Here is a 450,162-nt window from a genome sequence, read left to right on the forward strand (position 1 = left end):
TTAGGGCCTCTGACAAGCCTCCTTAGCTTGTCAAAGTCAGCTTTCCTGAAGTCGAGGACTTCTGTATTAGTGATGGACTTGCCAGCTTTACAGCAGATGGTGAAGGTGATCAGCTCGTGGTCGCTGTCACCCAGCTTTCCTTAGACTGTTAGGTTGCCACTTAGGTCATCCCCGGTTGTCAGTACGGGGTCAAGCAGCACTTTACCTCTAGTCAGCCTGTAGACTTCCTGCGTCCGATAGAGGTCGTCCACACGTGAGAGAAAGCTTTGCGACCACTCGGATTTGGCCGAGCGCTCCTCCCATGAGATATCTGGGTAGTTAAAGTCTCCCATGACAACCATACACCAGGATTGTGCAGCTTCACCCAATTCCCTGGTGAACTCCTGGTCCAGGTCTTGACTCTGGGTAGGGTGTCTGTAGTAGACCCCCACCATAGTATCCCCTGCGCCATGTTCCCCATGAAATTTAACACAGAGGGTCTCAAGTCATCCACCGTGGGTGCCAGTATCAGCTTGCAGGGACATGTAGCTTTCCTTAACATAGAGAGCTATGCCCCCGCCCTTTTTGTCCACTCGGTCCCTCCTGTACAGGGTATAGCCCTCTATACCTGTGGTCCAGTCATGGGCGGAGTCCCACCAGGTCTCTGTTATCCCAATGACATCGTAGTTATTTGCATTTAGGAGGAGAACAAGTTCCTCCTGTTTATCCCCCAGGCTCCTGGCATTTGTGTATAGACATGCAAGTGTCCCCTTGGGGGCTCTTGCCTTGCTTACATTTTGTTCCAGGGCTGGGGCTGGGGTGGGATCCCTTATGTGCCTTGGCCTGCTGGCTTTGCAAGAGTCACTCGGTGGGCCAGCAGTGTCAGTAGTCCCCCGCATTCCCTGGTGGGCTTAGTTTAAAGCCCGGTGGAGCAGGTCAGCCAATCCCTTCCCAGCAGCTCGCTGCCTCTCTCTCCAAAGGGCGGACTGTGATCACGGAAGCCAAAGCCTTCCCGATGACACCAGTTTATTCACATTAAGCAGCATCTTGCTTGGAGTACAACCCCCGAATTCACTAAATCTCACTGAAGTTTTGCTGCTGCTATTATTGAAAAGCAATGTATCACGGTCGAGATTTTTCCCCCCCTTTTTCTGCAATTGGAAATGAAAGTTTTTGGAAACACGCCTCTCTGGCAAAGTTCCCTTACTGAGTTAAATGTTTTTTGTAGCTTGCAAGACTGGCCTGGTTGCAGAGTGGCAATCTGCTTGGCACTGACCTTTCCCTATGCAGTGCCATGCATATTAGGTGGTCACATGAAAGACAATTATCTGACAATATGACTGGAGACTGGCAGGGCTTGGTGAAAGAGGGTTGCTTTAATGAAAATCCATCTAGTATAGGACAGGCACATGGTGTTTGTCTCTGGAACTTAATTCAATGGTGGAAAGGAAATAGTAGGCAAATATGTGCAATCCACTTTCCTTTGACAGTGTTTATTTGAACACACAACTTCAGAGAGACCTAGACAAATTGGAGGGTTGGACCTTCAGACACCTAGACAGATTGGAGGATTGCACCAAAAGAAATCTCATGAGGTTCAATAAGGACAAGTTCAAAGTCTTGCACTTAGGATGGAATAATCCCATGCACCAGTACAGGATGGGGACCAACTGGCTGGGCAGCAGCTCTGCAGAAAAGGACCGGGCGGTGACAGTGGACAAGAAGCTGAATAGCAGTCAGCGATGTGACCTTGTTGCCAAGAAGGCTAGCAGCATCCTGGGCTGCATTGGTAGAAGTTTTGCCAGCAGATCAAGGGAAGTGATTATTCCCCCCCTATTTGGCACTGGTGAGGCCACATCTGGAGTCCTGTGCCCAGTTTTGGATGGAGGATGGAGCTACACTGTTCTCAATGGTGGCAGATGATAGAACAAGGAATAATGACCTCAAATGGCAGCAAGGAAAATTGAGGTTACATATTAGGAAAAATGCTCTCACTAGGAGAGAGCACAATGTATAGGTCTCCTCTGTAACATGCTGCGCTGAGTCTGCCTCGCAGAATGGCAGGCACTCCTACGTCTGAAGGGTCTGGTCTACTACAGCCCCAAGCCCTAGTGTTGACCTGGTTTAGGCAACCCAAAGGTGACCAACATTAAATGGGTCGTGAGTGAGTTGTCATGTAAGGATACCTTGTAAGCATTACTGAGTGATCTAGTAATCAGTTCAATAAAAACAGGTCAAGCGTTAATTTGGTCATCGCAACAGTAACCAGGCTTAAAACTGGTTTAATTGAAATTCTTTTAAAATGCTTTTTTTTTGGTGGGGGGGAGGGGGGATATTTCCAAGTCCAGTGGCTAGAGAACAGTCTGGGACTTGGGAGAACTGGATTCAAGTGCTGGTTCTGTCACAGACTCCCTGGGTGACCTTGGGCGAATCACTACAGCTCCCTGCCTCAGTTTACCATCTGTACAATGGGAATAGACAGCACTTCCATATCTCGCTGAGGGCCAGTCCCTGTCAGGACAAGTCTGAGATGCTCGGACACTCAGACCCAGATAAGTACCAGGTCTAGAGAAGTGAGCATACCCCTTGGTATCTCTGAGACTGCCCATGGACCAAAGATCTACTGCCATGAAACCACCCCATGGCAGAGGACTTGCTTAAGATCGATGCACTGCTTAAGCCTACAAATTCTTTGTCATATCCTTAACTGGAATGACAAGCAGATTCTCTGAAGTCAAAGTTACATAAGCAAAAGTATTTCAGGGATGGGGTCTTAAACGATGCATAGGGTTGAGGAGCAGTCTGTGCAGTGGGGTGAATCTCTATGAGGGTAAGGAGAGGTCTGTGCAGTGGGGTGAATCTCCATGTAAGCAAGGGGAGCAGAATAAGACAGGCATATGCCCCTGCTTGCATCCCTGTGTCCATGTAGAGCCCACTAAATTCAAACCCACTAACCCCAAACCCACTGAACTCAGCAGGATTCTGGGCATCGGCTAATTTGGATGGGGTCCATCAAGTGTCCAAGATGCAACATACGGCTGATCATTTCATTACCAGTGACGATACTGATCATTATTCATTTGTCGCCATGCGCTCCTCCATAAACGCATAGATTTGGGGCAGGGATAATCTATCCCTGTGGCATATCGGCCACTTCCTTCTAGCTAGAAGGAAACTACTGCATCTGCCTTTGTTTATTTGCTTTTCAGATAGCACTTCCTTTAGGGGGAAAAAAAAGCCCTTGAGGCCAAATTGCATCCAATCCAAGGCTATTAAAAGCAGCAAGATTACACCAGGTACAAAGTAGCATGGAGTTTGGCCTTTCATATATAATATTTCTAGGCAACACACAGAGAAAGGGTCTCTGTTACTTTAAATGAGCAGTACTTCCCTATATTCAGGTGGAGTCAATCCCTACCAGGCTATAAACTTCCAGGGAGAGGCAGAGGCAGCTGTTTTGCTTTGCTTTGCTTTGCTTTGGGGAAGCTTAGAGATTCATCATGGTAAGAGCATGCCTTATGTTTGTGTTAACTCAAATGTTGCTATATTGTCTGGATATACTTTAAAGCTATTGCTCTAAGCAGTGAGGTTCCTCCCCCCACCCTGGAGTTGTTAATTTAAAGCAGCTTAATTTAATTGCTGATTATCTTGAACCAGACTGCTCCTTATAAGGTAAAAGTTGGGTACTTTGTTGAAGTTATTTTGCACGGTCCTTCTCTGTTTTCACTCCCTGCACTTTCTGCTCTAGAGCAGATGGTGCCTGTAGAGTTAAACGTATAACTTAAAATATGAATTGCCTTCTTTCTTCCTTCCTAATGACTCTACCTTGATTATACATGTATGTAGCAGGCTAAAGTTTAGTGACCTTTCCCCTGTGTCCAACACTTCAGCTATTCCAGCGGTATAGGGAAGCCATGCATGCTGCAGAGACTTTAATTTTTTTTTTCCTTATGAGTGGGCTGCCATGTTGCCTTTGTCTGTTATAATCCCATGGGTTGGTGTGTTAAATGAATAAAGTTGCAGTCATCATCCCTTCAGGCTTTTCCAACTTCAGCTTTACAGAGTTTGTAGGTTTGCGACTTAAATAACTGACTCCGCTCTCTTTAACTTAACTTAAAAAAAAAATGGACTCCAAGTAAAACTAGTTATGAAAATTACAACTGTCACCTTACAGTAAATTAATATAACAAAGTAAAAATACCCTTAGAAGGCTGACTGAAGTGTGACGGTGTAAATCTCGTACAAAGCAAGGAAAAAGAGGCTTTCAAAGTAACTTTGGGAGTCTGATTTCAGAGTACTGTAGCTCCAGGGACATCTTTACAGAACAGTTTAACATTTGCATTGCATTTTAAATATGAAAATGGTCTGGCTGACATCTTGCTGCAGCCCGATGCTGTAAAACACAACTTATTTTGAGGCCTCTTGCAAATATTTTTGATAAGCTGTCTCCAAACAGTATCTGCAAATGCACTGTTCTTTTAAATGCCCATCATAAGCTTTGCTTTTTCCTGCTGGTCTGCTAGGGGGGTTTTCCATTCCCCATGCCTTCAGTTTAAAAGACACAGCCCTTCTCTATCTGAAGCAGGTGCTGTGTCTCATGGACTATAAAGAGGCTAGTGATTTGAACAGCTGTCTCATGCCAAAGCTATAGACATGCCCATAGTGGTGACTGTAGCAAATTGTGGCGAAGAAGTATCGCAACCATCTCCATGGTAGGGATTGGTGAGCTGAACAATACACTTCCCCAAATAGTGCAGATAATAGCTGTGACTTGAAATGGAGGAGAATGAAGGCCAGAAGGGATCTCGAGAGATCCTGGTTCGGACTAGATCCAACCTGCAATCTTGGTGTTCCCATTACTATGCGAATGGCCCTAATGACGTCTGAATTAAAACTACCCTTCAGAATTTGCTTGCTGGAGTCCCCAAGCTCCAAATACCCCAAGGGGCAGAGGGAAATCGAAGGCAGTCTCCCTTCCTTGACTTGGAAATGACTCCCCTTGCTCCGAAGCTTCATCAGCTGCTGCTGTGGCCAGCCCAGACAGAGCTGTCTACATCTGATGGGACTTTAGGGAGAGAACAGATGCCTTTTTTTAAATAAGGAGGGTGTGATAGATCATGAAACCTGACTTTTACCCTTTGGTGTTTCTGCATGCTGCTGCCCATGGGCTTGGCTACTGGGCAGGGTAGCATCTTCTCCCCATTTCAAGAGATGGGTCTGAGCTGTGATGAAGTGGTGTGTTGAACTCCCTGCCACCCAGGACAGTCTAGATCAGGGGTGGGCAATTATTTTGGGCAGAGGGCCGCTTACTGAGTTTTGGCAAGCCATCGAGGGCTGAATGACAGGCAGCCCAGGGCAGATAAAAAATTTAGAAAATTCATATTTAGGGGCCCCGCAGGCCAGATGGAATGGCCTGGCAGGATGCATCTGGCCCCCAGGCCACATTTGGCCCACCCCTGGTCTGGATCCATTGCAAATATAAATGCCATCTGCGGTATGGTAGCATGAAAGGCCCCAGGCAGGCTTGAGCTAGTCAAGGCTTGAACTGGACTGATAGTCCTGGTCTTGCAGCCTAAACAGAGGGAGCACTGTCATCACCCCCCAGCTTCTGAGATGTGCAAACTGGGCAACTCCTTTACCCTCGGTGCCTCAGTTTCCCCATCTGGCAGAGCTTGGATCTGAATAGAGATTTCCAGGGTCTCGGTCACAAGCACAGCTAATGAGTCTCCATGAAACCACTCCTCCACCATTTCAGCAGAACATCTTCCAACCCCTGGGGTGTTTGTCCATGCCTAACAAAGAGAATAAAACTTTACACCATGCACTCATCACCAGTTTAATTTGTCTGTTGTCTTCCCCTCTTTCTCTGGCTTTCTGCATTTCATAGCTTTGTTTTTTTGCCTTCCCCGGCATGTGTCCTGCTTGCTCAGAGAACTACAGGCTGCTGTGAAACAGGCTTCCTGAGGCGGGACCCTCTACAGGAGGTGGAGGCTAGTAGGTTTGATCCTAAAGCACTCTTGAAGCATCAGCTGTGCAAGAAAAGGGGTAGAAGACCACTTGCTGCCTGAACCGAAAGTGCAGGAGCTTGCTCTTAGTGTGGGTACTGCGAGTCCAGGGCATTGATCCACAGGTCTCTGTGGGTTTGGTGTTGGGGAGAATGGTGCTGAGCCGTACCCCAGCCACCCACCTGAGCATGCAGGTTTTTTCAGAGCCAGAAGCTCACTTGTAAAGCTGCTCTGGATTCATATGCAGCCTCCACATGGCCATCTGCCAGAGATGGGGGTTTGAACAGGGGCTGAGGATGAACCTAGAGCAGTCTCAGAGGTGAACTTCCAGCTCTGGAGCATGCAGGTGGGCAAAGTATGCTTAGTCCTATTCTCCCTGACACCCCCAGCTGACATCACATGCATTTCCATCCCAACCCCAGGCTGGGAAAGTTTGCTTTATGGAGGTGGTCATGTGCAATGCATGTCTATTTTGTATGACCACCTGTGTTACCTGACCACTAGCCAGAGCAGTCTCCCCACACAGCTAGGATTGTGCACAAGCTCCGAGCTGGGCAAAATGCCTGCAGGTAGAAAATAACTCTGAAGGCAACAACAGGAAATGGTCAAGGCTAAAACTCTGCGGTCACAGAACGTGGTGAATGCTAACAATGTAGTAACGCGACCCGTCTTTAATTCCAGAGGGAGTGCATTTCTATCCATATTGGCCAGGCTGGAGTCCAGATGGGCAATGCCTGTTGGGAGCTGTACTGCCTAGAGCACGGGATCCAGCCGGATGGGACCCTTCCCAGCACTGCTTCAGCCAGACCAGCGGTTCCAGAGGTGGAACAAGTGGATTCTTCTTTTGAGACCTTCTTCTGCGAGACCGCATCGGGAAAGCACGTGCCCAGGGCAGTCTTCATAGACCTGGAACCCACAGTCATCGGTAACCTGATGGGACCAATGCCTAAATATGTGGCAGTACACATCTGCCTTCTCTTTCTGGGGTTTTTGCTGGGATTGGACTGTATTCTGACTCTCAGCCCTTACCGTCTTAAAACCAGCCCCAGACACTTAGGCTTCCACTAGTTCTGGATCGAACTTGGAGTGACCCGTTTGTCATTCACACTACATTATAGTGTAACTTAACTTTCATCTGTAAAAACAGATGGCTATCTTGCTGCAAGAGGTGGAGACTTGGAATAGGTCCATTACACTCAATAGGGAGATGCTGAGGATCTGGCCCACTGCGTCTTTTGATGCCTGGTTCTTAAAAGCAACCCAATAACCCAGGTTTTTTGGTTCCTTTAGAAAAATGTAACCTCTGCAATGTGCTTCTCACTGCTTTACATGCTCTTCAGGTCTCTGAAAGAGACAATGTAGTGATCCCAAGTGGGGAGTTTCTCTGTAAATGCTCCCCACCCCATGACACTCTTCATGGCTGCTCTGCTTGGTGACTTTGAATCTCTCCCTTGTGTCCAGGCATCTTGCCTTGCCAATCAGGGTCATTATCATCCAGATCTGCTGATTCTTCTTCAGATCAGGGGAACAAGAAAACAGCCTTGCAGAGTGGTCCAGGAGAGCACCTTGTAATGTCTTGTATAACTGATGCAGCATATCTTGCTGCCATGCAAAAAAATCCCTGTAGGAGTTTAGAGATGCAATATGCACAAGACAAATAGCAGGTGGTACATGGGACCTAAATATCGCAGGAAGTCTGAACCCAACCTGCATCCTAGACCTGTAGTAAATCTAGCAAAAACATGGAGCTGCACTACCTGTTCAAACTCTGAGGTATTGGTCTGGACAACATATTTTTTTTCTTTTTAGACCAGGAATATCAAACTTGTCTAACCCCCCTGGGCCAGGTGAGGGTTGCTGGTTTGGTCTATAGCCCCCTTTTACTACCTGGACTGACCTCCTGTACTACATGTAGCACCTATGGTGCTGTGTCCAGCCCACATGCCAGACTGAATCCACACATTGCATGGGCCAGATCATAGGGGTCCACAAAGCCAGGTCTGGCCCATGGGCCATGTGTTTGATACCCCTGCCTTAGATCCTGGGATACCAGCATCTTGAAAATACTGTAAGTGTTGGTGTTTGTCGTGCATTGACTATGAATTACATTGCATGCAGATTCTTAATGAATGATGTGGTTTAAAGCCACATGCTCTGAATAATTCAAAGCCTCCTATAGTCTATTTAACCATTAATCCACTTCCCGCAGATGAGATCCGAACTGGGACCTACCATGGCCTCTTCCATCCTGAGCAGCTCATTAGTGGAAAAGAAGATGCAGCAAACAACTATGCTCGGGGCCACTACACGATTGGGAAAGAAATTATAGATACGGTCTTGAGTAGAGTCCGTAAAATGGCAAGTAAAGTTCTTTCCTCTGCAACACTTAACAGCGTCTTTCAGGCTGAGGTTGTGTATAAAACTCTGGAGAAGGACGGGGGCTGTGGACTGGGGCAGTGAGAAGGGTAGGTTTTATTTGAAAAAGGGTTACAACAAGAGTAACAATGCAACTAGGTGTCCTAACAACGCCTACACTGGGTGCAATGGCTTAAGTATGAGTAAGTTTGCCCCAGTCTTGGTTCAGGAGCTGTTGTTCACTGTGGAGATGGCAGAATAAAATCAGGAGATGTTGTGTCTTCTAATAGTGGATTCCAGCTGGATGCTATATTTCTCTTCCTGAAGTGAAGATCACAATCTACCTAGTGCAGCCTTTGCAACTGGACACTGTTCATTATCAGTTGGGCAGGTAAATCAAAGTAAACTGTGAATTAGTATTGTAGTGTCCATAAAATTAAATAGCAGATATAATCCAGATTGAATCCCAGGGCTGCTGAGAAGTACTTGGCATGAGAAGATTTTTTTTTTTTTTTAATTAACTACTTATCTGTCCTTCTGGAAGTCCTGCCCTAGAATTGCCACTTTTTACAAACCAGTCAAAGTAGTCTTGCATATGTCCCCTTAAGTTCAGCATCCTTCCTGACCATGTGTTACTCCGACCAAAGAGATGGTTCACCTGGAAACATATTTGAGGGTAATATGAGCCTTGTGATTGCAAGGCTAAACAATCTGCAGACCAACCGGAAAAGAATAGCTGAATGTCCTTCCTGCTTTGATAAGTTTGGCTAGTGGGATTACTACCACGTTGACTGCTAAAGGGGTTTTAATAGTTTTAGGATATCCAGCCTTGGGGTGGGGGAGAAAAACCTGATAAATGGTGTGCTTCTAATGCAGGCTGACCAGTGCAATGGCCTGCAAGGGTTCCTGGTCTTCCACAGCTTCGGAGGTGGCACGGGGTCTGGATTCACCTCGCTCCTGATGGAACAACTTTCGGTTGAATACAGCAAGAAGTCCAAGCTGGAGTTCTCGGTGTACCCAGCCCCACAGGTCTCCACGGCAGTGGTGGAGCCCTACAACTCCATCCTGACCACCCACACCACGCTGGAGCACTCGGACTGCTCGTTCATGGTGGACAATGAAGCCATCTACGACATCTGCAACCGGAATCTGGATATCGAGCGCCCCACCTACACCAACCTGAACAGGCTGATAGGGCAGATTGTGTCATCTGTCACCGCGTCCTTGCGGTTTAATGGTGCCTTAAATGTTGATCTGATCGAATTCCAGACTAACTTGGTGCCCTACCCCAGGATACACTTCCCCCTCACCACCTACGCACCCATCATCTCAGCGGAGAAGGCCTACCATGAGCAGCTGTCCGTGCCCGAGATCACCAACGCTTGCTTTGAGTTCTCCAACCAGATGGTGAAATGCGACCCTCGCCGAGGCAAGTACATGGCTTGCTGCCTGCTGTACCGGGGGGACGTGGTGCCCAAGGATGTGAATGCCGCTATCGCGGCCATCAAAACCAGGAGGTCAATCCAGTTTGTGGACTGGTGCCCAACTGGGTTTAAAGTGGGCATCAACTACCAGCCTCCCACAGTGGTACCTGGGGGAGACCTGGCCAAAGTGCAGCGGGCAGTCTGCATGCTGAGCAACACCACGGCCATTGCCGAGGCCTGGGCCCGGCTAGATCACAAGTTTGACCTGATGTATGCGAAGCGTGCCTTTGTGCACTGGTATGTTGGGGAGGGGATGGAGGAGGGCGAGTTCTCTGAAGCCAGGGAGGACATGGCAGCTTTGGAGAAGGATTATGAAGAGGTTGGTCGGGATTCTGCTGATGGGGATGAAGATGAGGTGGAAGATGAGTATTAGCTCTGGAAATACTTCTAGGTCCAGATAAAACATCAGATAAGATACCAAGTGCTCTTAATCAGCTGGAATTGTGCTGATTATCTAGAAAGTATTGCACTGGAGACTCCTCATTTAATACCATAAGTCCACCAATTCTTATGCTGCCCCTCCCCCCTCAACCCCCGCTTGCATAGTCTAATTGGCTCATTAGTGCAGCATGGGCACGTACTTGCTGAGAATATCAAACTTTTTTACTGCTGTGCATCTGTGAAATAAAACTTAAGTGGCTGACTTTAATGCTGGACACAAGACCGCACGTCCTCTGGGAGCAAAGGGTAAGAAGGTTTCAACCAAGGGAAGTCTCTCTTGCAACACCTTGGCGCTTAGTACAGGGGGATATGCTGTGGGTCTTGTGCCTGCAGCACTTATTAAGAAACATGCCTTAATAACAGCACCTATGTAAATGTCTTTTTGTATTTCAATAAATGTTTGCTCCAATGTTTGTAAAGGGGTAAAGCATGTAATCTCTCTAAAGGCTTTCTCACGCATAGCCAATGCATCATCCGTGCTTCAGCCCTGGCTCGGATGGAAGCCTAGCTTTGTGGATTTTCCAAGCCTAGGCTTATTTTCCTTCCTCTTTCTGACCTAAATGTCACCATACCTTGCAGATGAAGCTGGATTGCACTTTTCTGAACAACAAGGTACTGCCCTCTTACCTGGTGCATGGGCTAGGAGTAGACTTGAAAATCCCACTAGATAACAGGAGTGACTTCATTAACAAATGGACTCTGGGGCCAAGTAAAGAGCCCAGTTTAAACTACAAGGCCAATGGTTCTCAACCTTTTGAGACTCGAGGCTCCTTTTCATTGAAGTCTGTGTATTAAATAGCACCTCCTTTAAAAAAAACAGTTCATTTTGGTACTTGCCTGCTTGAAGAGGGTTTGGGAGAGATGAGTAGCTGGCAGAGAAGACTGCCCTTATTTCTTCCCGAAGCCTATGTGTTTATCTCATCTAGCTTCTCTCTCCTAGTGGCACTCTTTACAGACTTGTGGTACTGGCTGAGAATAACTTGAGAGCCTAGTACAGCTACCACTAGACTTTAAGCTGCCAGGCCTTGAAAAGCAGCTTGCAACATTTTGACTGGTCCTTGCCCACTTCCAAGTGAAGGCAGGGGAGACTTGGTACCAGAAGGCAAATTTCATTGAGGCTGATGCTGAGCTTGAATGGACTTTCAGAGGAGTGCTTCAGTATGGTAAAATCATCTATTGCGACACAAGCAACACCTAACCCAGAAGCTCCTGTGAAGGGCCACAGAGTGCTGCTTGCCTGCCTTGCTGCCTCTCTGTCAATGGACAGCCTTGCGCTATGTCCACACACTACGTGCCTTGCTGCTATAAAAGGACCAGTGTATTGTATTCATGTGGATGTAACTGTACCCGCAACACTGTACTTTGCACTGGCATACAAAACCACGCAGGCAACTTGTGCTAGTCATGCTGATTAACTGCAGTGATATCAAGGGCTGCCTTTTAGATGCTACCCCTAAAGCCAAGTAGGTCTCGTACATGATATGTGAAATTAAGCACACAACAGCTTTTGCAAGCAGTGCCAATCCTTATTTTTGGAACCAGTTTCAAGCCAATGAGCTTCAGAAATCTGGGATGGGGGGAGATCCTGTGTGATCAGGTAGGTACATCAGAGACCTGGAACAGTCAATTTGGCTGTAATAGTTTCTGATCAGCTGTCCTGAAGACCTGGTAGAAAGCCATCCTTTATACAGGACTTTGAACTGAATGGTAAAAAAGCCCTAGCATTAGAGGGACAGATATTCTGGGACTCGAGGGTAAACTGTGTTGGCCCTTTGCTATGTCACTATCCCTTTTTGGACGTGACTTGGATGGTACATCAAGAGAAAAAGACAGGATAATGGCTTTATTAGCGATCATCTTTGCCTTATGCTTACAGAGATGTGCAAAGAAGCATTTGCATCCCTGGTGCTTCTTGCTACAGGGTATAGCAGAGTGGTGGTGGGTCTCCTTCTCCTTACTGGCCGACATAGATGGTGTGCATGCCCGCTCTCTCATCTCTATGGCAAGAGACTGATGTCGGCCTACTAGGTCTCCAGTTGTCCACAGAGAATCCAAGTACGGAAGCAAAATCCAAGTGAAAAAATTCCCATTTCCCAGTGAAAAGTTGTTTAAAATTTGTGTTTAGACCCTTCGCATTGGAAGTGGGGGGTCAGGGCACCAGAAGACTCTTGCATCCCTTTGAAAGCTGAAAAACTGCAAACTTCTCAGATACTTCCAAATCACTCCAAAAAGTGCAGACATCTCAGATGCTTCCAAATAAAAGCAAGATGTGCTATTAGCAGATATCTCTAACAACTGGCTCACCAAGAATATACTCCCTTTTTTTTTTAGACTCTGTCTCTGAATCTGAGGTAAGCAAAGTTGGTCAAACTCCCCTCCCCCTGGTCACTGAATTTTTCTTCCATATGTTTAAAAAAAAAAAAGTAATGGTTTTTCCTTGTGCCAAAAAAATTCAGATCTTGAAGGCAACTCATTCTGTATCGGAAAATGGGGAGCGAGGCTAGCTCAGAGGCCTGTGGCTTGTAGAAAGTATGCTCTGTCTCCCCCCCCCCCGCATGCATTCTTCTTTCAGGCTCAGTAAAGGCCTGGTAGGGAATGAAGTGCACATGCTTTTTCTAGCAGCCTGACAAATATCTCAAATATATGCATTCCCTCATATAGACTCCAATCAGATTTCCCGACAGCATGAACTCTGGCAGCCCTATATGGATTACTTTAGCAGGGGCTTGCGGGGTAGCAAGGCGCTTGAGTAACATGATCCCGTTCCCTGCAGCTGCACGGCCTGCTACTCGTTGCAGCATCAGTGAGGTTAAGAAACGCAGCTCTGTGGGGGTGGTGGAAGGGAATATCAGCTGTCCCGCCACCTTGATCACGCGGTGGTTGATCTATTACGAGATGGTTGCTGCTGGTATGTTTCTAGAATAGTTTCCCCTTCCACACCTAGAGTTTTCTCCTCCGTGCCTCTCCCCAGGGCTGCTTTCTAACTCTCTGGTATGCAGAGCAGCAGGTTTACAGCTTCGCTCCAAGTCCTGCCTACCCCGATCGACAGAATCGGCTCAGCCATAGGGTCAAAAAAAAAGGAAAAAATGCTTGAGATTAGGTAAAGAGCTGTACGCTCGTGCGTGTCTGACTTTTTTGGAAAGTGGGGAGACCCCTGCTACAGGGAGGACTGCAGCATCCCAAGGCGGCAGAGAGTTAAAAATGGACAGTGTTGCTATTCCGAGTCCAGCAATGTTAGAGCTGTTGAGCAATCTGTGCATGGTGCACCGTTTTGTTGCTGCTTCCCAATTCCTGGCATGACCTTGCCTTTAATCATTAAGCAGCACTAATGATTAATAATTAGGAAGATGAATCTTAACATCATGATGAAGGCATGCTGGCTATTTTCCTAGAATTGCCTTTGTAACAATCTTTGGAGAATCCGTTCTCGTGATTTCCCACGTTCACAGAATCCCTTCCAGCCTCTTCACAATCCTTCTCCCGAGCAGCCCTGTCTTCTTTGCTTCACTGAGCTTGCCTCCTCTATCCCTTCCCCGATGCCTATGTATAAATGCCCATGTTGTGCACATCAGGTCAAACTTGTGATCTGCCCATTGCCCAGGTACCGCTGTGGGGAAGCTGGGAATGGATGTCCATGGGGAAATGCATTGGATGCCTACAAGGCATGGTGGGGAGAACTGAAGGTTTTTAGTCTGGAGAAGGGAAGACTAAAGGGGGATTCGATGACAATCTTTAAATACCAGAAAGGGTTTTACAGAGAGGATTCCTATCAGCTATTCTGCATCCACAAAGGACAGGGCAAGAAGTAATGGACTTAAATGCAACACAGGAGATCTAGGTTGAATATTAGGAAGCAATTTCTAACTCTGAGGGTGCCTCAACATTGGGACAGGCGAACTAGAAAGAGTAAAGTCTCCATCACGAGTTGTTTAAGTGCATGTTAGATCAACCCCTGGCAAAGGTAGGATAATCCTTATCTAAACTATCCCAACTAAGTGACCTCTTGAGGTCCTTTCTGGCCCTATTTTTGACTCAAACTAGGATGAGAACCCTGTTTTCTGTCCATTGAGAACTAATGCTCTAAAAGACCAAGAATATTCTAAGAGTTTTTTTATTGGTAATCAGTGTTTTCCTTCCTCGTGATGAGCTGCTCACGGTGAAAGAGCGAGTGGTAGGTGCCAGCCAGGATCCTAGAGGCAAGTGAGGATGGGGTTTGTAATGCCTCCACTATCAGCATTAGTGCTTATCAGGGCTTCTAGTTTCCAGGAGTTGCCAGCTTCAAGCATGAAGCAGTGATGGATGCAGAAACTGGGGGTTGGAAACCTCTGTTCTCTGACCTCCCCAGGGAGGCCAGAGCTCGGGCAGAGAGGGAATGCCTTTGGCCAAAAACACATCCACCTGTGGCAGCAGCATGCCATAGCTGTGATAGCCATGAGGTACGCCTTACCCACCTGGTCAGGGATGTCCTCAGTGGACACTGAAGCACACCCAAGACCAGGGTCCTGAGGGCGGCCCTGCTGCAGCACCCCGGGGTGCTTTTGCCAGGGTATTTCCAGGAGTGGAGCATGAGAGTGGGACTGGGGCATACCTGAAAACATCCTTAGCAGGTCTCATTGCCACCATGATGTAGACGTGTCCCAGAGGCTCAGGTTCCTTGTTGCAGAGCGTCCTTGCAGAAGCAGTAGGTTCTGGGTCTGTGAACACTGCATGGGCTTCCCTGATTCACTGTGATCGAAGAAATCTCCAAGGAAGTCTGCTGGCCCCAAAGAGATGGCTGGCTTCCATGCCCTAGGTCCTGCAGCTCCCGGCAGGCATTGCCCATCCTGGCCCCCACCCTGGGCAGTACAGACAGAAACATGCTCCTTCCACGTGGGATGGCAGGAGGCAGGGAATACCTTAATATTTTCATGAATACACAATACAATTCCCCCAGGTGGCTGGTTCCAAACATGTACCTTCCCAGAGGCAAAGCATACAGCACATCTGGATTCAGCATTATGGAAATCCCAGTCCTTTGGGCTGGCTCAGCCATGCTGGGGATATTAGCTTGCAGGCTCTGTGCCCCGTATGGAGAGATCCCTTTTACTGCCCACGACGGCTGCTGAATGATGAGCGCCAGGTTTTACACAGCGCTTCCCATGCGGCACCTCGACGGGATCGGAAGCTCATACAAACTGATACATGCAAATATTAATACTATGTGTGTGTGTGTGTGTGTGTGTGTGTGTTAAATATATATATATACACACACACACACAAACACACACACATATATATACACATATATGTGTGTGTATGTGTTAATGTATACATATACATACGTATAATGTGTAATGTATAATACATATGTATAATGTATATGTATACGTATATATGTGGTGCGTGTGTGTGTGTATATACAGACACACACACACACATATATACATATACATATACATACCCACATATACACACACACACACTATAGGAACTTGAATTTATAAATGACACGAAAAGAAAAAAATGCCTAATTAAGCTAATAATACTGGTTAACAATCAACAAAAGCCAACCCAACAGTCACACATTCACTAATTTGACTACAACCTACTGTACTTCCCATTGGTAGCACAGCACTTCAAATGCATGGGTACTCTGAGTTAAAACCACGATGCTCAAGAAAATGCCTTTTGCAGTCTCTCCGGTGGTCAGCAGAAGTGCAGCTCGGGGTGGCGCTCACAACCTTGGCTTCGGCTGGGCTTGCAGGCAGCAGCGGGCAGAGGACGCCGTGCCCTCTGGCTCGTCTGGTAGCTGACTCCGGCTTCCGATACTCTTGAACAGGGCTGTCCTGCCCCTGGTGCAAACCTCAAAGTCAAGCACAAACAAGGCAACACAAAGACCACTGTGCTTTCCAACCCCACTTGGTCTTTCAGTAGCCCTTTGCTCACGTCCATGTGGCTTCCTCTGAGCTTGCGTGCATGATGCTCAGTACCCGCTTCCCCCAGGCCAACCCAACCTCTCACAGATGCCAAAGGCGAGCTGGGACGAACTCCCTCTAGTCTCGCCTTCCCTCTCACCCCACACTCGGGCACCTTGTGAAGGGAAAAAGCTCTGCTGCTGCAAACCTCCACTACTGGGCACGTGCACACATGGATGCGACGCAGCGCCGGGCTCTTGTAAAAGCATCACACACATTTGAATAAATGGCGAAATGTGCATCACTGCTGAGAAAATGGTGGTAGTGCGCTTTTGAACTAAAACCCATCAAAGGTGTTTTAGTGTCCAAGTGCACCACTACCATTTTCTCAGCAATGATGTGCACTGTGCCCTTTATACAAATGCGTGCCACGTAGTGCCAGGTGCATCGGCTCGTGTGCTCTGCAGACTTGATTAATCAAGTCTGCTCCGACGCACTGGATTTCCGGTGCATTGAAGCAGACAATCATATGTGTATAAATGCCTGCTGTGTCCAGCCTGGAGCACTCCTCTTTGAGGTCCATGCACTTTAATGCTGGTTACGGTCAAACACTAGAGCAGGTATCCAGAGAAGCGGTGAAATCTCCATCCTTGGAAATATTTAAGGGCAAGACAAACAGACCCTGTCCAGGATAGTTGAGACAGGGATGAGCAGGGAACTAGAGGATCTCCTAAGGGCCTGTCCAGCTCTATTTTACTTTGATTTGGATGCTTGAGTTTTCATAGTGCTGATGAGCACTTGCCTCTCAAGGTCAGTGCAGGCCTCCCGAAGGAGCCTGAGCCTGGCTGAGCCAAGACCAGAAACAACTCAGATCTCTTGTACACAACTTTTACATCAGGCCAAACGTAGGAAGTTGTTCAGACCCCTTGGCCCGGAGCCGTTTCAGTTTTGAATGGGAGTTTCTTCAAGACCAGAAATGCTTGATTCAGAGTCTCTCCAGTATGAGCATCCTTCCTTGATTCAAAGCTCAGATTGAAGAGACATTTGCATCTGAGAAATCTCAACTGCTTAGTATGACCTGAAAGGACAATACCTCTAAAATTGTTTCACCTTTTTTTAAGGCTTTGGCACCAACCAGGGCGAAACAGATAAAACCCTAACCATTTTTTTAAAATCACAGGCCAGGATGCAGCAATCTGTCCTACCAGGAACACAAACTTTGCTTGAAATCACCCCACTAAGGAAGACCCACAACACTGAAGCAGAAGAGGAAAAAAGCAATCTTTAAATCTCTGCTCTTCCCTCGGTTTCAACTTTGCAGCAGACTAACCCAGAGCATTTTGCCTTCGAGTGCAAACTCTCCAATCCAGATCACTTGCTACGGCTGTAAATTAAGTCCGCCAACACCACTATAGCCATCCTCGGCCAAGTTATAGAAGACAGACTGATATTTTTTGCTAAAGGGCTAATGCTTATTTTTCTTCTTCAGTGTTGGCAGCATGTGCCTTTATAAAATTTCCAGTGCAAAGCTCTAGATATAGCAATACTATAGCCAGCTTTTTGTTGTTAGATTTAAAAAAAAGGCATTTCAGCCAGTGACATATTATATTTTGGCTTTCCTTTTATTGGCTAAATGGTATGGTAGAACTGCCAACATTAGCAGCTTAAAAATATATCCAATTCTGCCAAATCATTAGAATTGCTTAATAATCATGGGAGTCCTAAAAATAATACATGTGTTTCTTTTTACCACCTTCTCTGGTTTCTGAGAGCTTAGGCTCAAGAATTTCATCTTTTCTCTGCCAGTCTAAAGGCTAGAAACCTACCTTTTATTTTTAAATGAAAGCAGAGATTTCATCCAGAGAGCTGTATGACTTCGCGGGACTTAAGAAAATACCAGATATCACCTGATTCCATATAAAATCGCAAGAGTCGGCAATTCTGAAGCGTGTTCCCTCAAACTTTCCCCCGTACGTCAGCATGGTCGGATTCACTGTGCGATGTTCCCAGTGCTATTAATGACACAATTGAATTATCTCTAATGTGATCTAATTCATCTGTGTGTATTAATAGGGGACCTGTCATCTCTCAGAGTCTTGAGATATTCAGAAATTCATTGTCATTGCCCTGTTGTTTTAAATGAGGGTCAGAGCTGAAATGCGGATGGACTCATTAAGTCTAGTTTAATTAGGCACTAAGAGAGTATCTTAGTGGGGGTTGCAAAGAGGATGTTCTCAGTGGGGGCAGACGACAGGACAAGGAGCAATGGGCTCAAGTTGCAGCGAGGGAAGTTCAGGTTGGATATTAGGAGAAACTTTCTCCCTAGGAGGGTGGTGAAGCCCTGGAACAGGTTACCCAGAGAGATGGTGGCAACTTCATCCTTGGAGGTTTTCAAGGCTCAGCCCAAGAAAGCCCTGGCTGGGATGATGTAGTTGGGGCTGGTCCTGCTTTGAGCTGGGGGTTGGACTAGATGTGACCTCCTGAGGTCCCTTCAACCATCATTGTCTGCAATTCTGTGATCTTTAGTCTGAACTTGTAGCTGGCTTTTGGATAGATTTTTTTTATGGAGTTTCTTAGACAACAAACCTCCAAACACATCCACAAATGCTGCTTCTGCTGCAAGAGTAGCCCTGTTGATGCCATCAGACCTACTCAAAGTAGTGAACTTTAGCACGTGGGTAAGTGTTTGCAGGCATAGTTTTGTGGGGTTATGGATGGGTTACTAATGGGTTATTGTATTGTGGGGCAATACAGTAGTAGTTACCAGATGTGGTAGCTTAGGTAGCTATCAGGCTGATGCATTGCATTTATTCTGATGGCTGCCTGCATTGATTAAAAAACTCCATCCTGCCTGGCCTTTGTGCATCTGCTTAATTTTGGCCTATCAGGTTGTGATTTGTGGGCCTCTTAGGGCTGGGTCAGTGCTGTGGTTGAAGAGGGGATAATTGTGCAGACCCAAGATAGCTAGTCCAGTGACATATAGGATCTAGTAGGCAGCCATCAGCTTTTGGACCATGGTGGATGTGTGAGAGGTCACCAGGGCCTTCAGTGCATACACCTAGGCAGGACCTTCAGTGCATACACCTAGGCAGGAGTACGGAGGACTACAGGCTTCCCAAATCTTCCACCCAGCTTTTAGGCCAGTGAGACAGTATTCAAAGGGCAGACTGAGTCCAGACATTTGGTGCCTCAATGGCTATAGTTATACATGCATCCAGGAATCGAATCCTGGCTCTCGCACAGCAGACAAGGATCCTACCGCTGAACCACAACAGCGGGTCGTGTAGGACATACTGCAATGCAAAGAGTAGTAGTAGCAGTAATAATAATATATTTAGAGTTAATATTAATACTGAATAACAATGAATAGTAGAGCATGTCAGGTTACCTAACTCCTTTAAAACTGGGCCTTGAATCTTGGATACAGACATGGGTTGTTTTTTTTTCTGCACCATCTTGTTTGAGATAGAGGAGGTCACATGCTGTTTAACCAGCGCTTGGAAAAATAAATACTGTCCTTTTAAGAAAGCCTCCGTGCAGCTGGGGTTTTCTTTTCTTTTTCCTTTTTTTTTGCAGTGCAGGTTACACATTAGCCTGTGTGTAGAGCGTGGCGGGGCGGTGAAGTAATGCTTGGGGAATGTGTGATTCTTAACGAAGCTGTGGAGGATGGAAACCAGGAGGTCACATCTAGTCCAACCCCTGCTCCAAGCAGGACCAGCCCCAACTACATCATCCCAGCCAGGGCTTTGTCCAGCCGGGTCTTAAAAACCTCCAAGTCCCCAAGCTGTCCCAGTGCTTCAACACCCTTCTAGTAAGAAAGTTTTTCCTAATATCCAACTCAACTTCCCTTGCTGCAGCCTGAACCCATTGCTCCTTCTGTCGTCTGCCCCCACTGAGAACAGCCCAGCTTCATCCTCTTTGCAGCCCCCCTGCAGGGGGTTAAAGGCTTGTATTCATAGATTTCATAGATTTCATAGACATCAGGGCTGGAAGGGACCTCGGGAGATCGAGTCCAGCCCCCTGCCCAAAGGGCAGGAAGTCAGCTGGGGTCATAGGATCCCAGCAAGATAAGCATCCAATTTACTCTTGAAGGTGTTCAATGTAGGTGCTTGAACCACCTCCGCTGGCAGACTGTTCCAGACCTTGGGGGCTCAGACAGGAAAGAAATTCTTCCTTATGTCCAGCCTGAAACGGTCTCGCAGGAGTTTGTGACCGTTCGACCTCGTCATCCCTTGGGGCACTCTGGTGAGCAAACGTTCCCCCAGATCCTGGTGGTCACCCCTGATAAACTTATAGGTGGCCATCAGATCACCCCTGAGCCTGTGCTTTTCCAGGCTAAAGACTCCCGTGGCTCTCAGCCTGTCATCGTAAGATCTGGTTTCCTGACCTCTGATCATGCGCGTGGCTCTCCTCTGCACTCTCTCAAGCTTCTCCACGTCCTTCTTGAATTGTGGAGCCCAAAACTGGACGCAGCACTCCAGCTGCGGCCTCACCAAGGCCGAGTACAAGGGGAGAATGACGTCCCGGGATTTGCTCGAGAAGCATCTATGGATGCAAGCCAACATTTTGGTCGCTTTACTAGCCACAGCATCGCATTGGAGGCTCATGTTCATCTTGTGGTCAATGATGACCCCAAGTCTCTTTCTTCTGTAGTGCTAACCAACGTAGCACTGCGGACCCTATAAGGATGCTGCAGGTTTTTCCTCCCAAGGTGGAGAACCTTGCGTTTTTCGGTGTTAAACACCATCAGGTTCTCGTCTGCCCATTTGCTGAGCCTGTCCAGGTCAGCCTGGATCACCCGCCTGTCTTCTGGCGTGGATGCTTTGCCCCAAAGTTTGGTGTCATCAGCGAACTTGGCCAGTCCGCTCCTGACTCCAATGTCCACATCGTTAATGAAGATGTTGAACAGGATGGGTCCCAGGACAGAGCCTTGAGGGACCCCACTGGTCACAGGGCACCATGATGAGTGACTGCCATCAATCACAACCCTCTGGGTCCGACCACGAAGCCAGTTTCCCAGCCAGCGGATCATGGTGGAGCCAAGGCCACAACCGGCCAGTTTGGCCAAGAGGTGATCATGGGATACCAGATCAAAGGCTTTTTTGAAGTCAAGATATATGACATCAATCTCTTCTCCCTTGTCCAGGTGATAGGTCACCTGGTCGTAGAAGGAAATGAGATTGGTCAAACAAGACCTACCCGCAACAAACCCGTGCTGGCTGTCCCTTAGGATGTTAGCCTGGGCCAGTCCCCGAAGGGTGGCCTCCTTAATAAACTTTTCTAAGATCTTCCCCAGGATAGAAGTCAGGCTAATGGGCCTGTAGTTAGCCGGATCCACTCTCCTCCCTTTCTTGAAGATCGGCACCACATTGGCCTTCTTCCAGTCTTCGGGCACTACACCAGAGCGCCAGGAGCTCTTGAAGACCCGTGCCAGGGGCTGGGCTATGACGCTCGCCAGCTCCTTGAGTACCCTGGGGTGCAGATTGTCAGGGCCGGCTGACTTGAAGGTCTCCAGCTTCTCAAGGTGTTCCTTCACGAGGTCAGCATTTATGGAGGGTAGGGGATCCCCCTCACCCGGATCTCCCTGTCCCGTAGCAGGCATGGGCGTCCCATGGGACTGATGAAAGACTGATGCAAAGTACCTACTTAATAGGCTGGCTTTTTCCTGGGCGTCAGTTGTCAGTTGCCCCACATATCTGGGCAGGGGTCCAACATTGCCCTTGCTTTTCCTCCGGCTCCCCACATATCTGAAAAAGGACTTTTTGTTGTCCTTGATGCCTGAAGCTAGTTGGAGTTCAGTTGCAGCCTTGGCTTTCCTGGTTTGCTCCCCGCAGGACCGGACCAGTGTAGAATAATCCTCCTTGGAGGTGAATCCCGTCCTCCATCCTTTGTAGGCTTTCCTTTTTAGCCGCAGGAGGTCCGCTAGGTCCCTGGAGAGCCAGGAGGGCTGCTGTGCCTTCTTGCTGCCTTTCCTTCGTGTTGGGATAGATTTAGCTTGTGCACTGAGGATCGCTTCCTTGAGAAGCAACCACTCTTCTTGAACTCCCATCTCCCTGGGGTCATGGTCCCTGAGGGTCATCCCCCCTTGGTCTTCTCTTCTCCACACTAAATAAGCCCAGTTTCTGCAGCCTCTTCTCATAAGTCACTTGCTTGTGTTTGGACAACATTTGCCATCAACAGTAGGTTTGGGTTAATAGTAACCAGTAATAATCCCCTGACTCCCGATGGCACAGTGATGAGCACAGGAACACCTACAAAATCACTCGTGTCTAGTCCAGATTTCCAAAGAGCTGTATCAACATGAGCTAACCTTCCCCACACCGCTATCCAGGAGATGACAGCCAGGGCAGAGCGAGGAATGAAAAAATATTGACCTGCCCCAGTTCCAACTCATTAGGACTAATGATGCAGTTTGAGCAAATAATTCCTGACTCTTGATCTGAAGATTTCCATGCACTGCTATTACCAAGTAGTTTTTTATAATACCTATGGCAGGCAGGGTGCTGAAGAAACCAGCCCCTACTCTGAATGGTCTATACCATAGCGTGGCAAAATCCCTCCGGTTTGTTATCAAGAAGCAGTTGAAAACCTGCTGGTGCCTGCTTTCTCTTGTACAAATTGGCTTACTCCTCCTATGCTTCCACCTTCCCAGTCGTAGGCTTGCCAAACTCCCCTGATTAATCTAAACTGCCTATATCTTTCCGTGTGAGCCCGTTGCTTCTCCTACATTGAAAAGAGCCCGGATACTTGAACTCAGTAACCCGAGAGAAGAAAATTGGTTGATCTTTGGGGGTTCCTTCTCCTTTGAGGAAGCCACGATGAGATGTGTATAGATTCGCTATTCCCCAAACAAGCTCCTGCTATTTTGTTCTTCTTTTAGCTCAGAATGATTTCTTAATACAGAGGGGACCGACCATCACACTTCACCATATCACAGGAGGAAGGCTTACAAACTCCATCCATCCCTCACCAGTCGATGTCCTTGTCTGATCTGGAATCAGGACTTGGGGTAGAGGTGGTATCTTTTATTAGATCAACTAGATTTTTGCAAAAAAACCTCCCCCTCTTTAATTGTCAGATCTGGAAACGAAAGGTTCTGCATCAGCTTTGCCCCCTTGCATTCATACCGCACAATAGATGCCAGGTGAAAAAAGCAGTCTGTAATTAGTAGCTCTGCTGATTAAGCTAGGTAGGAATCCATTGGCTCCCAGAGCTACTGGCCTAGCAAAGCTTACCATCACAAACGTCATCCCCTAGTTTCACACCAGGTTAGAATAAGGCTTTCAGGATGCTAGTGCGGAGGGGGGCGACTTGTTGAGTAAGTTAGAGTGAATTTACATGTCACACTTAACCCGTATTAAATCTGTGGCGTTAAAGTTAAAATGTGCGATGAGCACTGGCTTGCTAATACCATTTGTGGCCTGCACTGGTTTTGACTTGCCACTGGTGAGCAAGGGTGTGGCTAGGACATGTGGGGTCTATCTCTGCTGTAATTGCAATGTGCTAGACTAAATACCAGCATTAAATTTAAACTGATTTGCTAGACTAAAATTTAAATTAAAATTAAACTGATTTGCTAGACTAAATACCAGCATTAAATTAAAAAACACCCTTAACCAGCCAAGCAAGAAATAGTCGAAATAGTCAAAAGACGTTGTATCATTAGTCCTGTAGTTATTACAATTACAGGCACATCTCTTATTCAGATTTGTAAAACAAAGTTAAGTCTTGCTGTGCATCTTGGTGCAGTGCCTTTGATTATTTCTACACCTCAGTTAAAGCTTTTAGGTAGAACTTTAGCTGTGAAATAGAGGGGAGTTGGGACTAGGAAAGGTTAGCAGAGAGCAACATTGCAGAAGAAAGGGTAGTTTGAGTAGTCAAACCTCAAGACTCTTAAAAGGAGAGAGGGTTGTTAACACCAACAGAGCGGAGAGAGATTAGCAGGAATCAGGGAGAGGAGAATGAGCCAAGAAGTCAATTGACTCTCAGCGCTGCCTGAATGGAAATACCACTGCTTCTCCCAGGTAGTTGGTTTTACAGTTTTGGTGAAGCAGGAATCAAAGAGGGGTGCAACTGCACCCCTGCCTTCCCTCCTCCTGGATCTGCTTCTGCCGGTGTGCACTACAGCAGGTCTGGCTCCATGTGAGTGTGCAGCCAGGATGCTCAATGCACCTTGTAAATCAGTGCTGATGCCTAAGGTGAGCAACCAGAGCGGCTGTCTAATGCCCCAACCTGTGTCCCAGGGCACACCAATAAGCTAGGTGAGCTCAGATCCAATGTGAAGGCGCCATCTAAGAGCCTTTACCCAAGACTGTTGGAAATCCAGTGTTGGTCTTATTTTTAACCAAGCTAAATGTCGCTTGTCCCCACCGTTGAGACCTTGGTTTAATAGGTTTCCCTACTGTGGCTGCACACAGAAGACAGGCCCTGAGTTCAGCAGCTGGAAATCCAACAGATCTCTTTATGCACTCATCATCCAGAAGAGACAGATGAACCCACGCCCCCTCCCCTCAAAAGTCAGCTGTGGTCACCAAAGAAATTCCTAGCAAGGGTGCAAAATTAAGTGACTTCCTCCCACTATTGTATTTTTACTTACTAAGTACTTTCTGCATTTGAGTACCAAGTTTTTCTCAACTAAGCAAGTAGAGCAACATCCTCCTGGTAACTTCTCTCTTCCCTAAGGAGAGACCATGCATTTATATCATGGAGCTCTCCAGACAGCTGTTCCAGCCTGAAGTTGCACATCTGGCTGTAGTGCCTCCAAGTCTTTAAGTCTAGGGACTACTGGGATTTCTGGAATACACACTAAAATAAAACTCTGGATAGCTCCCCATCCTCCAGCTGGGGCAGTGAAGGTATTAGTGACCCCATCCTCCTTCACAGCTCAGGTCTCCACTGGGGCGTACTGCCCAATGTTGCAACCTATGCAGCCCATCCATGGCAAGAAAGAGGTTTCCAACCACTATAACCAAGATCATTACATTGCTTGGGAGAAGGTGATCAAAGAACATAACAACATAAGGTCATTGGTTTGGCCATTAATGGAGGATACGAAAGGAAACACCATTTCCTTACTATTCTTGACAGGCAGAAGGGACTGTGGCTAAAGAAAAAATATTGGAATAAAGCTGGCAAAGGATTTGATAGGACTGAAAGTGTGGGACTAGCTTAAGTCCCAAGCATGAGCTTCCTTCCAGGTCCCAAGGCTTTGGTTTACACTGCTGTGCTGGCTGAGGGGCAGTGGATACAGCTTGGGAAATAAAATGCCTTGTGAGATCTTCCTGGATATGTCTCTTGATCAGGTAATCTGATGGCTTTCAGGAGTAGAATAAACACACCAGGGTCCAGATCTGACTCTAGATGGGCAAGTAGCAATTACATGGGTAGTTAGAAGCATGAGTATCATTTCAGGCCACTCGTCATGGATTTTAGATCCTACCTACCCCAGAAAATATGTGGGTAGGAAGAAAAGCAGACCTCTCACCATTTAGCTCAGTTTTGTGGTTATGGCACATGCCCACTGGATGGGAAATTCTGCAAAACCACACAACTTCACCTGATAGAAATATAGCACGGCCCTTGGCCTTCTAGGGTGCCTGTACACACCATGGGGTTTAATCCTTATTAAATTAAATAGGTTTATAAAATGTAAACTTGTTTAGTTTGGAGCATCGCATCAGTGTTTGCACTGACTAGGTCCCCAGTGTAAGGCTGTGTTCAGCCTGTAGCTCAGCCTGAGACCTAGTTGCAGGTAGTAAGCAGTTAACAGTAAGCCTGGCTGGAAGGCTGCCATAAATGACCAATAAATGAAGGTAGATCTAGAGAGCAAGTTAAGCACCCCAGGACCAGAGGGCAACGAAGGAGAGAAGGGAGGGGGCTGTGGGAGAAGCACAGTGCCTGCCTTGCCCTGTTTAGGTTTGAACCAAGGCTGCAAGTTTTGATTTTGTTGATTTTTATGCACTTGCCTACTTTAGTGTTTGCTCTGTTTGCTAGCTTGCCTATGTAAAAAAATAAGCTGGAAACCTGAATTCGGAGCTGGCCACCCTTGATGAGTGACCTGCTCCAGCCCAGCTTTAGAAGCCCCTCGCCCCGAAGGGGCTTAAATCTGCCTCTCCCCCTATCCCATCAAAATGCACTCGACATCAGGCTGCGGCAGGGCTCAGAGCATCCTCCAGCTCTCCTGTTGCAAGCTGCGAGGGGAAGCTATGTGGGTCCAGGAGTAGAGCAAGGCAGGAGGAGGATGGCTCAGAGAGATGGGAAGGGACGGGGCTGAGTCTCTTCTGCAGGCTGGAGCTGGGGCTGGCTCTGCCAGTTGCTCCACTGCGTGTACTATAGGAACGCTGGCTTTCTTAATGAAGCTGACCACAAAATGCCAGCCGCTCTTGTAGACGAAGGCCGGGGAGTGGCAATGCAGCCAGCTGCCCCACGCCCAGTGAAGTTATGAGCAAGAGGCTAAATAAAACCTGGCTCAGCTTGGGGCTGAAGTGCTTGTTTTGGCTGCGGTGGGGGGAAGGGCTGTAAGGGGCAGATGGGACGGAAAAAGCCTCCCCTTCCTGGGGGTGTCTGGCCCTCGAGAACGAGGAGTATTAGCCTTCACTAGGCTCCAAGCAGTGCTAGACACCGACCATTTTCCTTCATGCAAGGGCATCCTTCACGGGGCTGTAACTAAACTTCTCGGCAGACCTTTGGACCTAGTCGGGCTGAGGGAAGATCCCCGGGGGACCGGACCCCATTAGGGTGGGTGGATGCAGCCTACGCCAAGACTTACCCCAGTACAAATGAGCCAAACCAGGCCTAGCACCAGCACACTTGCGCTAGGGGCTTGTGGTATAGAAACCACTGCCGTGGCTGGACCTAAAGAAGCCTCTAAAAGACCCTTGGCTTGACTTGGTGCCTGTAAAACATGTGCCCTGAAGGGATTTGAGGGGCACCAGTGTGCCCAGCAAGTACGTCCTCTCATGTTTGCTCCCCCCTGTTCCTACACCCACTGGGGAAAAGCAGGCTGCTGTCATCCCTGCTAAGGTGTAGGATCGCTTTAAACCTCCATGAAAGACTGATTATGGATAGGTATTCGGGGTGCGGAGCTGCATGCCGCAGGGCTCTGGGACACAAGTTTCATAAACCACTTTGACCCAAATCGGTGAAGTCTGAGACTACATTCAGCCAGGCTTATCTAAAACCCGTTTCAGCCATTTTGCAACTGGTTTATGTGCACTGCACTTCTGTTCTGTGGTAGGGTTAAACCAGTTTCTGATGGCTTAAACCGGTTTATGTGCAACTTCTGTCCCTAGCCAGTGAGGGGAATATTAATAATGGAGCAGTGAGATGTCTTTGGATTGGAAAAGGGTCCAGCAGCCCTATCGCCACCCCCTGCCCAGATGCAACCGGGGCTTTTTTGTGGAAAGCCCCATAAGCAGCCAGAGAGCCCATGCTGGATGGGCCTGGGGTAGATGCACAGTCTGCGAGAGGGTGGGAAAGCAATGACTGGCTCTGGCTTAGCTCCTCTGTTTTGGGGGTATACAGAAAAGTCAAAGACTGGGCCTGGTTCTCCACAATCCCGCTCCAAATTCTCCACCCCAGGCCTGCCCTTCCTCTCCGGGATGCAGCACATTTCCTGCACCAGTTTCCTCCCATCTTCCTCACGGTGCCGTTCATTTTTTGTCCTTCTCCACTAGGTGTTGCTAGTGAAGTGGGAAAGCTTCTCCGATGCCTGTTGATAATATACCTGACAGCTCAGTGGGAGGCCGAGCCACGGCTTTTAGCACAGTGCATTTTTTTCTGGTGCTCTGCTGCTGCTTTGGGCTCTGTGCTGTACAGGCCCGCAGGCGCCTCTCCGTGTTATCAGGGCATCTACGGCCATGCGTTCAAGCCTTGTGACCAGCATCTCGTGTGCTGGTTCTCGCCTCCTTTCCCGACTCAGAGGGTTTCATGCAGTGGCCTGTTGGGTCTGGGAAACTTATGGCTTTAACACGTGTAAAACCTGCATGCTGTTAGGAGGCCAGGCCAAAGGGAAGTGGCTTGGGTTGACTGAGGTTTGTGATGGTCATGAGATGTAGGGCGGGAGTTTGGGGGGTCAGCTTCATTCTGCAATCTTGCATTGGTCCCTAGGAAAGTGCAGTCTCCTGCACGGATGAGCTTCAGAGGGCCCAGCAAGCATATGGAGATTGTACAGCTGACATCTTGCAGTAATACCTCAGGGCATTCGCTGAGATCGGGGCTTCGCTGTTCTGGGCCCTGATTCACAAATCAGAGAGCCTCTGTCCTAGAAAGCTTTTGACCCATCAGTGAGCCATGGTAGAGATCATCCTCAAATCAGGGGTTGATGGCTACATAGGCAAGACAAACAGAAGGTCAATGGAGAACAGAGGGAGGTAAGGTGACTTGACCAAGGTCACAGAGCAAGTCGGTGGCAGAGCTTGGACAAGACCCCAGGTCTTCTGACTTCAAGCCCAGTGTTTTCTTCACTGCCTCTCCCAAGCATGGGAGCCTCTTCAGTGAAGCATGGTTAAGGGCTTCTGCTGATCTGTTTCTTGCCCTGAAATGGCATCTGCAGTTTAATTTTAGTTTAATTTAAAAGTGAGCTTCCAACCTAGCCAGAATCTCAGACCCTGCACTATCCAAAGCTGCCTGCTTAGAAAGCCGTCCCATTGCCTACTTCAGCCTGGACTGTGATGCTTTTGCAATGCCGAGGTGACACCAGTTGTCAGGGGCAGATTAAGAAAGCGCGTGTCAATGAAATTCATGGTAAATGGATCTGACATGAGTCTGCGCTCCTGCGGTTTCCGTTCAGAGTAGCCAGAAGAGAAATATGTATCCACGAAACACTGATCGGGTGGGCATAAGTTAGCATCCCTTCCATGTCTGTCAACACACTCGCTGGCTCCGCGGCGTAGATGTCACGGGCAGGGGATGGTGCTGCTCCGGGTGGTTTCACTGTGCCTGAAAGGGGAGACCCCCTTCCTCCCGGTGTAGCTGACGGTGGGCATCCCTACACCAGTCTGCAAGGGCTTCGCAATGGGAGGATCTTGGCTACGCAATTTATGGGGCTGGGGGATTGCTCTCAGGCTTTCCCTCTAGCCTGCTGCTTTGGCCTGTTGGCTCGGGGCAGGTGAAACCAGGAGGCGTCCGAGCCCCGTGGCCTCTGGCCTTGGGGCTTGCAGGGAGGATGCCTGCCATGGATTTGGGGGGTATCTGGAGCCCCAGACTGAGTCTGCGGGTGGTAGCACTACACTTGAGGGACTGAGCTCTGCTCAGTTGATGGACTTTGAAATGATTTGGCTCATTTGGCCCGAGACACAAAATTAAAATAAAATAAACCAACCAAAAAAAAATTAAAAAATAAAGCCGATATCATGGGGTTTAGATGGAGTTGGAGTCTACTGTTCAAATCCAGCCTAAACCCACATGGACTGAGCCAGTCCTCAGGGCTGGTGGCTGAGCTACGTGGCATGGTGCTCAGCCTAACTCTTGGATGATGCCCACAAGACAGAGGTGCTTCAGCCTGTGTCTGTCCAGCCTCCCCCCCATAAAATGGATCTGCCCCTCGGCTAAGATACAAGGAATCTGCGTGTCTCCCAGCCTGATATGAAGGCTGACAATTTAATGAACACAGCTGCTTGGAAGGCTACAATAAACCGACCTGCTTCATGCCTCGCTCTCAGTGGCAAGGCCATTTCTGAGCTGATGAGGTGGATTTTAATCACGCAGCATGGGTTGAGGAGCAGCCTTTGCTGCGAGCATCCTAAACACCTGCTGCCTTTGATTAAGCAGAGCAGCTCTGGCTTCTTTTGACAGCAGTGGTCTCCTGGGCTGCGGCAGGCTGCACGCTAGTGGGGTTGGGAGCTATGAATGGTGCTCAGGTCCATGAGTATTTTTGGATTTCCCCAGTCACCTCCCCCCAGATTTTGGCTCAAGGATCTTCAAAGGCAGTTGCTGCTTCTCTTTGCTGTGCAGCTGTTTTTAGAAGGGGGTGAGTTTTTCTTGCCTGTGCTTGCCAGGATAGCCCACTGACTGGGCTGACTCATCTGCTGGTGCTTCAGAGTGACTGCAAATATCAAACTGTTTAACCTGGTCTAATAAAAGATATCAGATTCACCCCAAGAACTTTGTCTGCAAATATCAAATCATGCATGGTCGAAGGTCCTTGCAACCCATCTGGCAGCAAAGCTGGGCAAGAGGCTTGCTCTACCCGCATGTCTGCACTCCAGAGGGGTGGGGGGAGCAGGCGGGTGAGTGACTGGGAGACAGCAACACCCAAAGTGGGACTTCGATGGGCTGGACCAGCCTTAGTCATAAAGACAGCCTACAAGTAGGTAGTAGAGGAGGAAATGGCAGGGTAGAAGGAAAAACACACCCAGCTTCCCAAACTTGAATGGTGCTGCCCCATAGCAATGAAGACAGAAGGGATGTAGAAGAAACAAGGGGAGAATGGGATTACCCAAGTTAGATTTCAGCCTGAACGGCAGGTGTCTCTCTGAATCATAAAATTGTCTAACATGAGGGTGGGAAGGGACCTCGGGAGGTCACACGTAGTCCAACCCCCTGCTCCAAGCAGGACCAGCCCCAGCTATATCATCCCAGCCAAAGCTTTGTGTAGCCGGGTCTTAAAAACCTCAATCAAAGAGTCATAGAAAAATAGGGCTGGAAGGGCCCTCAGGAGGTCACTTAGTCCCATCCCCTGCTCAAGGCAGGGTCATGCCTGCCTATATCATCCCTCACAAATGTTTATCTACCCTGTAAAAATCTTAAAGAAAAAAACTTGTAAAAATCTAAAAAGCTGAAAAATCTCTGGTGACAGATCCCACAATCTCTCTAGGGAATCGGTTCCTTTGCCTAACCACTCTCAGAGCTAGGCAGTCCTTCCTCTTCTCTATCCTCAGTCTCCTTCCCTACAGTTTGAACCCATTACTCCTTGTCCTGTTCCTGAGGACACAAAGAACAGCTGGTTGCTATCTCCTATTTCACAATCCCTTTTGTATTTGAAAGCACTTCCATAGATTTCATAGACATCAGGGCTGGAAGGGACCTCGGGAGATCATCGAGTCCAGCCCCCTGCCCCAGGGGCAGGAAGGCAGCTGGGGTCATAGGATCCCAGCAAGATAAGTATCCAATTTACTCTTGAAGGTGTTCAATGTAGGTGCTTGAACCACCTCCGCTGGCAGACTGTTCCAGACCTTGGGGGCTTGGACAGTAAAGAAATTCTTCCTTATGTCCAGCCTGAAACGGTCTCGCAGGAGTTTGTGACCGTTCGACCTCGTCATCCCTTGGGGCGCTCTGGTGAACAGACGTTCCCCCAGATCCTGGTGGTCACCCCTGAGAAACTCATAGGTGGCCACCAGATCACCCCTGAGCCTGCGCTTTTCCAGGCTAAAGAGTCCCATGGCTCTCAGCTTGTCATCGTAAGATCTGTTTTCCTGACCTCTGATCATGCGCGTGGCTCTCCTCTGGACTCTCTCAAGCTTCTCCACATCCTTTATGAATTGTGGAGCCCAAAACTGGACGCAGTACTCCAGCTGCGGCCTCACCAAGGCCGAGTACAAGGGGAGAATGACGTCCCGGGATTTGCTCGAGAAGCATCTATGGATGCAAGCCAGCATTTTGGTCGCTTTACTAGCCGCAGAATCGCATTGCAGGCTCATGTTCGTCTTGTGGTCAATGATGACCCCCAAGTCTCTTTCTTCTGTAGTGCTATCCAACGTAGCACTGCTGAGCCTATAAGGATGCTGCAGGTTTTTCCTCCCAAGGTGGAGAACCTTGCGTTTTTCAGTTTTAAACACCATGAGGTTCTGGTCTGCCCATTTGCTGAGCTTGTCCAGGTCAGCCTGGATCACCCGCCTGTCTTCTGGCGTGGATGCTTTGCCCCAAAGTTTGGCGTCATCGGTGAACTTGGCCAGTCCACTCCTGACTCCAACGTCCACATCCACTTACCAAATACCTCTTCAGTCTTCCCTTCTTTTAGTCACCCCAATCCTTCCAACCTTTCCCCATGTGTCCTGATTTCCAGACATCACCTTATTTGTGTCTTCCCTCCTGTTCCCAACCTGAGGACTGCCTGAGGATCTTTGATGACTCCAAGGAGGCAGGGCCACACTTTAACGTCACGCTGGAGAAGAATTCGAGTCTCAAGTTGAGGTTGCAAAATCTGAGCTATCAGATTTTGGGGCATAGGATCCTCTAGGGGTGCCTGAAAACATCACGGGGTATAAACCTCATTAAATTAAATAGGTTTATAAAATTTAAATTAGTTTATTTTGGAGCGTCGTGTCAGTGTTTGCACACATTAGGCTTTTGAATGAATTAAGCCCAGTGTGCAATTCTCTGTAAATTCCAGCAAGAGGAGCTGCCCCTGCCTGCATACTGTGGCCTGCCCCACAGCTGTGGGCTCCACCCCTGGATAGTGCCACAAGAGAGTGGGACACACTGTCCCCCAGGCCTGTCCAGGGATCCCTACCCTGTACCCTGCCCCACGGTATGGGAGCAGGGAGCTGGCACACAGCACAAGAAAAAAAAGGTGTCAGCAATTCAAAATGTCATCTGGTGGACAAAGACGCTCATTACACGCCTTTGAGTGCCTTTGTATTTGAGGTGTCTGGGAACGGCCTCCCTTGCCAGATTCACTTTTCCCAGCACTCTGTTGGCCAATGCTCAAAGGCTGGCCAAAGGAAATGCTACAAAGGCACACTCAGGGTGGCCCTCAAGCACAGAGGCATTCACACCAATGGCTGGAGGAGCAAGCTGCTGACCTTTCAGTGTGTCGCCACCTGGCCCACCAAGGCATGCAACACTTCGAGGCCCAACAATTCAATACTGAGGTGGAATGGCAGCAGCAGAGGAAGGAGAATAAGACCAACATGGGGCTGCAAATCCCATTCCCCCATAAAACAACACGCCCCCATAGCTGAAGAAAGTGTGTATCCAGAATCAGGCTCCTCAGTCACCTGAGGACCCATCAAGCCTGATGCACATCATCCTCGACTCTGAAGGACTGCCGACAATGACATTTGCATGTGACAAATCCATGGACATGACGCTTTAATTTGCGGTGAGACAAATTAAACTACCTCTGAGGAGTTTTTGTTTAATACACCAGACAGACTTAAAGCATCTGGAAAACCCACTTGTGCAAACAGTCATGCCATTGCAGCGCAAGAAACAGTAAAAACCGTGGTGTGTACAAATGCCCTAGAAGGCCAAGGCACCTGCTTTATTTTTATCAGGTGAAGTTGTAACACCGTGGGTACCGCGTGGTTTGTCAGAATATGATAGTCCTTCAGAACTAGGTTCTTCAGAAGCCAAAGCATGTTGCAATCCGCGAAAGTTGAAAAACTGAAGAGCCCCACGTTACAAGGTCAGAATGGACCATTTTGACCATCTCATCTGACCTCCTGTATCAAAGTAGGGGAGGTGGTGCTCTGCCTTACCTCGGGGGTCTTTAAGAGGAGGCTAGACATGCATCTGGCTGGGGTCATCTGACCCCAGTGCTCTTTCCTGCCCAGGGCAGGGGGTCGGACCCGATGGTCCGCTAAGGTCCCTTCTGACTCGAACATCTATGAATCTAGTAATCTAAAATGCAGGCCTTAGGACTTTGCTGAGCTAATTCCCATTTAAACATAAGCACATTTCTTAGGAAAATATCCAGTCTGAATTAAAATTGTCCAGTAGCTCTTGTTCCAGTGGTTAATTACCTTCCACATTAAAAAGGAGTGGAGCACCAATGGTCAATGTGGGAACCACCACTGTCTGTCTTATTAACATTTTAATTTCCAAGCAATAGCCCAGGATTGAGCTGGGAACATATTAGTCTTCAGCTGAAATGTTTCTCAGTCGTTCCTCATTTCAACAAGCGTGTTGAGTTTATTATGTCTCTAACGAGCCCAGGAGTCCTGTAACACTGCTCTTCGGTTTCCATTATAAAGCAAGGGTTATTCCATCCCAGTTTTTCACCTGTCTCTCCAAAGGCTTTCCTATCCTCTTGGACTGCTAAAGGCTCATGGACGGGAAGGACAGCTGGGCCTGGCTGGAGACAAGAACCGGACCTGGAAGTATTGCTGCTGGCTTGGTGAGCCCACCATAGCGCAGCGCAGTGTTCACCTCAGGAGGAACTGCTCCCCAGCAGAGGTTGCTACACATACCCCAACTCAAAGCCATCTACAATCCTTCATGAGATCATAAGACTCACCATGGAGTAGGTCAGACCCTACATCCATCTTGCCCAGCACCCTGTGCCACCCAGGGGCAGAGAGTGGATGCTGAAAGGGAGACCAAACAGGTTACGACCAGGGTTTTTTTCCCCCTATTCCTCTTCCAATGGGGGAGCCCACATGGTTGGAGCAGGCAAGGCCTATCTCACCCTGGTGCTACCTGATATCCTAGTGAGGCGCGAGGCACATTTTTTAGGAGGGAAATATTAAACTGGAACAAAACCCCAGTTTTTACAATCCTGCAGGAAGTGGGGACAGGATTCTCCAAACCAGGACGGTCTTGGTGCAGCCAGGGTGCACGGTACCTTTCCCATGATGCAGAGACTAGCCAAACTCCCTCTCCCATGGTATAAGCAGGGTCCAGATCTGCAGGGGTAGCAGATAAGCGGTTGAAGCATGCTGTCCCATGACAGACTGGGAGGATCTCTTGGGAGGTGATAGTCTTGACGGGGAGCAAGACTTGATGGCTCCAGGCTTGATGGGGAGCAAGATGGCTATGCTGGTCCAGGCTGGCTAGTTTGGGGGGGTCGAGCTCATCCTTCCCCTTAGCTAGATCCGGGTGGCAGGGCTCTTTGCCTGTCTAAACCATTATGTTAGTGCTACCCAATCGCTGTTTTTGCTTCCTGAGGCACCCTGAGTCTGCCGGCCAAGAACCTGGCTGGGTTTTACACCTCGTGCACGTCGGTGCAGCTGCGGTGCTTTACACTCAAGCCCTCCTCTCTTGACCTGGCTCTGTTGTCTCCTGCCATTTAACGAGCTATTCTGTTTCCCCCGGGAAGACAGAAATGCAGTCTAGACAAATGCAATTTTCTGCCTAAGTAACAGGCTGAGTTCTCTCCCCTGCCACTGATTTGTTTCTTAAATAAGATCTGTGGTGATTGCCAGCTCCCACCTGCTTCTTCTCTGCCCCGAGTGGTCGCATCTGCAGTTTTCCCTGATTGCATTAGAGGCTGGGCCAACAGAGAGTGGGGCAGGATGGCACCAGGAGCATTTTTTCCTAGAAAGAAGCTGGCGCTGGAGTGAGCGGAGGTGGCGTTTTCTGTCGGGAAGCTGGGTCCAGACCCTGTTCAGCCAGCCCCGAGGGCAGTGTTAGCTAGCACTAGAGGGACCGGGGAGAGCACTCTCCTGTGTGCTGGGAGTCCTGGATCTGCCCGTGAACCCTGGCCTCGGGCTAGCAATTGCGGCTACATGCACTAGGGTTGCCTATACCTCTTTTGCAGCTCTCCGGCAGGTCTGCTCCTGCTCACGCTTGGAAATGCAGGCTGAAGCCCTCCACAGCCCCTCCCCAGACTCCTGCCTCTGACCCGCTGGAGAGGGCCATCAGGGGGGTGCACCCGCTGTGGCTCCCTGGCCGTATTTGCAGGCTCGGCGGACAGGGCACGTGCAGGAACAGCCTTGGAAGGGGTGTAGGCACATCCAGGGGCTCCTACTGACCCAGGGTTGCAATGCTTACCCCTTTCCTCCAGCACCTGGTGTGAGGGACCGGGGCTCCCTCTCTCAGCATCTCAGGGTGGGAGTCACCTGAGCTCAGCTGTGTCCCTGGAGCTTGATCACTCGAAGCAGGCCCTGCAGTCCATTTGGGATAGTTTCATAGTTTCTTGATTTCTAGGGTCGGAAGAGAACTGAGCAGATCATCGAGTCCGACCCCCTGCCATGGCAGGAAAGAGCGCTGGGGTCAAACGACCCCGGCAAGGTGTACATCTCAGGGCAAGGAGCCCTTTCCCCTCTCCTAGAGACCGGAGCAGGGCTCGCTCTTTCTGTCATAACTCAGGCGAGAAGGAGAGGCCGGGTCCTTGTCTGGGACCTGGCCCTTCTCCTCCCAGTGCCGGAGGTGCGCTTTGCACGAGGCGGGCGGTAGCACTGCCCGGCCTCACCCGGGTGTTGGGAGGTTTCCATTCTGGCAATGTGCTGCCCCACGACCAGCCCCTTCTAGGATGCCGAGGGAAGCCCTCGGGCATGGCTGCGTCTTGGCATTAAGGAGCGTGGACAGGAATGATCACCACTGGTTGAATGAATTTGGGTGCTGGTTGCAGCCGGTGCTGGGGATTTGGACTCGGGGGTGCCAGTGCTCCTGCTTGGATTCACGCTGGGGGTTTCTGCTTGAAGGGTCTTGCCCCTCTGTTCAGGGTCAGACTGGGAGGGACTGCGGGGGCTTTCGCCTTCCTCTGCAGCAGGGGTTGTGCCTTTCTACCTGGGATCGCGCGAGCGCGTGTTAACAACCCTTTGTAGAGGTAGGAGGTTGTCTGCCGTGGCTCCCCCGCTTTACCTGTGGCAGGTTAGGGCGCTATACCTGGTGCTGTGTCAGGGTCGATAGTAGTTTTACCAAGAGTTTAGACGACGGGCGTGTATAGGATGGTTTGGACAGGGCTGACCACTGGGGGTCCCTTCCAGCCCCACGTCTCTATGAGACCCCCAGGGTCAGGCCCGTCCTGCTGCCCATGCACAACCAGAGCCGGGGTGTTGGATCCGGATGAAACAGGGAACGGCTGGCTTTTGCTGAGGGGGTTTTCACCTCCGAGGGGAGGCTTTTGGGTCCAGGTGGTAGTGAATAAATATTGCTGTCTTCTGAGGGTCCAGGACTGGTCTAGGTGCAGCGAGCAGCAGGTCTGGGCAGGTTCACGTCCCCGCTGCCCATCCCTGTGAGCTCAGCAGAGAGGCGGGGGTCTGAATGGACCGCGATGTTCCCTTGCGTCCCTCTAGCGAGTCGCGGGGTAGGGGGCTTGCACTGCCGCTGCTCGGCTGCACCTTTGCTTTGAGATAAGTAGGAAGGTAAGCTCACGTCTCCAGGGCTGTCAGCGCAGCCCTTTCCACTGACGAGGCTTGTGTTGGCGTAACGGTCAGGCAGCGGTCCAGGGCGCTGCGCTGGCGCTCTTCCCTGGCGCGGAGAGGCTGGGACCCTGGGCCCGGTCCCTGTAGGGGTGAGCTAGGGCAGAGCTACGATGGCTTCCCACCCCTTAGACACCTCTGGAGAGAAGGGCTGCTTCTGAGAAGTCGCGGCGTTTGAAAGTGCGGACACACGGCGTGGGTTAAACTGGTTTGTGCCGAGGTCGCTGCCGTGAGCGCGCCTCGCCGAGAGGTAGCAAGAGACTTGTGGGCCCTAAGCCAACGGTTCCCTCGGAGGCGAAAACGAGGCGGCAGGCACGGCGCATCCCCCGCCACAATTTATTCCTGTCTCTCTGAGCGGAGACTTTGCCCCAAGGTGAGGTGGCGTCTACCGGTGCAGGGCGGCGCTCCACACGCACACCAGGGTAGAGGCATCTTTTCCCGGTGCAAATCTGCGTCTGTATCCTGAGAAGGGCATGCATCGCTCGGAGCACGGCACAAGAGCCTGGGAAGTCAGCTGAAAGACTCCCCTTGACTTCCCTAGGCCCTGAATCAAGTCCCAGCCCAATAAATAGCAGCTTGGGCCAAACGCGGAGGCTCGGATTCAGATAGGTGCACAGAGAAATGCCCCTTTGCAAAATGGCTGCTAATTTCTTAGGGGTTTTTCCTGTGTAGGGACAGTATAAAGGGCTCAGGATCCGGCTGGTTTTGACCATAATCTGATTCGTTTGGGTGAATGATTTGTGAATATGAAAAATCGGGAAGGACTTTCTGGTGCGGGACAGGGCTCGGATGAGTATTTCTGAAGAGCACGCGGCCCGGGAGCTGTGGCAAGGCTCTTGTAACGTCATGGATGTGCATTATTGAGACGTGAGCTCAGGTTTGCTGGAGAGCCACAGCTCTGTCGTCTCGGCAAGTCTCGGCCGTCTGGGCCCACAGCCGCGTGACCTACCTGAATCCAGGCAGGCTTGGTCGGGCTAAGCTCGAGCCTCAGCTGGGGCCCATAGAGATGCTCACAGTTGGTACCCGAGGGTCTGCACTGCTGTTTCCCATCATCTGGCGCAGTTCGAGTGTGAACATAACTATTAAAATGACATCCTGGGGCTCCATGTCCATGTCCATTGGGTCCCAGCGATGCCAAATTTGCTTGGGGGACAAATAAAAAGAAGTTGTTTTTTCCCCCTCGCCTCCTCCTCATTGCCTGTGCCTCGACCTGGGATCTGAGGGCGAAGCAGGTGCGCTTTCTTGCTCATGCGTTATTACCGGCACCAATTATCAAAACTTTTCAGAGCGTATTAGGCGAGCGAGAACAAAGCATCTCTTTCTCTGCCAGTTATGCCCTTTGCACATCCCTACTGCTGTTAGCTTTGCAAGACAGTAGTATCAGGACTCAGGGTGGTATGCCTGGGTAATCATTTGTGTTGTTTCATGCATTTACCACTTAACTGCTTTGCAAGCAGGTCCCAGCTGCTGAATTGGTCGGGGCAGGCTGGGGGTTGGACTTGACGGAGGTCCCTTCCTGCCCTACTTTTCTGGGATTCTGGGTCTGATACTGTGAATTCGCGGGACAACAAATGGTTTTAAAGAGGACTTCTGCGAAAAGGTCGACGGCGTTGAGTTCCCGCTGTGCTTTCCAAGTCGAGTGACCCCAACGCAGTCGCTCACCTGTTCGGGGCTTGGCTAGGGAGATCAGTGCGCCCCGAAGGCTACTCCTGAAACCTTCTTGCCTCCCGAGTACGTGTGCACATGCCGAGCGCTGTCTGTGCAAACCTTTGATGCGACCGAGTCATTTGTACCATGCTCTGCAACTTGCTGAGCAGCTGGAAGGGGCTGGGGCAGTGCAGGCCAGATCGGCGACAACAACACAGCGATGGCTTTTGTACCCTGAGGTCAATTGGCTCCTGCTCCCATCCCTTCCCCGTTAGCGGAGAGAGGTTTGTCCGTCACGGGACCAACTGGCCAGGCAATGCAATTGTCCATTGCCTTCCAGGGGGCTTGTCTGGTTGGTCTCAGAGAGCCCCTAATTAACTTTGCCTTTTTCTGCTGTAATGAAGTCCCTGGCCTGCCACCAACCCGGGGCCGGGGCCGGGGCCGGGGCCGGGGCCGGTACCGATTTCACATCCAAAGCTCCCACTGATCTGAAAGGAGGGGGTTTGGGCCTAACTGAGCTGTTGGCTCTAGGGGGTGAGGTCCTGCGAGTAGGGTTTTGATGGGATGCAGTGTCCTACTATGTGCTTTTGAGCTGGGGGGAAGGAGTTTGCACAAATCACAATCCAGGGGCACAGGACAGAAGCAACCGGAGTTTGAACAGCGGAGAGGTGAGGGCAAAACAAGGGCAATGCCCCTGCCCTCCTATGCGGCCATGTCTCCAATGCAGGGTGAATGAAACGCCACCCTCGCGCTCGCACGTACACCAGGTCCATGCGGTGCGAGGCGCTGTTTCTATCCTTTAGCCAGTCTACGAGGGAGCTTTATGGGTCGCCTGCAAAGGAGCTACCCCCTTAGCGTGTTGTCCAGCTCCCCTTCTTCAGCTGCTTTGGATTTGGGGCTGGTGCCTGTGTTTGAAGGGCACCGGGGTCCGGGAGCCGCCCTAATCGTTCCCTTTTATCCTCAGCGCGGTCTCTTGGCTTGCAGAAAGCCCCAACCCCAGGACCTGTCCCTGCCCAGCTCAGGCCGAACACCCGGGAAGTGAAAAAAAGAAGAAAAGAAAAAGTAAAATTAAAAAAAAAAAAAAGAATTGGAAACTCGAGAGACGGCAACTTTAATTGGGGCCTGCATGATGTGATGCAAACATCCTGCTCCCCTGCGGGGAAACCTCCGTCTTGCCTCCTCTGGGCACGGGCTTCAGCAGGGAGCACGGGGGGCTTGGAGGACAAGAGAGGGGAGAGGGAGAGAGAGAGAAAGAGAGAGATGGATGTCGTGTAGCTTTACGGGTCAAAAACACACAGCGCTCAGACAGTACCCAGCGGCAGCCCCGTGGCGAGGGCCGAGGCCGGGGGCTCGCGACCGCTCTCCCCAGCCCAGCCAGCCCCCTCACCCCCGAGTTCGCTCCCGTCTGGCCCCGCGCTCACTTCCTCCGCCCGATCTGAGCCATCAGGTGGGCGTTGGCGGCGGCCTTCGCCCTCAAGTTCTTGGCCTTGGCGATGTTGAAGAGGATGTTCATGATGTTGGTGGGGACGTCGAGGGAGAGGGTGAACTTGGTGCGCCGGTCGCTCCGGGCCCGGTTCTGGTACATCTTGCCTTTGACCTGTGCCTGGGAGAGGTATTTATACCTGGCATCCTCTGGGGAAGTCCTTTTCTCCTTGTCCTCCTCCTCCTCCTCTCCCTCCTCGGAGGACGGCTCCTCTCCCGGCAGGTAGTCAAAGCTCCTCTTGTCCAGCAGCGCGTTCTCACCCGCGAGGCTCTTCTTGGCCTCCGAGAGGGCGGCGTTGATGCAGCTGAAGACGGACTCGGCTTTGTACAGCTTGAGAGACAGGCCTGTCCTGGCCGCGCAGAGGATCAGGAGCAGCAGCAGGAGCTTGTCCTGAGACATGTTTCCACCCTGGATGGCAGGAGAGGGACAGAGCGGGGTGAGGGTGGCAGACACTTCGGCACGTGGCGTTGCACATGCAAGCAAAGCAGCGTGGGGTAAGGGGGGGAGAAGGGGAAAAAAAAAGAGGCCTCTAGGTCTGTGGGCAACGTAGGGGCAGCTTATCATCACTGACATGCAGCCGCCTCTGGGGTGGGATGCACTCGCCACCAGCCAGCTCCCGTGACGGTACTTGGGACCCGGCTGCAGGACACGGGAGGGAGCAAGAGGCACAAGCCTGTGTCTGGCTGGGGACGCTCAAAGGGCGCCGTGCAGTGTCGCGCCAGCCCCTGCTTGGCAATCGATGGGGAAGAGAGCAGCCTGAGATGCAGCAGATCTCGGGCTCGCATCGCGGCCCGGAAGCAAGATGGGCTTCCAGTTACGGGGGGGACGACCTACTAGAAGAGACCTTCCCACCGGTACCCGCCATCGGCCTAGAAATCCCACCATCGCAACCGATGTCCCGTCGCGTAGCCTCTTCAGACAGTCTGCATCGGCTGAGCCAACACCGGCTCAAGGGTGGCAAGAGAGTTGCCAGACGAAGCCGGATGTGACCCAGGTTGCCCGTTGTCCCACCCGCTGAAGCCACAAGACAACGGACAACTTTTGCCCAGGACTGGAGGGATCGAATCCTGCCCGAGACCGCTGCAGCGTGTGGGATCAGGCCTCTGAAGCCCCCGAAGCACCTTCCTGGGGCGGATGGAGAGTCCAGGTAGCCCCAGGCTGCCCGCTCTCTAATGCCACGAAGTCAACAGACATTTACTGCTAAAGAGCAGCACAAATCAACGCCACCTGCGTCTCAGCCACAACTTCTAATTTGACGAGGGGCGTGGAAATCTGTTTGCTTGGCCTTGATCCCACCACAAAAATGGCAACACAAAGGTGATGAAAGGCGATGTCTCTTTCCATCCTAACCACTTTCCCTTTGCTGCTCCCTGCCTTAGTTTCTCCACCTGTAAAATGGGCACAATAATACTGCTCGATTTTTTTAAAAAAAAATTTCCCCCCCGCCGCCCCAGCAAAGCCCCTTGAGATCTACTGACTTTACCCAGAAGTCTGTAGGATGGGAGCGTGGGACATTTTTAAGTGTGAACACGGGGCTGATTTCTATTCCACCTATTAGGCAATTGAAGTGAGCATCGGTGTCTGAGCGTGATTCTGTTCCAACCTCTCTGAGCCCCTGCAGTCGTGCGAATGCACCTATTTCTGGACCACGATATTGCCTCGGCAGCCTTTAGGCAACGTCACAAAATGTAACGGGGAAGAAGAACAGCCTCTCCCCTCCCCTCCCCTCCCCCCGTTAACAGGCTTTTGGGGACTTGAGCAGGGAGGAGGAGGATCACACCTAGGTGCCTAAATCCACTCGGTGGGAAGAGACTCTGGGCCCACAGTGCGAAGTCTTTTGAGACGTATTTGCATTTTCCGCTCCAGGATGCTCTTTCCCATGCAGCCAGCTGGACAGCCCCGGGCGTCACTGAACCCCGAGCTTTTGTTCATGACCTGCGAGCAGCCGAGCAGTGGACAGGATACAGCGCTGGGGCTCTGCAGAGGCCTGGGTTTTAGTCTCAGGCCTTCTGGAGGAGTTTGGGCTCCTTTCTGGTGCCCATCTCCCACTGATTACAGCAGAGGGAGGGGAGGGGCGGGGCAGGTCTGAAACAAGCCCTTTGCCTCGCCCTGCCTCAGTCCCTCCACCTGTAAAATGGGCACAACGACACTGCTTTCCTCAGCAAAACCCTTTGCGATCTCTTGAGAAACCCCTTGCTTTTAATCTGCTCCAGCTACTCTGCAGCTCGGTCACCCCATGGCAGTGCGTTCAGTCTCAGAGCAGCCATGGCTGTCTTTTCCTCAGCTCTTTTCTTCAGACTAACGTCTGCATACTCGACAGAGACACAAAACAGAAGGCTCCAGGCTGAATGTAAGTGCCGAGGCCATCCTGCGTGCTCCTTTTTGTGGTCTTCTGGCTCTTCCTAGCGGGCTTTACAGTGCACTGCAAACTGAGCAATAACCCCTGAGGTCCTTCCAGCCCGATAGGAGGTGTAGAGTAAACGGAGCCTGTACTGTTGGTCCTCGGCAGAGCTCGCACAGAGGCTTGCTAGAGGGGCAGGTATATGCCAACACCAAGCTCATGACATGGATGCTCCTCGACTATAAAAATCTCCGGGAGTTTGTTAGTCTGGAGTCGTCCGTCTGTCCCCAGAGCAGCCCAAGCGGGGGTCTCGCGCGGCAGGGGCCAGTGCTTTGGGACCAGGCTCAAGGCGTTGCTAACCCTATGGTCACTGGGGGCTGGGAGGGAGGACAGGTCACTCTACACGTACAATTGTATAAAATGAGGGTTGGAAAGTTGCTTAGAAGCAACCCACATCTAGTCCAACCCCCTGCTCCAAGCAGGACCAGCCCCAGCTACATCATCCCGGCCAGGGCTTTGTCCAGCCGGGTCTTAAAAACCTCCGAGGATGGAGAGCCCACCGCCTCTCTGGGTAACCTGCTCCAGTATTTTACTACCTTCCTTGTGAAAAAGTTTTTCCTAATAGCCAACTTAAACCTCCCGTGCTGCAACGTGAGCCCATTGCTCCTTGTCCTGTCGTCTGCCCCACTGAGACCAGTCCAGCTCCATCCTCTTTGCAACCCCCCTGCAGGGAGCTGAAGGCTGCAATTAAATCCCCCCTCGGTCTTCTTTTCTGCAGACTAAATCAGCCCGGTTCCCCCAGCCTCTCCTCACCAGTCCTGTCCCCCAGCCCCGAACATTTCCATTGCCCTCCAACATGCCCTGCTGCCCACGTGCATCTGCCCCTTGCTGGCTGGGAGCCGTGCGCTGGGCTGGGTGAACCCCGGAGCTGGAGGCACCGAGCTGTGCCCGGCAGCGAGTGCGAGGCTGCGTGCAGCTTGAGCAGGGCCGCGGGGGACGGCAGGGTGGGGAGGCTCGACAGAGGCCTGTTGCAGCCGCAAGCCCTGGGATTGAGGCTGCCCATCTTCTCTGCAAACCTTCCTGCCCAGTGCACCGGGGTCCCTCGCAGCCAGGCCTCCCCCCGCCGGTCGTGTCTCAGGGAGATGCACAGGGTCACCCCAAGAAGTGAGGTCTGGATGAGGCTCCTCAGCGGGGTGGAGGTTGGGGTCCCTCTGCCAGCCCCCGAGGGGTGATGGAGGAGCTCATAAGCCAGCTAACACTTGTGTTTGTGTGTGTGTGCGCGTGCGTGCGTGCATGCATGTGTGTGTGTGGGGATGGGGGGAGGAGAAAAGACCTAATTACTAATTAGCTCCCTAGGGCTGTGTGGGGGCAGGTGGACCTCGCACAGGGGCGAGCCGGGACCCTCGTGGCCCCGAGGAAACCTACGGGGCCGGAGCGTGGACACTTACCTGGAAGCTGCTCTGGGATCCCCCCCGGCAGAGTGGAGCAAGCACCTGGCTGGCATCCCCCTTCTCCCCCCATCTTACATACCTGCTTGTGTGTCTTTGGGGTGCATCACCGATCTCTGCTCCGCACGGGTATTAGGGGGTCACCAGAGGAGGGACAATCCCCCTGTTCAAGCCAGCTGCTTGCTTCTATCCCAAGCTTGTGCCCCCCGCCCCATACAAGTGACAACCAAAGCATCAGGCCCGTACCAGGGCCTGATGTGAGCCTTGGACTTCGTGCCATCGCGCCCCAGGACCTGGAGCTGCACTTCCAGAACAAGCCCCAGCCCCTCTCCCCTAGCAGCCATCACCTTAACTCTGCCCCTGCAAGGCTGCAACAGATACCTGTCGCGTCTGGGACAGAAGTTTCATAAATCGGTTGGACCTAAATCAGCGAAGTCTGATATGGCATTCAGCCAGGTTTATCTTAAACCGGTTTCGGCCATTTTGAAACTGAGTTGTGCCAGGTTTAAATCAGTTTCCGATCGCTTCAGACGGGCTGATGTGTCACTTCTGTCCCTCGCCTTGCGGGATGTTCCTGCCGTGCGCGGGCTGACGGAGCCCGGAGAAGCAGCTGCACCTCTTTTAAATGTGGGCCGTCATCGGCAAGCGGGACCGAGTCCTGGCTTCGATTTGTGACCCCGCACCCAGAATCGCTCTGCACCTCGTTATAACGCTCCAGAGGAGCGGGGCTCCGGTGGGTGCCTCTGACAGCGCTGTGGGCTCGTGTAAGGAAAACCACGGGCCTCCTCCACGACGGGCTCGCGTCTCGGACTGGCCATATACGAGTGCAACAGGTCGCCGCTCCGACCTGGGGGCTTTCGAGGTCCACATTGCAGCGGTAACACTGGCCGCTGGGCCCAGAGGGCTGCCCCGCTGGTCCCAAACACGTCAGAGCCCGTGAGAGAGGATAAAAGTGACGGCGGCTGGATAAGCAAAAACGCACAATTCACCCGCACGTGCCCTTCTAGCTCCTGACGCAGAAGCAGCCGGAGAGTGAGTCTGCAGCGGGGGATATTTAAAAGCAAAATAGCATTTTCTTCCTTTCCGTGAGTTTGGGCCTGTGCTGTCTCCCCAGGGGCAGAGTTAAGGTGACGGCTGTTATTGGGGGTAACTGTGGCTTTTGGCAGATCTGAACGTCCTTGATTTTATTTTGCTTTTGAAAATAAAGGCCGGCTCTGGTACGGGCAACTACCTTAGCCAGAGGTGAATAGGGATGGGGCCATCGCATCAGGGCCCCATCCAGAGATAGCAGTGGGCTGCCTTGATGGGGGCGTCATATCCGGCTTGTCCTGAGAGACCCTGTCACCTCTCCCCCTTGCCGTCCCCTCAGCTCCCCCGTTGTATAGTAACGATATATTATAGTTGGAGTGGAAATGCAAAGGCAGCAGCTAGAAGGGCCAGGCCCAGCTACGCTCAGCTCAGGATGGCTCCTTAGCCCGGGGTGGTGTCGAACTCAGGGCAGGACTCCTACCGTCACAGCGCAGCAGGGCCCGCACGGATCCCACCTAATCCGATCCCCTGCTCAAGGCAGGGTCAACCCCGTCTAAACCACCCCAGCCGAGCACTGGGGGGAGAACCCCAAATATCAGCCCGCGCCTCCGCCGCGGCGCAGGATCCGTGCGCGCCCACGCGCTGCGTGCGACCGTCGTGCGAGGTGCCGCTCCCGTTGCTTCCCTCCTGCCCGCCCGGTTGCCCGCAAGCCAGGCAGCAGGGACAACGGCTGCAAAGCCAACTCCCTGCCTTGCCCCCGCTGTCACAGAGCCGCGGGGATCGGGGAAGGCGTGTGCGTGTGGAGCCACGTCTGGGCTCGCGCATCCTGGGGGATAGTGGGTTTTGCATGGATTCGCTTTCTGCCGGCTCCGGAGACGAGAGCCCGCGTCCCTCCGTGGGGAACAGCGGCCCCTTTCCGAGCCGGGGCCCGAGGGGATGCAGGGGTGAATGGCTGGCACGTCCGAGTGTTCGGAGGAGGCTGCCCAGCTTGGACCGGAGGAGCCGGTGGGGCTTCGAGGAGGGGCTGGTGGCATGTCGAGGTGGGGGCACGTGTGTGGAGCTCAGGACCAGGGAGGGTGCAGGTCAGGACAGGGCAGGGTAGCGGTAGGGCTGTAGTGTAGACAAGGCTCTGGTACGACTGGCCCTTTAAATCAAAACCAAGGGCCTGATCCTGCCCCCTCCTCTGCAACTGAAGCCAGTGGGAGGGGAAGGGCCCTTGGCAGCCCAAGGCAAGGCTCAGCCCCTTTCATAATCAGGGTTCAAAGGCGGCTGTGAGATGCTAAGAGGACAATCCAGGATGATGCCTTTTAACTCTGGATTTGAGCCCTGAATGGCAGCTCTGGAGCCAGGGACGCAGGGGGCTTTGCAGGCAACACTAGGAAGCATTGCCTCCTTTCCCCCCGGTCTCTCCCCAGGAAAAATCCCCGAGCTAGCACAGACCGAGAGAGTTGGGAGGGTGCGTGGTTTAACCCCGTCCCGCTGCTGCCGAAACGCTCGCCTTGTGGGTATCTTCCCCTTTCCAAACACAGCACCCGTCCCTCAGCTGGTGTAGATCAGCATGTCTCTCCCCTGGATTTACACCACCTGGCAATCTGGCTCTCCAGGCTCTGTCCGAGCCCGGGGCGGTTTGCACTGGAGGCCGCTGGGCGTGCTGGTCCGATTCCCTATACTCACGCGGCGCTGAGGCCCTCCGACCCCGTGGATCCGGCCGGCTGAATCAATAACCTGCTCGCCCATGCAAACCTGCTCGTCTCCAGAGCCTCCCCGAGCACAGCCCAACACCCTCCACACTATCATCCGGGACACAGCTGGCTTATCCCGTCTATAAAAACTCTTTGGGGACTTGGAGGATGTTGCAAGAGGGGCAGACCGGGGGTCTAGAAAGCATGAAACATGCCACTGCAATGTGTCCCAAATCGCTGCTTGTTTTGCGGACCCCCGGGACAGGGTTAACAGCCTAATGCATTCAAAGGGGGGAAAAATGCAGCAAAGCTCTTTCTCATTGCCTGGCTAATGCATTTGCTTCCCTGGATTACTGGAAAAAGAAACCACCTGGAAACCATCCTGTCGGCTCAGCATCCCGGTGCCCCCTTGGACTGAGCAAATAACTCTCCTCCTAGCTACGCAGAAAATCAAGGTGAAGTTCAGGTGAAAGGAGATGAAAAGCGGTGGCACCAAGGCCACCGAGGCTTGCATCGAGCCGCCTGGCGTTTGCAAGAAGTGCCCTACGGCCGCTGGGCTGCTCCAAGCGGCCGTCACTCCCACGGGCAGGTTGCTGGCTTTCTTCGGAGACGCTCCGGACAGTGGACGTCACTATGGTTCGCATCCCCTGGAAGACCTTCCTCAGAGGAAGGAGAAACTGCATGCGCCGAGCCGGGGACAAAGCTATTCATGCTGCCTTATTTCGCTCTTGCCTCCCGGGCAAAGAGGAGAAGCAGAGCTGATTTGTGTCTAATTTACCCCGCTGGGCTGCCCAGCGCGCGTCACAGCAGCGAGGACAACACAAAGCACAAATTTCCACCGGAGTCAAGCCGTCCAGTTGCCTCTTAGCCTGTTGCACCTGCTTTTCAAACTAAGCAGGTAGGCGCCCGCTGCAGACAGCTCATTCGGCTTCCACCACCCCAAAACCACAGCTGAGACGAGCTGATGGGCTAACTTTGCCTGCGCTTCCCTCCTGAAACGCGGGGCAGCGTTTTGTGTCTGCCCTTTACAAACCCATCTCCTGCTCCCATCGCCGGAGCCGGATTCTGCACATGCCTCAGTCGCTGAAAAGACCCAGAGGATCATTTTTTGCCCTTTAATGCAGCTCCTGAAATTGCTTTTCGGTTTCTTGCCTGTCCTCGTTTTGCATGGAAATGCGTTCGCTTGTCTAGAAACGTGCTCCCCGGCAAGGACCCGGGCACCCCTGAGAAGCACTGAAATATTCAAACTTTGTGCAAATGAAGCCAGCTCCTGCTTAATAAAGCGATTTGCAAGCAGTGCACTCACCTGCGAGTCGTCGGCAGTCAGGAGGAGCGAGAGAGAGCTCACGGTGGCACGTAGCTGTCTCAGAGTAAAGAGAAAGACATCGGGAACATTAGCCTGAACTTGTGTATCCTTCCTTTTCTTTTATTGTTATTAAGCGGGCTGCGATATCTTTTTTTCTCTCTATGGAAACGCTTCCCCCCTCCTTCGTGTATATATAAAAATGAGTGATCACGGGGTTTGAGTCGTAACTCCAGACGTGGAGCCTTCCTTGGGACATGATTTCATTAAAATGAAATCAGAAAGAGCTGGCAACGTCACGGAGCTGAGAGGTCTCCTCTCATTCAGAAACGGCCCCCCTCTCCCCGAGCCAGCTATCGGGAATCGCACCAAGCAGAAGAGCTCTTGCAAACTCCGAAACTCTGCAGACGGTGTCTGTGCACACACATGTACACACACGTATGCACACACATGCATGCACCCACACGCGTGCTGTTCCCTACAACCATCCTGTCTGGAAGCGAGAGAAGCGCTGCTCCTTTGAGACAGCTGTTTCATGGTGTTTAGGCGCCCCGGGGGATTTTCTAAAGCATCCAGATATCTACCACTCGATCAGAGGGAGCCTCCTTCAGACAAGCCAAGCAACCATCTACCCCCGGTGCAGCTCCGTCATCCGCAGCGAGGTCCCATCGCAGCTGGACTTGCTCGGTCGTGTTGCCCAGGCTGCGGGTGGGCTGGAGGCAGAGGCATCAGAGGTGGGGTAAACTGAGGCAGCGCTGTTCTGAGACCAGTGAATCGGGGCTGAATTAATCTGGGGACGGCGTCTTCCAAACGTCGGTCCCGACTGGCTATCGCAGCCGCAAGCTGCTTGGGGCTAAGCAAAGGCTTTGCAAGGAAAAGTGAACGCCGGCCCGGAGAGGCAGGAAGGCAGCGTCCTTCTCATTCCTCGTCCTTACAGCCCCAGGCTCAGAGGAGCATAACCGAAGCCAGGAAGCCGGCCAGGGATGGGGCTCCACCGTTCTCCATTCCTTTGGTTGTCAAATTTACCGAGTGTGGCCTGGGCCTCCCCTGGCCAAGCAGCCAAATGCCGGGTTCTGCTTAGGGGAATCCCATTTTTCCCCCTGAAACTTGGTTTCTAGCTGAATCAGACCAAAAGCCTCCCAAAACCTTCTGGAGAAATGAGAGGTCCCTACGTCCTGCCACCGCATCCAAGAAAAGGTCCTTTCAGTCAGGTTCAGTGGCAAAACTGCCAATAAGTCTATTTTACCAACCGGTGCAGGCTCCGGATCGCCTGCCTCCAGTTTGGGGGAAGTTTGTCCAACCTGGGACGGTTCAAATGCGGCGTTCCCGGCCCGAGGAACCCGCCTTCTCGATCAGACGTTGCTTCCAGCTTGCTCGAAACATTATGTATCTACCTGAGCCAAAGGAGCTGAATCCCCACGATGCCCACTGGCTCAGTGAGACTCATGACAGTTCAGCCCCGGTGGGAGGAGGTCATTTTATATTTAGGCACCTAAGAGGTGGATCGAGGAGCCGAACTTGTGGCACTCTCTGAGTTGAAAGCGCCGGCGGGCCTGGATTTGTGCTGGAAGTGTCGTCGCAGCACAGGGAAGGGCTGGGACAGCTGTACTGTGCTGGAGACGCATCAGTCTCAGTGTCTCTGCCCATGATGGCAGCAGGATCAGCGCTAACAACCCCAGCTCCCTGGGAGAGGTTTTCAGCCTTGTGACCACCAGGATCTGGGGGAACGTCTGTTCACCAGAGCGCCCCGAGGGATGACGAGGTCGAACGGTCACAAACTCCTGCAAGACCGTTTCAGGCTGGACGTAAGGAAGAATTTCTTTCCTGTCCGAGCCCCCAAGGTCTGGAACAGTCTGCCAGCGGAGGTGGTTCAAGCACCTACATTGAACACCTTCAAGAGTAAATTGGATGCTTATCTTGCTGGGATCCTATGACCGCAGCTGACTTCCTGCCCTTTGGGCAGGGGCTGGACTCGATGATCTCCCGAGGTCCCTTCCAGCCCTGATGTCTATGAAATCTGTGAAATCTATGAAGCATTTCCAGCCGTGCTCACAAACACAGAAGCATGCAGAGTCCCGTGGTTGGGAACCTGGGAGCCCATCTGGTGACCCCTATGATCTGGCAGGATTGCAGCCCCACACGCCCACCCTTCCTTACACCAATAGATAAGTAATCTTCTAGCAGATCCGGCACAGAGTCCCAGATGAATGCATCGGGGGGTTATTTCTGTGCCCATGCACTCAACAGGAAGAGTAAGGGGAAGACAGGCTGGCCCTTGGATTTTATTTATTCCCTCCAGAGACAAACTCCTGTTATTTATTGCAGTGGGATGAATTTCTCTATTGGTTGCACTGTCCCTGGAGACAACGAAGCCCTTCATCTTGTGCTCTCTCTATCCAGCCAGCCCTGACAAATGCGATCTACTTCCAGCCCGTCCCTGGTGTTAGGACTCTATTAAAAATGATTTCCCTTTGCACCCATCATAAATATTTGAACTCGGAAGCCCACCACCCCTCGGCTTCCTCCAGCCTACCTGTAAGTCCTGCCTCTGCCAGACAAGAGACAAATGCCCAGGCCTGAGTCAGCAGCATTAGGTGGGAGCAGGATGAAGTGACGCAGAGAACAAGCACCAAAGCTGGGGAGAAGCGAGACCGACACTTTTCTAATTAAAAAATTTGTTTCCAAGAGTGGTGACAGCTGGCTTCGGGGGGCAGAAGGAACAACAAATCAGCCTCTTGCAGGCATATACCTCATTTTGAAACAGCCACGCTTGGGCCTCCACTTCCCCTTCCTCAAGCTCTTCGGCGCACCTACACATTCAAATAATGCACTTACGTAATGTGCATTAAATCTAGTACCTCCATTATGAGGTGCTGGAAGAATGTGCATTAACTTATTTTCATGTGCATTAGCTAAAGAGCACTTTTTTGTGACGCTGTAATGAGCATTAAAATTGGCTAATAGTTTCATAGTTTCATAGTAGCTAGAGTCGGAAGGGACCTAGGTAGATCATCTAGTCCGACCCCCTGCCTTGGCAGGAAAGAGCACCGGGGTCAGATGACCCCGGCAAGGTGCTCATCTAACTTCCTTTTAAAAATCCCCAGGCTAGGAGCCTGCACTACTTCCCCTGGAAGCTGGTTCCAGGCCCTAGCCGCCCTGACTGTGAAGTAGCGCCTCCTAATATCTAATCTAAACTTACCCTCCGCCAGCTTGTGACCGTTATTCCTGGTCACTCCTGGCAGTGCACGGGGGAACAGGGACTCCCCCAATACCTGCTGATCCCCCCTGACCAGTTTGTAGCAGGCCACAAGGTCCCCCCTTAACCTTCTCTTGTGGAGGCTAAACAGGTTCAGGGCCCGTAGCCTCTCCTCATAAGGCCTGCCCTGCTGACCCCTGATCATACGAGTGGCCCTCCTCTGAACTCTTTCCATATTGTCCACGTCCCTCTTGAAGTGTGGCGCCCAGAACTGGACGCAGTACTCCAGCTGCGGCCTGACCAGTGCCGCATAGAGGGGGAGGATCACCTCCCTGGACCTGCTCGAGATGCATCTGTGGATGCATGACAGGGTACGATTGGCCTTCTTGACTGCCTCCCCACACTGCCGGCCCATGTTCAACGTGGAGTCAATGACGACTCCAAGATCCTTTTCCGTCTCCGTGCTGGCAAGAGGGGAGTTCCCCAACCTGTAAGTGTGGTGCCGGTTCTTCCTCCCCATGTGCAACACCTTGCACTTATCAGTGTTAAACCCCATCCTATTCTCATCCGCCCACCGTTGCAACCTGTCAAGGTCAGTTTGTAGCCTATTGCACCCTTCTAGTGCACCCACATTCCCCCACATCTTAGTGTCATCAGCAAACTTGAACAGGGTGCTTTCTACCCCCTCATCCAAGTCACTGATGAAGATGTTGAACAGTGCGGGCCCGAGGACCGAGCCCTGGGGGACCCCACTGCCCACGTCCTTCCAGGTCGAGAAGAACCCATCCACTACCACCCTCTGGGTGCGGCCCTCCAACCAGTTGGCGACCCATTTGACCGTGTGGGCATCGACACCACAGTCTCCCAGCTTTTTGATGAGGACAGGGTGAGAGACAGTGTCGAAAGCCTTCCGGAAGTCCAGAAAGACTACATCCACAGCAACCCCTGCGTCTAATGATTTGGTGACCTGATCGTAAAAGGCCACCAGGTTGGTCTGACAAGACCTGCCACTGATGAACCCATGTTGGTTGCCCCTGAGCATGCATTCCCCCGCAAGGCCCTCCTGGATGTGTGCCAGGATAATTTTTTCAAAGAGCTTACCCGGGATTGAGGTCAGACTAACTGGCCTGTAATTTCCCGGGTCCTCTTTTTTTCCCTTTTTGAAGATAGGGACCACATTGGCCCTCTTCCAGTCCTCCGGCACCTCGCCAGAGCACCACGAGTGCTCATAGAGCCGCGCCAGGGGTCCCGCAATGACCTCGGCCAGTTCCTGTAGAACCCTAGGGTGAAGATCGTCCGGACCAGCGGACTTGAACGCGTCCAGCTTCTCCAGAAGTACCCTAACTAACTCCTCGCTAACCCTTGGCCCAGGCGTGTCTCTCTCGGGGCCCGAGGGGGGCCCAGCAGGGAGGTGGCTGAACTGGTCCCTACTTAGGAAGACAGAGGCAAAGAAATCGTTAAATATGTTAGCTTTGTCATCTGGCGTGATGACTAAGTTGCCCATCGTGTCCTGCAGGGGCCCCACATTACCCGGGACCCTCTTTTTACCCCCTATGTATTTGAAGAAGGACTTCTTATTGTCCTTAATCCGGGAAGCTAGTCCTATCTCCAACTCTGCCTTGGCCCTCCTGACTGCCCCCCTACATCCTCGGGCGACTATAACATAGTCCTTCTTGGCGATGACCCCATCTCTCCATTGGGTATATGCCTCCCTTTTAGCAAGGAGACATTCCCGGATGCTCTTAGTGAGCCGTGGGGGTTTATGTGCCCTCCTGCTCCCTTTGACCCTTGTTGGGATTACCTCCCTTTGGGCATGGAGGATCGTCTCCTTAAGGAGCAACCACTCACCTTCGACATCTGATTCCCTTCCCCTCTGGGTCCTCAGCGCTTCCCCAACGATCCTCCTTAGCTTGTTGAAGTCAGCCCTCCTAAAGTCTAGGGCTGTTGCCTTGCTGCAGCCCTTTGCCACCTTACGCTGGATGGTGAATTCCAGCAAGCGATGATCACTGTCTCCCAGGTGGCCCATCACCCGCAGCCCCCTCACCAGGTCATCACCCGTGGCCAGCACCAGGTCCAACAAGGCGTCTCCCCTGGTGGGACTGTGCACCTCCTGGGTTAGATGGAGGTCCTGCACTCTGGCTAAGAACCGACGTGAGCGATCAGACTTGGCTGACTGCTCCTCCCAGCAGATGTCTGGGAAGTTCAGGTCCCCCATGATGACCACATCCTTAGCCCTCACTGCCTCTGTAAGCTGACCTAAGAATTCCTGGTCGAGCTCTTCTCCCTGGTTGGGAGGTCTATAGTAGACTCCCACCGTTAAGTCTCTCTCCCCTGGATGTGTAAAGTGCATGTGTAGATGTGCCCTTAGATTGCAGCCATCGCTGCAGTGTCTGAACACCTCCCAGAAGAGCAGTAGGTATAACCCAGGCATTGGTCAGCAATAGCAAGAGCTAGGGGTAAATTTAGACGCTGTACACACAGTTTCCCTCTTGGCATGAGCCTCCACCCAGAAAGTGCAGAAAATACATTTCCCCCAGGCCTTCCAAACTGAACACACTCCCCCGCTTACAAGTAAGTGTGAACTGTAACGGAGAAGAGGGAGAAAGGAGTCAGGCACATACCTTACGGCAGGGGCAGGCAATTATTTTGAGTGAAGGGCTGCTTACCGAGTGTTGGCAAACTGTTGAGGGCCGCCTTTCCCTTTCCGGGGCAGGGAAGCAGGAACAGCCCCATGGTCCCAGGCCAGAAGCTGGGCAGACCTTGCTACTGGGTCCTGCCACTAGCTTCCTCTGGGTCCTACTGCCCCTGGCTCCTGTCATCTTTGACAGGCAGCCAGGAGCAAATAAACATTAATTTTCTAATTTTTTAGGGGCCCTGTGGGTCAGATAGAATGGCCTGGTTGGCTGCATCCAGCCCCTAGGCCATACTTTGCCCACCCCTGCCTTAGGGGAAACCTCAGTAGTTAATTAGTAACCCAATTAGCTATTAATGGTTTATCATGGGCAATGCTATGAGTTCTCCCCCCTGTTCCACGTGGGGTAGACTTGGTAGCTAGTGTGGCCACTAGTCCCGATCTTTCTCCTGCTCACAACGTGGCTAAACTCTACTGCCTTTGGCTTTTTCCTCCTCTCCCTAGGCAGAGACTCACATCTGCATGCTAGCAAGGGCCCGGACAAACAAGCCCTTGGGGGAGACGCTGGTGAGGTATGCAAGGATGCATAATGAAATTCCTGTCAAATGAACTTCACCTTCATGGAGCCCGACTCTTCCATCCCTGCTTGAGGTCTCTACCCCATGCTGTAGCAGCTAGATCAGCGGTACTCAAGCCCTGGCTCACAGGATATGGGGCTCTGTGGAGATGGTCTGGGCTAGATGGTGATGACAATGATCTCTTGGACATCATGAAAACACTATGTCTTTGCCTTCAAAACCCTTTGGTTCAGTTCATAGCTGTCACCTACTGGGCTGCAAATTGCCAGCATGGTCCTCTTGCCTCTGCATGTGTTTAGGTGTTCTTCTAGGGATCCCAGCCCCAAGATATTGGGGGTGGCAACCCGGCCCAGTGGCAACCCGGGACAGCCCGATTTTGGAAGATAAATCAGGAGAATCTCAGGATGCTGGGTTTTGAACATCAAATCAAATCAATGACTTTTTTTTTTTTTTTGCAAAAAGCTAGTTGGTCTAATAAAAGATATCACCTCTATCACAAGTCCTGACTGCTTTTAAATAAAATCAATGGCTTTCTGCCTTGAACGAGCAGCGGGGACTCTCTCTCCTCCATACGGGTGAATTACTTGCATTGCCTGAGCTGCGCGTGGAGTCAGCTGCACCCACCAGGGACCGCGCCGATAAAAGCCCGAGTTGTAAAACTCTCCATAAATCCTCGGGGACGACCTTTGCACACCTGCTCCCGCAGACTGGGGCTAAGCCAAACCAAATATCCACGGCAGTCTCGGGGGAGGGAGGCGAGAGCATCGCTCTGCATCGCGCCTCTCGGCGTTCAGACAGGCCCGGGGCCTCTTTAAAGGGGTCCTGGGACAGGCTGTGTTTCCACCTGGCGTCAGTCATGCAGCATGGAAAGGTCACTGCTCTTGGCTCTGTGCACGATCTTCTTATCTGGGCAACGAGCTCAGGCCCTTCGCTGTCTTGCAAGCGAGACTGTAACTCCTGAGAGACAACCACCTCCGACGGTCACGATTCCCATATGCAGAGGGGCTGTGCAAGGGCCCAAGGGGTCATGCCCAAACGGCCTATCCAGCATGGCTCGCTTCCTCGAGGTCTGCTAACTTCATGCCTCTTCTGTCCCACCTTATCACCTTGGGCAAATCACCTATACGATGTCCTCCAAGGTCTTTCTGTGCCTGGCCCCCCCTGCCATCAACAGGGGATTAAGCACCTCAATCCTGTTTATGAATACGGGCCTGAGTAGCCTGCTGCCTCGGTTTCCCCATGCTGCTACCATTCCTGTTCCTTCCCGCTGTGCTGAAAGCACCAGCTTCTAGAGTCACGTTATCGCAGGGGCATCTCCTCTTTCTTTGAGGGCTCATAGCCTTTATGCTTGCAGAGAAAAAAGCTTGGACGTGTGAAGTGAAGGCAATGTAAAGGGTTGGGATGCAGGGTGGGAGAAGCTTGGGCAGCGCCAGAGACCAGGCAGGGCGAAGAAGCCTCTCTCCACAGCTTGTGATGGGAAAAGCCACCCTACTTCTTGGCAGCTCAGCAAGGTGGCTAGGCAGACAGGTTTGGGGAGGGGCAGCACGGCAGGGAAGAAAGCAGGATCTCCTTCCCCCGTCTCTCTCGTGCCCCGAGCAAGGCAGCAGGGTGGAGGGAGAGTCACTTGGTGGCCATCCCCCGGGCCGCAGGCCAGCTGGAGGTGGTGTGGAGTAGTCTGGCCAGGAAACGAGTGCTGCCGGCCTCCCCGCCTTGCTGTGTGGCCTGCAATAAGTTGCTTCTGTCGCTTAAAGCAGATGCTGCTGTCTTAATTACAGCCTGGATGCCCATCATTAGAGTGGCTCGAACGCCGAGTCAAAAATGACTCTGCTTGATGCTGGAGAGAAGTTATCGTCTGAGCTGACTGCAAATGCACCATTGCCTTGATTTCCCAAGGATCGGTAGCAGTCATGCCATGCCATGGAGCAATGGTTTTCGACCTGTGATCCAGAGGCCCCCAGGGCCCACAGGCTACATCTAAGGGGTCCACGAAAGATGACGACGATCAATTAAATGTGCATGCATACCCACGCTTCCCATTCAAAGGGCTCTGCACCTCCACTGAATACCCACACTTCCCATTCAAAAGGGTCCGCACCTCCGTTTGCAAGTTTGTAGGGGTCTGCACATGAGAAAAGGTTGAAAAGCACTGCTGTAGAGCATTGCCCGAAGCACACGACTGGCTCGGTATTGCTGCTCAGTACTGCGGCAGAGAATGAGGGCCATCGTACCAAGGATGCCCAAAGCGACGAGCCCTGCTAGTAACCGGTGACAAAAGCTGCGTGCGGCACAGCGCACCGCAGGGGTCAGGCCATCCTCCTGGACTTGGGGCCTTCAGCTGAGAGATGATTTTATTAAAGGCAAATAAGGAGGAGAAGCACCGCCGGGCACTTTCTATCAGTCAATCTGCTTCAGATACCCCGCACAATGTTGTAGCTGCTCTCGGCGTGGGCGGGAAGAGCTGGAAATCCTTGCACAGTCACAGGGCTGTGATGGGACTGGGAGAACAGAAAGGTGGTGGGAGCTCGCAGGACTGGGGCACGGTCATGGATGGGGACACACTGTTCAGGAAGGACAGGCAGCGGAGAAGAGGAGGAGGAGATGCCCTCTATGTAAAAGAGTCGTGTGATTGCTCAGAGCTCCAGTACGGCAGTGGAGAGAGGCCTGTTGAGCATCCCTGGGTTAGGGTCAGCGGGCACCCTCAGCAAGTCTGCAGATGACACCAAGCTGGGGGACTAGTAGATACACTGGGGGCAGGGCTAGGGTTCAGAGTGACCTGGGCAAACTGGAGGATTGGGTCAAAAGAAATCTCAGGCAGTTCAGTAAGGACAGGTGCAAAGTCCTGCACTTAGGACAGGTGGGACCAACTGGTTAAGCAGCAGCTCTGCAGAAAAGGAGCTGGGGGTTACAGCGGACAATATGGCAAGTAGGAGCCAGCAGCGTGCCCTTGTTGCCAAGAAGGCGACCGGCGTCCTGGGCTGCATTAGCAGGAGCATCACCAGCAGATCGAGGGAAGTGATTCCTGCCCTCTGTTCAGCAGTGGCGAGGCCACGTCTGGAGTCCTGTGTCCAGTTTTGGGCGCCCCGCTACAGAAACATGTGGACAAGTTAGAGAGAGTCCAGCAGAGGGCAACAAAAATGGTCCAGGGGCTGGGGGACATGACTTGTGAGGAGAGGCTGCGGGAACTGGGCTGATTTCGTGTGCAGAAGAGAAGACCGAGGGGGATTGAAGAGCCGCCTTCGACTCCCCGCAGGGGGGCTGCAGAGAGGATGGAGCTGGGCTGGTCTCGGTGGGGGCAGACAACAGAGCAAGGAGCAATGGGCTCACATTGCAGCAAAGCAAGTTTAGGTTGGATATTAGGAAAAACTTTCTCCTTCTTTAGGAAGGTAGTAAAGCGCTGGAACAGGTTACTCTGAGAGGTTGTGGACTCTGCATCCTTGGAGGTTTTGAAGTCCTGGCTGGGATGATGTAGCTGGGGCTGGTCCTGCTTGGAGCAGGGGTTGGACTAGATGTGACCTCCTGAGCTCCCTTCCAGCCTCATTTCGATGCTATGATGCTATAACGTTGTGGGTGGAATCAGAGCGGTGCGTCCGAGTCCTTACACTGCTAATAGCCCGAGTACGGTTCTCCTCTAGTTCAGGACGGGGGTTTGGGGCAGGGGAATCTGAGGTCTTCCCGACGCCAGCCCTTAGCGGACGCGGTGCGCAGCTTTGGGCACGTTATGGCATTTGCACCTTTTGACTTTTCCAGATGCTCTCGAGTGCTTCTGGGGACGCCGCGGTGCTGCCTGGCAGCCCAGAGTTGAAGCGTGTGTGAACACGCACGAGGCAGATGCGCTGCATGAGCGAGTTCGAAACGTGTTCATCCGTCTTCAGGTTAATGTCAAGCATTCACCCGTGCTCTGCATCTTGGGCATGGATCTGCGGGGCCCGATCCAGATGTTTCATGTGACATCAGCAGAATGACTCCTGATGTCATCGAAAGGACTGTGCTGAGCCGGGCCCTGGGCCCATCCGTCCTCTCACCGGCAGTGGCAAGTACGAGAAGAAAAGAGGTTTTGCTTGGTGTGATCCATCCTGGCAGACCCTTCTGGCTGGGGGCGAGGTCACATCTCTGGCTGACTTGATGGAAAACCCAAGGGGGACTTGCCTTCCTCAAGGTTGCCCAGTCCCCTTTGAAGCCCAGGGACGCTGCTGGCCTTGGGGATAACCTGTGGCACTATTGACACGGCTGCATCCACCCGGCGAGAGGACGACGGGGCTCGCAGGGAGCTCAGAGGACCTCTTGGGGCTCCTTTGCCGGATGCACACGGTGTGGTGAACGTCTCTGTGCAGACGCCAAGCCACGAGACTGCATCGTTCCTCCCGATCTCATCCGAGAGCCATTAGTTTGCGTCATTGCTTTCAGTCCCGGCGCTTTCCCAACTCCGCACCCGCTTTCCCCTTCCATTTGCCACGACAGCATCTTAATTCTGTTTCCCAGGGGGGAAAGTCCTAATGGATGCGAGGGAAGCCTCATAAATAGTTTAAAAAGAAGCAGTGACTTCAGTTCTTCACATCTTGTGGATTCACTGGCGTTTCCAGGGGCTTTTTCGGACCCTCACTGGAGCTCAGACCCGCTCCTTCCTTCTCCCCCCATAACATGAATTAGGCATTTTAATAGCTGTGGGGTTTGGAGTTTATTTTCAGCCAAGGAAGAATTAAAATAATAACCAAAAACCAAACCAGTAAGAGCAACAGTTTCTCAGCAAATCTGTGTTTCTTAAAGGGGCAGGTGGTTGGCCTGGGGAGGGCTTTGCGGGCCAGCCGCGATTAAGCTCCATCAAAGCATGGGGCTTTGCTCCCAGGTCTCTGGGCAAGGGCTTCAGCTGGCAGCAGCCGCCCCTGGAGTCAGCCCAGACAGTTTATCCAAGCTGTGGGTCAGGCTCAGAAAAGCTTTGACCAGTTTCTGACATTATGTCTGGGCACCACTACTGGTGTGTCGCTCCGGCAGTCAGGGTGGAGAGGAGGTGCCGGATTCGGGACTAATGCTGTTGTGCCCGCTGAAATCCCCGGCTTACCCGCTTTCGTACTGGCAAAGCCGGTGCTGCTCAGTTCACTGCTAGACTTGGACTCAGCTTACGCTTTGAAGCTCCTGCTTTAATGATGGGAACGGCACGGTGGTGGATGGGCTCCCAGGGACCTGCTCTCCCAGGAGGAGTTTTCTTGTGGCCAGAAGCTGCCTGCTGCCAGGGACGCTGTTTCCACCCCAGCCTTTTGCCATGCGCAGGAGCTGATCTTTTCGCAGCCCAGAGCTGACGTCATTCTGATCAAAACGTGAGACGTGAGATGGGCGGGGGCAGCCCAGAGGTCCACCTGCCTTCTGCAGGGGGTGGGCGGGTGGCGGCATTGCTGCCTGGCTCAGCACTGGCAAAGGGACGGATAGGCCTTCACACGAGACCCCGAGGTGCAAGCACCCCCAGCCCCTGCGACCGAAGCAGGAACTGGATCAGGATTTTGCAAACAGGCCCATTCTGAGATCCACTGGATTCGAACATCTCGCGCCCAAGTACTGCAAAGGCAGAGAGGAAGAGCCTAAAAAGTCAACAGCCTTCTTCCCATTCACTTTCCTAGTAGACTGGCTGCTTTTTATACCAGTGTTTGAGCCCCGATTTTGTTCAACGTAGCAGAAGTTGGGGCCGGGGGCGGGGTATATATTTATTTATGCAACTATAGGTGTGGATAATTTGCTTTTGCAAGGCCACCCAATTGAAGGCAGAGACCTGCCAATAATAACCTTGCTCCTAGGATGTGCCAGCGTCGATTTAACAGAGAAGAGCAAGGGGATGGCCCTGTCCCTGGGGCCTAGAAGTGTTCTACACAAGAGTCACCAATATAACCACAAATTTCCAATTTCTTGGGCCAGCTGAATGATATCCTCACTAGCATAAGTGCCTCGAGACCTCTAAAACAGTTTTGAAAAGGTGACTGTGTTTAGTGAGATTGGGTTGTCTGCCTTCTTGCTGGCGGTGCAGGTCCGAGCCGTAGCCACGTCCCGGTGGGTCCGGGGCGTGTTGTGCTTGAGCCCCCAGTTTTCTGCGTGCTTCTCACATAGCAGGTCAGAGCGTGGGCCCATTTGCAGAGTCCCCAAAGTTTGGGCCTGACTGGGATGAAGCCAGGTGCCTTAGGCCATCTTCTCCTTGCTTTGTTCTCAGCCCCAACCCATCTCGTGATGGAGGTCACAATGGCCTTTCTCTCTCTCCTGATCCAATTCAGTCCAATGAAGTTTTGCTCGGTCTATTGAGCTACACAGCGTGTGGGCGGATCCAATCTCTTTCCCGGCGCCGAGACCTGGGAAGGCCAGACAGCTCGGTAGTTTGGTGCAGGGAGCACTTCTGCCCAAACAGCTGCCTCGAATGGCTCTAATTGCAACACCGGGAGTCATTCGGCAGCAAAAATAAACCATCCAAGGCTGCTGATCCAACACCATCCATCGGGTGCCGTGAGCTGCTAAACTTTGCAGTGAACATGACAGCCCTGGGGACTGCAGCTCTCAGTGCCTGGGTGACAGTGGGCTAGCATTTATCCTGCCCCTGCTCTGTGCATGGAGACTTACCCCGTTCACTGGACCTTTGCAACACCATCATCTCAACTCCAGGCCAAAACAAGCCCTGTGCACATGGCTGTGGCAGGTCCAGGAGGGACGGGGGGACTGCTGCATGAGCAGACAAGAGTTATCAGCTGAAACCTGCCTTGAACCTGGTGTGCGTTTTAACTGACTTCTCACCCCCTGCCCATTTCTGAACATCCATTTGTGGCTTTTTAGTTTTGTCATTTCTGCAGCCTTAGGAAGGATGTGGAATAAAAACTGCCAATGGGGTGCTTGGCTTATTTTAATTGAAGCTATCCCTCCAATGCATGCTGGTCCCATGGTCCTGGCAATTAATGATCGCTGTTTGGTGTGGTTGAAGGCAGTGGACAAAGACAGGTGCTGCTAGGGACCGTGCCAGTTTCTACCAGCTGCATTTGATGCCTGAGGAGTAAGAGGTTCTCCTAGGCAAGACTAGCTTGAATGCTTCCAATTTTGCATTGCCGAACTGAAACTCAGAGCCAAAACCTGTGGCACTCACTCCTGTCGTTCAAAAGCCATGTGAATAATCAACGTTAAGCAAAAAACCTCAACATCTGTTTCCCTAGCTGAATTGTGGCAAGCACACACCAAAAGCAAACAATGACGGTATGTTAGCATGTACGGGAGGCCTATTTATTGGCCCAACCAAACTCCCAAAGCTGGCTATAACAGCATGTCTACACATGCGTTTTAATGTGCATTGATCTCTTTTAATGTGCCTTAAAGTGTCACTTAAAAACCATGCTCTTTAGTTAATCCACATTAAGACAGGCTAATATGAATTTTCCAGGTAGCTCACAATGGAGGTACTACATTTAATGCACATTAACTAATGCGCATTAATGCATATGTAGACGCACTCTAAGAACCAAGGACTAAACCCTGATATATGTCATATAGCACAGGGGTTTTCAACCTTTTTGGATCAGTGTCCCCCGTGGCAGCCGGACGTGGAGCAGTATACCCCTGGTGGCCAGATGCAGAGCGGGGGGGGGGGGGGGGAAGGAATGGCATGCAGCCGAATGCGGAGTGGTGGCAGCCATTGCATGCAAGCTTCCCCTGCCCCCTGCATCCAGCCAGGTGAGAGGCACCTGTGCGGCAGCGCAGGATGATGTGTGGTGGCTCCCCATCCCCACCCGCCCGCGCATACCCCCAGGGCCTTCTTGAATATCCCCTGTGGACAACCCCTATTATAGCACATTATATTTTACCCAGCTCCTGAATTCTTTCCACACAGGAAAGGTGGGAATGACCCTCCTCCCTTTTGCTAAGCCTTGATCTCCCAGAAGTCAGTGTCTTTTGTCTGTCTATTACCCCTGGGATTTTCTCTTACCCCCTCCCCTCTGCTCTTTTTTCACTGTGCTGTGCCTGGTTCTTGTGATCAGAGACCTGGAAAAAGGGTGCCTATACATGTGCTTGAGGGAACAGAGGGGCTGTTTTAATTAGAACAGTTCCCCAAAAGCTTCTGTATTTAAAACGGCTCACCATCACATGTAGTCAGTGCCCCCCCCTGCATTTTAAAATGGCCATAGGGGCCCTTTAACTAAAGCTCATTCAACGAGATTTAGTTAAAGTGCCCCTGTGGCCATTGTAAAATGCACGGGGTCTTAATACACATGCTGGTGGGGCGACTCATTCACGTTCTAATTAGAACATGGAGCAGACTCAATTAATTACAACATGAATGAGCAAGTCCATAGGCAGTCAGAATATCTTGCATTCAAAAGCTCATCTAATTTCATGCCAGCTACATAGTTCCCCCAATAATAGATATCACCCTAAGAAATCCTTGCCTCTCACATAATTTCTGGACCATCATAGCATCAACATCACTTGTACACTACTGTTAACATGTGCACAGTCCAACAGGGGAAAGTACTAACCAGCAGTCAGCTTCTTTAGTGTTTATTATATGTATGCACTCATACAGTGTTAAATAACTTACTCTAGTAAAAAAATATTGATCATGTTTTCTGCAAAGAGCCTCAAGTGCTAAGTTGGAGACACTTGTGACTTGAGGCCTGTGATCTGAGTATCACTGGTCTCAATTTATATAGAGATATAGAGCTCTTTTTGCATTAAATACCAATATGCGTTTAACTTCAGCAGCTAAAAGTCCCTTATGAATGGAATAAAACTGGTCTGGATCCTGGGGGGCGGGGAAGGGGGGGAAGAAACCTGGCGGAGAAAAAAATCATCTTAAAATGCAGAAAGAATCCTGTTGAGCTGAGTTTGCGGCATAATTGTTATTTATAGTTCCATATAGCTTATCATGTCATATCTCTGCCTTCACTGAAGACTAGAGGCCCTGTGAGCTAAGCACTGTGAATACCCACGGGGAGACGGCGCCTGTCTCAGTGCTTAATACAGGATGTCAACAAGCAAGAGAGACAAAGGGGAAGGGAAAGGAAGATGATTAGCACCGTTTGACAGGTGGGGAACTGAAGACGGTAAATTAAGTGGCTCACCTTGACTCATACAGGGAGTTTGGGGCAACACCAAGAGCTGAACTTAATCTCCTGACATCCAGCCTAGTGCCATTGCCCCCAAATCATCCTTCCCTTCCTCACACCTCACTTCGTTGCCTAGAAGGCAGTCCTTTTTCCCAAGTACCCATTTTCTCGACTTCTGCAAACCCGGCTGGTCCTTGGTGTCCTGGTGGCCCTCAACCCATTGATCATGGGGACCTTCCAGTGTTACTCATAATCTCTGGATTATGGATTGTGGACGTCTGTGTTTCTTGAGAAGGAGAGCAAAGTTTGGCGTGGCCCACAGCAGGCTACTGACTCGGTATCATCGTCTGTGGGCCTGCCAAGAACCAGAAACCTAGCTCTTTGCATGACCGACCAGTGCTTAAATGCCATCTCCCTTTTCCAGAGAAGTGTGTATGTAGCATGCGTGTCCGTGGAGGGGAAATAGCTAACCCGGAGAGGAAAAACAAGATGTTTGCTGAGACAATGAGGGGCTCCGTTCCCCAAGCCCACGCACCCAGCTCCATTGGGCGCTGATGCCTTATTTTGACAGGAGCCGCACAAACAAAAACCAATTATACCACATGGATCAAATGATTAAAAATAGCATTTTTCTTTCCTCCCAGTGCATGGGTAGCTCCCGCTAATGAGGCTGTCGTGGTCGAGGAGGGGGGGAAAGGAGGAGAAACTGCTACAGCAATGGCATATTTGTCGATGACAGTTGCGGATAGGCCTCAACTGGATTAAACTGCCCTTTTATGCCCCCCAGCAATTATTTATCAGCAGGATCTTTGATCTAATTAAGTGAGCGTCGTTCCTCCATCTTTGTAGACTGCAGAGAAATGTGGTTTCTCTGCTGAATCCTTGCTTTATTCCCGTGTGTGTTTGCAGGCTCAGAGTAGCAGAGCCACCGGCTTCAATGCAACGGGGCTCAAGCCAAGAAGCGATAGAGCTGCGGTCTCATCAGGGCATCTACCTCCTCAGGGCATGGCCGTGTAGTACAGCCGGGCACCAGCACCCCTTTCTATGGGACCTGCTCCTGGTCCTGCTGGCTGCGATCTATTTCTGCGTGCCCCGGCTTGGCCAAGACTCCAGACCTAGTGCTCTTGTTGCATGGGCGGCTCTTCCTCCACCTTCCCCTTCCATTGCAGGACCCTTCAGAGGGCTGGGGGATCCCTCCCTCCACCCCCCGGTGGGGGTCTAGTGCTCTCTGCTTGCACGAAGCCCTTCCTCACAGCCTGAGAAGAAGATGGACCCAGCTGTGATGTTGGCTGGGCCAGGGCAGGCATGGTTGCTAATGCCTGGATCATGGATGTGGCTCCCTGGATGGAAATGAATCGACCCAGGCATATGGGACTGCATGGCTGTGCTAATGGGTGCACATGGGTGAGAGAACAATAGACCCGTGGGTGCTGGAGGAAAGATAAATGGCACTGAGAGAGAGAGAAGAGCAGAAAGCTCCTAGGAAAGAGCAAAGACCCCAAGAGCGGCAGGGCAGAAATTGCAGGAGAGTGTTGAAGTCCTGGTGCAAGGGACTGGTGAAGACTTAAGAGCTACTGCTGGGGGCAGAGCTGCAGGGCAGAAAGCTGGGTTCGGTTCTCTGCCACAGACTCTCAAAGTGACCTTTTGCAAGTCACTTAGTTTCCCCCCGTTCAATCTGTAAGGTGGTTACAGCGGCACTGCCTAGCCTCATGAAAGAGCTGCGAGAACAGAGACACCTAAGGGTGTGAAGTGCTGAGATACTCCAGTGATAGAGGCTGTGCAAGCACCTTCGCAGGGTAGGGCTTGCAACTACCTGGGCTCCAAGCATCCTGGCTGCAGCCCTGAGGGCAGAGCTCTCCAGCAAGCTCTGCCATGGAGGAGCCCACGCGTGGCCCTCGGAGCAGACCTGTCACACTGATGTCGTGAAGCAGCTGCGAGGTGTCCCTTGCTGCAGGGTCTCTGCTTTACTGTTTGAAATGCAGGTTCGGTCCTTGGTAGCCGTGTCGGTCTGAGACAAAAAGAAATGCAAAGCTCCAGAGCGCTTGGTTCAGAGATGATACTTTTTATTAGACCAAATGAGAAACTGCAAAAAAAAAAAATGGTTCATGAGATTTTTTTTCCCTTGCAACACCACTGATACTGGCTTTTAATTAAGTCGGTCACTGCTGGTGAGGGAGATGGCTTGAGAAGAGAGAATTGCAGGCCCCTTTACACTCACCTGCCCACAGCCGATGGCTCAGCTGCTCAAAACCCCAGGCAGACATCAGTGACACCCCTTCACGGCTACTGGTGACAGGTCCCAAGAGCACATGCCCTTTTCTTACATCTGCCTCCAGCTTCACAGAGCTGGCGCTGAGCAGGAGACAGCTGTGCCGCTCATGGGTCAGGGGGAGTTTTCCCAATGAAAGTCTAGACATAGCTCATGGATTAGATTTGTGCTTCGTTGCCCTTAGGGTGCCCAGAAATGGGCTAGGTATTTCCAGGGTAAGCCAAAGAGAGAGGTTGCCATTGAATTGTCGATATAGCACGTGCACAAAGCAAACGGTGGGGACAGAGCAAGGGGACGCAAGGACAAGAGAGTCGTGGGCATGCATGGCTGTTTGTTCTGTTTTGGGAGGCATTCAACCCACCCCGCCCTGGTGTGCGCTCATGTCTGCACCAGTAGCTGCGCAAAGCACCTTCAAGTGGTTATTGGCCTTATTCCACTTGTTCCACGAGCCTTTCTCTTTCCAAGTGGCGGGTTTGGTCTCCATGCAAGATTTGTGGGGGGACGAGGCATTGAGCACTGTCACCTGCGGAGAGATTGCTACCCGTATGGGGAGCAGAGAGGCACCGGGGGTGGCCGGAAGCTCAAGGATTAGCCCAGATGGGCCAGGTGAGGCCTGCTTGGTATGCTGGGATGGAGAAGGGCAGGGAGCAGGACTAGGGAAGCTACCAAGTGCTTTGGGATCCTTCAGGACTAAGGCCGCTTGGGGCGTCTGAGCAATGAGAGAGGGATGCTCGGCCCCTGGCACTGAGCACCAGCGATGCTGTTGCCTCGCATTCAATGTACTTTGTGGGTGCGTCTGAAGCTGCAGCCCCATCGCCTGGAGCTGACAGCCCCGCAATTAAAACAGTCGCCCTCCAGCTTCATTTGCTAGTCACAATGTATCCCCTCAAGCGCTTTTAATTAGTGGCCAGTCAGCTCCATGATGCATGGCCTGTCGGCCCGGCGGAGCGGCAGGTGGCAAATGGCACTGGGTGGCAAGGATGCTGTTTGATGAAGACGTGGCGGGAGGGTTGCATTTGCATGTGGAGCCTCGGAGAGTCCCGGGGGTTTGCTTCCACTGGAGCGGGATTCATAGATTCATAGATTCATAGATGCTAGGGTCAGAAGGGACCTCAATAGATCATCGAGTCCGACCCCCTGCATAAGCAGGAAAGAGTGCTGGGCCTACATTACCCCAGCTAGATACTCATCCAGCCTTCGCTTGAAGACCCCCAGGGTAGGGGAGAGCACCACCTCCCTTGGGAGCCCGTTCCAGACCTTGGCCACTCGAACTGTGAAGAAGTTCCTCCTAATATCTAATCTAAATCTGCTCTCTTCTAGCTTGTGGCCATTATTTCTTGTAACCCCCAGGGGCGCCTTGGTGAATAATACTCACCAATTCCCTTCTGTGCCCCCCTGACGAACTTATAGGCAGCCACCAGGTCGCCTCTCAACCTTCTCTTGCGGAGGCTGAAAAGGTCCAGTTCCTCTAATCTCTCCTCGTAGGGCTTGGCCTGCAGGCCCTTAACCATACGAGTGGCCCTTCTCTGGACCCTCTCCAGGTTATCCGCATCCTTCGTGAAGTGCGGCGCCCAGAATTGCACGCAGTACTCCAGCTGCAGCCTGACCAGCGCCCGATAGAGGGGAAGTATCACCTCCTTGGACCTATTTGTCATGCATCTGCTGATGCACGATAAAGTGCCATTGGCTTTTCTGATGGTTTCGTCACACTGCCGACTCATGTTCATCTTGGAGTCCACTAGGACTCCAAGATCCCTTTCCACTTCCGTGCCACCCAGCAGGTCATTTCCTAGGCTGTAGGTGTGCTGGACATTTTTCCTCCCTAGATGCAGCACTTTGCATTTCTCCTTGTTGAACTGCATTCTGTTGTTTTCTGCCCACTTGTCTAACCTGTCCAGGTCTGCTTGCAGCTGCTCCCTGCCCTCCGGCGTGTCCACTTCGCCCCATAGCTTAGTGTCATCTGCAAACTTGGACAGAGTACATTTCACTCCCTCGTCCAAGTCGCTGATGAAGACATTAAAGAGTATCGGTCCAAGCACCGAGCCCTGCGGGACCCCACTGCCCACACTCTTCCAGGTCGAAACCGACCCATCCACCACGACTCTCTGGGTGCGACCCTCCAGCCAATTCTCCACCCACCGGACTGTGCAGTCATCCAAGTCACAGCCCCTTAACTTGTTCACCAGTATGGGGTGGGATACCGTGTCAAAGGCCTTCCTGAAGTCCAAGTATACGACATCCACCCCTCCTCCTGCGTCGAGGCGTTTTGTGACCTGGTCATAAAAAGAGACTAGATTGGTCAGGCATGGGGACTGGGCGGAGCGGGGTCCACGGTACGTTCCCTGCATCATTTCATGGAGGCAGCTAAGTATTACATGCGGGTGCGGTTTGGTGTTATTCGTGCTTGGCGGCGCTGGCATTTCCCAGGCATTTGTGAAGGCAGGTGTTCATCTCACTCAGCTTATGGGGAGTCAAAGGGGTGGGCCAGGCTGGTGGGAAAGGAAGGGCGAACACAAAACCTTGTTATACGAGTCAGTTCACCTCTACTACATCCAGCGATGGCCATACCCCAACTTCCAGTACCTGCTGGTAGTTGGTGGGTCGGATGGAGCGGTGCCACAGGCTGGATGGACACCCTTAACCCTAACCCTGACCCTAACCCTAACCCCTAGTCTGGTTGAACTCCTGTCTTCTAGAGGGACATGTACATTGAGCACATATGGGGACATAACATGCTCACCATCGGTGGTAAGGGTGTCATTAGCATTAGGTAGCGCCCAAATGACGTCAAGACCCCACGGGGCTTGGTGCTGTACGTACGCAGCGCGAGAAACAGTCTCCAGCCCTAAAAATTTCCAGGCTCAATCAACAAGATAATGGTGGGGAGAAGGAATGACTCTTACCTCCCTCTTAGCGAGGGGCACGCGGGTGACAGAGACATCAAAAGGCTGAGCCTAGCTTAGCTGTGTATTGACTTCAATGGGAGTTTAGGCACCTTTTTTTCCTAGCCCCAAAGGAGGCTCCAGCAGACTTGGGAAGTGACCCCAGAGCACCTGAGTGTCCATTTAGTGCCTCGGGCCCAAGGCTGTCAGCCCTCTCCCAAAACAGAGGACTCCCCGTGAGCAGCAGGATGTGGGCCAGACACTGTCTGAAGATCAGGAGCCGCGAGCATGGTGTGAGACGTGGCGGTGGCAAGGGCTGAAGTAACAAGGCTGTGCACAAGCAATGGCCATGAAAGTCTGGGAGGTCCAAGTTGAGGGGTAGGGTTAGGGTTAGGATTGAAACCCAGGTTTCCATTATGGGTTGTTTCATCATGGATTGAACCCATTATGGATTGAACCCCTGTTTTCATGCATCGAACCCCTGTTTTCATTATGAACCCATGTTTTCATCATGGATTGAACCCATTATGGATTGAACCCCTGTTTTTATGCACTGAACCCATGTCTTCATTATGAAAACATGAAGCCCTTACCCTAACCCTAGCAGCCCCTGCTGAGCTGGATTTGCCAAGACTGGAAAAACGAACTGGAGTTTTTCCACCCCTTAGGACAAAGCCCGTTGTCACTTTGCTCCAGGTTAAAAATGCCAGGTTGTCGATATGATCGATGGAGTCTCCCATGTACCCAGACAACAGCCTCAGTAGTACAAACTCTGCTCCCGTTGCCTGACCCATATCCCTTTGCTCTGATCTGGGAGGGCTGCAGATTCACAGAGTTTAGGGCTGGAAGGGACCTCACGAGTTCATCGGGTCCAGCCCCCTTGCTCTGGGCAGGAAAGACTGTCAGATCACCCCAGCAAGGTGTGTGTCCAGTCTCCTTTTGAAGATTTCCAGGTAGGTCCTGCACCGCCCCGCAGGGAGCCTATTCCAGAGTCTGGTCGCACGAACCGTGAAGAAGTTTCTCCTTGTAACATTAATGGAACAGGAAGGGTGTTGAGAAGTCAGTGCCCTTTCAGTCCTTCATCTTGCCAATAAGGATGGCAGCTAATTCCAGCCGCCATAGTGGATTTTGTTGTGAAAACGTGAATCCACTGGGAACTGGATCGGTTCTACCCAACGGAGTCCCCATGCCTCTGAAAAGCACTCAGACACCTCGGGGACAAATATAAAATAAGGGCATTGTGACATGTGCTCTGTGATGCAGCACCGGGTGCTTTAATTAGCAAGCCATGCTCATTAAAATCCCCCGCGTCTCACGTGTACCAACGTCCCGACGCATGCCCATGCTGCAAAATCGGTGGCGGGGCGCTTTGAATGGGAGCTGGTTGAATGCGTTGTGTTTCACCATTTTTTCGGGCTGGGGACGCGCGGTGATGCTGGTGCGGACGGCGCAGAAGGCGCACCAATTTCTGCGCTTCATCGAGTCTGCTCTGACGTGCAGGCTCCCCGCACATCTCGAGCATTGATCTCATGTCAAGGAGGCCCCAGAATAACAGCTCCAAGTCACTCCGTGCACACGATGTCTGCAAGGAATTTAATCTGGACAAGGCACATCGGGGAAGCCGCTAGGCAGAGCCGTGCGGGTGAGCCACGATCAGCTAATGAACGCTCGCTCTGGAGGTGAGTTCCCCCTACTCTGGTGGCTCATTGATCAGTTGTGTTGCCATCTGATTTTCACCCTAGCAGTTGTCGAAAACGCCAAGAAGTTGCTCTCCAGCTTATGCCGCGGGGCTTGGGTTTGATTAAACTATTTCTCCAAGCTACCCCTCAGCTGTTGCTTTAAATAGAGCAGGTCATTAATGACCTCCTATCTCAGACCCATGACTTTGTTGGGGCTTTGTTGAAGCTGAAAGTGGAATAAGTTGAGACGGTGCCTGCTGGCAGCTTCCTTGCTGGCAGCCTTGTGCATACAGGAGAGCGAGGACAGCAAGATGTCATTGGATTGTGCTGTGGTTGCTGCTGTCCGTACTCACTGCATCCGCATCATCACATTACCCCGTGATGCTGCTTTAGCCTGGGTGCAGTGTAGGGTGCAGTGCAATATTGGCACAGTTATGGGTGCAAACCAGGTAACCCTGAGATTTAAACAGAGAGCAACAAGGATGATTTAGTGGTACGGAGGAGCTCCCACAGGAGGAAAGACTAAACCCATGAGGCCTGTTCAGCTTAGAAAAGTGATGCTTGGCAGGGGACCCATAAGGGTTTCCAAAACCCTAAATGGCAAAGAGAAAGTCAATAGGGGTTTCTTATTGACTCTTCCCAGACAAGAAGGAGGGGACACAAACTGAAACTAGTCAGTGGGAAGTTTAAAACTAACAAAAAGATCTTTTTTGCATGGCGTGGGATTAATGTGTGGAGCTCATTGCCACTAGATGTGGGGGAAACCAGCAGTTTAGCCAGATTCACAAAGGGATCGGGGCACGTTCTTGGGGGAAAGGGGCATCGGGAGCTATGGACCATGGGAGTGAGGGGCCTGCTACGGGACCTTAAAAGCTGGAGGTTGCAAGGGAGAGAGGTCACAGCCTGGGCATACCCAGTTCACCCTCCCTTTTGGCATCCACTCTCTGCCCTGTGCAGCACAGGAGACAGGGCAATATGGGCCTATGGTCCAACCCAGTCAATGGCAAGTCTCATCTTCCTATATACCATTAAGTATCCAGAGGGTCCCAAACCTTCTGACCTGCGGAGGTCTTTGCAGCGCAGGAATGGGTGCCTTGAGTCTAATGAGGGGTGTCTTGAGTCTAACAAGGGTGAGGACCCTTGTTATCACATGTGAAAGGCAGTGGGCATTTGTTTGCAGGTGGGGGGGAGTCATACCCCAAAGTAGCATCTGGACGGGTTACGAGGGCAAACAGTACGGACCGGTGTGAACATGGGAGTGGGCTCATAGATGTTATAGATGACAAACAGGTTCCACATGCGAGGGGCATGCTAGCAGCTCACAGGAAGGGATTCAGCCCCTGGAGTCATGTGATTATACCAGCACCTCACCTTCCATTAAAGAAGTGCAGCTTCGGTTTCATTATGCCCCCGGGCCAGACTGCTTTAATCTAGGCTTCCCCCATCTCAAGGGGAGAGTTGTTCCTGGCATTGGACTCTTCTCTTGAAGTGAGATTTAGCTAGTCCAAGTCCTGGGCCTTTCCGCATCATCCCCCCGTTGAACGTAGCCCCCTCTCAAGACCTCTTCGCTGCTATCTTTCCCCTGCGATCCCTGTATCGCTGCTTCCTGGGCTTACTTCATCCTTCAGATCATTTTTCTCAATGCCTGGTCACTTCTGGTAACTCCCGATAACTTCCCAAGCTGGGAGCGTCTGTGGGGCATGCCAGTATGCTGGGCAGCAGCGAAGCCAGTCTTGCTGCTGAGGCAATAAGCCTTGCCCACCCATGCCACGCAATGACTGCTGGGGGCACCTCCAGCCTCTACTCCTGACGACGTTGGAGGACCAGTCTCTGGTGCAGAAGCAGAGGGGTCCAGGACCTGTCCACGGGCAGACACACCTGCTGGGTGGGACCTACTGCCTCAGCCATGGGATTGAGCATCGGTGCATCCTTTGGATCTCACCGAAAGCCGTTTGGGTTCTTGATTTGCCTCTAAAAGTAGCAACGTCAGCTCAGGACCGCAGTCCTTCTCCAAGTCCAGTGGCTGCAGATGCTACAAGATGCTAGTGATAAGGGTTGGAACAGATTCCTATTAAAGATGGAAATGGAAGCAGATTCCTTCCAGAATTTCTTCAAAAACAGAAGCAGATTTCTATTAAAGATGCAAACCGGGGATCCTCCAGGAGTCCAATGATTGCACGAGCTGGGGCTTCAAGGTCTTGGGAACACTGCAAACCTGGGGGAGAGCTGTCCTGGAGGAAGGGACGAGGCCCCAGGATGGCCTTTAGAGGACGACAGCGTCCGGTGAAGGTATTTATGGGATACCCATGGGGAAGATCCAGTTGGCAACAGCAGCTTTCAGAAGCTGAGAGAGGTATGGCAGGATCAGTCCTGTTTGTGCGGAAGAGGCTGCTAACCTGGCGATTTGTGGCTCGGGGGAATCATCCGCCGATCTGCTGGGCGGTCATGGCACGCCATCAGGACAAAAGCCTCCAGGGATGGATAAATTGTAGGGCATTGGTGTAGTGGAGGAGCACAAGGCTGTGTAGTTGGTCTGTCAGCCTTGTGGGCTGCATTAAGTTTGGGAGCTCCGGTGCCTACAAGGCTTCTGCATGCACCTTGAAGCGACAACTCCTGTTTTGGACATCGCTCCGCATCTCAAGGAAAGGGGTTTCAAAACCCCTACAAGGGTTACGGTGAGGGTGGGCAGTGTTGCCAATAATGCGTCTGATGGCATGAGGTTTGCGCTGTTCGATGGTTTCTCTGAAGCTCCTGGAGTCACATGCATCTCCGTTCCCTTTGTTAAAAGAAGTTGCCACCTCTCATTGGAGCTGGAAAGCATCATGCGTGCATACTGTAAAGGCTCAAAAGCCAGGACGCCAATGAAAAGAACCCCAAATGCAGTGATTTCTGCATTTATGACTTTAAAGCCAACCTCCTGGGTTTTTTGGTCTCCGATGCATCCAACAGATCGGGCTAGCCTGTCGCAGAACTAGGGCAAAAGCAGCAACTGCAGCCAGCTTTTGCCATAGCAATACGACGGGTAGGATCATCTCTATGCAACCCATTGCCTACAAATCCATTTTCTAACCTCTTAACAAAGCGACGCAGTCAATCCGGACACAGCACAAGACATCACACCCGAATCTGCCACAGGTGAAGCAGGGGAGCCACGGTGGCCAATGTCCTGCGGCTGCACAGGTTGTTAAAATAGGCTTGAGAGATCCAAGGAAGAGAACATACCCCCCGTTACAGAGGAAGGAAAAAAACCCAACTATATTAATTTGGCCATGATGTAAAATCTCTCCCTGACCCCAGCTATGGCATGCAGCCTGACCCTGAGCATGGGGGTAAGACTCTCGCCAGGACCCTCCAGGTTGACATCCCAACAAGCATTGGCACATCCCTGTCCCCCTCAGTGTCTATGCCACCGCTGCTCTGCTCTAACACCGAAGACATTTTTCTCAATATCGAATCTAAACCTACTTTGCTGCAACTTCGGGCCCGTGGGTCTGTCCCCTGTACTCTGCAGTAGGTAGGTATGCAAGTGCAGGGGGGCTGGACCCAATGATCTGTAAGGTCCCTTTTGGCTCCTAACAACTATGAAACTATGATGTGGGGATTGCCCGGGTGAGCATTGCTTGTAAGGGGGTTAGTTCTTGGACCTTTGCATGATGCTTTGGGAGCAGTCTATCCAATGGTTAGAGCAATGGCACTGGGAATCTGGACACTGGGTTCGATACCTGTCTCAGTGCTTAATACAGGATGTCATTAAGCAAGAGAGACAAAGGGGAAGGGAAAGAAAGATGATTAGCACCGTTTGACAGGTGGGGAACTGAAGATGGTGAATTAAGTGGCTCACCTCAACTCATACAGGAAGCGTGGGGCAACACCAGAAGATGAACTTAAACTCCTGACATCCGGTCTAGTGCCATTGCCCCCAAATCATCCCTTCCTTCCACACGCCCCACTTCATTGCCTAGAAGATTGGCAAGACTGGCTAAACCTCAACATTGCTCATCTTTAATATGGGAATAATACTTTCGACACCAGCCTCAAAAAGGAGTTGTGAAGTTTCCCGGATGTTCACTGTGTTGTCCTGACAAGGATCAAACTGTCCCTTTTCAAGCAGGGGGGGAAGCGTTTCCTTAGGACTCCCCGAAGAAATGGACTTATTCAGTCTCTCTCTCCTGAGAGGACCCCAGGAGCCAGCCCCAGCATGGCTCCACAAGGGGCAAGTGTCTGGATTTGAGACCTTGGCTCTTCTCAGTCCCTGGCTTCCCTGGGGATCTGTTGCACTGGGAGCGCCTTTTTTGCCAGCAGCTATCAAGAAGGAAGGGGGCGTTTTCTTCTTTGAAAGAAGAGGGGGATCAGGGTGCAGCTTGTCTCCACCAGACTGTGCTCCAACACAACCTGTCTTTATTGTGCCGTTTCCGCCATTGCTCTTGTTCTTTACGATCCTTGGCTGAAAGGCGTGAGAGCTGCAAAGCTGTACTGCATGTAGCTCCTTGGAAGAAGCCCTGCTCCATGGATATAGCAGATCCAGCTACTTCCTCCTGTGTCAGGTCTGTTGCAACTGGAATTTCCCATCCGCGCACCAGGAGTTTGAGATTAATGGGAAATTGATAATTTGATTTTTTTTTTCTTTTTAAATAAATTTAGTCATGAAAGGTTTACTATTGATTTAACATATGAACTGCTTTGGCTGGGCCAAAGTATTACTGGAACGTACTCACGACGTTGCCTTGGAAATGTCAGGCCGCTCTAATTGAGTTTGTCAAGTTTATCTGATTGCATGCTACAGGAGACTTTCAGGACGCAACAGTTAACAGAAAGGCAGGCTGCCAAGGGTACGCAGAAGAGGAGACTTTATTTTGAATGGAGACTCCATCAATGCTATTATGCACCAATCAGAGCGCCCCACCTAAGACCGCTAGGCCCTGCAGTGTAGGAACATAGCCAGGCACCTGGGGTAGCCGCTACACACGGGGGCAACATCAGCCTCCAGGGCTAGGGACAGAAATCACACATAAACTGGCGTAAGTCAGAAACCGGTCCAAATCCATAACACAACAGAAATTCAGTGCACATAAACTGCTTTCAAAATGTCCAAAGCCAGTTTAAGATAAACCTGGATGGATGCAGTATCAGAGGGTGCTTGTCCATGTGATGGGGATTTAGTCCTCAGGATTTTATTCTATGCCCCCTAAATGGAAACGGTGGGTTTTTCATTGAAACCTACCATTTCAATTTTTCTGCCACATTACAGTGAGGGGCCCATTCCCCCTTTTTTTTTGTCAGAGCCGGAGCCTGCCCACATCCTGGAGGCGAGCTGTTGGTAGGCTGAGAGGCCCTTGAGCTGCGGGAGACCCCCAGTCCTTCCATCTGCGGTGGTGGCACGCCTCAGGTATTGGAGTAGATGAACTCCGGAGGTCTCTTCTAGTTGTACTTCCCTATGAAGATGCTATAATGATGAGGATTTGCAAGATCAGCCCAATGCACCCTCTGCTCCAATGCACCACCTCCTGCCCGGACCAGTGTGTCACTTGCCTAAAGCTGCTTTCTCTAGCGTCAGCCTTTCCCGGCAGATCCTGCTGTCATAATTAGCAAAGGACGGGGAGGCTGAATGATGCACCAGAGGTCCTCTTCTGGATCCATATGGTAGCTGGGAGCAGAACTATCTTTCCTTCTAAAAGGTACAAGGGGGAGGAATATCCCTTGTGTTATGGCGCTTTCACTCACCGAGTACTTCCTGCACAATGGAAGCCCACAGATAATACAGGTCTTAGACACATAACCCCAGCCATTTGCCACTGATCCTCTTCATCCATTCATTCTATTAAGTAAAGGCACCCTTAAACCTCATTAAACATGCCAATTAATTTGTGATGGAACAGAATGGACTAGCTTTCTGCACCTCATTAAGGCTTGCTACTGTGTAGGTGGGTACCCAGCTGCTCACCCCTCGTTAAGGCTTGTGATGGTGAGATTCAGAGCATGGTAGACACAACTGATCCATCAAGCCATTTATCCCCATGTCTATGAAATGCAGCAGAGTCTGTGCCATGGCGACAATAGCAGACATGGCCAGGGGAAGAAAAACACTTGGCTTTGGGACTTGCAGGATGAGCCAGCTGCTGTGCATGTCAGGCAATCCCCGAGCTGCCGGATGTGCCTGCTTTATGCAGCTTAGACTGTATAAGTGGCATAACTTGCAGATTTTGGAGCTGTTATGGGAGGCAGCAGCCCGGGGTGGATCCAGAAGGGGTGTGCTGGTGCACTTGCTCCACCCAGAGTTTTAAACCAACTGCCTGGCCATGGCATCAGCAACATTTCTATTCAGACAGTGCTGAGGGAGTCATTTGACTTCATGGCTCATTATAATCTACCTGATTCCTGCAAAACTACTCATTCTGTAGATTTTAAAGATCCTGTCTCATTTTTTTTTCAATAGTCTCGATGTTGCACCGGTCAAGCCATCTTCTGTTCTGTGAGCTCCTCCTGGTCAAGAAGCTCCTATTTCACAGCCCTGCAGACTGTTTTTTAACTCAGCCCAATGCAGTTAGATTTGTTTCTGCATCAATCTTAAACTAAATGATCCAGTCCTAAGGAGGCCCCTACCGTATTAGCAAAGCTTCCAGGTTATTTTTAACTGGGGAAAAACATGTGTTGTTTTATACGGGGTGACGCACCTCACCGTCTGCTCCCCGCTTTTCCAAATTCTGGATCCACCCTTGATAGCAGCTCACACCCATCTGTTACAGCCACAATATTTCATAGATTTCATAGACATCAGGGCTGGAAGGGACTTCGGGGAGATCATCGAGCCCAGCCCCCCGCCCCATATTACTGCCATGCGTTTCTCCCCCACTTCAGCATCCGTTGGGCTCTGCTTCCTTCCCCTCTCCTCACACATCGTATTTACCGCCCCTGTGATCATCCTATGAACGTTTTCTGCAGTTGCATCCCGAGCACGGGGGAACCAGGAGGACATGCTTTGTCCAACCACGTCTTCCTCAAGACCTCTCTGCGCAGCTGACGGGAGCCTTTCAGCTAAAACAGCTGCAGTGTGCCGGTATGACATATCATGCAGACGCCCACTGGAAGCTGCTGTCAGGGACTCGGCGAGCTGCTGATTCACTGGCAGAAATGAGTGGCTTATGCTTGTTTATCTCTTCCCCATGCCTGATGTCAACCCGATTCCCAAGGGGACTCTACTGGTCAAGAAGGATGAAGCCTTTGTTTTTCTCATCCTCTCTGCCATTAATAGCCTATTGGAAGAAAATGAAACACAGAGCCAAGTTCAACTGAGGGGGAGAAGACTCAGCTTAGAGAGACATTCTTGGTTAACGGTTATGCATTTTAGCAAATGAACGTCTCTTTGCTTTCCTCCAATAACGAGCTCTCCAGTGGCAATGTCCCAATTTCCTTGCTCAACAGACAGCAATAAGCTCTGTTTTTTCCACCAATGGGTAGACGCACCTCAGGGATGGGCCTGAGCCAACATCCCTGGAACAAATAAACGTCCCTAAACTCGGTGGATACAGCCTCACACCTCTTTGAGCCTCAGTCCAGCTCTGTCTTACTGGAAGAGGTGGCAAATGGTGTTTTTCATAGAATCAGAGACAATGAGGGCTGGAAAGGACCTCAGGAGGTCACATCTAGTGCAACCCCTGCTCCAAGCAGGACCAGCCCCACCTACATCATCCCAGCCAGCGCTTTGTCTAGCTGGGCCTTAAAAACCTCCAAGGATGGAGACTCCACCACCTCTCTGGGTAACCTGTTCCAGTGCTTCACCGCCCTCCTAGTGAGAAAGTTTTTCCTAATATCCAACCTCAACTTCCCTTGCTGCAGCCTGAACCCATTGCTCCTTGTCCTGTCATCTGCCCTCACTGAGACCAGTCCAGCTCCAGCCTCTTTGGATCCGCCTTGCAGGGAGTTGAAGGCTGCTATTTAATCTCTCTCCCCGCCCCCCCCCGTCTTATCTTCTGTAGACTAAATCAGCCCAGTTCCCACAGCCTCTCCTCAAAACCTGTCTCCCAGCCCTCCAACCCTTTTTTTTGCCCTCTGCTGAACTCTCTCCAGTTTGTCCACATCCTTTCTGTGGTGGGGGGCCCACCACTGGACACAGGCCTCCAGATGTGGCCTGCCCACTGTTGAATAGCGGAGAATAATAACTTTCCTCAATCTGCTGGCAACACTCCTGCTAATGCAGCCCAGGATGCCAGTAGCCTTCTTGGCAACAAGGACACACTGTTGACTCATATCCATCTTCTTGTCCTCTGTCACCCCCAGGTCCTTTTCTGCAGAGCTGCAGCCCAGCTAGTCACCCCCGCCTGCACCGGTGCAGGGGATCGCTCCCTCCTAAGTGCAGGACTTTGCACTTGTCCTTGTTGAACCTCATGAGCTTTATTTTGGTCCAGTCCTCCAATCTGTCTAGGTCACCCTGAATCTGTCTAAGTCGCTCTTCGGCCCTGCCTTCCAGCATGGGCCGTATACTGCGACACAGAGGCCTATCTCTGCAATGTGGAAAGGTGGAAAGGTGGAAGCAGTGGTGAAAATGCCTCTGTAGACTGCTAAGCACCTGGCAGAGTAAACTGCATGGCTGAGAGTTGGCTGAGAAAGGAGTGGCCCAAGGGCAAGGGTCAAGATTGAGAGCCAGCACATAGACACGTGCTCATCTTCACTTATAAGCAACTTCATACGTGTGCAAATTAGCAGGGTGCAGAGCACAGCGGAGGCAGCAGAGGCACGAATGCAGTTGTCTAACTTACCTGCGATGAGGACATCAGGAAACGGCGATGTTTGAGCGACGGCTGGTTGTTAAAGACTCCAAACGAGTTTGAATCAGTTCTTTCGGGATCTATTACAAGGCCAGCGTTTCTCAGCCTGTGGGTCTTGGCCCAAAAGCGGGTTGAAAGAATGTCTGAAAGGGCCACGAACAAACTTCAAAAATGGATTATCCTTTAGAGGAGGAAAGCGTGGGAAACAGTGGGGTTTTCCCTTGCAGGAGCGCAGAGCTCCAGTCTGCGAGGGGTTGCTTGGGGCCTCCCCTGCCCCGCACACGGGCGCTCGGGGATCAGGAGTGAGGGGCGCTGGGTAGGGACTGGCATCGGTACTTATAAACGGGTCCTGGTACAAAAAAGGTGGAGAACCACTGCCTTAAGCTAAGGGAGTGCTGAGTTTTGAAGTGAGAAGGGAGCTGCGACATGCCTGCCTCGGGGTCAAGCACCGGAGTCTCTATTTCGTGAGAAATAGCAATGTCGAGGGGCCTGGTCTTCATCTGCTAGAGGAAACCAGAGCAGCAGCAGAGGCTTCTTGCTTGGAGATGTGGAGCAGGGAGCTGGGATGCTGATGGATGCCCAGAAATCTCGCCCTGGGAAGGTGATGGCGCAGGTGGCCGAGCCAGGGTGAGGAGTATGTCCCCCTCCTTGGGAGCCGATGCCCGGCTGCCAGAAGGGAGGAGCTGGCAGCTAGCGGTAGGGTAGAGAGGAAGGGCAGGCAGCTGCACAGCTATCCCTGGGGGTGGCTGGGGAGAGGGCAGTGGCCAAGCCCGGGCTGGAGGCACGCAGGGTGCAATGCTCAGCCGTCAGGCAGCTGCCAGGAGGACTCTCTTGGGGCTTTGGGCTGGTCTGATCGTCTCACACTGGCCTCATCCATCTCTTCTGCCCATGCGGGATTCACCCAGGTTCACTTCAGTTGCTCCTCCCGGCGCTTTTTGTTCCTTTTGCAGCATCACGGAGCTCAGCGCTCGGCAAACTGCAGCTGTGAATTATGCAAGGCTTTTTCAACTCTCCGGCAGGCTCGTGCCTCATGAAAAGGCTTTCGAAAAGCAGGGTGTCGAATGAGCGGCCGGCTAATTTGAATATGCCGCCTTCCCCGTTAGAGGATGCAATGGTAGCGCTGTGTGTCTGCTTGTTTTTTGATACCATTTATGAATGAAGCGCTTGTCTGCCAAAGGGCCGGATGGGTTGCAGTTGCAGGGGCCTGCGCTGTGTGTATTCATCACTTGCTTCCTGGCCGGAAGTGCCCCAGTGAAGACTGAGAGAGATCTGGGATTACTGCTGTTATTTTAGCTTGTATTTTTATAGGGCCGGCTATGAAGGCCGGACATTGTGCACTGAAATAAAGCAAAGTGCATTTCCTGCCTTAAAGGGCAGAGCACTTTAAAACTCAGCGCCCTGCTAATTGCTACAAGAGATGCCGCGGCATCAGGCATGCTGCAGCATCCCGCTTTCCCCCTCACCATGGGCTTTCGTATAGCCATCTCTGTCACAACATGGAAAAGGCTAACTGTTTCCACGATCGTCTGTAATGAACTGTCAGCTGGGGACGTGGCTTGTTAAGACCCGGCTGTGGTTTTGCTGGAGGGTCACAGCATCATAGGCAAGTAGGGCTGGACGGGACCTCGGGAGGTCATCTAGTCCAACCTCATGCTCAAGGCAGGACCAGCCCTGACTCATCCAGCCCAGCCAAGGGTCTGTCCCACCTGTTTCCCGAAAGTTTCCAAGGAAGGAGCGATTACCGTTTCTCTAGGCAGCCTGGTCCAGTGCCTGATCATCCTCAGAGTCAGGACGTTCCTCCTCATCTCCAACCTCAATTTCCCCGGCTGCAGCTTGAGGCCGTTGCAACTAGTCCTGTCCCCTGCCCATCTCCATCCTCGCTATAACCGTCCGTCAGGTGTTTGAGGACTGTTATCAAACCCCTGCTCAGGGATCTCCAGATTAAATGACCCTAGCTCGTTCAGCCTTTCCTCAGACATCCTGCTTCCCAGGCCGCTAATCATTCTTGTTGCCCTACGTCGGACTCTTTCCAAACTGCCCCCATCCTTTTTGTAGTGGGGCGCCCAAAAGCGATCGCAGGACTCCAGATGTGGCCTCCCCAGCGCTGAACAGAGGGGCAGCGTCACTGCCCGTGCCATGCTGGTCTCACATTCACAGCTGTGCAAACGCTTGATCTTGTTTGGCCTGGCTTGCTGCACGAGGAAGACATCTGCAGCCTTTTTTATTTCAGTTAAACAAAATCTTTCCTCCCACCCAAACCAAAGTCTGCCGATTTTGGTTCAACCGGAAACCTTTTGTTTTACGTTTAAGTTCAATTTAATGTTTTTGACAACCTTGTTAAATGAATTTTGAAGGACCGCATTGCTTCAAAGCAAGCAAAAAAATAAATAAATAAATAAGGCTTCGTTCTGAAACAGCTAACGTTTCTTTGAAAAGCCCTCTATTGTTTTCCAGGTTTATTTATTGAGTTAATTTATGCCAAATCATTAGACAACGCTGCCTAAATGTTCCTGGCAACATCAAATGTGCATTTTCAATGAAAATACAAAGTTTGGCTCCCTCAAATGTTGCCTTTACCTCTCCATATCTCCAAATATTGCCTCGGGGACGGTCCTGCTTGGAGCAGGGGGTTGGACTAGATGTGACCCCGAGATCCCTTGCAGCTCTCGTCTTCTATAATTCAATGATTTGCTTGTTGAATCGCTGATCAGCTAGTTTGGCCCCGTTACCTGCTAGGTAAGAGCCTGCTAGCAGAGGGGATCTCTGTAAGGCTGACCATCCTGGAGGTCAGATCCTGCTGATTTTACCCATATACCCTATATCTTTATCATAACAGTCCACCACTTCATGATGCCAGCTGATTTAGACTGCCGACAGAGCAGGACTCGTCTTCAGTGGCAGGCTCAATGAGGAACGGTTATGGCCGCACTTGTGGAAAGACCCAATCTGTAGGAACAAGACAACAAGGAGCTTGGCTCCCGTTAGGTGAATCTGACTTAAATACCCACCATGTATTATGCATACCTCTGGCTAATAATGTCCCCTCCCATTTATTTCCCTGAGGATGCTTCACTACTACCCGATCTCCTGCTTGGAGCTTGCTCGGGTCACCACCCCTAGGTCGCTCTACTGCCGGCTCCCGGGGACCACCAAATTCAAAGGCTTGTTGCATGGGGCTACCTCCCGGATGGGGTTGGTTATTGGCCCAATTGATAGCTCAATTCGGGTGCAAGTCCCAGTCTTTAAGAGCCGGGCTACCGGCCAACCGCGAATTGCATTTGAGGATGCCATTGGCTCACTCTACCAACCCACTAGACTGAGGACGGTATGGGATGTGCTGTGTTTGGCAGTCCAGTCATACACCAGATGGTTGCGGAAATGAGGGCCATTGTCGCTCTGTATTTCTATAGGTGGTGGATACCCAGCTAGCAAAGTTTCCAGGGCTGCACCAGTGTCCTGGGCTGTAGCTCTCGCTGAGGCGCGGGTGGATGTTATCTTTGTGATAGCATTTACGGTTACAAACGCGTACTGTCACAACGTGTTTTTGATATTAATGGCTTCCATCCGTGCAGGCTTCTAACACCGGATGCTTTCTGTCAGGGCTGGTAGTGATGGGACAGCAGCTGTTAAGGGGTCAGTATTAGCATCCAAAGCTCAAAAGTCAATAGTCAGCCGCCACCCTCCATTTGGCTTGCGCACTGGCCACACTGCATTGTTATAGGAGAGTGTGTTCGGACAATAGTCTTGTCTTCTAACTGCTGACTTACGATACACTGGATGGGTTGGGTGGCCCCGGGGAGAGTTCGATACTGGGGTCTGTGTACTCCTTTCATGGGAGGTAAGGTTAGTGGGATCGTGCTGCATCGAGTTACAGCTGTTTTAGGGGTTTTTTCTGTTTTTTGGTGAGGCACTGCACACCCAAACTGCCAATTCTCTTGTTCAAGGGCAAATCGCTGTCTTCTTAGTACATTAAGTCCCAGTAAGCTTGGTCCCCCTTTAAGTATTACTGCTGCCGCTGTTACCGTAGAGCCATTAAGTAATGTGAAGTTTGCTCAGACCAGATGTCCTGGTCATCTGGTGCCTCCGACTCCAATTACTTGATAAGGGTTTCCTTTCTCCCCCTTCCAATCTGCGTAATCTAAAATGCAAACCTGGGCACCAGTGTCTAATAGCGTATCAATTGACTTTGTACTTTTACCTAATTGCATCTGTACAGGTATTTGAATTAAGGGGCCAATATTAACTTTAGATACTGGTCTTTGGCTGGCTACTGCCCTCATTGTGGCCCCTCTCTTTGGGGGCTGGGCCGCGGCCAGACTCCCTAGGGCACGTGACCAGGCGGGGTAGAGGCTGGCGGCCTCGCGGGTGCCTGGGACAATGTCGACGGTTCTGCCCTTGGGGCAGAGAAGCTCTTCGGTGACGCAGCTGGGGGTGCAGAAGGCTTTGCTTTTGGTCTTGCCCCCTTGGTACAGTGTTTAGCCCCCAGCCCTCTCAAGACATTGGAGGGCAGTCTATTGCTTTGCACGTTATTGCAACAGGCAGCTAACAAGTCTTTCCACATTTTTGCTTGCGGAGTCTTTGGCCGGCCTTACCCAGCCTTTCTCAACAATTTGTGGGGGGGGGGTCAGGGGGGTTATCTTTCACTGAGGCTACTGCCATGGTCTTGGCAGTTTTCATCAGCTTGGTAAGCCTTGGCTTCTGCATTTGAACTAGCACGTTTATTACTGGCTCTTCTAGCTTGGACTTTTGCTGCTTTTGAATATTTTTAATCTTCACACGGGTAAAGGAATGCAGCTCTTTTCGGGGATTTTCTCCTTGCGGCCTTGAATGAGTTATCACCATGGGAAAAACTTGGCTGAGTTTCTCCCTCGGGGTGGGGAAGGCCTGGCTAGGTTCCTCCCTCTGGGCAGGAACATACAGGGGTGTTTCAGCACCAGGCTCGTCATTAATTTCCTCCTCTCCATCAATCTTATTCCTTTGATCTTCCCAAAGCTCAACTTCTGGTTTATCTCTATACAGACACGTGTGGGAGGATGGCTCCACAGCCTGTGCTAACTGCACTCTCTTCTGGGGGGAAGCGGCCATGCATGCGATCGTAATTTTTCCTTCCCTCCGTTTTAATGTTTCCAAGCAGCTCTGTGCAGCTCGCGCTGCCTCGCACGCCGCGCTGTCAGAATCTCTCACATCTTCTAACTCCTTACTCAGCCGGGTGACCTGTTCCTGGAGCTGGGGACTTCTTCAGCCCCTAACCACAGCCACGACAGGCACACCTTCCTGGGTTTACCCTGGAAAGCAGCAGCAAACCTAGCCCAATGACCGGGTACAACTCCCGGGTCAATCCAGGCAGGTCTCAATCTATCCTTACCCCATCCTGGATTTTCCATCCCCGTCACCTCGTTAAAGCAAAACCACTAATGGAGCCCATGCAACTCCCTCCATTCTGACTTTTCTTTCTGGACCAGAGCCTCCCAATCCTGTTCGTGACACCAATTTATGTCCCAGCTGCCTGTGGAGGGTTTAGATTGAGAGTGTGGTAGGGGGTAGAAAGGTAAGAAAGATTTATTGACGTAAAAAAACCACAACTACGTGTAGTAACAAGACAAACGATGACAGACAAAAGCAATTCACGTCGGCAACTTATCGGCAGTCCCCCTGATGCCTGATACACAGCAAGCTTCTTTCTTCGCAAAGTTTAGCAAGGTCAGGCGTCCCCGAACAACGCTGTCTGAGGAGTGCCGGGAAGGACTCTGGAATGCAGTTCTTGGGCTCCTCAAGGTTCACAGGCCCACTGATCCAGACAAGAGCTAACTAATCCTTTTCACAGAGCTGCATCTTCCTTTTGAATGGTTTCCAAATATTTTAGCTAATTTATAGCTTCTGAAGGACACTGATAACGTACGACCACTTAGATTGCTTTTTCTTCAACTGTTCATAGACTGACCAATAGCAGTACAAGCCTTGCATTTCTTCGATAAGGTAATTTAACTGCACCACAGGGCCTTACTACTCATAGGCTTTGCTAAATTTACTAAGCCTTACTTTATACAAGGCCTTATTACATCTTAAACTATAATTAGGCTTTTAGCAACAACTTATAGCTTAATACCTAAACAAATACAGAAAAACACTTGGTTTAATCTTCATAGAGCCTTCAGCAAGCATTTTTATCACACAGACATACTTTTCAGCTGCCACGCTTCACCCTTGCTTGCTGAAGCACTATGATAGCTACAACTGAGATGCCAAAGTCACATGCGCTACGGCGGGAAACGGGGAGGGATTTATAAATTTAACTTGCAGAGCATGAACAGATTTATGACAACAATGGTTAAAACACCATTTAGCAGTTGCCACTAAAGCAATGCAGAATACTATGATGTTCAAGATGGTTAGCCACGTTGTTGAGGTGACACTTGGTGATACATGACTAGCACAGATTACATCATACCACTTACATGGCTCAGGTACGTTGACAGCCAGACTGATGATTCGCCCACCCTTTCAAGCAAGGAGAGCTAACTGAGAGCCTCGCCGAGCCTTTGCTTCAAGGCTTTGCAGCTTATTTTTCACATTATTTCAGTTTTCTAACTGTGGCATGTCTACATTTGATACCCATGAAGTGGGTATGGTGAAGTTGAGAGATATAGTTTCAGAGGAAATTTCTGGCTATTTTAGGGCAATAGTGCAGTTACCTAATTGTAGTAGAGCAACGGCTCCACTTTTAGCTCCTAAGCAACACAAATTACACAAAGTCCAGATGGTACTATTTCCATGCAGCAAATGACCTGGTTCCTCCCAACAAATACGTTGCCTTATTGTTACATATGACACATTAGGTAACTCGTATGCGCAGGTCATGTTAGGTGGGCTGAGAGGCCAGCCTCTCCATAGTGTCCCTAATCCAATCAAGGTGCTACTAATTTGAACCAAAGGTAACTTAATATCTAAACAGATACAGAAGAACACTTGGTTTAATCTTCATAGAGCCTTCAGCAAGCACTTTTATCACACAGACATACTTTTCAGCTGCCACAGGTGCCGTATGGCAGGATCTGCACATAAATGAATCATTCTGCTTAATCAGGTTGGCCAGACTGATTGCTGTGTCTGCGGTGTGCATAACACCCATAAAAGATTCATTTGTTAAAGGCAACAGCATCCACAAGCAAAAGCAATGCGCCTTCCTGCACAAATGGCCAACTGGAGATCATTCTGATGTTGTATCCAAGGAGCAGAAAGCCAGCTGTTATTCATCTGGTCCCTCTCTGTAAAGAGTATTAAACCATTGGCTTTTCCAGTTTCCCTATCAGGGCTGCTCTGAAGAAGAAAATCCCATTAAGAGCTTGCATGATAAAATTCATGAAGACAAGTTGTGTTTCACATCGTTTAATGCAAACATATTAGTATACCTGGAACAAAAGGTAGACCATTGACAGAAGAGATGGGTGTATGTATTTGATGAACCATTAATGAGAAACCCACTCCTGTCCAAAAACCCATTCCCCAGTTTAAAGTCACTGCTTGCACATACAAAATGGCTAGCCTTGTGGCGGTCATCTTCCATCAGCTTCACCTACTGGGAAGATCTAATAGATGTTGGAACAACAGTACCAAATGTGTAGTGAAACCTTACAGCGCTTCTCTGAAATAAAGGAGTAAGTGCTACAGGAAAGGGAGAAACCTACCTTGGGCTATTTGACTAGTCAGTGGCAGACACCAAATAAAAACTCAGTGCTTGGTGGCACTTTGTGTCATCCATTCAGCATGTTACCAGGATGGGAATTATACCGAAAACACCATCACTTAGACACCAGAATGGTTACATCAAGTCAAAAAATTTGAGCGGTCACAAATGGCTTTCATTAACCAAACCTGATGTTTTCAGATGAAGTCTGTCACATAAAGACATTTGATACTTCCAATCTAACCCATTCGTGGTCTCCTTCCTCATCTATATAGGTGAGTCTAATCATCCATCCTACACACTGGCTGTGTCTACACGAGATGCTTTACGGCACAGTAGACCAGCGGTTTACTAAACTCTGACGGATTGTGCACCACCAATTGAAAACGATACAACCTGAAGTACCACCAACACATTTTTCAGTTCAACCTTAAGTACCACTGGCAAATTTATGTTGTATGAAGCAATTATAATGAATCTGTTAACATGTACCACTGGCAGGCTGTTTGCAGGCCACTGGTGGTACACATACCATAGACTGGGAACTGCTGCAGTAGACTGGTCTACTGCGCAGTAAAGCATCACCACCTACAAGTGCAGGCGCTTACTGAGCAGGGAATTAGTCTACTGTGCAGTAAATTTACTGCACGATAAATCCAAATGGCATTAATTGCATGTGTTGACATGTCCACTATGTTGCTTTCTAAAGAAATGATGAACAAATGCTATAAGATCTAAGCTAACCTCGCATACACGTGCATGTAAGCTAACCTCATGTACACATGCATCAGATACTGCAGCATCGCACACTTTGTCCTGCTTACGATAAAGCGCAGTTCCTCTGAGAAGTTATCAACCTGCCTTATCATTTATGTCTCAAAGGGCTCCATCCTTCTTATCAGGCACAGTGAAACACTGGTGTTATTGGATCCAGAAGACTAACCCTCTGCCATTAATGCAGCTATCCAACCTCATCATCTGGCACCTAATTTGGCAACCCCTTCAAATTATTCAATGTATCCAAGACACTTTGATCTAGAAACCTGGCTGGAGATTTCCCAGGGAGAGGCAATGACTTCCAGCATGTTTTCATATGATCTGGCCACGAACGACATTTTAGGAATGCTTGGCATTTTCTCCAGTGCAATGAGATTAGCTAACATAAGATGAACTTACTTGGGAGGCAAGTATTATCCCTTTATTACAGGCAGGAAACATTGAGTGATAATACCAGACAGCGGCACATAGATTTGGAAGTTGATATCTGATACCATACGAAAGAAAGAGGTGGGAATCCAAAGGAGGAAGAAGGTGGATGATTTGTCCAAAGTTACAGAAAAAATATGGGGACAGAGCTGGGATTGGGCTTCAGAAAGCTCTGATGACTTCTCCATGCTGAGCGCATACCCACTCTAAGCCTGGATGAAAGCAATTAGCCGACTGCAAAGACAGCCAACGCATTGTTCAAGTGACATTTTGGCGTGACTCTGATTTGTCTCAGGGTCTAGCCATTTGTGGTAGTGATCTAGGATGGCCTCGTCACATCAGCATGAAAACAGTATCAGCCCCAGGGAGAAATCTACTTGTCCATTTGCTAAAACGATGGCAACGGAAAAGCTCAAATACTCTCTACTTGCCCAGCCCAGAGAATGCCCTGCCCCAGTTTAGTGGGTAACTAGAATTATACAAGGCTGGTCGAAAACTGTGTTTTATTTAAGATGACATGAAATGTAGGCATCTTTGGGGGTTTGCACAATCGCTCCATGGTGTGAATGGCAAAAGCATCTCAGCATTTTGGCTTTTTCAAGCCCAGCAAAAAAAAACACCCTTAGCAAACCCAGTGACTTCATGTCCATAATAACAATCTCCTTGGTTCACGGAGTGCATATCCATCACCTCTGTGCGAAATGGTATGTCTTGCTTGCTATATGTTCAACCTCCAAGATGTCCTGGAATCACCTCTTGTAGCTCCTTTCTCCTTTACGTAGTTGTGGGATGGCAAGCAGTCACCTTCCTAGGATTGGTTTGGAAAGCAAGAGAAAACAAACAGGATCATTTTAGGCCCTCAACTTCTCAGCTGATCAGAAGTTCTGTGACAAAATATTTGGGTTGGGTTTTTTTGGTTGGAAAATGTCGATGCCTTAAAAAAAACCCATTCTGTAGGAACTACCAGTTTGACGAAACTTGGCTGGGAAATGTCTTTCAGGTCCAGGATGGAATAGAGGGACAAAACCAGAGCGTAAATAGGATTAATCCTGGACCAGCTCACTGTTTAGGGCATACAGCTGGGATTTAGGGAACCTAGGGTCAAGTCTCCGCTTTGAATCAGGCAGATCAAGGGCAACCTGGTGGAGATCCCAACTCACTGGGCTTCTGTCTGTTTTCGGATAGCACTTGTGAAAGAATCTACAGGAAGGGAAGACTATTTTCTAGGGTTCATTAGATCTAGCCTTTCTCGTATTACCCTACCTCCTGTCCCAGCATGCTCCATTCTTTTGGCTAGCACAGTATAATGAAACGTATCACAGCTCTGGATTAAAATTCAGGCTTGCAAACCCACTAACTTTGGTGCACAGAACCCATTGCATTGTCTTGAAATCCTTTTCAGACAGTGAGGTTTGCAATGCTTATCCCTCCACCCTCGCTGCCTTGGCTGCAGGAGACAGCCGGCATGGTGGGTGGGGTGTCTGATGTTCCTGCAGACCCTGCGAGTGCAAAGATGTTCATCTCCCTAAGGTGGGAGCAGATCCCTGAGATCTACAGCTGAAATTTTATGTGCGTCAAATTTAATGCCATCCAAGGACATCTTGGCTGTTGCTGGGCTGCACACCTTGGCTAACTGGGAACTTTGTGGTCAGTGGTTTGGAATAACCTAGAGTCAATAAACGCTTGCCACGTGAAACAATTACCTGCTCTCCACCAAGTGGGTTGCGCCTGTTTTGAATCAGCCTGGTCTCCAACACAATAACATCCAAGCCTTGGCCAAAGCCCATTCAATTGCTTATCAAAAAAATGATATCATTGAGGCCTAATGCCCTGCACAGAAGTGGACAAATGTTTTAATTATATTAGGGAAACACCTAGATGCAAATCCTGCTGTGAATCTGAACCTTGTGTCCTACATCCATCAACTACTGTATAATAAGCCTCATCGGAAACTTTTAAGACATGCCGGGGAGAGCAAACAGAGACAGACTGCTGGTGGCATTAGTGACTTTGATCTTTGATCTGTGATGACACAGATGTGTCACTCAGATGGCTGATTATAGCCACCCCTTGTGCACCGATCAGCAGCAGGCAAGGCTGTTATTGCCAGTGCCGGCTGTGATGGCCTCCTATTTCCCCTGGAGTGTCTCTGCAAACTGCCTGCCTTCCCAAAGAGGAGGAGGAGGCAATAGGCTCAAAACTGGGCAATAGGAGTGTTTACACACATGCTCCGGGGGGGTGGTGCTTTAATTACAGTGGTGTGAAGAGCCACTCTAATTAAAGTGCCCGCTCTTGGAGCCCCTCTAATTAAAGCACCCAGAGCATCATGTGCATCAGCATCCCTGTGCTGAAAAACGGCAGCTGGGGTACTTTAACTGAAGCTCGTCTAACTAGCATTTTTCAGTGCAGTACTGATACACAGGACCCTGTATGCTCCAGCATGGTAATGACTAGCGTGTCATTACAGCGTGTTGGGGCAGCCTCGATGCACGTGTCTAGGTGCCCCAGATGCCCAGCGGTGCCCGAGACAAATTTTTGCCACGTATACGGTCTGGTCTCAGCATGGAGAGTATTGGGGCATGATCATAGACTCATAAAAAATGGGGTTGGAAAGGACCCCAGGGGGTCACCTCTAGTCCAACCCCCTGCTCAAAGCAGGACCAGCCCCAACTACGTCATCTCAGCCAATGCTTTGTCTGCCTGGGTCTTCAAAACCATTAAGGATGGTCCTCAGTGAAACTCAAACTCAGGGAAGGACCGATCCTTGTCAGCCACAGGGATCACAGCACCCAGGAGAGATGCAGAACAAATCTAGGGAGGCCAGAGGGCCAAGGGCACTGACCCAAGCCTTTTTGCAGGCTCCAGGCATAGGAATGCTTGATTTCTGGCCTGTTTTATACAGCAAGATCTCCCACTAAAAAAAAAAAAAAAAAAGCAGTCTAACAGGGTTTTTTTCCCCACTCTTTTTAATATCACCAGTGGCTAACACCCTCTGCCTTCGCCAGCTTGAATTCTGAAGGCACAAGTCTATGTTTCCAGGGAGCACGTTCACACATGTCAGCCGTGTCAGCGCAAGCTTCGTCACGCACCCAGCGAAACAGTGTTGGTACCGCTTCGAGCATCAGGCTTGTTTTTTTGGAAAGAAGACTGCAAGTGGTACCATCCGATTGGAAACCAGGCAGTTCAAAATGATTCTTGGGAGTCCCAGCACTTATATCTGCCCTCCCCCCCCCCCCGCCAACCTCCTTTCTGACCTGACACCTGAAATCATTTCATTTTGACTTTTCCAATTGTCCGTCCCCCTCTTTTTTTTGTGTGGCTAAAATGAATTGCCAAATTAGATTCAGCTTTGACAAAAGGCTAGTACACTCTTACCATGCATCAGGTGGGGTAGACGTTGCAGAGACAAGGCCTAGGGCCAGCTCACCCTTTTCAAGCCCATTTGCAAGATGAGTATTAGGGGAGAGGGAAGCATTTTCCAGACTGGAAAACACCAACACAAGATCAAACAGCTGCAAACTGGCTACAGATACGTTTCGATTGGAAATCAGGCACTGATTTGTCCCAAGCAGGGGAGTGAAGTTTTGGTGGGAAAGAGAGCCATTGGTGGGTGGGTGTTTGCAGGGAAGCTGTTCTCTGCCAGAAGGGTGACCTGGGAGGACCAGGGAAGTCGTGGGTTCATAGATTCATAGACATTTGGGTTGGAAGGGACCTTTGCAGGTCATCGAGTGCAGCCCCCTGCCCCGGGCAGGAAAAGCACGGGGGTCAGACTCACGAGAAGAGAAAGGCCCTCACCTGTTGGGATTTTACAGCGCTGCTCGCAGCGTTGCTTGGATTTAAACCGGTTGCTGTTCCCACCGCAGCCTCCAAAGACAAAGGGCCTGCAGTGGTTCGCCTCCGGGCGGTAGTACCACAGCAGCGTGTACTGCGAGCAGGAGCCCTCGTCCATAGGCAGCAGACAGGGGTCTGAAAGGAAGCAGACCCCACCAGTCAGACAGGGACACAGGACTGTGTGGACCTCAAAGCCATCGCTCCCCCAGGAGAATCCCCAAACTCACATCAACCCCTTGCGCATCGCAGGGCGATGCAGTGCCACATGCCTCAGCTTGCCATGGGCAAAAGCAGGGGGGGGGCGAGAGCACTGCCCGTGCCCTGCCAGGAAACTTGAATGGAGAACCAAGGACCGGCCTTTCCCACCCGGCCTCACATTGAGCTGCAGTTGACCCAGCTTATTGGGGTATGGGTCAGCCTAGGTGGCCTCCTGGCTAGCATGCTTCAGTTTGGACTCTGGGGGGTTTTGCCTTCCTCTGTAGTGGGGGCATGAGCGTCTTGGGATCTCTTGAGCGTCTACCAACAGCAGCAGGATGCTGGCTTCTGTGTTTTCCCTGCTTTACCTGTAGCCAGTTAGGGTGTTACGTTTCATGGTAATGCCGGGGTTGACTGTAGCTTTTCTAAGAGGTTAGACATTGGATTTGTATAGGGTGGCTTGGATAGCGATGAGCTGGCTGCAAGCTGGGGGTTGACCTACATGACCTTTGGAGGTCCCTTCTAGCCCAACGTCTCTCTGATTCTGTGATTCAAAGGTACCAGGTACTGTAGCCAAAGACACACATTGGGGTTGGACTTGATGATCTGTTGAGATCCTGGCATCTATGAATCTAGCCATCTTGGATGCCCCAATCAAATAAATAGATTCAGATGCAGTGGGGTCAGTAGGGGTTGGCCTTTGGAGGGGGCCACAAGCAAGGTCCAGACTGATGCCTCTGGAGATGCCCCAACCACTCTGCTATGACACCCCTCGCTTGAGATGGATGTGAGGTAGGGTTGCCAACCCTCCCAGATTGGCCAAGGGTCTACCGGAATCGGCATCGATCTCCCAATGACTATCGAAAGCAATCTGGGAGACTGATATTGTGAATGCATTGAACAATACAATTAATGACATTATGTGATGCTGGGGGGAAAAAACCCGCCTGGAATAGCCTCGGTCAGAGTTAGCAACCCTAATGCAGGGACTGGATGTAAGTGTGAGGGTGACAGAGTCTTGAACTTGGGTTTTTCCAAAGGCTTGTCCAGCCCACCACAACGAGACCTAGATCCTTCCCAAGCACAACTGACTTTGGTAAAGGTAGTACTCAATGGAAGTAACCAGATGGCAGTGGACATGATCGCCAGCCAACCGGGTGTTAACACCCCTGTTATTTATGGGAGGAACAGGATCCATGGAGAAAACAAAGTCAGATGGATTATCTTGCTGGGATCCAATGTTGGATCCAAATTTGGATGTTTACCTTGCTGGGATCCTATGACCCCAGCTGCCTTCCTGCCCCTGGGGCAGGGGGCTGGACTCGATGGTCTCCCAAGGTCCCTTCCAGCCCGAATGTCTATGACATCTATGAAATCTATGGATCATGGGCCCATGCTGAGCAGGCTGCCCTATCACACAGGCCCCAGCCCCTGCCTCATGACCACCTCCCCAACACACAGAGAACTACCTGACGGTGCATTTGCCCCAAGATGGCCTGTACAGCATCAACGCAGATGCCAGCACTTTGCTGTCTACCATGAACTTCTCAACTTCGTTAGGCTCCAGGTCCCCCCTTGGAAAGTGCCAGTCGTTAGCTGTCACTTGTTTTGTGACGACACAAAAACCCTAAAGCAATTCTCGTTGCAAAGAGCTCAGACCACAGCAGGTGAGAACATTTTGGCTGCTATTTGAAACCTCTGGGCTGATCTTGTGCAGCGTTTGCACACCTAACTGCACTAATACTGTGCAGCTCCCCCACAGCATCTTATTGCTGTCCTCATCCTGCCGGCCGTGGCTGTAACACCCGGGCGGAGAATCACTGAACTACCTCATTTGTTGGCTGCAAAGAACTACCCCAGCAGCGAGGAAAGTCCAGCTCCCGAGCTCATCCCCTACATGGCAGGTGGAAGGGCCAGAGCTTCTCGCCGTGCTAGTTAACAAGCGTAACTGTTCCAACGCGGGTCCCCTGGAGCTCAATATTCAAAAGCACTTCCTCCCCTGGAAGTGACTTCCCTAAATGCCATTTAATTCAGTGCATTTCACCTTGTAATGGGCTGCGGGCTTGTCGCTGCTCGCGCTGGGCCGGCTCCATTATCTGCTTATCACGGAGAGCTGCCGAGAAAGCAAATGGAAATCACAGTTAATGAGGGCGCACAAATAAATTAGCCGTGATTTAAATATTGATCGTTACAGGCGTACACGGTTTCCCGTCGTATAATGAGCTCTTGATAAATGTCACGGAACAATTGGCGAGCGGTGGAAATCAGCAGTGATAAAATTCTTAATGGCTTTTAACAACTCAGTCAAAAAGGTCGGGTGTTAGTCAGAGAAAATTGAAGTATTGGCGGTGTTTGCGGGAGAGGGGAGATAAATGTCAGATGGGAGTTGTGCAAATTTGAGAGGTTTGAAAAGCCAGGAGCAGTTGTAATCCGGCAGCAATAACCCCCTGATCGCAGAATCCTGTTAACATTTCCGGCGTCTATCCGCGCTCAGTGCTGAGCAGACCGATTTATGCGCCCTGTTGCCTAAGGCCCGAGCTCTAATGGGACTGCAAGCCGGAGACAGCTACAGCTGTGATTCAATAGCATGTGGACTGCACCAGTGGTCTCAAGTTTTCCAGATGCAAAATGCAGGGCTGGATTAATGCATAGGCAAACTAGGCACATGCCTAGGGCCCTAAGTGAAGAAGGGGCCCAGTTTTGCTTATTTAAGATATTATAACTATTGAGGGAAAAAAAAAGTAGGGGCCCACAAGTTTGTTTGCCTAGGAGACACGGAGGGGTTAATCCGGCCCTGCCAAAATGCTTCTTTAATCTAAAGGCAGTTTCAACCCATGTGGCTGATGCCTTTGATGTGCAACAAGGACACCAGATTGGAGTAGGCGGCCCCCAAAAGGGTGGAACCGGGGAAGGGGAACATGGAAATTTGGGGATATTCAGTTTGGGATATGAAATCATGGCATTGACACCGAGCGGGACACTGAGTGGCCCACTGTCAGCTCCTCCTCAAGCTCAGGGTAGTTCAGATGTGGGGTGATCACCTGAAGATGGGCAGGTTATTTCCTTCAAGGAGGCCAAAGTGACTTGGGATTTTGCTTCCTGAATTCTGCCCCGATTTATGGACGTGAAGTCTGGTGGCACCAGGCTGCTGAGTGAGACGCGCACCAAGTTCAGTGCCTAAGGGACAGCCACGAGGAGTGAAAGCGGGTGCCCTTTGGAAACCAACAGGTCCCACTCGGCATCGCTGCCAGTGCCATGATTTCATACCCAGCGCTAAGGCCCGGTCTTCTCACCCCCTTACCAATAGCTGCGAGATTAACATAGGTAACTACCTTTCTCCACTTGTGAATAGCAGAGTTGGATTTGCCTTTTCTCCTTCTGTCCCTGGGTTGAAATAGCCACATTGCCGAACCACGTTCCTTCTCTGGGAAAGATCCAGGCAGCTATCTTGCAGGGCAACTGTCTTCATTTCAAAGGCATTATTTCTAAAATGCTGGAGTATTTTGGCACCTTGCAGGCTAACCGGGGGCATCTACATGTGCAATTAATGCAAAGGGATAAACTCCGGAGCTGTCTGAGCTAGAGCATGCAGCTCCCAGGTGCAGCACCTACACATGCGTCCAGGACAGCAGCAATTTGAGCTGGGGGGGAGCAGGCTCAGGCTGCTAACAGGCTTAGCGGGATCAGCCCTGGACTCCAGGTGGTGGTGAAGCGGCTGGCTGGGGCACGGGAGAGCCAAAAGTGCAAAGCTATGTAGCTAGGTAGCAGGCAGGAGTCTAGGCCCCCGCTACCTGGGCTGCCTGGGAGCAATTTACCCCTGCAGTCACCATCTACCCGTGCATTTTATCGCAATTAATGACTCTGCCATAAGATAGTAAGTCCTTGTCCCCAACATGACTCTCTTACAGCGGACTTAATTCATTTGCTGAACCCTGATACTGGTGCACGGGTAAACAGTGATGCTTTGCTCTGGAGCTAATTAGTCTGCTTCACAGTAAAGCACATGTGTAGATGCACCCACTGGATCAGAGATGTACAAGCTTTTGTGCGTGACCGCTACTTCACCTTGCTAAGCACCACAAAGACTCATGCCACCCCAATTCAGTTAGTCTACAAGGTGCATCTCTAACCTCCCTTCTGCCTGACTTCAGATTAATGCAGCCCCCTGTTTCTCTCTGGGGTATTCTGGAAATGCACTAGGGCAGGGGGGGCTCAACCCCAGTGCCTGCTGATCCCCCCTGTCTAGTCTGTAACAGGCCACAAGATCCCCCCCTCAGCCTTCTCTTGCGGAGACTGAACAGGTTCAGGTCCCATCGCCTCTCCTCATACGGCCTGCCCTGTTGTCCCCGATCATGCAAGTGGCCTTCTCTGGACCCTCTCCATGCTGTCCACATCCCTCCCGAAGTGCGGCGACCAGACCTGGACGCAGTACTTCAGCTGCGGCCTGACCAGTGCCGCATAGAGGGGGAGGATCACCTCCTTGGACCTGCTCGAGATGCATGTGTGGATGCATGACAAGGTGTGGTTGGCCTTTCTGACCACGTCCCCGCACTGCCGGCCCATGTTCATCTTGGAGTCAATGATGACCCCCAGATCCCTTTCCGCCTCTGCACTGACGAGAAGGGAGTCCCCCAGCCTGTAGGTATGTTGCTGGCTCTTCCTCCCCAGATGCAGCACCTTGCACTTGTCTGTGTTGAAGCCCATCCTATTCTCGTCCGCCCACCCCTGTAACCTGTCTAGGTCCGATTGCAGCCTATTCCTCCGTTCTAGCGTGCCCACATCTCCCCACATCTTAGTGTTGTGTGCAAATTTGAACAGGGTGCTTTTTACCCCCTCGTCCAAGTCGTTGATGAAGATGTTGAACAGTGCGGGCCCGAGGACCGAGCTCTGGGGGACCCCGCTGCCCACGTCCCTCCAGGTCGACAATGACCCGTCCACCACTGCTCTCTGGGTGCGGCCCTCCTGCCAGTTGGCGACACATCTGACTGTGTGGGTGTCGACACCACAGCCCCCAGTTTCTTAATGAGAACGGGGTGAGAGACAGTGTCGAAGGCCCTCCGAAAGTCCAGGAAGACAATGTCCACTGCTCCCTCTGCGTCTAAGGATTTGGTGATCTGGTTGTAGAAGGCCGCCAGGTTGGTCTGACAGGACCTGCCGCTAATGAACCCGTGTTGGTTGCCCCTAAGCATAATCTCCCCCCCGGCCCCTCGTGGACGTGTGCCAGAATAATTCTCTCAAAAAGCTTGCCCAGGATCGAGGAAAGACTAACTGGCCTATATTTTCCCAGGTCCTCCTTCCACCCCTTTTTGAAGATGGGAACCATGTTGGCGTCTTCCAGTCCTCTGGCACCACACCAGAGCACCACAAGTGCTTGTAATGCTGTGCCAGGGGTCCCGCAATGACCTCAGCCAATTCCCTCAGTACTCTAGAGTGGAGATTGTCCGGACCGGCTGATTTGAATACATCCAGTCCTTCCAGAAGTTTCCTAACTAGCTCCTCACTAACCCTTGGCCTAGGTGCACCGCCCCTGGGATCTAATTTAGCTCGTTGTCTTAATGGCTCATTGTTTTTCACTCCACAGGTATTAACAATCCTCCCTTCTTTTCAATAGTCTCAGTGTTTCATTACTCAAGCTAACCTTTTTTAGTGCAATTTTGCTCTCTGTTAGCTGCTCCTGGTCTCTTTCCTCCTATTTCAGAGCCTAAAAATCAGGCTCTGTCCCTGCTCTTTGCAGCTATAATTCTGGAAAAAAAATCTTTTCTTCTTTATTCTGCCTTCCAATAACAAGGCACATATTATAGTGTGAGGTGTGTTGTGTATTAGAAAATATGGTATTTTCCAGTCCACCTGCGAGGGCACAGGATAAGGCAGCTACATTGCAAGGCTCAGCAAATTTGCAAAGACCCCAGGCTGCCGAGCAAAAATAGCCACTCCATTTGTAATGCAGAATCCGTCTCTGCTCCCCTCAGGCTCTCAGTGCTCGGCCTCAAGGCCAAAGCCTTTTCCTGAGAGGCGCTGATTACGGACGGAGTTTTCCAGCAGCTGAAAATGTTGTGTCAGAGTCCAGACCAAAGAGAGAGAGAGAAAAAAAATCCCACCCATTTCGACAGTGCTATTAACCTCAGGCAGCCCTCCCGCCACAGCAGCACATGGCTCTCTGCAAAGGGAAATTGTTCCTGATTGCAATGAAGATTAGGAGTGTTCCCCTCTGCCAAGCTCTGAGAATGAACAAGTAGGGAAGTAGGATGCAGTCTCCTTCCTAGCTCAGGGAAATAGTATTGGATGACCGGCAGAAATGAGGGGAGGCAGGAGACAGATGGTTGTACTGGTCCTTATCCTTCCTCCTCCTGGACAATACATGAGACCATAAGAAGACCACCTAGACCACTGATTCCTTAACTTTATGGGCCCCTGAACTGCTGTCAGTCCCCAGGGCAGCAAGTGCCCTTCTGCCCTAATGCTTAATGGAAGATAATATAAAAGACATAAAGGGGGAGGTATGATCTTTGGACCAGCTTCTTACAGGCCTCAGGGGGTCCACAGACCACATTTTGATAACCACAAATCTAGAAAACCAGGGAGTCTACCAACATACCTGGAGAGCAGGTTGTTACAATGCTGCTGTATTGTCTTACCTACCCCACACCTTTTCCTAGTTAGCCCTTCCAAAATGGTGCATGTCCTAAGCAGGGAAGCTGATTTCTGCTCTGGAATAGAAGCACGGAGACGCTGTAATGGCAGCTGAGGGCTCTGCTTCTCTCCAGCCAATATTTAACAGGGGTGAAAATCAGTGTTCAACCAGTCACAGCCACTATTGGATCGGCAGTAGCTTTTGGTGGAGCAGCTGAGTGAGGGCAAGTGAACCGCTCCACATGGCCCATCTTTGGCAATGACTCTGGAAAACCTTTTATCCTTCATTCTGCCTTCCCCAAACAAGGTGTGTGTCTTATTGGGGTGGTGTGGCACATGAGAAAATATGGTATTAGCAAATGTTACACCTATTGTGATCAGTGTTGGCTACATTTTTTTTGGTCAATCAGCATATACAGTGAAGTCCATTGGTTCCTAGGGAAAAGACATGAAGATGTTCACAGTGCTGTTGGGGAATGGTTAATGGAAGGACATTTGTGATGACTTTCTTAATTACAGGCCATTAGGCCTGCAGGCAATGCTAGCGGCTGTCAAGAATGGTTCTCTAGGAAGTTACCAGGCTATTTGAGGCAGACTGGAGAACGGGTGGATGCGTCACAGCACATCCTACCAGCTCTCCTTGGAGTAGGGGCCATTTAGAAGGGAAATAATGTATGTCTTACTACGTGGGCGTATGGGAAGGAGGATGTTTCCATAGTATTTCCTATCAGTCAACACCTTGTATAGGTTGGCCATGAAGATGGCTGCAGGTTCCCTAGATATTATGGACCATTATGATGATCTATTCTGACTTCTTGCCTAAATGAAAACCAGGGAGTTTCAGTCATATCAAGCTCTACAACTTGCGGCAGAAAAAAGCAATACACCATTGGGATGGAATTCAAATCCATCTCTTCAAGAGAGATCACAGCCGCAGTGCAGTACTGTAGCTAGACCGGCTTTTCCCACCTGCCCAAAAGACCTTCTGTTACTGCCACTAGGTTTGGTCTACTGAAATCTTGCTATTCAGAAACATGAAACGGTGGTGGAACAGCGACAAAGGACTGAATGGAAGGGGTTACCTCTCATTGTGGAAGATAACCAGCCCTGAAACTATTTAATGCTTGACTGTGGAAGCCCCTGGGAGTGCCAGGGGACAGAGATATGAGCCAAGTAGTTGGGTCTGATCAGCGGCAATAGAAATGAGATGAGCTGCGAGACTTCATCTGAACCTGTTGTGGCTGCTGAGCTGGTGGACAGGACGGAAAGGAAAGGACTATGGCGGTGATGTCCCAGGACTGTACAGCTTACACCAGTGCTAATGCAACATGTAGGCCAACACCACTGCTACTTATAGGATTTGCTTCCCACAGCAACAACCTCTGGACTCTTCCTGTGTAGGATCCATGCACACCCCATAGCACTGTGTGACCATACCATTTCCTCTCTTCCCATCTCCCATCCCACCTTCCTATCTGTTGAGTCCCAAGGGAATTTACAACTGCATTTTCCAAATGGCCACAAAGCAGAGGGGTAAGCATCCACTACAACCAAATCTAAAGAAAAAACTAACAGACAGTTACATCGAGATACCTGTGATAAAGGGAGCTGAGTCTGTGATGGGCGTCTCTGGTTTTGGTGTACTGTGTATTCCTGTAGGGAATTCTCCTTGGTCCTCACCTTCCTTCGGGATGCGTTCTGGGGACCGAAAATGCCTATCCCATTTCCCATTGATTTCTGCTGTGTAGCCTGCATCCGGGTCTGTAGATTTGGTCACTGTGTGAAAATCTTCCCCTGTAGGCAAAAGTTGGGTTGACAAGGTTCTTTGGGTGAATCTGATCTTTTATTATATTTATAAAGTTGGGTTGGGCATTTGACCAGTAAAGTTTGAATACAGTTCGGTCAGTTGACTGGTCAAATATCAATCACAAAATAATAAAAAGTTGCCAGTTGGTCCAAATAATACACAGAAAAAGCACAAATTTTCCATGAAGAAATGTGTCAGAAAACAATTTAAAAAATCGGGTTTCTGTCAAGAAAACTGCCCCCAAAAATGTAGTTTTTAAAAAAAATGACTATAACCTTTGATGAGTAAAAAATATGCAGTCGATTCACCAGACAATTGGAAACATTTGACCAGCCACTTGACCAGCTTGCCAACCCTATGCAAAAGTACTGGTACAGACTGGAAGGGTGGCACTAAGCACCAATAAGCTGAAAGCAAATGATACAGGAAGGCAGATTAGATTATGAAGGTAAGACTCCCAGGACCACACACAGATGTAGGGGCATGTACCTTATCACGGAAAGACAACCCCGTCTAGCAGGTCAGTACTCTAGGAGCTAAAAGGCCTGTGCTCAAACTGTTCAGACTCAGAGCTGGATCTACAGGATGCAAAACAAATGACGAGCGGTGTCCTGAGAGCAAGAGCCGGGTGAACAATGTCAAGGGAGTGTGTGAGAAAGCACAAGACAACACACATCCTTCGGGTCTACATTGCTGATCACACCAGTCCTTTTCATGGTATTATTCATTATTCTCCTGGCGGAGACACAAACGTGGGTATTGCTGTGGTCTGACTGTATCGCAGTAGCACCTGGAAGCCACAACCCGGATCAGAGTCTGGTTGCCTTGGGCATGGGACAGCACATAGCAAGAGATAACCCTCGCCCCTAAAAACTTCCAAACAAAGGGTGGGATGGGGAAGAAATGCAAGAGCTCGCACAGCAGGGGACTGACCGAGGTGGGAACAGATCTGCGACTTTGGGAATCACAATCCAACCCCCTAAGTGCTGGACCGCATTGCCTAAGCTACCCTGTCACTCTTTGACCCTGGCCCGTGGTAACTCAGGGCTACTCTATATTGTGACACGTGCAAGGAAGGGCCCAACGGCCCATTTCAGAAGCAGCTTGGCTATGTCTCAAAGACAGGAGCTCAGGGCAGGACTGCGGGGGAAATGCTGCTCTCCCATTCCCAGGAATGTCACTGTGCCCAAAAACCTCCCTACCTAACCACTGAACCTCTGATTACTGATGCCCATGCCACCATAGTGGAAAAGGGTGGCCTTGAGACAACCAAAGGCGCTTTATTTCTAGACTTAAGAAATTCATGATATTTAGAAAGCTTCCTCTCTTTTGAAGGCAGCCTGGTCTCAAGCAGTATGAAACCACGGCATGTCACAAAGGCTAGACATGCAATAATTACAAAAAAAATAATAATGCCTTATAGCATATTTGCAAAATATATTCCCAGGGGCCAAAGGTTTCTCCAAGCCCCCTTTGTAATTGTGCTGTAAAACTGTATTAATGTTTCCCTTAGAAAATAGCACCTTGAGACTCAGGACCTAAAAGCAATCTATAACCCAGCTGCGATCAAAGGAAAAGTGTTTCGATCCTCCTCCTCGGCCTCATCTGGTGTTGGAAACTCCGCAGTGTAGGAACCACTTTTGTAGTCGCCTGCAAGAGGCCACGCTCACTTCAACGTCTACTGAAACATTACCAACCGTGCCGTTTTCCTACGGGCAGCCATCTCAACTCACCTGCGCGCGCTGCAAAAATAAGGAGAGAGAGCCATGAATAAGTGGAGATCTGATTCCTGAAGGGATAACAGGGAAAGGGTAAAACCAGCAAGGCCACGACATTTGGGGGCAAGAATCCAGGTTCAGACCAGCCATTTATATCATGGAGTTATAGCATCAAAATGCTTTGGCCAAAGGAAAAAAGGCTTGCTAAGAATAACTTCCAAAATGTCACATGGCATTGTGCTGGGGTTTTTCTTCATTTAAAAAACAATGCTTCATTTACTAAATTTACTCCAGCGTAGTTTAGGAAGAAGAAAGAAACCTGGAAACTACAGCAAGTGCTCCATCCCTCCCCCTCAAATGACTTATTGTGACTTCTCAATTCACCAACATCCTTGAGACAGCTCTAATTTCAAGTCAGCCCAAAACGAAGCAAGTGAACCTGGTCCTGGTGGGCACGACAGAGGTTTGGGAGTAGTCTTCCTGCAGCCGTGCAGGGTTGGACCAGATCCTATGAGCTGGCAGAACCCAGCTGCAGAAGAGGAAATGCCCACGTTGCTCACAATTATTAGGAAAATCCAGGAGACTGGCATAAACTCAGAGGTTGTTTGGAGCCAGGGAACATCCTGCATTGCTCCCTTATGGTAACCATATCATTAACCATCTACAAAAGCATCAGCCTGACCATAAAGGAAGGGTTTTGCACATAAAACCACAGAAAAAGGGACAGGAAAGCCAAGGGTATCAGTGCCAAAATTACAGCTTGGGAAAGAGGTTGAGACTGTGGCAGGGATCCTGTGCCCAGTGCACACTTGCATTCATCTAAGGGCTTGATTGGCGATGCGTCCCCGCCTGCAGCTAATGGGGTGATATTTGCTGTGCCAAGCCGGGGTGTGCAGGCATTCAAATTGCTCCAATTTAGCCCCTGCTGGGAGTTGCTGCCGGGCCACGTGTCTGCAAACAGAGCTTGCTCAAGCAGACTCACCGCACTTGTCACTCAGTTCGCTCCTCACCACGTCCTTCACGGCTTCCTCCTGTGTTTGCAGGGGGGGAAAGCTTTGTTTCAGAACCAGCATCTATGGGCACAAGGACATCTTCCCTTTGGCCTCCTTCAGCCACTGTGTTTGCACATAGCTGATGTTGCTCCACTAGCTAAGGGGCGAAAAGCGGCATCTACTTCACGCCCCCCCGAGTGTCATAAAGGGGCCTCCGAATAGTCGAAAATTAGGCTTCTGGTTTAGACCTACTGGCTAATTCAGCTAACACCGTTTCAATGACAAATACATGGGGCCACCGTTGTTTTCTAATGAAACCAAGTGCTGGTGACGTTCTCACTGGTGTCTCCTGTTGCATTTGGGAAGTAAGGATCAACACGACTCCATAGCCAAGGTGGCCCTTCTCCAACTCGACTTGAGAATTAGAGCCATTGGGTTTTCAAATGGCTCTCCTTCCTCCCTTCAACCAGGAGCCATTAGTTCAGTAGCTCAAGAAGACACTTCCTTCCACAAGGCCCCTCTTCCTTGATGCTCCACACCCCCTCACCCTGAGGACAAGTTTAAGTGGAAAACCCATCACACATGGGTGATACCCAGCCCAGTTCTGGTCCAGAGAAAGGTACAGTGAAAAACACAAAGGGCAACTGTGACCGGTTCCCACTCCCAACTATACAAGAGGTCTCTGTTGGCCGATAACTCTAATCTGAGTATTATTTTAAAGGACAATTAGCCACCTCCGTGCCCTCTCTCACTATGGTATGGATCTCTCCCAGAGACCATTCTCTCTCCATCATCAGTGCTACTCTAGTCTTTATCCCAAAACGGTCCACTCCAGCTGTGGCCAGACCTCAAAGGGTTTGGTTTGGAGAAGTACCTCCGGCTCAGATGCTCATTTGGCTTCAAACATGTCTGATTTCAGGGGAACGGGTTCTGTAGTGACAGTCTCCAGGTGGGCCAGAAATATTGCAAAAGTTATTTTTATTTTTATCTTTTCTGATTCCACCAATGCCCTGATGAAGTGAGGGGCAACTATGACAACAAAATGCCTGACTTGTAAGCTTTTCTGAAGAGCTTCATCCTGTTAGTACGTGCAATGCCTAATGGACGTTAATGAATTCAACCCAGTAGCACTCTGATCACTTCTCACATTTGGCTGGTGTGGAAGCAAAGACCCAGAGAGACGAAGTGACTTGGCCAAGTTACAGAAGGGGCTGGTGGTGGGAAATTCCTAAAACCCAGCCCCACTTTCCTTGCAAGGTCATCCTTCCCCAGGCTTGGGACGCAAGAGAATCCCAGCTGTTGCAAATCTTACCCAAAGATCATGCCCCAAGCCTGAGCCAAGGGCGTACATTGGTTCTTACTGGCCGCGTCTACATGTGCACATTTACTGTGCAGTAACTTAAAATTACTGAGTAGTATGGGTGTGCGTCTACACGTCTATGCCCATACTGTGCAGTAACTATGGCGATTTATGCCGACTTGGGCATAAATTTGATACCTGCATTATGCCTAATTAGTTACTGCACAGTAATGCATGTGTAAATGCCTTACTGTGCAGTAACAGTGTGTGTGTGGACTAACTTGGGACTAACTTTAGTCCTAAGTCAGACCACACACAGTGTTAATGTGCTTTAACATCTGCACTTGTAAATGTCGGCCTATTTCCACTTACTGCACAGTAAATTTAATGCGGCATAAATGCATGTAAAGCTGCACCTACTGAATGTGAACTGACCCAGGCCCCCACTCACTTCCACACCTCAAGGAGTATGAAGCTGCCTCCTGGATTGTCTTAGCCCATGTTCACAGGGCCATCTGCCCCCTGGCTATTAATGTTAGTCTTCTATGATGGGGGAGAAGATACCCCCTAGCATTAGATCTCTTCATGAACTCCCTGTCTTCACCCAGAGCTAATGGGGTTCCCCCTCCTGCTTTCTTTCATGGTGTCTTTCTCCCTGCATGGCTGTGATGGGTAGTCCACTTCTCCCCTGTACCTTTCTTTTATCAGATTTGATAACAGTCTTCAAACACCTGAAGGGGGATTTTAAAGAGGATGCAAGCAGAGATGCAGGAGAGAGGACTAGGAGCAATGGCCTCAAACTACAGCAGAGGAAATTGAGGTTGGAGATTAGGAAGAGCTTCGGACTAGGAGTCATAGAGAAATACAGCTGGAAGGGACCTTGTGAGGTCATCTAGTCTCTACTGGACCACTATGCTTGACCACTAGGAGAGTGGTCATGCATTGGAACAGGCTATTTAGAGAAGTTGTGGAATCTCTGTCCCTGGAAATTGTCAGCTGCTTGGCTGGGATGGCTTAATCAGGTATGATCTTGCCTTGAGCAAGGACCCGGACGAGTTGACCTCATGAGGTCCTGTCCAACCCTATTTTCCTATCGTCAGGAATTAGTTTCACTCCTTTTCTGGCAGCTGCGTCTCTTCTGACACACACTGTTCTGTAAGAAGTGATCTCTGAGGCTTTTGGCCTGTCCCTTTACCGTTGGGCATGATACGTCCAACCAGCATGATGTGAGCTGAGTGCCTTCCATGCAAAACCTGCAGCAGTAACAAACTGCACCAAGTGAAGTCTTCTCTTCTCCCTCTTAGGCAATAAAAACCCTGGTTTTTGACTTGTTTGGTTTGCCTGTTATTTGGGGGTTGATGGGAAGAGGCAAGTGCTGGCACTACAAAGGTCATTCTTATTACAGCAGGAAGACTTTGACTTACCTACTGACATAGCCTGAATGCACAATGGAAGATCTGCTCTGAGCATGGGAAGGGAGCCTGTGCTAGTCTGGCTTCCTTGTTTAGCCTGGTTGTAGCTGGTATTGCAATTACACTGCTCGCTGGTCTCTTTCTGGCTCAACCTGCCGGTTCGGGGCATCTCGCTATTCAAGAGCGGCCTGTTATTCCAAATGGTTTTATCTAGTGGGGATGAACTGAAGAAATTTGCTGCTGGTGTCTCCACTATTCTCCCCGTACCTCTTAGTGGTACTTGGCCCTAATTTCTCTTTTCAGGCATGTGTAATAGGCAGCGATTTGGGGGAAAGTACTCACAGAAAGCCCCGGTTCTCCTTTCTCTCCTTTCAGACCGGTCAGCCCTTTTTCTCCCTGTTAAAATAGAAAGGAGGAGGTGGAGGGGGGAAAAGCACAAGGCTCAAATGCAGCATTTGTCACAAATGTGGGATGATGCCAGAAAATAGTGCAGTTAATCAAAGGGGCTAGAGTTATCCCAGCAAAGGACCATAGAAATTGGTCGGTATATAAAGAGTCCTCGATCCTAAGAGCTGGTTGGTGTTTGACCAGTCTCAAAGGATCTGCCTCATGGGACCATGGCACCTGACCCATGGGACTCCTCATGGGTCTAGACATTGGCCTTTGCTCCCCTGCTGCTTAATTTTTGGACCCGTGGAGAGCCCCGTGCCCCGTGCACTGAATCAAGTGCCTGTGCCCAGGGCCCAATACCAGTGTCAGGGAATGGGGGGGTGGCAGCGGTGGGCACCCAGGACCCACTTCTGGTGCACTGGGGGCAGAAGGGGGCAATGCCAAGCCCCGGGACCCAATCCCATGTGTGGAGGGTGCAAGGGGCTGGCTCTGGGCCCCCAAGGCCCAATCCCTGGGGGCAAGGAGGGGATGGCGCTGGACCCCAGGGCCTGGTTCAACCCACAGATAAGCCCTGCACCACTCATCTGGCCAGTGGGACCAAAAGGTTGAGCATCACTGGTCTACATTATGGTAGCAGCATGTCTTCACCAGGACACATCCCCCACAAATGGGCACCAGCAGGCATACTCCATGCCTGATGTGAAGTCATTAGTGGGTGGACTCTGAGGCTGTTCTTGAGCCCTGAGCCCCTGGCCTGATTGAGAGCATGGGGCCAAAGGCTGTATAATTCCCAGTAGGAGTGTGTCCTCAGCTGGGCAGGGCATGGGTGAGACAACGTGGGCCTTTCCTGGCTGGGATATGCTGCTGTGCTGATGATGGCAAGGCCAAAGAGAGGCTGAGCACCTAGCCGTGACAGCCAAATTCCTGTTCCTGCATCATCTGGATGACACAAAAGCCATGGGGTGACAGCTTGGTCTCAAAGCAGGGGGACTGTGATGCTCTTGTGACGAGTGCAAACAAATGCTGGATGGAAATCTTCCTGGGGCCACTGTAGTCACAGCTTGGAGGACCAAACGCCACCAAATATAAGGGGAACGGAAGCCAAATGGCAGATTGAATCACTCAATTCACTCACTCACCTGCAAAAACTGCTTGGAGACCTCGCAAAAATCAGATTTGCTGATTCTAAAACTCTGGGGTCAGGAAAGAGAGAAAGCGCAGAGAGCAGAGGACAAATTGTCCAAGCGAGAGCGGCCGGAGCCATTTTTCTAAATTTGCCTGTTCTTCTGGGGAACAGAAATGAAGCAGATTGCATTAACCTCCAAGGAAGCATGGAGCTAAACCTATTAGGGGCCAAAATGCAATGGACGCTCGCTAACGCAAGGAGGCCGGGAACGAGGGATGTCAACACCTGTAGTGGATGGGAGCTCAGTCGGAAAAGACGACCGGGTTATAAAGATCAGAAGCAGACTCAGTACAGAGAGGGAGGGTTTTAGGACTACTCGTTTTTTTGCAAATCTGTCCCTGGTTTCCCAACAGCCAGACGCAGAGGTGCGAGTGGTTTGTCTCCGGCTGGTTTTCACCTCCTGTCTGACTTAGCTACTTGTGCGTAGGCAAATGTATGCCCGGAGTTGTGCGCAGAGCAATGCAGAGATCTTCATTTCTTGCGCTCTCCCCTCTTTTTTTTTCCAGCTTGTGGAAGACGGGTGCAATTTCCCTCAATTAGCAGTGCAAACGGAGAGAGCGAGGCTTCAAAAGAGGGGAGCTTGAATTTAGGTTCAATCTGTATTTAGGTATCTAGAGGCTGCAAACGAGAGAAGAACAGTGGGGGGAATATGCTCGTCACCCCCCTTTCAGCATCCGCTCTCTGCCGCCATGCGACGCGGGAGAGTGGGCAAGACGGACCTATGGTCAGACCCAGTCAATGGCAGTTCTTATGATCTTCTGATAAGCAGACTGACCTTTCAGAAAACAAACCACCAGTAACTCCCATGGGCTGCTGAGTTGTCTGCACTTTGGTAAGTCAGGTCAATTTATTTAAATGCCAAACATGGATGTAGCAACCTAAGTTCATGTTCCTGCTTCTGAAGCTATTGGTCCTTGCCTTGCCAACGAGGTCTGCCGGGCAAAACGATTCCTGCCTAGCTGGCCCTGGGATCCTTTGAGATGGCATTGAAATGCCATCTATTTATAGTGCTCTTTAATCTGATCCCATGTCCCTCTCCGGACAGCTAAAAGAGAGATGCTCTTGCACAGAGCTGTCTCAAAATAGGACATCACATAGGAAGAACGGGAACACGTGTGGTTTTTGGAGTTGATGACTGGCAAACGATGAAAAAAGGCAGAGAAATGCATGGGATCAACGATGGGGAAAAACAGGTGGTGAGTTTGAGCTGGCCAAGCCCAGGAGGGGCACAGCCCTTTACACACATGGCTGGTCCCTGGAGTGAACAGAAATTCACTCAAATTGGCCACAATTGCCCTGGGAAAAGTGTTACTTCAGATACTTCACACTTATTTCATGTGGGACAGTGGGCTTGTACATCTGTAGGCATACATCTGTACACCTGCCATCATCATCTCACGAGACTGCAGAGGTATCACTAATGATGCCTCAAGGAAAATCCCCCACCCCAAATGGGAAGATCGTCGCACAAACACCAGGATCCTTGCTGAAGCCAACGCTACCGACATTGAGTTGGTGATCCTCAAGCACCAATTTCGTTGTGCCAGACATGGTATATGGATATATGACTCTCAGCTTCCAAAAGAAGTGCTCTGCTCCCAGCTTAGCTCTGGCCTGAGACCTTGTGGTGGCCAGAGGAAACGCTGCAAGGACCTACTGAAGGCAGACCTCAAGAAATCGGATGCTGACACCAAGAGCTGGGACTCCAAGCCAAAGTAATCCGTATGTGTGCAAGACCCGATCTGGCTTGTTTTCTTTTGCAAGGTGTTCTTGAGTGAGCACGGGAAAAATGCTATTAGCAAATGCTGCCTTCCCAAAGCGCAGCTGGCAGGCTGGCCCTGCTCCTAGGGGGTCAGCAGAAGGCTTCCTAGAGAGTTTGGGTGCATCCAAACATACTAATTGATACTCACATAGACACTTCATAAAAAAGTACGAGCATTATGGCCATGGTGTAAGAGATGTGGATGTCTGATGTCAACAGAATGACATAAGATGCAAGTTCACTTCACATAGAGACCATCCCTTAGGGCTACCGGGAAGTGCCAAAAATCCCCAGTCCATGTAGAAGGATTGGGAATTTCTGGCACTTCCCAGTAGACCTAAGGGATGGTCTCTGTGAACTGAACTTGCATCTTATGGCAAACATGCAGAGCTAAAGTCTTGCGGGTTAGATCACAGCTTCATTTTTCTCTTCTCTGAGTTGCCCTCGGTACTAACCATCTCTCCTTTTTGGCCGGGTGTGCCCGGTGGCCCCCGGAGGCAGAGCTGAGGTCTTCCTCTTCTACCTCTCGGACCCTAAAATATCAAACAAAAGGATCATTCCCTTGCCTCCAAACTGATTACCGGCTTCTGGATTTTCCCCGCCCTCCTAAATACCACCCTTGGCGTCATAGGATCTCAATCGTCAAGGATGACTTGGGGTTTAGTTACTCTAAAAATGCATCCCCCTTCTATTCGTGCCTTAAATCTAGTTCCTTTATAGGGAACTACATTGTTCCCTATGGAGGGAAATGCCCAGGGAACAGGAGCCTGTGAGTCAACCAAGCAGGAAGGTATGGGCCATCATGGAGCTCCAACTTACCCAAGAGCACCAGGCACTTGGCAGAGACCCCTGTCTAGGTCCCTTTTTTGGGAGTCCCCACTGTCCCCCCATACACGGTGTTTTTCTTTCTCTCTCCCCATCTCCCATCTACTTTCTGCTGCTAATTTAAGCAACTGTGTCTCAGCAGCAGGGAAAGCACTTGGATGACTGCTGCTCCCTCCCACACTGGCATCTGGATGGCCTCGGTGATGTATTTCAGCCCTGTGAGTTTTTCATTTTAATTCAGTGGAACGGCAAGGAGGAGTGTGGGTGTGCAAGGAGCCTTCTCATGCACTCTCATTAATCACTGCCAAGGCTGGGACCATTTATGATCTCTTACACTGATTTTCTAGTGCGTGTGGCTTGCACCTCTCATCTGAAAGCTCCAGACTGTTTAACCATACATGCGGGGGGGGGGCGGTCTGGCTTTGGTTGCCTTTCCCCGGCTTTTTATAATCCATTCTTCATTTCAAGGAATGACAGAGAATGACGAAGGACATCTCTGTTAGTGCATTATCTCCTCCCAGGGGTTGTTAAAAGCTGGGCACATCCCATTTCCTGTCCTGGGAGGACGGGTAGGGCTATATTGGCTTAAGGAGAAGGGGTTCACCGAGGGGAGGACTGTACCATGAGGACAGGGTGCTCAGTCCCAGGCAATCAGCACTACCCTCCTGGTCCTATCCTGAACATTTTGGCCTGGGAAATGGAGCAATGAGTGTGTCCCTTGGGGCCAAGGCTGGGTATACTCAAGGGCTGGTGGCTTGGAGCATCCTCACTGCCCATTTGCAGGATGGAGGCATGTGATGCAGGCGTGGATGCCTGGGGTTTATCCCCTCAATGGTAAAATTGAGCCGTGATGTAGATGGATCCTGGGAGTCCTTGTGAAAAAGCACCCATGAAAAATCAGGGAAGAACAAGTGGTTAGACCGACGTGTATTGGCCTTTCCTCCAAAGGCCACAAGCCCCGACCGACTTCGGTGTCCGCGTGCACCCAGGCAAGTGCATCCTCGGTTCATCCAACATGATGGTCACTCACCAGCTTCCCTGCCCAAGGTGGGTGGGTGGCATCAGGGGACTAGATCCCAAGGCCAACAGGTCAGGCCACCAGCATCAGCACTAAAAGAGAACCACCACCCTCTGGTAACAGGCGTACAGCATCGTCAGGGAAGTGGCAGAGTGAGATATCAGCCAAGAGCACTGCAAGGGAGGCGGTATGGAGGGCACCTGTAGAGGCATTGGATGCAAAGCCTTTGCTCCCCAGTCTCTGCTTGCTTTTCTCATCCTTCTCCCACCGTCTCATGGCTTGGGTCCGACATTGGGGACCATGCGCTGGACTGAGCAAGAAGGGTGGCGCTTCAGGGGCAGCACTAGTTACTGCCGCGGGAGGGATGCGAAGCAATAGCAGGTCCAGGTGATGCTGGGCTGCACTTTGGAAGGATCCAGCCAACTCGGAGCAGAAAGGCACAGGAGTTTGGGGGGATGATGTAGGTGGGGCCCTGGAGGTTTTTTCAGACAAGTATCTTATCCATTGACAAGGGCGGTTTCAGGGCAAGGGGAGCCGTTCGCAAACATGAGACAAACTCAGCAACCAACCCACAGAGGAAAAAAATGGGACAAAGCTGAGGCCTTTCATTTCCATCCTTTGGAAGCGAACTGTTCTGTTTCCTTGAGACCTTGTTGGTTAGGAAATTTGCCAGGGAATTTGAAACTAAAAATAGAAAGATGGGCAGTGGGGGATATCCCACGGAAGCAGTGCTTAGTTAGGTTGAGTTTTATGGTATTTTGGGGGGTTAGGTTGGGCATTATAGCATTTTGGGGGGTTAGGTTGGGCTTTATAGGATTTTTGGGTGTTAGGTTGAGTGTTACAGTATTTTTGGGTGTTAGGTTGGGCATTATAGTAGTTAGGTTGGATGTTCTAGTATTTGGGGGGTTAGGTTGGGCATTATAGTATTTTGGGGGGTTAGGTTGGGTGTTATAGTATTCTTGGGTGTTAGGTTGAGTGGTACAGTATTTTTGGGTGTTAGGTTGGATTTTATAGTATTCTGGGGGGTTAGGTTGGGCGTTATAGTATTTTTGAGTGTTAGGGTGGGTGTTACAGTATTTTTTTGACTGTAGTTTTCTCTCCAGGAGCTTAGGTCCCCATTGTCTTGCGCCTCACGTAGTTGTCTACACATCCATGCAAAGTGAGTGTGAAATGCTTCTGGGGTTTTAAACCAGCTTTGCCCTCACTTGGCATGGGTGCAAATGATAGCACAGGGAGGAGGACAGTGGGGAAGGGAGCCGTGGATCCAACAACCCGCTTGCTCGTGTAGCAGCTGTCATGCCAGGTGGTTTTTGGAGCCTACTCTCCACTCCTCTCTGGCAGCCATTCTTCTTTCTGACATGGACCATCCTATTCCATGTTTCTTCAATTCTCTCTCTGCCTTCATCCATGTCTGTCCGGGCCTTCGCCTGTTTCTTCTTCCAATTGGTTTCCAGATATCTCTTCATCATGCACCTTCTTTCTTTGATTGCCAAGCTGCACTGCCTTTGCATGGTCCAAATGAGAAGGCAGGAGGGTAGAAGTCAGCACAGAGAGAGCTTGTCGCTTGGTTCAAGACGGTGGATTTGAAAACCCTCTTTCACCCCAGTCCTGTGGCGGGAATGAGAACCTGAATGCAGTCCTGAGGCATGCATTTGGGGCTACTTCAAACGGTCCTGTGCTGTACTGCCAGATGCTGGTTTGCCTCAGTGGGAGCAAGGGCGTGAGGCTTAGGCACATGTTGCCCTCAGGAAACCTCAGGATCTGGATTCATAATGAGTTGAGGTCCCAAGTGAAATTCATTTCCTATACGATGAATTCAGGCTGCTCTGTGCTCTGCTTTTGTGTACACTTCTGGTCACTCGAAGAAACAAGACAGTCTGCCATGCAAGAGTCTCTATGGCCCCGATCGTGCCAAATTCTGTCAGTCCCACCCCAAATAAATTCTCTCCATGCTCAAACACTCTGCAAGACATGGCCTGGCTGGTGGACAGAGACACTTGTCCTAGCATCACAGACAGTGAGGGTTGAAGGGACCTCAGGAGGTCACATCTAGTCCAACGCCCTGCTCAAAGCAGGACCAGCCCCAACTACATCATCCCAGCCAGGGCTTTGTGTAGCCAGGTCTTCAACACCTCCAAAGATGGAGACCACACCACCTCTCTGGGTAACCTGTTCCAGTGCTTCACCACCCTCCTAGTAGGAAAGTTTTTCCTAATAGCTAACTTAAACCTCCCTTGCTGCAACTGGAGCCCATTGCTCCTTGTCCTGTCGTCTGCCGCCAATGAAGACAGCCCAGCTCCATCCTCTTTGCAACCCCGCTGCAGGGAGGTGAAGGCTGCTCTTCAATCCCCCTCAGTCTTCTCTTCTCTAGACTAAAAAATTCCAGTTCCCTCAGCCTTTCCTCACAAGTCATTTCATTGCCCTCCTTTAAATGCTTTCCAGTTTTTCCTTTGTGGCCTCCCCAGTTGCCAAATAGAGAAGAATCACTTCCCTTGCACAGCTAGCAATGCTCCTACTAACGCAGCCCAGGATGCCGTTAGCCTTCTTGGCACCAAGGGCACACTGCAGGCTCATATTCAGCTTATTGTCCACTGTCACCCCCAGGTCCTTTTCTGCAGAGCTCCTGCCCAGCCCCTCAGCCCCCAGCATGCACCAGTGCATGGGATCGCTCCATCCTAAGTGCAGGACTTTGCACTTGTCCTTATTGAACCTCATGAGATTTCTTTTGGTCCAATCCCCCAATTTGTCGAGGTCTGCCTGAATCCTAGCCCCACCCTGCAGCACATCTACTGCTCTACCCAGCTTGGTACTCAGGTGGAACAACCAAACAGGACATAGCCATAAAACAAAAAACCCTACATCTCTTCTTGGCCTAAATATGCCATTTTCCAGGAACAGAGACACACACCACCTGTTGCCCAGAAGGATCTCCAAGGGTTGTACCGATAAGATACACGAAGACCTATTCACTGGTGAACAAGGGTTGAGACATAGCTCCCCAAATGCCCCACTGATCTATCCCCCAGATTGCTGCTTTTTAAACTCCTGTCTACACATGGATTTAGGGGAAGCGGTTGATCCTTCTGACACTTACCTGTTCAGGCAGTTCTCAACTTCTTCTCGATTCTTCTGAGCTCCTTTAATTAGATCCAGCCCCAAATCCAGCCTCCCTCCGTCAAGAGGCCTGTTTTTATTTTTAGCCCCATTTCATTTGCAGATATCTTGGTTGCTTAATAAATGATGCCTGTGGGTTGGTGATTAGCATGAACCTCCAGTATCCCCCACTGTATGCTGTTTGTATCAGCACCGCGCTCCTCATTACCATAGAATCTGGGGGCAGGATGTTCCCGCTCCTAAACAGCATTCACACATCTCATTTACAAGTCCTTTTGTTATATTTCAAAAGGTGCCCAACATGTCTTGCATTCAAAGATGCTGATTAAATAGATCCTGAAAGCCGATTGAGAAGGGTGGGCCCTGAATATCCCCATCCCTAGCATCACAGGGGGAAGTTTGCTTCGTTAGAAGCTTAACATTTAGCAGGTTTTCCCCGCGAAGACTTTATCATAGCAATAGGTGATGCAGACAAAAGATGAGAGGAAAGGAGGATTATTGCCTTATTTAAACCCCAGGGGAATTGATGTGCAGAAAGAGTAGGGGGGATGCCTACCCAAAGTCCTTGGGGCTCCTAGGGAGCACCTGCTCTTGCTCATGGATGCAAAAGCCAGACCTGTGGTAGGAAGCCCATTTGGTCACCACCCTTGCTGCTCCCAAACACACCAGGGACAGGCACCTTGTGAGGAGCGGAGAGGAGCACTCCTGGAGCAGCTTTGTCACGCATCTTGAGGTCTGGCATGTGCAAGAGGGATTAGGTGGGTGGGATGTACTTGAGCGTCCTTCGCAGGGGATGCAGCCTACCCACCCCTCAAATGACTTTCCTGAGGTCAAGGCAATCAGGACTCATGGGAGAGATGATATATTTTATTAGACCAACAAGGTTTTTGCAAAAAAAAGGTCTTTAAAGAATTTTTTGTTTTTGCAAAAATCTTGTTGGTCTAGTAAAAGATCTCATCTCTGCTACGAGTCCTGGTTGCCTTTTCCTCTAGACTGATATGGCTGCAACCTGGACACCTTTCCTGAGGTCACACGCCATAGAGGTGGGGAAAACTCCCAGCCCCCCTGCATCATGGTGCAGTAATTTAAGCATGAGGTCATCTCTGCGCATAGATACTTCAGACCTATTAGACATCTTGAGTCAACTTTGGCACCTAATGTGTGATCCTAGTCCACCTGCAGGTGACCCAGAAAAAATATTACAGCCAGAGGTGGGTGATGCTCTGTTCGTCCCGGGGCCTTCATAAATAAATGACTCTAGCTACAAGTGTGGGGAAGAGTGGTGCTAGACTGGCAGGCACCGAATCTATCGTAAAGGTAAAGTAAAGCTAAACATGCATTGGCATGAGCAGATTCAACAGACAGTAGGTTCGCACGTGCAGATTCAATACATTATTAGACAATCCTGCCTTATATGGAGCTATTAGTCAGTGGAAGGGACCTTTGGGGTGGCTTTTGGGGAGAGCTTTGTTTCACCTCTTTCTTTCAATAGCATCAGCGATTTCCACATGGTGACTTGGGTTCGAATCACAGACTCCTAGAACGTGAGGGTTAGACGAGACCCCAGGAGATCACCTCAAGTCCAACGCAGGACCAGCCCCAACTACATCATTTTGTTTGACCCCAGGACTCTTTCCTGCCATGACAGGGGGTCGGGCTCGATGATCTGCTCAGGTCCCTTCCGACCCTGGAAACTATGAAACTATGACGTCTGTGGAGCCAGGTCTTCCGAACCTCCAAGGGTTGTGATTAAGTCATGGGGGTCGCTGCCAAGAGTCGGCTGCCGCAGTCACCTGCAACATCACGTGTGGGTCTAAGCTGGCTGCCGTGCAGGTGGGTGACAAATTCTCCTGTGCTGGATGCACAGCTGGATGCACAGCTGCTTTGCACCAGGGGAAGCCAAGCCTGGAGTGATCTGCCTTGGTTTCCAGAGACAATCAGCCCGTGCTGCTCTGCACAATCACCGTCATTTTTTCAGCTCACCTCACGCAGACTCCTAAGAGTGCTCACCTGTGGCCCTGGCTCCCCCGGCGGTCCAGGAGATCCAGGCAGTCCAGCAACACCCATCTTCCCTGGCAGTCCAATTTGTCCTTTAAAGCCACCCAAGCCAGGAACGCCCTTGGCACCCTGAGGAATCCAAACACAGAGGGGTTTAGAGACTTGGAAATGCAAGCAATGCCATTTATGAAGCCTTATCCAGATGGGTTTTTGCTGGGTTACTGACAAAGGGACATATAACAGGCGCTGCATGTGGAGTCCTCCAGTATACCCATAATGCATCAAAGCCCCAAGGGAGCCTCTTGCTGTGATCAACTGTGTGCCTGCACTGATGTGCATGGTTGGCTTAATCCCTACGTCCCTGTGTTATGCCACAGGCTGCACCATCAAAACAGCAGCAGAGCGTGCTCCAGGCTAGATTCAATCTCTGGAGCAACCTCAGCCTTTGAGAAAAACCTCATGTGGGAACCCGGGAGTGGGAGGTACCTGCTGGATCCCTGGGATCATGACATCAAGGCCCTTTTGTAAACTCTGCCTTAAAGCCAGCTGGCATTTATGTCCCCCAGATCCCTGCTCTGGGAGGCTGGTCCAGAGCCTCACTTTTCCAGGGGCTAGAAGCCTTCCAATTTCCAGCTTAACTAGCCACTTTCCCCCCGTCCTTCAATACTTTAGATTCAACAACTCTTCCCCACTCCTGGATGCATTCAGAGAGAGGGCTCACATCCCCTCCTGCCTTTAATTTATTCATTTAAACAGGCTGACCTCTTTCAATCTCCACTCATAAGGTAGGAGATCTCCCTTCCCCTGCCAATAGCTTTTCTTAGAGAATCACAGGCATAGAAAGCACCTGAAGAGTCATCCAGTCCAACCACTACGCCGGCTGGAAGTTTCCCAACTAATCCCTGTCACTGCACACATTTGCATTTTCACAGACCTGAATTTTTGCATATCGGCTTTTCTCCCATCCAGGTGAGCACCAAACAGCTGCAGACTCACCCTCTGCCTGAAGAAGGGCTTTGTGCCCAAAAGCTTGCAAAAAAACAATATTTCCAGCTATTTAGTTGGTCTAATAACAGATATCACATCTACCCAAAGAACTGTGTCTGCCCGTGATATAAGCAACCTTCATAGGAAAGAAGAGATGAATGCGGGGGAACGGGAGAGGATCACGACAATGCCCTTTGCCAACTCTCTCTTCATCATCTGGAGCAGGTAGGCGCCGCTTTTGCTAGGGAGGCCGTGTTGATAGCCCTAAAATCTGAGCTCCTAATTAACCATAGAACAGCAGTGCCATACCTAGGTATGTAGGAAAGAGGCCGCATGACCACAATACCTAGACGCCTCATCATTTTTAATGCAAGTCCTCTAACAACATCTCTGTAAGGCAGGGCAGTGCTGTTATCCTCCTTGGCTGTGCCTACACATGCATTTACACCAGCTTAAATTCATTGTGCAGTAAATTACTGCACAGTAAGCAGGAATAGGCTGGCATCTACATGTGCAGGCATTACAGCTCATTAACGCTGTGTGTGGACTGATTAGGGACTTAAGTTAGTCCCAAGTCGGTCCATGCACACAGTGTTACTACACAATAAGGCGGCTACACATGCGTTACTGTGCAGTAACTAACTCGGCATAAATTTGATATCTGCATGATGTAGATATCAAATTTAACCTCACGTTGGCATTAGTCACTGTATCTACTGCTCAGTATGAGTGTGCAGGTATAGACATCTGCCCGTACCGAACAGTAATATTGGCTACTGTGCAGTAAATGTGAACATGTAGATGCACCCCTTGAGGTACAAGGGAGGTTAAATAACCTGATCAAAGATCAGGGACCATTGCACGAGATCATTCGTCCTACCAGGATATGCCCTGCCACCATGACTCAATGCTAAATGGGCCACAGGTAGGGCTCAGTATCTCTGGCTGGTTTGATGTCTGACATCTGCTGAGTCTGCCATCCATGTGTTGACATGGTGACACCCCCTCCAAATTCCTCTTCAGGATAGCACAGCTCCTCTGTGACGTGGGTGCCATCATCTCCTGGAAGCTAACAGGAGACACCTACACTTCCCAATATCCCCTGGGCAGTGAGGCAGTTCCCACACCCCATGGAGGTGAGTCCTGAATTAGTCAGCCGCCCAAGAGGTTCCCAATTACCTGACCCATTACACCTGCACTAATGAGAATTGTCCCAAATTTGCTCTTAGGAGAAAAGACTAGAAGGGAGGAGGTGGAGGGGAAGACCTCGGTGACTCAGTCAGTGCTGGCTTTCTCATTTGCATGCGTGGCTCCAGCAAAAACTAAAAATAGAAACCCATCCATTTACAGCGGGGAGGTTTGCATTGAAGCACTCTGCAGGGACAGTCATCTCCATCCCCTCCCGGGCTCTCCACAGCAAAACTTTTGGGAAATGAGATCGTGCATGAGTCAGCCAGGACAGTGTCGATGGACAAAAGCAGGACCCCCCCTCGCCACCATGACTGATGCGATGCATTCCTCGTGCCCGACCGAGCCCGCGTTTCCATTGAGCACATTGACCCCCTGGCAACTTTCTGCTTAATTGTTCCTCCAAAGCTGGCTTGTAAAAGATCGAGAGGGGAAGCGATACAAAGGAGGGGACCGCAGTGACAAGCTGTTTGCAGAACAACTGCAAAAGGCTGGGGCTTCTGAGGCAAAGTAGCGAGGAGGGAGGAAGAAACACGACTTCTCTCTCTCCGCTTGAGCTGATCCCATCGTCCCTCTAGTGCACATCTAGGGTCGGTCCCACTCTCTTCCCCAGCAATGGCAAAGCAGATCCTTCAAGGGAAGGGCCATGAAAACCCAGGGGAGTTAAAGCAACACAAAGCTCTAAAATGCTTGGTTCAGAGATGATACCTTTTATTAGACCAACTAAGATTGCAAACCAAAAAAAAAAAAGATAATTTTTTTGCGATTTCTTAGTTGGTCTAATAAAAAGTATCATCTCTGAACCAAGAGTTTTAGCGTTTTGCATTTCTTCTCGTCTCAGACCAACACGGCTACCAAATACATCCCTGAAACACGGGAGCTAAGGCATGCATTAATTTGCTTCCAGGGAAGCAACCTCTAATCATTAAAGACCACCTTAAGTCCCATCCCCTGAGGGTCTGTAATCTCCCCCAAGCTTTTATAGCGTTAACTCTTCCGACGGTGGCTATTTTTGTTCTGCTTTCAGACTCTCCATTTCCACGATGTCTTGCAGTGCACAAGGGATGTTGTGGCTATGATGGTCCAAACATGATGCGAAAGGCAATGATTTCTTGGGGCGATCTCTTTTATTGGATCTCCCATGCAGCTGGGATGGATTTAGCTCATCTATACAGTCGGTCCAATGAACGAGATCACCCTAAAGGATCCTTGCCTCCCACATGACTTCCTGTAGCCGAGAGTTACGCAGACTGCACGCCAAGGGAAAAAGCCTTTCCTTTAATCAGCTTGGAAATCAGTCTAATCCGATACCTCCTGGCTCTTGTGCTATGAGACAAGGGGAACAGGACCTTTCCACCTACCTCTCTACTCCATTCATTATTTTCCGTAGTTGTCATGTCCCCTCTTATCTACCTCACTAGATAAACCATTTATTCCCTCTTTCTCTCTTTATCCTGTTCACCCTTCATCTCCTCTCCCCTCCTGGTAGCTTTCCCAATTTCCTCTATACAGCATAAGACAGGTAGGGGTGCGCATTAAGACGACTTTAATATATTATTATTTCACCGAGCACTTCCAACAACTACATTTCTAAGTGCTCAATTTTTCTGTAACTTCCAATTTCCAGCTGAAACACACGCAATGCACTTGCGTGTTGCAATGCCTCGATAATGACACCACTTAGAAACATTGTTTAAAGCAAATGCAAGACATAGTCGGTATGAATTTTGCTTGAGATGAATTTCTACCACGCTAAATTATGCACCAATTAGATTATGACAAGAGTAAAATTTCTAGGTGTGTGATTCAATTCAAGGTTGTTGTTTTTTTTAAATGCAGAAAATACATGTAAAGATGAATAAGAGAGCGGTTATAAATGAATACAAAAAGCCCCTGGGATATAAAAGCAGCAGTAGAATAGTAGAGAACAACTACCAGAGAATGAGTAAATGGCTCGTGTGGATGCAGTTAAAAGGTGCCGTATACCAGCGTACTTATAGCTTCCCACCTGAGAATAGCGGTGCTAAGATAAAGCACTTTTACACTGATTTCTGCTCTCTTTGCCTTATAGATTTTGGGCTGGTATTGACCAAGCCAGTGCAACTTTTGGGCTGGCAAGCATCAAGGGTTAAACACATGATTCGGAGTGAACAGACAGACAGCATGCCCTTCGTCTCCCCAGCGCAAGCCTAATGCCCGAGCTGACTGCCCTTTGCAAAGGGTACTTATGATTTATACAGTATGTAATTGCGTTAACTCAACATGATTGATGCTTCATTTAAGGGAAGTTGTCCTCAATGCAATTTGGAGAGTACTAACCTTTTCTCCTTTCTCTCCAGAAATTCCTACGGGGCCGTCGGCGCCCGATCCTCCTTGGTTACCCTAAAGGTGGTCGAGAGAGAATCCAGATAAACAAAGAACTCGCCCTCTTTATAATTAACGAAGCAAGCCACATCTCGGTGACTGCAAGGAATGGCCCCATCCTAGTGAAAACACCACTTACTGTTGCAAACTTCTCATTAATGAGGCTATCCTGGTTCCCTAAGACAATGCACTGATGGGATTAAAATGCATGCTAGACAAACCTCCAGGGCCATTGCTCTCCACTGCACTGGATGACCCAGTTGCAAAACGAACCAGGGTGCAAGGCACCAGGAGACTTAGGTGCTACAGCGTTGAGCATTTCAATCCCTGCGAGACAGCTGATGACCAGAGTGGAGTCTGCAGCTGTGGGATAGGTGCCCAGGCTCCAAGGAGAGTCCCTGGGGAGCATGCATAGGATTTCGAACCTCCATGGGATTTCCAACCTCATGTTTAAAGTCATGCTGAAGAATAACAGTGTCCTCAGAGTGATCTGGGTGTAGCAATGGGTCTTGGGAGAGGCGGGGGAGCATCTCAGGACTGGGACAGCTGCAGCAGGCTGGTCACTGATTGCGTTGTCCCCGTGCCCTGCCAAAGCCAGTCCTGGATTCCTCCTGGGGTGGGATTAGCCCAAAGGGGTTGTGATCTGAAGGGGTAACACAGGGCTTGTTCACACCGGGGCAGCATTACTGACACACCTGGCAAGTTACCTGCGACTCAAATCCCAAGAGATAACACTGGTAACCTAGGCTAGCCGGCCAGCACCGGAGCTTCCAGTCAATGGGAAGAATCTCATTGATGACACTGGCTTTTGGTTCCTGAGAAGGTGTGCAGAAGCAAGCAAGCAACCAATGAATGGGGTGGCAGACCTGCCAAAAACTCCCACCCCAGGGGTTAAAGAGCATTAGGAATGACAGCCAGCTGGCAGGTGGATGACCGTCTGAAACGGCCTCCCAACGTGTGCTGGGCCCAGGCCCAGACATTTGCTCCGTTCATTTGGTAAGAAACCAAATTAAGCTAATTAATGCTCTGCCATCCTGAAAGCACTTTCAGACCCTCAGCGCCTGGAGGTACACCAATTTATTTCCATTGATTTAGAAGCAGATGAGCTAAACCAGCCCCATGTTGAGGCCTGGACAAGACCATGGAGGGGGACGAGAGCTTTGTAGAGTTGAATTTTAGACATCTGTAAAGGTTTTGCAAAACTTCACACACAAGCCGGAAAAAGGGCTTTCCCACTCACCTTTGGCCCTTGAGGTCCATCTAATCCTGGTATTCCTGGCTTTCCAGGGCTTCCAATCTCACCCTACACGTAGAATAAAATGTACAGCACGTGAGCAGCTTGGACACCAAAAGAACCGAGTGACAATTCGTCATGCATCAATGAGGAAGATGATGAGATGGTCAACATTGTGACACTATCATACCACCAAGGGCACCTGAAGTCAAGGTGGATCTCCACCAGACGCCTAGATCTGGCCCTGACTGCCCCAAAACACTGGAAGACTTGGGAAGCAGCTCCAAGCTACCGAGGCTGGGGTGATATGACCCCGGCACCCGTTCCTGCCCAGGACGGGGGGGGTTGGACCTGATGATCTATTTAGGTCCCTTCTGACCCTAAATACTACGATACTATGAGGCTTATTACCCAAATAGTGAGATGGAGCTCAGCTGTGCCAGTCATATGAGCTCAATCATACCCTTCATTCAGAGTCAGTCCCAGCAAGACTGATAACAAAAATAAGGAAGAGGACACCCCTGTTTTTTAATATAAGAATCACTCTTAGGGGAAAAAACCTATCATTGAAAAGTAAATTTTTAGATCTTTTTTGCAATGCAAAACCCATTTGAGTCAGCAGGGAAGTCACTAAACAGAAGGTCCATACATGCTTAGATGGTCATCAGTGTAGCATGGTTAAAATCTTCCAGGTATGGTACCCAACAATACACAAAGGAAAGACATGGCCAGCATCATCTCTGCTTGCCTTTCACTCCCCGAATGACCGGGGACCATTTATAGCTGAATCAACTGGGAGAACCCTTCAGCATAATTTTCAGAGTAAGACTCAAAACCTGTGCTTCTGGATCAGAAACGCAGTGCGTTCACCCCCTGCCATGACACCCCTGGGCTGGTAAAATCCTAGGTAGCTGTTATATCTCTCTTTAAACAACAATGAATTTTATAGAGGAAACTAAAGATCATTACCATCATTTGTAAATGGGGACATTGGAAGCCCAAAAGGGGTGAAGCAACATGAGCAACACCACTCAGTGACAGAGTTGAAAACAGAAGCTAAGCATTCAGTATGCTTCAGGTCAACAGGAGCTCGAGGGAAATGTAGAATTGAGTGAGGCTCTTTGGTCTTTTGCATTATCCAAGTCAGACTACATAATTATTGTAATGTTCCCGTCCAGCCTCGCACATGCAGAATCATAGAAAACGAGGGTGGGAAGGGACCTCAGGAGGTCACACCTACTCCAGCCCTTTGCTCAAAATAGGACCACCTCCAGCTACATCATCCCAGCCAAGGCTTTGTCCAGCTGGGTCTTAAAAACCTCCAACAAGGGAGACTCCACCACCTCCCTGGGTAACCCGTTCCAGTGCTTCACCACCCTCCTCGTGAGAAAGTTTTTCCTAATATCCACTTGCTGCAGCTTGAGCCCATTGCTCCTTGTCCTGTCGTCTGCTCCCACTGAGAACAGCCCGGCTCCATCCTCTTTGCAGCCCCCCTGCAGGGGTTGAAGGCTGCTATGCAATCCTCTCTCAGTCTTCTTTCCTCTAGACTAAATAAGACCAGCCCCTTCAGCCTCTCTGCACAAATCATGTCTCCCAGCCCCCCAAAACATTTTCGTTGCCCTCCTCTGGACTCCTTCCAACGTGTCCACATCCTTTCTGTAGTGGGGGGCCCACAGGTGGACACAGGAGTCCAGATGCGGCCTCCCCAGTGCAGAATGGAGAGAAAGAATCACTGCCCTTGATCTGCTGGCAACGCTCCTACCGTCGCAGCCCAGGATGCTGGTAGCCTTCTCGGTAACAAGGGCACATTGCAGGCTCATATTCAGCTTATTGTCCCCTGTCACCCCCAGGTCCTTTTCTGCAGAGCTGTTGCCCAGCCAGTCACCCCCAGCCTGTACCAGTGCATGGGACTGCTCCATCCTAAGTGCAGGACTTTGCACTTGTCCTTGTTGAACCTCATGAGATTTGTTTTGGTCAAATCCTCCAACTTCTCTAGCTCTCTTTGAATCCTAACCCTACCCTCCAACATATCTACTACACCCCCAGCTTGGTGTCATCTGCAGACTTGCTGAGAGTGCGCTCCATCCCATCTTCCAGATCATGGATGAAGATACTGAACAAAACCGGCCCCAGGACCAACCCCTGGGACACTGCACTTGAAACCAGCTGCCACCTCGATATCGAGTCATTGATTCCTGCTCTCTGAGCATGGTGATCCAGACAGTGATGAGATTCCCAGTTCGCGGGTTTGTGCTCTAACATCTCCAACCTGTCGTGCATCACAAAACGCACTGACAATCTCAGCAGAGATGCCGATAGAGCAGGTCACGGGAGGTGACTTCTACTCCCAGACCTAGTGGCAGCTTCTCCAGCTCTGAGGCACATTGGCAGGATGCTACGGAGGGATCTTCCAGGTCCCATGTGCATGCCATGGGGTTAAACAGAAAGATTTCCCTTCCCATGGCTGTCTGTCAGTCATGCACCTCCACTCTCGCTATATTCTCTTCTACAAGTTAAGAGGAAGACAATCCTCACCTTTATTCCAGCTGCCCCTGGGGCTCCCACCCGTCCTGGAAGCCCACGCAGCCCCTGGAGAAAAAGCACACGGGGATGGTCAAGAGAAATCAGGACTAATGCAGGATAAAATACCCCTCTGCATGGTGTGGATCATCCAGCTCTGACTTGAACAGAGACCTGGTAGGTCCTATTGCTACACGGTTCACATAAGCATGCAGCGGCTGTTCAGTGAGGATAAAATTAATGTAGCCTTTATTTCTGCTACCAGCCAGGTGATCAGACCAGCAGGGATAGTGCGGGGTTCAACACAAATCCAAAGCGTGTTCCCATTCAACTCTTTTTATACATTAGGGGTGTGTTTACATGTCACCCAACAGCGACGTTGTTACTGCACCATGTTTTAGTTCTTCCTTTTGTACTTCCTTTTGGAAGTACTGAAACATGGTGCAGTAACCGCCCATCCTGCACCGTGCTGGCAGCGCATGCTTAAATGGCCCCACTACATCACCACAGTGGTGCACTATAAGCGGGGACCGCGCTACTACGGTGACATAGCTAGCGATCACATGTAGACCTGTGGGATCGCCATGTCGCATAACACGCCATACGGTGATGTAGCACATCACTACGTCACCATAGGGCGATGTGTAGATGCAACCTGGAAGTGCTTATATGAAGCCCACATAACTGCAACGTACAATTTGCCAATTAATGATCTTTGTCATTACAACCTTCCTACACAACTTTCTGGGTCTATTGCACCAGGTGTTGGACCATCCTACAGGCTTTTCCTTGTGATCAATCGTTTTTGGTGCCAGGCACCTTTACTGATGAACAAACTTTACTCAGTGACATCCTCCCTATGCATCTCTTGTGCCAGGTTCGGTCATACCGTCTCACATGTGTTTATCTCCTAAGGCAGGTTGTGCTGCCATCTCAGAGTGGTCTTGGGCTGATCCCAAATGTTCGGATGCACTCTGTTGTCTCCTACAGCACTGCAGACCTGCTGGCTTTGAATTTTACTGATCCTGGCCTTCCTTGTGGTCTATGCTGGAAGCTAGATGGTTGCTTCTTTGATCTTTTCTTAACCAGCTATCTATCTGGCAGTCCGGCCCATGTACCATTTCTGACCATCATTCAAGTTCAAGGACTTAGCTTTAGACCATTCGCCTCCCCTTGCAGAAGGGCCCAACCACACATTGCTTCTTCTTACCTTCAGACCTCTCCGTCCAATGTCACCACTTATCCCGGGATCACCTTTCTCCCCCTGAGTAACAAACAAACAAGTCAGGCAGGATGGATACAGAGCAATGGCAGCAGGGTCTTTGGTTGTCGCCACGTTGGTCTAAGGACATAGGTAGGCAAGTTTCTACGGGTAGATGTGATATCATCCACTGAGTAGTTGGAAAAAACCCTCTTATTTTATTAGACCAACTGAGTAGTTGGGAAAATGCTCTTTGCAAGAACATTTTTCCAACTACTCAGTTGGTCTACTAAAAGATATCACATCTTTGCAAAGAACATTTTCCCAACTACTCGGTTGGTCTAATAAAAGATATCATGGCTTTGCAACGAACATTTCCCTAACTACTCTATTAGTCTAATGAAAGATATCACATCTACCCAAAGAACCTGGCCTAATAATGGCAAGCAATTTGGAAAACTAAAGGTGCATCCTCCCCAGCAGCACCCTCTTGTATTCATAAGGTGCTTTCCACCCAAAAGCTTTCAAAGCAATCACTTTGCCCAAGTCTCAGCTTGAGAAATGCTGCCACTTCTCAGCAGCAGTGAGACGAATATTACACGAGCATCTTCATGCACAAGGGCCTCAGGAAACAGCTTCCTTGCTGTAATTCAGCCTCCTCTTTATAGTGCAACCTGTCTACCGATTTATACAGGGCGGCTCAGGATATATGTAGAGTGTAATGAAGAGGCTGGAAAAGTGTTGCAATTCACCTGAGACCTTTGTTTGTTTTATGTACCTCTCAAAATGAGACTCCTGATGTCTCACAGATTGGCATAATCACTGCTGAGACTCACGACGTAACTGAGCAGTAGATGGGCATGGCCTTGCATGCCTAAGGGGCTGGCAAGGTCCAAGGTCAGAGCAAGTACTGCTCATAGGTCTGAGAGAGTCTCCCTCAGCTCCTGGACTACTGCTCTCAATGCTGAGGTTCCTTGTACAAAGCCCAGCTGAGAGCCGGGATCTTCATTCGCTGATTGAGTGTCCTAAAAGGGCTTTCAAGGAGTTATTACACAAACAGTCGGATGCACCGTGCTGCCACTGCAGAGACCTAGTGTGAGGTTGCAAGGGCAATTTTAGCAAAACTTTGTCAGTATTTTTTATGAAAGACATCACCCGGTGTCCAGGAGTGGTTAAAATGAAAAAAAGAGTTCATTTCTTCCCCACTCTGGCACCACTTCGGCAATCCTGGAGGCATTTGAGGGGTTAATAAAGAAAGAAAAGATTAAAATTTCACTTATAAAGAGCAAATTGACAGATAGGCTTTAGGGGGAAAGACAGCTTCTCCTATTCAAAGAGCCTCAACTCAAATTCAACATGCCTTGTACTTAAAAAAAAAAAAGATCATTTTCCTGCAAAAGTTGTCCCATGGATGAAATTAGGCAGCAACGGATAGTTCCCTCCCACGTGCCTGTCTTGCCAGTGCTGGGCATTATTGCACTTGGTACCAAAAGGAAGTGAAGACAGCGTCACAGGAAGTAACGTTCAGGCCAAATGAATTTGCTACAGGAGAACTTAAAACAATGGCAGAAGAGACTTGGGGCCTAATTCTCAGGTAGTGGACGGCAGCATCCAGCAGACCCGAGGACCCATCCTCAGCGTACCGTATCTTCTTGCACACCACACGCCCCCTGCAAAAAGACATGCCCGTTGTTTCGAGAAGGCACACCAAAGGATTTTTCCAGAGTTATGGCCCAGAATGGGCTTTTCCCTGGAGAGGCCATGTTGCAAAATAGCTGCCAGCTTCTCTCAGACAGCGAACTGAGAGCAGCTATGGACAAGTTAACCCTGGACTTGCACCTCCTGCTTGGGGCCTGGAAGAGAAGCTGGCAACTATTCTGCAACACCGCCTCCTCCTGCTCCTATTCCAGAGGGGATGAATCCACGTCCCCCCCTTTAAGGCACTCATCCCAGTTGTACAGGGCTGGTTTTTGGACAAAAGGGGTGTGCGGTAGGCAAGCATATACAGTATTTCTTGAAGAAGTTCAGAGAGCAATCTCCTCTACACCTAGAGTTACTAATAGCAGTAGGGAATATCTTAAAGCCACACACTATTTTTTTTCTTTTTTGCAGAGGAATCGAAAGCCGGGTCAGAAAAGGCACTATTGCAATCTTCAAAACGGACCTCTAGCAGCCGGTGCTGTACTCACCTGCTCCCCTTTTTGGCCCTGGAGACCTCTGTCGCCTTTCGCGCCTTTGTTCCCGTTCTTCCCATCGAGGCCGGCCGTGCCCTGTCATGAGAGGAGTCGTATTAATTTCTCAGCTGCCACAGGCTGGAAGATTTCTGAGAAAGTCAACAAAAATGAAAGTGAAACGAAAGGCTGGGGACAGCCCTGTCCTCCTCCAAGACAGAGACCAGAAGCAGAACATTTGGGCGAATATGGGGTGTGAGGACACCCTATTCCCGCATTCTCCAGGAGGGATGTTCTCACAGTTCCCCCAACCCATCTGCTCCCACTCACATGGGCCAAACCTGAAGCTGAGGCAGGGAAGCGACTCCAAGGGGACCCCCCGCCTCTTTGATGGCGGCTCTTAAGACCTCTGGCTCCAGAGTGCTGGAAAGCAGCCGTGAAGGACCTGAACAGCATGGAGCAGATGGCCTTACCCAATGAATGCCCACTGTCTCTGTCTCTCCTGACCGCTTATGTCCTTGGAAGTGGGTAGTGACTTCTATCCCATGCACTCTACTTTCCCAGGCACCTTTATGGTACTTGATTTCATTCACCAAAATTCTCGGAAAAAATCAAAATGTATTTTTCTAGGAAAAAAAAAGTTTGGGAAGAATGCATGGCATTCAAAGGCCTGTCTAAATCTACCCCAGCCGTGTGGCTGGTCCAATGAAAGCCACAAAAATCCTTGTCCTGCACTTCTCAATCTAATTTGCTTAGGACCTGAATAGAGAGTCAAGAGAGACTTGGGTTTTATTCCCTACCCTGCCCCAGGCCTGCTGTAAGACCTTGGAAGAGCCATCTCACTTCTCAGTTTTGCCACCTGTATAATGGAGATAATATTTTTTTAGATCTATTGGTGGGATGTTTTCTTCCAGCCCCTTTCTTTGTAGTAATAGTTACTCTTCCTAGAGCCACATGTGTCCGCAGAGCACCTCATGAGCACATTGAGTGCTCGCAGCACAGCTCAGCGGTACACAGAGCTCGTGAGCAGCACTGGGCGCTTTGAATCAATTTGCAGCCGGGCTTTAAAAGGAAATGTATGTGTATTAAAAAGGGGGGCGGGGAATATCAGCTACCAGATTTTTACCGAGGGAGACCCTATCACCTATAAAATGTCTGTATCTCTCTCCCTGAAGAAAGAGCATCCGATAGGATCCCAGTATCAGATGAATGCGCTGCTTTTTCAAAATGTCTCAGCAAGCCTGCATCACTTCCCACGTACTGAAAGCAACCAGAGGAAAGGACCTAACTTGAATCAAGGGTGTAGTTGGTAGCCGTGATCCCGAAAGCTGGCAGAAAGGGACAATTGTCTTGCGATTTCCCAGTTGGTCTAATAAAAGGTATCATTTTGGGACCAAGAGTTCTAGTTTTTTGTATGTCTAACTCGAAGCAAAACGTTAGTGAAACGTGTCAGACTGCTGAATTTAGAGCAACAGGAGATTGGAAGATGGCCAAAGATATTGATTCAGATTGTAGTTTGGTTGAGATAATGTCGTTGGGGCTGGTCTTGCTTTGAGTGGGGGGTTGGACTAGATGTGACCCCCTGAGGTCCCTTCCGACCCCAATTTTCTATGATTTTCTATGACTAGAGAGAAACCCTGAGTTTCTTATATGGGGCCATGAATCTGGTCAACTAGATTGGCAGGAGTTCTGAATACACATCTGCCCCGACTTTGCTGTAGTCAATCACTGGGCATAATGTCCTCTTTCCTTACCCAGAGACTGGTGATTATTTAGAGACATGGTCAATAATGCATTGCAGCAGGGGAGGTAACATGTCCCATAAAAAACCCCCCAAAGGCTCTATTTGTCTGCTAAGCTGAAAACAGGATGGAGGCATCTGTGATGGGAAAGGAACAAACCTTTTTGGGGGGGTGATGCCAGCACTGGGCACCAGCCTTGAGTACCCATTTTGGTCTGGGGGGAGGTGGGTTATCAGAATGGGCTGCTATGAAGGGGGAAAAACACCTTTTCCCTTTTGCAGCAGAGAGTAGGACGTAGAACAGTAGCTCAAACTGTAGTAAAGTAGGTTTAGATTGGATATCAGGAAAAACTTCTTCACTGCTAGAGCAGGGAGGCAGCAGACTAGACATCTAGGGAAGTTGTGGCCTCTCCATCCCTGGAGGCATTCAAGAAGAGGTTGGATACGTATTGTTCAGGGATGATCTAGGTGCAGCAATGCCTATGTTCTCCTATGGGGCATTTTCCATGTTTCTGGGCTTTGCTGGTTGCCGCATGGGGCTGGGAGGGAATTCCACCTTTCTCCCCTCTTTCCTTTCTGCTATGCATCAGGAGATTTTTTTAAGCTTTACTCAGAGGCATTAGCTGCAGGGGGAATTTAAACCTGGAGGTTCCTGACTAGACGGTCTTGCCCCTCCACTCTGGGTCAGAAGGATCATTATATTTGGGATCAGGAAGGAATTTTACCCCGTGATCAAACTGGTACATATTGAGGGAGGAAGTTGTCTTCTACTGTAGAGGGGTGGCCCTCTACCTGGGATCTCTTGTTATATTAACAACCTTTTACACCAGCAGGACGTGGCTGCCGCGGCTCCTTTTTTTAACCTGCGGCAGCTTATGGTGTTATGTCTTGGGTTAACCGTGCAGTTTTGCTAAGGATTTGTCTGGGATGGTTTGGATAGGGATGATCCTGATTTGGACTAGATGACCTCTGGAGGTCCCTTCCAGCCCTACTTCTCTGTGACTCTGTGGTGGTGGCCACTGCTGCCCAGAGCCCCAAATAATTGCTTATTGTGCCCCTGGGTGATTAAATCTTGCCAAAAGCTGAGAGGTTGTCTCTTGCCTTATACTTCGTTCTTCAGGACAGGGACCATCTCTCTGTCCTACATCTCAGCAGTGCCTTGAACCATTGGGTGCTGGGGCAAGGCTGAGGCTTCTGTGTGCTCCGCAGTATAACTAATAAATAGTAATCATATATAATAATCATGAAGAGAGGAGCAAAAACAGAGCCTTCCCCAGGAGAAGGAATGCCAAACACTTCATTACTCAATGAACTAATTTGGGAATGTCGTTGAAGTGGCATTTTCCAAGACCATTTTCATTTGGGGGTAAATAGGAAGCTTCCATGGGCCAAGAGAGGCTGGGAGAAAGGAAGATGGGAAATGGGTGGAGAGAGGGGTGTGTCTGGGGCAAGGCTTGTGCTTAGGTGCTAGTCTACATGAGAGGGTTGCTGCCACCAAAGCTGTACAAAGTGTCCTAGTGGAGGCACGTAGGACGGTGGGTTTTCTGCTGGCCAGAGCTACATAACCTCATCCCATTCTCATAAATAAATTAAGAGGCTGCGACATAGATATTTACATGGTCCGGTGGGCGCCAAATTGGCTTAGCGGTCACACCCAGAGTGTGGTAGTAGACGGGTCAGTATGGACCTGGAAGGATGTGGGCAGTGGGGTCCCGCAGCGTTCGGTCCTTGGACCTGTACTCTTCAATGTGTTCATCAGTGACTTGGATGTGGGTGTGACGTGTACTCTGTCCAAGTTTGCGGATGATACTAAATTGTGGGGTGAAGCGCACACTCCAGGGGATAGGGGACAATTGCAGGCAGACCTGGACAGGTTAGAAAAGTGGGCAGAACACAATAGGATGCAGTACAGCAGGACAAGTGCAGAGTGCTGCACCTGGGGTGTAAAAATATCCAGTATACCCACTGGCTGGGAAGTGACTCGCTCAGCCCCACAGGAGCAGAAAGGGATCTCGGAGTCACAGTGGACTCCAAGATGAACAGGAGTCGTCAGTGTGACGAAATCATCAGCAAAGCTAACCGCACTTTCTCATGCATCAACAGATGCATGACGAATAGATCCCAGGGGGTGATACTTCCCCTCTGTGTGGCATTGGTCAGACCCCAGCTGGAGTACTGCGTCCAGTTTTGGACACTGTACTTTAAGAAGGATGTGAACAGGCTCAAGAGGGTCCAGAGGAGGCCACTCGTATGGTCAGGGGCTTACAGGACAAGCCCTATGAGGAGAGACTGAAGGACCTGGATCTTTTCAACCTCCACAAGAAAAGGCTGAGAGGTGATCTTGGGGCCTCCTATGAATTCATTAGTGGGATGCAGCAAGGGATCAGAGATGCTCTGCTCACCAGGGCATCTCTTGGGGTAACAAGGAGCAATGGTCACACTGACAGAGAGCAGATTTAGGCTGGATAGCAGGAAAAACTTCTTCATCATAAGGGTGGCCAAAACTTGGACTGGGCTGCCAAGCGAGGTGGTGCTCTCCCCTGCCTTGGGGGTCTTTAAGAGAAGGCTGGACAGGCATCTGGCTGGGGTCACCTGACCCCACAGCTCTTTCCTATCCAGGCAGGGGGTCGGACTCGATGATCTGTTGAGGTCCCTTCCTACCCGAGCATCTGTGAGCCTATGAATCTATGAAACCTCTCGGGTCAACAGACACTTGGCTGATGGAGCCCTCCTCTATGGGCATAGCTCTGGCCAGATGTGGGGCTACCTCACCTCTCCCCAGCTGGGGTGGGGGTGCAATCTTTTCAGACCCGCCCCCAGCTGAGCTCTCCACGCCAGCAAAACGTGATTGGGTAGACTCAGCTTAAGTTCCTTCTGTGAATTTTCACTTGAGCCTCTTCAGGCAAACAAAGGCAGGGCAATAAAAGCTACTAAGAGAGCCATTTAAAAGCAATTACCGACCGAATGCTGGAAATAGCTGCCGTTAAGTATAAAGCTCAGTGGACACTATCATTAAAATATTCCTCGAACAAGTTTCATGTCTCTGTAAAGAAAAGAGGGAGCACAATAGACTGATAATGCGGCGGGTTAGTCATGAATCCTGCAGGCTGGATGTGATGCAAAGGGCTGTTTGAACAGGCAAGGAGTGCTCACTGCACCGAGAACGCCCTGCAAAGCTTAGAAACTGCCAAGTTTGGGAAGAGCCCCTTTTGCTACCAGGTCCTGACTTCCACTATGGTAGCACGTCCGTCTGTCATTCAGTCATGGTGAGGAAGCGTGAAATATTCAACAAGGAACCAATGCTTCTCCCAACATACATAAGAAGAACAGGTTTTCTGGGACGGGGCCTGGTGCGTGCTCTGCTCCTGTGTCCTCAATCAATGGCTTGTTGGTCTGGGGGTATGAGTCTTGCTTTGGGTGTGAGAGGGCCTGGGTTCAAATCCCAGGTGAGCCCTTTATGGCTGGCAGAGGCAAGAGGTGTGCTGGGGACCTATGCAATGCTCAGGGCTGGTTCCCAGTGGCCTGTTGTCCTGGGTGCCTTTCTTCTTCTATCTATGACCAGGTGACACATCACCTGGACAAAGGGGAAGAGGTTGATGTCACATACTTAGATTTCAAAACAGCCTTTGATTTGGTCTCCCATGATGTCCTCATGGTAATATCAGGGAACTGCGGCCTCAACGACTTTATGGTCCGACAGCTGGTCGGACCCAGAGAGCGATAGTGGATGGCACCGAGTCAACATGGCACGTGGTGACCAGTGGCATCCCCCAGGGCTCAGTATGAATATGAATTCATGAAGATGAATATTTATGAATATATTCATAAATGATCTGAATTCAGGTGTCAGAAGTAGGCTGGCTAAGTTCGCAGTCACCACCAAATAATGGGGCCAGGTGGTCGCTCTAAAGCATAGATTGGCAAGTCAGGCTTGCAAGGTGGCCGCATCAAAACCTGATGACATTCAATATGCAGAAATGCAAGGTGCTCCATGTTGGGAGAAAAAAACCCACATCATACTTCAAAGCTTGGCAGTGCTACACTCACTAGCACCACGACTGAAAGAGACTTGGGGGGTCGTGATTGACCATAAAATGAATGAGCCACCAATGTGATGCTGCAGCCGGCAAAGCAAATGAAACTTTGGCTTGCCTCTACCGATGCATCTTAAGCAACGCCCAAGAAGTCATCCTCCCGCTGTACTCGAGGCTGCAGCTGGAGTACTGCATCCAGTTCTGGGCTCCACAATTCAGGAAGGATGTGGAGAAGCTGGAGAGAGTCCAGAGGAGAGCCACGTGCATGCTCGGAGGGCAGGAGAACAGGCCTTATGAAGACAGGCTGAGAGACATGGGACTCGTCAGCCTGGAGAAGCGCAGGCTCAGGGGGGACTTGGTGGCAGCCTATAAGTACATGAGAGGTGTGCATCAGGATCTGGGGAACATCTGTTCACCAGGGCACCCTACGGGATGACAAAGTCCAGCAGTCACAAACTCCTGCAAGACTGTTTTAGATTGGACATAAGGAAAAACTTCTTTACCGTCTGAGTCTTCAGTCTGGAATAGACTCCCCCCAGAAGTGGTGCAAGCACCTTCTCCTGGATACCTTTAAGACATGCATGGATGCTTATCTTGCTGGGGTGATCTGACCCCAGCTGCCTTCCTGCCCCTTGGGCAGGGGGCTGGACCTGATGATCTTGCGAGGTCCCTTCCAGCCCTGATGTCTATGAAATCTATGAATCTATGGGACAGCAGTGAGAGCACAAATTAAACAGCCGGTGCGTTTCTCAGCCATTTGGCAGCTTAAAATTGTTGCTAATCTATTCGCTGCCTCCTGGATTGGGATGTAAACACTGGATGGGAAGAGGCATCCCTATCCAGGCTTGACATAGAGGCCTCTCACCTTGTCAGCCAGAGCATCGTGTTCATCCCATCCCACCTTTATCTTTATGCCTGGAACAACCTCTCCCAAGTCTATTTCGCACTGTTTTCTCAGCCAAAAACATCCCTTTCCTCTGCATACAGTGTGCCCACTATATAACAATGACAAGAGAGGAGCCAAGAAAAGCTAAGGCATATCCAGCAACTTCTGAGCATCAGCTAGCTGCTTTGATGCTATTTTGAAGCCAGACTCACTACCTTTTAAGTCGGCTAATTATCAGGCGCAAATTTCATTGTGATTTAGGATGCATGCACATTTGGAAATAGCTAATTACGCTGCCACAGGTGGTGAATGAGCACGAGTCAACGGGATTCAGTGCACCAGCTTCTAAGACAATTGTGGTGAGTTATCCCAGTGACTAATTATCCAGCTTTCACTGGATTTCAGTTTCTGTTTGAGCCATGCCAAAAAATAACGTAAAAAAAAAAACCATATTTAAAGGATCCTTTGATGCAAAAATGCAATGCCCTGATTAAAGAGTATTGCTGATGCCACTCATCTGTACAGGCAGCCGCACAACTGTTTCACCCAATTTATTTCCTTTCCGTCGGCACCTCCCTGCTCGCAACAACTTGAGCAGCAAGTGAGTCAGAGAGGAGCCCGTGGCCCTACCACCACCCAAGCCTGTCCAGCGCTGGAGAAGAACAGGCTGAGCCCTTGTGTGGGGTTACTCCTGGATACCCAAACCTGGAAGAAAAGCCCCAGTGGTCCTACATGCACTCTTCTCCCAGCCATCCTGGCTCTAGGCACCAGACGATGTTCGGACGTATCCCACCCTCTTAAGTGTCAAGGGCCTGTTGAGCGCACAGGGGGCATGCCAGATCTGAGGGTGCCCTGGTGGGTCGCACGTCATCTCTGCGATACTCTCACACCACTAACGTGAAATGGGGTCACAACCTGCTCCAACTCACAGCAAATCCCGGCAGGCCAGGCTCTCCAGGTTCCCCCTGCAAGGAAAAGCAGCAGTGCATGAAACAAGAGAAACAGCTACGTTCAACCTGCAGCCTCCTCTCTGTGAGCAAGCCCCCATTCGGTCATAGCAAGGGTCTCTCTCCCACTACTTCAGCTCCTGGAGGATCCCAAGGTACCAAAGAGTGCAGCTGCCTCTGGGGCAGGACGTGACAGATGTTGAACAGCTGTGCAATGCCACTTGGCACAGCACTTTAGGACGGGAAGCAAAGAAAAGCCTTTTCCTGAAGAAAATGCGAGTGAGCTGGAGCACCTAGCTGTGGCCTGGGGACAACAGATGGTCAGGCCTTTGATCTTAAGTGTCATCTGAAATGCAGTGGGCCTGGTTGGAGGCTTTTTCCAGCCTCTTTCTTAGTTACCCCCCTTATAGCCATGCATGCTGCAAAGCTCCTCGCGAACATCCGCGTGCTCACAGCACACCGCAGAGGGACTTCCACGTCGCTCTCCCCACTGGGCAGCTGGAGAAACCCTGGAGCCCCGTATGCCTAATTATCCAAGGAGATACCCCAAGGGATACAAGTGGGCAGGTCGGGGACTACTCCACTGTCTCGACCAAGAGGAAGACCACTGTGGCGAGGGGCTATCTCCCTGGAGGGTGCAGGGTACAGAGACATCACTTGCATTTATAGCACCGGAGTGGTGCAGGGCCACAGGACCAAAGGAGCTTGGGTGACCCTGAAGCACCATTATGAGGGTCTAACTCCCGCTCTCAGATGCTGGGCACTTAACCGTGCTTCCTCCACATTGGTTTTCTAGTGTCTCTCTGGCCCACAGCACTGACCTTCTGCCCCACGGGCCCTCGGGCACCGAACAGCCCGATCGCTCCTTTGGAACCGGCTTCGCCTTTAGCGCCCTGGCGGGAATAAAACAAGACATGCATTTTAGCATGGTGGATCTAGAAGCTGCTCCCTCCACTTAAAAATCCTATTTCCCCATCCTCCCCTGCTTTCTTGTGGGGCTGCCTATCCAGTGCCTGCGGTTGTCCCGGGGGTTTTCATTCCTCGGATCAAGGTTGATAAAGAGGGGCTGCTCGCGCACCTCCTCGCCTCTCACCCGAATCCCTGCCACTCCGCCCTCTTTAACGCTATGGGGGCGCTGGACTTTCCCGTCTCAACGTATCGATCTGGTTTAGCAGGACATGGTTGGAAAACAAGCAGGAAGGCAACACCCTGGCTCCAGATAACCCGTTTCCCATGAAGCAGCACGGGGACAATTGCTAAGCAATGACGGAGTAATTAGTGGTAACGATGCTTCCAGGCTGTAACCCGAAGTTACCCAGAGGTCTTGCCAAGGTTGAGAGCTTAGAAATCAATGTGACATGAAATCGTCACAAAAAGGGGAGGGACGGGGAAAAGGAGAAGTTGTTAATGAGATGTTTGCGGGGGGTGTAGGGAAGAGACTGATCGGAGCCCAGAAACAGATCCCGCGGGATATCCTGAGATTTCTTCCCAATGCACTTTTGGGGAGATAGATATGTGTACAGCTTGGTTACTGGTTAAGAGCTTTGTCTCCGAAATGCTAGGTAAGTGATATTCTGCTATACGCAACGGTGGGGTCACTGCACATGGGGGATTATTCTCCTTCTGGAGGGAAGAGAAGTGCAGGTCCTGAATCTAATTTGGACCTGCTAAAGTAATTGTGCCCAGGGCTCAGTCTGAGAGTGGGAAAATTGCACGATGTGACCCTGACAGGGTGACAGCTTGAAACCTGGCATGTCAGAAGGGGACACAGAAAGAGGCAGAGTGGGGTTACAGATGCAATTAGCCCAGTGGCGGGGACAGAAACCAATGCACCACTCACTGCATGACGCTTGGGGTGGGGAGAAGTTTTGGGCAAGAACAGAAAAGCAAACTCAACCTTCACTAAACGTGCTGGGGGGGTCTGTGCTCTCCGCGCAAAGCAGAACGCAGCTTAGGTCTCAACAGCGCAAAAGCGACGCTGTGGCTGTGATGCTCCAGAAGTGATGCAAGAGGCAAGGTGACTTAGGAAGGATGCCGTGAATTCAGAAAGTTGTCGGACTCTTTCCGAACCACACAGCTGGTCCAGTAAAAGAGATCGCCCTCAGAAATCCTTGCCTCTTGCTTATGTTTAGTCATGCTTGGAGGAAGAAGCAGCTTGGGATGAAATTATTGATCAAGTCAAGCGTAGGGGCGTTACTGCTTCCTAACAGAACAAGAAAGCTTGGTTGTGTCAAAGACCCTGTTCTGTGAGAGCTGACAGAGATCCTCCGTTGTTTCACGTGGCAGTGGCCCATGCTTCTCTAGATCAGCAATCATGCATTTTGTTCTTCTGTTGCTTCCACGAATGTCCAAGGAGTCATGAATGAAAGTCAAGTGACTACAGATCTGCTCTAATGACACAGATGTTAAGAAGGAGCTCGAGATGCATGAATGGGACTATATGAAGTGCCTCCTGCTGTAATAGGGGCTTGGATTCGATGACCGAGGAGATCCCTTCCAGTACCGTGTGCTATGTTCCCATGACGGACGCAGAGGCTCGCAGTTGTCAGCTTGCCACATGCAAGCAACCCAGGGAACTAAGGGCATCATCTTCATTTACAACCTGGAGACCTGGCATGATCTTCATTTACAGACTCTCAAAGTCTGCCAGGCCATGAGACCCAGCACACCAGCCCTAGGTTGCATTTGGGCGGCTCCTCTGCATGGCAGCCTGCAGAGGACAGCCACGTACCTACAAGGCCGATTCACCCCAAACAGGACATGCAGCTTCTGCATCTTCCAAGGACCCATAAGGAATTAGGAAGCTCCTACCTTTTCTCCTGCAGGCCCGTCCTCCCCTTTCTCGCCTTTGTCTCCATCAAAGCCTGGTGGGCCTCTTTCGCCCTAAGGGGTCAGACAAAACTTTTGTGGACAACACCTTGGAAGGACAAACCACCCTTGGAAGGACACCGAATCCCGACGTGCCTGTCTGAAATGCACTCCAGTGGAGCAATACTTCCAGAAGTCCCCCCACCTCATCACCTACCAATGCTCAATTTATTCTCCCTCTAGGAACAGGACTGACACCACCCTCCCCATGTTGCTCACTTAGGTCCAACCTCAGGCCCACCCTCTAACCCTAACCCGCAACCCACTGCATTCAAAACTCCCTAAAATGCCTCCCAGCAGCGGTCTAGCTTGACCATGGAAGTCCACCTGAGTATCACATCTCAAGGCAGATCTTCCTCAGAGCCCATTCCTCCTTCAGTACTCACCCAACCTAAGCAACGTGGGAGCAAAGGAAGTTTGGCCATGACCCTTCTGCCCCTACCTCCCTGCCTAGTGCTCATGAGAGCAAAGCACAGAAGGAAGGACAAGTGGTGGTGGCCGTTGCTAGAAGATCCCTACTTGAGTTTTTTTTTCCAGCACAGCCCATCTAGAAATCAGCTTGCCCACTCTTTGTCTCACAGGGGGATTCCCATTTTACAGATGGACTACGCAAGGCCTAGAGAAGTCAAGTGCCTCAGCTATGAGAAATCGGTTTGAGCTTGGATTAGCTTTCTAGACGACTGTTTCCATCTTAAAGCATGAGACTACATGTCCTTCATTGGAGGGGAGAGGAGCAAGAAAAAGACGGCCCCTCAAGGCCAGTAACATCGTCACTGTACGGTGACATGTAGACGTGTCCTATATGTAATCGGCCCAGGACCGGGTGCAACCAGGCACCTAAGAGTGAAGGACTCCATATGCCACCGTCAGTCCCCGGTTCAGCATTTTTTATTATTATGTTTTATTATATTTTATTTATTTTATTATTATATTATCCACTCACCCCTCTGAGATATTAACTACCCCTGTTCAGTTTACCGCTGCTACGATTCCCACCTCAAAGCCACATCGTCTAGTGAAACCTGCCTAAGACCAAATCACACAGGACCAGGGAAAAAGTCCAAATTCGACAGGTTTCTGTTTCATAGGGGGAGCTCCCCCCGCCAGAAAGTCATGTCGAGCCCACAGAAATTTCCCAGCTTGCGCAGGTTTCTGACTCGAACGCATTTCATCGTCGCTGCCGCTGGACACCATCGGGGCCGAGGAGGTGGAATATGCAACATAACGGCGAGCATTGCTACAAGTGGTGAAGACTAATAGAGCAACGGAGGAGACATGCTGCTCCAGACTTACCGCGTCTCCTTTGTTGCCTTTGTAGCCTTGTGGTCCAAAAATAGTAATGGGGTCGCCCTACACAACAGACAAGACATAACAATAGAGACTTAAGTAATAACGCACAACTGCAGTTACTGCAAACCCTGCTGGGCAGCGAGGCACTTGGTGTTATTGGTTTAGTAGATGTCACCCTGGACGATTCACCTAGTAAAAAGGTATAAAAATAACCACCCCACCAGGCAGCTGGGATAGAGCAGCACGTGGCAAACCAGGAGACCTAGGTTCAGTTCCTGATCTGTGGGAGGAAGGAGATTTAGGTGTCCAGGACTGTCGGTGCCTGGCTGCTCACGTTCGAACTAGAAGTAGAAAACAGTATCCTGCATTTCCCTGCAAACCGCCGTACAGCAATTAGTCAAGTCTCATGGGGGGAATCCCATCTTACAGATGGAGTAGCCTCAGCCTAGAGAAGTCAAATGACTTGGCTATGATAAATTGGTGCTTGAGCCTGGATTCGCATTTTGGAGGTCCTGGACAACTGTTTCCATCTTAAAGCATGAGACCACCTGTCCTTGGAGGGGAGGGGAGCAAGGAAGATGGCACCTGAGGGGTTTAGAGGAGGGTGATCTGTAACCCAATGCTGAGTTAACCCACAAAGGCATCAGTTTGTTTCAAGCAAGAGCTAAGTTAGATATTAGGAAAAACTGTCATGAGAAGGGAAGTAAAACACTGGAGCAGGCTCCCCAGAGAGGTGGTGGCATCTCCATCCTTGGAGGTTTGGAAGACCCAGGTAGACAAAGCCTTGGCTGGGATGATGTAGTTGGGGCTGGTCCTGCTTGGAGCAGGGGGTCGGACTAGATGTGACCTCCTGAAGTGCCTTCTAGCCCTAATTTTCTGATTCTAGGATTTTAAGTGCAAAATGTCTTCCATGAACACCTGCTTGAAAGTTTAATGAGCAACCTTCAGCTATGCTCAGGCACAGAAACATCCTTTCGCAGCATGGCTGAACTTGGTCATTAAGCGAACCAAGATTTGTCTTGTAATGTCTTTAACTGGGCCAACTATAGGGTTGGGAGAGAAGTTAGATAAGCTTTCAAGCACAAAATGCCCTTCCACCAATCTGGGAGCGAAGCGGAGACAGCCTTAGCTAAATACCAACGATGATTTTTGTTGAACTCCCATTATGGACAAGAAAATAGTCACTTAAAAAAAGGGGGAAGAGGGCAATAAACCCCCGGAGCAAAAAGAAAAGTTGTTAGAAGTAGTTATGGACCAAAGAAAGAGAAGTTGGTTATCAAGGTATATTAAGGGATGAGGCTCAATATCTCCATAGGGATTTCTGCGCGTATAGATATCAGCAGTCCCTTGCAGCCAAGAATGACTGACTTCCATAATTGCTTTATCTGTGGGTCCGAAGATGGCTGACAAGACACATTAAAGCAGAAGAACCGTCAAAATGCACAGCATGCGGCAGGAAAGTATGTCAGTCTGGTGGGATAAAGCTACATGAGGTCACTGCCGAGTCCCTGTATAGGAGAAGATGAGGATGAACTGATTTTGCTATCCAGTTGGGAGTGTCGGAGTGGGTTTCTAACCCTGTTGTAGGCAATATGCAATTGGGAAAGAAGGCACAAGCCTATCTCCTTAACTTTTATTTCCATACTTTTCAGGTTTGGGCTGGTGAGACGTATCTTGATTCAGTCTTGGCTGCAGCACCGTGGAGCGTAACTAATGCTTTACTGGAGTGGTTCTCAATGGCTCTCGACATCCTGGCTGCAAATCACTGCTTTAGCATTATCCTTCGGTATTTCAACACGCCTTTCCTAGGAGGGAAATAAACCCTTGCAGCAACTCCATACTCTTTGCTAGCCATTTCTAGAGACTGTTGAGCTTTTGTGGCAAGGACTCCCTTTCCCAGGTGTTTGCACAGCATGGCCTGGCCATATCGATGCTGCAAACTTACCCTGCCAGGTATGTGCACCCTCCAACACACTGCACGGATCTGTGCAGGCAGCTTGTTGAAGCAGGAGCTGTGTTGTTGCCCCACAGGGTGATTTGCACGGGAGCAAGCTAATTGGCACTATCGCTCAGCAGGGCTCATTAGCCCACCCAAAGCACTAAGCCGTGTCTCCACTGCTTCTAGGTCAGGAGGAGCTGCAGTGTGTCTGAGGGCATCACAGCAAGTCTGCAATGTAGATATGGCCCCGAGTGCTCCTGCAATACAAATACCGTATTTCCTTGCATACCACGCACACCTTTTCCCCAAGAGTTCAGCCCTCCAAAACTGGGGTGCATGCATTAAGTGGAGAAGCTGTTTTTCTTTGCCAGAATTGAAGCCTGGGAATGCTACATTGCAAAATGGTTGCCAGCTTCTCTCTCAGCAAGAGGGCAGGAGGGGCAGCACCCAGTGTTTAGTTTCTGGCAGCTGAAAAAGAAGACAGCAGTCATCTTGCAATGCAGCCTCCCCATGAAAAAGCCAGCTCAGACTGTGGAAAAATCCTTTTCTCTAGATTCTGCCTTCCCAAAACAAGGTGTATGTCTGGTTTGGGTAGGGAGGGCAGGTTGCGTGGTATGTGAGAATATACGGTAAGTAACACAGCCTTCCAGTTCAAGATGCTCTTCCACGTCCTGGTGTGTGATGCGCTCTGAAGCAGATGGCTTCACAGATGGGAAGGCCCAAGGATACCAAGACATCCTATAGTTTGGTCTGCTGCAGAGCACAGCCCATAGTTTCACACCATCACTTCTGGATGGAGGAAGCAGGAGCTAGGCAAAAAGCGAGGCGGCAATAAGATGGAGCCAACGCAAACCAATTATCTCTCCCATCCTGTTTTATCTCACTCTCCAGCTTATATTTTATTAAGGAGAGGGCATTAGCCATTCCTTTAGGTGGGAAAGTATTTTCAAGCTCCCTCACGATTAAGAATTGATTTATCACTAGAGCGCAGCCCCTTTGAAAGCAGTGCCTTCAGACATAAATTGGCCGTAATCATTTAGTACAGTGTGACTCAAAGGGAGAATTGCCATGTAGGTTTTCTAAACATCATTTTCCAAGCAGCCATTTCAGCCAGGAGGGAAGTTAACAGGACACTGGGTAGAAGTTCACTACTTTCTGGAACCAGGCATTGGGGTAATTCTTACTGTAGTCAGTTTAAGTATCCTTGCACTCATGGCTTTTCATATTTGAATACATTTTGGGAAGAGTGACGCACTTCTGAACTAAGATACATTTTCACTTCCCAGCCTAAACTCCCCAAAAAAGCATCGATGGGCATCAATACACACCATCCATGTTGCATCCCAGAGATGGCTGCATTTTTGTATCGGGTGCAGAATTACTTCTGAATTATCATGCCAAGGGTCTCGCTGCAGTGGCTCCAGCCTGGAATGGAGCTAGAAGAAAATCCAGCTCCACCCATTCACGATCTACAAATATTAAGCTGTCCAAGACCAAATGCTCTTATGCAACATTTCTATTACAGGCAAATTTGGGGCCAGGAATGTCACGGTGGTCAGCTGGGAACCATGGCGGGATCTGAACCCAGGTCTTCTGTGATGGAAGGCACCACACCTTAGGATCCACGTACAGAAAATGTGATGCAATGAGCTGTCCTTATCCTTAGCTGTGTTTATCCCCTTCTAAAACCTTTTCTACACCTTGGTGCAAAAATGGTAGAGATCCCAGATGCCTAGAAACATTTCCCCCCTCTTTAGGGCTCTGTTTGGTGCACCTGCAGACATTATGCACACAATTAACCAGTTGCTAATTGGCAGCCATAGTTTCATAAAGATGTAGAGCTGGAAGTGACCTCCAGAGGCCATCTAATCCAACCCCCTGCCGAGGCAGGATCATCCCTGTCCCAACCATCCTATACACATCCATAATCTGAACACTTCATAAAACTACCATCAACCCTGACACAAGACACAGCACCTGAACCTGCCACAGGTAAAGCAGGGGGATCATGGCAGCCAACATTATGCGTCTATGAATGGTTGTTAATCTATGTTCAAGAGATGCCAGGAAGAGAGCCATGCCCCCTGCTCCAGAGGAAGGCAACCCCCCCCCGCCCGCCCCTCCCGGTCCGTACCAATCTGACCATGGGGTAAAATTCCTTCCTGACCCCAAATACGACAGCCAAAATCCTCCACACCTCCCCATAGAGTTAACAGTTTATACCACTTACCCTTTCTCCTTTAGGTCCCAGGAGGCCACGCTCACCCTGAATACAGGAAAGAAGAGGACAATGGATGGCTTCTTTTCCTACAATTGTTACATCATTCAGTACATTGATCTATCCATAAGCTGCTGCTATAAATCATTGTAATTCTTCGTATTTACGGTACCCGGTTCATCTGGGAATCTTGAATCACCTTGTCATGATTAGCTCAGCCCAAAAATTCGTGTGTAAGGAATCATCTTATAAATGGGAAAGACCGGGCGTAAGAGAGTAAAGGGTAGAAGACCTCACAAGCAACAAATAGCAGCCACTTGCTAATATAGTCGACTTGACAAACCCCTCCTTACGCAGTACTATGCAGTGTATCAGGGGTATCCCATAAGTTAGAATTTCATGCAGTTAAAAAACCACAGGAGCTTCCTTCTCATTGTATGTTTGTAGAGAGACCGTGAGAGCCCAAAAGGGGAGTCTTCGTTAGGCTGCAATAAGCAGTCATCTATGCAGGGAGTTAGACTTGACAGCCCCTTCTAATCATGAGCAGATCGGGGATTTTGAAAAGGTGGGTGCAGTACTGCATCATCCCATATAACACAGCACACATTTTTCCCCAGCTCAGAAGAAATGAGATGCTTTACTAACATGCTATGGGCAGAGGGCTATTTTATTCCATTTCAAATCAACGCCGAAACAAATATAACTTCGTTGGAATGTGCATTCATTTGCTATTATGCACGGCAAACACAAAGCAGGCAAAAAATAATCAAAAGATGCTGTTTCATTAGTCCCATAGTCATTCGAGTTAAATGTGCATCTCTTTTTCAGATTCATAAAACAAAATCTAGACTTCTTGAGGTTCTTGGCAGTACGTCCAATGCTTCACTGAACGTTAATGAGTTAATGTTCACCTGAGTTGATGTTTTTAGCGATAAATCAGGAGCTATATTACCAGACCGCAGAATGGCTGAAGAACGGCTAGCTTGATTAGTGGAAGGTTTAGACCATTAAAAAGGAGACAGGGCTGTTAACAGATGTGGAGTCAAGTGCTTACAAGGATAATTATAGGTCGACTATAATTAGCTGCAACGTCAATTGAGTCTCGCGCTCCTGCCTGAATAGAAATGCTGCTGCCACTGCCAGGCTGTTGGGTTTAAACTTTGGGTGGACGAGGAGTCAAAGGGAACGAGGGGGTGCAACTGCACCACAGCACCCCTTTGGATCTGCCCTTGCCTCTAACTCTGTGATTGTGTAATACTTAGTCTCTAAACAGCACCTGATGGCCTCAAAGCACTGTACAAACAACTGATCCACCTTCCCAAACAGCCCCATGAGGCGAGTCAGGATTATCACCTCCGTCTTACAGATGGGGAAACAGGAACAGGCCCCATCTACACCAGCCAATAACCAGGATTAACATGGTGGTGGCCAAACCACATTGTAACACGGTTTCATTCTTGCCTGGGTTATGGTCCCAGGATCTACGCTGGTGCTCTCTGCCCCAAAGCTTACATCTGAAACCCACACAAAAGAGGGGAGAGAGCAACGTGGGGGTGGAGCTGGGGTGAAATGTGCCTGCCTAGACCCTTGCTATGACTATGCAATGCTGTAGAAAATGGCTTTCATGGGTGGCTCTTCTGGCTGGAGTGCCCATAACCACTGTACCAAGTGCAGAGATGATGACCACAGCTGCTTACTCTTTCTCCTTTCACTCCCGGGAGGCCTTTCAAACCCTGCAAGCACATGAAATGATATTTCAGAGCAAGTAACCCACAGCTGAGAACATGTGAGGCTGTGTCAAGGTCTCGTGGGGGACTGAGCTCCAGGGAAGGGTGACGGGGATCTGTGGGGGAAGGTGGGCCAGTTCCCCCATTTGATAGGCCTGAGGCTTGGGTGGGTTTTCACCAACTTGCCCAATACCACAGAGGAAGTCCAAAGCGAAGCAAAGAATTGGATCCTGGTTCCCTGGGTCCCAGCCTTACTCCCTAATCACTGCACCACCTTAAATAATGATTATTATTATTATAATAATCAAATCATTCTTTATTGATTGATAAATACGTAACTGCTCTCCTCTGAGGTCCCCAGTGGACTAAAGTGCCACTCTGGAGTGCAGCCTCCCTCCTTAGGAGAGGTTTTTTCTGCTGGTTTCATTTGACCCATTCAGCAGCAGCACCAGAACAAGACTGTCTCCAGACCAGTGGAGCCATCTCCTCCCATCCCATCTTATCCTGCAGTTATAAAAAAACCAGCCATGGGGTCCCATTCCCATTCAGCTTGTTAGGCCGCGGACTAAAGAACAGTAATATAACACAGCAATATAATACAGCCCCAATACAGCACTGTGCACTCTCAGGGTATCGTTCGTGCATGGAGCTCAGAGCACTTTTCCCCGGGATCATTAATCCCGTTTTATAGACGTCAGGGAAAGTGAGGCACATCTACTTCCAATTAAATGCACATGGGGACAGAGTCAGTGACTGAGCTGGGGCTGGCACTCAAGTCTCCTGCCCCCAGCGCCACAGTTCCTTGATTGCGCCCTCACCAAGAGATGAGACTCAGTGTTGAATCTTGTAATAAAAGAAAATCCTCCCTGGATTTCCAAGGTAATTGTTTCACATCAAATTGTATTTCCTTCTCCTGTATTCCCATCTCTTCGTGCAACCAGAAACACCCGTCTCCCGTTGCAGTATTTGGGTGTGGATTTTAGGCACGTCACAATCTTTGGGCGTGGGAGCTTCTGTGGTCACTGACTGTCACGGGAACATGGGGACAGGGGTGTGGAAAGACTGTCACGGGTTAACGTAGTAAGATCTTTTTTGTGGCTGAGTTGCAGGAGAAACGCAACTCAGCTCTACTCAGCAATACGTATAATTGCTCCAAGCACACACCACCGCCACTGAAATCATAGGGAATGGGGCATTTGGACCCTCTATTTGGCTTTGAAAAGCTTGGTCTCCAGCAGTGGGCTCATTCAGGGCAAGCACACATGACTCGGGCCTGTTGCACTCGTGCCATAAAACCCCCCTCACGAGCTCCGCTGGCTCTTACCATCATGCCAATGGGGCCTCGAATGCCTGCGAGCCCCCCGTCACCCTGCGAGCAGAGAGATTTAGTTTAGGATTTAGGAAGGGGTCAGACGGTTTTACTCCCTGCGTTTGCTCAGTGGAGCCAGTTGCATGTTACTCCCTAATCCTTTGTAAACCATGTATCTGTGCACCCATCCCCTCCTTTATTCCTTCGACGAGAAGGCACCCTTGCATTTAAGATGCACGCACACTTTCCACCCCGGCAGTTTAAGAATAAACTAAACCTCCGAACAAATGCATGGTTTCAAGGATACTGTTTCTATGCCATATCTAAGAGCCTTATACTTTGACTCGGATCAAGACATGTTTTGTTTTAAAGATACATTTAATTGTAAAAGGTGCAGCTTCCATGGTAAAGACGAAAGGCCGCGGTAAAGCATCTTCCATGCAAGACCGTGGGAAAGTGCACCCCAGATGCACATAACTTTCTATATCCCATTTTACACGTGTCTTGAGCATACCTTGAGCATCTATAGCTCTTTATAAACCTTAATATAAAGGGAAACTACTTTGGTTGATTCAAGTGCTTTTGTGGCCTGACTAGCTTAGCCATAAAAGCAGAGAAAATGAGGGTGGGAAGGGACCTCAGGAAGTCATTGAGTCCAACCCCATCCCTGGCTAGAAATAAAATAAAACAAAAGTAAAAAGTAAAAAGCCAATTTCTGAATTTCTGAATAATTTCGCCTGGAAGCACCAGACTTGCACAAAGAACAGCTGTGACGCCCCCCCCACCCCCTGCCAGATTCTGGTTTCCGCGACGCTGCCGTAAATCCCAAATCATCCCAGCGACTTCAGTAATTCACATGAGAGCGACACTAAAGGAGCGAGGAACAGATTAAGGCCTCCAGTGTTTCACCATCTCCTCCCAAAACCACAACAGACCCCAACCTTTTGGATGATTTACACCAGACCTTTCGCAGGTGTTGACATTCTCCTGCGGCGTCGCGGCCCAGGTGTCTGCCGCAACAGCTCTCCTGGCAGCCGGGCGTTTGTGTAAATGGTTTGTATAAATGTGTTGGGTAATAAAGTCAGTTTACGCATGGAACGGCCATCGAGGAAGCTGTGAATTAGGACGTCTTTTTCTGATCACCCCGAGGATGTACGTCCTGCCCCGTGACTGCCGGGTGCTTTTGTTCTGCTTAAACACTCGATCTCTCGCTGCTCTTTCGTCGCATGCTTTTTTTTTTTTCTTATTATTATTTCTGCCACACTCGCTCTTAAGAAGCTGTGATCAGGGCTGGATGCCTACTAGAAAGTCTCTTCATGGGAATCACTTGGCAAACAGGTATCTTTATGCTTAAAAGACTGGCACATGTTCTATTCGGGGAGGTTATCTCTTTATTTCATACGACTTGGACTTTTTTCATACTATTTTAATGAGTTAGAAAGGCCCCTGAGGCCAGGCTGTCCTCATGTTTATGACACTGTACATCTGCAGGACATGGGCCATGCTTGACTGAATGCATCTGCTCGCTTGGAAATGCAGCGGTCCTGAGTCTAGCCAATAGTTGGGTGGGAGACAACCTTTCGAATGCCCCCCGCAAGGAGACACGGCCAAACACACGGTGAATGCCACATGTGGTATTCACTGCAGAATACCATAAAGTGACTACTGTAGAAACTTATCGCATGGCACAAATTCATTCAGCTCCATCACTGCAGATGAGCTAATGGACGGGAAGGAAATGGGGAGGGACGCTAATTAAACCAGTGATGTTCTCCCCATGGAAGGGGGATCACACTCAGGACCTTGGATCCAATTTTAGTTTCTTCTCCATCTGCACCTTACATGTGTGCCACTGGGAACAAGGACATTGCAAAGGGCTGGACAGGTGAAAATGGCCTTACTGCTCAGAGACCCAGCCTGTCCGCTGGCTACAATCCCTACTTGTGAGCAAAAGCGCAGGCTTGACTCCAGCACCACAGCTATGAACAAACAGCCATGAGCGGTGAAACCAGATGGAGGACAGAGGACATCTCCTCTGGATCTATCAAACGCTTATGAATTATTCACACTTAAACAATTGAGAGGATCCAGGACTGACACTTCAAGGGCCGTGCCAATGATGGGATCATCATGCAAGCACAAAAAGGAGCCTCAGGTACAGGCTGTGCAGAACAGGCTCTGCAATTCAAGAGCCAGAGCCAGGCATGTTGATGGGAAGACCTACCCGAGGGCCAGGGAGTCCACGGGCACCTCTTGGGCCAGGTCCGCCGACGCCGCTCTCTCCCTGCAGCACAGAGGGGCACAAAGGTCTCGCGTCAGAGACACGACGGGACATTTCTCCGGCCAAAGCCAGATCTCTCTCATTAATCACTGAGGGTAGTAGGGGCCAACCTCTTTGGCAGGTATACCACAAATTAGCCTGGTGCCCTCCCTGAGTGCCACTCCGATCTCCTTCCCCTGCCCTGTCTGCTGCTCTGCTTTCTGCTCCCTGCCCTATCTGTTGCTGCGTTGCTGGTCCCCATGTGCCACACGCAGAGCATGCCCGGGTCACTTGTGGCATAATCCAAAACCCATTGACGTCAACAACGTTCCCAGCACTTGAGTTCAAGCCAAGTCCCCGTATCAACGTCATCCTACTAAAAGGCTATGAAGCGCTCTGCTACCCCTGCCCTGGAAGGCCAAACAAGGTAGCTCACGTGGATCTGAGGTTGCCAACTCTGACTCTTTTTCAGGAGGTTTTATTACATGATGCAAGGACATTAAAGACTGATGTACTGTCCTGTGCTCAGGAAGTCAAATGCACGTGACTACTACATTTTAAAAACCCACTGGACTACTGTATAAATTGCATCCAACATTTAATATTTATTTTAATGGATGCCCTATCCTTTATCTCCTGGGTGACTCTCAGCAGTCTCCTGAAGATTTATATCTAATTCCTGGAGGGCAATCTTGGAGGGTTGGTAACCCTACATGGATCCCATCATTTTATGAGCAATATTTCCTTTTCTAAGAGCATCCCTCATCCAGGGGCCTGGGCAGCAACCCATGGAGAAAAATCTCAGGGGGCTTTTATTCAGGTCCCTTTCCTGCCAACACTTCTGGGGAAGGTGCGGAGGCCCTTTGGAGAGCAGGGAGATGTGACTAGGGTCAGGGTTGACTCGGGCTGCAAGGGGTGACACCGAAGGCTGGGAAAGGGCAACGGGAAGACGTCACAACGCATTCCCCTTCTGTGCTATTCAGCATGGAGATCCCTCCCCACCCAGCAGCGTTGGATTGAGGTTGCTACATGGGCACTCCCATTTGCATCCTCACTGGGGTTCCTGGCATATACCGCTCACCTTGCTGCCTTTGGGCCCGTCGGCTCCAGGAAGTCCCTGCAGAGAAACAAAGCTGAGGACTTGGTTTGCAGACCCGTGGCCGGGCTCTGCTGTCCCGTACCACCCGGGTAGCCCGCAAGGCATGCCACGGAGATTTCAAAGGGGGCTCCACGCTGGTGAGAAGAACTGGGCAGGAGCACTAAGGGCCCCGGTGAGCTCTCGCTGGGTCTTGCCCCATGTGGAGGGACCCCAGCACCCACGAGGAGAGCCCTCCTCCCAACCTGGGCTCAGAGCTTCAGTCTCGGGTCCATGACCCTGGGAGCCCATAACCTGCTCTAGGGCTATAGGCATGACGAGGACAGACGGGACGTGCCCTCCCATCCCTGCCTACAATATGCTCCGAATTGAAGCGCCGAAGATCACCTGTTTTCCCAGGGGCCCGGGGAGTCCAGCTGGCCCAGCAAAGCCATTCCTGCCTCTCTTCCCACGATCTCCCTTGAAAGAGAAATACTGTTAGGAAGGAGATAGAGTTGGTGGCGTTGCCCCAGACCTCCAGAGAGGGAAGGGGCGTCTCTCTAGCTTCCCCCACAGACTTCTGGAGGGGGAGTGGGCCCTGCAGCACTGAATGATTTGGGCATTAGAAGAAGCTTATAGTAAAGGCAGCTGTGCAGTGGGTTGGGCTCTTCGTGTCCTTAACCGGCACTAGAGCCCCTGGCACATGCCAGGGTAGAGCTGGCCTGAGGAACAGGCCTGCGGGAAGCACATCGGTGGTGGAGAGGGGGACACAGTTTGCTTTTGCTGAGCCTGTGGCATAAGACTCGATTCAGATGCTTCACATCCCCTTCGTGGGGACTCAGAGCCTGGGGCTGCTCTCAGCATCTCCTGAGAAGCGGCAAGGAGCATCGCGCCCTCCGCGGTGCTGCCAAGAACGAACCCTCCCCGTGCGTCATCCTGCCACCCCGGTCAGCCTGGTCTGTGCCCTGCAAGTGCCGTGCGTGGTGGGAAGCCTGAGTCGGCTCAGCTTGGGTCAGGGCGACACAGCCACTGCCCGGAGAGTCCCAGCGTCAGGACGTGCCTGGAGAACAGCTCTGCTTTCTGATTTCTTGCAGAGGGGCCGAGGGTGGCCTTCAGGACTGCGTCTCCCTCTTCAGTCATCCCAAAGAGCCCCAGATGTAATGCCTCTCCCCCCATGCACCCCTCTGCACTGCTCTCTCATGTGCATGCACAGTCCAGCCCCAGCCCCTACCTTTTGCCCGGGCGTTCCCGGCAGCCCCGGGGCTCCTCTGTCCCCCTGCGATCCTGGGATCCCTGGATTGCCATGGATGCCCTGGATGCCTTGTGCCCCTGTAGGCCCTGGTGCCCCAGGCTCACCCTGTTGCAAAGAAACCATGCAGATGCAGTCACAACGTGCGTGGCAAGCAGCACCAGCCAGCGGGCTGTCTGGCAGCCTTCCCTCCCTTTTCATCTGCTGGGTCACGGTGGGTTTGCCTCCTGTCCTTACCTGGTGCTCCAGCCCGTGGCATGTGCCAGGGACGGGGTGGGTGGGCATCTCTCTGAGCACCGCTGGCAGGGCAGACCTGCTCCACCCCAGCTACTCCGGTCCCGGGTCCCCCATAGGTAGGGACCTACTTAACTCGTGGCTTTGTCCCGTTTCGTGGGCATTTTGTGGCAGCTCCACCCCTCGGTGCTGATTGGTGGGCAGGCCCCGCCCCTCAGCACTCATTGGCAGAAAAGCCCCAGGGGGAGGAAGGACAAGGGGGCAGCTGCCATCTTAACTGCTGGCGGCCCTTCATTCAGCCCCGTCCCGCAGCGCTGATTGGTGGAGAGGCCGGGGGTGGGGAAGAGGGAGGAAGGGCAGTCGCCACCGCATCTGCTGCCCGCTTCATGCTGCCCCACCAGCTGGCAGCTTCCCCCTCCCAGACAGGCTGTGAGACCAGCCTGAGGGAGGGGAGGAAGAAGTAAAAACTTATTGTTATTAGGTTTTTTCTTTTGCATAGATTTTGCAGGCAATCCCGGATTTCAGAGTTTCTGTGAAATCCATAAAACTGTGATTTAGGTAGGCCCCTCCCTACCCATAGGACTCATATACCCCCCACTGCCCCAGTGCAGCACCCACCAGTCAAAGCAGCCCCAGCGCTACACGCACCTTCCCCAAAGCCGGCCAACAAGCTCAGCTCTGTTATTCCAGGCTGCAGCGCGCCCCAACCCCGAGACGCCTGCGACGCACCGACTATCCCAGCCCTGGGGTTTTGTGCTTTGCTCATCTAATTCGCTCCTGCTTCTCCATCATCCTGCTTCTGAAGTGGTTAAATGATCCTTAATCTCCCAACCCAAAGGGAGAAAGGAAACACGTCACGTGCTCCCTAGACCCAAACATATTGGCAATCCCACTTTCAAGGGCTTGGCTCTTTTGGTTGTCTATCTTTGCAAGCCCCAGCTACCCTGTGGCATCCTAGGAGGCCGGATCAGGGATGCAGAGAGCCAGCTGAGCCCTCCTTCGGTCATGCCAAAGCAGAAGTGACCTCCCGCTCCAAACTGGACAGACACTGACCTTCAGTCCCGGGGGTCCGGCCTGACCAGTGGGGCCTCTAAACCCAACTCCTGGTTCTCCCTATAAACAGAGAGAGGCAGTTAGCCACATTAGCCTGAAGTCAGGCCCCTGGTGCTTCCTGGACACCCCCAAGGGACCCCATAGGAAGGGGGACTATCTCTTGCCGTGGGTCACGACTATATTAAGGAATAGATGTTATTAAGATTGTTCATGTTTGCGCTTATGTGTTGTGATTGAAATGTTGTATTGTGATGTGGTAAACAGTGTTATTTAGGGTTTGACCGTGGTCACTGGTTAGCGTTCTCTGTGTAAATATTTATACATGATATTTAGTTTTATGTTTTATGTTATAACTTAATAAATTGTATATAGTTAAGAACTTTGGGCTTGGGCTAACTCTATGAAACTATAGAGGAAACTATATATGAAACTCTTGGGCTAAGTATGAAACTATAGAGGAAGAAGGGATCTGCTCGCAATTCTGGCATCCCTCTCAAAGCACCTCCTCCTGCCTACACATCCCATCCGAATGAGAATAGGGCACATCCTAGGGTGTACCTGGGTTACAAACTAAATCAGAGATATATATAGCATAAGCTTTTGTGAGCCCAAGCTCGCTTCATCAGATGCTGTGAAAGGACATGCACAGAGCAGCATATAAACTGGGGAAAGTGGTTTGAATACAAAAGAAAGGAAGGAGGGGCAGTGCTGGGAGAGGCAAATAAGCAAGCAATAAAGGCATCAGAAAAACCAATGTAGGTAATGGGATAAGCCCCCATTTAAGCCATACTTAACACAATCCAACCTATGGATGATGTCTTGTTCCACAGTGCCCATTCAGGCTGGTTTTTAAAGTTTTGCTCCCCGCTAGCCCATCTCCTCCCTTTTGTATTCAAATCGTTCTCCACTTTGTGCATTGTCCTTGCACAGCACCTGGTGAAGTGAGATTCGGCTCCCAGACGCTTGTGCTATATATACCTCTGATTTAGTCTATAAGGCACATATCTAGCCTGTCTTCTCCCTACGGGGACAGGGAAAAGGAGATGAAGAGCAAACAGGAAGGCCCCACTCCTTCCACCATGGGCCCACTAAGATCAATCCAGGCACCTTGCTTTGCCTACAGTTCACGCTGAGGAGTATCACGAGGATGGGATCCACACAACCCACAGACCAAAATGGACAGAGGGGCGGATGCAAGGCCCCTGCATTGTGTTGATGGAGGACAGTTAGCTTTTGTGCTCGTGGCAGGACATAACTGCAAGGAGAAAATAAGCAGCTCTAGCTGGGTGAAAACCCAAGAGATGCCATTAGGTAACAGTCAATCTTTTAACGCATGCTGCATTGCCAAGCCAGGCACCTGGCATGCAGGTAGGGATGCATGGAGAAGGGCTAGGGGTAGGACAGCAACACGTGAAAGCCAGACAGCGGCCTAAGCAGAAGAGTTGCTAACACGGGTACCAAAGTCATCTTTTACCTTTTGACCATTTTCACCTCTGCTTCCTTTGGTGCCCTAGAAAACAAAAAGAGAGCTAGGAAGCCTCTGCTTGCCCACAGGGAGAAGGACGTGGCCTGTATGGGGCCCTGGGTCAGGTCAGAGATTTCCATGCAGTCCACAAGCTGCACAGAGGATCTCTAGGTGACCGAGGATCTCTAGCTGGGGTTGAGGCACTTGCCTTTGAGGCACAAAGGGATGGTCATGGGCGAAAAGGGACAAGCTGCACGGACTGACCAATCCTTAGTCTTTATCTCAACTCTGGGCCACCCCTAAATGCTGGATACCCATACTCAGACTAAGAAACTTCTGCTCTTCCTCCAGATCCAGGCTCACCTTCTCTCCAGGCTCGCCCTGCTCCCCAGGCTCACCCTGCAAACAAAAAGCACCAGGTCACACGGCCACCTGGTCCTCCCTCATCTCCTTCATTAGGAGCTCCCACATTACCAAGGCACTCATGGGTTGTGACCATTTAAAGGTGCAGTCCCACACAAGCCCCTTGGGGGCTCAGAATTTCTTCCCAAGACACTTGTGCAATGACACGTCCTTGACTGTAGCCGCAGACCCTGCCATCCTGGCTGCTTTGCCCACCCACCCACGGCCTGGATGCAAATGATGCAGAGACTCGTATCAGTCCATTTTCATGGACAAGAGACTCCGTGCATCAATTAAGAGCCTGGTCTGGGGCTGTCTATCACAAGGGATTGGTGGGACCTGCTGTGTGACCCCTACCTCCACTGCCTTGCCACCCCAGACCGTAATCTCTTGCAGTCTGCGGTCATCTGGCACACGATGCAAAGTCCGGCGCGTGCCTTGGAGAGTACAGCCGCCCTTTCTGCTAGCTCCTAGCCCTGACTGATAACCCCATCTGTCTTCCCTTGACGTCAATGCACATTTTAATATTTCCAAATAGCTTATCTGCTTAACAGCAGATTAAAAAGAGAACAGCATCTTCTTGGGAGCACTTCAGTCATCAGGGCAACGACCACAGTCCATCCCACACGAGTCACACTGCTGGGCCCAATTTCCTGCTGCTCTAGTCCCCCCGCAGCCATTGCCACACTGGCAAAGCGAGCGTGACACATGACACATCTGTGTGACACATGACATGTCTGTGTCTGGGAGCATTTCACTCCTGCTTGGACCGTGTGAAAGGCACCAGGTGGTGGGGCATCTGGCTTGCTGTCGGAGCATATCGAGATGACCATTTTGGGGTCCAGTTCAATGGGCTTATGTAGCTCAAGACAGGCAGGAGTCAGGGAGACACCGGGTCTGTGGGGACGGGTGGGAACATCCATCATGAAGATGGGGAGTCGGGAGAGAAGAGGAACCTGCCTAAGGAGGGGACTGAAGAGGAAGAGGAGTCCAACAGGTGACCAAGGGTGGCCACAGGATGCAAAGTATTGATGGCCCCATGCAGAGAACTCACGTAACTTGTTGGGGAGTCCCGAACACCCTTCGCCCCTTTTTTGCTGTGCTCGGTGTGTCACTATATTCCTCCACAGATACTCTGATCCCAGACGCGGTTCAGTCTGAATCACAATGTTTGGCACACGAGAGAAGCTGACTTGAAACGTCTATGAAACTATGTCTGCGAGGGGCATTTTTCAAGTGAGCCGACGTGCACGGGGCAGTGATCACACCCAACGCTGGGGAAGAGCCATGCTCGTAAGCCATGCCGCAGTTTCCCTGCTCCCTACTCAGTTGGCCAAAAAAGTATAACCTCAGAGAAATGGGTGCAAATACAGACATTTGAACCTGAACTGTAGAAAAGTCCTCCACACAAGGGCACAGGAGTCTAGACCTTGCCTCAAAGCCCGAGGACAGATTTGGAGGGGCCTGAGCTCTCACCACCTGGGAGTGAGGATGTCTGTGTATTTTCTGTGGGATGCAGCTGCTCTTAGCAACGTTGCTTGCCTGGCAATATCCCAGTAAACCAGGGTATAGTTTGGAGGAACTGGCTTCAGCTTCTCTTGCACTTCTCTTGCATAAAACTTGCTTATATGTCTCTTGTATAAAAGAAAGGCCCTAGAGTCGTGCTGGGTGTAACAGGCTGAGCCACCCACACAGTGCACAGGCAGCCCCGGCAGAGCCAAGAAGGAAACCATTATCCCACTATGCAAGAAGTAGCATAGTGGGATGGAGGGCAGCTCTTCCCTCGGTCCCGGGGTTGCCCTTGTTGCAAGGGCAGCCTCGTGCACTCCACCCCCTTGCTGCACCCGCAGTGTGGGCAGCCTGACTCCCTCCTCCCATCGCAGCAGCCCTTTCCCTCCAGTTACAGTGCAGACACCCCAGCCTAGCCCCCCATGCAGCACGGCCCCATCCACAGAGCAGGAAGCAGAAGCCGGAAGAGCCCAGAGAGCCTGGCTGCTGTGGCAGGAGCAAGGCAGTGGCAGCCTGGGAGTCACACACCAGCTCTTCGGGTCCCATACCTCAAAAAGGACATAAAAAAGGTCCAGAGAAGATGGGCAACACAGATCATTAGTGGCACGGAGGGGCTTCCACATGAGAAGAGAGTACAGGGGCCAGGCCTATTCAGTTTACAAAAGGGATGCTTGAGGGGGAGCATGAGAAAGGTTTACAACATACTAAATGGTGAAGAGGACGTCACTAGGGATTTATTATTGACTGTCTCTCTCGATACAAGAACTAGGGGTTGCAAAATGCAATGACTAGGTTGGGAGTGTATAACTACCACAAGGACGTTCTTTTGCACGCAGTGTGGAATTAAAGTACAGGCTGGGGACCGACTGGCTGAGCAGACACGTTGGAGGATTGGGCCAAAGTAAATCTCATGCAGTTCAACAAGGACAAGTGTAAAGCCCTGCACTTAGGACAGAGCAATCCCATGCACTGGTGCAGGCTGGGGGACGATGGGCTGGGCAGCAGCTCTGCAGAAAAGGACCTGGGGGGACAGTGGACAAGAAGATGGACATGAGTCGAAAGTGTGCCCTTGTTGCAAGGAGGCTACCGGCATCCTGGGCTGCACTGGTAGGAGTGTTGTCAGCAGATCAAGGGAAGTGATTCTTCCCCTCCATTCAGCACTGGTGAGGCCACATCTGGACTCCTGTGTCCAGCTGTGGGCCCCCCACTAGAGAAAGGATGTGGAGAAATTGGAGGGAGTCCAGTGGAGAGCAACATAAATGGTTTGGGGGCTGGAGGACATGACTTGTGAAGAGAGGCCAAGGGAACTGGGTTTATTTAGTCTCGACAAGAGCAGGCCGAGGCAGGACTGAATAGCAGCCTTCATCTCGCTGCAGAGGGGCTGTGAAGAGGATGGAGCTGGACCGTTCTCAGTGGGGGGCAGATCAAAGCCCTGGCTGGGATGATGTAGTTGGGGCTGGTCCTGCTTTGAGCAGGGGGTTGGACTAGATGTGACCTCCTGAGCTCCCAGCCGACCCCCATTGTCTATGATTTTATGACTCTGAAGTGTGAAACTCATTGCCAGCCGATGTTGAGAGTCTAACCAGGTTCAAAAAAGTATTGGACATATTTTTGGAGGAAAGGGATATCAATAGCTATTGGCATGGGAGTGAGAGAGACAGCCTCTGAATGAGAACTTCCTAGGCCTTAAATGCTGGGGGCTGCAAGGGAAAGAAAGAGTCGGAAAAACCCTGGTCACATCCAGGTCACTCTCCCTTTCAGTGTGACACAGGGGACTGGGCAAGATGAGCCTGTGGCCTGACCCAGCAAATGGCAGTTCTCATTCTTGTGGGTACGGAGGCTGTATTCAGCCCAGGGAGCACTAGTTCAACGGCCCTGATATAAATGATCCTAGATACTGTTTCATATGGATGATCTCATTACATCCATTATTAAATTAGCCACCTATCATCACCTATGACTTTCCTATCCTCTCCTACCTCCCAGGGGAGAGCTGCAACCCCTGAGCAACAGCAGTTCTCGGGCTCTGGTTCTGACTAGCAGTGCCATCTGGGTTGAAACTGGACCTTATGTTTTGGCAAAAAAAGAAGTTCAGTTTTAGGAAAACCACATTTTGGGATGAGAAGCCATCTCATCAATACATTCCCCATCAGTTTTAATCCTGCAACCCCCCCACAAAGAATATACATATTTCTGGGCCCCCCCAAGAAGCACCTTGCTCTTGTGACAATCAGAGCCCCATTTATTCATCCCTGACTTTACCTGCCACTGGTGGCTGAATTAGCCGCTGGCATCAGATAAGCAGACCCACCTCTCATAGTATCTGGTACTCAGGCCAGAACAGATCACCTGTAGCATATATTCTTGTCAAAAAAACCCTGAACCACACAATACAAAGCATAGAGTGAAAACTACCTTTACTCCTTTGTCACCGCGGGCTCCAGGAGACCCCTTTTCTCCCTGTTGAAAGAAAAATGGCAAGGCTGTTCCTTTACCAACAAGAGCCCTCTATTAGTACCTGGATGCCATGGCGATGGGCACAGGGATGGCAGGGTAAATCGGTGGTTCACACAGGAAAGAAAGAGGCTTGCTTGTGTTTCCACATGGGAAGGACAGCTACAGGACGTTTTTCTTGTGGACATTTTGCTGAGAAATTTCCTTGGAAACATTTAATTATATAGGCTGGATTTCAAATGCTGACCAATGTGGCAAAAACACCTAGAACGGGCGGACAATTATTTTGGGCGGAGGGCCATCGAGGGTAAACCATTGAGGGCTGCATGACAGGCAGCCAGGGGCAGATAAATATTAATTTTCTAAATTTTTTAGGGGCCCCATGGGCCAGATAGAAAGGCCTAGCAGGCTGCATCCGGCCCCTGGACCGCATCTTGCCCACCCCTGACCTGGAGGGTTTCCATTGGGAAACAAGGCCACGCTGCCTCCTCGGAGCTGGAGGTTGAGTTTCTCCCATTAGCAATAGGCTGGACCACCAGGTGAGACCATGTCTCCTAAGGTTTGAGGGGTGAGCGCTAATTGGCCCTGATTGGCTGCTGTTCTCCAGGAGGTTGGGCTACAGGAAGAACAGCCAATAAGAGGCGGGGTTTCCCCAGGCAGAACAGAAACCAGAGGAAGTTTCTGGAGCTTCCTATGCTGACCTCAGTGTGGGAATGACCCCGGCAAAAAAGCATTGCTCATGATGGAGCGGGGAGAAGAAGATCAAGGGTCAAAGATCTTGTGTGCTTCTGCTAAGAAATATCTCTGGTTACATTTGTCCACAGCTTCATTTGGGACATCTGGAGGCTACCATAATATAAACAGTTAACAGGAAAGAAAACCAATACCCATAAGTATTTGTCAGGATGCATCCTCTCCCAATTTGCAGGGCCGTGTGGAAATGAGCCAATTGGCTGGCAATGATTTGGAATCTTAAAAGAGGTTTCATTTCTATTTAAAATACAGACTTTCCCATTTGGATTCTGAATCAGATATAATGCACCAAAGGTAATGCTTAAATGACAATCAGCTATAGATAAAAGCACCAAAAAACCCCCACTCAAATGCCTGATCGATCCAGACATTGGGTGAACCAGGTCCAGCTAATCTGATACCTCTTTTGGGCATGGGCTGGGCTCGGCGTGGGGGCACATGGAGTTTAATGTGCCATTTTTTGTGGGGGGCGGTTTATGCCTGTAAGCACTGCAGCCAAAATGTCTCGCACCTTTTGGCCTTGGAATGGCAAATCCACCGTGTCTGACTCCTGCTTCTGCAAGAAAAAAAAATAGATGCACATGAATAAACAGTGAGAGTCAGGAGTTTTCAGAGTAAACATCTGAAAAAACAACTGTGCCTGATACCCATAGTTATAGTAACGGGACCCCAACAACATGCAGGGCGTGTCTACACGTGCATTTATGCCAATTTAAATTTGCTGCACAGTAAGTTACTGCGCAGTAAGCAGGAACAGGCTGGTGTCTACACATGCAGGCATTAAACAGCATTAACTTTGTGTGTTGACTGACTTGGGACTAAAGTTAGGCCCAAGTCAGTCCACAGACAGTGTTACTGCACAGTGAGGCATCTACATGTGCTGTTACTGTGCAGTAACTAATCAAGCGTAAATGTGATACCTGCATGATGCAATTTACACTCAAATTTACACTCAAATCAGCTTAAGTCGCCATATTTGCGCAGTTTGGGAATGCACGTGTAGATGCACACCCATACTGAGCAGTAATTTCAGTTACTGCGCAATAAATATGCACATGTAGACACTCCCAAATAATATTACCTTGATCCTCCTTGTGCCTCCAACTCCTGGATACATCTTGAATTAAAAATAAAAGAAAATGGTTTTCAGAAGTGGGGATACAATGATATCCTGAGATTTCAGAGACGGTGGATCCATGAGCCATGGAAAAGAGCTGTCTGAACCTGGAGGCAAGCTACACCCCCCATGATCAGTGCTATCCCTTTTCCCAGGCCACGGTACTCCTTATGTTCCTTATGTGTACACAGTCCTTATGTTTACCATGTTTCACATTTCTAGACTGTATCAGCATTCGAACAGGTATACATAATTTGACATGTATGTATATGTATGTGTATATGCATATGTATTTTCCAAACACATCCCACACACCATCCCCTCTGCAGATTAAGTTATTTTCATCCATCAGTGATTCCCATATTTACTTGCATGTCACATATAACCTTTCCCAAAAACAAGCCTTCCAAAATTGTAGTGCATGTCTTAGGCAGAGAAGCTGATTTTCTGCCCAGAACAGCAGGTCTGGATTTTCTATTCAGGCTGCACTGAGAGCACCAATTGATTTTATGGCTTACTAAATAATCTATTTGATTCCTCCTAATTGCACTTCACTCAATGGATGTTAACGGCCCACTCTCCTTTTTAATGTTCTGGATATTCTACTCATCAAGCTATCTTTTCTATGGCAACTGTGCTGAAGAATTTGCAAATTAGCTACTCCTGTGCCCCTCTCCTGTGTCACATCTCTGCAGACTATTCTTAGCTCTTTTCAAAATCCTAGACCCTTCCATGATGTCCCTTCTTCAGCAGCAGCTACAATTTCAGCTTTTGGCTGAACAGCTAGCAACTGCCAATTCACCTGTGAAAGGTTAAAACTGTAGCTTTTGGTGAAGCAGGAAAAGGAAGGTAAGTGAGTGGAAGATTAGGCTCTGTTCCTCCTTTATAGGGTCATAAATCTGGAAAAATCTTCACCTTCCCCACTCCCCTCTTGATTCTGCCTTCCCAAAAGCAAGGGCTTGTGTTATTTGAGGGCATACAGTATGTGCAAAATTACGGTAAGGCTGGTTTCCCTTACTGCATTCTTCAGGCTTGTGCTCTGCCCTGGCTCAACTCTCTTGAGCACAATACTCAGCTCTGCCTAGGGATACTGCGTTACGTGCAACCAATGCCAGAAATATTAGTGAGAAAAAGGGAAACTTTTCACATTCACTGCCAGTGTTCTACCACATTTTCAGGGAAAGAAGGCAGGGCAGGGTGGCACTTAGAGAGTAACTGGTTCAGAGAGGCATGAGCTTTTGTAGGCAACAACCTACTTCAACAGATGGGTGTGGAAGCAATGAGTGCTGTTGCCCAATGTCCGTCTGCTAAGCACAATTTTTGCATACTCCAGAGTTCAGACAACACTCACCACATCTCCAGCTGTGGATTTCCAACCTCCTGGGACACCAGGTGAGTGGATCTGCAGGAAGCCAACAAGGAGCTATTATTACTTCCCTTCCAGGTCATATGGACTGCTTCGTTTTCATGCATGCTGGACAAAGATGGTAGGTCCTTACCATTTGCCTTGGGGTCTCAGCCCTTCTTCTAACTCTAGCATGCCTTGTAAGCTCAGTGCCATCAGCTGGATCTGCCTTTTCCTCCTTGAAGGGAAACAGCATCTATTAAAGCACCCAGACTCATTAAGTCTCATCATTATTTTACATCATGCCGGGACTTTTTGTTTCTTCAAAAGAGACAAAAACATTGCACTTTTAGCAGCAGTTGCTTGAGCATCAATGAATTTTCCAGGAAGAATACACCTCCTGCACTGCTGAAGATACGTCCAAGAAGAACCAAGTCTACTGGCCATTATACTGCATGCAGGTTGCAGTAATCTACTCTGGTGATCAGCAACCAGGAGTGTCCAGGTAGAGTATACCTGCTGGGGTGCTCGGTAACCTAATGCATTCCAGTGAAATGCATCTGCCCACAGCGATGTAGACTACGTCCTGTTCAGGAGGTCTATAGAGTGGACCACAGATCTATGGAGCACCCAGGGCTGTATCCTGGATTTTGGTGCTCAATAGTAAGGTGGCTTTGCGCCTGCTCCTTCTCTGGTCATCATGTGCACCTATACAAAATGCACCTATGCATTTTGATCTGGCAGCATTTTGCACTCACTTCACACAGCATAAATAGCTATACCAGATAAATGCCGGTGAAGCGGGATGCCCAGGGACCCCTGGCTTTTGGAGGGCTTCAGCCCTTGGCCTGTTTTAGACGGTATCTATTGCATGCATTCCACCTCCTAAAGCAGCATATTAACCAGGGTGGTAGGAAACCACAAGGAGTGATAAAAAGGCCTCCATTCTTTGTCTCCTTGCCGTTTGAGTGGTACCTTGCATTTTCTGCCGGCGTGAAAAAAACTCCTGTGCTGCTGCACAGTCTTAGAAACCAGCAAATCTGGCACCCCACAAAGGTACAGAGGCTGCTTTATTCATGTTTTATTGCTAGCTGGGGGCAAGCCAGAGCTTGCAGCCCTGCAGCAATGGTGGCGTAAAGACACAGGACGAGACCAGAAAAGGATAGAGGGAAAAAAGAACAGAGCGAGAGAGGAAATGGAAGAGAAGCTAGAGGAAATGGGGGTCTGGACAGGGCCCAAAATGAACCAAAAAAGGAGAGAAGCAGAGGTGAAGGAAGCAGAAAGGACTGTGGAAAACAGGGGCGAACAAAGAAAGCTAAGCAGGAGACAAGTAACTTGGGGTTTGTCTAGGTTTGACCCAGGAGAAGCATCAGCTCCTACCACCCCGAATTCAGCTGGGTAAGCTCGATTGGCCAAGCTCTTACCCACATCTGCTGCAGGCCTGGACAGGGCATTGCTAACAGCAAGGTACAGGTCTCCAATCCTCTCCAGCCACAGCTTTTCCTTTGACTAGTACTGCAACCCAGCCCCACTCAGTTCGGTGCTCAGTGCCCTGCGGTGGGCGCTGGGCAACACACGGGCACTGCTGAGCCTGAATTTTAAGTTGGGAGCATAGACTCACAGACACAGGAGGCTGGAAGGGGCTTTGGGAGGTCACAACTAGTCCAAGCCTCTCCTCAAGTTAGGATCAGTCCTGTCTAAACCATCCCAGAAAACCTGCACCTAATACCTTTTTACGACCAGAAGTCCACCGCCTCCCTCCATAATCCGCCCCAGCACATAATCCCTCTCATAGTCAGAAAGTTCTTCCTAGTATCCAACCTAAATCAACCTTATTTCAATTTACACATATTATTTCTTGCCTTGTCCTCTGTGAACACAGAATAGTTGATCGTCATGGTCTTTATAACCACCCTTTGGGTGTCTGAAGACTATTAGAAAATCCCCCCTCCATTTTCTCTTTCCTGGAGTAAATAGCTTCAGTTCTTCCAGCCTTTCGGCACGTGCCATCTTTTCTAAAGGTCTGGTCATTTTGCTGCTGTCTCTCAGACTCTTTTCTAGCTTGTCCACCAACTTGCAGCACGGTGCCTGCAATCAGACACAGGACTCACCCTCGCAAGAGAGGCCTCCGAACAGAGTGCAAGACTCACCTAGCTTGACTCGCATACAATGCTCCTGTTAATACAACCAAATATACTCTTGGCATTTTTTTACAACCAGAGTACACTGTTGGCTCATATTCAGCTTGAAGTCCACTGTAACCCCCAGGTCCATTCCTGCAATATTGCAGCCTAGCCATTCATTCCCCTGTCTCTATGCGCTTGATCCCTCCTGAATGCAGGACTTCGACGTTGTTCCCCGTGCCTTTCATCCTATTTGTTTCAGATTGCTTTGCCAGTTTGTCAAGGTCTTCCTAAAGTGTCTGCTAAAGTGTTTGCTTTCCCACAGAAGTTGGTATCACCCATATTACTAAGCATACACCCCACTGAAACCTCCAAGTCACTAATGGAAATATTGACCAGTACTAGACCAAGAGCAAGTCCATGGGGGGCTCCACTTAATACTTCCTCCAAGCCTGAGATTGAGCCATTGATAACTATTCTTTCAGCAGGATGAGCCAACCTGTTCCATATGGACCTTACAGTCATTTCATCTAGAAAATATTCCCTTAACTCAGCAATGAGAATGATGTGAGACAGTGCTAATAACGACTGAAGTCAAAGCGTATCACATCCACTGCTCCCTCCCCATCCCCAAGGTCTGCCACCTTGTCATAGAAGGAAATTCAGCTTTTTAGGCATAATTTTTTTCCTTTCCCTTGGCTGGCTTCTTTGCCATCCATACCAAAAAATGGTGCCCCATATAGTGTAAGAACCTGCAGGGCTCTCTGTGCACTGCTGCGTAACCTTCCCAACAGATATGGGGTGCGTCTACATGAGATGTTTACTGCGCAGTAGCCTACTAACACTGCACAGTAGCATGCCAGGCAAAACTTGTGCTAATACACTACCGCGCAGTGTTATTAAGCTACTGCATAGCAGGTATCACGAAAAAACCATGCACCAGAGCGACTGCACGGTAGAGCAAGTTACTGAGCATTGAATTAGTACTTGGTTAACCAAGTACTACACTTAATGTGCAGTAACTAGTGTGCATTAATGAACGTGTAGACGCGCCCATAGTGACTGAAGTTACCCGTAAGCACCAAGTCCCATGATTTGGATGTTTCAGAGAGTTGTTGTAAAAAGTCCTTCTTGCCTGCCTCTTCCTGCCTTGGCGGTTTATAGCAGATGCTCACCACGACATCACCTTTGCCATTTTCCTTTTATGCTTTAACCCCAGCATTTCCAGCAGGTCAGTCTTCTGCCTGTCCTTCCTGAGCAAGGCATACTTATCTACCCCAATAGTCCAGTCATGTCACCTGTCCCACCAAGCCTCAGTGATCCCAGCTGACTCATAAACAGGTCTGCATACTAGGACTTCCTGACTATCTCCCACACTTCTTGCATTAGTGTAAAGGCATTTTGGATGACTGGCTGATTGCTATACTTATTTCCCCTTTATGACCTTGCTAAAAGTCCCCATGTCTCCTACTCCTTTTCCTAGGCCTTTACTCAGGTTGGCCAGCTATTAACTTACCTTCAGTTTCCTGTCTCCATCCCATGAATCTAACTGAAAGCTTTTCTACCAGCCCTCCAGTTGCTATGTGTGGTCCAGGCACCACTAAGAGAAGACAGAGGGACACCGTAGAGTGGGCATGGACATATTTCCCACTACTGGGGAAGTTTGTCCTGACTTTCAGAGGTCTCCCAGCTCAGGTCTTCTTCTAATACCATGCCTGGAAGTGGATTTTTAGCAGCAGTAACAGACACTGGGGGTGCATCTACATATGCAATTAATGCTATTTGACTTTACTGTGCAGACAAAAAATTTACTGTGCAGTAAACTAATTTACTGCACAGTAACCACCGGCACATGTAGACAGTGATGCTTTCCTGTGCAGTAAATTAGTCTACTGCACAGTAAAGAGTCTCATATAGACATGATCTGAGACAACTTCTTCTTAAACTTTAAGTCTCCTGTCTCTGAGCCAGGAGACCCATCTCTGCCAGTCAAGGCAGAGCTCATGGTCCTCTGTCCCTGGTCCAGTCATCACTAGAGGGGGAAGGAAGGTTTTCTTACTACTTTGTGCCAGTTGAGATGGTGGCTTTCTGAGGTGGAAACCTAGAACTGGTGTTGTCTACCCCCCTTCATCCCCTGCCCTACTCTCTCTCAAGTTCAAAACCATTTGAGGGAATAGTCCAAAACTTCATGGGAAAAAAAAAATCTGCTTTACTCCCTGGAGGTTTCTAGCAAGGGCAAAACCTTTCAGCCCTGGAGGTGAATGTTGTAGAAAGTTATGAGAATGGTAAAAGACAAGCTACTTTACAAGCTGAACTTGAGTAGGCACTGCTCAAACTGTCTAGATCCATGGTTCTCAAACTTTTTTTTTGCGCGGACCACTTGAAAACAGCTGAGGATCAACTTTTTCTGTTCAATAAATCAAAGCACACAACTCATATTTCAATATCAGGAGTCTTACCTTACAAGTACAGATATGCTCAGTTGTTCTGCAGACTTCCTGCGGACACATGAATGAAGCTCACTGACCGGCAGTGGTCCACGGATCTCATTTCGAGAACCTCTGCTCTAGATCGTTGTAAGTAAAGTTTAAAAATAAGGGGCTGGATAACAAGGGCTGTATGCTCTTCAGGGTAGGGGCCATCTTTGTTTTCTGCATTTGCACAGCACCAAGCACAGTGGGATTCCAGTCCATGACAGTGGCTCTAACTACAGTGCCCGGTGCTAACTTCAGTCTGCAAGGTCCAAGCCAAAGTGAGTTGAGCCCAGCCCTGGATCCCTGGGGACTAAAATCTGTTCTATCTTATGGAGAGGGGGATGGGGAAGAAGCTATACAAGGGAAAGTAGAAGGGACATCTTACCTTCATACTTTGGAGCAGTGTGTCGGCTGCTTCAGAAGAACCACTGGCCATGGCATGGGCATGCTGCATAGCCTCATGCAATCTGGGAGAGGCCTCAGATGTCACATTGCCCCTGATCTCTATATGGAGGCCAACTGCTTGGACCAACTTAACTCACCTCGTCATACAATTTCATTGGGTTCTCAAGTCCACGACTAAGAAAACCGTCTGCCAGCAAGCAATTATACCAGTGGAACTGAATGTTTGGACTATAATTGGCTATTTCCATCAAGGGCCTCATGAACCTTTTAATGGACATTCACCCTGATTGCAGCCGATGCCAAAGAGAGAACAACTAGCTATATTTATCTCCGTGCATGCCCCTCGAGTGCTTACACAGGTATTTAACCCTAGATGCCAGGGCTTCAAAACATCTGTGGCACACATACAGAGAAGACTGCCATGGTATCCTGCCTTCATTTTAGACATATTGCTCCCACTGAGGCCAACTGGATTGGATTGTGCTTGGGGGATATCAGGGGGGTTCCCTTTGGCCATAAGAAGGATAGGCCCTTTTTATAGACCCACCAGCAACTCATGAGAAATAGTCCATTTGTAACATAATCCTGCCTTGATTGGCACCAGGGTCATTTGCATGAAAATAAGCTATTTATGATCAAGCCATTTATCTTCTCCCCCCTTGTTATTTCTCACTTGAAGGAATTCAATAACAAGCATTTGGAGGAAGAAGCCCATAATTACTGCCTACCAGCACTGATATGGTCCTGACAATCCATAAGCTTTTCTATAGATCCACCAAGTTGAAGCCCAGGAGGGACACTTAGATCAAGCAGTCTGAGTTTCTGACCATCGCCGGCTATTAAATCTCACCTAATTACCTCAGTATTGATTCGAAAACCTTATGTTTGATTAAAGCACATCGTCCAAAAAGACTTTCTGTCTTGATCTGTTGGCTACACGAGATGGTGAAGTCACCGATTTTCTTGGCAGTCGGTTCCATTGGCTAATCATCCCAATTAAAAAAACTGAACCTCATGTCTCATTGGATATGTCTAGCTCCAGTTTCCAGCTGTTGGTGTTTCTCAGCTACATTCAAGAACCCTTCAGCAACTGATGCTTTCTCCTGGCAAAATCATTTCTATGCTGTAATCAAGCCACCCCTCAATCTTCTTCATGTTAAGTTAAATAGATTGAGCTCTTCTGTCCTCCTAAAACATTCTTACTCAAGCTTCGGGCACTTTTCATCCCCTTTCTAATTTTTCTACATCCTTTTAGAGAATACAGATGCCAGAACAGCTCTCACTGTGCCAATGCCAGCCTCACCCATGATGCTTACAGGCAAAAATCACCTTTCCCCAACTTCTGCTCCCCTGTTTATACACCCAAGGATTGCCTTAGTTGTACCTGCCACAGCATCATGCTAACCACCCATGTTCAGGAGCTGCTATGACCCCTCAATCCTTTTCAGACTCACTGCTAGGGCAGCCATCACGGTAGAAGCTAAGTTAATCAATATAATAAGTGACATTGCTCTGGGAGGTAGCTAAATATGCACTATACCCATTGAGAACCAGTGAATTATAGGGCTGGAAGGGATCTCAAGAAGTCACCTAGTCCGTTCCTCTCCTTTCAGGCAGGATTAAATCTACTTAGACTAGGGGTGCCAAATAGATGGTCCCACTGCTTCCCTTGGATGTGAATAGACCTACCTGGACACAACAGAGCAGCTTTCCCCGACGGCAGGCCCCCTGCGCATGCATGCAGTTTAAAAGGGCCTGCCAAACAGCAAAAAAGCCCCAGTTAGGCTCCGGAGCAGCACCTCAGAGACGGCCACCCAGACAGAGCCCACGGTCCCGGGCTCCATGCAGACGGGGCCCCTGGCTCTTGGCCACGGGGGCTGCCTGTCCCTCTTCCAGGCTCTGGGGCCCAGGGCCACCTCCCCATGTGGGGTCTGCTCCCTTTTGGGGTCTCTGGTGCGCCAGCGGGAGGAGCTCCAGGCCGCAGTCCAGAGTCTGCGCGCCATCAGGGACTGTGAGCAGATTGACTCCTACTGCCAGGCCCTTCCCCACGGGAGCCGGAGGGTAGACCACCGTCTCCCTCCAGGACAAAGGAGGACTCTGGGACCTCCTGCTCTGTCCAGTCTGTCCAGGCAGGGGCATGGACCAAGGTGGTCAAGGGCCCCAGGGCCCGCTGCACCAAGGCCCCTGCCCCGCCAGAGCTTAGCAACAGCTACGCACCTCTTGCAGGCCCAGCAGAGCTGGCGGAGTTGCCGGCTCCCGCAGCGAACACGGGCTCAACTGCAGCTACCGCCCCGCTCTGCCCACGACCAGACGTAAGTGTTTGTTGTGGGAGACACCACCCTGAGGGGACTGAGGGGCAATCTGCCGTCCCGACCCCTTAGCCCGGGAAGTCTGCTGCTTCCCGGGGGCCCGCATCCGGGACATTGCGGAGAGCATCCCGCAGCTCCTCCGGCCCACGGACCACTACCCCATGCTCCTCATTCACATGGGCACCAATGACACGGCTCGGAGCACCCCCAGCCAGGTCATGAGGCGCTACAGGGAGTTGGGAGCGGGGCTTAGGAGTCTGGGAGCTCAGGTGGTGTTTTCGTCGATCCTCCCAGTCTCGGGCTATGGGCTGAGGAGGGAGAGGAGGATCCACGCAGTGAACCAAAGACTGCGGCGCTGGTGTCATCGGGAAGGCTTTGGCTTCCACGACCACAGCCCGCTCTTTGGCCAGAGAGGTAGTGAGCTGCTGGGAAGAGATGGCCTCCACCTCTTCCCCTGGGGAGGAGGCTCTTCTCAGCCAGGCTGGCTGACCTGCTCCACCGGGCTTTAAACTAAGCCTGCTGGGGGATGGGGGGACTACTGCCACTGCTGGCCCGCTGAGCAACCCTTGCAAAGCCAGCAGACCAAGGCACTTAAGAGAGCCCACCCCTGCTCCAGCCCTGGCACAATCTGTGGGCAAGGCACGAGCCCCCAAGGGCACACTTGCCTGCCTGTACACTAATGCCAGGAGCTTGGGGAAGAAGCAGGACGAGCTCGTCCTCCTGCTCAGTGCAAAGAAATACGATGTCATTGGGATAACGGAGACCGGGTGGGATTCCACCCATGACTGGACCACGGGTATAGAGGGCTGTACCCTGTACAGGAGGGATCGTGTTGACAAAAGGGGCGGGGGTGTAGCTCTCTATGTCAAGGAAAGCTACATGTCCCTGCAAGCTGATGTTGGTGACCAGGGTGGACGACTGGAGACCCTCTGGGTTAAAATCTGTGGGGATCACGGCACAGGGGACACAACGGTGGGAGTCTACTACAGACCTCCCACTCAAAGTCCTGAGCTTGACCAGGAATTTGCCCGGGAGCCGGCTGAGGCCATGTGCTCCAGGACCTTGGTTGTCATGGGTGACTTCAATTACCCGGACATCTCCTGGGAAGATCACTCAGCAAAACCTGAGTGGTCGCAAAGCTTCCTCTCGTGTGTGGATGACCCCTACCTGACTCAAGAAGTCTATGGGCCAACGAGAGGCAAAGCGCTGCTCGACCTGGTACTGGCTACGGGGGACGACCTAATCGGCGACCTAGTGATCGATGGGAAGTTGGGTGACAGCGACCGTGAGCTGATCACCTTCACCATCCGCTGTAAGTCAGTCAGCAACACAGAAGTCCTTGACTTCAGGAAAGCCGACTTTGACAAGCTCAGGAGGCTAGTCAGTCAGGCCCTAAGGGACCATGACCCCAGGGAGAAGAGAGTTCAGGAAGAGTGGTTGCTCCTCAAGGGAGCGATCCTCAATGCACGAGCTAAATCTATTCCAACACGGAGGAAAGGCAGCAAGAAGGCACAGCAGCCCCCCGGCTCTCCAGGGACCTAGCAGGCCTCCTAAGGCTAAAAAGAAAGGCCTACAAAGGATGGAGGACGGGATTCACCACCAAGGAGGATTATTCTGCAGTGGTCTGGTCCTGCAGGGAGCAAACCAGGAAAGCCAAGGCTGCAACTGAACTGCGATCTCTTGGTTTTCTGAATATCACCCTTTTCACCCTCAGCCTTAATCTCCAGGGAGGGACCAAGACTAGGGTCCATCCAAGCCTAGATGGCCCAGTTAGGCCAGAAGGGTTATGGTATGGGAGTGTCTGTAGCCACCAGCACATAAGGGAGTAATGTAACTCTCATCACATCCAGCCATCTGTGGATCCCCAACCTGATGGCCAAGTCCCCGCTCCCAGGTGGGTCAATGGGGAACAGCCTTGCAGCAAAGCGAGTCTCAGTCTCATGCCTCTGGATCAGTGGCAAACCATTTTCACTGTTAGAGCAGTGAAGCAATGGAAAAGACTGCCTAAGGAAATTGTGGCCTCTCCATCACTGGAAGTCTTCAAGAAGAGGTTGGACAAGCACTGGTCAGAAGTGATCTAAGAGTAGCTATGCCTATGCTCTACTGCCTGGATTGCCCATGCTTCTGGGCTTTGCTGATTGCCATATGAGGGAGGAAAGATTTTTTTCCCTGTCCTGTTGCTACACATCACAGAGGAGGGGGATTCACCTTCCTCAGAGATACCGAATCATAGAATCACAAACAATGAGGGCTGGAAGGGACCTCCAGAGGTCACATCTAGTCCAGACCCCTGCTCAAAGCAGGACCAGCCCCAACTACATCATCCCAGCCAGGGCTTTGTTAAGCTAGGCTTTAAATCCTCCAAGGACGGAGATTGCACCATGTCTCCACGTAACCTGTCCCAGTGCTTCACCACCCTGCTAGTGAGAAAGTTTTTCCTCATATCCAACCTCAACTTCCCTTGCTGCAACTTGAGACCACTGGGTGTTGGCTGCAGCTAAGGCTGGAGACTTTGACTCGGTTGTCCCAGTACTCCTACTAAGATTTCAACCCAGAGGTTCCTGGCTAAAGGGTCTTCCCTTGCACTTAGGGTCAAACTGTATTTGGGGGTCAGGAAGAAATTTTGCCCCATGGTCAGTTTGGTACAGACTGTGGGGATTTGCTGTCCTTTGCAGCAGGGGGCATGACCCTCCTCCTGGGATCTTTTGAGCGTATTTTAACAACCCTTGCAGCAGCATGGCGTTGGCCATTGTGGTTTACCTGTGGCAGGCTCAGGTGCTTGGCCTTGTGTAGCTCTACTAATAGGGTAGATAATGATTTGTACAGGGTGGTTTTGATAGGATGATCCTGCCTATGGCAGGGCTGGATGACTTCTGGAGGTCCCTTCCTGACTATTATGATTCTGTACTTGTATCTTATCCGCTTTGGGAGAAACAAGAAGAAACTCCTAAAAACGGAGCTTAAATAGGCTCTTGACTCCAACCCCTCCCCACCTCCAGCCATTCAGGAAGGCCCGGGTCACTGTCTGTGCTTCTGAACAGGACTTTGTCTTGATTTCAATCTCCCTAGCACACAGAGGAAGAAAATCAAGGAAGAAAGGAAAGAGGGGAAGAGGAAGAGAGTCAGAGAAACTCAAGATATCAGCCGGGGGGGACTCCTGGCTGGGAAGCTCTCTCCAAGTCAGATCTGTCAATGATGGGATTAAACATCAGACCTGGTTTCTAGCGCCCAAATTCAGACCAGAGCCAGTCCTGTGTGCGCAGTGGGTGCCCTCTAGCGGTCCCCGGGACGACTGCTGCGCCGAGCTGATCTGTTTTGCATCCACTGAAATAACTTCTTGAACTTCAGGATAGAGCAGGTATAAGGGAGCGAAAGCAGTTCTTATACAAGCCATCTCCTCAGCTTTTTCTGAATAATATTTTCCACTCCAGGAAGCCCTTGGGTGTTCAGAAATGACACTGAATTCCCTGCTCTAAAATACCCTCCTTTCCATTGGGTGAATCCTTTAAAGGTGGCTGGCCTGAGTACGTGGGCCTGCTCGTATAGGACAACTCGATAGCAGGAGGCTGCTTCTGGGGTTTATTACCAGGGATCCTGGTTTTCTCCGATTAAAAAAAAATCCCCAATTTCCAGTTAAAAAAAAGTACAGGGGTCCTTAGACTTATGACACATCTGGTTCCTGAAAACCGTGTCTTAAGTCGAAACGTTGTAACTCAGAACCGATTTTCCCATAGGAAACAATGTTAGAAATGGGGGATTGGTTCCTGAATTGAGGCCCGATACCCTATGTTCACCAAAAATAACCCAGAATTTTGTACTCAATCAATTATGGACGAGTAATATAGCCACATTAATGTATTTCTATTGTAAATAGCAATCATATTGATTTAGATGACTTCTTTGGGGTGACTTTGCTGGATTTTTTGAGGGGCTCTGGGTTGGACTTTTTGAAGGTTTGGCACAGCATACTTGCTCGCCGGCGTGGCGGGGCGTGGCTTTGGATCGAGGGCTGTAAAGTCGAAACCGATGTCGGAAAGTCAAAACAGGGTAGCAATTTATAAGTGTTGGAAGTGCTGTTCGTCGTAACTCGGACGTCGGAAAGTCAAGGACTGCCATTTTTTCCACGATTTAAAATGAAATACGATTTATATCTGTATATTAGTGATGTTTCATTTAAATCAATTCAACCCAATATTACCTTTTTTTAACTGAAAATTAAGGTTGTTTTTAAATCAGAGAAAACCAGGATCCATTTATTATACTACAGGTGCTTGTGGCCACTGACCTCTGCACCACACACAGTGCCTCCTTTCAGGCTTTGAGAAAGGGCTGGAGCTTAATGACGTGTGAGGGATATAAAAGAGTAAAATGCAACCTTAGACATGGTGGAAGGTGCAGGTCCCAATCTCCTGTTCGTGCCCTGAAGCCCCAGCCTGAGGCAGGTCAGGACCCCTTCTCACATACCATGACCAGGGCCAGGGGGACGAGGGGTTACATGGGATACAGGACTCTGACATGGGTCCTCTCCATCCACCAGAGAGAGGTATGGCGAGATCCAGTGGCTAGATAAATGCATACTAGAAATAAGGGCCATATTTTTAACACTGAGATAACTGACTATTGAAAGGATTTACCCGTGAATACTCCATCATGGGCCATTTTTAAACCAAGGCTGGGTGTCTTCCTGAAAGATCAGCTCTAGTCTACACAGGAGTTAGCTGGGGCAAGTCCCATGGGCTGCGTTAGAGAGCAGATGCTTGCAGCAAACATGAGGAGTGAGAAATGATAATCTCTTGATATCATCCCTTATTTCCACCCGGAAGTCAGAGTGCCAAACCCCCGTCTCTGAGGACAACTTACAGCATCACTGCCTTTCTCCTCCCTTTGCTCCTCAGGCCCTTTCTTCATGGGCTCGAGCAGCTTCGCAGCCTCAAGGATTGGGGCCCCATCTTCTGACTCCGGAGAGAGTCCAGCAGAGGTCTGGAGAGAACGAAGGCTACAAGTTAAAGGCAGCACAATCGAACAAGTTAAAGCAGAAAGAGGTGGTGGGAAAGCCTCAGGAGGTCCTCATCCAAGCTCTGACTTGAGTCCCTTGTCTTCCTGCACTCAGTTCTTCACCTTCTGTAAAATGGAGGTATGGCTCGCATTAGGGCTGGGGTAGTCAATATGCACACAGGCAATGGAGGCCCCAAGTACTACAACTATCTTTGCTTCAAGGTGCAATGCCTCCCAGCTCATATGCAGTCTAAGGCATTATTTTCCTAGCTACATCTCTATACGCGTTGGAAGGGGCTGAGCTCTTGGGAACATCTGATAGCCACCAGCCTCCTGGAAAAAATCAATCCTTATGTCTCGCTCTTCAGTGAGAGATGAGCAACCAGCTCAGTGTTTCACCCAGGATGGAGGTTCAATTCTGACACCGCAAAATGACTGCTGCTTGGTTTGGGAAAGCAACCACAATCAATCCGGAGGAGTTGGGGAACAAGGCACCTGTCCAGCATTTGCCACCATGGCTTGCAACCTCAGGCAGTGATTCTCAACCAGGGTGCTGCCATACCCAAGGGTGATGCCAGATCCTTTGAAGAGCCTCACAAAGTGTGAGGAGACAAGCAAGTAAGGGCAAGCTGAAGTTTGTCCCTACCTAGCCTACCCCCCACCCCTGCTTCCCAGCCCCTGTGCAAGGAGGTAAGCAATGTAATACATACGTTAGTTTTTGAAACTGGGTACCACTCAATTCACAGAAGTTATGAAGAGGTGCATTGAGTCTATTGAGGGGTGTCTTGAGTCCAAAAAGGTTGAGAACCACTGATCTAGCTAGGGAGGGTGCTACAAAACAAGTGAGTAGCAACTGGACCCAAAGATGGTTCATGCTAGGGGATCCGGATGGTTTTCTTTTGGGAAAAGCTCTTTGCATCTGTCTTCTTCAGATTGCATTACTCCCCCGGACTCTCCTTGAGAGCGGTTCATTGAGAAATTAAATCCAGGGCAGAATAAATCAGCTTGTTTCTTAAACAGGACTTCTCAACGGGAGCCCAAGCCACCAGCAGTCCAGGAGCTGCGCTGGATGCAGAAGCTGTTGGCTTCCAAAAGGAGTTTAAAGGAGCTGCTTTTGACCTAGGCAGAACTGACTAACTTGGACCTACCCATGGGAGAGACTTGCTTTTCCAGTCACACATGGGGCACAGCTGCAAGTGGTGGATCTGCTCAAGCTGGACCCACCAGCACAGGGTTACACACGAGGAGCCCCTGAACTTTGCAATTCATCCAGCAACCATGGATGCTCACAGGAAGGAAGTCCTGAGAGACTTCTCGGGAGCTTCTCTTGAGTTTCAGGGGAAGCTCCTTGGCATGGCTTTCAATATGGCAGGCTAAGACCGGCCCTAAATCCAGGGGTTGACTTAGAAAATCAACTCCTTGGCATCACAATGGAAAGCAAGGAAGGTTTGGTTTGAGGTTCTCAAGACCAGGTTAACTTGAAAAAGGGAAACAAGTATCAGGTGTTACACATGGAAAGCAAGTTTTAACGATACCTGCATGCCCTCTTCCATCCCTGCTCCTCCCAAGTGCTCTTTCAGAGACCCAGATGCCTCCTGGGAATCCAGAGTGATAAATCCAGCAATTCCTTGCTGCCCTGCGGAGGTTTCTTCTGGGCTAGTTTGTAGCTGGGATGTGTTCAGAGATCCAGAGCGGTCCTCTCGTTTTTCAGCTACTGGTGATTTCTGACCAGGGGTCATCAAGTTTGTCATGATTTCCACTCCTGCACTGTCCCCAGAGGTGGGGCTAATGGAGTCATCAGCCAGAGGCTCCTTCTGATGCGTTATATCCTAATAAAACAGGGAAACAGGACTGCACAAGGCCCAGCAGAAACCAATGTCCGGCTGCAAGCAAAGCCAACCACTGTCCTTCAACCAAGTGCCTGTAGCTGCCTGCTAACTTGCGTCTCCCAAAGAGCTGCCTTCACGTGGACCATGTGTATGGAGCTAGAAGACCTGGATCCCATTCCCACCTCTGACCTGCTGGGTGATTTTGGGCCAGTCGCATCTGTTTGCTGCCATTTCCCATTTGGGGAGATGGGACACATGATGTTCACCCACTTCCGCAAGTCACTTTGATGGATGAAGACATTTTATAGAAGCACCAAGTCTCATGTGCCCAGGTTTCTGTAACGCCATGAGTGAGGAGGTCAGTCAAAAAATCACCAGATATCATGCTAATGGGTTACTGTAGCCCATGAGCACCGATTATTGGGCCATTTTTCTGCACAGTCCCCTGAACAAGGACTTGTTCAGCCACTTCTGCGGGTGTCCGCTACATGGTAAAACTCCCCATCCCAGGGGCCAGCATCCTGCCCTGCTCCATGACACTCTTTGTTCATAGTGGAGCCCTGGCTTAATAAGTCTGTCCCAACGGTGCCATTAATGTCCCAGAAAAGTCCTCAGAAGGATTTTGTGGCTGCTCTTTCCATCATGACCAGAAAAGGACTGCAGAACACAACACTTGGTGCCATCTCGACCAGTGCCCACCACTGTTACAACGGTACATAAGATGACAGAAAGTCAATAATTAAGGTCTTCCTGGCACCGATGCTTAAACAAACAGTGCTACAGATGGGTTATGTTGCTAGTTATAGCTCCCAAGTTGCAACCACAGCTGTCCTATTATTTTTTTGACTGACCTTCCTAAGGCGCATATCACCCAAGGTGTCAATGGGTATCTGGCTATTCAGGCAGGGTGACCCAAGCAGCTGGCCTCATCACTCCTGTATGTACCAATGGCTATGGAAACAGATGTGTATTTGCTTATTGTAAACTGCTCTGAGGCTTCTGGATAGGGTGGGATATCAATCTAATCAATAAAGAGACAGCACCAATCACCACGGTATCTGAAAATCTCACACTCTGATGTCCCAAACCCCAGCGAGGGAGGGATAGGCCCATGTTACAGATGTGAAATAAAGGCGCAAGGCATCTAAGTGACTTTCCCTGGGCCACACAGGGAGTCTGAGGCAGAATCACAGTCTCCCGAATTGTAGACCAGCATCCTAGCCCCCAGCCCATCCTTCTGCTAATAAAAGGCTGCCCCGATGGAGAAGCATGGCATGTTTGCATGGCTCTATAGGGCATAGTTGGTTTACCACACAGGAGGCCAACAATGAGTTAGGCCAAATGCCACTCAAATCAAGGAAATAGGTCCCAGTTACCCTGATTTAATCTGTGGAAGCTGCTTTCCACCATGGTGTAGGGCACCTTGCAGAAATGCAGATGTAACAGAGAACTTGGCAATCTTGAAATGGCTAAGTAGTTCCTAATACATGCTAACGAGCCTGCCTGAACTGTCAATTAACTACAGTCGCAGAGAATTAATTCTCCGCAGCCATCTTTAGTGATTCTTACCTTGGCAGGTTGTCTTACAGAAGCCGGGACCATAAACTGATGGTCATTGCTTTTGGCCTGATCTTCATTGGTTATTTCTATGCTGGCCAGAGCATCGCTAGAGACGTCATACTTCAGTGAACCCTGCAAACCCCAAAGGAAACAAATGAGATAAGGTAGTGTGATCCGAGTTATGGGCTTGCTAAATCATAAGTTCAAATCCTGGAAGGGTTGAAAGAGACTTGGATCCTTTCCAAGTAGATCAACCGCTTTTCATGGAGCCCACCGTCTTGCAAGTCTTTCTTACAGGGGCTCGCTGCTCTACGTGGCTGTTGTATGCCAAATGCTGTCTGCCAAATGTGGCTGTTGTATGCCACATTTTGTAACTGCAGAGATTGCGTTCAGTCGCCTTGACCAAAATTCCTCCCTTGTCACAGCTGTACAATGGGCTGCGGACCAGCCAGTTGCTACCATCCCTCCCCGGAGCGGTCTGCATTTCATTGGGGCTGTTGGTGTGCAGTAGAAACCAGGGCATACAGTCTGCATTTTGGTTTCAAGTACTCCAAGCCCCACCAAGGTTCATGTATCCATGGCTTTGGTCCAGTCCATTATCAAGGGAATAATCACTTGCATCTGCATTTGGGCTCAGCTTTCAAACACCCCAGGTATCGGGTGCTTTAGGTCTGGCTTCAAAGGACTTGGAGATCCTTTAGGATGATGAGCTATGTGACAAAGGTTAAGTTCTCTGTGTTAGTCTCTGTGTTAGTCTGAAGTCAAATTGAAGGCAGGGTGGATTTGCACCTTACAGATGAACCAAAGTCATTCAGCTGAGCACGGTGTGATCCATGAGCAGACAGACATAGTTAGCTGTGTTAGTCTGAAGTCAGGTAAAAGGAAGACGAGTGTAAGGTCACTATCACTATCACTATCACTTCTTTAGACCAAGTGGTTGCACCCAAGATTCAGAGCCTTAACAGGCTCATTGCACAGTGGGAAGAAACAGATGGCAGTGTTTAAGCAGAAAGGGTGGAGACAAGGCCTGTCTCCCTAACACAGCAACAAATAGCAGGCAGTTTCCCAATCCTGCCTTTCCAACCCATCCCATGCCCCCCAAAAGTTCTGCCCCTCTGCTCCCTCTCTGAGCCATGCGCATGTCTGATACCCTTCCTTTTGCTGTTTGTTTTTTGCATGTAAGCCCTCATTTGCACTATAGGGTTTGAATGCAGTCAGGTCGAATGCTTCTCTCTGCCAGAAACCTTACCCTGCATTTGCTGAGTGGAGTAAAACTTCTTCCACCATCCAGCAGAAGGGACAGTCTTGCCCCTACGACCCACTGCCATGATCCCTTCAGCAGCTGGGGCCTTCCCAAGGTGCCCTTTATACCCCGAAGCTGCTTCTAGGGAACTATGTTGACCCACCACACATACACAAACACACGTTGTCAAACAACCCCCAAGCTCCTAAACCTGCGACGAATGCCAGCAAAACCTCTCACACTGCACAACTTAGTCCTGCCGGGGATTTCATCACTTTGGCTGGCACCTCCTGTTGTCGCTAGCTCTCTCCCCCTTAAAGGATCTTAACTGATCCCTTCGTCCTTCCTGCACTTGGGTGCTTGACTCACCCATCATCCTTGATAAAAGATTGCGTTTGAACCACAGATCAAAGACCATTAGTGCTTTTCAGCATAACATTACTTATTACACAGATGACTGCAAGTCACCAGAACCGATGTAACAATAATCTCCAATATGGGGATGTCATAAATTCATTGCACCCAGCAAAGCCTTCCTCCTTTGCAATGACCAAGCAGACAGAGGGAGCGAAGGAGGATCTTGAGGTTAAAGCCGCAGGACTTGCTGTCTGGGCCAATTCCTGGCTGGTCCCATTCCTAACTCTGTAGTTTTGATCAAGTCGTTTCTCTGGGCTCTGTTGCTTCCCTCACCTCTTCTTCTTGAGGCTCTGTCTGATCGTGGAGAAGCGCCATGGGATGGATACTCACTGGGTAGTCAGTGGCTTGGTTTTTCTTGGACATCTTGCCTTTCCTGGAGCTGGCCAACTGCTGGATGATCACTTCCAGGCCTTCTCTCAGGAGGAGGTCAGTGAGCTCCTTCAGAAGAGCCAACTGCAATGGAATAGAAACCACTCCATAAGTTCATAAGAATTGCCTTTTACTGGGCCAGACCATAGGCCCATCTTGCCCAGTCTCCTGTATTGCACGGGGGCAGAGACTGGGCGCTGAAAAGGGGAGTGAACGGGATCGGACTAGGGTTTTTTCCACCGTTCCTTTCCCCCCTTGCAGCCTCCAGCATTAAAGGTCTAGGAAGTTGTGATTCAGACCATGCTCACTACCTACCAAAGCCCCTTTCCTCCAAGAATGCGTCCGATCTGTCTTTTGAATCTAGTGAAGCCGTCAGCTTCCACCACATCTGGTGGCAACAAGTCACACACTTTAATCCCACCCCATGTGAAAAAGCACTTCCTTGTGTTCGTTTGAAACTCACTACCTATTCGATTCATTTTGTAACTCCTAGCTTTTGTCTTGTGAGAGTCAATAAAAAAATCCCCTATTGACTTTCTCTTTGCCATTTAGTATTTGGTAAACCCTTATCACGCTGCCCCTCAAGTATCTCTTTTTTTTTAAAACAGAATTGGCCTTGTCTCTTCAGTCGCTCCTCATATGGAAATCCTTCCCTACCACTAATCATCCGTATTGCCCTTCTCGGGACCTTCTCTAGTTATTCTATATCCTTCTTGAGGTGTGGAAGTCAGAACAGGGCACAGTAAATGTTCAAGGTGTGGATGCACCATGGATTTATAAAGGAGAATCATGAGACTTCACAATTCCCTTCTTAATGCCTAAAATTTTGTATGCCTTTCTGATGGCTGCTGAGCACTGAGCTGTACTGGTCTGCAGGAGAGGATCCCGTCTGACATCCGACCTGCAGACCAGTACCCCATGGTTGTCATCCACGTGGGGACGAATGACGCGGCCAGGGGCAACCCTGACCGCATTATGAAGGATTTCAAGGCTCTGGGGGACAAGCTGAAGGAGACGGGGGGCAGGTGGTATTCTCCTCTCTTCTTCCAGTGAGTAGGTGGGGACGGCGACATGAGACCTGCATTGGCAAGGTCAACCGGTGCTTATGCAGTTGGTGCCGCCAGGCAGGCCTTGGGTTCCTTGATAATGACCCATGCTTTCGGACAGAGGACTTGCTGGGGTGGGATGCGGGGAGACACCACCCGAGCAAGACAAGTGACAAATGCAAGGACTGCCCAGGTAAGAAATGGGGGACCGGACAGTCTCCCAAATTGGGGGGTTGCAGACGCAGCTAGGCAAGGCATTAAATGCCTATATACCAATGCTTGTAGTATGGGGAATAAACAGGAGGAACTCGCCCTCAGAATAGCCAGTTCAGACCCAGACATAATAGGGTTAACAGAAATGTGGTGGGATTCATCCCATGACTGGGCAGTCAGCATTAGGGGCTATGGGCTTTACAGGCGGGGTAGAGAAGGAAGGAAAGGCGGGGGTGGGCGCTGTATGTCAAGGAGCAATACACATCCTCTGCCAGCAGAACGGGGTCAGAGGGGCAAGCGGAAGTGCTCTGGGTCAAGATATAAGGGGGCCATGGAGAGAGGGATCTAATGGCGGGGGTCACTACAGACCCCCCAGCCAAGGGGAGGAGCTGGACCGGGAATTTTCAGGCCAGCTTGCAGAGGCACTTAAAGCGAAGGATGTAGTTGTCATGGGTGATTTAAATTACCCGGGCATCTGCTGGGAGGAGCAGTCAGCCAGGACGGACAGTCCCAGGAGGCTCCTGGCCGAGATACAGGACCTCCACTTAATCCAGGAGGTGCACCAGAGGAGATGCCCTGTTGAACCTGGTCCTGGCCACAGGCGATGACCTGGTAAGGGGCCTCTGGGTCCTCGACCCCCTGGGCGATAGCGATCATCGCTTGCTGGCATTCACCATCCAGCGCAGGGTGTCAAGGGCCTGCAGCAAGGCGGTAGCCCTAGACTTCAAAAGGGCCAACTTCAACGAGTTGAGATTAGTGGGAGAGGTGCTGGGGTTCGAGAGCAGGGGAGCTCAGTGCCCAAGATAAGTGGTCGTTCCCGAAGGAGACGATACTCCGGGCCCAAGGGGTGACCATCCCAACAAGAAGCAAGGGGGGCGAGAGTGCCCGAAAGCCCCCCTGGCTCGCCAAGGGTGTCCGGGAATGCCTGACTGCCAAAAAAGAGGTGTACAACCAGTGGAAAGGGGGTGCTATCTCCAAAGAGGAGTATACCTCCTCTGCTCGGGCCTGTTGGGGGGCTGTCAGGAAAGCTAAGGTGGACATAGAGCTAGGACTTGCGTGCAAAATCAAAGATAATAAAAAGTCCTTTTTCCAATATATAGGGAGGATGAAGAAAGCACCAGGAAACGTGGGGCCCCTGCAAGATCCTCTGGGCAATCCGGTGGTTGCACCAGAGGAGAAAGCAGACCTCTTTAACCAATTCCTCACCTCCGTTTTCTTGTGCAGGGACCAGGACTTCCCACCGTGATGCAAGACGGACTTGAGGGGAACGCCTCCAGACCTCAGGTTGGGGAGGACCGGGTTAGAGAGCTTCTGGGGGGGCAGGATGTGTTCAAGTCAGCGGGTCCAGATGCTCTCCACCCCAGGGTGTTGAGGAAGCTAGCAGGGGTTATTGCAGGGCCCTTGGCACGGCTTTACAAGGGCTCATGGTGCTCAGGTCAGATGCCAGATGACTGGAAGATAGCTAACATGGTCCCCATCTTTAAAAAAGGGAGGAGGGAGGACCCGGGCAACTATAGGCCCGTCAGTCTTACCTCAATCCTAGGGAAACTCTTTGAGAAGATCCTTGAGGAGCACATCTGTGATGGGCCGGCTTCAGGGATGATGCTCAAGGGCAACCAGCACGGTTTCATTAGGGGCAGGTCATGTCAGACCAACCTAATTGCCTTTTATGATCAGGTCACAAAGGCAATGGATGCAGGTGTCGCCGTGGACGTAGTCTTTCTAGACTTCAGCAAGGCCTTTGACACTGTCTCCCACCCCATCCTCATTAAAAAATTGGGTGACTATGGCATTGATGCCTACACACAGTCAGATGGATTGCAGATTGGCTGAAGTGTCACACTCAGAGGGTGGTGGTGGATGGCTCATATTCGACCTGGGGAGAAGTGGGCAGCGGAGTGCCCCAGGGCTTGGTCCTTGGGCCTGCGCTGTTCAATCTCTTTATCAGTGATTTGGATGACACGGTGAATTGCAACCTGTTTAAATTCGCTGATGATACCAAAATTTGGGGTGAGGTGAGCACGCTAGTAGGGAGGGAAAGACTGCAGCAAGACCTGGACAGGTTACAGGGGTGGGCTAGCAAAAACAGGATGGGTTCCAATACCGACAAGTGCAGGGTGCTGCACTTGGGCAGTAGTAACCAGCAGCACACTTATAAGATGGGAAACTCCCTTCTTGAGAGCACGGAGGCAGAAAGGGATCTTGGAGTGATTACTGACTCCACGATGAACATGGGCCGACAATGCGGGGTCACGGTTGGCAGGACTAACCGGACCTTGTCGTGCATCCACAGATGCATCTCCAGCAGGTCCAGGGAGGTGATCCTCCCCCTCTATGAGGCACTGGTCAGGCCACAGCTGGAGTCCTGCGTCCAGTTCTGTGCGCTCCACTTCAGGAGGGATGTGGACAACATTGAAAGGGTCCAGAGGAGGCCACCTGCATGATCTGGGGACTACAGGGCAGACCCTACATTGAAACACTGCCGGACCTGAACCTGTTCAGCCTTCACAAGCAAAGGCTGAGGGGGGACCTGGTGACCGTCTATAAACTCACTAGGGGGACCAGAAGGGTTTGGGAGAGACCTTGTTTCCCCGGGCGCCCCCCGCAAAACAAGGAATAACGGCCACAAGTTGTTGGAGAGGTGGTTTAGATTAGACATCCGCAAGAACTACTTCATGGTCAGGGCGGCTAAGAGCTGGAACCAGCTTCCAAGGGAAGTGGTGCTGGCTCCTACCCTGGGGGGCTTTAAGAGGAGGCTTGATGACTACCTGGCTGGACTCATTTGAGCCCAGGTTTTCTCCTGCCCAGGCGGGGGTCAGACTTGAAGACCTACAAGGTCCCTTCGAGCCGACTTCCGTGATTCTGTGATTCTGATGTTCAAACCTTTCAGACCTCGGGGGCTCGGACAGGAAAGAAATTCTTCCTTATGTCCATCCTGAAACGGTCTTGTAGTAGTTTATGACCGTTCAGCCTCGTCTTAAACAGCAGCTGGTGCAAGTTTGCAGAAGGAAGGAAAAAGGAAAAACTCTCACTTACCTTGATACCATATGCTTCAAAAAGCCTCTCCAAATCCTACAGAGGGAAGAAAATGTGCATGATCAGAGGTCAGGAAAACAGACTGTACGACACCAGGCTGAGAGCCATGGGGCCCCTTAGCCTGGAAAAGCGCAGGCTCAGGGGTGATCTGGTGGCCACCTATAAGCTTATCAGGGTGACCACCAGGATCTGGGGGAACATCTGTTCACCAGAGCGCCCCAAGAGAAGATCTCAATGATCTGCTCAGGTCCCTTCCAACCCTAGAAACTATGAAACTATCTTCTGAGGTCCCCTCCAGCCCTAATGTCTATGAAATCTATGAAAGGGAACTGACATCATTTCAGGCAGACCTTACTGGGATGAGGTGTGATAAAGTCCCCTCTACTACCAGCCTGATGCCGATCCCCATGGAGCTTTGTTAGTGGCTTAAGTGGGAATAGGCTCAGACCCTAAATCTGTGTGTCATGGCAATAATGGAAGTGCTGGTTCTTACGTGCACACGCTAATCTGCTCTTTTAGTAACAAACTTCACATCGAGATCTCATACCAAGCTAAAGCCATCAGATGCATGTCACTAAAGGAAAGCAACCTTTAGATACTTCCCCATGTCCTGAATGAAAACTTAGTCATGCAATGGGGTCATGTCCCTGCCAGGATTTGTGCTTTGCATGGTGCTTGGTGTGAAGGGCTCTGTAATGTCTCTCCTATTTAGCAGGTGGGTATTCTGCACTAGCTTACACTCCTAAATGATTTCAAGTATAGCCACGAGTGCTAAAAATCTGGCAGTCTAGTAGTCTAGAGGCAACCAAAGCAGAAGCAATGCTACTGATCCTAATGTCCCTAAGCCAGAGTTGGAATCTGTTGGTCAACCGAAGAGTTAATCATGCATTTTTAGCCATTGCTACTACCTGGGAATCCAATAGATCCTTTCCTGTGATCTCCATTCAGTGCTTATGATTACTTAATGGAGCCATAGTGCAAAGATACCCACTTGCAGCTCTCCTTTATATTTAATTCAAGCTAAGTTTCAAACGAACTGCATCAGTGATCTGCACACCTATGATAGGATCATAAGAAAACAGGGCTGGATGGGACCTCACGAGGTCATCTGGCTCAGCTCTTGGCTCAAGGCAGGACTGTCCCTGATTAAACCCAGTTTCTGGCCAACCTGCTCTTGAAAATTTCCAGGGATGGGGATACCACAACCTCCCTCGGTAGCCTGTTCCAGTGCTCGACCACCCTCAGTCAGAAAGCTCCTCCTAATCTCCAACCTAAAATTCCTCTGCTGCAGCTTGAGGCCTTTGCTCCTAGCCCTGTCCCCTCCAGGCACAGAGGAAAGACCATCTCCATCCTCTCTATCATGGTTAATGTCACTGAAAGATGATGAATACTGCAGAGCCTGTTTTCTATTCCATGTTCCCCGGTCTGCCAACCTTGTCCAGGCACATGTAGATGCAAATCACACTGTGGAAAAAAACTTCACAGCTTTCTTTAAAATGGTGGCAGTCGTGGGATAGGATTTCTGACCAGTTTGGTAGGCCTACATGGGATTCCTTATGATTTTTGTGTCTGAATCCCAGGGCCAGAAAGGCCTTGGGAAGTCAGGGACAGAAAGAAAGGGTGGCTCAACATTTCTTTGTATTTACCTCGATTTCCACTCCTTTGCCAGGAGGACCTGGATCTCCCTTTAAACAAAGAACAAAAACGGATTAACAAGGACAACAAGAGATGACAGCAGGGGAAGCTGAACAGTGGCTGGAGCTTAGGACCAGGTTCTCTTCCCTACTTTCCCAATGACTTGCTGCGTGATCTGGGGAACACCGCTTCATTTCAAGGGGTCACATCCAAACCGTTCGTGCAGGTGCCTCAGTGTAAGGGGTTTATTCCAAAATTTAGCACCCAGGATCCTTGTACAGCTCGTGGAGATGGGTAGCAGCCTCCTATGGCTCCAAGCAAGGAACCAACAGGAAATGCTAGACATGGGGACATGTCTGAACCCCCCTCCTCCGTGATGAGGCACCTGACACAGGGCTGTGCATGAGATGCCACCGTGATTTTGCCATCGAAAGGCAAAGTGCCTACCTGACCAGGACCTATGCAGTACATGTGCCACAAGCGACACGGGCAACCTACGTGGGTGATGCATGGAAGATCAGGGAGGGGAGAGGCAGCGCAGTGGCAGATAGGGCAGGGAACAGAAAGCAGAGCAGCAGATCAGGCAGGAGAAGGGGACTGAAGTAGCACTTCAGCAATGTGTGGGGTTAAAAGGTGGCACGCCTGCCAAAAAAGTCCATTTAGACAAAAATCTTCCAACTCAACTGAACTTTCTGAGGTGTTGAGCACCCTCACATCCCCACAGACATGTCAGATCAGGATCGCATTTTAATCTCTGTCTCTCCCACCTTGGAAATGGTAACTGCAAAGTACCGCTCTCAACCTAGACTTGTTCCATTCATGGTGGTGAGCTTTTGGCAGAGGGGGCACGTGCAGAGTTACATACTGATTCATCATGGATAAAATGGCCACTGACATGCAGATGCAGCCTGGAGCCAAGCCAGTCCTGACAGCGGTATAAACCATGTCACACGCATTGTAAGGATACTGCATACCCACAAGAACTGACTGATGCAGGCGATTATCGATGACATGCTGTGAGTTTTCCCAACGCAACGTCAGCTCTGCCCAGGTAGATTCACCTGTCAGGCAGCATGAAAATGAAAGTGCCACCAGGGACGTTGCAGGATCTCGAGATTGCTTCCCACTTTCCTTGACCAACCATAGGGGGACAGGTTCTTCCTCCCATTTCACAGTTCATTCAACTGAGCCACATTCAGAGTCATGATGAGAACCCTGGTTTCCTGACTCAGCATCCTATCCCATAGTCATGCTATCCCCTTTAATGCATTAAGCTGCACATGTAATGAGAAATCCCTCTTTGGAAACACTCCCCATGTACAGCGCTAGTGGGTTAACATTGCTGCTAGAAACTTGAGCTTCAAAGCTACCTTGGCACTGAATTAGCAGCCTGGCAGCACAGAGTACAGATGCTGGACTAAATGATGCCGGCTTTGCATCTTTGCTTTAAAGCAGGGAAAAAGCCAGGGGTTGAATTCCATGTCTGAAGGGCTTCATTTCACTGAAATCTGGTTTTGACCCCTACAGATTCCGGTGGAATGAAGGGCACCAGAAAGCCATGGACCACAGTCACCTTCAGTGCGCTTGCCTGGGAAAGGAAATAAATCCAACAAGCTCCAGAAATGACTCTAACGCAGTGGGTCTCAACTTCATCAGACTCAAGGCGCCTCTTGGAAAATGCCAGCTCCTAGCTTTCACTTGTTTCTTGACTAAGGAAAAGTATTGGCGCACTTCCTCTGTTGCAAGGAACTCTTCGACATCTACTCATGGGAGCCTATTGCCCAGGACTGCCCCGAACAGAGGAAGAGTCAGCCGCAAGGATCTCAGTACTTTGAAACCTCATGACGACACCAAGAGATGGCAAAGCAGGAGTGGAAGTGTGTTGCAGACTGAACTGAGATCCCAACGCCGCCCACCCTGCACGGAAACGTGTGCCCAAGCTGTGATAAAACCCACCGATCCCACATCAGCCTCGTCAGCCATCGTCGGACCCCTGGATAAGGCAATCATGGAAGACCATCATCCTCGACGGCGAGCGATTGCCAATGATAAGGCAAGGAGCTCGGAAAGGTCAGGATGCTTTTGGCACTCTGGATCCCTATTTGAAATCTTTGGGGTTGTCTTGTGTATCGTGTAGGTGTTTGCACACCTAACTGTGCTGAAGCGTCGTAGCTTCAGGTATGGTAACTGCAGCCCAGAATGTAATTGCTCTATTTGTACTAATTTATCCACACTACAAGACCATAGTTTATAAGGAAATTTTGCAAGGAACAGGGATTATACACTACAAAGAAGGACAAGCATATCAAACACCAGAGGCCCTAGCCAACCATTAGCCCCCTGAAGGTAGGTTTGACATCCTAGTTCCCATGTTTCCAAAAGGACGTTATTCGCAGAACTAAAAAATTACGGTATTTCCTTTTCCCAAGGATCAGGGCATCATTTCCTCCTCTTATCACTGGTTCCCAAGTGGGGCATAATTACGGCTGTGGGAAAGTTCTCCCAGAATTACCCTGCTGGCAGCGAGCAAGACCTGCCCTCCCTGGCTGACAACAGTTGTCTGATGAAGAGGGGATACGGCAAAAGAAAATGCCACCCAGAGAAACACTGGGAAACACTGACTGGATTCGTCTGATTTAAATTTCCAGCTGGGCTTGCAGCAGAGCCTATATGTTTGGAGGCTGATGGCTTTTATCTGCGCTGATAGTACTGAGCGTGGAACAGGGCCCGGAGTTTGAATAGCATTTTATGTTAAAGGCTGAGGCTGGAATGAGATGTCGCATTTGTCCCCATGTGTCTACAGACACACAAGACCGCTATCAGGCATCAAGTCCCACCAAAGCACACAGAATAAAATATGCTATCACTTTTTTCCTGGGACTTGCAGTGTGTGTCTGTAGGTTTATCCCCAGTCCTCCTCTAACAGGCTGGCCAGGATGGGAGCTCTGGGCAGCCACCAATTGCTGGCCAGTAATGCAGCCTGCCAGGGCAACGTGTGTAAATGATCTGAGTGGCATTTTACAGCCTTAAAGCACTGAAATAAATGGAGAGGCAGGTTCCACAGTCAGGCAACAAAGTCAGGCTCCAGTCTCGGTCCCTGCTCCTACCAGGACCTATTTCATGGACACAAAGAGCCCTTTGACTCCAGCGGGACTCCTCATACACTTGGCACATTACACGGGTACATTAACCTTTGCATGACCGGGGCCAAGAGTTATCAGAGTCCAAAAGAGGCCAGGCTCTGGCTTTAATACCCATCCCTGCTGGGCAAAGGATAGGAGGGGTGGGGACAGCTTTCCCCTCTTCCTCTCCTGCAGTAGGTTCTTAGTTTTTTAGGAGCTATGCAGCTTCCCAGAGGGTGAACAACACTCCAGCAACGCTGATCTCCCCCCTTGTTTAATGAAACTAAGGATGGAAATACTATGGAAGTATGGACCCTGCTGTTGTCTACTGCCAGCCCTTCCTGGATCCCGGATCCACTTTGCTGTGATCAACGGTCTGACCGTCATCCAGGTATACTTTAAAAGACCCCCTGGATGGAGTTTTCCTACCCTAGGTGAAGGCATCAAACTTGCCAGGGCTGGCATAAACAACCAGCTGTTCCCTTTTCCGCCAATCTCTTTGGCCCTGGATTCAGGTGTGGACTCAAGCACCATAGTTGCACAATTAGGGTGGGCTGGTTAGCACTGTTGAGTGACAGGGATAATTAGTCCACCCCTAAGCTAGCTGGTCTACCCACCCACCATGGTGTCTACATTGGTTTTTGATTCGGGAGCCAGGCTGCTTGGAGTAGCGCAGTGAGGTTCAGCGTGCTGCTGCTAGTCATTGCCGACGAAGGCTCCTGCATCTCTGAACCAGTTAGTCTCTAAGTTGCCTCCCTGCCTCATGCTGGGGACTGTGAGCCACCATGAAGCTGCGGTCTGGGTTAGTAGCACCACAGGCACTTGGGCTCCTTGCATATGAAGCAATCCTGAGGACACCATCCTCTCTATTTCCTATCGTTTGCTTAAGGTTTTTAGTTAAGTCTCTTTCAAGGGTATAAAGCCGTTTTTTTTAGTAATTTCCCCCGTTTTACATCGAAGGCTGGCAAAAGTGTCAGCAGTCAAACGTCCACCACCCCACTCTCTCCTCCAAGAGTATGCACATGGGCAGGCCAATCATACAGGAAAATCAACTCAGTGCAACTCATCACTTCTCCAGCAAAGGCGAGGACCTTACCTTATCGCCTTTGAGGGGGATGCTGTTTTCCACAGCAGACACCTACAAGAGAAAGACAGGCTCAGAGTGCGCTAGGACCCACTTAGGACCAGATCTCTACTGAGGCACCTCAGCCCTGCATACCATCCACCTTGATGTGATCTACCCTTTGCGCACAAGGGTCAACTAACTCTGTCCTTCCTCCCTTCAAAACTAGCCATCAATCTGGGTACCAGACTGGATTCAGAATTACCCAGATATTTGGATATGGAGCAAGAAGGGTGTCTGGACTGTAGCAGGACAAGCCAGCCGGGATGTACAAGTCTGGGTCTGTGCTTCCAGGAGTTGCGAAAGGTTTGGCTCTGCCTCTTTTGGGATAAGATCAATCCACCTTCAAACTTCTGCACAGTTCAGGGAGGTTTGGACCTGGGTTTTGCTTGGAGCCACTCTCAGCTGTGGTCTCTCACTTTTTGATGGGACTGCTTGGCCGTTTGTAGTGACGAAGCAGTAATGTGACTGCATAGGTCAGAAGGAGCTCGTCCTGAGAGCCACCTTGGCCTTCCCCCCCCCAAAGGCAATCTCCTCGAGTCTCTGGGTGAAGCGATCACTGTGTCGGTGCAAGCAAGACCCGGTTAAAGCAACCACTGATCTTCTTGCCCTTGGAATCATAGAAAAATAAGATGGGCAGGGCCTTCAGGAGGTCACGTCCAGTCCAACCCCCTGCTTAAGGCAGGATCATCCCTGTCTAAACCATTTCTGAGGATGCCAGGCAGCCAGGAGGTTGCCATCAAGACACCTTTGTGCTCCCCTGTTCCCAGAGGCACTGCGGTCTCAGAGTGGGGCACCATCACAAAAAGTGCCATAGGAGAAGATGGCAACCAAGATTGCAACACCTGGGGCAATCAAAAGCCCTCTGGTGTATCATGCTGGGGGTAACCTGCTTAACTTGAACCCACTGAAAGCAGGGAGACTTAAGCACATTATTAAGTGGTTTTCTGGATGGTTACAGATAAAGGTCTCCTTTGTGGCTGTCTTGATGTACACATACACATGTGGCACTAATAGAGTTGCTGCAACGCATTTGCTGCAGTGGAAGGAATTAAGTCCGGTGCAATGCTGCCACCTTCTTTGTTAAAGACACCAAATGCAGGAAACGCCCTAGGAGTGATCGCACCATGGCTTTAGACTCACCGCGCTCCATCATGCAAAGAACTGCAAGTCCCTCCTTCCCATCGCCACAGCATCCTGCCCCCCACCCCCTGCCTGATGAGTAGGTCAAGAAAACGAATCACTCACAACACTTCCAGGTGCCCCAGGCAGCCCAGGCTTCCCCTGAAGAGACATAAGAGCCCCCACACACACATCCCCCCCACCCCAAAGGCAAGTGGTGAAAGTCAGTAATGCAGACACCATGCTGGACTCGCTCATGCAAGGTGAAGAACGGGAACATGCAAACCTACAGATTCGCCCTTCTCGCCCTTCTCTCCGTTGACTCCCTAGGAGGTGGAGAGAGAGGCAACATGAGAAAGTTCCCATGACTCGGGAGGACAGTAGAGTCAACAGGGCTCTATGTGCTTCCAGAAACTCAGCTCACGCTAATCCTCAGCACGGCACAGACAGGACTTCCAACTGGTGGATGTGCGGGACAAGAGGTTATCTTGAAGCCCATGGGCTTCCCCTGCCTCTACTTCCTTGGCTCCCTGGCCCCCATGGCATCATTCAGCTCAGCCATCAACACCTCAATCTCCTGCTCTTGCTACTGGCACAGCCTTCCCCTCATCCCCTGGGGTCTCCGGACATCCTCTCCCCCTCCAGCTTCTACTTCCTGCTACCCCTCAGGGGACATGGTGATGGGACAGTGTGGTCACCCAAGAGCTGGACAATCCTGGGACAGACTCCTCTTCTATGGTGGGGCTAAGGAGTTTTATGCCCTCAAAGTGGCGGTCCATGTCATCTGCACCCATGGCAGGGTTCTGGCATATATCTCATGCTTGGTGTAAAGCAGACTGAAGAGAGGAACTGGTTCCACTCTTTCCCCTAGAAAGGAGACCTTCAGAGCCAGGTCCACCATGCTCCATAGCACACAGCTATCTGTGCCCTCCATATTTTAGGACGGCAGCCACGGGCTTTTATTTTATTAGCTATGCTGTTTCCCAAGATCACCCTCCTCCAACAATTGACTTACGTCCCTTCCAGGTTCTCCCATGTCTCCTTTTACCCCCCGGTCTCCAGGACGGCCTGGAAGCCCTAAAGGACCCTGCAAAATAACGCACAGAAATGGTGAGGAACGAAACACAATATTGCTTTTGGCACACAGGTATAGCAGGTCTTACCAAAATAGCATTATAGAATCATAGAAAATGAGGGTTGAAGGGACCTCAGGAGGTCACATCTAGTCCTGCCCCCTGCTTCAAGTAGGAAATACTCAGATCATCCCAGCCAAGGCTTTGTCTAGCTGGGTCTTAAAAACCTCCAAGGATGGAGAGTCCACCTCCTCTCTGGGTAACCGGTTCCAGTGCTTTATTACCCTCCTCATGAGAAAGTTTCTTTCTAATATCTAACCTAACCTTCCCCTGCTGCACCTTGAGCCCATTGCTCCTTCTTCTGTCATCTGACCCCATGGAGAACAGTCCAGCTCCATCCTCTTTGCAACTCCCTACAGGGAGCTGAAGGCTGCTATTCAATGCAATTAAGCTTCCATGCTGGGATTGAAGAGGAACGGTATGTTCTCTTTATTCAGTTTCATGGGAATGCCAGTATGATCTTCCCCACTCCATCACCACTGACCTCTCGCCTCATCTAGGAGGGGCCTCTTCTGAGGGATGTGGTCTTTAAAGCTCACAAGACTCCCCACAGAAGAACCAGTACCAGTCAGGTAGGGGGACTGGGATTGTAAGATGGGTCCCTACCCCCATGAGCTGCCAAACACATTACACCATCTCCCCTTCCTATCGTCATCCCTATACCCAAGACATGCAAACCAAGTGCCAGAAAGACACCATGGTGTGTTTCAAATGACACTTTCCACTGTGCCTCCGGAAGAATTATTACCCTGATTCCTCTCTCTCCTGGTTCTCCGGGGACACCTGCTTCTCCCTAAAAGAAAAACAAGGGTGTTTTTTACAAGCTTACTTAGCTGCTTCATAGTGTGGACATACAAACAACTTATCACTGGGTAAAAGTGGTTGGGCTTTCACCACGCTGCTGCTGTCCTATGGTCCCTGCCCATGTGCTCCCTAAGTGAAAAATAAGCCACAGTAGCTTTTCTCTGCAGATGAAGACACAACAGTTTAACCTCCACTTACTGCAGAGTAAAGGGCAAAAAACGTGGTGTGTACAAATGTCCTAAGAGTGTAAACATGGGCGGCTGACAGACAGTAAAACTCTCCCTTTCACTCTTGACAAGACATTTGCATGTCCTTACCCTCAGAGGCACCACTTCTGGCAGATTTCACAGTCATTTGGGATGTCAGGCGTACAGCACTGAGGGCTGCAGATGCTAGCTCAGACAATAAATCAGGCCTCATATCACTGAGTGAGGCAAGATCTCCTCCCATATGGTAAAGCAATATTAGGGGGAGAAGGGAGAGACAGTGCTACAGAAGGGGCAGATTACAGAAGGTACATGAAATGGCCCATGGGTTTACAGCAATTCATCCATCACCAATGGAGAAAGACTCCCACTCTCCTTATCGAAGTTAACAGGCCAGCGATAGCCCCATCCCAAAACCACCCCCAGAATCAAATGAACTGTCCCACTATCATAAAACATTTTGAATTCCAGTTTGATCCTTCAGTGTCTCCCTCTATCATAGTATCATAGTAGCTAGAGTCGGAAGGGACCTAGGTAGATCATCTAGTCCGATCCCCTGCCTTGGCAGGAAAGAGCACCGGGGTCAGATGACCCCGGCAAGGTGCTTATCTAACTTCCTTTTAAAAATCCCCAGGCTAGGAGCCTGCACCACTTCCCCTGGAAGCCGGTTCCAGGCCCTAGCCGCCCTGACTGTGAAGTAGCGCCTCCTAATATCTAATCTAAACCTACCCTCCGCCAGCTTGTGACCGTTATTCCTGGTCACTCCTGGCAGCGCACGGGGGAACAGGGACTCCCCCAATACCCGCTGATCCCCCCTGACCAGTTTGTAGCAGGCCACAAGGTCCCCCCTTAACCTTCTCTTGTGGAGGCTAAACAGGTTCAGGTCCCGTAGCCTCTCCTCATAAGGCCTGCCCTGCTGACCCCTGATCTAATGCTGGCAAGTGAAAATGAAGCCAGAAGACGACTCTAGAAATGAGAATTAATGGCAGAATTGATTGAGCCAGGTGCGGTAAAATATGCCAAACCTAAGTGCAATTTTCTTATCCGAAGGGAATGCACCCAATACACAGCAGCAAGGAGTTAAAGGGTTGTTGGCCATGTCCCAAGAAGGTCCTTTGTGCCGACAGGATGAATTTTAACAGAATCTCTTTGATCTCTTGGATGGGGGACAAGTTCTGTACTTCATCCAGTACAAATATTTATTAGGGAGTTCTACTTTCTACTACAGTCTGCAGCAGGGGGGAGTCAGCTTCATGGCTACAAGCAGAAATCAAAACTCCACCGTGTTACCTTGGTCCCCGTGTCCCCTTTCTTCCCTGGTTCTCCCTAGAACATGAAGCAAAGCATCAGGTTAAATTTAAATTTGTCACCAGCTTTGTCACTCTCCATTTTCTATCTGGATGTGTCTCTTTAGGCCAAGTCTGCTTTCTTGGTGCCAGAAGAAACGCACAATAACTCTTCTAAAACAGGTGATGTTACATAGAGGTAACCTGAGATCTGAATCAAGGCTCCTTTTTTTTTAAGACCTATTGAATAAGTATGAGGAACTCTTGAGATCTAAACTTCCATCAGACGACACGGTCGCAACTGCTTTGATGGAAAAATTACATCATGTTCAACTCAACCACGTGACCCAAAGGAGAATAGTCTTTGGCTGTCATCAGCGTTGGCTTATATGAAGGCCTGTAATAAAGCTCTCTGTGGGTGGATGCCCTGAAGAGATGAGTGTGTCCTGAAATATCCTTCAGGGTTGGTGCAACAGCATCAGGCCATGATGTCAGGTCATCATAATTTGCCATTACAATATATGCCATAGTCTGATGATGCCAGGTCAAGATGCTGTGACCTAAATGGCAAGGTGCAATGCATTTGTCCTACTCTGGCTGGAGTTAAAGAGCCAGGACACTCTGGATGGATTATCTCTGAGTAGATGGATGTATACTCTCCATCATGCCCTATGTAGAGCCACAGAAATGTTCTGCTCGAGGTACCTTTTAGCCAGGATCGTACCGGATTTTCACTTACTGAAACGACTCACAGGCTATTCCAGATAAATATTGCCTGGAGCCACATAGGCCAATTAAGTGAGCCTCTTTCCTTTGTTTGCATCTAGAGAAGGCTGCCATTCTGCACCCGGGACTCACACGCCCCATCTGACTGGATCGTTAGTTTTTACTTACATCTTTACCTCTTAGTCCGGTCTCTCCTGGTTTCCCAGGTGCTCCTGGTTGACCTTTCTCTCCTTTCAGGCCCATTTCCCCCTGGAGGACATTGAATACAACTGTTACTTTCTTCTTCCCCAGGTCACAACATAACACTCCTGTTTTAGGGGTCGGACACACAACCCAATGTAAATCAGACGGGCCTAAGGGTGCAAAGACTAATCTTTGATATGCTACGGGAGCCTCCCTTTCTCTGCATGACAGGTGTTGGGTGGACCAAAGCCATGCTACTCAGGTCTAAACATCTCCCCTGCCTGAGGTAAAAAAAAGGGTTTTCAAGCCCCTTCTTTGCTGCATGTCTCCATGTTATTTTTACCTCTCCAGAAGGGATTAAATGTTGGTTCCACTGGGATCAAGGCCTATGTTTCTGCACATAGAGGCTGATAGTTGAGGCATGAACACCCTTTAATGAAATGCCAGTTTAGGATGGAGGACCATGCAATTAAACTCCTCCAGCCCATGGGGTCTTCCAGAATGTGCAGGACATCAGAACCAAACTCACTGTTGGAGCCTTACAGTTTCTAATCCCCAAAATTTCCACTTTAATCTCATTTGCAAAGTGGATTTTTTTTTTACTTTACAAAATGTCATTGATGCAAGCTGGTTTGGATAATAAATGAAAGCTGTGCTTTTGCTTTGGAAGTACAGCACTCACCTTCTGACCGGGTTTACCAGACAAACCTACGTTTCCCTGCGGAAAAATCAGACTGTAAGTCATTCGGCAGGAGTGATGCCTGTGGATGTCGCTTAGCTGTTGTCTATGAACCCAGCTACCTGCTACCCATGTCAGACAAAACCCATGGAAGCAACTCTGAGATCGCCAAGCAAAATGTCCTTTATTGGGAATATGAGGCTACAAAGAGATGGCACATTTGTCACAAGATAAGCCACTTTATCCCGAGACAAAGTACAATTATTCATGTGTCCATGTCTGTTGTCCTGGAATACCTCCTAAAAAGGTTGATGGGTTAAGAAATACTAACAGGACATCTCAAAGTGTGTTTCAACACTTATCCTGGGATTGCATGATTGAATCAATGGCAGAAAAGTGGCCGTGCATTCAGACAGTCACTTAACCCTGATTAGAAGGACAACATGTGTACATGCCAATCCCCCAATATTTCTGTTCCAGGACAAATACAGGCACAATTTGTCCAGGGATAAATTCATTGTCTGTTTCTAGCGTTAGTGCTGTAGTCAAGATTTTCAGAAATGACAACCAGTATGGGGTACCCGACACATGAAAGGGACTTGAGGTTTCCAAGACTGCTGAGCTCCCACCCTCTGAAAACCAAAGCTCCCAAGAAAACATAAGTGCTCACAGCACCCAAAGACACGAGTCTCAATTAAAATCCTTGGTCAAAGTGTGCCCACGTCTGCCATGCTAGACTGGGGACAGAGGCATGGCATCTCAGTGTGATGGTGTGGGCCCACTCCAAGTGAGACAATTGTGATCATAAAGGGGTAGTCCAAGCCGGTGCCCCCACATGGAGTCTTCTCTTGGCTAAGCCTGTCTCTGCTCTCAGCTGTCTTTTGTATTTCATAGTTTCATAGTAGGTCAGGTCAGAAGGGACCTGAGCAGATCATCACGTCCGACCCCCTGCCATGGCAGGAAAGAGTACTGGGGTCAAACGACCGCAGCAAGGTGTTCATCCAGCCTCCTCTTAAACACCCCCAGGGTAGGAGCCTGCACCACTTCTCTTGGAAGTTGGCTCCAGACCCTAGCCGCCCTGATCGGGAAGTCGCGCCTCCTGATGTCTAGTCTGAATCTACCCTCTGCCAGCTTGTGACCGTTGTTCCTGGTCACTCCTGTGCTCGGGGGAACAGGGACTCCCCCAAGGCCTACTGGTCCCCCCCGACTAATCTGTAACAGGCCACTAGATCCCCCTCAGCCTTCTCTTGTGGAGGCTGAACAGGTTCAGGTCCCGTAGCCTCCCCTCGTAGGGGCTGCCCTGCTGCCCCCTGATCATATGAGTGGCCTCCTCTGGACCCTCTCCATGTTGTCCACATCCCTCTTGAAGTGCGGCACCCAGAACTGGACGCAGTACTCCAGCTGCGGCCTGACCAGTGCCGCATAGAGGGAGAGGATCACCTCCCTGGACCTGCTCGAGAGGCATCTGTGGATGCAGGACAAGGTGCGGTCGGCCTTCCTGACCGCGTCCCCACACTGCCGGCCCATGTTCATCTTGGCATCAGTGATGACTCCAAGATCCTTTTCTGCCTCTGCACTGACAAGAAGGGAGTTCCCCAGCCTGTAGGGATGGTGCTGGCTCTTCCTCCCCAGGTGCAGCACCTTGCACTTGTCAGGGTTGGTTCTCATCCGCCCACTCCTGTAACCTGTCTAGGTCCGATTGCAGGCTATTCCTCCCTTCTAGCGTGCCCACATCCCCCCACATCTTAGTGTCATCAGCAAATTTGAACAGGGTGCTTTTTACCCCCTCGTCCAAGTCACTGATGAAGATATTGAACAGTGCAGGCCCGAGGACCGAGCCCACGTCCCTCCGGGTCGAACACAACCTGTCTGCCACCGCTCTCTGGGTGCGGCCCTCCTGCCAGTTGGCGACACGTCTGACTGTGTGGGTGTCGACACCACAGCCCCCAGTTTCTTAATGAGAACGGGGTGAGAGACAGTGTCGAAGGCCTTCCGAAAGTCCAGGAAGACGATGTCCACTGCTACCCCTGCATCTACAGATTTGGTGACCTGGTCGTAGAGGCCACCAGGTTGGTCTGACAGGACCTGCCGCTAATGAACCCGTGTTGGTTGCCCGGAAGCATAATCTCCCCCCCGGCCCCTCGGGGACATATGCCAGGATAACTCTCTCAAAAACCTTCCCCAGGATGGAGGTAAGATTAACTGTCTTATAGTTCCCAGGTCCTCCTTCCTCCCCTTTTTGAAGATAGGGACCACGTTGGCCTCTTCCAGTCCTCTGGCACCACACCAGAGCACCACGAGTGCTCGTACAGCCGTACCAGGGGTCCCGCAATGACCGCAGACAATTCCCTCAGCACTCGGGGGTGGGGATCATCCGGACTGGCTGACTTGAATACACCCAGTCCCTCCAGATGTTCCCTGACTAGATCCTCCCTAACCCTTGGCCTGGGTGCACCTCTCCTGGGGCTTTAGGGGGGCCGGGTGTGGGGGCTGGTCTGGTCCCTGCTAAGGAAAATGGAGGCAAAGAAGTCATTAAAGAAGTCATTAAATAGGTTAGCTGGAAAATGGAGGCAAAGAAGTCGTTAAATAGGTCAGCTAAGGGCTCAGTCCTATGCTCTTTGGTTTGCAGCTGAACCCATGTGAAGAGGGCACAAAAGCATGTTTTTCATCTAAAGGGCTTTGATCTCCCATTTCCACACACACATTTATTCATAGGGTGTCCCAAGGAATGCTCTCCCTGTCCTCCAGGCAAGTCTTATTCACAGTTCCCCTCAGTTAAACCCTTTACTTTGCAGCCACGCAGCCTGGTCTGAGCTGCCTTGTAATGCAAGAGTGCCCTGGGGACCCGGGGTTCAATTTTGAGGTGCATCACTACTGCTCCTGGTTTAATTTGCTAATGAGAGGCCACGCAGGGAGGCAGCCAGGTTTTGCCTCAATGCAGTCCCACTGAAGTCCCATTTGGTCAATGAAATGGAGCAGATGCCAGCTCAGGGTCCTTCTCCTTTTTCATCCTTTCCCTTCTCAGTTTCCACCCACCACTTGGCCACACTCACCCTTTCTCCAGGGTCTCCTTTCAATCCCTGTTGTCCAGGAATGCCAAAGCCTGGACTTCCCTGGTAGAAGCACAATCAATACACATAAATTCATCACTATGCTGCTTGCAATGAAACCTAAAGATCCTTTGGCTCTGCTCCCTGATCTGCACCCCAGAGACATTTGAGATGAAACCATGTCTCTTCACCATGTCTTGGCCAACAGCCCAGCCCTGGCCTTAACACCCAGCATAGAGGACTTCAGGACTGGGTCTTATAGAAAAGCACTGGGCTCTTTTTGCGGCCTGTCTTGCTCCTACACAACACACCGAACAATCTCCCTCCAGGGCACCGGACATTGCTAGAGTCTGGGTGACAAACAGAGGGAGCGGGTAACCCCCCCCGGGTGACACCTGCCAGGACTATGCTGCTCTGCCCTAAAACCCTTTGAGAAACAGAGTCTGAATAATCATTCCCTCCCTCAGCACCAGCTGGCGCTACCTGACCCTGCTCCACTTGCCAGCCACCCTTCTCCAGAAGCATGGCCGGTACTCCATCACTTTCTTGTGCCATCGACCTCTTCCTCTCTTGAGGCACTTCTTTCCCCCATGGCCCCGGGGCATAAAATAATAAATGGACACCACTTCAACATCAGTCCCAGAAGCATGCACAAGCCTGGGGTGGGACCCTAACATCCACGGACAGTCCACCACTGACCTCAGAGTAGCTGTCCTCAAATGAAAAAAAAAAAACCCTTTAAAAACCAACTTGAACGTAAAACTGCAGAACAAGAAATTATCCATAGGTAGGGTGACCATCCATCCCAGGTGGAAATATGAGACATCTGGGACACTGTCCTCCCTCCCATCCCTTCCTTGCTGGACTGTGCCCATGCACCCCCAGATGTTCATTTTAATTTGCATCTCGTGCCCAGGACCAGCCTCCAAAATCCATCATTGTCCTGGAAAAATGGGGAGGATGGTCACCCTATCCATAAGAGGAATTGTATTAAACATTATCTCAACATGGGCTATGGATGCTTATCCCACGACCTGGACTAGCCATTAACTCTGGTGATCCTCCACATGTTAACTAACTCATGCATCTTAATTGATCTAATCAACCCTCTTCTTATTTCTCTTGTCAGTGTCCCCTCCCCTTCTCCCCTTCCCTTCTGTATACAGTTGTTTCTCTCTGCCAATCCACTCCTAGCATCTGACAAAGCAGGTTGTGGCATCTCTGAACCAGTTAGTCTCCAAAGTGCCACCTTCCCTTGCCTTCTGCCTACAGACTGAAAGGCTTGGATGGCATTAACATGCTCTTTACCTTTTCTCCTTTGTCTCCTTGCATTCCTTTGTTTCCCTGCAGTCCGGGGGGACCAATGGGTCCAATATCCCCCTGAAAATAAAGAAGTCACAAAGTCAGTAGCATTGCACAGAAAGGCCCAGCCTTGCTTATATGGCCATTGGAATCTGTATACATTATAGCCCATAGCTTCAACTGCTCTGAAAGCGAATAATTGTTCTAGACAGCATCCTAGAAAGAGAATGGCTTAGCCAAGCATCATTTAATACTAGATGCATGGTCACGGTCGAGTCATAGCATTGGAAGGGATGTCAAGGGTTGTCTAGAGTCCAGCTCCCTGTGTGGATGCAGTATTTGCTGTTCCTAAGCTGCCCAGAGAGATGTCTCCCCAGCCCCATCCTGAAAACCTCCAGTGAAGGAAAAGCCACAACTCCAGGATTTGTACAAAACCAGATTTGTGGAGCAAGACTGTTGTTACTGGTCACGTGTCAGTGTCTAATCTCTGTTCACTTCATCCCCATCCTACTGGGATGCTGGGTCTGCCCACATCACAGTGGGTGCACCTACACAAGATGCTTACGTGCCCATTAGCATAGTTTACTGCGAAGTAAGCATGTGCGTCTACACATGCACATGCTTACCATGCAGTAAACCTCCCTAATCCAGAGTAAATTTGCTACCTGCAAATCCAAGTAGCAAATTTACTCAAGATTAGTAACGGCAAAGTAGTGCTCATGTAGATGCCTGACCAAAATCTGCACCTGGTCGGCCGTACATCAGGGGACAAGAGATTGTTCTCTGCCCCCAGGAGCTGCCTGCTGCCAGGGCAGGCTCTGCCACAAAATCCCGGATGGGGTCTATGTCCACCCACCTTGGCAGCAGGGAGCTCCAACCACCCTGCTCTGAGATCGCCGCTGGGGACCAGCGGGTGGGAAATCCTTATCTCCCAGCCCCCATTCCACCATCATGACTGGGGAGCTGGAGGCTGGGAGACTTATCTCCCAGTGCTGGCTCCATGACCAGAGGGCCAGTGCTGGGAGACCCTTATGGTCCAGCACCATGGGGTAGGTGCAGGTAGAGGCTGGGAACTGTCCTGCTCAGGGACAGGTCGTGGTCCCGTGCCCCTATGACATGATTAAGGCACAGGGCTTGGAAAAAGCTGCAGGGTTGGGGTAGGTCCCAGCCTGCTGCCCAGATCTGCCAGTGGGACAGCTAGCTGTGAACTAGCTACTAACTACCCTACCGGCTGATCAGGGCAAGGGCCTGGGACCTGCCCTCCCCTGCAGCTCTTTCCAAGTCCCCTGCCCCTGATGAGGGAGCCAGGGCCAGGAACTCCCTGTTGCCGGGGCGGGGGGACAGCTGTCTCCTGGCCCGGGCTCCCTACCAGCCCCTGGGCTAGCACCCTGTGGTGGCAGAGGCCCATTGCAGGACTGCAGGAAACTTGGTGCAAAGAGCAGCAAATCTGCTCCCTAATCCCTGCATGTGTAGACGCATGCCTGAAAGCGCTTACTCCAGAGTAAACTTAGGCTGGATCAAATGCATGTGTAGATGTGCCCAATGGACACCTGCACTGCCTTAGAGAAAGGAATTACGGCAATTTAATTCTGTGCAATTAAACACTCTTACCCTGCTGCCCTTCTTGCCTGGAGGTCCCACAACCTGAGGATGAAAGGAAGCCACATGAGTGTCCTCTTGTTTAGAAACACAGCCTCCCTTCCCAAGGGGGATGTATTTGCATCATGTTCCACTGGGGAGAAAGCACAATTCAAATTCCACAGGGGAAGAAAAAACACCATTTCTGCTCTTTTCTTGGACATCACCCACTGCATTGGAATGGCAGAATCCAGCCTTCTTGGTGTATCAGACACTAGGACCTATCTCAAACCCCTGAGATGGGATTTGGATTTAAGTATGGCACTGAAAGGTAATTAATAGGCAGCTCAGCCCTACACATGAACTAGTGGGGGCTTAACCCAACACAGATCAAGGACTGGAGTGATTCCAGGGCTGAGCCTTGATAGTTCCAGCAGGTCCTAGCATCCATTAGCATAGATTAAAGTGCCCTCAGAGAGCATGAATCTGCCACGCGATGACTCTCATAACTGGAAATCAGATTAAAAGAATGTGATTTGATTGCAAAATTGCTTTTCCTAAGCATCTGTACAATACCACGCACTAAGAGGCCTTGGTCTTGATCCCCGGGGACATCATAATGCCGAAGACATAACAGTGTTTAACCAAGTGGAATTCCAACAAGCAGCAGATGACAGGAGCCAAGTTATCTTCTACAAGTGCAACAAACAACCCCCCACCCAGTGCCCACAACAGGAATTTGATCGAGTGAGAACAGACAGTTCAGGAAAACACATCTTTCCTGCTTCTTCATCACTGCCTTGCTGTAAAGCTGCGCACCCAGTAACACAAGCCAAGTCTGGACTGAGTACAGGCTGCAGGATACGTTACCCATGGGAAGTTATTAGAACCAGAAAGCACTCGTAGTTACCCCCATCGCTGGAGCACCTGGAAATCCCGGGATCCCCTGGAAAGCAAAGTACATAGATAAAGCTAACAGGCAATCAAGCAGTTTTCATCTAAAAAAAAAACACAGTTTCTTCAATCACCTGTGAGCTCCCAGCTCAGAAGCAAAGCACAAGGGTGAGGCTGGGTCTTCTGCTTATAAAATGTCCCATTGGCTTAATCTACTTACACCACATGATGCATCTGCCTCTAACCTTGTGAGATCCCTTTCCTGCCCAGCTGTTCCTCTCCATAAACAAATTGTTTCATTCTTATAGGGATAGAAGGAAACTTCATTTTCTGCTCTGCCTGCTTCAGGCCCTGTGCACACCCCATGATCTCCTTAGCACTCAGTGGGTGCATCTACAAGAGACACTTACTGCGCATTAGCCGAATAATGCTGTGCAGTAGCATGGCAGGTAAAAACCATGCTAATAGCCTATAGTGCAGCGTTATTAGGCTAATGAGTAGTAACCGTCACAAAAAAAACCATGCGCCGGTGCTACTGTGTGGTAACTCTAGTTACTATGTATTTAGTTTAGTATTTTATTAAGCAAGTACTAAACTAAATGCACAGTATCTAAGGTGCACGAATGATCGTGCAGACAAGCCCAGTCTATGATGTAATGGGGGTTTCTAAATGCAACTCAATGCAGTCATGACTTCAAGGCTCTGATCCAGCTTAACAGGAGTCCTGACTCCAGGTCCTGTGCCCACCTACTAAGACAAATTGTTTCATTATCGTATTACGTACTTGGTTTCCTTTCTGCCCCACTCTTCCTGGAAGACCCTGCAGAATGTAAAAGAGAAGTTTCCAGTAGAGTAAAACACATCCAATGGTTTTTTCAGTCTGCGTTGGGCCGTGAGGTGACACAATAGCATAACTTACACATAATCATAACAGTCTCGTCGTGAAGGGCTCCCCAGGGGGCAATGTGGAAAATGACAGCAGTTGTTTTGCATTTCACGCTGCCAACACACCTCAGCTGGGAACTGGAGCAAGGAGAGGGAAGTTTTGTGTCCGTGGCCTCTCTGCCGAGACTACATACACCAGCTAAGTGGGGGGGATGATTTTCATGATGTGGAAGCTTGTGCTTTAGGGAGTGCTGCAAAAATCACCAGCCAGCATCACTTAGGCCACTAATCAGCCGTCAAGGACAAAGGTCCACCCAAGGCTAGTGGCCTATAGCGTGCTTGCCCATTGTCAGCTTGGCAGTGGGAGTGATGTGGCCAGCAGGACATCCAGGCACCCTTGACTTCCCAGCTCAAATCACCAGTTACACGTTTGCAGGTGGGTCAATTGGGCATGGCCATTGATATGAATCCAGAGAGGTTCTCACTCACACTGCTCCAGCTGCAGCAAGATGCTTTAAACCCTTTGCCACCCCAGCCAAATCAGCCAGCAGATGGTAAGAAGTCTTCCTGATCTCCAACCAGGGCCAGATTCACAAAGGGTCACCAAGAAGTGATAAAGTCTGTCTCCCAACACCTACCTTTGAATAGCCTGATCCTCTTACCAGGGAGGAGCTATTCTTCATGGACTCCCAGCCATACCCATACACTCATGCATGAAATTTTACTAAAACTTCTGTTCTTGTGAGATTTCCAGCCCTATTTTTCACTGAAAGATGTGGGAATACAAGTCTCTGCAGTGCCCACAATAGCCTGTACTAAAAGGGCTCTTGGGTAAGACCCAGAGGTCTGTTCAGCAATTAAGCACCGAACCCATGGTGATGAGTTGGTTCTAGCACGCTGCCCCACGCTATCCACCTTAATGCCGTTCACCCAGTAAGACGAAGGAAAAGGAAGCAAGCCATCATTCTCAGGTCCCTTTCCACCTCTCCAGAAAGGAAAATGCCTTTCAGTTCAAGATCCCTTCACCTGGCCTGAGTGCTGAAGAGGGAAATGAATGCACATGAGAATCAGACCCAATCTCCGTAACCAGACACCAAGCAGAGCCCATGAGGTTTTCAGTGGCAAGTGTCTTGACAAGTGGCTCAACAGGCAATGCAACCTCTGGAAGGCGATTCCCTGCCATCTGGGCAGGCTGTGGGATGCTTCCCCTTGGAAGACACAGAATCAGCCTAACCAATTACTTACAGCAATTCCTTGAGGTCCCCTCGGCCCGGCTTCTCCACAGTCCCCCTACAAGGGACAGAAAATGCACTCCTTAGTCTGATGAAGCGTGTTTGTACCCGAAAGCTTGCAAAGAAGAATTTTCCCAACTATTTCAGTTCGTCTAATAAGAGATATCGGATTTACCCAAAGAACTGGGTCTGCCTATGTCCTTAGACAAACACGGCTACAACCTACACCCCTGAAAGGCACTGGGTGCACACGAGTTGCCAGAACACAACAGACCAATGGTGCATCTAATCTACCATCCAGTCTGGCACTGGACGCTAAAGAGGAAGACATGTACCACTGCCTGGGGACTAACCTCCCTGTATCCTGCAGTATGAGATTTAGTAGCTTATTCCTGTCCAAGCGGCTATAAGTACAGGGGCTATTCTTGGACAGGGCTATATGTAACTCAGTTTTGATTACTGACTTACTGAATGGCAGAAGCCTAGAAAGCCATTAAAAAAAAAAAAACCAAGCATGAATGATAATCTTTCTCAATAAAGGAAAATTGGCCACATTTTCACTAGGTTCAGATGACCCAGATGTTGGGCTCAGTTCCCCTGTCAAGCATGCTGGCTTTAGCCCAGAATAACGCTGCCATTTTTGATGAGCTTGACCAGTATAACCCAAAGCAACAAATCAGGCTTATTTTTTTTCTCTTGCCTAAATTCAAGCATCATTTGTTTAAGCTCACCTTCTCTCCCTTGAGACCATCTTGGCCTTTTTTACCCTGCAAAACACAAGATGCTTTTATTCATGGAAAGAGATGTTTTCAGGAAAAGACCAGCCTGCCAGCATTTAACCCCTCACACTGCAAAAAACAAGCGGTATGCGTTCCTTCTAAGGGTGTTCATAAAAGGAAAGGGATATCTTTGAACAGCATCAGAGCTTTGCCCTTCACGCTCGGCTGATGAGCTCTGAAGCACAAGACACAATCTCATCATTTTATTCTTAGGTGTCTATGGTTACATGAGAGGCTCCAGCCAAGACCAGGGGGCCTGTTGTACCTTTTCATGTTTTTTTCTAAATCCATTTAATCATTAAATTCATTAGCTGTTTTTCTTTTAAACCTCAGACTATCTTCATCCAGAACCCTACCCTTGGGCCAGCTGGTCCTCCTTCTCCAGGCAATCCTGGTTCACCCTAAACAAAAAAGAAAGAAGCATTATTTCCCTGAATTTCCCATGAAGTGAGTTTGGAAATTGCTCATTAAAAAGACCAGCCATTACCCGTTCTTACCCAGGACCCCTTAGGGAAACTGCTTGGCTGTTTTGTCCTTTTCTTTTTCAAGAGGTCCAACTGAACGTCCACAAATGCACACGCATGTGTGTGCCTACATTTGGGTGCACAACACCACAACTGCAAAATGAAATCCCAGGTTTGCATGTGCAAAGAACGAATGTGACATGGATGGTACATCCACACCATGGTGGCAGAGAGCTGTCATGGTATTTAAGCCTGCCAACCTCCTCCCATGCTGCATACGCCATCACTGGGAAAAAGGCAATGGGGACCCCCGGGGGGAGCCCCTGCTGCCTCACTCAGTGCCATCTCCTGGGATGCCACGTTTCATGAATGCTCTATGGGTGCTGGCAGAAGTGATGTTTTGTCGTGCGACTGGCCCCCTGAAAGTGCTCTAGAGCCATGCCCTGACAGAAGTGCACAGTTGCAGAGCACTTCAAAAGTGCCTGACCATGCCACAAATTAACCCTCATTACATGAAGGTTCAGATGAAGGCACTCCAAAGCAGCGTGCCTTCATTCTCGTCTTTCAGCCCCTGTCTGGGAGCAGAGCTGGGCTGATGCAACCCGAGCCCCACCATTCCCCTGGTGCTGTCTTCAGGCTGGGAGGGAGGAGAAGGAAGAGAAGGGATCTTGGTCTGGGTTTTACCCACTCTTCACTGGAGCGAGGGGGGGGCACCCACCGCCCTCCTCCCCTCCAGTGAAAACTCAGCAAACCCCAAGCTGCATTGCTCAGCAAGCCCCATTATGCATTGCTTCCCCATTCTAAGATATGGTACCGTAGTAAGTGGGTTTTGCCCAGTCTTCACTGGAGTGTGGGAGGGGAGCACCCACCACCCTCCTCCCCTCCAGTGAAGACTCAGCAAACCCCATGATCCCTCCCTTCCCTTTTCACCCTCCCATCCTGGCGGATACAATGGAGTTGGTGGGGAGGGGGCCAGGGGAGAGAGGTCACAGACATGCAGCCAGCTCTGAAGTGGAGCTTGATCCTGCCCCCCTACCCAACAGAAAATGTCTGGCGTGTTAGGGGGGTTGCTGTAACTCATGGCACTTTATATGAAGCGCCGTGAGTTATAGTGGGAAGCTGCATGTCTGGCAGCACCCTATGTTCCCAGGAGAACTCACTCTATAACACACAAGACAAGGCCCCACACTCTTGCAAGGGCAGTAACAAGACGTTAGTTCTTTACTATAAAATAGTTCTTTATATAAATTCCTGTACATAAAGTGTTGTTTCCACAACACAAGCCTCATCAAGATGTTACCAGCAGCTCACTTGCTGCTTCAGGTACAAACTGCAGTGCTTAGCCTACAGCTATGGCTGTGAAAGGGTTAACACAGGACTCTGCCCCTCCAGTTTGCTGAGCAGACACAAGGGGCACCCATCTAGCAGCGGCATGGCATGCACCATGTCTCCAGATGTGCTGCTTTTCCACCAAAGAAAACAGCTTCCCTACTTAAGAGATGCACTCCCATATTTTGGGGAAAGCTACATGTTGTATGCGAGAAACACAGGACTCTGTTCCAAAAACGGTGTCGACACCAGTCAGACCAGATAGTCTCACTCTTCAGTTGCCTTCTGCATCTTGTGAAGTTCTTATCTTCAAAGACATCCTGCAGCAATGAGTTACACAGTCTGACTATGCCTCATGTGAAAAGATATTTCCTTTCATTGATGTGAAAAGAGGTGAGGAGACAGGCCACTCACTTGGCATCCTACACGACTGTTTGTCTCAAGACTGCCATCTATTTCCCAACCACTAAAGCTACCAACTTTCTTCAGCCTATATCAGGGATATACCATAACTTTGAAATAATTTAGTGTGGTTTAACATCAGTTATCTCTTGCTATTTTGAGTAAAGATAGTATGTCTTTGATAAGGCTGGGTAAACCTATTTTCAATAAGCAGCACAGAAGATTTTGATGAACTGTGCCATCTACTGAAAAAAAAAAAACCCAATCCAAAGACAAATTATATAAATACATGATGCTGAGAGCAAACACACTGATGGACCAAAACTGAATAACAATTACATATGCCAGATGCTACCGAGAGCTAGGCAGTTGGGTTGCTTGTTCGTAGAACAGTAGTTGGTGTTTCATAGAAGGATATTTTTGGAGGCATGTGTTGCATGAAGGGCATCCTTGCTCTTCAGCAGTTTGTCACGAGTCAGAACACAAGTGTTTGAAATTCATTTGAAGCATCCACATTGGTTTAAGGGTTGCCACCAAGATTTCTCTTCTCTTCTGTTGTTGTTCGCTTCTGTAACTTATTAGCAAGAGAAAAGACCTTCTCTGCAGGTACGTGGGGGACATCGTGCAAAATTCAAAATAAGTCAAATGTTTTCTGGAGGAGATTTACTTCATTCTTCAGTGCCCAAAGTCTTCCATGCTTCTTGATGACAGCTGGATCTTGTGGCTGCTCCCCTCACAAACTTTGGGAGGGTTAAAACACAATGAACACTTCGTCAGATAAAGCTCCATCATCAAGAAACAGGCTTGCTTCTGAAACGACAGTGGGGCATCTTCACCAGATGGCTAGGCCATTGTGTTTCAAGAGAGCCCAAGAGAAGCTTCCAAACTCCACCAGTGAGTCTCATGTCTCTGAATCCTTCACACCTGCCATCTTCTTCAGCTTTTTGACCTGAACCTTTGCAAATGTACAACAGGCCCACGTGGCCTCCTCTGCAAAAGAAGCAGAAGGGAGTCCACGCTGGCTCCCTAGACATGGCTACATGTGCATTTGGAGCTGTTTCAAAAAAAGGGAGCTGCTTACAGGGAGTGTGCAGCAGCTGTTGTGGTCTAATGGCTACCTCTGGACCAGCTCAGAGCAATACAAATGCATCAAAGTTGCTCCAGCGTTAACCCTGGATTAAGCAGGGTTAAAGTTGGAGGTGTTGTGCTGCATTGGTATGGTTCCAGCGACAGCTACTGCCTGAGCCAGAGAAAATACACCCCCTCCCTTTTTGACATGGCTTCAGATGTACATGTACCTTTAGAGACCAACAGATTCAGAGAGACATGAACTTTTGTAGGCAACAACCTACTTTGGCACACACTGGACTGGCAGACAGCAACAATTATATATATAGAAGGCAAAGGGACAAGGGGAGGAGAAGCAACTAAGAGAGGTAATAGGTTGAGTAGATCAGGGGTGTCAAACTCATTCAGGCCCTCAGGCCAAATGAGTGGTCAACTCCAAGATCCACAGACATCACTGGGATTGGATGACAGGGCTCAGGAAATCAGATCCCACTCATGGGCTGTATCTTTGACACCGCCGGTTTAGGTCAACAGATATGAACAAGGCAGTTAATACCTGGAAGGACACTTCAGTTAACAGCTAAGTCCAGATAATGGGATAAGTATCCAGAATCCCTGTTCAGACCATGTTTAATACAATCCAGTCTGTGCATGGTTTCTTGTTTGGCACGAACATGACATCAAATTCATCTAGCAAATGAATGCAGATTTGCAAATAAGTACTCTCATTTGAAAGTCTGCAAAATTAGCAACTGGCTGTCAGGGCATCTCTTAGACATTTTTTTTTTTTTATGGTTAATGAAAAGCTAAAACATTGTGCCGCTAAAGCCTCTTGATGCATAGATGTTTTGGTGGGAGTGATAATACCCATTTTTCCTCGGCAAGCACCGGTGAATTAAGGAGGTTTTTGCAAAACTCGTTCATCTTTGCCAGCTTCTCAGAAAATGGATATTCTTTTTTGCAGTGCTCCCTCAACACCCCTCTTCCCTGCCATGGTTTTGAGTGTTCTTTCAAGAAGACAAAAACTCTCCCTCACCTCAATTTAATAAAACTGCAAGACGGAACTTGAGTACAAAGAACTGCAGCCAAATGACTGCCACGAAACACAATGAGGCAATGCAAGTAGGCGAACCTTGCAACAAATGCTGTCAAGAAGCACCACGGTGTTACGTAAGTCAGCTACTCTTCATGTCTGTCCATCAGGGTGGCAATAGATTACCGTCTGGCTGTGGCCCAGCACCAGACATACATGAAAATGGGATGAAAAATAGACAGCCAGCCAAAACCAGCACAAAACTGTAACGTTGCTAATCTTGTTGGACAGCAGGACATACTGCTTAAGGACAGGACTAACCCGGGCAATCAGGGTGTTTGTTAACTTTAATAACCATAAGGATGAAGATTCAGCTTGGATGCATGTCCATCAATACTCACCTTCTGTCCTTCTGCTCCAGGAAGTCCCATTGCCCCCTGCAGAAGAGAAGAAAAAGAGAGAGCTCAGATTTAGGACTCATTGCTGGCTCCTAATTCACTCCTTCTTCCCAGCGATCTGTTTCTTTCCCTACCTGAGCAAAACCTGCTTTCCAAGGCCCATGCTCAGCTGGGATCTATCCACTGGTTCACAGGGGGCTCATTTTGACAGTATCTATCACGCACATAAATCCAGACCCATCAAACAGGGAAATCATGGAAACAAGATGATCTTTGTCAGAAATTTGAATATGGGACTGCATCTCCTATCACTCATGGCAACCATCAGTCCTCCTGGATCATGGTGTATGCATGAGGGCTGCCCAAACCTTCAATGTACATGCCTAAGCAGGAATTTTTGGAGGAGTGAAGGCTTCCTGTCACTTACTGTGGTCCCATATCTTGGTCAGGAATTTGAATATGGGACTGCATCTCCTATCACTTACTATGGTCCCATATCTTAGAATGGGGAAGCAATGCATCATGGGAGTCCATAGCCCTGATGCATCATGGGTGATATGCATTGTCCCAGTGACTTCAATGGGCTACAGATTAGACCCTCAGTGTCTGTGACTTGATTTAAAAGTTACCCTAGAAATGCAGCAATTGCAGATAAACCTCTGCAGGGCTTCTCCCTGCCCAACATGCCCTGCTAAACCCATCCTGATTTTCAAATACTTGGGAGAATAAAATGAGCTGGCAGACTACACTGATTCCCTCAACGGGGAAAGAGTCACCACCGTGGCGGTGGAGTCTGGGTCCAATCCTTCAGGAGCATTGAAGGGAGAAAGGAGAAGCAGAGCTTGACTACTGCTGCAAGGGGGAAACCTACCTTTTCTCCTTCCGCTCCCTTCAAGCCAGGCGTGCCAGGGGTACCGATCCCTGCCTGCCCCTGAAACAGCAATCACAGCCAGTATTGTACCCACAGCAAGGGGAGGAAACATCCAGCAAATTGGTCCTATTCACAGCAGTAAACCCCCACAAGCAGGGGCAGTGATTTAGTCTGCAACTAAAGCATATGATTATGAGATGTTTGGTCATGTAACCCTTGGTGTTTATGGGGTGCAAGCAGAAGAGCTACTTAGACCTGAACGGGAAGGAGGGACATGCGAGGAAAGGGACCACAGGGGTTTTCAGCTAAGGTATAAAATGAAATAAGGAAATCAGCCAGGTTCAGCCAAGGCAGGCAAGTCCCAGACACCAGAAAGGACTCTAGCACTGGCTGACAGGAGCCAAACAGAAGATGACCCTGGTGTCAGGAGAAGCCAAGAAAGGAGATAAAACAAAGGCATACAGAGGATGGGACACAGACATGGCATCTCTTCTATCCTGTGACACAGGAGGCATCAAGTCCTCACCATGTGGGATGGGGACACAATCCTGGCTCTCCACCTTCCATGCATTTGATGTATCCTACCAGTAACAGGCACTCCGTGGTTTCTCCCCTACTTTGAGATGATTTGTATAGAGAGGCATTTTACACAAGCACTGACCTTTTCCCCCCTCGGTCCGGGAAGTCCTGGAGCACCATCTAGCCCTATGGGGCCGGGCAAGCCAGCTCTCCCCTGTAAAGGAGGAAAGTCTGGGTATTAACCAAGGTATTAACAGGCCATGTGATAAAATGAGGCACCACAAATGACTCTGAAGAAGACCACACGGCCCCTTAGGAAGTGAAAAGTGTTAGTAGACATTTCCCACCTACACAAAATGGAATCCCAGCATGCATTGCATTCTTCCCTCCCACCCTTGAGGGCTTGTGTCCAATAGCTGCCAGCTCAAAGAGCCCAAAGGAAAAAGACCATCCCCAGGCCATACTCACTGGCTCGCCCTTGCCTCCTTTGTCACCCTTAATGCCGTTCTTGCCTCGAGGCCCCTGTAAAGTTCATGAGACGGTATCACTGTCTCAGATAACATTTCTAGGAGCTACCCAAGCCTTGTCAGCACAATTGCATTCGTATGTCAAGTAGGCACTAGTAGTCTTCTTCCAGCAGGTCTCTTGGGTATGGTGGCTTCCCAGAAACCACTGCAACCCTTGCAGGACACTCAACCAGGGGAAAATCACCCCATAATTACGTCCAGACCTATGCTCTTCTTCAGGCTTCTTCCACACTGAGGACCCGCGCCCATACTTAGCACCAATGGGCAGTTCGAGGAGGTGTGTGCTTGTCAGAAGAGAGGCAGAGACCTGGAAGGGTCCTGCCTGACTTTTTCTGGATACAGCCCCATGCTGGGCCTCACTAGGGCATAGGTTAAGTGTGGCCACCACAATCCATAAGCCTGGTTCAAAATACACAGCAGGGCTGTTACTTAGTTGCTGAGACACATGGGCAGACCCAGAAGGGGAAGGGGAAGTAACTCCTACCCTGTTTCCTGGGTTTCCTGGTTCTCCCTGAAACACAAAGGATGGGGAACGTTACAAAACAAGGATGGGGATACTCTTCCTTCCTGTCTCCAGTGGTGCCTCCCCTTAAAAACCTGAACCATGCAGGGTTGCAGTCGGCCTCCAAGGACCATCACCCCACATGATGGTAGCATCAGGCCCCCCTGCCAGGCAGGAGGCCACAGGATTGAACATTTGGCCTCAGTTCTCACTTATATCCCTAGAGAGTGAAGTCTTCTTATCCCCAGGGTGGAGGTAGGTGCAAGAAGGACTGCCTCTACCTTGCATGACCCAGATGTCTCAACCCTGGAGATCCAAAATAGAGGTCCTCCCCAGACAAAGAGAAGAGAGATCAAAGCTCAGGCCTTGATCCTTCTGGCACTCCACCTTGCTGGCATTCACAGTCTTGTGAAGCTGAACCATTAAGACCCACCCAGTTCTTGGAGGTGACCAAAGGCCACCTACCGCAGCCACAGAAATCAATGGGAAAGGTCTCCTTTATCTCAAAGGCACAGAGCCAGTTCCCCTGAAGTCCAGGGGGTCTAGGAGGGCAGGAGGATGTTTATCCCCCACACCCTCTGACTTAATGACAGCAATGCACCTTATCCCCCATACTGGGCCCAGGCCGCCAGCTGTACGTGCCTGAGCAATGCAGAAGAGCAGCTTGCCACAGTAACACACACCTTTGTGGATGTCCCCGGAGGTCCCTGTGGTCCTGGCAGCCCCGGTGGTCCTGCTACTCCAGGAACTCCTGGCTGCCCTTTCTGACCCTGAAAGCATTTCAGCCAAATATTTGAGAGACAACTCCCTTCATCATCCCCAGCTCCCTTCATCATCACCCCCTGAACCTGAATCTGGCAGGGACTGAGCAGGGCAGGGACATAGGTGAAGTGCTCAGCTATCACCCCGCCTGGGTAATCACCAAGCTGCACAGGCACGAACTCTAGGAAGACACCCCTTCCCCTTCTGTTAAAAGGGAAGAGGGTCACCATAGTGCATGAGACGGACAAAGCTAAAGCAAGAAATATCAATGAATGTGACCCTGATGCATGCCCACAGGATTATTTAGAGTGAACACACCCATGCCAGAAAGGCAGCCACCTCTGAGGCAAAAGGCAGCAGCTGTTTAACAGCATGCAAGGGCTGCATATAGCTGGGACTCTGGTTCTGCTCTTTATCACTAGCACCAGAAAGGGATTACCCCAAAGTGGGTAGCAAAGCATTGATCTAGACTGTCTGTATGTCTTCTCCTTTCCCCTCTCCCTCTATCTATCTTGGGGAAGAAGCTCTCCTTTCCCATAAACAAATGGCCCCAATCTTTGCCTCTATTAGAGCATGAGTAACAAGGGAATCCTGACTGCCCCTAGCAGGGCCTGTGCAATCCCCTAGAATCACAGGTCAAGGGAGCAGAAGGGAGGGAGGTTGTTTCAGACGCCATTAGCCACTCACCGGAGGGCCAGGCTGTCCGTTTCGGCCGGGAATCACTTCCACACCTCCTAGGACATAGCCTGGTTCTCCCTGAACAAGAAACAGCACAAAAAGTGGTTTCTATAGGATCGGAGAATCACAGAAAATGGGGGTTGAAGGGACCTTAGGAGGTCACATGTACTCCAACGCCCTGCTCAAAGCAGGACCAGCCCCTACTATCATCCCAGCCAAGGCTTTGTCAAGTCAGGCTTTAAAAACCTCCAGGGATGGAGATCCCACCACCTATCTAGGTAATCCATTCCAGTGCTTCACCACCCTCCTAGTGAGACAGTTTTGCCTAATATCCAACTTCAACTTCCCTTGCTGCAACTTGAGCCCATTGCTCCTTGTCCTGTCATCTATCACCACTGAAAACAGTCCAGCTCCATCCTTTTTCAAACCCCCGCTTCAGGTAGCTGAAGGCTGCTATTAAATCTCCCCTCAGTCTTCTCTTCTCCAGACTAAATAACCCCAGCTCCCTCAGCCTCTCTTCATAAGTCCTGTCCCCCAGCCCCCAAACCATTTTCATTGCCCTCTGCTGGACGCTCTCTAATTTTTCCACATCCTTCCTGTCGTGGGGTGCCCAAAACTGGACACACAACTCCAAGTGTGGCCTCACCAGTATTGAACAGAGGGGAAGAATCACTTCCCTCCAACTGCTGGCAACATTTCTGCGCTCAGCTTCCCTTTCCAAGCCATCCTAGAAACTGGCAACACAAGAAACATGCACCACCATCACCTTTCCCCGCCGGTGGACCAGAACCCCCTGCTGACATAGGTCAGCGTGACTGCATGGATTGCAATGGACATATGCAATGAGCCTTCCTGGGTCTTCAGTCTATTGCCATGTTGCTTCAGAAGTTGGTAGAGAGACCTGAACATGGGCACTTGTCTCAAAAGGACAGGGCAATAAGAGACAGGTATATTGGCTGGCAGTACTCAAAGACACCCCAAAGCAGAACACTAGAGCCTTTCATAAATCATGGATCCAAGTGTAACAGTTCAAGGATTTTGTGTTAACAGCTGCCAAGTCCTCTCCCACGGACAATGGTAGGACATGATCTCCATGCGGATGGATGGACTTGACCCAAAACAGCTCCCGCTCCTGAGGAGTTAATCTGAATCCATTCATCCTGGACTTCAGTTTAGCAATTTGCTAATGGGATTTCTTGGCCAGGGGTAATGAGTCCAAGTGGAGTGCCATGCTGACGTGGTTGTACTGCTCCGGGTACCTGGTCTAGCTCATTGGGAGCTCAGCCTACAAGTTTACGGTGCCTCTGTGTTCCCATTCTGCACCCTGGGACTTCTGTGCGGGGGGAAACCATAACGCCCAATAGTAGAGTGAATCTGGACAAGCCAAATCCCAGGGACAGTTGCAGTTACAGAGATGCTAGAGTGACACTCACTAGCCATGTCCTTCATATGGCTGGAGGCCTTCTGGAAAGTCTCTACCTACTTCACCATTTACAGCGGCCACTCTTTGAGCATCACAGATGACACAATGCTACACCCCACAAGCCATCCAAAGCTTCACAACCTCAGGAGAGGTGGGACTGAGACCTCAGCAGAGGTGGGACTGAGACCTCAACAGAGGTGGGACTGAGACCTCAGCAGGGGTGGGACTGAGACCCTCTCACTTGGATCGTACATGTCCATGGCTGAAGAAAGGGACTAAAGGAACCAAGGCCATAGGATGAGTCCTCAGGGCTCCTAGTAGTATAGGACTAACAACTCACATTTGACAACTTTTCATAGAAATCATATAGAAGTGGGGCTGGCAGGGACCCTCCAGAGGTCACCTTATCCAAGCCCCTACCTGGGGCAGGATCAGCTATCTCCAAACCACCCTATGCAATCCATAATCCAAATCGTTGTAAAGCTACCCTCAACTCTGACATAACACAAGACCTAACACCCAACCCTGCCTCAGGCAAAGCAGGGGAACCACAGCAGCTGATGTGCCATGTCTTTAAAAGTTTATTAATATACATTCAAGAGACCCCAGGCAGAGAGAAGCCATGCCCTCCACTAGAGAGGAAGGCAACCCCCACTCACAGTCCATACCAATCTGACCATGGGGTGAAATTCCTTCCTGATCCCAGAAATGATGATTAATCTGACCCTGAGCAGAGGGGAAAGACCCTCTAGCCTGGAGCCTCCAGCACTGGTCCCGGCCCCATCAAAATGCCCAGCCTTGGCTGCAGCCAACACCCAACACCTTTGAGGAAGGCCGATTCTATCCACTAGATGACAACACCATGCACACGCATCAATAGTTCATCAGTGCACAAAAGAGGCTTTTTTTCCAATTGAAACACATATAAGGGAACTCACTCTGTCTCCTTTTGGCCCTGCTGGTCCTGGATATCCAGGAGGCCCCTGGGGGTTTAAAATAAATCACAGAATTAAATAATGTGGTGTAACCTGAACATAGGCTCGGTTCCAATCAGCAATGCCCCATGGCAGACTCAGTTGCACTGGGTAACATATAGATGCTCACTTATACAGGTTCCTCTGATCAAGTGAGCACCTATATTCTCTGAATAAGTGAGCATATCTATCTATCTATATACACATAGATATAGATAAATAGATAGATAGCATATCTAGCTAGCTAGCTATCTCTATACATGTATAGATAGATTTTTACATATATAGATATGCTATCTACCTATCTATGTATACATAGATAGATAGATAGATAGAGAGATAGATAGATATAGATTCATAGATATAAATATAGATATTTTCTTTCTGCCACCAACCATGCATATGTAGCCCATGGGTTCAGTGTATTACACACTTCTTACCAGTGGCTGATATACTTAAGATAACAGCCTAGCACTGCTACCTGCTAACAAAAGTATTCCCTTAGCTCAAACAGGAGTTGAGCAAGGACTAGCACGGCAGGTCACATGGCCAGTTCCAGCTGATTTTACCTGATGGGAGGAGAGGCTATGCATTCTCACTCCATACAGGAAAACATAACCTGTAAAAAAACCCCAGAGACTGAAAGACAGCCTGGTGGCAATGGTGGTTTCATTAACTTGAGCCCCTGTGGTAGCTGCAACTGGGAACAATGCTTCATGCAGGAAAACAAAGCAATTTGAGAGTGAGAGTCTATGCACTGCCCTTATACAGCAAAGGCTGAACATAGGTGGGCAATTCCAGAACCACAAGTGCCCCCCTTGTTTGAGATAATAGGGCAACTCCAGGATGTGGCTCTTATCCAGCTTGGTGGAGGCCACTAGAGGAAGACATGACTGCACACACTGGGCACATCTACACATGTTTGTTTGTTTTTTTGTCTGTTTTTTTGCACATCTACACATGTGCTTTTACTATGCAGTAACCGAAATTACCGTGCAGTACAGGTGCACATCTATGTATGCACACCCCTACTGTGCAGTAAATACAGCAACTTACACTGACTTGAGCATAAATGTGATACCTGCATCATGAGTTTACACCTAATAGTTCCTGTGCCATAATGCACATGTAGACACCTTACTGTGCAGTAACACTGTGTGTGCAGACTGACTTGGGATTAAAATTAGCATAGTGTTAATGCACTTTAACACCTGTATGTGTAGACACGTGCCTATTCCCACTTACTGTGCAGTAATTTACTGTGCAGTAAATTTAAGATGGCATAAATGCACATGTAAACATGCCCACTAAGCCAGCATCTTCCAACATCACGGAGACAAGTATAAGCAGAAGCAACAAGATGGAGCAGGTAAGGTGATGGGTGATGTCCCCGCATTGGATGGTAAAAAATCAGTGTGATGCTTCCTACCAATTGGACATAGGCAGAAAATGGGCAGGGCCTTAAGCATGGTGTTCCTTATGTTAATGATGCTCTTAACTCCCCACTTCCTTGCTCACGTCCCTTCCACAGCTGCAATGACAGCAGCATCTCACTAAGACAGAGGGGCAATGGTCTGTACCCACAGACCTCACCGTGCCGGATCTCGCACAGGTTAAAGGAAGCAGGATTTGCTGGTTTCAGGATACTTACAGTATCACCTTGGATACCTGGGAGACCCTGTAGATAGAAAAAAGGACGGAAAAATTAGGTGTTGAAATTCTGGGAGGACTATTTTAAATCAACCCCAATGTTGACAATGCTCATGAATCCACATATTTACCATCCGCCCTGGGGAGCCGGGGGGCCCTGTCCGTCCGGGTCTGCCAGGCAGTCCAGGAATCCCATCCTTCCCAGGTAGACCCTAAACACATGGAAAACAACAAGGGCAAGTGTGGGGCATATCCCTGATGGGGCTGTGGAAACCACAAGGAAGCCCGGCCTACAGCAGGTTTGGCACGGTGCAGGGAGAGGATCCTGTATAGAGCACAGGCTCCTCTTCCACTAGAGAAAGAATAGGGTCATAGGACAGTAGGGCTGCAAGGGACCCCAGAAGGATATCTAGTTCAGCGCCTTGCTCGAGGTGGGATCATCCTTGATTAAACCAGCCCAGCCAAGTGTCTGTGCAACCTGCTTTTGACAATTTCCAGGGAAGCAGACGCCACCACCTCTCTAGGCAGCCTGTCCCAAAGCTTGACTACCCTCATGGTCAGAAAGTTCCCCCTAACTGACAACCTCAATTTCCTCCACTGCAGTTTGAGGCTATTGCCTTCTACAGGCACAGGGGGGGAAAAGTCTATCTCCATCCTCTTTATAATCACCTTTCAGGTATTTGAAGACTCATTGAATAGTTCCATGTAATTTCCAAACTCAGAAATCCCATGCGATTTTCAAACTCAGCCAGGTTTATGGACTCCGAAATGACCCTGGCGGGGTGGGCCAAACTCTGTGCATGGCATATGATCAGCTATGATCATTGATCAGTTCTAGTGCACAGCAGTCCTGATCTCAGAGCAGGTCTCCAGCTCATTCAACATTTTTCTTGTCTCTTGGCTTCAACCATGCCCAGGCCCTGACTTCAACAGTGCTGCATTGCTCAGCCTTACAGGAAACTTGGGCCCCTGGGAGGCAAGTGCATCTTCCTTATTTTTCATTTATCATTTATCAACTTATCATTTTTTAGCCCCCCGCCCCTTTATATGCACCCACAAACACCCCTGCACACTCACATGTTCCACCCACATGTACATACCCTCCAAACCTCTCTCTGTTTGATTTTCAAGGCATTGTGGGACAGAACACCTTAAGCACTGATGCAAAGGGGCTGAAGACAGCTCTCCCACTGTCCTCTGTAGCCACTGGCATGTAACCTGGGACAGCATTCATGTTCCTAGACTCACCCGCTCTCCTTTCTCTCCCTTTGCTGCAAAGCCAAACGGATCATAACCCCCGCCCGTCTGCAAGCCCCTGTAGCTCTGGAAAAGAAGAAATGAAACAATCATTCAGGACACCGTGACCCTTGAAAGGAAAACAAATGGACCCACCCTACAGAGCCCTGAGACACACCTCCCAGGCCACCACTCCACCTTTTCCAATAAGGAAACTTCGGAGGTAGACAGAAAGTGAGCAGATCCTTTGCAAAACCAGTCCAAGAATCAAATCAGCCTCTTTTTTTATGCCATGCACTGCTTATCTTCCTCCATCCCTAGGCCACAAACTATGAGGACAATGCCTTTTCTGTATATTGAACTGGAGGGCGATTGCTTCTCGGGCTCGCTTCTCACCTTTCAGGACAAGGAAACACAGCTACAGTCACACGACGAGGAGCTGTAGCATAGGATGGAGGCTACTAAAATGGAGATGCAGGAGCTAGGGCATGCCTCATGGTTTTCTTGTCTATCTTTATAGACACAGGAATGGATCTTAGTCTCAACCTAACTATTAGCTCTCAGGGTCTGTAACAGGTTTGGGGTTTTAAAACAGCAAGGGCCATTAACTACTGGAATAACATTAGTGGGGACATAGGTGGGTTGTCCAACACCCAAATTCTTTAAAATAATGCTTGAAGGCTTTCTAATGGGTACCATGTTCCTTCTAATAATACAACATCTTTAAATGTATGCTGCATCCACATTTTCTGACTCTCAATTCAAGAAATAAAAAATAAAGACTAGAGCCTCTTGGGAGCATATAGGATGACTTTCCTTCCCTTTTTCCTTTTCAGATTTAAGAGGCAGGCTATTTTTAGAAGAAATACTTGGTTTCAAAAAAGTGCATTTGACAGTCCAAGGAATATGACTTGCGCTAGCTTGAGCAAGACTTATGGGCATGATGCAGAAGACAAGAGGATGCCTCCAAACACCAACTGCTTGTGACATAGGCTGAGGTCTTCAGAAGAAGGCTCTGCTTCTCCTCTGCGAGGCTCCAACTCTGCATGCTGTGATTCTGTTCAAGTCAGTCCTGTTTCATCAGCATAAATTTGGAGGAGCTTGTTGGAGGATCAAGCTCATACTTCACAGTTGCATGCACTTACTGCACCTATATTCCCCAAGCACATAGTCACAAGCGCCTATCAGTCATCTCACCTTCTGGCACTTGGGATCACAAGGCCCCTGTGGTCCCTCGATTTGTGGGTCAACGGGTGATAAATCATAGGCCAAGGATTTCCTGTCCACGTCACCAAACTGCTGTGGTTTGTTCACATTGTGTCCAGCAACCTATAACACATAGCTGAGGTTAGATGTCTCCTGGTCAAAAGGGATTATGAGTTTTAGGAACCAGTTTAGTTGCAACCTATTGCCACACATTGCCAAGATGAAGTCAGACACATAGGTGGGAACTGGAAAAGACTATAGACCTGGGGTGTCCAACCTTTTTGAATGTGGGGCCAGATCATGAACTTTTTATCACCCAGTGGGCCGGCAAGCCATATTCAAACACCCTCTGTCCTGGGCCAGAGAGACCCTGCCTGTGTAGCCCTACTGCACCTGCCTCTTACTGCAAGGTTCATGGTAGCTGCTGGTGCACAGGGGCAGGAGGGACCCATTCTGCAGCCAGCCAACTACTGCCCCAGGGACTGAAGGGGAGAAATAAATAGCTCCACATTTCCATCCCCCGAGCAGCCATTACGAAGCTGCTGAGGGGCTGGGGGAGGGACAAGGGGTGGGAACAATAGTAAACAGTGGACCACAAAAAATGCCTTGGCGGGCCGCATGGCAGCTCGTGGGCCATATGTTGGATAAACCTGCTATAGATTTACACTGACCTCAAATATCCTTTCCCCTCGTAACTGATAGGTCACCAAGTTAGCAAATAACCATGAAAGGGCCAGAAAGTTATAGGATTACAGGGAAGTAGAGTAGGAAGGGACCTCACAAGGCGACCTGGTCCAGTCCTCTGCTCAAGGCAGGATCATCTTTGACTAGAAGCTGGCTCTCATATGTGATTGGCTTGTTGGTCTAGGAATATGATTCTCACTTAAGGTGTGAGAGATCCCGGATGAGCCCAGATTTTGAAGGATCATATTTCTGGGAGTCTGAAAGATCATATTTGTGGGAGTCCAGCAGGAAAAATAATGCAACAGGGAAACCAGCATGGATTCATAGCAGGTAGATCATGCCCAACCAATCTGGTTTCATTTTATGACAGGGTCACAAAATGCTTAGATGCAGGAGTAGAGGCAGATGTCATTTTCTTGGACTTTAGCAAGGCCTTCAATATGGTATCTCATCCTATGCTCATAAATAAATTAAGAGGCTGTGACATAGATGTTTACACAGTCCAGTGGGTGGCAAATTGGCTTGGGGGTTGCACCCAGAGAGTGATAGTCGATGGGTCGGTATGGACCTGGAAGGATGTGGGTAGTGGGGTCCCGCAGGGTTCGGTCCTTGGACCTGTACTCTTCAATGTCTTCATCAATGCCTTGGATGTGGGTGTGATGTGTACTCTGTCTAAGTCTGTGGATGATACTAAATTGTGGGGTGAAGTCCACACTCCGGAGGGTAGGGAACAATTGCAGGCAGACCTGGACAGGTTAGAAAAGTGGGCAGTATACAATAGGATGCAATACAAAAGGACAGGTGCAGAGTACTGCACCTAGGGTGTAAAAATATCCAGCACATCTATTGGCTGGGAAGGGATCCTCTCAGCAGCACAGCAGCATAAAGGGATCTCAGAGTCACAGGGGACTCCAAGATGAACACGAGTCGTCAGTGTGACAAAATCATCAACAAAGCTAACAGCACTTTATCGTGTATCAGCAGATGCATGACAAATAGATCCCAGGGGGTGATACTTCCCCTATGTGTGGCATTGAAGTACTGCATCCAGGAAGGATGTGGATAAATTCAAGAGGGTCCAGAAGAGAGTTGCTCATACGGTTCGGGGCTTACAGGACAAGCCCTACGAGGAGAGGCGATGGGACCTGAACCTCTTCAGCCTCCACAAGAGAAGGCCAAGAGGGGATCTTGTGGCCATCTACAAATGCATTAGGGGGACACAGCAAGGGATTGGAGATGCTCTGTTCATCAAGGCACCTCTTGAGGTAACAAGGAACAATGGTGACCAGACGACAGAGAGGAGATTTAGGCTAGATATCAGGAAAAACTTCTTCACTGTGAGGATAGCCAAAATTTGGAATGGACTTCCAAGGGAGGTGGTGCTCTCCCTCCCTTGGGGGTCTGTAAGAGAAAGCTGGATAGGCATCTGGCTGGTGTCACCTGACTCCAGTGCTCTTTCCTGCCCACATGCGGACTTGATGATCTGTTGAGGTCCCTTCTGACCCGAGCATCTATGAATCTATGTATCTATAAAGTATCCCAGCCAAATATCTAGCTAACCTTCTCTTGAAAATTTCCAGGGGTGGAAGTTCCAGGACTTCTCTAGGTTGTTGGTTCTAATGTTTGACCACCCTCATGGTCAGAAGCTTTATCCTAATCTCCAACCTAAATTTCCCCAGTTGCAGCTTGAGGCCATTGCTCTTAGTCCCCTACAGCTACAAAGAAAATCCTGTCTCCATCTTCTTTATGCTGATCCTTCAGGTATTTGAAAACTGTTATCAAATCCTCCCTCAGGCTTTTCTTCTGCAGACTAAATAAACCTAGCTCTTTCAACATGTCCTTATAAGTCATGCTTCTCAGACCGCTAATACTTTTTGTCACTTTCACTGGCCCCTTTCTAATCTGTCCACATCTTTCTTGAAGTGCGTGGCCAAAAGTGGACACAGTTCTCCACTGACATCTGTGTTCCACTGATATCAATGGCATGATAATTTCTAGTGGTGGATACTAAACCTCCCTCCTCTTTTGATCTTGCTTTCAGTCAGGACACAGGGTGAAAGCACAATCATTAGAGGCACACCACAGGGTATAATCCTCATTAAATTAAATAGGCTTATAAAATTTAAACTTTTTTATTTTGGAATGTTGCATCAATGTTTGCATGAACTAGGTTTTCAAACGAATTAAGGTTTGGAGCCTCGCATCAGTGTCTGCATGCACCATATTTGCAAAGCTCTCCCTAGTAAATAAAGAACGAAGCATAGAAATGGAAAGGGCATGGGAGAAAGCAGCTCACCTGCCCAGGCTGTGGCTGGGCTTCTGGCAGCTGCAGGTCCGAGCATATGGTATCTATAAGCTCCCTGATGATCTGGGGAAAGTCATCGAAGGTGCTGATGTAGAAAATATTATGCAGGTTGCGGTGTAGCAGAATGCTACTCAGTTCTTCAGGGTCTGCTCTGGAGATGCCCACAGCAATGACACCAATTCCTGAAATAAATACCCCATTTGCTAGCTAGAAAGAAGCACAGCTTGAGAGTTTGCAAACCAAGTAGGGAATTTCACCTGTTACAGAGAGTCTAGGAACAGTGTGGCTAAAAGTCTGCATCCACATGGAAAATCTTATCCATACAGTAAATATCAGTGCCTCAGTTCCTGATTAGAATTTATCTTAATTCACAGGAACTCATTTACACTGGGAACAGGAAGTCATCTCTTAGTGACTAGGCCATCCAGAGATTAGTCATCTAAGAATATTAGGCCGGGCACATCCGTGGAGCATGTGGCTCATGAGGTTACCTTAGGGGTCACCCACAAATTCAACAAAATAAGGAAAAGTTAAAAGCTCAGAAAACCAATACTGAACTTGTAAGAGACTGGGTTAATATAAAGCCCAACTGGAACCTGTGTGGGTCTTTTTGCTAACTCACCTGGGATGGGGATCAAGGCCTTAAAAAGGTAAAAATGCAACAGGGTCCCTACCTGAAGCATGGACTGCTCTGGCAGGTGGGAGCACATCATCCTGTGACTGTCCATCAGTCACCAACACCAGGGTACGAGGGAAGTCTGGCCTGGTCCCTCTGGAGGGATGAAATAACTCCTTTAGCACATAGGCCATGGCACGACCTGCAAGAAGGCAGAAAGACACAGTCTAGATCAGTGATTCTCACTCTTTTTAGACTCAAGGCCCCTTTGGAAAATGCCAGCTCTTACGTTTCACAAATTACGTGACTGCGGAGAAGTAGAACAATTCTTCTGTTGCAAAGAACTCAAACAGGCCACAACAGAACAGAATGGTTTTGATATTATGGAGTCCTGTCTGAAATCTCTAGGCTTTATCTTGTGAATTATCTGTGTAGCTGTTTGAACACCTAATATCTCATGGTGTCCATGGCAGCTTTAAAAGGATCTCATGGCACCCCAGGGTACCATGCACTCCGGATGAGAATCACTGATCCAGATCCAGCAAGGCCATGTTTATATGCTGCATCACTGATTGATCCACATGAAAGCATATACTCCACTCATATAAGGAGATCATAACTGTCAGAGCTGGAGGATTATTTTATTTTCCGGCAAATCATGACAAATGCAGTGGAATTCAATAGAAAATTCAGGTCAGATTTGGTGAATAACTTCTGCCAGAAAAAAAAAATTGAAAAAATGAATCAAGGAAAGTTACAATGATTTGTCCTGACATTTCAGAACCAAAACACTTAGAGTTTTCATTTTCTTTCATTTTGAAATGATGCTTTCATTTGCAGAATTGCTAGAGTTCAATTTTTAAAAAACCTTAAAAAGAGATAAAAAAAGAAAAACCCACAAAAATGATTTTTTAATTTGAGTAAAAATGCTTCAAATCAAGGTAGACAAGGTTATTTGGATAAATGTGATATCTTTTATGAGACCACTGAATAGTTGGAAAAATTGTTCTTTGCAGGCTTTCCAGCACAGGCGCCCTTCCTCAGGCATAGGAGACTTTGCTGGTCTGCATCTTCTCTCTAGGGTCTGAATAGGAGCAACAGAATAGACTAGAATAGAAGTCTGTGCTTGAAAGCTTGCAAAGAACAATTTTTCCAACTACTGAATTGGTCTAAAAAATATCACATTTCCTCAAAGAACTTTGTCTGCCTATGTCCTTAGACCAAGGGTGGGCAAAATGTGGCCCATGAGCCAGATGCAGCCCACCAGGCCATTCTATCTGGCCCACAGGGCCCCTAAACAATTTAGAAAATTAATATTTATCTGCCCCTGGCTGCCTGTCATGCAGCCCCTAATGGCTTGCCAAAACTCAGTAAGCGGCCCTCTGCCTAAAATAATTGCCCACCCCTGCCTTAGACCAACACAGCTACAACCAACACCCGTGAAAAATGGAAAATATCAAATCAAGATGATGTTTTGTTTGTTAGTAAGAAAACTGAAAACTTCTCATTTTGCAGCAACCCAAAGGGAGTTTTTTTGTGGAAATTTTTTGGTCATTTCAGTTGAGTCAATGACCTTGAAAAATTGATTATGTGCACAGCACTGGTAACCAAAAAAAGAGCCACCTTAGGAAAGGGTAGACAGAAGGCTAATTCCCTTCAGTTTAAAACTATGTGATGTGTTGATGAGTTCTTGTAATATGGAACTACCTTACATCTATCGTCTTGTTCGTACCCTCTAGCTAAACAGCCAAACCCTGTCTAATGCACCTGGCATTAGAGATACGGTGTATCCATGCACCTAGAATGGCTGGAGATTACTTTTTTAAACACATGGAATATTTAAAACAAAAGTTCACTTTCCAGCCCTTATCCTCCCAACTAGGATGCAGGAGGAGTAGATAATTTGATCCACAGTGGGTACGTCTACATGTTCTTTAATGCACCGTACTTATTGTGCATTAAGCTTAGTACTTAAGTACTAAATCAATGCACAGTACTTTGCACTACTGCTCAGTAGTGCTGGTGCATGGATTCTTTGGGCACTAACTGCGTAGTAGCCTACGAGTATGGGTTTTTTCCTGCCACGTTAGTGCGCAGTTAGCATCTCATGTAGACATGCTCAGTGGGAGGAATTTTCTAAAGTACTCTTCATTGCTCTAACTCTCTCCCCTTTGAACCTGATGGTAACATCTCTCATTGATTTTAGCAAGTCAATATTAAGGTGAAGACGCAACCAACACTAATGGGTGTCAGAGATATGCACCAAAAAGGGAAACTGACCCCGTGGTCTAAATAAATCAAGGCAGATACAATCTAGTGCTGAAACATGAATTCTTGCTCACATGACTGATAGGGTTAGGATCGAAGATAGAGGTAAAGCACTTTTAAAAAAATTCCCAGCAGGTAATAACTTTAGGTTTAGGGCTCTATATTAGGTGTAAACATACACAATTGGGGGTCATAAGATAATAAAGATAAATTCAGAAATGAATCTGGGGCTCTTCTAAAAGAACCAGAATAACAGTACTGGCCATAACTAGAGGTGAAAACACACACCTAGAGTCCTCTCTTCGCTTCACAGTATTTTGGATCTTCATTTCGTAACCCAACTCTACAACAGACTGATTCACAACTCTGAAACAAAATGCATCACCTACACCCTAAGGCAATTTATATCCAACTTCAGATCAGCACTTTGCAACTCGGGGCCATGCCTCAGATATAACATGTACATGCAGATATTGATGTGCATACATGATACCCACCAGTCTTTGTGTTGCCTCCAGCATAGCTCAGTCCCTGGATGGCTTTCAGGACTCCATTCCTATCCTTGTACTGGTTAAAATGGAACGCAGTCCGGGGCCCTTCACTGTACTGAGCAACAGCAATCTGGGGAGGAGATCACAAGGCCCATAAGGATGGCAGGAGGTAGGGTTATGAACACCTGAGTTAAGGACTAATGGGGTCATGAAATGGGGACACTGATAAATCTCTACCACTGATGAGCACAGGGATACCTACATTTCATAAACAAGAGAAAGAAACCACCTTGGAGCCTCGATGTAAACATCCAAGCCAAACACTAGCTATGCTTCATGGATTAAATCAAAGGATAGATACTAAAGTCAGTAGGTATCTTCCACTGATTACAATGGGCTTGGGGTTGGCCCCAAAATCAGATTGTTGAAGCTTCACTTGTCAATAGTATTGGAAGTTTGCTGTTTAGTGATGGTCTAGCCTTGGGAACAATGCTAAAAAATGCATTAAATTAATGAACAACAGAGAACATGAAGATAAGGAAGGGATGGGGCTCAAGTGAGCCATATTCAGTTCTTTGCTTTGCCACAATCTTCTCAGGTGACCAGTCACTTGTTTATCTTTGCTCACACTCAGCATAGGATCATAGGAAAGTAAGGATGGAATGGATCTCACAAGGTCATCGAGTCCAGTTCCCTGCTCAAGGCAGAATCATCCCTGACTAAACCAGCCTGGCCAAATGTCTGTCTGTTCTCTGAGATTTCCAGGGATGGAGATTCCACAGCCTCTCTAGGCAGCTTGTTCCAATGCTTGACCACCCTCAAAGTTGGAAAGTTCCTTCTAATCCCCAACCTAAATTTCCTCTGCTGCAGCTTGAGGCCATTGCAGCCAGTCCTGTCCTCTATGGCCACAGAAAACAGCCCATCTCCATCCTCTGTCTTATCCCCCTTCATGTATTTGAAGACTTGCTATCAAATCCCCTCCTTCAGTATCCTCTTCGCCAGAAGAAATAACCTTAGTTCTTTGAGCCTTTCCTCATCAGTCTTGCTCCCAGGCTCCTGATCATTTTTGTCACCTATGTGTTGGACTCTTTCCAATTTGTCCACATCCTTCTTGAAGCATGAGGCCCAAAACCGGATAAAGTACTCCAAGTGACGTCCCACCAGTACTGAACAGAGAAGAAGAATCACTTCCCTTGAATTGCAAGCAACCCATCTGTTGACAAAATCCAATATGCTCTTGGGTCTTTTTACAATGAGGACATTGTTGGCTGATACTCAGCTCATGGCCCACTGTAAGATTTGTTGAGGATTCGCTGTCACATAGGTTTAAGATTGCATATGTGATGTTTGTAAATGGTAAAAATGTCAGCTGCATATAAATGTAATCTGTGTCCATAGAGTTGTCATCCATAATAATACTCCCTGAATATGGAGACTGTCTGCATTTAAAAAAGGGCACAATCGGTAAAAATAGCAGGATTGCAATACGCATCACCAGGAATTGATTAATGAAGAACTGTTTCTTGATGTTGACAGAAAGCCCAAAACCATAACAACTGTGGCAAAGGGGTTCATGATCACTTGGAGATTAGACCATGAACAGGCAATGGTAAAGGGGCATAAGCAATCTGGATGACTGTGGGGGTAACCAAGTGTTATACAAATAGATTTTTTGCCTATTGCTTTTAATCTTATGTATTTTCTTGAGTTTTGCATTGCCTTAAAAAACTCCATTTTGTATTACTCTGTAGCTTGACATAAGTGCTCAACCTTTGTGTACTGTATGTGTGAGAGAATGGGTGAGACTGTGTCTGTGGAAAAGGAAAACATGAGCTGGCGGCTGGCGACTGGCTGAAGAAAGCAGACAGATAAAAGACCAAAACAAGAAGAATCTGCCCCAAAACAGTGAGAAAACAATGACAAACAACCTTCAAGGAAGAACAGTGATAACCCAGCAAAAGCCCAGAGGACTGGGTGAATTGAAAGGCTATAAAAGATGGGGTAAGACATATTGATTTTGGGTCTTGTTCTGCATGTCATCCTGGAGCATTGATTTGTCTGACAAGATGGACCGGCAGGAGCCTGGCTCCTACTTGTGATCAACCTGGCTGGCCACTAAGTTCATCTGAGCACTCTTAAGACTGGTAATATATACCAGTGCAGAACAGAAATTGGGGTATGAGTGTGTGTGTGTGTGTGTGTGTGTGTGTGTGTGTGTGTGTGTGTGTGTATGTGTATTAAGTGCTTAAGCAATAAACATGACATCTTGCCTTATCCTCCCTCATAAGGTCTCAGTCATGATTTGGACAATGAGCCCATGGTGAATCCAGATCGGGGTCAAGGGCGTAGAGTTACACTCCTAACCCAAAGTGATATCCACGGACATAGTCCAGGTCAGGCTGAAGGTGAAGAGCCAGGCAGTCCAGACATGCAACAGGATGGGCAGGAGCAAGGTATGTGGGTTCAGGACTGGAGCAAGGCTGAGCTGCTGCAGGGTGCAAGGCCCTGAACAACCAGACCCCAAATGAAGAGACCCAGGGGCTTATATACTCTGCCCAGGAGCCAATCAGATCAGGACTTGCAGCTGGTGCAGCTGTGGAGTGCTTTCTCAAATCATTGAGGCAGTTCCCCAGTCTCCCGTAAACTTACTGGAAAAAATTTAGAAGTGCTTGATGCAATGACAGACAAACACATTTGCAAATGTCATCCAGGAGTCTCTCTATTCCTGGGGCTTTTTGGTTTCTGGAGCAGATGACAGCTTTTCGAATTTCCTCCGGGGTGACTGGAGCTGCCAAACATTTGTGCACAAAGGGACGTGCAATTTCGTCGAAGACGGCTTCTTCAGCAGCGGAAGATTGATTAAGGCGGCTTCTGAATTGTTCCCTCCGGCAGGCAAGGACTGGGTTGCAATCACAACTGATGCAATCCTGTCTAAGGATTTAACTGAAACACTTATGCTGCTTTTAGGTCCATAAACTTCTTGCAATGCATCACAGAAACCGGTCTTATGTTTATCTCCAAGAGACTGAATTTCATCTGCCTTATCATACCGCCAAGTATCTTTCATCATTCAGGGCCTCCTTCAGACTGCGGTGTTGATTTTGTAGCATTTCAAGTCGACAGCCCTTAGCTCTGCTGCAACTGAGTAAATCCACGTGAGCTTTGAGTTTTGTCGTGTAAAAAGTGCTGCATTTGCCCACCATTTTCAAAGTAGTCTGACCCTTTCCATCTAGACTCTCTGTTCAGGGTCAGACTGAGCACCATATCTGTCAGGAAGGAAGCTGGGGTCAGGAAGGAATTGTACCCCGTGATCAGATTGGTACGGATTGTGAGGGTTTTTGCCTTCCCCTGTGGTGGGAGGAGTGGCCCTCTTCCTGAGATCTCTTGAGTGTATATTAACACTCAGGAGATCCCAGGAAGATTAACGTTTCATTTATAGAACCAGGGTGTTGTCTGCTGTGGCCCCCTGCTTTACCTGTGGCAGGTTAGGGTATGATGTCTTGCGTTGTGTCAAGGTTGATGGTAGATGTTACTAAGAGGTTAGATCAGGGATTTGCATCGGGTAGTTTGGATAGGGATGATCCTGCCTCAGACGGAGGGGCTGGACTAGATGACCTCCAGCAGTTCCTTCCAGCCCTGTTTCGCTCTGATCCTAGCCACCAAGTTGTCAAGTCCAAGAGCCAAGATCTTCGACAGAGCTTTTGGAAATAACTTCTTCCATTCCTCTTCAATATTTGATTCAGGACTGAATTTGCCAAATGAAATGTCTGTGCTTATTTTAATGGTGGGATCTTCCTATAGCTGCATTTCTTCTACCTGATGACATTCCCTTTTTTTGTGGGGGAGTGGTATTTTGGGTACCATTTTTCTACTTTCAGGTTGACATTTTAATTTCAACTTACAAGACAGCTGCCTGTGCAGTACCACTCAGAGCCCACATAATGCAACTATAACGACCACTCCCTTAAAGGGGATATAATTTGAAAACATCAACATGGGAACAATACCATTATGCAGCAAGCCAAACTAAACAATATAATTTCCTTAACTTATGGGGGCTTTACGAAGATGTACACATGGAAGATAAGTACTGATAACAGACAGACAGACAGATGGAAAGAGTAATGGACTCTTGCCTGCGTCCCTTGAGGCCCAATTCTGGGGAAATAGGAAATGATCCGGAAGAGGAAGTCCTTCACTTTATTGAAATTGCTCTGGCCGATGCTTGAGGACTCATCCACCAGGAACGCAATGTCGGCATTGAACCTGCCGCAGACTGCAAAGATAAAATCTCTGTGGGCATGTCTACACGTTCATTAATGCATCTTAGATACCGTGCATGTAGTTTACTACTCCCTTAATAAAGGACTAACTAAATGCATAGTACCTGAAGTTACTGCCCATTATACTGGTGCACAGTTATTTATTGATGCTTACTGCACATTAGCCTAATAACACTGGGCAGTAGGCTATTAGCACGGTTTTTGCCATGACACGCTACTGCAGTGTTATTAGGGAAATGCATAGTAAGTGTCTCATGTAAATGCACTCTGTAAGTCCCTGATCAGAAAGCCATTAGTCTCTAACTATATTGGTGGATGTGTGGGAATTGTGAATGATTTATGGAGGAAGAAGTTGAATTCAAGTCTGTTTTGAGGCTCCCATTGCCTGCTGAGTGAAAATACAAATACTTTCACCCTGAGGGATGTTGCTGAATGTCTTATGCTGGCTTCAAGCCTCCCTCTAAAGATATGGCGCTGCGCACTGTCCTAGGCAGGATGCCAATCTAAGAGGTTTGTTGATCTGTTTCAGGGTGGATCAAAATAGTTTCAAAGTTATATTAATATTCGCCGTTTGGCTCTTGCAGCAGAGGAAAGAGCACCACCAACACGACTTGCTACATGACCTGGTTTCTGAGTCAGTCTTCCATCCAAATACCCTCACAAGCTCAGAGGAGATCACAACGTTGTATTGATGCAGTGGCTATAACATCCGCCCTGAATCACAAGGGGTTACAAACTCACTTGGCCCAGCAAGAGTTGTCAGGGGTGAAGATGCTGTAGCAGCTGTAGCTCCTGGGGTTGTTCTTAATGTCATAGGGGTGGCTGGTAGAGTACGAGTGGTCCTGGCCTTCCCAGCATCGGTCGATGCGGCACTCACCATGGCAGTTCGTATAGAAGTAATGGTAGGAGCAGGAGTGGAAGGATTCCCGTGAGATCCCACTGACAGAAGCAGAGAAAGGGAATTATATACATCACACCTTGGTTAGGGTACAAACGAAGGTGGCAATACATGGCATCAGGTCCGCATGGAAACTTCCTGAGCTGTGATGGGGGACCCCAAGCTGGCCAAAGCCGTAAGGGTGCAGACTCCCCTTGAGATGCGATACCTCATTAAAGGACAGGCAAACTTAGGGATAAAAGAAATGCAACTTTAAGAATGAGGGGAAAACGCTACAACACAACTGGGGAAGACAGAACATTAAAATAAAGGTTAAAAACATCCTAATGCTTTGCTCTCAAGCCTGGCCACAGTGCTTACTTCTCAGTCCCCAGCTCATTCTAGTGGCGGGCAGGCACCGTCACTATCTGCGGTGAAACTCCCCCTCATCCCCAGAGACCTCAGCTTCACTGCCAGCCCTGAGCAGGCGGCCCGTGCCCCATCGCCGCAGCCTTTTCAGCGGTGGTCCCCACACGGCTGGCTACCTTGATCTCTACTCCCTGGGGCGTCACACCCTCAGACTTCGGTGGCCTCCAGCACCAATCCAGCTCCTAGATGTGGCCTCACCAGCACCGAATAGAGGGGAATAATCACTTGCCTCGATCTGCTGGCATCGCTCCTACTAACGCAGCCCAGTAACCATAACAGAAATGACGCCCAGAAGCCTTGCAACACAAGGCTCCACCTCATACCTATCTGCTCAGTGATACTGGTCTCAGGCCCCTCCATCTCTCCAAAGACCGCCCTTATGGAAAACACATACGTCCCTCCCAGTTTCGGTACTGGCACTCGATACGACCTAGAACCGGCAGCCAACCGCTCCATGGAAAGATCAGGACCTGAAAACAAAGGAAAGGTGGGGACTACCTGAGCAGAGAGATGGAGAAACTCATCGTGACCGCAGATGGACTCTACCTGGAGCTCCTTTGATGTTCACACAGTTTGGTGAACAGAGGAGTGTTAGAAAGAGCAGATACGGATCCTCTGCTAGGAGGTAAAGGGGCTTGGTGGGTTGTGTTTGGGCTCTTCGCTATTTGGGAGGGTCATGGAAATGGGCAGAGGGACAGGTGAGATGTTGGTTTGTGTCTGAGGTGGCTGGAAAAGGCCACTCCGCAAAGGGCAAGAGCAAAGATTTGAGATGTGGTTGCAGTTTTGCTAGGCTCTTGAAATCCACTGCTAATGGTGACTGTAGGCACTCATGGGATAGTTTCACCACATGTGGGCTATGGTCCAACAGCTGGATGCGGTCCTCAGAGCTACTGGGTCCAAGCTGCGGATCTGGGGCTTCAGCAGTTAGCGGTGAGGGGCTTCCCTCCATGCTGCAGTGGGGATAAGTGGCAGGGACAGGCTTCTCCTGGCTCATGACAGAGAGAAACCACGGCAGCAGATGAGTTTTAGCACGTGTCTGCCTCTGACCCAAGCTAGGGCGGTCGGATCCATGGCCTGAAAAAGCTGCCCACCCCTGACATAGACTATGGCAAGGAGCTCAGAAGGGTGCCACCAGAGAGTTACATCTACCTGTTCTTCTCAAAGATCCTGCCTGTCTTGGGTGAAGATAAAAGATGCTGGATGTGAACGGCCAGCCAGGTAAGTGGTCTTAAGTAGAGAGGATTACGGTTTTGTGGAAGACAAGAATGCTTTCTATGGAGAAGAGATGCTAGATGGTTTGGATGACCTCCAAATGAGTAGAAGGGGAATCCATCTTCCACGAGACAGGGCCAGATTAGCCAGCAGGGCCTTAATCTGACAGCAAACGGGGAGGATGGAAAGGGAGAACAGATGAGTGTTCGTTTGGCAAAAAATCCAGATGCTGAGAACAAAATTAATCAGCGCACCAAGGGACAACATTCCTTAATTGCCTATCTGCTAACGCTAGCAGTCTGGATGATAAACAAGAGAAACTGGAATGACTCATTAGTGAGCACAAATTTGACCTACCCAATGTTATTCAACTTAGCAGATATGGTTCGAATGTTAAAATCAGTGATGATAACCTATTCAGGAGGGGTCAATGCGGCAAAAAGCAGAGCGGGCCTGGCACTGTATGTCAAAAATGGCATACTGTGTTTCTGAGTCCCTGCCAGCTCAGAGGCAAATGATTTTGAATACTTATGGATCAATGTTCAAACAGATAAATCACAAGACGGGGTACTAGTCACAGTAGATCACACAAATTGCACTAGAGAACAGGATGATCAGCCTCCTGTATCACTTATCTATAATGTGTCAGGGGAAAAAATATAGTATCATAAGGGACTTCAATCTGAGAGGCATATGCTGGAAGTTGTATGCTGCCAATACGAGAAATGTCCTTGGGATTTGAACACTGTAATGACAATTTGCTAACTCCAAGACCATTGCTTTTGGCATAGGGAAAGTCTACCTCAGACATCCTCTCAGCAAATAAAGATAAACGGATCGCAGGAATCAGGGTTGATCGTGGGTGCAAGAGATCACAACGTCACTGTATTTTTATGTGCAGACAAATCAGGATCCAAACACAGTGTTTCAAAAGGACCATTGTCACAAGGCTGAAAACATTTGTGAGTCAAAAGGATTTGGCTTCATGACTCTTCACGCATCTTTGTTCCAGGGAAATTGATGGGAAGGGTAACACCAATTTGCTGGAGTCAGATCAACACGGCGGCTCCAGAAGGAGAAATCATGCCCCTTAAACCCATTAAAGTCCTTGGGGAAAGTGAACGTATGAGGACAAAACTCCAAAAGCTCCTGAGTTCGGCCATGGGAGTTATCAGCACATAGCACCTCTTTCCAGTGCCTTTCACCCATGGATCTCAAAGTGCAGTATAAATATTATATTGCCTAAGCCCCCTAATGCTCTAAAGGAGTAAACCCTATTGTTTCAGTCATTTATTAGACCTCATCCCTTTAGGAAACTGAAGCCAAGAAACATCTTCGCTACAGTCACCCATTCCTTTGCCCTCATTACTGGACTATTCATTGATTCATGGGAAGAAATAAATGAGAAAGGGAGAGGAATAGGACTGAGAAGAAGGATCAGGTGTGAATACGGAGACACAAGGCTGAAATAGATGGTGACCACCAACAGAAAAACTTGATGATATAGTATATAAACTCATCCTTGACTGATTGGGGTTAGGAAGAAATTGCGCCTTGAGAGCTTTATAGGTCCCCTGAATTTTCTTCTGTGGCATAGGCTCTGGGCATTTTCGGAGAGAAGATGCTGGACTAAAAGGACCACAGGTCTCACCCAGATTGGCAACTCCTAAGTTGCTGTGAACTAAAAACAGATTTAGTAATGGGAAAGAAAATAAGATTGAGAAGCAAAGATTTCATAGATTTCATAGACATCAGGGCTGGAAGGGACCTCGGGAGATCATCGAGTCCGGCCCCCCGCCCAAAGGGCAGGAAGTCAGCTGGGGTCACAGGATCCCAGCAAGATAAGCATCCAATTTACTCTTGAAGGTGTTCATTGTAGGTGCTTGAACCACCTCCGCTGGCAGACTGTTCCAGACCTTGGGGGCTCAGACAGTAAAGAAATTCTTCCTTATGTCCAGCCTGAAACGGTCTTGCAGGAGTTTGTGACCGTTCGACCTCGTCATCCCTTGGGGCGCTCTGGTGAACAGACGTTCCCCCAGATCCTGGTGGGCACCCCTGAGAAACTTCTAGGTGGCCATCAGATCACCCCTGAGCCTGCGCTTTTCCAGGCTAAAGAGTCCCGTGGCTCTCAGCCTGTCATCGTAAGATCTGGTTTCCTGACCTCTGATCATGCGCGTGGCTCTCCTCTGGACTCTCTCAAGCTTCTCCACATCCTTGTTGAATTGTGGAGCCCAAAACTGGACGCAGTACTCCAGCTGCGGCCTCACCAAGGCCGAGTACAAGGGGAGAATGACGTCCCGGGATTTGCTCGAGAAGCATCTATGGATGCAAGACAGCGTTTTGGTCGCTTTATTAGCCTCAGCATCGCATTGCAGGCTCATGTTCATCTTGTGGTCAATGATGACCCCCAAGTCTCTTTCTTCTGTAGTGCTAGCCAGCGTAGCACTGCCGAGCCTATAAGGGTGCTGCAGGTTTTTCCTCCCAAGGTGGAGACCCTTGCATTTTTCGGTGTTAAACACCATCAGATGATGTTTTTTAGGTATAGCTCATCCTGAAATCTTCTACGGAGCCGTGCAGGTTCACAGTTTATAAATATCCCTACCGCATCTCATCTCTCCTTGTACTACCCCGAAGAGCCATTACCTGATGCCAAGCGCCATGCTAGCAAGTATGCTGATGCCCCAGGAACACCTGTCCAGTTCAGTAAAGCACTGCTCTCTGTGACCTCCTGAATTGTGAACATAGGCACTTTGGGCAGATCCACTATTAAAAAGGAAAGAGAAGAGAAATTATAAATTTGTGGTCATTTAATTCTTTACATCCACAAAGGGAGACAAAAGGGTTCATGAGGGAGGATTTTCTAAACCCCCTTGGGCTAAAATGAACCCAGCACCTGCTGGGCTAGACTCAAATTCTGGTCCAAATGGAAAAAAGGCAAGATAGGAATTACAAAAGTCAAGTAGGACTTTGGCCCACAGAGTCTGGTGTCCTGTGTCTGGCACGGCCTCTCCAGAGGAAGATGCGAAACACGTAGACTGCATCTTGCCAGCAGTTCGTGCTTTCCAAATGGCAACCAGCCCCTAGCTTCCACCTTCCAGCCAGCTGGGATACCCACTTTCTGCCAGTCTAACCAGTAGAGTTTGTAGGGGTAGAAGAAGTGGAGCCAGTAGCACGATAAGGGCCCTCTATAAAACTGAGTAAACATCAAGGCCTAGATTTGTAGTTGTCATGCTATTGATCCACCTGCCCACGTCTTCAAGGTACCCACATGTTTTGGCAGTGAGAAGCACTGGACTTCCCTCTCGTTCCCCAGTGACTGAAGACACGCGGATGCTGTATGTCGTGCTCTTCTGCAGCTTGGTTATGGTGAAAAACGTGGGCTCTGCTGGAACTGTCTGTGTGGTTTCCAAGCCACCTAATTAGTACCCAGAATAAAAAAAAATAGAACAGCTTGCAATAATAGCAGGATAAACACTGCTCCCTGCATGGAGCATGGGAGCTATAGCACTTTCTCTCCGTCGATCTCAGAGGAGATGACAATGGAGGAGGAACTGAAGTAGAAGTGTAGAATCAAAGAATCATAGAAAAGTAGGGCTGGAAAGGACCTTCAGAGGTCATCTAATCCAACCCCCTGCCAGAGGTAGGATCCAAACCATCCTATACAAATCCTCGTCTAACATATTAATAAAACAATGCAATCAACCCTGACACAACACAAGACATAACACCCAAACCTGCCACACGTAACTCAAGGGGAAGACAGCGGCTGCTGCTATGAGGGTTGTTAAAACACACTCAGGTATTTTACATGTACACCAGATTAAGTGACTTACACGAGGCTTGGGGTGCCTATACACATGCTGGTCCGCACTGTAATTACAATGCTCCAGCATGGCCTCATCGTCACATGTATAAGCCCCTGCAGTTTTAAAATGGCCACTGGGGTACTTTATCTAACCTCATTGGATGGGGTTTAGATAAAGTGTCCCACCGCCATTTTTAAACCTGCGGGGGCTTAATACACGTGATGGCAAAGTGTTTTAATTAGAGCAGCTCCCCAGAAACAGATCTAATTAAAACACTCCTCCCCTGCTCCACTCCCGAGCATATGTATAGGCAGTCCAGGTCAACTGCTGGAAGAGATGGGAACAGAAGCCAGGTCCTGAGATTCCCCGTCCAATGCTCTAGTTACGGGATCATCTGTTTAAGAAGGTGGATGCATTTGATGCAAATTCATTTACACAAACTATCTTCTAGAGAGGCATGGGACAGCTTTATTCTGCCTTTGGAAGCTGGATTATCCATGGATACAGATCTCTGCCTACAGAGTGATGTTGGGGTTTTAGGCATGTATTAATATAAATGAAAAGGGGGAGGAGAAATCTCACAAGCACCTATGAAGTCTCTTGAAGTCAAGAAGTAGAGAGGGAGCTCTTCTGATAGCAGGTGCGGGCAGCTCTGCTCTTCTCAGCTCCTCTGACTTCAGCCCTTGTATGAAATATGAATGCACTAAGAAAGAGTGAAAGTCGTCCCCAACTCCTTCTGCAGAACGTGAGACTTGAATTGCTTTCAATCCTGTGCAGCACTTTTAAATCACAGGAGCTCCTGAGAACGACGAATGTTGGACCCTTTTTTAAAGGCCACATAAGTATAATGGTAATGGTTATTATTGTTACAATGATATAGGTAATGGGTATAATGGTAATTCTTCTGCAGAGAATAAAAGTATTTTCTCTGTAAAAAAAAAAAGACTCTTTTCCTAGCTTGAGAACTACTCACAAAACGAGTTTCTCAATTCTTTTCACTAAGCATTTTTTTTTTTTTGCAAAAATCTTGTTTGTCTAATAAAAGATATCCCCTCTACCATGCGTCCAGATTGCTCAATTCTTTTCATGGTTTTTGTTTTAAAAGTCAACATCTGATTTAAGAGAGAGGCAGGCCTTTTCTAATATTATTTCCTTTAACCATAGTTTTATAAATAGCACCAGGATTCAACTAAATGGGCCAAAATATAATTTTTGCAAAACGCTTTTGTTTCAAAACTGGGAAATATCAATGCATATTTTGAAAAGCAAAATGGAAATGATTTTTTTTTTGTGAGTTTTGTTCTTCCTTTTCTTACAAGTTCTGTGTACTAAAAGAGCTTGCTGGTACCTGGGTTTTCTCCACTCACTCCTTGGTTGAAGGACACCATCTGGCCAGAAAATCCAAGACGGGGACTGAGGAGGAAAGGCTTGTAAGAGCAGCCAGCAGGGAACTGCCCATGTACTGTCCTCTCTCTGAGTGGGGCATGGACCCTAGAGAAGCCAGCAGTGCTTGGCGGGGAAGTAAGGGGTGATGTAGGATGATGTTGATCATGGCTAACACTGGGATTCACAACAAATAATAGAAGAACAGAAAATTCTAGGCCAAGCCAGGGGGTCCCCACTAGCCCTACAAGCTGAAACATGGACCTGACTTTCCCTAAGTTTTGCACCCACTCTTCCCCCCACACAGCCAGCTTATCACCTGTTCCCACAGCACCAAGAGGAAGCAGTTGGGGAAATTGAGCTGATGTTACCCCAACTCCAAGAGGCCCCTGCTCTCTCGCACCATACTGCACACAGCTGATGGAGCAGGCCCCTTACCACCAAACGGGGCCCAGGAAATCTTATAGTGCGTTATGCCTGGGGTCTTCTTCCAGGACAGCTTCAGGCTATTTATTCCAGTGTTGATGATTCGCAAATCCCGAAGAGTCTGGATGGGGTTTGAGTCTGTGAGAGAGGCTGCAGAAATGAAAAAATAAAGGCGATGTGAAACCTAGTAGCCAAGTGATGTAAGGCCACAGGCCAACACCTTTACTCTCACTAAATGGTGCTTTATGCCAGGACCATCAGCAGTTCTACACTGTGGTACAACACTACCAGCTGTGAATAAGCGTAGCAGCCACAGGCCCAGAGTACGAAATGGGCCATATCACCTCTCCCACAGTCTTCACAAGCATCAGATTACCCCCTGGAGGCACCTGAAGCCACAAGTACATCAACACTCCTACCTGAACAAAGTGTTGACCCTACGCATGGCATACAGTAAATTCACTGTGAGTAATAATTGCAGGCATTCCTTGTCTATCTAAAGCCCCAAGACCCAAAGAAGAAGATACAAACTTGTGAACTGGAAGAACCCCAAAGTCACCCTTAAAACATTTTATCTAGAAACAGAACTTCCCTACCACATAGACATTGTTTCCCACAAGACAGGAACAACCAACGGCGTGTTTCTTTGTATACAGACTTCTCTGTGCTGCTCCTCGCCACCATATTTGAGCACCTCGGGAAAGCGAGTTAATCGCTGGACCAAACTTCCGAGGAAATCAGTAGGTGCTCCATCCATCAGTGACCTCAAATCTAGAAGGGATGTCTTGCTAGAAAGTGTGCATCGGCCTTGGCATCAACATAGGGTGAGATTTTGTGGCCTGTGTGATATGGGAGGCCAGGCTAGTCATGTTTCTAATCTATGAAACATTACTACCCCCATTCTGAAGACGGAAAAGTGAGGCAGAGGCATGAAGCATCTTGCCCAAGGTCGGACAAGGAGAACCAAGAGTGGAATCCAGAGCTCCAGAGACCCAGCCCCATGCCATATCCACAGGCCAACCTTCCTGTATGCATCTATACGCATTTGCCTCCTGCTGACTTCCTGCCCCTTGGGTAGGGGGATGGACCCAATGATCTTGCAAGGTCCCTTCCAGCCCTAATGTCTATGAAATCTCATCAGCGGCGGTGGCGGTCCCTTGGAGTCGAGGATAACATCCATCAGGCTTGATGGGTCCTCAGGTGACTGAGGAGCCTGATTCTGGATGCACATGTTGCTTTGTTTGCAACAGTGAAAATGGTGGGTAATGTTTTTAGGCTGGTCTTGGCCCCATTAGAGTAGATTTCATAGATTTCATCACAGCCTTGTGATCAACGCTCAAAGGGCGGCCAAAGGAAGCGGTGCAAAAACATGCTCAAGGTCACCCTCAAGCATGGAGGCATGGGAGGAGCAAGCTGCTGACTGTTCAGCATGGCACCACCTGGTCCACCAAAGCGCGTGCCATGTTGAGGCTCAATGGCTCGACACCGAGGTGGAACGGCAGTAGCGGAGGAAGGAGGAGACCAACCCTGAGCTGCAAATCCCACTCCCCCGCACAATCTATTCTAATGGGGCCAAGACCAGCCTAAAAACATTACCCACCGTTTTCACTGTTGCAGACAAAGCGGGTCATTAGCACTGCGCACTGTGTGCACTCACCAGTTTCTCCTACCTCCACGTGGAGGAGCTCTGGGATTGGGTGAAAACTGCCATAGGGAAGGAGCATCAAGGACAGGCCCAAACATCACAAGGTAAGCAGGGACTTGTTTTATTAACAAATTGGTTCCAAGAATAACCTTGCTAGATGCCACAGAAATCCTACATCCAATCCATGCCGCTCTACAGGACCTGGTGAATGCACTGAAACAGCGCATGTCATAGACCCACTACTGCCACCAACCAACCGGGCTGCTTCTTTAGCTTGAGCAGGAGAGGCCTCTGTTGCAGCAATGAGAGGTCATAGGCTGCCAAGAGTATGTCCAGATATCAGGACTTACCTGTCTGGTGAGTGAGAGTCACTTCATGGCCCTCAGACTTGCTGAACACGGGCCGAATGCTGACCCTGTACTGCGTGCTGGGCAGCAAGTGGTCGATGCGATAAGCAAGCACCCTGCTCCCCACATACTGGCTCTTGGCAATAGCTTGCTCTGAAAGGGAAAGAACAGTGCTGATCGTTTGCTGAGGACATTAGGGGTGTTTTCTCCAAAGGGTCCGGCCTCTCCTCATGGTACTGATGCTCCTGAGGTTTCTTTGTAATGGGAAGGACATAAATGTAAAGAAATAGGGGGTTCAGGGGTCACGCATGAGCTCAGCTAGGGGTGAAGGGAGAACATGATGAGGAAAATGGGTGTTGAATGAGGAAAAGCTTCTGGGTGGTGTGGTCTCTTCCAAACCTCGACCCAGGGCTGGTGCCAGGGGCAGAAGTCACCGATGGCATAAAGGGGGGGGTCCTCAGGCAGAGGATCTGTGCTGGACAATACCCCTAAAACACAGGGGAATACTGCCCCTACCCTACTGCCATCAGCACAGGGACAGGCAGGCCCCTCTGTCTGCCCTCCTGATAGTCCTTCAGCCTATGACAACCACACGGTAAATTTGAGCAGCCCCTGAGATAAGCCCAGAACAAGCGACATGCTGCAGAGCCCATCTCTGGACTGTGTAGGCATCAACGCCACAGTTGCCTAGTTTTTTAATGACAATGGGGTGAGAGACAGTGTTGAAGGCCTTCCTAATGTCCAGAAAGACTACATCCACTGTGACACCTGCATCCAGGCAGACCTCTGGAGCTTCCTTCCAGCCCTTCTTCTCTATGATTGTATGATGTGACCCACTAGAAATTGCAGGGCGGTGGTAAGGGAGTCAAACTGCACTGATCCTAATAAGGATCAGGTCAGGACTATCCTGTCCGTTGCTCCAAAGGTCATGGAAACTGCTGAACATGCTCAAAGCTCATTTTTCCACTCATCATCCCAAAGGCAACGTTTCCAAGCCTGAGCTGAGCTTTGTGTAACCTTGCAATGTGTGTCTTGTGGGGAGAAGGAGAGAGCTTCCCCAGCCAGGTGCTTGTCTAGTCTCCTCTTAAAGACCCCCAGGGTAGGGGAGATCACCACCTCCCTTGGAAGCCCTTTCAAGATTTTGGCAACACTCACCCTGCTGTCTAATCTAAATCTGCTCTCCGTCAGTTTATGGCCATTGTTCCTAGTAACTCCAAGGAGTGCCCTGGTAAACAGAGTATCCCCTATTCCTTGCTGCCCCCTCCCGATGAATTTGTAGACGGCCACAAGATCATCTCTCATCCTTCTTTTGCGGAGGCTGAAGAGATTCAGGTCCCTCAATCTCTCCTTGTAGGTTCTTACTTGCAGGCCCTTAACCATACAAGTAGCCCTCCCCTGAACCCTCTCGAGGTTATCCTCATCCCTCTTGAAGTGCGGTGCACAGACCTGGATGCAGTGCTCCCGTTGCGGTCTTACCAATGCTGCATAAAGGGAAAGTATCACCTCCTTTGACCTGCTCGTGATGCACCTTCTAATGCATGAAACAGTGTGGTTGGCTTTACTGATCACTTCCTTACATTGATGACTCGTGTTCATTTTGGAGTCAGCTATGACTCTGAGATCCCTTTCTGCTGCTGTGCTGCTTAGAAAGTCACCTCCCAATGTATGGAATTGGACTCCGAGACACTCAGTTCCCACTGGCTCCTGTGACTGCATCCCAGGAGACCCGGGTGCTGCTGCTCGTTACATCTGGTCACTGGTGATTCTTTTTCCATAGATGCACCACTTTGTACTTATATTTGCTAAACTGCATCCTATTCTGTTCTGCCTACTTTCCCAATTTGTCCAAATTCACCTGGATCTGCTCCCTGCCCTCCAGTGTGTTTACTTTGCCCCATAATTTGGTGTCCTCCGTGAATTTGGACAGAGTGCTTTCCATCCCCTTGGACAGTTATTTCACCTTTTCCATACAGCTATTACATCTTTCCTTATATCATCTTTTCTGCAAGCTAAACACACTTAATCTATCAACCTGTACTCATAGGGCTTTCCTTCTAACCCATTTGTCACCCATCTCTGGACAGGGGTGCTCAACTCCCAGCCAAAGCTGGCCTTCAGAGCCATGTAATCTGGCCTGAGGGTCTCCTCACAGGTCTGGAAATTTAGCAGCAGGGAATCAGTGGCAGCATTAATCACCACTCCCCTGATACCAAGTTTTCAGACCTGTGAGGAGTCCTGTGGGCCAGATAGCATGGCCCTGAGTGACAGATCAGGTGTGCAGGGGGTCAAGAAGCTGATCAGAAGCACGGGCAGTAAGAGGCCTGATCACAGCGCTTGAGACCAAGTTTCATAGTTTCGAGGGTCGGAAGGGACCTGAGCAGATCATCTAGTCTGACCCCCTGCCATGGCAGGAAAGAGTACTGGGGTCAAACGACCCCGGCAAGGTTAAGACCACCTGGGACACAATCGGGGTACGTGCGGGCATCTGATCTGGCTAGGTGTGGTGCAGGCCTGGTCTGGGCATGCAGGGCCAGATGGAAGTGATGCAGGCCTGATCTGGGCATGCAGCACGCAGGGCTGGATCCAATCCTGTCACATGCACTGGTTTTATGCCACTCATCCAATCCTTGGGGGCCAAAAGCTTGAGCGACACTGGTTTAGCTTGCCTCCCTATAGCCCCTGTCCCAACAAGACTGTAACACATCGGGGTCCCAGCGGTGGCCGTGATGCTCCCCAGTGGCTCCACAACAATGTCCCCACTCTGCCCCTAGGGTACCCTCCTGTCTTTCCTGCCACGCCTAGATGGAAATATAAATTGCTAGGGAGGCTGCTCATGAGCTTTTGCATAGCTCCGGTCCCAACCCACCCCCCCATTAGGGTCCCCGGCACCCTACTGGTCCTCACTGGTCCCAGGCCCCTGGCTGGCCTTCTGTAGTCAGCTATGCCTGGCAGGGCACCCAAAGCCTTAAGGGCTAATTGCAAATCCTCCCCTTTATCATGCCCCATGCCACATGGGTGTTACAGGTATGTTGTCCCTCTGCTGGGGCTTTGGCCTCCTTGGCTTCTGCCCCTTCAATCTTGCTAGGCCTTTTAGCCTAGGACCACTGAATTTGACCTGGCTTTGAGGCACTAGCTTCATTTGTCCCTTCCAGTCACCAGGCCCCTGGCTCCTATGTGCTTGACCCTGCCAGGGCTCAAGGTAGTCGAGTGCCCCCTGAGCACTAATGAGGCCTCTTTACTTCCCCTTCCAGCCTCACCCCAAATCACTGGTAGAAAACAGTAACATAAACACAAGCCTCTTCACTCACTATTACAGCATCCTGGGCTCAACTGTTCCTGCAGGCAGTGGGCGCAGGCAGTCAGACATCTCTGGGTGGCTCTCCTGAGCAGGAGCTCCTTCCCGTAGGGCTGCCAGGGAAAGTAACCCCCCTAAACCAGCTTCAACTGTGGGCTTATGAGCTCCTAGCGCCCTACCTACATCTGGACAGCAAACGATGGCAGTTGCCTAATTGCTCTATTATCTTGTTGCCCCAGTGACCGGCAGGTGTGGTGCCCTGCCTAGCCTGCAGCACTCCCTGGCTAAACTGCTTCTTCCCTTACAAAGACCAATGCGCCAACTTCAGCTGGACTCCATGGGTTGAGTCTAACATTGGTAGAGGCTCATGCTCTTATTTCATAGATTTCATAGACATTAGGGCTGGAAGGGACCTCGGGAGATCATCGAGTCCAGCCCCCTGCCCAAAGGGCAGGAAGTCAGCTGGAGGTTGGGTGGAGACTGCCATAGAGCCCAGAAAGCTGCATGAAAGGCCTCCCATGGCTATGAGATCTTTCAAGTGGGCTAGTGGCTCAAATGCCCTCCATCTGCACAGAGCCTTCTGTGCTCCCAGCCGATCAGTGCACCATGAAAACAGACAAAAGGACTGCTCTCTGCTCACCTCCATCTGCTCCTGTTGGGCTCCAGGTGATTTTGTATTTGGTGGCTGCAGCTGTGACACTCCACGCGAGAGAAATGGATGTGCTTGTGTAGGACGTCACCTTGAAATTGGACACGTAGCCGAGTGGAGCTGCAACAGAAAGCAACATGAGCTGGTTTCCTGATTAATGCTGCATTCAGTAAATGCCAGCACTCATCAGGCCTCTTGTTGCTAATGGCATGAGAAGCAGAGGCCATTATGGTCAGCAACTAGTCTCTCTGTGCCGCTCTCTTCCAGCCAGGGATGTCACCCTGAAGATAATCTTCCTGCAAAATCATAGCACAGATCCACAACCGGAGTAAATCAGTGTAACGCCACTGGTTCCAAGGCAGCTATGCTGATTTCCACCATTCAAGGATCTAGACTGACTGCAAGCATGCTGTAAACTATATACCATATTTTCTCATGTACAAATACACACCTTTTCCTCAAAAACCAGCTGCTGGGAAACTGAATGTGCATTATATGGAAGAAATAAGGTAAAAGCAGTTTTCCCCATTTACCAGGCAACAGAAAAATATTAAATCTGCAGCAATCCCTAGAGATTAACACAATGTGCAGGTATGGCCCCTTGGCTGCTGCTACCCAGTTACTTACTACAAGAAATGATCTTTTTTAATTCATTCTACCTTTAAAAAATAAGGTGTATATTATATTCAAGGGAGTGTGATATACAAGGAAGTATGGTACCTGGGTCATTGTTTTCTGTGATTTCTTCTTGTTTCCCAAATTAGCTTGGATTAGGTTGGGTGAGAATGTGGGTGGGAAATACCAAGAGAAACCCTGAAGTGTTGGAGACCCTGTAGGCAGCAAGGGACTGAGACCATAACAGGAGGATAGCCTCGTCTTTGGGATGAAATACAACCCCACAGTCCTGGCTAGTGCTGATCACTATCGGTTCCCATGGCTTGGTTTTTTAGGATCGAACTCTAAGTACCTTGTGCCTTCCCCTGCACACACATGGACTCATCCCCACATGTTGCCAAGATGGCTCGGGCTCATGTGCCCTGACCTTGCTGGATATTATTCCCTTGGTTCATCACTCATAGGAAGCAGCTTACCTATTTAAAGGGCTTACAAGGAAGTCTCTCCAGGATGCTGAACATCATGTCCCCCTGTTCTCTCCCTCACCTCCTGTTCCCTCCCTTCCTTGCACAAGCCTAATTGCCTGTTCCTATCCACATGGCCTCTGCCTCATGCTCTGGATCTTCACATTTGGGCTTTTGACCTCTGGCTGTTGTCTTAGCTCCTGCTTCTGGTGTTACAATCATAGAAAATGAGGGCTTGAAGGGACGTCAGGAGGTCTCATCTAGTCCAACCTCCCACTCAAAACAGGACCTTCCCCAACTAGGTCATACGAGCAAAAGTTTTGTGTAGCCGCAACTTCAAAACCTCCAAGGATGGAGACTCCACCACCTCTCTGGGTAGCCTGTTTCACCTAGTGAGAAAGTTTTTCCTAATATCTAACCTAAACTTCCCTTGCTACAACTTGAGACCATTGTTCCTCTTGACCCTTGGATCAGTGCCATAGCTACCTGCTTTATATTCTGGCTGCAGCTGTCAGACAGGACTGCCCAAACCTCAGCCCTGATACTGTGGTTTGTTTGCCGTGAATGTTTTTTCTCAGTTTCTGTAGTATGACACTACCCTGTGTTGCCAAGTTCTACTCCAGCAAGAAATGCATTTCAGCAGTGGATGGACACAGCAGTCAATGGACAGATCGGATTGCTTTGGAATGAGAGGTGTTGACTGTAAACCAAACGGTTTCCAACCACTACTGATTAGGCTATATACGCCCTCCTATAAAAAAACAAAGATTTTGTCTCAGGTGCTTTTTGTCGCTCTGGTTACTGCCAGTTCTCACAGGAGCCATCAATTCCTGGGCAGGGACGGAGGCCATGTTCCTTCAGCAGTGCTTATGTACTCACATGTTCTGGCTGAAGTTATGATCCCAGGTCCCTCCACTGAACCAAAGAGCACATAGAGGGAGATGACATACTCCGTGTCATGGGCCAGGCTTCGGAGCTCGTAGGCTGTGACGGAGCTGTTCACAACCGTCTGTCGCAATCGGTCTCGACCAAAGAATTCTGTTGAAGGGAGGAGCCAAAAGGAAGGAGGAGTCAATGGCTTTGTGGGTGGGGACAGTGGGGGGAGCCAGTGAGTCTTGTCTCCTACCTGTGAAGTGGCCTTGATAGTTCTTTGTGTTTCCTTTGAGGAAGTGGCCCCCATAGAAACATCACAGAAAACTTCTACATGGTGAGGGTTTTGTAAGGAATTCCAAGAAGCAGAAGAATTAAACACCTCAGGAAGTGCTGATTAGGGGCACCTGTACACACCACGGGTTTTAATCCTCATTAAGTTAAATAAGTTTATAAAATTTAAACTTGTTTATTTTGGAGCATTGCTCAGTGTTTGCACGCACTAGGTTTTCGAATGAATTAAGCCCGGTCTCCACCCAGTACTGCAGAAGAGCAGGATGGTCCCATGCTGTCCCCCTGCAACCTGGCACCCTCCATCCTGTACCCTGTGCCCCATGCTCTGTACCCGTGCCCATGCCACAGGTAGCTGGCAAACCGCACAAGAAAAAAAAAAAAAGCAGAAGCAATTTGAAAGCGAAAGCAATTCAAAGGGGTGAACTACAAAAAAGTTGCAGCCATCTAGTGGACAAAGAGGCTCATTGTACGTCGTTGAGTGCCTTTGCAATGAATTCATGAAAGCAATGCTTTAATTCCTAGTGAGCCAAACTAAACTACATCTGAGGAGTTTTACTTTAATGCACCAGAAAGACTTTTAAAGCGTCCAAAAATCCTGCTCGTGCAAACAGTCACTCAGTTGCAGTGCTAGAAAGGGCAAAAAACGTGCTGTGTACAAAGGCCCTCGAAGGGCTTGACCACAAACCCCAGCTTTCCAAACTTAACCAGTTTCTACCAACAACCCCCCACTCCCCCACCCCAAGCGGACAGGACTGCTTTGAGGTGGACGGAGCCAGGGCTGCCACTAACTTGCAGCATGTATAGCCTCTACATGGGAAAAGCCACTGATCACAAGCATGTGGGCTATGCCTCTGCTCAAGTGGCCCTGTTCTCAGCACCTGCATGCCTGTTTTTGTTAGGGGGACAGGGCTGGAAAAGGCTAAGGTGGGACTTCTGTGCCCCTCATATTCCCTGACCCACTCACCACTCCAGAATAAGTTAGTGCAGCCTCTGGGATACTCTAATTTATTCTCTGGGATCCTGAGAAACACTGGAAAGGCCTAGTGCAGCACACTGACCTCATCTCTGGTACTGGGCACTGACTCTAATATGGATGCAGAAACCTGGCACAAGCCCATCCTGGCTGGAGAGAGGCCTCTTATACAGGGGCCAGCTGTAAGACACACACTTAAAGGGCCCATATCTGGTGCCAAGGCAGAATCCCATGGTTCTTTATGTAGACCCAGAGTTAGGCCAAGAGCTTGCAAGGTAAGAGTCCCTGGTGTCAATGCAATGCTCAGGGGATGTGGGCATATCAGCAGGGCACCAGCTTTCCCGGTATCTGCAGTGCCTTGGCTCAATGTGCCTGCAGTGTCAGCTCTCATGCTGCAGTGGTGCTGGGAGACGAGTGGGCCAGGGGGGAATTGTGTGAGATACAGATTAGATTATCTCTGCATTTGTGTCTCTCACCTGGAGTTGGACCCCAAGCCACTCGGTACCCACTGGCTCCCGTGACTGCATCCCAGGAGACCCAGGCACTGTTGATCGTTATATCGTCCACTTTCAGAGCCTGGACAGAACTTGATGGCACTGTGAGAGACAGATCCAGGCAACATCAGGCAACAAGCCCAAGGCACCACCAGAGGAAAGCCTCCCATTGACTTCACAGGGCTGCGTGTCAGGCCCCAAGTGACGCACAAACAGCTGCAATGCACCAGGTGGTTGCATGCATGAGATGAGAGGGGGAAAGCCACACCTGGGGGATATTAGTTATGAGATGACTGTGACTGACCCGGACAAAGAGGAGCACAGGTAAGCCTGGATTCAGGCTTGTGTAGAAGACAACAGAATACTAAACAACCACAATACAATCAACCACGAGTCCCATCAACTCCAAACTGTCTCATGGTGTGCTGTTAATTCAGAAGCATCCTAGGACTTCTATAAGTCTTTGTCATCCACATCTCCACTTCCCATCCATATTGAATTAAAATCAATGCACTTCAGTGTGTGGAGCAATTACCTCCGAGGTGCAGTGTCTTTAAGCTGTATTGTATTTCCAGTCGTGTAAATTAAAAAATGCACAGTGCACATTATTCAGCGGTGATTGCTAGCAGATGATTGCCTTCAGGTCATTTGGATTGCAATGCACCAACATGGGAGGGTGGTTCATACACAATAGTATGGGTACGAATAGTAGGGAACAGGCCATTTCTTGGGAGACCGGGTGATCTCACAACCACCCTGGGGTTGGTCCCAATAAATGTAGTTGTGGTTGGCCATTCTCCTGCTTTCAGGTTTCATGCCAACAAGCAGTGCCCTGATAGTCACACCCATGGATCTCACAAAAGACAGCTACTAACATCATGCCAGTTTTTTTTTCTGATGGAAACTGAAGCTTGGGGAGGTGAAGTGACTTGTGGGAGACCACGAATGAATCACATTTCCTGGGTTCCTGCTCCCACCATGATCTAAGGTAGGGAGTGCCAGGATCATGCTGGCTTCCTTCAACAGACACTTGTTCTCCATCCCAAGTTACTCCGCTATGGGTCACACCAGCTCTACTCATCCTCCCTCCCTCCCAGGCCCCAATCCCTCTGGATCCCCCATCACCCTTCCTTTCAGCTAGATATGACATGTCGGACTTCTCTACCCTATCTCCATGCCACACGTGGGAATGAAACCACGAGCCAGGCCTCATCCGCCCTCTCTTGACCCACACATGCCAAATCCCGGAAAGGAGGGACTTGGCACTACTGTGAGCATGTTGCACGAGGAAGGCCTGCAGCATTATTCAGAAGAGCATTATCATGCAGAACAGCACAGGGGCCTTCACTCAAGGCCACTAAGAGGAGCTATATCACCCCTTTGCAACGTGCTGGCGTAAGCGTTCAAGGATACCGCCTGGCATAGCCTGGAGACCGTGTAGGCAAACCTTCCCCCATCTGCTCCCCTCCACTCATTCTTCTAAGCTCATCCCCTTATCACTTGCCTGCTGTGGGGTACTTACAGGTGGTTGCCTTTCTGCTCACCACAGGCCCCTCGATGTCCCCGAAGACGGGGTTGATGGTGACAGTGTACTCTGTGCCAGGCTGCAGCCCCTGGATCATGTAGTAGGTGTAAGTGGCATCCAGGTTCACATTATGGACACTGCCTTCTGAAGGGAAGAGAGACAGGGGGTGGAGTATATGGGAGTCAAGCTTTAGGGGCGGTCATCAGGGTCCCTCCTCCATGCTTATGGCCCCTAAAATACAACAGGACGTCACCCACTCCCCCCCCGAACAGCATACGCTGATGGTCATCCATATTACACCAACCTGAGCGTGCGATCAGGTCAACCCACAAAGGGTGAGCATAGGAGAAGGATGTGCTTGTGACTGAGGTACTGGGTTGGGACCCAGGAGATCTGCCACAGGCTCTCTGTGGGACTGGAGGTCTCTCCCCTGCCTCAGCTGCACCTTTGTAAAATGGGGGAAATAGCATTTCTTTGCTCCGTTTGCCTATGTAGGTTGTAAGATCTGCTGGGAAGGGACTCTATTTACGGGGCCTAGCCCAACAGGCGTGGTCTGGCTTGGGGCCATGAGGTGGGACGGTAAATACCAGCAATGGCACATAACAGCTTGATAGACCTAGTCTGGTCTACCCTGCTGGTCTACCATAAACCCCCCGTGGGTCTTTGAGACATTACAGCAGGGCTCCTCAACCTTTTTAGACTCAAGGCACAAGGCTCACGGCACTCCCTGTTGAGGATCGCTGTGCTGCAAAGACCAACCCGGTACAAACAGCCTAGATCAGCTAACTAAATACAAGGGCTCTGGGGGACTTTGCAGCCATAAAGGGGAAAACGATTCGGCGTGTCTAGGGGGCTGCCTGTGCGCTAAGCACTATTCAACATGTAATCAGCTCCCAATGTTAAGTGCAAGAGCTGGGGAGAAACAGAAGTGCTTAGAGATGAAGCCATTTCCCCACGGTCACCGAAGGACCGCAAGTGGCAGAGCCGGGATTAAGAAGCCGCTACCCTAAGACTTCAGACCGGTGTTCACTCTGCCAGGAGAGGTGGGGTCTTGTACCACCTCGGGAAAGACCTGGGCTTTGCTCCTAGTCCTGGGATTTTCTTCCCCTGGACTGATGAGGAGGTCAAATGCTTCATGCCTGCTGGAAGATGGGGTTCGTTCAGGTGGTCGGAAAGGGTCCCAGGGGGAGGGAAGAGCTCTCAGCGGGCTCCTGTCTCATCTCATTTTGCTGGCAAGATGGTTCCCATGACACGAAGCTGAGGAAGGGTCTTGGGCAGGACAAGAAGGGGTCAGCCATTACTTCAGGGAATAAGAAAAAACCACACGCCCCTCTCTCCTAAGCATCCCCAGAGTGACAAGATATGTAATCCCACAGGCAGCCATCCAGTCATGCCTGGAAGGGCCTTGTCCATCCCGGTGGGTCTCCCCCCTGCTGCGGATATAAACCAAGGGCTGCTATTTTTCTGTCCATCACTGGGGGGTGCCACGTCCCCATTTTCCATGCAGCTAGCGCTACAGACTCCCTTCCCCCCTCCCAACCCTCCTCCATCCACATTCTCGCCACATCCGCAGCTAATTTATTTTTATCTATTCTCCGTCTTGGAACACGGAAAAGAAAAATCAGCCCTGTCCTGGGAGACGCACTGACTGGGGAGAGCGTTTCAGGGTAGAAGCGGAGGGGATCGTGCCTCTGAAACCCTTCTGTGAGCAGGGTGGGGGGCTGATCTCGAGGTGTCATGCCCAGTCATGTTCTTCATGGGGAGGGGAGTGTTTCTGACCCACGCCAGGAAATGCCCCCGGTCCTTTCTGGGAGGCTGCTACCAACTTGTGAGTCCGGGCATCTAGGAGGCTTTGCAATGTATTGCTATTACTTGCACAGACAGGTTGCACAAACACACCCCCTCTAGCTAGCAACGCTATTGAGGACCTACAACACCTGGGTGAGCACTTCTGACTCTCTCCAGCAGAGAGCAATGGTGGTACACACATATTGCATTAGTCACATACACGCATGCACATGCATGCGCACGCACACACAGAGGTCCTTATAAGATTTCCCCCCATGCTACAAAGAAGCAGGGAGCAATAGTGCTGCCAGCAGCCGGGACCTGGCAGGGCCACGATTCAGAGTGGCCATTCGGGGCCATACCACGAGGGGGGAAGACGGCGTACGCACGAACGGGAACAGCTCCATGTCACCCTGACCGCTGCATCTGCAGTCTGCATAATTTCGACAAAGCTCATCTAATGCCTCAATAGAAATCAAACCCTGGAGTCCTGAAGCTAAAGGAGAAACTACAGTAATCCTCCCATCAGCACCCTTTTTTTTTTTTTTTGCTGCCTCTTCTCTTCTAGGTGAGGTGATGAAAAACCAAGCAACAGCCCATCGGGTAGGAACACAGCATATGTGAAAGCAAATGATTAGTAGTATTACTAGTTGCATTGCAGCTGGCCCCAGAATTACGAGTCACTGATCTGTGCCCGGTTGCACAAGGTGCTGTACAAATACAGAGGAAAAAAGACAGTCCCTATCCCACACCAATGACAAAAAGCAAGCGCTCGCCCCATATCCAGCCAAATGATATGGGAGCCAAGCAAGGGGACTGGATAAGCACCTGGCATTTGGGCTGCCTGTTTCCATTTTGGAAGATCCACCCAGGTCCAGCTTATTGTAATGAACCCCAAAAGCACCTTCCTCTCTGAGATACTACAGTGCTCTCCAGCCGTTGCTAAATTACACCCACACTGACTAAGTTGGGTATTATCTGTATTGTACATGCTGGGCACGTCTACAAGTTCATTAATGTGCCTTAATTACTGTGCATTTAGTTTAGTATTTCTTTAATGAATTACTAACGCGATGCACAGCAACTAGAGTTATTGTGCAGCAGTGTCGGCATGCAGGTTTTCTGTCACTCTGATGCACATTAGCCTAATAACGCTGCGCGGTAGGCTATCAGCACCCCTGTGCTACTGTGCAGCGTTGTCAAGCTAATGCGCAGTAAGCGTCTCATGTAGATGCACTGGCTGAGAAGCTCGAGGGCAGGGAAGGAGACCTTACTCAGGGTCACACAGGGAGTCTGTGACAGTGCTGGGTTCAGGTTCTGTATCCTGTAATTTTGGCATGAAAAAAATCTTGCCTTCATCTCAGACAGGGAATAATCCAATGCTCCCCCACCATGGAAAGCCCCACAGGGCAGGGAAAGGATCCTTCCTGTAATTCGGGTCAGGTTTGGCTGGTTTAGGGGATCAGGGGATGAAACAGAGACATTGCTGGAGGCTAGTAGAGGAAACGGAGCCCTGTTGAGAGCAATGAGGACAAAAGCAAGCGGCAAGGGGAAAGGAGGGAGCAAGTCGCTGCTAGATCACCATGAATAAAACTCCCACCCTGCCCCTGCGTCCCGATGCTGTACCTGTGGACACCCAAGTGAGCCTGTAACCAGAAGCCCCTCGGACCGGCGTCCACCTGGCCTGGAGGGTGTTGGTGGTTTCATTCTGGACCAAGACGCTTCGCGTAGGCAGGAACCTCACTGGAAGATTTCAAGGGGACAAACCTCTTAGCAAAGTGCCTTTGCAACCCATGCACCCGGTGACTTTCCAGGCACTGCTGGCTGCCTCTCATTGACTTTGGCACGTCAATCGGGGGGGGGGGGTGAGAGATTTCTAAACATCCTATCATAGCCTGTCAGCCTTAACGCAGCTAATAAAAGGCTGTTGTCTACCCGTCACTCCCAGCCAGAGAGGCAACAAAGCAAACTGCTGTGACCACCACTATCTCTGGCCTGTGCCGGTCTGGTTGGATTCATGTTGAATTAATACAAAATGCAAGGTGGGAGTGGAGAGGAGGCAGGTGCTGACAGATCCAGGCCCCAGTGTGGGGAGAGGGTGAAGTCTTCTTGACCTGGCAGGGGAGGTCAAGTGGTAGCATGCACAGCTGCCCTCTCCCAGACCCGTGTTGACAGGATTCACACCACGCCTGCTGGCATGAAGCTGGACCCAGCAAGCAGCGAGGAGCTCCACCTCCATGATCCTGTCTGCTGAGATGGGCACTGACGGTGACACTGGAGCTGATGCCTTCTTCTGCAGCCTCAAGAAGAGGCCAACCCTGGAGGCCAAGGAGGGGATGCGATGGCCATCAACGGCATGGCCAAAACCTGGGGGGCAACTTGGTTTCCATATTTAAGCTCCTAATGGTGCCTTCTATTGCTTGCACACAGCAAGAACTGAGTTTTCTGTACTTCCACCTGATGAGTGGAGGCTGCAATCCCCAGCGGTGAGAGCGTGCAGGTAAAGGGATGCAGGAGTGAGAGTGACAGCAGGTCTGAGCAAAATCTGAATGTTTGGATGAGCGTAGGCAGGAGTCTATCAGTGTGGAAATGAACTTGCATTGGCCCTGGGTAAGCAGGTGTGAGCATGGAAATGAGCAGGTATGAGGCCTAGAAAAGGCATGAGAACATGTGTGAATATGCGAATGAGCATGCATGTCTCTTGGGTACAGCACATGGCCAAGTATAAATATGCAAACGAGAGTTTGCATAGCTCAGAAATGCAAATGAGAGCAACCACAACGCTACCTAAGAAGTCAAACCTCTTACATGTTCTTGCTGTCACAGATGCCGGCTGGCTCGGGCCCTCTGGATACATGGCATAGATGCTGACAGTGTATTCTTTATCCTCTTGCAAGTCAGGAAGCACGTGAGATGTGGCATCTGCTCCCAGAACCTGCTCATAGGTCATCCCAGGCCTGTTTGCTGTGGGGACCAAAAGCAACAGGGACACCAGGATGAGGGAACCACATGGCATATTTACCAGGCCAGCACGGGACCTGGGCACAGGAGACAATTTCAGCCTATGGGCCAACTATGATTTAGCGATCGCTCAGCCACAAACGAGTGCCCCATCTCAGCAAACCCATCTTATTGTACCCAAGGAGCTATGTAGCTCCCCCAGCCATTCAAGGGGTGGCTTGGTGCATTCCTGCCAAGCTGGAAACCAGCTCCTTGAGAGGAGAAGACCCCACATGAACCATGGACAGATGCTCTGTCTTTAGGGTGAGGGGAGGAGGACCCAGCCATCTCAATAGCTTACCAGTTGGGGCACTTGGCCCAGGGGTGGGATGGGTAATCCAGTCCCTACACAGCCTGTGGGGTTTGAACGCTCACCTCCAACTTCCCAGCAAAGTGCCTTGACCATCCAGCCAGGGGTTCGGCAGGACTGAGGGGCCCTTCCCCTCTTTCCATGAGGATGGGCCACTGGGCAGCTGAGCATGAAGGAGTCAAGCGCCACTTCCCAAGCGTATGCCCTAACCACTAGGCCACTTGGCAAAGCACAGCAGAGCCCTGCTCTTCCCCGTTTCACGAGCTCAGCTTCATACAATTGCTCAGGGCAGTTTTCCTCCATCTAAGAAACCCTGGGCTCCTCCCCAGTGCACGCACACCCCAGACACAGCTGGACCACAGCAGAGCTTAGGTGGGGAGTCATCCTGGACCAATTCTGAGCACGTGCTGCAAGCCAGGACGAGTCTCCCTGGGGATCTTTTCTGGCTGAAATGAAGGCACTTCATGAACTGAGACACCTGCAGTGTTTTGGTGATGGCTGAGCCGCAACGGAGCGCACTTGGGAACACGGGCACATGTTCCACTTTGATGTCCCAAAAGTAGAAATCCTACTGCCACCTGGAGAGCCCAAATGAATTAGATGAGACCCATGCAACCTCATCCCAGCAGGTTGCTGACAACCCATTGCCCTTCCCCCCTGCAGCACAAAGCACTCGCTTGTCCTTAGCGGGCAGAAGTGGCCGGACTCCACCTCAGCTTCCTGAACAGCTCTGCAAGACCAACCAGCTGCATGACAAGCCATGAAGCAGACCTGAAAGCCCACGAGATCTCTACTTACATCTGGGAACGTAGATCTTGTAGCCTTTCAGCCTCCCCGGGGGAGCAGTCCAAGCCACTTTGAGGCTGAAGAGGCCTTCTTCAATGACCCGAAAATTAGTCACTGGAGGCACAGGCGCTTGAAGATACAAACACAACCCTGAGGTTAATGGGCAGCACTGCTTCCATGAATGGCAGCAAAGACACAAAGCAGGGAAATCCCCTGGATCTCCAAAGATAAGAAGACAGTCAGGTGAGAACACCCTGAAGGAGCCGATCCCCGACCCTCCCTTTCATACCCCGGGAGGATGTGTTGGCCCTGGGTGTGTCACCTCTTGCACGCTCATTTGCAAAACTGGGCATTGAACAGCGACTGCGCTGAAACTGCCCACAATGCACCCCTGCTTCGAATGGTGCTGAGAGCTCTGGGATACATACCCAGCTTCTCATTAGCTTTGCCCTCCTGTGTGGTGCATTTGAATGTAAAACTGGCTTTGTTATCGGGACCTTCATGTGCAGCTGTACAGATCTTGCAGTCCCGCGGCATTTCTGGTAGCTCCTTGGGTTCGTAATAGTGCATTGGGTATCACTGAGGATCACTCTTCAATTCTTCTTTCTGTTCTCTGGTTTTCTTACCAAGGTGCAAAGGAGAACAATCTCCCTTCTGGGGTAAGTCTCCATGCAAACTTTTTCTAAAGGAACCGCGAAAGCAAAGAGCGGGGCGCCAGGCCCTCTTTTTCCAGGCAGGATACAGCGTGCCCATCCCTCCTGTTTTCCATCCCCAGCTCTGCTCCTTCTTATCCCACTTGCCCTGCCACATGGACGCCACGTGCTACATTACACTGAAGACCGAGCACAATCATGAACATGAAGACATGCAATGGGGAAAACCTTGAGCAAGGGGAAGCCCAGTGTGAACCCATCAGCCACAACGCCTAGATGCCAAGCTACTTCCCCAGGCTTAATGCCAGGGTTAAGAAGAGATGAGACCCCCACAATCTTGCTCCTACTGCAATAACCTCCCATCTCATTCTTAGCAAGCATGGATGAATTCGCCTTATTGAAACTCGTTCTTCATTAAGCCTGGCTGAGATCTTCCCTTTAACAGACGAACAATTAAGTATCGCTGTGAAAGGAACGGTTCTTGATGGAGCTTGTCGGGCAAGCAGGTGAGGTGCGTCCTGCAGGACAGAGGAGCTGAATGTGTGCAGCTCCTTTGCACATCCGCGGCTCTGAAACATCGGTTTCAAGACACGCTCCATCCAGCAAAACCAGGCCCCACGGAAACAGTGGGATCAGCACCGAATGGGCTGAATTTATCCCCCTTGGGAGGTTTTCAAGAGGAGGCAGGATAAGCACTGGACAGGGATAGTTTAGGAGTACACCATTCCTGCTTCTGTGCAGGATCGTGCTGGAGGTCTCTTCTGACCCTAGATTCTGTGTCTGATGTTGGAAATGTGGTTCAAAAAGACAGAGCACAACGTAACAGCAGAAGGACTCTACATGACTCAATAAAGCAGGGAGGCATGCCCAATAAAGCGATGGAAAACGTGTCTTAACTAGAATAAAATGGGATTTAGACGTGTAAAAAGCAGCCACTATCCTGCCAGTCTGATGATGATCGTGAGTGGATTCCCCACGCTGCACTGGGACCACGTGGATGGCACTTCCTGACAACAGGTGCTTGCTCTGTTGGGTTTGTGTATAGGGCCAGGATAGGGTCTATGAGCCACTTGAATAGCGCATATGGGGAGCAGACAGCCATGCATAGGCCTATCTGTTCCCATCACGGGGATGGATTTCTTTCTTGCAGGGCTATGTGGAGCTCAGCAGAATAATGCCTTGAAATCACCAAGTTTCTATTCCCACAAACTCTTCTGCATACGCCTAGCCCTGAGCCCTCCTGGGACCCATCGTACAAAGCTTTGTAAAATCCCGAGGTAAGAGCACTCACCTGTCTCAGGCCCTCAAACCAGATACCACCATTAAACCAAGCAATATCAGACCCGTCTGGTGCTACCTGCAGCATCCCTGTGCCAGCTCCTTTACCCCTCCAATACATAAATGCAAAATAAGGGAGACATATCCAAGGACAGACTCACTCGTCTTCCCTTTGACAGTCATCGACTCCCTGGGGGCATCTGGGTAGATGGCCTGGACTGTGAAGAAATACTTGGTGTTGGGCTTCAGGTCTGGCACCAGCACGGTGTTCTTGTCACTGTCCACGACGATCTGGGAAAGAGGAGAGAGGGGCTTTGCTGGGCGCTGCTGGGCAAGGGATCTGGAAACAGAGGCTGGCTCTGGTGAGCAATGAGTCAGGGCCCAGTGGGGCAGATGCAGTCCCAGGTCCCAGCTGGATGAAACTGGGCAGACCGGGCTGTTGTCCATCAGAGAGAGGCCCCCCATGCTGGCTATACAAGCTCAGATCAGACCGCAGTGAGCTGTCTGCGCAACAGTGCCCCTGTCTTGCTCAGAGCTCCTAAACCCCATGGGTTCTGCACCTCTGGCTTGGGTCCTCCTGCCTGGTCCTTCCTTGGACCTCCCAGCCTGGTAAACTGCTTGCCCTGACCATGTCCCAGTCTTGACCTTTGGCTTGTTATGCTGGACTAGGATGGATGACCAGCTTGACCTTAGCTTCCACATGGGTAAACCCCTGACCTAGTGTGGTCCACTTGGAGAAACCATCGACATCCCGGTCCTTTACACAGTGAGATACACAACACGGCGAAGGGAACTGGGAGGGTTTTGCTAGGAAGTCAGCAAGAAGCCGAATCCCTTGGACAGTAGGATATGTCCTCAGCTGCTCTGGGCAAAGATCAGGAGTTTCTCTGTCAGCTCCCCATATCTGGTCTTTTGCTATCCAGAAGCACGTGGTGGCACCTTTAAGACTAATGGGCTAGCCACCTCTCTGCTCATCACAATTAGGGATATAAAGGGTTTCAACAGATCTGTCTAGCCTGGTCTTTGGTAGAGCTGTTCACCTCCCAAGACTTAAAATAGTATGGAGGGGAGGGAGCCAGTCTCCGAGCATAGCCCAAGGAAATCCAAGGGGGCAAAAGACTTAATCCTCAAACCCTGCTAAATCCAACAGGAACCCTTCCATTTACTTCTATGGGCCTCAGGCCGAGTGCCTAGTGAAAAGCAAGGGGCTGTTACTGGGAAAGGGATCACTTTGGCCATGTTTTTTCCCACGTTTTCTTCAGATTGTAATGAAGTTGTGACTGTGATGGCAGAGGCTATAAAGGGCAGCTGGCGTAGAAACGTGGTCTCTGGCCTGTGCAAAGAGAGTTTAAGTGGTTTGCCCAAGGTGAGTTGGGTGCTCTGTGGCAGAGACTGGTCTCAAACATCAGCATGCCTTACCCCTGAGGGCCCATGAGGCTTGGGCAGATATTTGACCTTGCTTTCCCAAGGTGATAACCTAGACCTGGGCCTTTCAGATTAGTCATGGGCTGGAAATCGAGCTTGTATAGCTCAGAGGTCTGCACGGGATACCGGCAGAAGTTCAGATATTTGCCTGGGTCTCACTCCAGGGCCTAAGCCAGTGGCAACTGGAAGCGCGTGGCACCCCTGAAAGCCACGACAAATGCCCCATATAGAGACAAGGCATCGGCTTGGTGTCGGGGGAGGAAGGGGAGCGAGTCTCTGTGCAGGGTGAGCGCAGCCCTACCTGCCGCTGGTCCGCAGGAACAGGCTGCCCAGCAGCTGAGAGCGAACGCTGGAGGACGAGGTACTCCGACACCTTCCCCGTGGCAGGCGTCCAGGTCAGCCTCAACGAGCTGTAACTTTGCTCTGTGACCAGCAGATCCCGAGGGCCGACGATCTTCTCAGCTAAAAGCAGGCAGGGAAAGAAAAACTGCCTGACATGCCCGGTGAAGAGTAAGGCCAGACAGTCAGCACCAGCCAGACCCTTTATGAGCCCAAGTGCCATTTTGGTTTCACAGGTGGCCTTGCTGGGAAAGCATGACCGAGGCGAGCCGGTTCCTGTGCAGTCTAGAAGGATCTGGACTCTGCTTTTGTGCCTGGATCCAAATATTTCCTCCTCTCCTCATGGAGACATCCTAGGGCGCTTGTACACGTTACAGAGAACAGAAGAGAGGGCAACACCCTTCTACAGGCATTCACCAAAGGACCACAGAAATTATCCTAAAAACCTGCACAAATTAACAGAGCAAGGGTGCCTCCCACTCTCTTCATTTCTAGCCATAGGTAGGATGCTGCTATAGGGTGGGAATTACTATTGAGCAGGATGGTCCTAAAGACTGGAGAAGGAAATAGAAAATGGCACCTGCCTCCAGGACTCTCAGAGACGGAGGCACGCTGGGGGCTGAGACATCTCTGGGGTGCAGGGCAAAGCATCAGCTCACAGATACTTCCCCAGGTCCTCTTACCTAAGCCCACTCTCTGCACGGGTTGGAGCTAATGTCCCAGGAAAAGGGTTTTCCAGCTACTTTCCACTATTCCACCCAGTGCCTTCCCCTGCCGTGCTGCGCTTTGCAGGTGCATCGTCTCCATGACGTGGTGTCACCGCGTGGACTGCAGAAAGCTAAGCGCGGCTGAAGATACGCGACCGCTGCCTCCTGAACAACAAAGCCAGGTGCATCGGGATCTGGTTGCCCTTCAAGGGCCACAGATGTGAAAAGATGGGGTGTAGGGGCCCAGATGCAAGGATCCAAACGTGTATAGGAGTCTAGGGATGGCAACAGGGGCTGATTCAACGAATGGCATAGGGGAGCCCAGACTCACCATTCACAGTCATCTTGGCCGGCCGTGGGGGCTCCGAGGCAGTGAAGCACAGCCTGCGGGAGAGTTTGGGGGACAGGTTATGGAGCAGGTGGAAATCCTCTGCATAAAGCACGTGTTCCTCTGTGGGCTCTGAAGCTATTTTCTTCAGCTCGCTCTTATTGGCGTTCTTAATTCCTAAGCATGCAGGGAAAGAAAGCAGGTCTCAGTTTCCGCTCGCGCTCCCGTGCAGAGCATGGGGACACCGTTACCCAACTAGAATAGCAATGTCTGACCCACAAGCAGATTTAGGATTTTGAAAAGGCACGTGCAGATAGTGTGGTGCATCATCCCATATAGCACAACACATTTTTCTTATGTTAAATGAAAACTAGAAGCTTTTAGGGGCCAGGTATTACTCAGTCGAAGAGCAAAGCAAAAGCAAATATAGCTTTATTGGAATGTGCTCTCGTTTGCTAAATTCTGTGCAAAGTTTAAAAAAAATGCAGCAACCTCAGTAAAAATAGCCAAAATACATCGTTTCATTAGTCCTGCAGTCATTAGAGTTAGATGTGCTTTTCTTATTCAGAGTCGTAAAACAAAATCTAGCCTTCTTGAGCATCTTGACAATGCATCCAGCACTCCATTGCCAGTCATTTCCACACCGGGGTTAATGTTCACCTGAGTTAATGTCACCAGGCCTGAGAGAAGATTTTTAGCAGGAGCTAAAAACCAGTCTGCAGGGCTGTGAAACAGAAAAGACGCATTACCAGGAATGGCTAACAGCAGCATTGCAAAAGAAAGGGTAGTTTGAATAGTGGAACATCAAGCCCATTAAAACGGAGAGAGGGTCATTAACACCTGTGGAGTGGAGAAAGATTAGCAAGAATCAGTGAGATGACAATAAGCCACGAAGTCAGGTGACTCACCCACGCTGCCTGAATAAAAATGCCACTTCCCCTTCCAGGCAGTTGGTTTAAAGGTTTGGGTGGAACAGGAATCATAGCGGGGTGCAAATGCACCACCGCACACCCCTGCATCTGCCCCTTCTGACCCCCTTTTGTGTTGCACAGGGGTAAATGAAACATCCCTTTTCACCCCAGCAGTGAGGGCTTTTCACTCCTCACTAAGGTCCCCTCTAAAATGAGCTGAAAAGGGACTGAGAACCATGCTGGGTATTCAGCAGCGTACTGCTATTACCTGGTGCAGTCTGGACTGCAAATAAGTAAATTTCTGTGCTCGCAGGTGAAACTGAAAGATTAAGATTTTTTTAAAAGTTACTTCAGGTTGACCTGAACCAAAAATGCTGTTTCCTAACCAAAAAAGAGCCTTTGGGAAATTGGAAAAAAAAAAATGGTTTGGTTTTGGGGTCAAACAGAATGTTTTGCCCAACTTCAAACAAAGGAGTTGATTTTGGTTTGGGAGGAGAGTGAAACTTCTTTACATTTTTAAGATTAATTTTAGCCAGTTTGGTTGCAAACCACCATTTGCAAATGAAAAACCACTTTGAGAAGGCAAGTGCAAAATGGCTTGGCTTTTGGGGATGCTTTCCTTCTTTTTTTTTTTAGAGAGAAATTGTATGCTGGTGTTGACCTTTGACCTGAGTTAACGAATAGTTCTGCTCACCGCAACTGCATTTTTAAACACGCTATTCATCAAAAAAAACCCCAAACAACTCACCCTGCTCTAATGCAGACCTCACTGCTGTCCCCTCCTCAATGCTTCTGCAGGATTTGGTAGTGTGCATGCAGTACTGAGCGGCACATATTCCATGCTATATTCCAATACTCACTGGTGAACAGCCTGTTTTGTACATGTGATTATCTTCTGGTGAGGTGCAAAGAGGTCGTCATTACTACTATACGTACCCACAGCAAACACTGTAACTCCCGCGTCCTGCAGTGCTACAGCTGCATCTTCAACAGAATCGGCAGAGTCCCCGTCGGTTATTAAAATAACTATCTGCAAAGCAGCAGAGTTACAGCCAGATAACAAGGTGTTGAACATGAGCAATTTGCAGTGTGTACCAGGAGTGACTGACACGCTCTGCTGGCTGATGATCCTTAGAGAGTGTGATTAGGAAGGAACCAGGCTGACAGCCCTGGAAAGCAGAGGCGGTTTGCTTATCCTCAGAACAGGTATCGGAGGCAGGCGATCTTCCTGCCCCATGCGCCTTCTGCTCCGGAGGGAAGGGAGCTCTGACCCAGGAGAGAAGTACTAAGAAGCCTGGGATTCCAGCTGCACCAAAGACACCAAACACTTGGCCATCAGCATCATCCAACTGAGCCATCAGATAGGAGTAATGTCCATCCATAGCCAGACTGGAGATGATGGCCAAAGTCAGCAACTCTTTATCTCACAAGTCCTTCCTCTGAGTAGGACCCTCCCGGGAGATTTTGAGTGTCTGCACGCTGACAAGATTGGACTCAAAAAGGAATATAAAAACCCCTTTCCTATCTAGGGAGCATGTGGTTTTTTGGTTAGTGGAAGTAGATGTTCTAGGACTAACGTCAAAACAATAAGCCACAGAAACGAGAGCGCTGATGCTATAAGGCAGTGCAGCAATGGCACTCTCATCACCCCCTTGCCCTGCTGAGCTCTGTGCCAGAGACCAGGTACGCACAATCCTGCAGTGGTGTCACCCACCCAGCAAGGCTTTTTGTCCCTCTCTAGTGCCAAATCCAGGCATACACAGTGTCAATCTACTATTGTCTTTGTGTTTCAACATACAAACAAGTTACCCTGGGGCTAGAGGGGACAGGACTCTCTGGGCACTCCAGGTACTCTGTGGTTCCTGACCGTGTGCACACCTTTACCCCATGGTAAATGAAAGTTAACCCACAGTAGTTTAATCCTCAGTGAAAGAGGGGTAGTTATCTACTAGGAATTAGCTTCCACTTACCACTAGGCCAAAGGACCAGCTCCCTGTTCCCTCAGCTCAGGCACCAAAGGCTCCTGTTTTTAGAGACAGAGGTCCTGGGTTGCCTCCATACCGATGACCAGGGGAGCCATTCTGCAGTTCTCACCTTTGCTGCATCGTCCCTCCACGCCGCTGGGTGGAACACTGTGCGGGCCACAAACGTCAGGGCGTCCCCCAGTTTCAGATTTCCCCCTTTGAACAAGAGGTCCCGAACAGCCTCCAGTACCTCTTCAATGGTGGTGGAATCTGCCAACTCTATCCCCATCCTGAAGTGGTAAACAAAGGGATTATGAACGAGAGGTTCATTATCCCAATGAAATGCCAACTCAATCCCTGTCCTGGGAGTGGTAAACAAGGGGATCATGAATGAAAGGTTCATTATCCCGATGAAATGTCAACTCAGTCCCCATCCTGGGGATCATGGGAATCATGAATGAGAGGTTGAATCATCATTATCCTGGTGAAACACAGCAGGGATTGGGCCATGCAGCTTCTCCCACTTCTGAAAGTGAAGTGGGCTCCAGGTCGGTGAAAGAACCTCACACCCTAATGGACCTGCCCTTTGCGCTGCCCTTCATGTAACAGTGACCGGGCACCAACCAGCTACCTATTCCTCAAGTGGAGCCTGTCTAGGAAACAATCTGCAAATGACTTGTCTCTCCATCCATGCTTGGCCCTTATTATGGGAGAAGTGGAGATGGGAGGTGGAATACAGAAGGGTGGGACCCTGAAAAAGGTAGTGATGGGATGGCTGCTGGTCGACTTCCCAGCTCTGTTTCTGCACTGCCCGAGCACCCAGATGAAGCAAGGGGTGGTCTGGGGGGGTCAGACCCTGAGCAGAGTTTGTGGAGGCAAGCTGGTCAGCTGCTGGGGTAGATGATGAGCAGGTACGGGCTTGTGATGGACATGCCTTCAGGGCTATCTACAAGCCATTCTGCTGCACAAGGATACCACCATACCTAGGTGCTGCTAAGGCTGCCAGGACTCTGGCATTTGATGGGATCTTTTACTCCCATCCCCAGCATTTCCAAAGGCATCTTTCCTTGTTAAACTGCAATGGGCCTTTTAGTGGATTATGAACCATGCTGACAAGCCCCCAGCTTCAGACACAAGCAGAGGTGAAAGCTTTAGAGCAGTGATTCTCAACCAGGGGGTCACAGAGTCCTTTAAAGGGTGATGCAGGGTGCCAAACAATATCAGCACTGGGAGGTGTGCAAACGCCTACACATGATCCACAAGATAAATGCAAAGATTTCAAATCACAGTCTGGGGTGTCAAAACCACTCTGGCCTGTCGTGCTCTTTCTGATGCTTTGCAACAGAAGCATCGCCCTGGTATTTTTCTGTATTCACGAACAAGAGCTGTCATTTCCCAAGTCTCTTGAGGGGGCCCCTGAGTCTCAAGGAGGTTGAGACCCGGTGCTCTAGAGACTCTGCATGCCAGTGGGAGATGAAGGTTCAACCCACCTTGGCTTCTCACCATAAAGTGTCACGCCCAGCCGAATGCCCGCCTTCCCCAGCACCACACTCGCGAAGGTCCGGATGACGCTGTCGATGAAGTCTTGGATTGCTCGGAAGTCCTTGTCCTCAAGGGTCTGGGATCCTCCAATGAGGAACAAAATATCTGCCACCTCTGCTGTCCCACACACTGCAGGAAGAAAGATAAACATGGGTGAGGTCCACCCTGTAGAGCTTGGGACAGAATCAGAAATTATAGAAAATGAGGGTCGGAAAGGATCTCAGGAGGTCACATCTCGTCCAACCCCCTGCTCCAAGCAGGACCAGCCCCAACTACATCATCAGTCACAGAATCATAGAAAATGAGGGTTGAAGGGACCTCAGGAGGTCACATCCAGTCCGACCCCCTGCTCCAAACAGGACCAGCCCCACCTACATCATCCCAGCCAGGGCTTTGTCTACGCAGGTCTTAAATACCTCCAAGGATGGAGATGCCACCACCTCTCTGGGTGACCTGTTCCAGTGCTTCCCCACCCTCCTCATGGGAAAGTTTTTCCTAATATCCAGAGTAAACCTCCTTTGCTGCAACTTGTGCCAGGGTGTGTGTATAACACCCCCCGCCCCAGTGCAACACCAGTGTGGAGCCCTGATGGCACCACAGCTGCAGGATGAAGGGATCCAAGTCTACCTATTGTACATAACCGTATTGCTCCCATGACCGTAGCAGGGCAGTGCTACCTCCCCTCCTACAGAAACAGACATGTGGCTGGAATAAGGCACAGATCCACAAAGGCACTCAGGCTCCTAATTCCACTGAGATCAGCAGGAGAAAAGCATCTCGATCCCTCCGGGAGTGGGCACGCTTGGCAGACATGCCACTAAGTGACTTGCCGAGGGGGCACGAAGGAAGCCTGTAGCAGAGCAGGGGACCGAACCTAGAGCTACAGCCTGAGCTTCTACCCTAGCACTGCATCCTCCTTCCTCTCTATCACCCCTGCTCTCAGTTAGACACACAAGCAAGCTCACTCGCAAACCTAATTGCCACCCCTTTCCTACTGGGGCCGTCAATAAGGTTATGCAGGTCCTGCACCTTACATTAGGAGGAGGAAAATGGGGCTCTGGGTTTCTCCTGTGAGCATAATTTGGCTTAGCCCATAAATCACTACCCACACCCCGAGCACAGGCTTCATTCTTCATGCCACGTCTCTATTGCATTAGAGGCCTGTGCAGAGCAGGCAGGGAGAGGTGCTAAATGGGAGATGCACATTACATCGGTGGTCGATTGGATTCTGCAGACCCAGCTTCCGCCACTGGGAGCAATTTGGGTCTTGCCTCCAGGACCACAAGAAAGGCAAGAGTGCTCAGCGCCGGGGGTCTGACAGGCAGGTGCGGATGCCGCGGCCGCTTCATTTGCCACTTCCTTCTGGTCTGCAAGCCTGCTCCTATTGCACAGTGGGGGTTGGGGTATGTGTGACCCCCTGCCTGGCTCCTGTACACGGCTCCAGCTGTAACAGATAACAGATACTAGCTAACCTAGCACCAGCCTGGGGAGCACAGCCGGGGTACCCCACCTCCTGGCTCTTGCAGCTACATCTAGAGCCATGTAAAGCATGTGAAATTTATAGCACCCCCCCCCCCCCCCGCCCCCAGGCTGATCCAGCTTGTGCTACAGATTTCACTGGCGCCTACAACATGGATAGGTATGTAGCCGTGTTTGTCTGAAGCCAAGCAGAAGGTGGGGTAGAGATGCACCTGAGAGACTAACTAAATACAATTGCGGCCGGCTTTGCTTTCAAGCACTGGTGGGACTGAATTTTGTATTTCAGCAACCTGAAATAACTCTGTTTCCCAGACAGAAACCTGATGACTGTCCTGGAGGGCTCAGGTACCTTAACAAATCCAAACAGGGCTATTTTTTCTTCCATCGTTTTAACACGAGGCGGGAAGAGATGCCCAGCATGGACGTTTTTCCCTCCGATGCATTAAATTCTTGACTTCTTATCGCCGAGGTGCGCACAAGCTGGATGGTGCTTCACATGGGCTATGTAAAGGCCCCTCTTTTGGGCAGCGTCCTCACAAGTGTTGGACTGATGTACAAATTATTGGTTGCCCAGTTTGAGAGGCCTGGGCTGCATCCCTTGGTTTGTTCTTGTAGGGTTGGTTTGGTATCAGAGGGTCGCTCTTGAGGTCAGCGCCGCACATCTATACCTGACCAGCTACTCTTGGCATCGTTTTCCCATGCTAGGTGTGGGTCTGCTACTAGCCTTGTGCTCACAGGCCTGGGTCCTTTAGAGGAAGCCATAGAGGCTTGAGCGTTTAAGTGCTGAGATGCAAGGTGGCTGGTCCAGGGGTGTTGGAGAGTCGCAAAATACTGATCGGCCAAGAGATTGTTATCTCAGAGGACTGGGCAGAAATACTGCAATTTGATTATGAACTGTATAAAACGCCTTCGTGCAAAGCAGTGGTCCAGGGTGGGGGAGTCTGGAGCTTGCCTTGACTATGAGGATGGACCCCAAGACCTCACCACCTGGTCCCGAGGATATCTATGTATTCCCTGCTGTCTGATTGCCCAGTAAACCGCTGAATCGTTCAGAAGGACTTGCTTTGGCTTGTCTTGTACTTCTCTGGGTATAAGAAAGCACCCCCAGAGTCATCCTGGGTGTAAAAGGAGCATCACTTTGCAGGTGAGCAGAGGGGCCTGGGGCTGTTCGCAAGGGCTTTGATGTGTGGCACAACTAACCACAGGGCCATCGCTGTCTTCCTGTGCTGAACAAGGGACTTGAGTAGAAGAAGGAAATAGAAGTCTTCCACCTGAAGCCATGTTGGAAAACGGTGCTTGATGCTTGAGAGCTCATCCGACAGCCCTCTAAGCTACGCAGCTGGTCCAGTAAAAGATAGCAGAAGAAATCCTTGTTTCTATGAAGTTGTTTTGTCATTTTTCATCTCCGAGAGGCTATGGCTGAGGGCTTCCCAAGGCCCTGCCTAGTCCTGGTCCTTCTCCCCCCCATTCCCAACACCAGCCTGACTTTCAGCTACAGATTCAACGTAGCAAAACCCATATTCTCGGGCTGGGTTGCTTCATCTATCTTTGCCATTTGGGATGCGCGTTCAGGGATGCTGTTGGCAAAGCAAGTGGTAGGACTTAAGTAGCCACATTGGTCTAGAGAAAAAAGCTCTCAGGACTCACGGGAGAGGTGATACTTTTATTAGACCAGCTAGATTTTCCAGCTCCTTTACTTCTATGCCATTGTGGGGCCAACTCTGCAACGATTCCTACTGTAGTAAGATGGTGCCACTCACCGCAATAGGGCAAGGACTGCACTCTTTCAGATCGCAATTCTGCTTGCTGCAAAACAGCCGCTGATTGCTACTGGTGCTTTAGCCGAGAGGGGTGCATCGAGCCTGTCGGGAAATACAACACTGGGCTCAATGGCGTGCAAACAACTACTTCTTCGGATCGTGTCTCCTTGAGTTTGCAGGTGCTCAGGGCTAGGAACCAGCTTGCATGCAAGGCGAGCCAGAAAAGGTTGGGCCTCTTCAGCTTGGAGAAGAGCCCGCTTGAAGACAGGGTCTGGGAGAGATCTAAGGCAGAGAAATCAGGGAGAGGGAGCTGGGTGGTTTTTTTTTCCCTGTGGCTCATTACACTAGCAATCGAACCCACCCCAGGAAGTTATCAGGCAGCAGGTTTACAATAACTATAAAGGAAGTGGGTTTTCATACAGTGTATAATTAAGATGTGGAACTCACTGCCACGAGATGTGATAAAAGCTGATTGTATAACCAGGTCGCAGAAGGAATTGGGCAAATAGGTGCATCCCTGGCTATTCATCACAGCAGGTAGGAATGTCACCTGCAGCTGGGAAGTGGTAGGATGCACCTCTGGAAACTGCAGCGATTGACCATCACCAAACTACTGCACCCTCGGGGATCCCCATGGGCCAGATTCAGCCCAGGGGCCAAAGACTGAGCTTTGGTCTGAGCCAGTACAACAGCTCTTACGTTCTTCGGATCTTTCCAGTACATCAGTCATCCGTATCATCCCAAGAGAATGGAAGCATCTTATCGAGGAAGGCTCAGAAATCGCAGCCCTGGGAGAAAGCATCCTGCACTTAGCAAACCGAAGCACCGAGCGTGATAGTTACTCACTTCAGCATAAAAAGCCTGCCCTGTGGAACAAGCAACTTCAGCCCTGATCCGACAAATAATGACACACCAACTTAAAAGCATGCTTACACGCGAGAGTTTGCCCCGGTGCAAATTCCAGCAGCTGGAGCGGGCAGACAATCTGCTCTCCCTTGGTAGGTGCCTGCAAGAGGCTCTATCCCACTGCCTCATCACTGGGTCTATATATCCCAATGAAAGGACTATCCTGGGCTAAAACCGAGAAAAAGGTGTAAACACATGGCATAGACACAGGGGTCACTCACACCGGCATATAGTTACTCCTGAATAGCTCGGGGACAACTTGACTCCTGAATAGAGTGACTTAGGGTGGCGTAGAGCAGTGGGCTGTTGGTCCACTCCACATTTACATCAGTGCAAAGGTGTCCGGTGTCTGCCCCTAAGTCCGGGGTCTTCCTTATCTTCTGATCCTTCCTTCCAAAAAGGCCGAATTCATCCCTGACTTGCACCATGTATTCTTATTTACTGAGTGGACTGGGCAATGCTTGCCGTCCTAACTAGCATGCACTCTGCATCCGGGCATACCCAGTGATGCGAGGTGCACAGTAATGACGAATGAGCCCCACTGAAGCCATCTGCATGGAGCTGTGTCGTCATCCTGCTCCCAGCAGCGATCCAGAGGGCCTATGGAGCCTGTTTTGCGAGATGCTGAGTGAGGCACGCAGCACCTGGGTGGACAGAGCCTCAGATTGGCAAGGAAAAACCCAGGAGCTTTGAGCTGCCTTAGATCAGATGCCTGAAGCTGTCACGGAAAGCATGTGATGTTAAGCATATTTGGATTGGTACCTTCTGGAGCAAATCCCGACGCAGACAGCTATATTAATCACAGGGGGATATGATTTTATTTGAAATTTTCCATGCACCTCCAAAATTACCCTATTTCATCAATCACAGGTTTGCGCGAGACATCTGTAAACGCTGATTTATTGCACTGTTTAAGGCTCTGAATTAAACAGCATTATGGCCAAATATATTGGCTTAATTGACAGCCGGGAATTTAATCAAGTTAATTTTGTAGCCGATTCCACAGCTTCTGTTAACTCCTTGCTGATTTTACGGAGGGCTCCAGGCCCTTTCTTAATAGGCAGGCCCCAGTCCTGGCAGGTGGGTCCTGGCATCCCCAGAGAGCCCCACGGGAACCCTGTAGGACCTGGGATTAGCTGCTCCTTCCCTCTTCCCCAAGACAGCCTGCAAAACGAGTGAAGACCCCACCAAGTATATCTAAAAAATCCAATCGATCTCATGTGCGTTGATTGCTCCCCCACATACTAGCAGGGTTTAAGCACCAGAGCCTTATGCCCACAGCACTGCCAAAGAAATGATATGCCTGGCTTGCAGCAATAGTGGGCTGTTATCCACTGCTGGACAAGCCCCATTAGGGGAATGCAATGCAGGCTTCACTGGGGTGCTATGGGAAATCCCTGGAACTAATTTGTACTGTGCGGGAGGGGAAGACCATGAGAGGCATGTCCCATTGCTCTGTCCTGGGCTGCTAGCAGCATATACCTTGGGGAATCGCAGCACCAAGTACCTGCCGCAAGGGCTGGCGGAGCAATACCTGGGACTGGGGAGCTTCAAATGGGGCCCAAGAGGGAGCAAACGTCCTCTGCAGAGGCTTAGCTAACCCACCCGGGGCATTACTGCAGTTTCCCCCGGATTCCCTGCCCAGTGCCTCCCCCAGCTCCTCTGCACACCCCTTGCCCACCGATGCTGCTAGCCAAGGGGAGGTGGAGATACGGGCCGGCTTTGCTGCTGGAGAACAGCCCTGCTGAGCTGATAGACCAGTCCTGGGGTGAGTGCAAAAACCAAGCAGATCAAAGCAGCCATAGCCTTGCCCAGACCTCAGCAGCGCCCCAGCAGCGCCCCTCACCCTCCCCAACCAGAGCTCCTGGGCGTTCGCTCTTCAGCGACTTTTAAATGCCATTTGTGAAGACCCAAATCAACTGGGGGACGCTGAAAACCATAGCTAAAGAAGAAGATGAGCCCCGGTGTTATGCTGGGCCTCCCAGATGACTCTGTGCGGTATTGAGAAAAGGCAGCAAGAAGTCAAGCCAAGCCGCGAGGGCGTAGCACCACCAATGTCTCATTCATATGGAGGCGGATTTATCCCAAGGACTGGAGCTACGGATAAGATACACGTGGATAAGATCCCCTGTGTCTGCCTAGTGCAGGGGCCAGTATCTGATCCTGGCTGTTGGAGGGTCACTAAGTTAGATGGCCCAGAAGATGGCTTTTCCTATGGACCTCTTCCATTTCCAGTCGAACCCTACACAACAGGAGGCGTCTGAGCCTATCTCCCCCTAGTCGCTCCTGCTGGCCACTATCTCGGCCAGCTTTTCACCCTCTTTTGTTCCATCCATAGAGGCCCAAGGCTTTGACACTAGGGGCACCAGGTTGGCTCCTCAGGGTTGACCTTGGGGTGCGTCTGCAGCCCCAGCCTATTTCACCAACAGTTGCGGCAACCTGGAAAAGGCATTTCCTTCTCTGCATGCCTTCGCCACGTGCAATGCATGAGCCCTTTGCTACCCTGCTTCTGATGGGGTTGGCAACCGCACGCTATACACACACCTTCATGCACGGCCACGGTCCTGTACTGCGCCAGGAGGGCTGCTACAGTGAGTAGCTCAGCGTATGACAATCTCATCTTCCCGCGGCTTCCTCTTCAGCAATCACCGTGATCGCGCGGTCCAAAACGATGTTGATCTGCAAGAGAGAAGCAGGGGCTGAGGCAAATTTAAAGTTAGCGAGAATGCAAAATCCTCACAGCCATAAGAGGCACAGCAAGGGCAATGAAAGCTTCTGGTACTCAGCCCAGCCACTGGGCCTCCGTTTTAACCCAGCGAGGCCGCCACGGCAAGCCAACGTCTATGGCGTCTTCATTCTTGGGATCTGGACGCTGGTTCCCCCAGCAGAAGCCAAACAGACCCCTTTCGTGTCCAAAGGGATATGTTGGCATTGCAAAGGAAAGCGGTGCTAAGAATGGAAATGCTTAGGCAACCCTAAGGAGAGCCATTGCTGTAACAGGAAGGAAGGATCGCTGCAGTTTGACCAGGTAGACGCTGCAGTGACATTGCTGCTTACAGCAACTCACTCAGCTTCTTCTTAGTCTCATTTACAACCAGCCTTTGGGGCCCCTAAATCTTGCTGCCAGAGAACTGTTTAAATGAGCCACCTCGCAGGCGGTCTGAGCGCTGCGGAGAAGCAGGCCTGGGGGCCGCTGTCCACAGGCAGTTTGCAGAATCCCATAACAAATGCTGATTGCTCGTTAGGACTGCAGCATCTTCCCTCGCAGTAGCAATAACTGCAACATAGACAGCATTGCCAGAAGGGATGTATTTTTTTTAACAGGCTATAAGACAGTCCTCTCCTATTGCAAGCATCACCTGGTTGTGCCGTGCTGAGCGGGCGTCAGCAGCAGCTATGGACCACAGCCACCACGGTGGGAATTATAGCCACTCAAGAAAAGGAAGATCAATTACTTCATCCAGCCTAGCTCTCAGCCAAGGCAGGATTGTTCCCTATAGCAAATAAATATGCCATCCCAGGGACATATTAATGCTTAATAAAGGTGCTGATTCCTGCAGCTTCGGTCTAAAATGACTTGAGATGAAGGAAACCAGGAAAACGAGAAAGGACCATGGTCGAGGCTCCACGTGATGGCAGTGGGGATGTGCTGACTGCAACAGCCACCTCTGGCTTCAGGTGCGTGAAGGCAGATCAGCCTCAGTGTATTACTACAGGCGTGACCGGAAAGTTTGCAAAAACCAGACAACTCAGCTGCTGCTTAATTGCTTTGCTGCTTCTCTCTCATTGCTCTTAATTGCTCAGAACATTAGGTTTTTGTTGCCTAGCAGTTAACCTGCTCCTGCCCTATAAGGCTTACCTATCAAAATCTGCTTGCAAGACGCCTGTTGCTATAGAGATTGTTTGGATGTACACAACAAAATCCCCCAGAGGTATCTTATAAATACAAATACAGGAAAGTCAGCCTGTACAGGCGGGGCTCAGGGAATCCAGGGGCCCTTCACAGCTCTGACATGTCCCTCAGGCACCTCTGTGCCTCAGTTCCCCTTCTGTAATTGGGCATGAAGAGCACTGAGCCTGACCCATTTCAACCACCAGCTTTTTTAGGCTGGAACTTGTACCCCCTGGGCATGTCTACGCGTGCTTTTACATGAACCTAAACTTAATGCACATTTGCCTAATGCGCATTAAGGAGATTTAGGCACGCGTCTACACATGCATGCGCTAAGGCGCATTAACGTGGTGTGTGGACCGGCTTGGGACTAAAGTTAGCCCCAAGTCCATTGACATACGCAGTGCTAATGTGCCTCAGTGCATCTACATGTGTGCTAAGGCACTTTAGCTATTCACGCCTAAAGTTGATACCTGCTTTTGCAGGTAGCAAACTTACACACAAATAGCCTAAAAGCACCATTTTTAAGGTGCATTAAGGGCGTGCACAGGCAGACCCGCACCCTTAATGCACCTTAAAAATGGCTGATGTGCCTTAAATCAGCATGTGTAGACACACCCCCTGTGTCTGTACAGCACTTAGCGTGACGGGGCCCACAACTTGGCCCAGCCTTCCAAGTGCTGCTCATCATTTATACCCCTCTAGACCAGCAGTGCTCAACCTTTCAGCCATGCGGGTCATAGCAATAGCATGGGGCCCATCTGCAATCTGGATCAAGCCCTGGGCTATGCCCCATGCACTAGGATTGAATGCAGGAGACCTGCCACCACCCATTTCTGCCCCCCTGTGTGCCCAGATTGGGTTGGGAGGGGGCTAGTACTGGCCCCTTCCCTCCCCTCTCATGCTAGGATTGGGTCCTGGGGGGGTCTGGTACCACCCCTTCCACACAGGATTGGGTCCTGGAGGCCCAGGACCACCCTCCTCCACCCCCAACATGGTGCGATTGGATCCTGGGCACCGCAGCACCTCTACCCATCCCTGAGCAATGGGGATCAGGCAGTGGATCCAGCATGCAGGGCTCGGGCTCCCAACAGGTCCCAGGATTTGGCAGCAAGGAGGTGGTGACACCACTCCCCTGGACCTGTGGGAAGCCCTGCAGGCTAGATGACACAGAGCCACAGCCCAGATATGGCCTGTGGGGAGCGGTTAAGCACCCCTGCTGCAGACAATATACAACATGCAGGAATTGTCCCTGAAAAACCTGGGGTTTTTTGAGAAGGCAGCACTATCTTGTCCTCTTCTGCTGCTCCACACACATTATTTTTGTCCAAAAGTAGTGTTCTACTGAAGAGAGAAGGAGGCAGGAAGGGCCTCAGTTGTTTCCCCTCTGGGACAATCAGGGTCAGGGGACCATTACTGTAACCGGTTCTGTAGTGTAAAGGTTAGCACTCTGGACTTTGAATCCAGCAATCTGAGTTCAAATCTCAGTAGAACCAGTTTACTTTTAAGCAGCAGCTCTGCAGAAAAGGACCTGGGGGTGACAGTGGGCAATAAGCTGGATATGAGCCAGCAATGTGCCCTTGTTGCAAGAAGGCTAATGGCATCCTGGGCTGCATGGGTAGGAGCGTTGCTAGCAGGGCAAGTGATTATTCCCCTCTGTGCAGCACTGGGGAGGCCACATCTGGAGTGCTGTGTCCAGTTTTGGGCCCCCACTACAGAAAGGATGTGCACAAATTGGACAGAGTCCAGTGGAAGGCCATGAAAATGTTTCAGAGGCTGTGAGACAGGACTGGTGAGGAGAGGCTGAGGGAACTGGGATTATTTAGTTTGGAGAAGAGAAAACCGAGGGGGATTGAATAGCAGCCTTCAACTCCCTGCAGGAGGGTTCAAACGAGGATGGAGCTGGACCGATCTCATTGGGGCAGATGACAGTGAGGTAAGTTTAGGTTGGATATTAAGAAAAGCTTTCTCAGTAGGCGGGCGGTGAAGCACTGGAACAGGTCACCCAGAGAGGTGGTGCAGTCTCCATCACTGGAGGAAGACCCAAGTAGCCAAAGTCTTTAAGACTTTAAAACTGAGACACAACAACCGAGCAAAACGTTTTTGACCGTATGGATCACTATTTGAAGTCTTTGGATCTAGCTTGTGAATCAGGTTTGCACACTGAACAGTGCTAACAGTGTGTGGCACCCTGCAGCATCACTGTGAAGACGTCAAGGCACCTCTGGGTGCACCGTAGCACCCTGGTTGAGAATCACTGCAATAGGGCAGTGATCCACAGAACTGTTTGGCATTACCAACCATGTCCACTTGCAATTCACAGAAACCAGGGGGCTACAATCTTTAAAACTTCTAGGGAGAGATCTCTCCTAAAGCACCTGAGGGGTTTAGATGCACAGGGCAGAGTTGCTGCTAGTTTGGGTGATCTAATTCCATTCAAAGGGGCAGAGGTGCACATCTATGCCATTCAGTCCATTGCAATGGGCTGATCTCCTGCTGATCAGTCACTGCCTTGCATTTATGTGCACCCTTCATACAGAACATTTAATGCAGAATGCCCATGTTGCCTTCCAGTAGTAGCAAGCAGTCATCCTCATGCAATTAAGTGAAAGAAAAATGCATGCACATCTGGATGGTAGGCAGCAAATTCATCTCCAACAGTCCTATCATTCCACTGGACGTCAAAGAGCATAACCTTCATCTACTTACGAGGTATATGGTGGAAGTCGCTTGCAAAGACAGCGTTTCCCTTCCCACGTTGTTTTGTTCTTGTATTAAATGCACAATATAGTCTCTGTCCCACTCTTAAGCTTGACTGGGGCAAAGGTATCACTTGCAAGTGTTCCCAAAGATCCAACTTCATAGATGAAGATCTCCTGAGAGGATTTTCAGACTCCCTCCTGTTACTGAACTGAACATAGGAGTAGGACTCACAACCTCCTCAGCTGTCTTCCCGGCACGTCTTAGAGATACACATCAGTGCCACGCCTCACTTTCCCCCTCCCCGCTGAAGGTTGCCATTGGGGGTGTTAGGAAGATTCATTAAAATAACCTCAGTAGCCAAAAAGGTCCATGGTCCTCCAGCCATCACGATTCAGGGACATTCACTGCACAGAAGTGGGGGTCAGGGCCAGCGCCCCATCTGGCTGCCTTGGATTTGAGCCATCCAGCTCAATTGACCAGGTGCCCATTTATAGGTGGGTTGACCAGATGGAGCCATTGGTGCAAATCCAAAACAGGACTTGAACTCACAGCTCTGGAGCTGGAAGCACGCTGCCCCTGTGCAGTCCAGTATAGTAACAACAGACCGTGGTAACCCTGTGCAGCCCGGTATGTTATAGTCCCCACTGCAGTCCTTGAAGGAGCCTTAAACAGGGCTGTCCTACCTCTGACCTCCAACCTCAACAGGGCCGTGGGACCTACATCCCACCAGATACTCAGCCCTTCCAAGGGGGCAAGCCCGGTGTGCTGAAAATCCTGGCTTCCTTCGTTATCTTTAGTTTTCAATTCTAAACAGGTTTTGTTTTTAAAGGAAACAAGAAACCTCCTTGTAAGGTTTATATGAGGCTCTGCCAAGATGTGTCAAAGTGACCCAACAGCGAGGCTGCTACAGGGTGACAACCTCCTACCGCTTTCACTTCATTAGCTTGTGGGATAGAGGCACTGTAGCTCTCAGACTGAACCCCTCTCCATGACCTCAGGGATGGAGAAGTTAAATCCAAGTGCTGTAGCATCCAAGCCCAAGCCCCAGGAAATCGAAATGACTGGAAAGACACTGCTCAGTCCTTATTAGCAAAGTTAAGCGAAGTGTAGCGTTATTGATAATTTCCTATTTCAATAACCCAAAGTGCTATTATATAGGTAAATGTTTTAGACATGTAGGTGTTCAAAATCTCTTTTTCATGTTCGCAGTCTTTAAGCATTTCAATCCAAAACATGCAAAAAAGGATGCTATTAAAAAGGTCTAAGTAAACTGTAGAAAAGAGGAAAGGAGGGAGGGAGGCAGGCCTGCAAAATTACATAGTACCAAAAAGTGTGCTTGCCCTGCTGTGTCTGCATGACACCCAAGGGAGGCAGACTATATAAAACCATTGCCTAATCAAACACTTGTGTTTCATGCCCACTTCAGGCAGGTGTAAGGAGGTGAAGGACAGTGAATAAGGGAAGGTTGAGCACTGCTGGTGAATGCACCAGATTAGATGCATTGAATGGCAGCAAGGGATCCAGGGTATTACACACTCACACACACTATATGAATCGTTACCTAGCTGCTACCTATTTGCCTGTGCTAAACAAATGTACAAAGTTTGGGGGGGTGGGAAATCCCTTGAAACAATTATGTGGGACAGGTCATGAAAGCAAGAGTGGCAGGTGAAACACATTGCATCAGCATATTCAGGGCTCAAATACCTGTAGGAGGAAAGGCATCTGTTAAAATAAAATGTAAGTGATCTTATGTGAGCTGGCCATGCCTTCTCCTTGCTCATATCACTCCAGTCATATCCACACTTCCTTTTCAATTCCCAAACCCGGTCCTATATTCAAAGCCTTCCTTAGAAAAGGTCAAAGAAAACAAGCCTTTTCCCCTTCGGGCTAAAACAAAACTGGGCCTTTCACCAGGCTGTGAAACAACCAGTACCTTTCTTCCCTTCTGGCTACTGAAGTCCCACCTCCCACAAGCACCTTCTGCTTCCCGGCTCTCTTTCAGTTCCAACTTTTCAAGTCCCCAGCTGGGGATCTGCTCAGCAGCCTGATCCCCCCCACCTGCACCTCTCCTGTAAGCAGCCCCTAGATCTCTAAAGGGCCTGCACTCTCTTACATCTTCCCTTTGCCAATCAGCCAGTGCAGATTTCAAGATAGGATGGGCAAAATCTGGCCCACGGGCCAAATCCAGCCTGTGGCAGACTCCACTTCCCAGCAGTCCTTGCAGTGGCAGCTCCTTCTGGTTGCTGCCACTGGATCCAGCCCTGCTGCCCATACACCCATCTGTCTGCCCCATGCCTATCTCCAAGGGTGGGTGCACGTGGCAGAACAGCTGGGATGGGGCCACAGCTGGGAGCAAGATGGACAGGCAGAGCTGGGGAGACCTCGGGATCATGGGGCGGTGATGGTGCAGGGCCAGGGCAGAGCCATGATCCACTGCCTGCCTGCCCCTGCTGTGAGCATGGGTTACCATGCTGTCACCAGCAAGCATCCCGACCAGCTCCCTACCCACCTGCATGGCCTGCCGGCCTGGCTCCCGGGCACTTGCCATGGAGACCCTGGGATCACAAGGCTATGATAGCATGAAGCCAGGGCTGGGGCCAAGGCAGAGCCCTGGTTCTGTGGCTCTGCACTGTCACAGCCCCACACTGTCACCAGGGACAGCAGCCGGGAGCCATGCGGGCAGAGACTGCTAGGAAATACAGCCCAGCCGCAGACCAGATCTGCCATTTTGCCCACCCGTTTTGAGCAGTTATGTCTCTCTTTCCCCCAATGCACATATCCAACACACAGAAAATGTCCCTGAAAAGCCTGGGTTTCTTTGAGAAGGCATCACCATCCTGTCCTCTCCTCCTGCTTTGCACACATTGTTTTTGCCCCTAAGTATTGTTCTACTGAAAGGAGAGGAAGGCTGGAGATGCCAGAGCTGTCAAAGTAAGGCACTCGGGTTCTGTGGTGTAATGGTTAGCACTCTGGACTTTGAATCCAGCAATCTGAGTTCAAGTCTCAGTAGAACCATTTTCATTTTAAGCAGCAGCTCTGCAGAAAAGGACCTGGGGGTGACAGTGGACGATAAACTGGATATGAGCCAGCAGTGTGCCCTCGTTACCAAGAAGGCTACCAGCATCCTGGGTTGCATTGGTAGGAGTGCTGCCAGTAGATGGAGGGCAGTGATTCTTCCCCTCTATTTGGCACTGGGGAGGCCACATCTGAACTGTGTCCAGTTTTGGGCCCAACTACAGAAAGGATATGCACAAATTGGACAGAGTCCAGCAGAAGGGAGTAAAAATGGTTTAGGGGATGAGGGACATGACTTGTGAGGAGAGGCTGAGGGAACTGCACCTATTTAGTCTGAAGAAGGGAAGACCGAGGGGAGATTTAATAGCAGTCTTCACTTCCCTCCAGGGGGGTTCCGAAGAGGAAGTAGCTAGACTGGGGTGGGAAATTATTTTGGCTGGAGGGTTGCCTAATGAGTTTTGGTGAGCTGTGAAAGGCCACATGGGTAGCTCCGCCCTTTGACAGTTGCCCCACCCCCAGTTGCCATATTAGGACCAGAAGTCCCACTCCCTAACCCTTTACCTTTGCCACAGGAAGTCCCTCCTGTTGCCCCCACTCCTCAGTACTCCTGTTGGGAGCGGGGTTGCCATCTTAGAACCAGAAAAAAACCAAATCATGCACTAAAAGTCAAACGTCTACTATATCATATTTTAAGTTTATTACAAAACATGTTTTTGCCATAATTTGTGTTTGCATAATCTATATAGAGGTGATTGCATAATAACTGAAAAATAAAGTTTTACTCTTCTATATTGTGTGGGGGAAGGTGTGGTTGGGTGTGAGTGTTAAGTGAGGTGTGGGGAGGGTATGGGTATGGTGGAGTGTGGGAGTGTGTATATGGTGGGGATGTGTTTGTGTATGGTGGGGTGGGGTGTGGCTGTGTGTGGGGCAGGGCATAGGGTATGTTGGGGTGTGCCTATGTTGGTGGGGGATGTAGGGGAAGGGTGTGGATGTGCAAGATTTGTGGGGTGTGACATTTGTGAGGTGTGCGGGAAGGTGTGAAGGACCCCTCCATACACTCCCCCACATGGTGTGCAGCCCCCTGGTGGGCAGCGGCAGTAGGCGGGGACATTCAGGATGCTTGTGCCCAGCTCAGGCGCTGGTTCCTGGTGAGGCAAGACTCCAGCCACCACTGTGCAGGGGACAAGGAGTGCAGCCTGCCCAGCCGTATCTATTGTGGGAGCTCCGTGCAGCACACCTGCAGCTCCCATACTCAAGTGGCACCAAGGGAAGCCCCATGCTGTACTCTGCAGGGAAGCAGAGGGCAGGGCACCCTCCACTCCCAGCTAAGTCTAAAGACCTGCATGGCAAGAAGCGGGGAAGACAACCAGCTCCAGCACAGGGCTTCCCAGGTGCCTTCTGGAAGTACTAAAGCACAGTGCAGTATGGGTAGTTCCTGTACCATGCAAGCAGCACACGCTTAGATTTTGGTGCTACGTTGCAGTAGCAGTGCACTATACCCAGGGAGTGCGCTGTTACAGTCACCTAGCTGGCAATCACATGTAAATACACGTGATCACTACATTTCTGTAGTGTGTGGTATGGCGATGTATCACGTTGCTATGTCACCACAGGGTGCCATGTAGATGTGCCTGGTGACAAGAAAGCAGGTACATATACTATATATACACACATAGCACACATACCTTTCGCTCAAACATAAGTCCTCCAAAATTGGGATGTGTCTGAAGAGGGGAAGCTGGTTTCTGTGCTGGAATGGAAGCATGGAGGCACTGAAATTGTTGCCAGGGAGCTGTGTTTCTTTTCACTCTTCAGTGTCATCAGTTTTTTGCCTTCCATGAGCTGCTGCTGAATTAGTAATAGCTTTTAGCTGAGCAGCCAAGGGAGGGTCTGTGAGCTGAAGATGAGTCTCTGTCCCTGCTCCACAGGGTCAGATTTTGGCCATGACTCTGGAAAAAATTTCTTTTCTTTATTATGCTTCCCAGAACAAGGTGCATGTCTTATTTGGGATGTGTGGTATGCTAGAAAATATAGTGGTCAGTTTGCCTTTAGCACGCAGCTGCCCCAGGATGAACACAGGCAGACACACAAAACCTAAACCAGCGTAACTTATACCAGTAGAGGTTGATCCCTGATTCTTTTCAGGATAAATCTCTACCAGATACAGTGAAGTTGACTTAGGTTTAGTGTTAACTGTCTACTTTTTTTTTACACTCATTACAACAGTGTAAATACTTCATTCATGCACGCCCACAATGTTGACTGCTTCCCTGTCAACCACTGAGAAGGGTCTCCTCTACACATTCATGCCATAATTAGTGTGTTAACCATTGCATAAATGGTAAGGGCGCTACATGTACCCTCAATGTAAAGTGCCATCAAATGGCAAATTAGTCATAAAAACGCCCCACATATAATGTAGAGCATTTTTGTGGCTGGTTTGTGTATGACACCTTAAATTGAATGTGTAGCAGGTCCCAGGCTGGAGCTGACAGTCAGATAACAATTGGTCCCAGCCCTGGACTTGCAGGCTTCGGGCTTTCAAGCTGCTGGTGTGGAGGGAGCCCAGGATCTTTCACTGGCAAGCAGAAGAGTGTGATAGGGCTCTAACCCTAATCCCAAAATCATGCCTCCTGCCCTGCACATGTGCCAGGGACCAGAGTGCTTTGTACAGCAGGAATCAGACTAGACGGGTAAGAGAAACCAGGCTTGAATCAGCTATGTGAAGAGTTTTATCAGGTCAACATGCAAAAAATAAGGCCAATCCATACACTTTTTTATTGTGATTTATGCCACTAAAGCAGAAAGACAGGGCCGCCTCCAGGGTAGGTAGCAAAAAAGGATTTATGTCACTAGCATGCCACCGCAAATTATACAGTAAATGCAACATGACCAAGCTTGCTGGTTTCTGTCCTCCTGGGTCCACATGGACATTTCAGTGAGGTTCAAAGAAAATGGACCAAAGAGGTTTCAGCCTGATCCTAGAGTGTATGAAGACTTGCCCACATACTTGGCACACAACATTTCAGTGGATAGGACCCAGCCATCCTAGTGCTGTCATTCCCATAGACTCCATACAGGACAGAAGATGCCATCTTTTGGCAAAGGACAGCATTTAATGCAACGCATACAGAAAATTGCACTTTGAGGCTAGCTAGATAGCTGTGATAACTGTTCTCAAATGGGCTAGGGACAGCGCGCACTATCTAGTACTTTATATTCCTTTTTTTTTTAATTTGCAAGACCTCCTCGTCTCATCTCCCTGCTCCTCCTCATCTGCTAGACTGTAATCTCTCTAAGGGAGGGACTCTTATTTTTTGTATCCTTAGGGGCTGGAGGTGGATCTAGATTTTTTCACAATATTCATATAAAACATCGTAAACCACGAGACAAGAGAAAAGCAAAATTAATTCGTAGATGCAGACGCCCACGAGTCACCATTTCAAAGGCAGCAATGGTGCCCCATAAAATTTTCAGAGCAAGCTGGCGGGGGTGGGGACTTGGCCTCCATAAAGTTCAAGGCTTTCAATGGAATCTGAACAATTTCCTTGATCTTTTACTGCCCTGCAGTAAATAATTTATTAGGGCAACTTCTCCATTTTTACAGACCCTTAAACAAATCACCTCCATGCTCTATCAAGCATGACACTGTGCTCTGTTATGTCAGGTTTGAGGGGGGTGAATATAACTCCATGGAGGCACAAGCAGGTCATATTCCTGTATGGGAAATTACAATTACTGCTCTTTATATGTAAGGCTTGCCCACTCTTGCCCACTCTGCTCCCATCAATATTTTTGCAATACATAGAATTTTATTTTAACACTTTTCATTCCTTCTTTCTTTTTTCATGGAACGATTTTCTTTGGAAAAGAAAGTAAAAATGTCGGGAACAGATCTATAAAGGATAAGCAAAGTTTTTTTGCTGAGAAAAACCTCATTTCTTGCAGATTTCCTGGATCATCCTGGCTACACCATCTCTCCGACCCTCCTAAAAAGGATAGGATTCAATGGACACTTCCCAAGCCCCGTTCTGTTGACACTGCATTCTTTCTGACCAGCATTATTGTCTGTTTATAGGCTTATATGCTTCTTTAATTTTTATTTTAGACATTCCTCCAGTCCTAATCACATGCACGTGTGCATAAAGAGACACCCTGTCTTGGCCTGTGGCATGACAGCCTGTTAAACCACAAGCACTACAGCAGGAAACAGCTACAGACTGCGGGTAAATGAATAGTTTGAGCTTCAGGAGTCTCTCTACTAAACAACAGAAACCACAAAAAAAAAAAGCCATATCCAGCCTGGAAACATGTACGATGCAGAGAGAGGTAGTTAGCCATGTTAGTGGAAAGTCAGGCAGAAGGCAGGTAGATGTGCACTGTATAGACTGACTCGATCAGAGATAGATGAAGGTTTTGCAGCAGGGATGAGGTTGCTCATGCGGTGGCGGCAGCGCGGGGGCTTGCTCAGCGGGGAGCGGATGGGCTCGCACTGCTCCAGTGGAGGGTGGGGGGCTCGTAGTAACACATGCCAGTGCGGATGAGTGCTCCCATTGGCGCGGCGGCTGCGTGCAGTTGTGATGCCAGGAACATACATGGTGTCTGGCCCCCACAGCATCTAGCCCTCCCGCTGTGTGCAAGCCCAGACACAGCATGGGCAAAACGGACAACCACCCAGGGCCCAGACAGAAAGGGGACCCGAATATAGCAATTTTTTTATTATTATCATTATCTCTGGCAAAGCAGGGCCCGATACTAAAAGTACACCCAGGGCCACCAGAAGTCTAGGTACGGTGCTGAACCTGTGATTGATGCGGTGTGAAGCGACCCCCACCGCCCCAGTGCTTTGAAGTTGAACAACCTTGGTCTCTTCGCTGCAGACCTACCCTGCCTTCCACAATGCAGAGAGAAAGCTAATGGCTAAATAGTATATAACCCTGTAGCACAGGTGGACTTGCAGGATCAGAGCCTCAGCTTATAGTATGTCATAAAGGCTTTCTCATTTTTCCAGTTCCACATCCGTAACTCACCAGAAACTTCCCAGCACTGCCATTTTACTTGGAAATATTTAGGTATGGTAAGAAATTCCACTATTTGCCACCTCCCCTGCTTCTACGAGGAGAGATGATTTGCCCCAGAGTTCACTGACGTCATCCCCAAACCTTGAGAAACACAGTTTCTTAAGGAGGACCACGGTGAAGTCAGGCATGAGTTATTCTTGCCTGATAGAAACAAGATACCAGGGTCAAAATGTTGTGGGTTATGTTTAACGTGGGTTTTTTAAAATTATATTCACTGTCTTTATATGTGCTGCAAATAAGGCATTTGCAGTGTTTTTGTAAACTGATATTAATATAGTGATCTTTCAGAGCCTGCAAACTCCGTCTGCAACAAACAGATGATCCATGAGCCACCCGTGAGCTTCAATACAACCCCTGGACCAATTCAATGGGCTAGATCCTCACATGGAATATATCAGTGCAGCTCCATTAGCATGAACGCATCTTGAACGCATCTAAGTTGAGTTACAGCCAACCAACAACGACACCAAAGTTTTAGTATTAAGCTGTATGGAGGGCAGAGGTGAAATGAATGTCTCTGTGCCAGCAGTGATCTTGGAGGATGTCAGAAATTACCTGCCGTGACGGCTCCGGTCCTCAGCAGTGTTTCAATGCCCACCTCCTATTGAAAGCAATGGTACCCAGGTACTTGAGGGGATCCAAGACGAAATCACATCCTTGAGAAATCCCAAGGGCTCCACAAAACACCTCTGAAATATATCTCAGCAGCTTTTCTCAGGACGTGCTGGGAATATCTAGATAATAAATACCCACAGCTTTATGGGCTACAAATATGTGAAATCAAATGGAAGAGACTTAGCTGAGCCTGGCTTCCATCTGCTGCATTATCTGGAGGATGGGCCTTTCCATCAATACAGTACATAAAATTACACATGCTTGTGAAGAACTACTGTAGCAGTATCTGTACAACGGTATCAGTATCTGTCCCCCCTAGCAAAATGCAGAGCTCTGCCATTGATAGCTAATGAACCTCCACCCATGAACTGGCAGCAGTAGTAAGCTATTACAGAGAGAAGGAGGATCTCCTAAAAGGTGAACGCAACACAAGCATGATATTATAACCTGCTGGAACAGCCCTCACTGCCAAGCGGCATTATAAATAAATAATACGACTCCAGTGAATAGGAAAAAATGCGATTCGTATCCAGTGATGTTGCACTCATGCAGATCCTCAACCATTTGGCTAACAGCGTTCTGTACCTTGCTCAGCACCAGATGCTTAAATTCTCCAGGGTGCCAGTGTCCAAGGCTGAAGGGACAGGTCAGCTGGCAGTGGGCTCCAAAACCGGGCCATCCATTATGCATTCTTGTCGGTTATCAATTGCCGGGAGCATCTACATGAGATGCTAAATGTGCAGTAGACTAATTCTACTGCGCATTAGTTTGTCGTGGCAAAAGCCGTGCTAATGCACAGTAGAATTAGTCTACTGCACATGACCATCACTAAAAGACCATATGCCAGCACTACTGCGCAGTAGCACCAGTTGCTGTGCATTGAATTAGTACCTGGTACTAAACTTAAAGCGCAGTAATAATGGCTCATTAATGCACATGTAGATGTGCCTACTCTTACTGATCCTAAACCTCATTTAGACACAGTGGTTGAGTCTAACAGGTGTACACAGGCTGGCATTTACAAATAACCCAACAATAAAAAAGCCATGAGTGCAGCAGGTCTTAGCTCTTTTCAGAGACACTGCTAAGCTCATGCCTTTACTCAGAGGGGCCATCTAGCTGATATCGGTGGTCCTGTCCTTCACCATTCTACATCTTGCTTAGGCATTTGAACCTGTGCAATGTAGGTATGAAATGGCACTTAAACACGAGTGATGGCATTTCTACCCCGTTTGGATAGCTGTGAATGAAGACGCAGGTGCAAGTCACTGGAGGATTAAGCCCACTGGAAGTGCTTGCCTAGATAAGGACTGATGAGATGAATAAAACTCCGCAGGCTTGAATCCGGAAACAGGCAATGTATAGTATAGTATTTACAGCTCAGACACTGCTTGGAGAAAGACACAAAGGAAATGCAGAAAGTAGGAACATTGGCAAGGCAGAGCTTAGGAAAGCATCTAAGCTGGCTCCAGGCCTCCCAGCTTGTCAGAACAAGCATGAGGGAAAGAGGATGCATTGGATAATGTCAGTTGATCTATATCTAGAGGGCGGACTGGGAATGACATTTCCACTCTGGTTGAAAGCACAGATCGCTGGAAGGATGTTTTCATGCACAAAGGGCTGCCGGTCACATCTGACCACCTCTGATCCAACGGTGATGAAGGAAGTTCATCCAGCTCCGCATGGATTTCTGCCTACAGAGGGACAAGTAGACCTGCAGCAGCAGCATCAGTTCCAGGAAACTGGAAAAGGCCCCAGAGCAATGCAGTAAATGAGGCACCGTGCAAAGCACTTGACCACTTACCTACACCCGAAGTCTACGCATGGATAGTACTAATATGGCTGCCTCTACACAATGCCTGACCATCTCGCGGGCCTCATGGCATCCTCACAATTCTCCCGAAAGCTAGAGCACTGTGATTATCCCCATTTCAGTGATGGGAGAACCGAGGCATTATAGGAGTGTCCATACTGGTTCCACAGTGCTCTTGCAAAGCCCACCAGCAAGCCCACCCACCCACTCCTCCTCCACGCTCACCAAACCCAGAAATGAGGCAGCCAAGTCATCTTGAGGGCACACTCATTTCCAGGTTTGGTGCCAATTGACCTCCAGGTTTGGCACATACAAGCCACGTCTACATGACACTCTGACCACTCAGTCATTACTGTGCAGTACTATCTCTGCACAGCTTCCTGGGGACCCTGACTGTGCAGTAGCTTGTTACCGCTGTGCAGTAATAGCTCGTTACTTCTGTGTAGCAGCGTCGCATCATGGTTCATGCCCCGCGACGCTACTGCGCAGTAATAACAAGCTACCGCACAATAAGCATCTCATGTAGATGTGGCCACAGGCTAGGAGGGTGGTGGGAAGGACTATGCCTGTCGATAGCATTTGCAAGGGCATTTTAGAAGCCATACAGGACAGCCCCGCTTAATGCCGTTACACTTAGCATTATTTCGCTATAATGCTCATTTTCAGTTGATACTTGATTCCACATGGCGCTCAGCAAGTTTCGTTATAACACTTGCGGTCACCATTGGGTCATTAAAAACACTTGTGGTTGCCATTTTGGGTCATCAAAAACTGCCTATTTTACTCAACGCTCGGTTTTTCAGGAACCAATTAAGAGCGCTAAGCAGGGGGTCACCTCTACAGACACACGTGAAGGACTCTCCCATGGTTACACACAGAATGAGGTATACAGCAGGGGACAGATTCAGGGATCACCATGCACCAAGCTAATGCACTGAGAATAGGCCCATTGTCCCCCATAGGAAAATGGCCCCTTCCAGCTCTATGCAACCTATCGTGTGTTTTTGCAGTGGGACACCTGGATCATGTCACTCTACGAGCGCCACGCCAGAATCCCATATGGGACAGACTGTTGCAGTGATGGCCAGGGGAGGAAACAATGACGTGTACCAAGCTGTCACCATCCAAGAGCGTTGTCCACTCAAACGCTCACCGAAGCTTGCTGAACGGTTGCAACTGGTTTCACTTGGCCGACTAGACTTCTGGGATACAGCAAAGAGAGTCTAGAAGGCTGCCGGTCACAGGGGGAAATAAGAAACCAAGGAGAAGGTGGTGTAGCTTGAGTCCGCTGGAGGGCCTTGCATGAAATCCCATTAACAGGATCAGCTGAGGGTCCCAGCTCCTTCATCCATCACACAGATGGCTACGTCACAGGAGCCAATAGCACAGCAAAGTCCCAGCTGAGCGACAGATCATGAAATAATCAGCATATTGCCATCACCCACCTCTAGGAGAGGGCTGGAGGAAGCTTACACTGCTGTGTCCCACAATGCTCCTGCTCTACGGTACGTCCTTGGAGTAGCCCATTAACCACATCAGTTTACCCCAGTGGGGTTTGGGCCCCTTGTCACCAGATGCCTTCCCTGCCATGAAACATAGGGATGTTCACAACTAAGCTCCTTCCTCTGAAGAGCATTATATCTACCGCGAGACGCATTGTAGCATGGAGCCTGCTGAAAAGGCAAGGTCAGCAGCTGCCAGAAACTGCTGCTTCTTGCAAAATGGGTAAACGATTCCTCTTCTCGCAGAGCGAGGACTTTGAGAAAGTATATTTTCTTCCTTAAATGCCATTGATTCCCTGATTTAAAGGGGCTGCACTGCCTGCTAATGGGAGGGGGCTGAGGGGAATGTTGCTTGGCTGTTCAATAAAAGAAGATGGAGTGAGAGCTGAAGGAAGCCTATTTTCCACTCCGACACCCAGCTGAACATGCCTGGATTGTTTGCAGGCAGTGACCCAGGGGGCCTTGGCAACCTTGTTGTCCCACAAACTTGAGGTTGAGACCAGAGAGCTATTGTTTTCCCTGCAAACGTCAGGAGAGGTGGGGGCCGGGGGGAAATTTAGCTGGATTAGCATCTCAATGCATCCCATGAGAACTGTGTCAACCGCTCGCTAACGCGGGATTTATATGGCTCGCCCTCCAGGGGAGGGGGCCGCTGTACAATCCCTGCCTCAACGTATTGCATCCCACCATAGGTGACCACAACCTGGGGTACCCTTATTCAAGCCTCTCCTTCCAGCTGCAAATAGCAACTCGCAAATGGAGACGAGCTGAGCCAGGTCCTGGTGACATCAGGTCAGTGTATACTACATTGTGCCACTATAGGGAAATGAGAAGATTGCACCCCCTTGCCCATACACAGACAACTCCTTCCCCAGCTAGACCCAGCATGGTTCTGCCAACCAGCCATATTCTGCAGGTCTAGCAGGGTGTCTGCTGGTACAGCTGTGGTGGCAGCAACCCTGTAAGGCAGAAAAGTATTGGTTTCCCCTCTGTTGCCTCTGAATAAGGGCAAAAGCTGTTTGGCAAAGCCAGCTGTACCTCTCAAACACCAGTCGGCAAACACAACCAACTGCAAACAGCCCTGGCATTGAGAAAGCCCCGTTCTTTGAATATGTATGGAGCCACCAACCTCCAGCACTTGAACTAAAGGAGCACCCGCTTAGCTAGCAGCCATAGTAGGTTGTGTTCTTCTAAGCCCACTCGATGGCAAAGTGACGGCACGTGACATCGCACCATGCGAGAATGAAGGGTCACAACATGAAACTAGTAGGTAGTAAGTTTTAAACTAGCACAAGGACGTTGTTTTTTCAGGCAGCGTGGAATTACAGCGTGGAGCTCACTCCCACCAGACGAGGTGGAAGCTGACACTTTAGCCAGATTCACCAAGGGATTGGACACCTCCTTGGAGGAAAGGGGCATCCGCTATTATTGAGCATGGGAGTGAAGCTAGCTATTAAGCGTGGGAGTGAGGATACGACCTCTGAATCAGAGCTTCCTAGACCTTAAATGCTGGAGGCTGCAAGTGAAGTATGAAAAGTGGAAAAAACCCTTCTCATACCCAGGTATCTAGGTTGCAACTATATTGGTCTAAAAGAAAATGCAGCCATGGCTTGTGGTAGAGGTGATATCTTTTATTAGACCAACTAGGTTTTTGCAAGAAAAATTAGTTAATTTAAAGCCGAAAGCTTGCAATTAAAGGATTTTCTTTTTGCAAAAATCTAGCTGGTCTAATAAAAGATATCACCTCTACCATGAGTCCTGATTGCTTTCTCATACTCAGTTCACTCTCCCTTTCAGCATCCAGGCTCTGCCTCTGTGTGACGAAGGAGACAGGGCAAGGTGGGCCTATGTTGTGGCCTAGCAAATGGTAGTTCTTAGGTACTTATCTCGTTTTCTTGGTATGGCATCTGTCAATCAAAACTTAGTAACTAGTGACATATTACTGCTGTCAGAGTGGGGTGATTGTCCAGCTCCTTCGGGGTATTGACCAGTGTCCAGGTCCCTCGGGGTTGTGAAGCCTACATGTACCTAGTGACCCTGAATAGGTCACATTCACTGGACCTCAGAAAGCATTAGCACACGGGGATAGTTTGACCTCTGTTGGCTTCCTTCCTCAAAAGGAAAAGAAAAACATCCTGAGAATTATACGAGCACTTTGTGGAGGGTACATGTAGGAAAATGCATGTGGGAAAAGAGAGAAAGGGAAGGTTTCACTCAAAGGCTTTTGTAGACCAGAGAGAGAGACAGAAGTGCGGGGGAATCTAGGGTTTTAAAAAGGGAGGTGCACACAGTGAGGTGCATCATCACATGTAAAACCACCTATTTTTCTCCAGTTAAAAATAAACTACGAGTTTACTAATATGCTCAGGGCCTTGGGCTGGATGATTCAGTCCAAGCAAAAACAAATATAACTTAATTGGACCGAGTTAAAAAGAATCTGTAAGGCTGTGCCATAGGAGCATCATTACCAGGAGCCACTCACAGACCGCACAGTTACAGAACAAAGGAGGGCTTGATTGGTGGAACATCAAACCCATTAAAAAGAAGAAAGTGTTGTTCACATGTAGGAAATGAAGAGTTTAGAAGGGATCAGTTAGATGACAATGCACCTCGAGGTCAGTGGACCCCCTCAGCGCTGCCTGGCTAGAAACGCTGCTGCCACTTCCAGGGGGTTGGTTTGAAACTTTGGGTGGAGCAGGAATCAAATGGGAAGTGCAAGCACACCAGTGCACCCTGCCCTGGATCCACCCCTGGGCAGAGGTACTCACTAGCATCAGAGGGGCCTGCTCTTACTGCTCCATGCTGTTGCTGTAATTCAGTGTGCGTCAAGCGCACGAGTATTAAGGACATGCACTTATTTTAAAAATCCTTAATTAAAAATAACATCTTAGAAATGAAGGGCTGGAAGGGACCTTGAAAGATCATCGAGTTCAACCCCCCTGCTCTGGGCAGGAATACTGCTGAGATAAATGACCCCAGCAAGGTGCCTGTCCAGTGTCCTCTTGAGGACTTTTAAGGTTGGGGACTACACCACCACCTTGGGAAGTCTAGTCCAGCTTTTGGTCACCCTTACCGTAAAGAAGTTCTTCCTTGCATCCAACCTAAAACTATCCCCTAACAGTTTATGGCCTTTGCTCCTTGTCCTCCCCTGGTGCCCTAGTGAACAGTTTTTTCTCCCAGCTCCCGATATTCACCCTTCGCATACTTATAGATGGCCACCAACTCCACCGTGAGGATGGAGTTAAGGCTGTGAATACTGCAATGCTGGGAGGAAATAGAGCAGGTGGATGGTCTTACACTGCCTCCCATCAGGTTAGAAGGCACCTTGCAGGTCCCCCAGGCCAACCCTCTGCATCGGCCGTGCAGGATTTGCTAGGCTGAAATCACATGCTGTTTGACAAGTTCTCTTTCTTCCCGTGAAAACACTGCAACGCCTTTGAAGAAATCCCGTATCACCTGCTGTACCTGCAAGAGTTTGTGCCCAAGACAGCTACAGGCTCCAGCTGGTGGTCAAAACCCGGAGGTGGGGGCAGGAGGGGCTCAAGGCTCCAGACAGCAATGGGCTGCAGTCATGCAGAGCAGAAGTAGGTGTCCTCTTGCCAAGGAGTTAGGCCCTCACCTGCTCCCCTGCACTCATTGCCAAATCTTATGCTGAATGACTATACAAAACCCTTAAGTTTTCAGTGGCTGCAGTGTGGAGCAGGCAGTGTGCAGCCAGTGTCTGCAGCTGCCAGGAGCCTTGAACCCCTCCTGCATCCATTCCCATGCCCTCTGACTGCATTTCTGCCCCTCTTAGCAGCCGAGCTCATGCCCCCTTTGCTCCCTCCTAGTGTGATGAGTTCTTTTGGGGCAGCTGTTGCAAACAGCAAAGGAATTTGCTGCCTGACTCAGTCTCCCTAATTAACATGCTACAGAGAAGCCTCCTGGGAACAAATTATGGGTTTGGGGCTGCAATCCTGAAAGAAGGATTTGCCTGCACGCTGTTTGTGACCACCTGCTTTCAAGGACAGGTGCATATCATGTCAATAAACCCAGATGCCTAAAGAAAAGACCCTGATTCGGTGTCCGGGATTTCTTCCCTGTTGCGGTTGCTGCTGCCGCATCAACTCGTTGTCAAGCACCACAAGACTAACCTAGCGAAATGGCGATTTTTGGCATTGTTTCACGACGTGTATCTCAACAACGTGCACCGTGTACAAGTGCCCCAGCATGATATAGTGATAAAACAGTCAGGAAGTTAGAAGGCTGTATTTCCAACAGCTTAAGCAGTCACATCTCCAGAACCAGATAAGGTGCAGACATCTACATTAACACTGGCTGCTTCATGCCCTCCCCTTTATAACACTTAAATAAGAGCCATGGCTCCATATTTTGAGAAGAAAATCTGCCAAATGGGAACCAGCAGGTCCATCTACACAAGACGCTAACTGCACAGTAGCCTAATAACACTGCGCAGCAGTGTGCTGAGCAAAACCCATGCTAATACACTACTGCGCAGTTCACATTAGAAAAAACCTATGCACTGGTGTTACTGTGCAGTAGCACAAGTTACGGTAGATTGATTTAGTACTTGGTTATCCAAGCACTACATTTAATTCATAGATGCTGGATTCATAGATGCTAGGGTCAGAAGGGACCTCAACAGATCATAGAGTCCAACCAGCCCTAGTTATTGTGCAGTAACTATGCTGCATTAATGAATGTGTAGATGCACCCAGTATGGAGGAAACGTAACCATTTCAACACCATACCTTTCCTTGGTTTCAGGTCTTACACTGCACAAAAGCAATAAGACACTTAGATAGAGCCCCTTTAAAAAACACCCACAGTCATTCAGCACTGTTAGAGCATCAGCAATACTACATCCATTATCTGGTTTTCCTTCGCAGAAGGGAAATGTCTCCTTTGCAGAGCCAAAGGTAATACTTCCAGGCTGGTTGGCACACTCTTAGGGTGTTCTTGGTGGTTTGGGCACCATGCCTTGGAGCTGCAGTGAGGGGGCCATTGAAATGGTGATCTGGGGGCTTCCTGGAGGTAGCAATTACATGCAAAAGCAAGGGACTAGCTTTGATTGCTCAGAAGGCCTCTTGCAGCTCCTAGATACCTTGTAGAATCAGGGCTGTGCTGATAAACTCCCAGGATAAATCCACCCCAGGCCTGATCCTGATTTAATTTACACAGACTTAAATGGAGTTACGCAGGGTTGATACTCAGGTGAGGGCTCACCTGGGTCACCAAGGGAGTCCGCTGCAATGACAGGCAACCACATAGAAGCAATCATAGAAAATGTGTGTTGGAAGGGACCAAAGGAGATCATTTAGTCCAACCACCTGCTCAAAGTAGGAGCAGCCCCATGTATATCATCCCAGCCAAGGTATTTTACAACATAACAGAGGTTGCATGCAGAAGGGCCTGAAAATATTTTCAGTGGTGCAGACAGTGTCTTTAAGAGAGAAAATTGAGGGACAAGACAAAGAAACAAGTCCCTCTAAGGTATTCACGTGGCCAGAGCAGGTGGGCACTTTGCAGTCTTTAAGGTACTTATCCTTGCATTGTCCCTGTGGGCCCAGGCTGTGCTGTTATCCTCATGTTATGGATGGAGGACTGAGATATGGAGAAGCTAAGTGACTTGCCTGGGGTCACGTAAGAAGCCTGTGGCGGAGTGATGCTTTGCACCCTAAGCCCTAGACAAGACTGTAATCACTTCACCACCCTTCTCCAGGCCCCAGCTGGCTGCTCACAGCCCACTTGAGGCCTTTTTTGGGACATTTTTCCTCCCCCCCCCCCAATACAAATCTACATGTGGAGCCAGTTTGAAGAAAAGGGGTCGGTTTGATGCAAAGAGCTTGCCCTGGGGGGTTGCTCTCACGTCGTTCTTGCACATCAATGCTTTGCTTGCACTGCTGGCCCAGAGGAACCGAAAACAGAGTTTCACTGGGCCAGCATTGTGCTAGCCCTCTAGGGAGCGAAGCTGGATGAATCAGGGAAGTCCCGGCCTTTACTCAGAGTCTTGCACATGAGCAAGAAGCCAGCCTCTTTAACGGAGAGCACACTCACGCGCACACACATATTACACGCTGGAGCCCATCAGCACACAGGCAGAGATACCTCTGTTATCCGGGGCTCTGGAGGGTCACAGGCAAAGGAGCTTTGCAAAACCTTTCAACATGCAAGACGCTCTGCAATATGCATCCTACTAGCAGCCAGGCCCTTCACCCTCCTACAGAAAGCTGAGCATCCAGCACATATCCCCTGGGTGTTTTCCGTATGGAGGAGTCTCCAGCCTCCCTGCTCCGGGGGATGAGGCAGTGTGGCAGCACAGAGAGCTGAGGATGACTTTCCCTCCACCCCTGCCACTCTCCCCGAGAAAGACCCCCTCATATGTACGCCTGAGGACCCTACCCCTATTGTGAGGTCTGGAAGGGGGAGGTGATCGGGCTGTGTGTAAGGGCAGATCATGCCCACAGCAGGCAGAGTTGGGAAGGGTACCCGTGCGGGGGAAAGATTGCCTTCATGTGCCCATGCAATGAAGCAAGGAGGGAAGGAGGATATACGTGATGCACCTGGTATGGCCCACCTGGTGTGTGGCTCCCAGGGGGCTTAGAGGTTGGACAGCCCTGATATAGAAGGAGACATTTGACTCTGGGTATAGCCCAAGGAGTCACCTCTTGGTTTCTTCTCAGGACCCCCAGCCTGGGCCTGGGCTGTGGGAGCAATCCCAGCAAAGATACATTGGTCCCATTTTGGGAAGGGAATGGAGTGAAGCAATTGGTAGATACGACACAATGCAACCTGACATCAGCTGATGTACGAGGGTGTCGGTCTGACCCTCCCACCCCATGCACCCATGTGAGAACCTCTGGCTTACAGCACACGGAGACAGACAGATGGACACAGCTTTACTTCAGCGTCCCGATGCACACGGGACCTGGGGCCTTAGACGCAGCTCAATGCCGTACCATGCTCGGGGGTGTAAAGCAACTCAGAGTATACCCATTTGCCTTGTCCCGGCACTGAAGGAGTTCCCAGCAAGGGGGTTTGGCAGCAGGACCTTCAGCAGAAGCTAACCTAGGGCGAACTGGGCCTACAGTGAGATGTGAACCCAAAAATTAACAGCGGGAGCCCTACCCTTGAGCCCAAAAGACCCGTATCCCCTGCGATAGAGCAGACCGTGGACTTGTTCTCTGCCTGCTGTCTGTCTCCTGCGTCCTAACAGCAGCAGTGTAGGCTGGCCCTTGAGGCACAAGTTCAAGCCCTTCTCTCTTCTCCCTGCTACCCGTCACATGTGAGCTGGCTTCTGACAGCTGCCGTCGCCAGATGTTCCCTATTTTGGGGGGGGGGGTCTTGGCTTACAGCTGTGTGGCTGATTGCAGGATGTGCAGATACAATCCAGCCCAGCTCGAAGTATCCCCCATGGACGGGCAGATTTTACCCACCCGTCATTCTCCTACCTTCTGAGTGTACGAAGGAGCATGGGTGATTTTTCCTTAGAGAAAATGCGGTGCGAAGCTTTAGGCCTCATAGCAGCAACGAAATCACAAGCCAGCTCATTCCCATTTGGGGAAAGGTGAGGCTGGGATCAGCGTTGAAGCACTGGGCATTCCTGGCTCATAGGAATGAGAGAGGAGGGGGCTATGAGTATTCATATTCCTACAGCCCCCGCAGGGCTAGACTTACAGCCGCGCAGTGTCAGGCACTGCACAGACAGGTCTAACAAAAGCAATTCCTGCCTTGAAGAGCTCAACAGTTAAGATACAAGACTTAGGAGCTGGACTGAGCAGGAGGGACCCAGTTGTTAGTTCATATAGGTGACTGAGAACCTAATCTAGTCCCGCTTTGCAATCAGTTAACTAGAAACTCACTCAAATGGGTTTATAATGGACTGACACCACTTCCCTGGGGAGGCTGCACCGCAGCCTAATCTGTCTCTTGCTGCCAAGAGGATTTTCTTGACTCCTTGTTAATCCTTTGCATGCTGCTAAGCCTCTCTTCTCGCCCCTTCCAGTATTTCTAAGTTATCAGGGGTGCAGAGCAATAGATTTTTACAGGGTTCATAGATTATTCCGTTTCCCCATGGGCAGGATTTCCAGTGCTTACAGGCAGCAGGTGGGAATAGGGGGACTGCCCAGCATCGCTCCACGTCGGAGCACACCGGCTGATGCATGCATCGTCCCTGCCTTCTGCTGCATGCAATCAGAGGTGCTCGTCTGTGTGTCATAGGGTCTATACCGGCGGTTCTCAACCTATTGGCTGCAGCAGGCCACACTTGCAGCTTGCGGGCTAGACCCACGCAACTTTCTTTCCATGCATCCATTTAATGCGATGTCACATAGGCCACAGCAGTGGGCTGGTTGGGAACCACTGGTCTATACTGCTTGTGGCTGCTGGAGAGTCGCCTCGAAGGGCTACCAGGCTTTGCTGTTGAGGAAGGACATCTTGGGGGCGGGAGGCAGGGAGAGGGGTCCTGCCTGCTGCTGGGCAGCTCTGAGCCTAAAACTGGGAAACTTTAAGGGCTTTATGGACCCCAAATGTACTGACCCGCAGTGCTAACCACACAGTTAGTTTGGGATTGGTTCACCGTCCTATTTAGCCCCTGGAGCAGCTGTCCAGAGGGCCAAGCCACCTCTGGGCTTCCCTGAGCTAACCCTTCATGGCCATGGCCTTGCAAATCACAAGCTCTTAAATGCTGCTGTCGCTCGCACCCAGACATGTCTTGAGCAACGAGTCCAGTGCGTTTCCTCTGGGCTGCCCACCGTGCAACCGAGAGCAGAACACAGCGGGGGGGGGGGTGCAGAAATAGCACGTGTTGCTCTATCCCTCCCCAGGGCTGCATGTCCCAGCCAGAGTGGACCCCCTGGGGCAGGTCAGACCCCCCCCCCACTCCAATAACCCCCTGTAATATCCAATTCCAATAATAGTGACCGCCTTAGGGCTGCTATTGTTTTAATACAATTGATCCACGGGGGTGGGACGAGATGCCCCCGGAGCTCCCTTCCAAAGCTATCATTTGCCTCTAGCATCAGTGATTTTACCAATTTTGGGGAAACCCAAATGCATGCCTTGTTAAAACAAGCCCAGCTCTCAGTCCTATTGAGCAGGGAAATGCCTGGGGTCAACTATGCAGCTGTGCCCAGAAGGCGACAGGGCTGAGAGCAGGATGCATCCGACAGGCCTTCGCTGCCAGTCTTCTCCTTCTCACTACCAGGGACGGCCCCAGGCCATTTCTATTGAATCGCTATGGAAAAGTGCCCCAGAGTTAGAGCAGCAATAGGCCTCTGGCATTTTAATGACCTCAAAAGAGTCATTTCAGTTCCCACAGAGCTCCAGCACTGCGCTGAAGACTTGGAAAGTATCTTCCAGCACCCAGCAGTTGCAAATGCAGCCCCCGCCACCCCTCCCCTCGCCAGATATCCCCTTGATCCCAGCCAAACATATGCTAAACCTGCTTTGGAGGGCAAGGAGATTTGCCAGCGCAGCTGAAGAAAGCTCTAAGACCGGGCGTCTCTGGCGCTGGCAGGACTTACCTGAGTGAAGCTTTCACGTGCTGGGTTCCCCCCAAGGAAGAGAAATGCTGCAGCCGTCGGACGCCGTCAACCTCTTCCCCGTCCCCATGGAGGTCTGAGCCGCTCTCTGTCTGGGAGCGAGCTGTCAAAAATCCCCCCCAAGGGCTGGGCTGGGTATCCAGGCTTCTGTCGCTCCCAGGCAGGCGTGCAGGTCCGAGGGGCCGAAGTGGAGCTCCCCGCACAGCTGGAAGAAGTTATGAGACAGGAGGAGGAGCTGCCCCAGGCCTTGCTCCCACCCACCCACACTAGCTCTTCCTAGGCAGGCTGAGAGGGGATGTTGAGCCGCGGAGGGGGGCAGCTCCCCTCGTGCTTTCAACAGGAATGCAGGCAGGGGGGGAAAAAAGTCCTTACCTTATGGGCAGAGCATAAAAAAAACCTGCACGTGGCAGGAATGGCAGAGAGAGCTCCCTGCGCGACTGAGGGCTGGGTCTGCACACCTAAGGGGACGGTGGGGTGGAGGGACGGGGGGCAGAGGGAATTTGGCAGCTGGTTTGACAGCAGCACTCTGGCCCTGGTAGAAGAGGAGTCCCTGACCCCAAAAGCCAGCATGTTGGGATGGAGAGGTCAAATGAGCTGACCAACAAGTCAAGAATAGGAATAAAGCCCAGCTGTCCTGAATCCCAGCCCAGTACATTACCTGCGAGCTGATAAAGAAGAGTGAATAGAAAGTGGGGGCGGGGTGTCATTTGGGTTATCATGGTCTTTACGATCAGCAGCACAGAGCGCTTACAGGCTTTCAAAAAGTATAGCCAATAGAGTAATAAATAGGAGGCAAAACATGTCAACCCCTGGCTCAAAGGGTTCAAAAAAGCTAAGGCCAGAATGATGCAAACATTTCTGCGTTTGCTTCACTTTTAAGCGCATGCGTTTGCTGAATGGGAGCCTTAAGGCAGTGTACGTCTAATACGAGACAGGCAGAGTCACGGGTGGCTACTGGCGGCAAGGGGAAAGTTTCACCAGTTGTGCCATGTAGGACACAACTCTGAGAATCATGTTGGGGGGGGGGTTATTGGTCATTTGTTGGTGAGGAGGTAATGTCGGGGGGCTTACTGGTGGCCAAACAAGTGTTTGGTGGGGGAAGAATTCCTTTTAGGTCAACCCCAAAGGAAAATGCTTAGGTTTTGTAGCAAAAATGAAACAGAAAAAAAAAAAGGACAGGCTCGTTGCAGCTCAAGCGAAATAGTTTAACTCACCTGAAACATTTTGTTTTCAAATGTTGGCACTTTTAATAAAACTCCAATCCCTTTTTGCATGGAAAGCATGCCTCAAAATAACAGTGGAAACCCCTTTACCCCCCAGGTTTTGAAAGCAATGAAACAAAACATTTTTTAACTCTTCCAAAATCTTCCACCCCACCCCCCTTTTTTTTTCCCTGAAAGTACTTGCTGAAAGTCACTTGAATTTGCAAATCACATCACAATCTCCCTGGATCTCTTTTGAGGTAAAAAAAAAAAATCCTGAACACATCTTACTCGGAGACTGGGGGACGTTCAGGGCTTTCCCCAGGAACTGGTCCAAATGTCTGGGCTGAAGTGAAATGTGGTCCTGATTTCGGAGCAAGCAAAGTGGACATGAGGAAAGGTAGAGGAAAGCAATGGAGAGGCAGGTCTGGAAGCAGAAAAGCTGAGAAGGAAGCGGGAGTGTGCTGTATACCAGGGGTCAGCAACCGGTGGCCTGTGGGCTGGATTCAGCCCCCAAAGAGCCTGGATCTGGCTCATGGCAGGCCTCAATGGGGGGAAATCAGTGGTACATGGTACGGCTGGCGCACCTTTTCTGCCCTGCGCTATGCATTGCTCAGTCGTATGCCAGTGATCCCCCCCTGCAGCACCCCAAGCCTCCCAGCTCCGTGTCTCGTGCCCCACTACTGCAGACTTTGCTTACCCTCACCATTAAACTGGCCACTTGCCATCACCACCGGCCACAGGAACTGGTGGCACTTGATGGTGATGGCCAGCAGAGGCAGGGCTGCAGTAGAGGGGGGCGACTGGGGATCGGGCTGTTTGCAAGCCCTGCTCTACCCACCTGTCAATGCTCAGGCCCCAGTGCTGAGCTGTAGTTGCCCAGCTCAGAAAGCAGAGTGTCGGGAAAATGCAGCTTGAACATTACATCTCACCAGTGTATTTGTCATGCCCAGCAGCAGCATGACATCATACCAGTTGCCTCCTAAACCAGAAGCAGGGTAGGATCATAGGAAAGCAGGGCTGGAAGGGACCTCACAGGGTCATCTAGTCCAGCCCCTAGTCAAGGCAGGCTCATCCCTGACTAAACCAGCCCAGGCAGTGTGTATCCAACCTGCTTCTGAACATTTCCAAGGATGGAGATTCCTTGGGTAGCTATGCTGTATGGGACTTTGGGTGGGCTGATTAGCTTAGGGGGTGAGCTGAATAGCCAGCAGTGCTAAATAACCTACCCAGAGCACTATGCATACATGGCTACACTGCTTCTGGCAGAGGAAGCAGCCTGCCTAGAGAAACTCGAGGACACCACTGCTGGGAGTGGGTAAGTGTACCACGTAGATGGGGGCTAAGATACCTTAATGCCAGAGCAGGGTCCCAAAAGAGCATGCAGCCCCCACAAGCCAGTTGAGTCTTTCCATTCCTAGCACATGGATGAGTACTTCAAATGCAGAAGCACCACGTTCCTTAATGGAAAGTCCCACCTCCTCCCCCTTGTCCCATGGGCTGGTCAAGTGAAGGGGCTGTATCCCCTCCACGTGCCATCGTTCTTCCTGCTGCCACCCTGGCCAGGAACCAAATAATGAACATTCAAGGTCCTTCTACACAACCCTGCAAGATCAAACAGTAATTTCACTCGCCACATATCAATCAGGTATGAGATGCTGCCATGTGCTTAATGGCACCTCAGGTTGGAGTGGTCCTTGGTAAGCAACAGCAGACAACGCTGGAGCTCAAGCCTGGTGGAAACCTACAGGGCTCGTGCAGTTGCAGTAGTTTTTGTTGGGTGTGGACAAACCGACTGTTTGCATTTTTGTAATTTGTGTTACACCTATGTGAAAAAGTAGGAGAGAGATGATGCAAACACCCAAACCCGGATAACTTTATCCAATCCAGTGGAGGATTACTCCTGAGAGAAGGAGAGAGAAAATTCTACCAGGATAAGGTGTAGGTAGGTGGCCTTTGTCTGCTTTCTTCCCAGGACAGCTGTTTCATAAATGCAACAGGCTCTTACCTTCTACCCTGCAAAGGTAGCGGCAAGATGCAACACGACCACCTACTACTCTGAAACAGTGGCACATTTGGCTCTTCTGAACCTGGTGTATGGTATATAAACCAGGTGTGAATTATACTAGGGCATATGACCTTGTCTCCACACCTTTAATAAACTCACCCGACTCAAGAGAGAATGACTTTATATGTCACAAGGAAGATGAGGAGATAAATTGCCCCTCCATAGATACCTACAGTCATCCTTGACTATGGTGCTAGTTCTGAAAGGTAAAGAAGAGGTTGCATATGCCATATCCAACTCCATGAACCTGAGGCCAGGGAGAGTTGGAAAGATTTTTTATGAATGTTCTCCTTGTGCTGGGAGAAGCCAATTCATTGAACTGGAACATTTTCAGGGGGACACGTGTGTTGGGTGAAATGTTTGTTGGAAAGGTTTTAAGTCCAGGGTGGAATTTGTGGTCAACAACCAAAGAGAGGGCTCCATAGGGGCCTGGTAGGAAGGGCACCCATCTAGAGTACAGGTGACCTAGGCCCAAACCACCCAACCACATTGGGGTGGCTCACTCCTTTTCTGTGTTTTCCCATGCAAAAATAAAAAGGGAAAAGTTCTCAGCTTCATCTGGATGTGGACTTGAAAAATGCTGACATCTCAGAAAGTTTCAAAGACAGGACAACTATTTCCCAGCATGGCCAAGTAGCTGGAAGGCATCTGGACTTGCTGGACACAGGGGAGTAGATACAGGATTGATGTATCACATACTCCCCGTTCCGCAGAGGGATATGCTTGATAGAAAGGGCAAAAGGGATTTCACGATTTATTCCTATTTCATCCAGAGTCATTTCTGATATGGTTCAAAGTGATTTGCTGCCCTATAGCACTGCATTTTTTAACCACTGAAAGCACTACAAACATTACACCTGAGATACAATTCCTTCCCATTCAGCCCCCTACGCTAGCTTATACTACAAGAACTGCAGAGAAAGTCCTTGAGGTAAGATTCCCCCACCTCATTACAAACACCTCTAAAATTAACTGCTTTGCCTGTTTATTTCCCCCCTTGAGATTTCCAAGCATTGCTGACCCAAAAAGTCACCTCCAAGCTCCTTAGGAGGATGCTACCATTTTAAGTCACTGCTAAGATTTCTTGCAGATTGTAAACTTTAATATAAAAGCCCAGCCTGAAGATTTGGCTTTAACAATTGAATCTAATTGAACCATATAAGCATCCCAAATCCCTGAATGCATCATTATCAGGCTGAATAAACCTAATTGCAATTGTATCCACATTCTAGAATTATATCTATTCATATCTCCAGAGCTGGGTAATCAGGGTCCGCTTATGTTGCTCAGGCTAAATGCGTTTTAGCACGATGGGTGCCCTAAGTGGCTACTTTCAGTTGTGGGTGCCAACTTGTGCACCGATGGAGATGGGGGAGGAGATACTTGGATCAATAGGTCCAGTTCCCATTTATTTAGGGCTTAGGGGGTACATCTTTGCGTTCTCAACTGGACAGCGAGGCATTTCTGCTACAATGCCATGAGATCTTCTAGGAAACAGCCTCCTGTGCTATTTGTGTATTGAAATAGTTTCTGGTGATGCCAAGCCAAGGGTTGTGACACCCACAAGCAGAAAAAAAAGGCACTCTCAGTCACAAAAAATGGAGTATCCAGACTGCAGATAACATGAAATGGGGAGGCATGACATGGGACTGTAATGGGGAGCCAGAGGATGCTGTTACCTTAAGAGGAAAATGCAGCAGGCAACCGTGCAGTGTAAGCCTGCAGGCGCTAAACGCATGGTAAGCACCCAAGTCACTCAAGGGTGCTGGGAGATGAGTGCCCAAAGGGAGGCAGGGCTTGCAGGCATCAGCTTTTTTGAAAGTGGTGGTTTTTATTTGTGTTGTGTTTGGGTTGGAAGTGGAGGACCAGGTTGCAGCTACAGGGGCAACATGGAGGCCACAGGGATGCCCAAGGGATCAGGGACCATAAGGGGGCTGAGCGGCACCAGGACTGCCTGGTCTGGTTCAGGGACCCAGGAAACTGAGGGGTGCATAAGCAGCCTTGCTAGAGTCAGGGACTCCAGGGGGCTGAGAGGTAAAAAAAGCAGGCTTGCCTGGGTCGGGGATCCTTAGAAGTGCAAGAGACAGCAGCCGAGGGGCTCAAACTGCGAGAGACAGGGGCTGGGAGGGCCAGAGACTGACATATGAAATGGGCTGAGATTGAGAAAGCCGGGCCACTGCTGGAGTAACAGTGGGCTAAAGCCAAGAGGGCAGAAGCCCCTCCAGGAAGGTCTAGGAAATTGTCCATATAACACCTGAGAGGTATGGACATGGCTACAGGGGAGGATGGAGACCACAATTATCACCCCGAAGATGGCTTGTGCTCTAGGGCATGGATAGGGCCAGGAGGCCAGGACTCAGTCAGAGGAGGGAGTTACTCATTTAATTTTGGTGCTGATGAAAGGTACCACCAGATGAAGAGCACTGGAGACTGAAGCTTTCCATCTCTATTGCAACAGGCACAGCTTGAGTCACCTCCTGCTAAACCTATCTTTGGCTGATGGGGTGTTGGGAATCGCACTGTTCAATGGCTTTAGTATCCCAAACACAAGAAAGCCGGCAAGAGGCGCCAACACAACAAATATGCCATGCTCAGCAGAAGTAATTGGACTGTGTCACTGGATCAAGAGATTCTTTCGAGCACCTTGGGCTGCCAACAAAAGCATGAGTGGAGGTTCAGTCTGCACAATCCTTCCCTCTCCATGGTGTTTATGGGCTTCTCTGTACCACAGTGGCAGCAGGTCCTGGATAGGACAGGCCCAAGTGCATCCCATCCATGCCCGACCTATAGGCATACTCCAAACAATGTGGTTAATTGTGTTGTGAGCACCTGCCTCCAAAGAACTGGGCTTGGACGATTCACCCATTTCACCCATTTCACATTAGGGCCCCAAACAGTAGCCTGGTCTGACATGCACAGACTGAAAGCAATGACTTAGAGCTGAAAGACTCTGAAGCTCATTACCAGGCCCCAAGCCAAATGATCCTTGCCATTGTCTAAGGAGTTAGGGGGAGGAATCTGGTGCTTAAACTTGTCAAGAAAAAGAAAACACAAGTCGCAAAAATAAACTGAGCTGAAACACATTTGGTAGCTTTCCAAGGGAGGCTGGCCAGCTACTCGAGCAATCAGCCATATTTTAGAGCAATCAAGCAAAAATCAGACAAAGCAAACAAGAGGTTCATTCATGTGCAGTTATCACCGCCTCAGCGCTGACCTTTGTGGAAAGGAAAGACTTTCCCCATTTCAGAAGTTCAGGATTAATATTTAGCAAGACGGCTCAGTGCCCCAACACCACCCTTTGGATGAATGCAGAGAAAGGCTCTGCAATATTTGCCAGACCCCTCCTGACAGAGACAGACACTGCTCTCCCCTTGGGTTGGGAAATTGGTCCATGTCTTTCTCGACTTAGGTGCCCATGTTCAGCCTCTAAGACGACCAAGAGGCTGATCAAAGTTCAGCCTCTAAGATGATTTCCCTTGGTGACCTTCCAGCCCATGTCACCTCCACTATGAATCCCCTCCACTGGCTTGCCTTTAGCTGTCACTTCAGGTTCACCTTCCAAGCTCTCCATAGGTCATTCACACCTACAACCCCGAGCTGGTTTCGCCTCAGTGTTGCCCTGATCTCCTTTTCCTCAGTTCTTTCTCTTTGCTGCCACCTCCACTCCTTTCTCCAAGAGCCTGTGCATACATAACATCTCCGACTGTGACCCTGAGAAAGCTTCGCCCAAAGCACCATCCTCTGCTACCGGCCATTGCCCATGGGCTCCATGGACTCTGCCGCTCTCCAGGCTACCTCTCCCTCTACATGTAAGCCCTCATTAAATTTGCTTTCTTTTGAGACCCATAAAAAGTGAATTTTTAAAAAGCATATAACTCCAAGCTGGGCCTTCCCTTGGGTTTTCCAATGCACCCTGCCTTCTGCAGAGCAAAGCTGTCTTCCATTTTCAGCTTAATCAATGCCTGCTGATACCAAGGGAAATGTTCCTGCTGGGTGTTTACTGAGACATCTGTCCTGTACAGCACCAGGTACATCAACAGTTTGCAATAAGACAATACATAATTACCCTCAAGCCTAGTATAAAAGTGTTTCCAAACTTTTGATTCTTAGGGCAAGCTTTTTTTTTAGACTAAAACTGGTGGTGCATGTCACACGGATGGCCAGCCTTTGATGAGCAGTGCCAGGTCAGTCCGCAGGCCAGATCCCGTGCTGGGCCTGGTCTCAATGCATGGTGCCAGCATGGCTGGAGCCCGATCCCACCATATAGGACTTGGAAATCTAGTCCTTTCAAAGTCCACTGGCCCCTCCAGCCTGCCTCCTTTTGTTCCCTGCTCTTCGAATGAACCACATGCAAAGCGGTTAACGGCTGCCTGAATAGAAACGACCTTGTTGCTTTGCTGGAGGAAAAGGATATAAAAGGACCAGACACAATGCAGATGCATTAAAATGGATCCAAAACCCAATAGGCTTGCTTGGGTGTTGCTTCAGGGGGTTGTTCTCAGAGCAAATGGCTGATTAGGACCAAGGCCAAGGCAGCATGTGTACTGCTTCTCTAGGCAGGGCTTATGCTCAATTGAAATTATGCAGCCTGCAGCCATATAATGGCCTTGCTTATGCCAACAGGAGGATTAAAGAAGATCCTATATTAGCACCCAGTAGCTGCAGCTCCAGAGTGGAAGTGGATCCTGCCTGTGCATTTGTCAGATTGTTTCTTAGGTCATCTCAACCACACGCTTTTGTACGTCACCCATGGTTAACTGGAGATAGCGCAAGAATTTAAGCCAAGGTAAGCAATGGTGGGAAGGGTTGTTGTCAGGGGAAAAGTTAGCAGTTCATAAAGGAGCCATCCTTCCCACCTTGGGAGATGAGACTAAATGAAAGAGCAGCTGTTGCTCAAATGGCTGAAATTCAACACCGGCTCTAGGTACCCCATTGCGTCTTCCACGGCGAACAGCCCCAGGATCGTGCTGAAAAGCAACAAAGCTGTCTTATTCCACATGCTCTTTGCTGACCGGCTACTCTGGTTCATCCACTCTGGTGCCACCCCTCTATCCCATGGAGGAGATGGAGCAGAGGTCACGCATAAGGGAAGTCCACCAGGTTGTCTCCATCCTGGTGCCTCTCCTCTTGTTTCAGTCCGTGATCGAAATAACGGCCTTGCGATATATCACATCCCGCTGCACTTTGCAGTTTGGGAATGAAGTCAGCGGCGGAAAGGGTGTAAAGCTTTGGGAGCTGCTGCTGATGTTGTGGAGAGGGGGTTTATGCCTGTTGGTGGGGTAGGGTTGGAGGCACTGCTGGTTGATAGGGTGAGGCTGGTTGTTGTGCGGATGGGGTCAATATGTCGACCGCTCTCCTGTGCTCCTCCAGCTGGATCCCATCACAGAGCTGGTCCAGCCCATCTCCCTGCCAGCATAAGGTTGCTCTGCACAGTACATCTGGTTGCACATGCACAGTACAGCTGGGACAAAGGATTTCCATACATAGCCACTGACTCCCTTTGTGAGCTTGGGTAGGTCTCATTTCCTGGCATTGCCCAAGGAACGGATATATAACTTCCTTTACAAGCACATGGAGGTCTAGGGACAAAAAGCACCAGACTAATGCATCCTGTTTTTCTTTTGAACATAGGCAGTACTGGGCCAAAGAGGGAGAAAACCAAGCATGCACCAAAAACTGAGGAACAGGATGATAGAACATGGTTGCCTGCAATAGCCAGCAACTAGACTTGAAGATGTTGGATGCCCCTTTCAGTCCTGGGTTTTTATGATCTTATGCAAGTAACTACAGACAAGAGTCCAACAGAAGGGACTCAAGGAAAGACTAAAGTGGTGCCAACCCTGCCAGTGTGCTTTTCAATGTGGTTTCATTGCAATTGGTTGGAAACACAATGAAACCCTAAGGGGTTATGAATGCAAGACTTCATTTCATGCAAGACCTGCCTCCCTTGGCAGGCAGCGTTTGATCTCTGTGGCAAAACAGAGCACAGCCACCAGTCACTGGATCCCCCTGCCAATGCGTGCAGACAGATGAGTTACAGAGCCGGAGAGTCTAGGATGCAGCCTCTTGATTTACTGAGATGAATGAACCACATGCTGTGACCTTTCCAGAGTGTATCACAATGAGCTTTAAACCTTCCCTTTCTTTAGGATTCATTTTCTCTTTCTTTTTTAATAAGCATGTGGATTTTTCTTCTTTAAGCTATTGGGAAATTCTAGCATGTCAGAAAATGGCATGATATGACCACCGTGCAAGGAGGGTTTATCTTCTGTAAGGACCTCTAAGCTTTGCTAAGACACTTTGGTCTTGCCCATCAACCTCTTTATTCAAGGAAGTAAGTAGCCCTGGAAGGAAAAGGGCAAACGTAAGCCAGGGTTTGGAAAGCAGCTAAAAGAAAGCAAAGAATGGGGAGAAATGATTCATTTTCAGCATGACAAAAGGTTAATGATGGAGCATCGTTAAGGTTCCAGGAGGACTAGAAAGAGTTTAAAGGAGAAGATAATTAACTACTGGAATCACTTACCTCAATGTGCAGTGGATTCCCTATCCACTAAAACATTTAAATCAATGCTTGATATCTTTTTAAAAGCTACAGTCTAATGCAGACAGGAGTCGTGGGCTTGAAGTGCCAATTTTTCAAGGAAGTCCTATGACCTGTGTTAGCAGGTCATTAGACTAGATGATCATAACGGTACCTGTGAGCCTGGCCTTGAAATCCCAAAAATGATCAATGCCCTGGAAAAAAGGGGCGAGTGATGACCACGCAACATCTGCAGGTAATGCAAAATCACTTAGGTTAATCAAGCCTAAAGAAGGTTTTAGAAATCGCTCGACAGGGAAGGCAAATGGCATCACCATGGTCCCCCATTCATCTACCCTGGGATCGGCGGGACCGTGTTCATCGGCTCACTCAGAGCATGTCGGGATTTCATCAGGTTTTGCAAAAACGTTCCTCCTGACAGTTCGGGTATCTGAAACAGCATCAAGCGTCGGCATCCCCGGGCAGCAGGTTTGAGAGGAGCTGAGCGGCGGCTTGAAGCACCTGTAGTAGGAGACAAGAAATATGGATTCAGAGCTGACACCTAGGAGGACAGAAGCCAAGTTTGAGGCTAACTTCAGATGCACATGGCTAGCTACCTCTCACCTAAGAGGGGAGTCTGAGGCAGGAGACAAAGATCTGTTTCTATCCTTGGCCCTGTCACTGGCTGTTTACTAACCGCGGGTGAGCTGCTTTCTTTTTCTGTGCCTCAGTTTCCCCATCAGTAACTCAGCTAACACATACCCACCCATTCAGATGGAGCTGCAGCATGAAGAAGAGGACCACAGAAATGGACTGAGGCGGCTACTGCTGCCGAGCTTTATCTCAAGCAGTAGAAGTGCTTTAGAGTAAGGTGCACTGGACACATCCCACCAAGGGAGACAGGACACCAAAAATGACCTTTGCATGGACTTGAGCCTCCACGGAGGATTCATTCATTGGTGTTTGTGATGCACTTAGATGCGGCAAAAATTATAGCTATACAGGGACAGACTTCAGTGGTGAATGCTAAATTGAGTCACGGCAGCACGCATAGTTATTTTAGGGACAATGCTGAAAGAAAGCACCACCAGTTTTGAGACAATGAAAACCAGTCAAAGGACATATCTCTATACCTTCCTTTGACATTGTGTGCAAGGGTGCAAATCATTCAAAGCACTTCTGTAAATATGTATATGTAGCTACTTTAAAAAAATAGAGAGGTCCCTGTGGTTTCAGCACGGACCTCTTAACAGCTATCACAGGAAGAAAACAGGGCAACATTTCAGAGATGAATAAAGTTTTGAGACCAAATTTAGGTCTGTTGATTTTCTTTTTTTTTAAGTTTCATTTGGGGTTAAAAAAATCCATTTGACCCCAAGTGAAATTACAGAATCAGAGAAAACGAGGGTGTGAAGGGACCTCAGGAGGTCACAGCTAGTCCAACCCCCTGCTCCAAACAGGGCCATCCTCAACTACATCATTCCAGCCAAGGCTTTATCTAGCTGGGTCTTTAAAACCTTCAAGGATGGAGATACACCAACCTCTCTGGATAACCTGTTCCAGTGTTTGAGAGAGTTTTGTTCAGCAAGAAAAATAACATAGGCGAGTCTCAGGTCAACCCCAAATTAGTTTTATTTTCTCTTCATTTTTTTTGGATCAGCCACCCAATCAAAAATCTACTTTCACAGGTCTGGTCAGCAAAACTCAGCCTGGGGGTGCAAAGAAATCTCCTTGCCAGTGTACAACCAATCCTATCTTTCTTTTACCTTTTATCTTTTAAGCTCCATTTACCTTCCCAGCTAGTGAGTGGAGGGAGAAAAGTAATAATAGCAACCAAAATAGCAAGGGTTTTGGGGACACTGGACATGGCATGGGTGTTTCTGCTGTGCATGCAAAACTCTTGTTTCAGAGATAGTACCTTTTGTTAGACCCACTAAGAAATTGCAAAAAACAATATCTTTTTCTGCAAGCTTTTGGGCACTTGGGGATGTGCTGGGCATGGGCACTTGTTCTACTCCATCTTTCTCCATTGCGCTGCAGCCTCGGCTGCCAACTACAAATGGTGAAAACTCCTCCTGGGGGTGGTCAAATAATGTACAGCATGCCCTTTTATCAAGACCTGCACGGAGGGCTATGATATGATGCCGCAGCACAGCAGCCTGGGAGGGAGGACCAGCAGTGAAACCATTCACGTTGCATTACCTGAAAGTGGTCCCCCGTGCCCAGTGCCCACCCATCACACCGAGGGCTTTCCCAAGGAGGCAAGCAGCACAGTCTGATTGCTTTCCCAGGTGTTTTGGAGATTTAAGGCCACTTCCCCATTTCTCCTTGAAGGCTGCTTCCTTGAGCTGCTTACTCTATGAGCTCATTTGATTCTCACACACAGAGTTAGATACGATTACACTCCAGGAAGGGATATTACTTGCAATTCAGTGCATTAGGGACCACAGTAATTGTAGAGCAGGGTGACCCCGGCTTACCATTCAGTAGTAATTTTTCCTGCCCCAGCTGTGTAATGGAATAAAGTCAGGTGCTGCTGTTTATTTTTATCCACTTACAGCCGAGTCAAAACTATGGGTAAATCTTTTTCTTTTTCATTCTTTTCTGCTAAATAAAAGACAGACCAAACATCCCAAGGAAATGCCATTCAGAAACCGACTGCACCATTCAACATGTGCCCACACACATACCAGGCACTGCAGTTACCGGTCCAACATAGCCTTAACTCTGCCCATTTATAGACTGTAATAATATCTTCTAAAAGTAGCAGTGCATGGGGTATTTCTTAAGCAGTGTAATTCAATGCAACTTTAAGCATGCATACTTTGATAATACTCAGAGACATGAAGAGACAAAAACATCCGAGGGTGCTGAAGGCAGTGGCCGATGTCATTGCACAGCCACTAGCAAGAATATTTGAGCGCTCGTGGCACACGGGCCAGGTCCCGGAGGACTGAAAAAGGCCAATGTGGTCCCTATTTTCAAGAAGGGGAGGAAGGAGGATCCAGGCAACTATAGGCCAGTCAGTCTCACCTCCATCCTTGGCAAGGTCTTCCAAAAGATTATTAAGGCTCATATATGTGAGAGCCCAGCAGGACAAATTAAGCTGAGGGGAAACCGACCCGTCCTGCACTACTCTCTGGGTACGACTCCCTAGCCAATTTGCCACCAGCATGGGTTCATAGCAGGTAGATCATGCCTGACTAATCTAGTCTCTTTGTATGACCAGGTTACAAAACACCTGGACACAGGGGGAGGGGTGGATATCGTTTACTTAGACCTCAGGAAGGCCTTTGATATGGTATCTCACCCCATCCTGGTGAACGAATTAAGAGGCTGTGACTTGGATGATTACACAGTCCGTGGAGGCTCAAGTGCTGCACCTAGGGAGGAAAAATGTCCAGCACACCTACTGCCTAGGAAATGACCTGCTCAGCAGCACGGAAGTGGAAAGGGATCTCAGAGTCCTAGTGGACTCCAAAATGAACATGAGTTGTCAGTGTGACAAAGTCATCAGCAAAGCTAATGGCACTTTATCGTGCATCAGCAGGTGCATGACAAACAGAACCGGGGAGGTGATACTTCCCCTCTATCGGGCGGTGGTCAGGCCACAGCTGGAGTACTGCATCCAGTTTTGGGCGCCGCACTTCAAGAGGGATGTGGATAACCTGGAGAGGGTCCAGAGAAGGCCCACTCACATGGTTAAGGACTTGCAGGCCAAGCCCTCCGAGGAGAGACTAGGGCACCTGGACCTCTTCAGCCTCCACAAGAGAAGGTGGAGAGGCGACCTTGTGGCTGCCTATAAATTCATCATGGGAGCGCAGAAGGGAATTGGTGAGGCTCTGCTCACCAAGGCGCCCCTGGGGGTCACAAGAAATAACGGCCATAAGCTAGCAGAGAGCAGATTTAGACTGGACATTAGGAGGAACTTCTTCACAGTTAGTGGCCAGAATCTGGAATGGGCTCCCAAGGGAGGCGGTGCTCTCCCCTACCCTGGGGGTCTTCAAGAGGAGGTTGGATGGGCATCTGACCCCAGCACATTTTCCTGCCTATGCAGGGGGTCGGACTCGATGATCTATTGAGGTCCCTTCTGACCCTAACATCTATGAATCTATGAATAATTTTATATATAATTATTTAAATAGAATATAACAAATATACAAAATATCCTACATCTTTTTTTTTCTGAAAAGTCTTCTACTGTATAATACATCTATATTACCGTCCACTGGAAAAAGACAATAGGATTCCACCAGTTCGATGTTTGTCTCATTTTCCTATCTACTCCCCCATAAGCCACGGGCTTTTCTCTTCCCCACAATGGTGAGTAATGCAACATATGCAACTACAGTTATGCACTGCACGCAAGCATATACGACAGCTTTTCCTTTTGAACAGGAGCATGCTTGCCACAGTCCATCTCAGAGGATCAAAAATTGCTGCACCTCCGCGGTGAGCACTGATGCCTTATGTCCCTTCCAGCCCTAAACTTGTGTGAATCTGTGTGAATCTGTAGGTCCTGCAATAATCCAGACAGAGGGTCACTCATATAAATGGACGACTGCCCAGGCATGAGACCATACTCGGGGCTAATATCCTAGTCAGTTATTCCATACTTCACAGCCTCTGGATTGCAGACCATTTGCTATCCAATCGTATTGCCTAACATACCCTGTTATTAGTGGATGGATTAAAACCCCAAATTAAATGCCCTCCTGATTCTAAAGTCAGAGCTACGTCTCTCCGTCAGGTTCCCAGATGTGGCAGGTTAAAGGCCTGGGGCTATGGCTCTTCCTGCGGGTCAGTGCATCATCTGGGAGGAAGGACAGCTGAACAGCTGAAGACACACAGACCCGCTGGGTTAAGCTCAGGGAGTCAGCTTTGATGCCATTGATCAGTCAAGCATCTGAGAAGAAACAGGTCTCCCTCTCAAGCCTGGATCTAAGGAGCGGATAGAGGAGCAGAGATGTGCACAGACAAGGAGGCTGCTCCAGAGGGTGAAGGGACCTGCAAAGAGGGGCAAGGAGAGGGAAGACTGTCCTCAGTCTGGGCTACCAGCTCATTGAGCCCCTGTAAGGACAGTGGTTGAACACCCAAGCTGCTGGTGAGACCCACCGCCACGCACCTTGGTGTGACTCAGCCCTGAGGAAATTCAGACCCAGATGAAAAGCCTTGCAGCCAGTCTGCTGAATGGATGGGAGACCCAGCAATTTGAAATCTGCTTCATCTTGATGGACTCCCATAAAGAGGCCGTCCTAACACACACAAAGAAACCAGCTTCCATGCCGAGCCCAACACAGCTGCAGATAGGGACTCTCCATAGTGAAATCCAGTTGTAAACCAGTTTAATCCCTGCTGGAAACCGGAGTGGCTACAGGAGTGGCTCTAAATCATGGTTGACTGCAACAGCCTCCAGAGCTGCCAACAGCTGGAAGGCAAAGGTGACCCATAGCCCTACCTGAACGGCACCGGGAGCTATTAGGGAAGAGGGTGTAATGCAGTCCTGACACCCCATGCTACTAAGAAAGCCCTGCTCTGAGGGCACCCCCTGAAAAGCCACATGAGCTGGCTTCCACTTCTGTGCAACCCAAGAGCAGGACGAAACTAGAGGAAGGTAACATTTCCACCAGCAAGTAACGTCTACAGGTCATCCAAGCCAAGCTCATCCAGAGTAGGTTCTGTGTCCAGGTTAAGTAACATAGGCTCATGCATTATTTGGACCATGGTCACACTTAGAAGCACCAGTCATGGACAAGGACCCCATTTGTGCCCAAACACAGAGCAAAGGCCCCCAGCCCTAGGACTGCATGATCAAAGCTCAAGCCCTAAAAGCTGAACAACCACACAAGGCCAACTCTCTGGCCAGCAAGACGCTGACTGTGACATCCATGTCCTTAGACCACCTAAAGACGGGGCTCGGAGGAGGGAGTCTCCGCGGCTGGCATAGCCAGGATCACTAACCCTGTCGATCGCACGAAAGTCATGGGGATGTTTTGTCAGCTCTTCCCCCTGCCGCACCACAGAGACCAACCTGCAGCCACAGGGAGATTTTGAAGGCCCTAAGGTTGCAGAAAAAGAAAAGCATCAGGGACATTTCAGGTTTGAATCAATCTGACGTTTCAGCTCCACGGGGCTCGGCACTGAGGCCGGAGGATAGGGGATCTCTGAAATGAGGGTGGCGTATCCCTGCAAACAGAGGGGGAGTCCGGCAAGAATGACGAAAGTAAGTGCGGTACAGGGAGATCGCAGATGTCGAAGCCAGGAAAAGAGGATAAGCATGGCCAGCGGAGCTAACCCCTCCACCATATGTCTCCTCTTCCTACTACCTGGGTCTTCCTGGTACCAAGGGTCAACACGCCCTCATCTTTTTGTGCAGGTGCCAGCTGCAAAGGATGGTCTTTCCCTGCTTTGGTATCAAAAGTACCCAGTGGTGAAGCCAGGGCATCAGTAGAAAGACTGCCACCTCCTCCACGCTTGTTCTGCCCATCAATGCAAGGGCACAGAGTGCATACCCAGGCCTTTGCCCTCCAACCAGGCAGCTGGCAGCAGCCATCTCTGAGCTGCAGCACTTCTCACAGCGTATGGAGGTCACCTACAAGTCACCTGCTCTGCTACCAGGTGAGGAGGGAACGGATGCCGCCCCCCACCAGCCAGACCCTCTCTGGGCTGTGCTCTGCACGGACAGCAGCTTGGTGGGTTAATGAGGAGGGATGCTTGACTGACCCTGAGACTGCACCAAACAAAGGGGGTCCAGCTCCGGCAGTGAGAACGGCAGTAAAAAAATAAAATAAAATAAAATAAAAAAATCCCTCCTGTCTCTTTGTCTCCAGGTTGGTTTAGCTTCGGACGTGGCTGCCAGTGCTACCGAAACGGAGTACCTTGCAAAATAATTGAGTCATCCTCCTCAGACGCCTGCGAAGCAACGCAGCCATCATTCTCCCATTGTCAGCTTGGAAATGAGAGGATGGGAACCTGCACCCCTGTCCCCCCCCAAAGCTTTACCACTAACCCATCCTTCCTCTCCAGGCTCCCTGGCAGGGCAGCAGTGTAGCAACCCACTCAGAAACCTGAGCCCCTTCGAGGAGCAAAGCGATCGCAGCTGCTCGAGCTCAGCACCTGCAGCGACGTTTATTTTGTTAAAAGGAGGCATGTGTCGGTTTGACAAGTCCCAGCCCAGGGCTCCCCATCCGCAAGGAGCAAGCTATATATCACCGTGCTCCCCCCGGCGCTGAAGACGCTGCCCAGGCTTGACGAGACAACCGCTCTGTCTGTGCGTGTTATGCCTTAAAGTGAAATGATACCTTCCAAGGTGGCGGAGGGGAGAGGGAGGCTGGGGAAGCTCCCGGACTTTCTTTTTGATGTGGTTCAGCAAGCGCGTTTGTCTTCCCTCCTCGCTGGCGTGACTGAAGCCCTGGCATCCCCCTGTGTGGATGGCAGGAAGGCAGGCAGGCAGGCAGCGGGTACCGATCACCTCTTCGGCATGGTGACTCCCAAGGGGATCACAGAGCAAGCGAGCACTGGGCCTTTCACTCGGGGAGCTGCACAGACTTAACTCAGTCTGATGGGAACAGGCCCAAACAATAGCGCTGACATGCCCCAGCATAGCTGAATGGGTCGTGCCCCCCATCCAGGCAGGCACAATGGGGGGGTTTCCACCACTCATCACGCAGCGTCACTGGAGACAGGATGCTGGATCAGCAGGGGCAGCTTGGGAGCAAGTGTCCCAGCGGCTGTACTGGAACCGATGCTGGATTGGATGGACCCTGGCTGCATCCAAGTCACTGGGAGTTTTGCTTTTGGCAGCAGAAGCAGCAGTCATGGCAGTGCTGAATGCGACGGGTCACTGTGACCCACCGAATAGGAGGCACCCTCTTCTACTAGTTGGCGCAAGGGAGCCACGAGGCGCTGCGCTGGAAATCCCAGCTTCCCAGAACTAAGCTTTCCCATCGCAACCCAGAAAGCGACCACCTAGAGGACCCACGATGGCAACCACAGGGGAAAGAAAGGTGCTAGCTGCAAAGGACAATCTTTCCTGGCTTTTCTACTGGGCTGCAACATGGAAACCAGTTCTGCCATTTGGTATTTCAGCTCCAGGTGATGCAGTACAACTCTTAGCTGCTTTGTTCAAATAGGGACTGGTGCTACTGCTGCTCAAGTCCCTGGAAAACCTCTCCTTCTCTGCAATAAGGGGAGCCTGAGCCAAGGCACAGCAGTGGCCAAGCATATTAAGCATGCATCATTTAGGTTGCTCCAAGCCAAGCACAGAGCTGGATGAGGATGTTGATTTCCCCAGTGTTCACAGGCAACTAGATCTGGGGTGTCAGCCAGGGCCCCATCTCTGCTGCAGAGCAGAGATATCTGTATTCCTGTATCTATACCCCCATCCACAGGGGATTGGGATACAAATACTATAATTAGTATTAGTACTATAGTAATATGGTATTGGTACTATAATTAAATAGCATTCCTAATATCTGTTTTCCCATCCTCAGTTGTATGGCGGGGGAGGGAAGGGGCATCACTATTGGAGTCCATAGAGCCGGACTGAGTTGCACTAACGGCAAATCTGATGTGCGTTGTCTGAAAGCACTTGAGACCCACAAAGCCACTTATTCCCTGACCCATTTCCACCACCCCTCTTTCAGACCACTCATAAGTGACTTAGATCATAGAGAAACAAGGCTGGAAGGGACCTCAAGCAATCATCTAGTCAAGCCAGGGGTTGAATCTGCAACCTGGGGTTATTACTAGCATCACGCTGTGACCAACGGAGCTAAAAACATGCCCTGCCACAATTCCCAGTACCATGCACCTCCAATTTCATTTTAAAAGGCTTTTTGACAGCAGCATCAGCTCTGCCATAGAGCAATCTAGGGAATCTCCTTCAATGAAGGTTTTCAAGAAAAGGCTGGACAGGCATCTGTCTGGGATAGCAGACTATAGCAGGTGACCTCTGAGGTCCCTCCCAACCCTTTGATTTTATCACTGCATGCCACCCTCTCGTCCCCAGTTGAGCCATGCAGCACATTCACCGAGCCAAGATCACAGCTTCTTGCTGAGAAAGGAAAGCACCAAATGCAGAGCCTGGCATTTTAATACCCCACATCCTCCGCACCCATTGTTGGGAGCAAATGATCCAAATCGGTCACTTCAAGTCTATGCTAATAAATTAGCCGGAGATTACAGCAAGGGGTACTCAAGACAATCCCTGGGCAGGAGCCTTCCTTCCACACTTGCCTTCACAGCCTCATGCTTGTTGAACAAGACTGCAGCCCTGGAGAGTGGACCATGTCACCTCTGGGACCGAATCCAATGATGACTGAATCCCATAAGCGTTTGACAGCTGTGATGCCCTACATGAAACCAATTCAATCAGCCCTAATCCTGTCTTCAGAGGACAGGTCCCCGCACTGCAAAGCTGCCGCCAGCTTACAACCTCAATGGAGAGGCCAAGGGTGAATGGTCACTGCAAGAGCAGATCCCTTGCAACCTGTTTTGACACCCAGCAGCTAACCACGTGGTCCCTGAGCTGGAGACGGTGGCTACTCCCATCAGTTCGGTGGGGCCAAACCTTCCCAGGGAGAGATCGAATAACCTGGATCCTTTTCACCCCATATCTACAAACAGCAATGGTATTTTGCCCCCACTACCACCCTAGCATCCTGGGCACCATCATCCCGCATTGGTTTCCACCCTGGCAACTGGATTCCAGGTTTAATCCCCAGGAGCCCCCATCCCTTTTCTGATGCCTTCCCTTGAGCTGGGGCATGGGGTTTTTGTCCTCCTCTGGCAGGTCCTCATCCGAGGTCTCACCTGCTCCTCTCCTCTGCATTCACGCCACTGCTCAGGGCCCCCTGAATTTCGAAGGCCACAATGTGGAAGACACATGGCCAAGGAGGGAGAGAAAACTTCCTTTGAGATTTGCAGGGGGAACACCTCAAAGCGCAAGGCTGCTACAAAAAATGAAATTAAAGCAGATGAGAAAGAAGGCAGACCTCCCCCACGCCTCACCCCTGAGGATAATGCAGAACACATTTCATTTCATCTCTCCGCATGGTCCTGCAGAAGCGAGAGGAAAACACCCCTGCTGCAATCTATCACCAGGCCGGGAGGCTACCGCAGCACGATAGGCATGGGAAGCCAGGCGGGAATGGCCTAAGTGCCCTGGTCATGCATCCTGCTTTAATTAGGGGGACCCGTCTGTCAGCCACATTAGACAGGATGCACGGCCAACATCTGACGAGTTGAAACGGGGTGATGAAAGGTAACGAGGCTGCTGTTGAACCCCAAACCGAATGGTAACAATTAGGGAAGGCGTGTTCAACGAATGGTTGGGCGTGGATGCACGCAATGAAATAAATGGTCTGCTTCATCTAGGAAAAGATGAGACCTGCTGTCAACCGAGCAGGCTGGTTCTTCAAGTGGCTCCCCAGCCCTCAACCTCCACTGCACTTCAGCCACAAAGCCCCTTAAAGCATGAAGAAAATAAGCGACAACAGACTGGAAAATAAGTTGTTCACGCATCACTTGATAACGGGTGACGTGGGCGATAGGAAAGCGCGACAACGCGCAAGGAGCTCATTGAATGCGTTCACCTTTCAAGCCACAGAAGGACAGGTCTCGATTCAGACAGGCTGATAAAACAACCTCCTCAGTGTTGGACTTAGAGCTGCCAGAGCTGTACCCCCATGAATTTAAGTGAGATCTCCGATGATCTGAGTATCCACTGCAGGAGCTCAGGGCAAATGATAGCCCCGGGACGTCCTGTCATCAGAGGCCAAACTGAACGAAGACTCCTGGTAGTTCAAAGGGAACTAATCAGGTTGAAAGTAAATATCATGTCCATAATGAGCTGAGCTGGCAGCAATGCCTGCATTTACGATGGCCTAACACTTCCCCGCGGTTTAGGACATTTACAACCCTGCTCATGGTGGGAGCTGAAACTCTTGCAATCTGGGTGCTCCCAGCTGAATGTCTGGGAAAGTTTCAGTGCAACCATTCAGCCAGTTTAGAGAAAAACTTCTTCTCAAGGGGTCCCCTAATGAGTCCTTTGATCATGCGATGTATACCAAAAGAAAATCCAAATTGGGGTTTAGTTTGACCAAACACAATCCCACATCATGGCCCAACTGCTGCAATTCAGGCCCCCACAGTTATAAGAAATGCTAGGGGATCTTTAATAACCATCAGTTAGGAGACAGCAATCCCAGTCCAGTAACATGTGGCCAGGACAGGGGGCTGGTTTAATACTGACAGGGTATCACAAAATCATAGGGTTCAAAAGGATCATCTAGTCCAACCTCTTCGTAGAGAGGACAGATTCGGGGTTTGTAAAGCACCTCAGACAGGAGCCTGTCCAGCCTCTTTTTGCTTGACATCTTCCCGTGAAGAAGATTCTGCAGCTTCCCTAGGCAGCTTGATCCATTGGTAGCACACAGACACCTCCTGGAGATACCGCCCCAGCCCAGCCTTGCCTAGCAAAGAAGGTCTGATAGGAAAAGAGAGCAAAACACCATGGGTTTGGGCATGATGAGTATTATTCACAGGTCACTAGATTCATCTGTAATGCAGTCCTTGCTCCCTAAAGGTTAATGGAAGATTTCCTTTTTCTACTGCAGCAAGTGCAGGGGATTTTCTATGTCTTGTGGGATGCTCCCAGCTTTAGCTGGAGCTTCAGTGGCATGGTTTCTGCATGGGCTACTTGCCTGTAGCTTGCAGGATGTGGCCATTACATTTTTGTTCCAGGAACCAAAAGATAGTGGCATGAAAGAGCTACAGAAATATGATGATATCATTATAACAGGACAGGCCTCAATGTCCGGCCTAGCAAAGTTGGTGCTTGAGGATCACCAACTCCGTCCCAGGAACATTGGTTCCAGCAAAGAAGCTGGCATGCGTGCAGCGATCTTGCATGAGGCACTGTCTGCGCACAAAACAATGGGCAGTCCCTGCTCCCAGGAGACTTACAGTCCCAGCAATATCTTAAAGGCACTGAGGCCTCCTGGCGCAATAAATCTCAGTAATTTCCCTCTGCCTCGCACTGCTGCTTACACCTGTACCGAGCAAGTGCAAAGGGCAGACCCGGGGGCAGCATTCCACATGCCGTCCGCAGAGGTGTAAAGGAGCCAGCTACCTCCTCTAGCAAAACTGATTTCCCCTGCAGCTGAAGGGAGCTGCGGAGCAGAGCAGATTCCTGGCATAGCTGCAACGTGTCTCGTGCATGGAGCAACTCTTCGCCTTCCACCTGGGCCGGCAGACTTATTGCACACAGACCTGCTCCTTCAATGCCTGATGGACAGACTTAAAGGTAACAGCAAAATACAGATGATAGCGCACAGATGCTGACCCCAGCGGGGATAGCTGGAAGTCGTCGTTGTTGGCAGTCCCTCAATACGAGGATGACTGTCTTCCAGTCCATCTATGGACATCAGTGAGTCCATAGATGACTGAGAAGGTCGACCTGAGATCCATATGTTCGACTGCAGACATGAAAACCAGTTCCAGGGGGAAGGAGTAGGTCCTGGTGACAATAGAAATCAGAAATTATAGAAGTTGGGATGTTGGGTCCCAGACCTTTGGTGTCTATTTGCCTCAATAGTGAGGCGTCTTTGCTCAAAATGATCAATGGCTTGTCATGCATCATGGCACCACTGGGAACGATTCAGTGCTTGAGTCTACAAGGTATAAATGTTACTACTGTATCTCTTCAGAAGGGTCTTACTGGGGGACACCCAACTAAGAGCGCGCGCTTGAGTGAATAAGCCCCCAAAGGAAGAGGCAGGGACCCCCAGCAGAGGCAGTCGGAAGCAGGCAATGAGATCAGACTCCAGCCAGCCCATCAACCAGGTAGTCACAGTTCCTTGAATACAGCCACCTCGATTCACAGGGCGAGAAGAGGTCACTTCTTTTCATTTTGCCAAGAACTGGTCACCCCTTCTCCAAGCAAAAGCGTGAAACAAATGGCCCACGAGGCTTCTTGTGGACCAGACAACTCATCTCCAGAGCTGGGCCACAGGTGTATTGCTGTGACTGCAGAAGCTGCTGTGGGTGCCAGCACCCAGGGGGTTAATGCCAGTGTCACTGCCCACCACTGATTTTCTGCAATTTCGGCATCAGCTTTAACCCTCCGGGTGCTGGTGGTGCTGACACAATGGCTCCAAAAATTGCAGCAAAAAGCAGCCCTGCGGCCCACATCCAGGGGTGTGTCACCCAGCCTGGCTGACCCAGCCCCTGGCTACGGCCCACCCCTAGCTGCGGACGGGAAACACGGCCTGGCAGCTCGTTTGCATTTGACATCCCTGTCCTAAAAGGATATTGCTGAATTAACGGAGGCTCATTTAACAGCATCAAGAAGGAGCAAGGGCATGAAAAACCTACTATGGCGAGAGATGGAGAAGATCAGGATCGTTACCTTCAGAAGAACAGTAAGAGGTGACACGAGAAAAGAATATAAAATAATGAAAGGGACAGAGAAAGTTGCTCCAGAACCTCTGGTCTCCTGTCTCCTAACAGATGTTTGAGGGGACAGTCAATGCAATTTTAAAAAGTGACAAAAGCAAGTGCTATTTCATAACGTAGAGAATTAGCCTATAATTAACTTCACCACCATGGGAAGTCGTTGGAGGACAGGAGCTTGGAAAGGCCGGCCACCTGGATGGACACCCACAATTTTCAGCATTAACAATCACAATCATCTTTGTGGGTGAGATTTCAAAATCATCTCAATCAGGGTTTAATTAATTCCTGCCTGTCTGTCAGAGACCAGGAGGAGAGCTAATGTGAGGGGTAAAGATCAGCCCACGGCTGCTACCTGTGAGATGGTTCAACCTTTCTCGCCATCATCTGTTATGGGCCACTTTCAGGGATAAGATGCGGGGCTTCGTAGCTCTTGGCCAAGGCAGTCAGAAAATGTTATGTGCTTCTGCCCTTCCTAGAGCAAAGCATTGCAAGCCTGGCTTCCCGCAGGGAGCTCTTATGGAAACCATAAGTGTGACAGCTGTTTGACAGCTGTTTTTAAAATACGGACCCTTCAAAGACTGTTGCGTCAATGATACGTACGTTATGGTGTATCCTTATGGGTTTGCTAGCAATTACTCATGGCTAAATTCAGGAAGTCAACTGACAGAGGAGTAATTTCATGTAAATTCCCAATATTGTCCATGCAGATTCTCTACCCTTTGAACTTTATCGATGGATAGCTTTAATGCAGGGAGGGGGTGACAGCTACACAGTGCAAGAATAGACAGACCAAGGCCTGCGACCAACAGACGGAAGTCCAGCAAATCAGATAAACTTGTGATCGACTGCAATTTCCATGCAGAAGCTGGACAAGGGGCATGCAGAGAAGCAGCTTGGGGGTTTTTTCCACCACATGTTCTTGGAATATGGTTTGTGTTGTGAATAGTCAGTGGTGGCAACGATCCCTCATGTCAAGGATGACCTCTACCACAGTTCATTGATGTCAATGACCCCAATCCTTGAGCCACAAACCCACCTGCAGAAGTTGCAGGTCTTTCTGCAGGAGAAAGTAGGCTGCAGGCTGGGATTCCTCTTTTTTCCCTTCTTTTGATCTCTCCTCTGATTTGATGGTTGACGCTGCAGTTGTGGAGCCATTGGAGTTGGTTGTCAGGCAGCTCCTCCCAGCTTTTGAGGTTGGCCTCCCTTCAACATGTCCTTGTAGCGTCTCCTCTGGCCACAACTAACCTGGGAGCAAAGCACTTGTTTTGGGAGCACTTGTTGAATGTCTGGTCTAGCAAAGTTGGTGCCTGAGGATCACCAACTCCATCCCGGTAACACTGGCGTCAGCAAAGAAGCTGGCATTTGTGCAGCGATCTTCCCATTTGATGTGGAGGGTTTTCCAGAGCCATCGTTGGTGATACCTCTACAGGTTCTTGAGATGATGATGGTAGGTCACCCACGTTTCACACCCATAGAGGAGATAATAGTAATAAATAATACTGGGCTTTATGGAAGCTGGCCAGTTACTGAATAACACCACAGTGAACCCCATGTGAGAGCAGCATTGCAGTACTGAGCTGCAGATGTGACCAGAGTGAATTAAAGAAAACTTCAGCCCAAGGTCTCCGGTAGGAAGGAGAGGAACGCAGTTCCCCCAGCCAAGAAGGATGATAGCTAGAGAGCCTGAAACTTAAGAGGTTACCAAAAAGGGGGCAGAGATGCATTTAACTCTAGCACTGTGCCAATGCGACCCCCAGACTCTTGGCAGGGATCCCAAAAAAAGACCCCATCCCAGGCTCACTCAAAACCAGGCCCAGGTTTGTACAAAGGGTTTGTGGCCCTCAAAAGGGGGCAAAAAAATCCCCTTTCAGAGGAATACGAAGTGAATTTTGCATCTGTAAAGAAACCCAGCTCATTTCACATAATTTCTGGTGTCGCAAGGAGCACCACGCAGAGCTCAGAACGTCTCCCTTCCAGGGGAAAAAATAACAAAAACACAAACAATCAGAAAAGAAGGGACGAATGAACACAAACTGCAAATGAGCCCCAACAACAAAGATGAGGGTTCGGTTTGGATCCTTCCCAAAGTCTGAGACATTTTGATCTACATCTCTGGGTCAGCCCCATTACCAAATCACTGTCTCTTGCTCTTGCATCTTCCCCAAACACTAGGCTTTAAAGCGCACTTGTATTGAACATCACGTCCTGCAAGGTGTTCACCACATAAATCGACACAACTCAGAGAGATAACAAGAAAGACGCTGATACTGGGTAAAAGCTGGGGGAATTGTCATACCCATGTGTGGTGACCTATCTGCTGCCTTCACCAAGGTTTGGGACATCTGTGCACGGAGGGCTCAGGTCTTTGCTGCATCCAATGTTGACTGGGTGCTGGAAATGTGGGAGAGATGACAAGGATGTGGCTGTGGCAACACAACCCTTGACGATGCTCTAGATCTGATCCTATGGGTCCACCTCTTCCAGCCTATGTCCTGCCTGCCCCAGTCCTCCCAGACTGTGTACCTTGCCCAGAAAAGAAAATTGTATAGTGCTGGAAGGTCATGAAGGCTGTGTATACTAATTATCTCAGGGATTTCTTCCCCAGTGGGAGACATGCTAGCGGGCTGTTCATGCCACCTATCCCACCTCTTTGTGCAGAGGATCAGGACTAGGCCCCACAAGTTGTACCCCCAGCACCTCTCCATCACACAGTCCTGGCTGAACATCTTTACCCAGCAGGGGTGGAGGAGGGGGTACTATCAAGTAAGACCTCCAGCACTTGCCCCTGCTCCTTTCCCTCCTGCCCTTCCCCTGCCATCCGCAGATGCATGGGACAACACCCTCCTCCCATTCTCTGCCCAGGGCACACAACTCGCTAGTTATGACTCTGTAAAGAGGGCTGGGGGTGAGGGGAGGGCTCACACATTGGGTCTAAAAAAATCACACCCTTTTATAACAGGGTGAGGTGGGAGAACTTGCAACAGAAGAATATAACAGGGTGGGGTGGGAGATCTTGCAACAGAAGAATATAACAGGGTGGGGTGGGAGATCTTGCAACAGAAGAATATAACAGGGTGGGGTGGGAGATCTTGCAACAAAAGAATATAACAGGGTGGGGTGGGAGATCTTGCAACAGAAGAATACAGAATATAAAAGGGTGGGGTGGGAGATCTTGCAATAGAAAGAGGAGCAAGTTGGGTTTTTTTCCCCATAGCAAATAACCACAAAGCTAGTAGCAATAGGCTCTGCCTGCATCAGGAAACATGATGCATGACAGAGCTAGGGAAGCCTCAAAACATGATAGGCAATGCCGCAAGGGTGGCTTTGGAAGCAACATTGCCAGAAACATTGAAGATGAGACAAGACATCCATCTACCCCAATGCCTTCAGGATATTTTAGTTCTTCCAAAACAACTATCATCGCTGGTACTGTCGCAGCTTGTCAAGACTGCTGTAATCCCTGACACTTCTTCTCTCTCTAGCTAATGTAGACATAAGCTTGTCTTAGTCTATCCTAACCGTGCTGTTGGTACAACAGAAGATAACACCCATAACAGTACTAAGTGAGTTATTTTAGGGTGCAGACACTCCAGTAATATCTCCCTTTACAGGGGTGCAAACATGGAAAGGACACGCAATGGACAGCCCTGAATCAGGATAAATTACTACTCTGGGCTACATTTAAAAAGTCAGCATTATGCATGGATGGAAGTAGCCAACAGGATGGTAGGGATGAGGTGTGGAGGTCTGAGGTCTGAGATAATTTCATGTCCTTGCTTTTTTCTATGAGTTACCCTTTCACGGTTTCTTTTTTAAATTTTCTGGGATTTTGTTTTCTGAGGAAAGCTCGAGGACAAGAGCAAAAAATGAAAGGGAATATGATTTGGCTTATTGCTATTATGAGAAACTAGTAGTAGTAGGAGTAATAATGAAATTAAACCTGTTGGTTTCGTATCTGGCAAGTTCGTTTTCTCACCCGGCATCACTTCACAACCAGAAGTCTCAACCTACCAAAAGAAAGACTCAGCGGATGGCATTTCCAGTCATATCCAGACACAGAAGAGCCAGACATCCCACAAAGGATGCTGCCTCTTGTGTGGTTTCCAATTCAGCTTTGCAGACCCAAGAAACCCGGATGCCACAAAGAAGTTATTCGAAATGTTTGGATGCTGATAGCGAAGCCAAAAGCACACTCTGAACATTTGGAGTTTGGCTGTCCCTACCTTGAGACACACACGTGGCTAATTTGGCCTCCTCGGTGCATCTACACGTGCAATCAGTGCACACGAATCAACTCTGGTGCTTATTTCTCTGGAGTTTTTTGCTCCTAGGCACATCATTTGAATATGCAGCCAGGAGCAAATAACTCCAGAGCATTTAGCTCCAGAGTTTATTCATGTGCAGCACATTAAGCCTGGTTGGAGCAGCCCCGCAGGTCAGCCTGCCATCCCAGGGCTGCTCTGACCCAGGTCAATATGCTTCAGGGGACTGGCTGGGGTATGAGGGTGTTTCAGTGTGGGCCTAGCCAGCAGGCAGGGCCCGCCCAGAGCATAAATTCAGGCAGAGCCCACCCAGGGTGAATACCATTTATTAGCAGAGCCCCCATTCCCTCTTGCACACTCCCAAACCTAAGTGACACTAAGTGCTTCTCTTACAACAGGATGGTAGTCTTAAATGCACCGTCTCCCAGGTCCAGGCCTCCCACCCTCCTCCCCAATGAGGGATGTCTTATGTACCACAAGGTTTCAAATCTGAGACACCAGCAAATCAGGAATGATGCCATCAGTTCAGATTATCCAATCTCCATCCACATTTTGACCCAAATTTGCACTCTGGCACCGTCTGCAGTACTGGCCCAGCACTAAATGCAAATCTTGAAAGTGCCTGGAGCTTGTTAAAATAAAAATACTATCATTGTGCCACGGACTATCTCCACCAGGGTCATTACCAATGAACAAAAAGGCCCAATGATGCTGAAAGGTATGTCCTTTGTCACTCGGCCTGGAGGGAAAGGCCTGCTAGTGCTTTGAAAAGATACACAGGCACAGCCCAGGCTGCTTCTGGAGAAATGAGGGATTATTTGGCATGAGCTGCCAAATTGAAAATTAAAAAAAAATGACTCGGATGGACCTGAAACAAACATTTTTCAGCGTTTTCATCCTCTCCCACCCCCAAGCACAGCAATCTGTTCCATGCCCAATAAAGTTTTGGAGGGAGGGTGGGCAGGGTAACCCAAAATGAAATAATTATTTTTGCTTTTGGGTTACTTTAACTTTTTCTTAACATTTTTTGTTTAAGTCAGGTTGTTTTTGCAAGGAAATGATTGGTATCTCTCCAAAGCTGCATTTTCTTAACCAAGTATCCCATTTGCTGAGCAATGTTCTCCTAGCTCTATATACCTCTTCTGTGGGCAAACGAGGTGTATCCACGACCAGCAACATCTACCGGCACCCAATTCACTGCTCAAGGAAAGAAAAGCGGACTTCGTTCAGTGAAGAGTCGCAGAAGCTGCGCTGTAGGAGTTAAACGTGGTGCTGCCTGGAGATGGCTCCTCTATTACTACCCCCTCGACCTCTCCGCCAAGGCCTGGGCTCTGGGTTGTTTAATGAAGATTGATTTCCGTAGGGAGGCTACCTCTGTCTAGACTCTTTACGAGCCACCTGGCATTGCATCCACCCACACAAGTGCCTTCAGGGCCCAGGCACGGAAAAATTCCAGGCAACAAAGGAGCACAGATATTCAAGCAGACTTCCACGCTTCCATGGCATGTCTCCCAGCTGCCCTAGGGGCCCTATGACAGGCGTGTCATAACCACTAGGAACCAGAGCTAGCTTTCGGGGTGTCTAAAGGAGAGGGGCAGCTGCTTGGAAGATGGTAAGCCGAGATTTTTCCACAGCGACGTCTAATCCTAAAGGGCTCAGATGCTTGGTGCAATAACACGGGGTCCTTACCTAGTTACCTACAACAATGTGTTAAGACCAGAAGGGGAATGGACCCTCAGCACAAGTCAGATGGCAGCCTGGGGGCTGTTTTAATTCAGGCCATTAGCTGATGTAGCCAATTGCTTTACTACAGGACAGGGCCTGCACAGGGATGTCCTAGATAAGTCCAGGGGGAACAAGGACATATCAAAGTGACAGGCATCTACAGGCATGCAGGCAACAGGGTCTACAGGACACAGGCTCACCTGAGCCAACCAGAGGCCCAAGCCCATGGATAACTCAGGTGCTGGGGACAATTCCAGCTTCCCACCTTGATCCGACAGGCTGTCCAGCAGTTCCCAGCTCTTCTGAGGACTTGCTGTGGCCCAAGAGACTTCCCAAATAGACACAAGGCCACTGAGCAGAAGAGGATACATGCCAGGCTTGGTGCACAGGCAAAAAGGAGCAACCCATAAGAGAGAGGGTGTGTACCAGAGAGGGGATGCTCTGGAGCTCCCTGCAGTGCAGGGCTAAAGGAAAACCGGGCCTGGAGGAGGATGGTAAGGTCTACCTGTAAATTCAATCCCTTTTGTATTAATAAAGTCAGTTTATTAAGAAGGAGGGAGGAGGAGTTTCAGTGAAACAAAGACACTGAAATACTCTGCTTGCAGGTAACCAAGGGAATAACTCAAAGGCATCAGCTGCGGTCATTTGTTCCCCTGTAGTTCTTGGGCAGCAGAATCTAGCTCCGTTGCAGATCCTGCTTGCATGGCCCTGGAGTAAAAGAGACCCTGGCACGGGAAGAACATCAGGATAGACCTCGAGTCCCGCTGAGTGATTGGAAAAAAGAGCAGAGTGAAGAGCAAAACAACTCCAGCTGACTAAGGCGGCTGTCAGAGGAACAACAGGAAAGGCATCTGTTGTAGAAAAAATGCCAGGTCTGCAGTGGTGGACTTCTCTATTTAACAGGGCTGTCACTGCTGCTTCCACCAGCACTGTTAACCATGTTATTGGACCTTCAGCGCTCACCAGAAATCAAGTCCCTGCCACTTGGCACTGAAATTTGTCAACAGCTTGTCTCCCCTGGCCAAGGTGAACGGTAACATGCACCCATCGCTCCATATGCAGTGAAAACTTAATGCTGTGCCTACGATAAGGAACACAACCCATCACCCACATGCACATAACGGGCAGGGAGATGGCTAAAAAAAGATCTCCCTTTCCCACACAGTATTGAATCCTCCTCAATCACCTGAGCTCACTGCAGCAAGTGCCCGGCACCTGAGCACGAAAGCAATGAGACGGCTAAGTCTGAGTTAATAGTGACATCAGGGAAGGGGAGTTGGGAGCCAGAGAAGAGGAGAGCGCTCAGAAGACACTGGAGAGAGAAAATGTGTTGAAATGCAGGGGTAAAACTCCCGTGGGACTTTAGCAGGGCCAGGATTTCACCCGCCTGCTCTGCAACAGACTTAGGGGATCATAGGAAATCATACCATAAGGGATCTCCACATTGGCTCCATATTGCTCTTGAGGGGCTGTCACCAAAAAAACCCTGTCCACCATAAGCAACACTAGAAATTATTATTTGGGAGACGCTGGGCAGTGCAGAGTGTGCCCGCCTGCCCCTGCCCCTGCCCCTCCCTGCCACGGGGCTGTTCCAGGGCCGGCGCATGCTGATGCTGTGCAGGAGGCAGCGGAGGAGCACGCAGTGGGGGTGCTGGGCGTGGCAGCACTGGAGCTGGTGTCACCAGCCCAGTTTGGGGGCATAAGCCCTAATATAGGGAATAACTCAAAAGCATCAGCTGTGGTCATCTGTTTCCCAGCTCCCTTTCCACATGCACTAAACCAGGGAAGGCAGCAGGGAGGATGCCTCCGCTCCCACTCTCAACCATGCCGGAGGCAGAGATCTCAAGAGCAGCGGTGGTGGGAACCATCTCTAGTATAGGATCCTGCCTGCTGTGTTTCCAGTATTGCCATATGCAGAGAGGGAGTACATGGACACAGCTTAATTCTCAGCTGCAGCTTTAAGATCTGCGTGGAGCCAGTGTGGGCGTAACCCTATGGTTGGAGATAGAGGCAGTGTGCCGAAAAGGATGGGGCTTTCCTGCACATCCGTTGCCCCCAAATAACTGCCTGCATGTACGCCCTTACCCAGCTGTAAGTGGAAGCAAAACTGTCCTCCTGCATGAGCTCTTTCACCGTATAATGTTTGTATGTTCACGCCCTAAGACAAGAATGAGGCCAGCAGCTCGAATCTAGTTTAAAGACCTCCCTTTGCCATCGCTGTGATGAAGAAAAGCTCCCTGCATGAGGCTGACTTCTCTTTCTTCTGCCCCGAACCATCCCAACACTAAAGCATGACAGTGTTATAAAACAAACTTCCTGCTACATCTGACACATGTAATGATCACTGATAACTACAACTCGTACCTCATCTGGCTTGGTCAATGCTTTATAGGGAAGGTTGGCTCGTTTCCTTTGGCCTTGATGCCACCTCTGCCAGAATTTGGTGAACAGGAACTTCTCCATAGCATTCGGGATCATGTCAGGGTTAGTCAGCCCCTGGAAATCCTTAGGTGGGAGAGCATCTATGTATCTGGAAAGGGAAAGGATTTGATAGTGCATTAGGAGACTGTTTCCTCCTGGGTCATTTGAAGGGGACCTCACTAATGCCCTAGCATAGAGTTTCTATGCCACTTAATCCCATAATTAGTATTCTGGATGTAGTCTATGTAAACTCCACTGCAGACAAGATCCTAAGCTAAGCAAGACGTGCATCTCATAGGGATGGAGTAATAAAAATGAAATCTGTCTCATGGTACGTCTGGGCTGTAACTGCCTTGCTGAAACACTTCTTCTTGCCCAAGATGAGACATTGCATCAGTTCAATATCCAATGAGTCCCCTGCAGTGGGATGGGTTGGGTGACCTATTCAAGACATTACATACGGAAGATACATATTAGATCATCCAATCTACCTCCTTGCCAATGTAAGGACTATAAATCATCTTCCTATGTCTTATGATTTCATCCAGGCCCTGATATATCAATGATGTAGTATAGAAGAACACTTACAAACTGGTGTATTATGCTGGTTTATTTCCAAGAGTGTAACAAAGGTACCTGGTACAATAAAGGCTCAAGGTACCTTATACAGCCATCCATTTCTGTTTTGAGAGTGTCTTCATATTCTGCCAAATCTTCTCGCAGGTCCCTGTCAGAGCGAGGGAAATCTTATGTTATTTTGAACCACAGGGAGAATTCCTCAGGAGACTCAATATGACTTGAGCAGCAAAGCAAGCATCCATGCTTATATCTTAGCACAATACTTGGCACCCAACATGCTGCAGGCTGCCTGGGGAGATGGCACATAAAGGGCAGTGTGCAAGGATTTCGCTGCGCATCTGTTAGCATCAGCAGGAGTCACACAGCGTTGTCTCTGCTCATGACACGAGAGGAAATGCCCATATACTCACCCTACAACAAACAGGAATGTCTTGTGCACATGCCTCCAGGGTCCTAGCCTGGCTAAATGGCTCTTACCTACTCCTTGTTCCTAAACGCCCTAACACAATGCCATTAGAAGTGAAAAAGTTTTCCCACGTCCCCAGATGCATGACTGTGGACCACTGTGTATGGCACTAAAGTCTGGACTCATAGCAAGACCCCTAGCTGGGGTCATTTGATCTCAGCATTCATCCCTTCCCATGGCAGGGGGTCAGACTTGATGATCTGCTCAGGTCCCTTCATCACTAATATCTATGAAACAACTATGAGAAACTGGCATTCCCTCCTCTGATGAAGAGACTGATTGCATAAGTCTCTTAACCCGGACAGAGGCATTCCCATAGGTGTCCAAGGTATACCAAAGTTCACAGGGCATGTGCCAATACCTCCAGGAGAGGGAACTCCTCCTTCCCAAACCCAAATCTGGCCATCAAGCTGTGCCCATCGGCAAGCTGGTACTGCTTAAGTCCTCACACCCCACAGACAAATGGGAAGGCCTCATACTCCTTACAGTATTCTGCTGTGGAGGTGATGGACGGCGCTCTCTGTGTCATCTCTCTTGTGCTGCAGTCTCTCCAGGAAGATCCTCCTAGCTGATATTTTCAGATCCTCCTTGGTTTGGCTTGAGTCCATCACACTGGCCAGCGATTCCCCGAGCAGGGCCCAACCGAAGGAGCACAACGTCCAGGGTCTCCACAGCCAGGGCCTGTTTGACTGCAGTGGCGCAGCGGTTATCCCGAGCCAGCGGGTTGCCCTTTGAAAGTAGTGGTGGAGATGAGAGGGAGCAATAAAGTGCATGTGGTTTTGGACAACATGGTGCTCTGAAGCAACCACCCTTAGCCTGAGCAAATGCAGCCCACAGACTCGCATCGACAACCAGATGCACTGATACCTGTTTGGGACCCATAGGAAGAGCCCTCAATATTTAGTTTTACTGTCCACAGACCCACACAGGGGTTGGGGAACAAACCGGTTCACTTCACAGCAGCCACTGGGGCTTCCTTCTCTTAGGGAGACTGAATTATAACTGGCCAAGCTGCACTCCACAGACCTTTCATTCCAAGGCACAAATTTGCATGGGAGCTGTAGAGATCTCTTGGCCTGCTGCTGACATGGCCTCCAGTTTGTGCACGCCTGCATTTTAGCATCCCCCTCTCCTGCCCTTCTACCAGCATTTTATTGTCAATGGGAGTCTTACCTGAAGTTTGAGGTATCTCAGTCTGCGAAGCCCCCTGAGCACATGCAGGGTGTACTGCAGGCAGGCAATCTTGTTGCTGGAAGCATCCAGTATGTTGAGGGCCAGGGAGGAGGAGAGTGGCAGCAAGCTGGAAATCCGGTTCCTCTGGATGTAGAGTTCGCAGAGCTGGGGCAGATTCTGCATGCCTTCCAAGGAGCTCAGCTGCAGCAGGGGGGAAACAGGAAAGGACACGGTCTGTGATTCCCAACTAGGACCGAGCAGGTGATTGTTGCGAAAGTCAGGCATCAAATGTGCACTTGGCTTGAGTTTGGGGGAAGCGAGTGGAGCTACGCATCAAAGCGATGGGTTTTACAGGATACTGCAGGGTCAGAAGGCCCATCATCTTAAGGCAGAGGTGTCATCTCACCCATTGGTCCACATCTGGATCTGGATCTGGACATGGAGACGTTGGTGAGCCACAGTGACTATGAGGGTTACTGGAGCCATTGCTCACCCCTCACCAGACATGTCCCCAGCACCATTTCCCAGATTTCAGCAGCCAGCTCACTCCCCATTGTCCTACTCCTAAATTCTCAGTCCCTCTGGAAGCCTTGCACAGGGTGGGTCAAGTCTGCAGGCTGCACACTGCACACCCCTGTCCTAAGGGAAAGACAGGATGGGGGAGACAGGTTTGCTATGGATTGCATTGCTGTTACCGCAAGGGTTCAGATCAGCGCTCCTAGTCAGCACTGGAGGCCAATAAACTGGGCAGACCTGGGCCTGGACCTGCCCAAGGAGAGCCCAGGTAGGACAAGAAGTTGCGATGGCAGCTCTTCCTGCTGAGTGACCCCTGAGTGAGTCCTAGTATGCTGCTAGGATGGGTGCAGTGAGGAGCAGCCTTATTCATTGTAGGAGGTAGCACAGCTTTCACCACCACCACCTGTATGACCATGTTCTCAATCTTTCTGGAAGTTTTAGGGGACGGGAAGGTCTCAGACACAGGCAGGGCAGTGAACTGGGTGGACAGACCCCGCACTTCTTATCTACTCTCCTTGTAGCCACTTGAGAGAGAAACACTAGTGATGGAAAAGATCTGAAGTGGAAGAAAGTGTCAGCACAGGAACAAATAGCTACAGAAAGGCCATGAATAAATTTAGTTTGGAAATCAGAAGAAGGCTGAGCCATGTAAGAATGGAATCATATGACATGACTGACTTCAACATAGGGAAAGATGGACTTGATAGAGTCAGGAGATTTCTTCCCATCCTAGGTTATACCCTATAAAGTCCGACAACATCCAAGGTTGAATCTAGACAACCCTGCTCTTTCAGAGGAGGCCTAAATCCTAATTCCTGGCCAATCATGGCTGTTAAAGATCCTGGGTCAATGATTATCAGTCTAGGAAATATGACTTAAAAGGAAAGGCTGGAAGAAGAGAGGACAGAGCAGGGATTTGATAACAGTCTTTAAATATCTGCAGGAGGAGGATGGAGGTAAACTATTCTCTGGGACTGCTGGGGATAGGATAAGTAACAGTGGTCTTAAATTGCAGCAAGGGACACTTAGGTTAGGTATTAGGATAAAACTTTCTCACTTTGAGGGTGAATGAGCATTATAACAGGTTACTTGAGAGGTTGTGGAACTGCCATCCTTGAAAGTTTTTAGCAGCGGGTTAGACAATCATTCAACTAGGATGGTTGAGTCAGGGGTCATCCTGCTTTGAGCAGGGAGTTGGACTAGGTGTGACCTCCTGAAGTGCCTTCCAGCCCTAGGTTTCTGATTCTGTGACTTTTTGCCAAGAGCAGACGTATTCAAAGGAAGTGTCTTGGCTAAAATCCCAGCTTGGGTAGAGCGTTTGCTTGATTATATATGTGTGTGTGTGTGTATATATATATATATATATATATATATATATATATATACACGTACTTTCCTGTCTCCACTGCTGTGAGTACCTCCTTGTCCTGCACCACCATGAGAGGAAGGAAAATACCTTGTTGGACCCTAAGTGAAGCCGCGTCAGGTTACTCAGGAGGGGCATGTGCTCGAGGGTCCGCACTTGATTGTGAGACAAGTTAAGGACAAGCAGGTGAGTGCAGCTCCCTAAGTCTCTCACATCGCTCAGCGCATTGTAGCTGAGGTTCAGTACAGCAAGGTTGGGAAGAACACCAATCCCCAGGATGCTGGAGCTGGAGACAAAACAGTTGGGGAGGAGATTAGCATGGTGGACTCTGCTGCTGAATAAAATACGTCAGCAATGGAGCTGAGGAATGAAAGGGGAAACCAGAGGGCTCTTAGAGTGGACTGAAAGCTAAACTCAAGGTCTAAACTTTGCAAACGGCCTGGAGGCATGTGAAGGCCAGACCGCAGTGTTGCAGCTCGCATCCCTCTCTAGGAGGGGAAGGATCCCCTGGCAGGCATTTCAGTACTGAACAGTGCTTCCCAAACTTTTCAAACCCACAGTCTAGCCTTTCTCCACCTTCTGCCCCACAATACCCAGTCTCACGGCCCGTCTCCCTTGTGGTGCTATAATCAGGCCTGGTGCAGAGGCCTGGCAGTGCTGCAGAGGCACTAAGCTAGCTCTGCACATAGCAGCTGGTGTGGAAACAGCATCCCCATGGTTGCGCAGTGCAGCATCTGAGCTTGATTAGCCTAATCTCTTCAGCACTACGACTTGCAGTGTGGCACCAAAACAGCTCTGATCCTTCCTGTTGGGGGCTGACACATGCAGAACAGCCCAGCGTCTCAGGATAATACCATCTGGAAGCACGGAAACTTCAGATGACCACCCTACACACCCGCCAACCCCACTTTATATCTGCCCTCCTAGCCCAATGGCTAGGTTCACACATCAGGATCCCTGTTTATTGTACAGGGAATCATAAGATGCTTCCACTGACATTTCCCTGGATTTGTGGTTGCACAAGGGGAAGGTTTCGAACCCTTGCAAATGTACTTTTTAGGACATGCCCACCACAATCAATGGGATTTAAGGTTGAGATATTCTAATGAGTCCAGTATGAATTGCTTGCTATAAGGAAGGGGTTGAATTAGCTGGTTCTTGAGGTCCCGTACAGCTCTATGAGTCTATCAACTTGCTAATCGAGATGTTAAACATGTATACAGGCCTAGGGTTTCATCTGGCATGACCTATCAGAGCTCCGTTAACTTCGTGAGCACCAAGAAAGGCTCATCCACTAATTAGGATGGACGAATCGTTGCTATAGGGCATGTGAAAGGCAACAAGCAACATTTGAGAATGATACCTCATTTCAAAGCCCAGCAATTAAACAGTTCTTTGTCTTCATCATCTGGGTAGTGCAATGAGGTAGCATACTAACCTTTCCCCCTGCAACGCAGGGGTTCAAATCCAGCCGTAGTCTATAAGAAAAATGAAGTCTGGTGTTCATCGCTCATGTCTTTCCTCTGCCACACTTTATGAATGATCGCTCCTCCAAAGTGGACGGGCTACACTCACCAGATAATTTGGCCTAGACTTGTAATGTGTACTAGCTTGGGAATACTACAGTGATGCCTTTCACACTCACAGAGCTGCGTGGGGGGGATCGGGACTGAGATAGCAGAGGGAAGCCTGTTAAACATAAAGTGCTTTGGTGGGGGCTAAAAGAGAAGAAACCTGCCAACGCTTTACCGATGCTAACAATCCCTCGCTCATAGGGCAATTGTGGAAATAATTCCTTTCCTCCTCTTTTATTGAAAGAACATTTCATGACACCCCATCAATCACGGGCGGAAAAGTCATACGCACCCGCCTAAAGCGTTGAGGGATGCATCCAATTCAGAGAGACTCTCAAAAGGAAAAAGCGCTTCAGGTTGCAGTTCTTCCAGCTCATTTAAAGAGATGTCAGGTTTAACGATCCTAAGGAATGAGAAGGGGGGAAAAGTCAAGTTATTTCCAACTTCTACTGCTCCCTTTCTAAATAGCTGGCATTTTTAGCCTGTGACGTACTCGCTAGATTTGACAAGTAGCAACATACACAGGCAGTCTGAACATCAGCACTGCCTGATCAAGGAGTTTTCAACTGGAAACCACCCAAAACAATATCATATAGAAAAGAGGAGATTAAAAGTGCAAAGACAGAGGTCCAAATATCGCAGCTGACATAAATCCATGTTGCTGCTTATATCTCACATTTGTTGGCAGAGTCAGGATGATTTACAACAGCTAAGATCTGCAAGCTGTCTCTCATCCTCTCTGCATCTTAGATTCCCCACCTATAAAGTGGGATCAGGGATATTTATCACCTTTGTGCAATGGCTTTAAGATCTCTGAACAGCCCTGTATAAGGCCTCTGTCTCATTAGGCTTGATTGGTATCCTGGTATGTCTCATGATAGCATGGGGAGGAGGGGCAGAAACACGCTATTGAAGCTTTTCTCACAAAGCGAGAAAATCCAGAAGCTGGCACTCTGCAAATCCCCCCCAAACCATCAGAGCCAACATTTATACATCATATAACCTCATCTTTACCTTGCAGGAAATTCAGTCACTGGAAACGACTGCCTGGAAGACAAAAGGAAGCAGATCTGATCATCAGCCAGCCCTGATACTAAGAGGGCTGTATACACGTGCAGCGAGGCTGCTTCGACGCTCTGTAATTACAGCCCATTCGAGCAGACTCAATTAATCGAGTCTGCCAGACCATGGCAATTACTGCACACCAGCTGGCTCCAGCATCATGTGTATCAGCACTAACTAAAGTCACTTTAACTAAAGTTGTTCAACGCCAGCATTTTTTCAGCACTGGGATGCTGATGCACAAGACACTCTGGGTGCTTTAATTAGAGCCGCTCTAATTAAAGCGTCCCCCACCACCACTCCCGCAGCTTGTGCATAAATGCCTTTATGCCTATAGTCATTTTTAATGTGCTGGGCCTATCTCTATTGGGACCAATGAGCAGCATTGGACTTGGACAGGGTGTTTGCTACAAGGGGAGGAGACAAAGGAGCTAGGTGAGTTACATGGACAGTCAAAAACCCAGGGGGTAGCAGTTTTGAGACTACTTAAAAGGAACCGGTTCCCAAGAACTGGCCAAGTAGGTAGATGTCCTGAAGTATTTTGAAGGCTTCCACTCTCACGGTCACTGGTAGGAGGACCTGTCAATGCCACTACTTCATCAAACCGCCTACGATTTCCTCACACGTGTTGACACCAGAGGCACGGTCCACACATAAGACCTGTCCCTTTTATCAGAGCCTCCGTGACATGCTGTCCTTCACAACATGCTTTACCTCTATCCTGCTCAGTCAGCTATTTCCTCTTTTCCGATGGAGCTGAAAGGGTTTTTTGTGTGGCTGTCAGTCTTTTTACCTGGGGTCCACAGATCCGAATTCAAAGGCGAACACCAGTTGTTTAAGTCGAGACATCTTCAAATCCAGACAGTAGAGGTCCAGGCCCTTTCACCCTCCAGGTAAAAGGAAGAGGGTCGATCGCCACCACCTGATCCTCAACAAAGTGGCGCTTTATCTTCTTCCCCATTCTTGGGAAATGTCCTGAAGACAGAAGCACAGGTGGGTTAAAGGGAATCATCACTTTTTGGTGCTGGATATCTCTGCTGCAGCATCTCCCAGGAAAGAATCCACCCCTGACATAATATAGTTATTTGCACTTGCTGGTGTGAACACCGTTGCTCTAAAGGAAAAATGAGCGGCAGGGCTGGCTGACACGTAACGGGCATGTCTACATGTGCAATTAGTGCGACTGCATAGACTATGGTGCAATGTGAGCCACAGAAAACTAATGCAGCCGTCACCATCTACATGTGCATTTAAGTGCCGTAGTTTATTCTGTCATCAGACAGTACTTATCTGACGGCACAGTAAATTAGCCTACCCTGGCCTAATTGCCACACACTTATAGACAGTGACGCTTTACTGTGCAGCAAATTAGTCTTCTGCACAGTAAAGCGCATGTGTAGACATGCCCAATGATAGATTTACTTGTAGTATTAGTTGTACTCTTGATGCCTATTAGTAGCAAAAGATGTCCTAGTGCTGCGTTGCCCCTAGGCTGTTTTTGCTGTTATAAGGAGCATCACCTGAATACACAGTATAGAGAATGCTCGGGGGGGAGGGGGAGGGATGTTGCTGTTAAGAGGCAGCTGTACTGCCCAGGTGTTGCTGCAAACAAATGCTGACTGTCCTTTGTTTGCCAGCCACTAGATGTCTCTGCGAGATACAAGAAGAGTCAGAGGTTGCAGGGTAAACAAAGGTGGGACGAGCTGGGACTCAAGCTGTTACCGTCTTGTGGGGTGCATGTATAACAGATGCCTCCTGTTTGCAAAGGGCAGGGATCCCATATTCCAGCACACAAAGTTTCAAGGGAAACAGGAGCAGCTATCACGGTGGGGACCCATGAACCCAGGGTGTTAGCTGAGTCCTTCTGTGGCGCAGAAAACAGACATGAGTTACGTGTAAGCTGTAGCTCATGTGGCTTTAAATGACTGTAATGTTCAACCCCTCGGAGTTACCGAAGGTAGGTGGGTGTGATGCACTGGCACATCTGTACCTTTTGTGGGCTAAGCTCAAGTGTAGCCACTGCACTGGTCTGATACCCAACCTCAAATGCTTTTTAAAAACGGCACCGTGTAGCAGAGGGTGCACCCTTGTCCAAATGCAGACGGGACTCCCTACAAGAGCCTCATAGTTAGCTTCCCATTGGCCAGCTTCCAGCAGGAGGATCTGGGCTATGTGCCGACTTGAAGGAAATGAGAGACTCCTCCCAGGTTTGCTCCTGCGGCCGTACGGCTGAGGGCAAGCAAAATTCGGAGGTACCCAAACCCCAAGCCTCCAGGCATGTAGGATGCTCGCCAAAAGATTTGGACGTATCTTAAGCCCTGGGCTGAAAAGTCTGGGGTGAAGGATACTTGCTGGTAGTAGGGCCACATATGTTTTCCGAAGGGATTTGGAACAGATCTGGCTAATTTGAGCTGGAACATAAACACTTTTTTCCAAAATTAAAAAAAAAAAAAATTGGTGCAGGACCAACCAGTTGAATGGAAGTCATCTTGGGCTACCCATTGGGATTTGAACAAGGTACCTCCAGACCAGCAACTATTAACATCTCCAGTTTGAGCTGGATTCCTCTAGCTGGATTTGCGACAGACTCCTATCCTCTGGGGATCGAGAGCAGAGGAGACCCCAGTACCTCGCAGCCACCAATGAGTTAGAAAACCTCACACCATGCCTGGCTTATGTTGGCAACCCCTGGCTTCCCCTTGCATGTATCAAGGACATACTGACAGTGAAAGGTGAAAGCGTGTGAAACTGGACGTATTTACCCCCATTTCGGAAAGAACTCAAAAATGATTCCCTTCTCCCAAATTGGCCACTCTTAAATTTTTAAAAAAAACCTTCGAAAAAGTTTCTTTCTTCCTAAAAAGCTGCCTGTTCCCAAGTACAAACAAGCAGACTCCCGTCACAAATGGGTTTGACACTCGGGTACCAATTGCAGCATTTTTGCTCACCCTTCAATCACAATGTCGCATCTTCTCACGATGTTAGAAGCCAGCTCTTCTGTTAGTTTTCGCAAAATCCAGGAGGGCTGAAACTGTCGCTTGAAACGAAACGGCAATATTTTTCACATCAAAAGGTGCTGAGGGCAATGCACTGTTTTTTCACAGCTCTCTCTCTCTCATTCAGGCCCCGCCAGATGAAGAACACAATTCAGTGAAAAATTTTACAGAATCGGGGCTTGCACACGTTTGTGTGGGTTGGGAGGAAATCCTTTTAAAGCCTGGACTTAAAAGGAGTGAACTCACTTTGCCACCTGGAGATCACCCACTTATTCCAAGACCACCATGACATGGTCCTTAGCACAGCTGAAGACAGGATTTCTAAATTATGCAGTAAGTCAACATGAAATCTTAATCGACAGGAGTTCACCACCTTGCATTGAATTGTAGCTCAGAAGTAGGGAGCACTAAATGCCTCCGGGGGTCCATTTAACCCAGGAAATACTTACCCATGTTAAAGAGGAGCAACAGATAGAAACAGATTCCTTACGGCGAGCACCTTGCCTTTTATCTCAAATATCTCTGGCGAAACTTAGAACAACGTTGTTCATCTGTGGGACGCAGGATACTTTCATTGACTTAGTAGAATCAATGCAACATAGCGCCACAATATTTATCATCAGGGATCCTGGTTTTCTCTGATGTAAAAAAAAATCCCCGATTTTTGGTTTAAGTAACCCAAAATCCATATTGGTCCATGATTAAAATCAAACACCATTAATGCATACATGCATACAGACAGCCAGACAGATAGACAGTGGTGTTTCATTTGAATCACAGCAGCACCACGAATACATATAAATATATATAGCAGTGTTTCATTTTAATTGTGGACCAATGTGGATTGCGGGTTACTTATTTTAAACCAAAAATTGGGTTGTTTTTTTAAATCAGAGAAAACCAGGATCCCTGTCAATCATACAGGGAATCATGAGATGTTTCCACTGACATTTCCCTGGATTTGTCAGCGGTTGCACAAGAGGAAGGTTTCGAACCCTTGCAGATGTATTTTTTAGGGCATGCCCATCGAAATCAATGGGATTTAAGGTCTAGGTATTCTAATGGGTCAGGTATGAATCGCTTGCTGCAAGGAAGGGATTGAATTAGCTGGTTCTTGAGGTCCCTTTCAGCTCTACAAGTCTATGAATGCATCAGTTTGCTAATCAAGATGTTAAACATGTGTATAGGCCCAGGGTTTCAGCTGGCGTGACCTATCAGGGCTTCGTTGACTCCATGAGCACAGACAAAGGCTTATCCAGTAATTAGGATGTACAGATGGACAAAAAGGATTACCTTTTACATCAGGAATAACAGCCATGATTCCCCTCCCCCCAAAGGAAAATTCAAACCTCTCAAAATCTTCCGCATGCGCAAAACTCCTCTTTAAATGGAGACAAAGTATGAGAAACTCTAGTCCAGTGGGATCCATCTTTTTGGCAGACGCACCACAAGGTAAGCTCCACACCCTCCCGGAGTGGTACTCCAATCCGCTGCTCTGCTTTCTGCTCCCTGTCCTATCTGTTTCCTGTTCCTTCCCTGATCTGCTGAATGCCCCACACAGTGGCTGCCTGTGCTACTCGTGGCATGAGTGGTGTAGGTGGATCACGCCTACTCTAGATCATAACTATGAATTTACTAGCGTGTAAAATAGAAGAGGGTCATTGCATGCGCAGTTTTGCAACTTGTAACTTTTGCTACCAGAGCTACTTAACTCAATACCCATTTAAACACAATAGCAGCTCTGGAACGCAGTTGTATTACTGTTGTTGCCCGAAAAACAGGCTTTCCCATTTGTCTGACTCTTCTTTATGTTTCTGAGAAGGTGTTTGTTTGCTAAGCCTTCGTTAAGGAATCAGATTCCAGCTCAAGATTGCAAGTTGAGTAGGGCAGGGATGGTCTTTGCAATGCATGTGTGCATCATCCACTATTACAAGACCTTGCATCCTTCACTAGTACTCCTCAATGCTACCACAATGCAAACAATAAGTAAAAGATTTCAAGTTCAGCGTGTTAAACAACATGACCAGATGCATCGGCCAAGCCTGAGAATCTAAGGTCTTTTTTTGTCAAATAATTCACCGGAGAGAGGCTCCAGGTTGGCATCTGTTTCAAGACAGGGAGCAGTGGGACCTAACTTCTACGTCTTATTGAAGACACCATGCGCTACGAAGGATGCATCAGGCCCCTCCGCAACACAAGAACACGTGTTAGCAATGCCCACAAAGAAGCAGCCGGCTTATACCCATGGAGGCTCATGGGTGTTTTGCCACTGATTTCTGTAGGAGCCAGGCTGGGTTCAAAGAGAAAAACTTAAGAATCATAGGAAGCAAGAAGAGCACCGAAAAAAATCTTAGGGCAATGGTCTTTCTAAATGAAACTCTAGCACTGGCATGCAAGGTGCTGGACTGATGGAGGTGGAAAGAAATGAAGCCCTCACAAGCAGGAGGGCAAGGGGAATCCAGGCATCATTCCCAGGGTCTGTCTACCCAAGCTAGCTTTGAACTAGGGGGCCCACACACTGATAACAGGGATGCTGAGCTCAGGGAGGGCTGCCAGCTTGCCTGGAGATTTAGCTAGCACCGAGCTCTAAGCTGAAAGGATTACGTTGCTAGTGAGCCAGGAGCTACCTAGTTTTAAGGTTGCAGCCTGCAGGTCCACACCGGCTCCAGTCATCCCTGGTCAACACAACCCCAGCGGCCAGCTAACGTCCCTCAAACTCCACCTTCAGAGGAAGAGGGCAAACCAGTCTCCGTGACTTGCCCTTACACTCCTCCACCTCTCTCAGGCTGCTCCTCGGGGCGGGAGATGTTGTGTGGCTACATGCACCCGTTCACCTGGAACCAGACCGAGGTCTGTAGCTCATTTCTCCAAGGCTGCTGGGCCTGAGCTGTCGGATAATGATGACTTTTGGCTGCTGCTGACCAGGGCTGGAGCTGAGCTGATGACAGAGATGTAAAAGGCTCCATCTCCCTTCATGAATCTCCCGATCCAGACGGTTCCCTCCTCCCAAAACTTCATCCCTTAATTGAAATGTTAGAAGGGGCTTTAAGTACTTGCCAGCCAGATGACGTTAACCTTCCACAGGTGCCAGGCAACAAGGGATCGTTCAGATGCTTTATGGGCTGAGCTTTCATTTTTATTGTTACACCAAAGCAGTTCGAAAGAAGCAATTTGTTCTGCGGCTTCATACGTTTAGGAACTGAAGTGCAGCAGATTTATCGCGGCGGGAAAAAAACTTTGAAGCATAGAGGAAATGAATACAAGAAGAGAACAATAATCGTGGGGCACAAGTATGCAGGAGGTTATTCATGATGAGAAAGCGGATCCATCATTGTGACCCGCGCGGCAGCGTGGGGCTCAGCGAGATGAAGTCCCGGACACGCTACAACGCTCCAGGCTAGACCATTCTTCTTTGTTCCTTGCTAACGAGCAGCGATGCTTTTTAATGGGATACAAATTCGTAACAAAGGGTCCGATCCAAAGTCAAAGGAAGCTGATGGGAGCCTTTCTGTCTAGAGCGGGGTTGGACAGTTTCCAGCAAAGCAAAGTTTCATCCGACAAAGGCAAATTGTCAAGGTTGAAATGTTTTGTTCACGTTTCACTTGAGTGCAATGGACTTTTGCCAAATTCCTGGCCAGACCCCAAGACAGCCCTGCCTGGGTTTCTAACGGGTCCATCACACAGCTGGGAGCCATGAGCCTCCAGCCACTGGCTCTGTTGGGTTGCACCAGAGTTTCAGATACTAGAAGCCTTCAATTTGGGGCAGCCAGGCAGGCAGGACTCCAGGGGCCACAGCTACGGGAGAGACTGGCCTGGCCTCTTTCTAGGAGGCTGAAAGCCCTCAGAGCCCCAACTCTTCTCCAGCCTCTTCCCGGCTGTGAAACCAAGTCTTGCAACTGGAAGTCCAAGTGCAAGAGGAACGCAGTGACACAACGAGGACCAGATCCCAAGTCTCTTGAGACGGGATGGGCCAGACAGCCCGCAACCGCTCTGCACCGGAGGCCACCGAAACATTTCACTTGGGAAAGATGGTTTGGTTTGCAAGAGGATATTTTGATAAGCAAATGTCATTGCAGAGCAATATGAGAACCATATGGGGGTGCTCGACCCCTTGTTTCATAGTTTCATAGTTTCTAGGGTCGGAAGGGACCTGAGCAGATCATCTAATCCGACCCCCTGCCATGGCAGGAAAGAGTACTGGGGTCAAACGACCCCAGCAAGATGTGCATCTAACCTCCTCTTAAACACCCACAGGGTAGGAGCCTGCACCACTTCTCTTGGAAGTTGGTTCCAGATCCTAGCCGCCCTGACCGTGAAGTAGCGCCTCCTGATATCTAACCTAAACCTGCCCTCTGCCAGCTTGTGACCGTTATTCCTGGTCACTCCTGGCAGTGCTCGGGGGAACAGTGACTCCCCCAATGCCTGCTGGTCCCCCCTGACTAGTTTATAACAGGCCACAAGATCCCCCCTCAGCCTTCTCTTTTGGAGGCTGAACAGGTTCAGGTCCCGTAGCCTCTCCTCGTACGGCTTGCCCTGTTGTCCCCCGACCATGCGAGTGGCCTCCTCTGGCCCCTCTCCATGCTGTCCACATCCCTCCTGAAGTGTGGCGCCCAGAACTGGACGCAGTACTCCAGCTGCGGCCTGACCAGCGCCGCATAGAGGGGGAGGACCACCTCCCTGGACCTGCTCGAGATGCATCTGTGGATGCAGGACAAGGTGCAGTTGGCCTTCCTGACCTCGTCCCCACACTGCCGGCCCATGTTCATCTTGGAGTCAATGATGACCCCAAGATCCTTTTCCACCTCCGTGCTGACAAGAGGGGAGTTCCATAACCTGTAGGTATGGTGCCGGTTGTTCCTCCCGAGGTGCATCACCTTGCACTTGTCTGTGTTGAATCCCATACTATTCTCGTCCGCCCACCCTTGTAACCTGTCAAGGTCTGATTGTAGCCTGTTGCATCCTTCCAGTGTGCCCACGTCCCCCCACATCTTAGTGTCATCAGCAAATTTGAACAGGGTGCTTCTTACCCCCTCGTCCAAATAACTGATGAAGATGTTGAACAGTGCGGGCCTGAGGACTGAGCCCCGGGGGACCCCACTGCCCACGTCCTTCCAGGTTGAGAAGGACCCATCCACCACCACCCTCTGGGTGCGGCCCTCCAGCCAGTTGGCGACCCATTTGACTGTGTGGGTGTCTACACCACAGCCCCCCAGTTTCTTAATGAGAACAGGGTGAGAGACAGTGTCAAAAGCCTTCCGGAAGTCCAGGAAGATTATATCCACTGCTACCCCTGCATCTAATGACCTGGTGATCTGATCGTAAAAGGCCACCAGGTTGGTCTGACAGGACCTGCCACTGATGAACCCATGCTGGTTGCCCCTAAGCATGCAGTCCCCTGCTGGCCCCTCCTGGATGTGTGCCAGCATAATTTTCTCAAGCAGCTTGCCTAGGATCGAGGTGAGACTAACTGGCCTATAGTTTCCTGGGTCCTCCTTCCTGCCTTTTTTGAAGATGGGAACCACGCTGGCCCTCTTCCAGTCCTCCGGTACCTCACCAGAGCACCACGAGTGCTCGTAAAGCCGTGCCAGGGGACTGGCAATGACCCGGCCAGTTCCTTTACAACTCTAGGGTTGGAGATCATCCGGACCGGCTGACTTATGAGGTCCCTTTCGGCCCTAAACTTATGTGAATTGGTAGCTCAGTCCTTCAAGCTATCATCCTCCTTGAGCAGCGGTCAATTTTGGACGGCTGGTTTTTGGGGAAGGGGTGCATGATGAATGCGAGTAAATACGACACTTAGGCTGCCAACAAGATTTGATCGACTCTTAAGAAAGAGCGGTAGAAAAGATTCACCTTCTCCATCTTCCCCCAGGCAACGTGCAGTCCATTTTCATGCACTTTGCTCTAGCTGGGCTGAAGCTGCCAATCACGAAGACTTGCAGTGCTTCTCCCCGCCCCCCCCGATATATTTGTAAACTCCCACCAAACCCCCCGAAGTCTTCTGTCTTGCAGGCTGAACAGTCCCGTATCTGTCAGCCTTTCCTCGTCGGGCTTGCTCTTCAGGCCTCTAATCATACGAGCGGCTCTTCTCTGGACTCTCTCCAGCTTCTCCACATCCTTCTCGAGCCCAGACGCAGGGCTCCAGCTGTAGCCTCACCGATGCCAAGTAGCGAGGAAGAATCACTTCCTTAGCTTTGCTCGAGATGCGTCGGTTGATGCATGCCAGCGTGTTGTTTGCTCTGCGAACTGCAGCATTACGCGGGTGCCTCGTATTCATCCGATGGTCAGTTTTGACCCCCGGGTCCCTTCCGGACGTGGTGCTGGCTAGGTTCGTGGCGGATTTCTCCTCCCCAGACGGAGCACTTTGCACTTCTCGGTGTCGAACGGCATCCGGCTCTGGCCCACCCGTCTCACTAACGTGTCCAGGTCCGCCTGGATCGCCAAGCTACCCTGACGCGTGGCCGCACCTCCTCGGTGAACTTTGCCCGCGTGCTTTTCACCCCCACGTCCGGATCGTCGACGAAGATGTCGAAACGTGCTGGTCCGAGTCCCGCACCCCCTCATTTCACCTCAAGGGCTTCACGGGACGACACCAAGCCCAAGGCCCTCCTAAAATCCAAGTCAGTGACGTCGGCCTCATCTCCCTTACCCAGGGGGTGAGTAACCAACAGCAAAGTCACAGATTTCCAAGGCCCGGGACTGAGGTTTCCTCAGAGGACGAAGAATTTGACTCGTTTCAGGAAACGGGAGTGCGGCAGGCAGACAAGAGCCCTGACAGCCGGCAAGGGAGGGGAGCAGAGAGGCTTCACCTGTGCACTGCAATGCCCTCGGTGCCATGAAATTCCCCTGGGTGCAAGGCTCCCGCCTCCCCCGCCACGTCCCGTTGCTACAACACCCGGGCAGCCCGGGGGACTACGACTCCCGTCGCCCCCCGCGAGCGAGCCACGTGGCGGCACAGGGGGCGGCGGCGCGGGGGCGGCTGGGAGTTGGAGTCCGCGGCGGGCGGGCCTGCCGGAGGCCCGGGCGGGAGGCGGCGCGGCCCGGCAGGAAGCGGTGCGGGCGGGCGCTGCCGGCCGGCTCGGGCGGGCGGGCCTCCGCTGCCATGCACCCTGCCGCGGCGGTGGCGCTGGTTTTCGGCGGCTGCTGCAGCAACGTGGTGTTCCTGGAGCTGCTGGTCAGGTGCGCGCTGCGGGGGGCAGGGGCCGCTTACAGTAGGGCAGGGGTTGCAGTGGGGCAGGGGCTGCGGTTGCAGTAGGGCAGGGGTTGCAATGGGGCAGGGATGGGTTGCAATGGGCAGGGACTGCGGTTGCAGTGGGGCAGGGGCTGCAGTGGGGCAGGGACTAGGGTTGCAATGGGGCAGGAACTAGGGCTAGGGGAGGGGTAGAGGCTGTGATGAGGGAGGCAGGGCTGGGGAGCACGAGGCTGAGCCCCTGCTGGGCTGTGGCCCCCGCCCCGAGTCCTCTGGGGATGCCCCTGGGCTCTGCCCCAGCCCACACCATAGCCCTGGCCTTGCAGCTGCTGGGGGCCCGCGGCCCGCCCAGGCTGCAGCGGGAAGAGCTGCGCCTGCCCCACGGCGCTGCCCGGCTTCCTTCACCCCCGGCAGGGAACGGGCAGCCCCCTCCGGGATGGGACACGTGCCCGCCCCGGTCCTGCAGCGAAGACGGGGATGTTGCAGTGAGCTTTGCGCGGCCCCCTGAGGTTTTGCCGGGAAGAGGGAGGGGGGCCCTGAGGCCGCAGGGCTGCGTGGGTGCAGGAGGCGACATTTGCAACAGGAGGAAAAGCGAAGCTCTGGGAGGTTGATGGCTCGGTTCCTCAACCCGCTCCCGCTGCTGCTCTGCTTTCTGCTCCCTGCCCTGTGCTCCCCGATCTGCTGTGATCCAGAGGCGTTGCCTCTGCTGCTTGTCGCCGGTGGGCTCCAGGCTGGCCGTGCCTGCTCTAGAAAATCAGGCTGGCCAAGTGTCATGCCCAAGGCTGCGCAGGGAGTCGGTGTCCAAGCCCCGTTCCTCCCAGCATGCCGCTCCATACGTGTATCGGTCCATCGGGACACATGGCAGGCTGTAATTCCAGGACGGCCAACCCCCAAATATTTAAAAGCCCAAAAGTTCAGGCCCTCTAAAATCACCACTGGCTTAATGTCATGCAAAATACTGCACATGGGGCCTTTATTTGGCCTCCTCGCTCCCTGACTAGCGACGCCCTGAGAGTTTGTTCAAGTTTGCCCCGCCATCCCTAACACGTACAGCTTCCTTTCTGAATTCAAACACGCCCAAAAGCCAGGCTGTTTCATGCCTTTACGTGACTCAAGAGCCTGCAGCTTTAACAGGCAGCCTCAAATATTAACCTAGCAATGAAGCTGTGAGCGCTGGCAACACGCCGGTGCCTTCTGTGCGAGTCCACGCACCTCCCAGATTGAGTGTGCCACGAGGAAAACACAGATATCAATCTACGGGGCTATTTCACAGTTGCATAGTGCAAAGCGTTTCTGCCAAGGCGCCCTGCCTAGCTGAGACGGTGAAAACCCTTTGGGATGTGGAGGATCTCAAAAAAGCCAGTGCCAGAAAGCCAGCCATCTCAAAACGCAAGCTAAGGATTGACCGTGGATTGCTTTTAGGTGCAGCCACATAGTTTAGAGACGCAGAGAGCTTAGCAAAGTCGCGGGTAAAACCCCACTACTGTATGAGCCTTTCGGCATCATCTGCTCCTGGACCAAACACGGCTCCCTCTCCTTGTAACGGCACGGTGGTTAAGCTAGGACTGTTTCTTTGCTTTACCCACCCCTGATTAGCTGGTGCTAGACGGGCACTGCGCTTTCTCCACCTCGTCGACATTGCCCGTGCCGCCAGTGTCATGAGACGCATATTTAACATACCTGCTTTCCATCTCTCTGCCCCAGATCAGGGATTAAGGCCTCCAAATCAATGAGGCTCTGTGTCCTCTGCAGAGCTCCAGTTACAGGGCGAGGGCCTTAGGGAATGAATTTAGAAAAACAACAAAGGTTGCTTTTGGTGGCACGACATCACAGCGCGGGAGAGAAAGGCAGAGGAATCCAGTTAGCAAACAAGGCTTCTGTGTCTTAAACCTTACCTGGGAGCGGGCAGGAAAGGCGTCCTCTCTGGATTTTAAATGTTCATCGCTGCATGCAGCAGGTTTCTGCAAAACATGCAAAAGGGATGGAGGCCTGGATCGGCAAGGGCGTTGGGTGCCCCTCTCTTTAGATTGAGCCCATGGTTGTGGGTTGGGTGGGGCCTATCTCCCTATAGATATATCTATATATATAGAGAGAGAGAGAGCGAGCTCTCTCTATAGATATATCGATATATGTATCTAGAGAGAAAGAGATACCTATCTATAGATATATCAATATATCTATAGAGAGAGATATCTCTATAGAGATATCTCTCTCTATAGATATATATATCGATATATCTATCGCTATAGATATATTGGTATATATAGAGAGATAGAGATATCTATCGCTATAGATATCTATTGCTCTATAGATATATCTCTCTAGCTATCTAGAGAGAGAGAGATATCTCTATAGATATATTGATATATATAGCTATCTCTATAGATATATCAATATATATAGATAGATAGACATATCTATAGATAGATATCTATAGAGATACAGGTCGTATAATAAGAATAAGTATATTAATGTGTGTGTGTGTGTGTATATATATATGTGTATAAGTGTGTGTGTATGTATGTGTGTATATATATATATATATATAAAGACTTTAAGAATCATGAATGCAACAACGCTAATTAGGTATCTGGGTTGTAGCCGTATTGATCTAGAGGAAAAGGCAATCAGGGCTCGTGGTACAGATGATATCTTTTATTAGACCAACAAGAGCTTTGCAAAAAAAACAGCGCTAATTATAAAAAATATATAAAAGAAAGAGCTAAGTTTTTCACCTTCCTGAAGCATGGACTTTAAGAACAGCTCCCAAGTTGCGAGAGCCGGGAACACTGCGCTTGTTTCTTTCTAAACGGAGGCCGAGCAGATCGGCATAGCGTGACGACTGCAATACAGAGGCGAGTGATAATGGAGCTGAGAGGCCAGACAGTGACAGCTCGTGGAAATCCTTCCGGACAGCCGTGTAGACTTGCTCATCGTTTGCTCGCTTATCCAAGGATTCCCAAATTCTGGATCTTTGCAGAGGGCGAGTTGATAACGGATGTGTCTGCTTGTGAATGAGGCGTGCAAATGACATGCTCGGCTGGACGGCAAATTGATGAAAACCGGGTGCTGGGTGCTCTGAAAGAGCACAACTTGAGCCTCTCCCGAGGAGGCCTCGTGCGCAACCGAGAGCCCTTTGCAGTGGTTCTTTCATTACATCAGAGAGCAGAAAAAGGGAAGTGTGGACTCGAATTTGTTTGTCCTCACCGCTATAAGTAGCAGGGAAGTACAGCATGCAGGCACTTTCCCAGGCCGTAATGGTCTGATCTGAGCTCCCAGCTAGTAACTAGTTCCCTGGCAAAGCCGCATATTAGCTGCACGATCCAAGCTCCTTGGAAGGACAACCTGGGACAGCCGGCCCTGGGGATTGCATTACTAATGCACTTGGCATTAATAATCAGTATTTGATTAACATCAGGTTCCCGTCACAGCCTGGTGACTTACTGTTTGCTCTGGAGGTGAATTGCAGGTTGCCTGCAATGCATTTCCATTCCTGCCAGGCTTGGCACTGGCTACAGGGCTGCTACAGGCTCCGTACAGTGTGGTCCGGATCTGAGAGGTGAGACAACTGACCGTTGTGGAAGACCCAAACCTCTCCTCTTTCGGTGGCCGTGTGGGTTTTGGGGAGGTAGCTGAGTTTCCAGGGGCAGAACAAGGACCCCGGTAGCCAGGCTCTCCATCACAGTCCTCTTCCTCCCCGTCAGGTGTAGCAAGGGCCCCCTCAGACCCACTTCCCGCAGCGAAGTGTGCAGGGCTGCTCCCCGCGCCTTGGCGGGCGCTTGCAAAGGGGTGGCTTTCGTTTCGTGGGGGCCCCAGACAAAGGCTGGGCCTGGGCCCTGCCCTCTTACTCGGGCATGGGATGAGTTGGTCTGACTCAAGCCTTGCAGGGCCTCAAGCAGATGTAGAAAGGGCCGAGCAGCTCTGCAAACAGTGTCGCAGAATGAGAAGTTCGCTGCGTGGCAGCGCCACTTGCAGCAAAACGGCCAACCCGGGCACACGAACGGGGGTGCCGCGCGGCGCAGCGGATCCGGGATTTAAAGGGCGTCAGCTGCTTCGTGGTAACCGCTCGTGTACGCGCTCTCACTTGGCAGCAGATGAAAGCCAGATCACAGTCGCCTTCGTGGGCTAGCTTTCATCTACCGGGGGGTAAAATCCCAGGCGCAGGCAGTTGCCGCAGAGCGGCTGACCCTCACGATGACTTGTCTTTGTCTCCACGCCTATGAGCAGCGCTTCAGATGATCGGGAAGAGCCCGTCTCCCATGGAGGGAAATAAAATAGTGCAGTTCTTTGAGAAATGAAAACGGTGACCAGCAATAACCTTGCTATTCACGGCAACTTCTCGCCGACGGAGAAACGAGTAATGCGATTCGCATGCATGTGGATCGGTTCTGCTCCCAGCGCTGCGTAGTTGTGTGTGTACAGACCCCGCGGCGTGGGATCGTGGTGCGAACCGGGGCTACAAGATGCTCCTGTAATGAGAGAGGATTTTCTGATGACATGTGAAATCTCTCTCTCGGGGTGCCTCGGTTGAGAACCGCTGCCGCAGAGAATTACGAGGGTGTTTCCGAAGCTAACAGCAAAACGTGCATGTTTTATATCGGTGACAAAGTGAGAAACGGTGCAGCCGCAGGGAACTTGGATGGTGGCTCTGTTGCATGCACCCACAGAGAAGTGGTGCAGTCGAGTCAATGATTATTGCCCACAAAATGGTTTTATTTCAAAATTTGCCATGAGTTTCTGGAGCATCCTCACAGATCCTCCTTCGCTACCTGTCCTAACCCATGGAAGGATTGCGCTCCATGCCGTTAGACACTTGCCAAGTTGCTCTCTAGATAACGGGTGAAGTGATCTCCGGGTCCCATTTTGCCTATTTGTTTCCAGTGCAATATAAGACTCTGGACAACTAAGCTTGGGTAGCACTTACCCAAAGGAAAAACTTGATGCGCGCTATATAACCATAAGCTTTTGGCCTCTTCCACAGTGTATCCATCTGCAATACAGTTCATGTCTTTATATTTCTCCTTGCCTCCCTTCTCCACCATTGCAGGAAGCATCCAGGATGCGGGAACATAGTGACGTTTGCTCAGTTTTTATTTATAGCCGTGGAAGGATTTATTTTCGAAGCAAACTTTGGAAGGAAGCGGCCCACCATACCGATAAGGTACCGTGCATTCACTGGTTTAAATTGGCTAGGTAGCTATTATGCCAGATGCAGTTAATAAAACACCTTATCCATTTATCCTGTCTAAAACCCATTCGTTTGCCAGCATTAACAAAGCCATGCTCAGAGCCTGTCGTGCCTAGTCAAATATGAACTCCTTGTTTATCTACAGCTATTAATAGGAAATTGCCTTCCGACTCTTCTTTCCCAGGGAGTGCATCGGTAGCTAGACAGTAAGCGAGCCTGTCACTGCTAGGGGACTGGATTTCTCTGGGGTTTAGTATCCGATAGGGGCCTCCGGGCAGCTCTGGGGAAAGAAATCTTGCTAAATTCATCCCTTGGGAAGGGGCAGCCTTACAGAGGTAGCAGCAAGGCCTAGAAAACTTAGTGACATTTTGCATCACTGATGCCTTCGTCTCGGTGGTTTGCATGGGATGACCTGGGTCCAGGGATTCCCAAAAGGTCGCTGTTTAGCAGCCAAATCTCAATCAGCCTTCCTGCTGGCAGTCTGATCGCAGAGCCCAGCATCTGAATCCCCCTCCCAGGTCTGGAGCAGCTCCGTCCAGGGGTGTTGGAGGGGTTCGCCTGCATAGTAGAAGTGAGAGAGGAGCTGGGGATGGTCCCAAGCCGCTCCTTTTCAACAGTGGAGCAGAAAACTTCAGGTCCCCGGGGCGCTGCATGGAAGTGCGTCTTGGAATAATGTTTTTGTCCTCATGCAACTGCTCCCGTTTCCGTTCCAGGTACTACCTGATCATGGTGGCCATGTTCTTCACAGTCAGCGTGGTGAACAACTATGCCCTGAACTTGAACATAGCCATGCCACTGCACATGATCTTCCGATCGGTAAGCACCTTCTCCCAGGCACCCTGCGTGCCGGCGTCTCTGCAAACGCTGTCCCCAGGGAGCAGAAAATGCATCTTCAGGCTCCCTTGCAGTCCTATTGCCATTGCCATCAGTGCATCAGTGACACCTTTGTCTCTTCCTGCGACACATCCTCGATTTGTTTCTTGGGTTTGTGGCCGGGGCAGATTGAAGGGACCAGAATAGATGCTCTTGGACAAATGGTTGCCTGGAAATGTAGGGGTCTGGGCTTCGTGGTTCAGATGGCCCATCCCTGTCCTTTGCTTGCACATAAAGCCCCGTGTAAATGCTGCGTGACGTTACAAGGATAACAGGGTCGTTAGCAGAGGAAGGAAAGCTGTGTCACTGTGTTCAGCTCTGCAGTATACTTCCTTTCCAGAGCTTGGGCTGCTCCATTCATGTCTGTGCCTCAGGTTCCCCACCTCTTACAGAGGCTGAACCTACAGTCTCAGGGATGTTGTGACCACAGGTTTCTCATTCGGAGGCATTGTGTATAAAAGTGAAGGTGGGGAGGGGATCAAGGCACAGAGGAGCTGCATGATATACATCTGCCATGCACCCCTTCCCCAAAAGATGTAGTCCTTCGTGCTCCAGCCAGGCTGACTCCACAAACCCACTTGAGCTTGCTGTATGGTTGCACTGCCCCGGTAGCTGCTGGAGCCCAAGACTCTCTGCTACGTCCCAAGCCCCATCCCTTTTATTTTCTGTGCTTTTTGGTCTGAAGACAATCCCACTCATTTCAGTCTCCTTCTGCTGTCCAGGCTGCTCTTTCAGTGAGGGTCGAACTCTCCGGTGCACACAGCGCTGCTTGGTGTTTTGGTTTCCCGGCTGGGTGCCTGCCACACTGACCTTGTTTTGCTTCTCTTTCTCCCCATCCTCCGCAGGGCTCCCTCATAGCGAGCATGGCGCTAGGCATCATCATCTTGAAAAAAAGGTAAATCGTCCGTGCCAGTTTGGAGTCAGCAGGAAAACCAGTTCCACTGGCTTGAGCTGCCTCTGCTGCCATGGCAGCATTGGGCACGTTTTGGGCATCACTTTTCATCTGCAAAGCACGTCCCAAGGGGTCCATGTAATCCCCACCACCCAGCTATCTACGTCTTGTCTTCACTTTACCAGTGGAAAACAAGCACTGAAGTTGGAGAAAGGCATCTGTCGCAAAGGGAGTTAGGGATGCCTATTCTAGGTCTCAGCCACAGATCTTCCATTAATTCGAGGCAAACCTGGGCTAGCTAGTCAGTGTTTAAAGGTTGTTTCAGTTGTACATGTTGGTAGGCCCTTCTGCCCAAAGAGTGCAGATAACCACATAAGGCCTAGATCACTGTGACCGACATAAGGCGAAGCTGCTTAATGGCCTTACTGATGGACTGCTGCCCCCGGGGGTGGTTGCGCTGCAGAAGCAAAGCAACTCTCGGAGGAGAAACTGTACTTTCTCACCCAGAAGTCGCAAGAAGCGCCATGCCCCGAGTTCTGCGCACATCTGGGCTGCACGGGGAGTGGTGTGGGGGAAGTCAGCTCCAGTGTCTATAATAAAACTATTATTTGTGCTGCAATAGGAGTGAGCTGACCTTTGTCCTGCTCCTGCAGCCTGGTCCATGTAAAAGGATCGTTTTTTATTGCAGCTGTCAGATAAGCAAGTCACATCTTGAGCTCCAGAGACTTGTGCTTCTTAGTACCAGAAGTCTTGGGTGGAAGCCAGGCCAGGTTAGATAATACGCGTATGGTTTTAAAATGAGCAGGCTTAAAACTAACACGAGAAAGTACTTTTTTTTTTTTACACAGCACAAAGTTCACCTGTGGAACTCATTGCCACAGGAGGTGAGAGAGACAGGAAGTATAGTTGTTTCATAATTTCATAGTTGTTAGGGGCTGGAAGGGACCCTTGCAGATCATTGTGTCCAACCCCCCTGCACTTGGGCAGGAAAGACCCCTGTGATCAAATGACCCCAGCAAGATGGGCGTGAGGACGTTTTTTGAAGATCGCCAGGGTGGGTGATTGTACCACATCTTCGGGGAGCCTGTTCCAGACCCTCGGCTTGTAAAGCAGCTTTTCCTTTCATCTACCCTGAAGCGATCTTCAATCAGCTTGTGCCCATTATTTCTTGCCCTCCCCTGGGGGGCCTTGATGAATAGACGCTCCCCCAAACCCTGATGTACGCCCCTGATATACTTGCAGGCTGCCACCACGTCCCCCCTTAGTTTTCTTCAGGCTGAACGACACAGAGCTGGATAAATTCATGGAAGATAGATCCATTAATAGTTATTAAGCAGAACTGTCAGAGATGTTGCAGCATTGCCAAACCAACAAGATGGATGACATAAAGGGTAATAAATTGAGGACAGAGCCCACTAGATCAGTGATCTTCAACCAGAATGCCCTGAGCTCCTTTTAAGGGCACTGAAGGGCGCTGCACAATGTTAGCACTGTTAGGTGTGCAGACACAATTCACAAGATAAACCCCAGGGATTTCAAATAGGAATTCATAGTTCAATTCTGGCCTATTGTGGTGTTTCTGAGTTCTTTGTACCCAAAGAATTGCTCTGGTATTTTTCTGTAATCAGAACTCGAGTGAACATTAAGTTGGCATTTTCTGAAGGGTGCCTTGAGCCTAGAAAAGTTGGGAACCGCGTCTCCAAGTATACCTAGTTCAGCGCTCTCCCTCTAAAGCAGGGGTGGGCAGCCTGCAACACCAGTGCCACAGGTGGCACCGGCAGCCCCTCTGAGTGGTACACAGCAGATTCGGGAGGAGGCAGACAGCTCCCGAAGATGGGGCAGGGGAGGGAGCTGAGTGAGATCAGACAGGGAGCAGAAAGCAGAGCAGTAGCTCAAGTCAGGGAAAGGGATCAGAGTGGAGGGGGCAGGGCTAATCGGCCAAAAAGGTTGCCCCCTTTGCTCTAAAGCAGCCACTCCCACCAGTGTTGGAGATGGTATACTGGGCTGGATGGGGAGATGGCATACTGGGCTGGATGGACCATAGGTCTAACCCAGTATGGCTGCTTACGTTCATAAGGGGAGCGCTTTTTCTCTTGACCCTTCCAGCTGTCGGGCGCATCAGGGGAAGTTAAACTGCCCGAGCAGAGCCTAGGCAAGAAGGAAGTCAGAACGACTTGATTTTGAGCGCTCCTATCTTCCAACGCACCCTTTGGCCCTGCACCGGAGAACACGTGTCCCTGGGCACAGAGAGGATTAGACCTAAAAGAGCTAGTGCTCGCGGGCTGAGTTTTCCTTTATTAATCCCCTCCCTCCATGCAGCAGAGTTTCCAGTCGGCAACTTCACGTTTAAACCAGCAAGACAGGGCTCAAAGCATCCTCAGTGAAAAATCCTGGGTTGGAAAAGCCCGGCTGTGACATTGAAGTCTCTCTCTGTTCTCTTCTTGCGCAGGTACAGCATGTTGAAATATGCATCCATAGCCCTGGTGTCGGTGGGGATCTTTATCTGCACGCTGATGTCAGCAAAACAAGTGGTAAGAAATGCTTTGCGAGGTGTGCGAGGCTGCCCCTGCGAGCTCCTGTGAACAGCGGGAGCAGCTGTGTGTACTGTAATCAGACCGTTCCTTTGGCTGTCTATTAATGGGAGGAGGAAACGCTCCTTAACTCTTGTATCGGTGTTCCCAGAGCTGTCGTTCTTCAGGTTACCTGTTTGTCTGGAGTGAAGCTGGATTGCCTGAGTTAAGCTGCAGATGCATGATACCTACACTGGTTTAACTCATCCTGCCATGGATTTACCCCTAGTTTTCCCTAGGGTGTATTAGCACCAGATTGGAGTAACACTATTATGGGGTTTTACTACATATGCCCACTCCTTTCACACTCGGAGAAAGACCCAGTTATACCGATATAAATTTTCCCTGTGTCCAGAGCCACAGAGACAGCAAAGGTCTCATGAGCCCTGATCAACACAGTGATGTGGACTTTACCACGCTGCTTCTGTTTGTTATAGTTACATCTCTTTTCTCCCTCCTGCCCTTCCCCAGGCTTCTGAGTCCAGCTCGAAGGAAGAGGACGGGCTCCAAGTCTTCCTGTGGTGGCTGTTAGGTCAGTAAGTAGCACAATATTAATTGTCTTGGCAGTCACACTGGCACCAATTGCTCCCGCAAGCTTGGTCTCCAGGGCTGTGGCCGCGCTAAACAAACTGCACGGTGGCAGAGAGCTGCGAGATGCTCAGCTCCACGGATTAGTTGCATAGTTGCCTTTGTGGGTACCAATTTGAGAAGACTCACATTTTTGCTTGCATTGCCTGAGCAGCTTTGTGCTGTAGTATCAACTTTACCGAGCGGGTGACCAAACAGGGCACAGGGAGGAGGACGGATTCGGTGATGGACCTAGGTTCCTACTTTTTCCACATCTCTTCCCAGAGCACTTTGTAAGATGCATTCATTAAATATAAATATTCTGAGCTTTGTTTCACACCGAATCGACAAATTCAATAGACAAAATTGGAGAGAGTCCAGCAGAGGACAGCAAAAATGGTTTGGGCACCGGGACACACAACTGGTGAGGAGAGGCTGCGGGAACTGGGCTGATTTAGTCTGGAGAAGAGAAGACCGAGGGGGGATTGAATAGCAGCCTTCACCTCCCTGCAGGGGGGCTGCACAGAGGATGGAGCTGGGCTGTTCTTAGAGGGACCAGACAACAGAGCAAGGAGCAGCGGGCTCAAGCTGCAGCAAAGGGAAGTGTAGGTTAGATATTAGGAAGAACTTTCTTACAAGGAGGGTAGTAAAAGCACTGGAACAGGTCACCCAGAGAGGTGGTGGAAGCTCCTTACTTGGAGATGTTTAAGCCCTGGCTAGACAAAGCCTTGGTTGTGGTGATGTACTTGGGGCTGGTCCTGCTTTGAGGAGGGGTTGGACTAGATGTGACCTCCTGAGGTCCCTTCCCACCTGAATTTTCTGTGATGCTATGAATGGACACCTGCTGGTGAACTTATGATTGAAATTTGGGCCTAATTGTCCAGCCTGTGGAAACCAGTTCCCTCTTACAAAACTAGGAAGGAAGAAAGACCCACAAAATGATGCTGTTCCCAGACAGTATTTAAGCAGAGCACAATGGTGAACAGAACTAAAAAACCACAAAAAACACAACAGTGCCATGATTTTCAGGCAAAATGGTAGTTGCTTCAGTGACCGCAGCAGGTTTAGACTAAGGAGGAATTTGCCCACATCTGTTTGCAGACAGTGTTGATTCCCTGCCCCCAGAAGTGGTGCCTGCCTTGGGCATCCAGGTGCTGACACCCAGGTGGCCAGGGGACTTTGCACCATGCAGGCATTTTTGAAAATCTGGCACGTGAGAGTATCATTACACTTGCAGTCTGCACTTGTGGGCAGCTTTTCCAGGATTGAGGGCTGATGTTTCACCAATAATGAAAGGAACCCAATATTATCAGTCTCTCTGCATGGAGATCACTCATGCCATCATTGTCCTGCAAGGGCTGATGTCAGGTTTCCAAAATCAGTCAAGGAGCAATGTCTTGCCAAGTAACCAGAGTCATGCAGCTCCTGTTAAGTGTCTTACCCTGGAGCCTGCAGCATTCATCGTGCTGTGGATTTTCCTCGCTGCCTCTTGCCAACGCCTGAGGCTCTGCGTGAGCAGTGATTTAAAATCCCGCGTGATTACATGGCTGCTTTTGTTTTCCAGGGGTCGCCGCGCTGACCTTTGCTCTCCTGATGTCAGCCAGGATGGGCATCTTCCAAGAGACCCTCTATAAAGAGTTTGGCAAGCACTCCAAGGAGGCCCTGTTTTACAACGTAAGTAGCTACCTTTGTCGATGCATTTCACCGTAGAATGGGGCGGAGGGGAGGGGAGGGCGTGAAACTTCCCAGCAACAAAACCATTGATCTACCTGGAAATCTTCAGCCCCAAAAGCTCCTATCTTGGATGCAGAAACTTGTTGCTTGTGCAGAACATGCTGTGTAGGAGACCAGCTCTGCAGGTGATTTCCTCAGATCCAGAAGTAGTTTTGCAATAACCGAATTTGTATATGAACTCGTTATAAACTGAGAGACCTCTGCAATGGATGTTTGGCCTGAAGCATGGGAGAGGCCTGGATCCGCTCCGCACAAGCTTGGTTTAAGCACAGGGAGCTTCCAAGAAGCAGCAAGCAGAAAAAAAAAATCACATGAGAGTGGATTCAGGGCAGTCCCTGGCCTGGGCTAGGCAGGGAGTCTGATCACAGATGATGAGGCTGGAAGGTAGAAGGGTCCACACTGGTGCCAGGGGGTCACTGTTGCCCATTGTTTTCATGGAGTCTCTGCCAGGTCGCCATTTAAAGCCCTGCAATGGGTCTCTCTCTTCTTCAGCACGCGCTGCCCCTTCCAGGTTTCCTCCTCCTTGCTTCGGACATCGCCCGCCACGCCGTTCTCTTCAGCCAGTCTGGTGAGTGTCAGGCTTGTGCAAGCTGGTTCTTGCAACCTGGTCCCACTTGCAGGAGTTCATTAGAGCTCTGAATGGCCTTAGTGCAGTGGTTTTCAATGTTTTGCATTTGCAGACCCCTAAAAAATATTTGAGTGGAGGTGCAGACCCCTTTGGAAATTTCAAATGGAGGTGCAGAACCCTTTGAATTGTAAGTGTGGGTATTCACATACTGTTGAGTGATCATAGTCATCTTTTATGGACCCCTTAGATACAACTTGTGGACCCCCAGAGGTCCACAGACTGCAGGATGAAAACCACTGCCCTAGGCCATTGGTTTAAACCCCCCGCCCCGCTCCTCCACTGAGGGATAAAACCTCATCCGTGGAGCAAGTGCACTTAACACTGCATACGGCACACTTGGGCATGTGCGTCACTGGGGTGACTCGGGAGTGAAAGGTTGCGCACGTGCAGAAATGAAACAGGCAGCAAATTTTAATGTCATGTAAGCCACATGCCCCAGTGTCAGGAAAGCTGAAGCCTTTGCTGAACGGGGTGTTTAAAATCCAAGATCCAGCTCAGCCTATTGGCCTACAGGACAAGCATGGTGAAAGCAGCCCAGTTTCTGTAGCCAGCAGCCTGTCATGGCACAAAGTGTCTGTATCACACCCAGCTGCCTTAGTCTCCCCATCCCGAATGGCAAAAGACCCATTTACACCTGGGGTGCTCGAGAAAACAGGACAATGCTGAAGACCTCCCCGTGAGAGCTCGATGTCGCAGAGTCCAGATGCCACGTGAGGTTAGCAACTAAACTGGGCCTCCCTCAAAGTGGTGTGGACCCAGGCAGGTTTATAGCTCTTGGTTTTGGCGGCTTCTGCCACAGGCGTGGTTTGCCAGCCTTGCTCAAGGTCATTGATGTTGGAGGGGAGGTCTGGCTGTCCTCAGCAGATGTGCTTCACAATACACACTCTTCACGGTGGTCCTTCGAGCCCTACCTCTATGGGTGAGCCAGTTCACTCTCCCTTCGCTCCTTTGCTGGGAGAAATGTGAGAGGGTCCAGATATGAGTCTCCGGGGCCATAAGAAACCGATCGGAGATCAGAAATGAGCCTCTCCGCTCCTTTCCCCTTAGAGCCGTTCCAGGTCCCGGTGATCGGCCTGACCTTGCCCATCATGTGGTTCTACCTCAGCATGAACGTCATCACCCAGTATCCTTCAAACCTGCAAAGGCAGACAGGAGGAAGGGGAGACACGGTTGTCAGGGAATACCTAGGAGGGAGGGTAGGTTGTGCCGGGTCAGCTTTGCTTTCTGTATTAGCCTCCGGACAAGACGTCCCTGTAGGAGATTACACAGAGGCACTTTTATGTAAGGTAGGTGCTGGAGGAGACGGCGTGACGTCTGCAAGAGAAGGGCAGTGCTCACAGATGCTCAGAGGCCGCTGCAGGCTACCCACAAAGCAGCTAAACTGGGGGAAAGCAAGATCCTATACAAATCAATCAAACTTGTGCACGGAGCTGCAGAGAAGCAGATGATGCTACAGAAGGCAGTGAGCAAACGTAATAGAGGAGCCGGGGGCCTGCGCTGGGCTCTGTGGGGTTGCTTAGGTTTGCTACGAACTCATCCCTGTGGCTCAAGGAGGGGGCGTGCTGCTGCAGGTTGGCGACTGCTGCGATAAGCTGGGCTTTGGCGAGCTTTTCATGGGATGAAACAGGGAGTTTCTCTATGTCCAGGGATGGCTCTGTTTTGGTATGGCAACTTCTATGCATCGAGTATAAAGTCTGTGCTCAGCCTCTGATCCATGGGGCTCCCTAGATCCAGCACCAGGCACTGAGTGATCTGGCCTACAGGGCTCCCCATGGCTCCAGAAATTTGGTGGTGGGACCAAAAACTTCTGGATCAGTGGCCTGGTGTGCTGGATCTGCTGCCTGATGCCAGCATGCAGGGCTAGGCAGGGACAGCGTTAGGCCCCAATCCTGGCACACGTGGGGGAGAGAGGGCAGTGCCACGCCCCTTGGAGCCAGTCCCAGGGCATGGGCAGGGGAAGTGCAGGACCCAATCCTAGCAGGAGGGGGCAGCATCAGACCCCCAGGGCCCAATCCCAACACATAGGGCAGGGATTGACAGCTACAGGCAGGCCCAGCACCACTCATTTGACTCATGGGGCCAAAAGGTGGAGCAGCAGTATAATGAAGCATAGGGGCTCCTACTACACAGGAGCAAAGCAACCCTCCACGCCGATCACTAATTGCAGCCACCTTGGGGGCAGAATAATCCTTATGGGATTCATGCCACGGCGCACTGATCCTCCCAATCCAGCCCAGAGTCCTCTCTGTGCAACACCAGTTCTTAGAAATCTCCCTTCGTTGCATCCCATCGCTGGACACCGGTCTGTCGTGTGGGAGCCTGCTGGGCCCGAGGCAGGTGGAAATATCCCCATGACCAGACGCATGCACTCTCGCCCCTCTTGCAGGAGGGGAGCAACGAGTCGAGGGGATGCTGCCTGGTGGCTGGAGAGTGCGGACGGCAGGTCCTAACTCCGGCGTCTGGTGGCTGTTTTGCTCGGTCTGTGATGTTTTGCCAGCAGGTCTGTGTTGGGGTGGGAAGGGTAAAGAGCAAGCCGTTGTGGTCAACCTCCCCTGTGTGGACACAGCTCTGCCGGCTGCTTCTGTCCCTCAGCTGAGGGAGCTGGCATAGCTCTGGCTGCAGTAAAGCTCCTGCTGATCCTGTCCCTGTCCCAGCCGTGCATTGCTGCCATAGCTAAACCAGCTAACAAGTGCCTCTGCAAACTTCCCAAATAACTTAGCTTTGGGGGTGGAGGATGGAAGGATATCTTCTCATCTGTTACGCAGTTTGCTTGCTGGAGGGCATCAGCGGATAGGTCTTTTACCTGGTTGCACAGGAACATCAGGTTTTGGTTGCTCACTGGGCTCAGGGGTGGAGGCAACCGGCTCCTGTCGACACCACGGTCAGCTGTAAAAGCATTAAGGACGGTGAATATTGTGCTTCCCTTTAAAATAAAAAATAGTTTCTTTCCTAGTTTGGGGCGTGGGTTGAGTTACAGCCTCGAGCAGTGGTGGCCTTAGGGTTGTTGGGGCCAGGGGCAAAAAGAGTCACTTGGGGCCCCTTCGAGGCTTGGTTTTGATGACCTGTAAGCAAGTGGGACATTTTCGATTTCAATTTTGCTTTGCCCTGTCCATGAAACTTATTCATAAATTGGAGAACGAACACACTTTTTAATAACTTCACCCTGCAAAAAAATTATGGAAAATTTTGGGGCCCCGGGCTGTCGCCTGGCTTGCCCTCCCCGAAGGCTGCTACTACCTTGAAGCTAAGTCTAAGAGTGAGTGGGACATGGGCAGCGAGCTCTCCAGGTACCCGGTCACGATCCTGAGCATCCGTGGCCCGATCTCTGGACCACCCCCTGGCTACACCGCATATTGGGGATGTTCATAAGGATGTACCAGACATGCTCTGCACCTGGCTTCAGGGCAGGCAGCGAGGGTTTTGTGAGATCAGGGATGAACTGTTAAGTTGGGATTGTACTGGGCTGCAAGGGGTTGGTGCTTTTGGAGCTGACTCTTGGGACCTCACAAACCCAGTGGCCTGCAGTGAGATGCTCCACTTGAGGTAACGCTTCTTGGGCGCTTTGGTTGGACCCAGTACATCCTAAATGTTCGTCCCAAGGATGCTGTATTATCCCCCTTTCAGGTTGACATCTCCCGTATCTCCTTGACTCTGCCCACTCAGATACGTGTGCATCCGGGGCGTCTTCAGGCTCACCACAGAGTGCACCTCCCTCACGGTCACCCTCGTGGTCACACTGCGCAAGTTCATCAGCCTCATCTTCTCCATCCTCTACTTCAGGAACCCCTTCACCCCCTGGCACTGGGCAGGCACCGCTTTCGTCTTCATGGGGACGCTGATGTACACCGAAGTGTGGACCAGCCTGGGGCCTCTGCTGGCCAGATGGAGGAAGGGGGCCAAGAAGGAATAAGGGGGGGACCCTTTTAGTATTTTATCCAGGGAATCCCCTGAGCAAGGGGGGTTGTTTTTTTATTCTGCAAAAGAGCTGCTGGCTATGCCAAGCTGTGGGGGATGTGAAGCCGTCAGTGGGAAGTGCTTCTGTCTCCTCAGTATTGAAGGGAGTCTATGACTCGTCTTCTGGGATACAATTTGATGTCAATCCTCCCATTTCTTCCCTCCACTGTTTCTTTTTTTTAATAGCTCCCTTTCTAATACAGTAAATGTCCCCTGTGTCTGTTAGACAGTGGCTGACATGGTCCTATATTAGGAGACAACTTATACCCTCATTGCGGTGCTGTCATCCCCTGACCCCAGCCTTGGATAAGCTGCTCTGATGAACCCTTTTGCTTCCGTCCACCGTATTAGTGTTATTGTCAGTGAAACGATGAGCCTGCAATAGATGCTGGTACCCACACTTGCCTGGGGCTGGCTGTCCCTACTCACCTAGCAGCAGAGACCTTCCTTGTACCTGGCACTCCTGGGCCAAACCGAGTCTCCTCGGGAATCTCCCTGGCTCGCTGACGCTGGTGAAGGAGGCATCGCCCCTTGAGACCCCACACGTCCAGTGACCTGCAGTGAGATGCAGTTGGGATGACCAAGAAACAGAGGTCACTGAAAGAGAAAGGAGCTTTAAGACACCAGTTAGACGATACTCCTCTTGCAGCCTAGTGGATGGAGACATTGCATGTGCTAGATCCAGGCTTGGTTCACTCTTGCTTTTCAGGACATTTTGTGACGTGTGGCTGTGCCCTGAAAAGCAACCAGTAAACCACCAAGCAGGAACCTGCTTTTGTTGCATTGATTTCCTGATCAGCTGTGGTGCAGTCTCAGTCACCTAACCACAAATGCAAGATGGCCAGCCTGGGTTTTGCTACCATCCGAAAAGCCTGAAACATCCAACTGGCCTCTCAACAGTTCTCTAGACCCGTGATGACAACTGTCCAACCCCATCATCTGCCCCAGGCTCGTAGAGCAAGAGAAATGGGTAAAATCCAAGTAGTTTCCCTAGTCAGAGCAGTGCAACACTTGAAACAGAGGCATCTAGTGATGTTAGAGGTGTTTCCACCCATGGGCGTTGATGGCATTGACCACAGCGAAGGACTTCAGGTGCCAGGAACTCATCGAGTCCCATGATGAAGATGTTGTTCAGACAACTTGCAGCTCTTTCCATTTATTGTATCCATCGGCAGTGCCCATGTCACCAAGGTCCAGAAAGACAGGGTCCCTTCCTGCTTAATAACTTAAGTCAAGTCCAGCAGGCAGACTCAAATCCTTGATTCTGCCGGGTGTGCACCATGCACCAGTGTTGAACACCACCAGGGTTCATACCAGGGCCTCCTTCCTTCAAGCCCAAGGTGTCCTTTGCAGCATGTGCCTCTCCCAGAAATTCAAGGAAACAAAGAGGTCTGTGCACCTTTAAATTGGCTCCAAGCTCATGGGGAAATGAGCTTCTGGAGGGAGGGTGGCAGAGCTCCTTGCGACCTTTGCAAGACACAGGGAAGAAAACCAGAGTAGCAAAGCCGGTACAGCGCTGGGAGTGCTGAATGAGGGCAAAGAGGCATCAACTGAGCCAACAGCCAAGGCAGTCAAGCACGAGATTGATTTTGCTACCATGAAGTAGATGGGTCAGCATCTAACGAGAAGAAATGTGGAAACAACCATACAGCACTGCTGTGGTACCCGTAGCTGTCTTTGCAGAGGACATGGGCTGGATTGACCTCAAAAAAAAAAAAAAAAAGAGACTTACTCCATGCTGCCTGGAAGAAGCCCCTGTAGCTTGCAGCTGCAGCGCATCAGATGTATGGAGGCCGGCTGTCTGCTGCATCTCTTGCATGCCTAGCAGGACACCACTACAGGCTGCAGCTTAGTACTCAGTTTTGCAGTCGTGACTTTTTATTTTTAAGGCTGGTATCACCAGGAATAATCAGGTTATTTCTCCTGTTCATAATCAGCGGTTCCTAACACTCTTCAGTGTAATAAAATTTTCTGTTTTTCTTGCAGTCCGTGCAGTGGGCACAGACAGACAATCACATCACATGGTGTTGTCTACATTGGGTTTATACCCGGATGTAAGTGACCCTGGGATGCGGATCAGACAGACAAGCAGCTCATCACAGCTCAGACTAGCCTGCCACGACTGTGTCCTGGCACTTGGTAGTGGAAAGCCGGTAATAGCCCGTTTGCTTTGAGCAAGCGGCTTCCCTGAGATAATCTGGGTAGGAAGCATGCACAGTGGTGTAACCTTCACCAGCAAACTGTTACGATTTTTTTTAGGGGTAATTTAACATTGAATTGGGCAACATTACCCCAATTTAGGGGTTTGCATCATCTTTCTACTGCATTTTTGTTTCTTTAGCATAACTATGTCATCTGTTCAGCCCCCATGTTACAAGCAGTGTTCAGGTTGATGGGAAGGGATTCAAGACCTTAGGAGGTTTGTTCCTCCCCAGATTTTGAAGCTGTCGGTAGCAGGGATGATTTGCAGCTGCTGGCTCCAAAAAATCAGTCAGAGGTACAGAACTGGCTGCCTTCACTGCGCTTCAAGTGGCATGTGGTTTTCAAAGTATTTTCTTGGTGGGGAGATGAAGTCTGGATATTTCCTTCTCTTCCACCCATTGCAAAGAAGCCAGATGAAGCCTGACACCAGCACCGGGAAGGACCAAAACAAGCAGATCTTCATGCTTGTCTTCAATGCAGCGGGGAAAAAAGCTGTTGACACAAAGCCTCCTGCAAGTAAACAGGGCATGGGAGCAACACAAGCCTAATTCAGCATTAGGGGTAGTCATGCTATGTCCTGTGTTATGCAGTAGATCAAAGCTTGAAATGCAAGATGGGCGTTGGGCTGAGTGAGGGATATCAAGTCAGCTACATCGCTGGCCCGGTCTCAGAGCAGAGTGAGTTTTCTCTAGGAGCAAAAGTGGCTCAGTTTGAGTCGGTCGGCTACAACCGCACCCTTGTTCAGCGACCTACACGTGAATGTACATAGCTGTACATAGACCAGCTGCTGGTTGTCCCCCTCTTGACTAACATGCACTTTGTCTCTGATTGCGTGCAGTGCGGTTTTCACCCAGTCCCAGATCGTATTTAATGATGCGTCCCTGACGTTCCTGCGTGTCTGTTCACAGTACGAGCTGCGTGTCCGTGACTATTTAATTGCCGGCCGTAGGTAGCGGTGGCTGCTCCCTGCATCACGCAGGATCTCCGAGCAGCCATCCCCGTAGCTCCCCTGAGGCCGAAGGCAGAGCAGATGTACCTGGGTTAGCCAGAAACAAAGCCTCAGTTAATGTCTCCTTACAGCAGTGGGGTAGCCGCCTTCATTTTAATGTACGCTGGAATGACCCTGGCATGGGTTCCTATAGCCATTTGAAAAAGGCCAAACTGGAAAGAGCAGAAATGCCCCCTGACTGGAAGGAGGGATTTATATTGTCTTTTTAGTTAAATAAATAAAAACAACAAAGATCTCCGCATGCGGCGTCATTTATTCCTAGTTGTTCCTCCGTTCCCCTTGGCTGGGAGCCGTGGTGGCCTCGAGGGCCACAGCTACGAAATCAATGGCAGTTTTCCTGTTGCATGAAAGAGTGGGTATGGGAGCAGGCTCTTTGGTTTTGGGGATAAACCCACTGCTTGCCTTCCTTGCTCTTTGGGAAGCCAGCCCCAGTTTTTGCTTGCTGGGGTGCACCGCTCCAGAAGACCGGCAACACACGTAATCGGTGCTGGCTCCCAAACATGACGAGCGTTGACTAGCCGTGGCCAAGCCTTCAGCTGCTTGCGGCATCCCATGCGGAAGAGGATCCCGACTTCCCACAAGACGCTAAGGACCGTGCACCGGAGACCCGCTGAATTGGGGTGATAAGCACCAGTAGTTCTCCGGGCAAGCGGGGCCCCGCCAAGGCTCAAGGACCTCAATGGAAAGTGATAGCCAAAGACTTTCAGTTTGGGTTTTAACGCGTTGACGTGGGGGGACGCAGCCTGGTTGGAGCCTCCTAGGCTTTGAAGTCCAGCACCCTGTGTCTACAGGTGACAGTCAATCCAGGAGGTAAGTGCCCCCGTGCCCGTGTGTGCATGGGGGGCACTGTCCTGCACCCCTCATGTGCACACCCCATCGCACGCTGATAGCACCGAGTTCACTGCAGCTCTGGTCTGAATCCCCATTCAAACTGGAGGTTGCAGCACCTGCCCAGGAAGCACGAGACCTGGGGTCTAGGCTCTCCGCAGTGCCAGGGGGTTCAAACTCGCATCTCCATCCTCCCAGGAGAGTCAGGCTATTGAATAAGTTGGCATGGGGCATGTTTTCCCCCTGCCCTCCACTGAAGCTGAGTCAAAGGGATGCAAAGTCCACGGGGTCTGAGAAATCAGTGGCAATATTCCTATTGCATTTAGGGGTGGGCCCTTCTTTTCCCTGCTGTATATAAGCCAGCTCCAGGGTGAGCAACGGGGAGCCTGCCTCTAGCCTACCTGGAGAAAGGTTTTTACCCTTGCTCCCAAAACCTGGTATGGATTTCATGTCAAGCAGGTGTTGTAGAGGATGCACAGAGCCAGAGGGATCAGGGACCACTAGACAGGGTCCCCCTCTCTGCAGGCAAGTCCCTATGGGGCTGGAGGGTGCTCTGGCCAGGTTCCTGGGTCTCAGCTGAGCTGGCCGCCCGCTGTTCAGAGCATCTGTGGGGAGGGCAGTCAGGCCCCAAACACAGAAGCCCCTTAATGAATTGGGCCCGTGGTGCTGCGTTCGACTCGCTGAACTGCCTGGCAGAAGTGGGAAACGGGAGGTAGTTGCATCTCCTCCAGTGCCCAGAACGAGCAGTTTTTTTAAAACCAATACAAGCCGTGTATAAAAACTAATATGATTTGGTGGGGGAAACCCATGCACTATGCAGATTTGCTAAAACATGAACCTATGCTGCTCCCAGGCTGATGGGAAGGGCCCTAAAGCCGTAGTCCGGTATTTGAAGTGGGGGCAGGTGGATCATCATGACTGCTGAAGCTCAGGTCATATTTTGTTGCTTACTTCAAGTGCAAGAGCCCAAGTTTCGGCATCCCCCTTCTGCAAACGTTGGCATCGCTGTGCAGCTGGAAGGCGACATGTTCACTGTGATTTAATTTAGTCGAGGGGTGTGCCTAGGCATGTCAAAAGGTCGCAAGCCAGAGCCTCACACAAGCTTGCGGCTGAGAAATGAAGTGACTTCTTAAGTGGGAATTTAAAGAGTCGATTACTGAGGTCTCTCGACATTGGAGAAGACTCAGGCACTTCAAAATGAAGGCACTGATTCGAAACCTTGGCCGTCATTTCTTATTTAACGTATCCATGCAGCTCCCTGTCTTTGGCTATTAAAAGCAGCACTTGCTTCCAGAGCGGGTGTATGCAGCACCTATTTCTAATTGAACACATCATCTTTCCTCGTATCGCAGAGGTTTGCTTAATGAAACCCCATCTGCTGGGCTGCTCAGGCCTAACCTGGAGGTTTTCGTTTGAAATCTTTGCTTTTCATTAAAGTGGCGCATGAGTTTATTAAGGCCTTCAATCTTTCCTCAACGCTTTGAGGTCTTCCTCATTTGCGACACAAGCTGGGCTTGCAAAACCAGGGATTTTTTTAAAGCAACAGAAAATCTCAAGGGTAAGAGGTTGTTTTGGGAGAAGTGGGGGACATAACAAAATCCCTCCCTTCCCGTCTATATATACGGATAGGAAGCGCATCCAGAGCAGGAACGAGCAAATGGGTTTGATGATGTCCCCCCCACTTTTTTTTTCCTTTTTGCTTTTGAGGTATAAAACTGACTCCTGTCACTAAATTAAATGCGAGGGGGCGAAAAGGGAATTCTGCAGGCATGATAAAGATGTCTTGGTAAATCACAGCCGACCACATGGCTTTTTTTCTGTAGAGCTTCTTTCATTGCAGCGAGCATAAATCAGTCACCGGAGATGAGGAGAGGAAAAAGGTGAGATCTCCTGACAAGGCGACCGTGGAAGGAGCAAGGAGAGTGTTTGCAGGTCAATGAACGACTTCAGGTTTTTTGGCTGCGGGGCAAAGCCCAGTGGTGTCACTCAGAGGGGCGGGAGAGGAATCCCATCGCTTGCACTGCCAGGAGGCTCCTTGCAAATCTTCCTCTGCAGCAGGATGGGAAAGACTTTTCTTGACCCTGATGGCTTGGGGTCTTCAAAACATCCCTTCTCATCTTCAGTGCATTGGGTCCTCTCCTGTCACCACTAAACAGCCTGTTCCCTTTGAGCGATGGCTGCAGCTTTCTACCTGGCTCTCTGCAGCGGGGAGGACAAGAACATAAGAATGGCTATTTATTGGGTCAGGATGTTTGAAATAAAGTGCCACCGGCAGAACAATGAATCAAAATGAGCTAAATGAGGACCCACCTGTGCCTTTTCGCTGTGAAGCGCATGTGCCTACCCAGATCCAGGCCCCAGCTGCAGGGAAGCGCAGGCTGCCGGGGAACAGGGAAGAGGAAGGCATGCGTGGCAGGTGACGGCAGCCGCTGCTGGCTCTGGAGCACCTGTGTTCTCCCAAAAGGAATCGGTGTTCGTGGTAGAGACGATATCTTTTATTAGACCAAGTAGGTTTTTGCAAAAAAAAATGTTTAATTGCAAGCTTTTGGGCACAAACACCCTTCATCAGGCATAGGAGAAAAGATGCTAAAAGTTCCCCTGGGTAGAAATGAAAGTTCATGTTTCATGAAAGTTCTTCCAAAGCTCTCCGGCGCTAGCGTGGGATTTTCTTTCCCACTTCAAAACAACTGGCAGCCACTTGCTTTTTTGGCTGCCTACCAGCTGGAGCAAGCAAAACCCACTCCTCAGCCACCCAGACTGACGCCTGCTTCAGACCCACCGGAGAGGCACGGTCTGCCTTTTGAAGGTGAAACATGTATCTGCATTTCTAGCCTGGAAATCAGGCCCTCACCATCCTGTCTTTGTAATCGCTGCTTCTCCCAGCCCTTTTTCTCTCTCCCGAGAGAGAGGAGAGATTTCTTTTTTATGCTGAAACAATCCGTCTCTCTTGATTTTGTAATTACAGCACTTTCATCGACAGATCTCAAAGCCTTTGCAGAAGGATCTGAGATCATCCTCGCTGGAAAAGCTCCAGACACCTGCCTCCAAACAACCTCGCAACCGGTGCTTCGCTTTCTGTACCATCTCCCCATCGAACAGAGCGAACATCTTGGGCTTGATGGTCACCAAAGCCGCCTCTCGATCTAAACGCTTGTGCATATCCCCCGCACCAAGAAGCATCCAGATACCTTTCAGCGGCTTCCAGGGAGACGGGAGCTATTCTGACAGCTGGGATCACAATAACACGGACAGTTAGCCCGAGGAGGCCGCAAGGGCAGGGGGTCGATCTTGCACGGTGCAATAAGATGTGCTGATCTCAGTGCAGTCAGACCTGAAGGCTGGACATATTTCTTTAATATGCCTTTCGTGTGCCAAGCTTCACACAACTCCTCATCCTGGTGCCTGGGAAGGGACAGCGGCAGCTGCAAGTATCAGTGATAAAGGGAGAAGCAATGTCTAGGGGATGGATGGGGTACCCAGCACGCTGCTGATGGAAAAGTAGCAGCGGGCAGATGATGAAAAGACCTACACTGATATAAGTTTGGCCAATCCAGTGGGGAATTACCAAGAATCAGGGGTAAAGTTGTATTGGTGTAAGTTATACTGGGTTAGGTTTCTGCTGTCCCCATCCATTCTGGCATAGCTACAAGTTAAAGGCAAACGCCTCGCTACCACCTAGTAGTGAGGCATCGTCATCATGCTTGCTACCCATTTGCTCGTTCCTGCTCTGGATGCACTTCCTATCGGTATATCAGTCCAGTGTAAAACAACACCAGGGTACGTGAACTAGACTTGCAGGACTTTCCTGGACTAAGCTGTAGATCTAATAGTGATGGGTCCACATTCCCAGTTGTTCCCTGGATCTTTGAACCCAGATCTAGGACTGTAACCTATGAGGGTCTGTTCATAGGTCACGGTCCTAGTTTTGGGTTCAAAGATCCAGGGTATGGATCTTGAAACTGGAATTGTGGGTCCATCAGTATCGCCTATTCATAGGTTACAGTCCTTGATTTGGGTTAAAAAATTCAGAGGTGGAAAATGCCATTGAACCCAAAACCCTGGATCTGGGTTCAAAGATCCTTAGGTGGAAAATTCAACCAAGCACATCAAATTAAAAGCATCACTTCATTGAGGGCTCACCTATGACTTTGCCACAGATGCCTCAAGGGCCACTTGGTTGCTACGTGTCCCCTACAGCAGCCAGGAACCAGAAGGTGACTTAGAGCCATGTCCCTTCCTGCTCAGGGTGAGATGGGAAAAAGGGGACCCTCGTGAGCCCTATGCCTGCTACAGGCCAGCATGTGGAAAGGGGACACCCAGATCCCTCCCTTACCCCAGAAGCAGGGGCCCTGCAGAAGCAGCTGCCTGTAATAACAGGGGCCAGAGATGATCCTGACAACTCCTTGCACAGGTGCAAAGCCAAGGCCACAGTCACACCCTGCCCTAGTTCAAGTCCATTCTCTGGGTGAAAGGACAAAACTTTCCAGGACTAAGCTGCAGATGCTCTACTCGGCCCTATAAGAAACAGTTGAAGCCCCTGGGGAGGTGCGGGGGGGCGGCACATACTGGCTTAGCAATGCAATCCCACTCCTTCAGAGAAGTTTGGGGGATGAGGGGCCTGGGAAAAAATTTGGTTGATACCAGCTTGAGAACAGAGCCAGGGATACATCCATGGAGATATATGGAGGGATGCAGCCAGGGGTATGCAGTCATGGGATTCATCCTGCCACTGCACAGGAGGCCATTGTCTCCCCCTCCCCACTGCCTCAAGCACTCGCTGTGTCAGAGGCCGGGCATCACGGACCGGCGGGTGGAAATGCTGATGGGCATTTGCAGCCGGGTTGCAAAACTCAGGCCTGCGACCTGCAGTTTTGCTTTGGTGACCGGTCACCACGTTCTTTCCCACATGGAAGGTCACAGGCGTTGCTGACCTGAGCAGATCCCAGCTGGTAGTTCAAGAGACTAGGTTTCAGCAGGGATAAATCAGCAAGGATTTATCCCTGTCACCAAGTATAAGCAAATCCCCAGGCTGTACACAAATACGCTTCTGCAACAGGAGCAGCAGCAGCAGCAGCAAGGCAGCTTGGCTCCCCTCTCCAGAGCCTCACCACAGGCAAAGGCAGCAGCATGGAGGGGCAGGACATGCACAGAGCAAGGAGGGGGTGCATACAGAAGGACCAAACTCCACCAAGTCGCAGCTCGTGTCCTGACTCATCTGCTGTAGGTGATAGGGGTTTCTCTGTCAGTCAACTGAAGATTCCTGTGCCCATGTCCTTTGCAAGAGGAAAAATGCCAGCAAAAACAAGACACCCCATTTAGATGAGATGAACATAGGCAGTGGCTCCTGGGTTCTCAGCAGCAATCTCAGAGAAAGCCACCTGTCACACAAGGGAAGCCTGGACTGCTCAGCCATCTCCCTGGCCCCCCAAAAATGCAACAGCAACTCAGCTAGGCTGAGCCCAAGCCCCACTTGCAGGATACAATGCACCTTCCCTCCACAGACGTGATGGAAAAAGAAGACCGCAAGACAATCCTCTTAAAACCTGAGTGCTCTGTTGTGTAACTGTCTTATAGTTTTTAGCAAAGACTTTATATTATTTTCTCTTTTTTTTTTTGTGTAACTGCCGCGCGGCACTCTCACATTTATGTAACCTTGAAGTAGACTGTTAATCAAAATGAACGCTTTGTACTTCTCTCCACTGGCATTAAGCTACACATGCGCATTCTGTAAATTTCATTTCTTATCTAAAAGTGTCATTTTTGCAGAAATGAAACTTATGTAGAAAATCTGCCTAGCAATAATTATGTAAAAGAAAATTATCCTATCTGTATACTATAGTTAGTGTCATAGAGGCAGTCCAACAAACATTTATAAAAGAGGCAAAAAAGCAGGAAGCAGCAGAGACGACAACTGGAAAACTCTGTGGGCCTGATCACCCCGCAGACCGGTTCTCAGCCTCCCCGCCTGGGCGTATCCCAGCGAAGATAAAGGCCTCAGAAATCCGACAACTGACAACGATTCACTGTGTTACAGTATTGCTTTGTGTTTCCCAATTATGAGCCGTTGACCAGTTCTGGGACTTAAGGAGCCGGCAGCCGCACCTAGCTTTGGACTTGTTCCACTGCTGGAACGCAAGGGCTGGCTCTGGAACCCCGTGAACCAACGCACACCCGATAGACTATCCCATTCATGAGCTGTTGACCAGTTCTGGGACTACGGAGCCGGCAGCTGCTGGCTCTGGGACCCCGTGAACCAACAGACCCCTTTAGTATCCGGCATACTGTAACTGAAGAAACATCGGAGACTCCGCTTCTCGACTGCCTCTCATCGTAGCTTAGACAGCATACCTACGCTCGCTGTACTTGTATTTACTGCAACTTCGTTCCAACCGGCCTCCCCTCTTACTTGTAAGAGGGTGAGGCCAGGTGAGTGAATAAATCTTTTTATTTTACTCTATATCTACTCCGTAATAACTTTTATGACTAACATTCCATATCAATGAGCCGTTGACCAGTTCTGGGACTTAAGGAGTCGGCAGCCGCACCTAGCTTTGGACTAGCTCCACTGCTGGAACGCGAGGGCTGGCTCTGGAACCTCGTGAACCAACGCACACCCTATAGATTAAGAGACACTAACTACTTACTCTAAGTCATCTACTTGTGCCAACTCGGCGAACCTCGAGGGCGGCTAAGAGCTACCTCAATTCCGCCCCACAAGCCGCGCGCTCGCACAACTCCGCAAAGCCCGCGGCTCCCCTAAGCGGTGCCGGAGCCGCTAGCCCGGCATTTCGCCACATGTTGTACATCACAAGACACAGAAAAAGCAAACACCCCAGACTACTTCCCTTGAGAGCAATGAGACAAGCCTGCAGAGAAGCTATATTATTATAGCATGAGGTCTACCCTTGTAGGTCATGTATTATAGCATGAGATCAACCTTTGTAGGCAGGCCCACCTTTGTAGGTCATGTATTATAGCATGAAGTCTACCTTTGTAGGCAGGTCTACCTTGGTAGGTCATGTATTCTAGCATGAGGTCTACTTTTGTAGGGAAGACCCAAGCTCATCTCCCCATGATTCACATCCTTCAACAAACGTCTGCCAACAACTTTTCTGGGGATGTCTCCTTTCCAACTTTCAGACCTAAAGATGCCCAAATTATATTAAAGTCCTTCGACTCCTCCACTTCCATGCTGTTCTTTGCCATGAAGAGAGTGGCCACCAGGTCTTCCTTGCTACAGGTCAAGTGGTTCAATTCAGTCTGACATGACTTACAAGCCTTCCTTTCTGCTTGCAAAGAAACTCTGCTAAGAACACAGCTCTGAATCCGTCCTGCAGGTCAAAAGATAAAGTCTCCCTCATGGTTTCCTTCTGACACCTGTATTGATGACCCTGGCTCAGCTTGGCCCTCTCCTGCCTGTTAAAACGCCAGCCTTGAGGACCACGGTGACACCAAGAAAGGTCTGGTTTTGTGATTACGCAGTGACGTTTTTCCTCCAAATCCTCTCATTCCCTAGTGAGGGTTTGTCTGGGCACCGTGGGTTGTACAAGCAGAGACACAATCTAGTGCTCCAACCCTTTGGGCCTTACAAGGCACCTGAAGATTTGCTACTGAGGGCAGGACTGCATCCTAGTCCTATAGGTCTGCAGGCTTCAAGTTGGCTCCATAAGTCGATGAAACTCACTCTCTGGTGGTGTAGATCAATGAAAGCTTTGGTGTTAGTTGTGTGCATGGATGTACCCACAAAGAGCCCCATGAAACCACAGAATCACGGAGGTGGAAGACACTTTGTGCGTCATCTAGTCAAGCCCCTTTATGTTGTGTTAATGGGAGACCACTTGGGTCTGCCTGTGTCAACCCACTCAGAGGACCAAGGCCTTATTCTTTAGGAGAAAATATAATGCAAGTCTCTCCTGAAAGATGGATGGGAGGAGAGATCATCTCCTGAAAAGCCGAGTTTGGTTTTCGCACAGAGGAGACGCCAGTGTTTATCATCTTCCCCAATGAGAAACTTCTTTATACCTGAGGCTGAGTGAATGAAAGCAACAGCAGCCAACAATGCCTGTCACCCGCAACAAGTGCAATCACAGAGGTGCTAATGGGCCACCAACTGGTTACCTGGGCAAAGATGAGCGTTGTGCTCTCTCAGTTACTCTAATCAGGTAATCACACAGTACAGAACAGCATAAATGGCGATGCCCTCTGTCAGGTTGCCTGGTTAAATTGCTCTGTAAAATGGTGCCGGGTAATTTTATTGTCACTAGTTTGGCTAAGATAATAGTCACATCTCTGCCTGCTCAGTATGAGAGACGATTGCTGCAGTGCAAGGTTGGCTGGGGGATGTTCCCCGAAGGGGTTTGTTTTTCATTCCAGGGAGCAATGCAAGTCGTATGATTTACTGAAGAAGTCCTGGCTGTGGCAGGGTGCATGGGGCAATGGGTGGCCTTGCTTGGTGATATAACAAGGAGATGAATTTGAACCCATTTATCCTGAGGACACTACTCCTGACAAAACTGCTCGTCCTGTTATATGACAGGGCAGGAGGAGATGTGACCAATCATGTAATGAAAAACAGAGCAGTTTTCTTGCCCAAGTGAGGGCTTGAAAGTTGTCTGCGGTGGCTGCTGCTTGTTTGGCCTCTGCAGTGATACCATATCAGGAAAGTGGCTTGCAAGAGCAAACGGTCTTCCTGGAGCTTAAAAATGGGATAGTTGGAAAGGAGAACCGTGCAGACAAGGAAGAGGACAATTGGATGCAGTGGGCTAACTGACCATTGGTGAAAGGGCCTACAACACTGCTGGCTGCAGAGAGGGATCATGTATTATTTTACGGGTGCATCAATCGAGTTCATAAGGGAGTTTGTCCATGCAAATCAGCTTGCGGGATCAACACCCTTAACCTGCAGGTGGTCCCAATGAGAGGAAGGGCCTTATTACACCTTACGCTGTAAGTCAAACACATGTTAATCAGCTTAGTGTTGTTCAGCTTAGTGGAGCAGTCACACCTTAAGGCAAAAAACCACCCCTGACTGTCCTTCGCCTGCACCACTGAGATTTGTCATTGGAGGCTTGGTGAGCAGAGGCAGGCCTAGGAGCTACAGGCAGTATCGGCTTGCCGTAGCCCTGGAGACCGTACTACCTCCCACCATTGCCTGGACCTACTCGTTGCTTGAGCTCCGAGGGGCCTAACCCTTTTTTTCCCCCAGAGCCCCCTTCCCCGTGCCACCCCCGGCCAGGCTGCTGGCCAGTCGGGTGGTGCCTGAGCTCCGAAAAGGATCGGGCTCCATGGCAGACTCTTCTGTGTGCAAAAAGTCCCACTGAAGTTAGAGAGATCTCTGTGTGTGAACCTAGGCCTAAGGCACACACCTAAGACACCTCAAAGTGAAATGACAGAGGATGGAGAGAGAAGGGAAGAATGGGATTTCCAGAGGTCTTCAAGCAAATCAAACCACAGGTGCATGATATGGACATACTCCCCCCTTTTACTGGGAAAACAAAATAAAACAAAAATCCCTTCATATACCGTAACAAATAATTATTCACGTTGACAGCTGCCAAATTAATGGCACATTATGCAGCATATTCAATACGACAAGCCCCAGAAGGAACAGGAGAAGTTAGCTAGCCATCACTGCAACGCCACATGGTGCTTTCAAAAGGTGTTCTTGAAAGGTGATTTATGCCTTCTTTTAGCATATCACAGAAATAAACCATCCTGTTGCATACCTGCAGTGGTATTAAAAATGCATTTCTCAAGGCAAACTGCTGCAGCAGCTGGGGTTTTTAAAAGGGATGAAGGTTCATGGGGCTCCACATTAAACCAACATCCCGCAGGGTGGGCTATTGCAGTGCAAGTCACATCTACACCACTTCCTAGAGCAGTGGGAACCAACCTTTTTAGCCCTGCATACTCCCTGAGTATCACTTCGATCCCTGCCAGGCCTGCTGCTCTGCTTTCTGCTCCCAGCCCTATGCTTCCAGCTTTCTTCCCTGTATTCTCTGCCTGATTTTCTGCTGTTTTCTTTTTCCTGCCTTTGCTGCTGCTGTGCTGCCTGCCCTCTCCCCCGTCTGCTGCATGCCACACACAGGTTGTCAAGGCACCTGTGCTGCAGGTTGCCCCCCTCCCTCGCCAGGGTCCAGAGCAGTGATTCTCAACTGGGGTTACACAAGATCCTTTTAAGGGTGTCAAAGCACCTAGCTAGCTCATCTTCTTGCTTTTTCCATGCTCCCAGGGCTGGCTCCTGAGATAGTGAGGCTTGAGTGTCAGTGATGGAAGTGAGCAGGTCTGTCCTCTCCCAGCAGCCCTGGACCCTGTCCTATATGGCCCCGGAGCTGGAGTTCAGGGGACATGACCCTAAGGCAACTAATAGGGAAGAAATTAGCAGTGATCTGGAACCACGTGTGGGATCTCCACGTGCTGGATTGGGAGCAAGCTCACATGGAGCCGCACGGAGCCAAGGGTACACTCCCTGCTGGCAGCCTGGAGGGGTGACTACTACACTTCTATCGTCTATTCTATTACAATATAGTACTGAATTATAAAATATTATTCAAAAAATATGAATCATTTAACTTTAATGTTTATATTATAAGAGCCATACTATCTTTATACTAATTTTTTGAATAGGAGTCTCGCTAAATCCTGAAAAGTTAGAGGGGTCCCTGGAGTCTAGGGTTGAAAACCGCGGTTGTAAGGGAGAATAAAACAGAGCACAGAATAGTGGCGGACAAGGTTCTTTGGGTAAATCTGATATCTTTTATGTCTGCCTATGTCCTTAGACCAGGGGCGGGCAAAATGCAGCCCAGGGGCCAGATGTGGCCCGCCAGGCCATTCTATCTGGCCTGCGGGGCCCCTAAAACATTTAGAAAATTAATATTTATCTGCCCTGGGCTGCCTGTCATGCAGCCCTTGATCGCTTGCCAAAACTCAGTTAAGCAGCCCTCTGCCCAAAATAATTGCCCACTCCTGCCTTAGACCAATATGGCTACAACCTGTACCCCTGGAAAACAGAACAGCAGTGTTCTTTGCCTGCTTCTCACAGAGGCAATAGATGTATCATGCGACAAAGCACTGGAGAGTCACACTCTTTAACAAGCTGAGTTTAATGATCAGCTGTAAATCATTTAATCTTTTCCTCCTCAACATCTTTTCCGAGAATAGCTTTGCCTGAGACAGTTGTTTTGCACTTAATCCAAAACCCACTGAAATCGGGGGAAGACATCCACTGAAGCCTACCGAAGGATTTAGATCAGCTGGATTTTTTTTTTTATTCTGTTCGCTGCTTTAGATAATGTTTAAAGGTACCCTCCCCTTTTACCCAAGATATAAAGTCTCTACCTTCCCTCAAGCATCAGCACCTCTGTTGGCTAGAACAGGACCCGGGGCTCTATTCCTAATTCCTGCAATGAAGCCCTGTGAAAAGGACAAGTCATGAAACCTCCTCCTGCCTCGTTTTATCAATCTGCACTACTTACTCAACATGACTGATGCAAGGCTTCATTAATTACCTGTACAGCACTGACCATTGAGTTCTCAAAGCAAGAAGCCATAGCAAAAGTTTTGGGTAAGTCCTCTTAATTGCTGGGTTTTTTAATGTGATGTATTTAATTTAAAAAGAGGAAATTAAAAAACTTGTAATATTACCTTCTGCACAACTCAAGACCTGAGACCCCTTTGACTGTGTCTAACCTAGCCTGATATAATAAACATATTTACTGCCAATAACAACAGAGCTGTGAAAACCAGCCCCGACTCTATCTGCATTTATAAATAGAGGTGCCGAGTCACAAGTTTTAAACTTCCAACCAAAAATAAATTCTCTAAACTAAAAAGGATGAACTGTGAAGCTCAACAATCTGCTAAATGAAATGTAAATATTACATACTGGCAGTACAAAGTCCCTGCTGCTTTCACACTTGGCGAGAGGTACTGTGCTTCAGAGCATGCTAGGAAAAATGCAGGTCAAAACAACATGATTCCTACAGGAAAGCTTGCAAACTGGGCTAGCAGTTAGGTTTGTGGTCTGTAGGAGAGGAGAGAGAGAAAGAGAGCGTTTGTTACACGTAACAGGGTAGTGAAGCACCAGAACAGGTGGTGGGATCTCCATCCTTAGAGATTAAGACCTGGGTAGACCAAGCCTTGGCTGGGATGATCTAGTTGGGGCTGGTCCTGCTTGGAGCAGGGGGTTGGACTAGGGCTGACCTCCTGAGCTCCCTTCCAGCCTTCATTGCCTCTGATTCTGTGTGGTGCCAAAGGGAAAGGAAAAGGGTAGCTCAACATATTGTCAAACTGACTGTCACCTTTCTAAACTAATGAATGAAGATGAAGAACTTGACATCTTTAGGGGGGGTTTTTAAATCAACAATTCTGGCAAAGCACTGATCCTGCAAGCATGCATACACCAGAGTAGCTTTATACACATCAGCTGTCTCTTTGAACTCAACAGAGCTATTTGCATTTGTATGTGTGCGCAGGTTCCAGGGCCCAGAGAATAATTACAAAGCCAGAAACACCCCTTAAACTTCAATGCAGTCACAACTGATGTAAGCTCATCGATGCCCCGAACATGTTAAGATTCACAGAGATGATCGTAGGTGGGTCCTATTTTTTCTTCCAATAGGGAAATAAGAGTAATGTTGTAATGTAGGTACCAAATCTGAGCTCGGGGCCGTATAATTATACAAATATCATCCCTGCTTGGAAAAGCTTAAAGACTAAAACTGTCATCCTGCTCAGGTTTAAGCATGTGAATATCTTTTACAAGAGTATTCCCATTGAGTCTAAAGGTACTGACATTGAGCAAATACGTAAGTGTTTACAGGACTGGTCCCTCTGAGATATGGGGGAGAGAGCACGTCCTCAGGACCACCAAGGGAAGAACAGCATTGAGGCTGGAGCTTTTAATGTTGTTATTTATAAAAGTGAATAACATTTGGTGGGGGCTGAAGAAGTGTTCGAGAGGAATCTGATGAACTGAAACAGGGAGTTTATGCCTAGGACATCAGATGGAAAAGCAAACAGACATGAGCGTGGGAGATGTCTTTCATTGCCTCCTGTCCTTGCTTAATGAGTGCTACTCAGAATAGTCTCAGAACAAATAAGGACATTACAGAACCAAGCGCTGGGGCCATTTCTCCTTGCTTATTATTACAACATTATAACAACAATGATAATTGAGCCAGGACCTCAAAGTACATTATACACGTTAAGCAATCCTAGTATCACTAGCAAGACACAGGTCAGTACAATTATCCCCACTTGTAAAATGCTGAAATAGATGTACCTAGAAAGCAAGTTGACTTGCTCAAGGTCACAGTGCGAGTTGGCAGTGGACCAGGTATGGCCGCAGGACACAGACTTGCAAAGATATTTGGGCAGCTGATGATACAGATAGATATGTAGTGGGGTTTACTAAAGCATCGTAGCAGGCCGAGTGCATCCTGGAGATTCTCACCGATTTTGATGGGAGTTTGGTGCCTAATCATGAGGTGCTTTTGAAAACCACACAAAGCATTTATCTACATATTTACACGGGCCAGTCAGCTACTTTGACATAAACCCAGAGCAACTCCACAGACTTTAATCAACGCTAGTGTAACGGATCATCTCTTTTCACATATTTGAAAAGAGGTGTCCCACCTTGACGGTACAATGTAAAGAGCCATATCAACTATGCCTTCAGAATAATGGGGTAGGCAACTGTTATTTGTCAAGGATATCTACAGTCATATCATGTAATAACATTAAGTCTTTAGAATTTTATTATTTTTATTTTTTGGCATATGGAGTTATTAGTTATATCTATGCATTGGTATAAGGACACTCCGCTTCTACTTTACAGTGCCCAAAGCACCCTCAGCATAATTAGGTAATAGGTAAAATGTTAGTAAAATCACACTAATTAACGTTTCTGTCTGATGATTCCTTTTTTGTATTATTTGTTTTCATACACTCGCATGTCAAAGAACAACTTTTCACTTCTCAAAGAAACAGCTTCTATAAAAAGTTGCCTTGGAATGGAGTAGTTTCCCCTTCCCACTTAAACCAGAGTTTCGCATTAAATCCCCCTTAACAAAAAATAATTCCATAGTTTTACACTATAACTGACGTTATTATCAAGGCCTCCAAGCTTCAACATCTCAATTAAGTCTGTGAAACAGAAACATTAAAAAAGTCCCTGGAAGATCTGGGCACGTGGGGCTTCAAAAAAAAAAGCCTGCGTTGTTTCTAAGCCAGGAGCACCTAGGGAAATCATTTCTAGCTCTGGGAAAAGCAAAAATTACTTTTTAATAAAGTTATAAATAAATAACTTATTCTGGAGAAAGAAGAGCTCTTCAGAGTTAATCAGAAATGGATTTAGGAATATAATATTCTAGGATAGGCTTTTCCTTGCGTCAAGGAAGGATCCGTGTGAAAAATCAGTGTTCAGCTTAGACTGAAGGGATCAGCACGATCAAGGCAAGATCTCAGCTACTGCCGGTCCTCAAGGCTTGGCCTTCTTCCGCCCTGACGGGATGGGAGGTAGGACAGGTTTGGTGTCAGAGCCTGGCCGGTTTGTGACCTGGGGCACACGAGAACTGGACTTGGATCTGCTGGCTTTTTTCTCAAGACTGTCACCTGATGGTTCAGTGTCTGCAGGGATTTAAAAAAAACACCATCGATTAGTCAGTGCTGTGGAAGAAGTGAAAGACGTCCCAAATATGTTTTAATCCCAGGTGTTCATCTTCCTCTGTAGCTCCCTTCCCCCCTCCCTCAGTACCCAGCATAGAGGAACATGTTTTGGAAGCTTTCGTGAGCTGGAGAATTTCAGTCCATTTAAATATTCACCTGTGAGCCATCCAAGTTACCTAGGCTAAACATTCATAAAAGGCAGCGGTGGCACGCAGCTGGGGCACCTGGCCCACTGCAAAGAACAAGGGGACAGGGTGCTGACCCAAATCCCATGAGGCACTGCAGTTTTTTGCTTTTTACTTTTTTGAAAGACAAGTCCTTTTTTGTTGTTGTGGACTAAAAACCGTTTTTTGTTGATGAAAAACAGTGTTGACAAACCATCTTCAACATTCCCTAGCGATTATCCTCATTCACAGAAGGGACATGTTGATGTGTCTCTAAATTTAAGACGACCGTTTGGGTTTTCTTAAGACGTGTACTATTAGCACCGCTGACAACAGTACACTATAAAGACTGAGACAGGTATATCAAGTGTACAGCATTCACACTGCAATCATTCTCCGTCACGTAAAGACTTTTCTGGCCAACTGAAATAAGGGTCGTTGTTAACATTAAGATGCATGGACAGGATAACTGCAATGTCATCTCAATGCAAGTACACTGCTATTATAATATCCTGATTAAAAGCCCAAGCAAAAACCCCCAAAAAACAAAACCTGAAAAGAAAGGTGGAAAACAATTCAAACCTTTCATATTTGCTATTCCATTCCCAACTCCTCCTATGTCTGTGTGCTCAGTGTTGCTGTCTTCAGGATACCTAGCGCTGGGAGCTGGGGATGGGACAGACAGGCTTTCCATAGAGAATGCACGCGCCGAGGAGATTATGGATAACCCAGTAGTGGTACATGACTCTTTGGAGCTGTGAAGAAAAATATGTATTCTTTAAATGCAATAAAGGCCATTTGCAGTGAACATGACAGTGTTACTGATGTCACTGAAGTGACATTAATCCATCAGGAGCCTGCAGTACATCAGACTGCTTACCAGTTACACAGCGCTTTACTTCCTCACACATTACAATCTCTTCAGCCCTCCTTCAGGGTTAGTAAACAAGCACTCCTCCCTCCACTTCAATTTTTAATTAATTTAATCAATCAATCATAGACAGGAAAAAATAAAGAGGAGAGGATTCATGTCGCATAGTCAATCCGCTTCAGAGCTAGAATGAGAAATGAGAAGTTGCGTTTTCTGGTTCCACGTTCAACATCATACCCCAAGTTGTCTGTTAGTGATTTTGGAATAAAAATGGAGAGCTTAAGAATATTATCAACATCCAGTTGTTCAAAGGTCACCGGCCAAGTTCATGAGACTTCAACATTGTCTAGAGACATCTAGATAAGAAAAAGAGGATGCTTTTGTGGCTGAACCGAGAGTCAGAAGATGTGGTTTCAGTACCCAGTGATTTCCCGTGTTACCCTGAGCAAGTCATACAGGGCCACGTCAAGGATGACTCGTGCCACAACACCCAGCTTTGAGGTTCCCGGCTCCCAAAGTGGAATCCAAATCCCAGAGTCAGATGCCAGGCTCCCTATCCAGGGTACGAGGGAAGAGTTTATGATGGTTGCTCCTGGTTTTCCCCTGGGACGCTTTGATGAATAGTTGTTTGCCTAGCCCCTGATGCTGCCCTCTGATATATTTGTAAGCAACCACCAAATCGCCCAAAGTCTTCTGTTTTCTAGGCTGAACAGTCCCATATCTGTCAGTCTTTCCTCGTCCGGCTTGCTCTTTAGGCCTCTAATCATATGAGTGGCTTTTTCTAGACTCTCTCCAGCTTCTCCACATCCTTCTTGAAGTGCAGTGCCCAGAACTGGATGTAGGACTCCAGCTGTGGCCTCACTAATGCCGAGTGGAGCAGGAGTATCACTTCCTTAGTTTTATTTGAGATGCATCGGTTGATGCATGCCAGCGTGTTGTTTGCTCTGCTAACTGAAGCATCACACTGGTGGCTTGTATTCATTTTACGGTCAATTATGATCCCCTTTTGGCCGTGGTGCTAGCTAGCATAGGACCACCGAGCCTGTAAATTTGTTGCTGATTTTTCCTCCCCAGATGGAGCACTTTGCGCTTCTCAGTGTTGAACAGCATCTGGTTTTGGTCCATCCATCTAACTAATGTGTCCAGGTCCGCCTGTTCTGATGCATGGCCGCGCTTCTCCGCAGCTTAGTGTCATCAGTGAACTTTGCCAGTGTGCTTTTCACCCCCACATCCAGATCAGTTGAAAAGCACTGGTCCAAGTACTGAACCCTGGGAGACCCCACTGGCTACCAAAGAAGGTGCTTCCCTGTATTCTTGGAAAGAAATGATCACCAGCCATTTACATGGTAATAATAACACCCAGTGTTTAGATAACAGCCTAGAAGTTAGGGCCCTCACCCAGAGAATTAGAAAACTCACTTCAATCTCCTCCTCAGCCTAAGGGGTTTCACACCCACATCTCCCACCTCCTAAGAGAGTGCTCTGACCACCAAAGCTGTGGTCTAGAGAATGGACTGTGAGAGGCACAGGGCCAGGAGAAGAGCAAGAAGAGGGAGTCAGGTCAGCAGGATAAGTGTTCAAGGCACAACATCCACTATTGCATTTGTTTCTATTGTGGAAAATATGGATGAAGGACAGTGCCTAAGCAGGCAGGTTGCCTCAGTGTCCAGGTGCGTAGAACCTGGCACCTGTAACAGCTGAATTTTTGGGAACAATCTATTATGACTTAGCAGAGCTTTTAAAAATTAAAATGACAATCAGAAGAAAGGCGGAGAGAAGTACATGCCAGAAAGAACCGAAAACGATCTTTTCACCAAAGGCCTGATTCTTCAATGGGAAGAGGCTGAGATCCTGGGAAGTGCTGCGTGCACACATCTTCCACTGCATTCAGCTGGAACTAGGGATGTTCACAACACCACATACTGCGCTACAAAGCAGTCTGATTAACCCTAACTGTACTGTCATTTCCATGTCTTATAATACCTACTAGATGAAACTGCAGCAGGGCTAAAAATTGCTTTGAGGTAGAACAATTACTTATTTGTTAAATAAGGACTTGTATGATTTGGATAGGGAGTTAGTTGGGGATGGTCCTACCTTGAGCAGGGGGTTGGACGAGGTGACCTCCAGAGGTCCCTTCCAGCCCAACTTCTCTGTGATTTTATGATACTGGGAGTGATAAATACAGGCTCAGAACAAAGAGCAGCTTGGATTTTTTTTAAAACATCAATGCCAAAGCAAATGCTAGCTTCTGAAGGGTCATTTACTTGTACTGCTGTTCTCAGACATGCAGCTCGGAGAACAGAGACTAAAAATAAAATAATCAGGTTGAAATGAACCCGGTGCTGATCTCTATACAGAGCACATGAATGCAGCATGTTGGAAAGCAATGCACCAGAGAGAGAACTGGTCGCTGTCATAGGTCATGTCTCACTCCAAAAAATGTTGTTGGTTTGGTCAGGTCAGCTGGGGCATGATCTATAACATTTCTGTACTGTTGTCATCATCATCTGACAAAGCTATAGCACAGATGCAAATCTGGCAGTGGAAAAGTGCTTTTGACAGCATAGGGTGTTTCTTACAGGAGTATGCTGACAGATGAGCTCCTACCAGCATAACTTCTCTCTAAACTGGGACTTTTATTAGACCAAATCACAAAAAAATTCTCTTTTTCTACAAGCTTTTGGGCTCAAACACCCTTTATCAGGCTCTGGGAAAAGTAAAGATGGTAAAAAGTCCCCATAGGTAGGAAATAGAAAAGATTTTTTTTTTTTTGCGATTTCCTAGTTGGTCTAATAAAAGGCATCATTTCTGAGCCAAGAGTTCTAGATTTCTGCATTGCTGTTCATCTCAGACCAACAAGGCTTCCAAATACATCCTCTAAACCTGAGTTAAGGTAAATAGCTCTAAATAGCTAAAATAGAAGAGAGATGAGTGATTCCTTTTCTGTAATAGTTAAGGCTTCAGCAGAAGTCCTTGAATGTTACCTTACTGCAGATATTTTAGCATGTGTAGAGTTGCCCTAACTGCTACCTAACTTATTAGCTGGCCCTGATCCCAGGGAAGACGAGAGTGCTTTGATTGTTGTGCCCAGTCGTTTACATTTACGGCATACTCTTACCCCGTATGATTTTTGATTTTACTGGTTCTTCCATCCCGAATGTTGGAAGCATGAAATTGAAAAACAAAAGTATATTTATTAATTCACTGTGACACAGGCAAAAGAAAGAAAGAAAGAAAAAAAGAAAGAAAGAAAGAAAGAAAGAACATGGCAGATTTTATTGCTAAGCCTCTGAAGATTTTTTTGGTACCAAAACACAAATGTGAGTTTACACAGGAGATTTCCATCATGCCTCTAAACAAATTTCTTCCAAGCTTTCATTACTTCTCCTTGCCAGTGGATCTGACAAGATGACTCTAGATAAATTTGCCATAGGCCCGACGCAGGCAAAGAAAATGAATCAGATTAGCAGTTTGCTTTTTCGCTCCGCTCAGTTGTTTTTCACTGTGTTATTAACAGTGTTAAATGAAAACACTGCGAAAGTCAAAAGACCGCAATGTGGGACAACGGAAAGACATATTTATTCCCAGATGTGAAGGGTAAGACCTTTACAGTTCATCACTGCTTCACACTCTTGAGTTATAGGTCTTGCCTTTTACTGGTACAGCCTGATGATGCATAATCCCTCAGCAACCTATTATATACTTAATCTCTCTTTCACACTCACCCCGTTCTCTGTCAGCACGCACCACTGTGGTACAAATACCCAGTACGGACAAATCTATGGAGGCCTATGATTTCACCGTTTTTACAGTGTGCTAATTAACTGCTGTAATTAGAGTGGCAGGCTGTATAGCACAGAGTGAAAATGTGCCAGCTCTTTAGGATTTAAAAGGAACAGAACGTTTCATCAGCAAGGAAAGCAGCAACACCCCAGCCTACAGCTTGAGCATCGTTAATGGGGGCTGCGGATGTTTAAAATCTCTCAGGATTAGGCCTTAATGGGCCCAGTCTTTGTCTGCATGCTCATGCTTCAGAGAAGTAATTAATGCCAAATATTTTGAGAAGCAAGGGAAAAAAAAAAAAGAGACACAGCCAAAACTTTACATTTCAAATATGCCTGAAAAGGCATCGTGGCCTGTGTGGAATGGGAATGGGATTAGCCACTAGGCTGCTCCTCAGTTTCCTCTTCTCTTATATGAAGGTTGACCACATTTCTCTCTATTCTCATCCTGAAATGGGTCCGTCTCTCTTCCCCCACAGCAGCTTTCCCTTGCAGGGGATAACAAGTTCCTCGGGGAATAGCAGATGGGGCTACTTAATCTCCCCAACCCCCAGAGCTCCCCCCCCCAGCACTTTATTGTGTTTGAGTGAAGTAGTGGCCTCTCCACTATCCCCAGAAGTCTGCTTTATTTCAGACTGGGGATACAGAGGAGCTAAAAAGCTAGCCAAGGCATGGGGAGCAGCATTAATGTGGGCACACATGGGAAATGTGGCAAGAAAGCAGGTGGGTTGGAGGGTCGATGCCTTGGAGGGTTCTCCAATGTCACAACATGTACGAAAATCACCTGAATGGACTGACAATACCTCCCAAGTGGTGTTCAGCAGTTGGCAAAGATCTCCCCATACCGAGAACAGGAAAACGCTGCAATATCCTCAACTATAGGAACCCTCGATAAATTGTGACTTTAACAGTTATCGCTGTCGTCCTGTTTCTCGACATGGTGTTCCAGTCTCTTTCCTCATTCTCCTCCCTCAATATGCTGCTACAAAAACCCTCCAGCCATCCTCATGCTGCAGTGTGAATTATAAAGCCTATGTGAAATCATTCCCACGAATGGCCAGGGTTTTTTTTCACATGGTAGCAATGTGTGTTTAATAAAGCTACCGATGTAACAGAGGAGAAAATGAAAACATCTGGGGAAATGGTTTCAGGGCTTGGGCACTGCAGTGTTTACCTTCACCCCATCCTATAATAAGCTGTTCTTTTAATGGCAGGGCTCACCTGGAGTCTGGGCTAGCAGGAGGAAGGCTCCGGTCTTCAGTGAGGTTACTTCCACTTGGGAACAAAGAAGAGCGTGTTGGAGGCTCCAGCAACTGCTGGCGTGGGCTGGCTGCCGCTGCGGTACTTGCACGGTCACTGAAAGAAACAACATAAACCGGGTACGTCAGATCCCTTTGTGTACTGGAGCATCATCCCAAGCAGTTATCTTCTGTCCTTTGCTGGAGCAACTCACTGTCCTTGGGTATTGTGTCAGAGGAAGAAATGGGAGTTTTTCCTTCAGTGTTTTGACTCAATTTAGGTCTTTAAGTGAATCATGCATGTTTGAAATGCATTTTTCTAAGTGGTTAGCACAAGGTCATATAGCAACACAGTGCCTGAATTGGGGCACAGATTTTTGACTCAATATCACTTTTCTTACTTCTGAGAAGACGACCCTGCCACTTGTCTAGGTTATCTACCCTCTCTTGGATCTCAAGAGAAGGTAGACAACCTGGATGGTATCAAGGGGTACATTAAGCAAACATTTCACAGAAAACATGTTTTGGATCCACCAAACGTGCAGGAGTGCAGTTTGCACCTTTGATTCCTGCTCCACCCCAAATTTCAAACTAAGTGCCTGGGAGGGGAAGTGTACTTCTATTCAGGTAGTGCTGGGAGAGTCAAGGGACTTCTAAAATCTCCCAGTTTCCTGTTGATCCCTCTCCACTCCATAGGTGTTAATGACCCTCTCTCCTTTTTAAAGGTCCTGATGCTTCACTATTCAAACCATTCTTTCTTCTGCAATGCTGCCGTCTGTTAGCCATTTCTGGTAATGTCTCTCTTCTATTTCATAGCCCTGCAGACTGTTTTTAGCTCTAGCTAAAAACTTGAACTCGAGTGTAGGAATGACAGACAGTAAAGTATTGGAGATGCTCAAGAAAGCTAGATTTTGTTTTATAAATCTGAATAAGAGACGTACATTTCATTATAATGGCTACAGGAGTAATGATACAATATGCTGTGACTATTTTTTCCCAGTTTGTTGCATTTTTTTAAACCTTCTACGTACTCTAGCAAATTAGTGTGCATCCCAATCACTATTTGTTTTTTGCTTTGATTTTAAACTGGTAACACAGTGCTAGGCCTCAACCATATTAGTAAAGCTTCCAGTTTTGGTTTACCTGGATAAATTGTGTGTTGTGTTATATGTGATGATGTGCCCCACTATCTACATTCTCTTCTTCAAAATCCTAGATCTGGCCATGTTTTTATATTTATTAAGAGTGGGATTTTCAAAATCAGTTAAGTGACTCTGGAGCACAAATCCCATTGGAAATCACTTAAGAGCTTTTAAAAATCTCACCCTATCGCATTATTCTTTGGATCACCTTGCCACCTGAATTAAGCTCCTACTTCACATCTTCCAAAGCAGCCACACACGATAACTTAAAAAAAATCCATTGCAACCTAAATGTCAGCATAACTTTCTATACAGATAGAATCACAGTATGAAAAGCAAATCATCTCAAAGACCAAACCTAGATTTCAAACTTAAGAAAAGTCTGTCTTAAAATGTTTGGCTTAAAATTAAGATTCAGTTCTTTAAAAAAAAAACCCTGTCCTCTGAACAGATGCAGCCCTCATTTTGCTGATAAACCCCAATTGAGCTCCGAAGGAATCTATTTCCTTTAAGGGTTATAAACCCTTATAATCTGCACATCTGCTCATTCTTTAACTTCTCTGCTACGATTACCAATAATGGTTCCTGTTGCAGAAGTGGATTGTGGATGCTTTTCCCTTAGGAATCAGAAATGCTAAAATCACAAAAGATCTTGTGGGCCAAGTCAGCCACCTCTATACATGCAGGACTGTCCTCTCTTTTATGCCTTTTTTGTGCTTTGTTCCAGTTACTTAAAATGTCTCGATGATGGGATTTTCACAGTTCTTCTTGGGAAGCTGTCCCATAGCCCAGCACAGAGGTTCCCAACCACTGGGCCGCAGCCCGGTACCAGGCCACAAAGGGTTGGTGGCTGGTCTGCAGTATAAAAAAAGTTGGGAACCACTGAGGGAGCACATCTCACTGCAACCAGGATTTTTTGACCATCCATCTTTGCACATTCCTTTTAATTTCACCCAATTATTTCTATTCATAAACAAATTTCCTTTAAAGTGAGACTACAGGTTGCTATTGCTTAGACCATCAAATAGCTGCCAGTTCGTAATGGTTTTCCTCATTAGTGGCCCAGACAAAATCTGAACCAATTAAATTGAGAAGAAAGGGTCCTTATCGCATTAAGAGCCCTCAGAGCAGCTAGAGGGCTCTCAGAGTAAATAGACTCAGTGTAATGGAATTTTAAAAATTTCCCTAACAAATCTCTCGGCTCAATATACAACACCGAAACATGCCGCTTGACAGTGGAAGTTACAAAAGTCAGAAACAGAAAGCTGAGAAGAGGATACATCATGCGTGACTACAGATGGAGGGTCACAACTCCGAGGACTCCTCCACTACAGGGAAATGGACTCTGAACTCTGAAATGAAGGCTTTGATTCAGAATCAGTGACCCATTCGCAGAAGCAACACCTCTGCAGACAACAACCAGCCAGTCAATTGAAATGAGCACATGTTTTAAAAGGCTTGACAGGGATTTTTTCCTTTCTATGTAGCCACCAAGTGCCTTGTATTTTTTTTTTATACTGCCTAGTGAACCTATTCATTTATGTCCGGGGAGTTTATAGTTCTAACTTTGCTAGGCTGTTTCAGCTCAAAGAAGAAGAAAAAAATCAGGTAAGATAAATTACACCCTTTGAAAAGGGTATATGTGGATCTGGGACACAGTCACTGCCTCTGTAATCCTGTTGCCAAAATGAGCACAAAAGAATGCTTTTAACGCGCACACACACACACACACACACCTCAAACACACAAGCTTGCAAATAGTATACATGACCCCATGTGTGGAACTTGCATGGCCGGGGCAACAGTAATACAAGCGTAAGAGGGTGCATCAAGAATGCTACGTTCAAATGCATGATACGATCATATCCCTGCACACTTCCAAGCCCTGCCTGTAAGAGGCTGCAGTAGTAAAACTGCAAAGCCTGCAGATGCTCTCAGATAGTGGGAACTCAGGACGATGGAATTAGGTGTCACGCTCTGCAGTTCTCCTTTAGGCCGTGCCCCCTCTTGTTTAATTGTAAATCCATTGATAGCAGCTGACAAGGTAGGCTGTTGCCTATGAAAGCTTATACAATTCTGAACAAGTTAGTCACCAAGGGCACCTATACACATGATGGACCTTTGCTCCGATGCGTGCTAATTGGCACACGTTGGAGCAGACTCGATTAACCGAGTCTGCTGGAGCATGCTAAACAGTGCGCTCCAGCAGCTTCTATGTCACGTGTATTCAGGGTCCTGGCAGTTCAAAATGGCAGCAGGGGTGCTTTAACTAAAAGCTCATTCAATGAGCTTTTAGTTAAAGCGCCCCCACAGCCATTTTGAACCACAGGATGCTGAATACATGTGATACTGTGGGTATTTTCATTAGAGTGGCTCTCAGAGCCGCTCTAATTAAAGCACCCTGCACCCCCCTTCCACCCCTTTGGTGCCAGCCTGGCTTGACTTCAGGCTAACACGGCTAACTACCTCTTTGCTCGTTTATATAAGCAAGGATAAGAATCTGGCCCCATATGGAGCACTCAGATTAAATTAACAAGCCGTTTATTACATTATGGCAGTGATGTAACGAGGGCAGGGAGAACAGGGCAGCTGCCCTGGTGACCAACTTGGGGAAGGAGTGGGCAAAAACGGCTGCTACCATAGCAGTACTGTTGCTTTGCCCCTGTGTGTGGCAGCTGCCCAGGATGCCGGCTTCATCGTTACACCTCTTGCTTATGCCCCTGAACGTAATGAAGACCTCAGTTCAGCCTCAATCACACAGGGACAAGTTATGTTATTTTGATGTCAAACCACCTAGTAAGCCCGCCACAGACTCTACTGGGTACCTAAACATCAAACCAATTCTAATTATACCTGTACATGTCTGCAGACACAAAATAAAGAGGCCACATTTTTAAAACAAATCTACATTTAATATCTAAATGTATGTAATAATCTCTTTGGGGGCTTGCAATAAATAAAACAGATATCATTTTTTGGCATCACTTTTAAAATTGATTTAACTACTCTGACTTAAATCCAACCATTCGTGATTTAGCGATCCAAGATCTGAAAGGATCTTTAACTGCAGTATGTTATGGACTTGGTAAAGAACTTCTAGGTGCTAAATACTGGTATTTTATGTAGTAAATGGTCTGTATACTTAACAGCTAAATGGTTGTTCTTTTTAACAACAACTATATGTTATACATAGTTATTTACTTGTCCTCAATGGAACAAAGTTTTGCTCCCCACCAGTGGCAGTGGCAGTGGTCTCTCTTTTTGCATTTCCAAAAAAAATTAGTACTTTTTTGACGTTTTTCTTTTTTTGTCTCTTTGCAACCTTGGTTATGTCAGCACAAGTCCAGCAATAATGTTTCTCTCAGTAAATGGTGCTTCACTGACAGAAAAGGGAACAGATTTTTTTCTGGGTCTTACAAAACCCAGGAATTCTCCTTTGCTTGGCAACAGAGGAATTGAACACACAGGATAGTGTTTCTTATTGTTTAAATTAAAGTAAACAATTGATGGGAGCAATGGAGATGTGATTAAAATGAGGGTAGAGATCAAGGAAAATATTATAATTGGATTTGAAATATATGCAACTTAATAACCAAGTAAATAAGTGTTCAAAGACAATAAAATGTGGGAAAAAATACTGTAAGACCTGGAAACTTAACAGGAAGGAGCAAGCAATTCTGCTGAAAAAGATCTGGGGGTGACAGTAAACGGGAGGTCTGACTTGGATTTGTAATGCAATACGATAGGACAAAAAGCCAATGCAATTTCAGGCTGAGTATGCAAGGGCAATAAGACCCAGAGCATGGATAACTTTCGTTGCAGCTGCACTTGGAAGACTGCAGTCAATTCTGGCACCTAATTAACAGACTGGAACATATTTACAGCAAAATAATAACATTTACTAGGAGGCTATGGGGATAGGTTTATTAGGAAAGATAAAAAGAAATGAATCTATAAGCCCTGGCTACTGGAGGGTGAGGGCATGGGAAAAGTTTACATTTCAGACCTGCATGCAGAATTATTCTTCTGGATAGTGCAACTGGTATAAGTTTAAGTTAATGGAGTGAAGCTGATGGAGATATCATCATTTCTTGCATACAACACCTTCCAAAATAAAATGTGCTACTTGTTTTTGAAAGGCAAAATGGATTTTGAAAGTTCTTTCCTTGTAGCAACGAATAGTAGCAACAACTAGGGAGCCAAGTCTGCCCATTGTTCCACTCCCTGCAAGTCTTGTGCAGATTTTACCTTTTACTGTTGTCTAGTTACTGGAAGAAACTGCTTTTACCATATTTTCTGCATATAATGCACATTGCAGTTTCCAGCAACTGTTTGGGTGGGCGAGGTTTGGGAAAAGCGTGCACTGTATGTGAGAAAATAAGGTAATACAGTTCACATCAAGATAATCTGCCTGAGCTGGAGACATATCAGCGTATGGAAAAGCCTCTCTAAAGAGAAAGCTTTATCAGATGGGACATTTAAGAACATTATGTTTACTACTGCACCATCCAGTCTATAAGAAAAAACCAGGCACTAGCCATTTGTGTGGACTAAATGACCTATGGGTCTCTTCTTTATATAATATTTATGATTTCAGGATTCATTTTCCATCTCTCAGAGTCTGCTGTTCTATAATGCTTATATTTATGGCATTGCCTGAGTTCACTCCCTGTATCACCGTGTGGAATGGGGTGTTGGCTCTTGCATCTAATTTTGTTTTTCCCCACTCAGTGAAGATGTCCCTCGAGGCCTGGTAATTGCAAATACTGATTGGGGGTGACAGGAGATTCTTTCACCTGCTTGACAGCTCTGCCAAAACAAAGTCTGATTTTAAGTCCAAAATCAGATTCCTCAGGATGAGAGGCACCGTGAAATAAGGGGTGCAAACAGTAAGGAACTAAGACAGGTCTTAGATTAACTGTTCGCTCAGGTCTCTCTAGGATAAACAAAAAACCAAACCAGAAATGATCAGGCAAGCAACAAAATAAAATAAAATAAGTTGGTTTCAAATTTTTTTCTAGCATAATTGACCTCAAGCAGAACTGGGGTGGAAAACAAAATCCCTTCTTCCTTTTATTCAAGATACTAAAGGAACTTTTCTCAGGACACAGAACTGAATAATGCATCAGTATTAGCAACTTTGGTTTATTTACTTATTTTTTTTAAATCTCCAAAAAGCCATGAAATTTATAATCACAAGCTGTCAGGAGCCAAACATGATTCCTCCTGTTCCCACCCTGTCAAAATAAAAATGCCACATAGCTTAAAAATATACCCTGCTTTGAGTGGAAGGAAGACTACTAAACTGTCTGAAATGACGGCGGCAATGGTCTTAATATTAGCAGTTTTAGAACACATGAATAATGCAGTGACATTGAAAGAAGGGAAATTCAGGTCAAATATCAAATATATATATATTTTTTGCAGTAGATACATTAGAGTTGTCCATAGCAAGTAGTGACGCATGCACCAATCTTTGAGATTTTTTCATCCAGTAGATTCCAAAGGATTAGCTTAGGAAGGCTTGAGATGGATGCCTCAATTGTTCTTTAGTCTCCACTTTCTTTAAATACCAATGAGTTTCTAGCCATTACAACCACAAGCAAATTACTATACCTGATGCCTGTGTCTGCAGTGAGCCTTCACCAATGGTGAAGCCTCGCCTGGAATGCTGTGTATGAGTCCTACACTTCAAGAAAGATGTGGACAGATTGGAAATAGTCCAGCAGAGTGACATAAATGATTAGTGGCCTAGGAAACATGACTTTTGAGGAAAGGCTGAAAGAATTAGGGGTTTTTTTCAGTTTGGAGGAGAGAAATTTGAAGGGGGATTTTATAAGTCTTCCAATACCTGAAGGCCTACATAAAGAGGCTGGAGATGGACTTTTCTTTGGGGCTATAAGGGACAGGACGAGGAGCAATGGCCTCAAAATGCAGCAGAGAACATTTAGGTTGGAGATTAGGAGGGATTTTCTAACTATGAGGGTGGTCAAGCATTGGAATAGGCTGCTTAGAGAAAATGTGAAATCCTCATCCCTGAAAATTTCCAAAAGCAGGTTAGACAGACACTTGGTTGTGATGGTTTAAGTCAAGGGATGATCCTACCTTCAGCAGGGAGCTGGACTAGATAAACTCATGTGGTCGCTTCCAGCCCTACTTTGTAGGGCTTTTAATAGCACATGTAGGTTGTAGGTTTATAATGGTTGGCTTGCCAGCAGGTAGGGGCTAAACTGGTTTCATTTGCCCAGGAAGAAAGGTAGTGGCGCTCAGCTTTCAGAAGCTTGTGAAACTGGTTCAAACTGACATATCCACTGGAAAATATGCTGTAGGAAACCATCCTCTTCTGACAAGGACATGACCTCATTGATCTTTTTCACCGACTCAAGGTTCCCTGTCTTGGGGCCGCTTCATGCACGTTCATAAATCCACAACATGTTACTTGTTAGCTGCCTACTCTCACATGTTTTAATTAATATGGGAAGACTGCAGCTCCCCTGTTAGAAGGCAAACTGTCTTCTTGTGAACGATATAATTGTAGGGTTAGATTTAAATGCCTCAGGGAGAAAAATTATTTGTGGGGCTTTGTGACGATTTCTAACCATTCATCCTGAGGCTGCAATGGCAAAGAAGTCAAAGGTGAGGGTTCACCTCTTTGGCTAGTGTACCATTGAAGTAGCTTCCAACGTTACCTTTGAAACAGCTCGGCGTATGCACCAGGAGCCTTCCCGTTCAGAGCCCGATGTGCTGCTTCACGTCGCCGTTGCAGAGAAGCTTCTTCCTGAACAAAAAATGTAACCAACTGTAACTTAAACATAGGTGGTTGTCACTATATGCAGCATAAAATAAGCGGCTGTGCCATTCCTCTCTCCAGCGAAAACTCTTAGTGTACAGGCTTATCTATGCTGGGAAACAGATTTGTGTTATGACATGGTGTAGTTAATGAGGGGTTAAATATAGCTCAGCTTTCAGTCTGGAGTTGCATCTTATTTTAACCTGTCCTTGTTTATTATGACACTGATTCTGTATGATCTCTAAGCTGAAGGGTGATAGCAAAAAGCCAGCCATGACTCCCTAATTTTGGGCTGCTGGTGCAAATTAGAGGAGGAAAAAAACAGCGAAGATGTACGCTACTATCATAAGACTCCTCACAAATGACTGAGCAAAGCAGAGCTGAACTGTGTCCCACCCCAGAACACTTCCTTCAACTTCTTATGCCCCAGGTAGGGAAGTGATGGGTGAAGAAGGTAACAAGTCCAGCTCTCCCAACTCTATGTCAACTCAAGTTTCTGTTTCTGTAAGCTTACCCTTGGCCCACCCGGTTTGTCTGCCCTGGGAAACTGTATTGTGCTGTATAACTTTTATTAAATACAGACTGGACATAAGTAAAAACTTTTTTACTGTCTGAGTCTCTACAGTCTGGAATAGACTCCCCCCTAGAAGTGGTGCAAGCACCTACTCTGACATGTTCACATTGCGTTTGGATACTTAACTTGCTGGGGTGATCTGACCCCAGCTGACGCCCTGCCCCTTGGGCAGGGGGCTGAACCTGATGATCTTGCGAGGTCCCTTCCAGCACTAATGTCTATGAAATCTATGATATGTCTTTCTTCAGAAGAAATGCTCTTCTGGGACTCTACAGTTAAGGACACCTTTCACACCTGGGTCTCAGCAGATCAAATCATCTGGTCCTAAGTATTTAATCAAGTGATACAGCACAATGCATTTTCCCAGTACAGACAAACCCAGTGGGCAACAGTTAGCGTACAAAACCAGGCAAACCAAAAGCTCATTTCATCATGATACTACCACATACCAAAGTCTGTTTACTTTAAATTGGATAGCCAGAAAAACATCTTTACTGTTAGAAAAGTGAGGCAGTGGAATAGACGCCCAGGGAAGCTGTAGACTTTCCATCACTGGAGGTGTTCAAGAAGAGGTTGGATAACAACTGGTCAGGGATGATCTAGGTATAGCGATGCCTTCGTTCTGTTATGGGTATTTCGCATGGGCTTTGCTGGTTGGTGTGCAGAACTGGGAGGCAATTCTTCTCCCCCCAGTCCCCCCACTGGTGCATGTGGCAGGGTGCGGGGGGAGTTAAGCCTTCCTCAGAGTATTGAGTGTTGGATACAGCCAAATCTTAGGATTTTTACTGGGGTGTGGCAATGCTCCTGCTGGGACTTGGAGGCTCCTGGCTAGACAGTCCTTCCCTCCACTCAGAGTCAGACCAAATTGCCATATTTGGGGTCAGGAAGGAATTTTACCCCATGATCAGACTGGTATGGACATGGGGGTTTAGACTGGTATGGACATGGGGGTTTTTACCTTCCTCTATAGTGGGGGGCATGGCCCTGTACTTTGGATCTCTTAACCATATTTCAACAACCTTTACAGAAGCAGAACATTGGCTATGCTCCCCCTGCTTTACTTGGGACAGGTTAGTGTGTTATGTCTTGTGTTGTGTCTGGGTTGACCGAGTAGTTTTGCTAAGAGGTTCAGCGATGGATTTGTGTAGGGTGGTTTGGATAGGGACGATCCTGCCTCAAGCAAGGGTTGGACTAGATGACCTCTGGAGGTCCCTTCCAGCCCAACTTCTCTAGGCGTCTCTATGAGACGTCTCTTTGTTTGGCATGATTCTGGTATCATAGGACCTGGACCCATAATAATTTGGTGGTCCTGGGTAACTTCCACCACATGACAAACCAGCACTGCAGATGGTAGAAAATGAACAGGAAAACCAGCACAACTCAGGCTACATCGCTGAAGCTATTCACCACCTGGATCTTGGTGAATACTCTACTGTGGCTACTCCTGCAGCAAAAAGCCTCTATTTTGTAAAGATGCAATTCTGCCTGGTTGTTGTGTGGAGTATGTATCCACTTACTACTGCCTTGCACCTAGCATAGTTAATTATGCCCACAAAAAAATAAAGCAATGCTCTTTATTCCTCCTACTCCAACGTCTCTGACTAGCAGGACTTGCCACTGATTGTCAATGCCAGTCATGTTATGCTCTCTTTTTGCCTTTCCACACTGTGGAAAGCAGCTGTGGCAGCAATGCCTTGCACTTTTAGCAGCCAAAAGCGCAGGACTCCTTTCTACTCCCAAATGCAACAACTTAAGAGTGAACATTATTTCAAAATCATAGAGAGATTTATACCCTTAATATTAAAAATGACCAGAGATGCATTTGTGCTTCATCTTGAAGTATTTATGGATCGACACTCCAGCTGGTGCCCCAGGACTTCATCATACACATGAAAAAATATGTTGGGCACTTAGGGTAGTAAATAACCAAAAAGACATTACTAGCATCAGACAAGGAAACTAATATGGAAGAGAGCCTTTCAACCACCAAGTAACTTGAGACCAGGTTAAATTATAGCCACTTTCATTGTAAAACACTTTTTGTCTGGCTTGACAAAACATAAACCGTCAAAAAAAAGATGAAGTAAAGAGAAAAGAAAATAAATTGCTGTGATACGGGTGATGGTGGAGAGCCCCTGAGGTGAGAGAAACACTGGCTTCTCCCTCACCTCAATGTAAGGTACATTTTGATGAAAAAAACTCTAAAAAGAATGACATCCTTGACACTTAGTTAATTGTACATGGCTGGAGAGGAAGGACTGTATTTTTGAAGATGGAGGGCTCCCTATCCGTGTAGTGCATTTTACAGTCGCACCTTTCTTACTGTAAACCTTTAAGCTTTGATACCCAGGTGGTTTTCTGTTTCTCAGCTCCATCCTGAGATGGAGGCAGAGGCAGAGGCAGAGGCAGAGGCAGGTGGCTATAAATACAGAGGTAGTGACAACACTGTACAGCAAGCCATGCCTGCCCAGCCATCACTCATCATTATGACATTATAACCAAATGAACATCTTTTAAAGCTTCTGTTCTTTTTGTTTAATTCTCCCTTGCCATTATCATTAAACTGGAGCATTAGACATATCGGCTTCCTAACACCAGCCCCATCATGTTCTGCAGGAAGAGCAAATGAATATCTGCTTTTGGAGAACAAACTAAAAAAAAAAAGACAGAGCCAAAGTTGCACAAGACTATTTGAAGTTGAAGGATGTTGGTGAATCTACAGATTGAAAAGCAGAAGAGGAGACCCAAAAGTAGCGGAGAAATGTGCCTAGATTTAATCCTGAAATGAATCAGCGTCAATTCCCAACCACCACAGTTGAAGTGGTTTGCCACTTCCTTTCCTTTCCTTTCTTGTCTTCTTGTGACAAGGTAGTTAGCAGAATTTGCAGATTCATTGGAATATGACAGGGCCGCACTGCGAGAGCTTCTGCTATGGCCTGTTTTGCCACTGGCTTTAATGGAAGGAGGATCTCGCTCATAAGTAGCTCCTGATAAGCCGTGTTTATCCGACAGATTATGGTAAGTTTGTCATGCAGGCAGCTCCCTTGCCCCTCACTGAAACTCATCCATGTTTTAAGCTGAATGAGATGATTCCTGTTCATTCTTGCAAGAGCACAGGCTGTCTGACTCAGTCAGGCCATCTGCTCCCTACCCCATTCATCCCTTTTAGCTGATAGTGCTCAGCCCATTTTCTTTAACATGCCTTTGTTATCTTGATTCTGAGCAACTTGCTGCTGGAAAAATATTGACAAAGGAGTTGAAGAACAGCAATAAAAATGATCTGGGAAGAAGCATGCCAATTTGGTCTATAGCTTAGTGCTCAATAATGCATAGGTTGGCATTTTTCCCTTACCACTGGCGTTTTCTGTGCGGAGAGGTGAGCTGAGATCCTAGCAGCATAGTTTCTGGCCGATGAGGTCAAGAATTCACCCGGGGCAGAAGGATGGGTTAGTCTAGTAGCCTCTCCACCAGTTGGCGTTCTGTGATCTCCAGTGGATGGTGTTCTAGCACCTAGCAGGGAACAGGTATTATATCATGCACACATAAGACCCCTTCCCATAAACACCATTTACCACGAGCTGAAAGTCACAGCTGCTATCAGAGCTGTGCTAGGCTTTTCTTTCAGAATGAAAATCTAAATGATAAAAATGTGAGAGGTGAGTATTTTTTTGTAGCTGCTACCTCTTATTGAACCAACTGTATAGTTAGAAAGGACACAGACAAGCTTTTGGGTACCACATAGCCTTCCTCGTTGCTGAGAAAAAAAAGCAAACACAGCTTAAGCTATATAGCAGACAGAACAAAAGCATGCGCAAAACCTCACATGTAAATATAAGGGATATAAGAGACATTATCAGGTAGCTAACAGACAAGAGAAATGCAGTAGAAAGGATAACCTAACAAGTGGAAGAGCAACCATTCGAGAGGGATGCTATCACTTGTGGAGTGCAAAGAAATAAGCAGAGATCAGGTAAATTATAATGGGCCATGGAGTCAAAGTCTGTGTTAAGTCCCTGGTTTTTTTTGTATCCAGTAAGCTAATGATTTTCTGTTTCCCATCTTTTGAAGGTGTTCTGAATATTTCTCTTGAGCATGAGGACTGTAAGGTCAGAAAAGAGGAATTTTTCTGTGAAAAATGTTCATCTACTTGCATTCTAGTTTCTGTCCTTCGTCTTTTTTCTGAGATCATTCTTTCCAATCTAATGTGATCGTTAGGTTGAGTAATAAATGGGATTCATGTGTGTTACTTTGTTCAGGTACTCAGCTATTGAATACTGCTACCATTAAATTATTTGGACTATTGTAACATCTTACATTTGATAAAATCCAGTGGGGAATTAGGAGGTAGTGCTTTTGCTCCTGCAAATAGAGTCTGCACCTGAATTTTTGTGCAGCATTAGTCAGTGATGAGGACAAATCTGAGTGTTTGCACCTTCTCCTGGTTTGCAGGCTGTCAAGATCAGGGAGGCTGAGACTCGGCCTAGCCCAAAAGTTATCCACAAATAACGACTTAGACTTCAAAGACAGCTGTTATGAATAGTTATATTAAGGTAGCAAGCAGAAAGCCCAACCAGAAGAAGGACCCCGATCTGCTACAGAGAAAGACAGATCTCTGAAAGAACTTACAATGTAAAAGACACTTGATGGGTGAAGGAAAGGGAGGCAAATATATGCAATCTTCAACATATTCAAATTTTGAATAGGTACCTTCCTCAAACGCCCATCGGGCCACGGGTATGTGAACAGTGTATCCCAGGAAAACAGTGAAGAAAAAAAGGTCCGATCACATGATGCAACTCTAAACTGAATGTAAAATCGACTGACCCATGACATTTTACTCCTGGGACATGGTAGATTCTTCCCAGGACAGCTGTTCATTTGTGTGCTGCTGCCCGGAAGCAGCCACCTCCAGGGTTTTGCTTTGAGGCTTCCAGTACTGAGGCAACTCCTTCACATAAGTATAGTGTCACCCTAGCCATGATATGCCACCAGTTTGTAGATGCTACGATGTTTAATGATGAGAAGTGAAGAGGTGAAAGTTAAGCCTCTTAGGACCCTGTTCCAGGTGCTGCATATCATTCACTTTGCAGCCTTGGGTGAGATACCGAGCCTCATTCTCAGACATGCTGAATACTTATGACCCTCCCTCAATTTCCCTGAGAGTTATGGGTGCTCAGCATCACAGATAACCCCAACGTTTTACACTACTCTCCATCTCCCTATCTATAAAACGTGGATAGTAATATGTACTTCACAGAAGTCTTGCAAGACTTAATTAACAGTTGTAAAACACAGAGAACCTGGGATGAAAGCTGCTATGCAAGTGCAAGGCATTAACATCAGTTTATAATAATGCATTATATTTCTTCTATAAAAAGTTTTTAAAAAGAGGAGCTTATCTGTTTTCTCCCAGTGTCTTTACTCTCTACGTGAACAAAAAGATCTTGCACAGCAGTTCATTAAAAAAAGAATTAACAGCCTATCATAATATCACACAACCAATCTTCCCCTGCTACTATCTTACTCAAAATGTCCATATTAAAGTCAACCTTGAGGCAAGTTTTTTAAAATAAATTATTTCACGCAGTCCATAAGATGAGAGACACTCTCTGGAAATAGGATAGTTAAATTTATTTAAACACCTATAAATGAAGCTCTAAATGAATTTAATGGCATGTAGTAAATTTGAAAGTTACTTTATAGATAGCAGAACTGCCAAAACCCAGGCTAATGAAGTTTCTGGAGCCAGCAATGAACCACAAAATTGATAGAACTCCAAAATGTTAAGGAATATTAAGGTAGTCCCTAGAAGGAACTTCAGATGCTTTATATCAGAAACTGAAGCCAAGAAGAAGATTCGAGAAATTAAAAACAAATGGTGGGAAGAGAAGGCGAAAGAAATCCAACAATTTGCTGACAATCATGACATGTAGAGCTTCTGAGGTCCCTTCCGACCCTAACATCTGTGGATCTATAACCTGACTCTTCATCAGGTTAAACAGTGTACTCCTCCCAAGCAGCATTCTCCTGAGTGATCTCCCATAAAAAGCAACCAGAAAGAGGACTGTTATGGATTTGGGCAAAGTTCTGCTGGCACAGCCATCAGCAAGTGGATGTGACCTTTTCACACCCCTAGCCAATGCAGTTCCACCAGAAAAATAAATGCCATGGGTGCAGTCGTGCTGACAGAAGAAGGCTTCTACTGACTAGCTTCTTTCATCTGGGGAGGCAGTGCAACTAAGGAAGGACAAACCCCACTTCTGTGGCCATATGGCACATCTCCACTACAGGGTTCTGCTGAGGTTCATGACCCCAGGAAAAGGGCAGCCAAGAAACCATGTAAAGCTTCAGACTAGCAATCCTAATGCTTCTTCTCTCACAGACAGAGCTCTCCCCAGCCATCGTTAACTCTAGAAACGAGTGGGTGCCAGCTCTGGAACTCCACGTACTGTACCTCTTATGGATTTGCTGTCCAAGTACAGACTGCCATCAGAGAACGAAGGTTGCTCCAAACCTAGATACTCCTTTATAACGAGGCTCAGTTTTGTGTATGCCTCGTCAAGATCATCTGCAAAAAAACCAAAACAAAATAAATTAGCATTTCAAGGAGGGAAGAAAAGGATACTTAAGAAAATAACCACTGTGCACCCTTTAAAGTTACAGAATCAGAGAGGCCATTTGGAGCCTATCCTATGCCAAATGTTTTCTAATAAACACATCTCCAAAAAATCTCGTCCCTGTGTGACAAGACTTCCCTTGCTTCTCCTGGGAGACTAAACTACAGCCGAACATACCTGTGAATAAAAACCTTTCCCAAAATTCAGCCTATAGTCTAAATTCTTATATTCTTCCTAAATGCTCCCCTTCTCAAACTTTATTTCTTAGGAACTACACTAAGAAGTAAGCTCCATGTATCCTTGACAACAATTAAAAATAAACACTAACGTTTAACAAGACCATCCATTTAATCTAAACCTCAAAACCTCCTCAAACAATGGCCATGCAAAAAAGTAAATCTGGAAAAAACCTCTGTCCTAAAATCCTCTCTCATAATTTTCCCCCACTCCCTAAAAATCCTGGAGAAAACATCGGCATCACAGAATGCCCTGGAGATCAGCAGATTCAATTATTTTAGACCAAGACGCTGAGCAAGTTATGAAGAAGAACCATTGCAAAGAATCTCTTTGCAGCAGCATCCTTGCCTCATCTGTACCTGTTGACCTCAAATGGTACCAGTATGAAATAAGGATAAAGAGCCGACACATTCAGAGCCTACTGGGCAAAAAAAAGAAAAACACCCACTGCTCTCAGCTAAGTTCAGAAACCAATACAGAAGTTAGGGCAAAACACAGAATAGCAACATCATAGCCTCAGATGGCACAATGTAGTTGAGCTACTGTACTGCTGATTTCTGCACCAGGTTCAGCATCTGGATGGATTTAGGATGTAGTTAGAGCACAGTACAGTTAATATTGAGGTGACACAGACAGGGACCTGCAACTCTTTTTGACCCCAGGATAAAAAGTAGCTGGGTTGCTGGGTTTAGCTTTGGTGTATTCAATCTTGCTGAGCTTAACTATTTTCCTCTTTTTTTTTTTTTATTGCTTCACAGACAGCTTTGTCTGCTGGGCAGTTTTATTGCTTCCATTGTCCTCATGCTGGGGTGGCAATCAGATTTGTGGCACAGATGAAACGGACTCACCCGTGTCAATTATTGCATCAAAATATCCCGGAGAATCCTGATTTATTTTGATATACATGTCCACTCTGTGGATGGCCTCCTCAATCTCTGGCCGGCTGAATATCCCTTTCCTCCGCAGATGTCCCTCGTATCTCTCTCTATTCATTGGTACGAGCAGGATATATCGCGGTTCAAAGTAGGAATTTTTCAAGCTTCGCACAGCCTTGAAGAACAAAAAGAAAGCACTCACCGCTTTACTTCTGAAGCTCGGTGCCTATCAGTGCTGGGTTCATGTTCTCCCTGTATTTATAACAAACCTTCACTTATACAAAGGTTGCAAAGGTATTCCACAATTTTAAAGAGACAGGATCAAGTTTGTCTCTTTTGTAAGGTATCCAGGTTGTAGCCATACTGGTCACCACCAAAAGAAACTCCTGCCTGGAAGAGCTTTGCATCTTTCCACTCTTCTATGAAATACAAAACATCATAACCTGGAGGAAATATACTTCTACATCCTGCTTGCCACCAGACAACTTTGAGGTTTTTTCAACCTTTCTCTGTGCCTAACCTGGGCAAAATGAACTATTCCAAACAGGAGACTTTACCACACCTTTAGCTCTCTTGTGAAATATGAATTTTCATTTTTACCTAGGAGAATTTTTACAAGCTCTGCTCTCTCCTATGCCTGATGAAGGGAGAGCATGTCCAAAAGGTTGCAAATAAATGAATAAACTGCTTGCAAATATCTAGTTGGTCTAATAAAAGATATCACACCTCTTCCACGAGTTTTGATCTGTTCTGTAAAGCACTTTAAGATCTACTGATGAAAACTGCTACCTAACAGCTAGGGACTGCAGAAGTATCATAAGCTCATGGGTCAGGGTCGGAGGGGCGCAGGGGTACGCTGGCCACTGTAGACCAGGGGAAGGGAGGGACACGTGGGTGAGGAAAAGGGAAGGCTTACCTTCCTGGGCTACTGCTGCCACTGCTGTAGCATCAGCTCCACATCAGTGGTAGCAGCCATGTTTCACGGCCAGGCTCCCTAAGAGCAGACTCTGGTGGCCCCCTCCACATATATTTGGTGCAGGGCTCTACCTGCTCTGACAAAGACTGGAGAGGGGTGGAGAAGCACCATTCCACTTGCTCCACTTGTCCCCCGCACCCAGATCAGAGCTTTCTTCTCAATCAGGATGATTTCTTAACTGATGCCAAGCAGCACAACTCAGTGTTTAGAGGGTGAATCTTCACTAAGCCAGTTCTCTTTGAGGTCACGTATCTGAACAGTATAAAACAGCCTGCAACATTTTTAGAGGATCCTGAAGAATCCAGCAAATATCCAATTACAGACATGCTTTGGGTCAAATTCTGCACACGGGACTGCAGGCTGCAGCCCCTCTGCTCCAGGTTTCATGTGGCCTGCTCCCTCTAGGCTACCCAACACAACCGTTGGGTTTATACTGGCAATCACTAGGGTGAATGTCCAATCCTCCAAACTACCTACATTGACCAGTTCACCAGTCAAATCACCCACCTCTTGGGTGGCATATGAGAATGGTTAAATTCCATCTGGAAAAGAAGGAAGAAAGAAATCGAAGGGAAATATGGGAGGCATTTAGGGAAACAGAACATAATTACCTAAGTTTGAATTCAGACAGAATGCTAAAAAGTAACTCCTTTACCCCCAAAATGTTGAGGTGCTCTTTAGTTACAACCCAGAGACATAAAAGAAGTATGGCCTCAGGGGAGAGAGACATGGAAACAGGCACAATGAGAAATGCAAAGTGCTGCACCTAGGGAGGAAAAATGTCCAGCACACCTACTGCCTAGGAAATGACCTGCTCGGCAGCATGGAAGCGGAAAGGGATCTCGGAGTCCTAGCGGACTCCACGATGAACACGAGTCGTCAGTGTGACGAAGTCATCAGCAAAGCTAACGGCACTTTATCGTGCATCAGCAGATGCGTGACAAACAGAACCGGGGAGGTGATACTTCCCTTCTATCGGGCAGTGGTCAGACCGCAGTTGGAGTACTGCGTGCAGTTTTGGATGCCACACTTCAAGAGGGATGTGGATAACCTGGAGAGGGTCCAGAGAAGGGCCACTCGCATGGTTAAGGGCTTGCAGGCCAAGCCCTCCGAGGAGAGACTAGGGCACCTGGACCTCTTCGGCCTCCACAAGAGAAGGTGGAGAGGCGACCTTGTGGCTACCTATAAATTCATCATGGGGGCGCAGAAGGGAATTGGTGAGGTTCTATTCACCAAGGCGCCTCAGGGGTCACAAGAAATAATGGCCATAAGCTAGCAGAGAGCAGATTTAGACTGAGCATTAGGAGGAACTTCTTCATAGTTAGAGTGGCCAAGGTCTGGAATGGGCTCCCAAGGGAGGTGGTGCTCTCCCCTACCCTGGGGGTCTTCAAGAGGAAGATGGATAGGCATCTGGCTGGGGTCATCTGAACCTAGCACTCCTTCCTGCCTATGCAGGGGGTCGGACTTGATTATCTATTGAGGTCTCTTCTGACCCTAACATCTATGAATAGAAACAGCAATTTAAAAATTAGAATAATTTCAGACTATCTGAAACCAAGAAGCAGTATGGTCCCTATTTGTAGAGTGAAGGGATTAGTAGCAAGTTACTTACAATTCTCTCCTTATTAAAATGTAAGTTACAGGTAGAACAGATGGCACATTTATTTAATAATAATTATGATAAAGCACCAGCTCTATGGCTGCCTTAAATAGGTTGCTGCAAAGCAGTTTTATTATACAAGAAGATGAGATTGAACTCATGAGAAAAGCAATAAGTAGCGGAGCAAAGCAAACTCCTATACTCAATTTGGTGGCAACTTCCCTGTTTATCTCTTTGTCATAGATTCATAGATGCTAGGGTCGGAAGGGACCTCAATAGATCATCGAGTCCGACCCCCTGCATAAGCAGGAAAGAGTGCTGGGGCTACATTACCCCAGCTAGATACACATCCAGCCTTCTCTTGAATACCCCCAGGGTAGGGGAGAGCACCACCTCCCTTGGGAGCCCGTTCCAGACCTTGGCCACTCGAACTGTGAAGAAGTTCCTCCTAATATCCAATCTAAATCTGCTCTCTTCTAGCTTGTGGCCATTATTTCTTGTAACCCCCGGGGGCGCCTTGGTGAATAAATACTCACCAATTCCCTTCTGTGCCCCCCTGACGAACTTATAGGCAGCCACCAGGTCGCCTCTCAACCTTCTCTTGTGGAGGCTGAAAAGGTCCAGTTTCTCTAATCTCTCCTCGTAGGGCTTGGCCTGCAGGCCCTTAACCATACGAGTGGCCCTTCTCTGGACCCTCTCCAGGTTATCCGCATCCTTCTTGAAGTGCGGCGCCCAGAACTGCACGCAGTACTCCAGCTGCGGTCTGACCAGCGCCCGATAGAGGGGAAGTATCACCTCCTTGGACCTATTTGTCATGCATCTGCTGATGCACGATAAAGTGCCATTGGCTTTTCTGATGGTTTCGTCACACTGCCGACTCATGTTCATCTTGGAGTCCACTAGGACTCCAAGATCCCTTTCCACTTCCGTGCCACCCAGCAGGTCATTTCCTAGGCTGTAGGTGTGCTGGGCATTTTTCCTCCCTAGATGCAGCACTTTGCATTTCTCCTTGTTGAACTGCATTCTGTTGTTTTCTCCCCACTTGTCTAACCTGTCCAGGTCTGCTTGCAGCTGTTCCCTGCCCTCCGGCGTGTCCACTTCGCCCCATAGCTTAGTGTCATCTGCAAACTTGGACAGAGTACATTTCACCCCCTCGTCCAAGTCGCTGATGAAGACATTAAAGAGTATCGGTCCAAGCACCGAGCCCTGCGGGACCCCACTGCCCACACTCTTCCAGGTCGAAACCGACCCATCCACCACGACCCTCTGGGTGCGACCATCTTGGATATAAAAGCAATAACTTTGAACACAATATCCAATCAATTCCAGCATTGCAGGAGCATTGTATGCATTGACTAGCAGAGCCCTATTGATTTTGGTGACCAGTGGAAGGTGGGGAAAGGGGATCAAAGAGTTCTGAACGTTTAGCCAGAGCCCCTGACCCCAAGTTAATACCCCCATTAATTTTTACCAGGTCTGAATGTACATGTCCACACCAAAGGACATGGAAAGGTTGCAATGAGGCATAAAACCCCCACTGTATGCATGATGCACCCAAAAAGGGTGCGACACAGCTGCCCTTAGTAAATACTGGGCATACAACCATAAACATGCCCAAAACTCTTTCCATGCGCTGTTCTAAGGAAAGTTACGCTGGGCTGCAGGGCACTCCAAGCAGGTCTTCCCTAACATGGGGCTTTGATGGGACAGACATGCCCTAACTGTCTACAGACTAAAAAAAACAAACAAAAAAACCCAGCTGACATGGATACCTTCCAGCATAACATCCAATGCTCCATCTCAGCTCGAAAAGGGTGAAACACCCTAAATGACTTACCTCCCAGACACAGAGAACAGCTACATTTACTTGATATTAAGAATATTTTGAATTTAAGATGACCCCCCCCAACAATTAGATTCTGTACATGGAAAGTTATAGCAAATTTATAATTTTCTGTATCTAGAATCTAATTATTGGTGGGTCATCTTAAATGTGTCTCTGCACTGCTGCAGCTGGAAAACAGCAGCAGGGAGGCAGGCAATGGGAAAAGCAGAAGCAAGGGGGCAGGCGAGGTGGGGGGGAAGAAGAGGCTGGGGTAAATAGTGAAGAAAGCAGGGTTGAGGAGAAGAAAGCGGGGTAGACACAGGGGAAAGTCAAGGCTGGGAAAAAGCAGAGCTGCTGATGCTGTCCCTGCCCCAGCTGGGCTCCCTGCACAACTGTTTCTCCCAGCTGTGATACCCTATTCTAAGATGAGGCTTTGTTTTCCCCGTGATGAATGAGGGAAAAACCCTTGATTTAGAATTGAGTAAATGTGTTAACTTAACAAAACACAAATCATCTTAGCCATTACTCTATCTGCATCTGTCCCTAAAAGAAAGGGAAAGAAAGAATTGTGTGGGGGAATGGAAAGATGGAAGGAACCTTTGGTGTATACAAACTTGTCTCATATACAAAATGTGGTATCACTGAGATGAGGGGTGGGCAAGTGGACCATGGCAGGGCCAAGTGGGTCAGAAACTGAAGATGCATCTGAAAAGTAGGACCAAAACATAAATTGCCTGCCTACGTTGCACTTGCAGCACCTACAACTATATGTGCTAACTGTGTGACTACAGACCCCAGCAGCCAAGGGGAGAAGGGTGAGGTCTGGAAAGTCCAAACTTGATCCCAGTTCCTGAAAAATCAGGTCAGTCGGCGCTCGGCAATCCTGCCCTGACTCCTCCTTTCAATTTGTTGAACATATTCTCTTGTAAGTTGGGTGGCTCTGGTCCTTGATGTGCTAGAGGATCTTTCTGGGTCAAGTTATCTTCTCTTTGCCTTGGGGTTGTCCAAACAGGGGGATCTTGTTATCCACCATTCTCAGAACATGGACAAAGTAAGTCCACCTTCTTGCCTGTACCTTTTGTGCAGCCAGTGATAACTGTATGCGCTCCAAGATTTCCACATTCTTTATTGGAGCAAGGTAATATCTAATATCTGGGCAAGGTATCCACACAGAAAGCTTATTCACTTTCCTTGGAGAGACCTGCTGTTTTTCTATGACTGATCCATACAGGGGTATGCCTAGGACACTGCTACTTAAAATTCACAGCTTACTGCCGATGGTGTTAGATGTCTCTTTACAATATTTCTCCTATGTACCAGAATGCAATGCAACTTCCCCTCACTAGAAATTTATTTACTACAAAGCTTGTATAAAGTTAGCAGTAGGAAATGTGCTCTAGATTAAAGGGAATTAAATGGCTCTGAATGTTTAGCTGTGGCTCATTGGCTATGATTAAAAATTTCTCTTAGTAGTTTTAAATTACTTTGTTATAGGCTTACCAGAACATAATGGACTAAAATATTTTCTGGATATGTCTATCTGGTGCGAGGAGTGCTGGGCTGAGATGCACCAGGTATACCATGCATGCTAGCTCCCAAACTGAACATAGCGTAACCAGGTTAGTATAGTGCTGCAAACATGCCAGTAAGTTCTGCCTTGCAGAGGGATACCTGAGGGTGTATAAGCCATTGCTATATTTCTGTCACCAAAATCTATAGCAATTTAGACCGCTCCATAATTATTGCACAATTATAGAAGTCTGGCACTAGAGAGATTTGTTAACTGACTGCCCAACATACTCTTGTCACTAATACTCAGTCTCTGTCCCATACGTATGGGATCTCTTTTTTAGTAAATATTATTCCATGGAGCTCTTACTTCTAAACCATTTAATATGGCACCTGCTTGGTGAAACATTCCTTGGAGATCTCAGAAGAGCAGAGACTCCCTATGCCTGACAAAGGCTGCTCGTGCCCGAAAGCTTGTAAATAACTTTTTTCCAACTACTGAGTCTAATAAAAGATCTCACATCTACTCAAAGAAGTTTGCCTGCCAAACGTTGAGACACATTTCCACTGTCGTGGTCTGTTTGTCTTCATATGTGAACTCAAAGTTCTAGGCTGTAAGAAGGCAAGCACACATGATGCTATCTAAAATCAGTGGGAACTGAAGATAATTCACTGTCTCATGAACAAGACAGACAAAGGGTGGGAAAGGGAACAGAGCCACAGAGAGATTAAATTACTTGGATGAGATTGCACAGCAGTTCAGTACCAGGCACTTGCTTGGCTACCCTTGGCCCTCAGGTATGTGGGGATGGGGGGGATGGCTAGACTTTTTTATTGACACTGATGAGCAAACTTATAAGTAATGACTAATGTACATACATTACTGTATATACCAAATATCTAGATGCACAAGAAGGTAAAACACACCCGATTAATCTCTTCAATAACTGTAAGACAAAGTGCTTTCTGATTTGCTTAGTGATGATCTGATTGTCACTCAAAGTCATGTTTTAGTGATCCACACTCATTTGATGTCTGTCTTATGTTAAGAAATCTGAGACCAGTTTCTGATGTACTTATGTGCAATGGTATCTTAGCTCATAAGCAGTCCTGATCATTTCAACACGGCTGGTTGGTGCATAAGGGACCAAACCGCCTTTCAATAAATGTACAACACACGGCCCATGACTACTGCACTGCCAAGCAACAGAGGTTAGCTCAGTTGGAGGAAAGGGCAGTATGGTCTAGAGCAATGATTTTCAACCAGGGTACTATGGCACCCTGTCATGCTTTGAGATACTTTCAAGTGTGCTCCAAGGTGCCAACTAACGTTAGCACTGATATGTGTACAAACACGAGTTACAGGATAAACCTAGAAATTTCAAAAAGGAATCCACAGTCAAAACAATTTGCCTTGTTGTGGTCTTTCTGAGTTCTTTGCAACAGGAGACTTGCTCTATTATGTTTTTGTAGTCCAAATATGAGTGAAAGGTAAGAACTGGCATTTTCAAGGGAGCGCCACGAGTCTAAAAAGATTGAGAACTGCTAATCTAGTGGACAGGTCAATGACTGGGAATCAGTAGTGGATATTCCTGGCTGTGCTACTAAATTGTTGTATAACCTTGGTCACATAACTTGAACTTTCTGTGGCTGTTTTCTCTCCGAGACTTGGTGTACCTACGTCAATCAAGCCTGTAAACTCTTCAAGAGGACTTCGTGTCAGTAAGTGGCTATACTCTGTCTCCCACAATGGGACTCCCATCTCATTTAGAAATTCTAGGTGCTATGAAATCCTATGAAGGTTCATGTCTTGTTCTGCGCAATCTCAACTTTCAGAAACCTCTTTAACTGTTACAGTGAGCAGAGTATAACCCATGCGGAGATACCTACATCAGTCTGCAAAGCACATGCACCAGTTACTCTGGTAGGTATGAACTGCCTTTGCATGTCAGTGCAGTAGTATATACTGACTCCACAATGAGGATAATTTAAATGTCAATGTTGTTAATTATTTCATTTCTTGTTACAAATCTGTACAATTTACCAGGAGTTACAGTTTATTTTGGCACCATGCATAGGTGCCAGCTGGAAGACACCTCTACAAAGGAGGAGCCAAAAATGTTTGTGGAACTAGGTGGCACATCCAATCACAATTTGAACATCTGTAGAAACTACCATCAATGGAAATTTCTTTGCAAAGCTCACAAAGATGGGACTTATCTTCTGATGGGGACAGAAAGAATCTATTAGTACTTGTAAATCATGATCTATGTATTGTTGTCTGTCATGGTAAGCATTATGTACATCAAGAACAAATAGCAAAACTAAATCCAATTGCTTAGGATTCAGCCTGGACAAGTTTCCACATTTTGTAATAGATAACACTTACCTCTATTTCCAAATGAACACAACTTGCAAGTCCCTCTCTGGCAATTGATTCTACAGTCTCTCTTCCCAGGCCATAGTAATAGCCACTATATTTATAGGTTGCAATAAATTTCCCCTGAAAATAAACACAATAATGCATCATGACAATGGCAAGACAGTGATGACAACTGTCCTACATGGTAGCATGGTAAAAATGATCATTCTAGACTTCTTTGGATCCCATTAGTGAAAGGCCCTACCATGCCTAAATCATCAATGATAATGAGGCCACAGAGTGCAAAATTTGCAGCAAAGAGCAGGGGCCCAAGCGTACAGGTTTGTACACTGTTCATGGATAATAAAACATCAGTCCCTGTAAAACAATCTGCTGACAGGTTACAGCTTTTCATTGGTTATTCATTCACATGGGAAAAGAACATAAGATCTAAAGCAAGGGCATCTTCCTTTGATACTGCATCAAACCATAATGCAGCATCGGATGAAACAGAAGATACTAAAGATGAGAGGGGAGACACAAAGCAAACCTGGAAGGAGACTATATAATTGAAAGGGAAATTTCAATATTAAAACTTGGGTAATGAAACTTTGGTACTCCACAGCGTGCGCCCAAACAGATGTAAATATCTGACACTGAGGAGGAGTTACTAAACACACTCGGTGGCTTAAGAATTTCTGGGCTTTCCTGCTTGTGGGGACAGAAATAATGAACGGCAGCAGGGCGTTTCAAGATAAAACTGCACTGTAGGACCAGAAGCACAATAGAAGCAGTAGCTGAAGGGATTCTGCCCATAGAGGAGAAAGGGACAGAGAAGATGCTTTCTGGGTGAATTTCCTGTCCTGTGGTCCCAGAAGGGCTGTTGAAAAAGATGACGAGCTATTTGAGCCTTCCAGCACCACTGTTCTCCTAACCCACATGGGCTATGTGCATATGCAAATAAGCAACTATTTAATTGTAAGACAGTGTAAGATTCCAGCTGAGCATTTGGCCTGTTGTACTCGGCACTTCTGTAAGTACGATAAGAGACGGTGTAAACAGCCATTTGTATATCTATGTATCAGCTGCGGTTACTGTTCATATGTGTCGGTTACATAGCAGTATATACACATTTTTTTCCCAGAAATTAGGTCCTTAAAAGCTTTTTTTTCTAAAGGGAGGAGCAATGGACTTACTGATGCCACAGGAACAGGCCTACTTAGACACTCCTCCAACGCTTACCATGTTCACCATTTTAACAAATGCTTCCTGAGAAACGAAGTAGAAATCAAGTCTGTTTTCTTCTCCAAAATAGGGCGCCCTCGTGGTATGACAGGGACTGGAAGATATATAGGATAATAATGAAATAACTTGTTTTCAATCATTGAAGCAGCTATACAGTGGGATGGAGAATAAGGAAGAATGCTACAAATCATTTTATTTTAAAGGAGAGAAGAAATATGAGAAATATAAAACGGCGCAAATCATACCCCTAACGCTGCGTATTTGAAAGACTAACCTATAAATACAAAAAAAACTGTATTAATATAACATTATATTTTGGCTATAAATCTAAAAAAGCCAGGACAGCCTAAGCTGACACTGTCACAGCACCCTGAAGTTGGGAAAAGATGGATTTGTTTGTTTGCCTGTGTCAATTCCTGGTGAGCAGGGAGAGGAATTTTAAGTAGGGGAAGACCTGGAGGGGGTTAAGTTGAACAACGCATGGAAGGAGTAGGTAAAACAGAGGTTCTCAATTTTGGGGGGGCTCAGGGCCCTCCCCAGAAAATGCCAGTTCTTCGCTATCACTTGTTTCTGGAGTACAGAAAATTCTTCTGTTGCAAGGAACTTAGGAAGACCGTAGCAGGTCCACTGGGTTTGCATTTGAAATCTTTGACTTTATGTTGTGAATTGTATGCAGGCGTTTTCACTTCTAATAGCAACATCCTTAAAAGCATCTCCCAGCTCCCCAGGGTGCTGCAGCACCCTGGCTGAGAGCCAGTGAGGTAGAACAACCAGGCAGATGCTAAAATGGCAATGCCAAAATGAAATCAGAGCTGGGATCAGTAGTCAGCTGGAGATAAGACAGAAAGAGGAATTATTTCAAATGGTCACTACCACATAAAACAATGTAATGCACCTGACATGGAAACTTTATTCTATAATAAAATGAACATGAACTTGAATCTGGCTCTTTATTTAAGTTCATGTATGAAGAGATTTTGGTTTAAAGGGTTCAATGATTTTTTACTTATTCTGCTGCAATTAGCCATTGTGCATCTGGTCTCAGCCACTCACAGCAGCGGATCACGCCCTATTATTGGCAGATGCTACCTTGCCTTCTTTTTAATTTACACTGTAGGCAAGTGAAACAAAAATGTCATGCAGATCTCTGGTGTAGACTTACACTGATAACATTTTGTCTCCTTGGCTTTTGATAAACCCAGCAAAAAGTCATTCACACCTAAATTAGACTGAGCCTGGCTGATAATGAGTTTTAATCAGTTTTGTGACATAAAACTGGGCAGACAGCTTGCATGCTGAAGGTTAGGGCCAAACTGAACATTACAGCTCATTGCTACAGTGACACAGCATATCATGTAGACGTGCCCAGTGGCACTCCATGTTTATCCCTTGCAGGCCAGATACATGGCTGTGGGCTGGTCCGTGGGCCAGACTGGGGCCCCATGTTTCCTCCACCCAGTCTGCACACCTGAATCATGCTCCACGCGACCTCCGCTGGGATGAGGACCTGCACTGCCCAGCATTCCCGATCCAGCCTGCAGGGCCACACTATCTGGACCAGGGAGTTCCCCACGGAAAATCTGGCCACTGCTCCCCTGCTGCCAAATGTTCAGATCCATGGGAAGCCCTTTGTTCACTGGGGACTGGATCGGACTCATGGGCCAGTGGTTGAGTACCTCGGTCTAGGGCAAGGGACTGGAAGGCAGGAGTCCTACATTCCATTTCCAAGCTTGACATCCACCTGTTTTATTTGGGTATGGGGTATCACTGAAGACAAACCACATACAAAACTAGGAGCAACAGTCTCAAGTTGCAGCAAGGGAAATTTAGATTGGATATTAGGAAAAAATTCCTCACTAGGTGGGTAATAAATCACTGGAACAAGTTACCAAGAAAGGCAGTGGACTCTCCATCCTTGGAGGTTTTTAAGACAAAACCCTGGCTGCGATGATGTAGCTGGGGCTGGTCCTGCTTGGAGCAGGGGGTTAGACTAGATGTGACCTCCTGAGGTCCCTTCCGACTTTCATTTTCGATGATTCAATACTTGTGGGCCTGAGTCTCAGATATAGTCTGTTGTTTTTATATTGCCAGGGCATGGTAAAGGGATCCTAATGTAAGAGAAAATTCTAATCCTATGTCTACTACTTCATCTGCCAAAAGCAATGCAAATACCACTTGATCTTAATTTGGAATTGCAAATATTTCGTTTAATTCTCTTTTTTGTTCCAAAGGTGTTTCAGTAGATTCTTAACAATATAAAGAGTCTATTCTGATCATTTGAGGGTTTCTAACTGAAAACCATGCAGCACTTACTTGTCTGGTTTCTTTGTAATGTTGCTTATTGAATAAATATATACAGTTCTGGGGGAAAAAAAGCCCTGTCAGACTAATTTATTCTATTTTTTTCCCTGTATTAAGATATTAGGTATAATGTTGAAGAAGTTCTTTTCTTTTCTTTAAGACAGCTGAGCTGTAAACCACTAAGAAGTCAAGTTTATGATGCAGAGGTTGACAGATCTTTAAATGTAGCAGCATTAGTGGGTGCCACTATTTTATCAGTAAGCTGTGGTAAATGAGAACAGTGTGCTATATAAAACTTTCACTTCAAAGGCTGATTTTTGTAAAGATATTATAAATGCACCCAGCTTTAAAGGTCATTCCTGAGCACTAGCCAGATGGTTTCCGAGTCTAATTTCACTTTATTTTTTGAATCTCTTTTACACGTTACAACCCTTTTTAATTGCAAGGCCATGTTTACATTCAACTTGCCAGGATATCTTGCATGAAATACATTTTTAATGAGTGGAATGTTTGAAATTTAAGAGAGTAAGCTATAATATTGCTTAAATCTCCACTGAATAATTTAAATACAACTTTGCTTTATGGTTGCAATTTTCTGCTCCGTTAAGATTCTGTCTCTTTTTCTCCCTCACACATAATGCTTTTAAGGAATAAAATGTATACATAAAAAAGACATGTTCTTCAAAACCACACAGTGAAAATTCCAACCAGTTTGCAATTGGTTGCTATTGCAAACCTTACAAAATTTTAGCAAAAAAATGGAGTTGGCACATTTGATTTTTCCAGTCATGTAATCTTTGCAGCTTTTCTGTCAAATGTCCATTTGACTTCCTAAATTAGCTCATGAATCTAGTGTTTATATATATATATATATATATTGCAAACTGCGAGCAAGAAGAAATACAAATAGCCTTCTTCAAAGAGCAGGCAGATCCTGATCTACAGTATCAAACAAAAACCTAGTCCAGGGTGCTATGGTACTAGGCTTTTGAAGAATCAACGCCACTTGTCAGTTAATGAATATACCTAAGTATTAGCTCTATTCTTAATAGTTATTACACTATTACCCAGGAACCTCCCCCACTAGGATTGGGGCTCCACTTGGACAATCGCTGTATATATAACTAGAAGAGAAAGTCCCTGCCTCAAAGAATCTAAAGAGACAACACAACCAATGTGTAATGAACAGAGGTAATGGAGGAGAGAGAATGGGGGTAAGAAAGTGTAATACTGACAGCAATGGATGTTACAGGTCACTGCAGCGTATGCTATATAGCACTACCTTTGAAAGTTCGACACTGCTTTTGGTTAAGTGTAGAAAATGCCTATTTACTTTCATGACAGTAGCCTTAAGGGAGAGCACATTACAGTCCCAGCAATGACAGTAGCTTCCTATTCACTTCTGAATGCAAACTGTACAGGCGCCCTAACATTTTTGCAACTGGGCACATTATATAACGCTCAGAAGAAAAGTTTGCACTTCTTTAGCAAGACGGGGGGCAAAGACTGGATGGGTGGATGGACGCAAGAAACACTAAAGCTACTTTTTTTTTTTTTTTTTTTTTTTTTTTACTTTGCAGTTCACCTGGAAAGGATCATGATATTTATGACAGTGTACTTATTCAAAATAGGGAAGATAAATTAGGACTTCAGGCAATCTAGATCTGGTAAGAGACAGAACACACTGCAACACCCATTTAACTTGCTTTAAAAAAATGCAACAAATTTAGCCTTGCTCCCACTCCATGTTTTCTTAAGTGCCTGGGGTGAATTTACCTGTATCTGAAGAAATTATTGAACTGTCTGCAGATTCTGTGAGTAAGTTCCCGCTTCCCGCAGGCCACAGGCCCAACAAATATCAGCATGGGGTAGGGAGCATCAAGACTAGGCAAAGTGCTGCAAGAAGGGAAAACAAAGTGCTGTTGTACCTCCTGCAATGGACACTTTCACTCATGTTTTATAAGCTCTTTGCATATTTTGTCATCGCTGGAATTTAACTCCTCTACCTGTTGCGCTAGTCACGTAATTTATGCCACAAAGCAACAATAGACAAAGAAGCACGTGCAGCTGGGCAAATTTTAAACAATAAATTCAGCACAAAATATTTAATAAGAGAAGTCCTGGCATTTTTCACATGAGGAAGACTGCAATACGGGGTGTATCTGGCTCAGACTGTAACTTAGATTTGCGACCTTTTTCGAAACGCTCTCGCTGCTACAAAGATGCCCAATGATCATATTTTACTGGTCAAAGAAGTGGGCCTTGTATGTGTCTAGGGCTGACCCTGCAAACCTTTATACGCTCCTGCATTTAATCTCATTAACTTCAAAGGTTTGCTGGAACAGGGCAGCAGTTTGTAAAGTGCTTTCCAGTTCAGTCGGATGGAAGTCATTAAAGTGTATGGGCCCAGTCTTGTGTAGTGCTAAGCACCCTCCCCTCCCACCAACATTGACAGAAGTAGAAAGCATTCAGGACCCTAAGGCGACAGAATCCAAAGTGCTTGCAAAAATACAGCAACCTAACTTCAGACACACGTTTTATATCTTGGCCCAAGTCTATGTTTAGATACTGGAATCAGCAGCTCGGTTTTTCAGAAGCGATAAGCATCCAGCTGCAAACAAAGAGTAAAGGCAATTTGTGGGCGCTCAGCACTTTTGAAAGTCAGAGCACTTATTTAGGTGTCTAAATATGGAATGTAACTTGAGACTCATTTTTTTTAAATCTTCACTATGGTTTTTAAAATTACGCCATTTGAAAACACGTCAAAACCAGCTGAAATAATTTTTAAAATATCCTACTTTTGAAACTAATAAATGGTCTGACCCATTTAAGTTTTATTTTAAAGGGGGAAAATATTACATCTGTGCGCCAAACTTCAGTCTAATGTGATTTAAAACAGCTGAATATAAATCCCTGAAAACAGGGTTTATAATGGAAATGGCAAGAGAAATAGATGACTAAATCCATCTGAAATAATGATAACCTTCCAGCTTAAGCTAAGAAAAAAATTAGATAGTTCAGACTAATGGTTTCCCGCCTGCATTAGCTCACACCAGCAAAACAGCTCAATCCATCTAGGTACTTCTATAATACCGTACTATCTCGGTGGCACTAAAGCATTATTAGATTTTATCTTCTTAACATCCCTGTGAAGAAGGGAAGTACTATCCCTACTTCAGTGGTGAGAAACAGAGGAAAAAGAGCAAATTTAGTGACTTTTCCAAGGTCACAGGGTATTCTGGGGATAAACAGGGAACTGAATCCTGGTCTTTGAGTCCCAGAGTAGCACGCTACATCCCCTTAAACACTAACAGCAGAACAGCAGCAGAATCCCTCAGTAGACTTATAGTGTTTTATGGCATATTGTTTGCCTTTTATTCTGGTTACAAACATATTTATACAACAATTATGAAGAAAATATGAGCAAAATAACCTGGGACATTAAGAATGCCAACATGGTGAAATATGTAAAACCTATTGCTTAACAAAAACCTGCTAAAGTGATATATTCTGTTTAATTAAGCAGCTTCCCTTCCCTTCTTGGTTTCTCCATCTTTTCAGGTTGCCTTTCCTTTGCTGTTTGGAAAAAGACTGGCTCAACACAACATGGCCCCGAGAGATACCGGCAAGAAGAGCAACTACTATCATGAGTCTATTATTAAAAAGGGCCTGTAAGGAAGATATGAATTGTATGAAAAATGTTTAATAATGGGTGATTCAGGATTTATCTACACACAGTAGAAGCACCCTCATTAGCTACCTGAGGCCCTGTTCCTTGTGAATAATAACACCAACCCAGCTTTTGAAGATATAAAATTCCTATCTTTAAGATGGCTCTTAATTTATATTTCTTATAAATACATAAGGCCCCGATATGGATTTCCGAGTTGGACTTCATTCTTCAACCTGTTCTTTTCCAGAATAATATCATATCCTATACTGATATAATACGGTATTAGTGGATATGATCACACACAGAACTCTAGGCTCTTTAAACAAAGTTCCTGGATTTTTTTTTTTGGTATATCAGATGGACAAGGAGCACATTTTACAATATCCTATTTAACTGCATCATCACTTACTGTGTTTCAAATGACCCTATGTCATCATGTAATTTTTTCCAACAATATTGCAAGGAGTATCTTGTAAGGTGAGGAACCCTTGAGTTCATTTGTTGTGCATAGGCCAACATAAATTATCTCTGGTATACAGAGTACTACACAGCTGTCTCAGTTTCATAGATTTTAAGTCCAGGAGGGATGATTGTGATTATCTAGTCTGTCCTTGTGCATAACATAGGTCCAGGACTTCCTGAAATAAATCCTGCTTTGAGTCAGATAACTGTGACTGAGCTAGATAAAATCTTGGGGAAAAAAAATCTCCAATTGTGATTTTAAAATTTCCACTGGTAGAGTACCCTTCTATCCTAATAAAGGTGTTCCAAGGGTCAATTACTCTCACAAAAAATAAAATAAAATAAAAATAAAATAAAATACAATTGCCTTTTCTCTAGTCTGAATATGCCTAGTTTTCAACCATGGGTCATGCTATACATTTTTCTAGTAGACTAAAGAGCTACCTGTTATCAAATTCCTGGTCCTCATATAGGTTTTTATGGGCTGTGATTAAATCACGCTTTTCACCTGCGTTTAAGGTTGCGGAAGGAATCACATATTGTTTAAGCAATAGCAGGTTATCATGTCATTAAAGACAGCATCATAAAACATATGCAGAAAGGGCATTGCACAAATAATGGCAATATTGACATTTCCTGATCATTAAGTGTGTAACTTTTCAACTTTATGGCTCTCTCTAATTTTGTTTGAATGGAATTATTATTAATAATTGAAAAATAAAAAATGGCTTGTGTATGATCTAGGGATATTAATGCAAATGAGCTATAAAAATGACTCTAAATAAGCATTTTCTAATTTAGAAATTTAGAGGGAAAAAGCATCATTAGGAACGTTTCATTAATGAGCATGGTGCATGCTCTTCCAGCTGCATACTGGCAAACACTCAAAGCTTCATTAACATTACGAGTCACTACCTTAAGTGCCAATCCATATGCTTACCTGTTTGTTTATAGAGGACCTCTGAAAGCATACAGAACGTTACTGAAAAGCACATGTTTAGCAATAAAATATACGTATGTATAAACCAATATCTGAACTACATCTATGTCTGGTTTAGAAGGAATTCATAGCATGGATCTTCTGCAAAGTCGTCATGTGCTTGAAGAGATCCCAATCCTACAAAATAATAATTGATTTTACAGGCTAACGGGCACCTGTGCGGGAATGAGCAATGTAAGGGGGGTGTTTAGCATTTTTCAGGATCAGTCCCAGGGGACAATGAAGAATCTTAACAAACACACAGATTTCTTAATTACTAACCATAGGCCTAAAATTAGGGTGCTTGGCTATGTATTTAGATGCCCAAACGGATGAGTAGATGCCTAAAATAGACTTTGGGATACAGAAGTGAGCATGGAAATGTTGCCAACAATAATAAAACTGTGTATTTATATCATCTTTAATTGACTGTTGCAAAGCACTCTGCAAACATTTATGAAATAGGAACTGCAATGCCTGCATGAGGTAGACAAGTCCCGTCATTCCTGTCTTATAGCCAAGAAACAAAGCAGAGAGAAGATGCACAACAAAACAATGCCAGGCCTGGAAACAGCACCTAGAACTCACTCTCGTCTCTGTGCTTTCATCTGTGGTCAACACCTTCCCCTCTCAAAATGCAGAATTGGCTGGGCTTCAGTGTAAATTTGAAAGTTTGGCTCCAAACATGTAAATTGTACTCCAAGTTACAGAGTAAAGCCATTTTGCTCACAATGGGATGTCAACAGTGTGAAGGGAAGGAGTAAATAGAGTAGGAAGAAGTTACGCTGCAGAGTTTGCTTCACCCTCTAGAGATTTTTAAATTGCCTGTGGGTATTGATAGAATTTTTGCATCTTTCATTTCTGGTGCGAATGGCCATCTGCTTCAGCAGATTGTTTAAAAGAAATGGAGCTTTGGGCAATCTGTCTCAGAGTGTAGAGGTGAGCAACTAACTTCATTTCATAATCAACTCAACCAAACAAGATTTGCCTAATTTCCAGACTGATAATAGCAAACTACAGAATGCCTACTCTTCATTAGACGGATTTAAAGGTGTGAAAGCGATAGAGAGCCCTCCCCTGGATGAGGACAATTCATTCTGCTTTACTCGACTGCCACCTAAAGGACTGGACATAAACTGGAGGTAAGGTTACCTGTCAAAGATCCTCTGTGGCTGCATCAGGCTGTACATTACGTGGGTCATGTGATCTTTTGCACCAACCACTTCTGGAGGAGGGTCATACTTATTAACCGCAGCGACCTGTTAGGAGAATAAGAAGGCAACAGAAGAAGAACAGCCATGTCATTGCTCTTACTGGTAATACACTGCACAGAGTACTGTGAATAATGAGGACTTCCTTCTTTTCTTGTGCTCATCCTTGTATCTGGCTTGTTCATAATCAGGGGTGCGAATGTATATATCTTTTGGGGAGGTTTAAATACAGTTCAATAGATGGATGGAAAACATTTCACACTATCTCATCATCTTTCCATAATTTATTCTAGCTTTTCCTGGAAGGAGGGCAGAGGCTAAGGGAAGCAAATCATCTTATAAAGCGCACAGTGACTTTGTTTATGATTTAGTTTTCCTTTTGTGTGTGTGTGTCTTTTCTTAGTTGTAGTGAAGGACAGCAAATTGAAAGACAGAGTCCTTCATTTATTGCCCAGAAAGGGAATGACGGGGCAGTTGCAGTGTAAGTTTGTTACAAAGCCACCCTTAAAAGGACTTCAGTCCTCATCTTGGAAGGAGAAGGGAGTATAAACACATCCCATTCTAGCCAATTTTGCTGAAAGGTCTAGCTGGTGCTGATAAATGGCGGATTTTTTTTTTAATGTAATCAGCTTATTTGGAAATGGACTAGGAACCACTAAGTCATTTTGTATAGGCCACAATGATCAGATAGCAGCATAAGCTGGTGACTTAGGCTCTGGCTATATTTGCTGAGAAGTCATGGCTGATAACAGCTCTGATATGTTTTACCAGTCTAGAGTGAATGAGCTGAAATCATGGTAAGGGCCACATTAAAAAGAATTTTCTATTCAAGGCTTCAACTTTGGTAGCAATTTACTGTCCTAATGGTTCTAACACGGTTGTGGCCCAAGCACTGTGTATAGCTCAGGTATCAGTACAGAGGTGAAAGGTTCTTTGTAACACCTGCTTATCAACCTGTCCCTCCAGTTATTTCTTACTAAAAGCTCTTTTAAAATCTGATTCCCGCTAATGGAAGTGGTGCACAGAATTACAAGGGATGTTACAGCTTTCAGTAGTGTTGCACTGTTGTCACAGCTGTGATGGACAACGGGAAAAAAAAACAAGGAAGGTGATTTGTTTCATGAAATCTTTTACTGGACCAAGTTTATGGTTGGGAGAAACATTAGATATTAGACAAGCAGACCTGAAGAAGGGCATTTGGTGCCTGAAAACTTGTCTAACATCTCTACCAACCATAAAGTTAGTCCAGTAAAAAAAATATCATGAAACAAATCTTGCCTGTAGCTTTCAGACAGTTTACTTAGCAGTATAAGCCATCTTAAGAAAATGCTTCTTAGTAATAATGCACTGATTACAGCTTCAAAGCACTTGGCCAATATTAACTAATGAATCTAAACTAGTAACTAGGGACTATTGTGATTGCTAAAATCTACTCAGTCATTTCTTTATTAAGAAACATATACTTAATGGGAGATTTTCACACTGATATGCCATAAATTGCTTTTCACTATACAGCAGATATACAGTTACATGTCAGGAGCCTAAAAGCAAACTCTCTGAATTGACACTTACCAGCTGGCATGTGGATAATTTTCCTCCCCACATAAAGCAATTCTTTATTTGCATATAAACATTACTGAAAATAACTGGCATTTTAACTCTCTTCTAGCCGGCAGCAGGATTATTTAGCAACACTCCCAAACTAAAGTGATTGTGTACCTTTTCTTCCACTGTAATCTTCTTGTTATCCAGCTCTGTTAAACGGAGCAACATGAAAATCACCAAGAGCCAATATTCTGTTTGTTCCTGATAGAAATATGAGAAATGATGCACTGTTCTCTTTTTACATCTGCAAACATTTAAGCTGCGCTGCAAAATATTTAACTTCCATTCGGTTACAAAAACATCACATGTATTTTATCTTAATATATTGTAGCCTATAATGCCATTTACCCTGAAGGATCTCAATATGCTCTATAAACCGATCATTGAAATGCAGCCATCTCTAACGTGAAATCTGGCAGCTGATCAACAGCTTGCAGCAACACTGTACAATAGTTTGGGACAGGAATTAAAGAATGATATCATTTCTAACTCCACCTGCAGAGAGAATTAATGAGGACAGAAAGTAGTCTCCTATATGGGAATTACATAATAAACCACACTAATACCCCTAATCTTGCAAAAAGTGTTGTTAAAAAAGTTACAGTATAAAATAATCATTACTGATGCTTTTAAGTGGCTAAAAAAAGCAGAGACATAATAATAAAAGAATAATTAGCAATCAAACAGGGAGCTGACATCTTGACAACCTGATGAAGCGTACTTGTACTGTTTCTAAAAAAAAAAGCCAAGTCCTGTGGTAAGCTACTGAAATTTCGAGAAGGTCAAAGATGTCTTAAGATAATTGTTGTTTATTTTTTTAAAGTAATTGAAAAAACGGTAAAATAGCTAGGAAAAGATCACACGCATGTGATCTTTAAGCAAGATCAAATTCTGCTCTGAGGAGGCTGGCTGTCTCGTCAAGCAAAGGTTGCTGTGAGCTATAGGGTAGGCATATTACAGGTATTTTCCCCTATTAATTGCATTGTACACAATAACAGACTGTTCTTAAGGAAGCCACAATAAAACACTGACATAGTTATCTTGAACCAAGAGAGAGAAATGAAATCCTGACCATTTCTTCCCAACACTGCAAATCACTGTCAAGTTCAAAAGGGATCTGAAAAATCATCAAACTTTAAATGATATTACTTTTAATCTTTGGTACAGTTCAGGACAGATTGTACACAGTCAAAACATATGATTTTACTCCCCTTTAGATGCTGATGTCATTGATCAATGGGACATTTATTGGGGATATTGCAGGGATCTTGAATAAAGAATGAGTCCATCAGAAAGAAAAAAATCAGTTTCTAGGGCAGTGGCTTTCTATCTGGTTATACTCAAGGCACTGCTCAAAAAATGCCAAGTCTTCGCTTTTACTCTTTATTTGATGACACAAAAAATAACAAAGCAATTCTTCTGTTGCAAAAAACTAAGAAAGCCTACAACCGGTCAACCTGTTTTTGACCCTATGCACTCCTACGTGAAATCTCTGGGGTTATCTTGTGAATTGTATGTAGGTATTTGCACACATAACAATGCTAATATTGTGCATCACCATTAAAAGGATCTCATGGCACTCCAAAGCGCTGTGCCACCCTGGCTGACAATCACTTTTCTAAGGGGAGGCAGTTTTAAAGGTGGCTGTTGCTAAGAGGTAGAATCAGCTTCCAGTGCAGTTAACAGGAGCCTTTCCCCTGACTTCGGTGAGAAAAATTTTTTTTCAGAGCTTTTATTTCAGGAGAGCATGTAAGATATGTATTCTTTCTATGCGTTGCTTTAACATCTGGACAAAAACTAAACTAATCATTGCAAATACATTTTTGGCTCCTTGTAGCCTCTCTTACCTGCACTGGGTTGTTTAACAGATTTAAGCCTCTAAGGAGAGGTAGGTCTTCAATATATTCAAGCTCACCCAGATCAGCAATCTAGTTATACAGAGATATACAGCATAAGTATAATAGCTATAATAGTGCATATAATAAGTACAATAGCTATGAGCAGAAAGCATTTAAGTGCTAAACCTTAAAACATGGGTACAACCCTGCCTCTCCCCTTGATATACTTTCAAAATGTGTACGCATACCCACCACATGTAATATCATACTTCCAGTAATGCAAACTGGGTAATTTCCATTGCAGATAGGGAACGTGCCTTACTAAGTGCATGGTTATTTTAAAAGACACAACTCTCTCCAATGCTTTACTTTGCTCAGTGCATCCAATTTTCACAGGCTGATGTGCAAAAGCCAGGCAACAGCTGTCTGAGAAACTGTGGGTTTTCACAGTAGTGGCCTTAGGGGAGGGCAAACCGGGCGACCGCCTGGGGCCCCCAAAATTTTGCAACTTTTTTTTGGTGGTGGGGGGAAGTTTTTGCAAGGAAGTGGCTCTATTTGCATTTTAACACTTGACTATTTATCTAATTGCCTCAAAGAATATTAAAAAGATCCATGATACAACTGTGGTGGGTTATAGATCATCCAAATTAAGCCTTTAAGGGGCCCCAAATGACTCTCTTGCCCAGGGCTCCAACAGCCATAAGGTCACCGCTGGTTTGTTGTCACCTTTTGCATTTTTAGAGTTACAAACAAAATGTTCCCTTTTTCTAAGAAACAGGTTTCTTTTCATTAAGTGTCCAAAGCGAAGTCTTAGTAGAGACTCCCAAACCTGCATGCCCAGCTACAGGACTGGGCAATTCAAACGAGATTTGTCATCTCTAGCCTTCCCACTACCTCTTCAGAAGAACAAAGCAAAAAAAAAATACAGAGTGGCTCTGAATAGCTTCACTGCCAGTGGAGGGTATGGATCCTAGAAAGAAAGATGTCCAGTTTTGAAGATTATTCCATACACATTTTTGTAGACAAGCTCTTTGTGACAAAACTTCTGAAAATCTAGATTTTAAGCAAATCAGCATGAGGGTCATTTAATCTAAACTCCTTAAACATTCTGTGCTGTTGAAAAAAATATATTTGCCTGTTTAGAAAGCGCGAGTACTGAAAGAATTAAATGATTTTGTAAAGTCTTGAATCGACACATTTAGCTTCTCTCCTAATACAGAAGTCAAAAACCACATATCATGTGGTTTCAGACCTTTTAAGCTGTTACTGAGGCCAAGGTTTTAAGAAATTTAATTCTGGGGAACAAGGGCTTTCTTTAAAATAATCAATAAAAGCTAGATATGTGCTGTATCTTTGGTCATGGGATTTACTGCTGAAATGATATGTTGGTGTTGGACCAGTATTCATCCAACTGTCATCAATCTCCTTATAATAAGATCTCTTGTCCCATATGACATCATCGTAATTTCTACAGCACTAGAAGTGCCCAAAATGATACCATCTTAAAAGCTTCTTGATCTTCCACAAGAAAAAAAAGTATCTATGCGAGTTCACCTGGAAATACAAAGATAAGTTTTCATTTCTGCAGCAATCAAGGCTGCTTGTGCTACAGACACACTTGCTTTACCATCTAGGTTGCTGTAGTAACATCACTGTGTTTTGATGGTAGCTACATTAAAAAAACAATCCTATTTCATATTGTAATGGGGGTCTACCGGGGCCAATCTCTGCGAGGCCCGCCCACCTGTTCTTGGGCTAACCGCCTGCCTTCTTGCCTGCCATGCCTTGGTCTTAACTGATTAATTAATAGATGTAATTAGGCGGGAGGCTACATATTTTCTGCTTTGCTGCTAGGGGGCGCTATCTGCGGCTCCATTCCTCCCCTACACTGCAGCCCAAGCCTCACTGATGACATCACAATGTTTTCAAATGCGCCAGTCCCTCACAATGCAGCCCAGAATCCTACTGTAGGACCCCACCTGGGTTCCTCCCTTCAGGCAGGCTCTGCCGCTGTCATACTAGGCTATTTATCACCCTGCCATCAGTTCCCCTTCAGGTGCGGTCCCCTCACTGGGACCTTCGGCTCACACTAGCCCTGGCCCACCTCTGGGCCAGTTGGGACCCCAGGCCTCTGGCTCTTGGGCATCCCTCTCGGTGGGCCTCCTTGCCCTCCTGACCCTCCTGGTCCTGGCCCCTGCCTGGGCCAGTCAGGGGAAGCCCTGATGTATGACCCATACTCTTATCCTGGGGTCCCCCTCTCTGGGTCCTCCTTTACAGACGTGGGGAGCTGGGGTACCTCACACCATGACGGGTGCCTTAGGGTCTCGCAGGGGACTCTCACTCCCTGCCCTTGGCAGCAGGTTGTGGTGCTACAACCGGTGTTATCTTTGACTCATACTCTGCCTCCCAACAATGGTGGACTTATTGGGGTCAGGGCTCAGCTCTCGCTCTCTCTGTCTGAGCCTCCTCTCCCTTCACAGGGCTCCACATCGCCCTCTCTCGCTGTGGTTCCACAGCACTGGCCCCCTCTCAACTGGGGCTCAGATGTTATAGTTGACCCAAACTCTGCCTCCCAGCATTGGAGGACTTACTGGGGTCAGGACTCAGCTCTCTCGCCCTATGGATGAGCCCCCACTCTCCCTTCACAGGGCTCCACATCGCCCTCTCTCTGGGGCTTCTGATCACTGCCCACTTTTGATGTGGTTCCACAGCATAATGCCCCCTTTACTCGGGGTCTCAGGGTTTCCCTCCACAGGTGGGCTCAGGTGGCCGTAGCCATAGCCGTGCCTGGCCCCAACTCTCCTCCTCAGGGTCTCAAACCACCACAACTACCTCCAGTGTACCGTGCCCCACCCTAAGGTGAGGGCTAGGGGTTAAGGCACCCTGACCCACCTTTCACCGGGGTGATCACTGGCCTGGCATTTCCTGGGAGCTCTCGCACCACTGGGAGACCCACCAGGCCACCCACTCTCAGCAAGGTGTAGTTTCTGGTCGCACCCAGGACCAGGAGCCTCCTACCATCCCCTACAGTTCCTCCCTTACCTCCGGATGAAACTCAGCAACCCTCAGGCCAAGCAATGTTGTCGCCTCCTCCTCCAGCAGCCAAACTGCCTTGTTTATACAGGCAGCCCTGAGCCTAAAATGGCTGCCCTCCTTAGGCACCTGGCGGCTGCCAGGTCCAGGGCCTTAAAGTGGCAGGCACACATATAATAGGATGGTGATCTCTTTTATGCTGGAATACTGAGCTTCTGCTAAAAGTTCAATAATTAGTGTTCCTTTTGCATTAATGTTTTTTGCAGAACGAGTCCTCTGGTGCTATGGATGTGGAATTCTAGCGGAGTAGCACTTAAAGGAAAAATGTTCCAATATTGCTGAGATCATAATAAAGGCTCTGCTGTGTGATTATAGAGCAAAACTAATGAGAGACATCTCTTTGAGAGAGACATGCACTCTTCATTTAATGAAGACAAAGTTCTGCTATTACTCTGAGTTTTTGATGAATAGCAAAATTGAGTACATCATCTCAGAATGAGGATCTCTCCGGAGAGAAGAGTATTATTTTATCCACTAAATGCATGCAGTTCACAATGTGGTAACACAAAATTCCCTGCAACTGTCCCACCAGCATGTTCTACCTGACTCTGGGTTGAGAGGAGAGATTGGTCTGTAGGATAGCATAAAAAATCCTCCACTTGCCAACAATTTCTTTATACCAGCAGCAGGGAGTGAAACAAAAGGCACTTCTGAAGGATCCTGGAGTGTGTTGGTATTGAGTTGCTACCTGATTGGCCTATAATGCCTTCTTGCAGCCAAAGCAGCAAGTTCAAACTCCGTTTGGGCCCCATCTCGTTGGCTGTTGTTTTTTCCCCTGCTTAAAGCCTTTTCTCTGAGCACGTCCTTTATCTTCTCCATATCTTAGCATAGCTTTTAGAGGAAAAATTTCCCACAAGAACTTTCTTACCAGCTGTATCAAGCCAAACCCACACAGCTGATATATTCAATGAACTTCCCCCTTTTTTACAATCCTAGATTCTTCTACCCACTGCTCAGAACACATGGGTGAAGATCACAGATCAATTTGCCTTCGGATATCAATTAACGGGAAACATGATTCCCACTTCCCATCTGTTCAGACAGAAGATGTTCTAAGGGTTTTGAGGACAGTTCTAGACCTTTTCTTTTAACTCTTGAAAATGGGGGAGGATGAAATCCACTGTTGCCGTTTATGATAAAAAAAATCCTCTTTGTTATAGAGGCTATTGTCATAGAGTCAAAACTGACAGCGGTGCTGGAATTTTGGTTGAATAAATTAGCTTTAATGTCACTGTTCAAGAAAAATACAAACAGTAATAACAGAACCACGTAAGAGAGTAATTGAACTTCGTAATACAACTTTTTCAAATAGAAGAGAATATCGTTACATTGGTTAGGTCTCAAATTTCCTCAAGTCACCTAGAAAAGGATGTGTTAGAAAGGTGGCAACTCACCCCACAGTTTCTGACACGTACCATTAAACAAGACAAATTTTGATGAGGCAGAATTAATAGCTTCTGCCTGCTATAAAGAGCAATCGAAACTCTATGAAGCAATGGAGGCAGTGTTATTAATGCTAATGAAGACCATTCTATTAGTTAGCTTCCCATCTTGCTAGATTTTAAACATTGATGCACCCTTTAAATGTCGACCTGAACGTGCTGTTATAAAAAGGAATTAATAAGTTATTGTGTTCACTCTTGTGGGCGTTTCCTTAAACTGGGGAGAATATTTGAAAATGATGTTATTTTTTATTTGCTATGATTTTTACTACACAGAATTGGCTTTAATGGAAAACTAATTGATCCATTGAGGGCCTCTTCTGAAATTAAAGACCTGGAAAGCTCTCTGATGTGTGGAGTTGCAGAAATAACTTTTTCTGGGTTCAAATGTCACCTGAAACTATAGGTATAAATGAGTTGCATGGTCCCATCATAGTCTCCAGTGAACATTCTGCTGCATAACAGAAGTCACCAGATAACACTGTACAAAATTCTGTATGACTGGAAGTCTTACAGGGCCCAAGTGAAACTTGTGATAGAAAGATAGGGTTGAGGGATACTGGAATAGCTAAGATAAAAGTAATGGTTGTCAGGTATACTTGGGTGGAAAAAAAAGTTCCCTACATTGTGTCATCCCTGGAACATCCACGCTAAAAAATGCTCTTAGTCTTTCAAAGAGAGGAGTACCAAATGTCATGTAAGAATGATTGACCTAAATAGAAATTAGTCCAAGCACTTAAGTGAGACAGAGAGAGCTGCATCACAGCTCCTGGGACCCACAGAAAAAATACTGAATCTCTTCTAATATTTCTTTAGTGTAGGATTGTGGGGATTCAGGGCTGAATCTTCAAGGAGCTGAATTGTAGAAAGGATTTCAGATTCACATGCAGGACCTTACCTGATTATCCTCCAGATTGATCACCTCTAGTAGACAGTGCTCCTCCAAACCTCCAAGGCTACTGATGTTATTACTGGATAAATCCAAATGCTGGAGAGTTCTCAGTTCCTCCAAACCAGTTATCTTCTCAATCTGGTTAGCGCTCTAGGAATGAGTCCGAATCAGATAAAGACCTCATAAGTTTTCAAGGGTGAAAAATGAAGTATCCCAGGGGAACAACATCCTTGCCTCTTAAGGGATAATTTCTGTGTTCGCTTATAAGACTATTATGAAACTTATTAGATAAGGACAGATCATTTTTCTCTCTCAGGTCTTCTATGTATTAGGCTCCCCCAGACATCAATTTTGTAGTGAAAGAAAAAAATACCCAAAACACTATGGGCAGCTAGGGGTTCAAAGGTGCCAATAAAGAGGGGGCAACTGGGGACTGCTCCCTAGCTCTCTTCTGTTCCCAGGCAACTTTAAAGGGCCAGACAGGCCCACCGAGAGGCTTGCAAGCCCTTTAAAGTTCCCAGGCAGCCCGAGAGCTCGCTGAAACCTGTGTCAGGTTGCTCAGAAGCCCTTTGAAGTTTCTGGCTTGCAGGAAGCACAGTCGCCCTTACTGTCAGGCATCATGGGTGATGGAGCTCCCTCTAAGCCTCCCGGGGTGGCAGGGGCTGCCTGGGAGGTCTTCATCCCTTCACCCCCTGCCACTGCCACTTCCCCAGAGGCAAGGGTAAACGGGCTTCCCTGCAAACAATAGTTCCGTAGTTGTTAGGGGCTGGAAGGGACCTTACAGATCATCGGGTCCAGTCCCCCTGCACTTGGGCAGGAAAGACTCAGATGATTGTAGTTTCAAAGGAAGTGCAAGCCACCCAGGACCAGAGAGCCGCTTTCCAGTGCCAGATGGCTCACATACCCAGGTGAACCTAGGTTTCCCCACCTGGGTGACACCTGCATTGGCAGGGGGGCAAGAGGGACAGGGCAGTCTATAAAACTCCTTGACAGCTCACAGTGAACAGGCTGTCAGGGATTCAGCTGCTTTTCCTTTCTTCCTCTCTGCCCCCATACTTGAGGGAGAGGAAGGGAGAGCACAGCACTGTGGGATGGTGGAGGGTACAGACCAGATGTTAAATTTGTCTAAATGAGCAATTTCTTTGTTGTAGATCTGCTATTTTTGTGGTGGATTGGCCACTTTTTGCTAGGGACAAATCTCTTGAATGTCTGGCATGTTACCATTTGCCGCCGGAAATCGGCATCTATCCCACAACAAGGTAACATCTGGAAGGGGCCTGAGCTTCATCCGCATCAGGAGATGCCAGATTACAACTCCTCTTTTTTACTGAGGGAGAAACAAATGGGATTATCTCATTTGGTTTAACTCCAGTGCATTTTAAGGAAATCACACAAGTGCTGACTTATGCTAATAACAAACAGGACCATGATCTTTTTTCTGCAATCCCGCAGCCACGAAATGAGATACAGAAATGTCTTTCTGAAGGAGAAGCATATCTCAAAAAAAAAGTTTTTGCAAAAAAAAGTTTGTCCTACATATAAAGTATGTGCCAAAATGCTGCTCAAAAGTGTATTTATGGAGTACCTGGGGGTGCAGAGGAAATGCTTCAAGGACGTCCTTAAGGCAAAAATTAAGAAGTTTGGCATTGGCACCACAAATTGGGAAAACCAGCCCAAGACAGGGCTACATGGTGACACCTTGCGAGAGACGGTACATTTTATTTCGAGGAAAACGGTCTCAAGCTGGTGGCAGAACACCAACAGAAATGGAAGGAAAGGAAACAAGACTGAGAAATCCATGGCCTGACCCTCCCTTTTACCACCACCTGTGGCATTTGCCAGAGAGTCGGCGGTTCTAGGACTGGCCTTCTTAGCCATCGCTGGACTCATTTACACCCCTATATTTGACCCGTGGGAGTGATCATCCTTGTCTGTGAGGGATAGCCGCTGACACCAAATGTAAGCCAATACAGTGTTATCTCCCTCTTTCTGCAGACAATCTGTAGCAATAGGTTGTGTCTATATATTCACTTCATCACAGGGAGTAAAGGAAACCTCAGTTACCCAAAGTAATATCTAACTGCATGCTTACAAGGACCCCCATGACAAATGCTGTGATATACCACGCAAGCCCAGAGTCATTTCTTCAGAAGTAGAATCATAGGACCATAGGAAATGAGGGTTGAAGGGACCTCAGGAGGTCGCATCTAGTCCAACCCTCTGCTCCAAGTGGGACCAGCCCCAGCTACATCATCCCAGCCAAGGCTTTGTCCAGCCGGATTTTAAAAACCCCCAAGGATGGAGACTCCAGTACCTCTCTTGGGTAACCTGTTCAGTGCCTCACTCTCCTAGTGAGAAAATTCTTCCTAATATCCAACCTCAACTTCCCTTACTGCAACTTGAGCTCATTGCTCCTTGTTCTGTCATCTGCCACCCTGGAGAATAGCCTAGCTCAGGGGCAGGCAAAATGCAGCCCATGGGCTGGGTGTGGCCCACCAGGCCATTCTATCCGGCCACGGGGCCCCTAAAAAATTTAGAAAATTAATATTTATCTGCCCCTGGCTGCCTGTCATGCAGCCCTTGATGGCTTGCCAAAACTCAGTAAGCGGCCCTCCGCCCAAAATAATTGCCTGCCTCTGGCCTAGCTCCACATCCTCTTTCAAACCCCACTTTAGGCTGCTAGTGTCTCTTCTTCTCTAGACTAAATTAACCCAGTTCCCCCAGTCTTTCCTCACCAGTCATGTCCCCCAGGCCCTGAAACATTTTTGTCACCCTCCACTGGACTCTCTCTTTATCCACATCCTTTCTGTAGTGTGTTCAATTTTGGGCCCCCCACGACTCCAGATGCGACCTCACCAGTGCAGAATAGAGGAGAAGAATCACTCCTTTTGTCCTACTGGCAACGCTCCTACCAGTGCAGCCCTGGATGCCATTAGCCTTCTTGGCACCAAGGGCACACTGCTGGTTCATATTCAGCTTCTTGTCCACTGCGACCCCCAGGTCTTTTTCTGCAGAGCTCCTGCCCAGCCAGTCACCCCCAGCCTGCACCGGTGCAGGGGATTGCCCTGTCCCAAGTGCAGGACTTGTCACTTGTCCTTATTGAACTTCATGGCATTTCTTTTGGCCCAATCCTCCAACTTGTGAAGGTTTCTCTGAATCCTAGCCCTACCCTCCAGGGGTATCTATCTACTACTCCCCCCACCTTGATGTCATCCGCAGACTTGCTGAGGGTGCTCCAGATGGGAAGGTCCATGTTCTTGACTGGGTTACTGATAGCCACAATCATATAGCCATCCCTGCTACAAACTCCTAGCATGTATAAAACCTGTTTGATTCTTTGTTGCTCTTGGGGTCCAATGACTTACCCACATGAGCTCTCAACCTTGCAAGCTGCATCTCTCTTCCATCACAGTCACTTTGTGCTGAAAGCTATTTGGCAGCTTCATATTCTATTAATAAATATTTAGGAACTAGAGAAATAAATAAGTTAGGTGGCTGTAATGTTGATCCAGTTGTCTGTCCTTGACATTTTTCCTGGCTTTTAAATCTTTAATTAGGCTATTAATAGCAAGAAGAAGCTCTCTCTCCTTTTCCTGTTCTTTACTAGACTTGTGCTCTATAAGAGTTAGAGCTGCAGTTGCAAACTGCAGTGTGCAAGGGGTACACACACAATTCTGTGAACAAAATGGATGCATGTGAGGAGCCTCTTTTGGAAAATATAAAATTCCTAGGAGTCCAGTCCATTACAGCTGCATTCATTTATATTTTGCAAACACCAGCAGAACATAGGGTTTTTGGTTTAGCTAGGCAGTATTTACAATTTCTGAAGACCCTTCTTCCAAATTTGAGACCTTCCTATTCTCTACCCTAAGGAGCTCAAGGGGAATGAAAAAGAAGGCTGATTCAACAGAAAAACCCTTTCCTGTCATCCACAATCTATTTGCTCTTTAATCTAATTTGTAAAAGAAAACACTATATTAATTTTTCACTATTTGCATTACTTTATATGATTATCAGCTTGCTGATTAAAAAAAAAGGACAAACTATTGTATCAGCAATAAGAGAAGCATGTACAGTCCAAAAATAAGAAGCACGTTCATGCTAATAATGTTTAGCAATTATATAGCACCTCTCATCTTCAAAGCATTTTATAACAGAACTCAATCAGAGTAAATGTTATTAGCCCATTTCACAGATGGGAAAACTGAGACAAAGAGCAATTAAGTAAATTGCTCTGTTTCAGTTCAAAGAAAGAATACATATGCTCCATTTTAAAAGAATCATATAAAGAGAAATTATCTGCTTCAGGAAGTTTATAATTCATTTCTGATTTTTACACAGGATTTTTCCAATCTAATTTAATCACTGCCATTTCCATTAGCAACCAGAGTTCCAAATTGACTGGTACTGAAGGAGTAACAAATAATCTTGTCTGTAATAAGAGATCACTTGCTACTTTTTCTGCTTTTAAAAATTAACTCATTTCAGTGACTATTAAAATGAGGTAATTAGTAGATTAAAGAAGGGCAAGTAACTGGGACTTTGTGTGTATAGAATATAATTATTCCTTTCTACATGCTAGCACAATTTTGTACTGCATCTCAGAAAAATTTTAAAACATTTTAGGGACAGAAAAAAGTTATATTTCTGCTCTTCACTAAATAAAGAACTTGCTTTAGATGAAACGCGCTCAAATGTATTTGCTATTAGTGTGCAGAAATTGGTGTAGGAACATAGTGTTTGGGGGTTGAAGCTCTTAGATGTCAGATACATATCTTTTTATGATCATAATTACAAAGAAAATTAGAGAGAGACAGATTAATGTGTTTTGTGCTTTTATAACAATTCAAAAAAAGCACACCTGCCGCCCAAAGCTCACATTTAAAGACATTCTTTTTTGCATTTCTACAGTTACTACTACTGAGCACTTAGAAGCACTTTTCATTTAAGTGTCTCAAAGTGCCTTAGAATGAGGATGTGGACTAAAGGACAGGGAGGAAAAAAAAGAGGGGTTTTTGCGGGGTAGGGAGGGTAGAGAAAACGGAGGGGGCTTTTGCATGATTGTGACGGGTAAAAGGAGATGGCAATGGGCACGGGGGTGCACGGTTGCATTTACTGTAATGGGATGATAATGATGGTAAACTGTACTTGTGTCTGTCAAGTGAGCTGGATCAGTAAAGAAGGGAGGAAGGGATGTGTGTGTGTGTGTGTGTGTGTGTGTGTGTGTAAATAAATAAATAAATAAATAAATATATACACATTTTCACAAAAAAAAAGTTTGTCCTACATATAATGTGTGTGCCAAAATGTTGCTCAAAAGTGCGTTTATGGAATACCTGGGCTAAAACTGGCAGCAGTTAAAAAATATATATATATATATATATATGCATCAATTTTGGATGAACTAAGTGCATGGGGACCATACGCAAATTGCTATAGCCATGTTTATTTTCAAGGTTATCATTTTCAAATTTGTTCCTCACCCCCCACCACCATGCTGGCAGACTCCATTCCTCCTGCAGCCTGGGGCAGAGAGCATGGCTCCAGCCTGGGCCCTGGCAGCAGCAGGGACACAGCCTGCCAGCACAGAAAAAGCTAGGGGGAAGCAGAAAGGAAGAGGGCTGCCTGACCACCCCCAGATTTATTTTCCCTGCTGTAGCAGTGAAAAAGGGACATATTCAAAGCAAACCTCCAATAATTAGATTCTATAGCTGGAAAATTATAACAAATTTATAAAATTTCCACACAGCATCCGCCAGAGGTGGTTCAAGCACCTACTTTGAATACTTTCAAGAGACATTTGGATGTTTATCTTGCTGGGATCCTATAACCCCTGCTTACTTCCTGTCCCTGAGGCAGGGGTCTGGACTCGAAGATCTTCTGAGGTCGCTCCAGCCCAAATGTCTATGAAATCTATGAAATCTGTAATTACCATATTTACCCAAGTACAAAATGATCCTGAATGTAAGACGACTCCTCAAAATTAGATTCTGCACATGGAAAATATATACATTTATTATAATTTTCCATGTATGGAATCTAATTATTGGAAGGTCATCTTAAGAAGAAGTGGGCAGTGGCATCCTGTAGGGGTTGGTCCTCAGTCCAGTACTTTTTAACATCTTTATTAATTATTTGAATGTGTGGGTAAAGAGCTCACTGGCCAAGTTCACAGATGAGACCAAGTTATGGGGGAGTGTGGTCACGCTTAAAGATAGGCTATAGATACTTGTGGACCTAGACAGGTTGGCTAGCTGGGCGGACTGGAACCAGATGAAGTTCAACATCGAGAAATGTCAAGTGCTCCAGTGGGGATGAACAACCCCCAACACACCTACAGGCTTGGCAACGTCAACCTGACCAGCACCACGAATGAAAGGGACCTGGAGGTAATAATAGACCACACTATGACTATGAGCTGACACTGCGATGCTGTAGCCAGTAGAGCAAATAATACTGTGACATGCATCAATCGATGCATCTCCAGCAAAACCAAGGAGGTAATTCTTCTGCTCTGCTCAGCACTGGTGAGACCACAGCTGGAGTACTGCGTCCAGTTCCGGGCACCGCACTTTAACAAGAATGTGGACAAGCTTGAGAGAGTCCAGAGAAGAGCCACCCGTATGATCAGAGTCTTGCACAGCAAGCCATACGAGGAAAGGCTGAGCGATCTGGGACTCTTCAGCCTGAGGAAAAGAAGGCTGAGAGGGGACCTGGTAGCAGCTTACCAGTACGCTAGGGGAGTACATCAAAGGCTCAGTGAGCAACTGTTCACCAGGGCATCCTTGGGGAAAACCAGGAGTAATGGTCACAAACCCCTGGAAGACTGATTCAGGCTCAACATTAGGAAAAACTTCCTCACTGTTAGCGTGTCCAGACTGTGGAATAAGCTCCCTCCAGAGGTGGTGCAATCGCCTACCCTGAAAGCCTTCAAGAGCAGACTGGACAGTTACCTTCTGGGGTTGCCTGACCCCAGCTGTATTTTCTGCTTGGTGCAGGGGGCTGGACCTGATGATCTTCCAAGGTCCCTTCCAGCCCTTGCAATCTATGAATCTATGAATTTATCATGGTGGGGGGAGAGGTGATGAGGGGGCAGTAATGGGGCAGGTGGTGGTGGACAGACTGTGGGGGAGGCAATCATGGGAGCCACATGTAGGCCAGGTAGGGGGAGCAGTAATGGAACAGGCAGTGGGCGATAGTGGTAGGGGGCAGGCCCTCTGCGGCCTGCCCTCCTTTATTTGCCTGCCTCCCCACCCCCACATTGTGCCTGCCCCCTCCTCCTCTGCAGCCTCAGGCTTCCCTGATTTACCCTTCCCCTGTTTCCCCACTCCTTCCCCTTCTATGCTGCTTTTGCCCTCCACAGCTTCAGGTGCCCACCCTGCCTTCCTCCCATCTTCCCCATCACCAAAGATCTCTCCCCACTGCCTGCCCCTTCAGGCCTCTCATTTACCTTTGCTTCACACAAGGAAGCTCCATCCCTGCTGCAGCCTGGGGCACAGAGCATAGCTCCAGCCTGGCCCCACAGCAGAGGCATGGAGCCAGTGCTGCTGTTACAGGGCTGGGCTGGGCTGGATCCATATTCCATGCCCCAGACTGCAGCAGGGCCAGCACAAAGCAAAGGTAAGGAGGCGGGCAGTAGAGGGGGAACCAGAGGGAGAAGTGGCATGGGGGGAGGGAAGACTGGGGGCTGCAGGGGAGGAGTAGCAGGGCATACAGAGGCTGCAGGGGAGGGCAGGCACCAGCTGCAGCTCTGGCTCCAGCTTCAGCCCCGGCTCCAGCTTCAGCCCCATCCTTGGGCTGTAGTCGGAGCCACAGCAGTTTTCTGCCCTTTCCTTCCACTGTCTTGTGCTTGATTGTAAGATGAGTGGGGCTTTCCCCCCTGTGTTATATGGGAGATAACCTCATCTTCTAATCAAGGAAATACAGTATTGGGGATTGACTTATAATCATGGTCCTCTTCTATTCAAGTATATACAGTATACGTTTTAAAAAACACAGCTAGGCAAACTATAGCCAAAACAGTCAAAAGATATTTTGTCATCAGTCCAGTAGTCATTACAGTTAAATACATCTCTTATTCAAATGCACAAAACAAAATCTAGCTGTCTTGAGCATCTTGGAAGTGCTCTAACACTTGTTCTCACTCATTTCTACACCTGAGTTAACAATACCACTTCTGAGTTCAGGTTTTTAGCTAGAGCTAAAAACAGCCTGCAGGGCTATGAAACAGGAGAGAAAGACACTGCTAGGAATGGTTAACAGACAGCAAACTTGCAGGAGATAGGATAGTTTGAAGAGTGGAATATCAGTGACCATTGAAAAGGATAGAGGGTCATTGACATCTGTGAAGAGGAAAGAGATTAGCAGGAATCAGGGAAATGATAATAAGACATGATGTCAACTGACTCTTTTAGCACTGCCTTCATAGATGCCACTGCCTGTCTCAGTCGGCAGTTGGTTTAAAGTTTGGGTGGACCAAGAATCAAAGCAGAATACAAATGCACCGCTGCATCCCCGCCCTTAACCCCCAGGATCTGATAAAGTAAACAGCATGGTACAAAATAAAACAAATAATCAAATGTCCTTGGGGCCACACTGTATTAAACAGATCTGGGGAACCTACATTTTTAGCAAATGATGTATTTCTTAAGAAACTGGTCTGGACCAGTTAAAAAAAGAAAGCCTTAAAAAAAAATTCACACTTACCAAGGAGAGTGTTTTGATAGGTAAGTTTTTAAGACCATTGATTGTAGTGATCCGGTTATGTGCCAAGCTAAGATGAATCAAGCTTCGGCATTTCTCTAGCCCTCTGATCTCCTCTATGTTATTATCTATGCATCAGTGTTGCACTTAAGGAAAATAATTACATTACAAAAATACTTTGCATTTCTTAGCGAATGTAGCCAATGTCTCCCCTCCTACACCCTAGGCCATTTTACTTATGCCCTGTCCTCCCCTTCCCTCCCACCCCAAAATATATTTGTTTCAACCACCTGTTACTTGTCTTAAACTAAGACTCTGCACCTCTGATTGCATGTATGTGAGTAAAACTGCTTAAGGGAAGCCCCACTAACATCAGTGGGGTTTCTCCCATATCAAGTACAGGATTGGAAAGAAAACTGTAAGTTCCTTGAGACAGGGGCCACCTTTTGTACTGTATGATTTACAGCACCCTGAGCAATAAGCCCCCAACTTGGCTGAGGCCTCAAAATGTTACTGCATAAAGCACACAAATAAATAACAACTCTGGACACAACCCATATCTTATTTAGAGTTCCACATTTTTACTTGCCTCGAAATAATTCTAGCAGTTTCAGTGCTGACTTTGCGTCAGAGTGAGGGTGGCTGTGTCCTGTTAATTTACAACAATATAAAATCCAAACTAACCAGATTGTATAAAACTGAACTGAATCTGATGCATTAAAATGTGAGAATATAAATAAGAAATCATTTCAAAATATTTTGAAGTAGAATAAGCAAGATGCAGAAAATACCTTTTATCAATCACAGAAGCAACAAGATTTCGTTTTAATTTATGGGAAAGAATGAAAACTCCAGCTCAAAAACTGATACAATCAAGTTTTCTTGTGCAACTAAACACATTTCAAGTCTTAGCTGCCTGTGGACAGCTGATCACTATTTCTTCCCCAGCTTGATTCACACTATAAATTTGAATCTAATCCAAGTAGGATGCTGCACTTTAATAAAGGGAAATACAATTCTGAGCCTGTCTTTGCCCAGCTGAATGGTAACATGGTTTGGCCCTGGTAGCATGGACAGGACCCAACTGTGTTCATACCATAACTGAGTCCCAAAGACACACTTTAACTTAGATGGGCACCTATAGTAGTGGAAAAGATCTATCTTTTCCATAGCGCTTATTCCAGGCAGTTTCAGGTATTCGGGGGAAAAAATGCACTCAGTCTACAAGTTTGACAGTTGCATGTTGACATGTGCATAAAATTGATCTCATTTTCCTTCTATTTAAGTCTGCAGCAAAATTTCTCTGGGCAAAGGTTTAGAGCCAACATAGCCAATACTGACCAACCATAAATTGCTATAATATGCAAATATCAACTTATTTGGTTCCAAGGCATTCCGAGAAAAAAAGTGCTAGGCAAAAGGCATCACTAAGATGCAGCAAATTGAACAGACCTATCAACTAATACAGCCAATTTTACAGTTTCAGTCACCCATTATAACTGCTTTGTCTGGTATTATTGCCCAACTAAACTGTATCCATTTCTGTTTTAGGCAATTTCCTCTGTGGAGATTAATTTATAATCCTGTCAGGTGTGTTTGTGTGTGCAACTGTCAGGAAAACTTGTAATGACCTTACCATCTGCATCGCAGCTCACCGAAATATGGTAGGAGATGCTTAGTTACTGTCTGCTAAGAAACGCTTGCCAGACATTTTCACCATTGTAAGATATTTAAGATTGTTGTTTCATTTGTGATTACAAAGAACAGCTTGTTTTGGCTGCCATGTCTTCTGCACGTATTGCTTGACACGGGTTAGGAACGGTGCCATGTTGTATTCTAAATTCTGCACTCATCTCTGTGAAATTCAAAGGGCCCTAGTGCAATCATATGCATGTCACAGTTGTTCTTCCCATACGACTGGCAACAATACAAATGAAGCAAACAGAGATACTGAATGCCTGCATTAACACCAAATGAAAAATCCTTAATGCTATTCAGATCGGTAAAAATAAACTTTGACCCTTCTATTTTATTCCATTTTGTCACATTATTTTTGCTTTTGCTATGGGAAATTAGAATTGCAAAGGGACTGAATCCCAGTGCCATTCTCTAACAAGAATCACCGTGCCTGTACAGCTTGTAACATGTGTGAATAATGTAACCTGAACAACTTGTGAATCAGTTAGCTGCCCTTATGTAAAAAAAAAAAATCCTTCAATAATGGCTTTACTTCAAGTATGGAAGACAGAACTGAGCAAAAACAGTCAGCTTTCTCTCTTATGGAACAAAGAATTGGGATGTAATTTATATGGCTGGGAAAGGAGTTATAAGCAACTATAAGCAAGGCAGCATATCCACCTGAGAACACAGAAAACCACATTGAGGATTAATTTAGACAAATGTGGAAGAGAAGTTAGCAAGAATAAAGGCCAGTTTGCACAGCAAATACTTCAGAAAAGAAAGTAATGGAGAAAATTAAATCAGTCAGGACTTCCTTTTCAGATCCTCTGCCAGACTGGTGTTCCACCAACTAGGGGACACATGCACAGATTGAAAGGTGTTTTTGCAAACAATTTGCATCACTACCACATAAAAGGAGGACCTTGCTCACTGTCATTTAATGGCTTGGACTTCTATAGATTCTCTGGGAGCTCAGTAAACAAACAAACAAACAAAAAATCAGTCTTATCCTACTTACTTTCAAGGTTATTTGGCAACATACAAAGCGGCTCACTATTGCCAAGATGACAACCCTAATTTTACACACTCACTTTAACCCCAGCCTTTGTACACACCACATTTTTTGATCTTTCTTGTGCTGCAACTGCATGACTGTTTGCACGAGTGGGATTTCCGGATGCTTTAAAAGTCTTTCTGGTGCATTAAAGTAAAAATCCTCAGATGTAGTTTAGTTTGGCTTACCAGGAATTAAAGTGTCACGTCCATGGATTCATTGTGTGCAAACACAAAGGCATTCAAAGATGTGTAATGAGCCTCTTTGTCCACCAGGTAGCTGCGACTTTTTTGTAGTTCATCTCTTCAAATTGCTTCCACTTTTGGATTGCTTCCTTTTTTTTCGCTTGTGCAGTTTGCCAGCTCCCTGAGTCATGGGGTCGGATGTCCTGGGCCAGGGGGGCAGTGCTGGACCATCCCGTTTTCCTGCGGCGCCAGCTAGAGACTAGGCTTATTTCATCCAAAAACCTACCGAGTGCAAACACTGATGCGACGCTCCAAAATAAACAAGTTTAAATGTTATAAACCTATTTAATTTAATAACTATTAAAAGCTATGGTGCACAGGTGCCTGTGGATGCTAGATGCAGAAACTTTCTGCCTATTAACACATAACAGTAGAGTAGAGGTCCGCAACCTGAGGCCCACAGGCTGGATTGGCCATGCTGTACAATGCGACACTCAGGTGCTCTGTGTTTTAGTGGAAGAGGAGCTCTCCTAGGGGTGCATCACAGCCAGCTACCAGGGAGAAGCAGTGGAAGCAGCTGGGTGCTAGTACCTACTCATCTGGGACCCCAGTGTGTCTTTGCTGGAAAACACTGCCGACGCCTGCACTAGATTCATTCTAATAAAGTGTGTAGCTGAAGGAAAACATGATTATGGAGTCAAGGGAGTTAAAAGTAAACTCAGTGCTTCATATCCGGATACTGCAGTGAGAAACATACGTTTGTTTATCATCTTTGCTATGTCTAGGGAGAATGACTCATGGTTTTCTTACTTTTCAGGATGCAAAGGGTTTTTCTTTTTGTTTTCCCATGACATGCCTGCTGTACTCGATCTTTATAAACACCCTCGCTACACACCTTTCCTTTCCATTAAGATATTGATGCTTAGTAAATTAAAAGTAATTTCACCAGTAGATTAGATGCTATTTTTGCTTTCATTTTTCAGAGAAAATCATCCTGTTAAGTGAAGCTGTAAAATGAAGGCAGAATAAACAGCTCTTAAAAAAAAATCCTGTTCCTGTTCTAAATTCCAGAAAGGATACAGTCCAGTATGAGTTTGGTAAGTGACTGGTATGCAGACAAATCTCGCATTGCAGATACTTGGTTGTATGAAAAATCTACCTCCTGAAGAGAAAAAGGACATACACAAATTTGCTTTCTTTCTCCAGGCCTTTGAGTTGCCTCAACACTGATGGAATGGTGGGGAAGAAGCAAGATGATCATTAATATTAAAGTTCGACAAGACCTCATTTGTATGAGCTGCATAATTCAAATTTTGAGAACTTTCAAAAACAAATGTGCCTTTCTCTTACAAACATTTTTATTAAGGGCCCTGGCAATTTTCACATTAAGATTAGAGAACTGGTAAAGAAAGCATAGAAATAATTGTAGTATTTCAAAACACTCCAGATTTTTAAAGCCATACTGGACTCCATCAAAACAACAGCAGAAAAGGAAGACCAGCATATGGTTATACTTCACATACATGTTTCTCATTAGTGACTGGCAGCAGTCGATCTGAAAACTGCAAATTGATTCCATGAAAGATTGGATTCATTTGGCAGAATATTAACCATGTACCTGGAGTCCACTGTATAAAAACTGCTATCCCTGTGGCAGTTAAGATTCACTATTTTAAACAAAACAAAAGAGATACAAATAGAGTTTGATTTCCCTAGATATTTTATGTTTAAAAAAAATGTCAACTAAAGGAAGATGGAGGGGTAGGGAGACAAAAGACTTGATTTTGTGGTCTGCCCAAATACCAAACCAAGACCATATATATAGGTCCTTGAATTTAAATCTACCAAATCTGTTTTACCTTGAGACTCTTAGGAGGTTTGAAATCGAAGTATGTAGTCAACTCATTATTGGAAGCATCAAGTTCCAGTAAGTAAGGCATGTGACTGACACAAGACAGATCTAGTTAACAAAGGGAAACACCAAATTAAGTAAAAGGATGCAGAGGGGAATACAATGATGATGGGTATTATGATTTAATATGGTAATTATACCCATTAGCAACCAAAAATCAATTTTAGATCAGACAATTTATAGAGCAAGGCTTGGCCTGCAGTAATTAAGTGTATTAGCATCTTTTACTCCACAAAGGATAGTTTGTTAACAATGAAAGACAGAGATGAACACCAAATCCTATATCAGTTTTCCATTATTAAAAAAAATAAAGTTTTACCATGAACTAATTTAACTTTATGACCTAGAAGCAAGTGAGCTTTTCAACACTGTGTTAGTGACTTTGACTTTAGGAAAATGAGACTGATGAAAATGAGACTTCTGAGAATTTTAGATCAGCCAGAAATCTATCTTCCACGCAGTGACATTTGAGCCGGTTCAAATTATAAAATGGCAGCAAGAGGAATTTTTCCCCCTCAAAACTTAGTAATTACTTGGCAATATTCGTTATCTCGTGAAAGCCATGTTTCAAAGAGGGATTATCCCCCTGGAGTAAAGGCCCTGGTCAGTTCAGGCATTATTTGGTCTACAAGTTGGAAACAACAGAATTGGCACAAGGTAGAGTAACACGGAGATGCCCTGATAATCAGCATCCAAACTGGAGAGAAAGTGACAGAGCAGGTGACTGCCACAGCCTTATTCCTTATGATGCTGATTACAGTAGATTAAAAAATGAGTTTGGCAGGTCTCAGCCCAGCCCCCATATGTGCTCATCAGAAAAGCAGCATCCAATTTAATATATTTCATCTCTCGCTAGGAGGTCTTTGCTGAAGAAAAGCCCAGAAGCAGAACACCTGTAACCAGACTGATCTTTCAATATTCTGACACTTGCATGTGTAGAATCTCAGCCTTCCCCTTACACTAACATGGCTGTTTGCCTTTTACTTTTGCATAATAAACCAGACACTAATATTTACATCTTATTGCCTAGCATATGCTGCCACAGTTGTATGAACACTGTCAGTACATCATTCTCAAGGAGATCCAACCATAGCATCAGCATATAGAATTGGATTAGTCATGCCATTAAAACGTAGGCCAAGTTTTGTAATACTAAAGCTACATGGTACGCTGCATTTTTCATCTTAAATGATTTCATAACCAAGAGTTTACTAGAATACCTACTACATACCATTAATTTTATTGTATGAAAGTTCCAACTTCTCTAAGTGAACGTATTTGGAGAGAATGTTAATGTCGCTTAAATTACGGCCCTGGAAAAATAAAAGTAAAGAAGATTTAATAACTAGTTGTGTAATCTCACCCTGGTCTCCCAGGACAGGAACCAATGATGAAGTACCCACAGCTCCCTTAAGGTGGACACTGGCTTTGCACTCACCTGAATAAGACTATTAAAAAAGAAAAAAAAGTCTTTCATTTGCCCCAGATGAGTCGTGAATAAGAAAAAGTGTCAAAGTAGAAATAAAAATTGCAGTCATGAGAGCCACAGCTAAGGGAAATGCTGCAAACTCAAGGCTGCACTTAAAGGAAGAATCTGAGCTAAGTCATCTTAAACTGGGATCAAAATGGCTAATTCCCATGGGGGGGCAGCAATTATCTCCTACCAATGTGGTTCAAACACTGCACGTCAAGGGGATCATCATCCCCTCCCCCGCACTCTGGTCAAACCCAGCCCGACAGGTGTAGGCAATTGCACTGAAGAAGAAATCCCTGACTCCCAGAGCTATAGAAGGGGAAGTAAAGAGAAATTAGCACCAAGACAGCAAGTTTCCAGCAAGGATCAAGTCACAGCTTCCAAAGCTCCCAAAATAGACACACAAAGATGACAACTATAGCAGGCAAAGAGACTAATCACAGGATCAGAAAACATTCTGCCAACCAAGCCATAGTTTCGATCCAGCCCCCCTGCACTTGGACAGGAAAGACTGCTGGGATCAGCAAGATGGGTGTCAAGATGCCATCTTCTCTTATAATGCCACTTCACCATCAGGCAAAGCTTGTGGCCACAGATACATGCCCCAGCAATGGCTATATAGGAAAAGCGGTCGTCCTTTAGTTATACTCACCGAAAGCGACAGGTTAAGGTAAACGTATTCGGTGCCAAGCGCTGAACGCCCCAGCTTGTACAGGGCTTCAGCTATGATATCGTCATTCAGCACCCCATCAAAATGCTCCTGCAAAATGCCAAAAGGACAGACACAGAGATCTTGTTAGAAGGGACTTAGGGACCAAACCGTACACTCTGCAATCCTGCTAAAGTCACTGGGGCGGCACAGGATGCAAGTGACAACTGATGGCAACTGATGGCACAGGCCCTCAGACAAACACAGGTTTCATTACTAGCATCATGACCCTCTTACAGCACGAACACACACACACACACCTGGGAGGGAGGAGGTGTGGATATGGATACAGTTTGGGCACTAAAAATGAGCAGTTAATATATATTATTTCCAGAAGATAGAGGCTCAAACTTTTTCAAGAAAAGGGCCATAAATGCTTTTGTATGTTGCGTTATAGCTGTCCCACTTTAAAAAGGGCTTTGCTGCAATGCAGGAAGCTCTCCTTGATTGTGGATACTTCTCATCTCAGCAAACAAGCAATAAAACATCTCAAGCAGCCTGCTCAGAGCTAATATATTCAGAAATTCAGTGGTCCTTTATGAAGTTTTAACCTAACTGGCACCCCTCTTCATAAAACAGCCAGTCCAAAAGGGGCAGGTGACACTCATGCACCAGTGCATAGGTTTAATGGGAAAACAAGTCAATGGTTTGTGAAATGCCTGCGAACTGGAAGAAATAACACAGTGGTGTCTAATCTAGACACCAAGATGAGTACCGTCTCTCGAATCAGAATAATCTAAAATAAATTGTGGCACCTTGATACTACAGTTGGATGCTGCAGATATATGAAAAAACCCAAGGGGGTGATGCCAGGGCTATGGATATATCAGAGAGCCACAAAGGAGTGGGAAGAAAGTCACTGGCTTCCCTGAAGAGCATGATGCATCAGAGCTGGTGCATGAGCGGCCAACACCTGCCCCATGCAGCTGATGTCCCTGTCCAGCAACTTGGGGGCCAGCGTGGAGCCTGCCCCTTTTATGCAGAAGGAAGGGCTGGGGGGTGCAAAGACAGGTATAAAAGCTGCCATTGACTGGGTCAGACCACAGGTCCACCTTGCCCAGCATCTTGTCACACCAGGGCAGACAGCAGATGCTGAAAGGGCGAGTGACCTGAACCTGACTGGGGTTCCCCCCCACCGACTCGTCCACTCGCACTCACAGCTTCCAGCATTGAAGGTCTAGGAAGTTCGGAGGCAGAGGTTGTGCATACCTCGCTCCCGCGCTCAGCAGCTTTTAAAACCATCCTGGACACCCCTCACACCCCACTGCCTGCTCCTGGGGGAGGAAGGTAGGGCCGCTACACTCAGCTGCTATCGCCCCATCCTGCCAGCTGGCTGTGCGAGGGAGATTGCCCAAGTGTCCTTAGCATCTGCTGCCCCTGCTGAGCTGGTGTCTCAGCCCCAAGGAGGTCCCCAGGGCACCCCCCCCAGGGCACTCCCAGCACCCTTCAACCAGTACCCCAGCCCCAGGGGGGATCCCCAGGGCACCCCCAGCCAATGTCTCAGTGTCAGGGAGGGGGTGTCCAATACACCCCCAGCCTGTGCCCCAGCCCCAGAGATTCCCCAGGGCACCCCCAGCCAATGTCCCAGCCCCAGGGGGGACCCCCAGGGCATCCCCAACCAGTACCCCAGCCCCAGGGGGGATCCCCAGGGCACCCCCAGCCAATGTCTCAGTGTCAGGGAGGGGGTGTCCAGTACACCCCCAGCCTGTGCCCCAGCCCCAGAGATTCCCCAGGGCACCCCCAGCCAATGTCCCAGCCCCAGGGGGGACCCCCAGGGCATCCCCAACCAGTACCCCAGCCCCAGGGGGGATCCCCAGGGCACCCCCAGCCAATGTCTCAGTGTCAGGGAGGGGGTGTCCAGTACACCCCCAGCCTGTGCCCCAGCCCCAGAGATTCCCCAGGGCACCCCCAGCCAATGTCCCAGCCCCAGGGGGGACCCCCAGGGCATCCCCAACTAGTACCTCAGCCCCAGGGGGGACCCCCAGAGCACCTCCAGCCGGTATCCCAGCATCAGGGAGGTGCCCAGGGCACTGCAACCAGTGCCCCAGCCCCAGCAGGGGACCCCCAGGGCACCCGCAGCAACCCCCAGCCAATACCCCCGCCCCAGAAAAGGTCCCCGGGGGATTCCCAGCGCACCCCAGCACCCCCAACCAGTGTCCCAACCCCCCCAGCCATGGGGGGGGTGGTTTTGGCGGGACCTCCATGGGCGGTAGCTCCAGGTCCGACCCCTCCTCCTCCTCCTCCTGCTGCTGATGCGGGAGCGGGAGGGCTGAGGCCACCTCGCACATGGGCGCCGCCATCTTGTTTACCAGCCCGTTGCCCGGGAGACGGGCCGCGGGGGCTGCCGGGAGCTGTGGTTTGCTGGCGGGGAGGAAAAGGGGCATGCTGGGATCCGTAGTGCTCTGAGCGCAGTGCATGTCGGGAGTTGTAGTCCCACCCACCCACCGGGCTCGCCGGCAGTTGTAGTTCCCCCGTCGCGCAGTGCATGCTGGGAGGTGTAGTTCTCCCCTTAGCTGGTGCCCTGCTGGGGCTCAGAGTGGCTGTGGCCTCCATCCACCCTGGGACCACTTACAATGCAGGGGGGGAAACTGGATCAAAATGGAAATTTTGGACAAGACTGTTGTTCCCAAGCTCTTTTCAACAAATAAATGTGGAGTTATTTTTCTGCGGTCCAAAAGAATGGACCAAAATGGAAATGCTGGTGCGACCCAAAGGACAAGGCTGTTCTTCCTGACTTCGTCGTGACAGAAAAAACAAGCGGAGTTATTTCCCCGTCGTCCAAAAAACGAGCGAAGACGAAGAGCCGACAGTTTGAGGGGGCTCGAGCCTAAGGAAAGGTGCCTTGAATTGCAAAAGGTTACGATGCACCCCAGGACCATCCAAACTGTGCTGGTCCCATCCTGTCACTGCACCCAGGGGTAAGTCAGGCAAGATAAGGCTTGTCAGGGACATGCTGGGACTGATACTGCAATACCAATTAGAAAAGCTAGACGTTTATAAGTCAGCGAGACCGGATGGACTCCATCCAAGAGTGCTGAAGGAGTTGGCCAAGGTCATTACAGGACCCCTGGGAAACACTTGCAGAAATTGTGGCGTGCATGGGAGATCCCCGAGGATTGGAAGAGGGCCAACGTTGTGCTCATGTGCAAGACAGGGAAGAGGGAGGACCCGGGCAACTATAAGCCAATCAGCCTAACCTTCATCTGAGAGAAAATCCTGGAAAAGCTCATTAAAGTATCACTCGCAGAAGGTAAGTTTCTGAATGGCGTTGTTGTGGGTAGGTCTTATCTTACCCATCTCATCTCTTTCTGTGACCAGGTCTCTCGCCACCTGGACATGGGAGACAAGTTTGCCGTTATATACCTCAACTTCCAAAAGGCTTTTGATCTAGTATCTTATGATATCCTACTGGGAAAACTGGAAGATTGTGGGCTCAGCTGCTTGGCGGTTCAGTGGGTGGGAAACTGGCTGCATGGTAGGGCTCAGAAAGGTCTCATGAACGGATCAGTGTTGTCCTGGCAAGAAGTGGTCAGTGGTCTCCCTTAGGGACCTGTGCTTGGACCGGTGCTTTT

At 48.7% G+C, this 450,162-nt stretch overlaps 6 protein-coding genes and 2 non-coding genes across 21 annotated transcripts; 4 read left to right on the forward strand and 4 right to left on the reverse strand.

Annotated features, from left to right (window-relative positions):
- The first annotated feature begins 3,328 nt into the window (after nt 1–3,328).
- Nucleotides 3,329–10,694, forward strand: LOC149865438 (tubulin alpha-1A chain-like). The gene is made up of 4 exons (XM_090041531.1): nt 3,329–3,482; nt 6,666–6,909; nt 8,194–8,342; nt 9,216–10,694. The coding sequence occupies exons 1-4, from the start codon at nt 3,480–3,482 to the stop codon at nt 10,194–10,196; spliced, it is 1,377 nt and encodes a 458-aa protein (XP_089897657.1). The 5' UTR covers nt 3,329–3,479; the 3' UTR covers nt 10,197–10,694.
- Nucleotides 10,695–39,940: 29,246 nt separating this feature from the next.
- Nucleotides 39,941–49,725, reverse strand: UCN3 (urocortin 3). Its single transcript, XM_090041534.1, has 3 exons — nt 48,487–49,725; nt 48,121–48,174; nt 39,941–40,722 (listed from the first exon to the last, which is right to left on the reverse strand). Exons 1-3 carry the CDS (start codon nt 48,652–48,654, stop codon nt 40,249–40,251), a joined length of 696 nt encoding a protein of 231 aa, XP_089897660.1. The 5' UTR covers nt 48,655–49,725; the 3' UTR covers nt 39,941–40,248.
- A 34,996-nt stretch (nt 49,726–84,721) lies between these two features.
- Nucleotides 84,722–298,164, reverse strand: LOC149865440 (uncharacterized). 8 transcript variants are annotated; one of them, XM_090041525.1, is made up of 91 exons: nt 297,858–298,160; nt 272,254–272,388; nt 265,513–265,693; nt 264,153–264,312; nt 262,995–263,088; nt 261,151–261,324; nt 260,075–260,235; nt 258,510–258,639; nt 256,430–256,546; nt 255,130–255,285; nt 253,948–254,064; nt 250,531–250,677; nt 248,991–249,110; nt 247,257–247,415; nt 245,290–245,418; nt 241,358–241,507; nt 239,375–239,512; nt 237,016–237,162; nt 236,391–236,510; nt 232,859–233,005; nt 231,971–232,168; nt 231,083–231,222; nt 226,953–227,076; nt 224,246–224,389; nt 223,563–223,753; nt 220,574–220,705; nt 219,389–219,463; nt 218,272–218,352; nt 218,142–218,168; nt 216,455–216,499; nt 214,103–214,171; nt 213,337–213,423; nt 212,636–212,662; nt 212,093–212,146; nt 211,767–211,838; nt 211,106–211,165; nt 210,238–210,273; nt 205,897–205,941; nt 205,493–205,528; nt 204,775–204,819; nt 203,429–203,464; nt 202,661–202,696; nt 201,784–201,816; nt 200,179–200,250; nt 198,874–198,933; nt 195,824–195,859; nt 195,127–195,207; nt 194,237–194,272; nt 192,685–192,729; nt 191,819–191,890; nt 191,094–191,129; nt 189,655–189,696; nt 185,448–185,486; nt 183,802–183,837; nt 179,468–179,590; nt 177,487–177,609; nt 175,624–175,917; nt 173,954–174,073; nt 166,365–166,403; nt 161,937–162,020; nt 161,789–161,839; nt 160,402–160,437; nt 159,832–159,876; nt 158,529–158,573; nt 154,566–154,601; nt 154,212–154,247; nt 152,738–152,797; nt 151,433–151,558; nt 150,610–150,681; nt 150,208–150,243; nt 149,091–149,150; nt 146,882–146,926; nt 145,528–145,563; nt 143,843–143,878; nt 139,677–139,733; nt 138,327–138,398; nt 136,337–136,408; nt 135,498–135,533; nt 127,926–128,006; nt 125,746–125,799; nt 124,551–124,604; nt 122,022–122,084; nt 120,737–120,799; nt 116,255–116,371; nt 109,743–109,820; nt 106,292–106,345; nt 103,228–103,276; nt 100,314–100,514; nt 94,135–94,203; nt 91,860–92,030; nt 84,722–88,872 (listed from the first exon to the last, which is right to left on the reverse strand). In XM_090041525.1, exons 2-91 carry the CDS (start codon nt 272,327–272,329, stop codon nt 88,865–88,867), a joined length of 7,773 nt encoding a protein of 2,590 aa, XP_089897651.1. In that variant the 5' UTR covers nt 272,330–272,388; nt 297,858–298,160; the 3' UTR covers nt 84,722–88,864. The 8 variants fall into 8 exon arrangements, 4 of the variants coding, with proteins under 4 accessions (XP_089897651.1, XP_089897652.1, XP_089897654.1 ...); XM_090041526.1 differs by lacking the exon at nt 109,743–109,820 and having other exon boundaries at nt 297,858–298,161; XR_016441695.1 differs by lacking the exons at nt 84,722–88,872; nt 91,860–92,030; nt 94,135–94,203 and adding an exon at nt 102,051–102,269 and having other exon boundaries at nt 100,377–100,514; nt 103,228–103,318; nt 297,858–298,164.
- TRNAQ-UUG (transfer RNA glutamine (anticodon UUG)) lies at nt 275,026–275,097 on the forward strand. The gene has a single exon. It is a non-coding gene; the product is annotated as a tRNA-Gln (tRNA).
- On the forward strand, nt 279,251–279,322 carry TRNAQ-UUG (transfer RNA glutamine (anticodon UUG)). The gene has a single exon. It is a non-coding gene; the product is annotated as a tRNA-Gln (tRNA).
- An 875-nt stretch (nt 298,165–299,039) lies between the features above and the next one.
- Nucleotides 299,040–346,086, reverse strand: LOC149865443 (uncharacterized). 5 transcript variants are annotated; one of them, XM_090041540.1, is made up of 11 exons: nt 339,216–346,086; nt 337,061–337,242; nt 336,220–336,252; nt 335,498–335,608; nt 333,722–333,917; nt 331,750–331,950; nt 331,063–331,305; nt 330,193–330,258; nt 329,475–329,640; nt 307,669–308,187; nt 299,042–307,489 (listed from the first exon to the last, which is right to left on the reverse strand). In XM_090041540.1, the coding sequence occupies exons 2-7, from the start codon at nt 337,114–337,116 to the stop codon at nt 331,141–331,143; spliced, it is 762 nt and encodes a 253-aa protein (XP_089897666.1). In that variant the 5' UTR covers nt 337,117–337,242; nt 339,216–346,086; the 3' UTR covers nt 299,042–307,489; nt 307,669–308,187; nt 329,475–329,640; nt 330,193–330,258; nt 331,063–331,140. The 5 variants fall into 5 exon arrangements, with proteins under 5 accessions (XP_089897669.1, XP_089897666.1, XP_089897665.1 ...); XM_090041543.1 differs by having other exon boundaries at nt 299,040–308,187; nt 333,845–333,917; XM_090041539.1 differs by having other exon boundaries at nt 299,042–308,187.
- A 162-nt stretch (nt 346,087–346,248) lies between these two features.
- SLC35B4 (solute carrier family 35 member B4) lies at nt 346,249–372,946 on the forward strand. 3 transcript variants are annotated; one of them, XM_090041536.1, is made up of 10 exons: nt 346,261–346,442; nt 351,500–351,613; nt 352,354–352,456; nt 353,359–353,408; nt 355,855–355,936; nt 356,447–356,507; nt 358,107–358,216; nt 358,769–358,844; nt 359,952–360,027; nt 362,568–366,308. In XM_090041536.1, exons 1-10 carry the CDS (start codon nt 346,366–346,368, stop codon nt 362,812–362,814), a joined length of 996 nt encoding a protein of 331 aa, XP_089897662.1. In that variant the 5' UTR covers nt 346,261–346,365; the 3' UTR covers nt 362,815–366,308. The 3 variants fall into 3 exon arrangements, with proteins under 3 accessions (XP_089897663.1, XP_089897664.1, XP_089897662.1); XM_090041537.1 differs by lacking the exons at nt 359,952–360,027; nt 362,568–366,308 and adding an exon at nt 369,863–372,946 and having other exon boundaries at nt 346,249–346,442; XM_090041538.1 differs by lacking the exon at nt 359,952–360,027 and having other exon boundaries at nt 346,255–346,442.
- Nucleotides 372,947–379,991: 7,045 nt separating this feature from the next.
- Nucleotides 379,992–448,899, reverse strand: LRGUK (leucine rich repeats and guanylate kinase domain containing). Its single transcript, XM_090041545.1, has 20 exons — nt 448,789–448,899; nt 446,534–446,641; nt 445,639–445,720; nt 444,355–444,455; nt 443,576–443,657; nt 439,580–439,704; nt 430,880–431,023; nt 425,456–425,536; nt 423,723–423,809; nt 421,945–422,051; nt 417,455–417,574; nt 413,375–413,471; nt 412,160–412,273; nt 403,834–404,035; nt 402,586–402,699; nt 399,484–399,641; nt 395,457–395,545; nt 387,609–387,743; nt 382,314–382,486; nt 379,992–381,528 (listed from the first exon to the last, which is right to left on the reverse strand). The coding sequence occupies exons 1-20, from the start codon at nt 448,888–448,890 to the stop codon at nt 381,380–381,382; spliced, it is 2,370 nt and encodes a 789-aa protein (XP_089897671.1). The 5' UTR covers nt 448,891–448,899; the 3' UTR covers nt 379,992–381,379.
- Between the last annotated feature and the right edge of the window lie 1,263 nt (nt 448,900–450,162).

Source organism: Crocodylus siamensis, chromosome 4, assembly GCF_052110815.1.
Source record: "Crocodylus siamensis isolate JL-2025a chromosome 4, ASM5211081v1, whole genome shotgun sequence".
Classification (NCBI taxonomy): domain Eukaryota; kingdom Metazoa; phylum Chordata; order Crocodylia; family Crocodylidae; genus Crocodylus; species Crocodylus siamensis.

What these genes read in the sequence shown, in the direction of transcription:
- SLC35B4 (XM_090041536.1), top strand. Translation starts at nt 346,366, where the DNA reads ATGCACCCTGCCGCGGCGGTGGCGCTGGTTTTCGGCGGCTGCTGCAGC. An exon ending in CTTCCTGTGGTGGCTGTTAG is followed by an intron (nt 356,508 to 358,106) that starts GTCAGTAAGTAG and finishes TTTGTTTTCCAG; the next exon opens with GGGTCGCCGCGCTGACCTTT. An exon ending in AGCATGAACGTCATCACCCA is followed by an intron (nt 360,028 to 362,567) that starts GTATCCTTCAAA and finishes CTGCCCACTCAG; the next exon opens with ATACGTGTGCATCCGGGGCG.
- LOC149865440 (XM_090041525.1), bottom strand. Translation starts at nt 272,329, where the DNA reads ATGAGATTGTCATACGCTGAGCTACTCACTGTAGCAGCCCTCCTGGCG. An exon ending in CCCAGCCACAGCCTGGGCAG is followed by an intron (nt 220,706 to 223,562) that starts GTGAGCTGCTTT and finishes TATGTGTTATAG; the next exon opens with GTTGCTGGACACAATGTGAA. An exon ending in CAGGCAAGAAGGGCAGCAGG is followed by an intron (nt 200,251 to 201,783) that starts GTAAGAGTGTTT and finishes CTTTATTTTCAG; the next exon opens with GGGGATATTGGACCCATTGG.
- LOC149865438 (XM_090041531.1), top strand. An exon ending in CCTGGAACCCACAGTCATCG is followed by an intron (nt 6,910 to 8,193) that starts GTAACCTGATGG and finishes CACTTCCCGCAG; the next exon opens with ATGAGATCCGAACTGGGACC. An exon ending in TGAGTAGAGTCCGTAAAATG is followed by an intron (nt 8,343 to 9,215) that starts GCAAGTAAAGTT and finishes CTTCTAATGCAG; the next exon opens with GCTGACCAGTGCAATGGCCT.
- UCN3 (XM_090041534.1), bottom strand. Translation starts at nt 48,654, where the DNA reads ATGAAACAGCTGTCTCAAAGGAGCAGCGCTTCTCTCGCTTCCAGACAG. An exon ending in TGCAAGAGCTCTTCTGCTTG is followed by an intron (nt 48,175 to 48,486) that starts GTGCGATTCCCG and finishes ACTCTGAGACAG; the next exon opens with CTACGTGCCACCGTGAGCTC. An exon ending in TGACTGCCGACGACTCGCAG is followed by an intron (nt 40,723 to 48,120) that starts GTGAGTGCACTG and finishes CCTGCCATCCAG; the next exon opens with GGTGGAAACATGTCTCAGGA.
- LRGUK (XM_090041545.1), bottom strand. Translation starts at nt 448,890, where the DNA reads ATGGCGGCGCCCATGTGCGAGGTGGCCTCAGCCCTCCCGCTCCCGCAT. An exon ending in TACCAAACTCATACTGGACT is followed by an intron (nt 439,705 to 443,575) that starts GTATCCTTTCTG and finishes ACTGATGCATAG; the next exon opens with ATAATAACATAGAGGAGATC. An exon ending in TGTTAAACAACCCAGTGCAG is followed by an intron (nt 423,810 to 425,455) that starts GTAAGAGAGGCT and finishes TATTTCTATCAG; the next exon opens with GAACAAACAGAATATTGGCT.
- LOC149865443 (XM_090041540.1), bottom strand. Translation starts at nt 337,116, where the DNA reads ATGTCTCGACTTAAACAACTGGTGTTCGCCTTTGAATTCGGATCTGTG. An exon ending in TTCGGATCTGTGGACCCCAG is followed by an intron (nt 336,253 to 337,060) that starts GTAAAAAGACTG and finishes TTTGTCTTCCAG; the next exon opens with GCAGTCGTTTCCAGTGACTG. An exon ending in TCCCTCAACGCTTTAGGCGG is followed by an intron (nt 333,918 to 335,497) that starts GTGCGTATGACT and finishes TTTTGTCTCCAG; the next exon opens with CTCCAGCATCCTGGGGATTG.